The following is a 478997-nucleotide window of genomic DNA, read 5'->3' as shown; positions in this document are numbered from 1 at the left end:
TCATAGACTGCTCATTCAAATTCTGCTGCTGCTCCGTAATCCCTAAAGGATTATGTACATGTGCTCATTCCTCAGGGGCACTTCTGAAATTGCTCTTAAGTGGTCAGATGTGTCTGCCAAGGCTATTCAATTAACTCCTGCTGCTGCAGAGTTGGATCCCACTACTGGAATAAGCACATGCACTAAACAGTCTCAGGCATCAGAGCAGCTGCCTCTGCTTAACTCCTTCATCAGAAAGAGCTGTTCTCTTACGCTAACAACTCTGAATGAACACAGAATTGGAATGAAGGTCAATTCATTTTACTCAGATTTTATTTTCCCACTTTTCGGAGGGAAGCAGCTCTCCCAGTGGGTATTACATTCTTTCTTTAAATCCAAATAAATGATCCCTACTGCCAATCCATTTTAGTATTCTCTGAGAAATCTGGTGAGTGGTGATCCATAAATATCTAAGGCCTGTTCCATACTACAAACTTAGGTTGACATAAGCAGCGTTAAGTCGATCTAATAATGTATGTGTCTACACTACTGAGACCCTTCCACTGACCTAAATGGCCTGTAAAGTCAACTTCTGTACTCCACCTCTGAGAGAGGTGTAGCGCTTGATTTGACATCCACGAGTTGACACAGGGATAGTGTAGACACGGCGTTGTGTTATCCGAATGAATTGGCCTCCAGGAGATGTCCCACAATGCTCTGCTGTGACCACTCTGGAGAACACTTTCAACTTCACTGCACGTCAGCCAGGCACACAGGAAACAGCCGCACCCCTGTTAAAACCCTGGGAACTTTTGAATTTTCATTTCCTGTTTGGATCAGTGTGGAGAGTTTGCCAGCACAGCTGATCATGGACACTTGAGGCCGCAAACACGCTCCAGTATGGAGCACACAGGAGATGGTGGATCTTGTTGCTATGTGGGGAGAACTGCCTGCACAGACGGATCCAGCAGAAGAAATGCTGACATCTATACCCAGATTGTCATGGGCATGGGGGAGAAGGGCTACACCAGGGACACACAGCAGTGCCAGGTGAAAATAAAGGCGCTTTGGCAAGTGTAGCAGAAGACAAGGGAGGCGAACAGTTGTTCTGGCTCCTCCCCACGGAGGAGCTGCATTCGATTCTCAGCAGCGACTCCAACACTACTCCAAAACAGTCCGTGGATACCTCCCAGGAGCCCTGGGTGACCTCGAGCAATAACAAGGAGGAGGAGAATGTGAGGCTGGCAAGCAGAGGATCCATTCTCCCCAACAGCCAAGAACTGGTTTTAACCCTGGAACCCATCCTTCCACAGAACCAGTTGACGGTGGAGCATGATGCTGGGGGAGGCACCTCTGGTGAGTACGTATTTCCATCAAACTGTAGGGGTTACATGCTATTACTTTTTATGTTTAATCTAAACAAAAAAGTAGGTGTAGTGGGTATCGTTGGCCACTCCAGCTACGCAGAGGGTGCTCTCCGAAAAAGACTGTTTATGTGCCTGGGGATGACCCAGGAATCCTCCATGGAGATCTCTAGGAAGCTTTCATGGAGTTACTCTGCAATCCTTTGCAGAAGGGTTCTGGGAAGGGCTGCCTTATTTCATCCACCATGGTAGGACACTTTCCCATGCCACTCCATTATTAACTCTGCTGGCATCATGGCAGCACACAGCATTGCAGCATAAGGACTAGGTCTGTACCCAGACGCCCCTCAGAAGAGTGATATCGCATAGGGTCATCTAGGGGAAAAGGGGGAAGTTTTCAATGCTAGCCCTTAAACAGCAAACAATTCAACAAGTAATCCGCCCCCTGTTTGGTAAAATCTGGATCACACAACCATGCTTTCCCAAATATGCCAGGGTTGTGGTTGGAAGGGATCACTGTGTATTGCAAGCAGTATTGGGAGAAAAAAGGGGGTGTGTGGCGGCGTCTTCCTGTTTGTCTCTTTCCCCCCCACCCCAACCCAGTCCTGCTTTTGTAAAAAACAAACTATTTGGGGGGCTTTACACTAATGTCTGTCCTCAAGCATCATCTGGGGAAAGGGGGCTTTTCTCAAGTTCCAACCCATGATCCCAAAGATGTCTTCACAAAAGCAGCAGCAGAAGACCTCTCACCCATGCGTCGTGGCTTTACTCACCATGGCTGGAGCAGCAAACCAATTCTTGCAATAGCCAATGGCTGTGATTACATTATGGCTTGCAGTGTATTGAGGGGTGGGTTTTTTAATAAAAATATTAACTGTGCACCAGAAACAATGTATTCACTGTCAGTGCTACCCTTGTGCTTTGCATTCCTTGCAGCTGAAACCTTGTCCATCGGTGCATCCTCCACACCGGAACAGAGACTTACCCAGATTAGAAGACAGAAAAAGAAGACTCAGGAGGACATGTTCAATGGGTTACGCTACGTGCCTCTGAGAGTGACAAGACTGAGCTCAGAGCATAGAGGATTACACTGACTGAGAACCTGGACATGGAGAGGGAGGGCAGGAGAGCATGCAGAGTACGAGAGTGTGCCACACAGGAAGAGATGCTGTGGATTATGAAGGAGCAATCAGACATGGTTAGATGTCTGGTTGAGGTTCAAGAAAGGCAGCTGGATGCTAGAGTCCCTCTGCAGCCTATGCTGAACCTGCTGCCATCATCACCCAGTTCTACATCCTCCTCCCCAAAACGTCCTATAAAGCGGGGGCGGGGAGGAGTTCGGTATCCCTTGCACTCAACACCAGTTAGGGAACCCCATCATGGCAAAACCATCCACTATGTCCTGCATGTTGCCCAGAGTCACTGCTCTTCTTAGCAGAAGTCTGTTGATGGCCCTGCAAACTTGGATCACAACAGATCCCATGGTAGATTTACCCACTCCAAATTGATGCCCCACTGACCAGTAGAAGTCTGGCGTTGCAAGCTTCCACAGAGCTATCGTCACTCACTTCTCCACTGTCAGAGCAGCTCTCATTTTAGTATTGCTGCACTTCAGGGCTGGGGAAAGCTCTTCACACAGTTCCTGGAAAGTGGCCTTACACATTCAAAAGTTCTGCAACCACTGCTTGTCATCCCATAACCACATAGCAGTGCGGTCCCACCAGTCAGTGCTTGTTTCCTGGGCCCAGAAACAGTGCTCAACCATGTCAAGGTGATGCATAACTGTCACTAGCAACTGCGAATTGCTCTGCTCTGTGTTCCAGCAGGGCTGCTTGCATGGCATCCTATTGTTCCATGTGGCGGCTCCCGTATCAGCTGTGTAAATACTGCAGGATAAGGCGCAAGGTGTTTGTAATGCTCACAACAGCCATGTACAGCTGAATGGGGTCCATGCTTTTTGTGCTATGGTATCCGTGCAGGTAAAGGCTTGGTTTATTTGCCATTGATTTCAGGAAGGGAGGGAGGTAAGTGCATCATGGGAGGCTAACACCATGTTCCCATAACCACTCACACCAATGTTTTGGTCCCATAAGGCATTGCAAGCCCAACCCAAAATTCCACTTGGCTACATGCCCTGTGGGATAGCTCAGAAGTGATTTGTTTCTTTTTTCTTTCTTTTCAAACCTTCACTGACTCTCATATTATTAGTTACACATTTTGCACAAATTTATAATCTCCCTAATCAGTGTTTTCTATATTTTTGCCTACAGCTAAATAAATTGTTCCCTGGCTCCTTCTTTCCTTTATTAAATGTGGTAACTGCATCAGTTCTCTCTCCATTCTTTTAGTAATACTATCCTGTTCTCAGTAAACTGTCATAAATTTTGGCGTATAAGATTTCCTATTTCCCGTTCTTCCTCTTTCATAATTTGGAGATTCAAGTCAGATGCCTCTGGTGCTTTGTTGGCTTTCAGTAGTTCTAATTGCCTTCTTATCTGCTCTAGGATGAGGGTAAAGCCTTTCAACAATTTACTGCCCCAAGCCTAGGAAAACACGCCTCAGTCCCTAGGATAGTATCACCTTTCCTTTTGTGTGTACTTTTGTGAAAAAATCATTCAGACCATCAGCATATTATCAATCCTATCACTAGCTTTCCACTTTGACCCTTCAGTGTCTTTCCTGTGTCTTTCCTTGTCTGTTTCGGTTATTATGTGTTGAAATATTTTTTGCATTATACTTACTTTGTTCTTTTCCTTTCCACTTTAGCACCACCTTTATTTACATTATACGTCTTGTCAGATTGTTTTCTCCTGCCTCCTTATTGTCTGTCTTGGACATTTTAGATTTTTAACAAACTGCTTCTTTCTCCCTTTAATTTTATTCACTTTTTCAAACTAGGAGCCTTCACACTTATCTGGGATTATATTATTTCACTACTGTATATTTATTGCTAAATGGCACCCTGACAACTTTTTCCTAAACACCTAATAAATGTGGTGGTAACTATTCCATTGGAGCCATCCTAGAATGTCATCAGTGGGTATTTCAGTCATTCTAAGTGTGAATTTCCTATAGCAGTCCCAGAGGACTGCTACTTTCTGCTTCTCTTTCTTAAAATATTATTTGTATTTGAATTACTGTAGTGCCTGTGAACCCAGGTCTTGGACCAAGACTCTACTGTGTTAGGTGCTGTACAAACACAGAACAAAAAGACAATCCCTGCCCCTAACGAGTTTACAAGCTGATACCTGTCAGACTTAGTCTTAGCCCTGGTCTACACTAGAGAGGGGGGATTGATCTAAGTTACTCAACTTCAGCTACGTGAATAGCTTCACCGTGGTGAGTGAACTGCTGCCGCTTCCCCGTTGACTCTGCCTGCGCTTCTTGCGGCGCTGGAGTACAGGAGTCGATGGGAGAGCGCTTGGGGATTGATTTATCGTGTCTAGACTAGACATGATAAATCTATCCTTGCTGGCTCAATCGCTGCCCACCAATCTGGCAGGTAGTGAAGACATACCCTCAGTATCAGCCAGCTGCTGTTGTTGCTTGTATGTAATTTAAAATCTTTTCGGAGAGCTCTGGTGTCCTTTTAGGGGTTTTGGGTTTTTTATTGCTAGTGAAGCTTCACTGTAGTGATCATGAAAGATTGGGGAATACAAGCAGTGACAAAGCTGTATGATCCCACCTCTACCACTGCAATCATGGCTCTACCCTGGGCATTAACTGGTTCATAGTGAGTGTCTGTCTGTTTTGGAACTTAAATATCATACAGGTTTTGTCTGCATGAGGCTCAAATTCATTTTTTTTAAAGTGCTGCAAAATATTTAATGCAGAAAAAAGCCAAGTAAAAATAAAGCAACATATGAAGCATATGAAGATGAGCGATCCAAAAAACAGTCATATCATAAAAGGCTAAGTTATGTTGTTGGTTTTTGCCTTCAAGGCCTTATGAAATGCTGAATAGTAATCTGCTTCTTTAAGATTAGATTCCAAAACAAAATTATTTGATTTCTACACAATTTCAATAACACATGCCTTTTCTTAAGGCTTTAGCACAATCTATGTATATCCAGCTTCCTTTCTGAGCTTGATGTTCTTTCAAGTCCCTATCGCAGATTTCTGTAATCCTGTTTTGAAGTTTCTGTGGACAAGCATCCAAAAATCCATGTCTGCCCCAATAGAGAACTAGGTTTGATTAGGTCAGGAATAGTCTGGAGTCTCCAGGAACCATTTTAAGGAAATGAATTCCTGCCACTTCCTCCTCTTTAAATTTTAGTTCACACAACATATAATTAGTTATTGTCTCTATTTGTCCTAAAGATGTTCCCTAATAACTTTTGGCTCAAGGTCTTTCTCATTCTAAATTATTTCTAATAATAAATAGCAGTAAATATAATTAGCTCTTATTTATTGTTTCATACATAGATCTCAAAGCTGCTAGTGTTTCCACCACTTTAGTATCTGATCAACATGAGAATCAAGTGTACAAACAGTTTAATAGCTTAAACATCCTCTACTGAGGGATTTATTCTTGTACTTGCAAAGAGATGGGCTCAGTCTAGTGTGTTTTTCTTTCTCTAACAGCTATAATCCCTTTATCTTTTTTTCTTCACCAAAATCCACATGGAATTTCACTAGGTCTTGGATAAATGTAGCCACAGAGCTTTTTTGCAGCATTTATGTGAAAGAATTCCCAAACTGCAGCTAGATGAGATTGCTTGCAACACTTATATTTCCTATCCCCTTGATTAAGTGACTCCCAAATAATTCCATTTATAATCTGACAATAGATTATAAAACTAGAAAAAAAGTTTTAGAGCAATGCTAAATGCTTCCTGCTTGCTGTACATAAGCACTACACCCACTTGATCAACTATGGCCTTATGGTCTCTTTTTTCATGTTTATTCTCTGATGATACACACTGATGGAGCCACATGTAAATTATATCAGAAAAGCACATAACACCAGTGTGTCAGATTGTCCTAAATACAAAGGGAAGGGTAAACGCCTTTAAATCCCTCCTGGCCAGAGGAAAAACCCTTTCACCTGAAAACGGTTAAGAAGCTAAGACAACCTTGCTGGCACCTGACCAAAATGACCAATGAGGAGACAAGATACTTTCAAAGCTGGAGGGGGGGAACAAAGGGTTCTCTCTGTCTGTGTGTTGTTTTTGCTGGGACCAGAGCAGGAATGCAGGTCAGAACTACTGTAAAAAGTCAGTAAGCAATCTAGTTAGATATGCGTTAGATTCTGTTTGGTTTAAATGGCTGATAAAATAAGTTGTGCTGAATGGAATGTATATTCCTGTTTTTGTAACTTAAGGTTTAGCTTAGAGGGATTCTCCATGTTTTGAATCTGATTACCCTGTAAGGTATTCACCATCCTGATTTTACAGAGGTGATTCTTTTACTTTTTCTTTAATTAAAATTCTTGTTTTAAGAACCTGATTGCTTTTTCATTGTTCTTAAGAGCCAGGGGTTTGGGTCTGTGTTCACCTATGCAAATTGGTGAGGATTTTTATCAAGCCTTCCCCAGGAAAGGGGGTGTAAGGCTTGAGGGGATTTTGGGGGGAAAGACATTTCCAAGTGGGCTCTTTCCCTATTATATTTGTTAGATGCTTGGTGGTGGCAGCAATAAAGTCCAGGGACAAAAGGTAAAATAGTTTGTACCTTGGGAAAGTTTTAACCTAAGCTGGTAAAAATAAGCTTAGGGGGTTTTTCATGCAGGTTCCCACATCTGTACCCTAGAGTTCAGAGTGGGGAAGGAACCTTGACACAGGTATATCCAGCTCCAGAACCAAAACAGTTATAAACCAAGCAATCTACAAGGATAGAAAGGGTCAAGATGGGAACAGTCAGTGAATTTACATGGGGAAGACAGCTCTCTCCTGTAAAGGGGATTCATAAAGTAATTATATTTGGCTGTGTTCTGTATATAGATGAAGGTCAGCTGATGTGCTGATATTTGGAGCACTCATAAAAACAAGAGTAAAAGAAATGTTTTTGTCTGTAAAAGAAGACAATCTATCACCCAGTCTGTCTGTGTAGCCATCTCTTAAGCTCTGTTGTGGTTAGATTGTTTGACTATAGCTATCCACCTGCATCTGGTTTTCTGTCTCGCATATATGTGTGCTATGTGAAATGCTAAGTGGAACCTTTTTTACATTATGGAGGTATTAGTAGTGACTTTGGAATTAGGTTTAAGTTGAGACTTACTCATTAATCAGGGCTGAAATTCCTTTGTTTCAGATTTTAATGAATTCAAATGCCACATTTGGCACAATAACACTTTTCGAGGACAATCAGATTTTCCATGTAACTTTCGAAGAACAATATTTAGTAATTTTTGTAGAGAAATTCTTTAAAAATTATCACTGAATTTTTTTTTGTTTTTCTCACATTTTTAGTATCCTTTTCAGTGGTTGCACTAGAGAAGTTTTAGTGTAATATTACCAGTTCCAACAGTATTCCCAATATTTGAAATGGGGAATGAATTTCAAACTGGCAAAATAATCAAAATGAAAAACTTTAAGTGCAACCTTTGTGGCTGAAAAAAAACAGAGCCCCACAAACTCCAGCCTTCACACATGTAAACACTCATGCATGCACACTTGCTCGCACACACACACAGATCTCAGAAACGGACCACGTTTGAAATTTTAGAATTAGACAAGCAGTTATTCCTCTTGTTAAAACTAATCTTGTTAAACTATGCCAAGAAAGATACAACTGCTTAGATCCATTAGCTATTTCCTTTTTCCAGCACTACAGTGCCTACGGAGGGGAAGCTCAGTTTCAGCTGGGGATTATCCTTATGCAAGCCAGCCTTCCAGCTGTTTTGTGCCACTGAATAGGGGGCCAGAAACTGGCCTGTTGCTCCTAAAATGGTGTCCTTGAAGGTAGTCTGTGTTAATCCAGAATAACATTTTTAGTCTAATTATGTAGATATTTTTGTTTTACTGCAGAGAAAATATGTTTTGCATACCGTATAGGTAGAACACTATTTTTCTTCTTATATTAAGTGTTAGCTCTGTGATTCCATCATGCCATGTTGGTTGTGAAGGGGTTTCTTTGTCTCCAGCACTGGAGAGATAACAAGATGAGCTGTTTGATAGCGTACCCTTTTGGGTATTTCAAAGATGCAGCAGATTTTGGTAAATCTTTTAATGAAATTTCACTTGTCAGTTTTATGTATCTACAGGATTTGTTTCATGCAAGTCCTCCAAGTATGCTATTAAAAGTGAACCCAATAAACACATAATTTCAAAAAAAGCTTAGTTTAATTTTTAGCCTAAGTCTAACTGTGGGGAAAAAGATGATATATAGTTTAGTTCCATAATAAAAACACATAATCATACAGCAGAGGTAGCTAAACTCAATAGATATCACCTATTTATGAGGTAAGGGGACCAAGTCACTGAAATCATGTCTACTTTTAATGTATCCCAATTTATGAAGAAGTACTACTTTGCATTGCTTTAGGGCCTTCCATCTGCTCACACCCAATCCTGTGCTCTAACAAGACAAATTAACCCATTTAGTGTGCACCGTAAAGGTCTGCATGAAATGGAAGTAGACAAAGAGGAGATAAACTAGCATTATTGTTGGAGCCACACATTGGCATTTGATGGCTAAGATTAATAAAACATAATGGGGTGAGATTCTGTGCTGTGCCTCTAAGAAGCACAGCAGAGAACTTGCAGCCCAAGGGCAGGAAGAGCTAATCTGGCTTTAAGCCACTTGTTGCCCTGCTGATCCTAGACTGTTGCAGGAATTACAAAGACCTGTAGTGTAACTTGGTGTCCTAGCTACCTTATGGCAGCCTCTTAAAGCTGCCCTATGAGCTACAGGGCTGCTTGGACTCTTCAAAGCATTGCATGCTGCAGACGCATCCCCACTACAGCTCTCCCCTCCCCCCCAGGGCTCTTGGCACACAGACTTATACTTATGCCAGGGCCCTTGGCACACAGACTTATACTGTCTTTTTAAGTGGCTGTGCTGGGGGATCCTTCCCTGGTCAGAAGAAGGGCTTTCAGGAAACTTGTATGCCACTCCCAGCCCTTTTACCTGATATAAAGGGCTAGAGCAGGGATCAGGATCTCACTCAGAGTATTCACCCTTTTATGGTTTATGAATTTGAATAATTCTTCTTCTTATAGTGGTAAAAATATAATGCAAAATACTATTTGAGGAATCTGTGCTGTTTCTGAAGGGCAGTTTTTCTGTGTTTTGAGTTCTGAGTACAAAGAGTAAGGCCTGAGGTGACATGATGAGAAGGATTTCTAAAAGCTATGCTATAGCTCAAACAGAGGTTGTGGGCTTGATGCAGAATATATTAATAATGTCCAGTGACTACTCCATGTGACAGAAAATAACCCACTTTTGTGTATTGATTGAAGAGCTATTATACAAAGCTGTATCGTTGATAAATTATTGATCTTAAACCTTGTTTAGCTTTCTTATACCAAACACTGGTTCTAGAAAAGCCTCAGCCTGGCTTTTAGTAAGCTCATGATCAGCAATTGTTCGCCTAAAATGCTTGTGCAATTGAACTTTTTCCCCAGCTTTTTCAGCCTGTGGGGTTTCATCTCCTACATCTTTTTCTTTGAGTCCTATTTACAGTATCCTAATAAATCTGCACACTTTAGGATCATTTGGACGTCCGAGGATACCCATGAGAACTGTAACATTCTCAAGCATACGGCAATGCTTTGCTACTGTGTGGACACTGGAATCTCAGTCACTTCAAGACTGAAATTAGGCCTCTTGTTTTTGGCGTGGAGTGAAAAGATTCTGAATGAGGACCAGTGAGTTCCTTATGAGCAGTAAAGCCAGCCCAGCATCCTCAGTAAGAACAGCAGAAAGTAGCACAACACTCCAGCTCTTCTTCTAGAAAATAAGATTTATATCACAGACACCTCTATGAAAAATGTGTTCAATGCAAACTCCTCTTTTAAGATTGTGCCTCTTGGCTAAGCTAGTCTTTCATAACAAACAGTATAAAACTCAATACTGACCTCTCCTAAACACAATTTTTTCCACAAAAATCTATTACATTCTCACTGTGCTTTTAATGGATAATTATGGTGAATTGACAGTACCGTCAAGTTTTAGATATTATCCAAATTATCTATGACTCTGAGTAAGTTTAATTTTCCTGGAAAGTCGTTTCAGTGACTAGAAATTAAATAGTTTATGGCCCAAGCTTTGGTTTGTAGGAACTGTTTTTGAGAGGAAGGAAATGTGACTGCTTTGTATTACTTTCTAATGTCTGGCTTAAATATTTGGGTGTGTTACCAGGTACTTTATATTCATTGTCTCAGCAAATTTACACTTGGTATATTGTCTTCAACCCATTAGATGCTACTTATCAAACCTTCCGGCAAATAATTGTTTTAAATTTCAGCGCCCACACCTTCCTTTTCATGTATTTTACCATTCTAAGACTTTGCGTATGCTGTCTTGTTAACCTATATGTTCACAAGCATGTGTTACAAATTTATTTTTCAGAAATATCTTTTTGAATATTCAGATAGCCACTATGTTCAAAAGTGTTTCTCAGTTGTGCATTCATATTTTTGGTTAAGCTTAAGACTTCCAAAAATAATATAGGAGAGGAAAACTCAAAAGCTCATTGCTTTTGTGGCTATTTTTGCTGGGGCCAGTTTTAGGCCATGTTTCCAGTGATCAATCTGTACTCCTTAGTTATGTACTATATACATAAACTGTGTCTGCTACAAATTATGTTTTTTTAGCCTACCCATATAGCCTATTAAACCGTAGTTGGAATACTTCCATCCCTAAAAAGAACCTTTGGCATAAATAATATTGTCATTTGGGTAGGCTAGACATAGTTTTGTGAAGTGACCTTGTAAAAATATTGTCTGAGGTATGACTGAACCTAAATTATATGACAGTGAGCTAGTATATTCTGGTCCCTCCAGTGAATGAAGTCTCTTCTTGTAGCAATGGAATTATCTGAATATTTTTTTCCAAAAAATGCAACATAGTAGAATGCACAAGAGGTTGTAATAAACCATCTATCCTAGGCACAGACCTAAATGCGAGTCCTTTATAGAAATGACAAACAGTGTTTGATGTGTTTTTACTTTCTGATGCTTTTGTCTTTTTGAGCTGAAAGGATAGAAAATTTTGGAAGGAGGCTGTTCTTGTTTTTGAAGAAACTTCAGTCTGGCACAGCAGAAGAAAACAGCTGAAGAAACCATTCTGACTCCCTGTACAGTCATTCCAAATGTCTTTCCATGCTGTTCATCCATAGGCAGAGGCTTAGCAGGTCAACAGCATTAAGGCTAAGGTGCTTTATGTTAAAGCAGTTTGCAACTCCATTTAGACATATGAGACAGTTGCATATTTTTTGTTTCTCTAACATATATCTCAGGATATGTCTACTATGAAATTAGGTCAACATTATAGAAGTCAGTTTTTAGAAATTGATTTTATACAGTCGATTGCATATGTCCACACTAAGTACATTAAGTCTACGGAATGTGTCCTCACTACTGTGCCAGTATAGACTTACAGAGCAGTGCACTGTGGGTAGCTATCCCACAGTCTCCACCGCCCACTGGAATTCTGGGTTAAGGTCCCAATGCCTGATGGGGCAAAAACATTGTCGCGGGTGATTTTGGGTACGTGTCGTCAGTCGCCCCTCCCTCCATGAAAGCAACAGCAGACAATCATTTTGCGCCTTTTTTCTGTGTGGACACCATACTGCTTTCAGCAGGCGGTGTAGTAGGACTGCTAACTGTCGTCATCCACTGCTTCCACTGCCACTCTGCTCTGCCGCTATTGTCTCAATAGCGAATTTCTCCATGTTGTCTGTCATGGGCTCCCAGGTACATGTGCGCGGTGCTAACTGTTGTCCTCCACTGCTTCTGCTGCATCTCTGCTCTCCTGCTCTCATGAATCCACCTCGCAGGTCCTCTCATCATTTTCTATAAATATCTATTCTCGTGACATCCATCGTCAACCACTGCTTCTGCTGCAACTCTGCTCTCCTGCAGACGCCATACCACGGCAAGCATGGAGCCCGCTCAGATCACCACAGCAGTTATGAGCATTGTAAGCACCTCGCGCATTATCCTGTAGTATGTGCAGAACCAGAACCCGCAAAAGCAGGTGAGGAGGCGATGGCAGCGCGGTGACGAGAGTGATGAGGACATGGACACAGACTTCTCTCAAAGTACGGGCCCTGGCAATTTGGACATCCTGGTGGCAATGGGGCAGACTCATGCCGTGGAATGCCGATTCTGGGCCCGGGAAACAAACACAGACTGGTGGGACCGCATAGTGTTGCAGGTCTGGGATGATTTCCAGTGGCTGCGAAACTTTTGCATGCGTAAGGGCACTTTCATGAAACTTTGTGACTTGCTTTCCCCTGCCCTGAAGCGCCAGAATACCAAGATGAGAGCAGCCCTCACAGTTCACAAGCGAGTGGCGATAGCCCTCTGGAAGCTTGCAACGCCAGACAGCTATCGGTCAGTTGGGAATCAATTTGGAGTGGGCAAATCTACTGTGGGGGCTGCTGTGATCCAAATAGCCAACGCAATCACTGAGCTGCTGCTATCAAGGCTAGTGACTCTGGGAAATGTGCAGGTCACAGTGGATGGCTTTGCTGCAATGGGATTCTGTAATTGTGGTGGGGCGATAGACAAAACGCATATCCCTATCTTGGGACCAGACCACCTTGGCAGCCAGTACTTAAACTGCAAGGGATACTTTTCAATGGTGCTGCAAGCACTGGTGGATCACAAGGGACGTTTCACTGACATCAGCGTTGGATGGCTGGGAAAGGTACATGACGTTCGCATCTTCAGGAACTCTCTCTGGACAGCTGCAGGAAGGGACTGATTTCCCAGACCAGAAAATAACTGTTGGGGATGTTGAAATGCCTATAGTTATCCTTGAGGACCTAGCCTACCCCTTAATGCTGTGGCTTATGAAGCCATACAAAGGCAGCCTGGACAGTAGTAAGGAGCTGTTCAACTATAGGCTGAGCAAGTGCAGAATGGTGATAGAATGTGCATTTGGACGTTTAAAAGCGTGCTGATGCAGATTACTGATTCAGTTAGACCTCAGCGAAACCATATTCCCATTGTTATTGCAGCTTGCTGTGTGCTCCACAATATCTGTCAGAGTAAGGGGGAAATGCTTATGGCAGGGTGGGAGGTTGAGGCAAATCGCCTGGCCACTGATTATGTGCAGCCAGACACTAAGGCGATTAGAAGAGGACTGTACATCAGAGAAGCTTAGAAAACCAGTTTCATGACTGGCCAGGCTACGGTGTGACAGTTTTTTGTTTGTTTTCTCCTTGATGAAAACCCGCCCCCTTGGTTCACTCTACTTCCCTGTAAGCCACCCGCCCTCCCGCCTTCGATCATTGCTTGCAGAAGCAATAAAGTCGTTGTTGTTTCAAAATCATGCACTCTTTATTAATTCATCACACAAATAGGGGGATAACTGCCAAGGTAGCCCTGGAGGGGTGGGGTAGGAGGGAAGCACCGGGTGGGGTGGTGGATGAGGGGAGGAGGGAAGGACAAGGCCACACTGCACTTCAAAACTTATTGAATGCCAGCCTTCTGTTGCTTGAGCAGTCCTCTGGGGTGGGGTGGAGTGGTTGGGTGCCTGGAGCCCCCCCCCTCCATGTTCTTGGGCATCTGGGTGAGGAGGCTATGGAACTTGGGGAGGAGGGCGGGCAGTTACACAGGGGCTACAGCAGCATACTGCTGCCTTTCCTGTAGCTCCACCAGACACCAGAGCATATCCATTTGATTCCCCAGTAGCCTCAGCATTGCATCCTGCCTCCTCTCATCATGCTGCTGCCACCTCTCCTCTTGTTCTCGCAACCTCTCATCTTGCTCGTCCCTCCTGTCCTCGCGTTCATTTTCTGCTTTCCTGGACTCTGCCATTGTTTGCCTCCACGCATTCTGCTGAGCTCTTTCAGTGCGGAAGGACTGCATGAGATCTGAGAACATTTCATCGCAAGCACTTTTTTTTTTTTTTTTTTTTGCTTTCTTATCTGCGCTACCCTCTGGGACAGAGATGATATGGGGAGCATTGAAACATTTGCAGCTGCGGGAGGGAAAAAAGGGAGAGGAGTATTTAAAGACACATTTTAGAGAACAGTGGGCAGACTCTTTCACGGTGAACCAAGCTGTTAACGTTACATAGCACATGTGCTTTTGGTACAAGGTCGCATTTTGCCTCTTATATTGAGGGTCTGCTGGTTTGGTGTGAGAGATCACACACGCAGGGCTGGGCAACAGAATTCGGCTTGCAGGCAGCCATGGAAAGCCACAGTCTTTCAGCTTCTTCAACCTTCATAACATGTGGGAATGGTTTCAAACAGCAGTGCCCTCCTTTCCCATACCAAGCACCATTGGGTTGGCCATTTAAAAGGAGGGGCTGCGGTTTTCGGGTTAATGTGCAGCACAAACCCAACTAAACCGCCCCCTCACACCCAATTCTCTGGAATGATCGCTTCATCCTCTCCTCCCACCGTGTGACTAGTATCAGGGAAGATCCCTGCCAGCCAAATGCAAACAGTTCAGTGTGAACGGGCCCCCCCACACCACATGGCTAAATGTGGGGATGATTTCTTTTCAGCCACAGGCAAACAGCCCAGCAGGAATGGCCACCTCTGAATGTCCCCTTAATAATGTCCCTGGAGGATTTCCGCTCCATCCCCAGACACGTTAATAGACTTTTCCAGAAGCTGTACTGGCTGTGAATGCATCCCAAGTCTTCAGGGCAATTAATCATTAAACATGCTTGCTTTTAAACTGTGTATTATATTTACAAAGGTACACTCACCAGAGGTGCCTTCTCCAGCTTCATGATCCGGGAGCCCGCCTTGGGAGGGTATTGGTTCCAGTGTGATAAACAGTTCCTGGCTGTCTGGGAGAACAGTTTCTCCGCTTGCCTGTTGTGCGCTATCCTCCTCTTCCTCATCCCCAAAATCCTCATCCCTGTTGTGTGAGACTCTTCCCTTGCAGGTGTCCATGGAGCGGGGGTGTGTGTGTGGTAGGGGCACCCCCTAGAATTGCATGCAGCTCATCATAGAAGCAGCATGTCTGGGGCTCTGACCCGGAGCGGCTATTTGCCTCTTTGGTTTTTTGATAGGCTTGCCTGAGCTCCTTAATTTTCACACGGCACTGCTGTGGGTCCCTGTTATAGTCTCTATCCATCATGCCCTTGGAGATTTTTTCAAATATATTGGCATTTCATTTTTTGGAATGGAATTTTGATAGCATGGATTCGTCTTCCCATACAGCAATCAGATCCAGTACCTCCCATTCGGTCCATGCTGGAGCTCTTTTGCGGTTCTGGGACTATGTGGTCACCTCTGCTGATGAGCTCGCCACGCTGGCCAAACAGGAAATGAAATTCAAAAGTTCCCGGTGCTTTTCCTGTGTACCTGTCTAGTGCATTTGAGTTGAAAGTGCTGTCCAGAGCGGACATAATGGAGCACTCGGGGATAGCTCCCGGAGGCCAATACAGTCGAATTGCATCCACACTACACCAAATTCGATCTGCTGATGTCAATTTCAGCGCTAATTCCCTCATCGGGGAGGAGCAGGGCCGGCTCCAGCGTTTTTGCTGCCCTAATCGGCAAAAAAAAACAATTTGCCGCCGAACGGGGAGATAGAATCCTGCCTGTGGAACATGGAGGCGGAGTGATGGTGTGGCCGCCGAAGTGCTGCCGGCGACCAAAGAAGAGTCGCATCCCCACTGCCGAATTGCCGCTGAATGCGAAACACGCTCTGACAGAGCGGCCACCGAATTCCGGCTGCCGCTGAGGGTGGATTGCCACCCCAGAGCCCAACATCCTGCTGCCCCTTTACATTTTCCACCCCAGGCACCTGATTGGTTCGCTGGTGCTTGGAGCCGACCCTGGGGAGGAGTACAGAAATTGACTTTAAGAGCCCTTTAAGTTGACAAAAATGGCTTCATCGTGTGGACAGGTGCATGGTTAAATCGATCTAATGCTGCTAAATTCGACCTAAACTCATAGTGTAGACCAGGGCTCAGTCTCAGACCAGAGATGAGCGAACATCAAACAGTTTTCCTCCTAGTATATAAGGCAGTGATGGATATAGTAGCTAAATATTCCATTTACTTACTTTGGAATCTATTATCCAGTCTTACTGATTTGATTTATTCAGCCAAATCTATTCTAGCTCACGAACAGAGATTGGGCCATTTGCAAACTTCCAAACATAGGAAGATCTGTCAATATTTTTCTATCACATCATTTACGCTATATCTCAAACCTAATGTTTCACCTTTTGGTTTGTGTATTCCCTAAAAATATGGGAGAAAATAGTGTTACTCCCACAGCTGCAATGGAAATCTTTGCTCAGATGACTACATTAGCTCGTACCTTTTTTAAAAACCATCTCCTTGAAATACTTGAAAACTAAAAGCCAATTTCTAAAACTAGAAATCTGGAATTACTAACATTTTTTCACTGGCTTGGGGGAGTCAACACTTTGGGGAATTCAGCAGGGGTAGAAAAAGCACAATGATTTTAGGTTAGATTATAAAGCTGCTTTGGTGTAATTAGAACAATACAATGAAGCTAAGACAGAGACATGGTAAAATACAAGGCTGCTACTGAATTAGAGTCTCTTACTCCTTGCCAGGAAAGTACAGAGGTACCCAATACAAGCAGGTAGAAGAAATGTGTTGAGGAAAAAAGCTGAATCTGGAAGGGCCACTTCTCAAGAAGAGCTGTTACTACATTTTGGGCCAAATTTTCAACCACAGCCTCAAAACTACATCCTCTAAGTTCTGTGCACAACATTATAGGCTCGCAGTTTTGGATGCCTAAATATTTGGCTACCTAATTTATGGTGTAAAAATCAGAAGCCAGGTCACACTCTGTAATTATGGCCCTTTAACTAACTTTATTGGATGGGGCTGTGAACAAGCAGAAATGGTCAATAAAGATTCTCTTTATAAGCAAAAATGAGGCGCAGTGTAGGAGATCTCTACATTTCTCACCCATATGATACTCTGAGTCCATAAAAAGAGCTTTAACCACTACACAACTCCCTGCTTCAAAATCTATCCAGATTTAAGCTTATTTGTATAAACTCATCTTCTCTGTGAAGCATCCAAGCTCTAATAGCAAAATGTCATTAGAGGCAAGTTCTTGTCTTGTATCTGTCTCCATCCATGCCTTCAGACTGTAAGCTCTTTAGGGTAGAGACCCATTATTTGTTTGTTGCTGAACTTTCATTGTGCAGTGCTCTGCACATTTATGGTGCTAGGTTAGAACATAAGAAAACAGACTAATTAAATTTATCTTTGTGAATAGTTGCTCAAGATCATCACCTAATAAAGGGCCCGATTTGACAACCTCTGCAGTAGGAAGGATTACTTTCATAAGTTCTAGAACTCAGTGGGACTGATTGTGTGAGTCAGTGCTGCTTACCATGAATAAAGGTTGCAGATGGGGGTGGGGATTTTCAAATGTGCCTAAGTGACTTAGGAGCTTAATTTGTTTTTATCATGGGTCTTAGATTCCTAAGTCACTTGGTGTATGTCTTCACCACCAAAAGTGTGTGTTCTTAATTTGGACAAGCTAACCCAGGTTAAAATAACAGTGAAGATTTGGCAACTCAGCTTTTAAGCCAGGTTCTCCTTCAAGTATGTGTCAGTGTTGATCCGCTCTAGATGTCAGTGCACCCAAGACTGGATTTTTTACCTAGCAGTGTCTGGTGGGGCCATGCTTGAGTCTTGCAAGTTTCAGTGCTCCTGTACGAGGGTACAAAAGTAGGTGGTCCCACCACTCCCTCAGTTCCTATTTACTACTTGTGTGGCAGCGAGTCGTGTGATAGAATTCTAGAAAGCTTCAGAAAATCCTGAAAAATCATCAGAACTCCTTTTAACAACTTAACTTACTTACCTGCAATCCATAAAAACTTTAAATTTGACTAAATTGTCAAACAGACCCTCCTATACTGATGTCCACACCCTTTACAGACCCCGTGGTACAACATGGCAGAATCAAAGGCAGGCTTCGAACTTTGCCTGTTCTGCGATGGACTCATCCCACTGAAGGACAGGCACAGCAGATGCCTTTTCTCCCTGGGTGAATCCCACGTCCCTAGCAGACTAGGAAATTTCACGCACAGAACTCAAGTTCCATCTCTTAGAACAGTCAATGAGAGTGGCATGTGACCCCGAAATCCTAGGACCGAGCACTCCCCTACCAGTGAGAGTGACACTGGTCAGTGCACTGTCAAGGAGCAGGGCTACCTCCAAGACAATGTTGGGAAAATTGATGCTGTACAAAACATCCTCTGCCTTCATACTGACTCTGGTACTGACTGCAGCATTGGAGTTACCTCAGCCATCGACATCAAGAGCGACTGCTTAAGTGTCACAGCAGGCTGAGCAGGAATGATCAGAGCACTGAGGTTAGGACTCTAGAAAGAGCTAAGTGTCCTCCCATGCCATGCGATACAGGTAGACCTCGAAGGCCAAGTCCTCCAAGATTTGGCAGGCATCTCCAGGTGAGAAAGAGCAGTCTGTAATGCAACACACTTCATCAGTGCCATTTTCTGATCTGTTTGGTTGCTTAAGAATCCCTAATTAATGCTCTGAGGTTTGGCCCAGTGCAATTAGAATTACTATTAAGTTGACATGCACCGGAGCAACATTCTCACTTAGGAAATACCTTTTGAATTTTCATAGTTTTATTAACACAGTAAAATCACAGACACTTCAACCCAGCAAGATAGATAGAGATAATACAGAACTAGTGTCTAAGCATCCATATACTCACACCATCCCTTACAGAAAAATCCCAAAGTGTTAGCCATTATCTTCCTCCTCCTCCTTACCAGTGATTATCAGACTGGCATCTCCCAAGGCATGCAGGCCAGGATACAGCTTTTATAATGTGGTACTCTGATACTCCCTATACCTCATGCATATTCAGTAGGGATTTCAGCCCCTTTTCCTTATTTGAACTTCCACACCCCACTAATGTTTGAGTACCCGTTTCCCATAGGTTACTAGGCCTTTTACCTCAAGCTTTTTAGCATGTGCATCAGTTAGTTACCATGACATTCTTGTGGTCAGACATCTGCCAATGTTCCTAACTTAAAATATCTCAAGATGATATCAACTGGCATCTTGTGATTAACTGTCAGCAGTTTAGTCCCTGCAGCATTCTGTCTTCTGATCTCTTCTAATGTAGGGTTATTCCTGGTTAGCTGCTTATGCTAAGGCTTTGGGGCCTTATGCCTTGATTAGTTTAGCTAAGTTATTGTCTTATAGGCTTCGAGATTTATAAGCTCATTGTGTTACTGCCTTAACTAATATCTATGCCTTACCTAGCAAATACCTTTACCTATAGCATATAGCAGGGGTGGGCAACCTTTGGCCTGTGGGCCGCACACGGCCCATCAGGCTAATCCGCCGGTGGGCCGCAAGACAGTTTGTTTACATTGACCGTCCGTAGGCATGGCTGCCCACAGCTCCCAGTGGCCACGGTTCGCTGTTCCCAGCCAATGGGAGCTGCGGGTGGCCGTGCCTGCAGACGGTCAGTGTAAACAAACTGTCTTGCAGCCCGCCAGCAGATTACCCGGATGGGCCGCATGCGGCCTGCAGGCTGCAGAGTCTCATCACTGGGATATAGTCATATACAGGCTACAATGCTGGCACCAGAAGCATTGATACCAGCACCATCAGTATTGGCATCAACAATGATCTCTACCTCAGCACCGGCATTTGAATCAGTGCAGACATTACAGCCAATGGGACAGGCCCTGGAAGTGGTTTTGGTGCAGAAGTACCTGCCGGCTCAAAGGGAGGACTTTTGCTGTTCTCACCCCAACATGAACAATAGAGTTTATTGGGGCGGTCCTGGATGTGAACCAAGCGAGAACGTTCCTCCCAGAGTCCTGACGTCTAGCCCTCGCACAAATAATAAGTGGCCTCTGCAGCTTTCCCACCAGGACGAGGCAGTGGCTCAAGCTGCTGGGCCACATGGCTTCCTGTACTTACGTGGTGCAGCTTGCCAGGTTGTGGCTCAGGCCGCTGCAGGTGTGGCCCACGTCCATGTACTGCCCAAGCTGCGACAGTCTGGACGTGGTGCTGACCATTCTGGGGCATACCCTCAATACCCTGCGTTGGTGGCTGGACCCCCACATGGTGAGCACCGGGGTCCCATTCCACCCTCCCCAGCCCACTCTGACCCTGGTAACAGATGCATCCGCGCTGGGTTGGGGAGCGCATCTCGGAAACCTGATGACTCAGGGCCTATGGTAAGTAGAGGACCTGGCTCTGCATATCAACATCAAAAAGCTCAGGGCAATCTGCCTCACATGCCAAGCATTCCTGTCCCGCATGCAGGGCCATTGTGTAGCGGTGCTGATGGACAATGCCACGGCCATGTTTTATATAAACAAGCAAGGCGGAGCCCGATAGTCTCCCCTCTGTCAGGAAGCCCTTCTACTGTGGGAATTCTGTCTAGCCCACTCCATCCTTCTCTAAGCTTCATACCTGTCCGGTGTTCAGAATGTACTGGCGGACAGCCTGAGGAGATGTTTCCTCACACACAAATGATCAATTCATCCAGACATTATCCACTCCATCTTCTGCAGTTGGGGCTTTCCCCGACTTGAACTGTTAGCCATGCAGGCCAACAGGAAGTGCCCAACCTTCTGCTCCTTCCGGGGTCACAGTCCAGGCTCGATTGCAGATGCCTTCCTGATTCCATGGTCCGATGAACTGTTATACACCTTCCCGCCATTTCCACTCATCCACAAAGTGCTTCTTAAGGTCTGCAGGGACAAGGCAGATGTCATTCTGGTTGCCCCAGCTTGGCCTGGCCAGTGCTGGTACCCCACCCTCTTGGACCTGTCAGTCCGGTCCCTGGTGCGTCTACCTCTCCCTCCCGACCTCATCTCTCAGAATCACGGTCGGGAGGGAGACAACATGTTGGCAGTGTGATGTGTTAACAAACAGGGCAGCGCACACTTGTCCCAGTTTTATGAAGAGGCCATAGAACTCTGATAATGGTGCCAACTGTGTGTGGTGACCCTAGTGGCCCCTTTCTTCCCAGGGATCAACAACAATCTTGCAGACTTCCTAAGCAAGAACAGTTTCCAATCATGAGGGGTCATTGAGAGACACCATATTACACCCCATCTTCCAGACATGGGGACACTTGACTATAGACCTATTTGCATGAGAAGAGAATGCCAAATGCAAGGAGTTCTGCCCCGTGGGAGGCATGAGCAGTGGATCCCTACTGAACACTTTTTTCCTTCCTGTGGTCAAGGGATCTTCTCTGTGCATATCCCCATGTTCTGCTGATTCCCAGAACACTAGCAAAGATCAAACAGGACAAAGCCACAGTGATTTTAATAGCCTTATACCATCTGGGACAGTTTTGGCACTTGGACATCCTGCGACTATCCAGTAAGCCTCCCTTCAGTCTCCTTGTCTGCCTGGACATAGTGTCTCAGAATCAAGGCCAGATACTAAATCCGGACACCCAGTCATTACACTGACAGCTTGGATGGTGGTTGAATGAGCGGTAGTGATAGACGATGCTTAAAAGTAGAATGGCCTCAACCAAGAAAATATATGCAGCAAAACGGAAGGTTTTCCATGTGGGTGGCCCACTTAAAACTTCAGTATCAAAGGGTCTAGACCACATATTACCCTTGAAGCGAAGAGCCCTTGCATTGAGCTCCCTGAAAGTCCATCTGTCTGCAATCTCTGCAGATCACACTCCAGTTTAGTCACAATCAGTCTTCTCACATCCCATGATGATAAGATGCCTCGAAGGACTGTTACATTTGTTCCCCTTGGTAAGAGACCCAGCTCTTCTGTGAAATGTTAGCATTGTCCTTTTACATTAAGGCAACCACCATTTGAACCTCTTTTGGAATGCTTTTTGTACCTTCTCACTATCAAGGTGGCATTCTTTGTAGCCATCACATCGGCCCAGAGAATCAATGAGGGTATGTCTTCACTACCCGCCAGATCGGCGGGCAGCGATCAATCCCCGAGCACTCTCCTGTTGACTCCTGTACTCCAGCGCCGTGAGAAGTGCAGGCAGAGTCGACGGGGGAGCGGCAGCAGTTGACTCACCACGGTGAAGACGCCACAGTAAGTCGATCTAAGTACGTCGACTTCGGCTACGTTGTTCACGTCGCAGAAGTTGCGTGACTTAGATCGATTCCCCTCTCCCCCCGCCAAGTGTAGACCAGGGCTGAGATCCAAGCCCTTATGGCTGGACCACTGTGTAACACTTTTCATTAGGATAAGAATATGATGAGACCACATCCTAAGTGTATTCCAAAGATAACATCAGAGTTCCATCTGACTAATCATTTACCTTGTCAGTCTTCTTCCTGAAACCACATTCCTCTTTTGGAGAGAAGAATTTACATCTTCTAGATGTCTCCAGGACTCTGCTTCATCACCTGAACAGGACAAAACCTTTCAGACTCTCTCCCCAACTCTTTATTGCTCTGTTGCGTAGATCCAAGGCCCAGGTGATTTCCTGTTAACAATTGTCGAAGAGGATGGCTCAGTGTGTCACCACCTGTTACCAATTGGCTGGTGAGACCCTTCATACAAATGTTAGGGCACATGCTACCTGAGCTCAGGTATCATCCATGGCCTGCTTCAAGAATCATAGAATCATAGAATATCAGGGTTGGAAGGGACCCCTGAAGGTCATCTAGTCCAACCCCCTGCTCGAAGCAGGACCAATTCCCAGTAAAATCATCCCAGCCAGGGCTTTGTCAAGCCTAACCTTAAAAACCTCTAAGGAAGGAGATTCCACCACCTCCCTAGGTAACGCATTCCAGTGTTTCACCACCCTCTTAGTGAAAAAGTTTTTCCTAATATCCAATCTAAACCTCCCCCACTGCAACTTGAGACCATTACTCCTCGTTCTGTCATCTGCTACCATTGAGAACAGTCTAGAGCCATCCTCTTTGGAACCCCCTTTCAGGTAGTTGAAAGCAGCTATCAAATCCCCCCTCATTCTTCTCTTCTGCAGGCTAAACAATCCCAGCTCCCTCAGCCTCTCCTCATAAGTCATGTGTTCTAGACCCCTAATCATTTTTGTTGCCCTTCGCTGGACCCTCTCCAATTTATCCACATCCTTCTTGTAGTATGCGGCCCAAAACTGGACACAGTACTCCAGATGAGGCCTCACCAATGTCGAATAGAGGGGAACGATCACGTCCCTCGATCTGCTCGCTATGCCCCTACTTATACATCCCAAAATGCCATTGGCCTTCTTGGCAACAAGGGCACACTGCTGACTCATATCCAGCTTCTTGTCCACTCTCACCCCTAGGTCCTTTTCCGCAGAACTGCTGCCTAGCCATTTGGTCCCTAGTCTGTAGCGGTGCATTGGATTCTTCCATCCTAAGTGCAGGACCCTGCACTTATCCTTATTGAACCTCATCAGATTTCTTTTGGCCCAATCCTCAAATTTGTCTAGGTCCTTCTGTATCCTATCCCTCCCCTCCAGCGTATCTACCACTCCTCCCAGTTTAGTATCATCCGCAAATTTGCTGAGAGTGCAATCCACACCATCCTCCAGATCATTTATGAAGATATTGGACAAAACCGGCCCCAGGACCGACCCTTGGGGCACTCAACTTGATACCGGCTGCCAACTAGACATGGAGCCATTGATCACTACCCGTTGAGCCCGACAATCTAGCCAGCTTTCTACCCACCTTGTAGTGCATTCATCCAGCCCATACTTCCTTAACTTGCTGACAAGAATACTGTGGGAGACCGTGTCAAAAGCTTTGCTAAAGTCAAGAAACAATACATCCACTGCTTTCCCTTCATCCACAGAACCAGTAATCTCATCATAAAAGGCGATTAGATTAGTCAGGCATGACCTTCCCTTGGTGAATCCATGCTGGCTGTTCCTGATCACTTTCCTCTCATGCAAGTGCTTCAGGATTGATTCAGGATTGAAGAACATATCAATGCTGAGATCTGTAAAGCAACTAGTTGGAGTAACCTAATGACCTGTGTAAAGCACTACGCACTTGATGTAGTGGCCAGGGCAAGTGCTAAATTTGAGAGAGCTGTCCTCCTGCCATTATCTGACGGATATGGCTGTGACTCATCTCCTGTGTCTGAGGAGGATACCACTTGTAATCCTCTACAGTGGGATCCACACTGACGTACACTCAAAGAAGAAAATACTTTTACTTACCCTACAGAAACTGTAGTTCTTTGAAATTTTGCAGTCAATGTGGTTCCCATAACCCTTCTCCATCCAGGCTTTTTGAGTTTCCAGCTACCCCAGGCTTCAAAATGTGAGGGAATTGAGGGGTGGGCTGCCCCACCCTTTATACCAGCAGTTCTCAAACTGTGGGTCAGAACCCCAAAGTGGGTCGTCATTAAAATGGAGTCACCAGGGATGACTTAGACTTGCTGGGGCCTGAGGCCCAAGCCCAAGCCCCACTGTCCGGGGCCAAAGCTGAAGCCTGAGGGCTTCAGCGCTGGGCAGCTGGGCTCAGGTTACAGGCCCCCTGCCTGGGACTGAAGCCCTTTGGCTTTGCCCCCCACCCGGGGCAGCGGGGCTCAGGCAGGCTCAGGCTTCATTCCCTCCTCCTGCGGTCGTGTAGTAATTTTTGTTGTTGGAAGGGGTTTGCGGTACAATGAAGTCTGAGAACCCCTGCTTTATACCTTTGTACTAGAGCATGCAGCGGCACAGGACGCAAGCATGGCCCTGCCAGACATTGCCAGCTTAAAAAAAACCTGCTATCATGCTCACAGAGCACATGCCCACCTATAGTAGGATCCAGACTGACTACAACATCTCAAAGACCTATAGTTACTGTAGAGTAAATAACCATACTTTAGCAGCTTGAGTTCTATCCCAGACTTCCCTGTCGGCTTTAACTCAGGTTGGTAACCAGAATTAAAAGCTGAGTGACCATGTCGTGTTTTTAACCTGAGGACTTGGGTACATGGCAAGATACTGCATGGCAAGCCAGGGTGTCAATCTGCAGTGCACAAGCTTGCTGTGCAGTAACATTCCATGCGGACACAACTGCAACATAGTGAAAGTCCCAAAATGTGGCTTAAGTAGTAGTGGGAAAGCTTGTGTACTATAGATTCACACCCTGGCATCTAGTGCAGTAACTTCCTGTGTAGACAAGCCCTGTGTGAAGACATGTTCCTGGGCACTTTTGAAAATTTTACCCTTGAGTTTTTATATTACTCTTGAAGAATCCTAGTAAGCAAATTTTAAGTTGCTTCTCCTCCCCTGGCCACAATGTTTTCCCTTTGTTAACTTTAGATAATTCCATTTTTCAGTGTAATGTTCTGGCATCTCAGTTATTTCTAGCAGGTTCCTTTTTGTTCTGGTTTTCATTTTACCGAAAAATAAGTAGAGAAAAGCTTTTCAAATATGCTGCTGCTTTTGTGCCTTATGGATTTCGGGCATAGTATGGATATTTTTGTTTACTTATTCCAGAAATGGGAAAAATAAGTATGAACAATAGCCTTGGACCTTTCTTATTGTGCTTCTCCCACTCTGTGACAAGAGATACCACACATATACTGCTTCCTATAAAATGTGAGAGACTAGCAATAGAGCAAAGTAAATATGTATTAACTTTATTTTTCCCACTGCAAAAAGGATCAATAAAAACAGCAACCTACATACCTAGAATCTTTGAGCGAAGGGGCTAAATGTAGTACAGCTGTAGAAATAACATACCATTCTGTAATCTGTTACCTCACTGAGACTTTTTTTTAGACTTTCCCATTAGCTCCTAGAAAACTGACACTTCCAATAAAATAATATTTAGCATTTATAAAGCTAATTGCATCACCAAAGTGGTGTGCAGATAGTCCTTATAATACTCTGGTGAGATAGGTAAATAAGAATTATCCGCGTTTTACAGATGGGGAACTGGTAAACTGATTTACCTGAGGTCACAGAGAGCCCTAGTCCGTGCTGGGATTGGTATTCAAGAGTAGCTCCTGGATTCCAGCCCTCTAATCAGATTACATATATTGTATTGCTGATGCTAATTGCCTTCTATGACGAGATAACTGACTCTGTGGATGAGGGGAAAGCGGTGGACGTGTTGTTCCTTGACTTTAGCAAAGCTTTTGACACGGTCTCCCACAGTATTCTTGCCAGCAAGTTAAAGAAGTATGGGCTGGATGAATGGACTATAAGGTGGATAGAAAGTTGGCTAGATTGTCGGGCTCAACGGGTAGTGATCAATGGCTCCATGTCTAGTTGGCAGCCGGTATCAAGTGGAGTGCCCCAAGGGTCGGTCCTGGGGCTGGTTTTGTTCAATATCTTCAAAAATGATCTGGAGGATGGCGTGGACTGCACCCTCAGGAAGTTTGCAGATGACACTAAACTGGGAGGAGAGGTAGATACGCTGGAGGGTAGGGGTAGGATACAGAGGGCCCTAGATAAATTAGAGGATTGGGCCAAAAGAAGTCTGATGAAGTTCAACAAGGACAAGTGCAGAGTCCTGCACTTAGGATGGAAGAATCCCATGCACTGCTATATACTAGGGACCGAATGGCTCGGCAGCAGTTCTGCGGAAAAGGACCTAGGGGTTACAGTGGAGGAGAAGCTGGATATGAGTCAACAGTGTGCCCTTGTTGCCAAGAAGGCCAATGGCATTTTGGGATATATATGTAGGGGCATTGCCAGCAGATCGAGGGACGTAATCGTTCCCCTCTATTCGACATCGGTGAGGCCTCATCTGGAGTACTGTGTCCAGTTTTGGGCCCCACACTACAAGAAGGATGTGGAAAAATCGGAAAGAGTCCAGCGGAGGGCAACAAAAATGATTAGGGGACTGAAACTCATGACTTATGAGGAGAGGCTGAGGGAACTGGGATTGTTTAGTCTGCAGAAGAGAAGAATGAGGGGGGATCTGATAGCTGCTTTCAACTACCTGAAAGAGGGTTCCAAAGAGGATGGATCTAGACCGTTCTCAGTGGTAGCAGATGACAGAACAAGGAGTAATGGTCTCAAGTTACAGTGGGGGAGGTTTAGGTTGGATATTAGGAAAAACTTTTTCACTAGGAGGGTGGTGAAACACTGGAATGCGTTACCTAGGGAGGTGGTGGAATCTCCTTCCTTAGATATTTTTAAGGTCAGGCTTGACAAAGCCCTGGCTGGGATGATTTAGTTGGGGATTGGTCTTGCTTTGAGCAGGGGGTTGGACTAGATGACCTTCAGGGGTCCCTTCCAACCCTGATATTCTATGATTCTATGTTCGCTAGTTGCCAGTTTCAAAATAAGGATTAATCTATGATGCCTAAGAGAACCATTTAGCAGACATAAAAGGTTCATCGCGTCATCCAAGTTCAAAATACAGCTGCTTGCCCTTCTACCTTCTTTCCCTCTTCATCCAAGTAATTCAGAGAGAAGGCATGTCTGCTCTTTGAGCTGGAGATGTGATACCCAGCCTTAAGAGATTTGATTAAACTATCACGCGAAACATAGAGCGTGGCTGCAGCAGCACCAGCAATGGTAGGCGTTAGCCACCATACCTAGTATCTCTGATGGGCACACATTTGGGTGGAGGCGAGCATTTTATTGTTATTGTGCTAGCTTGATGAGGGGAAGTGCGGGTATGTCTCCCTGAGTTGGGAATCACACCCCCAGCTCGAAGTGTAGACATACCCCTAGTTCTCACTCAGGTGACATACCCTTGAAGTCAGAGAGAATTTTCCTGAGTGAGGATCAAGCATCTCAGAATTTGGCCCTAAAAGTTTCAGTATTGTTTGTGGTACACCAGAGAAGAGGTTAATAACTGAAACAGAGAATTTGACAGTCTCACATGCCAGACCTTAGTTCTCTTTCTTCGTTTTGTAATCTATGTGATAATTACACTTTGCCAAATACAGCATGGTTGAGTTTGCTCCATACAAAGTGCTCGATAAGTTGACTTATCAAGACCAATATTGCTTGAAGAATTTAAATTAGTCCCAGATGATTTTTTCCCCAATAAAAAATAAATAAATTTAAACAAACCTTGAATGGAAACATTTTTGCATCTTGCAGGTTGAATTACAACCATAGAGAGCATAATTTGATACAAAGTGGGTGATGTTTTTATTTTTGATGTTTTTACTCTTTGTTGAGCTCTGTTTTAGATTTTCATTTTTGGGCTAAAATACCTTACTTTTTCATATATTCCAGAAATGTAAGTTACCAGCATAAAAGAATATATTTTCTCAAGTATCTCATAATCAAATGCATTATTTTCCTCCATACTTAGTGTGTGAGGGGCTCAAGTTGTATTTAATATGAATTAGATGTGCTGGAAAATATTTTTAGAACATGCTTTTTTAGGCTCAGTATAAACATTGATGTATTTATATCATTAAAGAAATACCAACAATTTAAGCTCACAGCTTGACTTGCAAATCTGTTTGGCAGATTTTACTCATTCTAAATATCTATCACCTTTAAATATGTTTATAATGCAAAAAAAAAAAGCATTAATGCAACATTAACTTTGGGTGATCAAACACCTAGAAGTTATTAAATGCAGTTAAATTTGACGTCTCAATCTGAACCACTAGGCCCATGCCCTCATGTATATATGACTCAACAGTTGTCTTTCTTAACAGGCTATTATATTGTATTTGTTAATACACTATATAACGTTGGTCATACCTACAACTAAGGGCCCTTAGCACCCAGTTGTGAGAGTAATGTGCTGTTTCTTTTTAGCTGTAATGAGACGCCAGGCAGGAAGAAGTCTCCAGAAGGTTCTAGGCAGAAGCTCTTCAGTGAAGCAGAGAGGGAGAGAGTTGCTATAAGGATGTTTTCCTTTTTCCTTACATCCTTTCTGTGACTCTACCATTTTCTGATGACAACAGCAGCCCATGACCATGGCTGGTAGAGCAAAAGGGGAGCCTTTAGGAAGATAGAGGGATACAGGAAAGGCAATCATGCCTTTTAGTGCTGCTAAGTCTGCAGGAGTGAAGTCTTGTGAGTATATCTACACCAGAGTTTGTGGTGTACTTTCCAGCTTGGGTAAACTTACCCGCACTAGATCTGATTGAGCAAGCAAGCTAAAAATAGCAGTATAGCCACAAGCACAAATGGCAGGATGGGTTAGTAACCTGAATACATATGAAAGATTTCAGATGGGATCATATGCAGTGTGGCTAGCCTATCCGACTGCTTGCGCCACTGTGGCTACACTGCTATTTTTAACATACTAGCTCAATCAGAGCAGATGCAGGTATGTCTTACCGAGTTGGAAATTACAGCCCTAGGTCCAGTGCAGATGTACCCTATGACAGTACAAAACATAAAATAAAATAAAAAAACTCCTTAGAGCAAGGTCTGTTACATTCATGAAAAACACTTTAAATATTTGTAAATTTAAAACAACCTATGAAATTTAATTCAAAAGTAGCCTATTCCTTAAATGTTAATGAGATCTACAAAATAAGCAAAGTATGTGTGGGGAAATATCCTTTTAGCAACTCTTGAGTTTGCACATGCAAAATTTCTTTTTGGAACATACGAAGAGTGCTTTTTCTGTTCTTACATAAATACTGAGCCAATTTTGCTCATGTTTTCCCAGAAAAGTTAATTGCTTGGGTGAGATTAAGCAAGGATAATTTCAGCCCTAAAAGAATTTGTTTCAGAAAGTTAAGAGCATTTCAACCCTATTTAGTGTTCAGTACCTTTTATAAGACATATTTAAAATCCTTACCTCTGTTACTAAGATATGTAGAAAACAAACAGTGCCATCTGTCTAGGATCTACCCAAAAAATAATTTGCACAAGTGTGTGCTCTGTTGGCTTTGCAGCAGCTTTTGACTTGGAACCTTCCCATTGCTATTGACATTATAAGCATGTGGACAAGGGTGACCCACTGGATATAGTGTACTTGGACTTCCAGAAAGCCTTTGTCAGGGTCCTGCACCAAAGACTCTTAAGCAACCTAAGCTGTCATGGGATAAGATGGAAAATCCTCCCATGGATCAGTAACTGGTTAAAAAATAGGAAACAAAGGGGAGGAATAAATGGTCAGTTTTCACCAGGATGGATTTGATTTAAATCATGATTTAAATCACTAGTCAAGAAGACTCTATTTAATCATGGTTTTCTACATAAAAGTGCATTCTTGTTGGTTGTTATAATCTTAATACATATTCTTCACAACTCAGATATAGATGTAGGTTTCATTTTTAGAAGGTACACACTATACATTTTTAAACAGTGACTTATTTTGAAATCTTTTCAGATTAGTTTTACTGCTATATCAGAAAATGAATGATTGTTTGGTTATTTCATTTACCAAGGGTAATTGAAGCAGATATTTATGAAGTCATTGGGAGGTGAACAATCTCCAATTCAACAGGTTAATCATTAATATTTGGAGGATTTACTTGTCATGATGTATTAGGAGGAGAATATCACCAGACAGACATTTAAATTGTTTTATTTAATTAAAGCAACAATGTTAAGTATTCTGGATTTTTTTCTTCAACAGCAAACATATAATATTTTAACAAAAAAGCATATGACCTTCCCTTCTCACATTTATCTCCAGACTTCTTCTCCTTGTCCAGATCTATTCTGCCCCCAACAATCTTCCATTCATTGAACTTTCTGAAACTTTGCACTTTTAGAGAGAGGTAAGGGATTGACTCTGTGTACACAAATTTGCAGAGGGACAATAGAGGTGACTGTTATTTCTCACCTCTATATATTATTTATTTATTTAAAAACATTTTTGCTGTTACCTTTGGAGACACACATCCACAGTTTGAGAACTGCAAAACTAAGCATCTCTGATGGTATCTTCTAGACTGAGCACTGAGTCCCAGTGGGTAGATAGAAAGATTAACCTAAATAATCTACACAGAAGCCCCTGGAATCCCTTAAGATTGGGTCCCTAATTCATGAACTATTAGAACTCATTTACAAAACTTTTCTTAAACATTACATGAATATATTGTCTCATACTATAGAATTAGAATTTATAATCCTTATTCCATGATGAGATCTCTTTGAGCTATAATATATCTTTATCTTTAAATAGGTTTTTTTCCTCAAAAAGCATTTTATCAAAAAAATCCTATTTAAATTAAAAAATCTGATTTTTGGGGGTTTTAAAAAAAATCATTGATTTTTATCCACCCTGGTTTTCACAGTGGTCAGAGGTAAATAGCAGGGTCTCCCAACGAACTCATAAATGATCTGGAAAGTGGGGATAAAGCAATGAAGTGGCAAATTTTGCTGATGATACAACATTACTCACAATAGTTAAGTCCAAAGGTGACTGCGAAGAGTTACAAAGGGATCTTACTAAACTGGATGACTGAACAACAAAATGGCAGATGATATTCAAGGCTGCTAAATGCGAAGTAATGCACCTTAGAAAACATAATCCCTGCTAGACATATAAAATATTGGGGGTATAAATTAGTTGATACCACTTAAGAAACAGCTGTTAGAGTCGTCGATAATTCTCTGCTTGGTGTGCAGGAGCGGCCAAAAACACTAAGACTGTTGGGAACCATCAGGAAAGGGATACATAATTTCAAAATGCCACTATATACATTTGTTACATCCATACCTTGAATACTGTGTGCAACTTTTCTGAGATGGGGTGACCAAAGCTATATTAAAATTGGAAAAAGTGCAGAGAATGGCAACAAAAATGATTAGGGGTGTGGAATAGCTTCCATACAAGGAGAGATTAAAAAGTCTGGGACTGTTCATCTTACAAAGGAAACAACTAAGGGGGGATATGATAGAGATCTACACAGTCATGAATGGTGTGGAGAAAGTGACTAGGGAAATGTTATTTACGCCTGCACATAATGGAAGAAATAAGAGTCACCCAATGAAATTAATAGGCAGCAGGTTTACAGCAAACATAAGGAAGTACTTCTGCACATAAAACACTGTTACCCTGTGGAACTCATTGCCATGTAATGTTGGGAAGGCCAAAAATATAACTGGGTTATAAAAAGAATTAGATACATTCATGGAGGATAGGTCCATCGATGGTTAGTAGCTAAGATGGGATGCATCATCATGATCAGGGATGCAACATCATGCTCTGGGTAACCCTAAACTTCTGACTGCCAAAAGCTGGGCCTGGATGACAGAGGAAGGATCACTCAACATTGCCCTGTTTTGTTCATGTCCTATGAATAGGATTCCGTGTTTGTCATGGAGGTCGCAGAAGTCATGGATTCCATTATTTTCTGTGACTTCTGTGGTGGCCAGATTGGCTTACCCCAGGGCTGCTTAAGCAGTTGGTTCTGTAGCCAGCTGCTCAGGCGGCCACGCAGCCACCTGCACCAGCCACTGCTCGGGTAGCCCCAGGCGGCTGGCCCCAGGGATTGCCCAAGCAGCGGATGGTTCAGCTGGCCCCAGGACCGCCTGAGCAGCCGCAGGTGCAGCTGGCCCCAGGACTGCCTGAGAAGTGGTCCTGGGGATGGCCAGAGCAGTAGCAGGCGGGTGGCATCGGCAGGTGGAGAGGCCCTTGGGCCAGCCAGACCCCCACTGCTCAGGTGACCCTGGGAGCTGGCCCTGGGCCACGCCCCCAACCCCCAGACACCCCTCTGTCAGCATCAGCCCCCTGGGAAGCCCCCCCAGCAGTGACCCTCCACTCCTCAAGATTTAGTTAGGGGTAGAAGTCATGGACAGATCATAGGCCATGAATTGTTGTTTATTGTCTGTGACCTGTCCATGATTTTTACTAAAAATACCCGTGACTAAAGCGTAACCTTACCTATGAAATATCTGGCACTGGCCACTGTCAGAGGCAAGGTAGTGGGCTAGATGGAGCATTGCTCTGAGCCAGTATGACCATGCTTATATTGCTGGGGCCTTAAGAAAGAAGTTCAAAAAAACACTGAAAAGAAAATCCTTCTGTTCTCTTATAAAGAATTTTTTTTTCAGATAGCCTGGGAGCGGGGGAACAGTGAGGAAACAAATATCAGTTTCAAAATAACACAAATAACTGAGTAAAATACAAGTGTAAAAAAAGTAGTAATATTTCAGCTTGTCACTTATAACTCTTAGGCGTGAGGTAATGTCAAGGTACATTATTGCATTCTGGACACTGGCTGACACGGTCAGTTAGGCTTCTGTTAGGTGCATGGGGCTGGGGAACTTTGTTTGGGATGGTTGAAGGAGGGACCAATGACTTGGGGGGTGGGTTTTTCATCAGTCAGAAGAGGTCAAGATCTGGCAGCTGGGAGGCAAGACAGTGGGTAGCACAAGCTGAATGGTAGCAGGGCAGAATAAGCAACTGGCAGGGAAAGATCAGATTGTGGCACTTTTCTGGGGTAGTAAAGGAGTATATAGCTGTTTGATAAAGTGGAGCAGGGAGGAGACGGAGGGATCAGGAGCTCAGTCAAGTATACGTAACTTGAGTGCAGTATATACTCCCACCTCAGCCTTCCAAGGGGTAAGATGGTTGGTAGCTCAGAAACAGTGTCACTAAAATAAGTCATATTTCAGACAGAGTTTAGTGGCACCGCTTTGAGCTGCACATGCCAGTTATATAAACCATCTGACCTGTCTTTTATATTTTGATTGATGCAGTGAGTAGATGTTCCTTGTCGGTTTAACTTTCTACATTGTGATTAAAAAAAAACAACCTCAGGACACCACAGGATCAGATCTGGGGACACGGTCCAAGCGTTGGATTTTCATTTTCTGTATTGTAGATCTTTCAGCAGGAACCTGTCTAAATATAATTATAGCCACTGGATAGTGAGCTAATTTTTGCTGTAGCGACCACATGTAGCTGTTAGTTTGTAATTGTCAGGAGGGTTCAACAGATAGATGTAGCAGTCACCGATACCTAGATGTTCTGTTAGGTTTAATCATAGATTCACATTTCAGAGTTAACTGCAGGGAATTGGACTGAGATTTGAAATCACAAGATTAGCACTATCATCATGGCAAATGGAGAAAATAAGGATTTGTACATCTGTATGTCCTGCAAACTTGAGGTTCTCTAAACATAAACATGAGTGAGAGTATCCTTGTTCATACACAAGAGCTCAATCATTTCCTCCACTGCATCGGTGATGATTTGTGGATAGTGGAGAAAAAGGGTGTGGGGAACCTCTTTTATCATCCCTATTCACGCTACAGGACAATATCATTCCACTGCTCTCAGAATGATGTCAGAACAGAGGGAGACCTATCAAGTATGACAGCCCACAGTCCACATCCCCTAGGACTGGTCCATCAAGCTAGCTAACAGCTGCAATTGACAGTAAGTGCAAACCAGCCGCAAGTATGGTTGCAATTTCCTTCTGTTCATAGAAGCAGAGAAGTGTGCATTCCTCTAGTCCTCTGCCCCAGTCACCTGGATTCATGAAGTAGAGGATAGATTACACAGTTCCTCCTCCCTATACTAGCCAGGACCAAGACTGGCTTAAAGGGACACTATCCACTTGAAATCTCATCAGGTTTTAAAATAGCCTAAAAGTAAATATTTACCCTGATGGCTTAGTTCATAGAATATCAGGGTTGGAAGGGACCTCAAGAGGTCATCTAGTCCAACACCCTGCTTAAAGCAGGACCAATCACCAACTAAATCATCCCAGCCAGGGCTTTGTCAAGCCTGACCTTAAAAACCTCTAAGGAAGGAGATTCCACCACCTCCCTAAGTAACTCATTCCAGTGCTTCACCATCCTCCTAGTGAAAAAGTTTTTCCTATTATCCAACCTAAACCTCCCCCACTGCAACTTGAGACCATTACTCCTTGTTCTGTCATCTGCTACCACTGAGAACAGTCCAGATCCATCCTCTTTGGAACCCCCTTTTAGGTAATTGAAAGCAGCTATCAAATCCCCCCTCATTCTTCTCTTCCGCAGACTAAATAATCCCAGTTCCCTCAGCCTCTCCTCATAGGTCATGTGTCTCAGCCCCCTAATAATTTTTGTTGGCCTCCGCTGGATTCTTTCCAATTTTTCCACATCCTTCTTGTAGTGTGGGACCCAAAACTGGACACAGTACTCCAGATGAGGCCTCACCAATGCTGAATAGAGGGGGATGATCATGTCCCTTGATCTGCTGGCAGTGCTCCTACTTATACAGCCCAAAATGCAGTTAGCCTTCTTGGCAACAAGGGCACACTGTTGACTCATATCCAGCTTCTCCTCCACTGTAACCCCTAGGTCCTTTTCTGCAGAACTGCTGCCTAGCCGCTCGGTCCCTAGTCTGAAGCAGTGCATGGGATTCTTCCATCCTAAGTGAAGGACTTTGCACTTGTCCTTGTTGAACGTCATCAGATTTCTTTTGGCCCAATCCTTTAATTTGTCTGGGTCTCTCTGTATCCAATCCCTACCCTCCAGCGTATCTACCACTCCTCCCAGTTTAGTGTCATCTGCAAACTTGCTGAGGGTGCAGTCCACGCCATCCTCCAGATCATTAATGAAGATATTGAACAAAACCGGCCCCGGGACTGATCCTTGGGACACTCCGCTTGATACCGGCTGCCAACTAGATATGGAGCCATTGATCACTACCTGTTGAGCCTGATGATCTAGCCAGCTTTCTATCCCCCTTATAGTCCATTCATCCAGCCCATACTTTCTTTAACTTGCTGGCAAGAATACTGTGGGAGACCATATCGAAAGCTTTGCTAAAGTCAAGGAATAACACGTCCACTGTTATTAATAACACGTCCCTCATCCACAGAGCCAGTTATCTCATCATAAAAGGCAATTAGATTAGTCAGGCATGACTTGCCCTTGGTGAATCCATGCTGACTGTTCCTGATCACTTTCCTCTCCTCGAAGTGCTTCAGAATTGATTCCTTGAGGACCTGCTCCATGATTTTTCCAGGGACTGAGGTGAGGCTGATTGGCCTGTAGTTCCCCGGATTCTCCTTCTCCCCTGTTTTAAAGATGGGCACTACATTAGCCTTTCTCCAGTCATCCGGGACCTCCCCGATCACTATGAGTTTTCAAAGATAATGGCCAATGGCTCTGCAATCACATCCGCCAACTCCTTTAGCACTCTCGGATGCAGCACATCCGGCCCCATGGACTTGTGCTCGTTCAGCTTTTTAAAATAGTCCCGAACCACTTCTTTCTCCACAGAGGGCTGGTCACCTCCTCCCCATGCTGGGCTGCCTAGTGCAGTAGTCTGGGAGCTGACCTTGTTCGTGAAGACAGAGGCAAAAAAAGCATTGAATACATTAGCTTTTTCCATATCCTCATAGACTCATAGATATTAAGATCAGAGGGGACCATTATAATCACCTAGTCTGACCTCCTGCACAATGCAGGCCACAGAATCTCATCCACCCATGTCTGCAATAAACCTCTCACCTATGTCTGAGCTATTGAAGTCCTCAAATAATGGTTTAAAGACTTCAAGGTCCAGAGAATCCTCCAGCAAGTGACCCATGTCCCATGCTACAGAGGAAGGCGAAAAATCCCCAGGGCCTCTTCGAGTCTGTCCTGGAGGAAAATTCCTTCCCGACCCCAAATGTGGCAGTCAGCTGAACCCTGAGCATGTGGGCAAGATTCACCAACCAGATACCCAGGAAAGAATTCTCTGTAGTAACTCAGATCCCACCCCATGTAACATCCCATCACAGGCCATTGGGCCTATTTACCATGAATAGTTAAAGATCAATTAATTGCCAAAATCATGTTATCCCATCATACCATCTCCTCCATAAACTTACCGAGTTTAATCTTGAAGCCAGATAGGTCTTTTACCCCCACTGCTTCCCTTGGAAGGCTATTCCAGAAATCTGTCACTAGGTTGCCTCCCCCATTCAGTAAGGGGCCCACACTTTCCTTGACCTTGTTTTTGTTGCTAACATACCTGAAGAAACCCTAGTTACTCTTGACATCCCTTGCTAGCTGCAACTCCAAGTGTGATTTGGCCTTCCTGATTTCACTCCTGGATGCCTGAGCAATATTTTTATACTCCTCCCTGGTCATTTGTCCAATTTTATACTTCTTGTAAGCTTCTTTTTTGTGTTTAAGATCAGCAAGGATTCCACTGTTAAGCCAAGTGGGTCGCCTCCCATATTTACTATTCTTTCTACACATCAGGATGGTTTCTTCCTGCAACCTCAGTAAGGATTCTTTAAAATACAGCCAGCTCTCCTGGACTCCTTTCCCCCTCTTGTTATTCTCCCAGGGTATCCTGCCCATCAGTTCCCTGAGGGAGTCAAAGTCTGCTTTTCTGAAGTCCAGGGTCCGTATTCTGCTGCTTTCCTTTCTTCCTTATGTCAGGATCCTGAACTTGACCATCTCATGGTCACTGTCTCCCACGTTCCCATCCACTTTTGCTTCCCCTACTAATTCTTCCTTGTTTGTGAGCAGCAGGTCAAGAAGAGCTCTGCCCCTAGTTGGTTCCTCCAGCACTTGCACCAGGAAATTGTCCCTTACACTTTCCAAAAACTTCCTGGATTGTCTGTGAACTGCTGTATTGCTCTCCCAGCAGATATTGGGGTGATTGATGTCCCCCATGAGAACCAGGGCTTGTGATCTAGTAACTTCTGAAGTTGCCTGAAGAAACCTCATCCCCCTGCTCTGGTGGTTTATAGCAGACTCCCACACAACATCACCCGTGTTGCTCACACTTCTAAACTTAATCCAGAGACTCTCAGGTTTTTCTTCAGTTTCATACTGGAGCTCTGAGGGTCATACTGCTCTCTTACATACAATGCAACTCCCCCACCTTTTCTGCCTTGCCTGTTCTTCCTGAACAGTTTATATCCATCCACAACAGTACTCCAGTCATGTGAGTTATCCCACCAAGTCTCTGTTATTCCAATCACATCATAATTCCTTGACTGTGCCAGGACTTCCAGATCTCCCTGCTTGTTTCCCAGGCTTCTTGCATTTGTGTATAGGCACTTAAGATAACACGATCGTCTTGCTTTCTCAGTATGAGGCAGGAGCCCTCCCCTCTTGCACTGTCCTGCTTGTGCTTCCTCCTAGTATCCCACTTCCCCACTTACCTCAGGGCTTTGGTCTCCTTCCCCCGGTGAACCTAGTTTAATTAATGGGACATTCAATGTGTAGATCTGGGAATTACCTTAATTTTCAGTGTAGTTCTCTTAGAAAATGAAAACTTTCTCTAATGGATCTAATGGTATGTGACATAGTATTGACAGTATGCATGACTGGGAGGCACCTTGGTCTGGGGCAGAGAGCCAGGCTCTTGAGATACTTTCTTGCCTCTGATACTGACTCACTGTGAATCCTTGTGAAAATTCCTTAACGGCAGCTTTACTTTGGCCATCTTAAAAATAGGGATAAGCAATACCTTCTTCAGGTATGTTCTGACACTAAATTCATTAATATATTTTGCACTTGTACTTATTTCTTGCACTCTGCAGATCAACAGTGTAACTGCTAAGTAATTTTCTTACTTACTATCTTCTCATTTTTCTCTCTTCATTTCACCCAGACCCAGGTTGAAATGTTCATTGTATGACTATTTTTATTTTAATAAAATCAACGTTACCAATCAAAAGGAAATCAGTGAAATAAAATATTGTGTCCTACAATTTAAAATAACTCTGCTCTCCTTTTTGTTATGGGTACTATTTGCATCCACTGATCTTGTGGGTGCGTTTTTTTTGTACCTGGATGAATTGCAGGCACAAATAGTAGCACATGGAGGGCTAAACGTGTGATTTTTGTTTTCTAGCAAATGCCAAAAACAGGGATTTATTTTCTTTTTAATAGCTGAGTGTATGGACAAGGTCAGGATGATATTTCAGTGCGTGGTACTCTATAGCACTGTTCTCAAGTGCAGCAATCACTTCATCTGTAAAGTACAGCTCCCTAGGATGGAATATGGCAACTATTTAACATAATGGAACACATACATTCGTAGGGTTGCATTTAAATTTCATATTGGTACAGAATTAACACATTTATTTTTGAAACCATGAAGTAGACTGGAAACTTTGGAATAAACTGCATTTATTTTGCTTCTTTGTTGATTTCAGCTGTATATTTTCTACTAATATGACAGCATTCAGACTGCTTCACATAATTCACACTTAACAAGTGTCAAGCAATTTTGCTACAACTGCATTTCTTTTTTCATTATAAAACACCTGCAACAAAAAACTTCTTCCCCCCCCCGCCGCATGTAGCAGCATAACTAATAAGAGTTAGATTGAAAATGCCCTCTGAAATATAGTGGTGCTCTGTTCAGCTTCTTGAACAATGGTAAAGAAAATGTCTGATTCTCACGTGAGCAGCCATATTGAAATCAATGGAGCATATATACACACATGTTCACACACGCTCTTTAAATGTTTTGCACCTTATCATAACAGGACTTCTTAAGGAACATTATGCTGACATTAAAATTAAGTTGATGAGTTAAATACAGCTTGACCATGTTAAAAGTCAATGAAAACAAATGCGAAATTGAGAGAATCAAGAGGGTGGTACTTTAGAGGAATTCTTGCTGTCTATTTTTGAGTTCCCATAGAGTAGGCATATAATGGCTAAGGGCTGGCATTAGACTCCAGAAGTGAGGCCCTAATTGCCTTAGGCCCCTTTGAAAAATCCCATCAAAAAGATAATTGTCTTATGTGACACCTTTAGGAGCTGATACAAAATTCAGGTAGTATCATCAGTTGACCTTAGCTTGTGAGCAGCAGAGTCAGTTCTGTGACTCACAGGGGTGAAAGTAAGGCGTTACGGGCCGGTACGGTGTACCGGTAGAAAGTGGCTGCCGGTACCAGCCTGTGCAGCTGACTTTAAAGTGCAGGACCCTGCTTAAAGCGCTGCCATGGCAGTGCTTTTACGTTTTTGTCTCGGGCCGCCGCCGGTGGGGGGCAAAAGGAGCAGCTGCCCCAGGGCCGGCGATTTAAAAGAACCCCAGGTGGCATGGGCCAGGCAGTGCAGTTAGGCTAATGCTGCCCCCAGCCCTGCCCCTTCTGCCAGAGGCCCTGCCCCTTGGCGGGGGGGGGGGGGGGGCGGGGCTGGAGCTGGCCCCATACCAGTAAAAGTTCAATTTTACTTTCACCCCGGTGATTCAGTAAGTAGCCTAGTTATCTGTTGATGATGATGATGGTTTTATAAGCCATCAGAAATACTATTTAAAGCAGCACCCAAGTAGTAACCCCTAGCACTGGGACAAGAGCAGTCCCATGTTGCAACAGCACCTCGCACAAGTCAATGAATATCAGTAAGTAAAGCATTTAAATTAAATGGCTAGTGCAGAATCTAATTCTGTGGTATCAGATCACTTCACACAAAGGCCATGTCTACACTGGTACTAACACTGGCAAAACTTCTGTGGCTCAGAGTGTGAAAAAACACCCCTCCTCCCACTCCCCCAGGCAGCATGAGCGCTTATGCCAGCAACTCTTATGTGCACAGCATTATGTCAGTGGGAGCCAACAAAGCTACCATCACGCACTGAGCTGGTTTTATTATGCTGACAGGAGAGCTCCCTCCTGTCGTCATAACATGGCTACACGTGCGATCTTACAGCGGCACAGCTGTTTCAGTAATGCTACATCTACATAGCTCCCTGAGAGTCACTTGGAGGAAAGTGGGCAAAGAGCAGAATTAAAACTGGAAAAAGATAGAAAGTGCACATGGTCAGAAAAGGAGCAAAGGCTGAGGAAGTTCCTCTCAAACTGGTGTAAAACTCCAAATGATTCCACACAATCAATACTACTGTGTAGTGGAAATTTCCAGCAATAAGAGCCCACTACACATCACTGGCAGCACTAGAAAAGATCCTTTACTTGTTGTTCTCTTGATTGTCTGTGCAGAGCGACACTCTTGGGGAAACACGTGCCTCTCTCTGAAACAATGTACCTGCCCAGCTAGGGAGTGGTGCATAACTGCTCTTGCAGCTTCCATTTGCTTCCCTGTCAATTTTCTGTGGGGAAGCTCAGAACCCTGTGGAAAGCTGTGGCATTAGTGGTTGTGTATGCACCTTTATGGACTCAAATTTCAGACGTAACTACATATGGGGAACTGCAGCCCCTAAATGCTCCTAGTCCTCTACTTCAGATCTGAGGAAAACCTCCAAAAGGAGGGGGAGGATATCTGAGCAAGCAATGCATCAAAACACCATGGTTACCAGTAAACAACCTTTTTCTTCTTAAAGTATTACCGACCCAGATCTTGCCACACTTTGGTGTTGGGTTTGAGGAGAAGTATTTCAGCCAAGAATGCAGGACTGTTCTTCTGAATTGGATATTGGATATAGAAGCCAAATCAAGACAGTAATGCTGCCAAAAAGTATGACCAGAGCCCCAGGTATCAGTTTTACATAGGTCTGAAACCGAGATACTTCCTAATTATGTTGAAGGTGCAACTCTGGCCCTGATGAAGTGAATGCTTATAACTTTTAGAACTAGAAGACCTGCAGTTGCATAGCAGATTTGAACACATTTGGATACTCTCGGGGTAGTGATTTAAACTCATCCCTTCAGTATGGAGAAAAGAGGGAAGCAGTGAAATTGCAAAGGACACTATAAATTGATCTGGGCAAGATGACAATGGCTATCCATATTTGAAAAGAAAAACAGCTGAGGGTGATGATGGAGGGTCCTTATAAATCCCAGTTATTACTCAATATTTGTAATGTATCCCAGAATTAGCCGTACTTGGCAGCTAGTGCTGTGTTCCTGAGTTACTGCATTACATGCTGGCCTGCTAGAAATTGCTGTTTGGAAAATCACCCTAGATGCAAAGCAACTCTGGACGGGAGAATTGTTTCCTGTGTAACATACTTATCATGGAGGTCCCTCAGAAAAGCAAACCAAGGATTTGTGTTTTTCTATTCATTTGGTGCCAAATAGTCTGGAGCTTGTAAAGTTTTTCTTTAGAAAGTCTGCAGTATATTAGGGTGATGAGCTAGGAGAACTTATCCTATAGGTTGTCAAATTAGTTTCAGCGGTCGCAAATCTTCCAACTTGTGAGCAAAATTTTAGACCATTAAATAAATGTGAAAAATAAAGTACAAATTTTCTGTCCTGCTCTTTCTGCTAACCTTCACATTTTTGAGTTTTCTGCCAGACTAAAAATCGTGCTTTCCCTCTCCCTCTCCTATATTTTAGACTGGGGAATGCTGCTCATAGTCACACAAGCAGGATAAAGGACATGGATTTACAGCCAAACATGTATATTTCCCCCCCTTAGGTTTGGTACAGCACAAAAAGCAAATATGTCTTCCAGGGAGCTTAATCTTAGCTCCGGAAGAATCTTCCTTTCAGAAAGAGGGAAGACAATTTAGCTTGTGCGATTTCTCATTCTTCTGGGGTTTTCTTTTCTTTTTCTTCCTTGCACGCAAATTTTCTGGTATTAGTCCAAACCACATGTTAGACTTCAAGTGTGATCCTGGAATATATGCATTAAATGTACATTATATGCTAAGCCCCCATAAACAATATTTATTTGTTAGATGTAGTGGAAAAATATATTGTGCTTCTGTAAGATTGTTGCTTTTGGGAGAACTTTTTCCACAGAGGATGACTTTTGCACTCTGTCATCTTAGTGGAGTGAACAATTCATTTTCTAATGCCATCCCACATGGATTTTGTCCCATTAACCTAGTGCACAATATATGATGTCACTAAGATAATGCATTAATATGACCAATTTCTCAAAACACAAAGCAAAATTAAGGATAAAAATAGGAACAGAAAGAATTGCTAGGCTGAATTGAGTTTAGGAGCACATCGCGTCTTTAGCTGTAAGTATGTTCTCTAGTCCAAAACAATATTTAAAAGTGTAGTAAGAATTTGTTTTAATAAACAAGTAATACTGCTTCTTTGGGAAGGAGATATGGAGATTAATATTATTTAGAAAAACTATAAAAATGCCAAACAGAAAGTGTTCTGTGGAGATTCACTTCAGATATACAGAATAGCTGCTACGTCACAGGAATTTTATTTAGATTATTTCAAAAGGATGAGAACTTTTAGTGAAATAAGCTGTTGATTTTGCTCAGTGCTAGTGATAAAAAAGAGATAAATTCTAACTTCTTGGTAGCCTACTTGCTCTTCATGAGTGAGAACAGTTACAGAACTCTTTAAGTAGGAATTCAGGAACAAGTCAAAAATTAACTATAAAAAACATGCAGTATTAAGGATTGCTGTCTTACACTATATGTAAACAGAAAGGAATCTCTCAACTCTGAAACTTTTGTGGAAACACTGGTGAGGTTTCAGTTTGTGTATGTCTTCAGTCAAAATAAGCAAAATGTAAGATAACAAGGGATTAAGATAAATTAAGATAATGTGATAATAGGTTGTGACCTGCACATTTTCCCAGTTTGTTTTGACCAGACTTCATTTTTTAGTAGTAGATTACTCACACAACTTGGTGGTTCCCAAGCCAGTAGAAGCAGCTGCAGAAGCAGCAGCCAAAGCAGGATTACTGCACTGAGGGGATGGGGTAAAATAAGGCCCAGCCAGGGCCACACTTCCCCAGCGAGCCCCAAACCCCTCCCCCCACAGAGAGAGAGAGAGAGAGAGCGGGGGCAGTAGGAGCCAGGTGATGCCTCTCATCCCTTCCTGCCGTTTGGCCTTGGGTGTGTGTGTGATAAATCACAGTGAGGAACTAGTCAGGGATTCCAGCTGGTAGAAGCAGCCAAAGAAGGGACCATTCAGAGAACTGTCTGTGATTTTTGAGTGGATTTTCTCTGCCCTTTGCTTACTCCTGGGGGAATTCTGCATCACTGCACGTGCGCAGAATTCATGTCCCTTGCAGATTTCTTTGCTTCCCCACAGAAAATTGACAGGGAAGCAAAGGGAAGCTGCAAGAGCAGTTATGCACCACTCCCTAGCTGGGCAGGTACATTGTTTCAGGCACCCAGAGCAGCCGGCAGCATGGTAAATCACTGTCAGACCAACCCCCAGAAACCTCCCCCAGCTGCAGGAAGCTCAGCATCCTCCCCTGCTTCCTGCCCCCATTGCTCCTCAGCTGTGGGGGGAGGGGTCAGTGTACAGGGAGTTGCTCCCCCAGCCGCCAAACCCCCATGCATCTGGACCCTCCCATACCCAGACACCCCTGCCAAGCCTCACCCCAAACACCCAGAACCTCCGTAGCCCTTCATTCCCAAACCTCACACCACTGAACCTCAACCCCTGCAGCTGTAGCCCCCTTGCACCCAGACCCCCTGCCTCTGGATCCCCGCCCCTATGCCCAGACCACCCCCACTGAGCTCCCTGCACTCAGACCCCGACCCTAATGGGCCCCACCCTCCTGCACCATCCTGAGCCCCCACATCCAGATCCCCATGCCACTGACACCCAGCTAGATGCACCCAGACCCCCACCCCACCAAGCACCAGTCCCCCATACTCCCCTGATAAGACCATCACACCCAGACCCCTCTTTGGGGTGAGGTAGAGACAGGGGGCTGCTGGAGGGAGCATTGGTGGGGCACCAGGAAGGGGTGCTGCTGGCAGGGTCTCCGGGGGGGGGCATTGCTGGGGGCCGCCGACTGCCAGCTGCTCCAGCCAGCTGCCCTGGGGACCGCTGCCGGGAGCCATCCCTGGGGCCACTCCAGCACTCGCTCATTTGGCTGTCCCTGGAGCCAGCTGCTTGGGCAGCCCTGGGGTCAGCCATGCCAGCCACAGCAGAAGTCACGGAGGCCATGGAAAGTCATGGAATTCATGACTTCCTCAACCTCCATGTTAGACACGAAGCCCTATTCATAAACAAAGGTAAATACAACCTAGATGGAGCTACTATAAGGTGAGTGTATAACTGGTTGGAAAACCGTTTCCAGAGAGTAGTTATCAGTGGTTCACAGTCAAGCTGGAAGAGCATATCAAGTTGCGTCCCACCGGGATCAGTTCTGGGTCCTGTTCTGTTCAATATCATCATCAGTGCAAGAGCTATGTAAGGCTTTAGGCATTAAGCAACATTTCCACATAGCTGGACACCCTGAGTCCTCTGGACAAGTTGAACAAACCAATCACACGCTAAAGGAAGCTTTGAGAAAACAAGTAAAGAGCTTAGGGAGGGATTGGGATGAAAAGCTACCGATCATCTTAATGGCTCTAAGAGGCTCTAAGACAATACATGGGTACACTCCTTTTGAAGTTATGACTGGAAGACAAATGCACATGCCAGAAAGTTGGTGGTTGGGCGTGGAACTGCCTAGTGCCTAGGAAGGGAAGGTGGGAACAGATGAATGGGTACAACCTTAGTAGAGGCGATGGCTGCTTTACACAAGTGAGTGGCAGCACAGCTAGGCATAGTACAGCAAAACGTGGACAAAAAACTAGGCTGGGGAAAACCTCCTTTGCTATGGGAATTAGGCCAACCAGTAACATACAGAAGGTTTTCAGCTAAGGAGCACTCTGACACACACCTGGAATGGCCCCTGCTTTACTGTGAATCAGGCCAGTCCCAGTGTTTATCAGGTAGAAATCCTGAATGGAAAAAAATGGGAAACCCTGGCAGAAATGGTTTCATACCTCACAGCTCGAAGAGTGGAAGAGTAAACCAACTGACCCTCAAGGAATAGTGTAACTGTCTTCTCCAGCCTACCAGCCACCCTTTTTAGCTAGCAAGAAGGAACGGCTTGGGGTCATTGGAAAAATACGTGTCAAGTGGGCTTGTCAGTGCCTACCCTGATGTTGAGGCAGGAAAAGGCCAGAGAAGTCCTTGACTTATTATGGCCACCCTCCCGTAGATCACTGCTTCATGTTCACCCTGCAATATTAGTCTCAAATTCTCCCAGTATATACAGGGGAATTGTGGGAGTTTGTTCTCTCTTCTCTGCCCCCTCAGAGGTCTCAAACATGAGCCATGACATCCCACCATTGCACCAGCACCCTGCTGTTCATAAGTGTCTGGAGTCTGATGCTGTCCAGGCCCTCTGCTGAACCTGTGATCCCTCTGAACCTCTGGAGGTGCTTGCCAGCTGGAGCGCAGGAAGTAAAATTGCTGTACCACATGCATGGATTCTATGGGAATGGGAGCAAACCCCTGGCCATGCAGCATCTCTTCCAGTTCTATGCTGTCGGCAACTCCTCGGGTTGCCTCGGGAAAGCGTTGCCAATTGCATGCAGAGTGCCGCCGGGGAATCACTCAAGTTTTGTTATGAAACTAAGACCACACCAGACACTGTCCCATTCTTCTGTAAGCCATTGTGGTCTCGAAAGGGACGTACACCATCAAATGCAACCAGTGACAGCCTCCCGGGTGGCGGAAGGTGCAGGATAGTCCTGGTTTCCTTCGCTGTTTAGGGAGCAACCATGCCCCTACATGTCATCATTGTCGTCGGAACCCGGACACCTTCGTTACCCAGAGATGAACTGCAGCTGTCTCTGATCATGCCAGCAGGCAAGAGTATCACCCGGTTCCTTGTAAACTGGGAACCACTGAACTGGACTTTAGCTGGACTTTAGCCAGACTCAGCTAAGACCCCAGCACCTAATGGCAAACTGGTCATGGGACCCCCTCACAGGGCAGTGGAGCATCGTTGGTCCCCGGACTGCAGGCGTAGATCCCCATCTCCATGGCCTAGGAACCCGCCATCGCACCCTCGGTCTCTGATCAGAAGGCTCACATCCCCGACACCGCACTCTCCCCCTACAAGGCAAGGGACATCAGAATCAAGGAACTGGTCCCCATCCCCCTGCCAAATATCACTGCAGCGCATGTCACCTTTGCCTACATGGCCTCCCAGATGTTGGTCCCCACCGGGGTGGGATTGCTTTCTATAACGGCACCAGTCTCCACCTCCCCAGTACTGACCCTTGCCCTTGTCTCACCAGTTGCCGACCAGGGTCAGTCAGCAGACTCAGGCCTCTATGGCTCCTCCCTGGTCGTGGGAAGGGCAATGATCCATATCGGACCAGGAGTTCAACCCCTCGCCAAGGAGGGGTGATTCACCGCCGACACGCAAGACTGGTACGGCACCTGCAGCGGCGATATGGCAGCAGGGACAGTTGCCTGCTCAGTGGCCATACTGGAACCCGTGGGGCATGCCAGTAATGCTGGTCCCGTATTCCCACCAGTCATCCCTGGCTGCCTCAGATGAACCACTCCCGGCACCACCGGCACCAGAGTCGGAACACAGTACCGAAACTGACATGGGGGCAGTGCAGCAGACTCCAACACCCAAGGAGCTGTCCCCAGAGAGGGAAGGGGAACCCCCTGGCGGTGGAATTGTCGTCGTTGTCTCTGGATGAAGCTGTGGTGGATCCCTCCCTGACGGGCAGTCCCCCAACGACTTCAAGGAGCACCAGCCCCTCCTTACAAGGTGGCTACCAATTTAAAATTAAAAATAGAGGAGTACAACAACTTCTTTAATGTTATAGCCTTCTCCACCCCGGCCTGGGTCGTGCTGCCCATCCACCCAGGAGTCCTTAAGATTGCCAAATCGCTGTGGCAGACCCCCTCTTCCGTTCCGCCTACTTCTAAGAAGGCGGAAAAGAAGTACTATGTCCCCTGCAAAAGGGTTTGAATATTTGTACACACACCCTCCAGTGGCATCACTGGTTTTATCCACTATTAATGAAAGGGACAGGCAGGGCCAAGTCAGTGGCATGCTGAAAAACAAAGATGCCAAGAGACTGGACTTGTAAGGCAGAAAATTTTATTCAACAGCCAGACTGCAATTTTGGGTGTTGATTTTTTTTTTCAGGGGGGCCACAGCTCTCTGTCATATCTTTTCTAAAAGGTCTTGATGCCTAGGCAATTCTTAAATAGTAATAAGAGGAGGTTACTTACCTGTAACTGGAGGTTCTTTGAGATGTATGGTCCTTATCTGTATTCCACCCTCTCACCACCGCTCACATGTGCCTGCGATTGTTGAGCCACATGGCGGCCTGCACCTACATGGTCCGATACGCGCAGCTCTATCTCAGGCCCCTGCAGGCATGGCTGGCATCGGTCTACATCCCCAACAGATACCGAACTACCTACTATCATCACTCACATGGTGGTAGAATCCTGCATCAGTGTTGGAGGGAGTTCCCTTCGTCTCCGATACCTTGGACCTCGGGTGGAGAGCCCACCTGGGTGATTTCAGCACTCAAGGTCGTTAGTCGAGTCACGATTGATCCCTACACATCAATGTCAGGGAGCTCAGTGTGGTTCACCTGGCCTGCCAAGCCTTCCTACCTCATATAAAAAGCAGGGTGGTCCAGGTCCTGACAGACAATACAGCAGCTATGTTCTATATCAACAAGCAAGGCAAAGCCAGATTGTCTGCCCTTTTCCAAAAAGCCCTCAGGCTTTGGGACTTCTGTGTACAATATGACATCCATCTTGTAGCCACATAACTCCCTCGGGCCAGGAACTCTTTGGCAGATCACCTCAGCAGGATCTTCTTCTCGCCACAAGTGGTCCCTCCATCCAAAAGTAGTCAGCATCATCTTCCAGAGGTGGGGGGCTCCCCCCGTGGACCTGTTCGCATCCAGGCAGAAAAGGAAATGTCATGTTTTCTCCTTGATTTGCCTCAACAGAGACTCCGTTGGATGCTTTTCTGCTCCGGTCGGGAGTGCTGTTGTATGCTTTCCCCCCAGTGCCATTCATTCACAGAATTCTCATGAAGATCAAGCCGGACAGGGTGAAGGTGATCCTCATAGCACCAGCTTGGCTGCACCAGCACTGGTACGGCACACTGCTGGACTTCTCAGTTGCTGCTCTGTTATAGCTACTGCTCAGGCCGGACCTGCTGTCCCAAAACTACAGCAGTCTTGTGCATCTGAACCTGGCGGTGCTGCACCTGATGGTTTGATTGTTGCATGGTTAAATGCAGAGGAGCAGGAGTACTTGTCCGGTGTCCAACAGGTTCTGTTGGGCAGCAGAAAACCCTCCACCAGAGCAACCTACCTGGCCAAATGAAAGTGGTTCGCTTGTTGGACCTCGGATACAGGCATTCGGCCCGAGCGGGTCTCGTTGCAGTTAATCCTGGACTACCTTTTGCATCTCAAGCTCCAAGGCCAATCTCTTTTATCTATCATGGTCCACTTGGCCGCTATCTCGGCTCTCCATCCACCGCTGAGAGTAGGTCAGTTTTTGCCCAGGACATGACTGCCAGGTTCCTCAAGGGCCTCGAGCACCTCTACCCACACATCAGAGGCCCTGTCCCTCCATGGGACCTGAATCCTCTTCTGTCATGGCTCACAGGACCCACCTTCAAGCCTCTGGCTTCCTGCTCTCTCCTTCTTTCCTGGAAGGTCATGTTCTTGGTTGCAATAACATCTGCCTGCCGGGTCTCTGAGATTAGGGTGCTACCTTGGAACTGCCCTATATGGTCTTTTATAAAGACAAAGTCCAGCTGTGGCCACACCCAGCTTTTCTGCTCACGGTGGTCTCACAGTTTTATATGGGCCAGGACATTTACTTACCTGTCTTTTTTCCAAAGCTGCATAAGTCAGAGGACGAATGTAGGTTACATTCCCTAGACATCAGGAGGGCGCTAGCATTCTACACTGAAAGGACCAAACCATTCCACAAGTCAACGCAGTTGTTCGTTGTGGTGGCCAACAGGGTGAATGGTTGTCCAGTGTCTGCTCAAAGAATTTCTTCTTGGATCACTGCCTGAATTCGCTGCTGCTACGATCAGGCAAAGGTGCCCCCTCCGGCGATCATAACCACCCATTCAACCATGGCGCAAGCCTCTTTGGCAGCTTTCCTAGCCCAAATGCCTATCCAGGACATCTGTAGAGCGACCACCTGGTTGTCAGTCCACACATTCCTATCCCATTACACACCCAGCAGGCCCGTGACAATGCTGGCTTTGGTAGAGCAGTGCTGCAAGCTGCAAGACTGTGAACTCTGAGCCCCTCCTCCGAGGCTAGTTTGTGAGTCACCTAGAATGGAATCGACGAGCAAACACTCAAAGAAGAAAAAATGGTTACTTACCTTCTCATAACTGTTGTTCTTTGAGATGTGTTTCTCCTGTCCATTCCATTACCCGCCCTCCTACCCCTATGTCGGAGTTGCCGGGAAGAAGGAACTGAGAGGGCATGGGGTCAGTGGCACCTGATATGGCAGCACATGAACTTGGCACTTAAGGGAGCGCCAGAGCCGACCCTACGGATACCGCTAAGGCAAAAATCTCCAACGACTGTGCACGTTGGTGCGCACATGCCTAGAATGGAATGGACATGAGCAACACATCTCAAAGAACAACAGTTATGAAAACTAAGACCATTTTTTTCTGCAGCCTTTCAGAAGAGTTCACCCTTGGTGCAGCTGAAGAGACGCTTCCCCTTTTCCCATCTGTGAATGAATGAATTGAAATATAGATATCAAATATTAAGATACTATATTATGTTCCAGATACAGTAGTAAAAAAAAAATAGGGAACCATACTGAATAAATTATTGTGATTAAATGAAGTTTTATGTGTGAAGGGGAAGAAGTCAACTGTAAGTGATGCAATTTTGTGCAAAAAAGCATAAACTTTAATGACAAGGTTTACCTCATGGACAGTCTTGGTGGGGAAAAAAAGGGGTTTCATTCCCATTGATTTAGTTTAGTTTAGCAATAAAATGAAAAATTAAGGCTAATATTTGCAATCAAGCATGATTATGTTAAGTTAGTGAAATACACCTGTACTGAAAGAAGCAGTAAATAAAAGGGACTGAAACCAATGGTGTGTTATAAGGACATTTAACAGCAGAGTTGAATAATAATGTTGAATAGTGCACAGACACAGCTCAGCCATGTGTAACTAAGGTCCCACTATTGTTATTAAAATAAGAACACAATGAAAGGTTTATACAGCTGTTCTGGCCTGCTGGAGAACAACAGTTCTTGAAGTGACTTTGTGTTGTTTAATGGACTGTTAAAACAAGTTCAAAGATCATAACAGAATATTGAGGGACTTTGTATAAACTATGTGAACTTTAAACTGGACATCTCAGCAGCTAGCTAAGTGTTGATGCAGAAATTGCACAACATGCTTGCTGAAGTTTCAAAGCTGGCAATGGGATGCACTGCAAGGAGTCCCCATGAAAAGTGATTTGTGGAAGTAAGTTGCTGACCAGCGCCAACAACCTTGATCTTAGTGAATGTCTGAACATGGTACTACCAACAGCTATGACCCAAGTTGTCTTACACAAACTGTTCTGACAAGATATGTTGCACAAAGAGACTGTAATATTTGAACTCGGAGGTGATGGCATGTTCTCTGATTGGACGGTGAGAGGGGACAGCTCTCAATTTGGTTGGCCATTTCAAATCTGTAATCAGATGGCGATTCATATTTTGACAATCCACACCAGCATCCCCAAGAAGAGGAACCAGGTTGGATCAACCAGCAGAAATTACCCTCTGGGAATTCTGTGCCACTGCACATGTGCAGAATTCATGTGCCATGCAGAATTTTTTTTCTCCGCAGAAAATACATTCTACCGGAAAGGTGCTGCAGTTATCCCATTTTCCCACCAGCGGCTGCTGTGGTGTTAGTGGGGCCCATCCCCGCTGTGGATAGGGAAGAGAAGAGGCTGCCTTTCTCACAGTACCCTGCCTCTGGGCCAGGTCAGGCAGCATGGGATATGGAGGGACAGACAGCGTGGGGCACATGGGACTTCTGGGGGGGTCACAGACTGGGCTTCAGAAGGGCTAGTGTTGGGGTGGGGGGACAGAGGAGGTGGGGCTGAATGGGAGTGGGGGAGGCTGAGTGGGGGTGCAGGCATGGGGATAGAGGTCAGCCAGGTGCATGCTGGAGGCTGCCTAACAATCTTTCCCTCCCTCCCCCCCGAAAAACCCTATTCCATACTTTTCCCACCCACACCCAACAACCCCCCAAGTTCACACCCAGGCTCCTTCACAGCAATTACTTACTGCTCTTTCAGCTCCCCGTTACACCTGACTCCCCCAAATCTTTGCACTGCTTCTGACTGGTGCGGGAAATATGTCTCTTTATTGTAGTTCAAATCAATTACTCAAGAGTTCTGTATTACTATGCCTAGCAAGGAATCTATTTGTCAGAAAACATTTCCTGAATCTTTTTTGTTGTCTGTGTTGTTACATAGTTGCTGACAGATATTTTGAAATAAATTACCAAAATAATTGAAACTGGTGTGATTAAATTGTGTTATGTTGACAAACAGAATTTTAAAATTTTGTGCAGGGAATTTTTAGTTGTTTGGTACAGAATTCTCCCAGAAGTAAGAAATGGGATTAAAAAAGCCTGTCTCTTTCATCACATCACTTCCCCAAGGCCAACACACCTGGAGGGAGAAGACTGAGGTCCTGGGCCAGCCACCTGGGAGCCTACCTGGTGATATCACGTATCTATCTCTGACAGGCACCTTTCACTACCTCTTTGTCTTTTCCAGCAATTTAGGTTGCCCACTAGCACATCATAAAAAGATAACAGTCGTGTCTGTCCTTTGCTCCATCTGTGTTTGCAGTGTCAACTCCTGCTATGAACCGTAACTGAGCAGAAAGCCGATGGCTGAGCAAAGATCTAGAGATAAGTAACAAGACTTTTTCTTGCATGATGACTCAAATCAGTCAATGACTACTTTTTGAAACTGAGTAGTTAATTAGTAAGGAAGTATGCATGCTTGTGTAGGTGCTTTAAAAATTGTCACAGTTACAGTGTGCCAAATCAAAATTGTTGTAAAGTAACCTCAAATCTAAACACGTTACAGTGTTAACTAAAATGGTTAAACACTGTAGCATAGTTAATGGTTTCATTTTGCCTTTCAGATTCTAGGTGTTTCCAGACATAAACTAGACCAACTGTGCAATCCTCTTGACCTGCACTCAGCCTATGCATTTTGTTATAAATTTAGGTGGTTCTCAGTTAGGAGTGTTAATCAGATCCTGGGGCTAATATAATTTTTGGGAAGTAGGTTAAATAGTAGACTACTACAGATCCATTAGGAAGGAGACCTTGGTGAATTGGTGTGTAAGTAATAGACCAAATTGTCTTATGCTTTGATTATTTTTCCTCTATTGTAAGCAACAGCAGAATTGATGAGCAGTTGGTGCATGTGAGGCCCTATTCTGAGGGACTCCCTTAGTCAAAATTCTTAATAAAGTCACCTTCTCAGGATAGTGGTTGAGTATAGGTGTTATTTTCTATTGTGATTGTGGTGTTTGAGTCTTAAAATCTAGATGGTTATCGCATCAACCAACTTTCTAGTTTGTTCTCAAAATCATAGTCCAGTACTATTTTGGCCTTGTTATATCTTATACACTATCAGTTGCTGTTGTTAAAGATAGTTAATACAACACTCTAAAATTAAAGTCAACCTCCAAGTTCTTTTAATTAAGCAGTCAAAATCCAAACAACCTTAAGAAAGGTGGTCTGGGTAATCAGTTAAGCAGTTTGCGTAACTAAGGTTTACTTTATGCCCTAGCGTTCTTACAAGCGTCTTCACAAAGTACCTAGCAGTAGTACAGCACATCTGGAGGCTTGCCTACGCTTGAAATGCTGCCCCTGCAGGTGCTCTGCTGTAGCGCTTCAGTGCAGACACTCACTATAGCGATGGGCGGGGCTTGTCCATCAGTGTAGCTAATCCACATCCCCAAGAAGCAGTAACTAGGCCCCTGGAAGAATTCCTCCATTGACATATTGCTGCCTACCTGGGTGGTTAGGTCAGCTTAACTACATCATGCAGGGGTTTGGATTTTCCACACCACAGACTGATGTAGTCAGGTTGACCTAACTTCATTGCAGACCAGGCCTTATAAGAAAAGATGTTCATTACCTGGGCAATTGGCTGATCAAATGCAGATCACAGCAGGAGGTGGCAGCAAGCCTTGACTATGCCCTCTCCCTGTTCTCTCAGCTGGGCCTCCTGGTGATGTACTTGATGATTAACTGTTCTGTTCATTCCCCCTGGCACACCTCACATTGGCCATTGTTGGAAGACAGGATACTGAGCTAGATGGATCTTTGGTCTGATCCAGTATGGCTGTTCTTATGCTCTTATGTAAAAATGATCTTATCCCACTGAAGATCAATAGAGTTCATAGGAGACCTGATCAACTCCAGGACAATGAGAATGTATCCTCCTGAAGACAGGTCCCTGTTGATGCAATTGCTAGTGCTCAGGATAGAATCAAACCTGACAACAATGTTATGGATGTGTCTTGGACTACTAGGCCATATGTTGGTGGGCATGTATGTGGTACCATTTACCTGACTTCACCTGAAACTATTCCAGTTCTGGCCCAGATCTCTTTTTTCGCTGGCAAAACATCAAATGAGCAAGAAGGTCATGATTCCAACTCACATCATTGCAGAACTGAAATGATGCTGAGATGGTGGAATGAACTGATAAAGGTTTATGGAATACTATTTTCTGCCCCCTTCCTGACAAGGACTTCGATCACAGGTGTGTCAGACAGGTCGGGGAGCCTACTTGGACCACTTACAGAGTGGCAAGGGACTGAGTCACTAGAAGACATGAAGTTCCACCTCAACATCCTGAGGTCCATTATACAGCTGATATTCCTTTATTGGGATACCCTGTGATATACTTGTTCGCTGTCAAGTGTTAGAAGGAGTGTGAGCTCAAATTTGCTAATGGATGCTTCCTTCTGCAGTGGTCCCAAACCTCCTATATGACTTTTCACTGATTTTTCCCCTTATCCCAAGGGTAATTTCCAAAATCAGAAGAGCCAAAGCCACGATGATTCTCATTACACCATACTGGCTGAAGTAGTTTTGGCTGACTGACCTGCTACAGGTATTCATTCAGCTGCTGATCCAGCTCCCAGACTGCCTGGACCTGCTCTCCTAAAACAGGGGCCAGATACTCTCTCTAGACCCAAAGTCACTGTCGCAGACAGCATGGCTCTTGGTTGATTAAGGACCAGGGATGAGAACTGCACCTTTCAGGTTCAGAAAATCCTGAGAGAGAGCAGGAAACATTGACCAAAAAGATACATTCATCTAAATGGAAGAGGTCTTTGATATAGGCAGCGCAACATGGCTCGGACCCTGTCCGGCCCTCTGTATTGAAGATCTTTGTCTGTTCATTGCTCTTGAAACAGTCTGGCCTTTCACTCATTTATGTTCGGTCCACCTTGCAGAAATTCCAGCTTGTCATCCATTGGCAGTTATGCTCAGTTGTTTCTCACTCCACTGTATTAAAGTTCCTCAAAGGACTATTATTACATACTTACTCACTGGTTGGAGATGCTGGGACCTCAGCCTAGTCCTCTTAAGGTTCATGGAGCCTCCCCTTAAACCTCCCTCAAAATGCTCTTTGCAACACCTCACTTTTAACACTGTCTTCCTTGTGGCTATCGCTTTGGCCAGAAGAGTGAGTGAGCTTCAGGAACTTATGGATGAACTCCTTACACGTCATTTCATAGAGATAAGGTGGTCCTAAGACCTTACCTGAAATTCATCCCCCAGATAAGTTTCATCAAATCTATCAGCCTAACTGTCATCTTTCTGAAATCATTTGGCACATACAGAAAAGAAACTGCACACACTTGATGTGCCCGGGACTTTGCTTTATTATATTGACAGGACCAAACTGCTCAGACTGTTTCTGACTTCTATGTTTCTCTATCCCTGCGGCCCGCACCACTTCCTGCAGCTCCCGTTGGCCGGGAACGGCAAACCGCGGCCACTGGGAGCTGCTGGGGGCATGCCTCCGGACGGTCAATGTAAACAAACTGTCTCACAGCCCGCCAGTGGATTACCCTGATGGGCTGCGTGTCGAAGGTTGCCGACCCTTGGACTACAATATTTTGAAAAAAAAGTTACTGTAGTGTGACAGTTTTCACTGTAAATAGCAAATTGTTATTGATTTACAAAGCTATATTAAATGTTACTTTTCGTAAAAATAGTGTTCACTATATTGTATAGTTCTTTTACAATCATCATAGTTACCTTACAAGCTTCAAACTATGTCCCTGATGCTCCCACTAGATCCACATGGGTAGAATTCAATGTGGTTCCTCACAGGAGCAGATTCAGTTGCAAAATTAGGGCCTATATCCATTCTGTTCACAGTATCAATGATGGGTAAGTCCTTAGGCAGTTAAATTACTTTCCCACATTTTTATATGCAGATTATTGTAACCATCTGCAAAGCGTCTGAGGATAATAAAACTCTAAATGATTTTTGTTGTGGCTCCTGCACTATGGAAAAATCTACCACAAAAAAAATATTTATTTGGCCTATACCATGAACATAATTTTTGGTGAGATTGTTATTGACTATAATATATATTAATGTCATGATCTTAGCCAATATTTAAAAAATAGTAAAGGAATACTGTCCAAGAGATGTAGAAGGAGACCAGACTTCTATCTCAGCTCAATAGAGAAGAAATTATCTCTGGGTAAGAGTCTCCTTTTGGCTTTCAATAAAGGCCTGTAGCATACTTTCATGATCACTAGAAGACTGTTGCCTTATGGCAATAAAAAAGTTAGTGTATACATCCCTTCCTTGTTTGACTCAGTAGTGATTATGGGATAATTTACAGTCTTATTAATTCTTTTTAGAATTGGTGACAAAGTTCAAAAAGATTGACTTAATATATGTAAACTGTCTGAAAGAAAATCCAATATTACCAGTGGAATTTAATTCAAAGTGAATAAAGCAAAAAATCACCTTAGAACAAGGTGAATTGATAATATAATTAAATGTTCTAACATGTTTTAAAAGTCTAGTGTAGACAAGGCACTGTATACTTCAACATGATATAACTGCTCAAGTTTAAAATCTAGGCTCCCCAGTAGGCTTTAGCTTGATCAGTTTAGCACATATTAAAAGCAGAATGCCTTAACTGTATTAGATTGTTAAAACTAGTTACTAATATGTATTAGTTAACACATTCTACCATCATACCTTTTATCTTAGTCTAGACAAGGCCTAAGAGGTCCTGGTGCCATCTCTGAGTAAAATAGATGCCCCAGATGAGGCTATTAGGGGTGGAATGGACAAAAGAACAGAGGCTCAGGATTTGCAGGCCTATAGGAGGGAATAGCCATTGTAGTATTGCAGCGTTCTCCCTGTGGGATAATGTTAGCATGTACTCTTCCGCCCATGTAGTTTTCCATACAAAACTCAATTACGTTGAGGAGTGAATTTCACCCTTTCATCCTAAGTACATATAGTTGGCTGACAGTGATCTCTGTTTTGCTATTTAATGCTTTTATTTAAAGCTATAGTCTGCAGGAACTTTATTCATTGTAAACAGATGCCTGTGTGCATGTCCATTCTTTTTCCATCTTAAGATATAACTTGCTTCTTAATTCCAGAGATTTGACTGTTCACAAGTTATGACACTATAAAGAAGGCCACTGAAACTGATTTCATTTAAAATAGTGTAATATCAATTCTTCCAGCTGAATCAAATGTGTATAAACAATTTGGATAAGTATTAATCAAACAGTTATTTATTTCAATAATGTAATTTTTTTTATTTATAATTATTTTCAGTACCCACTTCATTAGCAAGAGGATGTCAGCTTAGTTCTTTTCCCCCTGTGGAATGAAAGGATTTGATAATCATTTTTACAAATGATTGTTCTAAAACTTTCTATTGGCTCTCCTAGGAAAGCAATAAATAAATAGACGTGACTCAGTATGTGACTGTGGATGGAAAATTGTTCTCTGCTTTCTGGTAAGTAGTAACGACAGCCCACCAGAAAATTATTTACAGATTCTGAAGCAGATCACAAAGAACTTTGACTCACTTTTTTTTTTTGGTGAATGACAACATTAAGAATGTAACCCCTCTTAACTCTGCTACACCCTGCTAGAATATAATTCACTCAGAACAAGAGGAGGACATTGACAGCCTTCTCCAGGAACTTGTTTCACACCTACAAGTTTTTTTCTTCTTATCTCAGAGATTACATAGCACATTTAAGCAATATTTTGCATTAATCTAACCTCTGCCATTTGGACCACATTAACACACCAAGACAGGTTTATGTACCTCACACGTCAGACCCTATCAAGAAACTTGGTAGTGGCGTTTTGATAAGGACACTATACCCTCCTGAACTTGTTCTAAAAACGACAGCAGCAAAACACTCATCTACTCTTACTTTTTAGTGACCTTGTTGTCCCCTTATTTAGTTGTGTTACCAACTGCTTTATTGTATGTGTATGTAGCTTAGAAATTTATACAACCAAAAATGCCATATTCTCTGGGATTTCAGATATATTTTTCTTTTGTACACGCTTCCATTATGTGCTAGAGAAATCTGAGTAATGTACAGTTATTTAAATTTGCAGCTTCCTCTGGTGGCTTTAAGGTCACTGCATGCTAGATGTAAAGTCTTTAATAACAAGAGTCTGAGATTAGTTTCGCAATTTCTGTGTCTCAATATTGAGATAAATAAATAAACCTGCAATACTGACAAATCAGTAGAGAAGATGAAATTAGAGGAAGGGTACTTTGTAATAACGACTCTTATTCTGGGAGTCTAAGCTTCTTATAAACATGTGATTTAAATTATTGCTCTTTTTTCCATATTAATTGCTATTTAAATTTGGATTCTAAAATGTTCTCAAGCTTGTGAAATAACATTTCCAAACTTGTAGATTATCATGTCTTTCCAAGTAATTTTTTGGATATGTTTCTCAAGATGAAGAAAATTTAACCACACCCTCAAATTAAATTTTGATTGAGTTTCAAGAGAGCTGGGAACATTGTACACTTTGTGCTGGAAGTCTGGAATTTTTAAATCTATCTTCTGAACTTTGTGATACAATGAAGAACCCAATTTCTTAACTAAGCAAAAAAATCAATCATCTGTAAATGGATTTAATCCTACCATTTAAAAAAAATTAAATCTTAAAAAGCCTGTACAGCTGGTGGGAATATTTTTTTTTCATTCCTTAACCTTTTCATTTTGGCAAATATCTTTCCTTCACTGTCTTGAAAACATACCTTCTGATTCTATTCTCAATATTTAATTGCTATACATTGATTTAAATGATGACCAAAACTATTATATATTTATTCAGATTTCAAAAATGTTTAAAGAGAGCTTGGATTATGCACTGAGAGCACTTGCTTATTTTACTGCACAATTCATAAAACAAAGACGATAGCTGTATTTCAAAATCAGACAACAGGTTCTTGAGAGATTCCTTTTCACACTTGTTAAGTGATATTTTTAGGAACCACAGCTATTAAAGGGCCAATGCTTTATTACACTTTCCAAGACAGCTCTAGATAGCTTTACATTCATTTCATCTCCTTTCTTTTTTCTCCCGCATTATCTTTTTGCTTTGTTCTCTTCTCCTCTTATTTACAGGATTCCGAGGATCATAGATTTCAAAAGTGTCTTCATCCTGCATGCTTGCATCTTTCACTTTTCTGCTTCTGTCCTCAAACTGAAGTACATGTGACAACCTAAAAAAACCCAAACAAATCATAGTTCAAACTTGCTGAGTGAAAGAAGAAGTGACATTAGAAATGGTAATTACAATATCCCTGGCAAAATGTACTGTTGTGAGATGGTCAGAAAATGCAAAAATGAGTTTACTACTACTTTATATTCCAGGGTAACCACTTTTATTTTCAAATTTAAATGTTCTCATATCAATGTTGTCTGATGGTCTTTTATTTCTAGTATTGAGTTCTTTTGTCTTGTTTCTATTTGATGCACCTTCCGAGATGAGTTAAATATAATCTTTCCAGAAACTGAGAGTGTTTTTCAAGTTTTCCTATTAGTCACTATGGACTTTCCTTTTAATGCCTATGGTCAGCATGATTATAAGTCTATTTCTATTTTTGCATTGAAAACTCCTACAGTACATTCAGGGAATGCATTCTACAGGATCGCAACCTTTAAGATTAAACAGGGAATGCATCAGTCCTCCTGTTCCACTTTAAACTGAACATGCTTTCTCATTCATAAATAGGCTTGGAAGGCTTAGATTTTTATTGGTAAATGTTGGTAAACCCAGATTTCACCATACAGACAAACCCATGACAAAATGTTTCCATTGATAATCAAAATTTACCAATAGACAAAGTCAGAAAAATGCTGCTTGAGAACTTAGGGTTTGATTTAAGAATATTTATTCTGTGTATTATGATGTGATTTTGACAGTTTGTATTTTAATGCTTATAAAGCTTTAACTTTTTGCATCTCAACATCTATGGTCATTAAATAAATATTATCTGACTCCCTTAATTTCTCACAACCATGAAAACTTAAATGATAAAATTGAAAAAATGCTTATATAAAATGGATATTACCTGTCAAAATTATAAAACATAAAAACTGAATTCTGCCAAGCCTTTTCTTAGATTAAACTCTAATGCTGCTCTTCAAGCCAACTTTTTCTTTCTACTGTTGATTTGAAATCTTGACCATACTGGTAGTTCTCCATTTAATAACATTCCCAATGGTCTGAAACTATCAGCATGTTCTGGAGTCATTGGTATCTTGTTGGCATACTCAGGGGCAGGAAAGCCTGGAGTCGATCAACTCTGATGTTATTAGTAGGTGTCACTGAAGTGGGAATTAGTATGGAAGATGTCAGAAAACATGAAATTTTAGGCTAGCCAAAATAGAATCTTAAAGGGAATATAGTTCAATTGTTTTACTCTACTGAAAAAAGACAAAACAAACCGGGCATACGTACAGGTTTACCAGTTGTAAAACAATGTTCTTCACTGACAAGTCAGATACTTTTCTACCTCACAACATGCTGAACTGGATGCCATTTGACTTTATATACTTAAGCGTGCCTATTGATTGTAACATTTTAGATGAAGCCTCCCCCCCCACCACTCCATTAATTTCTACTTCCACTCAGAAGAGAGAATTTCTATGCAAAACTGCTATTTTTGAATCGGTACAAAAGACAACTTTAAAATTTGAAAGTTCCATACAAAAGGTGACAATTTTCATTTGCATTCAATGTATAAGAATGAATATAACAGTGGAGTACACTTAAATCTGATATATAAATGTTGTGTTCCACTTCCTATCTGTGGATCCAGTTGTGCAACCACTATTAGTTCACACTTCTGTGAGTAGTCTCATTGAAGTTTTCGGGCTCTACTGGCAGTAGCAAGAACTACACTTAAAAATAATGGCTTGTCTGCATGGGCACTTTAGTCCATACTAACTTGTATTAGTGAGGATTGAAAAAGCCTGTGTACATATGATGCAAACCTTTAAAGCACACCCTCTCCCTAGTTGGTGCAAGTTCTGGAGCCCTGTTACCTAAGTGTACTAAGTTTGATGCGAATTAAGTTAGTGCAGATTATTGTTCGGTAGACAGAATGCTGCTGCAGACAACTTTGACAGTCCTCCAGCAGCTTTACAATAGTCCTCAAGCAGCTGCTTGGAGCTGTGGTGAGACCCTCGATAATCTAGCCATCTGGGGAGAAATGAGGGTGCAGGCAGCTTTTGTGGCCAGCCACCACAATAAGAAACTGTTAGAGGAAATCTTAAAACAGATAGTTGAAAAGGGTCACTACCGGGATGCCTCTCAGTGCTGTATAAAAACCAAACAGCTAAGGCAAACGTATAAAGACAGCAAGGATGATAGAAGAATATCCATTATTGGCCATTTGACCTGTCTGTTTTTTAAGGATGTGGAAAGGCATTTTTAGCTACATGACACGACAGAACCCAACGGCCTTGCAGGAACAATGAGGAGGACAGAGAAGCTATCTCCCTGAACAGCCAGGATCTCTTCAGAACTTGGGACCCAGAGAGTGACCATAAAGGAAGCCAGCCCAAATTCCCAGTTTTGGACACATGAAGAAGAACCTACAGAGCCTATCAAAGGGACCTCGGCATGTAAGTAATCGTCCATGCTGTTGTTGTTATGTTATACTGCTGTACTAATTTTTTTTCCCAAAAGTGCCCCATGGGCGGATGTGACCTGGGGGCCTTTCTGAGTTTTTCGTCCCATCACCCAGCCATACTCCCTCTTCCAAACCTGTCCCCTTCATTCTGTCCCCCCCCAAACATTTACAAAATGGCAACTGGGCCAGCTAGGCAATCTGTCACATCCTGAGGCCCCAGTCGTCGGCTCTTTTTAAACCCATGCCGTGCCATGAAATGGGGGCACTACTAATTCCCTTCTCTCTCCCTACATCTCTCCTGCCCAGTGATCATAGCCCTACCCCCAGCCTCTGGATAACACAGGGTATTGGGAACACCAGCAGATGTTCCCTGCCGTAGCCCTGCACCTGTGCTCCCAGGGTCATTCCCCGCCCAGCACAAGCATAGGGCAGTGAGAGCACCATCATGTGGAAGTTCAGCGTACTCAAGCTATCCAATCCACTTGGCAATGTTGAGCCCTAACACTCAATCTCAGAAGGACAAGAAGTAGCAAAGGCAAGTTGTTCACTCATCTGTGAATAGGAATTGCCCCCATCCACCATACTATATTTGAATTTTGAACTTTTTCAATTTAAATCTGTTTATTACAATTGTTAGCAAAATGGGTAATGTATTTTATTCTTGGCAGTTATGTACTGGCATATATTGAGCAATAAAAAAATTGAAAATTACAAAGAATCTGCAATACAGGCATGGTACACAATAAGTACAAATTTTCATAGGTAATGTGGTCTTACAAAACAACAACAATATAGGCTCAAGATAAAAAGTGCAACAACATGCCACTTTTACCACTCAAAAAAGCAACTCCAGTGCTCACAACATGGATAACAACTGCACATCTTCAGGCACCAAACTCCAAGTACGAACAAAAAGCATCTCTGACAACATTAACCTGGTGGTTTACAGTTTTCAGTGGATGCCTTAATGGTTGCTCATGGCGTTCAGCAAATCTCTGTACCTCCACCTCCCACTCATTGTTAAGACTTTCTCCCATCCACAAATATTGTGAAAAATACAACCCATAGCTATTATCCTAGGCAAGTTTTGTTCTGCAGCTTCTAACCCAGTCATAAAGACAGCACCATATAGCTTTGTGCCTGCCCAACGCACACTCCACTGTCATTCTGCAGCGACTGAGGTGATAGTTAAACTGTTCCTTTTCTTCTCTCCAATGGCCTGTGAGCAGCTTCATAAGCTAGAGAAGCAGATAATAAGCCGAGGTCTCTCCCAAAAACTGGAGCAATCTCTATACCATTATTGTCTATTGTGATCCTGGGGGCAAACTTTCCATTATTCATTAAAGGTAACCTGATGTGAGTTCTGAAAGATCCTCGCATTGTGGACCTTTCCAAAACACCCAGTATTTATGTTGTAAATCTGCCATGGCAGTTGACCAGGCCTTGGAGAAATAGTCTTTTCTGTTTATAACCTCCAACGTCTGATGCGGCAGGGAAAAGATATGCACATGGCTCCCATCAATTGCCCCAACACAGTTTGGGAACCCCACATGTGCAAAGCCATCAATAATCTCCTGAGCACCAAGCTGTATACCTTGGTTCAACAATACCTCTGCACAGCAGCACACACCTTCACGACAATGGCCCCACCAGTCAATCTCCTCATCCTGAAATGGTTGGCAATGGATCAGTTAACGTCAGGAGTGGCTGTCTTCCAGATGGCAATGGCGACATCTTCCAGATGGCAATGGCGACATCTTCTCAACCGGTATGGGACACCACATGTTGGCATGCTACTACTGTAGCTCCAGGGTCAATTCAGCACAGATCTCCAAAAAGCTGCCGTCACCACCCTGAAATACTGTCGCCACTGCTGGTCATCCCAAGTTTGAGGAACGATTCTCTGCCACCAATCGATGCTGGTTTCCCGGGTCCAGAAATGGCACTCCACTGTGTGAAGCTGCTCCAGGAAAAAGCTTGTGTAGTAGCAGTTCCTCATTGGTGTCCCTGCACCTCCTCCATCCCCTGCTGCTTCTGGAGAAGCCACTGTTGTAGCCACACCATCTGCTTGATGGCATAGCAGCTGAAGCCCAAAACCAAAGACACCCAATGCCAACAGCTTATATAAAGCACAAACAGCCTTTGCCTATTTGCAGCTGCCAGCATAGCATATCTGCAGAGCATTCTTTCATCCATGCTTGCCAACAGGAATCTCAACTCAGTTGCCATATAGACAAGTGCTAAGTGTTTACAGGACTGTGTAATAAGGCTGTTCATGTTTTTAGTAATTTGTATTCATTAGCAGATGCTTGGGAAAGACATGAAATCTTAAAAAAATCAGCATCAGTATGAAAGTTTCATCACAGGATGAAATATTGTTTTACCATGCTTATACAACGTACTAAAACCTGAATGAAAGACGCAGTTTTTCACAAAAGCTTGAAGCACAAACCTGAACACGTAACACTTTTTATGGATAACTTCTCTATAATTACATCTTAATTTTTCTCATTTAATAGAAATCAAAATGTTTTAACTTGTTTTTCTTTCAACATGTTTGTCTTAAAAAAAACCCAAAAAACAAAATCCAAGAAAGCGACTGATTTTCAGCACAATAAACGCCTGACCCATATGCTTTATAAATTACTGATTGTAGTGAATTGAAAGCATGCCTACATTTTACAATGTCCTATGAAAACATACATGCATATTTGTCCGACTTGTTCCAGTATATAACGGGTCAGTAGGTTATAATTCTGTGCACACTAATAATGCTACAATGTATTCTGTTTATCATATCTAAAATTCTGTATAACTTAATTTGCCCTTGTGGTGACTCATGATTGCAAATTTGTAGTTTAATTCTAAAAGAGACTGAACAATTATTTATTTTAGTTGACACACTTACTGCATTTGTCTTTTTCTTCTCAGCTTATTCAATATGAAAATTAGAGTACTGTTCTCTAAAATTAAGATACAAAAAGAATGACAACATTCTTTGGAAGTGTTACATACACTTTGTATACATTTCATAAAGTGGTGTTTTCAGTTTTAATAGATAACACCACACATTTGCAGGACAAGATTGATAGAAATTAAGGTCAAAATGTGGGATTCTCACACAGGGCCTGTTCCCCAGCTAGCTGGGCTACAGATGCTGAGCTGGGTGTAGACTAGGTATAATCTACTCCTTTCCCAAGGCTGGGGGAAACCAGGAAGGAGATTGTGATTTTGAGTCCGTCTCCATCCTGGGACAGAGGAAAGAGAGGGCCAGGGAGAGAAGTATGAGAATGGCTCCGTAGCCTGGTGATTAAAGCACAGCTGTATTAATTTAGATAGACTATATGGACCCAAAGAGTCAAAGGTGTTAACATAACTCAGTCACTGGCCAACTTTAAAGCTGTTTTAAACATGGTTCAGATTTAGTATACAGAGACCTCAGTCTGCTTAGTAGCATGGCAAACACATAATTAAACATCATTTTTATTAAAATGACCTGTTATTAAAACCCCCTTGACAGTCTCTTAGATGGTATTAAAGATTGTAATTGTTGTCTTTTTTGGGGAAAAGATAAGTTAGTTGAGATGGGCTGTTGCTGTTAAAGTCTGAAAATAAAACAAGACAAAGACATACAAAAGGGGAAAGAAAAGAATAACAAAGATAGGAAATGCACCTTCTATATCTGTGACACTCTGTACCTCAAAGCAGCACCCCGGAACCCCCATATTCACCGTCATATAATTATGATGTTTTATACAAAGTATGCCTTGTGAGGTATTTAAAAAATTGATCTGTTGAACACTAATGTCCTATTGGATTGTATGTACTATCATTGTATGTGAAAATTATGAAATTTTACTGTGTGTGCGTGTGTGTGTGTTACTGAAATATGTTGTGAGGTTGGGAACAGCCACAACCAGTCTTTCAGGTATAACAGTGGAGTAGCCAGATATGCTGATGGCCCATTAAAGGGAAGCCACTGTCTCAAGAACTGTATACAGTGGAGACTTCTCAGAGAGAGCACGTATACAATGGAAACTGCTTGACCCATGTCATAGCAAAAGATCTTTCAAGCAAGCTGAGAGAAACTATGAAGTGAGGAAGTGACATCATGGCTTGGCCTCACCCCCCACAACTCACCACTTGGAAATACATGTGGAGTACAAAGTCTATAGAACTCAGATTGTGAATTTACTTTTATTTCTTAGGTAACCAACTTTGATCTCTACGCTTACTACTTATAATCACTTAAATCTATCTTTCTATAGTTAATAAGTCTGTTTTATATTTTATCTAAAACAGTGTTTTTGTTAAAGTGCTTGGGAAATCTCAGCTCAGTTGACAAAGGCTAGTGTGTATCTTCTCCACATCAAGGGAGGGGCGGACTGGGTAATGAACTTACACTGGTCAGGCTTCTGACCTGGGCAAGACCGTATAGTTCTGAGGTGCAAGGCTGGGGAACTGGGGGGAATTGGCTCAAGCCTCTCTGCTATTGGTTCATGAGTGGTTGGGAGAAGCATTCATGTAACTCAGTTGGGTGTGTCCCTGCCTGTGGATATCTGTAAGTACAGTACCTGCCAGAGGTTTGTAGCTTGCCATCATCATCAGTGTGAGGGATACCCCAGGTTGGTGGGACAGAGGGCTCAGTGGTCCCACAGTTCAGATTGCACCCCGGGAACCCCGTCACAGTGTCTGGTGTTTATTTTCACTTACAACCTCACTGGTGGAAAAACAGGCATGACACACAGTCTTGTCAGCCAGTCTGAGACCTGGTAAACTTGTACCAGCATTGGGTTGTTTAAGTTGCATTTAGCTGCCTCTTTCTGGTCATAGGCTTACAGCAGTGTGGCAAAATATATTGTCTTGGCCAGCTAAGCCAGACTCTTATTAAACAGAAGAAAACAGAAGAGGGATAGAACAGAGAAGAAATAAGATGGTGAAGGGAAAGGACAAAAGGAAGGAGGAGGGAACACAAAGTCTCACTGCTCAGCTGGTGTTCAGGATTCAATCAGAACTGGTAGAATTGACAGAATCATCTGGATCCCACTCTTTGGCCTGGTTTGGATCTCTCAGGATCAGGATGAAGGTCCAACATCGCAGGATGATGGTGAAGCTCACTCCAATGGCCAATTTTTCTCCCAAAGTCTCTTTTCTTAAGGACCACAAAAGGGAATAATGGGTGGTATAGCCTGTCCTCCCATCATTTTGTTCACAATAGGTCTAATTTCTGACACACCAATTTTGGTTCACTGATTTCTGGTTCCATGTTTCTTGTTTCCCAAGCATGATCTTAACACAGTCCTTGAGTTATATCTGTAGGCCTTTTTGTTTGGACCAATCCAGTCTGTCTTCCTTTTGCACCTTTTCCCATCAACGTTTGTTGTTATAGGTATGTGATCGTGTCATCCTATGAACGTTGTACAGTTGAGCTCACAATTAGGGTAAAACTGGAGGTCCAATTATCACAACAGCATTCCCCTGGGAGGTGGGAAACCCAGAATTCAGTCTCCCTACTCCAACGACTTTTAAAAGTATTTATCCACAGAGGAACAGGTGAGACTGAGAGAGCCCCCACATCAGAATATCCCATAGTCCAATGGTTAGAGCACTCACCTGAGAGCTGGCAGATCCTTATTAAAATCCCCTCTTCTGCTCAGGTGGAGCAGGGACTTGACCTGGGGATCATCATCTCCCAAGTGAGTATGCTAACTACTCGGCTAAAAGTTATGAAGGAGATCCTCCTTCTGCTGCTGCTGCTCTTTTGCTTCTTGCAAAAGTAACGGAGGAGCCTAACCCCAAGCGTTTGCAACTGAGAATCTCAAACAGAGGGAGGCACAGAACTCCCTGAAAGGGGTAGAGTTAGGGGCACAACCCTCACCTTGGCATCTCCAATGGTTAATTTAGGCAAGGAGCCGCATAGTGTACTGGCTTTTGTGAATGTCATTCAGAGGTGCCTGTCTTTCCGCATTCATTGTGTAGGGAGCCCCAGTGCCTAGCTCACACTTTGTGAATCCCAGTGATTTGCTAGGCACCAAAAAATTAGGTATGCTGATGCCGAGTGTCTTTGAATCTAGCTCCTCATTTGCATTGCCAAGCACTTGGCTAAGCATTCTGTTCAACAAATATGCAGGTGGTCTGAAGAAAATTTTACATAGCTCAAAACCCTATAGTTTTTTGTGAAACAGCTGGTTGCCCAGATAATTTGTCTACAGTCACTGTGGTGATGTCTCCACTATTTCATCTCCCAAAGTTAGTACTTTGAAAACTGCACTCTGCAACTTATGCTTATCCCCAGTAGCTGACAGTTCATTCTACGCTATTACGACACACACTTCAACCGTTTGTTTTCTTCTGTATTTGAAAAGTGGAAGAAATCAGTTTCTTTGCAGAAACTGATGAAGCAATTTAAGTTTTCAGCTCACAGCTGACTTCTAATAGCTTGCTGGAAACGTGCCAAAATGTTTAGACCAAGGAGATAGATCAGGGTGGGCAAACGATGGCCTGCAGGCTGGATCTGGCCTGTGGGATTGCCACCCCTGTCGCGCCGCGGGGCTAAGGCAGGCCCCTGGGGAGGGGGTGGTAGGGCAGATGGCTAGGCGCGCACTGCCCTCGCCTGCAGGCACCAGGGAACCACGGCCAATGGGAGCTTCGGGGGAGGTACCTGCAGTCGAGGGCAGCACACAGAACCCTCTGCTCACCCCTCCCCCCGCCCCAGGGGCCACAGGGATGTGGTGCCGGCTGCTTCCGGGAGTGGTGCAGGGCCAGGGCAGGCAGGGAGCCTGCCTTAGTCCCGTTGCACTCCGCTGCCACACTGGAGCCACTCGCGGTAAGCGGCGCCGGGCCAGAGCCCACACCCCACATTCCTTCTGCACCCCAACCCCCTGCCCTGAAACCCCTGCCACACCCTGCACCCCTCCTGCATCCCAACCTTCTGCTGCATCCCCACCCTCCTGTACCCCAACCCCCTGCCCTGAGCCCCCTGCCGCATCCCGCAGCCCTCCTGCACGCCAACCCCCTGCCCTGAGCCCCCTGCTGCACTCCAACCCCCTGCCCTTAGCCCCCTTGTACATCTCGCATCCCTCCTGCTCCCCAACCCCTTGCCCTGAGACCCCTCCTAAACCCTGCACCCCAACCCCCTGCCCCAGCCCTACATTCATGGGCCTGCATGCAATTTCCCCACCCAGATGTGGCAATTTCCCCACCCTCGGGTCAAAAAGTTTGCCCACCCCTGAGCTAGATACACAAATGGGCTTATGTGCCAACAACTATGTGCCATCGACATTCTCACCCCCCCGTTCAGCTGCCACTTAACCTTGCAGGTGCCTAAAATCTCCTAGCATCTAAGTCTCCATTGGTAGGCAAGTGCTCCAGTGAAGAACTCAGCTGCAAAGAGCGAAGGGAACAAGTTCTGTCATCTTTCATTTTGAGTGCCTTCAAAATTTGTACGCACCAATGGCTGCATGTCAAAACTAGGCCATTGTACATTTATTAAAGCTAAAAGCACAAATAAGAATTTTACCTAAATGTAGGTGCATATACAAAACAGAGACTGGCTAAGAATGTGGCTGTTGCTTCTGCTATCAAGAGGCACTGAGATAAGCAAGGCACAACTTTTCACATGCTAATTAGCAATAGTCCCTCTATAGACCTGAGAGTTAAACTCCCACTAGCAACCATATACACGCCTAGAACATGTACAAAAACTACAAATCCCTTCCACATTTAGATCAAATAAGTTCATCACAATGAATATTGCAATAAATACAAAAGACATGAATATTGTAAATTACCATCACTATATTTCATATGGATTGTCAGTTCACTCCGTCAGTGAGGTAAAAGAGAAAACAGCTGGGATTTATAATATTCTGATCACTGTCTGAGTATACTTTTGGATATAACTACAAGGATTTCTAAATAATTTGTTAGGTAGAGCCTAACATGGAACTTCATTTTCTTCTATTGTTTTTGTTCCTTCAGTCCGAAACTAACCACAAGCAAAACGCCACTTTTTTCAGAGTGATATTTGAGTGATTCCTCTTTCTTTAAATTATGCCCTGCTTATAAAATAAAATTTTCCTGAAAATACTATGAAATCAGAGTGTTCAGAAAGTACAAGCATAAATAACAGAGAAAATGTTGCAACGTTTTCCTCCTGTCACCCTCATGATATATAGCCAGTAGATAGAATTGTAGCCCATATGAAAAGACAGACAAAACAGATGAGTGAGTCCACAGATCAAAGCAAAAGAGGTTTCTCTTCCTAGGAAAAAGAAGTTAGCTGTTCTGGAAGAATGAACTCACTGGCACTCTTTTCACTTCCAGCAGAGTAATGGGTGGCATGAGAAGAGGAGAAACAGAAGAGACCAAAAAGAAAAATAAATTGAGGAAGAAAGGTAAAGAATGGAAAAGGAAAAGAATGAGTAACAAAAACAAAGAGAATAAAGGGAGGCCGACCAAAATGCAAATAATGGAAAATAAAAAGGAAGAAAAAAGCCAGAGAAAAGGGTAAAAGAATGAAAATTGAAAACAAGCAAAGAATTCAAATCAAGGAAAGAAAAGGAAAGAAAACACAGGACTGAGACACAAAAACAAACAAACAAAATAAAAACCAGAATGGCAAAAGAAATGTGAAAAAGCAGGTTTTAAAAGAGGAAATGTTATATACATTGTAAAACAAAACTAAGCCTGCAGCCCCTCCCCTCTAAGCTGACGTACTGGTTCTTAGAACTGCTCTGGCGCCCAGTATACACTAGTGCTCTCACCATTGCTAGTACCAGTGGAGCTGATCTGGTGCTACAGCAAGTGAGAGAACTGTACAAAAATCTGAGCGTAGGCACAGCCTTAGCTTACTGGGACAGACAATAAGTGTCCACTGTTTCCAGGGTCGGCCTTAGGGTAGGCCCTGGGAGAACTTTCTTTAGCACCCTTTATGCACTGCTTCCCCAGCAGTGGGCGGCCGCTCAGCAGGCAGAGCAGCAGCAGATGGAGCGATGGTGGTGTTGCAGGTGTCATGCTGCTGGGAGGGTGGAGAGGGGAGGCGTGTGAGCGCCTGGCTCCTGCCCCACAGCCCCTTTTATCCCCTCCCACTGCCTCCCAGGTGGGCACAGCCCTTCTACAGCCTCTTGACCATGGCGCCTTGGGCAGACGCCCATGTTGGCCACCCGTAAGGCTGGCCCTACCTGTTCGTAAGGCAGCCTTTATCCACCACTATTGCTCCTTGCAATAGAAGACTCTAGAGGAGTTCCATCACCATTTCCCATCTGTCATATCTTAACATTATCTAGCTATCCATTTGGCTTTGGATGCTATACCCTTCACTCTAGTATCCTACTTGTGTGCGTGTGTGTCCACACACACCACAAACTCCTGCTCCCTGAAATAATTAAACTATTTTTCCTGAAAGCTGTGAAGAGAGAGAGAGAGATATTGTTAATCTCTGTTCTTAAATGGTTGGGAGGCGCTTAGATACTAGACTACTAAGGGGGGGGAGAGGGAGGAAGGAAGGCACATAAGTACCTAGACCAATAGACACCAAACCTGAACCTCACCTGAATACATCTGCTTGAGCGTGGTCTCATTTGTTTATGTGACCCACTTGGTGTTGTAAAAACCATGTCCCTGTGCACCATTCCTCCAGGACTTCTGTCCATCCATCCACAATATCAAGCTATGAAAGCCCCTACCGTAGTAGCACCCATTCCATTGCCACAGAAGCAATATGGTCTCTCCCTATATCACATTTCCATATATCATGGACATATTTTACCAATCACCATCTTATAATTTCCGTAAGTTTTGCAATTCACAGTCACTAATTATCTATTGTCACATAATTCAATTGGTGACTTAACTGTCCACTGCCAACTGATTTTACTTTATCTGTCTCGTTACACTGTCCTTAGTTTCACCTCTGCCCATTCCTGTGTTCCTCTTTCCCATTTGACTCCGTTTCCCCCCACTATCAGATTACCTCTGCTCTCCTCCAAGTTCTTGTACTGTGTCAGAACCTTTCAGCTCCCTTACCTCAGTTTCACTAAATTGACAACTTCATTAAAAAGAATGAATTAAGGCTCTTTTGCTCACAGACAGCAGAATATTAATTGCCAGTCACTACATAAAGATGTTAAAAATATTAATCATGGTGAGTACCACATGTCCTGGAATGGTTAGAAAAACATTTCCAACATCTGTTGAATAGTATGCTTTTCTAATCATCCAGACTATTGAAATAATACTGAGGAAAAATGAAAACTGAAGATAATACTGAGAAAATCACCATATAATATATTGATAAGGAATTTAAAACCAAAATAATTGTGTTTTTAGTCCTCTATATAAAATGATTAACTTGTGGAACTGGCTTTATTATTCCATATCCCAAGACAATATTGAATAGTTTTTACCTCTTTTAAACAAACATAGCTCATTAACAAATTGGCCTTAACTTAGTAGACGGAACTAGCATATATTTTTTCGGATTTTAGACTGACCTCAGATCATTATAATACTGATTCACAGAAATCACCTTAAATTGTCATTACAATTTCAGTCTAGACGAAGGTGAAATTTTACACTGTTGGTGGGCTACACTACTTCTGGAAGACCTGAAAAGCTGAGAGTATATTAAAAAAGGCAAACTGGGTGTATTTACTTAATCAAAAGGCAATACTGTGAAACCTAATTAGTAGAACTAAAAAAAAGGATGTACAGTGTCTAAAATCCAAACAAGAACAATTACTGAATAGAAGATCATTCAAAAATAAAAATCTTGAGTTATTATTAAAGTTCATGCTTTGAGCAAAAATCACCCTAATTTTTAAGTAAGGAAAATTGAATTAATAAACTTATATCTGTATTAAAGTCAGATCATATATGTCTCATAACATTGACTAGCACATTGGAAGGGAATAGTGTATATAACAACCACTGGAGAAAGATCAGATCAACTTACTTTCTTCAAAATATTTAGCATATAAAATCAGAAGAATGACTAATATATCCATTTGGATCAGTTAATCAACAACTCTTGTTACTACTTCCTTTAGAGGCAGAAAAGACTTTGGTCTAGGCTGAATGAACATTTTTCTTTGAAGTGCTGAACAGATGATATCACCTAGGCTTGCTTGTTGAAGTAGTTCATTTTACTACAAGTCTTTCTAGGTGACTCCACTGCCAGAATGGATGCTGGAGAAAACAACAACATTATCACACCAGCAATTTATGGGTCCTCTAAAATATCAAGGAAGGACCCTGGAAAAAATATTTTTTTGTGTTTTCTCCTATGCCTGCAGCATAAGATGTACATACCTTTTTGGACAAGTACTTTTTCAGGGATTCTTAACATAATATTCAACTCAGATATTTTAATCAAATTACACGATTTCTCAATTTTCACCACAAAAGTATTTCTTGCAAAATTAAAATTGAGAATTTACAACAACGTTATGTAATCTCCAGGGTAAAACTTCAAATAGTCCATTGTTCGCGAAGAACAAGGTTGATGAGGGGGAAAAAAGCTTTTATTTGTAAGGACTAATGCACATGTGGCTTGTTGCCTCATTTTTTGTTTTTTAAATGTTACTCAACATGGTCATTAAGTACTATTTTTCTCTTAAAATAAGATTAAAGTTGTGAGTAACCAGTCTACTGGGATACTGCATTTATCCATAGAAATCCCATTAGGTCCAAAAGACATGACGCTAGTGAGAAAATGTGACTATTTTGGTTTTGTAACGACCTCAGAATCACCAACATGTAAAACAACAACAATTTAGGCTCTCTCTACAGCATGGAGACTACAGCTGCAGAGGTATGTTGGCATAACCCGGCAGTGTAAATGGAAGGCGTTTTTCCATGGTTTTAGTAACACCATCTCCCTGAAGAAAGTTAGCTAAGTTGAAGTGTTCTTTTATCAACCTACCTGAGTCCACAATGGGGTGAGGTCGGCATAGCTGTGTCAGTCAGGGATGTGGTTGTTTAGAGCCCTGACCAATGTAGCTATGTCAACCTAAACTTTAAGTGTAGACCAAGCCTTATACTCTCAATCAAGGTATTCTCATTATGCAAATTAAATTATCTGATTCTTATATACTATCTTATCAGTAGGGTCCTACCAAATTCACAGCCATGAAAAAAGCATCATGGACAGTGAAATCTGGTATTCCCCTGTGAAATCTGGTCTTTTGTGTGCTTTTTATCCTATGCTGTACTGATTTCACAGAGGAGACAAGTGTTTCTCAAATTGGGGGTTCTGACCCAAAAGGGAGTTTGCATGCGGGGGAGAGGGTCACTAGATTATTTTAGGGGCGTCGTGGTATTGACATTCTTACTTCTGCTCTGCTGCCTTCAGAGCTGGGTGGCTGGAGAGCGGTGGCTGCTTGCCAAGGGCCCAGCAATACCATACCTGCCATCCTTACTTCTGGGCTGCTGCTCCTGCTGGCACCAGCTCTCCAGCTGCCCAGCTCTGAAGGCAGTATGGGTAGTAGTACCGCAACCCCCACCCCCCAGCTCCTTTTTGGGTCAGGACCCCTACAATTACAACACCATGACATTTCAGATTTAAATAACTGAAATCATGAAATGTACAATTTTAAAAATCCTATTACCATGAAATTGACCGAAATGGATCGTAAATTTGGTAGGGCCCTACTTATCAGTAATAATCCACACATACAACCTACTGCGTTTCCCTATCCTCCTCACAAAGTATGTTGAGTAGTTTGATGAAAGAAGAGGGGGCTTTAAACAGAGAACACATGCTTGTGGAACAGATCGGTATGGAACACTCTGAAGTAAATTCCAGATTTTGTCCCAGACAGTATACCAATGTAGAGAAAATTTACAGCGTTTACTATAAGAACATGTGAACTGCCATACCGGAACAGACCAGTGATGCATCTAGTCTAATATCCTGTCTCCAGCAATAGCCTGTACAGTACCTGATACTTCAGAAGGCAGCAAATCCCCTCCCCAAATGAACTCAGCCAACTGTGCAACACTATATCATGTGGGCCACAGAATGGGGAAGAGGGTAGGGTTTCCCTGGAACAAAATCACATTCCAGTTAAACTGCACTCTGTTCTAGTTTTCATAACTTGACATTCAAAATTTTATTTAGCACACCCCCACCCCTCAAAAATTCTGTATCTAGCTAAATGCATGATGCTTGCATATGTTACAAAGCCAGATAATGTTGGGAGTGTATGTAGGCAAAAATGGTATACAATACCTTGGATGCTTAAATTGGGCTGTTAGACACAGAAAATATATTATTTCTTCATCTTTCACTAGCTTAGCAATAAATAAACCATAAGATTTTGAGGCAGTAAATGCAATGCTAGACATCCCTAGAGTAAAGCATGGATCATCTCTGAATGTGTTAAGTGAACAAGGAGCCAAATCCAAGCCCAGATGCCTGGCCCAAATAAACTTAGACATGAAGAAATAAAAACTGTATTTCTCTGGCATGGACAACTGCTAGAAGCATTAGCAATAAGTAGTATAACTTTGGCAGAAGGACCATTTTGATCAAATACAATCTTCCAAACATTCAACAGTGGGAGAACAATTAAATGATCGAGGTTTTGATCACATGCTGGCAGTGTGGGGTTGGGGTGGGGCGGGGCAAGGATGAGGAAAGAAAGGGATTTACTGCTTATTTTTTTTACCAGCTTAGTGGCAATACAAAGACCGAAATAAACGTGTATTTTTTTGCCAAACAGAGTAGAAATCCCCCTCTTTCCAATGTGTTTTTAATACAGATCTCTGGCATTAATTTATTCTTTAAAGGGGCCTGTAGCAATCAAAAGAAATATTTTGATAATTCCTTTTTTAAAGGTAGCTTGGTAAATCAATGGCCTTAGCAAGAGAGATCCAATATGGGGCCTGATTTTCCAGTCTAGCCAAAGTACCTTGGCTTCAGTCTGAAAAGGAAGGGAACAAACGTGACTCTAATCTATCTTTGTGTTCATGAACTGGAACAACATTTTATCTTTGATTCCCCAGGCTAGAGTAGGCATGTCAAAGAGGCCTGGCTCTTCGTTTTCAGGAACTGACTGCTCAGAGCACACTTATCAAATTGAGCCCCAAAAGCAACATAGGCAAGGGAATATATAGTTTGCGAATCCCACTAGGGTTTTGGCGTGAGTTAGGTGCTGAACTGCTGGGTTCTGTCCAGCTCTAATTAGGACACAGAATGCCAGGAGACACAAAATGCCTAGCAATTTGAAGGTTTGGTTTCAAAGCTGTTTCTCAATCAAGTGGACAGTGCTGAAGATATTCTGGAATCTGTGCTAAGCTAGGTAGATCTTTGTGATAATAGAGCCTGTAACTGGACACGATCTGCTGAGATCATGAATTGTGACTTTTCTAGGTTTATCCTCAATCTTAGAGATTGAATGAGCTGTCCATGTGTTGCACAGAAAAGACTGGAGCTCTTCTAGCTCTTCTTTGCTTTTATGAGCAATATGGAAAGATGTGGACACCTTGCCTTCTTAGGTGAGTTGCTGCCACTTTAACACATTTGTTAAGTTCTTACAGAGCAGCAGATAAAAATGAAAATTGGGCTAATTGAAATTTCCTCCTGCAAAACAGAGGAATTATCAGGATTACTCCCTACAGGGAATGGTGGCTCTAGACCTGTAATTGGACTCAGAACCTGTGATGGAGTATGAGGAGACTGAATTAATAGGGCAACACTATAGAGTTCAATAACCAATACCAAGATGTGCTTCTGCCCCACAGAATGTGGTTCCTGTGACAGAGGCTTTCCCTTCAGCTGCAATAGATCTCTTAGCACCAACGGACTCATGGTTCCAGTCTTCTTAGAACCAGAAGAGGAGTGTACACAGTCTTGAGAATGCTGCTGCTGCTATCTTTTCTTCCTCTTCTCATAGATTCTTGGCACCAACTAAGAGCATCTTGGACCAGGGTCTGGGAGTAGTATAGGCCCCTACAAGGTAGTGTCGAAAAGGCCTGGAGAAAGTGTCTTTTAGCACCAGATTCTCTCTCTCTCTCTCTCTTTTTTTTTTTTAAACACTTTCAGGAGCGTGGAGAAGGAGGTGGAATCAGTTCAGAGTCCAGATCCATCCTACATTTCATCTGTTTCATAACTGGATCCCCTTGACTGATAATGCTTTATCCTCAGCTCTCATGAACTTTGGTGCAGGCTTTGGTGCAGGTTGAACCGAGGAGCACAGGCATTATTCCATGGCAGTTCATACATTGAAATAAGGTCTTTAATGTAGCTGGGACTTGATCCATTAATTGCCTTGAAAATTAGGACCAAAGCCTTGAACTGTCATTGGAAGCTGACTGGGAGCAACTAGAGGGACTTGAGCATGGTTCTGATGTGCTCACAGTGGCCTAATCAATGGAGACGGTCGGCAACCACATTCTTTACTAGCTGGAGCTGGTGCATCATCTTTACATTCAGTTTCAGGCATTTTTAATTACAGTAATCCATGGTAGTGGAGATGACAAATGTATGGATCACTGTGACCAGGTCCTCTTCTGCTATCTGGCTGTCCAAATCAAACAGACCCCAATGCTTCATAGCACTTTGATGAATGGGGGCTGTATGCCTTCCATGGAAGGTGGAAACAGCTTCTTGGCTAGTTCTTGAAAGCATTTCCCCTTCTGACTGCTGTCACTTAACTCTTGCCTGGGTTCAGCTTGTACCAGCTGCTCTTCATCCGTAAACTTGTTTCTTGTAGGTGATCTGATATTTAGAAATGGTGGTGGTTGCATCAATTGACCATGAGATATATAGCTCAGTATCAGCAGCATACTATTCACAGCCAAACCCAACACATCTCACTATCTCTCCCGGTGGTGCATGTAGATATTGAGGAGAAGAGGGGATAGTATGGATCACTGTGGGACCCCACATATGAAGGCCTTTAGAGGAGGAGGAGGAACAGTCACACATCATCACTCTGTGGAGAGGAACAACTGAAGCCAATGTAATTGCCTTTGTTCTATCTACTGCTGTACCCTTGATGATCTTTGAGAGAAAAGAATGAAGGCATAGCTCCGCCTGCTCCCTTCTAGGGCAGGGGTGGCCAAACTTACTGGCCCTCCGAGCCACATACAAAAACCTTCAGAAGTTCGAGAGCCGGGGCACATCTGCCGGGAGCCGGGACTTGGGGCTTCAGCCCCACTCCTGCTGTAGCCCTGACCCCCAGCAGGTGCTGCCTGCTGGGCAGAAGCCCCAAGACCCCCTTCCCCACTGGGCAGAAGACCCTTCTACCCTGCTGCAAGGCAGAGGTCCTGAGCTCCCCCCCAACAGTCTGGTAGGTGGAGAATGGAGGGCTGTGGGGGGGCTCTGCGAGCTGCACTTTAATGGTAAATAAGCCGCAGTTTGGCTGTCAGGCCTTCTCAAGGGTCAGCAGGTAAGTCAATAGGACCTCATGATCAATGTTATTGAGGGCAGTTGATAGGTTTAATATCGGCATGGACATCTGATCCTCATATACCACCATCAACCAATGCAAAAACTGCAGTCTCTGTGCAAACCACCAAGTCTGTACCTAGAACCACCTACAAGCTTCAGCCAAAGCAATCTGACTTAGGCATCTAGGTGCTATGAGAGTTTTCTTGCCAAAACCTAAAGCACAATATGGCCTATTGACTTCATAGATATGGTCATAAGAGTACCCTTTCTATCATTATGTATGGTGTATTAACATGTAGTAGAAGATTTTTTGAATTATATGGCTACAGATAGGGTCCATTGCTGGTTGTAAAAATTTGAGACTCCTTGAATTTTGTAGAGAAGAATGGATTCTGCTGCTCCAGACAGCACATGTAATCACTGCCACAGAACGGTCATAAAATTATAGGGACCTCAGTATATGTCCCGGTAAGGATTCCTAAATTTAAAATTAAAACTATATCACATATTTCTCTTTAGCTTTCTTAACAACACTTCTTCAACTGCCTTGTTAGACAGTAAAATCTGGTAATAATTATCAAACACCATGCACACTATTTACAATAGAGTCATATTTCTTTTATTTCTTTTTTTGCATAAAAAAGTAGAATGCTGCTGAAAAGTACCCAAATGTCTGCTGTGCTCCATGCCAATACAGCAGCTCAGCCAAAAATGCAAAGAGAAAAGTTTGCCAAATAAAAGGAAACATAACAAATTGGTAATGGTTTCTATCTTGACAGAAAATGAAAATTATGCCTCAATGTGTGGCCACTGATGTGGACACATAAAAATATCTTAGAGACAATAATTTTACCTCAGATAACACACCCTGACAGTAGAGCACAGCATACTGGCTAGCTTTCACTTCCCTTAAAAGCAGCAACCATGACCGACAAAACGGCCTAGGAATGCCTATCACACAAGCACATGCCATGCACTCATAATATTTACTACAAATCATCTTAAGTACAAACACTGCTTTTTGAGGGGTGGGCTGCAAATAAGAGAGAAGGAATTTTTAATGTGAACTTGCCACAATTGGATCAAATCACCCAGTCCAGCTGAGGACACTGAAAGAAAAGAGCAAACCTTTCTCCCAAAAAACCGAAGTTTAATTTTAGTTTCCAAAACACTCTAGTGTTTGTGTATATATACAGTTTATATACTGCTTAGGGCTTATCTACATTGCTCCACTTTGTGCACTACAGGAGTGCAGACTCTGCCAGTGCAAACTGAAAGGTTTATGTATTATTATGGGCCAGGATCGTATGTAACTTCTTTAGGCGGGAGATGTGACAGATGTGAGTCCAGGGGTTTCAAAGGACTACACTGAACCATGTGCCAGACAAGAAACACACTTTTGAAAAAGAACGTGTTAAGTGGTTTTTCTGGGAAATATGTAGGGGGAAGTGAATTCAAATGCTCCAACCTTTTGAAACTATGCCCTGTGGAGAGGGTCTTGTCTGCTGATTATCTGTTACCGAAGACCAAGTTCAGAGGCCTGAGCTGTATAAAAAAATGGCTGCTCTGTTCAGCTTCGGTTCTGGTTCTGAATCTGAGACAGTTATAAACTTATAACCATGGGGAAAAGCCATGGATTTTGAAGGACTGACACCTACCACAGTCCCAGGATGGAGTTGGGTTGACTTCTGGTAAGCTTCTTAGCATGTGTGGAGGTTATTTTGTGGTTTAGTATGTTTTCCTCTGTAATGCTTTCACCTCAAGAATAAACATGCTTGCTTATAAAGAGCTGTTGTGTGGTAAATTATAACTACAGGCAATTGCGCTGTTCATTACCTCTAGAAAGAAAGCAAAGCACAAACACTGGCCTTTTGGTGGTCTGGCTTGCTGGGGATATCACAGTGTAGGCAAGGAATTGTGCAGACTGGAAAAACCCCAATCAGGAGGGATAGAGATGCAGGTCTCTGCCCAAGAGAGGTGACAGCTGAGGAGCCGGGAGCCTAGACTGGGAGCCCTTGAGGGACCATGGAGAGGAAATACAGATGTAGTTGCTCTGAACTGTGACGTATATTTACACAAAACTGGTGTAAATTGTCATTGCTCCTTTTAAGTCTGTGGAGCTATACCGGGGTGGTCAAACTTATTGGCCCTCTGAGTGCATACGATAATCTTCGAAGTTCGAGAGTCAAGGCACACATGCCAGGGGCCAGGGCTTGGGGCTTCAGCCCCGAGGGAGGTGCCTGATGGGATGAAGCCCCGAGACCCCCATCCCTACTGGGCAGAAGCCCCTACCCCACCACCCCGCTGCAAGGCAGAGGTCCCAAGCTTCCTCGCAGTCCCCTGGTCTGGAAGATGGAGAATGGATGGGAGCATGGGGGGGCTCTGTGAGCCACACTTTAACGGTAAAATAGCCGGCTGTGGCTCATGGGCCACCGTTTGGCCACCCCTGAGGTATACACTCGCTGAGGATGTGCTTCCTGGCTTATTAAACTAACAAACTTAGATATTTCAAAAGTACCATTATGTCAAAAAGCATGGAAATAATCATAACAGTAAAATGATACTGGCTCATATATTTCTGTAGAAGAAATGCCCCTTGTGAAGTGAGTATATGGTTCTGGAAGTCAGGACTTCCCAAAGTCAACAGTAAAGCAAAAATCAACTCCCAGTGACAGGAATGGAAAATGCAGTAGGAATGGGGCATGCCAGTGTGGCTCCTTCTGTTAATATATTTATATATCTTGCTAATACATGGTCAAGATAAATAATAAATATGCTATTACACAGATTGGCATAAGCATAAATACTTTACTCATATAGACATAGTATATAAAGGAGTGATGAGCAAAAGTTTCACATGAATATCTAAAAGTTAGAAGGTTATTCTTACTACCCATAATCTGACAGGTCCTGGCTCTCTTCTTCCTTGTGTCACACCTCATCCCTACCAGTAGGTCATGGTTCCCCTAAATTCTGATGCTACACACCAGCCTCTTCAAAGGGGCATTGTCTGCTTTTCCCTTCTTTCCAAAGCAGCAACAAGTGAGTAAGATATTGATCTCACTTAACTGAATCCTGCTATACTAGCTCACTGCAAAGTTGGTGGCTCTGTAGCTTCTGAAAAGTATGTTTCAGAGTGAGTACGATTACATTAGCTATGGAATTTCAGATGCAGGTAATGTAAACTTGCATGGGATTAAAGTACAGAATATCACTAAGGGCTTGTCAATGCAGTGATTTAGTGCATGACAAGCCAGGGGGTGAATCTACAATGCTCTAGCCTGCTCCACACTAAGTGGCCATGTGTTCCTTGCACTAAAAGTTCCCTAGTTTTTTCAAAACAGCAGTAGATCAAAGCATACTAGGGAACTTTCAGTGTACAGCAGCAGGATCCACATAGCCGTTTAGAACATGGCAGGCTAGTGTGCTGTAGACTTCCACACCGGCTTGCTGTGCATTAAATAACTGTATAGACATGCACTTAATTTGAAGGAAACAGAATCTCAGTTGAGGTGCTACTGGTTCCTGCTACTTACTTTGGGGAGAGGGTGACTGGCAAAGAAAAAAGAACTGCCTTGATGCCTCCTGAAGATGCCCTGAAGTAGGAATAGGGAAACAGACTGTCTGACCTTCTCCAGAAGAGAACCTACCACAACAGGTAAGTGAGATGGGGGGGGGGGGGGGAAGACTTACTAAATTGAAAAAAGGTTCTGGTTCAGAGATGGGTGAAAATTTGGAGTAGGCCTTATTTTTCGCTAATCAGATTTTCCCTTCCCTAATATAATGCATTAAAAATCCTTACCATCCTTCATCATCCTCTACTTCAGGTTCAGACATTTCATTTTCAGGAGTGTCTGCTATTGCCTGAGTTAGCTTTGATTTGAATCGGTCCAGCAGCGCCAGCGTCTGAAATGAAATATCTTTTGTTTTACTGAAGTTTTGTAACAATAAAATACACAATACACTTATGTTTGGATTACTTGAGGAGTAGTCAGTTGACGTGGATAAGAAATTGTTCAAAAAACATATTTGAGGAAGATACTCCCACACAGTTCACAAATTCCCCGTCCCCATCAGTGATTACCATGTTGCCTTTTTGACATGACCACATGATGCAAGTGTTGGGATGCAAGGTGCGGTGTAACCAACTGAATGAAACCATTGGCTTTTAATGTGGTCACTCAAGGTCATTTCCTATAATTTTAACAAACAATAGATAATAAATTAATAATCCTCCTGCAAAGAACAACCTCCAGATAATTTATGAAAGTGGATATAAACAAACTATATATTGCTATTAGTATATGAGTAAGAGTTATAAATATTAATACCTAGAAGTAATGTAAGGAATTTATTATAGGTTATGAAATTTCGTCAGTCATCTACAATGTCTTAAGCATATTTACTTAAAGGAGCAGTTACTTTCTAAGAGTAAGATAAACAACACAGACTACTGAAGACAATTTTACTGTGGAGATTTGTCATTTTTCTCTAGTGAAGAAATCAATGAAATAAATTAAAAATAATTCAGGCTTTGATGTCCTAACTTCGTTGACACTGACATACTGTATTTTACAGTGCAGATACAACTTTTCCAATTCTGTACTAACTTTTCAAAAAACTGTAACAGTATGTGAGCGGAAATATTTTGTGTGTGTGTGTGTATGTATATATATACACATATATCTCACAAAAAATTCTCACAGCAAAATAACTGACCAAGTATTATTATTTTAACAACTACAATTGGTTAATAACTTAGCTAGGTTAATAACTAAATCACACAGTGTTTTAACAGCATGTGCTGCAAAGAGCCACAGGAGACAGATTAAAGAGCCACCTGCAGCTTGCGAGCCTCAGCCTGAGTATCACTGCTGTAACTGTACTGATACAGTATATCATAATCACAGTCACTTACAGCTGTTATTTTATTCTGTAAAACACCTCGGTATGACTGCTTTTATTTTTTAAATCTAGTTCTAAAAGTAAAAAAGAAAACTTTTTGAAGTCTCTCCCCAAAAGTTAAAAAATGGGAATCAGAAACAGAAAATATCACAAATGTGCAATGTAGTCAAGTTTCCTTGTGCAAGCAACCTTATCTTTGGGAACTTCCTGGCTTATGAGTTCTTTCACTACTTTAGTGTAGCATTAACAATCGGTTTTTTGTTTGGGAAGGGTGGTTGCATTTAATGTCCATATTTTCTGTTTAAGAAAAGGGGGAGGGGAAAGAGAGAAGAAAAATTTCAGCACTAATGATTTTGCAGAGCATAATAGCTCCACAGTTTTCTTGAGGGATGAAAACAAGTTGCTTCCCTCCTCCCACTGTGCGAGCAGGGGAAAAGAAAACCCTTGGCCACTTTAAGGGTTGTAAAATTCATTTTGTTGCATTAGCAGATATCCAGTACAGGTTCAACAGGGGCTCTGGCTCCCTCATAAACTGGAATTAGAAGTGGATTAGGAGAAGATTAGTTGGTGTTGGTCCTGCTTTGAGCAGGGGGTTGGACTAGATCAGTGGTCTCCAAACTTTTTGAATTGAGCACCCCCAGGGCCAGCTCTGGGGAAGCAAAAAAAAAAAAAGAAGAAGAAGAAGAAGAGCTGCCAAAGACGGAGCAGGGAGAGCCGAGCTGCTGCCGGCATGCCGCCGAAGAATCTAAGGTCCAGGAGTGCTGCTGCTGCCGTGCCGGTGGCACTCCTTCGGCAGCGCTCCTCCTGCAGTGCACACCCCACTTGGGAGACTACTGGACTAGATGACCTCCTGAGGTCTCTTCCAACCCTAATCTTCTATGATTCTATGAGACACCTCAAAGAAGATGGGAAAGGAGACCGGGGTGCCTCACGTTTGGTACAGCGAGGAAACAATCCCCTTTCCCTCACCTGTTAACCCTCTGATGAGGGCAATGGCATCTCAACAGCAGTACTGAGACCCAGTAGAAGGGAAAGGTGTGTGTGATATGCCCTTCCACTCTGGGAATGGTTTTCCAACCAGTTATGCACCCACCTTATAGTAGCACCATCCTGTTTATTTATGAGAAGGTCAGGCTAGACAGTATCAAAGTCAAGATATACCACATCTACTGCTTCCCCCCCATCCACAAGGCATGTTATCCTGACAAAGAAAGCTATCAGGTTGGTTTGACATGATTTGTTCTTGAGAAATCCATGCTGTTACTTGGTAACTTATCATCTTGTAGGTGTTTGCCAATTCATTGCTTAATTATTTGCTCCATTATCATTCTGGGTGTTGAAGTTAAGCTGACCGGTCTGTAATTCCCCAGGTTGTCCTTATTTCCCTTTTTACAGATTGGCATATTTTCCCTCTTCCAGTGTTCTGGAATCTCTTCCGTCTTCCATGACTTTTCGAAGATAATCACTAATAGCTCAGATATCTCCTCAATCATCTCCTTGAGTATTCTAGGATGTATTTCATCAGACCCTGATGACCTGAAGACATCTAACCTAAATAATTATTAACTTGTTCTTTCCCTATTTTAGCCTCTGATCCTACTTCATTTTCACTGACATTCACTATGTTAGACATACAATCGCTACTAACCTTTTTGGTGAAAACTAAAACAAAAAAGTGATTTAGCACTTCTGCCATTTTCACATTTTCTGTTATTGTTTTTCCCCCATCACTGAGTAATTGGTCTACCCTGTCTTTGGTTTTCCTCTTTCTTCTAATGTATATTTTCTTCTTACCCTTTATGTGTCTAGCTAGTTTAATCTCGTTTTGTGCCTTGGTCTTTCTAATTTTGTTCCTACATACTTGTGTTATTTGTTTATATTCATTCTTTGTAATTTGACCTAGTTTCCACTTTTTGTAGTATTCTTTTTTGAATTTCAGATAATTGAAGATCTCCTGGTTAAGCCAGGGTGGTCTCTTGCTATACTTCCTCTCTTTCCTACACAGTGGGGTAGTTTTCTTTTGTGCCCATAATAACGTCTCTTAGAAAAAATGCCAACTCTTGAACTGTTTTTCCCCTTAGACTTGCTTCCATGATATCTTACCTACCAACTCCCTGAGTTTGCTAAAGTCTGCCTTCTTGAAATCCATTATGTTTATTGTGCTATTTTTCCCTCCTCCCATTCCTTAGAATCATTAACTTTACCATTTCATGATCACTTTCACCTAAGCTGCCTTCCATTTTCAAATTCTCGACCAGTTCCTCCCATTTATCAAAATCAAATGTAGACCAGCCTCTCCCCTAGTAGCTTTCTTCACCTTCTGAAATAAAAAAATTGTATTCAATACATTCCAATAACTTGTTGGACAATCTATGCCCTGCTGTGTTATTTTCTCAATAGATGTCTGGGTAGTTGAAGTCCTCCATCACTACCAAGTCCTGTGCTTCGAAATTATTTTGTTAGTTGTTTAAGAATAAGCCTCATCCACGTCTTCTTCCAGGTTAGGTGGTCTGTAGTAGACTCCTAACCTCTGTATCCAAATAAATACATTTGTAAAGTGTAATGTATGCATCTTGGATATATGTTATTTTCTGCTTCACAGTTTCATGTTTTAAAATATTCCAAATTTTGTTATCTAAAAGCCACATCTATTTTAAACTTAGCAAAGCACATTTATTCACCAACCAAGTTTGATTTTGCAATGTTCTCTCTTTTTTGTTATAGCTAAGAAAAAATATTCTTTCTACATTAGAGAAAATATATTTTTGTCCATTTCAAAACTACAACATGGTTGTAATCTCTTGAAAACTTAATAAAAAAGTCAATTTTGGACAGAGACCAAGCATGTAACAAATCAGGCCAAAAGGTAAATGTTATGGAGAGCAGGGGAACATAAGGAAAACTTTTTGCAACAGTAGTGACACTGGCTGTGACCATATGCACTAAGCGACATTTACACTATGAGCTAGGGGTGTGATTCTCCTGCTCACATACATATATTTGCACTAGTGTGAGTAGAAACAACAGCGTAGACATGATAGTATGTGTAGCAGCAGCGGAAGGATGGCATATCTGTAATTTTCACTCCATGCATCTGAAGAAGTGGGGTTTTTTACCCATGAAAGTTTATGCCCAAATAAATCAGTTAGTCTTTAAGGCGCCACCAGAGACTCCTCGTTATCTATGTGGATAGCCCTTCTCTCCCGAATTTTTTTGGGGGCAAACTCATGGCATTTTCAAGCATAGCAATATTGATGTTCTGACTGAAGAACTGACTGGAAACTTCACAGACTTTCCCAGCACCTATGGCTGAATAACCCACATAAGGGATCACTGAGTCCTCTTTTTTAAAGAATTAAGCCAACCTTTTTCTTGGAGTGAGATTTTGTGTAATATAATTGAAGAGATAAGAAACTTTTCCAGAGTTTTCTGTGAAACAGATTTTCCTTAGTGTCAGTTTTATTATTTTAAGCAACTACCTGATCTTCACGAGAAATCCCTTTCTTTGGTTGCTGCTTCCGCAGATCTTCATACTTTTTCTTCTCCTGTAGATATTCTGTAACAATGCTGTTTGGATCAGTTTCTTCCTCTGAAATAGAAAACAATTTTTTTGCTAAACAAGTGCAGTGAATGTATACTTTGTGATTTAATATCAGTCTACAGGCTTGTCGTGTCTTCTGAATTACCAGACAAAACACCTTATGAAAAGCTTTTGGATATATAACTTCCTCACCATTTAAGTCAGGGGTCTCAAACACGCGGCCCAGCCCTGCCCCCACGCCACTCCAGGAAGTGGCCAGGAACTGGGGGAGTGGAGGCGGGGCACAGGGGTCTATGTGTTGCCCTGGCTGCTCCTCACAGATCCCCAGGCCTCCAGGAGCGGCGCGGGGGCAGGGCATGGAGGGAGCCAGCCTGCCCTGCCCCCGGTGCGCGCTGGGCCAGACCGGCCCCCTGAACCCCTTCTGCACCCCAACCCCCTGCCCTGAGCCCCCTGCCGCACCCCACACCCCTCCTGCACCCTGACCTCCTGCCCTGAGCCCCCTGCTGCACCCCACACCCCTCCTGCACCCCGACCTCCTGCCATGAGCCCCCTGCCACACCCCGCACCCCTCCTGCACCCCAACCCCTTGCCCTGGGTCCCCTGGTGCACCCTGCACCCCTCCTGCACCCCAACCCTCTGCCCTGAGCCACCTGCCACATCCTGCACCCTGCCCCCCTGCCCCACCCTGCCCCCCAACTCTCTGAGCCCCCTGCCACACCCCTCCTGCACCCTAACCCCCTGCCCTGAGCCCCCCATCGCACCCTTCTTGCACCCCCTGGAAGGGAGGGGACCCAGGGCAGGGGCCGGAGGGAGGGGATGGAGTTGGGGTGGGGATTTCAGGGAAGGGGTTGGAATGGGGGTAGGGAAGGGGTGGGACGAGGCAGGGCAGGGGCAGAGCTTCACAGAAGGGGTGGAGTGGGGGCGGGGCCGGGGCAGTGGGAGGGGATGGTCAGTGGTGCGGCCCTCAGGCCAATGCACCAGTCCTCATGTGGCCCTCGTGGTCATTTGAGTTTGAGACCCCTGATTTAAGTCTTTTGCTGTAAGGCACTCTCTCCACCCTCAAATCATTTTTGTGGTTCCAGTTTACCAAATGATCCCGCTCAATCTATATGACTGCCCTGTCCCCCTCATTATTTACCATTCCACCAATGTGTGCATTATCCCAAATTTCATCAGCAATGATTTTATATTTACTTTGAGATCATCGATGAAAATGTTGAATAGCATCAGGTCTTGTCCTGATCCCTGTAGGACCCTCTAGAAACCCATTCAATGATGATTCCTCACTGACAACTACTTTTTAAGGCTGGTCAGTTTGCCAGTTCTTAATCCAATTAATGTACGTTATATTGAGATTGCATAGTTCCAATTTTTTCTTCAGAATGTCACGCCGAAGTCAAATTCTTACAAAATTCTAAGTATATTACATCCACACAGATACCTTTGTCAACCAAACTTGTAATCTTGTCTAACAATGAAATTAAGTTTGCTTAGCAAGACCTGTTTTCCATTAAACCATATAACTGGCATTAATTATATTCCTATCCCTTAATTCTTTATTAACTGAATCCCATATCAGCTTGTCCATTATTTTGCCTAGGGCTGATGTCAAACTAACTGTTCGACTGTCCCTCAGGTCATCCTGCTTCCCCTTTTTGAATACTGGCACATTTGTACTTTTCCAGACTCGGCTTACAATATAAAACAAGTGTCTGAGACAAATTAATAGAGAGAAGGGGTGGGAAAGAAGACAAGAGTAAAAGAAATAAGATCACACTGTTACACAGATAACTGACCGCCCTAGCCAAAAGTTCCTGATTGTTTCAGGTGTTGTGGTAATGTTTGTTTTTTTACATAGATAATTCAGTACAGGTTTGCAAAATAATATCCCATATGCAGCAGATGAAGTTTAGAAGCGAAAAACCTGTTAGACTAGATAATCTATCTCCCTGCCAATGACAATGCAAAGTGAAGTTTGCATTCACAGTTCAGATCAAAGCATCCAGCCCAGCATGCTTGATTTGATCCCGCAAACCTCTGAGGTCAGTAACACTGGCTACTACTGTTTTTCACAAAGTACAATCCTACAACAAAATGGAAAGCATACTGGATAAGCACAACCAAATTCAAAGTACAACAATCTTTTGCTGGGTGTCAAATTTAAATCCTTTGAGAAGGTATTCAAGTAGCCATACCACCTGTCTGATTTTGCTGCTCACTGGTTCTTGGTCTTTTGAGAGATTTAGTCACCTGGTTTAATAGGTTTTTTACACATCTCCCTCCGTACCTCAATACATTTTCATTTCCAGCCAAAATGAACAAGCAAACAGCTTGAGAACAGCTGGGAGGCCTGCCTGCCTTTCATTATTGTGCATCTGTGATATCAGGATTAAATCCTGCCTCAGGGTCCATCTGGAATGCATAGAAATGTAGTGCTGTTGAAATATTTCTACATAGTGCAAAGAAAAATTAACAAGTAAAGACATCACAGTTTGGCAAACAAAATGCATAACATACATTTTTGCCCTATACAGTGGACTTTTAAAGACAATTTTGTAAAGGACAATCTTTTTATTAGGGCTGCCATGGTGAAGAGGGGGAAGTTACTTCCTCTATCAAAGATGTCTGTGAAAGTCTTTTGTGATATGATAATTGGAACTTCTATGGCAGTAATAAGGTCTTGTCATTTAGAATCTGTTCAAATTCAACTGTCTTTTTGCTAGATTGTATGATATGATTTACAGTCATATTTGAGGATTTGTGAATGCTTTGTTACCAAAAGTTTATACACACACCATCAACAACTATTTAAAACAATCCTTAGTTCTTGACTGCAAAGGAAATGGCTAACTTGTTAGAATAACTTTCAAAGGATTCCTAACTATCTAGATAAGAAATACTACAAACAGATTACAATTCAGGTTCTGCTTCTCTGACTATGAAATGGGATGGGCTGTATGTGGAATGTCCTGCAGATGAAAAGAAATTTCTATCCCCTGCATAGTGTAAAAATTCATTTGGACCTTCTGCAGTGCGGCATGTGTGGGGAAGGAAAGGCTAGGCTATGGGTGTTCTGGGGGAGAGGCAGGGTTTGGGGTTCCATTGCTACTTGGTCCTCTTGTCTTCCGTTCCATGGGGGATGGGGCTGCAGAGCCTACTTCAGCCAATAAACTAGACCAGGTTTTGTAGCCACTCTGTGGCTTGAGGGAAAGGATTTCTTCACCACAGGAGCCTTCTGCATCTGCCTAGCATCTAACCTGGCTAGTCGGCTGGCTGCTGGGCAGAGATTTTAGCTTTCAGGGCAATCAGAAAAGTTCTGTTACAGTATTTAGAACCCACCAGAAAGAGTGAACAAATTCACACAAAATCTGTTAATACAATTCAACTAAAAAAACAAACATAGCAAAATAAGAAAAGAAAAGAAAAGAAAAGAAAAGAAAAGAAAAGAAAAGAAAAGGAGAAATATGGGTATCCAGATGACATGCCTTATAACTAAAGGTTTCAGAGTAACAGCCGTGTTAGTCTGTATTCGCAAAAAGAAAAGGAGGACTTGTGGCACCTTAGAGACTAACCAATTTATTAGAGCATAAGCTTTCGTGAGCTACAGCTCACTTCTTCAGATGCATATCGTGGAAACTTCCACGATATGCATCTGAAGAAGTGAGCTGTAGCTCACGAAAGCTTATGCTCTAATAAATTGGCTTCCACGATATGCATCTGAAGAAGTGAGCTGTAGCTCACGAAAGCTTATGCTCTAATAAATTGGTTAGTCTCTAAGGTGCCACAAGTCCTCCTTTTCTTTTTGCTTATAACTAAAATGATCAAGGCAGGAGCAAAGAGAGTAACAAATTAAACTGGTATAGTACCTGTGCATAACTCTTTACTAAGAAGCAGATCAATTGTGATATTTTTGCTCTCATTATTGATACTCTATAATTCAGCTAATTTATGCTGATGTATCTATATGCTAATTTAAAATCCTGTTGTAGTATGAATAGAAATTCTTATTCTAGGTCACAGAGGTTTCTAACATTTTTTAGTTACAAACAGGTAAGTTTCTTTCCCTTCCAGGCCTGTACAGCTTTACTCATGATACAAAGACTCCCTGGTTTTAGGTGAAGGTATATGAAAGAGTCCTTACTTTTTTTTAACCCTCTAAAACAGTTCTAAAGGAGATTTTCTGCACAATATATGTAATAATATCAGAATACATGATGGTATGTTATGGAATACATGTTTTATTGACATTCATTTGGAATGACTGTATAACTCCTCACATTCATGGATATTTGGTTACCTGCACGCAAGCTTATAGGGACAAAATAAGAAAGGCTAAGCCACAAAAGGAGTTACACCTAGTAAGGGACATAAAAGACTATAAGAACTTCTTTCAAAACATTAGAAGCAAAAGACATGAAGGAAAGTGTAGGTCCTCCACTCAGTGGGAAAAGGAGAGCTAATAACTGATGAAATCAAGAAGTCTGTGTTGTTTAATGCCTGTTTTGCTTCAGTCTTCATGCAGAACAGATAATCAACACAATTAATATTAACAAGGGGGAAGGAACACAAGCCAAAATAAAGAAAGAACAGCTTAAAGAATATTCTGATAAATTGTTGGCAGGGCATGATGAAATTCATCCTAGGAACTAGTTAAAGCAATCTTGGAACCATTAGCAATGATCTTTGAGAACTCCTGGATGATGTGTCCAAGAGGACTGAAGAAGGGCAAACATAATACCTTTCTTTAAAAAGGGGAACAAAGACGACCCATGGAATTATAGACCAGTCAGCCTAACTGCGATACCTGGTAAAAGACAAACAAATTATTTAAACAATCAATTTGTAACACTTAGAGGATAATAGGGTTATAAGGAATAGCCAGCATGGATTTGTCATGAACAAATCATGCCAATCCAACCTAAGTTCCTTCTTTGACGGGTTTGCTGGCCTGGTCATAGGGGGGAAGGCGTAGACATGATAGATCTTGATTTTAGTAAAGTTTTCGACACAGTCCTCATGACATTCTTTTAAGTAAACTAGGGAAATATGATCCAGATAAAATTACTAGAAGGTGGGTGCACAATTGGTTGAAAGCCATAGACATTACTATAGAACAGCTTTAGACAGAAATTCTGTGCTTGAACAACAAGCATATAGCAGTAGGAATATTCTACCAACCATCTGACCAGGATGATGATGGTAACAGTGAAATGCTCAAGGAGATTAAACAAAAAACCCAATAATAATGGGGGATTTCAACTATCCCCATATTGACAGGGTACATATCACCTCAGGATGAGATGCAGAGATAAAATTTCTAGATACCATTAATGACGGCTTCTTGGAGCACCTAGCCTGAAACCCACAAAGGGAGACGTAATTCCTGATTTAGTCCTAAGCAGCGCATAGGATCTGGTCCAAGAACTGAATATAGTTGAACTGCTTGATAATAGCAACCAACATCCTTGGGGGGGAGGGGGGGGAATTACCAAAGAAACCTATCACAGTAGCACTGAACTTCAAAAAGGAGAGCTATGCTAAAATGAGGAGGACAGTTAAATGGAAATTACAGGGAACAGTCACAAAAGTGAAATGCCTGCAAGCTTCAAGGAAACTTTTTTTAAAACATCATAACAGAAGCTCAAACTACATGTATACCACAAATTAAAACAGTAAGAGTAAAAGAGGCAGATAGAGACAAAAATATAGCTTTTAAAAATTGGAAGTCAAATCCTACCGAGAAAAATAGAAAGGAACAAACTCTGGCAAGTCAAGTATAAATAAGCAGGCCAAAGAAGAATTTGAAACGCAACTACGAAAAGACAAAAAACTAACAGCAAAATTGTTTTGAAGTACATCAGAAGCAGGAAGCCTGCCAAACACACAGAAGGGACACTGGATGATTGAGCACTCAAGAAGAAAAGAAATACTAGTGGCACCTTAGAGACTAACCAATTTATTTGAGCATAAGCTTTCGTGAGCTACAGCTCACTTCATCCAATTCAGCTACTCTGAATAAGAGTATAAGGAAGTGAGCTGTAGCTCACAAAAGCTTATGCTCAAATAAATTGGTTAGTCTCTAAGGTGCCACTAGTACTTCTTTTCTTTTTGCGAATACAGACTAACACGGCTGCTACTCTGAAACCTGAGCACTCAGGGAAGACAAGGAAACAGAGTAGGAATAAGCGGTCAGTTTTTACAATGGACAGAAGTAAATAGTAGGATCCCTCAAAGATCTGTGCTGGGACCAGTGCTGTTCAACACATTCATAAATGGTCTGAAAAAGGCGATGAAACAGGGAAGTGGCAAAGTTTGGAGATGATACATTACTCAAGATAGTTAATTTGAAAGCTGACTTTGAAGAGTTATAAAACTAGGTGACCGGACAACAAAATGGCAGATGAAATTCGAAGTTGATAAATGCAAAGTAATGCACATTGGAAAAACATAATCCCAGCTACACATACAAACTGAAGGGATCTAAATTAGCTGTTACCACTCAAGAAAGAGATCTTGGCATTATTGTGGATAGTTCTGGAAAACAGTTGCTCAATGGGCAACAGCAGTCAAAAAAGCTAACAGAATGTTAGGAGCCATTAGCAAAGAGATAGATAATAAGACAGAAAATAATGCCACTATATGAATCCATGGTATGCCTGGGTGCAGTTCTAGTTGTCTCATATCAAAAAAGAAATATTAGAATTCAAAAAGGTTCAAAGAAGGGCAACAAAAATTATTAGGGTTTCCATTGGAACAGTTTCCATTTCAGGAGAGATTAAAAACACTGGGATTGTTCATCTCAGAAAAGAGACAACTAAAGTGGGGATATGATAGAGGTCTATAAAATCATGAATGGTGTGGAGAAAGTTAATAAGGAAGTATTATTTACTCCTTCCCACCATAATACAAGTACCAGTGGTCACCGAATAAAATTAATAGGCAGCAGGTTTAAAACAAACAAAAGGAAGTACATCACACAATACACAGTCAACCTGTAGAATTCATTGCCATAGGATGTTGTGAAGGTCAAAAGTATAACTGGGTTCAAAAAAGAATTACATAAGTTCATAGAGGATAGGTCCAACCATGGCTATTAGTCAAGATAGTCAGGGGCACAACCCCATGCTCTGGATATCCCTAAACCTTTGACTGCTAGAAGCTGGGACTGGATGACAGTGGATGGATCACTTGATAAATTGACCTGTTCCGTTCATTCCTTCTGAAGCATCTGGCACTGGCCACTGTCAGAAGACAGGATACTGGGCTCGACGGACCGTTGGTCAGCATGCCCATTCTTATACTCTTATTCAGAGTAGCTCTCAGTGGTTCACTGTCGAACTGTGAAGACCTATCTTATGGGGTTCCACGGGGGTCAGTCCTGAGTCCAGTACTATTCAATATTGTCATAATGACTTGGATAATGGGGTGGAGAATACGCTTATAAAATCTGCAAAAGGAACTAAATTGAGAGGGGTTGCAAGCACTTTGGAGGACAGAATTAGAATTCAAAGCAACCTTGATAAATTGTGAAATTGATCTGAAATTGGCAAGATAAAACTCAGTAAAGATAAGTGCAAAGTATTTGACTTAGAAAGGAAAAATCAAATGCACAACTACAAAATGGGGGAAAACTGGCTAGGTGGTAGTTCTGCTGAAAAAGATCTGGGTGTTACAATGCATCACAAATTGAATATGAGTCAACAATGTGATAGAGTTGTGAAAAAGGCAAATATCTTTCTGGAGTGTATTAACAGAAGCATCTTATGTAAGACGTGGGAGGCAACTCTCCTGCTCTTTTCAGCACTGCTGAAGCCTCAGCAATAGTAATGTGTTCAGTTAATTCTGGGCAGCACATTTTAGGAAAAAAGTGGACAAACTGGGGAGAGCAGAGGAGAGTAACAAAAATGATAAAAGGTTTAGAAAACCTGACTTGTGAGGAAAGGTTAAAAATGGTCATGTTTAACCTTGAGAAAAAAAGACTGAGGGAGGGATCTGCTTACAGTCTTCAAATATGTAAAAGGGTGTTATAAAGATAATTGTAATCAATTGCTCCCCACGTCCACTAAAGGAAGGACAAGCAATGGGCTTAATCTGTAACAAGGGAGATTTAAGTTAGATGTTAGGAAACACTTCGTAACTATAAGGATAGTTAAGATCTGGAATAGACTTCCAAGTGAGGTTGTGGAATCCCCATCATCGGAGGTTTTTAAGAACACGTTGGACAAACAGCTGTCAGGGATGGTCTAGGTTTACTTGGTCCTGTCTCAGAGCAAAAGGCTGGACTTGATGACTTCTTTCGTGTACCTTCCAGCCCAATATTTCTACGATTCTATGTTTACCTTGCATAGTGATGACTAATTTTAGTCTTAAAATTTCCCAAATTCGTAATGGGAGCTTGTTTTTATTAAAATATGTCATCTTTTTGCATCAATGTGATAATTTAGCTTAAAATGTCATAAGAATTAATAAACAAAAAGTTATTTGATCAAAGACACTTCCAATACAGCACAAAATAAGCAAAAAAAGACCTATTAGATTGGGCATAGCTATTTAAAAGGCCAAGTTAAACAAGACACAATTAGGGCTATTTTGTTCCTTATCCCACAAATTCAGGCTCATATATATGAATTTAAGACATGTAAAGGCAGTCCTAATTATGTCATATAACCTGTCTACAGTTCAATTTCCCCATCTGTAAAGCTGAGACAAATTATATTTATAAACCTTTATAAAAAGCATTGAGAAACTAGGGGTGAAAAACATTATATAACTGCTTATATTATTATTATATTGTTATTATATTGTTTTATTTGACCATTTAAAGAGCTAATCTCTTACTATTATAGCTGTTTTTTTAGTTACAGTGAAATGTCACATATGGTTGATTTGTTAGCTTTTAAAATTTGCTTCTTGGTACCAGGGAAAATGTTTTTCATTATTTTTATTTATATAGGCAAGTGGTTTTCCAGAAGTATATGAGAACAGGGCCCCTACCATGAAGAGCTTACAATTTAAACAGTTCCAATGAAGGAAGGTAGAGGGTGTAATGAAATAAGAGTGATTTACTAACAAAGTTTAGCATGCATCATATTAACATTTCTCTATTTATTTTAAAAATAGAACTAATTTAATTTATCCTTTTTTTTCTTTTCAGGGAGGAGTCAAGTTATTCTTGAAATAAATGTGTAGGCAGGCGGGAGGCAAAGATAATGACAAAATTTCAAGCCTGAGAAATTGGTAGGAAAGTAGAATGGCCAATAGTAACAGGAAAGTAGAAAAAGAAGGATTTGGATGAAAAGGCAATTGTATTACATATTCAATTGGACATATGTCATGTGAATGAATGAATTAGGACTGATTCAGGATTAAGGGTATCATATAGAACATTGTTATGGGAAGTTAAATGACAAATATCTCATTTTTATTTTGAAGGATTCCAGCTGTCAGAGATATTTCACATCTTTGTCTCAACCCTTTTTACTTTTTCATTTAGTACTTAAGACTAACATACAGGATGCTGAATGATGTTGCCTGAAGGCACCACTGCTCCATCTGTTGTAACTACTGTTCTGTAGTTTGATGGTCATATTGACAACTTTCCTGTTTTGTCCTGTCTCCCAGGCTGAGGAAGCTACAAATCACATTCTCAGTGTTGTGGCAACAAGCAAAAACCCCCACAAAATTCTTTACCATAAACAGATTTCTTCTTGCCAATAAGGAAAAACACCGAAGTAAAGTAATATTATCTAGAATAGCCTAAGGCTACTCTTTATATATCCAATTAAACAGTTTGTTGTAGAATGTCAGTGTGACAAATATGCACCTTAATTATTCCAATTGTTTGGGTACATCATTTCTATGATATTGATTAATAACAACGGATAATTTAATAGTGTACAAAACAAAATTAAGAATATTGATCAGTATCTTCCTTTTTTGATTTGTACAGCTAAACTATTTTTTTCCTTGGAAGATACTCAATGACATGTGAAATGTCTTAAAACACTTACAGAATATTTAACAGCCGTGAATGAGACTTTTTTTCAAGACTGTCAGTTCCAATAATGAACACAAAAATAACCCCCTCAACTCTCCAGACATCTGTAGCAGAAGATCAAACAGAATATAATTATAGGGAAAAGTTAGTGCACTAGGTTTCAGATAGGACAAAGACCACTGAACTGTAAATCTAAACCAAACCCTGACTGTCAAGCCTTTTGAATGAATGGTAGAAGACTTAAAAGTCTGACAGCTGTCTTGAGAAAAATTGTACTTTGGAGTCAGAAACTGTTCGATTTACTCCTCCTATAATTTTCACACACCCCCCCCCACTTTTTATTTCCTCATTGTTCCAGCTAATATGTTGAAGACTAATAGCTAATATCTGAACAGTCCATGCCCCATCAGAGTTACAAAGAAAGATCTGGAACTGGAAATCTAGCATATAGAAAGATCAGAAAAAATTAAGGTATAATAAAACCCAGAAATTAAAGGGGGTGGGGGAGGGAGGGAAGGGAAATTGCAGCTGAACGGTATAAAACAAAATCTACCAGAAACTTCATGCACTATGAGATGGAATGAGCTGAACAGAGTAATGAAGTATAGTATAACACCACTACATTATAATGCTATGTCCCTACCTCTTTCCTTAGGTCTTGTCTTCTATGGAAAAAAATGATGTGTTCTTAAACTAGCTAACCCGAGGTAGAATCCTAATGAAGACAAGACAGATACAGTTTTCACACGAGTTAGCAGGTCAACTTAAAAACTATAGGAGAGTCTAAGGGTATGTCTACACTATGAAATTAGGTCGATTTTATAGAAGTCAATTTTTAGAAATCGATTTTATACAGTCGATTGCGTATGTCCCCACTAAGCACATTAAGTCAGCAGAGTGTGTCCTCACTAACGTGGCTAGCATCGATTTACAGAGCGGTGCACTGTGGGTAGCTATCCCAGTTCCTGCAGTCTCCAGTGCCCATTGGAATTCTGGGTTAAGCTCCCAATGCCTGATGGGGCAAAAACATTGTCGCGGGTGGTTTCGGGTACATGTCGTCAGTCGCCCCTCCCTCCGTGAAAGCAATGGCAGACAATCGTTTCACGCCTTTTTTCCTGTGTTACCTGTGCAGACACCATACCACGGCAAGCATGGAGCCCGCTCAGCTCACCGTCACTGCTGCTGTTGTGAGCATTGTAAACACCTCGAGCATTATCCTGGAGTATATGGAGAACCGGGCTAAGAGACGCCAGCACAAGGAGGATTTTGATGAGGACATGGACACAGACGTTCCTGAAAGCACAGGCTGTGGCAATTGGGACATCATGGTGGCAGTGGGGCTGGTTGGTACAGTGGAACGCTGATTCTGGGCCAGGCAAACAAGCACAGACTGGTGGGACCACATAGTGTTGCAGGTATGGGATGACTCACAGTGGCTGCAAAACTTTCGCATGCGTAAGGCCACTTTCCTGGAACTCTGGGAGTTGCTTTCCCCCACCCTGAACCGCAGGAGTACCAAGATGAGAACTGCCCTGATAGTTGAGAAGTGAGTGGCAATAGCGCTGTGTAAGCCTGCACTGCCTGACTGCTACCAGTCAGCTGGGAATCAATTTGGAGTGGGCAAGTCTACTGTGGGGGCTGCTGTGATCCAAGTAGCCAATGTAATCATTGACATTCTGTTATCAAGGGTAGTGACTCTGCAAAATAAGCAGGTGATACTGGATGGCTTTGCTGCAATGGGATTCCCTAACTGTGGTGGGATGATAGATGGAACGCATATCCCCATCTTGGCACCGGACCACCTTGCCAACCAGTACGTGAAGTGCAAGGGGTACTTCTCAATGGTGCTGCAAGCACTGGTGGATCACAAGGGACGTTTCATCGACATCAACGTGGGATGGCCAGGAAAGGTGCATGACGCTCCCATCTTTAGGAACTCTGGGCTGTTTGAGCAGCAGCAAGAAGGGACTTTCTGTAAGGCAACCACTCTACCCCCTTCAAAATAAAGTAATTATTGTTTTGAAACCATGCATTCTTTCTTTATTAATTAAAAAAAAAAGAGACAATGGACAAGGTATCCCGGGTGGGGTGGGGGAGGAGGGAAGGACAAGGCCACATTATTTATTTAAGCCACACTAAAAATCAAACTGTTTGAATGACAGCCTTCTGTTGCTTAGGCCATCCTCTGGAGCAGAGTGGCTGGGTGCCCGGAGCTCCCCCCCACGTTCTTGGGCATCTGGGTGAGGCGGATATGGAACTTGGGGAGGAGGACATGCGGTTATACAGTGGATGCAGCGGGGGGCTGTGCTCTTGTTGGCTTTCCTGCAGATCCAACAGACACTTCATCATGTTCGTTTGCTCCCCCAACAGATGTTTCATCATGTCCGTTTGCTCCCCCATTAGCCTCAGCATTGCATCCTGCCTCCGCTCTTCGCGCTCACTTTATTCTTTCCTGGCCTCTGCCACTGAATACCTCCATGCATTAAGCTGAGCCCTATCAGTGCGGGAGGACTGCATGAGCTCGGAAAACATGCCATCACAAGTGCATTTTTTTCACCTTCTAATCTGTGATAACCTCTGAGATGGAGATGATAGAAACGTAGAAACATTTGCACCTGGGGGGAGATAAAAAGGGAGTAAAATTTAAGATGATACATTTCTGAGAACAAAAAGGAGACTCTTTCATAGTGAATCAAGCAATTCACAGCAGACAGCACCTGTGCTTTAGGTACAAGGTCACATTTTGCCTTTTACATTGAGCGCCTGCCGGTATGGTGACACATCACACACAGCTGGGCAACAGAATTCGGTTTCCAGTCAGCCACGGTAAGCCTTTTGGTAAGCGGGATTGGCTTTTTACACCTTCATAACATGTGGGAATGTTTTCAAACTGCAGCACCCTCCCTTCCCAGAGCAAGCAATGGGTTGGGTTTCACATTTAAAAGTAGGGGCTGCGGTTTTCGGGTGGATGTGCAGCACACACCTACCCCCACCCCACTGTGTGGCTATTCTCCGGGATGATCCCTTCACACCTCCCCCCCGCCATGTGGCTATTCTCTGGGATGATCCCTTTTAGCCAAGCGCAAACAGCCCAGCATGAACGGGGTCCTTTTACTGTTCCCTTACAAAAATTCCCCTATTTAAACCAGCTGACCATGAATGATATCACTCTCCTGAGGCTAAGACAAAAAGATATAGACCGGATGTTGCTTGAATGCAACCAAAACTCAGGACCATTCACTGCCATGCTTTGTGCTGCAATGATTCAAGAATACTTGCTTCTGGTTTGGCATGGTAAAGTGTCCTACCGTGGAGGACGAAATAAGGCAGCCCTCCCCAGAAACCTTCTGCAAAGGCTTTCAGAGTACCTCCAGGAGAGCATCCCAATTCTTCAGGGCAAATCAAACATTAAACCCTATTGCTTTTAAACCCTGTACTGTAGTTATAAATGTGCACTCACCAGAGGTGCTTTCTCCAGCTTCAGGCTCGGGGATCCCATCTTGGGTGGGTATTGGCTCCAGGGTGATGAAAAGGTCCTGGCTTCCGGGGAGAACGGATTCACCACTTGCCTGCTATGCATTCTCCTCCTCCTCCTCTTCTTCCTCATCCCCCAAATCCTCCTCCCTGTAGCACAAGACTCCCCCCTTGCAGATGTCCATGGACAGTGGTGGGATAGTGGTAGGGTCCCCCACTAGAATGCCATGCAGCTGATCCTAGAAGCAGCATGTATGGGGCTCTGACCTGGAGAGACTGCTTGCCTCCTTTGTTTTTTGGTAGGCTTCCCTGAGCTCCTTAACTTTCACACGGCACTGCTGTGTGTCCCTGTTGTAGCCTCTGTCCAACATGCCCTGTGAGATTCTGGCAAATATATTTGCATTTCTTCTTTTTGATCGGGGTTCGGCCTGCACAGATGCTTCTCCTCATACAGCAATCAGATCCAGTGTCTCCCTTTTGGTCCATGCTGGAGCTCATTTGCAATTCTGGGGGGACTGCATTGTCACCTGTGCTGCTGAGTTCGCCACGCTGACCGAACAGGAAATGAAATTCAAAAGTTCCCAGGGCTTTTCCTGTGTACCTGGCTAGTGCACAGGAGTTCATAGAATCATAGAATATCAGGGTAGGAAGGGACCTCAGGAGGTCATCTAGTCCAGTGCCCTACTCAAAGCAGGACCAATACCCAATTAAATCATCCCAGCCAGGGCTTTGTCAAGCCTGACCTTAAAAACTTCTAAGGAAGGAGATTCTACCACCTCCCTAGCTAATGCATTCCAGTGTTTCACCACCCTCCTAGTGAAGAAGTTTTTCCTAATATCCAACCTAAACCTCCCCCACTGCAACTTGAGACCATTACTCCTTGTCCTGTCCTCTTCTACCACTGAGAATAGTCTAGAACCATCCTCTCTGGAACCACCTCTCAGGTAGTTGAAAGCAGCTATCAAATCCCCCCTCATTCTTATCTTCTGCCGACTAAACAATCCCAGTTCCCTCAGCCTCTCCTCATAAGTCATGTGTTCCAGACCCCTAATCATTTTTGTTGCCCGTCGCTGGACTCTCTCCAATTTATCCACATCCTTCTTGTAGTGTGGGGCCCAAAACTGGACACAGTACTCCAGATGAGGCCTCACCAATGTCGAATAGAGGGGAACGATCACGTCCCTCGATCTGCTCGCTATGCCCCTACTTATACATCCCAAAATGCCATTGGCCTTCTTGGCAACAAGGGCACACTGCTGACTCATATCCAGCTTCTCGGCCACTGTCACCCCTAGGTCCTTTTCCACAGAACTGCTGCCTAGCCATTCGGTCCCTAGTCTGTAGCTGTGCATTGGGTTCTTCTGTCCTAAGTGCAGGACCCTGCACTTATCCTTATTGAACCTCATCAGATTTCTTTTGGCCCAATCCTCCAATTTGTCTAGGTCCCTCTGTATCCTATCCCATCCCTCCAGCGTATCAACCACTCCTCCCAGTTTAGTATCACCCGCAAATTTGCTGAGAGTGCAATCCACACCATCCTCCAGATCATTTATGAAGATATTGAACAAAACCGGCCCCAGGACCGACCCCTGGGGCACTCCACTTGACACCGGCTGCCAACTAGACATGGAGCCATTGATCACTACCCGTTGAGCCCGACAATCTAGCCAACTTTCTACCCACCTTATAGTGCATTCATCCAGCCCGTATTATAGTTCAAAGTGCTGTCCAGAGCAGTCACAATGGAGCACTCTGGGATAGCTCCCGGGGGCCAATACCGTTGATTTGCATCTGCACTACCCCAAATTTGACCCAGCAAGATCGATTTTAGCGCTACTCCCCTCGCCGGGGAGGAGTACAGAAGTTGATTTTAAGAGCCCTTTAGGTCGACGGAATAGGGTTGGTTGTGTGGACGCAGTCATTTTTAAATCGACCTAACACGGCTAAATTCGACCTAACCCCGTAGTGTAGACCAGGCCTTAGGGTATGTCTACACTACGAAATTAGGTCGAATTTATAGAAGTCGTTTTTTTAGAAATCGTTTTTATACATTCGAGTGTGTGTGTCCCCACAGAAAATGCTCTAAGTGCATTAAGTGCATTAACTCGGCGGAGTGCTTCCACAGTACCGAAGCAAGCGTCGACTTCCGGAGTGTTGCACTGTGGGTAGCTATCCCACAGTTCCCTCAGTCTCCGCTGCCCATTGGAATTCTGGGTTGAGATCCCAATGCCCAATGGGGCTAAAACATTGTCGCGGGTGGTTCTGGGTACATATTGTCAGGCCCCTCTTCCCTCCATCCCTCCGTGAAAGCAGCAGCAGACAATCATTTCGCGCCTTTTTTCTTGAGTTACCTGTGCAGACGCCATACCACGGCAAGCATGGAGCCCGCTCAGGTAACCGTCACCGTATGTCTCCTGGGTGATGGCAGACGTGGTACTGCATTGCTACACAGCAGCAGCAACCCCTTGCCTTGTGGCAGCAGACAGTACAATAGGACTGGTAGCCGTCATCGTCATGTCTGAGGTGCTCCTGGCCACATTGGCCAGGAGCGCCTGGGCAGACATGGGTGCAGGGACTACATTAGAAGTGACTTGACGAGGTCATTCTCTTTAGTTCTGCAGTCAGTCCTATTGAACCATCTTATGGTGAGCAGGCAGGCGATACGGACTGCTAGCAGTCCTATTGTACTATCTTCTGCCGGGCAGGCAAGAGATGAGGATGGCTAGCAGGCCTATTGTACCATCTTCTGCTGAGCAGCCATGAGATGTGGATGGCTTGCAGTCCTTCTGCACTGTCTGCTGCCAGCCAAAGATGTAAAAGATAGATGGAGTGGATCAAAACAAGAAATAGATCAGATTTGTTTTGTACTCATTTGCTCCCCCCCCCGGTCTAGGGGACTCATTCATCTAGATCACACTGCAGTCGCTCAAAGAGAAGGTGCAGTGAGGTAAATCTAGCCATGTATCAATCAGAGGCCAGACTAAGCTCCTTGTTCCAATAAGAACAATAACTTAGGTGCACCATTTCTTATTGGAACCCTCCGTGAAGTCCTGCCTGAAATACTCCTTGATGTAAAGCCACCCCCTTTGTTGATTTTAATTCCCTGTAAGCCAACCCTGTAAGCCATGTCATCAGTCGCCCCTCCCTCCATCAGAGCAACGGCAGACAATCATTCCGCGCCTTTTTTCTGTGCGGACGCCATACCAAGGCAAGCATGGAGGCTGCTCAGCTCACTTTGGCAATTAGGAGCACATTCAACACCACACGCATTATCCAGCAGTATATGCAGCACCAGAATCTGGCAGAGCGATACCGGATGAGGAGGCGACATCAGCGCGGTCACGTGAGTGATCAGGACATGGACACAGATTTCTCTGAAAGCATGGGCCCTGCCAATACATGCATCATGGTGCTAATGGGGCAGGTTCATGTGGTGGAACGCCGATTCTGGGCTCGGGAAACAAGCACAGACTGGTGGGACCGCATAGTGTTGCGGGTCTGGGACGATTCCCAGTGACTGCGAAACTTTCGCATGCGTAAGGGCACTTTCATGGAACTTTGTGACTTGCTTTCCCCTGCCCTGAAGTGCATGAATACCAAGATGAGAGCAGCCCTCACAGTTGAGAAGCGAGTGGCGATAGCCCTGTGGAAGCTTGCAACGCCAGACAGCTACCGGTCAGTCAGGAATCAATTTGGAGTGGGCAAATCTACTGTGGGGGCTGCTGTGATGCAAGTAGCCCACGCAATCAAAGATCTGCTGATATCAAGGGTAGTGACCCTGGGAAATGTGCTGGTCATAGTGGATGGCTTTGCTGCAATGGGATTCCCTAACCATGGTGGGGCCATAGACGGAACCCATATCCCTATCTTGGCACCGAAGCACCAAGACGGCGAGTACATAAACTGCAAGGGGTACTTCTCAATAGTGCTGCAAGCTCTGGTGGATCATAAGGGATGTTTCACCAACATCAATGTGGGATGGCCGGGAAAGGTACATGACACTCGCATCTTCAGGAACTCCGGTCTGTTTCAAAAGCTGCAGAAAGGGACTTTATTCCCAGACCAGAAAATAACTGTTGGGGATGTTGAAATGCCTGTAGTTATCCTTGGGGACCCAGCCTACCCCTTACTGCCATGGCTCATGAAGCCGTACACAGGCAGCCTGGACAGTAGTCAGGAGCTCTTCAACTACAGGCTGAACAAGTGCAGAATGGTGGTAGAACGTGCATTTGGACGTTTAAAGGCGCGCTGGCGCAGTTTACTGACTTGCTTAGACCTCAGCGAAATCCATCCCACCACCAACCTCAGCCTGGTCCAGTCCACACAAGAGATCCACTTCCTGGACACTACAGTGCTAATAAACAATGGTCACATAAACACCACCCTATACCGGAAACCTACTGACCACTATTCCTACCTGCATGCCTCCAGCTTTCACCCTGACCATACCACACGATCCATCGTCTACAGCCAAGCTCTGCGATACAACCGCATTTGCTCCAACCCCTCAGACAGAGACAAACACCTACAAGATCTCTGTCAAGCTTTCTTATAACTACAATACCCACCTGCAGAAGTAAAGAAACAGATTGATAGAGCCAGAAGAGTTCCCAGAAGTTACCTACTACAGGACAGGCCTAACAAAGAAAATAACAGAACGCCACTAGCCGTCACCTTCAGCCCCCAACTAAAACCCCTCCAACGCATTATTAAGGATCTACAACCTATCCTAAAGGATGACCCAGCACTCTCACAAATCTTGGGAGACAGGCCAGTCCTTGCCTACAGACAACCCCGCAACCTGAAGCAAATACTCACCAACAACCACATACCACACAACAGAACCACTAACCCAGGAACTTATCCTTGCAACAAAGCCCGTTGCCAACTGTGTCCACATATCTATTCAGGGGACACCATCACAGGGCCTAATAACATCAGCCACACTATCAGGGGCTCGTTCACCTGCACATCCACCAATGTGATATATGCCATCATGTGCCAGCAATGCCCCTCTGCCATGTACATTGGTCAAACTGGACAGTCTCTACGTAAAAGAATAAATGGACACAAATCAGATGTCAAGAATTATAACATTCATAAACCAGTCGGAGAACACTTCAATCTCTCTGGTCACGCAATCACAGACATGAAGGTCGCTATCTTAAAACAAAAAAACTTCAAATCCAGACTCCAGCGAGAAACTGCTGAATTGGAATTCATTTGCAAATTGGATACTATTAATTTAGGCTTAAATAGAGACTGGGAGTGGCTAAGTCATTATGCAAGGTAGCCTGTGTCCTCTTGTTTTTTCCTACCCCCCCCCCAGATGTTCTGATTTAACTTGGATTTAAACTTGGAGAGTGGTCAGTTTGGATGAGCTATTACCAGCAGGAGAGTGAGTTTGTGTGTGTATGGGGGTGAGGGGGATGTGAGAAAACATGGATTTGTGCAGGAAATAGCCCAACTTGATTGTCATGCACATTGTGTAAAGAGTTGTCACTTCGGATGGGCTATCACCAGCAGGAGAGTGAATTTGTGTGGGGGGTGGAGAGTGAGAAAACCTGGATTTGTGCTGGAAATGGCGCACCTGATGATCACTTTAGATAAGCTATTACCAGCAGGACAGTGGGGTGGGAGGAGGTATTGTTTTATATTCTCTGTGTATATATAAAGTCTGCTGCAGTTTCCACGGTATGCATCCGATGAAGTGAGCTGTAGCTCACGAAAGCTTATGCTCAAATAAATTGGTTAGTCTCTAAGGTGCCACAAGTACTCCTTTTCTTTTTGCGAATATTCCCACTGTTATTACTGCTTGCTGTGCGCTCCACAATATCTGTGAGAGTAAGGGGGAGATGTTTATGGCGGGGTGGGAGGTTGAGGCAAATCGCCTGGCTGCTGATTACGCGCAGCCAGACACCAGGGCGGTTAGAAGAGCACAGGAGGGTGCGGTGCGCATCAGAGAAGCTTTGAAAACCAGTTTCATGACTGGACAGGCTACGGTGTGAAAGTTCTGTTTGTTTCTCCTTGATGAAACCCCCCGCCCCTTGGTTCACTCTACTTCCCTGTAAGCTAACCACCTTCCCCTCCTCCCTTCAATCACCGCTTGCAGAGGCAATAAAGTCATTGTTGCTTCACATTCATGCATTCTTTATTCATTCATCACACAAATAGGGGGATGACTACCAAGGTAGCCCAGGAGGGCTGGCGGAGGAAGGAAGGAAAATGCCACACAGCACTTTAAAAGTTTACAACTTTAAAATTTATTGAATGCCAGCCTTCTGTTTTTTGGGCAATCCTCTGTGGTGGAGTGGCTGGTTGGCCGGAGGCCCCCCCACCGCGTTCTTGCGCGTCTGGATGAGGAGGCTATGGAACTTGGGGAGGAGGGTGGTTGGTTATACAGGGGCTGTAGCGGCAGTCTGTGCTCCAGCTGCCTTTGCTGCAGCTCAACCATACACTGGAGCATACTGGATTGATCCTCCAGCAGCCCCAGCATTGAATCCTGCCTCCTCTCATCATGCTGCTGTCACATTTGAGCTTCAGCCCTGTCTTCAGCCCACCACTTACTCTCTTCAGCCCGGTCATTTTGTGCTTTCCTGCACTCTGACATTATTTGCCTCCACGCATTCGTCTGTGCTCTGTCAGTGTGGGAGGACAGCATGAGTTCAGAGAACATTTCATCACGAGTACGTTTTTTTTTCTTTCTAATCTTCACTAGCCTCTGGGAAGGAGAAGATCCTGTGATCATTGAAACACATGCAGCTGGTGGAGAAAAAAAAAAGGGACAGTGGTATTTAAAAAGACACATTTTATAAAACAATGGCTACACTCTTTCAGGGTAAACCTTGCTGTTAACATTACATACATAGCACATGTGCTTTCATTATAAGGTCGCATTTTGCCTCCCCCCACCGCGTGGCTATCCTCTCAACCCTCCCCCCTCCCCGTGGCTAACAGCGGGGAACATTTCTGTTCAGCCACAGGCAAACAGCCCAGCAGGAACGGGCACCTCTGAGTGTCCCCTGAAGAAAAGCACCCTATTTCAACCAGGTGACCATAAATGATATCTCACTCTCCTGAGGATAACACATAGAGATAAAGAACGGATGTTGTTTGAATGCCAGCAAACATACACTCAATGCTTTGTTGTTCAATGATTCCCAAGTACGTGCTACTGGCCTGGAGTGGTAAAGTGTCCTACCATGGAGGACGCATTAAGGCTGCCCTCCCCAGAAACCTTTTGCAAAGGCTTTGGGAGTACATCCAGGAGAGCCGCCAATGCCAGGGCAAATTAATCCTTTCACACGCTTGCTTTTAAACTATGTCTAGTATTTTAAAAGGTACACTCACCGGAGGTCCCTTCTCTGCCTGCCGGGTTCAGGAGGCAGCCTTGGGTGGGTTCGGGGGGTACTGGCTCCAGGTCCAGGGTGAGAAACAGTTCCTGGCTGTCGGGAAAACCGGTTTCTCCACTTGCTTGCTGTGAGCTATCTACCACCTCATGATCATCATCATCTTCTTCGTCCCCAAAACCTGCTTCCGTGTTGCCTCCATCTCCATTGAGGAGTCAAACAACACGGCTGGGGTAGTGGTGGCTGAACCCCCCTAAAATGGCATGCAGCTCATCATAGAAGCGGCATGTTCGGGGCTCTGACCCGGAGCTGCCGTTCGCCTCTCTGGTTTTCTGGTAGGCTTGCCTCAGCTCAGTTTCACGCAGCACTGCTTCGGGTCCCTGTTATGGCCTCTGTCCTTCATGCCCTGGGAGATTTTGACAAAGGTTTTGGCATTTCAAAAACTGGAATGGAGTTCTGATAGCATGGATTCCTTTCCCTATTCAGCGATCAGATCCCGTACCTCCCGTTCAGTCCATGCTGGAGCTCTTTTGCGATTCTGGGACTCCATCATGGTCACCTCTGCTGATGAGCTCTGCATGGTCACCTGCAGCTTGCCATGCTGGCCAAACAGGAAATGAGATTCAAAAGTTCGCGGTTCTTTTCCTGTCTACCTGGCCAGTGCATCTGAGTTAAGAGTGCTGTCCAGAGCGGTCACAATGGAGCACTCTGGGATAGCTCATGGAGGCCCAATACCGCCGAATTGTGTCCATAGTACCCCAAATTCGACCCGGCAAGGCTGATTTAAGCGCTAATCCACTTGTCAGGGGTGGAGTAAGGAAATAGATTTTAAGAGGCCTTTAAGTAAAAAAAAAAAGGGGCTTCATCGTGTGGACGGGTGCAGGTTTACATTGATTTAACGCTGCTAAATTTGACCTAAAGTCCTAGTGTAGACCAGGCTTAGTCTCTATCTCAATGTGATAATGTGTCAAAACTACAAAACTCCCTTATTTCACTAGAATTTTTACCTTGAATTAGCGAATTCAAGTTAGGAAAACCTCTTTTTTTCCCTATCAGGAGATGTGTGCCCAAAGGGATGCCTTCAAGGAGCAGCTTCCATTCTCCAGAACACAAGGATTGCAACTGTGGCGGGCCCTTGTGTGTGGCGCAGAAGGTGTGCAGTGGGGAAGACTCCATGCATACAAAGGTCAGCTCTAATTTGGCCCTCAAAATTTAAACACTGTGATTTAAGCCTAGCTATAATTAAACAAGCTGAAATTCATACAGATTTGATTCTCAATCATACTTTTTTAGGCTAGACTTTTAATTTAGCGCTGTGAAAGTCGCACTACAATTCTCATGTATATAGATTGAGCTCCCACCCTGTTGTGAATATGTGCACACTGGCTATAGCTCAAGTTTCCCACTCAAGGGTGGTGTCATTTATTGTTAATGTATCATAGAATCATAGAATATCAGGGTTGGAAGGGACCTCAGGAGGTCATCTAGTCCAACCCCTTGCTCAAAGCAGGACCGATCCCCAATTAATGTAAATAACTTCTATTTCATCTTAGGCTTTTCTCCAGAGCTTAACTGTTCCTATGGTTTTCCTTGCAGAAATTTCTGCAACCCAACTTCTGCCTCAATGAGAAGACCTTTTATAATTTGAGTTGGAGATAAAAGGCCCACCTGAAGTGACCTCAGAGTCCGCCAAAATAATTCTGCACCTCTATGCAGAATTCCAGCACCTTTCATCAGTATGACTTAACAAAAGAGCCCTGCACTCCTCTGCGGGGTCCTCCTATCTGCTACTGTCATAGTCAAAATAATGGATAAGTGTCAAAAGTGCATAAGTCAATGGGATTTGTACTTCTAAGACACTTAGGGCATGTCTACACTGCAATTAAAAACCCATGGCTGGCTCATGCCAGCTGACTTAGGTTCGTGGGGCTTGGGGCTGCCGGGCTGTTTAATTGCAGTGTCAACTTCTGGGCTCAGGCTGCTGGGACCCACCCCCATTCAGGGTCCTAGAGCTTGGGCTCCAGCCCAAATCTGGAAATCTACACTTCAATTAAACCACCCCACAGCCTGAGCCGCGCAAGCTGGAGTCAGCTGGCATGTGCCAGCCATGAGTATCTAACTGCAGCGTAGACATAACCTTAGAAATGTCTGAAAATCCTAACCAGTTTGATTATTTCAAAACAACAAGTATAATTTATTTCTTGAACATAGCCAAAATATTATTTTTTGTGAAGTAAAGCATTTTTGTAAGCAAGATTTTTTGGTCTACACTAAAGAAACAAAACCCACTGGGGCAATCAACAGAACAAAGAAATTATTTCAGAGCAGATAGCCCTTGGAAGGGAGAATGCATATATACAAACACAGGCTTAGGGGCAACTATTATATGTATAATTCTCCAAAAACCTTTCAAAATTGGACAGAAAAAAAGAGGTGCCAAAACATCATATTATGGACTTGATCTTTTTACTAGGCTCTGCTAACTTGTGACTCATTGTTGATCCAGCAGAGGGATCGGATCATCCCTGCATTGAAACACTGTAGTTTGGCTTCTGACTCCTCATACTTTGAGCAAAGGATTCCTTCACATAAAACAGTGCTGGAAAATGGCATTGCAGATGTGCATGGCATTGGAATAGCAATAATATTTTTCCATTCTTATCTTCAAAGCACTCCACAGCATGAGGTCAGGATATCTAAAAGGCTTCCTAAAGGTCCATGATGAAGATTGTGGTTGACAGCTCCACTCCACTGGCACAATGGAACTTTCAACAATAAAGGTAAAACTTGTCTGTACTGGAGTCAGAACTTCATGGAGAGGGTTGAACTCTCCCAAGAACTAAGAACTATCACAAACCTCACCACTTTCCACTCCAAGTGCAAAATGCATTTCTTTGACTAGGCCTCTCTCATATAAACACATAGCAACAGTATATTTATAAAAGACAAAACAATCCCCCCTCCTACCACAACAAGATGCTCCTTTACACGTGCTTCTCTGGGGAAAGGATAAGAGAACAAACAAGACGTAACAGATGTGTAATCACATTGTTTAATGCACTACTGGAAGGTGCTCAGGTACTATCGTGATGAGCTCAGTATAAGAGCTTACTCAGAATAGAATTTTTAAAATACTGTAGGATGCCAACAAGGCTAATTTAGATAAATGAAATAACTAGTTGAAATCCTTTCATTTATCTAAATTAGCCTTGTTGGCATCCTACAGTATTTTAAAAATTCTATTCTGTGTAAGCTCTTATACTGAGCTCATCATGATAGTATCTGGGCACCTTCCAGTAGTGCATTAAGCCACGTGATTACACATCTGTTACATCTTGTTTGTTCTCTTAATCTCTTGCCAGGGGCAGAAGCATGTGTAGAGTGTCTTACTGTAGTGGGAGGGAGGGTTGTTTTGTTTTGTGTTTTTTATAAATATATTGTTGCTGTGTGTTTACATGAGAGAGACACCTGGTCAAAGAAATGTGCAACACCATTTTCCAGCACTGTTTTATCTGAAGGAATCCTTACTTCAGAGGATGAGGAGTCAGAAGCCAAACTACAGTGTTTCAGTGTAGGGATGATCAGATTCCTCAGCCTCAGAAACAACTCTGACATCACAATCAAAAAGGCTGACAAAGGAGGTGCTGTCATCATCATGAATAGGTCAGAATATGAACAAGAGGCTGCTAGGCAGCTCTCCAACACCACTTTCTACAAGTCATTATCCTCTGATCCCACAGAGGGTTACCAAAAGAAACTATACCATCTGCTCAAGAAACTCCCTGAAAAAGCACAAGAACAAATCTGCACAGACACACCCCTAAAACCCCAACCAGGGGTATTCTATCTGCTACCCAAGATCCATAAACCTGGAAATCCTGGACGCCCCATCATCTCAGGCATTGGCACCCTGACAGCAGGATTGTCTGGCTATGTAGACTCCCTCCTCAGGCCCTACGCCACCAGCACTCCCAGCTATCTTCGAGACACCACTGACTTCCTGAGGAAACTACAATCCATTGGTGATCTTCCTGAAAACACCATCCTAGCCACTATGGATGTAGAAGCCCTCTACACCAACATTCCACACAAAGATGGACTACAAGCTGTCAGGAACAGTATCCCCGATAATGTCACGGCAAACCTGGTGGCTGAACTTTGTCCTCACCCATAACTATTTCACGTTTGGGGACAATGTATACCTTCAAATCAGCGGCACTACTATGGATACCTGCATGGCCCCACAGTATGCTGACATTTTTATGGTGGACTTAGAACAACGCTTCTTCAACTCTCGTCCCCTAATGCCCCTACTCGCGCTACATTGATGACATCGTCATCACCTGGACCCATGGAAAAGAAGCCCTTGAGGAATTCCACCAGGATTTCAACATTTCCATCCCACCATCAACCTCAGTCTGGATCAGTCCAGACAAGAGATCCACTTCCTGGACCACTACTGTGCTAATAAGCGATGGTCACATAAACACCACCCTATACCGGAAACCTACTGACTGCTATGCCTACCTACATGCCTCCAGCTTACATCCAGACCACACCACACGATCCATTGTCTACAGCCAAGCTCTATGATACAACCACTCCAACCCCTCAGACAGAGACAAACACCTACAAGATCTCTATCAAGCATTCTTACTACTACAATACCCACCTGCTGAAGTGAAGGCACAGATTGAGAGAGCCAGAAGAGTTCCCAGAAGTTACCTACTACAGGACAGGCCCAACAAAGGAAATAACAGAACGCCACTAGCCATCACCTTCAGCCCCCAACTAAAACCTCTCCAACGCATCATCAAGGATCTACAACCTATCTTGAAGGACGACCCATCACTCTCACAGATCTTGGGAGACAGGCCAGTCCTTGCTTACAGACAGCCCCCCAACCTGAAGCAAATACTCACCAGCAACCACACACCACACAACAAAACCACTAACCCAGGAACCTATCCTTGCAACAAAGCCCATTGCCAACTGTGTCCACATATCTATTCAGGGGACACCATCTTAGGGCCTAATCACAGCAGCCACACTATCAGAGGCTGGTTCACCTGCACATCTACCAATGTGATATATGCCATCATGTACAAGCAATGCCCCTCTGCCATGTACATTAGCCATACTGGACAGTCTCTACGTAAAAGAATCAATGGACACAAATGAGACGTCAAGAATTATAACATTCAAAAACCAGTCGGAGAACACTTCAATCTCTTTGGTCACTTGATTACAGACCTAAAAGTGTCAATTCTTCAACAAAAAAACTTCAAAAACAGACTCCAACGAGAGACTGCTGAATTGGAATTAATTTGCAAACTGGATACAATTAACTTAGGCTTGAACAGAGACTGGGAGTGGATGGGTCATTACACAAAGTAAAACTATTTCCCCATGTTTCTCCCCCCCCCCCCCACCGTTCCTCAGACGTTCTTGTCAACTCCTGGAAATGGCCCACCTTGATTATCACTGCAAAAGGTTTTTGCTCCTCCTGCTCTCCTGCTGGTAATAGCTCACCTTACCTGATCACTCTTGTTACAGTGTGTATGGTAACACCCATTGTTTCATGTTCTCGGTGTATATAAATCTCCCCACTGTATTTTCCACTGCATGCATCCGATGAAGTTAGCTGTAGCTCACGAAAGCTTATGCTCAAATAAATTTGTTAGTCTCTACAGTGCCACAAGTACTCCTTTTCTTAATGCGTCACAAGTTAGCAGAGCCTAATGAAAAGATCAAGTCCATAATGTGATGCTTTGGCTCCTCTTTTTGTCTGCCCAATTTCAAATATCTAATTAAGGAATGATGAAAAAAGAGAAGTCCCAACCTAACTTACTGAAAAAATGCCACTTCTCATTTTTAGCTTTACACTTTTAAAAGTATGTTGTCTCTTACCCACCAACCTGACCCTAAACGGGGGTGTATGCCATGGGGTCCTTTATCTCTCTGTGATGGTGACTTCAGAGTTTGAATTAGTTTGTTTTCTTTTAAATAGATTCTGCTCTCCTAAGATATTTCTTCAAGGCATAACAGACGCTGGCCTCATGGTGTAATCTGTCCTAAAACCCAATGTCTGGGACAAAGTTTCCATTTATAGTCTGGAAATGAGATGACATCCCCTGTCACCCATTCCCAGCTTCTTGCAAACAGAGGCTAGGGACACCATCCCTGCCCATCCTGGCTAATAGCCATTGATGGACTGATCCTTCATGAATTTATCTAGTTCTTCTTTGAACCCTGTTATATTCCTGGCCTTCACAACATTCTCTGGCAAGGAGTTCCACAGTTTGACTGTGAGTTGTGTGAAAAAATACTTCCTTTTGTTTGTTTTAAACCTGCTGCCTATTAACTTCATATGGTGGCCCCTAGTTCTTGTGTTATGAGAAGAAGGAAATAATACTTCCTTATTTACTTTCTCCACACCAGTCATGATTTTACAGACCTCTATCATATCCCGCCTAAGTTGTCTCTTTTCCAAGCTGAAAAGGCCCAGTCTTATTAATCTCTCCTCATATGGAAGCTGTTCCATACCCCTAATAATTTTTGTTGCCCTTTTCTGAACCTTTTCCAATTCCAATATATCTTTTTTGAGATGGGGTGACCACATCTGCATGCAGTATTCAAGATGTGGGGGTACCATGGATTTATATAGAGGCAATATGATATTTTCTGTCTTATTATCTATCCCTTTCTTAATGATTCTTGAGTGGTAACAGCTAATTTAGACCCCCATCATTTTGTATGTATAGTTGGGATTATGCCCGGCCTGGGCGTGATAGCCTGCAGAGAGATCTCCCCCAAAGATTGCAAACTGGGGAAGAAGAGGGGGTAAAAGAAGGTCAGTGGGGACCTGGGAAGGGGGTCCAGAGAGCCTGTCCTCCCCCACCCACAGGAGGCAAACCTCTGCTTTTCTCTGATAAGAGTAGATTATAATAATATTTGCTGATGTCACTATTTATAAAATTTACAAAGCATCATCAGAAGCATTCTTTGCTAGATGTAATCCAAAAAAAATCTGAGTTCTAGTCCTGCTGCTTGCACTAGAACAGCAAATAAGGTCACTGTTCATGTTGAAGCCAGTGTGATACTGACGTGAGTAACTTTGGCATCAGTGCTGGTAAGAATATAATTTCCAGAATTAAGGTGGGGCAAATATGATTTAGCATAAAGCAGTGGTATGAACACGAATACTGGCATTGATGAGGTGACAGTGATTTTGAACTTTCCACAGGTACTTGCATTTCTGACATCATACACGTCATCTTTTACATCGCTTTGTTATCTAATTTACCAGTGTTGACAAAACTTGAAACAATGCCAGTCCCTCTGATAAGGCAGGAGATGAAACTTGTGCTGGTTCCACAGATTTTGTTTCCTTTTTTGGATGAGGCAATCAGATAATGCATGAAACAGTTGTTAGAATAACCTAGTTTCTCAAAGCAAATCCCAGAGGTTCTGCTTACTAGAAACAAAATGAATTGCAAAGTGAGGCTAATCAGTGTGGCAGTCTTCGTAAATGTGAAAGAATATATTTAAGGATTAGATGAAAATAGTTGCTGTCCCTGTGGCTACTAATATGGTTTGCATAAAACTTTAGCTAAGATCACCAATTAATTTTTGCTAGTGCCTAGACTGCATACTTTTGATGTGTCACAGTATCAGTGACACGGATGAAGCATTTTTTTAAAAACATTGTAACGGACATATTGGAAAGAAGTATCAAGAAGTTTAAAGTACAACTCGACTAACTACTAAGGGAAAATGCGAACTAGGGAAGTGAGATACATAGGCAACTTTTTCTTAGAACTGGAAAGGAGTTACGTCATGGAAAAGGGAAAAGTGTTTTTTCCACAAACCTCTGATCTTCGTATACTCAGAGCACAATTATTCACTTAGGGTAAAATACTCACCCCTGCTCTAGTTATTTTATGCAGGGTAAAAGGACGAGAAAGGCATAAAGGACCCTAAAAGAGGAGGTTACTTACCTGTAACTGGAAGTTCTTCAAGATGTGTGGTCCCTATCTGTATTCCACTGAGGGTTATGCGCATGTGCCATGTGCCTGATGCTGTAGCTTTTCAAAGTAGTATTGCTCGGCAGTCCGCACATGCACCCATGTATTTCGCCCGAAGCAATTAAGGGTGAGGTGGACTGGCTGCATCTCCAGTTCCTTTTCCCCTGCAGACCTACGGAGCCACAGCAAAGGTGAAGGATGGTTGGACTGGAATATCGATAGTGACCACAAATCTCGAAGAACCTCTAGTTGCAGGTAAGTAACCTCTTCTTCCTTGAGTGATGGTCCTTATTGTATTCCACTGATGGTGAGTGACAAGCAGTACTTAGATAGGAGGAAGGTGTGAGGAAGATAGTGGAACCAGAGAAAGGAGAAGAGGACCATTGTGCTGAATGAGGTGTCCATCACAGGATCACGTACCATAGCCTAATGAGAGAAAAAGGTGTGTACGGTACTCTACATCAGTGGTCTCCAAACTTTATGGATCGTGGGTCAGCTCTAGGGAAGCGCAAAAAAAAAGAAGAGCTGCCGCCAGCATGCCGCCGAAGACGGAGCGGGGAGAGCCGAGCTGCCACTGGAGAATCAAAGGTCCGGGAGTGCTGCTGCCGCCATGCCAGCAGCACTCCTTCGGCAGCGCTCCTCCTGCTGCGCACCCCTAGGGATGGTCTTGTGCACCTCACTTTGGAGACCACTGCTCTACATGCCCGCCTTACCTATGTCCACAAGGGGCACATTGTGGAGTGCGGCTGTGGTTGATGCTTACACTCTCGTGGAATGGGCTTGTATTCCACCGGGGGGGAGAGGGGAGATGCCCTGACAACTGACACCAGCTCATAATGCACCGTAAAACCCACTTAGAGATTCTCTAGGTGGAAATGGCCCATCCTTTAATTCTCTCTGCTTTGGTTACAAACAGCCTGGGAGACTTCTGGAACGGGTTTGTCCTTTGTAGGTAAAAGGCCAGTGCTCTACACACATGGAGGGAATGAAGCCGTCATTCCTCGTTTGAGGCTTCTGGTTTTGGATAGAAGGTAGGCAGATGTATGGGTTGGTTGAGGTAGAATTGGGAAACCACCTCTGGCAGAAACTTGGGATGCAGTTGCAGTGAGACCTTTTCCTCATGGAATGTGGTGAAGGTGGGGTTTGCCATCATGGCTCCCAGCTCACCAATCCTCCTCACTGAGGAAATGGCAACAAGTAAAGTGACCTTCATGGAATGGTGAGAGAGAGGGAAGGAAGCCAGTGGTTTGAAGGGAGAATTCATTAAAGAGGTCAGGACTAGGTTGAGGTCCCATTGGACAGTGATAGGTTGAATGGGTGGATACTTAAATAAATGCGCTTCCAGAATCGGGCGGTCAACAGGTGGGTAAAAATCAAATGTCCTTCCACTGGAGGATGGAAAGCACTAATGGCGGCTGCATGCACTCTGACAGAGTTGAGAATGAGTCCTGAGGTTTTCAGGTGAAGGAAACAGTCTAATAGCACGGGGATGCCTACAGCTTCGGGGCAAGATCTTGCTGTTGGGCCCAGGACGTGAAGCGTGTCCATATGGCTGATAGGATCGCCTCATGGAATCCTTTTGGCTACTGGAGAGGATGGCTTGCACTGCCAATGAGCATTCTCATGCTAATGGAGGTGTCCATCCAAAAACCATGCTGTCAGGTGTAGCATCCATGGATCTGGATGCCTCAGTCTGCCGTTGTGTTGTGTCAGCAGTTCCGGAAACGTCTGGAGTGGAAGTTGTTTTGACACGTGGAGAAGAAAAGGAAACCAGAATTGGTGAGGTCAAACTGGAGCAATGAGATTGGGTCTCTCTCTCTCCCGCTGGAGTTTGTGAAGGATGCAGAGTCGGAGTGTGTGTGTCAGGGGAGAAGGTGTATTTCATCTGGTCTGACCAATCATTGACCAGAGCATCACCCAGTGAGTGGTTTTTGGATGGACAGGGGTGCTGATGCATGCATAATGTCTAGTAACTGATGCTGACTGTCCTGCAGCTCTTTCATTGAGATCTGAAGAGCACTGGAAATTTTCCGTAGGGGTTTCTGAAAATGACAGTGGTCCTCTGGCAGGGAGGAAAGTGTAGATGACACAGCTGCATCTGCAGAGGATGAAGAGAATCTCTCCGGATCCGTTGGTACCCAGTTTCTTGGGCAAGGCAAAAGAGGAAACTGCCACAGAGCCATCGGCACCCTCTGGTAGTCACATTTCTGGAACGGAAGTAGCAGACTGTGCCGAACATCCGGGGTCCTCAGATTCATAGTCTTGCATGAATGGCAGTGCAAATGGAGCCATCAGAATGGGATGTGCTAGAGAGGTACTCCAGCAAGAGGTAGACATAATGCAGGAGATAGAGCCCTCTGCAAAGGTGAGTGCACCTCCTTCCAGGGCAAACATTTTGTGAGGGCCAGGAGTGCTTCCCTGGAATCAATGGTATCCCGTCTATTGACAGGGCCAGAACCAGTAAAGGACTGATGATTCACGGGATACTGGCAGAGCCGAAGCAGGAGGAGTACAGGGATCCAACAAGTTTTGTGTCACTCTTGTGAGTCTTGGAGCTTGTAGCTCTTCCGTGGCTGAAACTCGTGGATGGCGCAGCATCCTCCTTGGATTTAGAGGAAGACTTATTGAGCTGTAGCTCACGAAAGCTTATGCTCAAATAAATTGGTTAGTCTCTAAGGTGCCACAAGTACTCCTTTTCTTTTTGCCATGCTTAAGTGCATGCTTCCGTGGCTCATGGCTAGGCCCTGATGCAGGGTCCGTAGCTGTGGTACTGGTGGATCCAGACAGAGGCTCTGTGGTAGGGGGAGTGCTCTTGGATTGGTCATGCCGACTTATGGGGCGTGTGCAAAGGGGGGTTCCCCAGCCTGGATCCGACTTCGGCCCCGTGGTTAGCTCCATGAGGTGCTTCTTGAAGTGGAGAGCTTGGCCTTCCTGTGTACAGGTAGGGAAGGAGAGGCAGTTACTGCACCTGGAGGCAATGTAGGCTTCCCACAAACAGTACAAACAGCATTGGTGTTCATTGCTGATGGAAAATGAGCAAGGGCAGGAAGCACAGACTGCAAATCCTGGGATCTTCAGCATAATCCAGTACCCAGACCTCAGAGCTTGTGGAGAGGGGAGGAATAGAATTGTTTGGTGTGAAAAATTACCAAAGCAACATCCCAAAAAGTCCTTAATTCTAAAAACTGCTAGGAATTGCCAAAATACAACAAAAAGCAATAAAATTCTAACTGTGAATGAAAATAAGAACTGTTTTTGTAAAAAAATTTCGAAAATGAGTCACTAAGAATGAGAGCAGAAGCTCTGACTCGGACCATGCGGTGGTGAGAAGAAACTGGAGACTCAGCCGTTCCGCCTTGCCCTTTATCGCCTTGGGTGAAACCAACAGGTAATATGAGGATGCATGAGCAGACTGCCAAGCAATACTCTTTTTGAAAAGCTCCGGCTCTAGCTCCAGGGACATGGTGCACAACCCTCAGTGGAATACAATAGAGATCATCACTCGACTAAGCAGTCTTGGTTTTGCCTCAGAGAGAATTCCCTGGCATAGGTACTATAGAACAATGGTTTTCAAACTGTGGGTTGCGACCTAATACTGGGTTTTGTAATGTAAGGCACTGGGTCATGGCAGCTCTGGTCAGCACTGCTGACCAGGCCATTAAAAGTCCCATTGGTGGTGGTGCCCGGCTAAGGCAGGCTAGCCCCTACTTCTTCTGACACCACGCTGCACCCCGGAAATGACCAGCAGCAGGTCTGGCTCCTAGACAGGGGGGGCTTCATGCGCTGCCCCATCCTGAGCACCGGCTCCACACTCCCATAAGTCGGGAACCAGCCATAAGGGAGCTGGGATGGGGGAGGGTGCCTGTGGGAGAGAGCCACGCGGAGCCACTTGCACTCCTCCGCCTAGGAGCCAGACCTGCTGCTGGCCACTTCTGGGGCACGGTGCGGTCCACGGTGCCAGAACAGGCAGGAAGCCTGCATTAGCACCCCTGCTGCACTGCTGAATGGGAGCCGCCCGAGGTGAACCTGTGCCTCAATCCCCTGCCCTAGCCGTGAGCCCCCCTCAAACCTGGAGCCCCTTCCTGCACTCAGGAAACTCTGGGCAGCCCTGGGAGGCTGCTGTAATTTAGACAAGCCCCCAAGGGTGTCTAAGGTACTCTGCGAGCCTGTCCAGTTGCCAACACATCACAAAACAGGAGGGGTCAAAGATGCATTAAAACCACCTCAGCCACCTTCATGCCCAGGAAGTTCTTTGCTTCTAAGAGGCACAGCACATATACTCACCCTTTTCTTTTGAACACTGCAAGGTCATGTTTAATATATTTCTACATCCTGTTAGGCTTGAGCTAACCAGAAAATTAGGTTAGCATAACTAAGTCGTTCAGGGGTATGAAAAATCCAAACCTCTGATTGGCATAGTTAAGCCAACCTAAGTCTCTGTGTAGACAGCACAAGGTCAACAGAAAAATTCTTCTGTTGAACTAGCTACTGCCTCTCAGTGAAAGGCCTAAAACAGTGTATGCATGCATTATGTTACACTTTCTCATATTCACTGATATGGATACCCATTCTTTAAAGTCAAGAAATGCATCCCTCTGTAACAATACAATACAATTTAAATCAGATTCCCTCATCAAATATTCCCAAAGAGAAAAACTGAATTTTTTAGAAAACAAATCTTAGCATTTTTTCTATAGGTCACAAACAAAAAATTCCTGATACTTGATGTTTTGTTGATTTCAGTGGAATGACCTTTAATAATGGTATTTCAAATTACAGATTGGGCCCTATAGTGAAGGGGTAAGAATAATAAAATTTTTCCAGAACTTAAAAATAATGAAGAAATCCTCTTCCAGTAATATTAACTATTTGTCAGTGAAAAATAAAATCATTCACCACTGTAAAAGAAAGCAATGTAATTACTGTGTTAGTCAGAAGGATTTCTGGGCTTAATAGTTTATTATGATGAACAAAGCAATGTTGTTGTTATAAAAGTTTGTTTTAAAAAAAACCACTCTCAGTCAGGACACGTAATACCATCTTGGAAATCGTTTTTGCGCCCTAACACACAGGGATGAGCAAACAGTGCACAACAATTTGTGGGACTGCTGGAATTTATTGTGGAACAATGGGAATCTGCATCACCTTTATCTGAACTTTGTCAGTTTTCAGGAACAGCTAACAGAGCCTCCAATTCTGCAAAGCATGTAAGAATGTGGGTAAGTCAATCTGTATTCAGAAAAGCCCTTAAGCACATGTTTAATTCCCTGAAGTCAATGGGATTTTTTGTTCTTTCCTGAATCATTGCCAGTATGAGGAACAGTGGACATTCCGCTGACTGTGGCCACTAATGGACCCTGGCCCAGCCTGGTTGCGGCACAGGAAGCATCCTTCCTCTGGCTCCACCCAAGAATATTCTTGCTGACAGCAGGCAGCTTCTTTTATTTTGGACAGCTAGGCCTTGATTGGCTGTTGCTGGTCCCTAGCCCTTCTGGATGCTGGAGGATCAGATCTCATAGGTTCCCAAATTGGTGCACTTTTTCTCAAAGAGCACTGTTTCCTGGGGCAAGGTGCATCAGAGCAGCAGAGCCTCCAAGGTCTGGTAAACCCTGTTACACTTCCAAAGAGCCCATAAAAAATGTTACCTAACCGGAGTGGAGAAATTATACTACTGATGGCCAGAAATTGGTTTCTTCAATCATCATATTTGATACCTAGATGCTACGCTAATGGGTGCCTTAGAAATACCTACACTGAAAGAAATTTTTGAAAATGAAATAATGACAAGATTTAAAGGGACAGGATAAAGATTGAGGCTTTACTCCAAAATGTAAGTTGTATCTTACATAATCACGCCTTATATATTGAAAAGGTTTCATAATAAGGACTGCAATCACCTTAAAATTTACGTGTTTAGGATGTATAACCCAGGTACAGCTAGAATTCTGAATTTCTAATATTCGCAACATTCTCTAGGTCATGGTAATTTTCTTATCCTAAAACCTGAGGCCTCAATACAAGAAAGCCTCAGTCTCTTCAGGATAGCACTTAAATACAACCTTAAGTCTCACTGAAATCAATCAGACTTAACAACAAAATGAAACATGGAACTTAAGCTCAAATTTAAATGCTGCCCTGAATCAAGGCCTTAGTTATTATATACTATTCTCTGATGCTATTACCATAGTTTAAACTTTATTATTATAACAAAAAAGGTTTTGTACCTAAAACAGGATCCTTAGATTTTGTTGTCAGTTTCTGAAGGTTTCACTGTTTCTTTTGTATTTGTGGCATTTCAAATATGTCCTATGTGGCTATTTGGTTTTTATCACCATTTAGAGATTAACGGGTTATTTTAAGGAAAGGTACTAATGTTCAAAAGCTGCAACTGAAAATATGACAGTTAAAGAAAATCAACTGATTTAAAAAAAATATTCCTTTAAAACTCTCAGCATATTGAATATATAAAAAACTGTATAGATTAAAGTTGTCTAAAGTATCTTTCACGGTAACATATTCACAGTTTTACACTACAAAGCTATGAAACGAATGATAGATTTTTCAAATATTTGATTAAGTACTGGCAAAATACTGAAGAAATTCAGCATTCGAATGAATTATATGTTTGATGTAATTCTTGGCATCACTACAGTAAATGTCAGATAAAAGAAAAACATCTTATTTAATGTAAGGTCTTGACAGCAGTCTGGCATAGCTAACAACCTTATTCTCAAATTGGAAGGCTGGTTATAATCAAACTTGTAAGGAAGGAATTAGGTTTTTTCCCTCCTCTTTAAACCATGTAAACACTTAAATGTGCTCTCCTCTGCCCCCCACTACCACACCACTCTGTAATTACTCTAATGTTTTGAATCTGGAACAAACACAAGCAGGCAAATATGTAGTATGTATAGTTTAAAGTATTAGTACCAAATGTGCTACTAATATTAATAAAGAGCTGTCAGCAGCTGTCAAAGTAGATGTGTGGTGGAAGCACAGACATCAGGCAGTAGCCTTATAATAGAATTGGGCCCTGATCCTGCAGGGAGCTCAGTATGACTAGACCCCTGTGCTCAGACCGATCCCTAAATGCTTCAGTGAAGATCATCCCTCTTCCTCCCAATACGGTTATCGTATCTGACTTTTAGTTCTTTAATGAATGAGAAAGATTGGTGGCCTCCATGACCAGTACATATAACATGTACGAACCTTCATGAGGAGAAAATACCAGGTACAATAGGGCTTTTAAATATTACGGGAAAAGGCATAAGAACCAATTGCTGGAAGCTGAAGCCAGACAAACTCAAACTCAATTAAGCACAAGTTTTACAAGTGAGGGTGATTAACCTCAGGAACAAACTAACAATGGAAGTGGTAGAATCTCCATCTCTTCATGTCTTCAGATGCTTTTCTGGATGATATACTTTAGTCCAACAGTTATAGGGCTAAATACAGGAATAACTGGTGAAATTTAATCGCCTATGATATGCAGGAGGTCAGACAAGGTGATCTAATGGCACCTCTGTTCTTAAAATCTACGAATCTGCTAAAGTATGTCGCAGCTCATGTGTACTGAGAAGAGATCCCAATGTCCATCCCACATACTCTTCCCAAAAGATTAAGAGAAATCAGGTGGTAATGGAAATACTCTTACTACAAACAAGCAATTATTTTCTGTGATAAGAAGCTGTTTTTAAGCCACGCAGATATTATTTTTTAGTCTGTGGATTCAGAAGAGTCTAGATGCACCAACATTTATTTTGCAAATTTAAATGCAAACAAATTTATTATGTGAATTAAAATTCAGATAGGTAATCAAACATGACCAACCGTAAGAACAAAATTATGGCTTGGTATGAGCATATGGTTTGTTGGCCATAAAAAACTTTGAACATTTGGACAAACAGTAGTTAAATTTTTAAAATGAAATGAATTGGTAGGTTTTTATTTGTTTAAAACAAAGCAATATAAGGACGTTTATGTGCCTAATAACTTGCAAAATGTAATCTTATTAAAAAGAGATTTTTTTTTGGAGTACCCAAAATACGAAGTACTATACCAAAATGCCTCCTTTCCAAGTCCCAAATATTTGAGATTGAGTTGTACAAACTGCAGAATATCATGTATACAAGTCTACACAGAGACGCAGAATCTCTCACCCAAGATCTCAAACTGGAGAAGGAACATGGGAGGCCTTTTGTCCCCTACTGCCAACAAGAATGGTGAGGTACTCCCCATCCCAATACATTTTTGCAGGAGGGGGCATGCAGGAGTCATCTTACGTCTGATGGATCACTTTCACAGATTATCAGTCAGAGAGAAAATATCATCATTGGGCCATGTCACCTCTTTAAATATTTTTGTTGAAAAAATGAAGATCAAGCAGGGATGAATCAGAACCTCATGTTGGAATATTACAGGCACACAATGAATACAGTAGTTAGAAAGTGAAAAGATCTATTAGGTCATCAATATTTATTTCTCTGCCAATTCAAAGTTGTTACAATACATTTTATAATATTTTGTCCAGTCGATTATCAAGTGACTAGGCGTCCACTATCTCCTTGGGAGACTGTTTGGCAGCCTAGTATAGTTCAATGTTAAGAAGTTTTTCCTGGTATTTAACGTAAATGTCTTAGGTCAGGTCTACAAACAAAAGTTAAGTCGACTCAGCTATGTCACTCAAGGGTGTGAAAAATCCTCCCACTCCAGCAATGTAGTTAAGTCAACCTACCTCCCTAGTGTAGACAATAGGCCAGCTGAAGAATTTTTCCATCAACCTTGCTACTTACTGCCTTAGGAGGATTAATTATGCTGACAAGAGAACCTCTCCTGTCGCTGTAGTGAGTTTCTACACAGACGGGCTACAGTGGCGCAAATGTAGTGCTATAGCTGTGTCGCTGTAGCGTTTCAAGTGAAAACAGCCCTGAGATCCTCCCAGTTAGGCCTTCTTATACATGTTCATTTGACACTTAAAAAATTCGTCTCCCTTCTTGGTTTTCACATCAAGTGGCACACTAACAGCTAAACTAATCTATGTATCGATATCTATATAGAAGTTAAAACAAAACAAAACCTTTTGATCTAGCAGAGAAGGACTCCCAACAGCCTTAACTTTGGGGAAGTTGAATCTTGATCAAACTTTGTGCCATCTCTAATTATAAGGATGTCAAGGCTGAGGCAAAGGGATGCTCTGTCATGAAGGAGGGGCAGCTGGGCCAAACCTGAGTGGTGCTGCTACGCTATGCACCAGGCTGCAACACCCGCAGCAGGAAGCCAGGCCCAGTCCTGTGGGACAGGAGCTGCCATTATAGAGTAAGTGTGGGGTGGGCTCGCTCCTTCACTCCCCTCCTCGCCAGGCAGCAATTAGGGTTGCAGTGTCAAGGTGGAGGGTGGCTGCTGCAGGTGACGGTGAGTGCTCCTTGGTGGGGTGAGAAGGTGGCAGTGGTGAGATTTATGTATATTGTATTTACAGCAATAATTGAATTTTCATGCCTGTGACTTTACACATCATTTCCCCTCTAAACAGTGACCTTTTTTAAATTTACCATGACTGCTTCATGATTTTTGCTATAGAAGTGCTGTGACAAATCTGCAGCCCGAATCATAACTGAGATTTTAAATCCTTTCTTTATTTACAAGCTCAGATTGCCCTACGCTGCCACCACCAAGCATTTTAAACAAAGAACAGGGAAAGAGACCACTTGGAGACGTCTTCCCCCCCAAAATATCCCCCCAAGCCCTACACCCCCTTTCCTGGGGAAGGCTTGATAATAATCCTCACCAATTGGTACAGGTGAACACAGACCCAAACCCTTGGATCTTAAGAACAATGAAAATCAATCAGGTTCTTAAAAGAAGAATTTTAATTAAAGAAAACGTAAAAGAATCACCTCTGTAAAATCAGGATGGTAAATACCTAACAGGGTAATCAGATTCAAAACATAGAGAATCCCTCTAGGCAAAACCTTAAGTTACAAAAAAACACAAAAACAGGAATATACATTCCCTCCAGCACAGTTTATTTTACCAGCCATTAAACAAAAGAAAATATAATGCATTTTCTAGCTAGATTACTTACTATCTAATCATTTTCTAGCTAGATTACTTACTATCCTGTTACTAACTTAACAGGAGTTGGAAGGCTTGCATTTCTGATCTGTTCTCGGCAAAAGCATCACATAGCCAGACAGAACCCTTTGTGTTGTCCCCGTCCCCCCCGCCTCCTCCAGATTTGAAAGTATCTTGTCCCCTCATTGGTCATTTTGGGTCAAGTGCCAGCAAGTTTACCTTAGCTTCTTAACCCTTTACAGGTGAAAGGGTTTTGCCTCTGGCCAGGAGGGATTTTATAGCACTGTATACAGAAAGATGGTTACCCTTCCCTTTATATTTATGACACAGGTACTCACCGATCCACTAGTAGTACTGCACAGCAGGTTATCTTATGACACTACATATCACTATGGGCAGTGCATGGCATACACCCAGATCACTAAAAATACACTTAATACTAAAACTATACTGAACGTAATTAGAAAAGGAGTACTTGTGGCACCTTAGAGACTAACAAATTTATTTGAGCATAAGGTTTCGTGAGCTAGCTCACGAAAGCTTATGCTCAAATAAATTTGTTAGTCTCTAAGGTGCCACAAGTACTCCTCTTTTTTTTTTGCGAATACAGACTAACACGGCTGCTACTCTGAAAACTGAACATAATCTTTCTTTGATGATTCAGAAGGCATTTCAGGATCTTGCAGTGCCTCAGGGTCATCATTATCAACATCAATTATCCTCGTAGATGTAAAAGGTGTAGGAGATGGGGCTGAATCTGTAATGACTCTATGACACACCCTGGAAGCTTCTTTTTTGAATAAGTCCCTTATATCAGCTTGCTTACTGGTCTTCTTCCTCTTATGCATAAAAGGAGAGTGCAGAATGTGCAGTTGCATAACCTCCTGGGCAGTATTCTAGTCCTGGTTACTAGATTGAAGATTTGTATTGGGAGATATCAGAAATGTCAGTTAATAGAGGTTTCTGGTTGATAAAGTGCCAGATAACACAGCTTTTACTGTATCTAGTTACTGTATTTAAATTAGAGATTTGAGGTTTCATATAGACTTTGTTTTGCTTTTCCCCCACCCCTGAAATGGGTTGTATTTTACATTTCTTTCAACCACAGATATAACTAGAAATGACTGCAAACTGATGTGTTGTTCAACAAGTGCTTGGATCTTTTCTAATACTCATTTAAGTACACCCTGATTCTGAATAGCCTCTTGTAAGGTGGTGATTAGCCCATCACCTTGCAGGCTCACATAATGCATATAATTCAAATAAACAAGCATTATTTTCCACATAATACTGCAATATTAAATATTTTAATACGTTTATTAAAGAGATAGTTTGGGAATTTCAAAATCTTTTAAAACAATTTAAATTACAATTAACAATCCTGTTACTAATTTTACCTTTGACTTTTAAAAAGAAAAATTCAATTTATTTTCATCATGCTGTTCTTTTCTTTTTCTTTTCTTTTTTGTACTTTGGATTTGACAATGAAGAGAAACTATTCAGTTCTACTTGTTTCTAGTTAATTTATACTCAGTTTAGGTTCCAAATTCTCCGGGGATTGCATAATCTTGCAATGCCTAAGAGTGCTGAAAATTTAAACTGTTTTCACGTAAATTAAAAAAAGATTCACAATGACATTTCTATTAGTATTAGATTTTACAAAATTCATCTCCAAGCACTAAACCTTAATTTTGGATTTGAACTACCTGTTGTTATTGTTCCTTTAAAATCACCTGAAGTGTGGAAAATGTTATGACTATTAGCTGCAATTATACAAGCAGGGATATTTGTAGGGAAATCTAACATCCAAGGGTCTAAGCCGATTGCCTGCTCAGGTCAAAAGAACTAAAATTGGGGTACTTAGTGTGATCATCAACCAGTTGATATATTGAAATGCTTTTTTTCTAATACACAGCTATCAAATAGCGATAGTGACACCATTGAACGAAGATGGCAAGAAACAAGTCTAAAATACATTAAGCAGCAGCAGGAGGAAAAAAGACATTTCTACGAAGTCTTATTCCTATAGCTTATGTCATGTAAAATCAAATGAAAAAAATGTTATTCTACTGAATTATAGCAACGTTGCACCAATTGCCCACATACCAAATGCCGTATCAAAAAACCATATCATTTATGATTTGTCTACCTATTGTGACCTGGTCAGGGAGGGGAAGTTATTCAAGGCTGGCTTATAAGATTTTCCTGTGTGAATGCACTGGTCCAATTTCTACTGGGGCTTTGAGAAATACAAACAGGGAAGCAACACAGTGGCTTCCCAGGTTTAAGAACATCTAGGTCAGGGGTGGGCAAACTACGGCCCACAGGCCAAATCCAGCCCACCAGCTGTTTTAATCCGGCCCTTGAGCTCCCACTGGGGAGCGGGGTCTGGGGCTTGCTCCGCTCCGGCGGTCCAGCCGGGGAGCAGGGTTGAGGGCCGCTCCACACGCCTCCCGGAAGCAGTAGCTTTCAGAGTTCCTTCCCCACTCTGAACTCTACGGTACAGATGTGGGGACCCGCCTGAAAGACCCCCTAAACTTATTTCTACCAGCTTAGGGTAAAACTTCCCCAAGGCACAAACTCTTTGCCCTTGGAGGGTATGCTGCCACCACCAAGTGATTTAACAAAGAATCAGGGAAAGGACCACTTGGAGTTCCTATTCCCCCAAAATATCCCCCCAAGCCCTTACACCCCCTTTCCTGGGGAGGCTTGAGAATTATATCAGAACCAATTGGTTACAAAGTGATCACAGACCCAAAACCCTACTTCTTAGGACCATAGAGAAATCAGTCAGGCTCTTAAAAGAAACAGAACTTTATTAGAAAGAAAAAAGGTAAAAGAAGCACCTCTGTAAAATTAGAAGGGAAGCTAATCTCACAGGGTAATCAGATTTAAAACACAGAGGATTTCCCTCTGGGCAAAAACTTTAAAGTTACAAAAAGAAAATCAGGAATACACCTTCCTCTCAGCACAGAGAAAATCAAAAGCCAAAACAAAAGTAAACTAATGCATTTCCTTGCTAGTGCTTACTAATTCTAATGGAGTTGGATTGCTTGCTTTCTTGATCTCTCTCCGGCAAGCACACAGAACAGAGAAACAAAAGCCTTCCTCCCCCCCCCCCCCCCCCGCCCCGATTTGAAAGTATCTTGTCCCCTTTTGGTCAGGTGCCAGACAGGTTACCTGAGCTTCTTAATCCTTTATAGGTAAAAGGATATTGTGCCTCTGGCCAGGAGGGATTTTATAGTACTGTATACAGGAAAGTTGTTACCCTTCCCTTTATATTTATGACAGTAGCATTGCCCTCCTTCGGCTCCCATGCATTGGAGCAACCATGGGGCTCCGCTCTGCGCTGTGCCCCCACCCCAGGCGCTGCCCCCGAAGCTCCCATTGGCCAGGAACTGCAGACAATGGGAGCTGCAGGGGCCGTGCCTGCAGGCAGGGCAGCACGCCTCCGTGTAGGAGCTGGAGAAAGGACATGCTGCTGCTTCCGGGAACCGCTCGAGGTAAGCACTGCCCAGAGCCTGCACCCCATAGCCTCTCCCCACACCCCAACCCCTTGCCCCAGGCCTAATCCCCCTCACGCCCTCCGAACCCCTAGATCCCAGCCCGGAGCATCCTCCTACACCCCGAACTCTTCATACCCAGCCCCACCCCAGAGCCTGCTCCTCCAGCCAGAGCCCTCCCCCCTTCTCCCTCCTGCACCCTGAACTGCTCATTTCTGGCTCAACCCTGGAGCCCACATCCCCAAACAGAGCCCTCACCCACTCCTACACACCAACCCTAATTTTGTGAGCATTCATGGCCAACCATACAATTTCTATTCCAAGATGTGGCCCTCAGGCCAAAAGGTTTGCCCACCCCTGATCTAGGTACACACTGGAAGGACAATGGGGCCCAGCTGTTAGCTTCAATGATCCTGTATCCTTTTCCCAACATGCTGTAAATCTTGTTTTGCAATGCTGAGATCTACTAGATTAAAGGACTACAAACTGTTAAAAAGGTTATTGATTCCTGGAATGGTAGGGGCACTTGCCAAGAAGCTGTCTGTCTAAAGGGACATTCTGACAGAGTGAAAGGCTCTATGGGTGTGTCTAAAGGAATTGGGCCTTCACAGATCCAGGTAGGCATTAAGGAGAAGCAAGTATTGTGTTTAGGCTTGTTTTTCAAGATACATTTTTTCTTAAATGTTTTTGTATGAATTAAATGATTCTGTGCTTTAAGAAGGCTGTTTGGTTGCTGATTATTTAGGCTACGTTTATGTCACAGAGATCATGGAAGTCACTGAATCTGTGACTTCCAAAGACCTCTGTGACATTCTCTGCTTCAGCCCCAGGGCTCTGGGACTCTGGAGCTGGCAGCCAGCAGGGCCCTGGCAGGGTTCTCGGGACAGCAGGGTCAGGCAGCCCCCTGCAAGGTTCCAGTGACAGGTGACAGACTCCTAAGGGGGCCCTCCTCAGAGTTCCAGTGATGGGCGACAGCCTCGCGAGGAGGGAGGGGGATGCCTCGGGCGAGCGGCTGGGGGTGTCCAGTTTTCTCTTTGGGAAGTATGGTCACCCTACAGCTCCCAGCTGCTGTGGGCTGAGGGGGCGCCCCCTGGCAGCTGAAAGTTGCTGTGGGAGGAGGGGGAAACCCTCAGGTCCCCGCCACCATGGAAACCATGGAGCTGCAGCAGCAGAAGTCATAAAGAGGTCATGGCTTCCGTGAATTTTTGTTTATGGCCCGTGACCCGTCCGTGACTTTTACTAAAAATAACCGTGACAAAATCTTAGCCTTACTGATTACCAACGTTGGTCTAGATGTGCAGTCTCTGAGCCTAACTCAGATCTGCTGAGATAATCACAGTTGATTACATAGGAGCCTGCAACCCAATAACTGTCAGAGTGGGAGAATCATGTGATTTCCATCCCAAGTAGAACGTGATGGTCACAGACCCTGAGAAGGTGAGCTCCAAGAGAACAGGAAGGATCAAAAGTGCCAGTTCACCTGGTAACTGCGACATCTACCATATATATATATCAAACTGTGTACCGTCTTAGTAATTTTCCTATGCATCCACCTACAAACGGTCATATAAAAGAAATGTCTCTACTGCAGAATTAGATCACAACATATGTTACTAGTAATTCTAGGTACATCAAAATAGATGATCTGAATGTTTTCTTCATACTTTCTATTATCAAGGATTATTATTTGTTACTTGTGTTACCGTAGCACCTAGCAGGATGAACTAACCATGGCTGATTTAGAACAACGCTTCCTCAGCTCTCGTCCCCTAAAGCCCCTACTCTACTTGCGCTATATTGATGACATCTTCATCATCTGGACCCATGGAAAAGAAGCCCTTGAGGAATTCCACCATGATTTCAACAATTTCCATCCCACCACCAACCTCAGCCTGGTCCAGTCCACACAAGAGATCCACTTCCTGGACACTACAGTGCTAATAAACAATGGCCACATAAACACCACCCTATACCGTAAACCTACTGACCGCTATTCCTACCTGCATGCCTCCAGCTTTCACCCTGACCACACCACACGATCCATCGTCTACAGCCAAGCTCTGCGATACAACCGCATTTGCTCCAACCCCTCAGACAGAGACAAACACCTACAAGATCTCTGTCAAGCTTTCTTACAACTACAATACCCACCTGCAGAAGTAAAGAAACAGATTGATAGAGCCAGAAGAGTTCCCAGAAGTTACCTACTACAGGACAGGCCTAACAAAGAAAATAACAGAACGCCACTAGCCGTCACCTTCAGCCCCCAACTAAAACCCCTCCAACGCATTATTAAGGATCTACAACCTATCCTAAAGGATGACCCAACACTCTCACAAGTCTTGGGAGACAGGCCAGTCCTTGCCTACAGACAGCCCCGCAACCTGAAGCAAATACTCACCAACAACCACATACCACACAACAGAACCACTAACCCAGGAACTTATCCTTGCAACAAAGCCCGTTGCCAATTGTGCCCACATATCTATTCAGGGGACACCATCACAGGGCCTAATAACATCAGCCACACTATCAGAGGCTCGTTCACCTGCACATCCACCAATGTGATCTATGCCATCATGTGCCAGCAATGCCCCTCTGCCATGTACATTGGTCAAACTGGACAGTCTCTACGTAAAAGAATAAATGGACACAAATCAGATGTCAAGAATTATAACATTCATAAACCAGTCGGAGAACACTTCAATCTCTCTGGTCACACAATCACAGACATGAAGGTCGCTATCTTAAAACAAAAAAACTTCAAATCCAGACTCCAGCGAGAAACTGCTGAATTGGAATTCATTTGCAAATTGGATACTATTAATTTAGGCTTAAATAGAGACTGGGAGTGGCTAAGTCATTATGCAAGGTAGCCTGTTTCCTCTTGTTTTTTCCTACCCCCCCCCCCAGATGTTCTGGTTTAACTTGGATTTAAACCTGGAGAATGGTCAGTTTAGATGAGCTATTACCAGCAGGAGAGTGAGTTTGTGTGTGTATGGGGGTGGGGGGGATGTGAGAAAACCTTGATCTATGCAGGAAATAGCCCGACTTGATTATGTAAAGAGTTGTCACTTTGGATGGGCTAGCACCAGCAGGAGAGTGAATTTGTGTGGGGGGGTGGAGGGTGAGAAAACCTGGATTTGTGCTGGAAATGGCCCACCTGTTGATCACTTTAGATAAGCTATTACCAGCAGGACAGTGGGGTGGGAGGAGGTATTGTTTCATGATTTCTGTGTGTATATAAAGTCTGCTGCAGTTTCCACGGTAAACATCTGATGAAGTGAGCTGTAGCTCACGAAAGCTCATGCTCAAATAAATTGGTTAGTCTCTAAGGTGCCACAAGTACTCCTTTTCTTTTAACCACAACATGTTATCTTGACATTATCTAACTGTTTCAATATTGTGCTTCACTTAATTAAGCATTAATCAACATTTCTTCTTTGACTGGAACATATTCATGTTTAACTTCTTTCATGTAGTAGCATCTCTGTTTTAATCTTGGGCTCAGTAATCCTGCCATGGACTTCTGAATGTTATTAAATCTTTCAAAGTCAATGAACACATCATTCCAATAAACATTTGATCACAATTCTTTGATATTAGCATAAGGAACAGACCACCAAGATAGTATTATAGTTCGCATGGCCTATTTTTCATTTATCTATTTTTAAATTCTATATCAAATTCTAAGATCTGAGACAAGAGTATAAAGGGAGGAGCTGTCCTGTCCATCCTTCTGTTCCTTTGTACCAAGCTCTGAGATGATAGACTCCGATGCACTGGGGATGGAGGGTGGGTCATGTAAGGGACATATGCAATACATCTTGAAGAACAACAGTTACAAGAAGGTGACTCATTTTTCTTCGAGTGATTTTGCATATGTCCATTATTAGGTGACTCCCAAGAAGTTTCCATTTGAGGTGGGTTAAGAGTCTCATTGTAAGAAGAACTACAGAACTACTTTTTTACATTCTCATCTTCCTTTAATGAGGTAGTAATCACATAATATCTAGCAAAGGTGTGGGCCATGTTGCTGTTCTGCACATGTCCCACAACAGAGACATTTCCCACCAAACCATAGAGGCTGAATGTGCTTGTGATAGGTATGACAATATCCTGGGCAAATCTTATGGAGTTAAGTTAAACTACTAAATTAAGTTTAATATTTTTAGAGTTCATTATATTGTAAATGCAAATGTCTGTATACTATTGTTGGATTTTATATAGCTTCTTTAAGGAGCAAGGATTAATGCAATCTCTGTGAGATAATGAGAACTTCAAAAGACTATGCTGAACAATATAGCAGACACAATTGATCTTTTATGACAATATGTGTGAAGTGGAATTTGTAGGTAGTACGGGGGAAGAGGAGATTGCAAAACCTCACCTACAAACTCATCCTTTGAAGCTTTGACCTGAGGAGGGAGCCTTTTGTCTGATGATCACTTGTTACACGAGGACAGTTCAAAGATTCAATCTGAATTCTCCAGGGACCAATAGACTTAAAAAGGACTATTGAATAAATAGGCTTAGTTTAAGATGACACAGACTCTTCTTGCTGATCCAGCAAATGGACAGGACTTCTGGTCCACAAAGGGCTGCAATATTAGGGAAGCATTGGAAAGAGCTGGGCTACTGAGGCCCCATAAGATAGCATTCTAGTTCTAAGCTGAGGCTGTTATGAACTTGTGATCACAAAAGGCCACACGGGAGGACAGGTTTGAAGGACTTACTTGCCAGAGCCCAAGTTGAAGCTAGTTGGGTGGATCTCTGGAAAGCTTAATAGCATGCATGTAGATTATTTTATTGTTTATAGTATGTTTTCTCTGTAATGCTTTTAAATATGCTCGCACAGGAAGTGCTGTGTGGTAACTTACAACTGTTGGCTATTAGTTTCAGAAAAGAAGGCAAGAGAAGCCTACTTAGGGAGCTTGTCTTTTGTGGGAATAACACAGTGAAGGCAGGGAATTGGTAGAGCCTGGAAATACAAGAGTCAGGAGGGAGAGAGAGGTAGGTCTCCATCCAAGAAAGGCAATACCTAGGAAGCCAGAAACCTGAGAGTGAATGCCCTTGCTGTACCACTAAGGGGAAATTCAGGAGCAGTTGCCCTGAACTGTGACAGTGTTCTGGTTGGATACACAGAGCTTTTCTGAATGCCCTTGATCTTGTAACACATGACAAAACAACTGGTCCACTTGGACAGTCTTTGCACTGTTACAGGATGCCCCTTCATTTGTTCCACAAAAAAAACATTGTTCTTTCCAGATAAAAAACTAGTACTCGGCAAACATCCAAATTGTGAAGCTTTTGTTCATCTTTATGAGAATGTGCTTTTGGAAAGAAGACCATAAAATATATTGATTGATTGAGGTGGAAATCAGATACTGCTTTGGAAAGAAACATAGGGTATAGCCTGTGCTGTACCTTCCCCTAGTAAAAACCATGTATGAAGGATCAGTCACCAGAGCATGCAGCTTCTCGCTGAGGTGATGGCTATTAGAAAGGAAAACTTTGCTGAGATGTGTAACAACCAGCTGGTGGCCAGTGGTTCAAAAGGGGGACCCATAAGGGCTGAGTTCAAATCCCACTGTGGAGCAGGGACAATCTTTCCAGGCCTTTAAGGAATATGATGGTCATAGAGTTAGAAAATACAGTCTAATCCATAACACAAGGATGAAAACACCAAAATTGCAGCCAGATGCACGTTGATAGAGCTGAATGCCAAACCTGATTCTGATGAATGTAACAAAATAATCCAATATCTTTTTGAATTATAGATTGCATAGGAGACACATTGTGGGTAGCCATCTAGATAGAGAACTGCTTCTACTTACTAAAGATAAGTAGCCCCGGTGGATAGTTCCCTACCATTAAGTAGGACATTCTGCACTGCTTCCAAAAAGTGTGCCGCCTCTAGTGTTATTCACTGAGAAACCAGGCTGTGAGGTGTAGTGACCGAAGGTTTGGGTGCAACATCTGCCCATGATTCTGGGATACCAGGTCCTTCTCTAAAGGCAGGACTAAGGGTTCACTGATGGACAACCTGTGCAGGCCAAGAACCACAGCTATGTTGCCCAGGCTAGTGCTTTCTCTAGCACACACACAGGCAGGGCCACACCAAACTGCAGAACAAAACACACGCTGAGATCAGTTCTGGGAAGGCTCAGCTTAAGGGACTTGCCCCAGCACTCAGGTGTCCACCTCCCTTGGAGTGAAGACCCAAAGATATATTATGAAATCTGTCTCCTCCCTCAATATGAAGGAAGGTTTGCATGGCCTCTTACCCGCCACCCCCTTCAATTATGAATTGTACACATGGGGTTATGCTATAAATAAGAACACACGGGAAGGGAGGGTGAGTGGGCATTAATAGCATGTGCATATAAGCTCACAGTACAAATTACTACTGGGCACTGATTAACCTAGGTTCATAGCAAATCTTATCACAGATCTCTAAAGGTCACCTGGGGTATATAAAGATCCAAATCTTAACCCATTGTTTTCACAAGTATAAGCTGCTAAGTAAACTGCACAGAGATAAAAAGCCTAAAAAAGCTGCTCAATTATTGGTGTTATGTTAACTTTGTGATTTGATTATTGATTGTGCTCATGCAAAGATGTGACCAATTGCTGGATCTTAAATTATTTTTTTAACTAATTCTAATATGTATTACTGTTAACTCCTTGATTTGACTAATGATGTACACTGTAATCAATCCAGTTTTCATGTTGTTTAGTACTTCAGGGAAATGTAAGAAATTAGTTAACATTTTAATTGTTTATGCTCTTAAATAAAAGTTATAAAAATCCACCAAATTGGTTTTCACTGACCAAATAGCAATAAGATAAAAGCAACATTAGCTATAGGGACTTGAATTAAATATTAATAGAGCATTTGACTCAAGTCTTGGAAACCCTACTGTTGTTATTACAGTAGGCACAGAGCAAGCCTTCTGTCCCCAGAAAGGAGAAAAGTATCTGAGAGGGACTTGAGACTGTGGCCTGCCCTTGAATAGAGAAGGGAGCATTTCCTCTTTTTGGTTCATCCACCAATTCAGGGATGATAGAACCTTATCTTAGATGCATACTAGTGTGTCCAGATGCATCTGAGGGTGGTACAGTAACTTGAGATGCAGGCTGGCATGGAGGGTAGGGTGTCACATAAATACACACTGCCATATGCCCCAGGAGCCTGAGGGAATTCTTCACTGGGGTTCAGAGATGGTCCTTGAAAGATGCATAGAGGTTTCATAAAGCTAGAAGCCTCAGAGCAGCAGAAAAGCTCTGGCTAGGGTTGAGTCCAGGACTGCCCTGATAAAATGTATTCTCTGGAGGATTGTGGGGATCAATTTCTCTTTGTTCACTGCCAGACTTAAGCATGAAAATACATGAAACATTCAATGGATATTTCTTTCTTCTGGCTGATGAGAGTGAAACACTGCTTTTCATAGGATGAAAACCCTCATCAGAGATGAGAGGCTGTGGTTTTCTCCTTCTACAAGCCTATGGAAGGTGCTGTAACCAGGGTGGATTGACACATGGAAACATGCACCCCTCAAGTCATGGGCAGCATACCAATCTCCCAGATCTAACAAAGGGATAGTAGTTGTGAGGGAAACCATATGGAAACACACCTTCGTGATGTTCTTGTTCAATTTCCAAAGGTCCAAAATGAGCCCAACACCTCTTCTTGCTTTGGGTATTAGGAAGTAGCAGAAGTAGAACCCTCTGCCCTGGTACTGAGGGGGCACTTCTTCTCTGGCTTCCAAAGAACGTAGAGTCTGCTCTTCTTGTCTTAGTGCAGACTCATGAGATGGGTTCCTGATGAGGGACAGGGAAGGCGGATGTGAAGGGTGGAGAACACAGGAACTGCAGGGCATATCCCCGATTCTACCATGCTTAGTATCCACTTGTCTGAAGTGATGGCCTGCCATGAACTTAGCAAATGTGACAATCTGCCCCTAAAGAAGGAATGATTTTCAGTGACATCCAGTATGGTCATTATGCTGTCCTTAATGGGGGAGTTAAACAGCCTGCTATGTGGCACATGGTGGAAACACTAGAGGTGAATGGCTGGGGTCTCCTCTTTTCCTACTTGTGCTCACACCTATACCAATCCGCCTCTCTAGGTATGTAAAACTGCTGCCTCAGAAGAAATTGAGAGCAAAATTTTGTTCTTTTCATGACTGGTGTAAAGAGACCTAGGGATTTCAGCACTACCCTTGAATCTTTAGCGCATGCGTAGCTTTGTCTGTCTTTGAGAAAAATAATGCCCAGCCCTCAAAGGGGAGCTCTTCAGTGGTGTGTTTTACCTAAGATTCCCCAGTGACTGAAGCCATGATGAGCGGCGCCTGGTTACTGACATTGCCATGACAGGCAGCTGCATCTGCCGCAGCCAGAGAAGCCTACAGCACAAACATTGGAACCAGCTGACCTTCCACAAGAAGAGACTGGAATTGAATGTTGGAGTCATCTGGCAGCTTGCTGAGGAATCTGGCCAACTCATCCCAACTGGAAAAATTATAATAGGCCAAAAGGGCTTGATGATTCACAATGAATAGCTGTAAGCCTGCAGCTGAATCTTCCTGCCAAAAAGGTCCATTTTTTTGTATTCTTGTTTTTGGGAGACACTTTTGCTCTTTCTTGGCAATGTATTTCATTTGCTGCTCCCACTGCCAGTGAGCCTAAAACTATTCGTGCCCTTGCAGAGGAACTTGGTATTGGCATTCTCTGTGCTTTGCCACTGGTGCAATAAATGATGGGGTTTGTCATATGGGTTTTATAGGCTGCATAACTGCACCATTTATAGGGAGAGCAACTTTCCCTGACACAGCTAGGTGTAAAATGTGCATGAGTTTGTGGGGATTTTTCTCCAAAAACTCTGTATCCCTAGAGATGTAGCCATCCTTTTCAGCAGCATCTGGTAGGACTTAAAATCATCTGGTACCAGAGAAGATGATTTTCATACTAGGGCCTCACCTGGTGAAGAGGACAATGCGATCAGAGGAGGCAGGTTAGAACCCACCTGAAGCTGGACTTTCACTATTGACGCTGGAGGACTGTCTGAAGCCGGCAGCAAACATTGCTGACCCTCGGTGTCTGACAGAACCTCAGTACTGACATCAAGTGGTCTATTGGTACTGCATTGAGAAACTTCCTCCATCAGGGATTTGTTTCTGTTGTGTACTGGTTGCCAGGTACGGACTTTGGATGGTCTTTTGGTATCAGGGAGACTTCCCTCCTTAGGAATTGATTTCTGTAGTACAGAGGCTCTAGATGCTGGAGGCATTCCCCACAGTAACCAGTAGGACCAATGATAGGACTAGTGTGGTGCCAAAGGACAATTGTTTCTAGACCAAAAAATTCCATTCAGATGACATCAGGGGCTTCCAAGCTATTGGTACCATGCGCTGCAGCAGAGTAGTTACTGTTAGTCTTGGAGCTGGCACTGAGATTGCTGGAAGTAGTACCAGAAGTTGCTGGTGCCATAAAAGATCCTGATGTGGGAGTCAATGTATGCACCACATGTGACAGGTCTGGCAGGGCACTGTCAGCCTGAATAATCAGCAAGGCTGGTACTGAGAGGCTTAGGAGATCCTTCACAGCTGTGTATGCCTCTGAGGCAATCACTATTGAAATGAGCCTGTGCCTGGCTTGGAACAGAGGTGAGGGCTCCAACATCTGTGCCAAGAAAGTAGTCTGTCTTGACGGCCCTGGAGTCAACAGCTCTGACCTCGTCAAGCCACTAGTATATGGCTGTGACAGATATAATATCCTGCAATATCCTGGACAAACCTTATGGGATTAAGTTAAACCTTACTGAATCAAATATTTTAGGAGTCCACTGTATTAAAACTACAAAAGTTTATGTACTATAATAGGATTGTATGGAATTTCTTTAGGAGAAAAACCATCTCTGGTAACTATTAGGAACGCCGGAGGACTTTTTGGGACAATACGTGTGAAATGAATTTCCTAGGAGAAACTTGGGTGAAGGGAATGCAAACGACCCACCTCCGAATCCATCTTTTTGAAGCTGAACCTTGAGCAGAAAACCACTCTCTGGCTGATTACCTATTCACGGTCTCTTCAAAGCCCCAAACTGGATAAATGAATGACTTACAGAATCATGAGGGCTCTTGTTATGAGCAAAGGGTGTTATGAACCTGAATCTATGAAAACACTTGGGTGGGGGTTTTTGAAGGACTGCTCACATGCCAGAACTGATGTTGGAGTTGGGGTGATCTCTGGTAAGCTTATTAACACACATGTAGGTTCTTTTATTGTTTCTAAGGTGTTTTCTCTTCAATGCTTTCACCTTAAGACTATAACGTGCTTTCTTAGAAAGAGCTGTGTGGTAACTTACCCTGTGGCAATTACACTGTGTACCATCTCTGAAGAGAAGGCAAATGAGGGCTCCTTACGCAGCCTGTCTTTTGCTGCAGGTTTCACAGTATAGTCAGGGGACTGTACAGCTTGGAAATGCCCAGTCAGAAGGAAGAGAGATGGGTGTCCTCAAGAGAGCCAATGGCTGGGGAGCTGGAAGCCTAGAGTGGGGGCCCTTGCTGTACCTTAGGGGAGAAATACAGGTGCAGTTGTCCTGAAATGTGACAGCAGCTCCAGGGAGGAGTAGGCTGAAGGGCATGTACTACTTTTGATACCTGAGTGGCTAGCCTCCGAGGTTGAGTCCCCCCACACCAAGGACTCTGATGTGGAAGTCATTCTCTGCTTTGGCAGTTGCGGATGTCCCAAGCATTTGTGCCTCTTTGAGGTATGGCAAAGAGGATCTCTTCCCATCTCTATCCTCAGATAAGGCCAGGAGAGCACTCCTGGAGAGGAAGGAACTCTCTCTTGTTGAGAGTACCAATGGCCTGCAAGAGGAAAAACCTGGATTGTTCTCTCTGCTCCTTAGTTCTTGTCTTGGGAAATCAAACACCTGTCCCTGATGTGACCCTCACCTAAGCACTTCAGGATATGAGAGTGAGGGCCAGTCACCAGCATCAGTTTGTGACTCTTGGAGAAGAGTTTGAAGCCAGGGGACATTGGAATAGTCTCCCACAGCACCAGGCAGAGTCCACTGCTACCAACAATGGATATTATGGTGTGCACGCCCAGTGATGAGCTGCCAAAATCTTAACAATGGGTTTCCTCCTCACCCCACGAGGGGGTCGTTGCCCACCCCTGCCCCCCGGGACTCCTGCCCCATCCAACTCCCCCATGTTCCTTGACGCCCCCCCAGGACCCCTGTCTCATCCACCCCCCTCCCCTGTCCCCGACTGCCCCCAGAACCAGGCAGGAGGGTCTTGTGGGCCACCATAGTGGGTGCCCACCCCACCCCTAAGAGCCAGAGCACCTGCCGGGGGGCGAGGTGGGGAGTCCCGGCAGTGCTTACTTGGGGCAGCTCCCAGGAAGCATCCGGCAGGTCCCTCTGGCTCCTAGGGGCAGGGGAGCATAGCTGGGGGGGAACAGGGGGAGCTGCCACTCCCCCACTGATCACATCAAAAGTGGCGCCTTAGGCGCCGACTCCCTGGGTGCTCCGGGACTGGAGCGCCCATGGGGAAAATTCGGTAGGCAGCTCCCCATGCCCGGCCCCAGCTCACCTCCGCTCCGCCTCCTCCCCTGAACCCACTGCCCCGATCTGCTTTTCCGTGCACCCTCCCCCCGGCTTCCCGCGAATCAGCTGTTCGGCAGCAAGCTGGGGAGGGCAGAGAAGCAGGCCATGGCTTCCCACTCAGGCCGAAGGTGGCGGAGGTGAGCTGGGGCGGGGAGTGGTTCCCCTGCGCGCCCCCCAGGGTTTCCTGCTGCGGCGCGGGCGGCCCTCCTCACGCCCCCCGGCCCCAGCTCACCTCGGCCTCCCTGGGCCTGAGCGGGAAGCCGCTGCTGGCTTCTCAGCTTGCCCCGGCTTCCCGCATGAACAGCTGATTCGCGGGAAGCCGCGGGGAGGGGGCAGAAGCAGAGCGGGGCGGCGCGTTCAGGGGAGAAGGCGGAGCGGAGGTGAGCTGGGGCCGGGGGTGGGGCGGGGAGCTGCCGGTGCTTTTTTTCCCCTTGGGAGTCGGCGCCTAAGGCGCCACTTTTGGCCGGTTAAATTTAAAAGCCCTTTTAGAACCGGTTGTCCCTCGTGGAACAACCGGTTCTAAAAGGGCTTCTAAATTTAACAACCGGTTCTAGCGAACCGGTGCAAACCGGCTCCAGCTCACCACTGTGCACGCCCCATTACAGCCCTCCCTTGTGCCAAAGCATGATGTTTCAGGAATCTGCATCTCTAGTGCCACTTGCAGAACATCTGTCTTTGTGCACTATTCACCCCTCTAACTGAAACACATCTGAAGTCCAACCTCTTTGGGACAACGAAAGCTCGAACTATTAATCAAAGTCTCTCAACAAATCTACCTCTCTCTGGTCTCTGTCTTCAATCTCCTTACGCTATTCTGGAGTCTTCTCCTCCAGCTCTGAAGCTGAGTACTGGCTCCTCAGAATGAGTCTCTCTGAAGGCTCTGCTCTTTTACAGATTCTGGCTCAGGCTTCTTCACTGGAGTCCCTTTGGGTTCTCCTTTTCAGACTGAGCCCTCTCCCCTTTTATGAGGAATGGGTATCTGTTTAGTTATCACCTGATGTCTTCCAGTCCCACCCATCTGGTTGAGAAACAAGTAATCAGGTACATATGACACCTGTCATAATTAATTAGCTATTAAACCCTTTCCAGCCTGTGATTGGGTTACAGTGGACAATTGGCAAAGAAAAAGAAAAGAAGGACAAAAGAAAGAGCTCAAAGACCTGAAAATGAGTACCAACTGACAACAAGAATAACTGACAACAAGAAACTAACTAAAAATGGTTTGTTTGCTGAAGGAACAAACAGACGGCATGCTTTGACCACCAGCCATGGTCAGTAAGAAGGAACTGAAGGATGGGTGGGGAGGCTCCATTCTTTATATCCTCGGCTCAGAGCACAAGAATACTAGGGTAGAGGTGAGCCCCCCAGTACAGGTACTACTAAAGAAAACTCTCCAGCACCTGTGCATAAGATGTACACAACCTAGTCTAATGGACATATGCAATCACTCAAAGAAGAATGAACAGATTCAGGGGTGGCAACGGAACTGGATTCATGTTATATCAAATGTTCTTCCAGTTAAATTTTGCCACAACAGTGGTTTCAGCTCAACAAAATCATTATAGCAAAGAAAAATGTTAAGGATACAACAAAACATATATTTTTCATTAACTTTGCCAGAGCAATCTGTGCAGCTGCAGATATTTTCTATGGTCCCTATTCTGCAAGGTACTTAAGCAATTGATTTTACACATGTGAATAGTCCCACTGAAATCATTAGAAGAATAATAGAATATCAGGGTTGGAAGGGACCTCAGGAGGTCATCTAGTCCAACCCCCTGCTCAAAGCAGGACCAATCCCCAACTAAATCATCCCAGCCAGGGCTTTGTCAAGCCTGATCTTAAAAACCTCAAAGGAAGGAGATTTCACCACCACCCTAGATAATGCATTCCAGTGCTTCACCACCCTCCTAGTGAAAAAGGTTTCCTAATATCCAACCGAAATCTCCTGCACTGCAACTTGAGACCATTACTCCTTGTTCTGTCATTCATAGGAGTTGTAGCAGTTTGAAGTCAATGGAGCTATTAACATGCTTAAAGTTAGGCACCTGCCTATTATCTTGCTGTATTACAGGTTGTAACAGATATATCTTTGTTAGGGAATACAGTAATATAGGGTAACAGCAATGGAAATTTCAGCTGCAGCAGCTCTCCAACCAATGTATATCATGGAACAAACATACAAATAAATTTGTTTGATACAGTACAGAATGTCATTTTATTTATACACTTGTATACTTTTGTTGCTCCTATTGTAAATTTTTAAGGAATATTTTTTTTTCCTATTTTTTCTTACAGAGTATCCAATTCAGCAATCTGGTTTAAATTCATCCACATGAAACCCAATAATCCTAGATGTTGAAGATGAGAAACTAACTAAAACATGCTTACCTTCCTCTTTTTCTTTTGATTTTGTAGAATTTTCTTCTCTCTTTTGCTTTGCTTCTAGTAGTTCACGTTTCAGCTGGCGTACTTCTTTGCGTAGTTCTTCACTGCAAAGAGAACAATATTTACATGAGTCTAATCTTCTAAGAATGTAAAGCCACTCAGGAGAAACAGAGTCAAAGCTAATGGGCAGTAAATCTCTGATGTAAACAAAGGGAATGTATTGCCTCACTCTTGTTAAGTTTGGTATGAAGAACTTGGCTTAAAAGTCAATTGGAACGTTAAAAAAGCTCTTCTTTACATTAGCAAAGAGGACAAAAGAATATGATAAATGGTTTCTTTTCAGAGCCCATTAGAAATATGTCAAACGCACGAGACAACCAGAACAGGGACCCTGCATTTATACTTTGATTCATTAATTTAACATTGTATCATCCATAATACTTTACTACAAGAACCACACTTAAAGGAAATAAAAAGCAGAGGGATCTCAAAACAAACATAACGTTATCTTGTGAAATGCAATTTACTGAAGTGATAATTCTTCCAATCTAAGATTTCATATATGGACAGCAAATGGAGTTGATGAAGCTGCATAAATATGATCCAATACCAGATTAAGTATTTTTAAAACTATATTTTGAGCGTTATGAACTTTACAAAACAATGAACATCTGAAAAAGGTAGAATGGAGAAAACCAAAAGGAATGAGACAGAACTTACATTAACACTGAGTGATGAGTTTGTTTTGTTAGTTTATAATATGTTTTAAATGTTTTCTGCTGAACTTCCGTATTATGATCAGAATACTACTTGTTTTCTTTCAATTGCTTTTTCTAGGGCAATTGTTTCTTTGGCTCGTCAATTATTAATAAAATTATATAGATGAATTACTGACTGTCCAAAGCTATCCCCCAAAAGTGTTTGTTCAATTCTTGCAAAAGACAATCACACTGTATGAAGAGATTGAGTTCCAAAATGAAGTCTGGTTAGTGATAGAAAAAGTGTGAAAGCCATGATTACTGATCATTATTTCAAGCTTTTTTGGTATTCTAATTTATATATTCTCTGTTTTGCTTTTTAAGTTGTAACTGATTTAGTGCTCATGAAAGTGACTGAATAGCAACACTGGCTAGAGCCGAGCATAATGCAGGAATGTGCTGTGCAAGCTTCCCCCCACAGTTCTGTCAGTGCACTTTAATTCTGATCTGTAATACCCTTGTTATTCCAGTCCTGGGCCTCTCGAGTCAAAACTTGGAATTATGTGCTGATTAATTCTTTTAATTTTTATTTTTAATCATATGTGTGAATGGGATGCTTGTGAAAAGCAGCCGAATAACTAGAATATGAAATCACTGATTTATTTACAGAAAAGGTATAGCATGGCCAGGAACAGTGCAAACTCTGCCTTATTGTTTGAAGGGACCACTTAGGGTTAGAGGACAGTCTCATCTCTATGCTCATTCAATCCTTCACTTCTGTAAGATACTTCTGTTATTTCACTTTGCTAACAGGTGCAGGAACACTTCAAGTAGCAGCAGGTTAATTCTTGCTGACTCACTTAGGCTTTTAATATTTACTCTGAATATAAAGGAGATTGACATATCCCCTAGAGAGAAAGCTTAGATCTGGGATGGACAGACCAAGGAAGGACCCCTAAGTCAGCTAAAACCGGGCCATCTTTAATAACGCCAGCAATCACTTCCTCCCCAGGGGCAGCTTCACACGATTTGCCATCTGGAGGTTCATCCACAGGACCTGGCTCAACTGCGTCCCACTGAACGGAGCTGTCTGCCATGGGAATCAGGACAAGCGATGCAGGAAGTATGGCTACACCAAGGAGATGCTACCCCACATCCTGTGTAGCTGCAAGCCCCATTCGAGAGCTTGGCAGCTGCGACACAACGTCATCCACGATCGCCTGGCCAGAGCCATCCCACCACCTGTGGGAAGGTTGCCATAAACTCCACCATCCCCGGAATCAACAGCCAACTGCAACCGGACACGGTCATCACCAATGAGGACTGGAAGAAGATCATCATGGTGGACGTCACAGTGCCCTTCGAGAACAGGACCCCGGCCTTCCATAATGCCCGAGCTCGAAAGGTAGAGAAATATGCCCCTCGGGCCAAAATCTTGAGAGCAAAGGGTTACCAGGTCCAGACACATGCACTGATTGTTGGAGCCTTAGGCGCATGGGACCCCAGTAATGAGCAAGTTCTGAGAGAATGCGGAATCGGTCAACTCTACGCTTGGCTGATGCGGCAACTCATAGTGTCAGACGCAATCAGGTGCGTCGAGGGACGGCTACATAGAACACATCACCAATATTGGCAATAGCAGGGGGGGATGAGCTGGAGTGCCGATGAGAAGTGCAGTCTGGAAAGTAACAAATACTTTCTTCATGGATTGTATTTTCTAAATAGACAACCAACCTAATTCTCAATTACTGAGGGACAATCTCCACTCATTGATATATTTTGCTTTCCACAACCAAATCTCTGTACAACTTTTCATGAGTGATGCACCCGAGTATTCGGATTCCAATATCTAAACTGTATTGTTAAATCTACTCACCTAAATTTGGGTTATTGCTGATTATGTACTTACTAAGCACTATACACAGATGCACAGACACTGTTTTCCCAACCTATGTATTATATAATTTTTTTAACATTAGCTTTAATAAAAATTTTAAATTTGTGATCTCGACACTGTTTACTGGAAATTGGACAGAGACCAACATATTTCACATAGATCACCATGTAGCCAACTGGTAAGAATTTGCCTGACTACTGACCAGGGCTACATTTTAATCAGCTTCTAAAGGTGAAGAGTAGGTTTGTGATGTGCAAAAACATGGATTAGGATGAGCCTAAACAACTTAGTTTTTCACTTATAACCTGTGATAATGAAGGGGGGGGGGGAGAGTAAGATCCCTTTTATGGACCCAGCCAGCCAGTTAGCTATAAAATCCCTCTTAGTAGCTGTTCTCTACTTGCTATACCTGTAAAGGGTTTAAAAAAACGTGAGTGGGCACCTGGCCAAAAGAGCCAATGGGAAGGTTAAAACTTTTTAAAATTAAAACAAGACTTCACCTTTGTCTGTCTGTTGTTGTTCTCCAGAGAGAGGGAACAGAGCTGTGATGCTGTAAGAAGCTTGGGGACAGGTATGAAAAATCATCAGATCACACCTAGACACTACTCATTTGAAAACCCAGATATGTAAGTACATCAGGAAATGTCTTGGAAGACGTGATTAGTTTTATCTCTTTTTTATTTCTTTATGGCTTGTGAACTCCTCTGTGCTAACCCCAAATGCTTTTGTTTTGCTTGTAACCTATAAACTGGACTCAAGAATGTTATTCTTGATGCTTAATCTTTGTAAGTTTTTTTTTAAAAAAACTAGCAATACCCTGAATTTCCACATGTATTTTCTTTCTTTTTGTTTTTAATAAAATTTATCTTTTTAAGAACACGATTGGATTTTTGTGTCTTAAGAGGTTTGTGCATGTTGTTTAATTAGCTGGAGGCAACAGCTGATTTCCTTTGTTTTTCTTTCTCAGCTCTTCCCCGGAAGAGGGGTGAAAGGGCTTGAGGGTATGCGACAAGAAGGAATTCCCAAGTGTGCCTTCCTTAGTTCTCAAAGGGGTTTTGCACTTGAGTGGTGGCAGCATCTACCCATCCAAGGTCAGAGAAAAACTGTAACCTTGGGAGTTTAATACAAGCCTGGAGTGGCGAGTATTAATTTTTAGAGTCCTTGCGGGCCCCCACCTTTGGCACTTCAGCCTTGACATAACCAAAGTCTGTATTTGAACCCAAGTCATTCTTTCATCTCAAAATGCTAAACCTTCAAGAAAACATATTGAGTCCATGCTTTTATCAAGACTTAGACCTCCACTCAATTTAAAAAAAAAAATCCTTAAAGTTCCTTAAAACTTCTCAAAACATTTCAGACTCAACTGTAGTTGTGTTGAGGACACAAGCTCTCCTACATGGGTTTTTCCCACATACTGGCTAGGAACACCGTCTGGATAGGAACTTCCACTCAGACACACTACTAGCTGATGTGATGGCAACCAGGAATGCCCCCTTCCACAACAAATACAGAAGGAAGCAAGTTGCCAACAGTTCGAAAGGGGGCACCATTAGTCTGGAGAGGACCAGATTAACGTCCCATGCAGGCACAGGTTGTCAAGTCTGTGGATATAACCTTTCCAGGCCCTTGAGGAAACGCCCTACCATGGGGTTGGCGAACATGGAACGCCTCATCTCTCCCTGGCGGAAGGCCGAGATAGCAGTGAGGTGTACCCGGATGGATGACCCTGCCAGGCCCTGTTGTTTCAGGTGAAGGAGGTGCTCCAGGACAAGTGGTATATGCGCTTGGAGCGGAGGTGTGTGATGCTGGGCACACCAACAAGTAAACCTCTTCTACTTAACTAGATAAGTGGCCCTGGTGGATGGTTTTCTGCTGCTGAGCAGAAAAAATGGTTACTCACTTCTCGTAACTGTTGTTCTTCGAGATGCATTTTTCATGTCCATTCCAATCAGGTGTACGCATGCATGGTGGCCGGAAGCAGCATCCGCTGGGCTGGGCTGGGCTGGGCTCCCCCTGGAGTAGCACCTTCGTGGCGTTCAATATAGATCCCTGCCGACCCGCCACCCCTTCAGTTCCTTCTAGCTAGCTACTCTGAAAGAGGGGTAGGAGGATGGGTATTGGAATGCACATGAACACCATCTCAAAGAACAATAGTTACGAGAAGTGAGTATCCGTTTTTTCTTCTTCAAGTGCTTGTTCATGTCCATTCCAACCAGGTGACTCTCAAGCCAAGTTCAGGAGGTGGGGTCGGAGCTGTCCACTGATTGGAGTACTGCTCGTCTGAAGGCTGCATCGTCTCTGGCCTGCTGGGTAACTGCATAATGTGCGTCAAAAGTGTGTATGGAGGACCACGTCGCCGCTCTGCAGGTTTCCTGGTTAGGAACCTGAGCCAGGAATGCTGTAGATGAAGCCTGTGCAGTGATCGGAGGTGCGGGAACATCTGCCAGGTTTTAGCACTCACTGATTCAGGACACTATCCTTGACAAGATGCATTGGGATGAAACAGACTGTCTTTTCATTCTGTCCGCCACTGCCACAAACAACTGGACTGATTTTCTGAACCGTTTTGTTCTCTTGATGTAAAAGGCCAGCGCCCTGCGGACACCAAGAGAGTGGAGTCTCTGCTCCCTGCCACTGGAATATGGCTTATGGTAGAATACCAGGAGAAAGATATCCTGATGTCAAACTGCGATACAACCTTCAGGAGGAAAGCAGGGTGAAGCCTGAGCTGAACCTTGTCCTTGCCCGGGTGGAAGGCCGAGTTGGCAGCTAAGTGCACCCTTACAAAATACAACGAGAGACCCTCCTGCTTCAGATGGAGGAGATAGTCCAGAATGTGCGGCACTGAAGCTAGCATGGGGGCGAATGGTGCTGCGCCGACCAGACTGAAAATCTCTTCCACTTGGCAAGGTACATGGCTCTCGTAGAGGGTTTCCTACTGCCAAGGAGGACCTGTCTAATCTGGTATGACCAGGAAAGCTCCAACAATTTAACCATGGAGCTTCCATGCCGTGAGATAGAGTGACTGCAGATTTGGGTGTTGGAAGATGTTCATGATCTTGTGTGAGAAGGTCCGCGGAGACCAGCAAGGTAATCAGGGCTCCCACAGACATGTCTAGGAGGGATGTGTATCAGTGCAGACAGGGCCAGGCTGGTGCTATCAGTATGACCCAAGCTCGATCTCTGTGGATCTTGAGCAGCACCTTGTGAATGAGTGGTATCGGTGGAAAGGCGTATAGGGTAGAACCTGCCCAATGGAGGAGAAATGCATTTGTGCTGGAGCCCAGGCTGTGATTCTGGAAGGAGCAGAACTGCTGGCACTTCCTGTTGCGTTGCATGGCGAAGAGGTCTATCAGGGGAAACCGCCACCTCTGGAAGATTGAAATTGTGACGTCTGGGCGAAGGGACCACTCGTGGCTATGGAACAACCTGCTGAGGTGGTCTGCCAGCTCATTCTCTACCCCGGGGAAGTACGATGCCTGCTGGTGAATTGAATGTTCTACACAGAAGTCCCACAGCATGAGGGCTTTCTGGCACAAGGGAGAGGAGTGTGCACCCCCATTTGTTGATATAGAACATTGCTGTTGTATTGTCCGTCATGACTGATACACATTGTCCGGTTAGGTCAGGACAGAATGTCTGACATGCTAGGCGCACCACTCTTAGCTCTCTGACATTGATGTGGAGACCCAGATCTGCTTGCAACTAGAGGCCTTGAGTTCTGTGGTGTCCCAGATGAGCTCCCCAGCCCAAGTCTGATGCGTCTGTCACCAATGACAGAGATGGCTGTGGGGCAGCAAAGGGGAACCCTGAACACACCTCCTGAGCATCGATCCACCACCTGAGGGAGTCGAGAACCAGGCAAGGCAGGGTAACGATCCTGTCCAAGCTGTCCCGGGCTGGGCGATACACTGACATGAGCCACAACTGGAGGGGTCAAAGCCTGAGTCTGGCATGCTGCACCATGTAGATACAGGCAGCCATGTGCCCAAGCAGTTTCAGGCAGTTTCTAGCTGTAGTGGTGGGGAACTGCATGACACCTCGGATTATGTCGCTGAGGGACTGAAACCTTGCCTGTGGCAGGTATGCCCTGGCTTGGGTCGAGTCCAGCATTATGCCTCTGAACTCTATCCTCTGGACAGGAGACAGAGTCGATTTTGCTTTGTTTAGGAGTAGACCCAGGCTGTTGAAGGTGGCTCCGATAAATGTGACCTGAGCTTCCACTTGGGTCCTAGAGTGGCCTTTGATCAGCCAGTTGTCGAGGTACTGAAACACCTGTACCTGGTGCCTCCGCAAGAACGCAGCAACGACTGCCATACACTTGGTGAAGGCTCAAGGTGCTGCTGACAGGACAAATGGGAGGACAATAAATTGATAGTGGGTACCGTTGACCACAAACCTGAGGTACTTCCTGTGGGGCTGACTGATTGAGATGTGAAAGTACACGTCCTTCAAGTCGAGGATGGCACATTAGTCTAGTGAGGGGATGATGAAGGCCAAGGAGACCATGCAGAACTTGAGTTTCTTTACGAACTTGTTGAGTTCTCGCATGTCCAGGATAAGCCTGAGGCCGCCTTTGGCTTTTGGTATTATGAAATACTGAGAATAGAAGTCTTCGCCCCTGTGCTCCTGAGGAACCTCCTCCACTGCCCCTAGCAATAGGATCAACTGCACCTCCTGCATGAGGAGTTGCTCGTGAGAAGGGTCCCTGGAGAGGGACTGGGAAAGGGGGTGGTAGGGCAAGAGGACACAGAATTGGATGAAGTATCCCCTCCACCGTGTGGAGCACCCAGTGGTCCAAAGTGATACAGGACCATGCACGATAGAAAGAGGACAGCTGAGAAGAAAAGGTAAGGCAGGGTAGATCCAGTCTATGATGTGGTGTGCTGTCCTCTAACACACTTTCAAAAGGCCAGTTTGGGACCAGAGGGCAGCTTGGTCTGGCTAGAACCCTGGCCACTCCTGTTTCTCCTCCGAGAACCATCGGTTCTGCTGATGGAATCTCGGAGGAGGTTGCGGTCGGAAGTGTCTCCGCTGTGTGGCGGGAGTGTGCAGGACCGACTTGAAGGTGGCTCGTGAGTCTTTCAGACTGTGTAACCCCTTGTCTGTCTTTTCAGAGAAACGAGTCTCACCCTCAAATGGGAGGTCCTGAATAGTTTGCTGGATCTTGTAAGGGAGCCCCGAGACTTGGAGCCAGGAGCCCCTCCTCATGGCTACCTCAGTCACCATGAAACTAGTGGCGGCATCTGCAGCATCCAATGCGGCTTAGAGGGAAGCCCAGGAGACTAGCTTCCCCTCTTCCTCCAAGGCCAAGAACTCAGTTCGGTAGTCCGAAGAGAGGAGCTGTGTAAATTTAGCCATCGCCGCACAGGTGTTATATGAGTACCTGCGGACGATGGCTTGTTGGTTCAAGATATGGAGCTGCAGACCCCCTGTAGAATAGATCTTTCTCCGAACAAGGTCTAGACTCTTAGCCTCCCTGTTTTTTGTGGAGAGCCCTTGGAAGCCCTGTCTCTCATGCTGGTTAGCAGTGTACACAACAAGAGAGTCAGGGGTGGGAGGGAATATAAATGTTTGAACCCTCTGGAGGGCATGAAATAAGGCCTCTCATTGCATTTGGCAGTGGGTGGCAAGGAAGCTGGGGTCTGCCACAGGGTCTTGGTACTGTCCACAATCGTTTTAATGAGTGGTAGGGCAATACGGGGAAGGTCCTGAGGGGGAGAGGCTGTCCACCATGGGATCAGCCTCCTCGACTACCTCCTCGGCCTTAATGCCCAGACCCTGAGCAGCCCTACGCAGTAACTGCTGCGGCACCCTGTTGTCCTTGAGTGCTGGGACTACGGCTGTACCCGCCAATTCTTCATCAGGTGACAATGAAGAGGAAGCGCTCATATGGAGCAGATGCTGCCTGCCATCCATCCCCAAGGGGTCCCTCAACTCTCGGGGCAATGTCGGTGCCAATGGTGCGCTCGACAGTGCTGGGGCTGCAGATGCTGAACCAAGTGTTGGTGCCGTCATCAGTACGATGGGAGGAACCATCAACAGAGCTGGTGCTGATCCCCTTGTCTGTGCCAATGAAGACAGAGGGCCCGTCGCTGGCATCGGCGTCTGCGCCACAGTCAATGTTGACAACGGTGCAGGCGTGGAAATCAGGCGCGTCAACGGTGCTGAGGACGTTGCCAAGGGCAGCACCAGGGTTGTGCCAAATCCGGTGTCAACGATGGTGCCACTATCAGAGGCATTGGTGTATGGGCAGGTGCCGAGGGAAGCTGCGCAGCCGATGGTGGGATGAATGTGGCAGAGGCCACAGAAGACGCAGCAGAACGGTGACCTTGGCTCCCTCCTTGGCGAAAAGTCCAGGGGGTCTGGAAGGGCCACTGTGGTGGGTTGTGCCACTGCGGAGGCCATGCCTGAGGCTCCCTCCAGTCTCTCCTGGACTTCTAACTATGGCTCCTACTTCTCCTGGAGCGATAGGGGTCGGACTTGACTCCGAGGTCTCCGAGACTGAAGATCATCGAGGAGCCGAGCTTCAGTGCCTCGAGAGCTTGGGGAGTGGGTAGGTTCTCTGTACGAGTGAGCCGGTGCTGAGGGACATGGAGAAGGGGAGCGCCTGGACATTATAGCCGGCTTCCCTCTTGACTGCACCAGAGGGGCAGGTGGGTCAGCCAGTGCTCGAGGTTCTTCCCTTCTCGGTGGGGGAGAATGGCGCCATACGGTGCAGGAGATCCCAAGCAGCTTGGTAAGCCTCCGACGTCGAAGGGAGCTGTAACTGCTGTGTAGGGACTGGTGACTGTGGGGGACCCAGACTCAACTGCCTCGCCTAGGCAGGAGTCGACGCACTATCAGTAGGGGATCCGGAGCAGTGGCCCACCTAGGGTCTCATTTCTCTGGATTTAGCCGGAGTTGAGCAGCTGTCCGGCTTCTTTTTCTTCTGAGGCACCAGCAAGTGGGATGGGTGCCTGCTCTCAGCTGGGCCTCGTGAGGTGCCGTGTCGATGCAGAGCATCCCGGGACAAGTCCTTTCTTGGTGCCGAGCTTGATAACGGTGCCGGGGCACTCCGTGTAGAGGACGACGCATTAGGAGCCAGGTCCCCTGAGCCCAGGGGCGAGTGGAAGCATACAGCTGCCTCCATGAGGATCACATTAAGCCACTGTTCCCTTTCTTTAAGGGTTCTAGGGCAGAACTCACAGCAGATCTTACAGCGATCCTTTTGGTGGCCCTCCCCGGGCACCGTAAACATGAAGAGTGTGGATTGCTCTTTGGCATGTGCTTTGTACAGGGCACACAGTTTTTAAACCCCAGGGACCGTGGCATACCACTGCTCCAAGGAGGCGGAATGCGGGGAGGGGGGACCCCCAACAACTGTATACTAAGAACTGTAATACTAATAATGATACTAAGATAACTATATACAGGTAACTATAGAATGCGCTTGCTAAGCAAGGGCTATAGGAAGTTCCAGCCAACCGTCACTGGAGGTAAGAAGGAACTGAAGTGGTGCGCGACTATATATTGAGCATCATGAAGGCGCGACTCCAGGGGGGTGCCCAGACCGGCCCGACGGATGCTTCTATGGGAAAAATCTATCATCCACCATGCACATTCGCGTGCACACACACACCCACACCCATAATTGGAATGGACATGAACAAGCACTCGAAGAACCACCTCCCTTACTGGTTCCGAGCACAGAAGCTCCCTTGGTCTTAACCATGGATCACTTGATGATCACCTGTCTGTTCATTCCCTTTGGGGCACCTGGCATTGGCCACTGTCAGAGGACAGGATACTGGGCTTGATGGACCTTTGGTCTGACCCAGTATGGGTGTTCTTATGTTCCAAGCTGTGAGATGGAGGGACTGGAGGTCTTGGTGGTGAAGGCGACCATGGTTCTGGGTGATCAGAAAGTGTTAGCAGGATCGGGGTGTCCACAGACAGCTCCTGAAGCGTGGTTACCGATGTTAGCGTGGCCATGCTGGGGCCAACGTGCCTGGTCTCTGTGGATCTTGAGCAGTACCTTGTGTACGAGTGGTACTGGTGGAAAGGCATACATGAGGCGGTCCCCCCAGGGTAGCATTAACACGTCCGAGATCGAGCCCTTGCTGTGTTTCTGGAAGGAGCAGAACATTGGGGACTTTCTGTTGCTCTAGGTGGCAAACAGATCTACCTGGGGAAACCCCCACCTTTGGAAAATGGAATGTATGACATCTGGACAGATGGACCATTTGTGGTTGCAGACCGACCTGCTAAGGGGATCTGCTAGTTCGTTCTGCACTCCCAGGAGATAAGATGCCTCCAGATGAATGGAGTGGGCTATGCAGAACTCCCATAGCTGGAGGGCTTCCCGACCAGTGGCGTAGCTAGGTGGAGCGAACAGGGGCAGCGGACATAAAAAAAGGTGCCACCCGCTTGTACTCACCAGGCGGCGCTCTGGGTCCTCAGCGGCACTGAAGGCCCCTGCTGCTGAAATGCTGCCGAGGAGGACCCAGAGCGAGTGAAGGCCCCTGCTGAGCCAGAGCGCGTGAAGGCCCCCCGCCACAGAAGCCCTGGAGCACTGCCAGGTGAGTAAAAATTAAAAAAGGCGCCTATAAATTAAACAGGTGCCACTTGTGCTCAGAGGGGGAGAGGCCGCTCCCCCCGCTCCCCTTCTGGCTATGCTACTGTTCCTGACATTGGGGGAGGAATGTGCTCTGCCCTGTTTGTTGATGTAAAACATGGCAGTGGTGTTATTGGTCATCATTGCCACACACTGGCCTTGTAATTGGGACTGGAAGGTCTGGCAGGCTAGTCGCACCGCTTTGAGTTCCTTGACATTGATATGGAGCAAGAGCTCATCCTGCAACCACAGGCCTTGCGTTCGGAGACCTTCCAGATGAGCCCCCCAACCCAGAGCTGACACGTCCACTACTAGGGACAAAGAGGGTTGTGAGCTGTTGAAGGGAACTCCTTCGCAGACTGTTTGAGGGTCGAGCCACCAACAAAGGGACTTGAATACGTGCTCTGGCACCAATACCACTGAGTTCAGGCTGTTGTGCCCTGGGCAATAGGTCAAAGTGAGCCATGCTTGGAGTGGTCTGAGCCTCAATCTGGTATGTCAGACCATGTAAGTGCAGGCTGCCATGTGGCTGAGGAGACTTGTGCATCCCCTTGCTGTTTTGGAGGAGTATCGCCTAAAGCTTTGGATAATGTCTGTCATCACTTGGAATCCGGTCTCTGGCAGGATTGCTCTTGCTTGTACTGAGTCCAGCACCGCCCCAATGAATTCTATTCTTTGGGTCGGTGACAAGGTCGACTTGTTCACATCGAGGAGGAGTCCCAGTCTCTCAAAAGTAGCTCTTATTAGTCAGACTTGAGACTCCACGTGCTCCCTGTAGTGCCCCCGTAAGAGCCAGTCATCAAGCTAGGGATATACCTGTATCTGCCTCCTGCGAAGAAAGGCTGCAACCACCAACATGCACTTGGTGAATGTTTGTTGAACACTCGGGGGACTGTCAATAGACCGAATAGGAGGACCGTGAATTGATAATGTTTGTGGTTGACCACAAACCGCAGAAATCATCTGTGCACAAGCTGAATGGATATGTGAAAATATGCATCCTTCATGTCAAGGGCGGCGTACCAGTCTCCTAGATCCAACAGGGGGATAATCATGTTCAGGGAGACCATGCAGAACTTCAGCTTGACGAAGAACTGGTTGAGTCCTCGCAGGTCTAAAATGGGTTTGAGACCCCCCCTTTGCTTTGGGGATTAGAATCTCCTGCCCCTTAGCTCCTGAAGAACCTCCTCCACTGCCCCTACAGTGAGGAACGACTGCACCTCCTGGATAAGGAGTTGCTGGTGAGAACAGTCCCAAGTGGTGCCAAGGTGAACAGTGCCGTGTCGGAGAAGGTGATCGCCACATCATGGATGGCTTGCATCTAGATGACGCCAGGTGTGGCAACACCAGGGGCTTGTCCCTGATAGCCAGAGGTGGAGAGGCTGTCATCGCTATTAGGTCCATGGCGGCTTCAAAAGCGTCCGAGGTGGAGGGGGACTCCAACTCCTCTACGTGACACTGTCTGTCCAGGGAGTTGCTGGGCGCCGGGCTCAATGGTCCCCTCTGGGGAACTGAAGTCAATGGCGCCGACTCCTGGTCTGTGGGAGCTGAATGCTCCTTTGTGGGATGCACTGCTGTTGTGCTTGGCACTGCCTTCGGCACTGGGGAACAACCCTTTTCCATCTTCTTGTGCTGCACAAGCAGCACGGGTGAGTGCGAGCAGTGCCTGGTTTGCTGCGCCACCTGTGGGGGAGTGCCGGTGCCGAGGGCCTCTCGAATCAGAATCTTTCCTCTGAGCTGTGTCCTACACTGAGGTCGGGGTGCTACGCAACAATGCACTCGGTGCTGAATCCCAGTGCTCCATGCTGGGCTGTGGATGGAGAGTGGACTCCATCAGAAGTTGTTTCAGACAGAAATCCCACTCTTTCTTTGTCCTAGGGCAGAAAGACCTACAGATCTTGCACCTTTGGTGCTCTTCCCCCAGACACTTCAGGCATGCTTCGTGGGGGTCGCCTGTTGGCATGGGCTTACCACAGGTCCTACAAGGTTTAAACCCTTGGCCCCAAGGCATGCTCTGGAGCCGAGGGTAGGTAAGGGATAGGGGAGGATTCCTAACCTGAACTACTATATACACTATGTACACAAAACTAAACTAACTACTGACTGAAACATAGACTAATACGCAAGAAGAAAGCCAAGGAAAGCACTTGCTAGGCAAGCGAATGCAGTTCCAACGGCCATCATGGATGGTAAGCACAGTTGCCAACTTTCACGTGGTAAATAAGCACCCCGACTTTCACAATAAGCCAAAAATCAAGCTAATCCCATTTCAAAACAAGCCAATCCCTAAGAACCCCCACACTCTATGCCCTGGTCTACACTAGGACTTTAGGTCAAATTTAGCAGCGTTAAATCGATGTAAACCTGCACCCGTCCACACAATGAAGCCCTTTATTTCGACTTAAAGGGCTCTTAAAATCGATTTCCTTACTCCACCCCTGACAAGTGGATTAGCGCTTAAATCGGCCTTGCTGGCTCGAATTTGGGGTACTATGGACACAATTCGACGGTATTGGCCTCCGGGAGCTATCCCAGAGTGCTCCATTGTGACCGCTCTGGACAGCACTCTCAACTCAGATGCACTGGCCAGGTAGACAGGAAAAGAACCGCGAACTTTTGAATCTCATTTCCTGTTTGGCCAGCGTGGCAAGATGCAGGTGACCATACAGAGCTCATCAGCAGAGGTGACCATGATGGAGTCCCAGAATTGCAAAAGAGCTCCAGCATGGACCGAACGGGAGGTACGGGATCTGATCGCTGTTTTGGGAGAGGAATCCGTGCTATCAGAACTCCGTTCCAGTTTTTGAAATGCCAAAACCTTTGTCAAAATCTCCCAGGGCATGAAGGACAGAGGCCATAACAGGGACCTGAAGCAGTGCCGCATGAAACTTAAGGAGCTGAGGCAAGCCTACCAGAAAACCAGAGAGGCGAACGGCAGCTCCAGGTCAGAGCCCCAAACATGCCGCTTCTATGATGAGCTGCATGCCATTTTAGGGAGTTCAGCCACCACTACCCCAACCGTGTTATCTGACTCCTTCAATGGAGATGGAGGCAACACGGAAGCAGGTTTTGGGGACGAAGAAGATGATGATGATGATGTTGTAGATAGCTCACAGCAAGCAAGCGGAGAAACCGGTTTTCCCGACAGCCAGGAACTGTTTCTCACCTTGGACCTGGAGCCAGTACCCCCTGAACCCACCCAAGGCTGCTTCCTGGACCCGGCAGAGGGAGAAGGGACCTCCGGTGAGTGTACCTTTTAAAATACTATACATGGTTTAAAAGCAAGCATGTGAAAGGATTACTTTGCCCTGGCATTCGCGGCTCTCCTGGATGTACTCCCAAAGCCTTTGCAAAAGGTTTCTGGGGGAGGGCAGCCTTATTGCGTCCTTCATGGTAGGACACTTTACCACTCCAGGCCAGTAACACGTACTTGGGAATCATTGTACAACAAAGCATTGCAGTGTATGTTTGCTGGAGTTCAAACAACATCCGTTCTTTATCTCTCTGTGTTATCCTCAGGAGAGTGAGGTATCATTCATGGTCACCGGGTTGAAATAGAGTGCTTTTCTTCAGGGGATACTCGGAGGAGCCCGTTCCCTCTGCTGGGCTTTTTGCCTGTGGCTAAACAGAAATGTTCCCCGCTGTTAGCCACGGGGAGGGGGGAGGCAAAATGCGACCTTGTAACGAAAGCACATGTGCTATGTATGTAATGTTAACAGCAAGGCTTACCCTGAAAGAGTGTGCCACTGTTTTATAAAATGTGTCTTTTTAAATACCGCTGTCCCTTTTTTTTTCTCCACCAGCTGCATGTGTTTCAATGATCACAGGATCTTCTCCTTCCCAGAGGCTAGTGAAGATTAGAAAGAAAAAAAAACGCACTCGAGATGAAATGTTCTCCGAGCTCATGCTGTCCTCCCGCACTGACAGAGCACAGATGAATGCGTGGAGGCAAATAATGTCAGAGTGCAGGAAAGCACAAAATGACCGGGAGGAGAGGTGGCGGGCTGAAGAGAGTAAGTGGCGGGCTGAAGAGAGGGCTGAAGCTCAAATGTGGCGGCAGCGTGATGAGAGGAGGCAGGATTCAATGCTGAGGCTGCTGGAGGACCAAACCAGTGTGCTCCAGTGTATGGTTGAGCTGCAGCAAAGGCAGCTGGAGCACAGACTGCCACTACAGCCCCTGTGTAACCAACCACCCTCCTCCCCAAGTTCCATAGCCTCCACACCCAGACGCCCAAGAACGCAGTGGGGGGGCTACCAGCCAACCAGCCACTCCGCCACAGAGGATTGCCCAAAAAAAGAAGGCTGGCATTCAATAAAGTTTAAAGTTGTAAACTTTTAAAGTGCTGTGTGGCATTTTCCTTCCCTCCTCCACCACCCCTCCTGGGCTACCTTGGTAGTCATCCCCCTATTTGTGTGATGAATGAATAAAGAATGCATGAATGTGAAGCAACAATGACTTTATTGCCTCTGCAAGTGGTGATCGAAGGGAGGAGGGGAGGGTGGTTAGCTTACAGTGAAGTAGAGTGAACCAAGGGGTGGAGGGTTTCATCAAGGAGAAACAAACAGAACTTTCACACCGTAGCCTGTCCAGTCATGAAACTGGTTTTCAAAGCTTCTCTGATGCGCACCGCACCCTCCTGTGCTCTTCTAACCGCCCTGGTGTCTGGCTGCGCGTAACCAGCAGCTAGGCGATTTGCCTCAACCTCCCACCCCGCCATAAACGTCTCCCCCTTACTCTCATAGATATTGTGGAGCACACAGCAAGCAGTAATAACAGTGGGAATATTGGTTTCACTGAGGTCTAAGCGAGTCAGTAAACTGCGCCAGCGCGCCTTTAAACATCCAAATGCACGTTCTACCACCATTCTGCACTTGCTCAGCCTGTAGTTGAACAGCTCCTGACCACTGTCCAGGTTGCCTGTGTACAGCTTCATGAGCCATGGCAGTAAGGGGTAGGCTGGGTCCCCAAGGATACATATAGGCATTTCAACATCCCCAACAGTTATTTTCTGGTCTGGGAATAAAGTCCCTTCCTGCAGCTTTTGAAACAGACCAGAGTTCCTGAAGATGTGAGTGTCATGTACCTTTCCCAGCCATCCCACGTTGATGTTGGTGAAACGTCTCTTGTGATCCACCAGAGCTTGCAGCACTATTGAAAAGTACCCCTTGCGGTTTATTTACTCGGCGGCTTGGTGCTCCAGTGCCAAGATAGGGATATGGGTTCCGTCTATTGCCCTACCACAGTTAGGGAATCCCATTGCAGCAAAGCCATCCACTATGACCTGCACATTTCCCAGGGTCACTACCCTTGATATCAGCAGATCTTTGATTGCGTGGGCTACTTGCATCACAGCAGCCCCCACAGTAGATTTGCCCACTCCAAATTGATTCCCAACTGACTGGTAGCTGACTGGCGTTGCAAGCTTCCACAGGGCTATCGCCACTCGCTTCTCAACTGTGAGGGCTGCTCTCACCTTGGTATTCATGCGCTTCAGGGCAGGGGAAAGCAAGTCACAAAGTTCCATGAAAGTGCCCTTACGCATGCGAAAGTTTCGCAGCCACTGGAAATCGTCCCAGACCTGCAACACTATGCGGTCCCACCAGTCTGTGCTTGTTTCCCGAGCCCAGAATCGGCATTCCACCGCATGAACCTGCCCCATTAGCACCATGATGCATTGGCAGGGCCCATGCTTTCAGAGAAATCCGTGTCCATGTCCTGATCACTCACGTGACGGCGCTGACATCGCCTCTTCGCCTGGTATCGCTTTGCCAGGTTCTGGTGCTACATATATTGCTGGATAATGCATGTGGTGTTGAATGTGCTCCTAATTGCTGAAGTGATCTGAGCGGCCTCCATGCTTGCGTTGGTATGGCGTCCGCACAGAAAAAAGGTGCAGAACGATTGTCTGCCATTGCTCTGACGGAGGGAGGGGCGACTGACGACATGGCTTACAGGGTTGGCTTCAGGGAGCTAAAATCAACAAAGGGGGTGGCTTTACATCAAGGAGTATTTCAGGCAGGACTTCACGGAGGGTTCCAATAAGAAATGGTGCACCTAAGTTATTGTTCTTATTGGAACAAGGAGCTTAGTCTGGCCTCTGATTGATACATGGCTAGATTTACCTCGCTGCACCTTCTCTTTGAGCTACTGCAGTGTGATCTAGAGGAATGAGTCCCCTAGATGGGGGTGAGGGGGAAGCAAATGCGTATAAAACAAATCTGGTCTATTTCTTGTTTTGATCCACTCCATCTATCTTTTACATCTTTGGCTGGCAGCAGACGGTGCAGAAGGGCTGCATGCCATCCACATCTCATGGCTGCTCGGCAGAAGATGGTACAATACGACTGCTAGCCATCCTCATCTCTTGCCTGCCCGGCAGAAGATGGTACAGTATGACTGCTAGAAATCCGTATCGCCTGCCTGCTCACCATAAGACGGTTCAATAGGACTGACTGCAGGACTAAAGAGAATGACCTGGTCAAGTCACTCCAAATTTAGTCCCTGCGCCCATGTCTGCCCAGGCGCTCCCAGCCGACGTTGCCAGGAGCACCTCAGACATGACGATGACGGCTACCAGTCGTATTGCACCGTCTGCTGCCACAAGGCAATGGGTTGCTGCTACTGTGTAGCAATGCTGTACCGCGTCTGCCAGCACCCAGGAGACATACAGTGACAGTTACCTGAGTGGGCTCCATGCTTGCTGTGGTATGGCGTCTGCACAGGTAAGTCAGGAAAAAAGGCGCGAAACGATTGTCTGCCCTTGCTTTCACGGAGGGAGGGAGGGAACGGGGGCCTGACAATATGTACCCAGAACCACCCGCGACAATGTTTTAGCCCCATCAGGCATTGGGATCTCAACCCAGAATTCCAATGGGCAGCAGAGACTGCGGGAACTGTGGGATAGCTACCCACAGTGCAACGCTCCGGAAGTCGACTCTAGCCTCGGTACTGTGGAAGCACTCCGCCGAGTTAATGCACTTAATGCACTTAGAGCATTTTCTGTGGGGACACACACACTCGAATATATAAAACCGATTTCTAAAAAACCGACTTCTATAAATTCGACCTTATTCCGTAATGTAGACATACCCTATGTGAGTAGATTCCCCCAGTGTGCAGTCTGGGACTGCGGCTGGCCTGCTGTGCACCCCAACTCTCTCCCCTGCCTGCCCCTGCTTGCCAGGGGCCGATCAAAAAAAGAAGCAACAAGCAACAAACTACAAGCCAAACAAGCAACAAGCTACAAGCTACAAGCCAAAAACTAGCCAACAAGCAACTTATAAGCCAATTAAGTCAAAAACAAGCCCAATTTCTGCATTTTTTTTTTTTTGGTGGGTTTGGCATGTCTGATGGTAAGAAGGAACTGAAGGGGGGTTGGGTCGGCAGGGTCATATATTGAGCATCACAAAGGCGCCACTCCAGGGGGCTCCACAACCAACCCAATGGGAGCTGCTAACTTTCCGACAACCAAGCACACGGCGCACGCACACCTGATTAGAATCGACATGAACAAACACTCGAAGAAGAATGTTATTTACATGCACAAGGTTAAAGTAATTGCCAAACAGAGAGAAAGAGAATTTTTTCCCCAGAGTATGATGGGGATTCATTTTTCATTTATTATAGGTTTGGATCAGGTAAATGTAAGTGTATTTCACATGATCAATGCTCTATGATTATAGACAGACATTGGTGAAATTCTGTCCTCTCCATTTTCTTCTTCTGTGTTTGCATCTAATTTGCTTTGGAAAGATTGTTCAGTGTTAATAACCTTCATTTGAACTTGGATTGGCATCTGAACTTGGATTGGATTCCTGGGGACTACAGGAAATAGGACCTCAATTTGTAGTGAGTCAAGATTCTACATTTCTTTTCTCAAGATTTCAGGTGTCAGCTCGTGTGTCTTCAGGACATTTTAATTACGGTAATTTGCAGTTTGCATTTTGCTGATCTAAATTCTCCTTGGCTATTCTTCATTTGCTAACCTAAAACACATAAATGTAATGTCCTTGGCACAGAATGGTTGCCATATTTCCACTCAGAGAACAGAGTAGATTACTGACAGTAAGTAAGCCTAATGTAGTGCATACAACATTTAGAGCACTTTGGGATAATTTATTTATCCTGTCTATACTGAGTTAAAGAACATCATGCCTATGTGGCAGGCCTTGGCACATTGCTTCTGCAAATCATAGAAAGAGATATATTCCAAAGAACACCTCTTAAAATACATTTCATGAACATTAATCTTAACAACAATCATCACAAAGTTTAAAGAGCTTGCCATTTATTGCTGGTGATATATATTTCTATCCTTCCTAATAGTGCACTGCACCACTTCTGTAAATGGATGTATATGGTTTTTTATTTTGAGGGGTGCTAAGTGGTTTTTTTGACCACTTTAATTATAGTAATCTCAATATCCATCTGAAAATTATTAACAACTGCTAATTTATATGTTCAAAAATAACACTGTACTTCGTGAATACAAGAATCTCACTTTATCTTTGGGATTGGTCAAAGGTACCTTTATTTTAAACTAGTGACATTACTCTCATTCCGTTATTAATATTTAGAGGTGGAAATATATTTTCCCCACAGTACTTTAGTTCTTGTGTCTCTCAGCTTCTGTTTTTCAAAATACTTGTTTCATAAAAAGTGCTTTGTTTGTAATCCATCCTTATTTATTTGCTATTTCACCAAACTTTAAGAATCTTTTTGGTATTTTGATCCAGTTATTCATTCAATGCTGTTTTCTTCTCTAGAAATAACAGTATGTAGAATCAGTTTCCAACCTGATTTTTTTAAATCTTGCAAGAGTTTAATTTCCATGAGACTAAGATCAAAAGAAAATAAGAAGTTAGTAAATGAACTCTTTTCATTAAGATTATAAAAGCAGACTATGACTGCATAGTGAGCACTACTAAAATTTGCCCTGAGGTGATTACATGGTTGCCTCATCATCTGGCATTGATAAAATTTGCAAAATTGGTTTGATGCTGTTCTACAACTCTGGCATTATGCACTTCCTGTGTAGATATTGTTGCAAGAGCAATGTTTAAATCACACTTTGTCTGCACTCAGTTCTGGGCTTCTATTTCTTCATTGGCAGTCATAAGGCCATGATTATTATCTATAGATTAGTGGGCAGTCACAAAAACACTTTAATTTGAGATACGGTTTCCCTCTCTTTTGTACAACTTATAACATATTGTATTTTGAAAAATTATATGATAGAAATAACTTGATGATGTTTGAATTTTTCACATTTCCAGGATATGATTGTTGCAGCAGAACACATAAGTCAGGACTATAGCAATGCCATTATCTGTTGATATGACCTTCCAAACTAAAGCTCTATTATTACATCATGTTTGTGTAAATTGCGTTGTCCCCAGTTTTAAAAGACAACATTAGTAGAGCACATTGAGCAAGGCACCCAAGCAAACATCAAGTTTCTCCTACTTGGTTGTGGCATAGACAGGACTCCATTTTAATCTAATTAAATATTTCCCAGAATACTCAATGGCATAAATTAATCAGATGTCAACATTATATCAGAGCAGTAGATAAAAGATTCAAGAACACCTATAATTATTGCAGGGATCATTATTGGCAGGTGAATCAGAAGCATGCAGAATAACTGTAGTGTAATCCTATCCATTCTAGTTTCACATTATTCATCTTAACATTAATACACAAATAAATACAATTTTGTCCTATGGTAGATGATACAACGCTGTAGAAACAAAGCCAGCCTTATTTCTGAATGTTTCAAAACCTGACTGTAAAACTGGCACTTTAGATGAAAGAGACTGGATTCTAGGTGCAACTTCATCCACAGCTCTATGCTGAAATTCCGGAATCCTAATTAAACTCCCCTAATCATACATGCCCAACAACAAATGACTGTTTTAACACCATTTGTAAGGTTGGTATGTAGCAGTGTTACTATTGTATTTTAATACCCTCTTATGATAGACCATAAAACTCTGAAGTGGGATAATTAATTCAGTGGTCGTAGCACTGCCTGAGTGATATAGGCCATACTGTTTTCTTGGCTGAGGGTGACAGGAAAAAAAAAATCACGCACCTCAGCACAGCTAGGATTTATTTATGCCCTGAAGCCACTGGCAGATGCTGGGCTGAAATGTAAAGTGCCTCCTGAATTTCCCAGGTGCAGAACAATAAACAATCTTGTTACTACTCCTCTTAAGGGAATGGTGTATGCCTCCTTCCAGAGCCAGGGTTCTATTCCCTTTCCTTTTTGGCTTGGTTAGTTTCCTGTACAGAAGAGAGGGTCCTTGATCACCTATGTTGGGGCCAACCACAACCTGGCCCTTAAACCAAAACCTTAAACTTCTTCTGATAACTATGAATTTTTTATTTTGTACATTGAATTGCCATCACTGAACAGCAGAAGTGTCACAGTAGTAAACTGATGCTCAGAAACTACAGTACTCACTGCAGGTTCCTTATATCTGAAACTAGACCCCCCCCCCACATACATGTGTATCCAACAGTGTTCTTCATTTCAATTATCTATAAACTTGAACATTTATGACCTGCTTATGCCAAGAGATTTTTTTTAAATTGATATTTAACCTTCTCCTTTGTAGTATTCCACCCACCTAGTGTTAGTATATTACCTAGAATTCACCCAGCAGTAACTGTTAACTGCTCCTTTATGATTTCCACAAAATCAGAAGCTTTTAATCATCAGCCTCCTGTAAAGTGCTGGTAAAATTTAAGAGTAATTTTAAACTGTTATGAAATCAGTGCAAGAAGAGCTTTAGAGTAATATTTTCATAAGTGGTTAAGTAACTTAGCAGCTTAAGTCTCAATTTAAAAAACAGACACTTAGTTGCTTTTAAAAAAATTATCCTCCATTTCTATTATTTTATAGTCATGTTTCAGCTAAATACCATAGAGTAGGAATCCAGAGTAAGTATTAAGTCCACTAAGGATTTGTCTACATGTTAGGGTATTAAGTCCACTAAGGATTTGTCTACATGTTAGGGTAATGCCCACTATGGGGCTGCAATTTCTGAAGTGCACTAAGTTGTTGCACATTAATAGGTCCATCAAGACCCTGCTGGTAGACACTAAATGTTCCCTAGTGCACGTTAACATAGGACTGTTTCAAGCTATGAACCCAGTAGAGCGCATTACCCCACCACATAAACAAGCCCCAATCCTAAGTGATAACTTTTTAAATACTGGCATTAATACTGATGTAAACAAGAGTTTAAAACTCCTTTGCTTTGTTTTTTAAAGGAAACTTACCCTCATTATTTTTCTTAGAAAGCAATGATAGTAGCTCTTGGTCTCTGTGACTGGAATTGGACAATTTGATTAAGAAACTAAAACCATATACAAATCAACATGGCACACATTAAGTAGATTAAAAACCAGCTAACTGATAGGTCTCAAAATGTAATTGTAAATGGGGAAATCATCATTGAGTGGGTGTATTTCTAGTGGGATCCCAAGGGATAAGTTCTTAGCCCTAAGCTATTTAATCCTGGGAACACTAGGACTCAGGTGGTGCATTCCCTCACTCCCACCACATGGCCTTGGGAGACAACTGCAGACTGGATCCAAGCAGAGACTCCAGCTGGTGGGGCTAAAACAGCCAAAGCATACCTTTGGTCCCTTTGACATTCAAAGAACTTTCTACAGTTTTGACTGGACTTTCTTTGCCCTATTTAGATTGGCTGCCTGCTCCAACAAACTCAGAGGAGCAATAAGATACAATATTTTTAATAGTGAGAGTAATTAATCATCAGAATAATTTACCCTGAGTTATGGTGGATTCTCTATCTCAAGACATTTTTAAATCAAGGTTGGGTGTTGTTCTAATAGACACGCTTTAGGTTAAACAGAATCAATAGAGGGAAGTATTATGGTCTGTCTTATACAGGAGTTCAAACTAGATAGTCCCAATGGTCTCTTCTGGCATTATAATTATGAATCCTCTTCTCCTTTTATAGCTTTATAACAACATTTTCTTATTTTTAAAAAATGCTTTTTCTCTCCCTTGCTTCCATTGGTCTTTCACACACCAATATCAGTAGAAAATGACTAAGTGGCTATCATGCCACCATCATATCACCTATAAGGTGGATAGAAGGCTGGCTAGATTGTCGGGGTCCACCGGGTAGTGATCAATGGCTCAATGTCTAGTTGGCAGCCAGTATCAAGCGGAGTGCTCCAGGGGTTTGTACTGGGGTCAGTTTTGTTCAAAATCTTTAGTAATGATCTGGATGATGGGATGGATTGCACCCTCAGCAAGTTCACGGATGACACTAAACTGATGAGAGAGGTAGATATGCTGGAGGGTAGGGATAGAGTCCAGAGTGATCTCGACAAATTGGAGGATTGGGCTAAAAGAAATCTGATGAGGTTCAACAAGGACAAGTGCAGAGTCCTGCACTTAGGATGGAAGAATCCCATGCACTGCTACAGGGTGGGGACCGATGGACTAAGCGGCAGTTCTGCAGAAAAGTACCTGGCGATTACAATGGACGAGAAGCTAGATATGAGTGTGCCCTTGTTGCCAATTAGGCTAACTGCATATTGGGCTGCATTAGTAGGAGCATTGCCAGCAGATCGAGGGAAGTAATTATTCCCCTCTATTCAGCAGTGGTGAGGCCACATCTGGAGTACTGTGTCCAGTTTTGGGCCCCCCGCTACAGAAAGAATGTGGACAATCTGGAGAGAGACCAGCGGAGGACAATGAAAATGATTAGGGGGCTGAGGCACATGATTTATGAGGAGAGGCTGAGGGAATTGGGCTTATTTAGTCTGCAGAAGAGAAGAGTGAGGGGGAGGGATTTGATAGCAGCCTTCAACTACCTGAAGGGGCGTTCCAAAGAGGATGGAGCTAGGCTGTTCTCAGTGGTGGCAGATGACAGAACAAGGAGCAATGGTCTCAAGTTGCAGTGGGGGAGGTCTAGGTTGGATATTAGGAAAAATTATTTCACTAGAAGGGTGGTGAAGCACTGGAATGGGTTACCTAGAGAGGTGGTGGAATATCCATCCTTAGAGGTTTTTAAGGCCTGGCATGACAAAATCCTGGCTGGGATGATTTAGTTGGGGTTAGTCCAGCTTTGAGCAGGGGGTTGGACTAGATGATTTCCTGAGGTCTCTTCCAACCCTAATCTTCTATAAGTCTATGCAAAAATGATAAATTTATTTATACACAAAGTGTTGTCCATGACAAAATAAGCTGAAAAACAGAAAAAAATATTTCCTCTCTAATCTCATAATTCGAGTCATCTTAAATGTTATAAGTAACAAGAGTAGCAGAAATTTTCAGACAGAAGTGTGACTTTTCATTGACACTGTCCTTTTTAAATCTATTTTTGGTATCTAATATAAGTTTTTCCTTAAAACTATTCCCAAGTGTATGATATTGTGGAAACTCTTAAAATAATTAATAAAATAATCATGTTATGTAATACTTAAGCATTGTGTTTTTGAATTTCACAGCTGAACTAGGTATACTAATTTAGTCTACGTAAGACAAGGTAAAATGACATTTTGATGCAATTGAGACTGTCAGCTCTTCAGAGCTTTTCGTTCTCTGTTTGTACAACCCAATGTACAAACACAATGGAGTCCTGGTCGATGATTAGACTCATAGATGGTACAATGATGCTAATAATAAACATCATCTTCACATTACATCAGAGGTAATAGACAAATTAAATTATACCCAATATATAGCTTTTGGGTTCTGCAAGATGAACTTGATAAATGCAAGCTAGATCTGTGAAAAATGAATCAGATCCATAAAATTCAGTATTGGTGTCAACTTTTCCTGAGAAACAGATAAGACCTAGAGACATCTGACAGACATGAGAATATTCTAAATGAAAACATAGTGTTTAAAAATGTAGAAATCAAATGATATAACAAAGTGGGATCCAGAATGGCACATTTGTAGGAGATAACCGAAGTACAACGCATGGAGGAAAATTTCGACAGATACTTTTTCTATAACGTCATAATTTTGAAGGCTATCAGGCAACACCCTTAATGGGTACTTATGGAATGTACAGTTCTTGGAATGAGGAGCAAGTTTTCACATTTGGCATGTAGATCTGAGTCTAGTTTTTTGGGTTCAATAATCTTATTTTATCTGGATTATAGTACTTTTTGTTTTTGGCACTGTAAAACTGAGAATGAAAGTTATGGGTCTGGAAATACGTGCAGCTTCTTCCTGCCAAGCTAGGGGTTTGCTGTGGAGGTCAGACATATGTCTGTCCTTCTCCTGCAGATGCTACAGTATATCTGCATCTGAAATAAGACAACAGCAAGAAAGTGGTGGAAGATATGGATTTAGAGGATCCATACACAGGAGTTTTATCAGCTACACAGCTCTACACAATTCCTGGGGTTTGTGTGTACATGTGCAAAAGTTTGATAATGCCTCTTGAGTTTAACAGCATTTAGATGATAATATGTAATTGTCTGCAATTCGTACGGTAACTGTTTTATTATTATGTTAAAGGGGTTTTACGGTTAATTGCCAATATTGCAGTTTCAATGTTGCAGTTCATGTAACTGGCAGGCTTATGGCAGAGGATGTTGGAAGCAACCACAATTTTACCCAAACTCAGGTTTACAGAATGGGAAAGTATCTCAAGGTTATTTAATTTTTCTATTTAAAGAGTCAACTAATACTTTCTCCATTTGCGATTTTACTTTAGAAACATTTGTGTAAATTGCATAATATAGACAATCATATATTTATGTATATTTAACTGGAAGCTATACATTTTGTGTCCGGAATCCTGTAGTACTTTACCAAGAAATTTTTGTGGGGTTGAATTTAGATTAAAGATTTCATTAGTTCGTTCAATGAAAGATGAATCTTTGCTTCTAACTTAATGAAGAAAGCTCTGAGCAAAGAAACTTGTAGTGTGCAGCTATTTGGAGCATGATTTCACTTTCCGAATCTAGTGGATTGGTTCACCATGTCACTGAAAGGTACCAACAACTAGCATACAGCAACACTGAACTTTAGAAAGGGAGATTTTAACAAAATGACAAAGCTGGTAAAACAGACCCTAATGTCAAAAGTAAAGGAAGTAAAATCCTTAGATGCAGCATGGATGCTACTTGAAGTCTCAGAAGGCATGCACAGTTCTCAACAAAAAGGGAACCTGGAGAACAAAAAGTAAACTTGCAGAGCTAAATTGCAATTTCAAGAAATCTAACCTTAGTAAAGTCTATAAAAGGGAGCATAAATTACAAGAGGCAATACGTAAGAAGGAATATAGGAGGGATAAGATGAATTTCATAGAGCAAATAGCTTTTAAACCAACATGAATAAATTATTTTTAGTATACAAGAACCAGGAAATCTGCAGAAGACTCAGTGGTTTGCTGAGTCCCAGAGATTCTAGGGAACAATTAAGGAAGACAAAGACATGGCTGAGAAACTAAATGTGTTCTTTGCATCAGTCTTTACCACAGAGGATTTTGGGGAGACACCTGCCTGGGACCTGCTCTTTTCTGGCAATAGAGATGAGGTAGTATCAGAGATTGACATGTCAGAAAAAAGGGTGCTAGAACAAATTTAAAAGCAATAGATCACCAGGCCAGAATTGCTCTGAAGGGCTTTAGAGAAGGTGACATTAACGATGGGGGAAAACCCACTCTCTGAGTGGAAGATAATGTGTGTAGTGTGAACAAGTAAGGCTGTGGAATCACTGCAAGATTTAAAGAGAGACTGGAAGATGAAGAGGGATGACAAGGATATCCAATTATAACAGGTAATGCACAAATGAATTTTGGAAGGGTTATAAAACTTGCTGCTTCAGGAATGAGAATAATCTCTAATTAATAGTGGTTAGGACAAAACATTAATCCAGATGGGGCGGGAGAAGAGATAGTAGCACATTCGTCTGAAGCATCTGGTTCTAGCCACTATCAGAGACAGGATACTGGACTACGTAGAGGATGGATGTGAGCTAATATGGTAATGTCGATTTTCCTATCTGTATTCTTTGCTCATTGGGCGCAGCTCATTTTCGTTCCACAGTACTACACTTTCAGATTAAAGTGCAACAGGAATGGAGCATTTTAGCAGCAATATGACAGAGCTACATGTCTCCTCCCTACCCTAAATAATAAAGATAATTAATTCAAGTGTGGCTTCACTTTATTTTAAATGGACTGAGATTCAGGGTGAGTAAACAGCGAATCTTGTTTCTTTTAAAAATATTTTATTTTTATGTTATTGTTTTATTTTTTGAGGCCTTAGACTTACCATCTAATTTTTCTTCTTTGTGTAAACCAGAGACACCCACCCCGCCAACCCAAGTTGACTTTTACATCATCAAGAAAGGGCAGCTTTAGATACTTGAAGCTGTTAGTATAAGACTCACTCTGACCCTCCTTGTTATGAAAAGTATCATCAGTGATTAGAACCACACCTTATTTACTGTGGTACTAAAATGTCTGAAGCACCATCACATTCTTAAAAGATAAAAAATACACAAAATTTGATTCAAGTAGGAAATAATTTTCTATATACTCTATTAATACCTAGATACCCTAGTCAGTGGATACATTGTAAATACCTAAATAGTAGATCAAACTAACTGAGAGCACAATCTATGCTTTTTACATATCACTGTTTCTTGGGATTTGGATGGAGCACTTACTGTTAGTGTATGTCTGCTGTTTCCCAACATCTGATAAGAATTTATAACACATGGAAATGATTGCAAAGTGAACAGCACTCCCTTCATGTTCTCTATTCTGCTGATTTAATCACAAACATACTGAATCTGATAGTAATGAAACAATAGCCTCGCTGTTGATGAGATCACCAAATGGCTTCCATAAAAACCTATCAGACACTGTAAAATGTAGTCCCTACAAATGTACAATCTTTTTCAGACCTGCAGTATCACCTATCTGTACAAAACAGTAAAACCTCTGTCCTAGAAAAGATCATACCTAAAAAATATAGTTCAATTTGAGCTAGATTATAATCATGGTGGGAAAAATTCAGAATTTGCAAATAGCAAGACAGGCCAAAGAAGATTTCTCTGAGTTAGAAGGTCCAGAAATGTCCAGACTTTAGCAATAATGTATAATCTTTATTATGAAATGGCCACATTACTCCCAAAGAGGGCCTATATAACCTTTATTCACCACACAATTATGTATTCTGTAAATGCCACAGACAAACTACTTTCAAAGGCTTTGATACTGCACACACTTAAGCACATGTTTAAGCATGGAGTTGTCCCATTACCTTCCAGGTAACTACTCATGTGCTCAAAGTTAAGCATGTGCCTAAGTGTTTGTAGGATCAGTGCAAAAATTAATTAGAATAATAAAACATTATGTTTGATCTATTTATTGTATCACGCCAACTGTAATGCCAGATTATTTTAGTACTGTGAGTCTAATTATACAGACCTTTGAGAGAGAGAAAAAGTAAAATTAAAATTAACCAATTTTTTAAAACCTCAACATCACATACAATTGCTTTCCTTTACATACAACATTGTCAGTTTAAAGCCTGATATCACAGGACTTTGTAAGTTTAGAAGCAATTGTTGTGTCTCATTCAAATTTAATGGAAATCTCTTCCTAAAGTTACAAATTGCAGTTTTTAGCCCTGAAGGGCCACAAGATGTTTGATCTGAAACAGCCATTGGTCCAGTACTGGATATTGCTCAACCTGACAAAGTATAAGGTTTTTTTCCAAATTTTAGGAGCAACAAGGAAAAATTACAGCTGTTTAATGCTGCTCAAAAGTGTGGAATATTAGAAATAGTCCCAGGAGAGAGAGACTAACTGGCAGAATGCAGCTGAGGTGATCAGAAATGCACAATGTATTTAATTTATCATATGGATATCACTACATCTTGTGTAATGTGGTTTTGTGTCCATCCAGATGGATAAATACAGGTACATATATGAAGCCTCATTAATTCCTTCATAATATGTATACTACATATGTGGTGGTGATATTCATGTTAGTAGAGTCATTTAATAAAATGTATCACAGTGTTCAGTAATTTATGATACATCCTTGATGTTTCACCTGTCCTCTGCCCCCAGTCGCTCTGCGCCAACTGCTGCTAACTTTCCAAGTCCTTAAGCAGCTTCAAATCACAATGTGCTTAGTGAGTTTCCTGTGTCTTGTTCTTTTGTTTGGTCAACTACAGAAATTCAATACAAAACCCATCAATATCAGCATAATGGTAAGACTGTAACAGCAATAAATTCAAATGTTTGCTCCTCGAGCAAACATAATTTTGTACATATATTTTAAGACAAAAATGAAATTCCATACCTCCCAAGAAAAGTCAGATATGGTGACACAGTGGCAACTATAATTTCGAATTTCTGGGCTCTTCTGCTTTTATATTCTCTGTTAGATCAAGGTATTTTGAAGGGGTTTTTTTTGTTTTGTTTTAGCAGAGAAACCTGAGTATCTGTGCTGGGTTTTGTAATTCTGACAGCAATCCAATAAACAATAATTTGCACCTTCGATTAATTTGCAGTGGAATATGTAATATGATCCACTTCATAGAGCAACCAAGTTTCTCTTTTTGTGAGAGTAACTCCATCTATTTAACCTCTGTCTCTAACCCATTCCCTTCCTGCTTGGCAAAAGAATAGTTCTAAGGAGTATCTACTACTCCCATTGTATTTAAAATGTTTTACTTTATTACATCTGTACCCCAAAATAAAATAAAAAAAAACCTGTTGAAAGAACATTAATAGTGTATCTTCAAGACACAGAAATTTGGAGTCCAAGACCCGAAACCTGAGAACACTTGGGCACATGCTTAACTTTAAGCACATAAGTAAAACTAAAAGTAAAGCAATGCACATGTATTTGCAGGATCAGAGTCCAAGGTGACTCACCCTTCTTATCTTATATATATGTGAGGTTCTTCAGATAGTAAGTGTCTTTATGATTCTTACATACTACAATACTGAAATAAGTTACAAATGCAATTTCATCCTTAACTCAAAATTTTCTTGCTTTTATAGGTATTTATCCGACTCTTAAAATTACTTTATGTAGTTTTTTAACAGTCACATTTATTATCAAATATGTTGTCTGAATCTATTTAAATTGGCTTAGAGAATATTTTTTTTATACACAGTATCATACGAATAGTTCTTGTAACCCTGCCACTGGAGACATTAATTTGATCAATGCTGTTATCACAATGTGTGGAAAAATAAAATGTAGAACTGAAGGAGTCTGATTTGTCAAAAGATAAACATTTTATTATGCAATTAATATTTTTAACATGTGTAAGCAATATGTGTATAGTCAAAAAGCCAGAATATTTTGAATAACGTCATTGTTTTACTATTGTTTAAATGATATACTATTCAGACTTATTTATGGCTCTACTTTTTTTTGTACTCTACAAATTCATACAAATTTACTCTCAGCACAGATTAGTTACACTGAACTTGCAGAGAAAAATACAGTTAAAGCAAAATTCTAATAAAATGTTCTTAGGAATTACTGAAGATGGTCATAACTTGTAGTAAAAGAAAATTAACATTTATTATTTATACTACACAGTAGTCCTGGTTCGATTCTAATTTAGAACAATTTAACTACGAATATTGCAGTCTGTGAATATTTTATTGGTTTATTTGTACAGTTTTTAAGTGTCAAACAAACAAGGACAATATGAAGTGATCTGCCTTTATAAATCGAAGGTCACATTCTTAAAACATTTTTCACTTTTCTGATCAAAAGTATAGAGTGGTGAAAAAAAGCCTTTGTTTTTTTTTTGTTTCACAAAAAAATAACATAATGAAAAGCAAAACCCAAGATGTCAAAGCAAGTGATATCTCTTATTGACACAAGAAAAAATAAAAAATGGAGGTTCCTGAGAAGTACACTCTTCTAAGGGCACATATTCCACACTAGCCCTTTACCTGGTGTAGCATACATCCCTTAGGACTTGTCTCCACTTACCAGGGGATCAACATGCGATCGATCCACAGGGGGTTGATTTAGCAGGTCTAGTGAAGACCCGCTAAATCAACCGTCGATCGCTCTCCCGTCAACTCCAGTACTCCACTGGAACGAGAAGCATAACGTAAGTCGATGGGAGAGTTTCCCCCATCAACCTGGCATAGTTTAGACCCTGCAATAAGTTGACCTAAGGTACATCAACTCCAGCTACGTTATTTACGTAGCTGGTAGTTGCGTAACTTAGGTCGACTTAGCCCCATAGTGTATACCTGCGGTTGTGCTGGCTGGAGCACCATGAGGGCTCTTTCCCACCCATATTCATTGGGAGATGAAACACTGTGGTCCTCTGCAGGCTGTCCACTCTGAGGGGTGGTCTACACTCCACAGTTAGGTCTACACAAGGCAGCTTATGTCGACCTAATTATGTTAGTGTCTATACTACATAGTATATAGTACATTTCTCCTGCTGATATAAGTACCCTCCGCTGGTTGGAAGGCATGAGATGCACTGTCCTGAGATTGGGGGTTCCACGACCACCACTCCCAAGAGAAGGAGGTGGGTGGTGGTGGGCGGGGACTCTCTCCTCAGGGGGACTGAGTCATCTATCTGCCGCCCTGACCAGGAAAACCAAGAAGTCTGCTGCTTGCCAGGGGCTAAGATTCGCGATGTGACGGAGAGACTGCCGAGACTCATCAAGCCCTCAGATCGCTACCCCTTCCTGCTTCTCCACGTGGGCACCAATGATACTGCCAAGAATGACCTTGAGCGGATCACTGCGGACTACGTGGCTCTGGGAAGAAGGATAAAGGAGTTTGAGGCGCAAGTGGTGTTCTCGTCCATCCTCCCCGTGGAAGGAAAAGGCCTGGGTAAGGACCGTCGAATCGTGGAAGTCAACGAATGGCTACGCAGGTGGTGTCGGAGAGAAGGCTTTCAATTCTTTGACCATGGGATGGTGTTCCATGAAGGAGGAGTGCTGGGCAGAGACGGGCTCCATCTTATGAAGAGAGGGAAGAGCATCTTTGCGAGCAGGCTGGCTAACCTAGTGAGGAGGGCTTTAAACTAGGTTCACCGGGGGAAGGAGACCAAAGCCCTAAGGGAAGTGGGAAAGCGGGATACAGGGAGGAAGCACAGGCAGGAACGTCTGTGAGGGGAGGGCTCCTGCCTCATACTGAGAATGAGGGGCGATCAGCAGGTTATCTCAAGTGCTTATATACGAATGCACAAAGCCTTGGAAACAAGCAGGGAGAACTGGAGGTCCTGGTGATGTCAAGGAATTATGACGTGATTGGAATAACAGAGACTTGGTGGGATAACTCACATGACTGGAGTACTGTCATGGATGGTTATAAACTGTTCTGGAAGAACAGGCAGGGCAGAAAAAGTGGGGGAGTAGCACTGTATGTAAGGGAGCAGTATGACTGCTCAGAGCTCCGGTACGAAACTGCAGAAAAACCTGAGTTTCTCTGGATTAAGTTTAGAAGTGTGAGCAACAAGAGTGATGTAGTGGTGGGAGTCTGCTATAGACCACCGGACCAGGGGGATGAAGTGGATGAGGCTTTCTTCCGGCAACTCGCAGAAGCTACTAGATCGCACGCCCTGGTTCTCATGGGTGACTTTAATTTTCCTGATATCTGCTGGGAGAGCAATACAGCGGTGCATAGACAATCCAGGAAGTTTTTGGAAAGCGTAGGGGACAATTTCCTGGTGCAAGTGCTAGACGAGCCAACTATGGGGGGAGCTTTTCTTGACCTGCTGCTCACAAACAGGGAAGAATTAGTGGGGGAAGCAAAAGTGGATGGGAATCTGGGAGGCAGTGACCATGAGTTGGTTGAGTTCAGGATCCTGACACAGGGAAGAAAGGTAAGCAGCAGGATACGGACCCTGGACTTCAGGAAAGCAGACTTCGACTCCCTCAGGGAACGGATGGGTAGGATCCTCTGGGGGACTAACATGAAGGGGAAAGGAGTCCAGGAGAGCTGGCTGTATTTCAAGGAATCCCTGTTGAGGTTACAGGGACAAACCATCCCGATGAGTCGAAAGAATAGTAAATATGGCAGGCGACCAGCTTGGCTTAACGGTGAAATCCTAGCGGATCTTAAACATAAAAAAGAAGCTTATAAGAAGGGGAAGGTTGGACATATGACCAGGGAAGAGTATAAAAATATTGCTCGGGCATGTAGGAATGAAATCAGGAGGGCCAAATCGCATCTGGAGCTGCAGCTAGCAAGAGATGTCAAGAGTAACAAGAAGGGTTTCTTCAGGTATGCTGGCAACAAGAAGAAAGCCAAGGAAAGTGTGGACTCCTTACTGAATGAGGGAGGCAACCTAGTGACCGAGGATGTGGAAAAAGCTAATGTGCTCAATGCTTTTTTTGCCTCTGTCTTCACTAACACGGTCAGCTCCCAGACTGCTGCGCTGGGCATCACAACATGGGGAGTAGATGGCCAGCCCTCTGTGGAGAAAGAGATGGTTAGGGACTATTTAGAAAAGCTGGACGTGCACAAGTCCATGCGGCCGGACGAGTTGCATCCGAGAGTGCTAAAGGAATTGGCAGCTGTGATTGCAGAGCCATTGGCCATTATCTTTGAAAACTCGTGGCGAACGGGGGAAGTCCCAGATGACTGGAAAAAGGCTAATGTAGTGCCAATCTTTAAAAAAGGGAAGAAGAAGGATCCTGGGAACTACAGGCCAGTCAGCCTCACCTCAGTCCCCGGAAAAATCATGGAGCAGATCCTCAAGGAATCAATCCTGAAGCACTTACATGAGAGGAAAGTGATCAGGAACAGTCAGCATGGATTCACCAAGGGAAGGTCATGCCTGACTAATCTAATCGCCTTCTATGATGAGATTACTGGTTCTGTGGATGAAGGGAAAGCAGTGGATGTATTGTTTCTTGACTTTAGCAAAGCTTTTGACACCGTCTCCCACAGTATTCTTGTCAGCAAGTTAAAGAAGTATGGGCTGGATGAATGCACTATAAGGTGGGTAGAAAGTTGGCTAGATTGTCGGGCTCAACGGGTAGTGATCAATGGCTCCATGTCTAGTTGGCAGCTGGTGTCAAGTGGAGTGCCCCGGGGGTCGGTCCTGGGGCCGGTTTTGTTCAATATCTTCATAAATGATCTGGAGGATGGTGTGGATTGCACTCTCAGCAAATTTGCGGATGATACTAAACTAGGAGGAGTGCTAGATATGCTGGAGGGCAGGGATAGGATACAGAGGGACCTAGACAAATTGGAGGATTGGGCCAAAAGAAATCTGATGAGGTTCAATAAGGATAAGTGCAGGGTCCTGCACTTAGGACGGAAGAACCCAATGCAGCGCTACAGACTAGGGACCGAATGGCTAGGCAGCAGTTCTGTGGAAAAGGACCTAGGGGTGACAGTGGACGAGAAGCTGGATATGAGTCAGCAGTGTGCCCTTGTTGCCAAGAAGGCCAATGGCATTTTGGGATGTATAAGTAGGGGCACAGCGAGCAGATCGAGGGACGTGATCGTTCCCCTCTATTCGACATTGGTGAGGCCTCATCTGGAGTACTGTGTCCAGTTTTGGGCCCCACACTACAAGAAGGATGTGGATAAATTGGAGAGAGTCCAGCGAAGGGCAACAAAAATGATTAGGGGTCTGGAACACATGACTTATGAGGAGAGGCTGAGGGAACTGGGATTGTTTAGTCTGCAGAAGAGAAGAATGAGGGGGGATTTGATAGCTGCTTTCAACTACCTGAGAGGTGGTTCCAGAGAGGATGGTTTTAGACTATTCTCAGTGGTAGAAGAGGACAGGACAAAGAGTAATGGTCTCAAGTGGCAGTGGGGGAGGTTTAGGTTAGGTATTAGGAAAAAATTTTTCACTAAGAGGGTGATGAAACACTGGAATGCGTTACCTTGGGTGGTGGTAGAATCTCCTTCCTTAGAAGTTTTTAAGGTCAGGCTTGACAAAGCCCTGGCTGGGATGATTTAATTGGGTTTTGGTCCTGCTTTGAGCAGGGGGTTGGACTAGATGACCTCCTGAGGTCCCTTCCAACCCTGATATTCTATGATTCTGTGACTACACCAACATAATAATTCCACCTCCATGAGAGGCATAAGGCTTATGTCAGTGTAGTTAGGGCAACACACTGTATAGCCACTGCATCCCTTATGCTGGCTGTTGGCTGTCTTGTCAATCTCATGGCAGGAGCCGTGAAATTGACAAGAAAGCTGGGCAGCTAGAGCCCAGCTGTCCCCACTCCGCTGGAAAGCTGGAAGCCTGGGGTCGGGAGGGGGAAAGAGGGAGAGAGAGAATGGACTCCACTCCCAGCTGGGAGCCGGGGCAAGAAGTCCTGGCAACGTCGGATCCCACTCTCTGCTGGGAGCCAGGCAGCCTTGTCAAGGTGAGCTGTGAAATTTACAAGGCTGCCTGGCTCTTGGTGGAGAGGGGGGCAAGAAGCCAGGGCAGCCGGACCCCACTCCCCAGGGCAAGAAGCCCCGGGCGGCTTCCCCCAACTCATTATGGGGAACAGGGGCAACCTGCCAGGAGCCCGGGAACCTGTAGGGTAGCCGGGCTCCCTGCGGAACTGAAAGCCTGGGCTCTCAGCTCCCCACACTGCCCTTCTCAGGTCAGAGGAAACACTCCAAGGAGCGTAGTGTGGACATGCACCACCTCAGTAATTACTGCGGTGGCTGTAAGTCAACCTAATATTGTTCGACTTACATTTCTACTGTAGACATACCATGAGTAGCAGAGCTGGTTGAAAAATTTCCAGTGGAACAGTTTTCCGTCAGAAAATGGAGATTCCATTAAACTGAAACATTATGCGGAAATATATCAGTGTTGTCAAAATGTTCTATGGGAAGTTATATTAATGTTGAAAATACTTTGATAAGTTAAAATATTTAGATTATTATATTATAATAATATATTATATAAAATTGAATATAAAGGTTGAAAATAAAATTTTGGAATGTTTCATTTCACAAAAATTTTCATGTTTTCAACTTTTTGTCCCAATTTGGGTTGAAACTAAATTTCAAAATCTTAGAATTTCCTGAGGTGTAGAAATTCTGTTTTTCTTCCACCTCTACTGAGTTGCGATCCATGACACAGGCAGTTGGTACTATGCTGGACAAGCCACAATACGGCCCTAATGGATAACACTTACTCTGTCCCCAGCTTGCTTCTACACATCATCGTGCTTTTTTTCATATGTAGGGTCATTTTCAAACTTCTCCAAGGTTATTTTCATGGTTGTAAAGTGCTGTAATTGTTTTTTTATTTGAGCTATTCCTACTCCAACTCTACTTTTAATAAATTCACCACATTTAACGCATGTGTAATATCCTTTCAATTTCCCCAGAAGCTCTTGATTGATTTCATTTGGCATTTAAAATGCAGCTCCTGTACAGTTATATAAGATGAGACAGCCCCTGCCTAAACAGTTTACAATTTAATAAGATACAAACAGGTGAAGGGTGGGGAAAGAGGAACACCAGTGCTTAGGCACATGACATGCATTTGTCTTGTTAGTACCATGGATTTGTTTTAAGTGCAAATATATTCACCTAACAGACTCTTGAGACAGACGTGGGAAATTCACATTTGATTTGACCAGAGTGCATTAGACTATGTCTACACTACAGACTTTACAGCGGCACAGCTGTACCTCTGCAGCTGCGCAGCTGTAAGGTCTCCTGTGTAGCTACTCTATGCCAGCTGGAGGGAGGTCTCCTGCGAGCATAATTAAATCACCCCAACGAGCGGCCTTAGTTGTGTCAGCAGGAGATGCTGTCCACACCAGTGCTTTTGTCGGTCAAATTTATGTTGGTCGGGGTGTGTTTTTTCAAACTTGAGAAAAGTTTTGCCAACAAAAGTACTAGTGTAGACAAAGTCTTAGATGACCTTCAATGGGAGGGGAGAGGGAAGTTCTTCTTTAACAAGTTAAAATATATGTTAGAGAGGGGGTCCATTAAGCAGGCTGGAAGATGAGAGCATTAGCATTCGCCACATAACTCCATATTTTTTAGCTTTGCAGTTCACCTTTAAAATAAAAGCTTAAATTCTGCTGAAAACAGCAAATATGTGGAAAATCCAAGGGGAGACTCCAAATCCTTGGGATTTGTGGGTTTTCTGTATGAACAGATTTCTATTGTTCCTGAAGATTACCCACACATTCAGGCACCAGGCAGCATGAGTTATATTATCTGTGGGCATTTAAACAATACCAGCAGGTACCAGCTGGGCATTCCATCCTCATTTTTCCTGAAATGTAGAATGCCAAATAACTGTTTTGAAAGATGTGAAAATGTAAAAAAGAATGATCTTATCAGTTTTGTTAATTTAACTTGGTTTAATCACTGACACTGACTTGTTAGATATATTAAGTTATAGAAATATTTTTGTATGGACTGGCACTTCTATTTTCATTCTTTTGTCATTGCCTGGTCATATACTATAGGTAAATGGCTATGTCTGGGCCAAATGCCCAGAACATTTAAAGCATTTCACACTGAAACAATAGTGGTCTTTGTTGAACACCATCTGCTAGCAGAAAATATTTTCTTAAATCATTGTGCATCTGTTCATACCAATGCACTGCACTTTCACAAACTGAATTACATTTATAGGCAGACTAATACTAGTCATGTAAAAAGTGCTTCACATCACGACTGATCTGCAGTTATACTGTCTCATGAACACGGCACATGAGAGATAAGGACACTGTATGTGGTAATCTCCTTGGTTATTATCTATTATATTAAGGTTCTTATTCTGCACTTTTCACCATGTTTTTTATAACTCAAATAAGTAACCTTCTTTGATTTAAAATTTAGCAGCTTTGTCCATCATAGTTTATGTTTCTTCACTCCATTACTTAGTGAATTGATCTTGATAAAGTATGAATAGGCTTGATAGAATTCAATTTTTATTTTTTTGTAATTTTGATGGATAATATAGATGTTAATTTTTAAGCATTTTTTTTATCCATTTAAATTTTCATAGTTGTGAGTAATTATGGAGGGCCAGACAATAATTAATAACAGTAGATGTTGAGATTCAAAACACTGAAGTGTTATAACTGTTAAAATGCAAATTGTCAACATCACATGTCAAAATACACAAAGTGAATATCCTCAAAGCAAACTCTAATAAATTCTCAAGAAGCATTTTTCTTATTTTTCCTATATATAAATATTGATTTTTATTGATGGAAATATTTTTTCATCAGGTTCTACATGTACAGTGAAAACAACATTTATTCACATTTACCAATAAAAATCAAATCCTTCCATGCCTAAGTCAGCTGCACCGCACCAGTAATGAGTCTTTTATCGCAGTGGAGATGTACCCCCCTCCCTCGTAGCATGGTGGCAACCCTACCCCTAAAATAGAAGGGGTTAAAAGCAGCCCTGAAGGGGGCTGTGGCTGGGGATGGCTGATTGGGGAAGCAGCTGCAGTTGGGCCATGCCCCAATCAGGCCCCCAACTGGCTTATATGAAAAGGCTGTGAGACAGAGGGCTAAGGAGTCTCTCTCCACAGGCTAGGAGAGAGCAGGGCCTGGCTGCCTGCCTGACAGGGTACTGAGGGTGATGCAGTGCTGGGGAAGGAGCAGGCTGAGTGGGGTGCTCCAGGCTGGCAACTCCCCAGGATGTAGGACCTGGTCCAAGGCCCACAGAGGTACTGGGAAGCAGAGGAAGGCAACAGGTCTGAACCCCCTTGCCTATGATGAATGGCCTTTACACTGCAGTCTGCCCCAGGGAACAAGGGCTTGGTGATCACTGGCAGTAGCCCAGACTGAGGCAAGGTGAGGATAGAGGGTTGGGGGTTCCCCAGGAAGGGGTGACCCAGAGGCAGAGTGTGGGGATACTGCCAGGGGGTAGAACCCCAGAGAAAGGGGCACCGGGGTCTGTGAGGTACATGGGGGCCAGAGCTGTGCAGATCACTGGCCTGCAGAGGGCGCTCCATGCTGGAAAGAGCTAATTCTCCTATGATCAGCAGGAGGCACTGCAAGGGTGAGTCTGCTCCTTTACACCCCCAAAAGGTTGATTTCTAGTTTGGTGCAAACAAATGAATCAGAGAAACTGGAGAACAGAAAAGATCTATTTGATTAAGTTAGTCCATCTGCCTCCTAATGCCACACTGTCTCCTACAGAACATAGTGTTTTGTCTAGTCTAGTTTTAAATCACAGAAATCATAGAAATGTGGGACTGGAAGGGACCTTGATAGGTTGTCTAGTCCAGTCCTCTTCACTGAGGCAGGATTTAAAGATTATCTAGACCATCCCTGACAGGTATGTCTAAACTCCTCTTCTTAAAAACCTTCAAGGATGGAGATTCCACAACCTCCCTAGGTAATTTTGTTGCAGGGCTTAATAACCCTTACGCTCAGGATTTTTTCCTCCTAATGTCTAACTTACATCTTCCTTGCTGCAAATGTCCCTCACAGTCTCTATGCAAAAGCATAAATGAACACAAATCTGACATCAGGAATCATATAATTCAAAAACCAGTAGGAGAACACTTCAACCTCTCTGGTCACTCAGTAACAGACTTAAAGGTAGCAATTTTGTAACAGAAAAGCTTCAAAAACAGACTCCAATGAGAAACTGCTGAACTGGAATTAATTTGCAAACTAGATACCATTAATTTGGGCTTGAATAGAGACTGGCAGCGGCTGGGTCATTACACAAATTGAATCTATTTCCCCATGTTAAGTATCCTCACACCTTGTCAACTGTCTGAAATGGGACATCTTGATTATCACTACAAGTTTTTTTTCCCCTCCTGCTGATAATAGTTCATCTTAATTAATTAGCCTCTTAGAGTTGGTATGGCAACTTCCACCTTTTCATGTTCTGTGTAAGTATATATATCTTCTTACTATATGTTCCATTCTATGCATCTGATGAAGAAGGCTGTAGCCCACGAAAGCTTATGCTCAAATAAATTTGTTAGTCTCTAAGGTGCCACAAGTACTCCTGTTCTCCTTACAATAAGGCTTCCACCATTTCCTTTTAAAGATTATAAAATATACAAATATATTTCAATTATGAAGATTTTCCTGATATTCAGTTTAAATGTACTCTTTCTTAATTTCATTCTTTGCTTAATTACACCTCTTGTAAAAAACTGAACTATTCCACTCCACTCTTCAAAAATCTGTAGGCTATTTTCAAAACCCTCTACTTATTAGTTGCTTTGCCATACTATACATATTCAGCTCTTCTAAATCATTTTTTGTCAGCCAATCCCTATGAAATATTGCCAAAAGACCTATTTCATGGTATTTATGAAGTGATCAGAACAAGAAAATATGGCAGGATACCTGGGAAATTTCCAGCAAAATTTTTAGACTAAAAATGTTTGGATACATTTTGAATGCTTATTCAAACTGAAAATGGAGATCTTTTTGTGGTTCCCTCAGCCCTCGTAGTTTATTATACTGTTTTGAGAATACAAAAATAGAAAAAAAATCAAATATTCATACTGTAACTGGAAATTTTTGTAAATTACTCTTTCACGGGGAAATAAAATTAGTAACGTCATTAATACAAAGAGTAGGACATGTTTGCTAAGTTACTGAAATGAAATAACAATAAAACTTAATATATATAAACTCCAAATTATAAAATGCAATCTATAATCATTTCATCAACAAACTTAAATACTTTAAATGGCCTATACAGAAGGATAGTCCTATTAAGTTACCCATACTTCATCTCAGACATCATTAATAGTCAAGAACCACGATACAATTTTGTGGTTTATCTTTTCCCTCCACAGTTATGCTTCCATCAGTTTTTTCTGCCTGTTCGTTATACTTCTCTTGAAGCTGGTCTATTTTCTACATTCATCTGTAACAGTCTGCTCATATGCAAACTGTTATGTGTTTTGTCTTCTCTCCATATATTTTTATCTTACGTGCAAGCAGACTAAGCTATTCAGGACAGATAATGTGACTACCACAGCAAAGTAATTTATGGTGCTATGTAATTAATTTTAATATTAAAAGCAAAGTTATCTGATTTTGTTAAGCTTGCTGTACAAAGGACATAGTAAAGTTTTGAAAGACTGCTTTCATAACAGTATGCTGTAGGGACCATGGAAAAAGAGGAACAAGACAGAGTCTAAGACATTGGGTTGTGTATTTCTGTATGCAATACTACAAAAGCACTTCTTTGTATTTTTAGTCATTAGCATTACAAAAAGTACTGTTATGGCTTGTCAAGGTTCCTTCCCCACTCTGAACTCTAGGGTACAGATGTGGGGACCTGCATGAAAGACCCCCTAAGCTTATTCTTACCAGCTTAGGTTAAACACTGCCACCACCAAAGTGTTACTCAAAGAACAGGAGAAGTGCCCACTTGGAAACGTCTTCCCCCCACAAAATATCCCCCCAAGCACTACACCCCCTTTCCTGGGGAAGGCTTGATAAAAATCCTCACCAATTTGCATAGGTGAACACAGACCCAAACCCTTGGATCTTAAGAACAATGAAAAGCAACCAGGTTCTTAAAAGAAGAATGTTAATTAAAGAAAAAGTAAAAGAATCACCTCTGTAAAATAAGGGTGGTAAATACCTCACAGGGTAATCATATTCAAAACAGAGAATCCCTCTAGGCAAAACCTTAAGTTACAAAAAGATACAAAAACAGGAATATACATTCCATTCAGCACAACTTATTTTATCAGCCATTTAAACCAAATAGAATCTAATGCATATCTAACTAGATTGCTTACTGACTTTTTACAGGAGTTCTGACCTGCATTCCTGCGCTGGTCCCGGCAAAAGCATCACACAGACAGAGAACCCTTTGTCGTTGTCTCCCCCATCCATCTTTGAAAGTATCTTGTCTCCACATTGGTCATTTTGGTCAGGTGCCAGTGAGGTTACCTTAGCTTCTTAACACTTTACAGGTGAAAGGGTTTTGCCTCTGGCCAGGAGGGATTTAAAGGTGTTTACCATTCCCTTTATATTTATGACAACGCTAATAATAAAAATGAATACACCGAGACCTATCTATGCCCACTAACAGTTAAAGATAGGTAGCAGAAAACAACAAACAAACAAACAAAAACCCATCAGAATCAGTCAGGAGTTCTGTAGCAATACACCCATTGATTTTCCCGAAAGGCACCACAGCTGCCTTTCCCACACATCACATTAAGCAGACATTTTGTAACCCTCTGTTAAAATAAAATTTCTGCAATATTCTGGGGCAAGTAATCACATTTATTTAGATACCAATGAAAAATTAAATACTTCTTGTATATGGGTATATTTAAGACTTATTTAATGCCTGTATCTTATAAATCCTAGGGGTATGGAAGCAACCTTTTAGATAATCCACTACATCCTCTTGCCAATGCAGAATATTCAGTATTCCCCAGATAAAGGATGTATCCAATATCAACAGACAATACTACTCTGGAATTTAACTAAAAGGCATTCTATGCCCCTGGAAAAGATCTGAGGACAAGGAACAAGAACAAAACTCAAGTAATCAAATACAGCATTAACTTTGAGAAATTTGAATAGCTTTCACCTTGAAACTTAAACCAAATGCAGCATATGGTGCTGCCATACATGAATCACAGAAGATAAGGGGGTAGGAAAAGACCTCAGTACATCATCTAGTCCAACCCCCGCTCAAAGCAAGGACCAACTCCAACTAGGGCTTTGTCAAGCTTGACCTTAAAAATATCTAAGGAAGGAGATTCCACCACCTCCCTAGGTAATGCATTCCAGTGTTTCACCACCCTCCTAGTGAAAAAGTTTTTCCTAATATCCAACCTAGACCTCCCCCGCTGCAACTTGAGACCATTGCTCCTTGTTCTCTCATTTGCCACCACTGAGAACAGCCTAGCTCCATCCTCTTTGGAACTTCCTTCAGGTAATTGAAGGCTGCTATCAAATCCCCCCCCCCCTTCTCTTCTGCAGACTAAATAAGCCCAATTCCCTCAGCTTCTCCTCACAAGTCATGTGCCTCAGCCCCCTAATTTTCGTTGCCCTCCGCTGGACTCCCTCCAATTTGTCCACATCCTTTCTGTAGTGAGGGACCCAAAACTGGACACAATATTCCAGATGTGGCCTCATCATTGCCGAATAGAGGGGAATAATCACTTCCTTCAATCTGCTGGCAATGCTCCTACTAATGCAGCCCAATATGCCGTTAGCCTTCTTGGAAACAAGGGAACACTGTTGATTCATATCCAGCTTCTCATCCACTGAAATCACCAGGTCCTTTTCTGCAGAACTGCCGCATAGCCAGTCAGTCCCCAGCCTGTAACAGTGCTTGGGATTCTTCCGACCTAATTGCAGGACTCTGCACTTGTCCTTATTGAACCTCATCAGATTTCTTTTAGCCCAATCCTCCAAAATTGTCTAGGTCACAATCCCTATCCTCCAGTGTATCTACCTCTCTCATCAGTTTAGTGTCATCCGTGAACTTGCTGAGGGTGCAATCCATCCCATCATCCAGTTCATTAATGAAGATGTTGAACAAAGCCAGCCCCAGGACTGACCTCTGGGGCATTCCGCATGATACTGGCTGCCAACCAGACATCGAGCCATTAATCACTACCCATTGAGCCCAATGATCTAGCCAGCTTCCTATCCACCTTATAGTCCATTCATCCAGCCCATACTTCTTTAACTTGCTGGCAAGAATACTGTGGGAGACCATATCAAAAGCTTTGCTAAAGTCAAAGTACTTCACGTTCACCACTTTCCCCATATCCACAGAGCTAATTATCTCATCATACAAGGCAATCAGGTTGGTCAGGCATGACTTGCCCTTGGTGAATCTATGTTGACTGTTCCTGATCACCTTCCCCTCCTCCAAGTGCTTCGACATGGATTCCTTGAGGACCTGGTTCATGATTTTTCCAGGGACTGAGGTGAGGCTGGCAGACCTCAGAGTTTGCAGACCTTTGTATAGTAGGAAGGAGAGGAGAAAGCATATGGACAATGAAGCCATTGCTAACTAAACAGCCTGAGTTTTGAATGTGTGTGTAGGATGGATTCAGTAGGTGCTATCATGTAAAGGTGTATTTTGTTACATAGACATTTTGAACTTAGACTCCGGTTCTATTTGGTGGGTTTTTTTGTTGGCTTAGTGCTGGCATTAGACAATTATCTAATCAATTTAGATCATCAGGTTCAACTGGGGTTGATTTGACTGTTAATATATTCTCCACTTCCACATTTGGAAACTGCAATGGCATTGAGAAAAATTTTGTACATTAAAATAAAGTATACTAAATAGAAATTTTAAAATAAAGCCTTATTTTCTGGTTCACATTCTTTATTGAACTCCAAACCCCAAACAGAAACATAAATGAAAGATAAACAAAATTGGGGGTGTAATACAGAAAATGCTGTTTTGTGTAAAACTACAGAACTATAACAAAAATATACAGATACTAGTGAATGAGCTGCTGGATCAAGAAGAAAATTATTCATTGGAACCAAGGGTGGTTCTTTTGAACAGCATTCAAACAAAAGACTTTGCTGTATTTGAGAAGTAATTTCTTTTGCCTGATTAACTGTATAGAAATAAGCAATGCCTTGACAATACATAAATGGATTAACAAAGTTTTACAGTGCACCATTGTTGATATGCTGGTTTAAAACCCTAAAAATAATGACAAGACTCTTTAAAAAAATATGTTGAATCCTTGGCTAGATATTAGCATAAAACAGAATTCTGTGCAGCTAGATGCATCAGGATTATCTATGATTTCCTTGTACACACAGATTTAAAAATTAATCTTTTAAAACAACAGACTAGTTAGAAATACGTAGGATAAATATATCACTAAATCTGTGCCTTTTATCCTTTCATTTTTCAGCACGGTCATTCTCTGTTTTGTATTTAGACTGCCCGCACTGCTTTATTTTATACCCACTCCATGCACAAATGCATATCACTTCCCTAAATCAAGGTGTAAAAAAGCAAAGTGCAGCTTTTTTCAAAATGTTGTGACTCTCCTGTGCTCAATATCCAAGACATGAACTTCCTGACAGTATCTATATTTCTTAACAAAATACAAATTGAACATCAACAAGTTGATTACTGTGATATGTTTTATACAATGTATAATTATTCTTTCCTTCACCCATGGAACCATATGATCTTTTGCACATAAAGATGGTTTGTTTCGAAGACAAAGGAATAGTTCATTACATTTATAACTAACACTTGCACCTTTTTTTTCCTATAACGCTCACGAGTTGATAAGATCACTGTAACATTTAGCCAACACTGCAGTGATGTGATGGCCAGGATCCCCTGGGGGACTAAAATGAAGGGGAAAGAAGTCCAGGAGAGCTGGCTGTATTTCAAGGAATCCCTGTTGAGGTTACAGGGACAAACCATCCCGATGAGTCGAAAGAATAGTAAATATGGCAGGCGACCAACTTGGCTTAATGGTGAAATCCTAGCGGATCTTAAACATAGAAAAGAAGCTTACAAGAAGTGGAAGGTTGGACATATGACCAGGGAAGAGTATAAAAATATTGCTTGGGCATGTAGGAATGATATCAGGAGGGCCAAATCGCATCTGGAGCTGCAGCTAGCAAGAGATGTCAAAAGTAACAAGAAGGGTTTCTTCAGGTATGCTGGCAACAAGAAGAAAGCCAAGGAAAGTGTGGGCCCCTTACTGAATGAGGGAGGCAACCTAGTGACAGAGGATGTGGAAAGAGCTAATGTACTCAATGCTTTTTTTGCCTCTGTCTTCACTAACAAGGTCAGCTCCCAGACTGCTGAGCTGGGCATCACAAAATGGGGAAGAAATGGCCAGCCCTCTGTGGAGATAGAGGTGCTAAGGGACTATTTAGAAAAGCTGGATGTGCACAAGTCCATGGGGCTGGACGAGTTGCATCCGAGAGTGCTGAAGGAATTGGCGGCTGTGATTGCAGAGCCATTGGCCATTATCTTTGAAAACTCGTGGCGAACGGGGGAAGTTCCGGATGACTGGAAAAAGGCTAATGTAGTGCCAATCTTTAAAAAAGGGAAGGAGGAGGATCCTGGGAACTACAGGCCAGTCAGCCTCACCTCAGTCCCTGGAAAAATCATGGAGCAGGTCCTCAAAGAATCAATCCGGAAGCACTTGCATGAGAGGAAAGTGATCAGGAACAGCCAGCATGGATTCACCAAGGGAAGGTCATGCCTGACTAATCTAATCGCCTTTTATGATGAGTTTACTGGTTCTGTGGATGAAGGGAAAGCAGTGGATGTATTGTTTCTTGACTTTAGCAAAGCTTTTGACACGGTCTCCCACAGTATTCTTGTCAGCAAGTTAAAGAAGTATGGGCTGGATGAATGCACTATAAGGTGGGTAGAAAGCTGGCTAGATTGTCGGGCTCAACGGGTAGTGATCAATGGTTCCATGTCTAGTTGGCAGCCGGTGTCAAGTGGAGTGCCCCAGGGGTCGGTCCTGGGGCCAGTTTTGTTCAATATCTTCATAAATGATCTGGAGGATGGTGTAGATTGCACTCTCAGCAAATTTGCGGATGATACTAAACTAGGGTTTCACATCCGATGAAGTGAGCTGTAGCTCACGAAAGCTCATGCTCAAATAAATTGGTTAGTCTCTAAGGTGCCACAAGTACTCCTTTTCTTTTTACTAAACTAGGAGGAGTGGTAGATACGCTAGAGGGGAGGGATAGGATACAGAAGGACCTAGACAAATTGGAGGATTGGGCCAAAAGAAATCTGATGAGGTTCAATAAGGATAAGTGCAGGGTCCTGCACTTAGGACGGAAGAATCCAATGCACCGCTACAGACTAGGGGCCGAATGGCTAGGCAGCAGTTCTGCGGAAAAGGACCTAGGGGTGACAGTGGATGAGAAGCTGGATATGAGTCAACAGTGTGCCCTTGTTGCCAAGAAGGCCAATGGCATTTTGGGATGTATAAGTAGGGGCATAGCGAGCAGATCGAGGGACGTGATCGTTCCCCTCTATTCGACATTGGTGAGGCCTCATCTGGAGTACTGTGTCCAGTTTTGGGCCCCACACTACAAGAAGGATGTGGATAAATTGGAGAGAGTCCAGCGAAGGGCAACAAAAATGATTAGGGGTCTAGAACACATGACTTATGTGGAGAGGCTGAGGGAACTGGGATTGTTTAGTCTGCAGAAGAGAAGAATGAGGGGGGATTTGATAGCTGCTTTCAACTACCTGAAAGGGGGTTCCAAAGAGGATGGCTCTAGACTGTTCTCAATGATAGCAGATGACAGAACGAGGAGTAATGGTCTCAAGTTGCGGGGGGGAGGTTTAGATTGGATATTAGGAAAAACTTTTTCACTATGAGGGTGGTGAAACACTGGAATGCGTTACCTAGGGAGGTGGTAGAATCTCCTTCCTTAGAGGTTTTTAAGGTCAGGCTTGACAAAGCCCTGGCTGGGATGATTTAACTGGGAATTGGTCCTGCTTCGAGCAGGGGGTTGGACTAGATGACCTTCTGGGGTCCCTTCCAACCCTGATATTCTATGATTCTATGATTTAAACTTTCTCCCACTCTATTGAATACGTTGTCCATACATTCAGCAATTAATAACATGTGCATTACTTAAATATTAAATGTTCGTGCTAATTCTTTAACAAAGGTAACATTGTATTTTCAAGAAAATAAATAAGGTGACTTTCAAATTTCTTAAGTATTGTAAAATGTAATTATGACTAAGAAACCTAATATTACTACTACTGTAGAAACATGCATATTCCCCTGTTCTAAACAAATTGTTTGCAATTTAGAAACACCTGTTTTCTTTGTCATGGGTTAGCCACTCCTGCTTTCTCTCGTTGTCTCTTGAGCTGCTCAGAAAGATGCAGAAAGTTAATATTTTGGGTGGTCATATGGTTCCACAGGTTTTCAAATCCCCTTCTGGTAGATCAACAACTCAGTCTCTCATCCTTCACTCACTGTGTCTTTCTTTCAATTCATATAGGCAATACCTCATCAGAGAATGTTTCAGTTACTACTTCACAAAATAGCAAATCTAGCTACAGAAAATAAAATATTTAAAATTTAAAATTGGCTGTATTAGTCAGGTTCATAAAAAGGTCTTGAAATCCTGTAAGAAAATATGGTTATAGAAAAATGAATGTTAACTGACTCAAAGCGTTGCTCAGACTCATTCCCTTCAGACAGCATTAGCAGTCTTTTTCTGACCACACCTGTCCCTTAGGAGTCTCCAGTGGAGTAATGATGTTATGTTTTTGGTCTCAATTCATACGGACGGGAAAATCCTCTTTCATCTTCTTGGGGGGGCGAAGGAGAGACACGTGGGAGACACATTTCCAACATACATAGTGAGTTTTCATGAAAATGCATCCTTTCCCAGTAACTTCATTTCCTTGAAACACTCCTAATTCTTTCCCCCACCCGCATCCTCTGCCGGGTGTTTATGTATTTCGTAAAAAATTCCAACACCTGGAAACTGTTTTGTCTGCCTCTTGTCCCAGGATCGTAATTAACAAGCCTCCACTCTTACCCCATGACCCCGAAAGCCTCGTCACTTCAACTATCCAGCAATTATTGCCTTTTTGTGTGAAGCTTTTGCTGAGTGTTTTCAGTCTCTGCCATAAGGCAGATCTTTTACTACCCTTCTAATAGAACAGTATAAAATTGATAATTATAAGTGCAAATAAAATTGTGAACTACTGCAATGAAACAAAGCAAATTAATATTCATCCAAATATTTTTAAAAAATAACTTGTTCCAGCTGCGTTCGTGACTCTTTTGTAACTGTTTTCTATTATTAATATAGCCTGCAAGTTTACTGCCAGGAGTGTTCATGGAAACAACAAACTTTAAGCGAATATTTACCAAAAGCAAATTTTCTACTTGCAAATTCAGTTACTGGCACTTGGACCCTAATTCTAAAATGGAGAACAGAAAAATATCCATGTGTAATCAAAACTATGTCACAAATTATAAATACTTGAACTGAAGTGCTCATGACTGTTGTACAAAAATTATTAGTTATAAATATTTGACAAATAATTTTGACTAGCAAATAAAATTAAGAAAATTGTGATCTGATTACAGATAAAAGGACATTTTAAAAATTCTTCAAAAGATGTGTCTGTGAAGTTGCTTTTACCCATGTGAACATATGAGTTTCTGAAAACACACACACACTAATAACAAAACATTTACATTAAATGTCAGTAGGCCCAAGTCCTGGACATTTCCAGATGTGTAAAGAATCTGTTCAGTCAACAATTAATCCATTGGGTGATTTAAAATCAACACTGACAATAGACAATCTGAACAAGCCCAATCTGATCTTCTGTGGCAAAAGGGTGATGGCAAAGACATGGATACTAAGAAAGTGTGTGTGTGTGTGTGTGTGTGTGTGTGTGTGTGTGTGTGTGTGTGTGTGTGTGTGTGTGTGTGTGTGTGTGTGAGAGAGAGAGAGAGAGACACAGACAGACAGAGAATGAATCTTCAGGACTCCCACAGGGAAATAGAAGATGTCTGCTAGAAAGCTAGGGTAAATCTGGCTGGACTTCACAAGAGGTTTGTCTATCTAATAATGAAGGGGGAGGCACCTGATGGGAAACTGAATAGGTAGCTTTATTTCTGACATAGTTCACTCAGAGCCTCAAAGAGACCAAAAGTAAATAGAAGCTTAAAGTTGGGGTTCATTTAATCAAATCTACAAGTATTAGTGGATACAGATATCAAAGGTAGATGAATTTTTTTGGATAGTAAAAGGAGGTACAGCCAGGAGAAGTGGAATTCAGAAATGGGAACTGTAGCCGGAAGAAAAGGAACTATTTCCTGACAGTTAAATCTATTAGGCTGTGGAATAATCAAGAGAAGTGGTGAAAGCCCCAATAATTAGAAAAAAAAATTTCTAGAATGAACAAAATAGTAGAAATGTACAGAAGACTCCTTCATAGGAAAGGTGATAGACTAGATGACCTAACAGATCTCCTCTGCCTTTATCTGACATGAGTCTAATGTCATGCCATTATTTGTAACATGAATGATCTCATGTTCCAAGTACTTAGTGAGGGAACAGTAATTGGTATAATTGGTTAATTAAAATAATTGGCATTACTGAAACTTGGTGGGATTATATGGATGATTGGGATGTTAAAATCTCTTCTAATAACCTGTTTAGTGTGGGCAAAACAGGGGCGAGGCACTCTATATTAAAAACACTTGTTTTACAGTTATTGATAACTGAAAACTGGAGGATACTGAATTCATAGTGATCAATGTGCTAACTAACAAAGCCCAGAAGGCGATACTGGTGGTGGGCAAATTAAACTAATGAACAAGATGAGTTTTCCCTGAAGCAGCTGTATAATGCATGGGAAGAAAAAAATGATTAGTTATGGGGGACTTCAGTTGGGATATGTAGGCTGGAGATCTCATGCAGCCAGTAGTAACACATCATTAGAGTTTCTAAAAATTATAGATAATTTTTTAGCACAAAAAGTATTGCACCATTGCAACCATTTTGAACCTCATTATGACAGAAAAAGATGAATTAATCACTGGACTGGAAGTTGGTAGTTGCCTCGAAACCAGTGATCATGACCTGATTACATTCAGTATGGGCATACAGAGAAGGGAGATGATAACATTATTAATAATGATGCAGAAAAGGCAGAAGTGTTCAATAAATATTTCTGCTCTGTATTTGAAAAGAAGCAGGAAGATGTACTCTTGCTATATGAGGATGATTAAGTATTTTCCAGACCATTAGTAACCAAGAAGGATGTTCAACTACTAGAGATAAACATTTTTAAATCAGCAGGCTCAGATAACTTGCACAGAAGAATCATTAAAGAGCTGGCTGAAGATAACTGTGGCCTACTGATGTTCACTTTTAGTGAATCTTGAAATATTAGAAAAACTGGAACACTGCTAATATTGTAATAATATTAAATGGGGCATGCAATATAACCTGGGTAACTCTTGACAGGTTAGCTGACATCAACCCTAGGCAAAATAATGGAAAAAGCTGCTATAGGATTCAATTAATAAAGAATTAAAGGACAGGAATGCCAGTCAACATGATTTTTATGGAAAACAGGTCTTGTCAAACAAACCTGATTAATTCTTTGAGATTAAAAGGTGGTTGATAAGGTAACTGGGTTAGATGTAATATACTTACACTTGTGTAAGGTATTTGATTTACTGCATGACATGATTAAAAAACGAACTATACAATCTCAAGAAAGTACTTTGTCATCATGTCATACAAGCACATTTTTCTTTCTCTTGCGAAATAGAGAATAGAAATACTTATTGAACACTTTTGCCTTTTCTGAATCATTATTAATAGTATTTTCTATCTAGTTAAATGGATTAAGAACTGGCAACCTGACAGATCACAAGAAGTAGTCATCCATGGGGAATCAGCACTGAATGCGGGATGTTTCTAGTGGGGGTTCTGGTGAGAAAGGTACTAGGCCAGACTCTATTTAATATTTCCATCCCTCAGCTGGCAGTAAATACAAAATAACCGTTGATGAAATTTGTGATGATGCAAACATCAGCAGAACAGTAGATAATGCTGAGGACAGTGCAGTCAAACATGGCTACCTGGACCGCTAGATAAGCTTGGTCCATTCAAACAAAACGCATTTTAATACAGCCCAATGCAAAGTTATACATTTATGTACAAGGAATGCAGGCTGTACCTACAAGCAGGACGACGGTATGCTGGATGCTTAGATGTATAAACAGGGGAGAAGGGAGCAGAAGGGAGGTGATTTTACCACTGAATGTGGCATTGGTTAGATTAGTACTGGAATATTGCAGACAGATCTGGTGGCATGTTGAAAAAAAAACAAGGGAGTGTATAGAAGAGAGCCACCGAAATGTTTTGAGAGCTGGAGAAAATGCTTTAACAGTGACAGACTTAAAGAACTTAATCTGGGTAGCTCATAAAAAAAAGAGGATGGGGAAGCAACTTGATAACAGCGTGAAAGTATCTTCACAGGGAGAAAATATTCAGCTCTTTAACCTAGCAGAGGAAAGCATAACAAGAACCAACGGCTGGAAACAGATGCTAGACAAATTCAAATTAGAAAATAGGAATGAACCACCAAGGAAATGGTAGATTCTTCATCTCTTGATTTCTTCAGATCAAGACTGGATGCTGTTATGGAAGATATGCTGTGACATGACCAGAAAGGGTTAAGCATCCTGCAGGATAAATGACCCAAATTCAATCCTTAAAGACATATTGGTAGATAATGGTTGTTTTTGTATGTTTACATGTATATTGGTTGCAGAGTTGCCAACTTTAACGCAGTAAATAAGCACCCCGACTTTCACAATAAGCCAAAAATCAAGCTAATCCCATTTCAAAACTAGGCCAAAACAAGCCAATCCCTAAGAACCCCAACACTCTGTGACTAGATCCCCCCAGGGTGCAGTCTAGGACTGTGGTAGGCCCAGGGTGCACCCAACTCTCTCCCCTCCTTGCCATCCCCTTGCCCCGCTTGCTTGGAGCCGATCCAAAAAAAAAAAAAAAAAGCAACAAGCAAAACAAGCAACAAGCTATGCCAAAAACTAGGCAACAAGCAAATTAAGCCAAAAACAAGCCCAATTTCTGCATTTTTTTTCCACAGATTTGGCATGTCTAATTGGTAGAGGTTAATAATATAATCAAACAGTCCCTGTCTATGCTGTATTCTGTCAATTCAGAGATCAAAAGGACATCTTAACACTTAAAATAGCTGTAAGCATAGGATATCACTGTGTTCGTCTCTCTTCGAAATGTATAGCAAATCACCTGAGAATGTGGAACAACGGGCAACTGCCTTATGTTAATCTATGCAGATAATTATCAGTGATGCTTAGGAAATGGATCTACTTCAAAAGTCCCCATAATTGCCTACTGTTCACCAAAAGACTTCGACCTGTCAAGAGAAGGCCTGAAACTGTCTAAAGATGCTTGGGTCCTGATCCTTTTTAATCTCAGATCTGCTTGATGCTTCATGCAGGGGAAGTTTAAGCCCAAGATTGAGATCTCCAGTCTTGACTGGATCTCCCTGAATATGAACTTTGGACTATAACCTATGAACTAATTCTGAAAAAACTCTTTGCAACTAAAAAGCTTGCCACCTCTACTATGAACCTATATTCATGTCTGTATGTATACTGATCTTTTAACCAATACTCTCTCTCTCCTTTTTAAATAAATCTTAGTTTAGTTAAGAATAATTGGCTGTAAGCATGTATTTGGGTAAGACCTGAAATATTCATTAACCTGGGAGACAATGTGTCCAATCCTTTGGGATTGGACAAACTTTTTTATATGATGAATAAGATATTCAGTAATCCTCATAATCTTTGACTTGGATGTCTGGGTGGAACCTAAGGCTGAGTTACTTTAAGGGAACTGTGTTGTTGGCTTCTGAGTAACCACTGAGGTATTAATAGAAGCTGTTTTGTGCCAGCTTGGTAAATCTAAGTACTGGAATATCCACCAGCTTTGGGAACTGTCTGCCTCATTCTTTGCAGTTCACCCTGAGTGAACTCAGTTGGCTCCCCTAGGACTCCAGTCTTATATACATTAGTCAAGCACAAGATATTGGGCCCAATACAGGATTAACTGGGAGAAATTTAAGGGCCTGTGATACACAGGAGATCAGACTAGATGGATCATAGAATCATAGAATATCAGGGTTGGAAGGGACCTCAGGAGGTCATCTAGTCCAACCCCCTGCTCAAAGCAGGACCAATACCCAATTAAATCATCCCAGCCAGGGCTTTGTCAAGCCTGACCTTAAAAACTTCTAAGGAAGGAGATTCCACCACCTCCCTAGGTAACGCATTCCAGTGTTTCACCACCCTCCTTGCGAAAAAGTTTTTCCTAATATCCAACCTAAATCTCCTCCACTGCAACTTGAAACCATTACTCCTTGTTCTGTCATCTGCAACCACTGAGAACAGTCTAGAGCCATCCTCTTTGGAACCCCCCTTTCAGGTAGTTGAAAGCAGATATCAAATCCCCTCTCATTCTTCTCTTCCGTAGACTAAACATCCCCAGTTCCCTCAGCCTTTCCTCATAACTCATGTGTTCCAGTCCCCTAATCATTTTTCTTGCCCTCCGCTGGACTCTAATTTTTCCACATCCTTCTTGTAGTGTGGGGCCCAAAACTGGACACAGTACTCCAGATGAGGCCTCACCAATGTCGAATAGAGGGGAACGATCACATCCCTCGATCTGCTGGCAATGTCCCTACTTATACAGCCCAAAATGCCATTGGCCTTCTTGGCAACAAGGGCACACTGTTGACTCATATCCAGCTTCTCGTCCACTGTAACCCATAGGTCCTTTCCTGCAGAACTGCTGCCGAGCCATTCGGTCCCTTGTCTGTAGCGGTGCATTGGATTCTTCCGTCCTAAGTGCAGGACTCTGCTCTTGTCCTTGTTGAACCTCATCAGATTTCTTTTGGCCCAATCCTCCAATTTGTCTAGGTCCCTCTGTATCCTATTCCTACCCTCCAGCGTATCTACCTCTCCTCCCAGTTTAGTGTCATCCCTTCTGGCCTAACATACTATGAATCTATCAATAAATCTGTCACCAAAAAAACATGCAATTTTTTTCTATTTCTTATTTACATGATGGAAAAATGTAAAGGTTCACGTTTCTACAATATAAGACAAAATATATGCACTGTTTGCCAAACATTCAAGAATCTACAGAGCCCAAATGCAGGAGAGATCCATAGACAGGCCACATTTAATTGATGCTTCCTTTTGTACAAAGAAAGGATGAACATGGAAGGTTTTTGGTCAAATCTCTGCCGCACGCCATTCCTATTGCACTGTTCTGGTTTCATGAAGGTGATGGAATCTGGCTCTATCTACTTTGTTTTGGAATTATCAGGAAGCATAGACCCAGTGTAGCCAACTCCAACATCTTCCACAATTTCCAGAACAGACTTAGGAAGGGGTGCGACTGAAGGATAACAAGAACCTTTGGTAATTGCTGTCAGATGGAGCACATTAAAGAAGCACACAGGTGGTTCTAATATGTGCTAGGACTGGTGTCAAGCAGAGAAACAAGAAGCCATAACTGGCTCCCTGACATCCCATCCCAATGCCTAGAGTGGAAACTTGATGAAGCAGAAAAATGGCCCTTTACCTAGGATTGTTTGTAAGTTTAATTTCAATTAAGTGAAATGGGAAGATTTCAATTACAAGATGATCTATAGGGCCCTACCAAATTCATGGCCATGAAAAACATGTCACTGACTGTGAAATCTGGTCTCCCTCCTGTGAAATCTGTTCCTTTGTGTGCTCTTACCCTACACTATACAGATTTAACGGGGGGGAGGAGACAAGCGTCTCAAATTGGGGGTCCTGACCCAAAAGGGGGGACGGTCACAAGGTTATTTTCAGGGGGTTGCGATACTGCCACCCTTACCTCTACGCAGCAGCAGCGCAGAAATAAGGGTAGTCCCCCCACAACTCCTTTTTGGGTCAGGACCCCTACAATTACAATACTGTGACATTTCAGATTTAAATAGCTGAAATCATGAAATTTATTATTTTTATAATCCTATGACCGTGAAATTGACCAAAATGGACTGTGAATTTGGAAGGGCCTTAATCTACATAGCAGTTGCGTGCAAGTGAGTTGGAGATTTACTATGAGAAAGCAGTGACAACCATATTAATGAAGAGAAAAGAGGATCCTTTAAATCTCTCATCTATATTGTCTTCAAGATTTCCCTCATTGAAAACACCTGAAGTATTTGAAAACAGAAATATCCCTGTATCCAATGGTCATTCAGGTTGAAGAGTTAAGCTAGGCTTAGTGAACAAATGAAAATGGCAATTTTGGGCAGTCCACAGAATTAAGGCGACTAACTTCTGTTACACACTGAATGGATGGTAAAGATGAGTAGAGAATCTGGTTACTGTTTTTCCACTAAGATGTTTCCCTTTTTAGTATCAGCAATAAGGCTTCCTGATGTCAACAGAGATGTCTAAACTAGGATTGGAGGACAAGCTGGGGATGTATTTTGGTTTTGCAAACCTACAGGCAACATTAAAAAGATACCCATCATTATATGCCTGCTTAATAGGTATGGAAGTGCTTCCAAAAAGCAGTAAAACCCAGGATTGATTCAGAGACGTGTGTACAGCCAGAGACATGAAGAGAAACAAAAGAAAAAAAGTTAGCTATGTGGACACCTTAAGGTAAAAGGCAATGCAGTGAGTTGCAGCATTGTTTATGCAGCCTATTGTGCATAACTGCTGTTGCACAGAAGTCTTATCTCCTCATATTTTTCCAGATATCTCATCCCATAGAGGGGCTAGCTTCCACAGAACACAGACTATGTGTACACTACAGCCTATGTTGGCATAATTTATGTCACTCAACGGTGTGAATAAACCACCTCAGAGCTACATAATTTACACCGACATAAGCGCTCAGCTTTGCCTGCTGACATAATTTCTGCCATTCATGGAGGTGGTTTTATTATGCTGATGAGAGAGCTCTCTCCCATCAGTGTAAAGCATCGTCACGAGAAACGCTGCAATGGTGCACCTAAGAGTTTCTTGGCAGTAGTCCTATGACTATAGAATTCACCTCCCCACAGGATCTCAGAATTATACAAAGTTACACTCTTCAGAGCAAAACGCAAACCTTGCATTTTTGATTTTGCTTTCAGACATTGTAATGAATGAAATAAAATAAATCAAGCCCTGCCCTTTCACAGAGAGAGGAGCAGTACTAAGGAAGAATCAGCCTGTATTATACATTTTTATAGGATATTTTCTGAGGTATCAAACTATCTGTGTTTGTACGGCAACTAGCACAGTGAGGTCTCGGTCCATGATTGGAGTTACTAGGCACTATGATAATACAAATAATAAATCATAATAATGGTCCTGTATGACTATACGCCTATAATAAATGTTGAAGTGACAGAACAAGGTAAACAGAAGTCTAATACAATGAAGAGGAAAGACAAATGAGCTTTAGGATGTTATCGAAGTAGAACTCAGACAAACGCAGTCTCCCTCCATGAAAGCTGAATGTCAATGGCATTGTTGTCTCAATCAGACAGCTAAATCAAGAACCAGAAAACCTAATATGTGTCATATAACTTCTTGCACAAAGTTTTACAATGAAACCACAAAACTCAGTTTGCCTCCCCAGATATGCAAAATACAGTTTTGTTATGATTACTAATTCATAGGCCGACGCACAGTTTCTGGCTTTACTTATCTGGCTTTGTTTCTGTTTTCAAAAACGGAGCTAGATAATTTCAGACAGAGGTTTCCACAGTACTGGAGATTTTCAGAAGCAACTAGATATTAAAAAAAGTATTTTATACATACATGTAAGTGACCTCTTTTCAAGGCAAATCTGCAATACAAAGCTAGCCTGCATACTATTTTTTTGTATTTTGAAAACCATCCCTTTATCCAAAATGCATTAGGCTTCAAATTATGAGGCACTGCGCATGTATGTAGACAAGTCGGGAAAAAGGGAGGCATTTAAGGTAAAAAGAGATTTCTAAAAATTTCTAAACCATATTTAATCCAGCGCAGTCTTAATTTATGTCCCTAAGGTTATTTGAAAACCTTAGTCCCAGCCAAACACAGAAACCACAAAACCCACAAGATGACTGTTTTTGATATTTTAATTTGTAATATTTTCAATACACAACAGAAAGTATAATTTATTCAAATTGATTTGAGTGTTTATAATAGTAGTAGTGAATAAGGGCACTTTCATTGGCACTTTAAGACAAAATCACAAACTGGTGAAAAGGGCAAAAGTTCTAGAAATACAGTAAAATTAAGTGTCATAGCATTGTTTGGTGCACCAACTAGTCCAGGTTTTTATTCAAAGCTGGGAAATAATTGCCATAAAGAAACTAAGCTTTCTAAACAACCATATGCTTATTTTTTTAAACAAATATTGTGGAAGTGGAAGTAGAACTCTCTCTAGAGGAATTAAATTGCTCACTGAGAATTCACATGCCTGGTCCCATGTGTCACTGCCTGAGCTCCTGTTCTCCACTAGCTTCCCATGCAGCTCAGGGCTTAACTTGGCAGCTCTGAGGTTCTCACTGAAACTGGTTCAAACTGTTTACCATTACATCCACCCACCCACACACTAAAAGCCCAGAATGTCAAGTCATGGATATTTCTAAAAAACATGAAAAATCATGGAATCCATAACTTTTGTGACAGCCATGACAAAAATGCAGTTTTAGTGATGGGATGCCAAAAGGTTCATGTAACCCTAGACTTTTCTGAAGGGTGAGTTGGAGGGCATAATATGGTTCATTCTGCATCCTGGAAATTTTCCCTGTTTTATTAGCTACGATTGTTTAAAGACGTGAAAATGACTGGACACTGAGTGCATGCAAAGCCCATTTTATAATTTTTTTTGCAATTTTTTGAAGCATTAAGGAAAAATCAGCTTGTACACTCTCTTGCTACAAAATTTAAAGCTATAAAATATTTAAAATCTGTGATAGTAAGAGTTTAATGCATACTAGATCACTCTGTATACAGGGTAATGTTACCTCCCAACTAACAGACTGATACAGAAAAAATTCAATATATTTTTGACATCACGTCCCATAAAAGGGTAAGTTCTGGAAGAGCAAACAAGTTTGTTTTTTATTTTGTTTTTAGATGAGTTTTGTAACTATTTTTTTTACTTCCTCAATCAGTGTGATAAGCAAACCATGTATACATGGAAACAGTGATAAGTGATTATAGGATCACAGATTGTGCCACCAAAACATTGCTGTGCTCAAAAAACAAGGATTAAATACTAAAGTGTGTAGATATGATATACACAAAGGACAGCTAATCTATGAGCCCTTCAAGTAACAAGTGTGAGTTTCTTTCAGCTCTAAAAAACTAGTAGGAACTAGGAGAAACTAAATTAGTAGTAAAATTCAGTTTCTCCCACAAACCTCAATTCCATTGAGAAAGCAGGAACTCCAAGTACAGAGCTGACACCATGTATGTTGAGGTGGGTTCACCTGAGAGAGAATGAGAACACCTCAAAACCTACTTCAATTTAGCATTCAGGACCTGTTTCCTAAAGGCAGCTTCCAAAGCAGCTTGGACATCAAGTGGGAAGACATCTGCTCTTTTGACTAATGATATGGCCTTCACCCTGGTGGAAGGGGAGCAGTTGCCTGGAGAGGTGTGGGGAGTGAGAAGGGGCATGCTTTCGGCCACATAAGCATCATTGATGAATTCTTTCATCCCATTTTAAGCAGAGGCTTTCGGATCATAATATGGAATGAAAAGAAGTTAAGACTTTTGAGCTTCAGAGTTCTTATGAGAATTTCCTTCAATCTGTAGTGATATAATTTTGGAAGAAAAATGTAAAAGGAGGGAAAACAGGTTTAATTCCTTTTTGCTTCAATGATTTGCCTCAAGGAATCAGCCTCTTGCTTATGTCTTTTCCAGAACTCCCTGTGAATACCCTACTGCAGAAATGGTAGACACACTGAAGAGAGATACTGAAAAATTTGATCTTACAGGTAAGTTTCTCTTCATTGACATAGTGTGCCAGTCATTCCTCCCCCTTCCAAGTCAGCGTGATTAAAGTATTAGTTATGCAGACAGGGCAGTATCTAAAACTTTTTCATAAAGTGGATCACAACTTACAACAGGGGTCGGCAATCTTCAGCACGCGGCCCATCAGGGTAATCCGCTGGCAGGCCGCGAGACATTTTGTTTATGTTGACTTTCCGCAAACACAGCCTCCTGCAGTTCGCCGTTCCCGGCCAATGGGAGCTGTGGGAAGCGGCACAGGGCGTAGGGACGTGCTGGCCACCACTTCCCAGAGCTCCCATTGGCTGGGAACAGCGAACAGCAGCCACTGGGAGCTGCGGGGGCCGTGACTGCAGACGGTCAATGTAAACAAAACATCTCGCAGCCCGCCAGTGGATTACCCTGATGGGCCATGTGCTGAAGGTTGCCGACCCGACTTATAACATTGACAGACTGATTAATGGAAGACCTCCCCTAGCACTGCAACTGTGTGGACTAACTTTTTATTCCTTCACAATTACATAATATTTCTGTTGGTAACTACAGCAATTGCTTTCATTGAAAAGTAATGTAAGGAAAGTACAGAATTTTTATTTTTTTACCTGTTAATACAGTTTGGCAGCTGGAAAGAAGGAGAACCAGTGACCAGCTAGCGCCCCTTAAACTACAGATTGAGAACTGCTGGTATACATAGTCATTTTTTACAAAAGAGTTTCTAATAAGATTTTGCTTTCATTGAGTAATCTGGGCTGGAGTATACTTTTCATATTTTAAAGTCATGCTATAAGTCTGAAGAGACCTAGCAGCAGGTGGTTTACAGTGTCCTCCAGTTTTTGTGTTTGTTTCACCTAAATGAACCTGTATTCATAGGATGCAACTTTTGGCAAAAGGATGAAAAAAACAAGAGTCAGAATAAATGTGCAGCTAGCACCATTTTCTTCATTATATTGACATGGCTACTATATCCTATCAGTCAATGCATTAAAAGAAATTAACTATATAGCCATCTTGATTTTAACGGTGGAAACTATCAGTTTAATTTCCAAAACCACACTTCTTCTCCATTTCAACAACACATGAATGACTACTGATATCACTAGTGGGAAACCCATTTTGTTGACATTTAGAATCATGCGAATGGTGAGAAATAGGTTTTTTGGCTGTTCACATGAATGAATATTGACATGAAACATTTCCTGGCAGCTTTATGAGGAAAAAAGGAAGAGGAGATTGTAGGAAGAGACCTTGAGACATTTCACAGTACAATAAAATATATTTACTTATGAACCACAGAGGCTGGGAGTAACACTCTTGTCCAACAACAATAATCCTTCATAACTTCATTTATGTATCCATTTTGAAAACATTTTTTTCTTTCCATTCCAGTAATAAGGCCTCAAACTACACAGACACTTAACCAAAATTAAACATAAGTAAAACACATTAATCTAATTAGTTCCTACATTGAACTAAAATGGATCAGAATTCTCCTGCTCTCTTTCTCAATATGAAGTGGAATACAGATTTGAGTACCTTTTGTCCTGAGGATCTATTGTCCCTAGCCCTAGGAAGTGCACGATGCCCTTCAGAATTACTTGGTATTTCTCATCATCTCTCAGACTTGCAAAGAGAATAAAAAGGTTTTTGCCAACAGCATGGAGCTCAGGGCTTTATTCACCATATTTAGTAGTTAGAAATATTTTTTTAGTATTAATTTGAATTTATTCCAATTCTGGTGTTCAGTGCTTTCTGGTTATTTAATCAAGATACTGTGGCTCTAGCTCAGTGGCTCTTAACTTCCCAGATTACTGTACCCCTTTCAGGAGTCTGATTTGTCTTGCGTGCCGCAAAGTCTCACCTCACTGAAAAACTACTTGCTTACAAAATCAGACATAAAAATACAAACGTGTCTCAGCACACTATTACTGAAAAATTGCTTACTTTCTCCTTTTTATCATATAATTATAAAATAAATCAGTTGGAATATAAATATTGCATTTACATTTCAGTGTATAGAATATAGAGCAGTATAAAAAAGTCATTGTCTGTATGAAATTTTAGTTTGTACTGACTTCACTAGTGCTTTTTATGTAGCCTGTTGTAAAACTAGGTAAATATCTAGATGAGTTGATATACCTCCTGGAAGACCTCTGTGTACCCCCGGAGGTACACGTACTCCTGGTTGAGAACCACTGCTCTAGCCAACTGCCAGTGAAGCTTCTTCAGTGGTTCATAGAGATAAGTCCATTTTAAGGGTGGCTTTTATCTTTATGTCTGTATGGTCTTTTGGGAAGAAATTTCCCTCAACAGGAATTACCACTACATCAACCTTAAGGAGAAAAAAAAAAAGGAGGGATTTGAGGGGTCCTGTAGAAAAATGACAGTCTTTTTCTTTTGTTGGGTATTTCCTACTCTTCTCTAGTGACTTCTTTAAAGGAAGAATGCAAAGGAACAACAAATTCTATTTCAGATTTGGAGGCAAAGAATTTGCCCTATGCTTTAGCCTACTCATCCACTGGCTCTGGATGCATTTTAATGGTGGCCATCACATTCCATGGAGAAAGAACATCTCCTGCTTCTATGAATCAAAATGATCATGATCTGAACCTGAGAGTGAGCTAGAGCTTTTGGAGGATGAACAGGATCTGGAATGCTTTTTGGCATTTTCCATACATTTTTTAACCTTTTTTGGTTGTCTTTTGCTGTTCGCAGGAAGGATGGCCATCCCTTTCAGAGGCCTGGCCTCTGTTCTGATCTAGTGTTGTTTTGGGTCTTAGCCCATGGTGGGAAGGTCTAAGCCCCTTTGCGTGACAGAGAGAGAATCTGCAAGCAAGAGTGGCAGTGCACTTCTATCTGCAACTTCTAAGAGGGTCCCCCTTGCAGACAGGGCTGGCTCAGTCCACCATTATGGTGTAAGAAACAAGAGGAGGAACCTGGTAGATATTCTCAATCAGGAGGCAAAGACTTGCAATTTCAGTCACCTAAGGGAGAGGAAAGGATGGCAGAAAAGATTCTGCACACTGTTGCCCCAAGATCAGCTGTAAAAGTCAAAAGAACATTTTTAACAGGAGTTCTTATCCGCTGTTGTTTGCCTGGTCAAAGGCAGAGAATCAAGGGTAGACTAAGGCCCTGGCAAGTTTCTGCGCAGTAAAGCAGCTTTCCGTGTTGTAACTCCTAAGGTGTACACACTACCAAGCCACTTAGCGTGCAGAAACTGCACAGTTGCAGCGCTGTAAAAAAACCACCCTGATGAGACGCGTACAGCTTTTTGTGCTGGGGCTACAGCACTGCGGTGCCTGTGTAGATACCCTGGTCTATTAGAGTGATGCGATTAGCCCCTGGGAGGTGTCCCACAATGCCTGTTCTTACCTCTCTGGTCATCAGTTTGAACTCTACGGCCCTGCCCTCACGTGACCAACCATCATCCCCACCCCTTAAATTCCTTGGGAATTTTGAAAGTCCCCTTCCTGTTTGCTCGGTGACACATGCAATGGTCTCAGCGCATCTTTCCAGGTGGCCATGCCTGCTCCACGCACCAGGCAATCTCCTGCTTGGAGCAAGCAGCTGGAACTCAACAGCATTTGGAGAGAGGAGGCTGTCCAGTCCCAGCTGCGCTCCAGCTGTAGAAATTTTGATACCTAGGAACAGATTTCATGATGCATGACCGGGACACACTGCAGTGCAGGTCAAAGTGAATAAGCTGCAGAACGCCTACCACAAGGCGCGGGAGGCAAACCACCGGTCCGGTGCTGTGCCCATGAGCTGACCGTTCTACGAAGAGCTGGATGCAATACTTGGTGGCGACCCCATCTCCACCGCTGTTGATCCTTGTGTGTCCCGCGTGCCAGTCCAGAGTGGACCAAGCCAGGAGAAGGAAATCTTGGACACGGATGTGGAGGGGGACCCAGAGACAGAGGACGACTCAGAGGTCAGAGATGCATGCAGCAAGGAGCTTTTCTCTACCCTGGAAGAGGCTAGCCAATAACAGCTGTCGGATTTTGACGAAGCGCAAGCAGGAGAGAAGGCCCCTGGTAAGTGGTTTTGATTTTGGAAATCGGCGAAGTGAGTTGTTGTGGGCAGGCGGGTTGCAGAAAGCAGCCTTCTGTCTGTATGATGCACATACCACCACATGCCTAGCCTGAGTGGCGGAACAGGGCGTTGATTGACTCCCTCACTTCATGGGAATCAGCCTCAGATCTCCCAGGAAACTCTCATGGAGATACTGGGCAATCCGCTGTCCCAGGTTCTTTGGCAGAGCTGCTTTGTTTCTTGCCCCGTTAAGGGTAACCTTCCTGCGCCACTGTGCTGCTACTGGGGTGGGGCAGACCATTGCTGCACACAGGTGTATGGCCGCAGTCTTGGAGAAGGGGCTTGGCCAAGCTCTCAGGTTTTTTCATAAACTTTAACTGTCTCCAGTATTTAAAGAAAGAAAGGTGCAACACAAATATCTCAGACTAGTGAGAGGTTATGACCTAGAAAATGTTCCAGACTAAGATTTCAGTCATGAGGACCAAAAACGATCCAGGAACCCAAAAAGGCTTGCAACTGCAAATCTGTGTCTATGTATAAATCTGAAATGTGTTTAGGTATACATTTCTCTAAAAATGAAGTTGTGATTTATATTCTGTTTAGAATATAACATATGTTGTTTGATCTAGAAATAAGAATTAGCAATCACATATTAAGCCATTACATTTACATAATGGGATTTCATCAGTGTAACTTAAGGAAGAAGCTGGTTGAGGAACTTTAACTGTATAATAGTAAAAGCATCTTAGGTAACACAGAATACATTGATTATTTCTATTTAGAATAGTAATTATTTTAGCATTATATTCCTTTCGCATCGTTCAACATATTATGTGCATGTAGCCACAGCAGGGAACTTTTCAATTCCACTCATTTTAGTAAACATAATGTACATGTTTGTTCATGTGTTCGGGATAGAAAATGAGCAATAATTGCACTGGGACAATTTTACATAGTAAAGTGTGTGAGACAGAAGATAGAGGGGAAAAGAAGGATGCCAGTGCCCTAACTCAAAATGCACTCATACATTAGAAAGACAATAGTAACTTGTTATAATCATAACCCATGATAGTGCATTCTCTAGATTAGCAGTGATCCATGCCTTTAGAAATAGTATAACATGGTCAAAACTATGGTCTGCTCATAAATGCAATCTATTTTAAAACAGTACATGCAACTACAGTCTGCTGAGAAAGTCACTGAATGTTTTAGATGTGAAACCATCAAAATATACAGATCCAAAAAAATAATTACAGATTATTATGAACAATTCTGTCAATTTTACTTTGTGAACTTAAAATCAAGCACAGTACATTGTAGTACTATTTTGGCAGGCTTGTAAAAATCTAGTTTCAGCATTTCAATTTACACTCCTTTTGGTGTCCCCATAAGAGACTGATCTCTGAGTAGAATGGCTAATTGATCAGCTGCCATTTAAAAAGTCTATTTACAATTCAAACAACAAATAAAAGCAGGTATAATCCAACACCTTTATGTATTTTATTATTCCCTTTGTATTAAAAATGACACTTTTCTTAATCCTTAATCTCTAAGATACTCTTTCTGGACTGGTGCCAAGAGGATAGTTCTACTTTAAGTAAAATATATGACATACACGCGCCATATATTTATATTTACATATACACATGCTATATTTTCCTGCAGTATGTTATGGAGGAACCAGTCATGCACTTAAAGCAGCGGTTTAGCGAGTTTTTGAGCTGAGCTCCCCTTTTGAGTTACAATTTTTGGTTGCACCCCCTCCCCCAACCCAGACAAAAAGAGGTGAGTCAGGATGGAGGTGGCGCTCCCTCCCTGAACCCCACTGGGTTGAAGCCCAAACCGCCTGATGTCACTACTCACCCCCTAGCCCCCCGAAACATTCCTCCATGTCCTCTTAGGGGGGCACGTCCCACAGTTTCAAAACCTCTGACTTAAAGCAAGCATTCAACATCTTTATTTTGGATGAAAAATGTTCTCATCTTCCCCAAATTTACAGTACTTACTCTGAGTATTGAATGAATTTTCTGAAAATTCACAAAGCTGTTAATTAGTTTATGAATTAAAATTAATTTAAAGGGTATCCTATAATACATTTAACTGCTGTGTCAGTCTTTTCTTTGTTCCAAAGTATCTTAACAACAGAACAGGTCAGACAAATCAAACTTTCCATAAATTTAAATGAACTAAAACCTTATGCATAAACTATATTTGAAGAAATCAGATGATAATTAAGATAGATATGGTAATTATTAATAACCTAGTTGTCATAATTACATAGGTTATAGACAAGTCAGGTCAAAATCTCAGGTGACTCCTAAGTGGGACCATTGGGACAGAAAACAACCACTCACCATCCTTCATCCACTCTTAATTTGCATGCAATAATTCTATTGATTGTAATGCTTCAGTGGTATGAGACACAATGGGCACTCATTGATAGATTACTTGCCCCAACTGTCTCTGCTCTTTAAATAATTCCATGGCTGCAAGCTAGCTTGGACATCAGTGCTTGAAAAATCAATCAATCATTTGATAAAAACTACATGCCTCCTACTGTTCAGAGGATTAGTTAATGCCAAAAGACTGCAATAAATCCCTACTATTTGTAAATGCTTCTAGAGCTACACACTATAACATATGCTATTTAAATAATAATGTAATTATTTAAACAAGGTATGATCAGCACAAAACATATTTAGAATTCGAAGTCAAATTTATTACATTTCTTAATACTTACTAAAAGGGTCAATTAACTTTCAAGTATAAAGCAAGGCTTTAGCTGAGCAATATATTAAGGATATTTTAATCTCCCCCACACTCAACTCTTAAGGCTTTTCATAGTGTTAATAATTCATTAGCAAGTTATTCTCATGAAATAGAGACATTGTCACTTAGGTTTAGCAGGCATTCTTGCTGATCCTGTAGCCAGAGGGCATTAAGACCAAGAGAACAATAGACACTATTCAAAATCCCTCTTCTCTGCCACCAGGCAGGAACTACGATTTCAGCAGTCATTAAAAAAAAAACAACACAGTGAGCCTAAAGGGCATTAGATGGTAAATTTGTGGAGTAAATGCCTGAACGAAAAGACAGACATCCGTGAATAAAGTTTTGCCAATGTTGTGCAATTTTATTGATTATAGAGCAATCAAAACAGTTGTTTAACCCACACTACTATTGCCTACTGGGTGGTTTAAAACTATAATTCTAAAGATCCCTTGGACCCATCTTTCCTTACAATAACTTCAGTACTGTGCCAAAGTTCTGGAACCACTTTGTGCAATTCTTATGTTAAAAAAACCTCAATTCCTCTTCTTGAGCAAGCAGGTCCTCCCTAGTTGGGGGACTCAATACCTCTCTACCTGATGGCGAGGATGAGTCAAAGAGAACGTCTCCCCCGACCACCATCACCACCCTGGAGATTTTAAATGGTGTAATGTTATGTCCTCTCTCTTAACCTGATTTGGTATGTGGGTTTAGAAGGAACAGATGCCCTTTTTGACAGCGTTCCATTTAAGAGTAAATTAATTAAGACTCTCTCCAAAAAGTACCTGAACAAGGTGGATTCCCAAGCGGAGGTTCTTGAGAAAACGTACAAGTTAGTATGCAAAAATCAGAATATCACATGAACCCTTACAAATACTGCAAGACTCACAATAAAATTGCAAACATTTGTTACACTGTCTTTGGGAGGGGCCAAACACTGTCTTGCAAGCTAACTCTAAAATGAAAGAAAAAGCTTAAACTAGCCATGCAGGCACAATTATTTTTACTTCTGTTGATTAAAAGAGCCTCTAACTACCAAGAGAGGTGGTCAAGGCAGATTATCTGAAGTATTTTTGATCAAACCATATATATGTATGTTAAAACATTCAATACAGAGGCAATTCAAGTATAAACATTCCCAAGTTCCTTTAATACTAATTATTTCTTTGAAATCTTCACTGCTTTAACTAATTCTAAAATGGTTTTGCTAAAAGTAAGAGAATCAAAAGGATGGAGAATTTGAACAATAGCCTTCAGATTTTCTAATCTGGAACACAGCATACAGAAAATAAAGCCAGTACACGTCATGGTATGTTACAGTATTATGGAATATATCAGGATTTTTAGCAGGAATACCCATATGATCTGAAGAAAATTAAAACTAGTATCCACCAAGTAATGCAAAATAGTACAGCTTGTGTAATTGACAATTTTGTTGTTTTACTATTAAAGTTAAGACACATAATCCATACAAAAGAAGCTATGTTTCATCATGTCTTTCACACAGCTATGGTCTTCAAATGTTTGCCATATAATAAGTACTCCTGGGTGAATTCTGTGCCATAGTGCACATGCAGAATTCATGTCCCCCACAAATTTCTTTTTCTCTGCAGAAAATACATTCTTCTGGAGAGGTGCTGCTGTTACGTCTTTTGCCCACCAGGGGCTGCTGTGGCACCAGAACAGAGGACTGCCGGTAGCAGCCAGCAGCTGATAGGGCGGAGGAGAGGTTGCGTTCTATCACAGCACCCTGTCCACAGGACCAGGTGAGGAGGCATAGGTTATGTGGAGAACAGACAGAGCAGAGCACACGTGGCTGATGGCGGGGAGGATGGGGGGGGCGGGTCACAAAAACTGGGCAGGGACTCAATGGGAGTGCTGATGCAGGGCCATATGGGGATGGGGGGGCAGGCAGTGCAGTGCCATAGGGGGATGGGGCAGCTGTGTGGAGCTGCAAGTACACATGGAGACAGGGGGAGGGGGATGCAGGGCCAGATGGGGACAGGGCAGATATGTCTGATTGAATGGGAAATGCTAGGGGACAGCCAGGGTCTGCATGGGGGAGGCTTCCCAACAATCCCTCTATTGCCCTCCCCCCCAAAAAAACCTGTTCCATACTTCTCCCTCACACACCCAGCAACCCTCCAGATTCACTCCCAAGCTCCTTCCCAGCAATTACTTCCTTCTCGCTCAGCTCCTCCGTTATCTTTGACTCTCCTTTGTCGATCAGCCTTTGCACTGATTCTCAGGGGTGTGGGAAATACAATTCCGTATTGTAGTTTAAATGAATTATTACTCAAAGTTCTGTATTAATATACCTGTAAGGAATCTATTGTCAAAAAACATTTCCTGAATCAATTTTGTTGTATGTATTGTTACACACATAGTTGCTGACAAGTATTTTCAAATAAATTACCAAAATAATTGAAACTGGCATGATTACATTGTTATTTTGAGAAATAAAATATGCAGAAGTTTGCAGAATTTTAAAATATTGTGCACAAAATTTTTTAATTTTTTGGCACTGAATTCCTCCAAGTAGCACAATGAATGTAATACAAAGTGCAATGACATGTGACCATGCAAGTAGAAAAAGCCCACTGAAGTGGGTAAGGAAAGTTACAAATTTTCCTTTACAGAAGACAAAACGATGTTTGTAACAAGAGCCAAGGGAGCTTATACTATATATTAAGAGTCCCTAGGCTCTGTTTGCCAGAAGCTGGGAATGAGTGACGGGATGGATCACTTGATGATTACCTGTTCTGTTCATTCCCTCTGGGGCACCTGGCATTGGCCACTGTCGGAAAACAGGATACGGAGTTAGATTGACCTTTGGTCTGACCCAGTATGACCATTCTCATGACAAGGGAGCTGGTATGAGAGGAAGAATTTTAATCAAACAAGAAGTTGCAACTGCCCCTTTGCAGGAGGCTTTTGCAGAGAAGTAACTGATGTAGTATTACTGTTGTGGAGTACCAGAAAAAGGGGATGTCCATATGTCATTTTCATTAATAAATGTAGAGTTTTTATTTCTACAGTTAAGGCATAATACTGAAATATAATAATGTGCCTAAATTCTGCACCTGTTAAAATTTCAGAGTCTCTTCCACATAAACTGTACGTAACAACAGAACTTGACACAACTTCTTAAATATAACCTAGCAATGAATCTCTTCCTGATCATGAACTGGGGGGTAGCAACTCTTGCAATGGTTTTGAAGAACTTTTAAATTTTCAAAATGTATTAATCAACTATACAAATATCAGAAAACGCTACTGATTGTAAAGCCTGGCCTGTTCTATTCTCTACAAGTTACATATTGTGCCTGCTAACTGATGCAGCAACATCTCAAAACTGCCCTTGAAAATAATTTCCACAATGACATTTTATATTAATTAACCTTTCTGAACTGTTTAAATTAGATAACTTGTTCCACATAAACAGCATAAAAGATACAGAAAACACAAGTTTATCTGAATTTGGTCAGCCCAATATACAGTCTGTGCTACTTTCAATATTCATAAGAAGTTACGTAAAAATTAATTTTTTCAAAAAAGATACAAAATTCTACTTATTTTAGAAAGATAACAGAACAATAGAGATTAAAATCATCACCAAAACAAATGAAGTTTAACTATGCAAAATAAGTGGCAGCATCAACACAAATAGTAAGAGATAATGTCCAAATTTTGCTCCTAATGTTTAATTCTAATGTAATTAGATACCTAATGTAATGTAGGTATCTAATTATATTAACAATCTAGACCCACAATTAGGTGGATAGGAGTATAAAAGATGGCATAGAACCATCTTTGCTTATCCCAAGTATGCCAGATTTCTTGAATGATATGGAAGTGATATATAGATATTGATATAAATCAAGACCGACCAAGTTTCAGCAAAATAAGTTTAAACTGATTCTGTATTACAGAATAACAGATCTCTATAAAAATATTAAATTAGTTCCAAACATAATTTAAAAATATGAATGCTATTTTAACTAACATAACTAATTGTAAAATATCATTGCATTTTGTAACAAATGTGAAAAAATAAATCTAAATTAAAATTCAACATTTTATAAATAATTATACAATTAGTCATTATTTTAGTTGAATAATACATTATAGGGGGGAAACGGCATACTTTTATTTTCTTCAAAGTTATTTGCAATCTTTTTTTTTTTTTTTGAGATGCTCATGATCTGAAAATTTGAATTTAACATGTACAACGGGTTGCCAAACTAGGACTACATCTAACAATTTTCCTCAGTAAACTGAGCTCTTTCCTGATCCTCCTGACCTTTCAACACGTGGTTCAGAGACTATTGGATTATGGCAGTTAACAAGTGACAGGTGCAGCCAATTAACCAAGCAATGACGTAACTGTGACTTCCAGTCTTTAATATGAGTCTTGCTCAGAAAAGGATGCTTTTCCATCAATGAGCTCAGTATGGCTGCTTATCAGCCAAACATAAGAAGAACTTCAAAAGCTCTGCACTGCTGATATACTTCTCATTAAAAAGTGATTTCGCTGTGAAATTATCCAACTGTGACTATGGTATGCTTTACTGTTATTCAACTTGCAAAGTTGTCAAACAGTGTGGATTAACCCATTTACTGCCAAAATCATTGAAATTTCCAAGGCCACAATGAATCAAAATGAGCATTTACAAAAATTGTGATGAGAGTTACACATCAAATTAAATGGGTCAAAAAAAGGATCATTTAAAATGTTAATTCCCAAGCCAAAACAGTCTGAAAGTTCACAGATTTGAGGAAATGGTGCTGAACCATTTTTCTCTCCCCTACCCCTAAAGTTTGAAGGGGAAAATAAGTGAGCAAAACTCAAATAAAGTTGCTCTGAAAGACTTGCCCTTTTCTGGTTTTGCAAAGCCTTTTTCAGCAAATTAGGCACAGCATGCTAATCTGTAAATAAGGTCATATGGTGTAACTTCATGACTAAAATCCTTTATGAGAGTTTAAAACATAAAAGTCATGTACCTTGGTTTCTAGTTCTTATATACATTATCAATGGAGGTTAGAAATTTTACAGTGTCTTTGCTTATAAGAGCATGGGTTTGTGTGGTATCTATATAATAATATTCCAAGATTGTCACCTGTTTGTGTAAAACTCTGAAGTCTAGCGATGGAAAAACAGCTACAAGCATGGCTGTAAGCTCTTTTTATTCTAAAGTATCACCAGGCTCAATCATCACTGGGATTTATAGTCTGTTATCATCCAAGTTCTCAGCCACTTTGACTTTACAGATTATACCAGTGTGACAGCAAGGCATACGTCTATGCCATGCCAAGAGTCCTAGACCATTGTGATATCAGAGGTAACTCAATAAATCACCGCACTTACATTACAGCTAATTTGCATACAACCATTTCATTGGTTGTATGAGGAAGACTACACAAATGGTGGATTGTCTGGCCAAAATGCCACATCTGTGAAACAGTATGGGCTTTCAGTTACTAGTATTATCTGTATTTACTGTGCTACAAAATACCATTGCTCATTTTTTCCAATATTTTAATTTTTTGCTATAAAGCTGAAGTTGCATTTTTAAGTTAGAAGTAGTAACTTCTTTCTCAACAAAAACTGGAGACCTCCATTTGCCAGAAATACCAGGAAAACAGAAGATAAATAAGTACTTCTGAAGAAGTATCTGGCACAGCCAGAAGAAAGTTCAGAATGTATACAATATGTACAAATACTGTCCAGGAAGTAAAATAGATAAATTACAATTAACTCAAATGTTCCTCTAGGAAACCTTAAAGGAAAGGAATACCCTCAGGGTGACTACGATCCCTGATATATTTCTGGTAGCACAATCTCTTTTATTATGATCTTCAAAGGATACCAATGAAAAATAGACAAAAAAATTACTGCAACTGTAAGTATTCAATTACCACCTCTGGAAGAAGCTCTGGATGAAAAATATCATTTTTAAAATGTAGTATGCAGTTGATCAGTCAGTCACTCTAGATAGAACGTCAACTATTTAGTCACAAAAAGTCTGCCTTTAAGCAATGGAAAATAGGAATGGTTGTCAAATTTAAGGAATAACTATAATAAGAATAATACACTTAAAATCTGACAAATCATTAAGCAGAGGTAATGTGCCACAAGACGAAGGATCAACCATTTTAATCTGACAAACAGAAAAATCTCATGAAACTAAGAATATAAATATCTTCCAGCAGAATTCTTTCTAGTATTATGGAAAACTTTCAAATTTATTTATCCCTGGAAGCACTGAGCTCCCTGGCCTTGGGGCAATCTGCCTGGCAGGTCTGGTTTACAACAAAAACTTGCTTGTGTTTCAGCAAAAGTTTAGTTGATTCTGCAACAAATGCAGCAAAACAGAGAACTGGCATTTTTAAATCACTCTAGTCACAATGAGGAGCGTTGCTGAAGCTGCCCATCCCTCCCACTCAGCCTTTCATTGCAGATGGTTATCTCCAAAACATGGAAGTACAGGCATGTTAATATCAATAGCTAGCACATGTACCCCTCGAGTCTCATGCATCCATACATTAAGAAACACAGCTCTGTAACATCTTAATCAAACAGCTTCAAATACCTCTAAGGCATACATCACTGAAGATCAAATTCTTAGCAAGTGTTAAGGATAACTTGTTTATGAAGTTTTTAAGTTACAGTTAAAGCTCCAAAGATGTTCTCAGATCTTTGGAAGATCTTCTCAGATTTGTGAAAACCACAATATTTTCTTACTTCTACAATTCAAATGGCCAAAACTGAGCTCTACCAAACATCATTATCAAAAATGGAAATTAAGTTTTGCGAGAAAACAAGTAAGAGGAATTTCAACTTAAGTTGAGAAACGTCTACTAAATATTTTATCCTTTATGAACAATGGAGTAACAAGTGAGTGCCAAAAAAACATTTTATATCACTCCATGTGTTGTGTGCACCACATATTTAACGTATATACACCAACAATCGTATTTTGAGTTCTTTTGTGACCACTTTTTGTATCCCCTGCACTTATAAAACCAGCTCATAAGAACATAGGTATGGAAGGGACCTCTTGGGTCATCAAGCCCAGTCCCACCTCGTCATATATCCTGTTCATAAATTTACCAAGCTTCATCTTAAAACTGGTTAGGTCTCTTGCCCTCATTACTCCTATTTGAATGCTGAACCTCACTGATCTGATGGTTAGAAACCTTCTAGTTTCCAGCCTAAATTTATTCATGGCCAGTTTATACCCATTTGTTCTTGTGCCAACGTTGTCCTTTAGCTTAAATAGCTCTTCTGCCTCCCTGATAAAAAGAAAAGGAGTACTTGTGGCACCTTAGAGACTAACAAATTTATTAGAGATAAGCTTTCGTGAGCTACAGCTCACTTCATCGGATGCATACAGTGGAAAATATAGTGGGGAGATTTTATATACACAGAGAACATGAAACAATGGGTGTTACCATACAGACTGTAACAACAGTGATCAGGAAAGGTGAGCTATTACGGGGGGAGGGGGGGGGTGGGGGAAGGGAGACGTGGGAAGGGGGAAACCTTTTGTCGTGATAATCAAGGTGGGCCATTTCCAGCACTTTACAAGAACAGTAGGAGGGGAAATAAACAAGGGGAAATAGTTTTACTTTGTGTAATGACACATTCACTCCCAGTCTTTATTCAAGCCTGATATTTACTCTCCTGATATATTTAGAGAGAGCAGTCATACTCCCCCTAAGCCTTTATTTTGCTAAGCTAAACAAGCCAAGCTCTTTTAGTCTCTTCTCATAAGATAGGCTCTCCATTCCCCCGATCATCCTAGTAGCTCTTCTCTGCATCTGTTCCAGTAGGAATTAATCTTTCTTGAACACAGGGGACCAGAACTGTACACAGTCCTCTAGATGAGGTCTTGCTAGTGTCTTGTACAATGGCATTAAGACTTCCCTTACTCCACTGGAAATACCTTGTTGATATATCCTAGGATTTTATTTGCCTTTTTCACAGCCACATCACATTGGTGACTCATAGTCTCAAATTCCTTTGGAATCTGAATCTAACTGTACAGACCTCTCAGGAACAGAAAAAATAATTGGGTCTAAAATGACCTAATATAGCTTACAATACATTAAAATGTCATAACTTTAAAAGTCTGAAATTCTGAGACCTAGAAACAAGTGTCTTGCATCCCATTGGTAAATTGGGTATCTCCCATGTGTATAAAACTTCAATTTCTAGTCCTTGATGGATCACAGGTTAATTGACTTTCCACCTTTTTCTATGTAGGCGTTTATACCATACACATCATGGTGATATCTGAGCATCTTAATCCAATACTAATTCAGGACTGAATATTGTTTGTCCTGATCTGTAATTTTTTTTTTTGCAGGGGATTAGAGATTTCATAATTAAACAGAAAGGAGTGGAGGGGGAACTGTCTTTTTAAAAATGGCAACTAGTGTATTCATTTTGATTAAGCCTTTCCCCAAAAACGACACCTGTTAACCATACTCATCCCCTCAAACTGAAAAAAGTGTGGATGTTATTGTAGACAACTTAACAAAGATCTCTGATCAATGTGCAGCTGCAGTCTCAAAAGCAAACATCTTAAATTGCATAAGGAACAAGAAGGGGAATAACATGGAGAAGATAATAGAGCCTTTATATAAATCCATGGTGCAGCTGCACCTGGAATACTCTTGTGCAGTACTGGTCACCCCATCTCAAAAAGAATATTGCAGAAGTACAGGTGGTTCAGGGGACAACAAGAATGAACAAGTGGCTGGAAAAAACTCATATGAAGATAGATTGAAAATAATATGATGGTTTAGTTTATAACAGGAGTGTGCATAAAATAATGAATGGTAAAAAGAAGGTAAATTGGAAGCTTCTGTTCACGTCTCAACACAAGAAAAAAGGGAAATTCAATTAAACAGAAAGGTTGGAAATTCAAAACAGATAAGGATTTATTTATTTTTAAACTGTGTGTAATTAAATTGTGTGAATTCATCGCTCAAGGAAACCACTGAGGCCAAGAACTTAATGAGATTTTTAAAAGGGACTGAATATGGATATGGATATCAAGAATATCCAGAATTATCATAATTCATGATAACTAAAGTTTTGTAAAAGGGATATAAGACTCATGCTCCAGGCCTAAGCCACCATCTACTAGCAATCAGGATGAGGTCTATGTGTGGGCCAGATAATCCCATATTTGCCTCCTTTGACAGTTCTTACACCTTCTGAAACATCTGGTGAAGACCACTGTCAGAGACAGGATACTAGATTAAAAGGACTGTGCAAAAACCTCTGTACAGACAAACTTATCGCACAACATGCTAACCAGAAGAACTGGAAAGAGGAAAATATTTTTGATTATTTTTTCAGCACAATATACTAAGGTAATAGATGATTTAGAATTACCTTAGATTAGAATAAAAATTTAGGAATATTAGAAATAGTCCCAGGGAAGAGAATTCAATGAACAGAGTCAAACACGAATGATAAATACAATTTATGATGTGGCTCAGCAATTTATCATTTTGACAACACTACCACATATACAGTATGTCACTGTACCGTACAAATTTTTAAATGCAGTAACAGTATACTCTGAAAAATATCTGAAAAAAATGGCAGAGGGGAAATCCAAGTTTATTATTGGAATGACTTCCAAAACAAATCTGCTCAGTTAAAGATTTTTTTCTAACTGCCAGCACTGCAAACTTAACCTAACTTAACCTTTCAACCACAAATTAAGCTGTGCCCTTTTTAACCATGCATCGTTACCAGTAATAAATATTCTACAACTGAAATTTAATAATCACCTCTTAGTTTAAACTTGTGCAGTGACAAAGTGAGATAGAATAGAATCCCAATAACGCTTATATAGCTATGTTAGCTCTTCAGTGCGGTAAGGAGTGTAAAATAAAAATATAGTAGATTAAGCTGTGACATGACTGTCTAGACACAGGCATCAAATCCGTTGAGTAAAGGAAGTATACTTTTTTTACATTAGATAGTCATCTCTGACCATAACTCTACTTTAAGATATACTGTTCATACTTACAGAAAATGAACTCTATGGTAGAAATATACAGCTTCAAAATGTCTTTCTTCCCATGCTACTCAACTCAATTGAAAGAAATGAAGGAAATGGAGCATAAACATTTTGCAATTACAAAGTGCATTACTATACCACTGCTAAATCTTTCCCACTACGTTACAAAAATCACATGTGCAGCTAAACAACTGAGAGCACTCTAGTACTTGAAATGATACCTTGCCCTCAATACAGTGCTAACAATCCACTATATAATAAGGATTACACATTCTCACCTTCCATCACACTAACTGCATTTTCACGGGTCACCTAAGCATCCTTTTTCCAGGTGACTAGACAAGTGCATACACAAACTTCACCTAAAAATACACTGACTCTTGCCAAGTAACAGCAGGATGAAATATACCACAGTAACAGTCCAGTCTTTGTCCCAGGCTAACACTATACCTATTAACATGCTTTGATGCTGAGCCAAGAAAAATCTCAGTGCCGGGATACAGTTTTTGTGCCTAAACAATCTGTGCTTGTGTTTAATATACTATCGTCTGCTTTTAAGTCACTGCCAATCATTAACTCTACAAAGAGAATATGTCTGGGATTTTTAAAATGAATTTTAATAAGGTAAAGAATACAGAAAGTCTACAGTATCTTGACGAAATGAATCAATCATGCAATCCTTAAACTAAGTAGATGTTCTTGTTAAAAAAAATAAATCAAGTATATCTAATATCTGTTCAGAAGCAATCTTTTTTTCCTACATTTTAGTTACATAATTCTCTAGTATTCAATTTCTCAAACAAAATATTAAAGATGCAAATTAAAATTTAAAAAGGAATAGGTTCAACAACTCAAACTTTTATGTTGCTTAAGAAGTGATTTTGACCCCAGGAAACAGAAGAATCTTCCTCCCCAGTTCCAAAATGGTTTGAAAGAGAACCACTTTTATATGATTAATAAGTAACTGAACCAAGAGTTTTTAAAGGAGAAGTGGAGGAATTTTGAAACATGTAGCTAAATCAAACATCACAGCTTCCTGTAATGAACTTTACTTAGCCTGCAGTTAGTGACCTTGAATTCACTACACACTGAAAAACAGGTGTTCTTTTTCTAAATTAAATCAAATAAAGTCTATCAACAAAAAATGCCTTTAGTGTCAATATAGGATTTCATTTAGATGATACATAAAAGGGGAAGATTGAAAAGACATAAGATAGCAGAACTCTGATTAGATGGCTAAACATTTGTTAAAATTAAAAAAATAGCATAATGTTCGGAATGCCAATTGAGGTTCTAATCTAATCAGGTTTGACAGTCCTTCATTCTTCTAAATAGAGCTCAGTTTCAGTATCTAAGTTTACTCTGAAGGGGTCTTTTGGATGAGATTTGAAAAGCATAGTCCTATTTATGATGGAAGTTAAAAACATCCTGAGACTATTTTATGAGAATAAGGTTGTTGCCCTTTATGTCACTGGCCAAAATGTTCCCTCCTCTCCTTTGTTTTACATCATACTGATTGACCGTCAAATTCCAAGTCAGAAGTGGCAGATTTCAAAGGTACTGGAAGGATTTGGTGCCCGTTTCTACAAATTTTTATTCACATAAATAATTTCACTGAGTTAGTGGAACTGTTTATGTAAGTGCTTGCAAGCCCGGGCCAATAATTTAACTGGTTTTATATACCTGGGGTTGACACATGATTTATAAATGAAAAATATTGGTTAAAATTATGTTGAACTCACATCTACCATATGATGAATCATTTACAGTATAACACATGCACACGAATATGAAAATAGAATACATCAAATACATCTTCAAGTGACAGTAACTGGATCCATAAGTAATTGTGGGTGCAAAATTGTGATTGAAATAATTTTATCTGAAGATTTCTGGTAGCAAAAGGAGAGAACTGTTAAGGTTGGTCTGAGAATTTGATCAGTAGTGCACATAATTTACTTATTGTAGATGGGACTGCTAGCACCGCCTAAGTAATAAGGTTGCCCAACACTTCCCATTACAAGCCCCTGTTTTCAGTTGCTTATAAAATGTTACCAAACTTTAACCATTTGGGCTGAAATTTCCCATGTTGGATGTCTGCTTCAGGCTAAAGTTTTTGGAAAACTTCAGCCAAAACAATTCAATCATTTCCAGAAATGTGAGAGTTGGGAAAAATAGGTGGTTTTCCCCAGGTTAAAAAATTCTGGCAAGCTTTTCTTTGAACAGCTGTAGGACTTCTAAGCTTTGGATAGGGTGGCCTGTGTGTCAGTGATGTGCCTTTTGCTGTCCCCATAAAAATCCACCCAAATATGGCCAAATTATAAGACATAGAAAAACAGCAGTCGGTATATGGTCTAGCTTGCTAAAGCTTAGCTAAGATCTTTAAAGATTTCTTCCTCACTCATCGCACTCGAGACTCTCACAGTTCTGACCAGGCTGCACATGAACCATTCCCGCAAAGTAACTGAACATGTTCCAGCCCATTACAACTACTATGTGTGGATAGGACTGTGATGCATCATCCTCACAGAATGATTAAGCATGCTCCAACTCAGGGTTAGAGGAGCGAAACCACACTTTTACTGTAATGGCCGCTCCAGGCTGCAAGCACCCAGGCAGCATGAAGCAATTTGAATGAAGATGGGACAAAAGCCAGACCAGAGGGAAAGGACTATATTGGGACAAGGAGTCTGGCAGAACTGGAGTGGGGAGAGAAACTGGGACTGGCTGAGCAAGAAGACTGGGAGCAGAGAGGGGGATGGGCAGGGAGCAAGGTGGCTGGTGGTGGGAGAAATCACTGAGATTGGAGAAGAAGATGGGGAGAGACTAGGACTGGCTAGACAAGGAGACTGGGACAGGCTGGGATTAGGAACCAATGGGAGAGGATGAGGGGAGGGGAAACAGATCTGAGAAGGAGCTGGGTTGTAGGGGAGAAGTGAGACAGGCTAGGCAAAGAGATTGAGACAAGAAGCCAGAGAGGTAGGAGACTAGGAAGGATAAGAAGCCAGAGGCAGGAGACTGATATTGGATGAGGAGCTGGGAGCAGCAGATGAAGAATGGGAAACAGAGGGATGGAGGGGAGGAAGAGAAAGACGGATTGGAAGGGGGACCTGGGACTGTCTGGATATGGAGATTAGGACAGGTGTGGGGAGGGAGTTGGGTATTGGGCATCAAGCCCAGATAGGAAGACTAGGACTGGGACAAAAAGCCAGAGTGTTGAAGACACAGCACTGGAACAGGGACAGGTGGAAGGGGTCAAGCTTAAGGGAAACAAGCAGAAAAGTCTGAGTCCACTAGAGCACATTTCTCTCCAGAGTCTGGAATGGAACCCAAGATTCCTGAGTCTCACCTTTATCCTGATGTCAGCAAATATCTGTGAAACTCATTGCCAAAGTGTGTGTCTAGTACCTGTCCACACAGAGGATGACAACCTACCATTGTTATCAGCTACTCCATGAGCTGTGGTTGCAGAGGTCTGTGCAATGGTTCTAAAGTTCTGACCCTGCTGGTGAGCTATGCGAGTGTCAACACGTTTTACAAAAACCTAGGAAATTACATACAAAAAACTACATTAAAAAGAACATTAGCAAGGTTGCAAAGTCAAGCACTCACAAATTAAGAATTGGCAAAAATAAGGTTACCTGTGCAACCTTTATTCAGCCCCCTTGTGCATATGTATTATGAAACAGTCTTTAATTCCATGATGCCGTAGAGGCTGGAATCACTTTCGCCTTCTTTTATCCCCAAAGTGAACCTATTTGTTGTTTTACATTTTTATATTACCGTGGCACCGAGATGGGATTCTCCAGTTAGGATCAGGCTAGGCACTGTAAAAATACTTAAGCAACTATTCCTGCCTGAAGATCTTAAATCTAAATTAAACAAAAAGTGGATGTAAAAACCAATGAGGATGAGTGTGGAGGATGAGGGTAACAATTATAGGATTATGTGGTTACATAGACTAGCTATGCACACATTTTGTAGGATTTGAGGGTTTTTTAAAAAAAATAAAAGCAAAGAGATGTTAATGATATCAGTAATTCCTATCAGCACATGCTTGTAGTTAGACATTCAACTGTGTGTGTGTGCTCTCTTTGTGTTCTCCCTGTGTGCTGCCCCAGCTCTGCACAGACAGCCGGCACAGCAGACCTCAAGCAAACCACCCAATGACCACAAGATCCATCAAGGTACGAAGGCACCAGGACAAGTTTATTGTTGACAAAGCATGGTACCAGTATCCTGCAGACTCTACTGGACCCCTACTACATGTATGCCCGTAACAATGGTCCAGCTCAGTGAATGTCAGGACTTTCCATTCCTCCTTAGGTTAGACAAAAACATTCCCTCTGAGATACATTTTTGTACCCAGATACAAAAAGGTTACGTACTGCCCCTCTGACATTGTTAGTTACTGCCCCCTGACATGGCTAGTTATTACCCAGCACCTTGTACATGTTGGTTGGATTAAAACATCTCTATTACGTACTGTCATCCTGACCTTATCTTTTAGCGGGGGCGAGGGTGTGTGTGTGTATATATATATATATGTGTGTGTGTCAGTGTGTTCCTATTATCCTTGGGGAATGTTTTTGTATCATCCTTGATATTGGGAAGTTCTGGTACCACTTGATATCAGGATGGGTTTGTGTGAGTACTCAGTGCCTAGCACTGCTTAGGAATGTGTATTTCTCCAATATCAGCCCTGTTCTTGCCAGATTCCATGAGTAGGTCCTGCATCTTGCTCACAGCTTGTCTTTCCTTTATATCAGTAAAGCTTTGACTACTACTTTAGCCCAAGCATCATAGCAGGCTTCTGATCCAAGGATTTATGTCTCAGACTCTCTTCCTATTACAATGCGTAGTCACATAACTGCATATGTGTACAGTATATACTAATTTAGATTAATGGAACATAAATAAGAATTCCCATACCAAGCTCCAAGGCTTCCTACAAAACTTAAGACTTCACAAAAATCACATTATCTTACTTAAATCCACAGCCCCCTTGCTTATACTACCACCATCTGACCCAGCCCAAAACTTAATCATACGAAGCCAATGAATAATCCCATTTAATTCTCATTCCATCCTCTTCCCAAATGCCACAGAAAAATTAATTAATTTCCAATGTGTCCAGAAGATTCAGAGGATTAAGAAATCCAGCCTGCGATGCATCAGCACAGACAAGCACACTGCAGACTCTAGTGGCCCTCATAGAGAATGTCATACCAGCAGCTCTACTCTTTTACATCAAGTAGCTCCAACTCAGGCACATTGGCTGACCACAACTGTGATAATGTAGCACAACAACAGATGTGTTATCTTAGGTAATGCAAACTTAAAATATTTAGGGCATTAAAAATTTGTTCCAACAAGCATGAATTCCACCTGGTAAGCACACAAGAGGGAAGTGTAAGTCAGAGAACTCATGTTATGTGCGCTCAATGTAAAGCTACGTATTATGTTCTATAATAATGGTACAAATACACACCTATCCATAAAATAAGCAGGTTACCACATTCTGGTTTTGCTTCAATCTTTAAATGCTCTCAAAGCGTAGCCCCGAGTACAGCATTTTGTGACAAAATTAGGGGACAAATTTTGGTGTAGCAAGGTTGTCATTTGAAACAAGAGGTAGCATTCTAAGTACAGATGGAAAAATGTACTCTTGCATGGGTGCTACGTGGACATCCCATAGCAACCTTGTGTCTTATAAGACTCCTAGACTGCAAAACCAGTTTACAGTAAATGGCATCACACGATCCGTTAGTGAGCCTGATGATAATCTAGCCATTTTTTTCAGATGCTTCCCTGAACTTGCAAATATTATCTCTCTTAACTGGACTGAGCCTCCATCAGTTACTTTGCATCCAAGTTTCTATAGATGTTGAGTCATCCATTCCCACTGCAGGCAAAAATCAAACATAAAGGAAACATACAGCTGAGTACCATCTGCATACTACAGATATCACAGTTCATATCTCCTTATTAACTCTCCTCATGGCCAAAGACACATACTTAGTATCATAAACAGGGTAGAATATATTGTACCCTGAATGAGAATCCATGGGGTGGACAAACCATAATAATCTTTTGGGTCCTCTGTATGAAAAGGAGTAATTTCATCTGCTTCTGCTAAGGGCTGCAGGTGTGTCAACATACCTCAAATCACCTGTACCTAAGGCAACAAACAGATCTAATAGGATCATTGTGGACACAGTCTTTGTCCAAAGTTAGAAGATAAAACAAATGGCATTGGTCATTTTCTGTATCTCATAAATTTGAGGTCTAAACCCAGATTGATGAGGGTAAAGGAAATATGAAGACTATAAATATTACCATACCTGCTTTGCCTCCTTCTCAATAATCTTTCCCCAAAATGGGATAATTAATACCAGTTTGAAGTTGATATAATTGTCAGCATCTTGTGTTAATTTCATGAGTGGAACCTTCACTACTGACTCCTTCAGAACACCTGGCACTCTACCATAAAATTATGAGATTACCTAGGGAGGTGGTAGAATCTCCTTCCTTAGAGGTTTTTAAGGTCAGGCTTGACAAAGCCCTGGCTGGGATGATTTAACTGGGAATTGGTCCTGCTTCGAGCAGGGAGTTGGACTAGATGACCTTCAGGGGTCCCTTCCAACCCTGATATTCTATGATTCTATGATTATATGAGATACTGACAATCTCCAAAGGGCCCACTGTCTCACCAATGGCTTTTACAAACCAAGAGGGAAGTGGATCTACATTGTATCCTGGGGTAAAGAAATGACAGGAATCCTAATACACTAACAATTGAAGGATAAGTGGCTAAATGCTTGAAAGAGGAGGTTTAAGTATACTTAGTCTTAGCTAGTTCTAAAAACCATGGGAGGCTGAGGCCTATCAGAAATAGAATGGTAATCTTCACTGGGGCAGAAAGGTAGGATGAATCTTTGTAATATATTAATCTTTTGTGCAAAAGACTGCTGCTTAGATTCTCCTTTAAATTCCAATTGGATATGCTGTTCTTTACTTACCATCCATAACTGTTATATACTGTTAATATACAATGCGAAACAGTAAAAGAACTCCTTGTTCTTAAATCTTTACATTCTGTTATCCAGAAGAGCATTGCTAGGCCATTCTGTCAATTTGTTATCATGCAGTCTTTTCCCATAAAGAGGTAGCCTTACAAATAGGGTGACCAGATGTCCTGATTTTATAGGGACAGTTCTGATATGTGGGGCTTTGTCTTATATAGACACCATTGGCCTGCCCCCCCCCCCACCCGCCCCGATCCTGATTTTTCACACTTGCTATCTGGTCACCCTACTCACAAAGCACCTTAAATGTGATAAGACTTGATCTCATCTTGATCTCAGCATAGAGAACCTTCCACCAAGAATATTCTGTCCGCAGCTCACATGAGTTTCACCCTGTGGTCTATCAACTGCAGTGTCCCAGTCTAAGGTTGAGGCAGAGGTAGCCTCTTAATGTATGCCTAGTCTGCCCATGCCAGCAAGCGTCCCAGCACGGGTTGACAAACTTGGGCTAGCGGTGCTTGCACTAGCATGCTAATAATAGCTGTGTAGGAAGCGCTTTGAAGTTGTGGCTTGGGCTAGAGCTCACGCTCTGAATTTTTTCCTGCGACATTTTAAATCAATGAGCTCCAGTCCAAGTCACAACTTCAAAGCACCATCTACATCGCTATTCTTAGATTTCTAGCACAAGCACTGCTACCCCAAGTCTTTAGACACGAGCTGGGAGGTTTGTAGACACACCCTGAGAGAGAATATATAGCTTACGCTCCATAATATAAAAAACTTACAGTACAGTATACGTGACATAGAGCTCTTCTGTTACAAATTCAAACTGACTAAATATATAGGGAAATTTCCAAGATGTTCTCTACAAAATAATTACTTCAGTGGAGTTACGCAAGGAAGATACAATGTTCAAAAATAGCTTTGCCTTCTCATTTGTTTACATGCTGCACAGTGCAGCATGCTCCTATCAATAAAGCAAAATATGTGAAAAAATAAAAAATAAAACCTTAACAAGAAAAGCAATCATGGAGCAGCAAATGAAATAGGGCAGAAATTTTGTGGAGAATCCAAGCGTGATTTTTTGGTGATAAAAATGTGTGCTCCTCTCTACAAAATGCATGATAAAGCCCTGTGGTTACTGTCCTATTTTCAATGCAGAGAAGAGTACACTCAGAGACCAAGAACACAAATTTATGATGTCGTAACTGTATAATTTTTGGTTTATTATAGCAATTACTTCCAGCAACTGAAAAATTATTTTCTGGAATCCTAATCTTTTTTCTTCTTTGCTATAGAAACGCCACTATCTCCTGGTTTACTATGCCCATTCAAGCCAAAAGACAGATTCCCATGGATTCAATGGACTGTGAATATATCCTTCAGGAACAGAGAAGTTAGAAAGATGAAAACTATATTACTTTTATCTTTGAACTCACTTGGCCTTTTCTCTATTACAGTAAGTGACTAAACAGTTATAACCGTGTATATACCAGTAATTACAAAATCTCATACTTCTAATCTGTTTAAAATACCTTTGTACACTTGTTTGGTTAAAATGGTAGCACATAAAAGTTGTCACTGGCACTTAATCATTCTTCCCAAGGCGGGGAAAAAGGAACAATGTCAATAAATTGTGCACTTACTGTTGTATGAGCATGCATGGATCTCGGATTTAAGAGAATACTCATTCATATAAATGGAGCATAATAAGATACATCTTTAACAGTTATTCACACCATAAATCAAATGTGCATTTCTTGAAGCACATACAGGGGATGAATATCACTTCTTATTTTGTGTCAAACACGAACATTTTAAATTGGTTTTAATCAAAACTTTCACTGACAGCACTGAAATGCAAGTACCACGTTGTCACATATTAATATAGGTATGCAGAAATAAGAAAATGTTGCAATGAAAAATTCCAGGCACCACAGTAATGAAGAGTGGAACAGAAAAGAACTGAAATATTCTAAAATACAAGATAGAATGTGACAGGCAGTGCTGGGCAAGTGTCACACTGAGTTCATGCATTAATCTTTTATAGTAATACAATGTTCCTGGAGTCATATATTCCCATCTGTTACTGGTTATGTGTGACATGAATTTGGTAGTTTTAATAGTATCATACAGATGATGTAAATTTCACAAAACCTGGCATTCTTGTAATCTCTGCCCATGAAAGGACTTGACAAAAGTTGGAGGTGAGGACAAAGGCCCAATGATAAAATTGCATGGATCGCCCTGCATTATACACAGCTGTAGCTAATTAATTTCAGTGTGCTCACAAACATAAAAATCAATCAATTTAAATCTGTTTAATTTTAAGTCAAATGTTTATATATTTAATTAACAATAAAGCCAACATATTTAATAGTTTTTATTTGTTCTAGGACTAAACATGTCCAGAATGTGCCTTGATGCTGAAACTGTATAAGAATCTAAACAGAATAGAAGCTACATCAGAATAGAAGCTACATATGGTTTGCCTGATTTACTGTTCTTCAGACTGGAAAATGTTCTCAGTTCCTCAGTTAACATCAAACTTTCTTCCCACAAAGCATCATTCAATAAAGAGAGAGATTTTTTCACTCTATTAATAACTGTTTTGAAAGTATAACTACTGATTTAACGTAACAGTAAAATAGGATATAAAAAGAATACTAATAAGATATGACAAAGCACCTAACAGATAGGAGTTAGCTTAAATATCTGCAACCTCAGCAGGAGCAAACAAACTGATGTAGGGCAATCCTTACTGAGATAAATATAGAATTCTATCATTTCTCTGTTTAGACTCTGAAGATTTTATCAAATTGAACAGAGAGAAATGTATTTCAATGTTACATTAATTCTTTAACTACTGTCACTTATTAAAGCACATGTGCAATTTGATTAAAAGAGCTTTTTTTTAAAAAAAAATTACTGATAAGGATTTGCTGCTTTAGTGTCCAACAATAACCCTTCCAACGTAGCATTCTTCTACAGCTACACTACATTGGCAGTAGCAACTTCTCCCAAGGAGCTTAATTCTTATTTTTGCTATATTAGATGATAATGAACTGGGTAAATAGGGATGAACTAGACTGTAGCTAGTGTGCCATACTCTTCACGCATTCAACTCCTGGATAAAGAAATGCTTCCTCTCACAGTCTGCAAATGGCATTTGCTCTTATTCTGGAATAGGAGTGTCTTACTTGCTCTTCTCTTGTACATAGACATCAGAGCTTTATGCTCCGGTTCCGTAACAGTAGAATAGCCTATATATCAAGGGAGGCTAGCCTCGGCATTGTAAAATGCCTTCTAGATGACAGGTTGGACATTCTTCCATTGCATAAGTTATTGTCTGCAATGCTGCCCCACAGTCACAGTATAGCGAGGAAACCAGGCCAAGCTGGTGCCCAGCTGGGAAAACTGTGGATGAACCAGAGAGTAGTCTGTGAAGCCTGGTCCAGAATCTACAATCAAGTGGATAAGGAGACATGTGCAGCAATAGACTCCTAAATTTACTTAGTGTATTAGACTCTTTTCCCCCGATGCTTCCACTCTATATGGACATAGTTTTCAGCTCCCTGGTGGCACTGATCATCCATGCATGATAAAGGGCCAGTGGCACTCTTGTCCAAGAGTCTGTGAGCTGCTGTAGCAAAGGGATGTCAAAAGATCAGCCATGGTGTCACACTCCAGTCTGCAGAAGTGGAATTCCTCCTCTGAATACAGGTAGATCTCCGACTTGCATTTTGTGTTGTTTCCTGCCTGAGAATGTGGCATAAGTCACCCCACAGGCCAAATCACACTTGGAGTTGCAGCTAGCAAGGGATGTTAGGAGTAACAAGAAGGGTTTCTTCAGGTATGTTAGCAACAAGAAGAAAGTCAAGGAAAGTGTGGGCCCCTTACTGAATGAGGGAGGCAACCTAGTGACAGAGGATGTGGAAAAAGCGAATGTATTCAATGCTTTTTTTGCCTCTGTCTTCACGAACAGGGTCAGCTCCCAGACTGCTGCACTGGGCAGCACAGTATGGGGAGGAGGTGACCAGCCCTCTGTGGAGAAAGAAGTGGTTCAGCACTATTTAGAAAAGCTGGAGGAGCAAAAGTCCATGGAATCAGATGCGCTGCATCTGAGGGTGCTAAAGGAGTTGGCAGATGTGATTGCAGAGCCATTGGCCATTATCTTTCAAAACTCATGGCGATCGGGGGAGGTCCTGGATGACTGGAAAAAGGCTAATGTAGTGCCCATCTTTAAAAAAGGGAAGGAGGAGGATCCTGGGAACTACAGGCCAGTCAGCCTCACCTCAGTCCCTGGAAAAATCATGGAGCAGGTCCTCAAAGAATCAATTTTGAAGCACTTTGAGGAGAGGAAAGTGATCAGGAACAGTCAGCATGGATTCACCAAGGGCAAGTCATGCCTGACTAATCTAATTGCCTTCTATGACGAGATAACTGGCTCTGTGGATGAGTGGAAAGCAGTGGATGTCAATTCTTATTGACTTTAGCAAAGCTTTTGATACAGTCTCCCACAGTATTCTTGCCAGCAAGTTAAAGAAGTATGGGCTGGATGAATGGACTATAAGGTAGATAGAAAGCTGGCTAGATCATCGGGCTCAACGGCTAGTGATCAATGGCTCCATGCCTAGTTGGCAGCCGATATCAAGCAGACTGCCCCAAGGGTCGGTTCTGGGGCTGGTTTTGTTCAATATCTTCATTAATGATTTGGAGGATGGCATAGATTGCACCCTCAGAAAGTTCGCAGATGACATTAAACTGGGAAGAGTGGTAGATGCGCTGGAAGGTAGAGATAGGATACAGAGGGACCTAGACAAATTAGAGGATTGGACCAAAAGAAATCGGATGAGGTTCAACAAGCACAAGTGCAGAGTCCTGCACTTAGGACGGAAGAATCCCATGCACCGCTACAGACTAGGGACCGAGCGGCTAGGCAGCAGTTCTGCAGAAAAGGACCTAGGGGTTACAGTTGACAAGAAGCTGGATGAGAGTCAACAGTGTGCCCTTGTTGCCAAGAAGGCTAATGGCATTTTGGGCTGTATAAGTAGGAGCATTGCCAGCAGATCGAGGGACGTGGTCATTCCCCTGTGTGACTAAGCGGGGGATTTTCTTGTTTTTTTCCAATGGTTTGCATGCAGAGGGGGTGGGACTCAGTTTCCCTGGATGTTACTGGTCTAATGAGGTGATGGGAGAGAGAGTTTGTTGTTACAGAGGACCGGCGAGGGAATTTGGGACCCCAGCCAATGGCCTGGAGAATGGAGACCCCTACGACTGGGAACCTGGGGATCCGGAGGCCCAGCTCAGGAGTCACAGCCAGTTCTGGCCAGTGGGAGGACAATGGGCTGTGAAGAGAGGTCCCTGGTGACCTAACCAGCCAGTTCCAGCCAGAGGGGGCCAGAGGACAGAAGAGGGGAGAGGAGGCCCAGGCAACCCGGTTTACCTGGAGAGAAGACAATGGACAGAGGCGGGGCTTGGGACCAGTAATATCATATGCCCAGCTGGGAAGCAGGGGGGCTCTGGGCTGGAGAGAGAGAGCAGGCAGAGCCCACCTGGACACAGACAAAGTTGAGGGGAGATATGATTGCTCTCTATAAATATATCAGAGGGATAAATACCAGAGAGGGAGAGGAATTATTTAAACTCAGTACCAATGTGGACACAAGAACAAATGGATATAAACTGGCCACTAGGAAATTTAGATTAGAAATTAGACGAAGGTTTCTAACCATCAGAGGAGTGAAGTTTTGGAATAGCCTTCCGAGGGAAGTAGTGGGGGCAAAAGATCTATCTTGCTTTAAGATTAAACTCGATAAGTTTATGGAGGAGATGGTATGATGGGATAACATGGTTTTGGTAATTAAATATTCATGGTAAATAGGCCCAATGGCCTGTGATGGGTTTTTAGATGGGGTAAGATCCAAGTTACCCGGGAAAGAATTTTCTGTAGTATCTGGCTGATGAATCTTGCCCATATGCTCAGGGTTTAGCTGATCGCCATATTTGGGGTCGGGAAGGAATTTTCCTCCAGGGCAGATTGGAAGGCCCTGGAGGTTTTTCGCCTTCCTCTGTAGCATGGGGCACGGGTCACTTGCTGGAGGATTCTCTGCTCCTTGAGGTCTTCAAACTACAATTTGAGGACTTCAATAGCACAGATATAGGTGTGAGGTCTTTTTTAGGAGTGGTGGGTGAAATTCTGTGGCCTGCATTGTGCAGGAGGTCAGACTAGATGATCATAATGGTCCCTTCTGACCTAAATATCTATGAATCTATGAATCTATGGACACAGGGGAGACTTGGATGTGCTGTGCTGAGGGAGGCCAGGCCTGACGGTCCTGAGAGTTTCCTATGCTGTGTTCAAATGCTCAATAAACCTGTTTTACGCTGGCTGAGTGTCACTCCAGTCTAGATAACAGGGTTGCATTATTCCCTTTGGGAGTGCAGCCCCTGGGGGTCCAGAACGAGTGGACTCCCTGAGGGGGCCCACGGCGAGAAACAGGTATACTAAGGCTCAGAAAGGTGCGGCTCCAGGAGGTGGAGGGGCTTAACCCCCGAGAGAGAGTAGACCCCCAAGAAGGGTTGTCTCACTGAAGGGGGGTTTCCCCCACGGACCACACTGGGCCAGGAGTGGGCACGACCTGGGAGTCCATGACACCCTCTATTCGGCATTGGTGAGGCCTCATCGGGAGAACTGTGTCCAGTTTTGGGCCCCACACTACAAGAAGGATGTGGAAAAATTGGAACAAGTCCAGCGAAGGGCAACACAAATGATTAGGAGGCTGGAGCACATGACTTATGAGGAGAGGCTGAGGGAACTGGGATTGTTTAGTCTGCAGAAGAGAAGAATGAGGGGGGATTTGATAGCTGCTTTCAACTACCTGAGAGGTGGTTCCAGAGAGGATGGTTTTAGACTATTCTCAGTGGTAGAAGAGGACAGGACAAAGAGTAATGGTCTCAAGTGGCAGTGGGGGAGGTTTAGGTTAGGTATTAGGAAAAAATTTTTCACTAAGAGGGTGATGAAACACTGGAATGAGTTACCTTGGGTGGTGGTAGAATCTCCTTCCTTGGAGGTTTTTAAGCTCAGGCTTGACAAAGTCCTGGCTGGGATGATTTAGCTGGGGATTGGTCCTTGTAGCAAGGTGGTCACCCGCTCTTGCCCTGAAGGGCTGAAAAGCCAGCACTTGGAGAGGGCTGGGGGCTAGAAGCTGAGCTGATTGGGAAAGTAGCCGCAGCTGGGCCAGGCTCCAATCAGGGCCCAGCTGACCCTTAAAAAGGCTGGGAGCCAGATGCTCAGGCAGAGTCTCTCTGGTTAGACAGGGACAGGGAAGTGGAGGCTGAGGCCTGGCTGCAGGGGAACTCACCTGGGGGACCTAGAGTGAAGCAGGGCTGGGGAAAGGCCTCAGGACCTGGGAAGCCCTAGGTCAGCAACTCCCCAGGCTGCAGGGCCTGGTCCCACGCCCATATAGGTATTAGGGTTGCAGAGGGAAAGCCTGAGGGTGGGTAAAGGCAGCCCGTCCACACCCCTTGTTGCCTGTGATCATTAGCTTATACACTGCAGTCCGCCCCAGGGTGCAAGGCTAGATGGTGACTGGCAGTAGCCAAGACTGAGGTGATGTGGGGATACTGGGTGAGGGTTCCCTGGGGTGGGGGAGACCCAGGGAGTGGGGGTACTGCCAGGGGGCAGCACACAAGGCATAGGCACTGGGTCCTGGGAGGGACCGGGGCCAGTGGTAAGGCGGATCACCGGCCTGCAGAGGGTGCTCTGGGTTGGAAATCAAGCTAATTCCCAAGGACGACCAGCAGAAGGCACCGCCGGGTGAGTCCGAACACTCACAGTCCTGCTTTGAGCAGAGGGTTGCACCCTCAGGATATTCTGCCCCACAGGATCACATGGGGAACTCATGTTCAGCTTATTATCCATCTGAATCCCCAAATCACTTTCAGAATCATTGCTTCCCTGGGTAGAGTTCTCCTTCCTGTAAGTATGGCCTACATTTTGTTCCTAAATATATATGTTTACATTTAGCCCTATTAAAACCCTTTTTGTTTGCTTGCACTCCCATTTACCAATGGATCCAAGTTCCTCTGAATCGTTGACCTGTACTCTTCATTACTTACCACTCCCTCAATTTATGTTTTTATCCACATCATTGATAAAAATCTTAAATATGTAGGACCAAGAACCTCTGAATCTTTGAGGGTATACCCATAACAAGTTTTTGCATTTTTAGGAGGAAAGGATTAAATAAATGTGTCTTTATTTAAACCTGTTTGCAAGGACTACATTAGAGGTTAGAGAGATTCCAGCTACAACTAGGAATCATTAATTTCACTGTACTCCCTATGTTTGTATAACAGAATTTGTGAAATTCATTCACATACTGTTGGGAACTTTTCCCATTTCTATTGCTGTGTGATATACAAAATTGCACAGGATGAATGATTATGCAGAACATTCAGTTTATGAGAAGATGTACAATCATTTTAATGAGATACACAACCAAGACATTTTTCTTTGTGTTCTTTCACTATTAGCTGTATATTTTACCAGCATTTTTTAAAGAATTCACAATTTCAATGTATGAAGTTAAGGTTTTCTGTATTACACCTAACATTTTTCTCCAATATGTTTAAGGAAAATGCACATTTACACGTCTGAACAAGTGTATTAATTAGAACTGAGTTTGTATAATTGAAGTTACTTCCAAAAATGAATCAGTGTTGCATCACTTCTTTTACATTTTGAATCAGTAATTAGAGCCTCTGGCTCAGAATAATTTCTCAGTCACTTTCCTATTCAATATTATTTAGGAGACAATCATATGTAATATACTTAAATTTCTTTAAGGCATTTGACTTGGTACCCCACAACATTTTGATTAAAAAATAGTTTTTAATGTGGGTCATGTTAATTGTATATTCTAAGTGATAAGGTCTCAATTATAACAGGGAATCACTTCTAAGTAAGTGTGTTTTAGGAATAAAAATGACCTAATGTTGTATTTATAGATATTGATAAAACCTTAGGAAGAGTAAACTGGGTCTTTAATTAAAGGATTTAAAATAATTCAATTCAAAAAGATCCTCCATGAAATTCACTTCGGCTACCTTACATTGCAGTATTAAAGGATCGTCCCACAAGGGGGCTTCAAGAGAAGTACAGGTACAGAGAGAGGTTACTAGGATGATCCGAGGAATGGAAAACCTGTCTTATGAAAGGAGACTCAGGGAGCTTGGCTTGTTTAGCCTAACTAAAAGAAGGTTGAGGGGTGATATGATTGCTCTCTATAAACATATCAGAGGGATAAATACCAGAGAGGGAGAGGAATTATTTAAGCTCAGTACCAATGTGGACACAAGAACAAATGGATATAAACTGGTCATTGGGAAGTTTAGACTTGAAATTAGACGAAGGTTTCTAACCATCAGAGGAGTGAAGTTTTGGAATAGCCTTCCAAGGGAAGCAGTGGGGGCAAAAGATCTATCTGGCTTTAAGATTAAGTTTATGGAGGAGATAATACGATGGGGTAACATGGTTTTGGTAATTAAATATTCATGGTAAATAGGCCCAATGGCCTGTGATGGGATATTAGATGGGGTGGGATCTGAGTTACCCAGGAAAGAATTTTCTGTAGTATCTCGCTGGTGAATCTTGCCCATATGCTCAGGGTTTAGCTGATCACCATATTTGGGGTCGGGAAGGAATTTTCCTCCAGGGCAGATTGGAAGAGGCCCTGGAGGTTTTTCACCTTCCTCTGTAGCATGGGGCCCGAGTCACTTGCTGGAGGATTCTCTGCTCCTTGAAGCCTTTAAACCACGATTTGAGGACTTCAATAGCTCAGACATAGGTGAGAAGTTTTTCGCAGGAGTGGGTGGGTGAAATTCTGTGGCCTGCGTTGTGCAGGTGGTCAGACTAGATGATCATAATGGTCCCTTCTGACCTTAGTATCTATGAATCTAAGAGATCTTTCTGGCATGCCCAGTGTGTTTAAGATTTATCCAAATTCTTAGAAAGTATTATGGTGTCTTAAATGTATACACTTATTAAAAAAATATTACTTTATTCTACCAAAGCTTTTAGATAGCTTATCTTGTAGATTCTAAAATAGTCCTAGCCTAGAGCAGGGCTTGTGTGCTATTAATATTACCCTAGCACGCAGGAGCCCTAGTCATAGACCAGGATCCCCATTGTACTAGGAGCTGTACAAACACAACAAAAAGATGGTTCCTGCCTGAAAGAGCTTACAATCGAAGTATAAGACAAGAGAATGGATGGGTACAGACAGAGATGGGAGAGTACAAGAAACAATGAGATGGCTACAAAGGTCTATTATTAAAATACCATCTTGTAGACCTAAAGATACTGGCCCTGTTATAAGCCAAACAAAAGAAAATAGACATTTAATTTTTTTAACATGCAGCTAAAATGATTACAGGAGATGACTAAGAACAGAAATAGGAAACATCCATCCCACCACTAGTTTTCAGATCTATGTGGTTAATTCCAAAAACATGAGACCTTCCATTTGATTTTCAGATGTCATTATTCAGTAATCTCAAACATTTTTTCCCATTCCTTTACTGTCCAGTCACTTTCGACAGCTATTTCATAGATGCTGTGCAGCATAATATTGCCTTACTAAGGATGTTAAGCTCTTAGTTGACAGTAAAATTGATGATATACATTGTGGCAGTACCTTTCAGCCTATAGAACCGCAAAATGCTATGCAATTTTATCAAGAAATTTGGAAACTATACAGAGAAATCATTTCAGCTGCCACAGAAATGCAGCCATCTTTCAGGTGAAACAAACATGCAACGCCTATTTAGCAATTACAAAATTTTAGAATGTGAATTAAAGCATTTGGCTCAGGATATGGAACTTACACACTTCTACCCATTTAAAAAACACCATGAGATCTTTAATGACCAGAGCTGGAATAGAGAAAAAATTCTATTTAATATATCTTCAGTCATATGAAGATCTTCAGATTTCCTTCTAGAAATTTCATATACATGAGTGGACTATTCCTACAATTTTGGGACTTTAAAACTATTTTACCCATGGCCACATCATCTGTTCCTATAGGTAACCAATGCATCTCTGTATTACTTTGCTTATTTTTGTACTGTGGCTGCATGCTGTATGCCATGTAAATAAAAAGCATGAAAAATAAATGAAACTACTCTATTTATAAATGTGTAGTACCCGAGCTCCACCTACAGGATGAAAACAAACTTACATAAAGAAATTATTTTAATCATTCACTAGTCTAAAGAACCATTAGACCAGATGGGGATCTCTCTATAAAACCTCCAACTGATCCTCTCAAGCCTTTAACAAGCAGAGGCCTGACATTTTTAAGGCCAACTTGATGGAATTCTAAAATTGAATTTGATTCCTGATGCACAAGTCTGACATTTTCTATTATCTGGAAGTATGCTTTTGATGTAACCAGCTGTTCTGAACTTAGGAGCTTAGATATGACAGTCTGAAAGACTGAGACTTTGGCATTTCCCTTTCATACACCAAATATATAGACAACTTGACAGAATCCCCTCATGCTTCAACACTAATGTTGAATTGGATGGTCTTCTAAGTCAGAAGATTCATATACCAAAGGTCTGACACATACTGAAGCAACCAAAATTTGCTTCACCATTCTGAGTATAATTGTATTTACAGGGAGTGGTGCCTTGGATGTTGGTGCCATGAATTTCAGAAAGTGTCTATTGTTTCCACATTGTTTTCTCTATTCCACTTTCTGACTTGTCAAATGGATTTTTTATTAAAAGAAACAAGAAGACAGACCCAACTGACTAGATCTGCTGAAAAGGTTACCCTACTTAGAAGCCATTATTCTGAATAAATTAATTTAAAAGCTCAAAGACTCTGTTTGCATATTTAAATTTCTGATGAGATGAATAACTGTGATAGAGACTAGATGTTCCTTGGCCCACTAAAATGCTACTAGAACCTCCCACTGAAGTCATGTACTGCTGATTCCACGCCCTGTTTGCTGACAGACAACTCCGGCAGCACTGCCTACTCTAAACAACTGAAGCTTGGACTAGACTAGGTAGAGAAATCTCATGAGACTGTCATATCACTTATTTCCTATACATTCACATGAAGAAGTCATTCTTCAAGACAGAATCATCAACCATGATAATGGGCTCACCATATCATCACAATGGGACCTAAGGTTAATACAAGTGAATTTGGATCAAACAGTGGCATGCATTTAATTTCCATGTCCGAGAATGTCAGATTCCTATCAGCTGGAAAATAACAGATTTCAGAATTTAATGCTACTGGTACAGTAAACAAGACAGTAATGACAACTGTACACACATACCCATGGCCACTAATGCTTAAAACTGATAGAATCACGCGCAGTATGTAAAGCACCTCTCCGGGGCCAAACATAGGACACAAAGATTCTTCCCAAGTGTCCTTATATCTATTCCAAAGACCTTCTTTGTTTGCCATCCCTATACCTGAAGAGATGCTGTTTCCGAAAAATGAAAAGACACTCCCTCTGATGTTCCCAGTTCTGGGATGGCTATTTAATGTGGAACAGATAATAAGGCTGGAGAGCTTAATAATGAATCAGCTAGGTGTGTCAATTTGACAAATTTTCCTGAAAGAAAGAGAATTCAGCACTTCTGCTTTAAAAGCAACCTTCAGTAAGTTCTGAGTGTAAATCTTCAGACCTTGTTTATATGTCCTATAAGCCATGCATTTGAAAAGAAAGAGAGAAGGGCCCACTTTTAGTGAAGTAAGAAAATTTACACCAGTCTCACTGGGTAGTCTTTTGATGCAGGACAATTTTACAGAAAATGTGCAGCAAATTAACATAAAATGAATATATAAAATAAATCTATAGCTTAAATGAACTTTTGAGAGTTAAACCATGATATCTTCATAGGTTTTGTGGGTTTTTTCCCCAACTAATGGGAGGCTGACTTTCTCTGATGTGGATATTAAAAAAAAATGCTAAATTGGGTTGTTCTAGTTCAAAAAGAATGCAAATTTTTTATTTAAGTAAATCAATTACACATTGACTGTCACTGAACAAAAAAACCCAATGAATAATTGTAATTCTACCATGTGTTTTAAAAAAATTGTTTTTGCTATTTCATGGAACATAACCTACTATGAAAAACACTTCATAAATATTTAAGAAAAAATAGGAAAAAACATTTTGAACTGTTTTGTCAATTTAGAATGTTTTAAATTCATTTTAATGTCCAAATGTATAATGAATCTTTATTTCCTGTTTTCCCTACCCTCTCCCAGGCTGCCACTGTCAGCTATACAACTTCCAGCTTCTATGAGGGAAAAAAAAGTCCTAGTGGCCCAAGAAATTCCATTAGAAGTGATGTGTCTATTGCGGGAAGGAATGACTTTTGAACGGCTGCTTTCTTGCTCTGGTAGTTCCCTTCTTCCTAAGGTGTTACATTTGAAAGTGATGTTGGCTGTCCACAGAGTAAGGTAAGTTACTTAAATAGCTATATTGGAAGCTCACTTCACCCACTGATGTAGCTAGTTCTACAAAAAATACTTTTAAAGTGGCTTCACAATCTTTGGAGCAATTGAGACAGGATGAGAATGAGAGTTAAAGGAGAACACCTTGTTCAAAGCTCCACAAGAACCATTGTTAAGAGTGGAAGCTGAACTGAAGGAGGAAAACCAACTATTGTCTGCACTCATCAACAATTTTCTGGTAGCAGGGCTGGGTAAGTTTTTACTTTAATTTCAAAACCTACATTAAGAGCACATAAAACAGTGAAATTTGAAGGAATTTAAAATTAAACTAAAAGACACTTTTTGGACAATTTTAATTTGTAGTCAACTTAATACACAAATAAGATAGTCCCATGATAGCTGATTAGTACTTGTGGAGAGAAAATTATTTGGTCAAGAACCTTTAGAGTACACATTTATTGACGTATTTTGAAACAATTCCTAATAAGTTTGATATTATCCACGCATAATATCATCTCCCTGTACATCTCAGGCACAGATGCTTAAAAACACACATACATGCACATGTATAACTTGTTCTGATAAATAACAACTGAGGGCTTTTCTTAACTACTGGGGTAAGTTGACCTAAGTTACGCTACTCCAGCTATCTGAATAACGTAGCTGGAGTCGGCATAGCTTAGGTCAACTTACCCCAGTGTCTTCACTGTGGTGCGTCGACAGGAGATGCTCTCCTCCGGTCGACTTATCTTACTCTTCTCGGGGAGCTGGAGTACTGGAGTCAACTAGAGAGTGCTCTGCCATCGATTTAGCAGGTCTTCTCTAGACCTGCTAAATCAACACATGCTGCATCGATTGCAGCAGGTTGATCTCCCCGGTAGTGAAGACAAGCCCTAAGGCTAAGATTTAGTCACAGGTGTTTTTAGTAAAAGTCATGTACAATAAACAGAAATTCAGGGACTCTGACTTGTCCATGACTTCTATTATAAATACCCCTGACTAAATCTTAGCTGATTTTAGGGCACTGCTGCTCTGGGGAGCTCCCAGGGGCCGCTGCTCTCGGGAGTTCTGGATGCCTCTGCTCTGTGGGGTCCCAGTGTCCAACAGCTAGCCTCTGCTCTGGCAGCAGGGGCTAACTGTTTCTGGTCACCCCCAGGGCCGCTGCTCCAGCCACCTCTAGGGCAGCCCTCAGGACTGCTGCTGCTCCAGTGGTCTCCATGGCCACTGCTTGGGCAGTCTCAGGGACAGCTGCTACTCGGGTGGTCCCCAGGGCCAGCTGCCTGGCGTTGTTTGAGCAGTGGCTAGTGCAGCTAGCCCCAGGGCGACTCCAGCAGCAGCTGGTACAGCTGGGGTCAGTCGCACTGGCTGCTGCAGAACTCTCAGAGGTCATGGAATCTGACTTCTGCATCCTCCGTGACAGATTTGGAGCCTTAATGATCTGGTTTACTGGAGATATGAATACTCTTCAGATATTTCTTTCTACTTGATAGGAACAGGATTCAACAGATGACTAACAGGCCTTTAATATTTAGCCCATATATTTCTCAATAGGGACCACTACAGCTTAACATTTCAGTTACAAGATAAACTTCCAGAGTTCATATTTAATAGTTTTTAGCTAGAAAACCTGTAAAATTTTGTCACATATGAAGTGGATTAATTATACACCTAGATTATCTTGCTACTTTTTACAACATGCTATTATCTCTGACTACATCACATTCTCAGCGGTTCTCAAACTTCATTGCACTGTGACCCCTTCTCACAACAAAAATTACTAGACGACCACAGCAGGGGGAACTGAAGCCTGAGCCCACTTAAGCCCCGCCGCCCGAGGTGAGGAGCCAAAGCCGAAGCCCAAGGGCTTCAGCCCCAGGTGGAGGGCCTGTAACCTGAGCCCTGCCGCCCAAGGCTGAAGCCTTCTGTCTTCGGCCCCGGATGGCGGGGATCTGGCTTCAACACTGGGTTCCAGCAACTCTAATGCCAGCCATGGAGACCACATTAAAACATGGTCACGACCCCTTTGGGGTTCTGACCCACAGTTTGAGAGAGGCTGAGCTGAATTCACTCTCTCTATGGTGAATCAAATAGTAAACTATTACATCAGAAAGACATCAGCAAAGTTACAAATCCCATGATTTAAACACAGCCATCTTATTTTTGTATGTGGGAACAACAAAAGCCCACACGAAATTAATACAAATTATATAATTACCCAAACACAATTCCTGCAGTAAATCAAACATTTAATTCAACTGCTGGATGAAAAATTAAGAAATGTGCTTATCACTGAAGTTAATCAATTAATTCTTAAGGGGAGGGAGAATCAAATTTTTAAACTACAGCAATTCAAATATATGTAACTTTCAGCATAGTAAAAAGCAATGCTAAAGATGAGCAGTTAAACATCTTATTGTAAATTTCAAATCAGGAAAAATTTGCATGTTGCTTACCTGCGGCTAGTTGTTTTCTTCTCTGTTTCTGGTTCTTCTTTAAACGGTAGCTTAACATTTTCATTTTTATCTTTTCTCAACTTCTTAGCTATGCGTTCTTTCACTTGATATTTCTCGTCACTATCCATTTCACCTTCTTCTTTATCGCTACTGTCGTCATCCTCCTCTTCATCCTAAGTTGATTTAAACAGACCGCTTTAATTTTAGCTCTGTTTTACTAGAGGATTTTTTAAGTTGGGAACAACTTCTCAGCAAGAGAGCGGATATGATTACATTTATAATTTATATGCCCATATATGCTAATATTTTGTAATTGCCTCAAAATATGAACTATGTAAACCAAGGAACATATCCTCTATCTTTCAGAGGTACCTTAGAAGATGAACCAGTAGTATCAACAAAGGACCTACATTTTTCAGAGCTACAGTCACAAATACAGGTATTTAAATATTAAATAACTCCACACTATTTAATATCCTAAATCATTTATTCTTAAACTGTGGTCTGTGGACCCCTTGGGATCTGTCTGAAACCAGGGTATCTTAACTGATTCCAGATTCTAAACTTTATTAAAAGACAAATATTTTCTTAATATTAATTTTCCATGTAAACAATTACTGTGTATTACATAACACAGGATTTTTATACAATCCTGAATGGAAGGGGAGGTGGTTCTATATATCCACAGTGCTTCTTTGCACAGTATGAAAACGCATATCTGTGATGCAAGTGTCACACTGGCATGTTGCAAATATAAACAATTACTTTTTATAAATATTATAAATTTCTATACATAAAAAGAGAGAGTACTTGTGGCACCTTAGACTAACAAATTTATTTGAGCATAAGCTTTTGTGAGCTACAGCTCACTTCATTGGATGCATGCAGTGGAAAATACAGTGGGGAGATTTTATGTACATAGAGAACATGAAACAATGGGTTACCATAGACACTGTAACAACAGTAAGCAGGTAAGGTGAGCTATTATCAGCAGGAGAGGAAAATAAAACCTTTTGTAGTGATGACGAAGGTGGGCCATTTCCAGCAGTTGACAAGAATGTCTGAGGAACAGTTGGTGGGGAGGGCAGAAATAAACATGGGGAAATAGTTTTACTTTGCGTAATGACCCATCCACTCCCACTCTCTATTCAAGCCTAAGTTAATTGTATCCAGTTTGCAAATTAATTCCAATTCAGCAGTCTCTCGTTGGAGTCTGTTTTTGAAGTGTTTTTTGTTGAAGTATTGCCACTTTTAGGACTGAAATCGAGTGACCAGAGAGATTGAAGTGTTCTCCGACTGCTTTTTGAATGTTATAATTCTTGATGTCTGATTTGTGTCCATTGATTCTTTTACGTAGAGACTGTCCAGTTTGGCCAATGTACATGGCAGAGGGGCATTGCTGGCACATATCACATTGGCAGATGTGCAGGTGAACGAGCCTCTGATAGTGTGGCTGATGTGATTAGGCCCTATGATGGTGTCCCCTGAATAGATATGTGGACACAGTTGGCAACAGGCTTTGTTGCAAGGATAGGTTCCTGGGTTAGTGGTTTTGTAGTGTAGTTGCCGGTGAGTATTTGCTTCAGGTTGGGGGGCTGTCTGTAAGCAAGGACTGGCCTGTCTCCCAAGATCTGTGAGAGTGATGGGTCGTCCTTCAGGACAGGTTGCAGATCCTTGATGATGCGCTGGAGAGGTTTTAGTTGGGGGCAGAAGGTGGTGGCTAGTGGCGTTCCGTTATTTCCTTTGTTGGGCCTGACCTGTAGTAGGCAGCTTCTGGATACTCTTCTGGCTCTCTCAATCTGTCTCTTCACTTCAGCAGGTGGGTACTGTAGTTGTAAGAATGCTTGATAAGAGATCTTACAGGTGTTTGTCTCTGCCTGAGGGGTTGGAGCAAATGCAGTTGTATCATAGAGCTTGACTGTAGACGATGGATCGTGTGGTGTGGTCAGGATAAAAGCTGGAGGCATGTAGGTAAGTAGAGCGGTCAGCAGGTTTCCCGTATAGGGTGGTGTTTATGTGACCATCGCTTATTAGCACCATAGTGTCCAGGAAGTGGATCTCTTGTGTGGACTGGTCCAGGCTGAGGTTGATGGTGGGATGGAAGTTGTTGATATCATGGTGGAATTCCTCAAGGGCTTCTTTTCCATGGGTCCAGATGATGAAGATGTCATCAGTTAGCACAAGTAGGGGCATTAGGGGATGAGAGCTGAGCAAGCATTGTTCTAAGCCCGCCATAAAAATGTTGGCGTACTGTGGGTCCATGCGGGTACCCATAGCAGTGCCACTGATTTGAAGGTATACATTGTCCCCAAATGTGAAATAGTTATGGGTGAGGACAAAGTCAAAGTTCAGTCACTAGGTTTGCCGTGACATTATCGGAGATACGGTTCCTGACGGCTTGTAGTCAGTCTTTGTGTGGAATATTGGTGTAGAGGGCTTCTACAACCATAGTGGCTAGGAAGGTGTTTTCAGGAAGATCACCAATGGATTGTAGTTTCCTCAGGATGTCAGTTTTGTCTCAAAGATAGCTAGGAGTGCTGGTAGCGTAGGGCCTGAGGAGGGAGTCTACATAGCCAGACAATCCTGCTATTAGGGTGCCAATGCCTGAGATGGGGCATCCAGGATTTCCAGGTTTATGGATCTTGGGTAGCAGAATACCCCTGCTCAGGGTTCTAGGGGTTTGTTATATATGTTAATGAAAATGATGTACCTGCTTCTCTGGAGATACCTCTAACAGGATTTTCACTTTGATGTCTCAACTTTCTATTTTAAGACCAGATTAAAAGATACTCCATGCAGGTCATGTGGCTGGTAGTTCCACCTATCATGAGCTGGCCAAAAATGAACGAGTATCTCTGTACCCTCTTCAGTTTCATGGAGGGCTTGACATTTTTCAAAGCTCCCATTAAAAAACGTGTGTCATGGGATATTGATCCTGACAAAAGCTCCTTTTGAACTACCTGATTCCTCTGAACTTAAGTTTCTTAAATTCAAGGTCATTTTCCTAGTGGCTGTGGCTTTGGTTTGAAGAGTGACTAAGCTACAGGCCCAAGTGACTGACCCATCTTATAATAAATTTACAAAAATATAGTGATGTTTCAAACTCATTTGAGATTCCTCCCCATAATTATGTTGGAAGTCCACCTTAATGGGCCTGCTATCCTGCCAACTTTCCCCACATACATGCATGCTCATCCCAGGAACACCTTCATAAGCATGTCATGTCATCATACGGTCGTGGGGGTTCTATTTGGAGTGCAGTAAAAGGCTTGGAAAGTGCTCCCAACTTTTTTCCTTTTGTTAACAATTTTCTGGGTATTGCGGTTATCACAAGGATCCAAGTGGATCTCCTTTTTTTTTTTTATATGACCTGGCTGGCCTGAAGCTGGAAAGCCATGTCAAGGCTGCTGTTATTGCCTATCTCAGAGGTATTTTTCTTTCAGATATCTGCAAAGCTGTGACAGGATCCTTTCTCCATACATTTATAAAGCATTATTGTTTGGATTTGGCCTCCAGAAGGGAATCCCATTTTGGACTCAGTACTTGGATTTACCAAGAACAAATCAGCTTGATTTTCTTTGACAAGGTAACTGGTTTGGTCGATAGGAGGAAAGCAGTGGACATAATATACCATAATATACATGACATTCTGATAAGTAAGCTGGAGAAATGTGGGATCGCCAGAACTACTATTAAGTGGATACATAACTGGTTAAACTACTGCAAACAGAGTAACTATTAATGGAATGATGTCAGAATGGAGGAAGGTCTCAAGGGGGCTCCACAGGGATCTGTTCTGGGTCCAGTGTTGTTTAACATCTTTATTAATGACCTAGATGTAGGTAGAGCATACTGATCAAGTTTGGAGGATAGAGCTAAAATTCAGAGGGATCTTGAGAAATTGGAGAACTGGGGTACAGATAATAAAATGAAATTCAATGAAGACAAATGCAAGGTGCTACACTTAGGAAAGAAAACCCAAATGCACAAATACAGAATGGGGGGGAAACTGGCTTGGCAGCATCATTGCTGAGAAGGAGTTGTGGTGGATCACAGCCTCAACATGAGTCAGCAATGAGATGGTGTTGCCAAAAAAAAAGGCAAATGCAATTTTAGGTTGCATTAACAGTGGCATAGCATGCAAGTCACGGGAAGTGATAGTACTGCTCAACTCAGCACTGATTACGCCTCTGGAGTACTGTGTCCAGTTTTGGTCAGCAATGTATAGAAAGGACATAGAGAAACTGGAAGGGAGGCGGGGGGGCATAATACTGGTCTTCAAATATTTAAAAGGCTACCATAAAAAAAAAATGGATAAAAGTTGTTCTCTTGCCACAGAGGGCAGGACAAGAGGCAATGATTTCAAATTACAGCACAGCAGATTTAGATTAAATCACAGGGAAAAACTTCCCAACTGTAAGAACAGTAGGACAATGGAACAGACTGCCTCGGGAGGTTCTGGAAGCTTCTTCACTGGAGGTTTTCAAAAGGAGGCTGGATAGCCATCTGTATTGGATGGTTTAGACATAACAAATCCTGCCTCTTGGTTAGACTAGTTGACCCTTATGGTCCCTCCTAACCCTATGATTCTATTCTGGAACCTTTTCCAAAAGGAGTGGGGGAGTTCAGCCTCCCCTAAGAAGGTATGCTGTATGGATGGATGTTCCTTAAGTTGAAGCTGGTCAAATACTGTTTGTGCAAAGTTTTTCTACTTCCATCTGGTTCCTGCTCAAACTGAGAGCCAAGTCATGGCAAAAGAGTATGAGAGCCTAAGACCAGTCACTCATACCATGTGTAATTGTGTGGGCTGGAGCAGACTGTACAGAGCTACTATCTTCTGCTGCCCATGAAAGCTTCTCCAACCCATCTGCCAGCATTGTTATGTTGGGGCAATTATACTCTACCAGGCCTATACCTGGCACATGATTTTTTTCCCTGCCTGGAGTCTCAAAGTCACAATTTGCTCTAGGGACAGTGCAATAATATGCTGCCCCTGGCACAAAGACTCAGGCAAAGCCACACTTCAACCAAAAAGTTTTATTCTCCATAATAAAATGTAGGAAGGAGCTTTTTTGCAGTTAAAAAAACCTCCATGTTCCATTGTTGGCTCTGGACTGTATTATTTCTGTTCATTGCAGTTTGTTTACCTTAAGGATATTCCTCAAGTTTCTGGTTCTCAGAAGTGAGAATCCTAATAGATGAAGTGTAGTTGTAGCCATGATGGATGGTATTTTTAGTAAAGGAAAAGTTACTTGAAATTCTGTTTCTATAAATACATCTTTCCACTCAGATTCTCACACACCTCAGTGGCTGGAGATTTTTCATTTGTGGTATTTGTTCTATTACATAATTTTTTTTGAGGAATTTTTTTTCTTCTTGACTGATTTATAACTTTAGAGGAACGTTGTCTACCACTAAGTTGCTGTCAGAAATGTTCAGGCAGCAGTCTATGCAGAATGTGGGAGGTGGTGTGTGGCAGGTCAAGGTCACACTCTATCCTGCTGAATCTTTAGAGTATTACCTCACCCTTAAGAGCAATAATTCACATGAAATATAGAATGAGTATCTACAATGAGTCAAAATTTTGTTTGCGGAAGAAGTGCCACTCACCTTGTCTGAATCCCTCACTTCATTTGCTTTTTCACTAGGGGGGAAAAAAGAGAGACAATCCACATAAGATAGTAGCTCCTTCTCTAAAGCACTCTGAATCTGTTGATAAGAGTCATATTTAAAAACAGTACAGCAGTATCTTAATCATGAGTTCACTTAGGTTATATATTTAAAACTATACCAGAGTTCCCCCCCATCTAGCCACTTTTACCATGCTCATCACTATAATGTCAGTTGATTATATTTTCCCACCATTTGATTGTCACACCCACTAGCTAGAAGAGTTTGAAAAATGTGGGACAGACCAGTAAGAAAATACAATGCTACCATGTAAGGGGTAAATTCAGTTAGTGAGCACTGCGATAGGGTGCTGGGCAAAGGGTTGCTGATTCAGCCCTCTGTCACACCAGCTCCTCTTTAGGGGGATAAATTAGAGCTGGCTGGAGATAACCTAGCCCTAATTGGGGAAGCAGAGATAGCTGCTGCCTAATTAGCCTGGGGCTCTATAAAAGCCTCAGGGGAAGGAAGCCAGAGGAAGAGCAGAAAAAGAGGGAAAAGGCAGGGAGTGGAAACAGGGAGGTAGCTCTTCCCTCCCTCCTGCCTGCAGATGGTGAAGGGCTAACTGTATGTGGTGAAACTGTGGTGGGAACAAGCCTGTGAATAAATTGCACCAGTGGATACTAACCCTAGGGTCTCAGAGTGACTTTGTGGACTTAACAGAGGCAGGAGCCAAGGGAGAACTGCCACACTCTGCTACAGCACATTTCAAGACCTCCAAACCAAACAGCAATGTATGCATTTTCTGCGAATCTGGAGGACTTTGTGCTCTTCAACCAAGCAATTCTGGCCCAAGTGAAGAGCACAACAGGCAAGTGGAGGGAAGATGGTGTGGGTATAACCCAGGGGTAGGCAACCTATGGCACGCATGCCAAAGGTGGCATGCGAGTTGATTTTCAGTGGCACTCACACTGCCTGGGTCCTGGCCACCAGTCCCGGGGCTCTGCTGCTGACCTGGGGTACCGGCCGCTGGCCCGCTGTTGACCTGAGGTACCGGCCGCTGGCCCGCTGCCAGCTAGGGTTCCGTCCACCGGCCCCGCTCAGCCCACTGCTGACCCCGGGTCCTGGCCATCGGTCCCAGGGGCTCCGCTGCTGGCCTGAGGTACCGGCCACCGGCCCCCAGCCAGCCGGGGTTCTATCTGCCAGCCCTGCTCAGCCTGCTGACGATCCCAGGTGCAGACCACTTGGCCGGGGGGCTCTGCTGCTGTTCTGGGGTCCCATCTGGCCCACTGGTCCAGCCTGTGGCAGTGAGGGGTGCAGACAGGGGCAAGAGGGGGCACAGCTCAGCACTCCCACCTTAAAAATTGTTCCAGCACCACTATACTGGGATATTTAAGTCCTGATTTGCTGCTTACACCACTTTCATGTCACGTGGAACAGCGCACTGCATTTGATGTTGAGATTAGAATGTACATACAAGAACTGGAATCAGAATTTTCTGACAGATTTCAAGATTTCCAGCGATTTGGCCCAATGCTTTCTTTTCTAATTAAACCTGAAAAGTTCAACGAAAGCAACTTGGATTTGTCTGTATTTCGAAATGCAGCTCATTCAGTTAAAAAGCTCAGAATTGTGGGCATCAAACTTTGGAGATCTGCGGAGTACACTTAAAGCTACCAAGAGAGATGATGGGGCCTCTGTTCTGACCTGCAGGACATCCCTGCCAGTGAAATTTAACTGTCTGAAGAAAATTGTGTTTGCAATGCTTTCAGCATTTGGATCCACATACCTGTGTGAACAGGTATTTTCACACATGAAAACTGTCCTCTGTCCCTCTCGGAGCCGGTTAACAACTGATCACTCAGAAGCCTGTGTGCAGCTTAGAGTATCCAAATACGTGCCAGACATTGAAAAACTCAGAAAGGAAAAGCAAGGGCAAGGATCACACTAAACTGATATCTGCATTTTCGTTTAATTTTAAATGAAGCTTCTTAAACATTTTTAAAACTTTATTTACTTTACATACAACAATAGATTAGTTATATATTATAGACTTATAGAAAGACCTTCTAAAAACATTAAAATGTATTACTGCACGCAAAACCTTAAATTAGAATGAATAAACGAAGACTCGGCACACCACTTCTGAAAAGTTGCTGACCCCTGGTATAACCCTTTAGAGAAATTATGGTGGTCCTAGAGACCACTTTGGACAAAGATGAAGTAGCAGGATACCTCATCTACACTTACTTTGAATAAGCATGAAAAGAGGTAGCTCCTGAAAGCAATAATGGCAGTCAAAAGAATTCTACTGAAAACATAAAAAAGCAAAACTATGTCATCTGTTGATTTTTGGACTAGTGGGTATACTAGAATGAAATGTAAAAACAAAAAACCTAAACTTCCTTTATTCATACTAGTAAGATGGACATCTATGATCTCACATATAAACCATTCCTGGACTTGTAGCGTGAGTAGTTGGCATCTAGGGCAGCCTTCTCTCTAATTGCACATTTTATGGGATTTATTGGGATTTAGGGGAGGAGAACAGCGACAATCTGTTGTTCTTCCTGTGATTCTTATCTATTTTCTTTCCCTTCTCTATTACTCCCTATTCCTAAACTCTTTAGTCTCCAACCTATCTTTACCATTCATCTACAAATAAATAAATTTATTATTGACTGATGGGCAATCTTGCACAGATAGGCATTAATAGATATTTTTACTAATCATATATAATCTCCTAATATCTGGTTTTCTAAACTGTAAACATGTATAATATTATGAGCATTCAGTGCAATTTCTTTAAAGAAATCCCAAAGGCCAAGACTTGATGAAGTGTGCCAAGCCAACAAGAAGGTTCTTTCCCAGCCCTCTCTCATCATGTCTCTGGTGATGGGAAACATTTTGGCACACCAACAATGACTTGAATTTAATGACAAAATAGTTTTATTCAGGAAGCCCTGTATGGAGAGAACTGTTACTCAGAAAAAGCAATGGATAAAATGAAAGTGCATGGTACCAATGAGATCTAACATATTGAAACTGAAGCAGTTCTGTAGATTAAAACTATTGTATTCACCTTTTAACAGCAGGAACTGAGCTTAGATGTGGATCATCCTTCAGCAAGTCATGACTGCTTTTACTTTTTCCCTTCATGCTCTATAAAAATATAAACAAATAAAATAAAAGTTACACAACCGTATTTAGGAGAGTGGGAAGTGGAGGGGACTCTGGTAAAAATTGTAATTTATTTCCTGTTAATTTTAGCCCAAGAAGTAAGGGAGAGAGAAGCAAAAAGGGAGTTATTGTGAGATCACTCTTCCTTTCAAGGGGACTGGCTAGTTGAGTCTACAAATTTAATAGCTCTTTCAGCACTAAAAATGCTATTAAATCTAAAAAATTACATCATAACAGTTTCAGAGAAACAGTCCCACTGCCATCAACACAATACAATAGAAAAGTGGGATACCCCAGCTGGTGTAGACAAACTTGGGTAACCAGACAGGTAAGAAAGTCTGTCATCTCTCCATGCCAATTCAGACAGTTGCCACTTACAGCAGCACTATCCATCACTAGAACAGACAGACAGAGATTAAACTCCTCAGAGTGTAGCATGCAGGAACCATCTACTGAAGGTAGTATCCATAAAACCTGACAGAACAAATCGAAAGATCTGACTACACGCCCAGGTCCTTATATACAAAGGTTCAAGTAGGAAAGCATTCCCTTCTCAACCGAAGAGACAGCCGTGAATGTGAACTAAGGTTTGACAGACAGTGGAGCCTTTATTCAGCATATAATTTCTGAAATGTAGTACTTTAAGGACTCAATATCCGCTGCTTGAAGCCTCAGGAAGGTGCCACTGAGCCCATCCTCAATGAAGAAAAGAGCGTCAGAAAGGTCACATCTGAAGATTTAACTTTTTATCCTGAATTAATCCCTGTCGACGACCTCAACTTTGTATGATGTGGAAGTCAGACTTTTTTTTACCCATTTAGCTATGTGAAAAGTTATTTGTTCCAACAAGTCCCTTCTTAGGGCATGGCTAAACGTGCAGATGTAGAGCGCTGTGAGTTAAACCAGCCCTCGGAGAGTGCAATAGGGAAAGCGCTACAGTGTGTTCACACAGTCAGCTGCAAGCGCACTGCCGTGGCCACATTTGCGGCACTTGCAGCGACATTGGGAGTGGTGCATTATGGGCAGCTATCCCACAGAGCACCTCTTCCCATTCTGGAGCTGTGGCTTGTGGGAAGGGGATGTGGGGCATTCTGGGTCCTGTCCCAATGCCCCGTGATGCATCCCAGCAATCCCTGTGCTTCCGTCCACATTTGGCACCTTCTTTCAATGTTTTTTGTACTGTGCTTTCTGTCTTCCCTTTTGGTCTGCAGCAATGGATCCCGATGTGCTGAGGAATATGCTGATGGGTCTCGCCAGCACGTCACGTTTGGCAGTCGAGTTACTCCTTAAGCTACAAACTGACAGCGAGGAGTCCAACGATATCGACTCATGTAACACATATGACACGAGATTGCTTGTGGCATTCATGGACATGCTCACCACCGTGGAATGCCACTTTTGGGCTTGGGAAACAAGCACTGAGTGGTGGGATCACATTGTCCTGCAAGTCTGGGATGATGAGCAGCAGCTGCAGAACTTTTGGATGAGAAAAGCCACTTTCATGGGACCGTGTGATGAGCTTGCCCCCATCCTGCGGAAATGAGATTGAGAGCTGCCCTGCCAGTGGAGAAGCGGGTGGTTATTACAATCTGGAAGCTGGCAACTCCAGACAGCTACTGATCTGTTGCTAACCAGTTTGGAGTGGGAAAGTCGACCACTGGAATTGTGTTGATGCTAGTTTACAGGGCCATCAATCGCATCCCGCTCAGAAGAACCGAGACTCTGGGTAATGTGCATGACATTGTGGCTGGCTTTGCACAAATGGGTTTCCCTAACTGCGGAGGGGCAATAGATGTGATGCATATTCCAATTCTGGCACCAGCCCACTTAGCCTCTGAGTAAATTAATCGGAAGGGGTATTTCTCGATGGTTCTCCAGGTGCTTGTGGATCACTGTGGGCGTTTCATTGACATTAACGCAGGCTGGCCTGGAAAGGTGCATGATGAACGCATTTTTCAGAACATGACCTGTTCAGGAAGCTGCAAGCCAGGACTGTTTTCCAGGACCAGAAGTTCACCACAGGGGAAGTCAAAATGCCCATTGTGATCCTTGGAGACCTCGCTTACCCTTTAATGCTGTGGCTCATAAAACCCTACACCGGGAGCCTTGACAGTAGCAAAGAGCGGTTCAACAACAGGCTGAGCCAGTGCAGAATGACTGTGGAGCATGCTTTTGGCAGTTTAAAGGGCTGCTGGCGCTCTCTGTATAGGAAGCTGGACCTGGCCAATGACAACATCCCTGCACTTATATCCGCGTGCTATACCCTCCATAACATTTGTGATGGGAAGGGTGAAAGATTCACTCAGGCATGGAACTCGGAGGTTCAACACCTGGAGGCTGAATCTGAACAGCCATAGAGCAGGGCTATTAGAGGGGCCCAGCACGGAGCTGCAAGGATCAGGGATGCCTTGAGAGAGCAATTTGAGGCCGAAAGCCACCAGTAATATTTGGTGCCCTGCATGGGAGTGAAGTACAGTGGTTCCAATGTTAGTAGGAATCTGTGCTTGCTACACTGACTTGCAGTGCCTGTTGCTTTCCTGGGCTAAGGTATCTTTTACTTAATACAATAAAAAGTTTTCAAAGCCAAAAAAGCCATTTATTTAAAATATAATTCATTTACTGAAAAGAAACACAACTGCTTGGGAAACAGAAAGGGCAAGGGGGTGGGGTGGGTAACAGTTCAATCACAGATTTGCGTATGTCCTGTTCTCATACTCAGCCTTCCTGTCTGGAGTGCTGTGCAAGGAGTGCTGCACTTCAGGCTGGCTATACTGCATGGTGATGGGGTTTCATTCTCCTTTCACTCCTGCACTTTTTGATTTTCATTAAGGGACTGCTGCAAGACTTCATGCAGCATGTCTTCTTTGCTTTTACGTGGCCTCTTCCTAATTCGTTGGAGTCTTTTGGCCGGTGATAACACAGACGGCTGAGATCTCAAGGTTGCATCTGTAAAGGCAAAATGCAACACCTAACAGAGGCAGCATTGTTCACACCAGACAGAGCAATGATTCACCCATACTTAAAGACGAACACAGTCTAACAATAGCATAATTTGCCCTTCCCAAAGCAAGCTCACATAACCCACAGGAGCCCCAAACTGGTGAGTAAGCACAGGGTCGAGGGGAACTGATTCTTTCACAGCCGTACTGTCCTCTGCAGTTCTGTGCCTGGGGACAGCCAACAGCTGCAGGGGGCCCCATACTGAACACTGTCCCCACATTTTCCACAGGAGTTCATCCTGGAAGATATCTCGCTGCTGAGAGTTACCTCGGAAGCAAGGGAGGGTCTTCTACTACAATGCGGCTTCTGCCCTGGCCAATACGCAGCTTGCCTGTGTGCAGCAATGGTCCCCCCGCCTCTCACGGCACAGTGGCATGGACTTGTTAGCCTGACTGGGACGAAGAGCACAGTAGCGCTTCCAAGGAACCTGCGCAAGTGCATTGCACAGGTTCTGGATGAGACCTCTGTAGAGATCACTGAAGTCGATTACTGCGATGTGAGAGAGCACATCAACGCCCTATTCTGCATCTCGGCATGCATGCAGCCCTAACCCTCCTCGCCCCAAAAGCCCGCACCGAATAGCTTCCTTCCCAAAATAAAAGCCATTTACCGCGCACCTCCTCTGGTGTTTGTCCTTCCCCAAGCACCAGCCGCTGCGACTGGCTACCTTCCTCCTGGCTTGAGAACAGCTCCTGGCTGCATGCATCTAGGGATGCCGGGGTGTCTTCCTCCTCCTCAGCACCCTCGCTCCCACTTTCCTCCTCCTGCCTTGTTGAACTGGGCTCTGAAATGTCCATTGTGGTACTCTTTCATTCATGCATCATCACATCAATGCGGTACCCAGACCTCAGTGTGCTAGTCGAAACACCTGGCCATCATGAGTAGACTTGTAAAAACTCCAGCCTGAGACTCTGCTCTGTCCGAGACCCTGCTCTGTCCTCCCTTCCTATGTTCATCCCCCACTATTTTCCTCCTATCTTATCTCTCTCAGCTTTTCACACAATCATTAAACCTACCGTACCACACAGTACCAGCACAATGAGATGAGACTGCTCATCCAGCACTGACAAGCCTGAGAAAAACCTGTAAGGAGATTGATCTGACCAGACAAGACAGATGACATCCCAGACCAGGAAAGTGAGCCTGAGTCCACAGGAACAACTGTTCTAGTGCCGGGTCAGAGTGCCATGCCTGACCAGGTGGTTGGTATCCTGACATAATCAATAAAACCCATATTTCCCTCATCTTTATTATCCTCTCTCTTTTTCCTCCTTGTATCTGTTTTGTCAAAGGCAGAGAAGATGACTGACATTCACACCTCAGAAGTGAACAACAAACTAATCCTTTCTTCCCCACCAAGAAGGACTGCCTGACAAAATGAGATCCAAATTGATACTTTTTCAGAGAGAGATGCGGACTTAAACAGGTTTTGATTTAGTTTGTTCTGCATAAGCATTCAATTTCAATTCCAAAATATCTATGACTTTTTCTGATTATTCTTCTCTTACATATCCTGATCAATAAACTTCCGAACTTTGGCATGAATTTTCTAGTGTGCTTGCCATGGTACTAAGCAGACTGAGGCCTCAGTACTGAAAACCCCGAACCACATTTAACTGTTTGGTATTATACACGGTGACAGGGTCATGTTAACATCTTGACTCTCTGGGCACATATATTCCATCAAAATTAATACAAAACAGTCTCTTCAACAGTCTACCTTTTTATTCTCTTGAGTTGAAGCCAACAGGACCCACACTATCTGGCTACCAAATCAGTTAGCAGAATAGCCCTACATCTGCATGCAGTATCTTAGAACCTGACATCCTGCCACGCTCAGCTCGGACCTCAATTTTCTTAAGGACTCCAGCTAGCAGGATGTCATGAACCACAGGTCTCGGAACCTGGGTCTGCTGGGTTCATGGGAGTGGCCACGCTCCAACTCGCCACCTGGCAGACGGCTGACAATTGCTTACCTGGGACCCATGATGCTCAGCCCCAATTTGACGCTCCACCCATGAGGTCCTATTGGTGAGTGCTGGCTGACCTACTTAAGCCAGCAGCAGGAACAGAAAGTGTCCGAACAACAGGGTTCCACCATGTTCTAGACTGTGCTCTTTGTGCTTCCTGCTCCCCGAGCTTGATTTCCTGGCATCCTGACCTAGCATGACTCCTTGCATCCGACTTATGGTTCTGATCTTCATTTTGTCTCCTGTCTCTTACCCCCTGGTACCTCAACCCAGCCTGACTCTGGTTCCTGACTCGTGGTTCAGATCTCCAGTTTGTTTCCTGCTCCCTTTCCCCCGGTATCCTGAGCCAGCCGATACTTGACTCCCATCTCATGACTGCAGACTCTGGCTCTGAATACTAGGTCTGGTTGCCCATGATTCAGCCAAGACAAAGGGGCAGAGAAAGAAAGTTATGTGGCTAGACCTAACTACCAAAAGTGAAAGAATGCCCATTTCTCTGCTATGGTGATGCAGAGCTAGAGAAAATCACCTATTTAATAGGTAGGCAACCAGGTCTATATGTGGCGTTTTCCCTCATTTACAAATAAAGAAGAATGCTAACTAGTGCAACTCTCATTCTTTCTCACTAGATGTAGTCCAGCTCAGCCAGTCTGAATACATACAATGAAGGAGCAGTAGTCACTAAAGACAGTCTTCAGCCCTGAGTGAAGGAAAGGATGATGATGTTGAAAACAGTGACAATGAGGGGAAAAGGAGGGAGAATTTCAGAAGAATGAAGAGATCAGTTTGGAACATTTTAAGCTTAAACTGATGGCAAGTCATCCAGGTGGAGGTGTCAAAGAGACAGTCTGAGATGAAAGATGAAATGGAAAAATATAGATCAGGAATGTAAAAGTTGATATGTGAGTTGTCAATATAGTGATGATAGCTGAGTTTGTATAAGTGGTAAGACCCACCAAAAAGAGAGACGAGGATAGGACTTAGAACATAACCCTAAGGAACACGATCCTCAGAATGGCAGAAAGAAGGATGGGGACTCGCCAAATGTGCAAAAGGACGAACCAGAGAGGTAAGAGGAAAACCAGTGAAGACAGTATTGTAAAACCCAAGGGAGGGTAGGCCTTTGTGAATAAAGCTATGATCAGCAAGATGAAAACACAGAGAAGTCAAAGGATGAAGATGTAGTAGAGGCCCTGAGATTTGGCCAAGAAGAGATCATTAGTGATCCTGAGGAGAGCAGTTTTAGATGAGTGGAAAGGGTGGAAGCTAGATTGGTGGGAGAGGAGGAGGATGATGTAGGAGGGGAACTTGAGGCAATGGTTAATTTAGCTATCCACATTTGAAAATATTACCCGAGGTTTTCAGAAATACACTGCTCTTTTTGGATAATGTCCCTTTCGACTCTTTGACCTCCCTGGCACAAAGCCAACAGATCAGTGTATCCAAGCAGCGTACATCATAACGGACAGTTACAGTGACACAAAACTTTTTTTTTTAAATCTTATTTAGGTGGCAAAGTCAAGCACTTGAAAGTCAGGAGAAACCTGAATTACAGTACCAGTGTAACCTTAATTCTGCCTACTTCTGCATATTCATCATGATATAGCCTTTAATTACATGATCACATACTGTTTTTTCCATAGGCTCCATGCCTCATTCAGTGCACAGGATAGATGCACAAAGGGACAGAATTGCAGTTAAATAGACATCCACAAAAGTGGCATTTCCTAACTTTTGAATTTTTCATTTTGCATGCTAAACAACTTTTTGAAAGCTAAACAACTTTCTTTTAACACAGTTTACACCCACACCCACACCGTATCTATGGGCTTTGAATGGCAGAACCACTAATATGCTATGAAGTATAACAATACTGTGTTTAAAGAAAGAAACAACAAAACAATTGTAAAAGTGAGAAAACTAAAATCATATTCAAAATTACACAAGACAAAAAATAATTTATATAAAAGATTTAAAAGACTGCAACATCGGAGAATAGAATGCTACAAACTAAGTATGCAGCTCCTCCCTACCCCTAAATTGTTATTGATCAAATCTAGAAAAACTACAAAATGAACAACTTTCAAGGTTTCAAACTGATATACTATAAAACAATGATGCCAAAAGAAAAACAGTAAGAATAGGAGATGGAGAGATACAAGTAATTGGGAACTGTACCTGACTAACTCTGTTGACTTCCACTTCCTCCTCTTCAGCTTCCTCTCCAAATGAAAGCAAATTAAAATTTCTTTAAAAAACAAAACAAAAAATACATTTTGATGCAGTGACATTTTGAATATGCAAACAATAAATATGAAATTTCAAAATTCCAATAAATAAAATGCCAGTTATTTACTGGATGTTATCTCATTTAAACCATTAGCTACGTGTTTGCTACTTCACCTCCATTAAACAAAGGTATTTTTAATTGCTTATAACTTTGCCAGACTTCAACTTTTTGGGCCAAAATTTTGCATTCCATTCTGCCTCAAGCTGATTTTCTTTTTTTTTTTTTGGGGGGGGGGGGGGGGGGGAAGAAGGCGGGAGGAGTAGTTGGGTGTCAATTTCAGCTAAAATCATCCAGACATTTCCAAGAAAGAGAATAGGGAAATAAGCATTGTTTTGCTCATGTTACAAAAATTCTTACAACTATTTTATTGAGAGGCTCACGCACTTCTTGCTTTAAAGAAGGAGCTAAATATCTAACAGGGGGTTGGTTGTCCTAGTGTCAAGAGCGAAATTCACCCAAATTTGGCCAAGTTATATGCTTCTGAAAAGATTGTAGTTTGCACAATTGCTCCTCCTGGCTCCAAGAGGCCAATGTGGTGCAAGGCACAGGAACGGAGAGCAGGGAGACTGCTTATACCTAGGCATCTAGGAGGAGAAGCCAACTGATAAAAATGGGATAAGGAAAAGGGGGGGGGGGGAAAGAGACAGTTACTCACCCTGAGCAGTAACTGGAGTTCTTCAAGATGTGTCCCCCTATGGGTGCTCTGCTTCAGATGCGCATGCACTCTCTGGGCCTTTCATCAGATTTTCTCGATAGCAGTGCCTGTTTGGCCCGCATATGTGCCCTACTATGTGGGTGAACTTCCCCCTCAGTTCCTTCTTTACCACAAAGTCCTACCAGGGAGAAGGCAGGCAGGTAGTGGAGCACCCATAGGGACACACATCTTGAAGAACCCCAGTTACTGCACAAGGTGAGAAACCCCTCCTTCTTCTTCAAGTAACGTCCCTATGTGTTCTTCACTTCAGGTGACTCCTGAGCAGTATCGCCAGAGAAAGGAAGGATCTTCAGAGCAGAATCCAATACTGAAGACAAAACTGGACTGCCAACTGCCACATCTGATCTAGAGGCATGAACCAAAGTATGTACTGAAATCCAGGTTTCAGCTCTGCAAATGTCAGCAACTGGAACATCCTTTAGTAATGCCATAGACATAGATTGCAACATTGTAGAATGGGCTGGCAACTTAGAATGTTGGCAGAGTCATAACATGAAATAATACACCCAGAGATCCATCACGAGAGACTTTGGGTGGAGCCTGTGGATCCTTTAGATCTGTCCACAATCAAAACAGTCTTGGAGACTTTCAAAATGGTTGGTCCTGTCTAGATAGAAGGCTAATGCCCTTCTGGCATCCAAGGTATGGAAAGCAGCTTTCTGTCTGGAGTGATGTGATTTTGCAGGCAATGGTAAATGAATGGTCTGATTAAGATGAAATTCAGAGGACATTTAGAGTAGAAACTTGGGATGTGACCGTAACGAAACCTGTTTCTTGAAGAACACTGCGGGGCAGGGCAGGGGAGGGGAGATCTGCCATTGAAACCCTCAATTCTCCCACTTTCTGGGCAGAAGTGATGGTAACCAAGAAAGCTGTTTTCATGGGCAAGTGGAATTGCGAATATGTAGCTCAAAGGGGTCTGTCATAAGGCAATTAAGAACACATTCAAGTCCCATACCGGGGTAGGTTCCTTAACCCATAGATAACTATTCAAATCTTTAAGAAATCTTGAAGTTGTGGTGAAAAATCGTCCACAGACTAATGAAAGGCTGTTACTGCTGCCAAGTGAACCTTGACAGAACTCATAACAATACCTGATCTTTTTAATTCTAACAGATAATCCAGGGTGGTGGAAAGAAAAGCATGGTCAATGGTCACTTGCCAACAGATACACCATAGGTTAAATTTCTTCCATTTCTGAAGGTAAGTACTTCTCATAGATGTTTTTCTGCTATTTAAAAACCTGTTGTACCTCTTAAGTGGGAAGTCTCTATCCCGAGAACCATCTAGGAGCCTTGCTTGAGGTCAGAAAACTTCCAAATTGGTGTGAAGTGGCTGTCGAGGGGCACCCTGAGACAACAGGTGGCAAGCAACTGGAAATCTCAGCAGTGGATGAGAAGTGAAGTGAACTGAATCAGGTAAGAGTACCAACCTGCCTTGGCCAAGTCAGTGCAATCAAAATGACCTAGTCCTTGTCCTGCTTGACCTTTTTGAGAACTTTCAAGATCAATGGCATTGGTTGGCAAGCATAAAGAAGACTCCTGGCCCATGGAATAAGAAAGTCATTTCCCAGTGACTGAGACACGACTCTCTCCCCCCTTCCCCCACAGAGCAAAACTTCCTGCACTTTGCATTGGCAGCAGTGGCAAAAAGATCCACTTCTGGAAATCCCTAGGTTAGAAATATGCTGTGGAGCATTTGTGAATCCATCTTCCAGTCATAACTCTGAGAGAAGTTTCTGTGAAGGTGATCAGCTGTGATGTTCTGTATACCTGAGAGGTAAGAGGCTGAGAAGCTATCAGGTTCGTTACATGCTAATTTCAGAACTTTGTCTCCTTGGCACAGAGTTGGGGGGACCATGGTCCCTTATGTTGATTGATGTAAAACATGCAGGACACAATGTCTGTCATGATCTTGACTAATTTGGCTTTGTTCGGTGAAAGAAAATGGGAGCAAGCATTCCTGACTGCCCTCAACTCCTGAATGTTGATATGCAGGAGACTCTCATAGGAAGACCATTTGCCCTGGATGACGTGTGGACCAAGATCCACTCCCCATCCCAACAGGGATCTGTCTGAAGTGATAATGGTGGTCAGAGGAGGTTGAAAGAAGAGAACTCCCCACACAGACTTTGGAGGAGTTCTTCCACCAATTGAGCAAGTCCAGAATCCAAAGGGGAAGAGAGACCTATTTGTGAAGTCTGTGCTTGTTTGGTATGTAGACTGTCTTGAGCCACCCCTGAAATACTGAAGATGCAATCTGACATGTTGGGTCATGCAGACACACACCCCCAAATGGCCCAACTGCTGAAGACAATTCGCTGCTGAAGTCTGAGGGCTTACTTGACTCTTTGTACTAAGATTCTGTAGATTCGCAAACCTGTCGAGGCTCCTATAAATTCTATCCATTGAACCAAGATCAAAACAGACTTTTCATGGTTAATCTGGAGGTCTCAGGTATGAAACAAAGACCTCATCATTTGTACTGCCAATGGACTACACGATAGGATCAGCCCCTGACTAGCTAATCATTGAGAAAAAGGAAGACAGTTATGCCTACACAATGTAGATGGGTGGCTTGGACTGCCTTGACCTTTGAGAATATGCTTGTGACAGACGAGAGGCCAAAAGGGAGCAGTTGGTATTGAAAGTAGTCGTGGTTGAGGTTGACTATAAACCAAAGAAACTTCTTGTGAGAGGGGTGAATTTCAATGTGGAAATAAGTGTCTTGAAGGTAAAGAGTCACAAACCAATCCCTGAAATCTAGAGGGGGAATAATAGCTGTCAGGATCACCATCCTGAATTTACGTTATTTCATGCAGTTGTTGAGACATCTGACATCTAATATTGGTCTCCATCCTCCATTCTTTTTGGGGACCAGAAAATACTTGGAACAGAACCTTTCCTCCCCGTGCTGAACTGGAAGTGGTTCTATAACCCCTAAGCATAGGACAGAGACAACCTCCTGACTCAGCAACTAATTGTGAGATGGGTCTCTGAAAAGAGACAGGAAAAGGGGATGGGAGGTGAAATGGATTGGAATAACCAAGATGGTACAATCCCCAACCCCCCTGTGTTGGATGTTGTTGTGTCCTATGCAGATCCAAACTACGAAAAGGGGGGTATCCAAAGTGGGGAAGGAAGATGGGACATTGCGGAGATAGATTTATTTGGAGCAGGTGGTTCAGACTCTTGACGAGGCCATCAAAGCTAATGTTTGGATGTCGCAGATGGCTAAAATGAAGAGGAGGTAGTAGCAGGCTTTTTCTTGGAATATCTCAGCATCTTGGTCAGAGCATTAATTGATCTACAGAAAGCAGAGAAGTGAATTGAGCAAGATCTTTGTGATGTCTGGAACCTGCTAAATTTTTTTTATTTGCAAGATATATTCCAAGGGATCTAAGTGTGGCCACTGAGTCCTTCAAAGTGTGAAGGCAATCATCAGTGACTCCAAAAAACAATGTGTGACCATCAAAAGGGAAGTCCTCTACAGTGCTCTGTAACTCCCTAGGAAAGCCTGACAACTGCAGCCAAGAAGCTCAGCCCATAACAATCACAACAGAAATGGACCAGGCTGTTGTATCAACTGCACCTATGAAGGCTTGCAGCAACGTCTTTGGCAGAAGCTGACCCTCATGTATGATAGCCTTAAAATTGCTTGTGGTGCTCTTCTTGCAAATGGTCAATAAAAGTGTTAAACTTGTTAGAATTCAAATAGTCATATTCTGACATGAGCGCTTGATGGTTTGCTATTCTGGACTGTAGCACTGTGGAGGAATAACTCCTGCAACCGAATAGATCTAGTCACTTCTGGTCCTTGTTATAGGGAGTATATTTTGTATTGTGTTGTCTACCACATACATTCATTGCATCCATGACCAGTGAATTTGGTGTTGGATGTGAGAATAAGAACTCTGAATCCTTGGTTGGCACACAGTATTTCTTGTTGGCACTTTTACAAGTGTGTGTGTGTGAGGGGGGGGGGGGGGCGGCATAGCTGGAGTCTGCCAGATTGTCTTGGCAAGCTCTAGTAAAGCTTCATTAATAGGGAGTGCCACATGAGAAGCTGGTGTGTGTAAAATGTCCAGTTTATGATGGGAGTCCTGGGCTTCCTCAAGCAGGATTTGAAAAGTATCTGCGATATACTTCATCAGCTTCTGGAAATCTCTAAACTCATCTGCCAAGGACTGTGGTAGACACATTACTACCTCATCTGGCAATAATGAAGAGATACACATATGAGGTGTAATACCTTTGTGAGCTCTTGCTTCTTTTTCCTCAAACGTCTCCTCTCCGGGTTCTGGCTGGAGAGGAGGAAGTGAAGGCACAAGACAGTGTATGTCTATGTTTCCTGAGAGGACTCAGTGCCCTTAAAAACTGTTGTCAATACAGGGCCCAGGGATCCTAGTGAGATCACTGAACGGGAGCACAGGGCATGAGAGGAGGCATCCATGGTTTATCACCCCAGGTTGTCAAAGGTCAGTGTTGCCTATCCTCCCCTTTTTCTGTATGTGAAGGAGAATAATGACTCAGAGGAGACAGGAGATCTGTAAAGAGAGATCTGTGAGTCGGAGGAGTCATCCTCAACATAGTAATCCTGAACATAGTCCAGGGGAAGTGATAATTGTTCAATCTGGGTGGTCAAAGTTGGAGAAACAAGAGAAGAAGTGTTGAGACTGTAACCTAGTAGACTTTGGTACCAAGAGATGTGCGGTCCTGGTAAGTAATAAAGGTGCTGGCTCCTTCAATACCAGGAGGACTCTTGAGTATTGAAATTCCTGCTATAGCAGGGGAAAATAAGCGGGAGCCATGCAGAGTCCTGTGGAAGTCAGCCTTGGTAGGTACATTGGTAATATGAGTTGGTGCAGCCAACTGAGATAGGTACATTGGTAATATGAGTTGGTGCAGCCAGTCCTGTGTGCACAGAACAAGAATGTCCTGACTCAGAGGCAAAAGGTCTGAGGCACTGGGATAGGTACAGAAGGATCTGATGACATCAACCTCTTTAAAGTGGAATGTCCACTAAAATGGGCATAGTCACTGGAAGTAGAAGAGGTATTCACTATTGTGCCTTTCTTAGCAATATCATGGCTCTTCGAAGCAGGTTCCTTCTTTGTGGTTCCAGAAGTACTTGGCGCCTCAGTAACGCTCCCTTTGCGGCCTGAGGTCCCCAGTGACCAAGACTTCCTGGAAGGAGATCTAGCGCTCCTGCCAATGTGTGTGGACTTAAGAGTGTGGGACTTTTGGTACTGCTGTGACAAGTGACAATGCTGGATCTCCCACTGCTGTGACAAGTGACAATGCTGAGGCTCACAGTAACCAGAATCCAGAGGTAGACAGGGGACCCCACCATATCCCAGAAACAAAAACCAAGTCCAAAATAATCCCTCAAATGGGGAACAACAACAACATGTCTAAACTAAACTAAGCATACTCGGTTAGCTCAGTATACAAAGTGAAACTAAGACGGCATGCTAAACGCTTCATCTCAGGATGAAGACAGTTGAGAATGAATTGAAGGCGATTTTTCCCTGCAGCCCAATATAACCTCACTACAAGGCACAGCGACATGCAGGGTGCATGAGCAGGCCAAAAGGGGACTTCTACCACAAATCTCTGATCATAGGGTCGGGGGAGCATGAGCACCTGAAGTGGAGCACCCATCAGGATGCTACTCGAAGAAGAACAAAGGGATTACAGGAGTCAGAAGGGAAGACAGGTGACAGGAGCAAGCAGGTTGGGGGGATGAGGGGAACTAGTCAGGGAAATGGTTTGGATCTGAGGGAGAGGCAAGCAGGTGCTGGGATCAGAACACTGGATAGGAGGACCAAGACAGGCCACTGACAACAGCAAAAGGAATCTAACACCACTACACCACACTCCCCTCCAGAACCTAGAACTGAATCCAAACTAGGAGTCCTGAACTTCTACATTTCTCTGTCTGCAAATAGATGTGAAACTCAATGTCAAATTGTGTGCGCGCACGTGATCCACACAGAGGATAACAGGCATCTACTACTACCAGTTACTCAGGTGGTAGGGATTTGTGCTGGGATCTAACTGAATCTTGCTGATGACCCAATACACATAATAGTTCCACATGACAGAATTTGTTTTTTCATGTTGCTGTCTTTTTTAAAAAACAAACAAATGAGGAATTTACTAAAAAAACACTTGTTACAAGATTGTTAAGGTTGCAAAGCACTTGTAAGTTAGAAAATACCACAATTAAAGTTGCCCATGCAAACTTAATTTGCCCCCTTATGTATGTATAATCATACAATTTTTAATTACATAATCACATGCTTTTTTTCCCTAAGACCCCTACCTCATTTATTGAAGGGCTAGCTAGTTATTCAATATTTCTTTTTATGCTCCTCATTCAAAATACGTGGCCACAAACCTTTTTAATACCCACCATCCAAACCCTGCACTGAATACAAAACTATTAATTTTCTCTTTGATGTTGCTATGGGACTCTCACTGTAGTATCTTAGTGCTTCACAATATTAATGAATTTATCAATACAACAACTCTGTGAGATTAAGTGATGCTATTAGCCCATTTTACAGTTGAGGAACCAAGGCACAAAGATATTAAGGCTAAAACTGTCAAAAAATGTCCACTAATTTTGGGTGCTAAACTTGAGACACTGAAGGACTGATCTTTCCAGAGTACCTAGCATTTTTATAGCACTTTATACATTCAAAACACATCTCCCAGACTTCCGTTGAAGTTGTAAGCACTCTACACTTCTGTAAATTTGACAACAAATGTCTCCCACTTGACATCCAGAAAAGAAGAAACACATAATTAGTGGCCAATTGTGAATATTTTAGTTTAAATGACTTTCCCAACATCACAAAGGAACTCTGTGGCAGAGGCAGGGATAAAATCCAATTCTCCAGAATGGAATTCTATTTCCTTGACCGTAAGACCATTTTTCTTGCAATCCCTTGCCTTATTAACTATATACTTTCCAATTCTTGCACCAAATAAGGAGTCCTACAGAAAACTTTGTCAATCACAAGAGTATTGATTCATTCTGAGAACACCATCAGTCCGATGCACAGAATGAGGTGACGGTGCCTTGGACAAAGTAGTATATAATCATGAAATCAGAGACTGTATAACCATCCACACATACAAAGGGCACATATTAAGGTTGCACATGCACCCTTTATTCTGGCATTTCTTAATTTATGACTGCTTCACTTTGCAACCTTACTGTTCTTTAAACAGTTTTTTAAAATTGTAATTTGGCACATATAATGCTGAAATCTTATACCTGCAACTGTATGTAAACAATCTTTTTACCAACTATAATATTCAGCATTAAGAAATAAAGGAAAAGGGACAAATTGCTTAAACTATGAAAACAGTTTTTATGCCCTCCCATCTTGGAAAAAAAATCAGGTACCACATTTATTTTACAAGGTACTATAAAGACATTAGCATATCATAGAACAAGACTGAAATAATTTTACAATTAGAGCTGTAAAAAATTAAAGAAAGGCCCACTTATGAGGTATAATTACTTTGTGCCTTTGGATTTTGACTTTTTTACTTCTTCCCCTGGTTTGTCCTTTTTCAGCTTTTTATTTGTTCTTGGAATGATGTCATCAAAAGGATTAAACAAAACCTAAGGAAAAAGTTAAATATTTTATAATATTTAATATTTTATTTAATAAGCATTTTGCTGTAATTTAGAATACTTACATGTTTAAAAAAAAGAATTTTCAAAATAGTGAATTTTTTAAAAAAAAGTCTTTTTTCAACAATAATACATAACCCACTCAGATAAATTAATGCCAGTACATCCTACTAGAATAGAATTGTTTGAAGACAAAGAAAAAGTAGAATATTTGAATTAACCGCATACATACCTCACTACTTTTTATTTTGTGTGGATTGAGTGGTCTTTCTTCTTTGTCAATTTCTACTTCAGTCAGTCGTAACATATTGTATATGGTATCCCCAGTGATCTAAGAAATTCACATAAGTTTTTTAAAGTTAGTTATTTCAAAGCCTATCAATTTTCAGACTGCTTGTTAATTATTCTGCAAAATTTAAGGGAATTGTTATGTAAATAATTTTGAATATATGAAAGAGGAATATTTACATTACATTACCTATGGCTACAAATATTTTAAATGCAACAAGACTCTGCTCTTTAGCAACCCGATTCTGCGTTAAAGAACTATTCAGGTGCCACAGAAGTTAGTGAAGGGAGTTCTGAATTGAAAATAAAACTAACAAAAAATTCTGTAGAATACAGAGCTAACCTACTTGACAATTTCCACATTTCCTTGAAACCATCATCATTTTATTGCTTTCATTTGCTTGGGTTGTTCTTGAATAATGATATTAGAATTGCATTTCTAAATTAACATTTTATAAACAGTAGAAAAAACAGTCTATATGCAACAATCAGGGTACTTTTAATTTTATTAGATTACTCTGAAAAAATGTATTGTAAAGGTTCAATTTAGTAGAAAACCACGGAAAATTAACTACTAAGGAAAACTACCAATTGAGATCAAGGTCAGGCATGGAAGACAGACAAAAACTAAGATGTTTTTAAATACTAAAATAACTTTGAAAGTAGCAAAATGCATTTGAGCTGTGTGAAGATAATAAGAAAACATTCTCTGAATTAGAAGTACATTTAATTGCATCTGTCAAAACCATGATTCAATTCATAACTCAATAGCGAACCTTTCCAAAAATGGTGTGCTTGTTGTTAAGTTCATCTGCACGGCCCAGTGTAAAGAAAAACTGACTGCCATTATCATGAGCTCCAGCATTTGCCATAGCAACCAGTCCTCTTCGATTAAAACGCAATCGTGAGTGGAATTCATCCTTCAAAATAAAAAGGAAGATTGTTTAGTATGCAATTTTAATTTTGCACTTGTTTAACCAGTAAACAACCACCCTAACATACATAAGGCAGAATTTCTTGTGTTTGAAAAATTTTACAGTATTCTACCAAAACATCAAAAACTACTCCCAGATTAACAATGCAAACAAATACATGATTTTTTTAAAAAAAAGTGCAAGCTTAAGAGCTTCTTGTTAATCAGGCTAAGAAATGGAAAAATATTTGTCAACTTCAAAGCAATAATATAGATGTGATTTGAAAAAAAAAAAAGAAACCTAGTATTTAAACATAATCTCTATTAAGAAAAAAAAAAAAAGACTAAAACCTGCATTTTTCTTGTGACATCAAAACTATCATATATTTAACCTAACAAAATGTTGTATTTCAGAACAAATCCAGTTTCCATTCAAATCAATGGGAGCTCTGCAACAGATTTTAATAGCACCAGTATTTCATCCTTATTATGGGCCCACTTCTTATTTGCTGGGCACGACACAATACTTCCAAGGCAAGGTACTACTCTGAATGAGTAAAGGAGGCAGAATCAGCATTTATGTAAAGACAGGAAATTAAAAGGTTTCAGAGTAGCAACCGTTGTAGTCTGTATCCGCAAAAAGAAAAGGAGTACTTGTGGCACCCTAGAGACTAACAAATTTATTTGAGCATAAGCTTTCGTGAGCTACAGCTCAGCATCTGATGAAATGAGCTGTAGCTCACAAAAGCTTATGCTCAAATAAATTTGTTAGTCTCTAAGGTGCCACAAGTACTCCTTTTCTTTTTGCGGAAATTAAAAGTTGCCCATGCAAAATTAATCTTCCCTCCAATGCATACACATGATGATAATCTTCAAATATGAGATCATATACAATTTCCTCCCCATGCCCCCACTTCTCCCAACTGTCTCTCCTTGTTCTTTTAGCCAGCCCAACAGGTTAGCAATAGCACAGTACACAGCCAATCGATATTCCATTATGGGAAGTACTAACTTTACAGAACCAGGGCGGCCCCGACTATACACAAAGAGCACAGAAAATGTAAAGATGGTGCAAAAATAGGTGCTTGTGATTTACGTAAGTGCACACAGAACTATCAGGACAAAAAAGAAAAACTAAGCACACACAAGCAGGCAAACTTCCCCAATATTAAGAATAGTCTGAAGGAAGAAAACCCTATATTTAAAGCCTTCCGTGACAACTCCTTCTCAGGTCATTTCTTGTGAGAGAAATCATCTTGGGTCCTCAAAATTATAGAGAGAATGAAATATTAGACTCAAATAAACAATCCTGGTAGAAGGAAAATGAGACCACTCCTCCCCCTCTCACATTTCAACACGGGCTCTGCACAAGCTAGGGGCCCACCCACACATGACTCAGTGCATGATCATGATTTAAGTGGGCTCCTGTTAACTTTACAGATGCACCTTAAGACCAAGGTTAGGGCAGGGGTATGAAGCTGCTGTTTTTTGTGACCAAGTCTTATAAGGCTGAACTGGGTGACAGGAATGGATCTGCGTCCAACTACGGGGGGTGGCAGAAGCATAGGAACCCTGGAAAGGGGCTATTTTTCTTCTGTTTGCATGATCATGTAGAGGGCTTCACTTGTGGACTGGGAAGCCGTGGCTCAAAAGTCCCCAAAGTCCTGGGATGGCCTTGCTGGGCAGCCCGCGGGCCTGGCATCTGAGTTACAATCCAGCGTTGCCCAGTTCTCCCTGGGTTTTCTCAGCCATATAGGAGGAGGGGAAGGTAGGGGATCCGGGCTCTCCCTCTCAACCAGGTCTAGTCCTGGGCCCAAAGGGGAAGGTGCAAGGATGTCTAAGACTCCTCTTGCCGATACACCAGACCAGCTTCCCCTGGGCTACTTCCTACCTTCCCACTCTTCAGTTTGGGACATGGTAACAGCACTCTGCCCCTCCCTAGCAAAGTGTTTCCAATCAGCCTCAACAACCTAAATGGTCAAATGGGTACTTCCCAGCTCACTTCTCAATGTCCAGTTATTCTCCCTTCTCAGGGAGCAGGGGAGGGAAAAGGGTCAAGCCCCTGGCTTCCCATTTGGGTCTTACCCACAGTCCAGACATTTCTCCTTTGGACCACTCTGTCCCAGAGGCTGGAAACTGGCTTCCTGCCTCCAGACAGCCTTGCCTTCAATCTCCCTCCACAGCTGCTTGACTGTCAGAGTCCCCTTTTAAGTAGGTTCTCTATCTGGAGCATGCTCTGCAGCTGCAGAGGGGCAGAGTCCTCTTGGCCAGGACTGGTCCCTCACTTCCTTAGCCTTTGTGTGGGGTCTGTAAACCCCATCAAAGACCAGAATGGAAAGAAATCACTACCACCTGGAGATCAACAATGCATCCACACTATTGGAAGAACTACCACAGAGGCATCTCAGTAACAATATCCTGCTCAGCCCTGATTCCATATGGTAGCCCTTGTTGGATGCAAAGCTTGAAACTCACTTTATGCAACTGAATCATTTCCAAAAAATACTATATGCAGAGTTAGCATGCAAAAAATTAACAAAAAAGTTGCACGCTAATGTTAACTTGAAAAAAAAAAATGGTCTGGCCGACCGATCATATGTGTTCCCTGTTTAGTAGTATAAATCTATTTGTTCATGTAATCCAGAAGAGAAACTGTCTCCTTTGAAGCCTGAGGTTAGAAAAGAACCAGAAGCCTAGGTTGATAAGAGCAATGCAGGTTTACACATAGTATACAGAGCCTTGCCTATAAACATTCCCTGTGATAAAATAATTGAACATATAGCATTAACCACTTCAGTGTTGTCTAACAGATCACAAAATCATAGAACAAAACCTCTCTCTCATATCTAGTTCACCCTCTGTTTCAATGCAATGCTTAAGTGAGAGACAAACAGAAGAACACGTACAAAGGGGAAGTCTGTTTTTAAAGGTACCTTCTAACATATGAAGAATATAAATATTAAGAGACTGGGTGTAAAATTTTAGAAATACTCTAAACTACTCTGAAGAGTTACACATGCCCAACTTGGTCCAGTCTCAGTGTGGGGGCAATGGACTAGAAGACCTTCCAAGCCTACATTCCTATGATTTCTAACTTGTGTGTGCAAACACCCCAGTGAACATATGTTTAAGACAGGGCTGTGCATGGATGCTCATCAGATCTAAACTTGCACAAGTATAAGAGTATTTCTGTATCTAACTTTGGCACATGCAAATATTTGTCCATACTTTTGAATATTTGCTGCTGCCAGAATACTAGCGCAACGAGTGTTGGAAAGCATTATTCAGTAATTGCAATCTGGGCAAGAGAAGATGAAGATATCTGAAAGCTATTGACTCTCCTTTTATTGTAATGTTCCACACAAGTTTACCTGGTGCTTTCTGATCTCCTTTTGCTCTATTGAATATCTAGTAGGAAAAACACTGAAATCACTTCAGTGATGTTTTTACATTTAAATAACTGACACAATTTTTACACTCATTTCATCCTTTTGATTCCACTTTTCTTCATGCTCTCTTACTGTACCTTATTTTCACTTTTCCTCATGCAATTTTTGCTAATAGGCTAACACATTATATTAGTACCCTGGGTACAATACAGACAGATTTTGGAACTGTGCATGAAAAAATGCACATGCAAAAATGGAAACACAAGATGTGCAAGTAATCACTGTACATGAGAAAATATTAATTTCTTGTGTGAGCTTTGTTTTAGCAATCTCTGCTATTCGTAAAATCACTTGCAAATAAATATACAGTAATTAAAAACGAACTATACAGATACCTACCTTGAAGGGGAGCCCGTAGATTGACTCTCCACCTGACCCAGTACCAGTGGGATCTCCCCCTTGCACTATAAAATCAGGCACAACTCTGTGAAATATTGTGTTGTCATAATAACCTGCAAAGAAAAAGAATATTTACTATAAGTGTACTTTTAGAATTATGTAAAAATATCTATAGTGTAAGCAATGTGACCACCTGGAAATCCTGGACGCCCTATCATCTCAGGCATTGGCACCCTGACAGCAGGATTGTCTGGCTATGTAGACTCCCTCCTCAGGCCCTACGCTATCAGCACTCCCAGCTATCTTCAAGACACCATTGACTTCCTGAGGAAACTACAATCCATCGGTGATCTTCCTGAAAACACCATCCTGGCCACTATGGATGTAGAAGCCCTCTACACCAACATTCCACACAAAGATGGACTACAAACCGTCAGGAACAGTATCTCCGATAATGTCACGGCAAACCTGGTGGCTGAACTTTGTGACTTTTTCCTCACCCATAACTATTTTACATTTGGGGACAAAGTATACCTTCAAATCAGCGGCACTGCTATGGGTACCCACATGGTCCCACAGTATGACAACACTTTTATGGCGGACTTAGAACAACGCTTCCTCAGCTCTCGTCCCCTAACGCCCCTACTCTACTTGCGCTACATTGATGACATCTTCATCATCTGGACCCATGGAAAAGAAGCCCTTGAGGAATTCCACCATGATATCAACAACTTCCATCCCACCATCAACCTCAGCCTGGACCAGTCCACACAAGAGATCCACTTCCTGGACACTATGGTGCTAATAAGCGATGGGCACATAAACACCACCCTATACCGGAAACCTACTGACCGCTATACTTACCTACATGCCTCCAGCTTTTATCCTGACCACACCACACGATCGATTGTCTATAGCCAAGCCCTACGATACAACTGCATTTGCTCCAACCCCTCAGACAGAGACAAACACCTGCAAGATCTCTATCAAGCGTTCTTAAAACTACAATACCCACCTGCTGAAGTGAAGACACAGATTGAGAGAGCCAGAAAAGTACCCAGAAGTCACCTACTACAGGACAGGCCCAACAAAGGAAATAACAGAACGCCACTAGCCATCACCTTCAGCCTCCAACTAAAACCTCTCCAGCGCATCATCAAGGATCTGCAACCTATCCGGAAGGACAACCCATCACTCTCACAGATCTTGAGAGACAGGCCAGTCCTTGCCTACAGACAGCCCCCCAACCTGAAGCAAATACTCACCAGCAACCACACACCACACAACAGAACCACTAACCCAGGAACCTATCCTTGCAACGAAGCCCATTGCCAACTGTGTCCACATATCTATTCAGGGGACACCATCATAAGGTCTAATCACATCAGCCACAATATCAGAGGCTCATTCACCTGCACATCTACCAATGTGATATATGCCATCATGTGCCAGCCATGCCCCTCTGCCATGTACACTGGCCAAACTGGACAGTCTCTACGTAAAAGAATCAATGGACACAAATCAGACATCAAGAATTATAACATTCAAAAACCAGTTGGAGAACACTTGAATCTCTCTGGTCACTCGAATACAGACCTAAAAGTGGCAATTCTTCAACAAAAAAACTTCAAAAACAGACTCCAAAGAGAGACTGCTGAATTGGAATTAATTTGCAAACTGGATACAATTAACTTAGGCTTGAATAAAGACTGGGAGTGGATGGGTCATTACGCAAAGTAAAACTATTTCCCCATGTTTATTCCTCCCCTCCTCCCCCCACGCTGTTCCTCAGACGTTCTTGTCAACTGCTGGAAATGGCTCACCTTGATTATTACTACAAAAGGTTCCACCCCCCTCCCCCCGCGCTCTCCTGCTGGTAATAGCTCACCTTACCTGATCACTCTCATTACAGTATGTATGGTAACACCCATTGTTGCATGTTCTCTGTGTATATAAATCTCCCCACTGTATTTTCCACTGAATGCATCCGATGAAGTGAGCTGTAGCTCACAAAAGCTTATGCTCAAATAAATTTGTTAGTCTCTAATGTACCACAAGTCCTCCTTTTCTTTTTGCGAACTAACACGGCTGCTACTCTGAAACACTAAAGTGGGACTCAGGGAACCTATTCCTGGCTCTACAACTAGCCTGCTGAGTAAATCACTTTGCTGCCCCGTGTCTCAGTTTCTCCCATCTGATAATAGTGATACTGACCACATTTATGAAGTGCTTTGAGATCTGGGGCTAGATATCATTATGTGTACAGAAGTTAGAACTTGAGTTTTGACTCAAAGAATGGTATTCTGTTGATTTTCAACTTCTGTTTCAATTTTCTATGATAAAATATCCCATTTATATGAACTGGGAAGTACCATAAAATGTGTGATCAGGTAAACATCTTAAAATTTTCAAGACAATTGTGTCAAAATTAAACACACTAATATACAATACAGAACAGTTTTCTGTGTTGCTGTACCCTTGAAGGCATTGCATGTCATTAAAAGGATAATATTAATAGATACACGCTGGAAATAAAAGAAGTCATCTCCCAGATAGTCTTAATAGACCTGGTTCTCCTGTCCTGTATACTCCTTTTACCAAGAACTTTGAGTTATTACTGATGAAGATCAGCATAAAAGGAGAATTAAGTCCAATGTGTCTGTGTTTATTCTATAGTATCTCCTTATTTTTTAGACTTCTGCTCTAATATAATCATCAGGAGCTTAATTTAGTAGGAATATTCTAGCACTATATTTCCACCAACCACCACACAATCAAAGTTGTGGGGTAATTCTTAATTTCCTAACCTGAAGATTAGTTTATGTGAATTAATGGAGCTAAAAACTACATACAAGCTATATCAATAAATGTGAGAAAAAATAAACTGCATACTTCACATTATTTGTCACAATGCTGGGTTTTTCCGTGCCAATAATTTCCTATTGTCAGTTATCAAGTGTTCAAGAAATTAAGTATAACACCACTATCACGTAAGTGACTGGAAATAAAAACAGCTGGGTTAAAAAAATAAACCAAGAACATGAGAAGGCATGTTGCCAATATTGCTAAATTAACGGCCACCGTTCCGTGATAGATAAGCTGTTAGAGTATAAAAGTTCTTAAATTGACAGAACAGGGTTCTACTCTCACACTTTGAGCATGGAAGGTTTTTCCTCCTTTCATTCTTTTCTTCTCTCTCTATGACCAAAGCTTTTCATATACATCTATAATTTAGTATGGCCAAACAATGGTATTGGCTACACACCAACACTGACAAGTATTCATCAGTTTCACCTTATATGGTGCTCCAATCAGACTCTGAAACATTGAGTCTATTGTGCTTCTTGGTTTTATTATAGGGAAATCAAAACAGCTTCTGGGAGGTGAAAATTTAACTCTGCTTGACATATGTAGCAGGTCAATTAAAAAAACATGATGTTTTAAGACAATGGAGGACTTACAAATTTTATACTGTAGACAGAGATATTTCCATTTAAAATAAGCCAAGTTCAAGAAGTCTTCATATATTTCAAACATTTTTCACCATATTAGTAATGTTGTTATTCTGACTACTGAAAACGAACTTTACTCTTTCTCTAATAATCTCATATAAAATGTGAACTTTTGCTCCCTTCCTAGCAAGCCTCATCATTATGACATAGTTATACACTATTCCGGCACTGTGTGTGTTTAGGATAGTGTTGTAAACTGGGTGCCATAAATCAGATATTCAAAATTAATTATCAGTGTAAAATTGTTACTTCATAGCATTTGGCCAATTTATGTTTCTTGAGAAGTCCCTCTCACTATTTATATTTTGGCAATGTTCAAGGTGCTGAACAAACAAATAGGAAGACAGCTGTTGCCTTGAAGAGATAAATTCAAAACTAACAAACAACCAATAGAAGGGCCAGGGAGAGAAGGGGGAAGGAAGATGAAAAACCTAATAAAATGATGCAGCAACATAGGCTAGAAGGTGGGTGGGGTTTTTTCCTAAAAATTAAAAACACAAAACTATTCTCATCTGCCCCTAAACCTAAATATTCTTATATACAGACTGGTTGTCAGTTTAAAAGATATGCATAACAGAAGTTATGGACCTGATGCAGAAATCACTAGGTGAGGTTCCTTCTCTTGTGTTAATGAAGAAGTCAAATTAGATAGTCATAATGGTCCTCCTGGCCTTAAAAACTATTAATCTAAATGTCAATAATTACTTATTTTCTTGTAAGCATCACAGCAGTGGTGGGTCTTAAAAGGAGAACTGTATTTGCCTTTCAGATGATTTCAAGGAAGGCATTCCATCTGTAACACCTGGAGGCATTTATAGGATAAATGAGTATCCATAGCAGGCATTATTAGCAAAGCCCATTGGAGCAACACAATGAGATGAGTAGATAACTAAGGAGGAACAGATTTATTTAGGCCCATCAAGAAACTGACAAGAAACTTGAACTTGATGCCTGGAGAAAGGCAAGTGTATGGAGGGTTTCATTGGGGATGACAACATATATATCATAGGAAGGGACTGAAGCCCAGGAAGATAAGGAGATGCCTGGGAGTAAATCAAGATGGGAGGTGATCCAGACTTGGACAAGAGCTTTTGATGTCTAGACAGTGTTGAAGGCTCAGACAGGAAGCCAGGGAGGAAGAAGTGGCAGGATTTGGACAAAGCATAAATATGGGGGTGAGGGAATTAAAAATAACTTCTGGGTTGCTGACTAGGAGGATAAAGATAGTGTTAATCATGACAAATTAAAGCACTGTGCTCCTTGAGCTAAGGCAGAGACCCATGAAAAAGACAATGTCAATCTCTGAAGCACAAAGACATTACCTTTTTCATGGGTCACTGCCTTAACTCACGGAGCACAGTGCTCTTTTTAGTGCTTGGAGCATCAACAAATGTGGAATTCACTGCTATAATAGTCTCATCTGGGCATGGTTTCATGAGGGACTGGCGTCTCCTTGGTGCATGGCTTAGGCCTCTGAATACAGTCCTCCATCCGGGGGACGGACTGTATCCAGAAAACAGTGACTGAAAAGGACTTCAAGCTCATGGTGGATAACCAAACAATCATGAGCTCCCACTGTAATGCAGCTATTAAGAGGGTTAAAGCAATCTTTGTATATATAAACAGGGGATTATCAAGTAGGAGTTGGTGTTACCTCTGCATATGGCATTAGTGAGATTATTACTAGAGTACTGAGTTCAGTTCTGGTGTCTATGTTTCAAAAACAATATTGACAAATTGGAAAGAGCTCAGAAAACAGCTACAAGGATGATTTGAAGTCTGAAAAATTTGCCTTACAGCTAAAAAGGTAAGAAGCTCAATCTATTCAGATTGTCCAAGAGAAGACTGAGAGGTGACTTGATCATCATCATCTATAAGTACCTACAAGGGAAGAAGATTTCCAGCAGTAGAAAGCTCTTTAATTGAGCAGACAGACAATGGCATAATGAGATCCAATGGCTGGAAGTGGAAACTAGACAAATTCAGACTAAAAAAAATATTTAGGGTAACTGATCATTGGAACAACTTATCAAGGGACTCCATCACTTGAAGTCTTTATACCAGGGCTGAATGCCTTTCAAACAGATATGTTCTAGCGGTACAAGAAATGATGGGTTTGATTTATGCTGGAGGCACAGACAGGAGTGAAAATCTCCTGTACAGAGGATATCTACAAGAAATGATCTACACATCAGAAAGGGTCTTGAGGTACCTTACCCCTAAAAGATACATAAAAGGGCTAGTGGCACCAGCTGGAAATACTGTGTAGCTACAAGAAAAGGAGTACTTGTGGCACCTTAGAGACTAACCAATTTATTTGAGCATAAGCTTTCGTGAGCTACAGCTCACTTCATCGGATGCATACTGTGGAAAGTGTAGAAGATCTTTTATACACACAAAGCATGAAAAAATACCTCCCCCCACCCCACTCTCCTGCTGGCAATAGCTTATCTAAAGTGATCACTCTCCTTACAACCTGAATGATAATCAAGTTGGGCCATTTCCAGCGCAAATCCAGGGTTTAACAAGAACGTCGGGGGAGGGGGGGGGTTAGGAAAAAACAAGGGGAAATAGGTTACCTTCCATAATGACTTAGCCACTCCCAGTCTCTATTCAAGCCTAAGTTAATTGTATCCAATTTGCAAATGAATTCCAATTCAACAGTTTCTCGCTGGAGTCTGGATTTGAAGTTTTTTTGTTGAAGAATTGCAATTTTCATGTCTGTAATCACGTGACCAGAGAGGTTGAAGTGTTCTCCGACTGGTTTATGAATGTTATAATTCTTGACATCTGATTTGTGTCCATTTATTCTTTTACGTAGAGACTGTCCCGTTTGACCAATGTACATGGTAGAGGGGCATTGCTGGCACATATCACATTGGTGGATGTGCAGATGAACGAGCCTCTAATAGTGTGGCTGATGTTATTAGGCCCTGTGATGGTGTCCCCTGAATAGATATGTGGGCACAGTTGGCAACGGGCTTTGTTGCAAGGATAGGTTCCTGGGTTAGTGGTTCTGTTGTGTGGTTGCTGGTGAGTATTTGCTTCAGGTTGGGGGGGCTGTCTGTAGGCAAGGACTGGCCTGTCTCCCAGGATTTGTGAGAGTGTTGGGTCATCCTTCAGGATAGGTTGTAGATCCTTAATCATGCGTTGGAGGGGTTTTAGTTGGGGGCTGAATGTGACGGCTAGTGGCATTCTGTTATTTTCTTTGTTAGGCCTGTCCTGTAGTAGGTGACTTCTGGGTACTCTTCTGGCTCTCTCAATCTGTTTCTTCACTTCAGCAGGTGGGTATTGTAGTTGTAAGAATGCTTAATAGAGATCTTGTAAGTGTTTGTCTCTGTCTGAGGGGTTGGAGCAAATGCGGTTGTATCGCAGAGCTTGGCTGTAGACAGTGGATCGTGTGGTGTGGTCAGGGTGAAAGCTGGAGGCATGTAGGTAGGAATAGTGGTCAGTAGGTTTCCGGTATAGGGTGGTGTTTATGTGACCATCGTTTATTAGCACTGTAGTGTCCAGGAAGTGGATCTCTTGTGTGGACTGGACCAGGCTGAGGTTGATGGTGGGATGGAAATTGTTGAAATCATGGTGGAATTCCTCAAGGGCTTCTTTTCCATGAGTCCAGATGATGAAGATGTCATCAATATGGCGCAAGTAGAGTAGGGGCGTTAGGGGACGAGAGCTGAGGAAGCGTTGTTTTAAGTCAGCCATAAAAATGTTGGCATACTGTGGGGCCATGCAGGTACCCATAGCAGTGCCGCTGATCTGAAGGTATACATTGTCCCCAAATGTAAAATAGTTATGGGTAAGGACAAAGTCACAAAGTTCAGCCACCAGGTTAGCCGTGACATTATCGGGGATAGTGTTCTTGACAGCTTGTAGTCCATTTTTGTGTGGAATGTTGGTGTAGAGGGCTTCTACATCCATAGTGGCCAGCATGAGAGTGGGGTGGGGGGAGGTATTTTTTCATGCTTTGTGTGTATAAAAGATCTTCTACACTTTCCACAGTATGCATCCAATGAAGTGAGTTGTAGCTCACGAAAGCTTATGCTCAAATAAATTGGTTAGTCTCTGAGGTGCCACAAGTACTTCTTTTCTTTTTGCGAATAGAGACTAACACGGCTGTTACTCTGAAACCTGTCATTATGCAAGGCACTGCATTTAGCCGTATGGAGTGGAAATCTATCAACTGCATGAAAAAACTTGTACAGATACAGACAGACATCATCTTCCTTTCGAAATGCAAACAGATGGGCATCGTACCAAAAGGACTGAAGGTAAAAAAATCCATTACAATCTACATACCACACAGACTATGCTGACAGCTTGTGCCACACGCGCTCAAAGAAACTGCTGAATCATCTGATCAACATGCTCTACAGCAAACAGGGAAAGATTAAGAATGAGCTCTCAAAAATGGATACTCTCATAAAAAACTCACAGCTACAGCTCACTTCATCGGATGTCAAGCTCTGCGATACAACCGCATGTGCTCCAACCCCTCAGACAGAGACAAACACAAGATCTCTATCAAGCATTCTTACAACTACAATACCCACCTGCTGAAGTGAAGAAACAGATTGAGAGAGCCAGAAGAGTACCCAGAAGTCACCTACTACAGGACAGGCCTAACAAAGAAAATAACAGAACGCCACTAGCCGTCACATTCAGCCCCCAACTAAAACCCCTCCAACACATGATTAAGGATCTACAACCTATCCTGAAGGACGACCCAACACTCTCACAAATCCTGGGAGACAGGCCAGTCCTTGCCTACAGACAGCCCCCCAACCTGAAGCAAATACTCACCAGCAACCACACACCACACAACAGAACCACTAACCCAGGAACCTATCCTTGCAACAAAGCCCGTTGCCTCCCCCGACGTTCTTGTTAAACCCTGGATTTGCGCTGGAAATGGCCCAACTTGATTATCATTCACGTTGTAAGGAGAGTGATCACTTTAGATAAGCTATTGCCAGCAGGAGAGTGGGGTGGGGGGAGGTATTTTTTCATGCTTTGTGTGTATAAAAGATCTTCTACACTTTCCACAGTATGCATCCGATGAAGTGAGCTGTAGCTCACGAAAGCTTATGCTCAAATAAATTGGTTAGTCTCTAAGGTGCCACAAGTACTCCTTTTCTTTTTGTGAATACAGACTAACACGGCTGTTACTCTGAAACCTGTGTAGCTACAAGCTCCTTCATCCTCCCATGGTGTGGTTTTCCCAAGGCAGATCGTTTAATCCCCAAACCTCATTTCTTTGATCTGGATTACAGAGCTCCCATCACTCTGAAATGGCAGCACAATGAAATATTAAAAATCCGCAGATGTTTTTGAAAGAAAACAGGAAGTCATAGGCAGGGAAAGGAGAGTGATGCACAAAGTAATTTTTCAAGAGACTTCCTTGGACCGCTTGGCTATCATTTCATGAGTTTACTGAAGAACACAGTTACACATTACAAAATACCCACATAGTAAGTCCTCTTAAGTCTCTCATGTATTGTAGTTCAGTAATAACCTGCCATCTATTGGATCTGAGAAACATATTTAAAATGCTTTTTAAAATTCTTTGTCTAAGGTCTCTTTCTATAGCTTTGAAAAACGTATTTCTCAACACTTCTAGTTTTCCTGCACACTGGTAACTATATCTTAATATCAATTCCCGTGGACATTAGTGTACTATTCCTGTGATTCCTGTTTTATGAAAAAGCATAAAATGGAAGAAGTCACCAATACTGTACACTGAATAATATTAACGACAACTACTGTCCAACTCAATCATTACCTTCCATACAAAGCTGGACGAAATTTCGGCATGCTTTTGGTGCTTCTTTTGACCATAGCTCTATGTCAATATCTCCAGCTGTCGTTTTCAGTAAAACCTATAAAAATATATGAAAATACACTGTTTAGTCTTATTGCACTTAAACATTTACAGGTGAAGTCTCTGATCAAATAATACAGTCACAAGTAAAAAAATTCTTCATCCAATTTTAGGAATGCAAGAACAAAATTAGGAAGTTGGTCTGGTTTTCAGTGGCAGGTATTTTAAAGTACTAGATGTCGACTATTTGTCCTACAGTTTGTCTGATACACAAGTCAAAGAATAGTTTTTGTAAGACTTTATTACCAATGGCCCACTGTGTTACATTGGGCAAGTTTCTTCAACTCTCTGTATTTCTTTCCTTTCCCTTCCCGCCTTTGTCTATCTTGTCCATTTAAGCCCAGATCCTGCAAACACTTATGCATTTGCATAACTTTACTACCAGGAGTATAGTAAAATTAGGCCCAGTCTACACTATAAAGTTAGGTCGATGTAATCTACCTTTTGTCAACCTATTTGTACATGTGCCTACACTCAGTATTTTTCCTCTGGCCAATGTAAGCAGCTCATAACTGTGAAGCAGTAAAACCATCTCCTCAAATGGCCTGGAGCCACAGTCAACCTACAGAGGTTAACACAGTGAATCTGACACTGCATCAAGATACGCTAACCCTAACGGTCCTCCAGCAACTGTCCCACAATGCCCCATTCCCTGCAACAGTGACCCCGCTAGTCACAGTTGTGAACTCTACTGCCCAGAGGTCACAAGGACTGGAAGCCACCCCCTTTTATTTTTTAAATGGCTTTGCCCGATTGCCCACCTTGGTGAGCACACCTAGCAGCTCTCCCTTGTTGTGTGCAACTGCCCAACTGACAACCATGCTGGCTCCACATACTAAATGTGTTCCCACCTGGAATACACAGGAGGCCTTGCATCTCCTGGGCCTATAGAGAGAAGAGGCTTTGCAAGGAACGTGGACATCTACAAAAAGACTGCACAGGGGACACAGGTGAAGGGATAAAATAGGGATTAGCAGCAGTACTGCTTGAAAGGGAAGGAACTGAGGCAGGCATACTACAAGGTCACATAGGCCAACAATTGATCTGGTGCTACGCCAGCCACTAGGGTAACCAGCTGTCCCGATTTTATGGAGAGAGTCCCAACATTTGAGGCTTTTTCTTATATAGATGCCTATCACTCCCCACCCCCATCCTGATTTTTCACCCTATGCACCACAGACCTATCAGTTTTACAAGCTGCATGCCATTCTTAGCAGAGACGCCACCAGCACTCCACAGGAAACCATGGATACCTTGGAATAGTCTGCAACAGTGACCCCTGCCGTAAACAGGGGAGAAAGAAGGAGAGGACATATGGCAAGGGTGTCCAGCTATGCCACAAGCCAGGACCTGTTTGAGACTCTACCACAACCTAGTCAGTCCCATCAGAATGAGCCTTATGAAGGGGACGAAACCTCAGGTAAATGTGCGCATGCATTTTTCCTTACAATGTTAAATTTAAAGATAGTGTCCAGCCCAGTCCCAAGTAAACAGGACACAGGTATCAACTTTTCATTGTTTTGTTCACATGACAAGTGGGAGCGATACAACAAATAAATGTGACCTTGTTATCTCCTTTCTATTCCCATGTAAGGAAAGGCAGGGGGTGGGCATGCGGAGCAATCTGTTGAAGTATGTAGGGATGTCCCGTGTATCCTTCTCATAGAATATCAGCGTCGGAAGGGACCTCAGGAGGTCATCTAGTCCAACCCCCTGCTCAAAGCAGGACCAATCTCCAATTTTTTGCTCCGATCCCTAAGTGGCCCCCTCAAGGATTAAACTCACAACCCTAGGTTTAGCAGGCCAATGCTCAAACCACTGAGCTACCCCTCCCCCCTGAGAGAACTCGATAAAACTTTCATGGAGATGCTCTGCAATCCTCTCTCAAAGGTTTTTAGAGATAGAAGCCTTATTTCTTCTTCCATGGTAGGACACTTTCCTATACCACTCCACGATGACTTCAGCAGGCACCACTGCAGTCAACTGGCTAGTGAGACACAGGCCCGGGCAGCTTCAGAACACCAGCAGCGGCTGTGTTCTCTATGCCTTTGTCCTCTCTCAGAAGGGAGATATCAGTTAAAATCACTACCACCTATTGAAAATAGTGCCAGTACCCAGTGCCACTGTCCTATGAAAATAAGGGCCACCATTTTATTGCTTCATGCAACCAAAAATCTTAAGTCCCTCCTCATTCTCCTCCCTTCATCTCTGGCAAGCCATACTCACCCTGGCTGGGGCTGGAGAGTGGTGCTGTGCACGCCAAAGCTAAAGTATCAATAAGCATTACTTATTAAAAAATTTTATGGGAATAAGGGAAGGGAGTTTTGAGACTTATCCTTTCCTTTTTGTTGAGACTGTAAATCCAATGATACATCTGTTTTACCTGTGGCTTTCCATTGAAGCCTTGAGGGGTACCCCCTCCACACCTGCAGAATGCCTGATCATGATAAGGAGGAAAAAGAAGAGGACTAGGAAAGATACGTTCAGCGAGATCCTACAAGCCAGTTCTGCATCAGATCACAAACAAGGGGCCTGGAAGGTAAATATGGCAGACAATATGGCAAAGGAAAGAGCTGACTGGAGGAAGGCCAATGAGTCTCAGCAAGAAAAGGAAAGGGAGATGCAGCAGGATATTGGTGGGGGGTTGGGGAGGAGCGGTTTCTCACGCAAACACACATGATGTAGACTCTTGATCTACAGGTCCAACAATCAAGGACTCACCACCCTTTGCAATCATCTGAGAACTAGTGTAGCAGCTCTCTACACCCCCACCACATTCCACGTGGCACCATGAATCACATCCCTACTCCTACCAACTCAGCACTGGGGAGACAATAAGGACAACCACAGCTCCACATACACTGACCTGAAAGAGAGACAGTTGGTGTATGTGTAGCCAAAATTACTCCTGGGGGAATTCTGTGCTACTGCGTGCATACATAATTAATGAGCCATGCATATTTTAAGTGTTTTGCACAGAAAAAAGCTTCTGCTAAAATGTTTCTGCAGTTCCACCTTTTGCCCACCAGAGGGAACTGTGGCACAAGAACAGCAGCAGCTCCCAGCCAGCTACAGAAGAGAAAGAGCTTGCCTTCTTCGCAGTGACTGTCAGGCCAGGTCAGGAGACGGGGGCTATGGGAAGACAGACAGCATGAGGTGCTGGGAGGATCAGACAGGGGCTCATCAGGGCTAGTGGGGGAGGACAGACTGAGGCAGGAGCTGAATGGGAGTGGAGGTGCAGGATCATAGTGGGGAGGTAGGTGCAGGCCACGTGGTGATGGGGAGGGGGTGCAGAGCTGTAAAGGGACAGAAGGTGGCTGAGTGGGGACACAGAGACACAGACACATAGGGACAGGGGAGTGGGTGGGTGGGGGTACAAAGATACATGGGGACAGGGGAGGGAGTGCAGGACACATGGGGATGGGGCAGATGTGTCTGACTGAACAGGAGAGGCTAGCGGTCAGCGAGGGTCTGCATGGGGGAAAGCTCCCTAACTACCTCCCCCCCCCACAAAAAAAACCCACTGTTTCATACTTTTCCCACCCATACCCAACAACCCTCCAAGTTCACACCCAGGCTCCTTCTCAGCAATTAACTTCCTCTCCCTCAACTCCTCCATTACCCCTGACTCCCCCAAGCCTTTGCACTGCTTCTGCGGGGTGTGGGAAATACGGTTCTGTATAGTAGTTTAAATGAATTATTACTCAGAGTTCTTTATTAATATGCCTAATAAGGAATCTATTTGTCAAAAAACATTTCCTGAATCTTTTTTGTTGTCTGTATTGTTATAGACATACGTGCTGACAGCTGTTTTGAAATAAATGACCAAAAATAATTGAAACTGGTGTGCTTATGTTATTTTGACAAATAAAATATGCAGAATTTTAAAATATTAGGTGCAGAATTTTTAATTTTTTGTTGCAGAATTCCCCCAGGAGTACAGAATTCCCCCAGGAGTTTCATTTGTGTAATGAAAGGGACAGGGATGTTTTCTGTCTAATTTTAAAGTTTCATGCTTTATTTTTTTAATTTCAGCATTGGATTTTGGCAGTTTTTGCTACACAATACAGTTTTTTAAAACAAACATCTTTATTAGTTCACAAAACATAAGGCAGAATATATAGCAGTACTCAAAACACACTACTTGTAATTGTACTGTATCACAGAACTCACAGGTTCAGTGAAACACACAGTGTAATAATACATAATTATATATGTACAGCAAGCACCTCATAATTCATAGGTTCACTACAAGACATGGTGTAGTATTTATAAATGTATAACTAGCTGTATAGAATTCCTAAAAGCCCCTAAAACTTCAGGGCCAGAGCACACTCCAGTACAGCACATTACTGTAGTTGGCCATTAACAGGCTCTTTCAAGCTCTCCCTCAACCACACAGCTCCAAGTTGAGCTCTTGTAATAGCCCCTGTGTCTGGCTGCTCCACCTCTGTCCTCCACCCCGGAGGTAGCTTTTCCCCATTTGCAGATATTATGCAAGACACAACAGGCAGCTATAACCATTGGAATATCATTCTCCCTGAGATGCAATTTTGTGGATAAATACTGCCAGCATCCCTTCAATCTACGAAAAGCAGATTCAATGGTCATTCTGTATCTGTTGAGCTGATAGCTGAACCTTTCGTTAGTGCTGTTGAGGTGGTTGGCATATGGCTTTATGAGCAGTGGAACAAGGGACAGGCTGGGTCCCCCAGAATCACTATGGATATTTTAATATTGCAAATGGTAACCTTATAATCAGGAAAGAATGTCCCTGCTTGCAGCTTTCTGAACAGTCCGGTTCTTAAAGATGCAAGCATCATGCACTTCTCCCTCCCCACCCACATCGATATCAGTGAAGCATGCCTAGTGATCAGCTTGCATAATCCACAAAAAAGTAGTCTTTTCTATTGATATACTCTATGGCAAGGTGAGCTGGTACCAATATAGGGAAGTGTGTGCTGCTTATCACCCATTACAGCTTGGGAACCCCACTGCTGCAAATCCATGCATTATGTCCTCTGTATAACTGAGAGTCACAGTCCTGTGCAGCAGAATACGATTAATGGCCCCACATACTTGCATGACAACAGTCCCTGCTGTAGATTTTCCAACTCCAAAATGATTTCCCACTGACCGGTAGCAATATGACATCACAAGGTTCCACAGTGGGATTGCCACTCATTTCTCAGCTGCCAGCAAAGCTCTCATTCTGGTGTCCCTGCACTGGAGAGCTGGAGTGAGGTTGGCACATAGATCCAAGAAGGCAACCTTTTGCATCTGGAAGTCGTGCAGCCACTGCTCGTTGTCCCAAACCTGCTCTGTGATGTGATCCCACCAATCTGGGCCTGAGAAATGAGCACTGATGCAGTGATCCATCAATAACCTTGAATTGTGTTTTGTTATGTCCCTCAGCAGTCGCTCCTCAAATAAATCACCATATCCCCTGTTGTTGTGGTTCTTCCTGCAGCTTTACTCATAACCAGAGGATTATGCGTTCTGTATTTGCAAGGTTCATGACAATAGCGCAGAGCTCTGCAGGCTCCATGCTTCTGTCAGAGATGGCAGGCAGCTACAAGTACTATGTAGGCTTTTGGGATTTTTTAAAAAAAATAGCATAAAAATTATGGAATAGGGATGACATTATGGGATGGAGAAAGTTTAAATTAGATTAAATTTCAGGTAAAACTTCATAACCATAAGAACAGTAGAACAATAGAATAGACTACCTCAGGAGGTTTTGGAAGCTCCTTCACTAGAGATTTTCAAAAGGAGGCTGGAGAGCCATCTACCTTGGCTGGTTTAGCCACAACAAATCCTGCCTCTTGGCAAGGGGTTAGACTAGATGACCCTTGTGGTCCCTTCTAACCCTATTATTCTAAGTTACATGCTGGGAACTTGACTCAGCTTCCAGAGATCACTGGGTGAGCTATTTCTATCCCACCACAGGAGAAAACTTCCCAAAAGGCATCACGCTAGAATAGTGGTTCTCAACAATGGCTCCAGGTCCCGCTGCAGGGACCTGAGCAGGTTTCAGGGGGTCTGCCAAGCAGGGCCAGCATTAGACTCGCTGGGGCCCAGGGCAGAAAGCTGAAAAGCCACCACATGGGGCTGAAGCCGAAGCCTGAACAACCTAGCTTTGCAGGTCTTCTGGGGCATGGGGCCCGAGGCAATTGCCCTGTGTGCTACCCCCTAACGCTGGCCCTAGCTTTTATATGCAGAAAACCAACTGTTTTGGCACAAGTAGGTTGTAGTTTTTATAGCATGGGAGAAGGGGCTCAGAAAGAAAAATGTTGAGAACCCCTGAGCTAGACGGTAGCGGTTTGCAGGCTGGGATACCTATCCTCGGTGTAGGCACTTTGCATCGACCCGAACGCTCCTGGGGAGTATGCGCAGCGCCGAAGCAAGCGGCCAAGCCTGCAGGTACAGGAGCTACCTGCTGACGGAGGCCACTGTACGCTAACCAGGTGCAAGTACTTGTCCAGGGTGGGGACAGGTACTTGTACCTGGGTGCTGTTTTAGGGTCATAGACACCACGTGACCTTTTGTCTCTCCATGGTATAATAAAAGAGCTAATATAGATTCAATTGAAAACCTTCTTGCTCGCTAACGTAACTCGCACCTGCCCAGGTGTGTAGCACAGGGGCGCGGGAACCATTTTTATAACGGGGGTGCGGATGATGGTCAGCGGAGCTGCCCCTCTCGCTCCTGGCTCCCTTCGCCCTTCCCAGCCTCACACGCTGGTCCCTCGCCCCCATCCCACCTCACGCGTCCCCGGCGCGCCCGGGGCGGGGCTCACCTTGCCGTTGGTCGGAGGCTCCTGGATGTAGATGTTGCTCATGCTGGCGGCGGGGGTGGGCTAGGGCTGAGGAGAGGGGGCGCCGCGAGGACGGACCCGGCTCCGCTTTCGCTCCAGTCCCGGCGCTGCGGAAGCCCCAACTAGCCCCGCCAACCTCCCGCCATGTTGGACTCCGGGATCCGGCGCTGCGGCGCGGGGGGAGGCAGCCGGGACGGGAGGCCGAGCGCGGAGCCGCCGGACAATCGCTGAGAAACGCGCCGCCTCCGTCGCGCCTCCTAATCCTGATGCTGACCCGGCTCCTCCGCTTCGCTCCGTCGCCGGGGTGATTTCACTCACCCCTCTTCTCCCTGTCTAATGGTGCGGCCCGGAGTGCGCTGCCCAAAGGCGTCCGGCCGGGAAGCGCCACCGCCTGTGTTCGGCTCAGCTCGGGGAGACGCTGCTGGGCCCTTGGCTCCATGGCGCTGCCAGGTGAGGGGCCCGTCCTGGCGGGGGGAGCGGGCGCCCGAGGAGACCCTTGAGACACCTGGCGCGGGAGGCAAGGAAGGGAGCCTGGCTGCCCGGGGCCGTCGGCTCCCCGCAGTGGCAGTGCGGGCGCCCCATAGTGAAACATCCGGTCGCCCTTACTTGAAGGGGGCAGGACCCCTCCTGGGAGAGTGAGTAAAGAGCAGAGGGCGGAGGGGAAGGTGCCCCGCTCAGGCCAGGTGGGAGACCAGGCCAGGTCAGGTGGGGCAATCCCACAAAACGGTGCCCAGGGTGAGAACACAAAGTGAAGCTTTAAAAGAGCCAGAAAGTGGGGTCCCATACGAATGGGGACCGCGTATCAGCCTGGAGGAGAAGTGGTCACAAAACAAAACAGACTGAAGGAAAGAAACCCAGATTTCATGGTGTGGAAAAGTGGTTTTTATACTGATAGGTTAAGGTCAGAAAGGCTCATCATGATCATCTAGTCTGGCATGCACATTGCAAGCTACAGAATCTCACCCGCCCACTCCTGTAATAAACCCATAATCTGGCTAAATTACTGAACCCCTTGAATCATGATTTAAAGACTTCAAATTACAAAGAATCCACCATTTATAGTAGTGTGGCCCTACAAGTGGCCTGAGCCCTATGCTGCAGAGGAAGGTGAAAATCTGCAGTCTGGTGTCACAGAAACCTCCTTTCTGATCGCAAATATGGCAACCCGTTAGACCCTGAGTGTGTTCATGAAACACACCAGCTAGATAACTGGGGGGGGGGGAAATATGCTTTAGTAACTCACAGCCCTCCCCATCTAATGGCCAATCTCTGGCTACTGGAGTGGAGATATTTGCTACTAGGAGTTGTAGATGGGCCACATGCCATTGTAGGCAATTTCATCATAGCATCCCCTCCATAAACTTATCAAGCTGTGTCTTGAAACCTTGCCTTCACTGCTTCCCTTGGAAAGCTATTCCAGAACCTCATTCTGATAGTTAGAAATCTTTGTTTAATTTCAAGCCTAAACTGGTTGATGGACAGATTATAGCCATTTGTTCTTGTATCATCATTAGCTCCTAATTTAAATAGTTCCTCTCCCTTTTTATTCCTCTGATGTGTTTATAGAGAGCAGTTGTATCTCCCCTCAGCCTTCATTTGGTTAGGCTAAACAAGTCAAGCTCCTTAAGAGTCTGTCTATGCAGCAAAGTATGTCCGTGCCAGCTGACTGAGGCTGCAAGGCTGTTTCATTGCTGTGTAGGTTTCTGGGCTCGGTCTGGAGCCCAGGTTCTAGGGCCCTGCAGGGCGGGAGGGTCCCAGAGCTTGGGCACCAGCCCAAGCCCAGAAGTCTGCACAGCAATGTAACAGTCCCACAGCCCAAACCCCCGAGCCCAAATTGGCTGTCGTGGGTCAGCCAGGGTTTTGGTTTTTTTTTGCTATGTGGACGTACCCTAAGTCTCCCCTTGGAAAGTATGTTCTTTGTTCCTCTGATCACCGTAGCAGCCTTTTTCCGCCCCTGTTCTGGTTTGAATTCATCTTTCTTAAGTATTACAGATGAGCTCTCACCAGTGGTTTGTAACTAGGTAATAACATTTCCTTATATCTACTGTAAATACCTTACCTGATGCATCCTGGGATTGCATTAGCTTTTTTGATGGCCACATCACATTGGTGGCTTATGGTCATCCTGTAACTGACCAAAACTCCAAGGTCGCTTTCCTCCTCTGTCATTTCCAACTGATATGTCCCCGGCTTATAGAAAAAAATCTTGTTGTTAGTTCCTAGGTGCATGAGCTTGCACTTTGCACTATTAAATTTCATCCTGTTGCTATTGTTACACAGGGTTTTCAGAACCCAAAGCAGTGATAACTTAACTGTTTCTTTGCAGGCGGTATCAGGAATAAATCAATGGGGACACAGCTCCTCCATCTGATCAATGATTGGCACAAACAAGAGTGTTTTTACCTAAAACTGCTTTTTTTATTAGGTCTCAAGCACATGTGCATGCACACACATGCTGTAGCAGTAGCTTCAGACCATACTAAACCTTTATATTTACCAAAGTTTAAGATGGTTTTGAGGAATCAACAGCCAGCCTTCCTGGGGCCCTTCTTCCATCTAGCTGCTGGAGATCTTAGGTGTCAGATCCTTGCCCAAAGAAAAAGCTTCCTCAGACTGATCCAAAGCATATTCTTTCACCTAATATTTTATAGCTAACTTTAAACAAAGCACATAACTTACAGTGACTCCTAGTGGGTCACCATAGTAACCCCTAAAGGGTCACCAATTCTCATAATTTCAGCAAACTACTCATTATCTCGTATCAAAGCATTTCTAGTCATAACAATAAAACGTACATGTCAGAGGCACTTAAAACCAAGGTCAGCTGTCCAAACATTCCTTCTATTTTCACTAACTCCCTGTTCCATCCTCCCATTCTTATTAGTAGAACTGCAAACATGCAGCTGCACGTCTTTGCCTCTCAGGGCCAAAATTATTCCTAGCTATGCCATGTGGGGTTTGTTTTTTCAGCTAGCAGTGACTGAACATACAAGATGGCTGATGGCAGTATTGTCAGATTCTGGGGTTACTGAAGGAATGTCAAATTCTGGGTAACACTGTTACTCCAGTTTCAAGATCAACCACCCTTCTTGTATGATGTTCCAGTGCTCCTCCATATTGGCAGTATCTCCCAACTTTGTGTCATCTGGAAATTTTATTAGCGCGCTCCCATTTTTTGTGCCAAGGTCATTAATAAAAATGTTGAATAAGATTGGTGTCAAGACTGATCCCTGAGGAACTCCACTAGTAACCTTCCCGCAGCCTGACAGTTCTTTTTTGCTATGGCCAGTTGTAGTCTCCCCTTTAACCAGTTCCTTATGCGTCTTTCAATTCTCATATTAATTCCTATCTTCTCCAGTCATGAGTTTCAAAAAGAGAGACAGGCAGACACAGCATTTGGCTTCTTGGATGATCTTTCTTGATCATAGGCAAGGGAAGGAGATAATTCCGTACTAATTCTGCTGGGTCTCTCTGCATCACCACCAAATACACCGGACCCTCGGTAGAACGCGGGGTTCGGGATCCATGCATGGTACCGCGTTAACGCAGGGACCGTGCTATAGCAGGGGCCACGTTACCATGGATACCAATTTAAATATTTAAATTTGGGATCCATCACCGCGACCACGCTATATGCGAATCCGTGCTCTAGCGAGGGTCTGCTGTACTCCTATTACAGCCCAGTAAGTGTGGGGATGAACAGAAATATCCTGAAATGACTACAGTCCTTTCTCTCAAACCGAATCCAAAGGTTTGTTATGGGCAACTGTTTCTCCACCTCCATAGCCTCTGTCTGCAGTCAGTGTCTCACAAGGTTCAGTTATTTTTCTCACCTTATTCTATGTCTGTGAAACCATTGGGAATGCTGGTGACAATGTACAGGCTGAATTGCCAACAGTATATAGACGATACCCAGCTCTGCCTCTGCTTAATGTAGAGCATAAATAGCTCTGTATCCAAGCTTTCTCAGTATGGAAATAAAATTAGCTCTTAGTAGAAGAGCAGTTGAATAAAGGTGAAAGCTGAAACTCTTGGATGCAAGCTATCTGGACCTACTAATTTAAAAATGTCTGACTTTAATAGCTGCCGTCTAACATCCTCATGAGAGATCTTTATGGAAAGAGTGTAATCATCATATGAGATGACTAAATCATCTGGCTTATCCCCAAATACAGAAAAGAAATATTTGTCGAACAGTTTTGCCTTTTCTGCGTTATTATAATAATTCCACCAATTCCATTTAGTAATGGTCCAAAACCATTATTAGGGTTCTTTATGTTCTTATATACCTTTTAAAAACTCGTCCTTTTTGTACTTAACTCTGCTGGACTTAGATTTCTCCTTGTGTCCATTTGCTTCCCTTATCAATTGTCTACAATTCATAGCTTCTGATTTATATTCATTATTGCTAACTTCCCCTTTCTTTCATTTGTTATATATTGTTTTATCATCATTATTATTATTATTATTATTATTTTCTGTAGCCCCCTTCACTTCCCCTTTAAGCCAGGTCAGTTTTTTAACCAGTACAGTTTTTCTGGATTGTGTTATTGTGCCTTTTGGGGCATCTGGTAAAGTGTTCTTTAAAAATTCCCAAATACCATTCACATTTTTGTGATTAAATTCTTCCTCCCAGCTGATATGGCTCATAATTGTTTTCAGTTTTGTGAAATTTTCCTTTTTAAAGCACCAAGTGCATATATTACTGGTTTGGACTTTATTCTGCCTGCATGTAACAAATGTGATCAGATCATAATCACTTGTACCTAAGCTACCACTAATTTTTAGTTCTGTGATGAATTCCTCTTCATCTGTAAAGAGGAGATCTAATGTAGAATTTGCCCATGTTGAATGCAATACTTTTTGAGTTAGGAAATTGTCATCTAGAATATTTAGAAATTCTGAGGATGTGTTAATACTGACAGCGTGTGCCCTCTGTATGTCACTCAAACTTAAGGCCCCCATGATCATACAACTTTTTTTCCTAGATATTATAGATATGTATTTAACAAGCAGGTCACCCTCTTCCTTAGTGTGATTTGGTGGTCTGTAGCAGACACTAACTAAAAGCACAAAATGAGGGTATATTTAGGACATTGACTCTGAATGCTTATGGATCACTTTCTTCTGAGTTCTCATTGTCTTGGAAACAGATAATGTCATTTTTGACAGAGTGCCACTACTCTTTCCCTTTTACCCGCTTGATATTTCTTAAATAAATTATAACCATTGATATTTGCAGTCCAATTATGCAAATATTCCCATCAGGTTTCTGGCACCAACTGGATCAAATTTTTGCTCATAAATGAGCAATTTCAGGTTCCTAGCATTGGCGTATACATAATTAAAGATTTTTTTTTCTCTTCTTGTCCTTTGGTTCCTTGATTATTTGTGTTCACAGCATATCAGATTTGTACTAAATGAATGCCCATTTCTTCCCTCTTCTTGTTCTCTCCTTTTGTTATTAGTTTAACGCCCCCCCTAACTACTGTAGCCAGCCTGTCCCTGAGAAAAATGGTTCCCTTTCTACTGAGATGAAGGCAATCCAAACTGTACAGCCAATTCTCCCCATAAGTGGACCAATATTCCACAAAGTCAAAACCCTACACTCCCACCACTTACCTAGCCAGAGGTTCACTTTCAGAATCTTTTGACTTCTTGGAGATCCTCCATGTCCTTTGGTGAAGGAAGACGGAAGATCACTTGGACATTCTCCTTCTTCAGCTCCGTTCTGAGTTCCCTGAAGTCCTCTATTATCTGTGAGAGATTGCACAGTACAGTGGCATTAGGGCTGATGTAGACTATCACCAGTGGATCCTTATCCACCAACTTCAGAAGCCTATCCAATCTTAGTGTGACATGATATTTCTTGGCTCTGGGAAAGCAGCATGCCGTCTTTTGTCTGTCAGTCCTTGGCAGAATGTCCTTTCTGTTCTTCTTGTTGTAGAATCCCCACAAACATCATCAATCTTCCTTGGCCAGTTGAAGATCTCCTTGTGGGCAAGCTTGATTTTGTTACAGGTTGGGCCAAGCTCACATCCACAGGTGTGTCCTGTACATCTCTCTGTTCCATAGACCAGCCAGATCTTCAGAGAGATCTTCCACAGTTTCCACATTAAGGACCTGGTATCAATGGGAAACTTCTAGCTGTGTGGAATTCCTCCTAGGTCCACTTCTCTCTGGTGGCTGCAGCCTACCCATCTTTGTCGGTCTCCAACTGTGTAGAAAGCCACCTTGACTTCTGCCTTTGGTCATTAAGAACTGCTATGCCTTGCTGACTTCCTCTCTCTGACTCTTTGGTGGCCAGTTTGTCTCTTCCAGGAAGCTGAGGTACTGATGTTTCCTGAACTTAGTTGTCTAGGAACTCCTCAGCTTCTCTGATTCTCAGTAGTATCTCTACTTGCCCTTCTAATATAATATTTTTTTTCTCCAGCATGGCCACCAACTTGCACTTCATGCACAAGAAGTTCCAGCTTCAGGCAGGAAAGAAAATATGGCACATCCATTGTAGGTTACCCCCACTGTTCTGGCTACCCTGGTTACCCTGGCCACTGCGCAATCAAATATAGATCTGGACCTGGAAGGAAATTCTCTGTCCCCCTCTGAACTCCTCCCAAAACCATCATGTTAGCTACCTCTGTTCACAGCTCTTGAGTTCACCTAGCAAGTGACTTTTTATACCAAGTCTCCCTGCTTAGCTCAGCTCAGCCGCACCCATCGCTACCAGGGAGTATTTAACTACTGAGACATCAAACAGCAGGGCTGATCAAAGGTAAAAGGGTCAGAGCCACATGGCCCTTACCAAGACATCAGCAAACAGAGCTGTCTCAGCTGATTACTCAGGGGCCCATGGCCAGCGGCCAGCAATGCAGCCCATACACAAAGAACAAACAAGGATGAGAGACTGCCGCCTCCTCAGCAGTCTGTTCCCTCTCTGCCATCCCTAAGTCCTGTGGTCTTGCAGCTTGCTGCATCTCACCATCCTTCCAGGCAAGTGTCGCACTTCTGAAGACCTCAACTAGTGCACTGAAGTGGGAATCCTCCTGCTGAATTTAGGGAGTCTGAAAAAGATGTGTGTTAGGGAGGAAATGAGACTGGCAGAAAACTCTGCTTCATAATATGTATGTGTCCTGTATTGCATAACTTGTCAGTGTCCTTTAATACACTGGGAAATTAGCTTTCTAGAACTCTTACATGTGGGTTTGATGGGTCCTTGGTGTTCTGCAGAGCTTTCTGAAGACAATGAGCATTCCCACAAGCCAAAGATAGCTTGATAGGAGCTGATGTACTATTTTGAAGTTCCCATTTAAAATCTGGTTATTTTTATTTTATTATTTTTATGATGTAATATCATTAATCTCTTGTCCTGTTAACTTAGAATTAGTTAAAGGATCTAATTCAGCCTCAAACCTCATGTACCAATTTTGAGGCCACTATTTATTTTTCCATGGGGGGGGGGGGGAAGTAGGAGGGGAATTTAAGGGGGAGAATCAGTTTACAGTTGCAACCTTAACTATGAAGTGCCAGCAGCTGCTCCATAATGAAGTCATGTCATGTCAGTGTAAGCAAAGAAGAAACGGGCTGTCGGCTTGTTTACTGTAAGATCCTTGGGACAAAGGGGCTATCTTTCTGTTCTGTATTTGAAAAGCACCTAATACGGTGAAGTCCTGGTCCATGACTAGGGCTCCTAGACACTAGGGTAATATTAGTGATATATAATAATAAAATGCGGGAGAGGTTGTTTTTTAATGTCAAGAATTTTGTATATGTAATTGCAACTTAAGTCTGCAGAAGTATTCTGTTATTAATAAAGAGCCTTGAATCTCTTCTGGTGGATTTTCAACTCAAGCAGCCACAACAAAAGAATCAGAAAAATACACAAATTATATTATTATGCAACTTTAACATCACTTTCAGAAGGCTAAATTCTTCAGATTTTTTTGTACAGAATATCCTATCGTAGGAAGAATTCTCAGTGTCTGATTTCTGACTTTACCTGAAGTGTGCTTGTTTCTACCCTCTTTAATTTTTTTACATCCTAGCTTATTGCTTTACAAAGGATATAGCATATTCTACTGTAGTACCACTAATGAAACTATTTCTGAGTTACTAAATTAAGATATCAAAAACAAAATATTAAAAGTAGGGCTGTCGATTAATTGCAGTTAATGCACGTGATTAACTCAAAAAAATTAATCGCGATTAAAAGAAATTATCATAGTTTTAATCTCACTGTTAATAGAATACCAATTGAAATTTATTACATATTTTGGATGTTTTTCTATATTTTCAAATATATTGATTTCAATTACAACAAAGTGTACAGAGCTCACTTTTTATTATTTTTTCTATTACAAATATTTGCTCTGTAAAAATGATAAACAAAAGAAATACTATTTTTCAATTCACCTCATACAAGTACTGTAATGCAATCTGTTTATCATGAGAATATAGCTTACAAATGTAGATTTTTGTTGTTGTTGTTTTTACATAACTGCACTCAAAAACAAAACAATGAAAAACTTCAGAGTCTACAATCCACTCAGTCCTACTTCTTGTTCAGCCAATCACTACGACAAACAAGTTAGTTTATGTTTATAGGGGATAATGCTGCCTGCTTCTTATTTACAATGTCATCTGAAAGGGAAAACAGGCTTTCACATGGCACTTTTGTAGCTGGCATTGCAAGGTATTTACGTGCCAGGTATGCTAACCATTTGTATGCCCCCTTCATGCTTCAGCCACCTTTCCAGAGGACATACTTCCATGCTGAAGGTGCTCGTTAAAAAAATCTGTTAATTACATTTGTGACTGAACTCCTTGGGGGAGAATTGTATGTCTCCTGCTCTATTTTACCTGCATTCTGCCATATATTTCATGTTATAGGAGTCTCGGATGATGACCCAGCACATGTTGTTAGTTTTAAGAACACTTTCACTGCAGATTTGACAAAACGCAAAGAAGGTAGCAATGTGAAATTTCTAAAGATAGCTACAGCACTTGACCTAAAATTTAAGACTCTGAAGTGCCTTCCAAAATCTGAGAAAGATGAGGTGAGGAGCATGCTTTCAGAAGTCTTAAAAGAGCAACACTCCAATGCGGAAACTACAGAACCCGAACAACCAAAAAAGAAAATCAACCTTCTGCTGGTGGCATCTGAGTCAGATGATGAAAATGAACATGCATTGGTCCGCACTGCTATGGATCGTTATCGAGCAGAACCCATCAACAGCATGGATGCATGTCCTCTGGAATGATGGTCGAAGCATGAAGGGACATATGAATCTTTAGAGCATCTGGCACGTAAATATCTTGCTACACGGATTACGACCGTGCCCTGTGAACTCCTGTTCTCATTTTCAGGTGACATTGTAAACAAGCCGGCAGCATTATCTCCTGCAAATGTAAACAAACTTGTTTGTCTGAGCTGTTTGCTGAACAAGAAGTAGGACTGAGTGGATTTGTAGGCTCTAAAGTTTTACATTGTTTTATTTTTGCATGCAGTTTTGGGTTTTTTTGTACATAATTCTACATTTGTAAGTTCAATTTAAAGAGATTGCACTACAGTACTAGTATTAGGTGAACTGAAAAATACAATTTCTTTTGTTTTTTACAGTGCACATATTTGTAATCAAATATAAAGTGAGCACTGTACACTTTGTATTATGTGTTATAATTGAAATAAGTATATTTGAAAATGTAGAAAACATCCAAAAATATTTAAATAAATGGTATTCTGTTATTGTTTAACATTGCGATGAATTATTTTAATCACTTGATAGCTTAGGGAAATCCCATGGGTAAGCAGGTACAGAACTCAAAACCTGGTATATGGAGTAAAAATTTGCTTTTAATTAGGGCTATTTCCCTTTTTTATTTGTTGTTCCTGGTTTAGTTTGTGTATTTCTCTCCTTGGATCCAAATTCCATCTTCTTAACAATTCTCTTCTAGAACTTTTTTTAGACTTTCCAGTGAAAACTCTGTAGGAGGAAGGAAAAGCAGGTAGGAAAGCATTTTTATTTTGAGTTTCTGTAACTTTGGTATTATTTTGTCTCAAGTGTGTTTTAGAGGCAATTCTCTTCTGATTTGTTAAGAGGAAAGGAGAGATTCTCTAATAAAGCTGACAAGCTTTTTGTACCAATTATATCTAATAAAATTTCAGATCTCTTTTTATATACGAAAACATGCTCACATTAAGTATCCAACAAAAGAGTTAAGATCATTTCAGTAGCATTTTTGAACATTGTTTATAAACTAATTTCTCAATTCAGAGATTGTCTCAATGGTCCTTGACAGAATTAGTTAGTAATAGTATTGTTCTTGGTACAATGTGTAGTTTATTGTCTATTTTTGTCTATAAACTAGAATATCTGCAGGTTACAGTACAAACAATGAATACTGCTCAAATGAATATATTATTGGACGGATTTTGTATTTTTTCTCTTTTTTGATGACTAAATATCTTTTCAAGTCTAAATATCAAACCTCATTATGTTGTACTCACATAGAGAAAGCACATAGACCTTAGACTGAAAGGAACCTGGAATTAATAAACAAATTACTTAATGAAGTACTGTTTCTCTATTTTCAGTCCCTCTAATGGGATATACTTGAATAAAAAAACCTAAGTGCAATGCCAAATTCAACCAGCGGGCATCATCTTTATATTCTTGAGATATAATCAGTTTGGGTAGAATCGGTTTTGGCCTATGCCCTGGCTTTGATCAATATGTATGACTTCAGTTGGTGTCAGTGGAAAATGTGTTACACATACTTTTTGAGGGTGCATTTAATAAATTAAATGAATGGAAATTTAAGACGTTGAATGGAAATTTTCATCCGCTGTTTTTTTTTACACTAGGCACCTGTTCAGTTGGAGCTGAATAGAAACCACAAACAGTAATTAATGTCATTCAGAATTGAACCACTTCACTAGTGAAGTGGCATCCTTAGAACTGAAAGGTTCTATATCTCTAGCTTTGGCAGAATTTTGAATTTTTTTAAAATAGTTTCTACAGGTATTGATGTTTCGTGGGTTTTTTAAAGCAATTTTTCTGTTTTCATTGACTTAAATTTTAAAGTGGTGGGAAATTATGGGGATCAGACCATTTTTTTAATAACAGTAGGCATTGAGATTCAGAAAGTTAAAGCTTTATAACTGTAAAAACACAAATTGTCAACATCACTTGCCAAAATATACAAAGTAAATAGCCTTAAATCAAATTCTAGTAAGCTGTCAGGCAGCATTTTTCTTTGCCTGTCTGCAAATTTCAGCTGTTATAAATGGAAATATTTTTCATCAGCTTGTGTATAATGAAATTGATGTTGACCAATAAAATCTGATCCTTCCAAACCTGTTTCTGTTTCTAGTCCCCTGAGATGTTCAGTGTCCATTGTGGTTTAACTTAACATAGATATCTACCAAATCTGTAAGAAGGGATTTGTGATGCAACAGCTTCTTTAGAGCCAGTGTAATTGTTCTTATAGATTCTTTATTGTGCCAATAATTCTTGTGTTAGTAACAGCTTTGTAGGCCTATTCCCTAACATAATAGGACTTTAAATCTGCAGAAGTATCATTATGGTGCCCTATGTCAATTCAATGTCAAATTAATCCTCTAAAAACTGTTTTGAGTCAGAATTGAATTGCCCCTGTTAAAATAGAAATCCTGAAAAAACAAAGTGGTGCCATTATAATGGGGTGAGGGAGTGGTGTTAGGAGGAAAGCTTGGGAACAAATGGTACATGTTCAGTTTTTTTCTTAGAAAATATGACCACCTTCCTGTGGAAGGAGTTGTTCAGCTAATACACTCCAGATATTGGACAGGATATCTCTCAGGGCTTGTCTACACTGCAACATTGCCGACAAAACTTTCGTCTTTCATGGGTACTTAAAAAAGCCCCCCCTCCCCGCGAAAGACAAAAGTTTTGCTGACGCAAGTTGCAGTGAGAAGTGAGTTTTAGCCCGCAAAAGCTTATGCCCAAATAAATTTGTTAGTCTCTAAGGTGCCACAAGGACTCCTTGTTGTTTTCGCTGATACAGACTAACATGGCCACCACTCTGAAATATGTCAGTTCAGTTACCTCATGAAAATACTGAGGGCTTGTCTACGCTACGCAGCTTTTGCGACAAGGCTGTGTCGACACAGCCTTGTCACTAAAAGTCAGTGTGTATGAACGCTCTCTGTCAATATTTTGTCTGCACTTTTGCTGACAAAATGCTTCCAGCCCCGCAAGTGGTGTTAGCTTTGTCGTCAGGAGATGCCGACAAAGCCGCTTTCACACTGCAACCTGCGTCGGTGTAGGTGAAGTCCTGCTGTATAAGCTGGTGTTATGCTGGGAGGAAGTGTGAAGGTTCAGTAGTGTAACTGACAACTGTATAAGTTATGATAACAGAATGTTGTACTTCTGAAGTTGGCATAAGTTCTCTGGAGAGAAGACTCAATGTAACCCATGCTGACCATGTCTCCATATATAGAGGTTTATGAGTTGTGTATTGTCTGTGAACTAAGGGACCTAGTCTCTTTTAGTTCGAGCAGTAGAGTTTTTTTATGCTTTTAGATTCTGAGATTCTATGTTCAGTCCATGCAGATGTGTATGAAAACTTGAATTATTATGCATCTTTAATGCTTAGGTTGAGCTTTCCTGGCCAGGGGGAATGTGTAACCCATGCTAACAGATAACACAGCTTTTATTTTGATACAACATTCCTAGTTGAATTGTTCATAAGGACTGAATCCCAGAAGGCTGGATCCTCAATCTGGAGCCATTATTTGCTTGAACTAAAGGAGTAGAGACCAGATTTTTAAAGGTAATTAGGCATCTAACTTGCATAGATATCAAACTACCTTTAAAAATCTGTCCGTAGTTCCATTAGCTGAAAGCCAGTAGCAGACTCCTAAACCCCTATGAACTGATTGCTGTAGTGGAACCCATGTGCCGACATATGGTATAAGTAAGACATAAGTAATATATTTATTAGAGATGGTGGTTCAGGACACACTGAAGAGTGTTTTCAACAACACCATAGGTGAATGTGAAAGTGGGAAGGAATGCCAGAGACTTTTTTTCTTTCTACTCCCCACTCCTCTTTTCATGCTTTGAAGAATTTAGGTGGGTGGAGTATGTCCTGAGGCAATCTTAACTATAAGGGCTTTTTTTTTTTTTTTATTAATTTTTTTTTTCTCCTTCTGTCTGTATACTCCATTCTTCACTTCCGGTGTTTTTGTTGTTTGCCCCTCATCACCACTGTTTCAGAACCCATTTAATCCTAGCATTGAACTGATATGAATATAAAGGTATGTCTACACTGCAATGAAAAGTCCACAGCTGGCCTGTGCCAGCTGACTTGGGCTCTCTGGGTTGGGGCTTCAGGGCTGTTTAATTGCAAAGTAGACTTCTGGGACCTTCCCAACTCTCAGGGTCCCAGAGCTTGGGCTCCAGCCTGAGCCCTCAAGGCTACATGGTAGTAAAAACAGCCCTTCAGCCGGAGCCCCACGAGCCTGGCATGGGCCAGCCGCGGGTGTCTAATTGCAGTGTAGATATATCATAAAAGGTTCCTATCCCTGTTCCCCAAAATCTGCCCTCTTTTCTCATCTCCAGCCCCAATCGATCTTTTCTCCCAGTCTTCCCCCATCTTCATTCTCTGCATTTTTCTCCCTCCAATTCTTACACCTACAAGTTCTTCTTGCAGCACTCTACTTCTTCTCTCCCTCACTTCTCTTGTCCTCCTGATGAGACCCAGAGTGGATTGAAAGTAGTTTGTCGTTTCTCAGTGGGTGTGGATGGTCACAACTATTTGATGTAACTTTAAATATTCTATTCCCCCGATAGTTCATAATTTAATACAATACTGATGTGTAAAAATTCATCTTACAGATTCAAATAATAAAGTCTTCTTTAGCATATACATCATTAATGTATGAGTATGTTGAAAGAATTCATAAGTACATCTGTGGGACAGAGTTAAGTTTGTTTATTGGAATGCAAAAGGTGAATTTTCACACATAAGTATTGTAGTTAAACAAATGTATGAACTATCGGGAGAATGGGAAGTTAATTTAAATTTTCTTAAACTAGTTCTCACCATATTCTTTTAGCTTGGGGGAAGTAATTTTAATTTTCTCAAATATATTCATTAAAAAGGATTACTTGTTAATTCCATAAGATGGTGTTGTGGAGGATTCTTGCCTCCACCCCTGATGTAGTTAGTAGCACCTTAACAAGTTATAATAACATAAGGAGATATATTATGGATATAGTAATACACAATTCAACAGGTAATACTCTGCTTTAATCTTCCAAAGTTATTTTAAAATTTATTTGTAGGGCTAGCTGTTGCTAAGGTATTGATTTACTGACTACTTACTTTTTTACAATTTGTGTTAGGACTGTCAAGTGATTAAAAAAAAATTAATCGCAATTTGTTGCGCAGTTAAACAATAATAGAATACCATTTATTTAAATATTTTGGGATGTTTTCTACATTTTCAAATATATTGATTTCAATTTATAACACATAATACAAAGTGTACAGTGCTCACTTTATATTCGATTACAAATATTTGCACTGTAAAAAACAAAAGAAATTGTATTTTTCAGTTCACCTAATATAAGTACTTTAGTGCAGTCTCTTTATCATGAAAGTTGAACTTACAAATGTAGAATTATGCACAAAAAAAACTGCACTCAAAAATAAAACAATGTAAAACTTTAGAGCCTACAAATCCACTCAGTCCTACTTCTTGTTCAGCCAATCGCTCAGACAAACAAGTTTGTTTACATTTGCAGGAGATAATGCTGCCGGCTTGTTTACAATGTCACCTGAAAATGAGAACAGGAGTTCACAGGGCATGGTTGTAATCCGTATCGCAAGATATTACGTGCCAGATGCACTAAAGATTCATATGTTCATATTCATGCTTCAACTACTATTCCAGAGGACATGCATCCATGCTGATGATAGGTTCTGCTCAATAACGATCCAAAGCTGATGATAGATTCTGCTCAATAACAGTCTGATGCATGTTCATTTTCATCATCTGAGTCCGATGCCACCAGCAGAAGGTTGATTTTCTTTTTTGGTTTTTCAGGTTCTGTAGTTTCCGCATTGGAGTGTTGCTCTTTTAAGACTTCTGAAAGCATGCTCCACACCTCATCCCTCTCAGATTTTGGAAGGCACTTCAGAGTCTTAAATTTTAGGTCAAGTGCTGTAGCTATCTTTTTAGAAATTTCACATTGGTATCTTCTTTACATTTTGTCAAATTTGCCGTGAAAATGTCCTTAAAACAAACAATATGTGCTGGGTTCATCAACCAAGACTGCTATAACATAAAATAGATGGCAGAAAGTAGGTAAAACAACAGGAGACATACAATTCTCCTCCAAGGAATTAAGTCACAAATTTAATTAACACATTATTCTTTAACGAGCGTCATCAGTCCATTGGAACGATGGCCATAGCATGAAGAGGCATAAGAATCTTTAGCACATCTGGCATGTAAATATCTTGCAACGCCAGCTATAATGGTACCATACCTGTTCTCACTTTCAGATGACGTTGTAAATAAGAAGTGGGCAGCATTATCTGCCATAAATGTAAACATATTTGTTTCTCTTCGCAATTGGCTGAACAAGAAGTAGGACTGAGTGGACTTGTAGGCTCTAAAGTTTTGTTTTGTTTTTGAGTGCAGTTATGTAACAAAAGAAACTACATTTGTAAGTTGCACTTTCATGATAAAGAGATTGCACTACAGTACTTGTATGTGGTGAATTGAAAAATAGTATTTCTTTATAATTTTTACAGTGCAAATATTTGTAATAAAAAATAATATAAAGTGAGCACTGTACACTTGTATTCTGTGTTGTAATTGAAATCAATATATTTGAAAATGTAGAAAACGTCCAAAATATGTAATACATTTCAATTGGTATTCTATTGTTTAACAGTGCGATTAAAACTGCGATTAATTTTTTTAATCGCAATTAATTTTTTTGAGTTAATCACGTGAGTTAACTGCAATTAATTGACAGTCTAGTTATCTCGCAGTCTAGAAATCATAATTTAGATTTTGTATGTCTCTGTGGAAATACGTATGTACAATTAATGCATGAGTGCACATGACAAATTTTATATAATTTGTAATGATTGTAGGGTGAATGAAAATCTGTTTTGTGTTTTCTTAAATTTTTTTTATTTCAATTGGATTTTGGATTTAAATCAGACTTTTTTAATTTACGTACAGATATAGTTTAAAAAAATATATCTGTTGAAAATTAATTTTTAATTGACAATCTATGTTAAAGCCTACATTTATTATAATATATTAAAATCATTTAGGCTAAATACAAGAAATACTATTAATCAGTACGTTTCCTGATAAAGTATTAAAGAAAGTCAAAGCTCTGAACTGGTGGAAGTCACTGGCTAAGCACCTGGAACCAGTTTTTGTTGAACTGCTAAACCAGCTTTTGACAGCAGTAGCCTCTTCTGTAACTGCAGAGAGAGTATTTTCTTCATTCCAGTTTATTTCAACTAGTTCAGTTCAATGACTACTTCATTCAAAGTTAAGAAACCTAGTGGGAGCTGGAAAAGCAGAAAAGCTTGTTTTCCTCTTCCAATCTATAAACAAAAAACAAGATGTAAGAGGATGATCTCTACTATTTAGTGATATTTCAGAACCCCATTCAGCAAGGCCCACAGGTTTACTCACAAACCAAAGGAAAGCAGAGAGACTGCCGCTAACCCCGAGTTCTTGAATCCAATGTCCAGGCTTCATTCACACAGGTACAGAGTGCCACACCTCAGTGATCAGGTGGAAGATAGCAGGCTAATGAATTGTCTGTCAGATAGACAGAGACCTCAGGTCCCAATATGATCTTTTATACACAGTATTACATATCACCTTTTATCAATACTCCTCATTCTTTAGCCCATTCACTCCTTTTCTATTTGGTAATATTTACTACCCTGTCTGATAATCCAGATTACACACTAAATTATATAACATGTTTTTCTAAATTTTTAACAATAACAAAACTATCAATTCTAGTTATCTGACAGAAACTTCCCTCATTTTCCCTAGACACACCAAAAACTCAATAACAGAATGTCCAGATGTTACGATTCATTGCCAGGAACCTTTGTTCACACTGTCCTATCTCAAAACATTATACAGAGGTCATAACCATACTCAGTTATGCAGGCATACAGAATCTTCATATATATTGCTCATATATTACTTATGCATCTATTTATGCACTAATTGCTAATCAGTTATCCGCTAAGTAAGGATTAGGCCTTTATCATGTAGTATGAGGTAAGCTTAACTAACTGATGCTTCATTTACTTATATACTTGTTCTAAAATCTTGAAGGAAATGGCGACCAGAAACAATCAGTTAAATTCACTAACTATAGCTAATACGTTCTTTGTTTAATAAATTTGTTCGTTTAAGGGTATGTCTAAACTGAAATTTAAAACCCCTAACTGGCTCGTGCCAGCTGACTAAGGCTCACAGGGTTTGGGGTAAAGGGCTGTTTCATTACATTTGGGTTCAGGCTGGAGCTTGAGCTCTGAAACCCTGCCCCCTCGCTCCAGCGCAGAGCCCAGCTCCAGCCCACGCCTGAATGGCTACACTGATTACTGAACGGCCCTTTACCTTAAGCCCCATGAGCCCAATGAGCACAGGCCAGCTGCAGGTTTTTAATTGCAGTGTAGACGTATCCTTAAAGGGAAAAGATATTATGATAAACTTTTTTTCCCCTATGTATCCAGCACATTTAAGGTGGTTTTATTTCATTAAAAATGCTGCTTTGGTAAATTCTTAGTTGAATTTTATTATCTATCCAACTAGAGCTTGACAAAAATCATTAGTGAACAAATCTGGTAAATAAGACATGCATCATTCACCATTTTCTAAAATAAAAAAGTAAAAATTAAGACTCTAAATGTAAGTTAAGCTATATAATTGCTTGAATAAAAATATATAGATATAGTGTGTCCTCCTGGATAGCAAAGAGAAGCCCCAAATTTAGTTTAAAGGCTATATGTAGTTGTAATCAACACATTTTAATGGTAGGCTGATTTTCATTTGTTGCCATTCTTTAAGAAAAGAACTAAAAAAATAAAATGCAAAACATCATTAAAATAGATGATTCCAGTAATTCAGAGTGGATTTATTTAAAAGTACTTGGCACTAATTGTTTTAACATAGACTATCAGGATTACTGTGATAGGATACACTATAGAAAAGTGACTTTGGAGATGATGTAACACTATTGTATTCTGTTCCCCTTTACATTATGGCTCAATGCTTTTGGTTACCAAAATAAGTAAAAAGTGTGCAAGGAGGTGCATGTTATGGGAGCAGCTGATGCCCCTTCTGATAGCGTGGTGGCCTGTGTGCAAGCACCAGATACGATTGTCATTCACCTCGGGGGAAATGATTTAGGAATGTGTAAAGGGTTGGACTTAATGTTCAGAACTCAGAGGGACTTGGGCCAGATCCTGGAACTTTTCCCAGGAGTAAAAACTATTTGGTTGGATATGTTGTGACACAGCATGTGGCAGGAAGCTGCGAAGCCTACATGGGTTGTCATGAGTAGGAGGTCTGAGAAGAGGGAGGTGGCCAAAATCATAGATGGCATAAGGAAGTTGGTGATTTCTCATCCTTACATAGCATATCGGGCAAGAGTTATTCAGGGCGAATGGGGTTGACCTGCAGACTTAGATGCTGATGTGTTTTTGGCTGGTATTGAAGAAGGCATCAGTAGATTTCTGGGGACCCGGCTAGATATGGGGGAAGGTAGCCAAGCTAATTGCTGGTGCCTCCTTGTGGCAGATGTCCAGTGCAGATACTCCATAGGGAATGGATACAGTGATCAGATGAAATAGATTGAGAAAAGATTTAAAGGAGGTATTCTTTAAAGGAGTGGAAACGGGTGTTTAGGGGCTGGTACGACAGGGAGTCAGCCCCCCTTATTTGGGGAGGGGGTGAGAGGTCCCAGCAGTGGGATTGGTGGGGACCAGGATAGGTAAGAGGGAGCGCTGTCTCCGGGTGTATGTAAATAATTAGAGAATTATCTGCACTGTAAACTTTTATCTGCCAGGTACTCCCAGACATTTAGGAATAAAGTTGCAGCCTTATTAAAACACATCCAGTATCTCCTGTCCTTCTGGCATAGCTGGACAATAGACCAGATATTAGGTTTTCTAATAGAATTCTCTAATGAATAAATCACTGCAGAATGCGTATGTACTTTAACACGGTGTCAAGTCAAATAAAAAGGATAAAAAGAAACTAAGTTCTAATTAGTAACACCCAAAATTAATGGAAGTTTGTTTGTTTTCAGGTGGAAATAAGGATAATATCAGGGCAGGATGCAAGAAGTGTGGCTATCGTAAGTATGAAGGCAATATAAAGATGCCCAGAGTGCAGTTTCTCTCAAACTTTTGAAAGCTGAGCCATCTCTTCGGGAAAATGAAACAGTCCTCGCACACACCACACAAACACACCACCTCTGCAGTTCGTTGTTAAAAGCCTGCCTATCATAATTTATACTTTTTTTTTTTTTTTGTCGGCTCCCTATCCCCACATGTGTAGCTCTTCATAATAAGTTGGGCCCTACCAATTTCACGGCCATGAAAAATGTGTCATGGACCGTGAAATAAGCCCTTCCCTGTGAAATCTGATCTCCCCTGTGCTGCTGGGAGCGCCCCGGCCGGGGGCTTCTAGCTGCAAATCCCTGCTGGGGAGGGGCAGGAGTTCCTCTTCACCTACAGGGCTGCTCAGGGGTGGGAGGGACAGACCCACCTCTGGGTACCTTTCGGGTTGGGACCTCCAGGGTTACAACACAGTGAAATTTCAGATGTAAACATCTGAAAACATGAAACTGACTAAATTTAAAACCCTCTGACTGTGAACTTGATCAAAACGAACCTGAATATGGTAGGGCACTAATAATAAGATATTACTACTTTCCTACATGCTTCAATGAGAAGTGAAATGGCTAACAAATTTGACATTTTAAAGTATCCTCATTGGTATCTGAGTTTGCACCCATGTTCATAGAATATCAGGGTTGGAAGGGACCTCAGGAGGTCATCTAGTCCAACCCCCTGCTCAGAGCAGGACCAATCCCTAATTTTTGCCCCAGATCCCTAAATGGTTCCCTCCAGGATTGAGCTCACAATCCTGGGTTTAAGCAGGCCAATGCTCAAACCACTAAGCTATCCCTCCACCTGCTCATTTTGATGAATGAGCAGTTTACATCTCAGAACTGTTGTATCAGGCTCTCTGCAAGTTCAAACAAGAATTTTTGCATTGGTTACAATCATTTCACGTTTTGAATGTTTTCTTCACTATACCAGATACACTCTTTCTTTTTTTTTTTTTTTTTTTATTGAAAGCCGAGACGCTAAAGAACAATTCAGTGGCTCTTCCTCCCCTCCTTCCTGCCCAAGAAAGCTGTTCCTTTGCATGCCCCACTCTTTGGAGGACACTACCATAAGACACTACCTTGCAAGTGCTGTAGCTGTTCTTTATCGTTTCCATTGTATGTTGTGTTGCATGGGGAGCTCAGTGATTATTCTCTTAAATCTTAGCACAGAATTACACTATAAACCAGATAATTTTTTTAAAGATAGTTTTTAATACTAAATCCTCATATTACATGTTTGATACTATTTAAGTAATTAATTATTCCCTTAATTATTAATGAACATTTTGTTGACAAACCTTTCAAACCATTTTTTAATTGATTTAGAAAAAGGTTACGTGGTGAGAGAGGTGGTAGACTTTCTTCCAGCAAGTTTTGACACTGCGTTCCTTTACTTGTCAACGCCTCTCGAGGCAATTAGATGTTAGTACAGAATTAATTGTTTGATAAGTGCAGTGTTGTAAACTTTCTGGATATGAAAGAAATTAGGAAAGCCAGGTAACCTATTCTGTTTTAATGTTCCCTACTGCTTTGGCTTCAGAAGATTATCTTTGATGGGAAGAAGCTGTGTTTGTAGCAGTAACTAGCCTGGTTCCTGTGGAGACTTCCAGCAGGGTTTCCCTTTTGTATGGGGCTAAATTATGTTTTCAGCTGACAGCTTTACAAGTTATCATAGGTTTGGAGCTCCCTTTTTTCACATTTTTCCCCAGGTCCATTATTTCAGATGGGTTAGGAGTTTCTGTTGTCTGGATACAAATTTAGGATTTTTGGCCCCGCATTTTTTAAAAATACACATTGCTACAGATAACTGCTGCTGCAAAGCGTTCTTTAATGAATAGCATTTCTAATATTGACTGTATTAAAAAGGAATTAGTCTATTTATTATCTCTAAGCTAGAAATGTTTATCGCTTATTACAGTAATTGGGAGAAGGTCATAAGACAATTCATTTCACCATTATCCTGGAATTTTGATTTTGAGCTGATCATAGAAAGAATATATTGAGATTTATTTATTTTTAAATGGCAAGCTGTCGCTTCCACCTCACATCTGTCTTTCTGGTTCAATCCCCATGTTTCAGTATAAGTTCAGTGTAAGCTAGCTTCAAATTCCTTTTTTCTAATGTGTCTGTAAAGCACTAGAAACTCAGACACGCACATATGTTTTAGAAAATAAAGAATGACATAGTATACGTACACATTTTTAGTTGATAACCTTTGGTTACTGCAGATATAATTTGTCACTGGAAGGGAGTAGACTCTCACATGTCACTCTTTTTAAAAAAATAATTTAATTTGGAAAACATTTCACCTTCCTTCAAATCAGTTCTTCAGGGAAGGGTATGCGACACATTCACAAAAAATGAAGAAGACTATGCAAAAGCTTTGCGGGAAGTGGTTCTAAAAATAAATTGATAATTGATGGGAATGGCACCAGATGCTAATTGGAACTCTCTCTCCCTAAAACAAAAACATTTCTGCTCTGTACACAGCCCCAAACCTTGCAATAGTTTTTCAAAGTGATATTCCTTTATTTTTCCACTGACAAACCAAATTAAAGTCCACCCCTTTTATGAAATCTGTGTAATACTAAAATGCATATTTCTCAGCACAAAGCAGTAACTCTTTAACATTATTTTATAATTTGAAGTATTTCTGCTTGTGGCTTACTCTTTTGATTTTTATTCAGCTGGTCATCTGACATTTGAATGCAGAAACTTTCTCCGGGTGGACCCCAAAAGAGACATTGTTTTAGACGTCAGCAGTACAAGCAGTGAAGACAGCGAGGAAGAAGAGCTGGGGAAACTGCAGGCCTTACCAGAGAAAAAGAGTAAGTTTTTTAAATAACAGAGCATAATCCTAAATTGGGAAACTATCTCATTTAAACTCTGGTAGCTGTCATTTAACTCCTTTAGAGTTCCCTTTTTACTCTATCTTATCCAGTGACCTAAAAAAATTGCTTTTATGGGATGGCTCCAGGCTAAAGAGATTTGAGAGCCCCCCTGACACCTTGTGGAAAAATTAGAAAAGCTTCGACTTAAAAACATTTGACCAAGATATTCAAGCATGGGTGTCTACATTTAGGTTCTTAAATCCAAAAGATTGTGAGTTTGGGAATGTGCAAATGCGGGGAAAGTAATATACATTATTTCATTGATGTTATCCTTTGTTTATTGCATAAAACTGAAATGATTCTCTTTTTCTCTCTCCTTCCCCCAAGTAAATGATGCCTCTTTAAATGCTTTTCTTTGTTCAGTCTGTTTCTTCTCTTGAATTCGTAAGCATTATTTTGTTTGAATGCAACTAATAGTTTTGATTTGACAGTTAACATTTGGAGGGATAATTGCTCGCTCTCTGTCTTGGGGAAATGAGGCTCAGCCTCTATAGAGGAAGCAAAAACAGGTGGGGTTAGTTAGTCCACAGGTACGCAAGTTCATCAGAAGATGATGCAGGAGGGCTAAGGTTTCAACCTACAAAAAGGTCCCAGATGGTGGATGGGGTCTGTTGTAGCATACTATGAGCCCCCAATTTAGGAATGCTGGGGCATGATATTCTGCTGTTACTTTGCAATTAGTCTTTGTTATTCTCGGATCATGTATTTTAGATACACCAACCCTGATGCACTTTTCTTAATATTTTTTACTCATTTGCATTATTATTGCTCTCTCATTCTAGACCCTGCCTCCACTTCCTAATCAAAACCCTATCTGTGTGCATGTCTACACTGCAATCACGGTGCTGCAGGTGTAGACATACGCAAGCTCTCTTTAATCTAGCTAGTGTGAGTACTAGTACGGTGAAGCCACAGCAGCACAGGTGTCAGCATGGGATGTGGAAGCACACCTGGGACTCTGGGTACGAACTGGGAGCACTAGCCCATGCTGAAATCCTTGCTGCTGTGACTTCACTGCTATTGGTATTCACTCTAGCAAGATTAAAGCTAGCTTGGGTGTCTCTGCATGTGCTACAGTCACCTCTAACGGCAGTGTAAACATACTCTGTGAGGTGGTTATTTTGATGACATTAGGAAGGCGAGGTAGAGAGATGTGTTCCAACATAGCCTTCTGTATTGCTAGAACACTTCAAAAGAAAAGCTTGGACCTCTTTTGGTAAAATTAGTTGCTGAATTTGCTTTCCCAAAAAGCCTTTCTTTTGAACTTGTGGATAGGAACAAAGTTGTTCAGAAAAACTGTGTACTTGTGGACCTAGGGATTTCTGAAACCATGGCTCTGAATGGCCACTCATTTAGGAAAAAAGGGTAAATGTAGCCCTGGAGAGAAACAGTTAGTTGTACGTAGATATTTAGAGGATAGTGTGTTATCCCTATCTAGTATAGATGTTCTTCCTTAAGTTGTAGGTGCTCTATACAGCATTTTTGAAAACTCATCTAGGTTTTTTGGAAATGTTTTCTCTCCTGTTTTTTTAAACGTCTCCCACTTCAGGCTGCTTGTTCCACTAAACGTCAAAAGTCATTTTGACATAAAAGAATGATGGTCACACATGATTTTAATTGGATGGACAAATTCAGCACTAAAAGGTAGATGTTTCCTGGGAAAAATCTAATTCAAAGACTGAAGGAAGTATTATAATCAGATATTATACATCCTTACATCTGGTGTCATGGTTTTAATCTTATGGAATTACTTAAAATAAACACTGGCAATCTTAATATTATGAATTTTGAATTTATAGGTTTTATATATCTTTGTTACTAATATCTCATAAAACTAGATGTGTATTTTCTCCATTTATACAATTTTGTTGTTGCTTGTTTGGAAACTCAACTATCACCTGTTTTAGTGATGATATCTTCATGGTTATGGAATGATGTCACGTCCTCAATCCCATCTCCCCTACCCCAGTATCAGTCTTCAGATGAGTGATCCAAGTAAACTCTCAGCAGGGCTTCCCCTCCTGGGAGTGCATGGGTTGAATTCCTAGGATAAAGTCTTACTGCTTGAAGGATACCTTTCTATGGCATCCATGGTGATCTGTGGGCAGTTTAAGAAGCACTAGCTTAAAGTATCCTTAAAAGGATGCCTTCCTTTGTGGAAAGTTTTGTTTTGTTTTGTTTTTAAATAGGTTGTGTGATAGTCAGGTGTGGGGTACATACATCCTAAGACATGAAGGGTTTAACAGACTGCTCTGGGTCTGTGAAAATAAAGCAGCCCTGCAACCACTGCCCAAGATGTCACTTCACTCAAGGTTAAATTAACTTAAGAAGCAAATGAAATGTGAGAAGGAGGCAGGTTAAGTTAGGATTGTCCAGACAGAGGAACATAAAATCTCTGCCTGAAGTCTGGCAACTAGGCCCAACGTCAGAGAGGACACTTGATTCCAGGTAGAGAACAAATGAGAGAAGAAGCCAAGAACTATCTCCAATTCAACAGGTTAATCATTAATATTTGGAGGATTTTCTTGTCATGCTTTATTAGGAGGAGAACCTCACCAGACAGACATTTGAATTGTTTTATTTAAGTAAAACCACAACGTTATGTATTCTGGATTTTTTTCTTCAACAGCAAATGTATATTTTAACAAAACAAGCATATGAATTTTTGAATTTAGTTAAACATTCAAGTTTTTTAAAATCAGATTTGTTTTTGTTAACTATTTTAGTTAAAATTTTTTTTGAATATTTAAATATTTTGAATATTTTTAAAAAACCACAAAAATTAAATCGACTATGTCAGCCAGGTCAACATGAGAAACTTAAAATATTGACTTCTGCAGCTAACTCGGTCGTCTTCACCTTCATTTTCCTATTTGTTCATAATCTGGAAAAGAAAAACCAAGCTTTCCTGCTTTTTCAGGTCCCAAACGATTTCTCAATTTGGAATGAATTAATCCAAAGGAAGAAAATACTCTTTCTTCACCAGCAGAAGAAGCTACTGCTGTTAAAAGTGAGATTATCACTTTAACAGTCTCTGAATCCAAGTGCTGAAGTGACTTCCACCAGTTCACTGGTGTGACTTTCTTTAAAACATCATCAGCAAACATATTTCTTGAATGGTTCACCCTGAGCTCTGAAGTTTATTATAGTTGGCATTATGAAGGGATGATTGCTGGATGTCCATGTCATAGCCAACTCCTCTTCTTCAACAGTTCAGGTTTGACCCTGGTATCAAGTATTGAGAATATTTGCAAGAAAATGAGCTGGAGATAGTGCTTGTCCCATTCGTTTTTTTTAATGCTTGTAATTTAACTCTGTCATTGCATATTTCTCTTTTTAAGATCTCACTCAGTTCCTTCCAAATTTCAACAGCGTCAGCAATAAAACAGCTATTTCCCTGCATTTTGTTCAAGACTACAGAAATAGGCTTCAGGGTACTCAGCATGTGTTCAGCATTTGTCTTAAGCCCAATGTTGAGAACTTTGGCTGTGACAGTGCCATCTATTTTTTCACGATTTTGTTTACAAACTGTCATCAGATTAGGCCAGATCTTGATATAGTGCTCAAAACAGTCCAATACTGAGTTCCATCGCACGTCTTGTGGGAGAGTTAGCTTGGTTCCTCCCACTTTTTTCAGAGCAGCTGCTGCAACGTGGTTGTTACGGAAGTATTTTGCAATTTTAACATTAGTCTTTTTATTTCTGGAAGACTGAAGTCTTTGGCTAGGAGGTACATCAAATGAGTACTGCAACCGTATGTTGTTAGCTTGGGACTCTCTTCTAAATAATTTCTTCTCATCTTCGATACATTTGCAGCATTGTCTGTGGCCACACTGCATACTAGACATTTGAATTTTTTTCACTGTTTTTGTTATAGCTCTTACTGCTACTTCTTGCAAGTATTTTCCTGTGTGCGCATTTCCTGATGTGTCAATTGTTTCTGCAAGGAAGACATTCCCTTATTCTGTTGTCACACAAGCACATACAACAGGATCATTGTGGACATTGCTCCACTCATCAAGACTCAGGTTAACAATTTTACCCTCTAGACCTTTTGCAAACTGCTCAATTTCTCTTTCATACACTTTATCCAGCAGTTTGCCTGTGACATCTGCTCTGTTGGGTGGACTGTATCCTGGTCTTAATGACTGAACCATGTTAATGAAGTATGGGTTCTCAATCATACAGAAAGGAGAGTTTGTTGCATAAACAAACCAGGCAATCTTTTCATCAATTACCTCTTTTTGTAATCTGCTGGTTCTTCTTACAAATTCATCTATGGTTGCTTCTGGATGATGGAGATTTTTTTTTTTCTTTTTGCTACAGGTAGTATACTGTGGCTATGTGACATACGTGATGTAACTGAAACACGATCGTTGGCAGATAACTCTGAAACTGTAGAAAATGACGGTGATCTTGAAGGTGGATAGTCTTCAGAATCCTGTATGTTGAGGATGGATTCTCCTAAACAAAATAAGTCAATGCAGTTATTTAATTATTATTACAACACTGAAGATCCTGTATGTTCAGAATGTTCCTTTCATCATCTTCAGCGCAGCTTCCTCCTGAGAAGGAACACTTCTCATGATGTTGTTTCATTCGGGCAACCAGGCCTTACATTTCTTCATTGCACTGTTTGCATTTTGCACGCATGCCTGCGTTACCCACAAGTAGAGGAACTTCATTCAAATATTCCCAAACTGGGTCTCTTTTACGGCCTGCTGCCATTATAGGTTTTCCTTTCTAGTGAGAGAATGGTATGGTAGATCTCAAATCAATGAAGACTACACTCAGAAAGACCTCAAGACTTCTGGAATATGCTGCTCAAACAGTTTCACTTGTTTCTACTGCCTGTCCTTCCCTTCTCACATTTATCTCCAGACTTCTTCTCCTTGTCCAGATCTATTCCACCCCAACAATCTTCTATTCATTTAACTTTTTGAAACTTTGCACTTTTAGAGAGAGGTAAGGGATTGACTCTGTGTACACAAATTTGCAGAGGGACAATAGGGTTGAGGTCTGTTTCTCACCTTTATATATTTATTTATTTTAAAACATTTTTGCTGTTAACAAGCATGTTATCTCTGGAGACACAAATCCAGTTTGAGAACTGCAAAACTAAGCATCTCTGACAGTATCTTCTAAACTGAGCACTGAGTCCCATTGGGTTGAATGAAAGATTAACCTAAATAATCTATACAGAAGACCCTGGAACCCCATAAGATTAGGTCCCTAATCCATGATTTATTGGAACTCATTTACAAAACTTTTCTTAAACATTATATGAATATATTGTCTCATACTATAGAATTAGAATTTATAATCCCTATTCCATGATGAGATATCTTTAAGCTATAATGTATCTTAATTAAAATGATCTTTAGATAGGCTTTTTCCTCAAAAAGCATTTTATCAAAAAAATCGAATGTAAATTAAAAAAAAATCTGATTTAAAAAAAAACATATTGATTTTTATCCTTCCAAGGGGAGTAGGTTTCTATTTGATTATTTTCCATTACTTTGACAAACAGAGGTGATTGTATATCCTTCCTTGAAGTAAAGAATGGCCCAGTTTACAGACTCCTTTAGGAGTTTTCTCCTGATCTGTGGGACTAGATACAACCTGGTTGGAGGGAATCAGGGTTTGTTATGGGTGTTTGTTCCTTTTTGGAAGGACGCAGATCAGTCCAGTACTCTTGTTTTAAGGTTCTTCCGTTGTGGTGTTCCATTGTTTGGGGACTGATGTGGTCTATGGCCACATTATCTGTCCTACCTTCTTCATAGGCCACGTCGTTCTCTTATGAGTTTGCATAATTCTTCCACAAGGAAATTTTAAAGGTATTAACAGCAGTTGTCACCGGCTGCCATTTTTTCTCAGTAATGACACTTTTCCTTTATCTAGTGTGTTCCATTTGAATATCTCAAAGTGCTTGATGGAGAAACTCAGGCACAGAGAGAGAAGTAATTTGCCCACGGTCACCGGCAGTGCTGGGAATTGAACCTAGGTCATCTAGGTCACAGTCTAGTGCTCTATCTGTCACTGTATCCCTTTCTGCCATGTGTTGTTTCCCACACACACTTTAACATAATTTAGTACTAATGAAATATACTAACTGAACTGCCTTAATCAAAGTTTGCTTTTTTGTTTAGTTTTTTAAACCAGTGGTTCTGAAACTTTTGTACTGGTGACCCCTTTCACATACCAAGCCTCTGAGTGCAACCCACCTTATAAATTAAAAACACTTTTTAATATATTTAACACCATTATAAATGCTGGATGCAAAGCGGGGTTTGGGGTAGAGGCTGACAGCTCGTGACCCCCCATGAAATAACCTTGCAACCCCTTGAGGGGTTCCAACCGCCAGTTTGAGAACCCCTGTTTTAAACTAAACAGAACAGGGAAAGTGAGCGAAGCTACAGTGGAGGTTTACCCACAAGTGTTTTCAGTTGCTACCTTGACAAGCTACCTGACTAGAACAACAAACATTTGATTCTCCATGCCTGTTCAGACCTTTGTACCTCTGGTGAGATTGCCAACAAATGTGGTAGTATTTTTTGTGACATGTGCCTTATACAGTATCCAGGTTTATCAGTACCAAGTTAGGTTGCTGTAATATGCTGATGAGCCACAATAAAGTGACATGCATGTCCATCATCCCACAGCTGCCATGGATAAATCCTACTTCGGTGTAAACAATTGCCGTTTGTGAGAGTGTCCATATACAGTCTAGACTACACACAAAAATAGTAAATGAGATGGGGGATATGAAAGTTATTCAGATAAACAAGAGGGGGTGTCTGTTGTATTCGATACATGTGGGAAATAGGACCTCCTTTCAGGTCTTTGAGTTTCAGATAAACGAAGCTTGACTGTTACTAAAGAGTTAAAAAGGACATTAGCATACAAACCTCCTGAAGGGGATGTAAACACAGATATACTGTTGTGGAGGAAGAGATGCAAGGAGCAGCTTCTTGTGAATGTAGCAGTTTTTACCATGTTTCACATATCTAATTTTGTTCTCGGTACTTAGATGCAGGTCCTTTACAATGTGAGTTGTGTAACCAAAGTGCGGATGCTCTGCAAAATATTTGAAATGAGTCTGAAAAATAGCACTTGGTTACAAAATGTTTTGGTCTTGAAACAAACATTAGCAATAAAAAAAAGTACTGATTTCAGTGAGTTTTTTAATTAATTTTGAAGTTAAAAAGGAAAAATATTTTGTATAAAATGCAATTTTTATATCCACAGATACAAGTCAGGAGGAGGAGGAAAAGAAAAATCTAAAAAGAACAAGCAAAGAAAAATCCAAATCAAAGAAATTAAGGAAAAGGTAACTTACAAATACCTAATTAAGCCTAAAACAGAATTTTCTTTATATTTTAAAATCCAAAATATACTTTCCAAATTGTTACATCCCATGCATGTTAACCTTTTATTTTTGCTTCTACAAAAGCACATATACTAAATTTGAATGTCTGATACAGAATTTTTACTCTATAAAACTAAACATACTACTAATCTTTTGCATACAAATGAGGAACGTGGCTAAAAAGCGATAGACATTGCAATTAAAAATGCTAAAAGAAGACTCTTGTTTACTCTAAACAACAATATAAAACTATTTAGAATGAGAATTTAAATTAATAATTTATTTGCTTGATATTCTAGCAATCACCATACTAAGACTCTGTTCCTACAAAGATTTATGCATGAGCTTAACTTTATGCACTGTGAGTACCCCCATTGAAGTCAGTTGGGGCATTAAGGTGTAGCTATGTTAATTCTGCACACTAACTGTCCTTGTGGAACCTGGTAGTGTGCACTAGAAGTTCCCTGGTGCACTTTGACTATTACTACGAAGAAGCCAAATCCTGCGTACCTTACTCTCACAAGTAGTAACAATGAAGTTTATGGAGCTGTTCTCAAGTAAGTTAAAGAGGATTCCCCCCCCCCCCTTAAATTGTTAGATTTTTGTACTTAAAACCAAGTTACTACATAAATATTCTAAATGTCACACCAGATTTATCTCTTATTAAACAGACCATTCAGTTTAATCAAAATGGGTATATCTTTTGCATCTGGTAACGTCTGCTCTCTGAATTGGCAGGGATTGTGGGAAGGGGAATGGTAGTACAGCCATTTGTTTGAAGGTATTATTAAGTTAGATTCTATTACTGTAGGTTTTCTCGTCAAGCTTTCATCTCCTTATGTGCCTTGTTTTCATGCTTTCAATCCATTTTCTTTAGACCTAAACATATAAGATCATTTGCCTATCAATAAAGTTTCAACCTTGAAATGTCTCCATTCCATAGTTTGGAAAATGCTATAGGCAGAGCAAAGAAATAAAAATAATATTTAAACCACTAAGGTACAATTAGTGATTAATTTACAAGCAGGAGTCACTAACTCTTTCCAAATGTAACCCGCATGTTTGTGAACACTGTTAATTAAGGAGTACCACAAATCTTGCTTTCCTGGTGAGGCAGCCTCATCAGAGAGGCCAAGGTTTGGATGAGCATGGATATGGTTGGCTTACCCATTACAGGCTGGTGTGGACAACCTCTATACCTACAGCATGAATTCATGTGTTTATACAGTCTCCAGCATTAAATTCAGTGTAGAAAGAAAAATAAAGTGAATATATACATACCCTGGTTGGTATTGTAATCTGTATTAATTTTGGGGTTTTTTAACAGATCATCTTCATCAAGTGTCACTGAAGAAGAAGATCCAAAACCAAAAAAACAGAAATGCCACAAAAAAGAAAGGAAAAAGGAGAAAAAGAGTAAATCTAAGAAAGGAAAACATCACAAAAAAGAAAAAAAGAAGAGGAAAAAAAGAAAAACGTTCATCATCTGATAGTTCAGACTCTTCTAGTAGCGACTGAGGAGTTAGTGCATTCAGCTTTCATTAACCTGAAAGATTAGGATTGCTTACCTTTCAAATCTATCCTATATGTGCTTTACAATACTGTCAGGTTAAAAAAATTATATATATATTTTAAAAGTACATTTATTTACAAATATCCACAACTTAGGTTATTAAACCGAAAGATTTGCGGGGTGGCAGGGGGAAATCTACATGTTGTTGGTTTTTGCCATTAATGGTGTTTCACTATTTCCATTCTATGCAAGTTGGACCAAGAAAATAGACTAGTTGTTTAAACTTTTGTGGTTAGTTCATTTCTAGTCAGTTTTTGATTGCTAGCTCCCATGCATGACCAGAATATTCAGATTGCTAACATGTGCAGGGAAAGATTTGAACTAATTAAAATGTACTTTCCACTGGAATTTTTAACAAAATTTGTTGAAACATTTTTATTAATTTTAAGTTTTCTAAAACCTTGATTTTTATTAAAATAAAAACCTACATGTTTGGCATAATTCCATATCGGCCACCACTTAAAAGCAATAAATAGAGACACTGGTGAATAAAAATAAGGACATTGAGCTAGAAGAGAGGGTTTTTTTGAAGGGACAGAGTGGGGGAAGAAATAGTAAATATTTGCTACAAATAAGAACAGTCTCTTAAAACTGATCTGGTAATGTACTTTGAAACACATGGCGATTGTTTTCCATCATACTCAGAAAGTGGCCCTATCTATACGTGGACAAACATAACACCTATCATTCTTTAGTTTCCTTTTCTTCTTTGTAAAATAGATAGATGTAATGCTGTGTCTACACTATGAGCTATAGGAGTGATTCCCCTGCTCATGTACACATACATTAGCTCTCATGGAACTAGCGCATGTATAAATAGCAGTAGAGCCGTGGTACCATGGCAGCAGCAAAGGCACTGCTGAGCTCGACTGAGTACGTACCCACTAGTTTCAGGCGGATGTGTATAAGGCATATACCGTTATCCGTATTAAGTGACAATCCAGCAATGTTTTCTACAGTAATGTCCCAGTGCTGTGTCAATTTATTGTGTTAAGATTACCTACTCACCTCTTTTAAAAGGGGTAAGGGGAATCAAAGACTGGCGCTTTGGATACTCTTGATTATTTCAACTCCCATTCACCATTATCTTTAACAGTAAATGGCTTTATAAAACCAAAAATATTTTCTTCTATTATGTAACACAGCATGTGCCCTGTTGTCTAAGGACCAGCTCCTGCTCCACTGAAGTCCGTGGCAAAATTCCCCAATGGCTATAATAGCTGGATGATCAGGAACCTAAACAGTAATATTTCTTGTTTCAAATTACCTCAAGCCCATTGCAGGTATAGAGAGTCAGTGTGTCAGGAATTATTCCATTTATACTGGTGTAAAATCAGTATAAGTGAGTAGAATTAGGGCCATAGTCTGTACCTTACTGCTGTACCTCCTTAACAAGACATAGGGCTTATCTATCCAGTATGGCAAAGCGTGCCACAGGGGTGTGATTTGTAAAGCGCACTAATGTGCAATGCTCTAACTGCCCCATGGAAATCCTTCTGCCATGTTCTAAAAGGTACCTAGTTTGTGTTAACCTTTTCCTCTTTGAAAGACTGTTAACTTGAATTAGACACTTTTAGACAGTGCTAGCAGATTTTACTCGGGCCAGTCAGAGCACACCACCTTAGAGCACTTTTAGAAATCACACCCCCTAGCATGCATTGCCTGTGCCATGTAGACAAGGCCATACCTAGTTAATATATTTCTAAGTAGTTCATTTTTCCTTTATTTTGGACATAATAGGACACTTTTTTAAAAATACTGTGATATTGGCATATGTAAAATTTATATTTGAGCCTTTAAAACTGGCCTATGAGCAAAAAAAATAATTAAATCTCCTTTTACCCAGGAGCGGAACATTTAAGAAATTTATTACTAAAGAGAAGTGCAGAGAATATTTTAAGATTTAACCTATATTGTGCTTTATATCTGAAATGCTTTTTTAAAATATAACTAGGAAGCAGATATGTGACATTGATATTGTGCTTCCCTTATGTAACTGATTTGCAGATACTTATTTGACTTCTAACCCTTCAAATTTGCACAAACAATATTTTGAATTCAAGAAGCGATTAATAAAATGTTACCTAGACTTTTGTGCGGCCTTTTACAAAACTGCAAACAATGTAATGTATTTATTGTACAATTGTAGTTGCTGTTTATTTGCCACTACCCCAATGCATTTCCATTTTCTTGATTTATTACCAGACTGTTTAGTACATTTAAAAATTAATTGGCATAAGTGAGGTCATGTAGTCTTCACAGATTCAATGGTCAAAATATTTTTGTGCCCTCAAGGTTTTTTAACTTCTGACGATTGCAGGTATTCAGGCTCCATCCTGCAAGGCATCGAGCCCCTCCTTCAATATGCTGAATGCCATTAATTACCATTGATTTGGGACTTGAGGGAGGTCAGTACCTTACACCAAACCTTTAGAGTGAACTCTGAGTCTTATATATTTATTGCAAAGAAGAAAAATGTAATTTGATGATAGTTTGGAAACTGAATGGCTCAGTGGATTAATAGAGTAGGGGTCACACACTTTGTAGCTTGTGGAGGCCAAGCTTACTGCATGCATCAGGGACTCCTTGTATTCCTCCGTTCCACCCCACAAGCTCTTTGTGTGTCCCCCTTTCTCCTGTGCCACTGGCTCTAGGGATGAAGAGGGGGCATTCCATCCTGCCCTGTACCAGAGTCCAGTGTTCTGCTCCCCCCCCCCCACACACACACACAAAAGGTTCTGTGTGACCCTTTTCTGCATTACCAGGGTCCCCCCTTCTCCTCCCATGCCAGTGGCTCTGTGTAGAGCCCCATTTCCTCTCCCCTATACCAATGGTGTGCACACCTTCTTGCCCTGACCCCCATTATTATTTGTCTGAGATAAGTCATTCAGATTGTCAATGTGTTAAACTCTATTGGAAGGATGAGATGAAATGGGGTAATGTTATGCCAGAAGACATCAATGGGTATCATCAACCAGTTTGATTTATAGACAATTGCAGATGTCCTTGAAACTGTGGCTGTGCTAAGCAGATGGCAGGAGCTCCATATATCCCCCATTTCCCCTTTATGGTTTTCAATTTCCTCCAACAGGAATAGGTTTCTGGCTGCTGAAGCATAGAATATACCCTGATATTTTGGAATTGATCATATGTGGTGTTTGAAAGTTACCATGTTACATCCACACATAGAAATGCCATCACGTTGAGTATATGTCCTTGCAAGCTCAGCTAAATATGGAGCATATCATCTCTGTGATGTCGATAGGAGTTTGCCCAGGGCAGCACTCACTGGAAGATGTTGCCATTTGATGGCTGTTTGACCTATGTGAAATGAGTTGGCAGTTAGTCTGGTTTAACTGCATATGTGTGTACATCACAGCAGCCTCAAATAAGTACCATTGTTGGCAGCTTCAGTAAAGAGGCCAAGGAGTTGAAAGATCATCAAAATTGAATTACTTTCTAGGCCTAAAAGGGGTTCTTCTACATGAGAGCTGGAGCTATTTGAGAATGCTTTCACTGTTGCTCCTAAGCTTGACTTGTCACTTGGATGGAAACAGGATTTTAGCCTCCAGAACGGTCAAGCCTGCATTTTGTCAAGCCTGCATTTTTCACTAACATCAAATACTCTTTATAGTATTAAAGAAGATTGAGAGATTCTCTAGAATCTCTCCCATGTAATGTTAAATAATAGAAGCTCTTCTCCCTCAAGAATAAAATACTAAGTTGTTAAGTTAACAACTTAAGTTGGATCTAAATGTATATACTAAATATATATACTAATTAAATTAAATAAATTTGGACATTTTAATGGTAAAACTGACATACTGAAAAATTAGAAGTCAATCACATTCAATCAGCTTTTTTAAAAAGTGTAATATCCCACATATTTAGTTATTTTTGTTTCATATTGAATCTTTGCTACTAATGGGTTTTTGCTTTGAAAGTGCAGTATTTCTAGTTACTTTAAAGATGTTTTGCTTGCATTTGGTCCCTGAAACTGTTTTGTAGGCAACTGTTTATGATGAGCTCAGTAGCTTCTTGGACACTGGGTAAAATTAATCTCTCTGCAAAGGGCCAGCACAAAGTCTATTTACCTTGTTAAATTTTACTCAAGCCCTATTTTAAGGGCTTAAGTGATGTATAGGCCATGTGCTGACACTCTCATTCACATGCTGTGCCTATCACCATGGAACTCAGAGAGCAGTGCAAGGATTTCAAAGGGAAAGAACTGCTTTCCATTCCAGTTGCAGAACTCAGCAGCACTGAAGATGGAGATGGGCTTCTTTGCCATGGTCCCTGACTATACAAAGCTAATGTTAGGAGCTGCATTTTTTCAGAATGATTTTTTTTTTTAAGGAAATAGGGTGAAGATATTAAAGCATTTCCTCATTTCCTTGTACAAGACTTTTAACATAATAGGCATAGGGATGTTTGTGTTTCACTGAGATTTGCTGCACACCTTTGATATTACCAAAAGGGCCCAGGCTCCCAGCCATTTCAACAGGACATGGCTTTGGAAAATTTGTGTCCTGAACCTACTCTAAAGTTTATTATTTGGCATCCCCTTCATGGATAACCGTTCATATTGCTGGCCTGAAATACAGGTTTCGTCCAGGCTTTGCCTATTCCAAAAGTATAGGATGGTTAATGCAATTTGATCTCCCTTCATTTCTTCTTCCCATGCCCTTGATACTGCTAGCTCCCTTTTGAAGCAGATTTCTCTGGTTGCTACTACTGCACATCTTAGTGCAAGGGTGGCCAACCTGAGCCTGAGAAGGAGCCAGAATTTACCAATGTACATTGCCAAAAAGCCACTGTAACATGTCAGCAGCTTCCCCGCCACCCCCAGCACCTCCTGTCCGCCAGCAGCCCTGCCGATCAGCACCTCCCCCTCCCTCCCCGTGCCTCCTTCCCACCAGGATCAGCTGTTTCACAGTGTTCAGGAGGCTCTGGGATGGAGTGAGGAGGAGCAAGGGTGCAGCAGGCTCAGGGGACGGGGCAGGAAGGGGCAGGGGCCTTGGGGTAAGGGGTGGAGTAGTGGCAGGGCCTGGGGTTGAGCAGTGGAAAGTTGGGACCAGTAGCTCCAGCCCCGGAGTCAGTCAGCACCTGTGCAAGGAGCCGCATATTAACTTCCGAAGAGCCACATGTGGCTCTGGAGCCACAGGTTGGCCACCCCTGTCTTAGTGCTTTGTTAATGACAGTCAGTATGTAGTCTGAGGGGCTTTTAGTTTAGAAAAGTAACTGGTCATGTTTTTAATGGTCTACATGGTACTTCTGTATTTTTGTAATTTTCTGTCTCCATTCGATTTTTTTTGTTCTGATTGTACATAGGCAGTCTTCTGATTTCAATAGACGAGGTGCGGTAGTTGTTTATCTATCATCATGACCACTGATACCATGATACCATTATCCAATGATAATTATATGGTATTTTATACCAAGGACCCTGTTCAATGTTAAAGGCAGCATCTCCTAAAAAGTACGAGTGACCCAAGCTTCCATCGATAAATTTTTTTATCTAAAGGAACTGTGGACTGAGAAAGCGTTAATGTACTGTTTTTTTCTTAGTGTCACAGTGAGGAACCGGCACAAGTCCACCTTACTGCAAGGAATGCCCTCATGATATTGTATGAATTTTATTCCTTCAATTCTACTATCAGAACAACGGAAATTGAATACAAAGATGTATGTATATTAAAATAAAGTTAAGGATTTTGTTTAAATGGGCATAGTTAGGGCCACAATTCTGTCCTTCATTCATAGTTTTCTGCCTAGTGGCTAGTTTTTCATACTATGGGCCAAATTCTGCTCACTTACCGCATGCAAAAGGTCCCATTTGAAGTCAATAGGACTTTACTCATCTGAAACGTAAGCACGATTTGGGCCAGGATTTAAGGAAAGGAATCCCAGCGTTAAGGGAAAGCTGTAGTGAACAGTTCTCCTTCAGACATGTACTTCAGCTAAATAAACATTTACATTACTTTAACAGATTATATATTAAAAATGAGTTGTCTAAACATTTATCACTGTTTTAATATGACCATAGCTGTGAAGAGCTCTGATGTCTCACAGTCAGGACCACTATTTCATCTCTGTCCCAGCAGGAATTCCAGGCTGCTGCTCTAGTTTGTGACAAAGAGAGTGCTGTTCAGCAGAAAAATGCATGAAGATACAGAAAGTTTGCCAGTTATGAAACAGAAATATTCAGGGGGGAGGGATGTAAGTATTGATGGCACAGTACAATAGATTACATGTACTTAAAATAGTGCCTGTTCCAGAGAACTTACTATCTGAAGACACAATCAGGTATAATAAACATATGTGGTCATTAGAGCTCTGTTGCATGATTGAACAAGTATATTTTCAAAATTATTTGACAGGAGGGCTTGACCTAGTGAGTCGGAAGCTGTCCCAAGCCTAATGAGCCACCTAAGGACAGTCCAAAATCAAGAGTCTTTGTGTTGCAGAATGGGCAGTAGCTGCCATTTTCTTGTTGTGAATGATGAATATTTTCTTCAATCATTTATAATCATCCTGGCCCAGTCATGGTGTGGGCATAGAACCTGTAAGACCTAGCCAGAATTTGTGCCCTACAGTTAACCTGACTGTTCCTGACTGCAGATGGAGTTCACGACTCCACCCCACTTAATGTGAAAGAAGACCTCACAGAAGCACTTGACATATGCATCGACTCCTGGTCATTAGAAATGACTGTTTGCCAGTCATTTTCATTAGCTGAGCACCTCAATCCCTTAAACTGAAAGACGATCCTTTCTAATCCCCCTTCACAGCAGGTTCTTACAATCATTCAGCCCAATGCATGTTAAGTGTAGAGCACAAATTCTGGCTAGGTCTCAGTTTTTATACCAGGGCCAAGATTCAGCTACAGATTTAAAAAATCAATAGTGAATGAAGTAACAGTTTTATAAATGATTGAAGAAAATACCATTCACAAAAAGAAAATGGCAGCCTCCAAACATTCTGCAGAACATATAAAATTCCACAGGAAATGTACAGTCCTCAACTTCCAATGCACAGCATAGGAGAAACATATTTACTTTTCAGTAGGGTCAAATAAGCTCCAATTATGATGTTTGGGCTTTCTGTGCAAACATATAAGACAGACACGAAACTGTGGCATGTTCCAGAATGACGATTTCAAGCAGTATTCTTTTGCTATTCAGCCTTCACTAACTTTACACTGATGCTCTACTGAACTCGTAACTTTTACTATCTGTACAAAGGCATTTTATTAACATGAGAATCTCTAGCTTATCCTTCAAAAAAATATTTCCACGATCCATTCAAACTGTTATTTTATTTCCCAATGGTCTCACTGCAGCATTAGAAAAATGTAGTATGTAGCATTAACCCTTTAACATGTCAGTTTTACTTCCTGTGTCATACTAACATTACTACATGAATCAGATTAAAAATCTTACAGTACAGCACCAGTCATCTGTACGCATTTCTTTACAAACAGTGACAAGTACATGTTTTGATTTCATTGCCGCACCATTCATCAGCAATTGCCCACCATTTATATTCTAACAACACAGTCATGTGGATGACAAACTTTAGTAAGGTTAGTTTGTGTAACTACCAGCAGCTTTTCTTGAATTATATCTCTAGATTGATCAGACATTTGATTTGCTGAATTCCAATTTATATCTGAGTATTCTGCCTTGATTTTTCTATATGAACTGCTTGCAAAGGAAGACAGATGGGGGGAAAGAGAGAATTAGCCATTTACAACTGAGGCATGGAAATGAAGTCACATAAGTATTCTGAGCCCTGGTCTACACTAGGAGTTAAGGTCAAATTTAGCAGCATTAAATCGATTTAACCCTGCACCCGTCCACACAACGAAGCCCTTTTTTTTTACTTAAAGGGCTCTTAAAATCAATTTCCTTACTCCACCCCTGACAAGGGGATTAGCGCTGAAATCGGCCTTGCCAGGTCGAATTTCGGGTACTGTGGACACAATTAGACGGTATTGGCCTCCAGGAGATATCCCAGAGTGCTCCATTGTGACTGCTCTGGACACCACTCTCAACTCAGATGCACTGGCCAGGTAGACAGGAAAAGGCCCGCAAACTTTTGAATCTCATTTCCTGTTTGGCCAGCATGGCAAGCCGCAGGTGAGTGCAGAGCTCATCCGCAGAGGTGACCATGATGGAGTCCCAGAATCGCAAAAGAGCTCCAGCATGGGCCAAACTGGAGGTATGGGATCTGATAGCTGTATGGGGAGAGGAATCCATGCTATCAGAACTCGGTTCCAGTTTTCAAAATGCCAAAACTTTTATCAAAATCTCCCAGGGCATGAAGGACAGAGGTCATAACAGGGACCTGAAGCAGTGCCACTTAAAACTGTGAAAATTAAGGAGCTGAGGGAAGCCTACCAGAAAACCAGAGAGGCAAACGGCCACTCCAGGTCAGAGCCCCAAACATGCCGCTTCTATGATGAGCTGCATGCCATTTTAGGGGGTTCAGCCACCACTACCCCAACCGTGTTGTTTGACTCCGACAATGGAGATGGAGGCAACATGGAAGCAGGTTTTGGGGACAAGGAAGATGATGATGATGAGGTTGTAGATAGCTCACAGCAAGCAAGCGGAGAAACTGGTTTTCCTGACAGCCAGGAACTGTTTCTCACCCGAGACCTGGAGCCAGTACCCCCTGAACCCACCCAAGGCTGCCTCCCGGACCTGCCAGGTGGAGAAGGGACCTCTGGTGAGTGTACCTTTTTAAATAGTATACATGGTTTAAAAGCAAGCCTGTTTAATGATTAATTTGCCCTGGCATTCGCGGCTCTCCTGGATGTACTCCCAAAGCCTTTGCAAAAGGTTTCTGGGGAGGGCAGCCTTATTCCGTCCACCATGGTAGGACACTTTACCACTCCAGGCCAGTAGCATGTAGTTGGGAATCATTGCAGAACAAAGCATTGCAGTGTATGTTTGCTGGCGTTCAAACAACATCCGTTCTTTATCTCTCTGTATTATCCTCAGGAGAGTGATATCATTCATGGTCACCTGGTTGAAATAGGGTGCTTTTCTTAAGGGGACATTCAGAGGTGCCCGTTCCTGCTGGGCTGTTTGCCTGTGGCTGAACAGAGATTTTCCCCACTGTTAGCCACAGGGAAGGGGTGAGGGGTTAGCCACGCAGTGGGGGGAGGCAAAATGCGACCTTGTACATGAAAGCACATGTGCTATGTATGTAATGTTAACAGCAAGGTTTACTGTGAAAGAGTGTACCCATTGTTCTATAAAATGTCTTTTTCAATACCACTGTCCCTTTTTTTTTCCTCCACCAGCTGCATGTGTTTCAAGGATCAGAGGATCTTCTCCTTCCCAGAGGCTAGTGAAGATTAGAAGGTGAAAAAAATGCACTCGAGATGAAATGTTCTCTGAGTTCATGCTGTCCTCCCACACTGACAAAGCACAGACGAATGTGTGGAGGCAGACAATGTCAGAGTGCAGGAAAGCACAAAATGACTGGGAGGAGAGGTGGTGGGCTGAAGAGAGTAAGTGGTGGGCTGAAGAGAGGGCTGAAGCTGAAAGGTGGCGGCAGCATGATGAGAGGAGGCAGGATTCAATGCTGAGGCTGCTGGAGGATCAAACTAATATGCTCCAGCGTATGGCTGAGCTGCAGGAAAGGCAGCAGGAGCACAGCCCGCTGCTACAGCCCCTGTGTAACCAACCGCCCTCCTCCCAAGTTCCATAGCCTCCTCACCCAGACGCCCAAGAACGCGGTGGGGTGGGGGCCTCCGGCCACCCAGCCACTCCACCCCAGAGGATTGCCCAAGCAACAGAAGGCTGGCATTCAATAAGTTTTAAAGTTTTAAACTTTTAAAGTGCTGTGTGGCCTTGTCCTTCCCTCCTCCACCACCCCTCCTGGGCTACGTTGGTAGCCATCCCCCTATTTGTGTGATGCATTAATAAAGAATGCATGAATGTGAAGCAACAATTACTTTATTGCTTCTGCAAGCGGTGATTGAACGGAGGATGGGAGGGTGATTAGCTTAAAGGGAAGTAGAGTGAACCAAGGCGAGGGGGTTTCATCAAGGAGAAACAAACAGAACTGTCACACCGTAGCCTGGCCAGTCATGAAACTGGTTTTCAAAGCTTCTCTGATGCGCACCGCACACTCCTGTGCTCTTCTAACCGCCCTGGTGTCAGCAGCCAGGCGATTTGCCTCAACCTCCCACCCCGCCATAAGCGTCTCCCCCTTACTCTCATAGATATTGTGGAGCGCACAGCAAGCAGTAATAATGGTGGGAATATTGGTTTCGCTGAGGTCTAAGCGAGTCAGTAAACTGCGCCAGTGCGCTTTTAAACGTCCAGATGCACATTCTACCACCATTCTGCACTTGCTCAGCCTGTAGTTGAACAGCTCCTGACTACTGTCCAGGCTTCCTGTGTATGGCTTCATGAGCCATGGCAGTAAGGGGTAGGCTGGGTCCCCAAGGATAACTATAGGCATTTCAACATCCCCAACGGTTATTTTCTGGTTTGGGAATAAAGTCCCTTCCTGCAGCTTTTGAAACAGACCAAAGTTCCTGAAGATGCGAGTGTCATGTACCTTTCCCAGCCATCCCACGTTGATGTTGGTGAAACGTCCCTTGTGATCCACCAGTGCTTGCAGCACCACTGAAAAGTACCCCTTGCGGTTTATGTACTCGACGGCTTGGTGCTTCGGTGCCAAGATAGGGATATGGGTTCCGTCTATGGCCCCACCATGGTTAGGGAATCCCATTGCAGCAAAGCCATCCACTATGACCTGCACATTTCCCAGGGTCACTACCCTTGATAGCAGCAGATCTTTGATTGTGTTGGCTACTTGCATCACAGCAGCCCCCACAGTAGATCTGCCCACTCCAAATTGATTCCCGACTGACCGGTAGCTGTCTGGCGTTGCAAGCTTCCACAGGGCTATTGCCACTCGCTTCTCAACTGTGAGGGCTGCTCTCATCTTGGTATTCTTGTGCCTCAGGGCAGGGGAAAGCAAGTCACAAAGTTCCATGAAAGTGCCCTTATGCATGCAAAAGTTTCACAGCCACTGGGAATCGTCCCAGACCTGCAACACTATGCAGTCCCACCAGTCTGTGCTTGTTTCCCAGGCCCAGAATCTGCATTCCACCGCATGAACCTGCCCCATTAGCACCATGATGCCCACATTGCCAGGGCCCGTGCTTTGAGAGATGTCTGTGTCCATGTCCTCGTCACTCTCGTCACCACGCTGAGGTCGCCTACTCGCCCCGTTTCGCTTTGCCAGGTTCTGGTGCTGTATATACTGCTGGATAATGCTCGTGGTATTTAATGTGCTCCTAATTGCCAAAGTGATCTGAGTGGGCTCCATGCTTGCTGTGGTATGGCGTCTGCACAGAAAAAAGGCACGGAACAATTGTCTGCCATTGCTCTGACAGAGGGAGCGGCGACTGACGACATGGCTTACAGGGTTGGCTTACAGGGAATTAAAATCAACAAAGGGGGTGGCTTTACATCAAGGAGAAAAAAAAACAACTGCCACACAGAATGGCCCCCTCAAGGATTGAACTCAAAACCCTGGGTTTAGCTGGCCAGTGCTCGACCCACTGAGCTATCTCTCCCCCCATTATTTCAGTCAGGACTGAATCTCCATTAAACTTTTCAAGGTCCCCCTGACAGACCTCACCGAAACGATTGTCGGCCGTTGATTTCACGGGGGGTGGGGGGGAACAAATGAATACAAAACAAATCTGGTGTATTTCTTGTTTTTATCCACTCCATCTATCTTTTACATCTTTGGCTGGCAGCAGACGGTGCAGTAGGACTGCTAGCCTTCCACATCTCATGGCTGCTTGGCAGAAGATGGTGCAATAGGACTGCTAGCCATCCTCATCTCCTGCCTGCTCGGCAGAAGATAGTGCAATAGGACTGCCAGCAGGACTAAAGAGAATGACCTGATCAAGTCACTCCTAATTTAGTTCCTGCGCCCATGTCTGCCCAGGCGCTCCTGACCAACCTTACCGAGGTGGCCAGGAGCACCTCAGACACGATGAAAATGGTTATCAGGCCTATTGCACCATCTGCTGCCACAAGGCAATGGGTTGCTGCTGCTGTGTAGTAGTACCGTGTCTGCCAGCACCCAGAAGACACAGGGTGACAGTGAGGTGAGCAGGCTCAATGCTTGCCGTGGTATGGTGTCTGCACAGGTAACTCAGGAAAAAAGGCACGAAACGATTGTCTGCTGTTGCTTTCACGGAGGAAATGAGGGCCTGACAACATGTACCCAGAACCACCCGGGACAATGTTTTTTGCCCCATCAAGCATTGGGATCTCAACCCAGAATTCCATTGGGCGGCGGAGACTGTGGGAACTGTGGGATAGCTACCCACAGTGCAAAACTCTGGAAGTCGACGCTAGCCTCGGTACTGTGGAAGCACTCCGCCAAGTTAATACACTAAATACACTTAGAGCATTTTGTGTGGGGACACACAATCAACTATATAAAAATTATTTCTAAAAAACTGACGTCTATAAATTCGACCTAACTTCATAGTGTAGACATACCCTCAGTAATGAATAATATAGCAAAACACATCTTTGAAAACAAGACGATAACTTCTGCATTTTAAAATGTATCATTATCACAGAGTCAAGATTAGCTTAGAATTTCCACAAAAATTGTTAAACTGAATACTGTTAAGTAAAATTATCTGTAATGTGAAGAAAGTTCATAAATTTGTGTTCTCTGAACAGATCAAAACTATGCTGAGATAGAACACTATCAAGGCACTGAACAGTACCTTCATTTATTCAGTGCCTCTATAACTGACAAAAGCAGACTAATACACAGCGGCATGTTGGAGTCTGAGCAGGATTTACCTGTTCCAGTGCACAGTAAACTACAGCAAAATATTCTTTATCCTTATTTTTATGGAAAATAAGATTAAGCTACTTGATAAAGGATTTACAAAAATAATTTCTACATGAGCTGTGAGAATATTACAGTTAAAAGTTGGTGACTATTGCAGGGCTGTTCCAAACCAAGTTATATGTAAATGACAGATTCTTCATTTTTTCCATAGATTATAAAACCAAAAGGGACCACTGTGATCATCTAGTCTGACTTCCTGTATAACACAGGCCATAGGATTTCCCCGAATTAATTTCTGTTTGAACTAGAGCTTGGCTTATCTTTTAGAAAAATCCAATCTTGATTTAAAAATTGTCATTGATGGGGGAGCCACCACGACCCTTGTTCCAATAGTTAATTACCCTCAATGTTAAAAAAATGTGCCTTATTTCTAGTATGAATTTGTCCAGCTTCAACTTCCAGCCATTGGATCTTGTTATACCATTATCAAAATTTTTGTTCCCTGTGTAGGTACTTATAGAGTGTGGTCAAATCACCCTTTAACCTTCTCTTTATTAAGTTAAATAGATAGAGCTCCTTGAGTCTAAGTCATGTATTCCCATCCTTTAATCGTTCTTGTGGCTCTTCTCTCAACCTTCTCTCAACCTTCTCCAACCTCCTTGAATTGTGGACACCAGAAGTGAACACAATATTCCAGTAGCATTTATACCAATCCCAAATTCAGAGCTAATATAGCCTCCCTACTCCTTCTCGATATTCCCCCATGTACATCCAAGAATCACGTTAGCTCTCTTGACCACAATGTTGCATAGGGAGATAATGTTTAGGTGAGTATCCATCATGAACTCTCAAGTCCTTTAGAGTCACTTTTTCACAGGATAAAGCCTCCCATCCTGTAAGTATAGTTTACATTTTTTGTTCCTAGATGTATAATTTTACATTTGGCCATATTAAAATACAAATTGTTTGCTTGCACCCAGCTTTACTAAACAATCCAGATTGCTTTTTATTAGAGACCTGTCTTCTTAATTATTTACTACTTTCCCAAACTTTGTGTCATCTGCACACTTTATTAGGGATGATTTTATGTATTCTTCAAGGTAATTGATAAAAATATTAAGTAGCATAAGGCCAAGAACTGATCCCTGCAGGACCGCATTAGAAACTCACGCCCTTGATGGTGATTCCCTATACATAGTTACATTTGAAGATCTGTCATTTACCCAGTTTCTAATCCATATAATGTGTGTCGTGTTAATTTTGTATTATTCTTGTTTTTTAATCAAAATGTTGTGCTGTACTAAGTCAAATGCCTTACAGATTATATTATAATCAACACTATTAATTTAACAACCAAACTTGCAATTTAATCAAAAAAGTTGTTAGTTTAATCAGATCTATTTTCTATAAACCCATGTTGATTGGTATTAGTTATATTACTCTCCTTTAATTCTTTAGTAATTGGGTTCTTTATCAGCCATTCTATTATTTTTCCCAGGATCGATGTCAGGCTGATAGGCCTACAATTACAGGGCCATCCTGTTTACCATTTTAGATACTGGCACAACATTATCTTTTTTCCAGTGTTCTGGAACTTCCCTGGTGTTCCAAAATTTATTGAAAATCAACATTAACTGTTCAGCAAGCAACTCAGCCAGCTCTTTTAAAACTCTTGGATGTAACAACTGGATGTGCTGATTAACATCCTCCTGAGTTACTATCAGATTAGAAATTGTTTCATCATAATCATGTGATAGGACTGCAACATCTGGCTTTTTGCCAAATATAAAAACAATTGTTTATTGAACACTTCTGCCTTTTCTTCATTTCTATTGAGAATTCTACCATTTCCATCTATTAATGGATCAATACCATTGTTAGTACTCTTTTTGTTCTTAATATACTTTTAAAAACTCCTATTGTCCTTAATTCTGCTGGCCACCGATTTCTTCTTGTGTCCTTTTACTTCCTATATATATATATATATACATACACATATTAGGGCTGTCAATTAATTGCATTGTTTATTGTTTACAATAGAATACCAATTGAAATTTATTAAACATTTTGGATGTTTTTTTACATTTTAAAATATTTTTCTTTCAATTACAACACAGAATACAATGTATCCACAGCTCACTTTATATTTTTATTTTTATTACAAATATTCACACTCTAAAAATGATAAACAAAAGAAACAATATTTTTCAGTTCACCTCATACAAGTACTGCAGTGCAATCTCTTTATCATGAAAGTGCAACTTACAAATGTAGATTTTTTTTTTGTTACATAATTGCACTAAAAAAACAACAACTTTGGAGCCTACAAGTCCACTCAGCCCTACTTCTCATTCAGCCAATCGCTAAGACAAACAAGTTTGTTTACATTTACGGGAGATAATGCTGCCCACTTCTAATTTACAATGTCACCAGAAAGTGAGAATGGGCATTCGCATGGGAATTTTTTAGACAGGATTGAAAGGTATTTACGTGCCAGATATGCTAAACATTAATATGCCTCTTCATGCTTTGACCACCATTCCAGAGGACATGCTTCCATGCTGATGACACTCATTAAAAAATAATGTGTTAATTAAATTTGTGACTGAACTCCTCAGGGAAGAATTGTGTCTCCCGTTCTATTTTACCTGCATTCTGCCATATATTTCATGTTATAGCAGTCTCAGATGATGACCCAGCACATGTTGTCAGTTTTAAGAACACTTTCGCTGCAGATTTCACAAAACACAAAGAAGGTACCGATGTGAGATTTCTAAAGATAGCTACAGCACTCAACCCAAGATTTAAGAATCTGAAGTGCCTTCCAAAATCTGAGAGGTGTGGAGCATGCTTTCAGAAGTCTTAAAAAAGCAACACTCTCATGTGGAAACTACAGAACCCGAACCATCAAAAAAAGAAAATCAACCTTCTGCTGGTGGCATCTGACTCAGACGTTGGTCTGCACTGCTTGGGATTGTTATCAAGCAGAAACCATACTCAGCATGGACGCATGTCCTCTGGAATGGTGGTTGAAGCATGAAGCATATGAATCTTTCTCGCATCTGGCATGTAAATATCTTGTGACGCCGGCTACAACAGTGCCATGAGAACACCTGTTCTCACTTTCAGGTGACATTGTGAACAAGAAGCATTATCTTCTGCAAAAGGAAACAAACTTGTTTGAGGAATTGGCTGAACAAGAAATAGGACTGAGTGGATTTGTAGGCTCTAAAGCAGGGGTGGGCAAACTCAGGGTTTTGGATCTGGCCTGTGGGATTGACACCCCCATGGCACCATGAGTCCCACACCACTCCCAGAAGCAGCCAGCACCACGTTCCTGTGGCCCCTGGAAGAGAGGAGGTCAGAGGGCTCCGCGCGCTGTCCTTGCCTGTGGGTACGTCCCCCAAGGTTCCCATTGGGCGGGAACGGGGAACCGCAGCCAATGGGAGCTTCAGGGGAGGTACCCACAGGCGAGAGCAGCGCACGGAGCCCTCTGCCCACACTTCCAGAGGGGCTGCAGGGACGTGGTGCCGGCTGCTTCTTGGAGTGGCACGGGGCCGGGGCTGGGGCAGGCAGGCAGGGAGCCTGCCCTGGCCCCGGTGTGCACCACTGCAACCCCGGAGCTGCTCCAGGTAAGCAGCTCCGGGCTGGAGCCCGCACCCCAAACCCTCCTGCACCCCACACCCCAACTCCCTGCCCTAAGCCCCCTGCCTCACCCTAAACCCCTTCTGCACCCCAACCCCCTGCCCTGAGCCCCCTGCCACACCCCGCACCCCTCCTGTACCCCAACCCCCTGCCCTGAGCCCCCTCGTACACCCTGCACCCCTCCTCTGCCCCAGCCCTACATTCATGGACCTGCATGCAATTCCCCACCCAGATGTGTCCCTTGGGCCAAAAAGTTTGCCAACCCCTGCTCTAAAGTTTTATATTGTTTTATTTTTGAATGCAGTTATATTTTGTATATAATTTTACATTTGTAAGTTCAACTTTCATCATAAAGAGATTGCACTACAGTACTTGTATTAGGTGCATTGAAAATACTATTTCTTTTTTTTTACAGTGCAAATATTTGTAATAACAAATAAATATAAAGTGAGCACTGTACATTTTGTATTCTATGTTATAATTGAAATCAATATATTTTAAAATGTAGAAAACATCCAAAAATATTTAAATGGCATTCTATTATTGTTTAACAGTGTGATTAATTGCACAATTAATTTTTTTAATCGCTGCAATTAATTTTTAATCGCTTGACAGCCCTAATTATATATACATATATTTACATATTATACTTGCCTTCACTTACCCTCTAAACCAGCTTAGTTTCTGAACAGTGTGACCTTCAACAAAATGTTCATAATCAATTCCCAATCAAATTTTTCATGTTTAAATTCTTTCTCCCAACTGATCTGACTCATAATTGTTTTCAGCATTGTGAAACTGGTTCTTTAAAAGCACCACGCATATATATTACTGTTTGCACCTAACAAAGAGGAACAATTCATGATCACTTGCACATAATTTTTAGTTCTGTGATCAGTTCTTCTTTATCAAGATGAGGTCTAATATAGAATTCTTGTGTGTTGGAAGCAATATTTTGAGTGAAATATTGTCATCTATAATATTTAGAAATGGCAAGGATGGTTTAGTACATTGTTTTCATTTCTTGTTTTATTGATGCCTCCTCTAGTTGTTTATCCTCTTCTTTCCAAAACTTTTACATGCCCAATCTTTGTGATTTCTTCACTGCTTTGCATAATTCTTTTATTTCTGCTTTCTCAGCAATCTTGGCTTATTTATACTTTTCCTGTAATTTTCTTGTTTTGTTGCTTGTCCAGCTTTTCCTTGTTTGCTTATGTTTCCCAATAACTTCCTCCACTATGTTTTCTATCACTTCCTATATTTCCCATTCAGTCTGTAGTTAAATTTCTTCATCATCCCAAATTAATGGCCTGAAATACCCACCAACCATTCACTACTACTATTACTACTTTTGAAGTGATCAGTGTATATGAGTTCATGCTGAGTCTAGCTTTGTAGACTCTAAAGATGGCTCTAAGACACCTTTATGACTTCCCTGATCCTAGGAATGATTGGAACTGAACTTACCCCAGTGCACATAAAAGCAAATATATGGATGCTCTGACTTTCATCATAGTCCAGCTCTGCTTTCTTCTTACCAAAGTTGGCCCTGACATGCTCCCTGTGCTGAGTGGGACAGAAAGGACTGGCTTAAAGTCAGCACAGCTAGTTTTATTCTAGGATCCATCCACTTCTGTATCCATTTAGCTTTATTCATGTTACTATCATGAAAGAATATCAGTGCTTCAAATTTGACATTTTCACTTTGCAGTTTGCAAGTACACTGGGCATTGTCTTTCTTCATTTCTATTGAGAATAGAAAACAGTCTTTCCACCTACCACTATTTTCCATTCAGTTCACTCTTAGGTTCTGCTGCTCTTGGTAAAATAAACTGTTATGGACCAGGATGTAGATAGTGTTGCCTAGCAGTCAGAGCAGGAGTCAGATCTAGTGGGTGGAGTAGGATGGGGAATGAAGCCAAGGATAAGAATCAGAGTCAACTGCCAGTTACCAGAGTCAGGGGTCAAGTCAGAGTCAGAACCAGGAATCAAAGCAGAGGACAAGAGTCGAGGTCAGATACAAAATGCCAGAGTCAAGGATCAACCCAGAGTCAAGGTCAGAAGTCAGAGGCCAGGGTCGGAGCTAGGACTGGTCACTGAGGATTGGAGGTGAGGCAAGGATCAAGCACAGAGCAAAAACATGGTGGAAACAGGAGTGAAGGTGGGAGTAAGGCAGGAGGCAGGAGCAGAGCAGGAACAGCATTTATTACCAGAGAAAACAATCCAGTCTCTACTTTGTATCTCTGATCTTTATTCTGAATAAGCAAAAAGCACTCCATTCCAAGATGGACACTGCAGACCCTGAGCATGTTCAGTAAGAACTTAAGATTTCTAAAAAAAAAAAAAAAAAAAAGGAGGGGGGCTGGCAAAGAGCCACTTTTGTGTGGCTTGGCAGAATCACAGCTCAGAGGTGAAGGACATCAGTGAGCATGTGCAAGATTGTGCAGTAAGGGGTGACAGAGAGGTCAATCAGTTAAGCTCTAGCTGGTCAGAACCACTCATACTGATCACAACTTGTTTTAAAGGTAGAACTGTCAATCAGAATTCTGAGGTAATGGTCAAGACTGAGCATGTGCGACTGAGGTAACTAGCTAAGAACAGGGAGCTATATAAAGACAGGGCTACAATGTAGCATAAAAGGCCAGCAGCATTTTCAGAGTCTAGAGGCTGCATCTGATAAGAAGAGAGTCGTGCAGGGAGAGCCGGGAAGCCAGCAAGAGAAGCTAAAGACAAACTGCTGCAGAGAGAGAGAAGAAAGCTGGAGCAGAGCACAACTAACTGACCAGGAGCTGAACAGCAGCAGCAGTGATTTGATTTCTAAAAGAAAGCGGCAATAGATTTATAAACTTAATATTCTTTTAATTATAGTTTTCATATAAACCTAATTTAGGATAGTGTATAGTATTTAATATGTGTGTGTGCTTGAAATGTGTGTGTTTTTAATTGAAATTTATCTATGTAAACTTCAAAGCAACTTGAGATCTGCTGTCAGCAATTTGTTGCAAACTGGCCACTTGCAACAAATTGCTTCACTTACTATCATTTGAACAATATGCTATTGTAGTTGAAGTGCTCCCTAACTTGCAATAAGGGATTGGTGTCTCAGGGAGTTTAGGACTTTTAGGATACACTGTGTTAGGGATTATTAGCTACTTTAATAAAAAGGTGTTTTGGAAAGATTATTGCCTGTGTCAGTTACTTTATTGGAAGGTTATATTTATGTCCTTTAGATTTTTTCCATAGCAAGCTTGGGGTATTTTTTACCTTGGGAAGAACAGATTAAGAGGGCAATAGGCAAATTTTTGTAGCAGCACCCCAAAACTCATTTTTCAGGGTGAAAGGTTGGATGCAGGATCCCATATACCACAAAAGGAAACCACCTTGTTCCTCTTCCTGGCTTAAAGGGCATAGTTGGATTAATCAGGGGAGCTGGACAATCCTCTAATCAAAACTCCCGAGTGGTATCTTGGCTAGGGCTATATAGCAGCTTCCCAGTCTAGCTGGTTTCACAAGGTATTGGGTGGAACCCAGGATGTAGCAGCTGTCTGGAGACTCTCCAGCCTGGGATCAAGACCTGGGAAATTACATCACCCATCTAAATATTTTATTATTGATTCTGAACTCACTTCAGTTTTATACTAGTCTACCTTCATTGACTTCAGTGGGACTACTCCTGACTTAAATACATTAATTAATTTAGCTCACCTGGGAGCTATCCAGCAATAACTCATACAATTGAGGTCATCCTTCCTTTGTAATATGTGTAACCTGATGGAGGGCTGCCATCAGCCTTACACCTCCACACCTGGTCCTAGTCTATTGCTAGAACCTCACCACCACATCTGATGGTTATGGGGTGGGGAAGAGAGGTATTTCTCTTCACTGTCCTATACAGTAAGAGCCCCAACCTGCTTCTTTAGGAGATGCCTTCCCATAACTCCACTTTCAATTCTGGCTTACCAGGGAACTGTATTCCCTATCAAATAACTGCACTTGGTTTTGGCATGTAATGGCACCCTCAGTGAGGGGGTGGGGAGAGTGGGAACCTATAGGCTTCTGCTGTACCTCTCTGATCAGCCAATCAACTAGGATGCCGCTGTCTTCCCAGCTACCCTCCCCTCTCCCAAATGCATGAGGAAGCTGAGCTCCCACAAGGTCCCCAGCAGAAAGTTGACTCATTTTGTGGTTTGGAATTTTTTATTTCTTTAATTTTGTGGTTTAAATGAATTACCCTTTTTTAGCTTTGAAAAGGCACTGTCCTACCCTCCTTTAATTCTATTTCCCATTCCCCCTTTGTTCTTTTGGTTTTCTGGCTACTAAATATAAATACAAAAATACAGAGAAGTATTTCCGATGAAAAAAAATTCTGCAGACTCTCCAGTCATTTCAAGGTGGGACTGGTGAAGCAATACAGTCTCTCTAATATTCCAGCACCCTATCACACTTTCCATTGTCTTGTGCTGCATTGAAGGTTGTTCAGCTTGCAGAAAAAGCACCTACCACAAAGCAGACAGCTTCTTCTATTTTTTTTTTCCTCAGAAAAGTATTTTTATGGAATTCAGGATTTATGGGTCATTCTGATTCTTTTGAAAAATAAATTGGATTCAAAAGTAATTGATCAGAAAAGCTAAAATATTAACAATAATAGAGAATAGGAGCCTTAGAAGCCCAGACAGAGAATAGAAAAACACTTGCTGGAGAGCTCATTCAGGATAGTGTATTGGAGGCTGATTCTGTTTCCATTGTGGTCAATGGGCCCTTAATGCATAGAAAAACTGAACTTGTAGAAGATTATGATGTACAAGAACTAGGTTTTCCTAAGGGATTCTATTTTATCGTGTTTAAATTCTACTGATTATTCTAATTCTCCTCCCCAAACCTCTACAGTGTTCTGTATCTCTAATAAGCATTCCCCCCTCTCTCTTGCTTCTGCCAAATCTGTTTAAAGTACAGTTACTGTTGCTTTTATATCATCTACTGACAGAGGGAGATTAATTACCTGAATCTGGGAAAAGAAGGCCAAAAGAAAGAAGTTGTTCTTAAAAAAGAATTCATTTCTTTCCAGTTTCAAAGTTTCAGGACTTTCCCTTCCAAGTTTCACCTCAGTAAAGATTTAAAAAAATTAACTCCAACAAAAGATTTCTTTTATCCTCCTCGATATCTAGCAAAGAGCTTTCCAAGTTAAACATCGAGGATGACTTATTTAACTCATAACACTTACAGTTCTGCATTCAAATAATGACACATCAAATCGTGCTCCAAGGATTCAGCCTGTTGCTTCTAGGGGTCAAAGAGAGCAAGGTGGGGGTTTTGGTTTTGGGTTGTTTTTTTTGCCCTGATGCACAATTGGCTAGATGTAGTCTGGGCTTTTTTTTCCAGCTTTTGCTGTGGCCTCAAAGAGGCCAAGCTGGAGGTGGGATACCAGATGGGGGTGAACCAGTGTTCTGAGATGGTACAGAGAACCCTCTTTCTAGATACCTGGATGATGTGTCTTGCTCACATGCTAAGGATCATAGTGATTGCCAGATTTAGGTTCAGAAACAAATTTTCCCCCCAGGTCAGATTGGCAGGGCCCCTGGTTTTTTTGTTTTGGTTTGGTTTTTGGCCTTCCTCTGCAGCATAGGGTAAGAATCATAGAATATCAGGGTTGGAAGGGACCTCAGAAGGTCATCTAGTCCAACCCCCTGCTCGAAGCAGGACCAATTCCCAGTTAAATCATCCCAGCCAGGGCTTTTGTCAAGCCTGACCTTAAAAACCTCTAAGGAAGGAGATTCTACCACCTCCCTAGGTAACGCATTCCAGTGTTTCACCACCCTCATAGTGAAAAAGTTTTTCCTAATATCCAATCTAAACCTCCCCCACTGCAACTTGAGACCATTACTCCTCGTTCTGTCATCTGCTACCATTGAGAACAGTCTAGAGCCATCCTCTTTGGAACCCCCTTTCAGGTAGTTGAAAGCAGCTATCAAATCCCCCCTCATTCTTCTCTTCCACAGACTAAACAATCCCAGCTCCCTCAGCCTCTCCACATAAGTCATGTGTTCTAGACCCCTAATCATTTTTGTTGCCCTTCGCTGGACTCTCTCCAATTTATCCACATCCTTCTTGTAGTGTGGGGCCCAAAACTGGACACAGTACTCCAGATGAGGCCTCACCAATGTCGAATAGAGGGGAACGATCACGTCCCTCGATCTGCTCGCTATGCCCCTACTTATACATCCCAAAATGCCATTGGCCTTCTTGGCAACAAGGGCACACTGCTGACTCATATCCAGTTTCTCATCCACTGTCACCCCTAGGTCCTTTTCCGCAGAACTGCTGCCTAGCCATTCGGCCCCTAGTCTGTAGCGGTGCATTGGATTCTTCCATCCTAAGTGCAGGACCCTGCACTTATCCTTATTGAACCTCATCAGATTTCTTTTGGCCCAATCCTCCAATTTGTCTAGGTCCTTCTGTATCCTATCCCTCTCCTCCAGCGTATCTACCACTCCTCCCAGTTTAGTATCATCCGCAAATTTGCTGAGAGTGCAATCTACACCACCCTCCAGATCATTTATGAAGATATTGAACAAAACCGTCCCCAGGACCGACCCCTGGGGCACTCCACTTGACACCGGCTGCCAACTAGACATGGAGCCATTGATCACTACCCGTTGAGCCCGACAATCTAGCCAGCTTTCTACGCACCTTATAGTGCATTCATCCAGCCCATACTTCCTTAACTTGCTGACAAGAATACTGTGGGAGACCGTGTCAAAAGCTTTGCTAAAGTCAAGAAACAATACATCCACTGCTTTCCCTTCATCCACAGAACCAGTAATCTCATCATAAAAGGCGATTAGATTAGTCAGGCATGACCTTCCCTTGGTGAATCCATGCTGGCTGTTCCTGATCACTTTCCTCTCATGCAAGTGCTTCAGGATTGATTCTTTGAGGACCTGCTCCATGATTTTTCCAGGGACTGAGGTGAGGCTGACTGGCCTGTAGTTCCCAGGATCCTCCTTCTTCCCTTTTTTAAAGATTGGCACTACATTAGCCTTTTTCCAGTCATCCGGGACTTCCCCCGTTCGCCACGAGTTTTCAAAGATAATGGCCAATGGCTCTGCAATCACAGCCGCCAATTCCTTCAGCACTCTCGGATGCAACTCGTAAGAATCATCTGCTGGACATATCGCATCTAATCAATTCCCTGTCATGGAAGGGTCTTCAGTCATTGGTGGTACTTTGATCTCTCCTGTTCTCTGCCTGTGGCACACAGTTTAGTCTCCTGAGGATTGAAATGCTTTGGTCTAACTAGTCTTTTGGCTTAATATAGAGAGATTTGTGTGAATATTTAATTGCCTGTGTTATACAGGATGTAAGACTAGAGGATCTGATGGTCCCTTTTGGTCTTAAACTCTATGAAATTATATGTAACTCATTGCTGTCAGAATATGAATAACTTTAAGGAAAAGAAAACAAGGAGGAAGAAAGGTTCTTCTTCAAGTGCTTGTTCATTTCCATTCCAATCAGCTATGTGCACGCCCCTTGCAGGCCAGCTGGAAGATTTTTCCCTTAACAGCGTCTGTAGGGTCGGCCTGGGTGCTCCCTGGAGTCATGCCCTCATGGTGCCCAATATAGAGGCCTGCTAACCCTCCACCCCCTCAGTTCCTTCTTGCCGGCTGCTCTGACAGAGGGGTAGGAGGGTTGGTATTGGAATGGACATGAACAACATATCTCGAAGAACAACAGTTATGAGAAAGTGAGTAATCATTTTTTCTTTTTTGAGTGCTTGCTCATATCCATTCCAATCAGGTGACTCACAAGCCAAAGTTCAGGAGCTGGGGTCGTAGCTGTCCACTGATTGGAGCACAGCTCGTCCGAAGGCTGCATCATCTCTGGCCTGTTGAGTGATCACATAGTGCATTGTGAAAGTGTGTACAGAGGACCACGCTACCACCCTGCAGATTTCCCGTGTGGGGATCTGTGCCAGGAATGCTGCTGAGGAGGCCTGAGCCCCGGTGGAGTGCATGGTGATTGGCAAAGCGGGCACCTTCACCAAGTCGTAACACTTCTGAATGCATGACGTGATCCACGACGAGATACGTTGCAATGATACAGGGAGGCCTTTCATCCTGTCTGCCACCACTACGAATAACTGGACGGACTTTTGGAACAGCTTCGTTCTCTCGATATAGAAGGCTAGTGCTCTGTGGACATCCAATGAGTGAAGCCTCTGCTCCCTGCTGCAGGAATGCGGCTTAGGGTAGAACACTGGGAGGAAGGTGTCCTGGTTGATGTGAAACTGGGAGACAACCTTAGGGAGAAAAGCCGGGTGAGGTCTGAGCTGAACCTTGTCTTCATGGAATACCATGTAAGGGGACTCTGATGTAAGGGCCCTGAGCTCTGACTGTCTCCTAACTGAGGTTATCACCACCAGAAACGCCACCTTGTATGAGAGAGAAAGGAGGGAGCATGTCACCAGTGGCTCAAATGGTGGACCTGTAAGTCTGGAAAGGACTAGATTAAGGTCCCAAGCTGGGATAGGCTGTTGCATTTGCGGGTAAAGTCTGTTGAGGCCTTTAAGGAAATGGCTGACCATCGGGTTCATGAAGACTGAGTGGCTGTCTGTGCCCAGATGAAAGGCAGAGATGGTAGCCACGTGGACCCTTACTGATGACACAGACAGAGCCTGTTGCTTAAGATGGAGAGATAGTCCAGTATGAATGGCACCAAGACGAGCGTCGGCGACTGACGGTGCTGCTCCGACCAGACGGAGAACCTCTTCCACTTGGCAAGGTACATCACCCTTGTGGAGGGCTTTCTACTGCCAAGGAGAACTTGCCTGACTTGATCAGAGCAGGACAGCTCCACGGCGTTTAGCCATGGAGTTTCCACACTGTGAGGTGGAGTGACTTAAGGTTCAGGTGCTGGAGGCAGCTGTGATCCTGCGTGATTAGGTCCAGGACAAGTGGTAGGGTGACTGGAGTTGCCATGGACATTTCCAGGAGCGATGTGAACCAGTGCTGGCGTGGCCAGGCCAGAGCTAACAATATCACTAGGGCTCGGTCCCTGTGGATCTTGAGGAGCACCTTGTGGACCAACGGAACCGGCGGGAATGCATAAAGGAGACAGCCCCCACATGGAAGCAGGAAGGCATCCGCTATGGAACCTGGGCTGTGATTCATGAACGAGCAGAATAGCTGACACTTCCTGTTGCATTGTGTGGCAAACAGGTCTATTTGGGGAAAGCCCCAGAGATGGAAGATTGAGATCACTATGTCCGGCCGAAGGGACCACTTGTGGCCGTGAAAAGATCGGCTGAGACTGTCCGCCACCTCTTTTTGTATCCCCAGGAGATATGATGCCTGCAGGTGTATCCAATGCTCTACACAGAAGTCCCACAGCATGAGGGCTTCCTGGCACAGGGGAGAGGAGCATGAACCCCCGTTTGTTGATATAAAAAAAATCTTCTGGCTGGCATGCCCGCGGCGCACACCTGATTGGAACAGACATGAACAACACGTCTCAAAGAATAACAGTTACGACAAGGTGAGTAACTGTTTTTCCCCCTCCCTTTTCTTGTTGAATGAGTTTCTGTGTACATTACTTTTTCTTGTGATGGATGAAAATTAATCAGCTATTCCTATTACAACTAATGCAAAAAAATCCAATATATTTCTTGTTATTACATGCAATTAGAATGTCTGTTCATATTTGGATGCCTAGTTTAATTGTACCAGCAATGCCCCTCTGCCATGTACATTGGCCAAACTGGACAGTCTCTATGTAAAAGAATAAATAGACACAAATCAGATGTCAAGAATTATAACATTCAAAAAACAGTCGGAGAACACTTCAATCTCTCTGGTCACTCAATTACAGACCTAAAAGTGGCAATTCTTCAACAAAAAAACTTCAAAAACAGACTCCAACGAGAGACTGCTGAATTGGAATTAATTTGCAAACTGGACACCATTAACTTAGGCTCGAATAAAGACTGGGAGTGGATGAGTAATTACACAAAATAAAACTATTTCCCCATGTTTATTTCACGCCCCCCCCCCCTTCTTCACATGTTCTTGTCAACTTCTGGAAATGGCCCACCTTGATTATCACTACAAAAGGTTTTTTTTCTCTCCTGCTGATAATAGCTCATCTTACCTGATCACTCTCGTTACAGTGTGTATGGTAACACCCATTGTTTCATGTTCTCTGTGTATATAAAATCTCCCCACTGTTTTTTCCACTGCATGCATCCGATGAAGTGAGCTGTAGCTCACGAAAGCTTATGCTTAAATAGATTTATTAGTCTCTGAGGTGCCACAAGTCGTCCTTTTCTTTTTTTTAGTTTAATATTGGTATTGTTAATTCCCAAGATGATCTGGAGCTCTTTTCTGTCTCTCATCAAGATCTTAATTAAAGAGATAATCAGTAAGATATTTTTGTTAATGAGTATATGTATGTAGCACCCCCTCTCCACCTGGTTACCTCCTTTAATGCCAATCCGCTTACAGGTTTTGATGGACAGGTCTGGGTTCTTTGGGATCCCGCCACCCACTCAGCGGGGTGTATCTTCTTTCTTTTTTTCCTATGAAATTACTTTGCGGTGCCTCCACCCCCCTCGCTGCTTCTTGGCAGGGTCACCAGGGCAGCTTGGGTGGAAAATTCTAACTACAGAGTAATCCCCACTTACTTGCCAGATAGTTGGAGACTTCCAAGAAATAACACAAAACACATAAAAATATATTCAACACAATAATTATATTAAACAGGAGACAAATACAACATAACAGGGTAAAACACTATTTTTAGGGTCACCGGTGCCCACACTGCAAATACCCGTGACTTGATGTAGCAAATGTAAAATTAGTGTCCCGTTGGCACGTGTACTTTGCTGGGGCCCTTGATGACGTAGAACTACAAAATTCTTCTCTGCAGTGGTTTAGCAGTGTGGCTGACTGGGTTCAGTACAGCCCAAAGGACTCACAAGTGGGAGAAGGTGGTAAATCCATCCTCAGGTGTAATATGCAACAGGTTATAACATCCTTAAACCCTTACTCCCTGGCTTGAGGACACAGTTCAGGGAGTAGGGGGTCCCCAGAACAAATTCCCTGACTAACTACCTAAATGATGGTGCACTCACAAACTCCATAAATGATCCTCAGGTTCGAAGATGACTCTGGACTCCTCAGTCACTGCAGATGGGCTGCTCCCTGCTGGCAGGGATCCTCCTCAGGCAGGGATCAGGCTGCATCGGTCCCAGGATTTCTCCTCACCCCAAAGGGGTACAGGGCTCAAGGTGCAGATTGTTAGGACATAGATATTCAGGCCTGTCTGTAAAGGCCTGTACTTGAAGAATTTAGGTGTATTCTTATCACTTGGCTAGTTAGAGGTATAAAAGAAAGAATCAAAATCACTGTCTGCCAGTGTAAGGTCCTTCTCTTACTGTGACAGTCTGAGGCCCTGTTCTTAGGCTAAGGCCTTTGGCTAAGCAGCAGAGGCAGCCATAAGCTAGGAAGCGAACAGTCACATCCTCACATTCCAAACTAGTCACATTGAAATAAGGTGCTATTGGGCTGTCAGGCACTATCAGGACAGGATTGTATTCCTATCACCTCCAGAGAAAGGGAAGTGCCTAGAAAATGTAAAAGGAAACTTAGTTTGATAGCATCCTGTCTGGCAAGAACTCACTTATCAATAGCTGGGATGTGAAATCCTCACTTCTGTATTGTTTTGTCATTATAGTTCCCACTTTGCTATTGTTTGTCTGTATAATCTCTGTCTGGTTCTGTGATTGTTTCTGTCTGCTGTATAATTAATTTTGCTGGGTGTAATCTAATTATTGTGGTGGGATATAATTGGTTAGCTAATCATGTTACAATATGTTAGGATTGGTTAGTTAAATTTCAGTAGAATGATTGGTTAAGGTATAGCTAAGAACATTACTATATAAACTAGGGGCAAACAGGAAGTAAGTTGGGATTCAAAAATAAGGAAAAAGGAACTTGTATTTAAGCTTGCTGGAAGTTCACCCCAATAAACATTGTATTGTTTGCACCTTCGGACTTCGGGTATTGTTGCTCTCTGTTCATGCGAGAAGGACCAGGGAAGTGGGAGAGTGAAGGAATAAGCTCTCTAACACAGATTACACAACTACACTAACATCCAAACGGTAGCCTCCCAGCCCAGCCTCCAGTCACACACTCAGCAAGCAGCTTCCCTGGACTAGCAGACAGAGCAGAGCTGACCATGTGGTGAATGGTCTCACCTAGGGAGCTGGAGGGCGAACTCAGCCTGGCTGGGAAGTTTTCCAGCAAATGCTACAAATTGGGAATCATCAGTGGGGAAGGAAAAAACCCAGTTGAGGAATCTGCTGTCAGGTCCCTAGAGGCCTGTTCTCAGGGGGAACCCTGCACGCAGGCCTGGGACTCACCAGCTCCCCACACAGTAAGTCCTGCCCTTTTCTTGGCTTGCTCCAGACTGACTACTAAATGGCTTCTCCCTGGGAGGGCCTCTCACTCCCTATTGGCTGCTGGGCGGACTCTGAGTCTGCCTTGGCTCCCCCTCCCTACCAGGGACAGTGTGCCTCTCCCTGAGCTGCCAGCAGACAGAGTCCCAGGAATCTATGTCATCTCCTTGGGGGTTACATATACTTCGTGTTAAGCCTTGTTTCAAAAGTTGTAAGTGCAGGCTCTCGAAATGATAAAATAAAGGAGGGAAATTGGTATTCACTCAACCTTTGCAGAAGTGGGCTATTAAAATGTACTATATATGTAACTATGTTTTATAAAAGTTGGGTTATTTAAGACCATATCGACACAAGTGAGAAACAACTCTGTACTGAGTAGGAGACAAGTGTCTAATGGTGGCATGGACTGAGAATTAGCAGACCAGCACAGTCAGATTCTCTGCTGGGAAATTGTCATTGCTCCATTGAATTCAGTGAGGCTATGGCATCTTACACCAGATGAGGATTTTGCCCCAGGATTCTGTTTTCTGTTGTTGATTTGGTGTGTGACCTTCAATAAATCACTTAGGTCATGTGATGGGGTGATCTGCTCCCGTAGGGTAGCAGTGCCTAAGGGTCAGTCCATCCCTGTCATGTGGCATGGCTCTGGTGTACAAAGACTGAGGAGATATTGGGAGAGAGGGAATGGTCCTGGGAATATGTAATGTTTGGGAGTAATCCAATACTTACTGTTTCTTTAAAGGCACAGAAACAAGAGCCTTGCAGAGTCGTCAGGGCAAGCCACCCCTCTGCCAATTGAGATGAGCTTCAGGAAGGGGACCAGGATGTATGCTGCCTCCTCCCTCATAGCAAGGTGGGTATCTGCAAGAGAAGGCTGGTCTATTGAGCCCTCTGGACAGGGACTAGTTGTGGCGGGGGGAAGGGCCAATTGAAGGAGAAGCTGGTTAACACATCTGACTGTAGATTAAGGCCTACAGCTGGCCCAAGTTAAAAGTTCAGCTCCAAGGAGAAGAGCTGGGTGAATCCTGCCTGAAGGAGAGAGTTAAAGGATGTCTTTGAAATACAACTCTGGCTCCAAAAGGAGGACTGGAGGAGGTGCTTGTCTGGAGGAGGGAGATACTGACAGCTTCAACCATAACCCCAGCTCCAGAAGGAAGGGCGAAGGGAACTCTGGCTTTAAGGAGAGAAGCCATAAGGATGATTTGACATGTAAGCCAATGAGTACCAGAGAGGCTGAGGAGCCACTGGAAACAGAGGCTTGGCAGCAGACTGTTGAAAAGTCACCCAGGAAACCAGAGCCTCTGGAGGAGAGGACCACAATGTGTGAATCTGAGGAATGGCTTACAAGAGGATTGTGGTAGGAAGCAAGTCAGAGAGACAGTATGAGGTTGAGAGAGATTGATTCCAACTGCATTATACCTGGTCCCTGGCCTGAAACACAAAGAGTGAGCCAGCTTGAGTTCCCCTACCAAACCCAACAAGGTTTATGAAGGCTTTGAACAAGCAGGCAATATGCAAAGAGGACAGGCACTATATGCCATCATCTATGGTGAGTGGCTTCCTGAAGTATTGGACTCTAGCATAAAGAACTACCAACAGCCCACCTGAAAGGCTGACATTGTGACAAAAGACCAACAAGTAGACTAGAGGGTGATGGGTCCATCAGAGCAGAAGGAGGAGGGAAACCGAGTCAGGCTTGGTGTGTCATCTAGTTTTGTCACAAGAGGATGCCAAACACTGAAAGGTAACTGCAAACAGGCCCACATTTTAAAATTTTTTACTTGTCTTCTAATTTGGGATGCCTCAATGTGTATGTTCCCATCTTTAGACATCTAGGAGTTCTGTTTCGGAAAAGGTATGTGCTCTCATTCCCTGTTTAATATAAAAATTTAAGTTTGAGATGTCTAAACCTGAGCAGCCAAAAACTGAAGCACCCAAAAATTAATGTCACTTTTGAAAATTTCACCCCTAACCTTTCTGTGCCTTAGTTTCCTGGCCTGTAAAATGGAGATAAACATACTTTTACAAAGTGTGTTGAGATCTAAGGACAAAAAAGCACTCTATAAATGATAAATATGTATTTATTCTAGTGGGGAGCTGCAGTGATTGATATTAGTACCAATATTACTTAATAAAAATAATCTGAAAGAGGCAGTAAATATCACATTAATGAAATTCACGGGTGATGCTAAACTGGGAGGAGTTGCAAATACCAGTGCGGATGGAGAAGTAATACAAATATACCTACTAAGATTAGAAACACTAGCAGAAAAATAACAAAATGGGAATCAACCTGGAAAATGCAACTTTCATATAGTTAGAGCAAATAATCCAAAGCACAGATTCACTGGGAAAGAGACATTTGGGAAGGAGGAATGCTGAAAGATGTAATGTCACAGATAATCAATAAGGCATACCGCCATACCAGAAAGATATTGACAGATTGGAAGGAGTTCAGAGAAGAACAACAAAAATTGTCAGGGGATTGACTTGAGAGGATAGATTTAAATGGCAGATTACATATAGCTTGGAGGCATGATAACTATCTAAAAATATTTTAAGGGTGCAACAACCAAGGATGGAGAGGTGTTATTTAGTATTGGAGGTATTACTAAAGTAATAATTAGGATGAAATTAGGAAAAGCAAAACATAAACTGAATCTCAGGAAAAAATTTCCAACTGTGAGACGTATTCAGATGTGCGACAGTTTGAAGCAGAGGTTCTCAACCCCTACCATACTGTGATCCCAGGGTCTCCCATCCAATTTTGATCTAGTCTAGCCCCTCTCCCATTTAGCAATAAGGGAAGGGCCAGGTGATCATGACCCATGACACCTGATCATGACCCTTCTGTGTTGCTCGAAGGGAAATAATGGCAGCGTCATCTCCAAAACAACAGAAAATATACCGTGTGGAACAATTCTGGATTTTCATGGATTTGGACTAGAAAACCTAATAATGTTCTTCCTATGAGTCTAATAGTCTGTATGTCTTCACTAACATATTTACTATTTCTTGCATTCTCTTCGCTAATCACTTCTAGTGTATATAAAACTTCCAAATATTTATTTGTCCTATATCCAAACGTTTTTGTAAAAATATTCTTTCCTTGTGTTGTATGCTTATTCCTATATGTTGTTTGACTTTCTTTTTTCTTTGCATGTAATTTGTTTTATATTTGCATTCAGTGACATTCATATATGTTAAATATCTATTTCAAAAAAGACAAGGGGGTGAAAATTTTTTTCTTTATTGTACATTCTTATTTTAATACTACCCCTAAAGTGGGGGGAGAGTAGAATATGGCCGGTCAGATAATAGCAAGGTGTTCAGTCTACATAATTAATGGGAGGTGTTGAAACTGGAGAATCCTGTAAGAATAAGAATTTTCCATCCCTCCCTAGTGTTTCTAGAGGTTGATGCCCATAGTCACCCTGGTCCTAGAATCAATCCACCCCCACCCCCTGGCATGTTTTTGCCAACTGGGCATTTCTTAGAAAAGAGCAAACTCAACATTTCATTGTTCAATTATTTTTACTATGAGGTTCAAATTGGTTATTGTCAGAACTGTAAAAAAAGAAACAATTCTTCTGAATCCACCATCAAATTCAAGCAAAGACAAAATATATAAAATTTTGTTGTAAGATAGTTACAATGACTATCACAGCTCCCAGTTTGTCTTTGAATGAACAATACTAATGTTCTTCAAGACTAAGTTAGTACCACAGGTACACTCTAGCACATCAAACAAAATTTAAATTAACTTAATGGAAACATTTATAAATGGTGTACATTGCACTAACCAAGCACAATCACAATAAAGATAAACCATGGCACTGGTGATAAAAATAACTACATAGATTAATAGAATTTTACTGGGATTTTTGCTTACCTTCTTGAGCAGATGAAGTTTCCAGGTTTTGTATTTTAGGCCAGTGCCTAATCTCTGAGGATTTGTATATAGAAATATATAGCAAAGCACAGGGACAGTGATGATAAAGGCAAGTAAAATAGTGCACCAATCCCCAATCCAGTCAGTCCACCTTTGCTGAACAAATTATATAAAAACCACTTACACTCAGTTTGAAAGAATTGGTGCTGCCAGATGGATGGACAAAAGCTGGGGAAAAAATCTATAATATTCTCGAATTTGTTTGCAGAATCAATACTATTAGAATGTGAATTTTCCACATTTCCCACTCCCCATTACATATATTCAGGTTAACTTTTTATAACATAAATAAGTTTGTTTATGGGCTGTATCCAGCCTAAATTTGCCTCTCCACCTGTAGGACTGCTGAGTCTCCTAAGCTCAGCAGCTGCAGAGGTTGCTCCCTATTTCAGACAAAGTACCTCCACAATAGTGATATATAGTTACAGCACTACCCATCTTCTGGAGATTACAGCTTCCACTCCTCCACCCTGCTTAATTGACATTAGAAGCAGAATTCCAACATTAAGGGAACTCATCCTGCAGTATTTAAATAAAACCTGGCAGAAATGAAGAGCCATATTCTATAATCCTTGCTCATAGGCTTTAAATTGAAGCTTGAAGCCTGCACTCACAGTGAAGCTGATCAGAGAGTATACACATCCAGTTTGTACAGGGCTGCAAAAAAAAAAAAATCAAGTGGAAAAAATACTAGCAAAAATATTGTATGCAGTGCTGTTGTAGCCGTGTCACTCCCAGGATATTAGAGAGACAAGGTGGGTGAGGTTTTATCTTTTATTGGACCAGCTTCTGTTGGTGGGAAAGAGAGAAGCTTATGAGCTACACAAAGCACTTCCTGAGGTTTGGGAAAAGTACTCGGAGTGTCAGAGCTGAATACAGTAACTCCTCCCTTAATGTCCTGCCGGTTAACATTGTTTCACTATTAGGTCGCTGACCTATTAGAGAACTACTCCTTTAAAGTCCAGCAATGTTCCCTTATAACATTGTTTGGCTCCCCCCACTCTGCCTGCCCGGTGCTCCTGCCGGGGACCAGGTCAGGATGTGGGGGCTTGCCCCGTTCTGCCCACGTGGTGCTCCTGCTGGGGACCGGGTTGGGATGTGGGGGCTTGCCCTGTTCTGCCCAGCCGGTGCTCCTGCCGGGGAGTGGGCTCAGGGCGCAGGGGCTTGCCTCACTCTGCCCGCCCAGCATTCCAGCAGGGGAGTGAGCAAGCCCCTGCGCCTCCACCCCGTTCCCCAGCTGGAATGCCCAGTGGGTGGAGTGGGACAAGCCCCCGTGCCCCAACCCCGCTACACCCCTGCCTCAACCAAGCTTCACAATTGTCATTGGTGAGTAAAGTATTAAATTGTTTGTCTAAAATGATTTAAAACTTATACTTTATATGTATATAATGTCTTTTGTCTGGCGAAAATTTCTTTCCCTGGAACCTACCCCCTCACCCTCTTTACATTAATTCTTATGGGGAAATTGGATTTGCTTATCATCGTTTTGTTTAAAGATGCATTTTTCAAGAACATAACTAGGATGTTAAGTGAGGAGTTACTGTACAAAATGAAGCAGATAGTTTAGCATAAGGAGTTAGCCATGGACAGCTGGTGACCCGGCCATTGGGGGAAGCTAGCTCCCAGCCCTGTCCCTCCCACCCAAGGCGCTCCCCTCCCCCACAGGAGCCTATAGTACCCCCGCACCCCCCATGGGCCCAGGGCCGGGCGGCCAGGGTGCGAGGCCCCAACCCCGGTGCTCTGGGTGTGCATGGCCAGCCCCAGTGCCTTGGGCAGCTGGGTGGTGCGTCCAGCCCTGTTGTGCCAGGCAGCCGTGCTTCCTGCTCCAGCACCAACCACCCTGACCCCCTGTGGGAGGCAGGCCAGCCAGTCCAAGGCAGAGCGCTGGAACGCAGGGGGGGCCTGGCCTGGGGGTGGAGTGTAGGCGAGGTATGCTCAACTTTTTGGGAAGGCACAGCCTACCCCTGCCTAAGATATCTGCTGCACATAGAGTTAGCACATATTCTAAGGGACCATTCAAGGTGAAGTGGCCTGTTAACACCCCTGTAGTCATAAAACACAAAGGTGGGTAATTGGATTACAGATTGTTATAATAAGCCATTATTAAGACCACGCTTTTTAGTGACTAGCAAGGGTATGAACTGAAGCTCCCAGGCTTTTTTTGAAAGTTTTGGGCAGGTTTCTTTGAGGATGAGGATCTAGAGTTCAGATATGGAGTGACTGATTTGTGAAAAGTGTTCACCCCTTGGTGATATGGATGTGTTTTTGTCTTGTATCATTTTTCTGTGTGTGTTCATTCAAGAGTGTAGTGATAGTCTAGTTTTACCCACATAGTTGTTATTGGGACATTTAGTGCACTGGATGAGGTATCACAACATGTTAAGGTAGGACTCATGGATCTTGAAAGGTGTGTGGTGTATGTGGTGGGTGATCATTGTAGTAGTGGAGATATGCAGGTTTTGCATCTGTTGTTTTGGCAGGGTCTGGTGCTGCTTTGAGTTGGTGTTTTCCCATAGTACTCTAGGATGAATTTCATCAGATCCTGCTGACTTGAATATAACGAATGTATGTAGATATTCTTTAACCTGTTATTTCCCTATTATGGTTAGTATTAATTGCATTAAGAATCTGGTCAGAATTAACATTTTAGTGAAGACTGAAGCAAAATTTGCAGAAGTGCTGGGCATTCATGATTGCAACTGAAGTTGATTGGAGCTGTGCTTTGAACATATAAAATGCTACAAAAATGCTAAGTATTCTGGAAAATCAGGAAGTATGTGTCCAAGCTGAACACCCAAAACTAGTGGACACTTTTGGCTTTACTCTGTTGGTGCCTCAATTTCACAGCTGTAAATAGAGATAAGACTATCTCACAGTGGTCTCTACATTATGAGTTCATTAATATTTGTGAAACAATGAAATATTATGGTGAGAGCACCCTAGAAACAGCAGAAGAAAATTAAAAACTTTATATTTAGTACTTAGTTTGGATGGTGTATAGTAAATAAGGCATGGGACCATACATTGAATAAGGAGGATAAAAAAATTCTGAATAACTACTGATTCACTTAATGGGACAGAGGCTCTGCGGAAAAAATAATTACAGGTTCACCTACTAAAGACTGTACCATAATGCATACACACAAAGGGGCTGATGGAAGGTTGCCCGGACAACCTTATTTCTGGCATTTTCCAACTTCTGAGGGCTTGATTTTGTAATCTTAATGTTAATTCTTTTAATGTTTTTTAATGTAATATATTAATCACATGCAAAAATATGCAAATATATATGAAATGTAGTAAACATACAACCTAACTGACGGTTTTTGTGTACAAGGACTAAACCTTCCTCAAGATCAAGGATGAGCTGAGAAGAGAAACATAATGGGGATTGGGTGAGGGACAGGGTTGGGAGATAATTGAGCACATCACAATTATTATTTACAGCTTCTTGATGATGCTTCCCATTAATACAGCAGTAACTATATCCTAGGCTAATAAATTCCTCAAATTTCAGTCTCTGAATTTGAGTCCAAAGTACTGCTTTATAAACAAGAACCACCACAAAGTTATTATCTAAATAAAGAGCATAATCATCATTTGTTCCTGCAAGATTATAATTAGTTAAGTACATATTGTTACTCAAAATTTATATTACAATATTGAACAAATCTAAACAAAATCTCGAAAATGTTAGACTGTTTTATAGCTTTTCACAACTGCGATTCATTTTGGTTATTACTTTTGATGCTGTATTGATAAAAGCATAGGGCTGGCAGGGACTGCAAGGGTTATGTAGTTTAACCCACTGCCAATATGCAGGATTTGTTGTGTTTAAATCATCCAACACAGATGGCTATTCAGCCTCCTTTTGAAAACCTCCAGTGAAGGAACTTCCACAACTTCCCAAGGCAGTCTGTTCCATTGTCCTACTGATCTTACAGTTAGGAAGTTTTTCTTGGGATTTAATCTAAGTGTGCTATGCTGTAGTTTGAACCTATTGCCTCTTGTCTTGCCCTCTATAGCTAGAGAGAACAATTTTTCTCCATCTTTTTATAGCAGCTTTTCAAGTATTTGAATCATAGACTATCAGGGTTGGAAGGAGGTCATCTAGTCCAATCCCCTGCTCAAAGCAGGACCAATCCCCAATATTTGCCCCAGATCCCTAAATGGCCCCCTCAAGGATTGAACTCACAACCCTGGGTTTAGCAGGCCATAGAAAAGGGGAGGCATGAGTGACCTGGGTCTTAAACCCAATGTTAAGGGTTTGGTTTGGTGATTTTTATGGCAATGCCTATCAGGAGCACATGTTAAAATGGATGGCAGAAAGCCAGTGGCAGCAGCAGGCCATTCAGCAGCAGCTCTTCCAACAGATGGTGGCCCAACAGCCACGAGGAACTAAGCACATAGCAACAAGAGCAGCAACAATGGCTGGTCCAGCAAGTGGTGACTCTGATACAGCTTCTGGAGCCTGCTGGTTTTCTGCCTCCATGGCCTGTGGGCCTGGTCCTAGTGACAGCAACAGTGAGTGAGTTTCATGAGTGCTCCAGAGGCCTGTCTCATGATGTTTGAGCAGGTGGCGGTGGTGGCCCAGTGGCCGTCTGAGCAAGAGAATATCCCATTGGCCCCTTACTTAAAGGAAGCAGCACAGGCTGGGTACTGGGGGCTCAACTCGATGGCGGTACACGACTATGCCCATGTGAAAATGGCCATGCTGGACTGCCTAGATATAACAGAAGAGATCTACTGACAATTCTGGGAGGAGAAGTATGCTCAGGGAGCACAGCCCCACGTAGTGGCCCAAAACCTGAAATCCCTCTGCTAACGGCAGCTGAAGCTGAGGCCCTGAAACAGGTTTCAGATCACTGAGCTAGTGCTGGTGGAGCAGTCTGCCCAGACACTCATGTCCAGTGGTGCGACAGGGAGCTAGATCTCCAGGCAGACCATAGCCCTGGCATTCCAGCTGACAGAATTACAGGGCTGCTGAGATGCCTCGGCAACACTAGACGAGAAGCCGCTCAAGGCGGTGCTGGGTCCACTCAGGCAGAGGGAAGGTCCATCTGGAATGAGCAACTGCTTTTGGGAGTCCAATGTTGGGCCTCAAAAGGCCCCAGCAAGTTGTGGGGGCCTTGGCCAGTTTTGACAGGGAAACCTGGACACCCTAGGCCTGAACACAGACAAGAAACCAAGGCCACCAGCAGTCCCCCCGCCCCCGCCCAACAGGGAGAGCCAGAGTGTGGGGTTGGCATTGCCTCCTGGTGAGGAATCTACCCAAACACTAGGTCCAGGGTCTGATCTTTATATGGGAACCCAGGGCAAATGTACTGCAGATCCACTTACCTGGAGTGCAGCTATGGATGATTGTGGATGCCAGAGAGTGGGTACCACACACTAACCCCAGTCAAGCTGAGTGTCCCCTTTCAGATAAATTCAGATGGAGGTGCCAAGCCCAGGCTAGAGGGACCAAGGCCCTTTGAATTTGATTGGAGTGGGTGAAGAAATTGATATGAGACATGACAAACAGGAGGCTCCATGTAGAAGGATAAGCCACCATTGTGCACCTCCTTGTGGCCAGGTGTGGTACTGCAGATACACTGCAACCTACTTTATCCTGACTGGGTGTCAACTGTGCTTGCTCAGATCAGGGCCATGAGAAACCAAATACACTAATTAACATAATTATGTCTCCCTTTAATGAAGCCCCATTGAAACCTGCCCTTACCTTGGGATACAGGTTTAGAATGTTATATCTTAGAAAGTCCAAAGCAAAAGTCTCTGTGGGTCTGGTCAGGGAGCTGGCAAGAAATCACCACTCCTTGCCAATTGTACAGCTCTTGCTCCCTCTCCCGCTCCCTCTCGCTGTCCCGCTCCTGCTGTCCCTCCCCCTTTCCCTCCCTTTCCCTTATTCAGTTTCCTCTTCCTGTTTAAATAGGGTAGTCCTAGGACTGAACAGGGAGCCTCCTTGATTATATGCCGGTGGTTCTGTGTGGGGCTCCTGGCTGGCCCTTAATAAGGTAGTATGCTTCTTCATACTTTCCGCCGCCCCACTGGAGTGGGCCTGTTGGTGCAGTCTCTGAATATCCCAGTGTTTTCATCTCTTCTTGAGAAGAAATCTGTACTCTGATAGTCCTTTCTTGGATGTGTTCTACCCAGAACCCAAACAGGTTGCAATGCCAAGTACCATTGGGTTATCTAGGCATTTGAGTCCTATGTTGCCAGGAGCCACAGCAGCACCACATGAGCCATGACCAGGGCAATTGGTGTTCCAAATAGCTAATACCTCAGCACTTTCATGGACCGGTGTATGGGCTAAACATTCTCTTTTGAGGATTGTATAGATTATACCAATTTTGGACCATGACTTTTTGTCTACACAAAGTGCCCACAACCTTTCAGCGTTTCTGCTTATCTGGACAATGTTATCATGTATAGCCAGGATTGGTAGACCACCTACAGGTAGCTGCAGTCCTTCTCTTCCTAGCAGAGGCTGAACTGACATAGAACCTGGCAAAATGTAAAATCGAGAAGAAGAAAACTACTTACCTGGGGTACATGCTGGGGAAGGACCATATGGCTGCTCATAGACAAAGTGCAGGCTGACCAAACCCAACCAACCAAGCAAACCAGGTGTGAGGATTCCTGGGGCTTGCAGGATATTGCCAGAGGTTTTTAGCCAGGGTTTTCCACTATGGAAGCATCCTTCCTACAGCTGATTAACAACTGCATCCCTAGGAAAGTGAGTGCCCTAACCCCCAACCTATTTGAAGGTGGGTCTCTCTCCATCTCTCCTGTTGAAGCTCTTCTACTTTGGATAAATAATTAAATAGGAAACATGGAACAACTTCCAGAAGCAACTGAGAGGCCACTAACAAATAGCCTGTGGGTTGGGTGCCACTCACCCTGGGGATGTTAGGGCACCACTCACATGGGGGGCGGGAAAGGGTAGCTTAGTGGTTTGAGCATTGGCCTGCTAAACCCAGGGTTGTGAGTTCAATCCTTGAGGGGGCCATCAGGAGGGGGAAATTGGGAATTGTGCCTGCTTTGAGCAGGGGGTTGGACCAGATGATCTCCTGAGGTCCCTTCCAACTCCGATATTCTATGATTCTATGTAGGTGACCTGGGTTCAATGCCCTGCTTCAGAGTGAGTACCTGAACCTATGGGATATAGGGAGGATCCCTCCTCTGGGGTTGTGTGACTCTAGCCTTTCACCTCCAAATTTCACTTTTTATTACAAACAAAACAAAAGTTTAAAATGTCCCAAAACACTTCACTTGACCCTAAAAGATCTTTCTCTGACTTTTAAATTTGCCCAAAAAAGGGGGGGGGGGAGTTGGGTTGACAGGAGACAGGAGACAGGGAACTATTTGCATGCTCTCACTCAGCTAGTCTGGACTCCAGGGATTTCTTACCACTCAGGCCTGATCTGCCTGGATCTGTGAAGACCCCACCTAGTTTGGATAAATTGCTCCTTACTCCTGGATCCCATAGGGTCAAGTAATAGGCCCTCAACAGTGCTTTAAACATAAGTGAGTGACAAGAATGAAAATTCACCTGGGTTTTTTTTTTTTATTCAACCTTATTTATGTATTTTGAGGAAACAGAACAACCAGCTGTTGGTCTAGAACAGCCACTGACATTTTCTTTGTCCATTGTCTGGTATGACTGGCAGTTGATGGACTCTCTATTATTAGCTGCGGATGTTTGTGCATAGCACACACCTTCATTTGGTATTGATACCATCTCCTGTCTGTCTACTTAGGTTCTTGTATGGCTCCCCATCCCTATTATTACAGTACCTGAGCACCTCCCGTGAGTAAAAACAGCAATCTGTCTCCCCTCTCTGCCCATAAAAATAGGGCTCACTTTCTTCATTTATACTATAAAAGTGAGGGCACTATGGTGGGAAAGCAGATGAGAAAAGCTGGGGTTTGAATTTAGCTCTGAATGCTGTGAGGTTAGTCGTCGTTATTAAATCTGGCAGTGAGTTCCATAGCTTTTCCTTGTAAGATAATTTTTCAGGAACAAGAGAAATATTCATAAAAAATCTATTAGGATTTCTAACAACTTAAAATAATCTCAGCAACAGCTGCTCCTGACAGAAATAGAAGACAAAATAAATTCCCCCCTTCACTGTTGACATCCATTGCAAGTAATTTAAAAAAGATTAAGGCTTTTTAAAATTACCCAGACACATTAGCCTAAGCTATCTGTCAACAAGGGGAAAACACACAGTACTGTTAACAGGAACAAAAGCCTGCTTTCCTTTCCATAAGTACTGCTGCAGTCTGGCAATATTAAATCAACACAAACAATGTTTTCTTTTGTGATCTTTAAAATGACTTTGATCCTGATGGCTGGTATCCTTGTCTGGAAGAACTAACTGCTTGTTTATTGTGCAGAGGATTGTCTTTCTTGTATAAAATGTATAGGCAACTGTACCTTGTCTCCCACCTCAATAATCCCCTTCATTGGGACTGTTTTTTAAGGGCTCAAAATGTTTTTGATTCCAAAGTCCAATTTAAAAATGAAGATGGAATAAGCCAGTTCTGTAGAATCTTGTAGCAACAAAATGAACTGTCATGCAGGAGGCCAGGGTTTTTTCTAAATGTATGTGCTTTTAAAACACCTATTTTTCTTCTCTATCCGAACACATAATGTCAATGTCTGCTAACTTTCCTCATAAAGCCCTTTCCATTCTTGTAGGAGTTTGTTTTGTGAGCTGGATAAAAGGGGTAGCACCCTATCCTTTGCCTGAAACTCCCTTTCCTGCCCAGACTTTTGCAGAGCACATCAGACCAAAAAAGAGTTTTGTCATTTTCCTCTCCATGGCTGAGCCCAGCTCAGCTCCTGGCATAGGTCCGCCTGATTTTCCAGTGGGTAGCATATTCTGTCACAGTGGCCATCAATTTGACTTGTCCTGTTCACCTCTAGCAAATATAAAGGAGCTGATGAAGTGATCTGCTTACGGTTTGCTCTTGCATGGAACAGAGCATTCTGAATTCCTGCCAATTTTAATGGGAAATGAGAGTGCTTAGCACCTTGAAAATCTGAGTAAATTTGAAGTCAAATTTATGGCCACTGTGACAAAATATGCTACCCACTGGACTCAGCCACAGAGAGGAAAATGACAAAACTCTTATTTTGTCTGATGTGCTTGTCTTTCTGATTGAACATGATATCCATTTGCATGATTATCCTCATATTAGCTCACTTGACATATCTTCTGATTGACACATCAGTTGGGATAAACTAAAATAAGAAGTTTTCTGTTAGAACACTTTAGAAAACAGCTCAACAGAAGCGCAGACCAAAGCCCTGATCCTGCAAACAGTTCTGCACAGCAGGCCCCTGCATAGAAGGCAATGGGGCTTGTGGTAAACCCCTTTAAGGCCCTGCCAAAATGCTGGCTGCAGCTTGCTCTCTGGCCAGGAGGCCAGGTGTAGAGATGCAGGTACACAGCAGGGAGCCCATCTGCAAGCTCTAATGAGGGCTGGCTCAGAGGAACATGCTGAGCTAAGCAGTGACAGCCGGGCTGAGGCACGAGAGGGCTATAAAAGCCCTGGGCAAAGCTCAGTGGGGAGGCTAGCCTGGGAGGAGACAGGAGGGTGGTATCGCTGTCTCCTTACCAAAGAAGGACGTCTCAAAAGCCAGGAGACCCTGGGGAGGGTCTATGTGGCACTAGCTGTTGGGGGGGAATCTGGGAATGGCACGAACACTGTAAATAAAGACACCTGGGTGATCCAGCAAACGAAGATTCTTTATTATACCAGCCTAAACACAGGGCGTAGGCTCAAGAGGGAGAAAGTGTGCGGGGACCCTGTGACAGGGCTCGACACAAGTATAAGGGTTTACCCATGCAGAGTAGTATGCAGGAACAGAAACTAAGGGCTAGAGAAAGAGAGTTAGGCCATGCCTACACTACACAGTTTTGTTGACAAAAGTCAGCTTTCATCCACAAAACAGTGGAGGTATACACACTACAATGCTCCTCCCGCCAATTTAACTCTCCTGATATGCTGATATAATAAAACCACCTCGATGAGAGGCATAGGGCTTTTTGTGGCGTAGCTAGAGTGATACAGTGTCAATGTAGATACTGCATTGCTTATATTGCCCTAAAAGGCCTCCAGGAGGTATCCCACAATGCCCATCATGACTACCCTGGTCACCAGTTTGAACTCCGCTGCTCTGCAGTCAGATACACTGTCATGTGCCCCTCCCTGTTTAAATGTCCAGGAATTTTTGAAATTCCACTTCCTCTTTGCTTGGCATGGACAGCTCACATCGCATCTTACCAGCTGACCAGGCCAGCTCCCCACAGCAAACGTGCTCCTGCATGGAATACATCAGAGTTTCTGGATCTGCTAGCTCTGTGGGTTTTTGACTCCTGCCCCTGTCGAACCTAGTTTAAAGCCCGCCTCCCTAGGTTAGCTAGTCTGTATCTGAAGATACTTTTCCCCTTCCTTGATTGGTGGACTCCATCTCTGCTCTGCAGTCCTTCACCTTGGAACAACATACCATGGTCAAGGAAACTGAAACTTCCTGACAACATCATCCATGGAGTCATGCATTCACATCCAGGATGTTTCTACAAATGTGATATATAAAACCTAAAAAAACTGTATACCTCTCATAAACAAGGGATATATAAATATGAGCAAAACTGAGCTCTTAATTTGGAACAGAGTGAAGATATAACTGCTGAAAGACTCTTCTCCAGAGTGTTAATGTATTGACCATTCTGTATTATGCTGACTTCTACTTTTGATCAATAAATTGAGTTGAACCTGTCTTTTTACCTTACACTCCTGAGTTGATTTTTCTGCACAGTGTTACTACTTTTTATTTATTTATTTAATTATTTATTTAATCTTAGATGTATTAATTTTATTACTGACTTTTTTTCTGGTAATCCTTTTCTGGCAGCATATTGACTAGAGATCCTTTGTCAGGTTTAACTACAAGAAGGTATCCATTCACTTCCAAACTGCACTTGCTGTTTTATTTTGCTCACTATTGAGACAGTGTTCCAGTCAATTGGTCTAGGCCTCAGGTTTCTGTGACATGTATGTATTTTATTTTATTTCATTTGCACAATATTGCAAAAGGGTTATTTCTGGTACAATTTCTGCAGATTATCCTATATGAAAGATATTTAATTCTCAGATGTTCGGTGCCTCATTCTTACTGTCATTTGAAATGCTTCTTTTCTAGGTCCTACTTTTTGTTTTTTAAATACCATTCATTCCAGTGATTCAAAGTGTTTTCTCTCTAGTTTTACTTCTGGAGCTTGGCAAATATCTACTGCTTAGGTGAATGTTAAGTTTCATATTAGCCGTAGTCTTGCCACAGACAATCAACCCTTTCCCAGGCACATGGTTAGCTCTTTGAACTCATACATATTACTTTCATATTTAAACTGTTCTGCATAATCCATTGTTTTTGGAAAAACTAATGCCCTTATGCTGTATACTGCCCAGAATAGGCCTGATCTTATGGGAGAAGTGGTATGTGGTAATTTGGCATCTTCTGAGACTAGCGCAGTAGACTCATTATTTATTATTACAGTAGAACCCAACATGTGCTAGATACTGTACAAACTTATAGGAATGCTGCCAGCACAGAGTGCCCGAGGCAAGCAACAGCAGGGTTCGTTGCCCGGTATGCGTCACCCAATAATCACAACAGGGTGGAGAAGCGGAAAAGTTTATTTGAAGCTTCAAGCGGTACAGGGAGACAACAATCTCAAATCCTGCACACAGAGCAGGAAGTTACACATACTTTTATACATTCTTTCTTCAGCATACTTATCCAATAGCAAGCTGCCCTAAGTATCCATATAGCCAGCCAATCCGGTATACCAGCTAGTTCCCTTTTTCTTTGTACCATCTGTTAAACCGTATATGGAGTTGTTTTGTTCGGCATTGTTTTGCCAAAATGATCTGTCTGGCCTAATTTAGTTTCAGACAGTCTGCGCTTGCAACATGTTGTTGCAAAATCCTCAGCATGACTGCTGCGAGTGCCTCCGGGCGGGGGGGCCGAGGTCTCTTGGGCCTAGTGCGAGGGGGCTTCATCGACACTTGTGGTCTTCCATCCCCTTGAGCTACCTAGTGGCCATGCCCAGTGTCCCCAACAGGAAGATACACTGCTCCTGCTCCAGAAAGCTTGCAATCCTATTTAACTGCCATTCTGGAAAGGGCAGGTTGGATGAAGCATAGTTTTCCCTTTCTTAAACCAATATAATGAGGCTACAGTATTGTGAGTGCTTTGTGGTTATAAACTGAGGATTGACTATTGTTTGGTCTGGGAGAAGGGAGGGCCCAGGACCTTGAAATAAATTCCAGTAACAGAGGTTTCACCAAAATCCATCACCTAAATGCCCTGCCCTTTAATGCTGGCTTTATATTTTCCAGCAAACTGTCTTACTTACATCTAGTGTGATCTGAACTGATGGTATTGTTTGTTCTGTTCCTTGACAGTTTTCAGTGCCCTACTTCTATGGCATTTTTGAGCTACAATTTTCAACCTTAAAGACTTTTTTTTAAAAAACGATACCACCCAGTCTCATTTCCAAATTTTGTTTGATAAATTGTTGAATGTGTAGAAGCAATGTAAAGTTCCTGTCACTGATGTGTAATGTTTGAAAATGTGACAAGCACTAGAATGTGTCAATAAATAATCTCAGTGATTTACATATATAACCTGTTATCATTTTGTTCCCACACTGAGCTGCTACACTGAGCTTAGAAATGCAACAACAACAGTATTCAAAGGCAGGAGAATCCTCCTTTGATTTTTCTCCCTCCCTGTCTCAGGGAGGCGTGGGTTGGTGTCCTCCTGCATTCCTTATGAAGCCAACTTCAAACCCTGCTCCCCTCCTTTAGTTCGGAGACTTTCAAGGCCCAGTTTCATGGCCAACTTCCTTCCAACTGATGACTGGAGGGGACTTACTTCTGTATCCAGCATCAGAGTTTCTTAAGCAATGGTAAAAACAATGCTGAATTAATGCATAGGTCCACTAAGATAAGGTAGCAGATACAAGGGACTAGAGACAGGCAGCAAAAATAAGAACTATAGAAAATTTTCCATCTGAGGAGATTGAAAAGATTAGATTGTTCTAGTTTGGAGAAGAGTGTCAGGAATCAGGGCCTTCAGCACAGCCAGTCTCCACAATAATGATATTTGATATTCACTATGTCATCAAGTATTCCAAACCCCAGCTTTCCAATCTTTTTTGATGTCTCCAATACCATGTGGATGTTTGGGATGGTACTGTATAGCCAGTCTAACAACTAATAGACTTGATCTTTGGTATTAACGAACGTATATCATTGTGCTGCCATCTTTTGGACATAGTTAAAAGTACATTATGTGAAAATTGACTAGTACATGAATGCATAGGTAACTTAGCTATTGGCAAAAAGAAAAGGAGTACTTGTGGCACCTTAGAGACTAACCAATTTATTTGAGCATAAGCTTTTGTGAGCTACAGCTCACTTCATCGGATGCATACTGTGGAAAGTGTAGATCTTTTATACACACAAAGCATGAAAAAATACCTCCCCCCACCCCACTCTCCTGCTGGCAATAGCTTATCTAAAGTGATCACTCTCCTTACAATGTGTATGATAATCAAGGTGGGCCATTTCCAGCACAAATCCAGGGTTTAACAAGAACGTCTGGCCGGGGGGTGAGGGGGGTGTTAGGAAAAAACAAGGGGAAATACGTTACCTTGCATAATGACTTAGCCACTCCCAGTCTCTATTCAAGCCTAAGTTAATTGTATCCAATTTGTAAATGAATTCCAATTCAACAGTTTCTCGCTGGAGTCTGGATTTGAAGTTTTTTTGTTGAAGAATTGCAACTTTCATGTCTGTAATCGCGTGACCAGAGAGATTGAAGTGTTCTCCGACTGGTTTATGAATGTTATAATTCTTGACATCTGATTTGTGTCCATTTATTCTTTTACGTAGAGACTGTCCAGTTTGACCAATGTACATGGCAGAGGGGCATTGCTGGCACATGATGGCATGTCAAGGTTCCTCCCCCACTCTGAACTCTAGGGTACAGATGTGGGGACCTGCATGAAAAACCTCCTAAGCTTATCTTTACCAGCTTAGGTCAAAACTTCCCCAAGGTACAAAATATTCCACCCTTTGTCCTTGGATTGGCCGCTACCACCACCAAACTAATACTGGTTACTGGGGAAGAGCTGTTTGGACGCGTCTTTCCCCCCAAAATACTTCCCAAAACCTTGCACCCCACTTCCTGGACAAGGTTTGGTAAAAAGCCTCACCAATTTGCCTAGGTGACTACAGACCCAGACCCTTGGATCTTAAGAACAATGAACAATCCTCCCAACACTTGCACCCCCCCTTTTCTGGGAAATGTTGGATAAAAAGCCTCACCAATTGCATAGCTGACCACAGACCCAAACCCTTGGATCTGAGAACAATGAAAAAGCATTCAGTTTTCTTACAAGAAGACTTTTAATAAAATTAGAAGTAAATAGAAATAAAGAAATCCCCCCTGTAAAATCAGGATGGTAGATACCTTACAGGGTAATTAGATTCAAAACATAGAGAACCCCTCTAGGCAAAACCTTAAGTTACAAAAAAGATACACAGACAGAAATAGTTATTCTATTCAGCACAGATCTTTTCTCAGCCATTTAAAGAAATCATAATATAACACGTACCTAGCTAGATTACTTACTAAAAGTTCTAAGACTCCATTCCTGGTCTATCCCCAGCAAAGACAGAATATAGACAGACACACAGACCCTTTGTTTCTCTCCCTCCTCCCAGCTTTTGAAAGTATCTTGTCTCCTCATTGGTCATTTTGGTCAGGTGCCAGCGAGGTTACCTTTAGCTTCTTAACCCTTTACAGGTGAGAGGAGCTTTCCCCTGGCCAGGAGAGATTTCAAAGGGTTTTACCCTTCCCTTTATATTTATGACATGGCATATATCACATTGGTGGATGTGCAGGTGAACGAGCCTCTGATAGTGTGGCTGATGTTATTAGGCCCAGTGATGGTGTCCCCTGAATAGATATGTGGGCACAGTTGGCAATGGGCTTTGTTGCAAGGATAGGTTCCTGGGTTAGTGGTTCTGTTTTGTGGTATGTGGTTGCTGGTGAGTATTTGCTTCAGGTTGGGAGATTGTCTGTAGGCAAGGACTGGCCTGTCTCCCAGGATTTCTGAGAGTGTTGGGTCATCCTTCAGGATAGGTTGTAGATCCTTAATAATGCGTTGGAGGGCTTTTAGTTGGGGGCTGAAGGTGATGGCTAGTGGCGTTCTGTTATTTTCTTTGTTAGGCCTGTCCTGTAGCAGGAGACTTCTGGGAACTCTTCTGGCTCTATCAATCTGTTTCTTCACTTCCGCAGGTGGGTATTGTAGTTGTAAGAATGCTTGATAGAGATCTTGTAGGTGTTTGTCTCTGTCTGAGGGGCTGGAGCAAATGCGGTTGTATCGCAGAGCTTGGCTGTAGACAATGGATCGTGTGGTGTGGTCAGGGTGAAAGCTGGAGGCATGTAGGTAGGAATAGCGGTCAGTAGGATTCCGGTATAGGGTGGTGTTTATGTGACCATCGTTTATTAGCACTCTAGTGTCCAGGAAGTGGATCTCTTGTGTGGACTGGACCAGGCTGAGGTTGATGGTGGGATGGATACAGTTCTGTGGTGACCTAGAATCCTATTTTCGACGTCTCCGACTCAAGGAATATTTCCAACATACCCTCTGATCCCACTGAGAGTTACCAAAAGAAACTACAGCATTTGCTCAAGAAACTCCCTGAAAAAGCACAAGATCAAATCTGCACAGACACACCCCTGGAACCCCGACCTGGGATATTCTATCTACTACCCAAGATCCATAAACCTGGAAATCCTGGGCGGGCGCCTATCATCTCAGGCATTGGCACCCTGACAGCAGGACTGTCTGGCTATGTAGACTCCCTCCTCAGGCCCTACGCTACCAGCACTCCCAGCTACCTTCGAGACACCACTGACTTCCTGAGGAAACTACAATCCATCGGTGATCTTGCTGATAACACCATCCTGACCACTATGGATGTAGAAGCCCTCTACACCAACATTCCGCACAAAGATGGACTACAAGCCGTCAAGAACACTATCCCCGATAATGTCACGGCTAACCTGGTGGCTGAACTTTGTGACTTTGTCCTTACCCATAACTATTTTACATTTGGGGACAAATCAGCGGCACTGCTATGGGTACCCGCATGGCCCCACAGTATGCCAACATTTTTATGGCTGACTTAGAACAATGCTTCCTCAGCTCTCGTCCCCTAACGCCCCTACTCTACTTGCGCTATATTGATGACATCTTCATCATCTGGACCCATGGAAAAGAAGCCCTTGAGGAATTCCACCAGGATTTCAACAATTTCCATCCCACCATCAACCTCAGCCTGGTCCAGTCCACACAAGAGATCCACTTCCTGGACACTAGAGTGCTAATAAACGATGGTCACATAAACACCACCCTATACCGGAAACCTACTGACCGCTATTCCTACCTACATGCCTCCAGCTTTCACCCTGACCACACCACACGATCCATTGTCTACAGCCAAGCTCTGCGATACAACCGCATTTGCTCCAGCCCCTCAGACAGAGACAAACACCTACAAGATCTCTATCAAGCATTCTTACAACTACAATACCCACCTGCGGAAGTGAAGAAACAGATTGATAGAGCCAGAAGAGTTCCCAGAAGTCTCCTGCTACAGGACAGGCCTAACAAAGAAAATAACAGAACGCCACTAGCCATCACCTTCAGCCCCCAACTAAAAGCCCTCCAACGCATTATTAAGGATCTACAACCTATCCTGAAGGATGACCCAACACTCTCACAAATCCTGGGAGACAGGCCAGTCCTTGCCTACAGACAGCCCCCCAACCTGAAGCAAATACTCACCAGCAACCACATACCACAAAACAGAACCACTAACCCAGGAACCTATCCTTGCAACAAAGCCCATTGCCAACTGTGCCCACATATCTATTCAGGGGACACCATCACTGGGCCTAATAACATCAGCCACACTATCAGAGGCTCGTTCACCTGTACATCCACCAATGTGATATATGCCATCATGTGCCAGCAATGCCCCTCTGCCATGTACATTGGTCAAACTGGACAGTCTCTACGTAAAAGAATAAATGGACACAAATCAGATGTCAAGAATTATAACATTCATAAACCAGTCGGAGAACACTTCAATCTCTCTGGTCACGCGATTACAGACATGAAAGTTGCAATTCTTCAACAAAAAAACTTCAAATCCAGACTCCAGCGAGAAACTGTTGAATTGGAATTCATTTACAAATTGGATACAATTAACTTAGGCTTGAATAGAGACTGGGAGTGGCTAAGTCATTATGCAAGGTAACCTATTTCCCCTTGTTTTTTCCTAACACACCCCCCCACACCCTCGGCCAGATGTTCTTGTTAAACCCTGGATTTGTGCTGGAAATGGCCCACCTTGATTATCATACACATTGTAAGGAGAGTGATCACTTTAGATAAGCTATTGCCAGCAGGAGAGTGGTGTGGGGGGAGGTATTTTTTCATGCTTTGTGTGTATAAAAGATCTTCTACACTTTCCACAGTATGCATCCGATGAAGTGAGTTGTAGCTCACGAAAGCTCATGCTCAAATAAATTGGTTAGTCTCTAAGGTGCCACAAGTACTCCTTTTCTTTTTGCGAATACAGACTAACACGGCTGTTACTCTGAAACTCAGCTATTGGCATTGTTTGTGTGAAATGAGGGAAAGGTGCTTTATTTTTAAACAATATATTTATTTAAAAGAGAATGCTGTGGATTTTGAAGATAGCAAAAATTACCAGTGAATTTTTACGTGTGCATTGCTTTTTGTAGTTGCACACTTATTGTTCTTTATTTATATTTTAGTACTGTAGTACCAAGAGGGATGGGGCCTCATTGTGGTAGGTGCCGCATGTACATAAAGCAGGGAAAAGTCTTGCCATAAAGATATTACAGTACAAAACTAGTGTGAAATGTTATTTAAAGATTATTCTTTTGTATTTGTAGCTGCATGTTCTCTGTATTGAGTCACACATTCCTCATTTTGAACCCACTTAGAATACGTAAACACTCCCTTTCTATATGGTGATTTTTGGATGTGTTTGCCATTAGCGCATTCAAGGTAGCAACTTGGGTGTAGTCAGCCAAAAAATCTATAGAGCTCTTCTGGAGAGTGAAAGTCACCTAAGCAAACTGCCTGTGCATCAAGCCAGCCTTACCAGGAGAGACATCAATCTGCTGCATGTGGGGGTGGGGGAAGGGAAGGCCCTACGGAGGAGCTTCAGAGGTGTGCAGGGAGTGGAAAGCTCAATTATGAGTTCCAGTTACTAGTGTACTGCAACTCAACTCTCTCTGTCCTAAGTCCAGCCTTCCCCTGGTTTTAGGACTTGTACAGCACGTGGGATTTACTCCATATTAGGGTATGTCTACATTGCAATTAAAAACCTACAGCTGGCCTGTGCCAACTGACTCAGGCTTAGGAGTTGGTTAATTGCAGTGTAGATGTTCAGGCTTGGGCTGGAGCTTAGGATTCAGGACCCTGCGAGGTGGGAGAGTCCCAGAGCTTGGGCTGCAGCCAACGGTCAAAAGTCTACACAACAATTAAACAGCCCCTTAGCCTGATTCCCGTGAGCCTGAGCCATGGGTTTAGTAGCCATACCCTAAGTGTATTCCTCAATATTATTCCTCCGAGCCTGGCTCTCAGTCTCTGGGAAGTGAGAAGTTTAGGGATCCTCCCCTTGCAGTGGGTAGTGGCTATTCTGTGAAAGAAAATCAGTGAAGTGTCTTGTTGGTTTGTCTGAATTTCATTTAGTTGCCATGCTACATTAGAAAATACTGTTTTGGTTGCAGACTAACTAAAGAATAATAAAAATCCACAGTATTTGTATACTATTTTACACATTGTCCAAACACTAACTTTTATACTGACATTATTTACAAAACTACAACCACCAGCTCCAACTGATAGGAGCAGCTGCAGAAGCAGCCAATGCAGGGACTGCTGCACTAAGGGGAAAAGAGTAAACTAGACCCCAGCTGGGGCCATTCTTGCCTCCACACCCCCACTGGATCTAGAACTGTGCAGGGGAGACCACTCTGGTCACAGTTGATGGCTCACTTCCCACCTGCCATGTGGCCTTGGGCAGGGAGAGGGAAGCGGAGACTGCTGAGAGGAACAAGCCAGAGACTCCAGCCAGTATGAACATCTGCAGAAGCAGCCAAAGTGAAGACCTTTGGACATTCAGAGAACTTTCTACAGTTCTGCCCTGGGATGATTGGCTGTTTGTGCCTCCCTCCTCCACCCCCTCTCTTGTAGTGTCTTCATCTGAGTTTCACTTCACTCTTCTCCCCTGCCCTCTCTCATTCCCATTTCCCCTTCACTATCCCCTCTCCCTTTGCTTTTCTTTCCTAGTCCATCCTCTCCTAAATACCCCCCACCCCAAAAAGAAACAAAAACTGTGGAACTAACATGATGCTTGCTGCTGTCACATAGTTCACTCTGCTTGTGTGCTATCCTCCTTCCCCCACCCTCTCTCTGCCTGGCCTATTTAGACTATAAGCACCTCCGGGGCAGGGACCATCTTCATGTCTGGTTGTATAGCTAGCACAGTGGGGCCCCATTCTTGATTGGTCCTTAGGCACCACTCTAATAAATGATTGATAATAATTATAATCCAAATCCAGTTAATTTCTAAACCCAGTTTGGTAGGTGGTTAATCTAACACATACTTTTGAGGAGAGAGTTATCTACTTTTTGGGACGCTAGTCATTTTCTTTTCCCAAAAGGCAAGACGGGTGAAAGTAATCTGACAGTAGCATGGAGGACTGTCTCTCGGAGCATGTGCCTGGCTCATTATAGGATTAGATAGGACCAGGGGCTCATGGTTTATGTGCAAAAAAGAAGACTCCTGCAAGAGTTAGATCGTATCCAGCTCCCTGAAACGACCTCTGGCAACACAAGCACTAGCTTCCAGCCTTCACAGGCCTTGTTCTCTATGTACAGATTAGTGCCAGGCACATGCCAACCCCTCAGTCCTCTGAGTGTCCCTGTGGAGTGCTCAGCCCCTGTTACACTCATGGACTTTTAAGGCCAGAAGGGACCATTGTGCTCATCTAGTTTAACCTCCTTCACATTGCAATTCCTAGAACCTCACCCAGCCACTCTTGTAGTAGGCCCGTAATTCCTGGTTGTGTTACTGAAGTCCTCAAATTAAAGAAGTCAAGTTAGAGAGAATCCACCATTTACTCTAGTTCAAACCAGCAAGTGACCTGTAACCTGCATTGCAGAAGAAAGTGGAACCCCCACCACGCCCAGGATCTCTGCCAATATGACTTGGTGGAAAATTCCTTCCTGGCCCCAAATATGGCAGAGACACACCAGCCAGATAACTGGGAAAGAATTCTCCCTAGTAACTCAGGGCCCTCCCCCTCTAGTGTCCCATCTCCGGTCCTTGGAGATATGTGCTAATAGCAGTCTTGGATGGGTCATATGCCATTGTAGGCAATTTCATCATAGTTTCCCTTCCATAAACTTATCAAGCTCAGTCTTAAAACAAGTTACCGGTAGGTTTTTTGCCCCAACTATTCCCCTTGGAAGGCTGTTCCAGAACTTCACTCCTCTGATAGTTCCACTGAACACTCCCAGAAGTCTTAAATCTGTTTTTCTCAAAGAAATAATACACACCAACTTATAAAATTCAGCTCAGGATCCCCACTTTGCTTAACACACAGCACATATATATATATATAGTGGAAACAAGAATCAGTTTATTATCTAAGAACGAATACTTCAAGTGACAGTGAGTAAGAATATTAGAAACAAATGGTTACATATAAAACAAAATCATAACATGCTTTCTAGAGACTAAACTTAATTAACAAGGCCTTCCCCCATCTTCTACAAGATAACTTATCCTAGGTTTTCTCCCCCAGCATTTTCAACCAATTTGGTTGAGACCCCTTCCGGAAAAAAACAAGCATGCTGGCAGCTTGTCCTCAGAAACTGAAGGAATACTCAAGCCTTATCTGTACCCCAGATATAGTTTCAAAAGTTCATTGTCTCACCTTTTAAACAGAGTAACTCCTGCTGATTTTATTTTTTCCTTCAGCCCCTGCAATCTGTTGATCAGCATCATGCTCAGATTGTAAATGGGCATTAATTGTGAATGATGTAATCCTCAATTTGCATATGACCAGCCAGCATGAGATAAAGTGTCTACCTCCTTCCCGCCTGCTAGGAGTATGTGGATTACCTTTGAGTGACGTGCCTTAAGTCACAGAGCTAGATAGCATAATTTTTAGTATATATATACATAACTCCTCACATTTTCTATCCATACATCTTGCAATGACTTTGATGACCAGTTTGACACAGGCTGTTATTAGAGACCTTGCATGATAGTCTTTTGGTGAACCTTTTGGGGATCTCTGTATCCCTATGAACCCCGTGCCCTCTGGCAGTTGCCATAAAGTGATCACAACCATATGTACATATATTATCTCCAATACTGCCAACCCCAAGTGTTCAAAAATCATGAATCAAGCCCCCACTCCACACACCGAGGGTTTTTTAAAAAAAATAAATTTTGGATTCTTTTTATTTCTTTTCTGGTTTCAGAGCCTTTAGAGTGGCCCCATGGCAGGTTTCCAGGCTTTTCTCTGCACCCATAAAGGTTTGAAACCGGTTGTGAGATGAGAGCTCAGATTCTCCTGTACTCACTTGCCTATAGGAGTTGGGGCTTTAAGAAAAACAGCTACTAATGTCAAGTATCAGGGGGTAGCCGTGTTAGTCTGTATCCACAAAAACAACAAGGAGTCTGGTGGCACCTTAAAGACTAAGATTTATTTGTGAGACTCTTGAGAAATCATGAGAGTTGGCAACACTGTAATATCTTTTAGTAAGTATTCAGTCCCTGTGATGGTGCAGTATGACATAGTGTTTTATGGCTGCTGAGGTGCAAAACTATGGAAGTAGATTATTTGGTTTCAATTAGATTTATAGATTTTTAAAGGACAGAAGAAACAATTATGATAATCTACTTTGACCTCCTGCATGATAGAACTGCCTCTTGGTCTTTTCTACTTCTTGCCTTGTTCTGGCTTTTATGCCTTAGAATGTAATCAGGTATTTAAAAAGTCAACTGCTTTCATTTGCCCATGGCCAAAAAAAAAAAAAAAATGGGGACAGTTGCCATATCAGACACATTCCAGCAGTCCATATGGACACTTTCCCAGACGTACTCTGTAGATCAAAAAATGTTTTTACAATGTGTTATTTATCCAATGTATGTGTGCTGTAGAGCATTGCATTTGCTGAAGTAAGCTCTGGAATTTCACTTTGCAAGTTTAGTATGTATGTGATTTGTACACTGTGCTGGCAGCATATTAATAAGGGCTAAAGAGGTTGCTGTTGGGGGAGGAATAGCTCAGTGGTTTGAGCATTGGCCTGCTAAACCCAGGGTTGTGAGCTCAATCTTTGAGGGGACCATTTAGGGATCTGGAAAAAAATTGGGGATTGGTCCTGCTTTGAGAAGGGGGTTGGGCTAGATGACTGGTCTCTAGCAACCCTGATATTCTATGACTTGATTTTGGGGGGGGGGGGGGGGGGGAGGGGAGGATGAGAAGGGGAGATTTGTTTTTTTTAAGTGAGGTTTAAGGTTTCATAGTGCATTGGCAGTCCTATGTCAAATATGCTATTGTAAGCGGGGGAATAGTCCTGCTATTGTGGGGAACGTTCCTGGCTTCTGCACTACCCCAGTGAAGTGGGCTAGCGAAAAGGCTCTGAGTCCTCGCTCCCACTTCCTTTACCCAGGGGCCTCCCTGCCCTTGAGGACTCCCCTTCCACTCTCCTGTCTGGCACAGTCCTCGTAACCCCAACAAGGCTGAACCCAGGATTCCTGGGGGGGCTTGACCCGCAACCCTGCTGTGGTCACCTAGGACAGGGGCTAGGGTGACCCTACTCCGGGGTACTCTCTCTGCACTGGGCACTTCTCTGACCCACTGACCATTACATACAATTTAAAGCAAATGGAAGTTATTTAATCAACAATTAATTTTAAAAAAGATAAGGAAAAATGGGAAAGGTTAAAGGAAACACATCAACCTGCTCAGGCTCTGGCTGTCCTGCAGGGATGCTGTGGGTTGGACACTTGCTCTGGTGGTGCCCACATGCTCTCAGGCTCTAAGCGGTAGGACCCTTCTTCCCAGTGTCGCCCCCGCCCTGTCGGGGTTACGATCCAAGCCTGGCCTGCAGAGCCTCTTGGCTGAGGCATCTCCCTGTGCTGGGCCTGCTACCCAGGGTCCCCCTCGGTCTCCCCACTGCTCACCGCACCCAGCTCCGGACTGCTCCTGCCCCAGCTCCACCACTCTGTCTCTGCACTGCTGCTGCTGCTCTGCCTCCAGCTCCCTGGGCTGCTTCTCTGGCCCCTCTGGCTCTGGTTGCTACACCAATTCACACAGTCCCAGGACAGGTCTGCTCTGCAGGCTGCTTCTGTGACTCTGCTCCCAGCACTGACCAGCTTCATGGGCTGCTTTTCTGGCCCCTCTGGCTCTGGTTGCTGCAGCTCTCCTCCCAGGGCAAGTCTGCTCTCTCTGGGCTGTGCCTCTAGCTTTGGGACTGCAGCTCTGCTCCCAGGACAGGGTCTGCTCTCTCTGGGCTGCTTTTCTGGTCCCTCTGGATCTGGCACGGCTCTGCTCCCCAGCTCAGCTCGGGCCCACTCTGTGTGACCCAGGCAATTCCAGCTCACATGGAGGATGGGACCTCCCTGGCCTCCTGACTCTCTGATTAGCCTGCCCGCCCTGTCATTCAGGCTGACCTGGAACATTGGCCTCTCCCCATTGTTCCTGGGGACTGTCAGTCTCTGGGTGCTGATTCCCCATTGACCCATCCCCCTTTTTAGTACTTGGAGCTAGCAACTGGAACACCCCCACTGAATGTTAGTAAGGGGGCAATAGCCCCCTTACACTATATACACTGAACAAAGACTGTCATGCATATAAAAAGACTGAATTACAAAGGTTTCACTATAATGCATACTTCAGTAAGTACAGTATAATTCGTGGAAACCCAGTAACCATTTTTGTAATGCATTTGTCTTTTTTTTCCAATTATCCCTCTAAAAATGGACTTTTCAGAACCATATCGGGTCACTTAAAGAGCAGTTCTGAACAGTAATTGTAAATTTAGTACTGTGAGGTTTCACAGTCATTGCCATGTTGCATTTTAAAGTAAAAAGATGCTTTTTTAACTTTTAGCCCTGCAAACCTAATGTGGGATCTGAGAATCAAGCTGGCTTCTTTTGTGGTTGCAAATCAGCACCAGTAATATAAGAACATAAGGACGGCCATACTGGGTCAGACCAAAGGTCCATCTAGCCCAGTATCCTGTCTTCTGACAGTTGCCAAAGTCTCTCATACCGAAGAAGTCCCTCAGTTACACCTGTGCCATTCCTACTGAAGAGTTTATGGTTTCAGTGACATCTGTGCAAGCCCATTAACTTTGCTTTGTTTGTGCAGGTTTAAATTAATGGAATTTAGTAAGCAATTCGTTTGATGCAGAAAAATATAATTCTTTTCACTCTTCGCTATATTTGATCTGCAGTGCCAGCAAGAGTATAAAGTCGATAAAAACGACTTTGTCAATAGTCAGTAGACATTACTCCAAATACACAGAGAGCAAATGAGTAAGTAGGAAGATACCATTTTTACAGTCATTAAGATCTGAACTTTCATAAAAGTGATGATAAGCTAATTTGTAACAATGAAAATTATAGGTGCAATATGAATATCACTGTTATACTTACAAATATTGTGAAAATTCCAAATGCCCTCTAAACAAAAAACAATAACAAAACCGCACAATAATAACTGTTACAGAATCCAAAACCATTAAAAAGGAGAAATGTGTAGGACTGGTAAAATTAGTTCAGATAAAAATAGTCCTCACCCTCTTCAGTCTGAACCTTTGTCCAAAACAAAGACAAACTTGTTGCAAACATTTCTGAGATTTGCAAACATTTATTGGTTACTTTTTCCATATTTCTTTTTATTATTATATGTTTCTGTTCCCCAAAATAGAATGGGGTGGGATCTAGTACAGAGGATTGGGATCTTGTAACTTCTGTTGTACATGGATTTGACATTAACTTTCTCTGCATTAGGGAAAATCAGTCTTGCTTGCCTTCATTTCCTCCGAAGTTCTTCAGCAGCTTAGACACCATGTTGGTAGAGAACATATAAATACCTTTCAGAGTAGCAGCCATGTTAGTCTGTATTTGCGAAAACAAAAAGAGGACTTGTGGCACCTTAGAGACTAACAAATTTATTTGAGCATAAGCTTTCGTGAGCTACAGCTCAGTTCATCGGATATATTCAGTGGAAAATACAGTGGGGAGATTTATATACACAGAGAACATGAAACAATGGGTGTTACCATACACACTCTAATGAGAGTGATCAGGTAAGGTGAGCAATTACCAGCAGGAGAGCGGGGGTGGGGGCTTTTGTAGTGATAATCAAGGTGGGCCATTTCCAGCAGTTGACAAGAACGTCTGAGGAACAGCAGGGGGAGGAATAAACATGGGGAAATAGTTTTACTTTGTGTAATGACCCATCCACTCCCAGTCTTTATTCAAGCCTAAATTAATTGTATCCAGTTTGCAAATTAATTCCAATTCAGCAGTCTCTCGTTGGAGTCTGTTTTTGAAGCTTTCTTGTTGAAGAATTGCCACTTTTAGGTCTGTAACCGAGTGACCAAAGAGATTGAAGTGTTCTCCGACTGGTTTTTGAATGTTATAATTCTCGACATCTGATTTGTGTCCATTGATTCTTTTACGTAGAGACTGTCCGGTTTGGCCAATGTACATGGCAGAGGGGCATTGCTGGCACATGATGGCGTATATCACATTGGTAGATGTGCAAGTGAATGAGCCTCTGATAGTGTGGCTGATGTGATTAGGCCCTATGATGGTATCCCCGGAGTAGATATGTGGACACAGTTGGCAACAGGCTTTGTTGCAAGGATAGGTTCCTGGGTAAGTGGTTCTGTTGTGTGGTTGCTGGTGAGTATTTGCTTCAGGTTGGCAGGCTGTCTGTAAGCAAGGACTGGCCTGTCTCTAAATATCTGTGAGAGTGATGGGTCATCCTTCAGGATAGGTTGTAGATCCTTGATGATGCGTTGGAGAGGTTTTAGTTGGGGGCTGAAGGTGGTGGCTAGTGGCATTCTGTTATTTCTTTGTTGGGCCTGTCCTATAGTAGGTAACTTCTGGCTCTGTCAATCTGTTTCTTCACTTCCGCAGGTGGGTATTGTAGTTGTAAGAACCCTAGATAGAGATCTTGTAGGTGTTTGTCTCTGTCTGACGGGTTGGAGCAAATGCAGTTGTATTGTAGAGCTTGGCTGTAGAGCATGGATCATGTGGTGTGGTCAGGATGAAAGCTGGAGGCATGTCGGTAGGAACAGCGGTCAGTAGGTTTCCGGTATAGGGTGGTGTTTATGTGACCATCGTTTAGTAGCACTGTAGTGTCCAGGAAGTGGATCTCTTGTGTGGACTGGACCAGGCTGAGGTTGATGGTGGGATGGAAATTGTTGAAATCCTGGTGGAATTCCTCAGGGGCTTCTTTTCCATGGGTCCAGATGATGAAGATGTCATCAGTGTAGCGCAAGTAGAGTAGGGGCGTTAGGGGACGAGAGCTGAGGAAGCGTTGTTCTAAGTCAGCCATAAAAATGTTGGCATACTGTGGAGCCATGCACATCTATCAATGTGATATATGATTATTCATGATTTTATAGGCCTCTGTCATATTCCCCCCCCTTAGTCATCTGTTTTCTAAGATGACACTTAAGGTGTCATCCCTCACTAATGTACTCAATGGACTAATTACTATTGACTTTGACAGGAGTGGGATCAAGCCTCTGGAGTCCCATAAATATGTTTATTGGGAGATAATTATCTGTGTTGAAAATCAGATCAGGTCACAGTTTCCAACTATGTCATTTTGAGAACGGGTATGCCATGCATCCAAAGAACACTTTCCCCCTGAATCTCCGGCCTCAGAGGTGGGGGGAGACTGCCTGGCCAGCAGGGGAAGGAAAACCTTTGGGCCCTTTAAGGATTACTCCCTCTCTCCCCTCTTTGCAGGCACTCAACCACCTTGTGGGTCAGAGTGGGGCCCTGCAGCTGATCCTTTGGACTAAAGGGTGCAGCATAAACCTGCATACCAAAATGAGATCTTCCCCTGCCTGGAGACATCATTCTGCACTGGGAAAAAAAGCTCCACCCCCTCCCACTCCCTTGAGATTTTGGGGCGTTGCTGTGGGCATCATGCTAGTCACCTTTTTAAGTCTAGCAAGGAATCTTTCCTGCACTGCCAGATTGGTGTAGGCAATGTGTTGTGTTTTGTTTTTTTAATTTCCTCTTAGCAACCCAGAGTCCTGGTGGGTAGATTTGTCAGTAAAATGCATTTGTCACATTAGCAGGTGCCCAGTGCAGACATTCATTTGACTGGGGGCAGCTTCCTGATAAAGCACAGTTGGAAGCAGATTAGGATGAGGCATCTCCCAGAGAAGGTGGGAAAGGTGGTATGGACTCCTAACATCCACAGCAGTGAAAAGACAACATCCTTTCCCTATCCTCATATGAGAAGAGCGTGATGGGGGTCCAGCAACAGTGATGGAACCTGTTTAATGCTGTGGAGGGGTGACATAATTCCCAATATTTTCAGTGGCTGAAGTGGGATGGGACCTGTCTGCAAGAGGGTTGGGGACCAAGGTGGTGTTCAAGTCCTACTCTCAGTGGGGAAGGGGGTGGGCCAAACCTGAGCAGCATTGTGTTCCCATGCAGCAGGGGTGAAGTCACAATGCCTGGAGGGGAGAGCTTAGCCCAGCCAGCCCCACAGGAGCCACTTCAACTGGGACAGGGAGGTTCGGGGGTCAAAGTGGGATAGGTCCACAAACTTAGGACTGTTGGGAGGTATGGTGTGGTGTGGGACTGATACCAGCCCTCTGCCAGGTGTTACAGATTACAAGGAACGATGACCTGCCCTGGAATAGTTACTGCTGGATAGTTCCCAGATATGTTACTTAATAAAGTTGCAGCCTAGTTAAACCACTTTCTTGGTGTCTTGTCTGTCTTCCCTCAGTGTCTGAGACAATAGATATCTGGGAACTATGTCCTGCAATACACAACATTTGCCACTAGTTGTCAGTCTAAATAATGTCTGGGGGCTGATTGTACTTTGTCATCTTCCTCTGAGAATAGCAGTCTTGAAAATGGAGCAAATACTATTACTGAGACATTATAGTAAATTGATTTTCTAGTGATATAATAATTAGAAAGCAGACATTTTTTAGTTTACCTAAAAAACTTTATTAACAATGTAAAATGCCTAATATTTTACAGTCTGAGCTAATTCTGGCATGCCCTATAAGAGTTAACACTAAGTCGATGTGCAGACACCATGCTTCAACTTTTAATGGAAACAACGTATTTTCTGATTTATGTTCGAGGGTAATTGTATATTGTACTACACCATCTTTTAACTCCATTGCCCCTTTCTTCCAAAGTTGAAATAGACACCATTGGTTTAAAAGGAAATTAATGAACTTCTATGTACTGTACAGTATGTAGATATTATGATTACTTTGTATTTACAAATATGAATATTTTTCATATATGATTTTGAGTATGATAAATTAAGAAATTTTACTGTGAAGTTCTTTGCTAAATTGAGATATAGTGGAAGACTAAATATGAATGAGAGCACAAAAAGCAGTAGGAGAGTTTGTGCATGTTCTGTTACAATAGTTTGTTTTTAATATTAGAAGTTAAACACATTTTGATGTTTGAAATTTTCTACGTTTAAAGATTGTTTACAATATTTGATCATATTCTATTAATGTGATACTAGTAAGAGCTATAGTCATAGTTTTGTACTGTACACAAAATTTCTGTTGTGATTTGTATAATAAAAAAGCTTTAGGATGAGCTAGTAACCATAATTCTTGCATCTAGTCACTGAATGGTTTAAAGTAGACATGCGGAATGTCATTACAAAATCTTTAAAAAAAATCATAATGTTAAATCTGTTCCCTTTCTGGTTCTTGAGAACAACTTTGAACTGTAAAACTCCTTTTTGAAAAGGGCGGGGGGAGAAGGAATAGGGCAGTGTAGAAAACGCTTTATAATGAAGAGCAGTTAGGTTTATCCTTTCAAAGGTCAAATAATATTGGTTTCATGAAAGTTATGGTTTTCTTGGAGTTTCTGTACTGAATTTTTTAGCTTGAGACAAGGCAGCATAGTCCAAAGAATCTTCGCTTCGGTCTTCTCACCAATGGATAAGGAGTCAGGTTTAGGAGGCTGCTATCATCTATAATGAAAGAAATACAAAATGTAATATGGTTAGGTGTATAAAAAAGAACCTGCTTATTTATTTGTATACCAGTAGCACCTGGGAGCCTCAGTAGTGGACCAGGGCCTCATTATACTAGGCACGGTACAAACTCAGGCTAAAAAGATAGTCTTTTCCCCAAAGAGTTTACAATCTAAATGCATCTAAGTTCAGTCCTTTTTGTAAAGAGCATGTTCATACACTATGAATTATGATTAAGGCTAAGATTATGTCACGGAGGTTGCGGAAGTCATGGAATCTGTGACTTCCAGCAACCTCCATGACATTGGGGGCCCCAACTGCTGCCAGCAGCAGGGGACCAGCAGCCACCCAGCAGCCACGGGTGGCGGGGGGACCCTCTTGCAGCTGCCCAGCTGCTGCCACTGGTGGTGACCCCTGAGCTGTCCAGCAGCTCCGCCTCCGTGAGCAGCTGTCCCCCCACACCCCCTGCAGCTCCCAGCTGGCAGTGGCAGAGGGACCCTGGAGCTGCTCAGCAGCCACAGGTGGGGGCCCTCCACTGCTTCCAGCTACTGGTGGCAGCAAAGGGACCACAGAGCTGCTCAGTGGCTGGAGACCCCCTGTACCTCCCCAGCCACCACTGCTGGTAGGAGCCCCCACAGCTCCCCTGCCATTAAGGGTGGCGGGGACCCCCCCTGCAGCTCCCAGCCCCGCAGGGCGGCAGGGGGACCCCTCCCAGCCACTGGGCCATGGGGTCCCTGCAGCTCCCAGCCACTGCAGGGGAGGGAAGGGGCAAGGTGCTGGACCCTCCTCCCTCCCTATTTTGTCAGGTATGTTTTTAGTAAAAAAAAAGTCTGGACCAGGTCACAGCTTCTGTGATTTTTTTTTTTTGTGTATTGCCCCTGACCTGTGCATGACTTTTACTAAAAATATCCATGACAAAATCATAGCCTTAATTATGATAATGGAGCTCTGTAGCAACTCTGTCCTACGTCAATTTTATTCCAATAAAGTAGTTTTGATTTATATATTCTGACTCTTAAAATGCTAATTACAGAGCTATGGCCATTGCACCATGACAACAGAAACAGTGTTTCAGAATATCCATTTTGGATAACTAAAAATCAAAAAGGAAGAAAGACAGAAATTCTGGCAGGTGGCATAGTGGTTCAATCACTGAACTTGAGATCAGAGGGGTAGCCATGTTAGTCTGTATCTACAAAAACAACGAGGAGTCTGGTAGCACCTTAAAGACTAACAGATTTATTTGGGCATAAGCTTTCATGGGTAAAAAACCCACTGCTTCAGATGCAACTTGAGAGGAATTACCCTTTCATCTCTGGAGATGGGGCAAAATTTTCAAACTTGGCTGCCTAAAGTTAAGCTTCTAAATCCGTATTTAGGAACCTAAATTAAAGCTATTTTTATATGGATTCAAGATCTGAACTTTAGGCGACATTCCTTGATAATCCAAGCTCTTCCATGATAAGATAAAAGACCTATTTCCCCCACCCACCCAAGATTTTTATATTTGTTTGTAAAAATAACATTGTTTCACAGCTCTAGGAAAAACATGAATAATAAAATGCTTGCTAACTATGAAAAGGGTTTTAAGAAAAGAGTTTCCCAAATTTGGAAAAACATAAAGCTACATTTAGACACCTGGTTTCAGGACTAACTTTGACCAGACTGATACAGAGTGATGCCCTGATCCACACAAGGACTTAAGTGTCCAACTCTCATTTCAGTTGCCTAAATCCAAAATTTAGGTTCCACTGAGATTCTCAAAACTCTTATCACGTTGCTGCCTAAACCTGGAGGCATCTAACATCCCTCAGTGCTTAAATTTCTGCCCTTAAAGTGCCCTATGTTTCTACTTCTGGACCCATGCACTGCTGCCTCAGTCCTGACAGCTGGTGTTTGGCTTGCTCCTAAGCCCTGCGCCTCAAACCAGGTGAGATAAGTGGGGGAATGGCTGTTCAATGGCTATTAGCCAGGATGGGCAGGGATGGTGTCCCTAGCCTCTGTTTGCCAGAAGCTGGGAATGGGTGACAGGGAATGGATCACTTGATGATTACCTGTTCTGTTCATTCCATCTGGGGCATCTGACACTGGCTAGTGTCAGAAGACAGGATACTGGGCTAGATGGACCTTTGGTCTGACCCAGTATAGCCGTTCTTATGAATTGCTATCTGCCCTGTGGGGGCTGGTGTGCTATGAGCACACCTAACTCCACACAAAATAGTCTGGTGGAGTGGAGAGAAGCAGCAGCAGCCTTCCTTATAACCTTTCGCCCATTGGTTAGGGTACTCACTCAGAACATGGAAGACCCCAGTTCAATTCCCGCCTCTGCATGATGTGGAGAAGGGATTTGAACCTGAGTGTCCCACCTCACAGATGAGGGTGCTAGCCACTGCTCTATGGGATACTCTGATATGGTGCTCTCCTGTTGAAAGCTGTTCCATGGTGTATAAATAAATACACACTGGACCAGAGAGAAAGAATGACTCTATGGTCCAGTGGTTAGGGCATTCACCTGTCTTCTCCACATGAGGCACATGGGAGAACTGAACTAGGGCTCCCCACCTCCTGGGTGAGTTCCCTAACTAATGGGCTAAAGGTTACAAGAAAGGTCATTCCTGCTGCCCTCTCCTTTCTACCCCCTCTTCTGGCTGTCTTGTGTGGAGTTAGGTGTGTGCCATTGCCGTTCTTGTAAGAGTTCAGATTTTTTGCATTTTTGTCTACTTTTGCTTTGCTTTTTGCTACTGACAGGGGGGTGCCACATGAAGGCATAGACTTGCTCCCCAAGCTGAACAATCAGCTCCAGAAGGGAGCTGAAAATGACCGTCTTTCCCATTGATGCCTCTACTCTACAAGAGAACCTAACACACTAAGTAAACTGAGGAGCCTGTTGTTGCATCTGCGCCCTTGTCCACTTGATTGTAGATCTTGGACCAGGCTTGATGGGCTAGTCTCAGGAGGGTACAGAGTTGCCATGGTTGGGCACCAGCTTGGCCTGGTTTCCTCTCCAGATTGTGATGGTGGGGCAGTGTTGCAGACAATAACTCATCTGTTGAAAGACTGCCCATCTCGACATCTGGAGGGCTGCTTACCATGCCTCACCTCTCTGGATACAGAGTCTATCCTCTGGTTACCGTACCTAGACACCGAGCTCTGATGTCTGCATATGAGAGGATCTTGCAAGAAACTCCTTAGGCACCTGTCTCCAGAAGTTTCACAGCTTTGAATCCCAAGTGGAGATAGGTGCCTCCCTCCATCACATACTTAGGTGTCTAACTCATTGAATGGGGTGAGGCTTAAGACACACCTCTTCTTTGGCATCTTCTATTGGCTAACTTAGGTGGCTCCCCACCTAGCATGCTGGCTTTTGTGGATCCCTCTCTTAGGTGTCTAAGTCTCCCCAGACATTGCATAAGCAGCCTGGTTGCCTCCCTCAGGGTTTGTGGATTCTCCTGGGTGGCGAGGCACCTAAAAGTTTAAAGCCAGGTGTTGCAGTGCCCAAGCCCCTTTGGGGGCCTGAGTGCATAATGGCGGTATCCTGGCAGGGAAGAGGATAGGTTGCTGTCCAAAATATTACTGGACCCCCTGGTAGGTGATCCAAAGGGCAGCACTGATATCCACCTCAGAAGAGAATGATTATATCACACATGCTAGTTGCAGGAAGAGTGCTGCATATGCAGCTGTAATAACAAGGGTAAGAAATGGATTTTGTCTTGCATGCATGATTCCTTTGAGAGAATACATTCTCTTTCTTCTTAAATTTCACCCACTGCACATGCACAATACATTTGGGTATCTGAACACTTCTTCAATCAGACTGCAAGCAAAGCTGAAAGTTTAGCAGCATTATACTAAGCTTGAAAAGACTAGTAATTTTGAGCCCACCCTGACTTCAGTGAACTCAGCGGCAAAACTCTCATTGATTTCACTCTGAGCAGGCTCAGGTCCTGTAAGGATTCATTCATTCAACACTATCAAATCATCTCACAACTTTTTTTACAACCACACTCTTAATTTCACATCTGGTCATTAAAGTTATTAGCTCGTACCCTGGTAATTAACTATATCTCCTCCTTTTGGGTCTTCTTCTCTCCCTTATTTTTCCTCTTTGATGAATCCAAAATGCAGTTTTAATTAAAGATCTTAGAATACTTTGAAGGCGTAAAGTTCTATATCACTACTAAGTATTATCATCGCTGCTTGAGACCTCAGTTCCCAGAAGTGGGCAGTAAGCTCTGAACATAGATGGTGTATGTTTATGGGAGCATCAAAAGAGCCATTTGTATCTCCTTGATCTTGGGTCTGGCCCCCAACATCGTTCAGAGCAGTCTCTGGGCTACTTAAAAGTATGTCTGCCTGATGTACAGCCCTAAAAGCCTCTGGTGCGTTTACCAGAGATCTTCAGTCCATCTATGCAGAGTGTAAGGAGAACCTGAATGAGCTCTCCCCTGTGATGAGCTGGGGGAAAAGACTTCAGGAGCAGACCATATTTGCACAGACATGCCTACTCTGCTTACGTGTGCAGCAGATGGAGCTACTTTGCCAAAATGATCAATTTTGGTTGGTTTCGGGTTGCAAATCACTCAAGGATTTGAATGCAGGGGTAATGAAGATGAAGTATTAACCTTATTATATGAGTAAAAGGCACCAAAACTGTGCTTACCATGTGACCCCCCCGATTGAGGGAGTCACCCTAAACTGAACCTCACTTGCTAAGCAGGGAGTAGGGATGCCACATCCCCATGAAGATGAGAGGGTGGGGATAGGTGTTTCTATGTGGTGGTGTGGATGCTGCCAAGAGTCTAGCATTTAATGATAGAGCTGATTGGTCTCAATTGAGACCAGTCTTTGTTTCTGGCTGGTGAGTCCTAGAGATGATATTATTGCTGAACAGGTCTAGGGGCTAAGCCGTAGACATTGTTGGGGACAGGGAGAGACAATACAGAGACCGAATTGGCTGTGAGGTTCCCTGTTACCTGCTGAAATCATTAAGAGCTGGGTTAAGTGGCAGAACCTCAGAATGTGACGTTGCGGGAGAAGCAACGGTGGCAGAGAGAGAGCGACAGCTACGAGCCAGTTGTAGAGCAGAAGCAGAGGCATTGCTCGATGTCTCCCTGCTCCCAGGGGTGGGAGTTGAACCATGTGAACGTACCTCTGAACTCTGGGTCTTTGCTAACCAAGGACAGCCAACGGTGAGTAGGGTACAGTGGCAGGTGAGGGGAGTGCTGTGTTAAGGGACATCTGTTTGTTGGACTTTCACACCGCAAAGTGAGAAACTGAGGCAAAGGACACTGTCCAACACACTCTGGGGGGTGGATGTTTGCCTGTGATCACATGCTTTTGAATTGCGGTTCTGGTGTTTTCCCAAATTAACGTTGGTTCCCCTTTTAATAAAAGTTTTATTTTGTTTTACACAGACTCAGTGCTTGCGAGTGGGGAAGGATTGCCTTTGAGAGGCGCCCAAACGCAGTGTTTAGTTTCCCCAGATTACTAGGTGGGGACTTGAGCCGGTTTTATTTTGTGGTGGTATGAGAAATCCCTAGACATTGAACCTGGCCCTTCTTGCTGCCAACTCCACCTGTCAGAAGGATTACCCAGAACAATATAACGGGGCCGGAATGCAGAGGAAGGATTCATCCTTGGAACTCTGAACTGTCTTCCTCTCTTCTGCACTGAGTTCAAGTTTCTTCTCTTCCACTGCGTAGGTCTTTCCTTTGCTATGTTCACCTTCTTCTTTCTCTTTGTGCCCCATTCCAGACTTTGTGCCTGTTTACCTGGAATGACCTTCTATATAATGCACACTGAGATTTCTTCCTCCCCTCCTTCCAAACTCTTTGCAATCCCCTCCATTCCATGAAACTTCAGGAGCGCAATGTATTCTCCCCATTCTGTGTTTCTCTCATAACTGCTGTGCCTTTAAACTGTTAGCTCCTTGGGACAAGGACCTGTTATGCTTAGCACACTTTATTTGTTGTAGGCTGCCATGTACACTGACAGCATTATAGAAATACTAATATAATATATGATAAAGAATATGCCCTAGCTTTTAATTTTTTAGGACAAATTGGAGAGTGTCCAGAGACCATCCCCTGACAGGTATTTATCCAACCTGTTTTTAAAAACCTCCAAAGATGGGGATTCCACAACCTCCCTTGGAAGCCTATTCCAAAGCTCAACTACCTTTATTGTTATAAAGTTCTTCCTAATATCTAACCTAAATCTCCTTTGCTACAGATTAAGCCCATTACTACTTGTTCTGCCTTCAGTGGACATGGGACAAATGATCACAGTCCTCTTTAGAGCAGACTTTGAAGATTGTTATCAGGTCCCCCCTCAGTCTTTTTTTTTTTTTTTTTTTCTTTCTCAAAACTAATCCTGCCCAGTTTTTTTGAAGCTTTCCCCACAGGTCAGGTTTTATAAACTTCTTAAATTTTTGTTGCTCTCCTTTGGACTCTCTCTCTCAGGTTTAACTACATCTTTCCTAAAGTGTGGCTCCCAGAATTGGACACAGAACTCCAGCTGACACCTTACCAGTGCAGAGTAGAGCAGGTCAATTACCTCACATGTCTTACAGACTACACTGCTATTAATACATCTAGAATGCTATTAACCTTTTTCACAGCTGCATCACATTGTTGACCGGTATTCAATTTGTGATCCACTATTACCCCAGATCCTTTTTCAGAAGTACTACCACTAGCCATTTACTTCCCATTTTTGTAGCTGTGCATTTTCCTTCCTAAGTGAAGAACTTTGTACTTGTCTATATTGAATTTCATCTGGTTGAATTTAGACCAGTTCTCCAATTTGTCACAGTCATTTTTAATTCTAATCCTTCCTTCCTAAGCGCTTGCAACCCCTCTGAGCTTGGTGTCATCTGAAAAATTTATAATAAAATTTTATTATGCCTCTTCCCTTTCTCCAGTACAGCTCTGCTCAGCAGAGACATAACTTAGTTCTTAATTTCCAAAATATACTAGCTTTAGAGGATGCTCGGCTAACCCTACTGAGTGAAATCCTTGCCCTCTGGACGGTCTCCCACAGTATTCTTGCCAGCAAGTTAAAGAAGTATGGGCTGAATGAATGGACTATAAGGTGGATAGAAAGTTGGCTAGATTGTTGGGCTCAACGAGTAGTGATCAATGGCTCCATGTCTAGTTGGCAGCCAGTATCAAGTGGAGAGCCCCAAGGGTCGGTCCTGGGGCCGGTTTTGTTCAATATCTTCATAAATGATCTGGAGGATGGTGTGCATTGCACCCTCAGCAAGTTTGCAGATGACACTAAACTGGGAGGAGAGGTAGATATGCTGGAGGGTAGGGATATGATACAGAGGGACCTAGACAAATTTGAGGATTGGGCCAAAAGAAATCTGATGAGGTTCAACAAGGACAAGTGCAGAGAGTCCTGCACTTAGGATGGAAGAATCCCATGCACCGCTACAGACTAGGGACCGAATGGCTAGGCAGCAGTTCTGCAGAAAAGGACCTAGGGGTTACAGTGGAGGAGAAGCTGGATATGAGTCAACAGTGTGCTGTTGTTGCCAAGAAGGCCAATGGCATTTTGGGATGTATAAGTAGGAGCATTGCCAGCAGATCGAGGGATGAGATTGTTCCCCTCTATTCGACATTGGTGAGACCTCATCTAGAGTACTGTGTCCAGTTTTGGGCCCCACGCTACAAGAAGGATGTGGAAAAATTGGAAAGAGTCCAGCGGAGGGCAACAAAAATCATTAGGGGACTGGAACACATGAGTTATGAGGAAAGGCTGAGGGAACTGGGGATGTTTAGTCTGCGGAAGAGAAGAATGAGGGGGGATTTGATAGTTGCTTTCAACTACCTGAAAGGGGGTTCCAAAGAGGATGGATCTAGACTGTTCTCAGTGGTAGCAGATGACAGAACAAGGAGTAATGGTCTCAAGTTGCAGTGGGGGAGGTTTAGGTTGGATATTAGGAAAAACTTTTTCATTAGGAGGGTGGTGAAACACCGGAATGCTTTACCTAGGGAGGTGGTGGAATCTCCTTCCTATGAAGTTTTTAAGGTCAGGCTTGACAAAGCCCTGGCTGGGATGATTTAGTTGGGGATTGGTCCTGCTTTGAGCAGGGGTTTGGACTAGATGACCTCCTGAGGTCCCTTCCAACCCTGATATTCTATGATTCTAAGTCAGTGGAAGTTCTGTCATTGACATCAGTGGGGCCAGGACTTACTCAGAATATTTTTTTATAATATCTAGAAAAAAATTAGATTTTTCTGATATAAACTGAGCCAAAACACTTGAATGCCTTAATTTACATTAGATACAGAAAAAGCAAGACTCACCTTGATTTTTCAATGGTAAAGGCATAGTCTCCCTGAGTTTGCTTAAAAGATTTTTCATTTCTCTCATGTCTCTGTGGAAATTAAAAGTAAAACAGATAGAATGGAGACTTTAAATAACCTATTTTCTGCTTTTGGGGGTTGTAGGAATAGTACAATACACTGAAATAATGAAAGATAATAAACTTAAAGTGGGACTAATGAGCTCTTTTGGATCTATCTATTGGACAAGTAGTTGGTTCCAATATAAAAGCCAGTCTAATTCTTTATTTTTGTTACAAGAGGAATATGCCCTCAGATTTAATGAGGAAGTGGAGGGTTGATTTGATTGTAATTGGCAGCTTTCTGGTTCAAATTTAGCCTAGGATGATGACATAATTAACATTTCCTGGATCTTGAGTGGTCTTTATAAAATGAGTTGGTGGGTTCAGTCCAATTCCTCGTGGAGAGATGCACTGTACGCAGCATTGATCAGCATCAGTGTTGGCTGCGCTACCCTTTTGCCCCCAGGTGGCAAACACTTAGACCGTAAGTGCTTTGCGACAGTGACTCTTTGTGCTTTGTATCTGGGACAGTACCAAGCACAAAGGCAGCATTGAAAAAGTAGTAAAAAAATGACTGTAGGGACCATGTGTGTTGTATCAGTTCCCGTTCTGTGGATGAAGAGAACATTCCATCCAGCATGTCAACCTAACCCCTCTCGAGTGCATGGGATTTGCCCAAAATGTTAAAGGCGAGAAAACAGACTAAATAATCCCCACTGCTATGACAATGGGTTTCCTCTCTCCCATAGCAGGGTTACAGGTATGTGTGTTTTGAAAGTGGCTCACGGTTTGTAAAGTGAAAGAGAAACTGTGTGAGGGCTCAGGCTGCACTAAAGGATTTTTGGTTTGAAAGACAGCATGATCTTGCCTCATTCATTTGGATACCACTGATACTACAATATGGTTCCTAAACAGAGCAGTGCAACGGTCTTTCCTATAGTTCAGTTTTATTCAGCTCCCCTTTTAATAGAACAGATTTTGGTTATATACAAGGAAATATGGTAGCCCTCATGCTCTCAGTGGTAACTCACAAAAAGCCTTAGATAATAGATCAGTTTTAGTAAGACCAGAAATGACCACCAGGGTTATCTCTTACTTTTTTTTTTTTTTAAAGGGCCACAGAAGTTTCAACTTGCACCTGGATAGCCAGAGGATGAAAGGAGTTCAGTTTGGTATATACTTGTTTATTTCCACATGTTCAGAATTATTGGCATGCACAACTGATGTCAATTGGATATTTAAATACCTGACTGGCAAGTGCAAAAATGGAGTCCAGGTAATTTGGGATACAAAAGCAGAGGCCTGGTTAAAATTAAAATGAAAATAAGTCTTATTATCGCTGTTCTGCAAGTAGGCCCATTTATCTCTGTAGTTTCTTCTCCTTCGTGCTTTGACAGTGGCATTCAGTAGTACTCAGCTAAATCAAATATTTCACTTCTGGCCCATCTTTGTACCCACTGATTTGGAAGTTACTGTCATGTACATTAAGTTCTGAAGAAATGTTAAAATGCCTTTTTAATGTACTGATACAATTAACAATATTGATTGCCTATGTGGGAAAGGCTGAATAAAGCATTAGACGTAAATTCCAGTATTTAGGAATAAAGGCTACACATACCTTTCAGTGTTTTCAATATCGGTGGAAACCTGCCATGAATGCTGTTGAATATCTATTGGTGAAGATGATGTGTCTTCTAAAATAGGTACTTCTGAACTCTCCTCCATTTTATTGTCTAGGATCCTGGGTGTTGCACAAGGCTCTTTTCCTTTAAAATGTTAAGACAAAACAAAACATATCCCTGTTATTTAAACACTGCTTATACAGAGACTAAAATGTGGTGTTTTGGACTTGGTCATGCACAGCACCAGTGCAGAGAGTTATGAACACAAACTCAACGTGAAAAGCGAGCAGGGCAGGGAATGGATGGCAACTTGTCTATCTGCTAATGAGAGCTCTGCTGCTTGGCCACTGCACTACTTATGCCAAGCAGCAGCAGCGGGAGTGAGGTCAAAGAGAGGAGTGTGGAACTAAACATTTTGCTTAACTGTGTAAAATCTGTGCCAGGGACCAAAGGACAACATGGAATAAAAAACAGCGAACTGTAGCGCATCTATTGAAAACGACTTCAAAACCTCTCACATCAATAGACAGCACAATGCACGTATCCTAGTTAGTAGTAGTATGCTGTGCTGAAAAAGTAGGACAAAATGTGCAGTTCTATACATGACAAGTTTTAATAGCACTACACACCTGCCAAGATTCACAACCCAAAATGCAGCAGATTCCAAATCTGCACCAAGTTTGTGATTCATACTTACTACAAGGAAATAAAAGGAGGTGTTAGAGCTGAGTGGTTGAGGGCTGGTAGTCAGGTTTTTTGTGTGGGAGAGAGGGAGATGTTGGGCCTGGACCATGGTGATGGTGACTGCAAAGAAGTTAGGATTGATGGAATTAGCTGGTGCCCTGACAAGGTTTTAGTCCATGGCCCTTAGGCAATTCCTCTGTGGTAGGGATGACTAGATGTCCTGATTTTATAGGGACAGTCCTGATATTCAGGGCTTTGTCTTATATAGGTGCCTATTACCCCTCCACCCCCTGTCCTGATTTTTCATACTTGCTATCTGGTCATCCTACTCCGTGGTATGCAATGTAGCCCTGGCACCAGGCATCTGATGGGATGGATTTCTTTTGTGTGTGCCATTTGAACTGAGAAATTTCAGAGTTGGGTTCCAGACACCTTCCTCAGAAGTTCAAGTTTATTTACCTTTCTGAATGGATCTCATGAATTTGCCCAAACAATCTATGACCAAAAAGCTCTTACTAAGGAAGGTTTATCACGAAGAGAAAGAAATGAATATTAAAAACAAAATCTGTGGTCTGAATGCCTATCTAATCTTCAAACTTGTCCAGAAATCACCTAGCTAAACCTCATCTGTGTAATTACAGTATAGAAGAAATTGCTTGTTTATTTCCATCATCCAGCCTCTCAGGTCATCAAAGCTGTTTGCATGTTCTCAGCCTGGCAGTCTGCTAGAGATCCTGAGAATCAAACTTCCATTTTTTTAAACCTCTCACTCACCTCAGGTATCCTTGGCCACAGGGAACAGCTCCACTTCTCACCTCTCATGGAGGCTCCTTTTGAACTCCAGACTAAAGTGCTGCTCCATCTCTCTCTTCCCTCCTGACCCGCCGCTTAATGAAGAGTCAATCAAACCCTCCTCCTGGGTGATCTCCTTCTGGGCTTTAGCTTTAGTATAACCTCCTCCCAATTGTACATCCCAGTTAGAACATAAGAATGGCCACACTGGGTCAGACCAATGGTCCATCTAGCCTAGTATTCTCTCTTCAAACGGAGGCCAATGCCAGGTGCTTCAGAGGGAATCACGAGAACGGGGCAATTATCAAGTGATCCATTTCTTGTCGTCCACTCCCAGCTTCTGGCTGTCAGAGGCTTTAGGACACCCAGAGCATGGGGTTGCATCCCTGACCATCTTGGCTAATAGCCATTGATGGACCTATCCTCCTCCATGAATGTATTTAATTAGTTTTTTGAACCTTGTTATAGTGTTATCCTTCACAACAGCCCTGGCAACAAGTCCCACAGGTTAGCTGTGTGAAGTACTTCTTTTGGTTTCTTTTTAAACCTGCTGCCTATTAATTTCATTGGGTGACCCATGGTTCTTGTGTTATATGAAGGGGTAAATAAGACTTCCTTATTCACTTTCTCCACACCAGTCATGATTTTATAGACCTCAATCATATCCCCCCCTTAGTCATTTCTTTTCCAAGCTGAATACTCCCAGTCTTTTTAATCTCTTCTCATATGAAAACTTCCATACCTTAAATCATTTTTGTTGCCCTTCTCTGTACCTTTTCCATTTCTAATATGTCTTTTTTGAGATGGGGTGGCCAGAACTGCATGCAGTATTCAAGGTGTGGTCATACCATGGATTTATATAATGGCATTATGATATTTACTGTCTTATTTATCCTTTTCCTATTGGTTCCTAACATTATTAGCCTTTTTTGGGGGGGGAGGGGAGCGGAGGGGGGGGGACTGACACTGCATATTGAGTGACTGTTTTCAGAGAACTATCCACAATGCCTCCAGGATTTCTTCCTTGAGTGATAACAGCTAATTTAGACCCCATCATATTGTATGTATATAGTTACCCAATATGCATTACTTTGCATGGATCAATCTTGAATTTCCTCTGCCATTTTGTTACCCAGTCACCCGGTTTTGTGAGATCCCATTTTAACTATTCATAGTCAGCTTTGGACTTAACTATCTTGAGTAATTTTGTATCATCTGCAAACTTTGTCATCTCACTGTTTACCCATTTTTCCAGATAATTTGTCATTGTCTTATCAGAGACCTCAATGCAAAACCTTAATTGCTTATCTGTCTGGTCCTCTTGGCTATTTTACTAACTGTATTGGAAAGAGCAGCGAATTATACCAGCCCCATTACACAATACACAACTTTCATATCACACACTTATCACCTTTCTATGAAATAGGATTGCTCTTGAAAGCAATCCAACTTGTCACTGGTGCTATAGAAATACAAAGTAGTGTTATAATCTGGTGTTGATTAATTTTACCATTACTTTAAAGTGCTATGGTTTTAAAACAAGGATTGTTATTTCCTCTTCCCAAGGACAGACGTACAGTGCCTGTAATGTTTTCTTTTTTGTCAGCACAAAGGCAGTCTTGTACAGTTTTGGCAGTATGAGTGGTACCATGCTCTCTTTGGCTCAAAGGAGCTGTTGGCTACCAGTAATATTGTTGGATCCTAACCGATTCATGAAGACCTCCTTGAAATTCAGGATGCCTGCCAAATCACTTGAAAAATAACTGGGAGTCTGTTAATAATAAAGGCTCTGAAGAACGTCTTGGTCATAGGCTTAAACCAGTGAGTTAGGCCCTGGGGTCTACCCTCAAATCCAAGATAGCATTGGAATATGGTGGAGGCTCTGTACTGGTCTACCACCCCTTCCCAACTGCTGTTCCCTGGCATCATGACCCTATGATGCAATGCCAGGGACTCCCTTGGCTGTGGCTGCCCCTGGATCTCTGAAGAATGAGTGGGTGTCTCAATGGAAACAATAATGGGGGGAAAACAGTAAAAACTGTTATATTTTCTAGGGAATCTCCATAGGGCTAGCATGGGGATGATATGCTCCCCTTCCAAACTTGCCTTTGACCCGTTCTCTCTTCTTTCCCAAGGAGAGTTCAGTGTATTTAAGTGCTTATTTCTCCTCACATGTATTGTACTTCTCTTTTCTCTCACAGTTTGTCCTTCTTTCTCATACCAGTTTTCAAACAGAGCAGTGATTTTCAACCTTTCTTCATTTGCGGGCCCCTAAAAAATTTCAAAGAGGTGTGGACCCATTTGGAAATCTTAGACATAGTCTGCAGACCCCTCAGGTCCATGGACCACAGGTTGAAAACCACTGAAATAGGATAATGAGATCATAGCACATCAGTTAAGTAATCCATCCTTCCAATGCTCCTAAAACTTGAAGTAAAATACAGTTTACACAGAAAAAGATACCATGATTTCAGTGAGGTGTTTTTTTTTATCTAAATTATAAGCTATCAAAGGCTTTTATATACTATTTTAAGATATTTGTTATTAATCCAAAATGCATGATGGAAAAGGAATTATGCCAGGAACTTCAATGTGTAAGGCTCTTGTACTGTGCATGGTACACACTTACCTGTAATTTAGAATTTTTATTATTGTGATGGACATACAATACAGAAACTAGATCACTCTGAATTTATATCACAGAAGCTTTGTGGTGTATTCGCTCCATGATGCATGCACACAATTGTCCCATTAAGCTCAATTCTTTCCTTTTTAATCCAAGTATCTATTCTATGGTATTTCTTGAAGTGCCTAGCAGAATAGTACCATAAGACCATGTCTACACCTCTTCACACTCCTGACCAATATAGCTGGCAGAAGTCTGTGTACAGACATGGAGTGCTGATTCTACCCTTGCTTTGCCTGTACTATTCCACCGGGGCACACTGCAATCTTAGAGATGTAACTCTATGAATCTAATTCACTGTTTCCTTAGGTTGTGTCAATAGACTGTTGTTAAGGATAAATTCTGAAATAACGACAAGCTGTAAAATATTCCCATTTCATTTTAAGACACTGGAAATTGAATAAAATTTCACTTTGGAGGGGAAAAAAACAAAAATGAAAGACTCCCCTTTGACTCCCACCTCGAATTGGACCCTTTTGTATGTATATGTATTTTGCAAGATCGCATAGTGCACCTTAAAACAGGCCAAATATTGACCTCTGATACTCATACAGAATTCCCAATGAAATCAAGGGAGAGCTGTGTGTGAGTATCTAAGGGCAGAGTTTAACTCTGCATGGTTATACATTTTTTTCGAAAAGTTAGACAAATCCAATGTTTAAGTTTCATGCCCAGTCTGACCAGTATTAACCGCAGTAACTATTAAAGACAATGCACTTCATGAAAGAAAACCCGTGAAGGCACATAATGTCCGAGTTAGGATGGCCACAGCCCCTTTACTCAACCTCTTGCACTGTAGTGCATGCACTATGATGTCCTTTTGAAAGGGCGTCCCACTAACTCTAAGTTTACATGTTACCTAACCTTTACAATCTTTACAAATAAAGTGGAATGCTATAATGGAAGAGATGCACAGAATGTTTACCTGTCAACATGCTGCAGTGAGTGTGTGATCCACAGCTCACTGACTTCAATGGGCTATGGATCAGACCAATAGCTTGTATGATATTTTCTTACCATTAACAGTGATATTTTAGTCTAGTTTCAGTATAAATGTATAACTGAAAACGGAGCTTTTAACTCCTTGACACAGCAGCTTTTAATGTAGTGTGTACTAGACTATGGGTAAAAACCCTTATACCTTCCCTCTCTTTTGCCCTCCAAAACTCCTGCCCCATCTCCTCTTTGCTCTCCTGCTTGCATCTTTACCCAATGCTTGTATAAGAAGAGCTACCTTGCTCCAGTGATGCACAGCTGACTGGTAGGAGTATACAAGCATGACAACATTCTGTGATGTAAAACACATTCCTATCATTAATCCCATGTGTCCAGGAGCTAATAGTTTACTAATATAAGTAACAATGTAACCGAACTGGCTATTAAGATCTGCAGATGGTACCATGGCATTATTGGTTTCTGTGTAGATTATGTATTTAGGCATTTAAACTTCAGAGATTGACAGTTCAGAAACTCTCAGTTCAATAGTTACAACAGGTTTTTCACAGTTGCTTGGTACAAGAGTTTCCTCACTTATTTAGAACAACTTGATTCTGAACGAGGTTAAGGTAATAAAACGTTCTTCGCTTGTATTTTAACAGAACTGTGGTTGAATCACATTTTTTGTATGTTCCGATGGCAAAATGTGAACATCTGTGGACGAAGTGATGAAAGAATGAGTGTTTGCTTTCTATGAATTGCCATAAAAAGGGCAAATAGTTCTTGTTATAAATTTAGCTGACTTTACAAAGCGTCACACCAATCTGAAATGCCAGTGTAAAATAATGACTCTCTTGCTCTCAGTGACTTAAAATGATCTAATTGAGATTGCAGAGACTAAAAATTCTTTCATTCATTAACCTGATTTCCAAGTAACACCATCACTGTGCAACTAGTATTTAAATGTAATAAAATCACCTAGCATCCTTACTTGACATTGGACTTGTTACTATGAAAATGTGAGTCAGCAGAGCTACTTTATTTTATCAGTCACTATTATAGACCCAAACCAATTTAAAAATTATTTGCTGTTGATACATTGAAGTCCTGTAGGTTGTATCAGTTCATACTCTGGGATGCTAACAAATATTTGTGAGACAATGTGGGTGAGATCTTTTATTGGACCAACTTCTGTAGGTGAAAGAGACAAGCTTTTAAGCTTACACAGATCTCTTCTTCAGGTCTAGGAAAGACACTCAGTGTTACAGCTAAATACAAGATGGAACACATTTTATAATCCACTAAATCCTCCTTTGTCCTATGACTGCAGGTGTGTTAACTCTCTATTCCACCGCAAATGATCTCTTGCAACATGTATTAACTCCTTATACTAAGCCATCTGTTCCACCTTGTATTTGCGGTGATACACTGGGCAGGTCTACACTACAGTACAGCAAGCAACTGTGCCACTGTAGCTCCTAAGTGAAGAGGCTATCTCTGCAGATGAGAGGGCTTTTCCTGTCAGCATAGCTACAGGGAGCATGGAGCTCAGGGAGATGGAGTGCCTACGCCAATTTACAAACAGCCATCACTCCAAATGATCTGACTGGAGTGTCTCAGAAGAAAACTATTTCTACAGCACCTCCTAGTGGTTAATTGACTAACTCGAGATTTGCTCACACTTGGCAGAAAGAGAGTATTGAGTGTTGGAAGCATCATTTACCGGGTCAATAAAACATGCAGGGAGATTAGTAAAACAAGGCCTTTTTTATTTACAGGAAGCTGAGGTGAATTTTGTAAATGCTGCAGAGCAGTTCCTAAGCTAGCCCTGAGTATCTCCACATTACTTAGCTTCCCACTGAACTATAATTAAAACATGTTCTCATGTCTGAGGCCTGGGTTTGACAGTACTCCCTGAGATCTTTACAATGTTTGTTCCTGTGTTTCTTACTAAATCAGCACATAAAAAAATTTCAGCTCACTGCTTTAGGGTTATTATTTATATCAGAGCAGCAGCTAGAGTTTCCAGCCGAGAGCAGGACCCACATTGTGTTTATGCGCTCTACACGTTTGCCCCAAAGAGCTTGCAGTCTAAATAGACAAAGATGTGGCTGATCAAACAGAAATGAAGTGACTTGACCAAAGTTACACAGCAAGTCCATGACAAAGGTAGGAATAGGACCCAGGACTCCTGACCCTGTCCAGTGCTTTATTTGCTTGACGGTGTTGCCTCCAAAGGCATTAACCTGTTCAACTTAGTGAGTTATGTGGCTAAATTCATGCACTCTTCAGTGATTTTTTTTAAATTAATTTTCATAAAGAAACCAAGAATCTAAAATACAAAAAGGTCTTACAGCTTATATACGTTACCAAAACCCACACATTTCACAGGATCGCCAATAAAATCCATGCATCTTTACAACTTGTCAAAGCTGCAAGACCAGACAATACAAAACCAGACAATATTACACAGACATAACATGTTGGGGTGGAAGCGACAACAACAATAATAAAAAAACATACACAAGTAGGCCAAAAAAAAAAGGGGGGGGGAGGAGCCTGGGAGAGGGAAGCCGGAGGAGAAAAAGCAGAACAATCAGGTAGAATGGAAGTCTGGCATTATTTGAATAGCTCAGCATTTCTTATCCAAATGTATCAAGAAACAGGGTTCAAATTTCTTTGAATTCATATAATTTTTCTCTATTTTGATAAGCTATTTTTTCTTTTGCTGCTAACTCAACAGATCTGAACACCCTGCTCTATTCTGGATATAAGTCTACTCTTCCATTTTTGTAAAATCAAGTACTTGGTAATCACTGAGGCCCTCAAGAACCAGCACAGTAGATACATAACCTAAGATATAATTTTCAGCTGAGGTTTGGTTGCTGAAGCCAAGCACTGTTTTCATTCATGTCCATCTCTTTCCACAGCTGCCTGGCTGTTGGATAGTCCCATAACATGTGCATCAGGGGAGTTCTTTTTCTTTATTACAACGGCAGCAAACATCAGAGGACAGGACCCCCCTCTTATGCAACCTGTGTGGTGTCCAATATATATTAAATAGAATTAAAATTAAATAGAATCTTTTGCTGTATCAGGAGTAGCCTGAGCTCCACTGAAGCATTTTTAACATTATGTAACGTGCTGCCATTGGGGTTCCTTTAAGGTCTGTGTGAAGTCCTCTTTCCACCCTTTCACAAAGAACTCCAAACCACTGGAGTTCCTCTTCATTAGTAGAGCATACATAGTGGGGGAGTTTATGAAGCATTTCCAAGGTTACCAGTAGTTTTAGGGGTATGTTTACACTGTCAGTGGCAGTGAGCCTCCAAGCCAGGTGGACAAACTCAGGGTCACAGGGCTCAGATCACCACGCTAAAACTAGCTGTGTAGACAGCACTTTGAAGTTGCAGCTCGGGCTTTGAAGCTCAATCCCCTCCTTAGCCTTCAGAGCCCAAGCTCTAGGCTGAGCCACAACGTCTATTCCCATATGTGTGTAGATGTACTCTGGAAGTCTGACAGCGTCTGGACCAAATTGATATGTTAGTAAGTGTTTTAGTTGTAAGTACTGCACTCCACTGAGATCAGGTACCCATGCTGCTTTAGTGTTAGAAATAAGACAAAGCCCTCCTCCTTGACTAATTAGTGAATCCATATGATGCCCTTGCTCAGTCAATTCTTCTAAATTACAGTTTCCACCCCCCAGTTTGCCAGTCTGGGCTACCCCAGAGAGGTCCTTTTGCATGACACTGAGGATGAAATCGGTACATCTTAGCTATGATAGCCATCACCAAATATTGTTCTGAATTTTTGAATTAGTAATAGGAAGGCTGGAATAGTGGTTTTTTGGCTTGGATATATACAAGAGGGCCTTGTCTGCTTATAACATCAATTTATACTCCATGGAACCAATTTGAATGCCTCAGATAACTGGATGAGCCCATATACCTACTGCTGGGGCTCAAGAGCCCAATCTAAAAGTAATGGCACCAGTGGGCACTCTTGCCGAGTAACCCAGAAGAGGCTGATGATATCTGAGGTCACGTTGTTGGTTGTGATGGGAGAGGTTGGGTGAGAATATAACCGTTGAATCCAGGAAATAAATAGGAGTCAAAATACAAATTTTTGTAAGGTATAAAACATATCTCCAGCCCACTCTATCAAAAGCTTTTTCTGCATCTAAGGCTTATATGGCTTGTGGTTCGGGGTCATCCTATTTCACTACTATTATATCAATAAGTTGTCAAAGGTTATCAGAGGCATGATAGCTTCTGACAAATCCCACTTGATTTGGTGTACGACAGAACCCCAAACCTTCTCCAGTCTCATTGCCAGAACTTTTACCAATATGTTGACATCACTATTAATAAGTAAAATTGGCCTATAATTGGAACATAGTGTAGTGTCTCTTCTTGGTTTAGTAATAACTAATATTAGGGCTTCCCTCGGCATAGGGGGAAGGGTGCACTCTGGGAGTGACTCATGAAACATCTTAAGCATCTTGTCAGACAGGAGGTCAAGGAAGGGTCTATAGAATTTGGCAGAGAAGCCATCTGGCTTGGGGGGCTTTTCCTGCCTTCTTATGCTTAATGGCCTCAACTAACTCATCCTCTGTTAGTGGTGTGTCAAGGTTTCTACACTGAGCTGCAGTGATGTAGTATTTTTAAATAATAGACCCAAAGCACCTGTGGGAGTTGGGGGAGCTTTGTGTCCAATTTGTACAGATCTTTACAGAAATTAATGATATTAATAAAGAGTTCTTTAGGTGATGTACATAATTTACCATGGTTATCATGGAAGACCATGATTCTACATGCAGAGTTCTTTTGTCTTGGGTGGTAAACCAGCAGCTTGCCAGGTTTTCCACCTAATTCACAGACGTCCTGCCTGAGTAGAAATAGGGCAAATTGAGCCTGCGCTGAGTACATCTTACTGAGTTCAGATCTACAATTAATCGGGGATTGAAGCAAATCTGGAAATGGGGCTGCAGCTTAAGACAAATCAAGCTCTTTTACTTTTTTTTTCAAATTTTTGGTCTCTTCTTGGCTGATGCAAAACTTATAATTCTACCTCTCAAATAGGCCTTGAGTATCTCCCACATTAACCTGCTAGAAGATGTTGAAGGTTGGTTTGTCTCCAGGAACAGGCCAACTTCCCCTTTTCAATAAATATTTTGAAATGAGGATCTAATGAATGTGAAGAATTAAATCTCCATTTACCTGGCTGTTTCTCACCTGGGTCTGTTGCTATTTGAAGAATTACAGGGGCATGAACAGAGTCAGCAATTGTATTAATGGAGGAGTCAGTTACAGAATTAACCATATCACTGGGGAGCAAAACAATCTATAGGACAATAGGATCCATGTACTGGAGAAAAGTATGAATAGTTCCTACTCATTGGAAGTATGAGTCTCCAGACATCACATAGCCCTAGATCTTTAAAGTGCAACTTCAGAGCCATTCTAGTTTTGCTGGCTTATGCCCCTGAGGCCAAGATTTGTCCATAAAAGGATAATTAAAATCCCCAGCAATCATAGCAGGGATATGGGGTTCTCCATATAACTTAGTAAAAAACCTAGGAAAGATTTCAGGATCATCAAGCTTAGGCCCATTAATATAAGCAGTGACTAGGTGACTTTAAGGATTACAAATCTGCCCTGAACATCTGAAATTCACTCAGACACTGTTATTGCTACTGCTTTATGGAAGAGGTTGGCTCCCCCACTGGATCTGGATGAGAAACCACATGACTCTGCTTTTCCTACCCAGTCATGCTCTAATTTAGCAACCTCATTTGTGGTCAAGTGTGTCTCCTTCAAAAGCAGTGTCTTCCTTTTGCTTTCATTCACAATGAGTACACTTTTGTTCTTTTTCACTGGACTGTTGAGACCCTTCACGTTCTAGGAAATAGAATTAAGATTCAGGGCCATTTGGCTGTGTAAAGAATTATTTTTGTATGAGTACTCTTGCAAATGGAGATGATGGAACCGTTGTATTATTTGCTCTATTACATCCCATCCTACTCCCCACACAGAAAACCATGTGGTGGGGAAGTCTATGGATGAAATGTCCCAGACGTTTATTCTAGAGATTTTGGATTACCTTGCCAGATGCTTGCCACTTGCCAGACTTCCAGGGAATAGGGAGGAAAAGGCTCCGGAGAGGGAAGAGCACAAAAAGACAAGTTAAAACAAAAACATAAAAACACAAAACATACATATTACCACTATTACTTATTACCAAGCATAGTAGAGCACAATGTAATTGCAAAAATTATCCAACATCTAACACTATAAACAAAACCAAACCAATTCAGTAGAGGCAGGCTGGGAAGACGCACCATCCAAGCAAGAGGCTCCACCAATATCCACAATTTAAATTATTATTTTTAATAGGCATCCTATTATTCCCATACCACAGATTAGTACCTATATTATAAGGCAATAGAAAGGGAGCTCACATTTCACAAATGTAATATTTCTTAACCTGCTATGTCAAGGATATTATTATCCCCTAACTGGTAATCTTTGCAGGTTGCTGAACCAAACACCAGAGTATCGGTAATAGAGCTTGCTGCACTGAATGAGACACTGTACGTTGTGAGAATTACTTTCTCATGGCCATGTAGCCCCTCCTCCTTTTAGTTTACAACCAAACATTCAGTTTCCCTTCCCCACATTAAGTAAACATATACTGTAGCTATCAGGGGAGAAATCTAACTACTCCCACAAACTGTAAATAACTGCACCAAAGAATACAACAAATACTTCAGCTGAACAAGTGACTCATCTATATTCATTTTATACTTCATGTCCATATACATGGGGTTGAGCTTATAGAAGGTGGGGAAAGGGGCAACAAGGGGAAAGAGACTGGGGAAGTAGGGGGGTGGAGGGAGGACATGGGGAGAGAAAGTTAAGAGGGCTAGGGAAAAAGGGCAAGCAGGAGCAGGGTGAGAGGGAGAAAGTAACAGGTAATAGGGAGGGCAGAAATCACTGTCCACATAGCTCAGCAACCTGCACTGGTCTGCTCCGTTGCCCCATAGGGGGTACAGCTATATTGGTCAGTCCCGGGCAGCTTTCCATGACATCTTGCAGGGAGGAGAGCTGTCACTCAGATTTCCAGCCCAAGCTGCTAGGCTTTGAGGACCCCCCATCAGTAAGGATACAGCAGGGTCTCCCACAGGCACCAATTTTAAGAAGTGGCATTGGAGCCCTCAAATTTGTACAGAGCAACAGGAAGCTGCACTGCCCCCTAGTGATCTCTTTGGTGTACATCAGTGCTCAGCTAACACATAGGCCTTGAATGATCACAAATCATTCATTCGTGTTGATGTTCATTTAGGGATGTTGTCAAATGTTTCATTAATTCCCCAGCACAAATGCAGAAGCAAAGGCACTTAATATTGTTAATATGCAATTTAAATATACCCTTTCCTCAGTCAGCTCGGTCCCATGAGGTCAATTTGGGATGAGGTGTTTCCTTAATTCCCCTGCTTCACATTTAGCCATTTGATGAGAATTGATATACATGTCCCAAAAGTTAATAAAGTATCAGCTTGAAGCAGGAGAGAGAACCCAAATAAGTGAATGAGTCATGGTAACTGGATAAGCTCATAAGTGCAGGTAGGGCAGACATAACAACTGGGAAGTAAACTTGGTATAAAACAGAACAGGTACTCAATTCACTGCAGGCTATTTAAAAAACTTTCTGCTGCTTGTGGCTTTTGGAACAGATGTACTTCCTTACTAGGCTTGACATGAAACCGAGCTGGAAACTTTATGAAATATTTGTTCACCCGGTGCTTGGCAAGTTCCCCTGCTCTTCTAAAGCTGATCTCTGTTTAACCATGTCTTTTTGCGAAGTCTTGAAAAATCATTATCTCATTTTGTGACATCCCCCAAAATAGTTCTTTTTTCCACAAGCTAGCTGCATTATGTCTTCTTTTACAGTAAATTTGATCAATTTGACAATCAGTGCATGAGGTTTGGCATCTGAGGCTGACTTAGGAGCCAGGGATCTATGTGCTTTCTCTAAATCAAATTTAAAATCATATGACAGGCTGAGCACTTCTGAAAGAAGCCAGGAAACAAATTCTAGAGTATTGCCTTTCTCTACTCACTCAGGTACTCCTATAATTCTCAAATTATTGCATTAAGACCTTCCCTCAATATCTGCCACTGTAAGATTTAAGAGACAATAACTCTGTGAGACTTCTCTGCACCTGGACTGAGATCCCTTGTACCTGATCTTCCATTTTCTCCCTTCTGCTTCATTCACCTGTCCTGTCAGCACTTGCAGAGAAGAGTTAATTGAGGTATCGTGACCTGGATATCTACTGTGTCTACAGCAACTTTCTCCAACACAGCCATCCATCATACATTCAGTCCCCTCAGCAGCAGCTGTCTTGTCCAGGGGCTAGGAGACCTGCATTCTCCTTGTTTTTCAGCTACTTATAGAGCTTCCAGTAGACAAATTTTTGCCTGCTGTCATGCCAGAGATTTTTGGAGTACCTGTCCCTTTATTAGGGGGGTCAGTTGTGGTGCTGGACTCCAGATGGAAATGGATATTAGTGGCTGGCTCTGGAGCTCAAGAGAGCTGCTCCTCCACACCACAGAGAACCCTCCGAAGTCATGCATTTTTTTTCTAATTTATACTTAAAAGTTTCCAGCTTTGCCTCCCCTCCACGACAAAGGATTTGCATTGTAAAGGTATTTGGAGCAGGCAGAAGGGAAGATAACTAAACACTGCTAAGATAGTACAAATGGCACAGGCCACCTTAATTCTGGTATTTCCTAACTTCTGAGTTCTTGACTTTGGCACCTTAATAATGGTCTTTTGACATAGCTTTTTGTGTGTACTATAGAAATAAACTGACAAAGAACCCCTTCCCTCAGAGTACTTGCTGCATAGCAAAATTGGACTTATTTTTGGCTGTTGGCCTCGCTGTGACTGTGTGTGTTATAGCTATACAAAGAAGTAATGGATACTGGCGTCTGTCTTTTCTAACAGAGGCTGTATGGCAGCAGTGAAGCTGTCTTGAAGATTGTAAGTATGCAGGAAATCACTCTACAGGAAGCCTTGTATTCTGTACTGTCAATGTAGGAATGTTTATTCAACAATAGAGAGAGATGGGGAAGTTTGGGGATGGTAGGAAAAAAAGTACTTGAATCATGGCACTTCAACTTGTGGTCTGATGTTCCATTAATCTCCAGAAAAGCATCTATCTCCCGCTAGGCCATCTATGAAAGAGCTGGCTGGGGTCCCCTGGGGAAAGAGCATCATAAGAAGCAGACAGCCTCAGCTTTCATGCTCTTGTCAAATTTGCAGCTTACTTGCCTATGTCTGGTTAATGTACAAGAACCCAGATTATTATTTATTAGCCGCAGGTTGGTGTGAACAGTCTGCATGTTATTCTACTTGAATCTGCTGGCTCCAAAATAAGAACAGAAATTGTTGAAGTCTCAAGAGAGATTTTTAAAACTTCCCTGACAGGTTAGAGGAACAGAAAATGGAAAATATATTATTGCAATTCAAAAATGAATCACAAGACCTGCCAAGTAATTATATACCTGCTAGCAGTGGGGGAAAGGTCAGACATATACACACATTTTAACAATATTAGTAAATACTGGAATCATTTACTATTTCTATGGATATTATGCCTAGTAGACAAGGAAAATTAATTCGATGTGTATTCTCAACATTGCTACTTATATCTGAGGACAAATAGACCCTTCGATCATTACAGAGTGCTTTGTGTTGTTTCCTATATCTAGCTTTTTAAAGCTTTTCAAAAGCAGCTGCGGGTATTACAATGCAGGCCCAAGTGTATAAACCTTTTCCTTAAGGAATGAATTTAAAGAAGTGGGCACAAATTTTGTTAGATGGAAAAGTGGTGCAATAAGAAAGAATACAAGTTTTAGGATTCAACATGTGCTGAAAGATTGTTGGTTAAAATATGGCAGCCGCAGTAATGACTCCAGCAAGGCAGACCTCAGTGTCTAAGAGACTAAAATAGAATCATAGAATCATAGAATATCAGGGTTGGAAGGGACCCCTGAAGGTCATCTAGTCCAACCCCCTGCTCAAAGCAGGACCAATTCCCAGTTAAATCATCCCAGCCAGGGCTTTGTCAAGCCTGACCTTAAAAACCTCTAAGGAAGGAGATTCTACCACCTCCCTAGGTAACGCATTCCAGTGTTTCACCACCCTCTTAGTGAAAAAGTTTTTCCTAATATCCAATCTAAACCTCCCCCACTGCAACTTGAGACCATTACTCCTCGTTCTGTCATCTGCTACCATTGAGAACAGTCTAGAGCCATCCTCTTTGGAACCCCCTTTCAGGTAGTTGAAAGCAGCTATCAAATCCCCCCTCATTCTTCTCTTCTGGAGGCTAAACAATCCCAGCTCCCTCAGCCTCTCCTCATAACTCATGTGTTCCAGTCCCCTAATCATTTTTGTTGCCCTTCGCTGGACTCTCTCCAATTTATCCACATCCTTCTTGTAGTGTGGGGCCCAAAACTGGACACAGTACTCCAGATGAGGCCTCACCAATGTCGAATAGAGGGGAACGATCACGTCCCTCGATCTGCTCGCTATGCCCCTACTTATACATCCCAAAATGCCATTGGCCTTCTTGGCAACAAGGGCACACTGCTGACTCATATCCAGCTTCTCGTCCACTGTCACCCCTAGGTCCTTTTCCGCAGAACTGCTGCCTAGCCATTCGGTCCCTAGTCTGTAGCGGTGCATTGGATTCTTCCATCCTAAGTGCAGGACCCTGCACTTATCCTTATTGAACCTCATCAGATTTCTTTTGGCCCAATCCTCCAATTTGTCTAGGTCCTTCTATATCCTATCCCTCCCCTCCAGCATATCTACCACTCCTCCCAGTTTAGTATCATCCGCAAATTTGCTGAGAGTGCAATCCACACCATCCTCCAGATCATTTATGAAGATATTGAACAAAACCGGCCCCAGGACCGACCCTTGGGGCACTCCACTTGATACCGGCTGCCAACTAGACATGGAGCCATTGATCACTACCCGTTGAGCCCGACAATCTAGCCAGCTTTCTACCCACCTTATAGTGCATTCATCCAGCCCATACTTCCTTAACTTGCTGACAAGAATACTGTGGGAGACCGTGTCAAAAGCTTTGCTAAAGTCAAGAAACAATACATCCACTGCTTTCCCTTCATCCACAGAACCAGTAATCTCATCATAAAAGGCAATTAGATTAGTCAGGCATGACCTTCCCTTGGTGAATCCATGCTGGCTGTTCCTGATCACTTTCCTCTCATGCAAGTGCTTCAGGATTGATTCTTTGAGGACCTGCTTCATGATTTTTCCAGGGACTGAGGTGAGACTGACTGGCCTGTAGTTCCCAGGATCCTCCTTCTTCCCTTTTTTAAAGATTGACACTACATTAGCCTTTTTCCAGTCATCCGGGACTTCCCCCATTCGCCACGAGTTTTCAAAGATAATGGCCAATGGCTCTGCAATCACAGCCGCCAATTCCTTCAGCACTCTCGGATGCAACTCGTCCGGCCCCATGGACTTGTGGACGTCCAGCTTTTCTAAATAGTCCCTAACCACCTCTATCTCCACTGAGGGCTGGCCATCTCTTCCGCATTTTGTGATGCCCAGCGCAGCAGTCTGGGAGCTGACCTTGTTCGTGAAGACAAAGGCAAAAAAAGCATTGAGTACATTAGCTTTTTCCACATCCTCTATCACTAGGTTGCCTCCCTCATTCAGTAATACCTCAAATAGAGACATAACAGAAAAATGAACTATTTTCTTTGCCTTTTTTTACGAAGAGTGAGTACACGTATCTTGAGTATCTCTTCTGTCTTAACAGCGTTAAAGTTAAGTCTCTTACTGCTGTCTATCATAATGCTAGTTATGCTGCTGGTCTAGTGGATAATAGATTTTTTAAGATGTCAGACAACTGACAAGTTGTGCTAAGCCCTCTGGAAACAAGAAGCTATTTCTGAAAAATAGTGACGAAAATGGTCTGATCCACTTGCACAATGTTAAAAAAAAAAAGTACTGTGTAGGATGGGTCATCTTAGTTTGTGTTTTTAAGATTTCGAGTAAGTTATGGAATCCCTGCTGGCTGCCCAGATCACATATGGAAATTTGGAAACTTTCAGCAGGTGTGACAGGATTTAAATGTTTAAGCCCATGAGGGAATAAGGCTGCAATGACAGAAAACTCTCTCCTCTGTGTAGTGTTGTCTATTGGGGAGTGGGAACTGGAAACTCAGCTTAGATTCTGAGTTCAGCCCTTGTCTGATCTTGTCTGATCTTGTGTCTCATGTCTGATCTTGTGCAAGTTATTAAACCTATTGTTTTTCTATCTGTAAAACTGAGATGATACTTATCACCTCTTTACATTGCCTTAGAATCTATGATGCAAGGTAAGTATTCTCTATATAATAACAACATATTATTTTATTGGTTAATACCAAAAATCTCACTTTTCCACCTCCCCCAGATACAATTATAAGAACAATTTTAGTTATTAAAGATTCTTTCAATACTTGCTCTAGACGGTTGGAGACAAATGATTCTGGTCACTGTTAAGTCAGTACGTGACAAAAGTTACAGCCTCTGGCAGTGACACAGGAAATATGATTTTCCCTATGCTTAGTTAGGACACAACTGCATTACCTCAAATACAACTATGTAGTAACTTGGTAAATGCTGATTTTAAAATGATAACCTCTACAGTGCAAAAAATGGCTGCATTCAACAGCTGACTACTCTATCTCTCTAGGCTGGTAAGTCCCCTGCATAAACTATTAATGACAGCTATTGGGAGGTACAGTGCAATCTGTCATGTAGCTTTAAGAAGAACATGTTTTAGTAGCTATCATATGCTATGACTCTATTAATCCTGTAATTCAGACTGTCCATGCTGCTTCTTTTGGAGTGGGAATAGTTATCTTTCAGTCTGAGAAGCTCCCCCATTGCTTACTCCTAAATATCAGTCGTGGGAAAAGTATGTACAAACTACAGAAGAGGCTTTAGTTATTTCCAGAGTACAATATTTGATGAATATCCATATATCTAAAAATAAGCTATTCACCAATCACAAATCTCTTACTCTGATTGTGAGTGAATAAAAAGGATTTCCACTTTAGCTACCTCCTGTAATTAGACATGGATAATCCTTTTGATGCAAATATTTTGCATTACAATGCTAATAAAGATGGAATTTCTATCTTGCCTTGAAAAGAATGTTAGTATATTTTGGGGAGAGATTGTGGCTTCTTTTTTCCAGGATAGCTAGCACAAATATGGTCCAAACCACCCCTGCTGCCTGTGACAATCGAGCAAATCTGCTAGGCTACATGAACATATAAACTGTTATTTATGGTTCTACACATTACATGAAGTGGATGGTTAAACAAATATGAAATTATTCAGGAAATCAGACCTCACTTTTACAGGAAAGATGAATTTTCACTGGAAGAAGAACATCTCTGAGGGGTATAAGAACCTTCATTCTTGGAAAAGTCTCAGCCTGTAGTTTAAAAAAGCTTAATAAACCCATCCAGGAGCACTTACTGTAACATCTTAACTACCAAGCATATGGCTTAATATAAACAGGGATAGTGAAAAAAATCAATGTATTACTAAACTTTGTCAGTTTGCACAACCCACCTTTGGCTGAACCAACCAATCCCTTGATGTGGTCTTTTCGATCAGGGTGATAAGTTCGTATTTACTTTGCTGGGTCCTTCCTAGGTGAAAACTTTTTGATACCAGCGGATGCAGCTATCAAAGTACTCAAAATGTATCTGCACGTTTTGAAGAGATCTAGCACTTGAACTAAAGGAGTAACTGGGGTATCTCAATACATTGTTATACCCTGTGGCCCAACAGAAACATAGGGACAGAACGCATGTGCTTTGCCAGTGGTTTACACAACTGTTTTCATAGATTCCGAGGCCAAAAGTGACCACTGTGATTACCCAGCCTGACCAAACTTCCCGAAATAAATTCTGGAGCATAGCTTTTAGAAAAAATCCAGTCTTGTTCAGTGATGGAAAATCCATCTTGACCCTTGGTAAATTGTCCTAATAGTTAATCACCCTCACTGTTAACAGATTATGCCCTATTTCCATTCTGAATTTGTCTAGCTTCAGCTTCCAGGCATTTACTGGACAGCAGTAGAAAGGGGAGAATCAGGATTACAGGCTTCTATTCGTGGGTCTGGAGGGGAGGGTTTAGTAAATTAAAGACCGCATAGCCAAGCACCTAGATCTGGTACATGCAGCCTGAGCAGTGGTTTAGCTTATGTGGATGATATGTGGATCTGCCATAGTGGAGACAGGTTGCCACAGCCATCTCTGCCAGAAATCACCTTGTACAAACTGCCAGGCCATTTGTGAGACTGGGCAACGACTCTTGACTGTCTCCTGTAGTAGGAGATGTAAGGCCTTGCTCAGTAATAAGGGCTGTGAAGTAAACCTTATTAACACTAGACAGAGGAAGGTCTTCTGCTGGCTTCCAGCCCAGCACACCCTCCTTAGGACAAGGTGGGTAGGGGTACTGCTGGTGTCTGGAGCTATAGGTCTGTACTCATTGTGAAGGAGTTTGAGTGAGACTTCGGAACATGCTCAGTGTTGTTGGCATGTCGGAGTTGTGTGGGGCTGGAGTCTGTTCAGTGCAGACGGAATATGTGGTGATTCGAGCAGAAAGCCTTTTACAAAGCTGAGTATGTGCAAATAATGATTTTCAGATGCTTATAACTCGGCCATCTTTGCATGGATTTTCCTGGTGAGAGTAAAAGTCACCTATCTGATCCCAGCACTGTCTCACTACCAAAGTCACATCCATACTCCAAAGCAATGGAGGGACTAGAGCTCTTCAAAGAAATGTCTGGGAAAATATTTAACATTGGAAAAGTTAGCTAATTTGCCAAACTTCATTCTTGGAAATGACAAAACTGATATTATTAAAACTTTTTTTAAACAAATTAAAAAGAGCAAACATGGAAAATTAGCTTGAATGATGGATGTTTGACAAAGTTAAAGTGCCTGAAAATAGGGACTGGTAATGAAAAGTGTTAGGTGACGATAGTGTTAACTATCGGTCTTAGAGTTTTAAAGTTCTCCTTTAGTTTTGTGACTGTGCAACTGTTGTTCACCACTGTGAACATTCATTCATGCCTTTCAAGATAATAGGCCTATTTGCATAAGTAAGTGCTCATCAGTGTGTAGGAAATACACAGTTGGGCCCTATTGCACAGAGAGATGCACAGTGCTCATCAATACGAGTAAACCTCTCCACCCCTAAGAAATCAGCACTCATGGATATGCCAGGGTGCAATTCGGGTATAGTGGTACTAACGCAAGGAGGATATATAATATTATATCATGATTCTCCTTTTTGCCATACTGTAGTACTGCTTTATCTGAGTATGCAGAACAGGTGACCTTAAAGTAAAGTGAGAACTGAGGCGCTCATAAGGATCACCTCACAAATACTGCTCATGGTTCCTGTACTAAATTCCTCATGAGATATGCAGGAGAGAGTTCCTGTCAGCCCAACTGCTAATAGCACAAGCTCCTTTCCTTACATCATCTTGCTGAATTGTAGTGCTGGTCAAGAATTTTCCAGCTATGTTTTTTTTTTTAAAGAGAAAATGCAATTTCCATAAAAACAAAATTTTAAATAGGAAAATTTTGATTTTGCCAAAAAATAGTTGTTTTATAAACATGAGGAAAATCAAAACAAAATATTTCATTTTGAGTTGGGTCATCCCATAATCTAAACATTTTGGCATGTTGAACAGCATCAAAATGTTTTGTTTAGGGTCAGTTCAACATCAGTCTGTCTGCCTGTGCCTCATGGGAGTTGTTGTTTGGGTGCCTTATGTGCCCATTCTCCTCTCTTGGCTGGGCTCTGGCTGAACTACATCCCCCCATGAAACCCTCTGGTTGAATAGCTGTGGTGCATCATGGGAGTCTCATGACCATGATGGGAGATGAAGTCCAGCTTATGGAGGCGACTGGGGGCATAAAGCACCTGAACTGTAACTCCCACAAGGCATCATGGCAGCTCAGGTTGTCGCAATTTAATGTCAAGGTAGCCTGAAATGAAATATTTTGATACTTTTGAATCAAAAATTTTCAGAACCCACCATTCTGCCTTATTTATTTCAGCAAATGTACAGAGAATCTTGTTCAGTGGTATCTTAATAACTGGTACCGGGAGCTAAAACTTCCCATTTCGGGTCAAACATTATTCCAATTCCAGGCTCTTAAATCACAATAACACATTAGATAGGCACACCTGATGCGACACTCTTTTTTATAAGGATGGTGACATCATAGTAGAACCACCGCTTATGTGAATCCCTTTATTGTAAAGACCATTCAGGAATGTATTTCTATACATACTGTATGTCCACCCAAGGAAAACTAAAAAAAGATCAGTTTTGAAAGTTAGTGTCTGTGATGTATTTGTGTAATTCAATACCTTTCCGATGAAACTGGAGGGATCCTAGGAGACATATGGACTTGAGCATCTCTGTTGTGTACATTTCTAAGCAACATTGCAACTGAATGTATAGTCTACAGATTTCAGGATGAATCTCTCCATCTTCTGGGCTGCAACAAAAAAGAGGAAGACTGTACTTAAAATAGACTTGTTTAATACAGCCTTCAACTGTCTGTCTGTAAATCTATGGAAAACTGTAAATCTATGCATCCGATGAAGTGAGCTGTAGCTCACGAAAGCTTATGCTCAAATAAATTTGTTAGTCTCTAAGGTGCCACAAGTACTCCTTTTCTTTTTATAGAAAACTTGTTATTTCTAGAGAATTTTATTTAAAAGAAGTCTTTAGCCATATAAACGTTAGACATATTTTACAAAACATTCAATTTAACTTATTTCTCCCCCTCCTGTCATCCATGAAGTGTTTAAATATTTAAAACAATTTAAGTGATAACAAATTCTGTATTTCCCTCTAATATCAAGATCCAGGAGGTGTTTTATTCTTTATTACTTTGGAAGTTTTACACATTCTGTCACAAGTTTTCTCTGAATGGTGGGAAGTCTTTTCTAATGTATACGGTCCTTACTTCCCCCTGCACACTTTGGGTTTTGTTTTTTTTTTTGACAAAAGCAGAAAAATTCATTTGTAACCTGCGAAGTCTGAGCATTTGTTCCTTCTCCACATGTGCTGGGGGAATATAACTTTTTAGTGGCGGTGGTAGACTCATGTAGTCCTAGTGTAATTGTACTACATAGAAGCACAAATTCAGGATCAGGCACATGATTTCTGTAATCTAGTAGGGTCTTTGGTTATAACTTCTTGTTTTGTATTGCTTAGATGTTATTGTTACAGCATTAATATATGAAACCTAATAACGAATATGATCCACCAGTGTGCTAAGTATTTCACAGAAAAGTATGAAGAAAGGTCCCTGCCCTAACAATATACAATCTAAAAACACAGCACTCAAACCAAGCCTGGGGATAGGATAGGCTGGAGTGGTTGAATGGTGAAGTTGAGTGAACAATTTTTTAGTTTCAGGACTTCTGTATGAATTTCTTTTTCAACTGTTGTTCTCTGTGTTTAAAATGTTAGTCATCTGATTAGCCAACGTTACAGTGTGGGGAGGTCTGGGGCTTATAGGCCTTTTGGAAGAGGTGCTTTTTGAGCAGCATCTTTGTCATAATAATTGTAGAAAGAAGGACAAGGACTAAAAAAATCCATTCACTAATTTTCAAACCGAGCATAATCTCTTTAGAACACAGATAAAATAATTTTGCCACATACAGGGTCCATTTTTCAAACCTGGGTGCCAAACTGGACATCCAAATCCCACATTTGCAGACTCAAAATAGCATTTAGGCATAAAATGTTTATTTTACAAACGTAGCTGTTCATTTGAGTATCCAAAGAAAAGATTTGTCCAGCCAAGTTTAAAAGGTGGGCTCACAATCACCTTTGCCAGTAGTGTTTTTAATTATACAGTTGGTTATTCAATTCCAGGATTTAGGATTTCAGCAAAAGAAAGACAAATAAAATAGAAAACTGGAGTATAAAACAGATATAAATATTTGCTTTACTGAATAAATGTTGAATCTAAAGGCATCTTGAGCAGCAGTAATATGGGGCTGGATAAATTTCATAGCACGTCTCTAGATTTCTAGAGCAGGGATATTATAAATTAAATTTTAACAACAAAAAGATTTGCCAGCGTTGTTTAAAGATGTGTAATTTCCTGCTGCTAAATTGATAATTCTACAGAGCCTCTTATGTTGAAATAAAATTAGACTTGTGGGCTTGCTCAAGGGAACTGAAGCAACTAACTTGATGAATGATTTGCAACAGCTCTACTCGGTTACTCTGGTATTAGGCTCAAATAATTTCTTAACATCAATCAAGACTGAAGTGTTTTGAGACCTACAGCAAACAATGCTCATTTAACCCAGTCAAATGGATACTCTATGGCAAGAGGCTAAGCCTTGTCTAACTGTGGGATGGGTGAAAGGTTAACTTCATTTTTTTGCTGTCAGGAGAAAGGCTTAAAACTTCTAAACAAAATCCCAGCAGTTTGCACTGATTTCATACCAACAAGCTCAGTTCAAATTAACACTGATTTATAGATTAGAAGACAAGAAGGAACCATTGTGATCATCTAGTTTGACCTTCTGTATAACACAGGCCATAAGAATTCTTTGAATTAATTACTGCTTGACTTTTAGAATAACATCCATTCTTGATTTAATAATTGCCAATGATGGAGAATCCACCACCACCCTAAGTAAGTGGTTACAATGGCTAATCATTCTCACTGTTAAAAGAACGCCTTATTTCCAGTCTGAATTTGTCTAGCTTCAAATTTCAGACACTGGATCTTGTTATACCTTTGTACGCTACCATAAACAGCCCATTATCAAAGTTTTGTTCCCCATAGAGGAACTTGTAGACTGCAACCAAGTTATCCCTTAACCTTTTCTTTGTTAACCTAAATAGACAGACTCAAGGTGTTCAGTCACCAAGGCACGTTTCCCAATCCTTTAGTCATTCTCATAACTCTTCTCTGAATGGTGTCCAATTTATCAACCTCCTTCCTGAGTGGGGAAAAATAAACTTTCACTCTCTTAACCAGAGTTTCTGGGAGATTTGAACCTTGAAGCCCTCAATGCTACAAGTAACAGCTGTTCCCCCAGGCCACTGTACATGCATGTTACAGTTTTTCAGTGAACTCTCTATTTGGAATTTGGGATTTCCTATCAGTTCTAACAAGTTAAAAGCCAAATTCTGTCTTGGATTGTTACGAATTACACCTTGTAGGACACGCACACAACTGCTGCGAATTATACCTGGTAGGACACGCACACAAGTGCTACGAATTACACCTGGTAGGACACACACACAAGTGCTACGAATTACACCTTGTAGGACACGCACACCAGTGCTGCGAATTATACCTGATAGGACACGCACACCAGTGCTGCAAATTATACCTGATAGGTCACGCACAGTTCGAATCTAGGCTGAGGCACAGAAACAAAGTCCACAACTGCAGAGTTCCCAAAAGACACTAAGTTTATTACGCTCGAGCGTGGTGCCCCCCTGCTAGCCAGGAGGGGACCCTGAATGCAGATTATACAAAAGTTATATACCTTTTAGCAAAGCATGTTGCCCTCGTGCATCGGAAACCTTAGCCAATAAACAAACCCTTGTCTTATCTACCACCTATTCCTGCTTGGTGCATTTCTCGTGCTATACCAGTATGTTAATTACACAGCATGGTCCTAAAGCCATGCATCAGTAACTTTTATTATTAGGATGGGAGGCCTCACATCAAGGCCAAGAGACAGGGAGTTAGAGACTGACAAAAACCAGATACTGGGAGTCAAGGCAGGCTGGAGACAAGGAGGAGGATTTTCACAGGGATTCAATATCTAAGGATTACTCCTCCTGGTGTATGATGTGCTGGCATTTAAACAATGGTGGGCCCCAAACCAAAATGGAGTCACATGTGCTAACTTTTCCTTAACAGGATCCATGTGGTTTTCTCCCATTGACTTCATTGATATCAATGGGGCTTATGCACACATGCATTCTGGGCCTAAGTTAGAGGGCCAGACTGTGACTGGCCATGGTCCTTATGCATGTATGCATTGGAGGAGCGTCTCAAGGGAATACCCTGTGCAAGGACCAGACAACTGGAGTTCCTGCCCTGAGGAAGCACAGGAAGTGCTCTCTCCATGGCCCATCAAAGCTTCATATCACAGCCCCAGAGCACCCACAGAGTCAGCGCCTATGACTATAAGGCAATCCAGCTCCCAACAACAGGCTTGTGAATACGTAACGCACATTGTTGTGTTTAGTCTTAATATTTTCATTCCTCCTTCAAAATTTCTTTTAGAAATGGAGGTTTGAAATATCTTGCACTGAGCACTGCTTGAGTCACATGTTTTGGACAGAGAACCTAAGTATTGGACAGAGAACCTGTCCTGAAATATGATGAGAGGACACAGGAAGATGCCTCCCGTTTGCCAGTCCATTGCAAGGTGGGGCCTATCAGAAAATACCTGGGAACTGCTGTCATAAGTAATAAAATTATTGTGGTTTGTTCTCTTCTCAGGACCAATTTCATCTCATATACAGGGAAATAGTCTTGATTATTCCAGGTGCCTTCTTATCCCTCTGGTAGAGCACAGTATCTGCATTTCTGCTCACTCACTTCTGCCTTTTATATGTTATGGTTTCTGCTTTCAATGTGAAGGCTCTATTTCCTCAGAAATCATGTTATATATACTGTACTGTATTTACTGCACCTTGGTATTGACTCTGAGTAAGGTTATGCTGACACAATCGTCGCCCACTTCCCCATCCTTAGTATCTTAAAGACCAAATGTATTTTCTTTTCAGACACTGGCCATAACTTCTCAGTAAATATGCATTCTGAAAGTATTTATGAAGGCTTAACTCCACATGCTTCCCTGAACAATTCACTGTTTGACCTCAGATTCAATTCTTAGTCAATTCCCTTCAAAAAATTCTGTGACTGTGAATGACAACATATATTTGTTCTTGTTCTAGCTTCGCAGTCTTTTCAAACAGGGCCTTGTGCAGAAGGTTTCAGTAATTCTTAAGTCAGGAGGATAGCTGAATATTGAGTGCTAATTAGAGCTGAAGGCACTGCTTAGAAGTAGTCTCACAGCACTATGGGAACATAAACGAAAAAATATGGTGGGAGAACTACCAAGTTTTAATTTTTAAAAATGCACTTACTAATGGCCTCTTCAGGCAATGTTTGATTCTATTACATATATTACAGTATTTTATAATTTATCTAATGCACTCATCACAATAGTATCCAGCATTGCGTTATCCTAAGAACATATAAGCCTAAAGTCCTTGGCAGTTATGCATGTTCACAACTTTTCCATTTTTAAACAATCTAAATATTAGGTGACCTACAACCATATGTCCTATGAACCTTAGTAATCTGAAATGTACTCTTCTCTTTCCCCAGTAAAAGATTGCCATACTGTTGTTAAATTGAACAGTATTACCAGTTTTAGTTGACAGATGCTGAGAAGGATTACTGATGTAATCATACTTGAGTTGCCCAAAGTAGACTAGATAAAATATAGAGGCCAGATGCTGATCTTCATGACTCTGGTGCAAATGAGGAACCGCTCCACTGAAGTAAATGGTTACTCCTGATTTATACCAGTGTAAACGAGATCAGCATTGACTGTAAATTTGTAGCTGCTCTGAATGTAAACCTCACAGTGACTTAAAAGTTTTGTGTGAGGTGCAGTTACAGGAGTGGACTCAAAGTGACAATGGGAACTAAGTATGATCCGAGAGCAGCATTTGATTCTTATACGCTTTACTGAAGAATGAAGTCTAGGTAGGTTGAATGGAAAGGACCTCCTGGGTCATCTAATCCAATTTACATAATTCTGAAATGTAGCCACAGCAGAGCTTCTGACTTCGCAACATTTTTTTATTCCTGTACCTTGGGTCATTCTCACACAGTTGTTTTTTCCCTTTGATAAATATGTTTAATAATAGTCAAGTGGTATTTGTTTAGATTTTCCAGAGGCCTTCACTGCCCTGATTTGTCCCATCTTTTTAGTTTAGACACTAGTGTTCTCGTTGTCTTTTACGCCATCTACATTCTCATGTGTAATACTGCATGGAAGGCTGATGATGCAACTCTGTGGGCGGGATTGTGCTTGGCCTCTGCATGAAGGTGCAAAGATAGGATGCGTACAGGGGTGCTGGAACAATTTTTATAGCGGGGGTGCTGCTGATGGAAACCATGTATTTGGTGTTTATTATTACTACTTCAAGACAGGGGGTGCAGCAGCACCCCTAGTTCCAGCATCACTGAATGGGCACTAGGAGATTTCCCTCATTTCACCTTCCACCACTGTAGTCCCTGTACTTTTCTGACTGCACACAGGCTGCTCTCTGTTTAATATTCTTTGAGTCACCTTGTGATGAAGTTAATAGATCCCACAGAGATGAGGAAGGTGCCAAGGAGGCTCTGTGTGTGGGGCTAGCCCCACCTCTCCAGCCCTGTCAATAATGTATTGTGTGGAGGAGGCCTTTAAAAAGGAGGAATCTACAGTCAACTGTGGGGAGTGATCACCCTGAGCAGAAAAGGGCTGGAGTGACTCCTGAAGCCACAAGGGGAACCTCCCATCCAGGAGATCTCCACACCCAATCCTATGGGGAGTGCAGGGAACTCCCAGGGTAAGCCTGACAGAGTGAGCCTGATTCAGCTACCCAGCCAGAAGGACTCCTAGAAAACCACTATGGAGTCAGCCCCAAAGTGAGCAGGTACTGCTGGCCTTGCCTTTTCCCCCTTGAGTTGGCTGTGTGAAGAAGTTATTCCTGGGTGTGTTGGAACATTTGTTTTCCTTTTGATCCCCCCCCCCCCCCCCCGGAAGAGACATAAAAAGGCCTGCAAAGGATGGGGTCCCCCTTGCAAGGACTGAGAAGCTCGGGCTTGAACATAAGCCAGCCAGTATAGATAACTGGGCTTGGTCAGGGTCTCCCACTGTCCAGGAGAAAACCCTAAGGGGACTCTTTTACACACCCCAAAAGAGACCAGTCCATGGCCCTGTGCACCTGGAAGAGATCATGTTGTATCCTCCTTCGGTGTGGTGCAGGTTGCAAACTCCTCCAGCTGTCCATGTGGAAGAAAAGTGTCTTAGTGCCTCAAAGCCCACTGAAATCAACTGAAAGACCCATATCAACTTCCATGGGTTTTGGGTTGAGCCCCCAATGTCAGCATATGCCTTAATGGCACAAGTTATCCACATATGTTGTTGCAAAGTTACAACTGCATTCTACAGGGTCAGCGATGACTTGCCAAACTGAACAAAACCATAAGATGGCAGGAGTACTAGAATAATCACTCTTGAGAGAGGATCATTTTTATTTCAACGATTTTAGATAAAATAGATGATTACCCTCCAGTTCTTCTGTCTATTTCATTCCAAGTGTTAGAAAGTGTAAATGAGTAAGAGGAGTACTGTACCTAACATTTTTTTGGGTCATAGTTGCTATGGAAACTATACTTACAATAATCAGTGTCTCTCACTTTCTTCACGGCTGTCACTAAAAAAAAAAAAAGTGAGGAACTGGAGATTGGATGAGAAAATGGAACATTTCTCATAGAGTGTCTGGTTTCTGAGAAGGGGAGATGTTGAATAACCCCCCTTAAAACTGATCTTACTTATAATTCTGATAAGGGTAGAAGTTTAAAATTGTGCATATTACAATTTAAATAATTATTGACAAGAAAGGACACTTTTCAGCTAACTAAAGTACCCCATCTAAGTGGCTTTCTGTACATTCACAAGCTACAAAAGAAATTAGAAAAAGCAGTTACAGAAGTCTTAATTGACACTTTTTACTCTTATAAATGCTTAAGGGCCTGAGTACTGCAAAAAATATTATTCTGAAAAGAGCCATGGTATATAGAAAAATGATTGAATGGAACTTTCTGATCCAAAACTGTCCTTTGCACAATATTATTCATGTGTAGTTAGATCAAAGGCCAAATTCTGCTCTCATTTACACCCATACAAGTCCAGAGTACTAGCAGTGACATCCAAGAACATAATTTGGCCCCGTTTCTACAGTAACATCTAATTATCTCCACACTATGACCCCTGTTGACTCAGTCTCACACTGTTCTGTTGATCAATTACTGTAATGCTCTATTATATAGGTGTCTCTGAAAGGATTCCACTTATTTTCAGCCACAGTGTGCTCTCAAATGCATGTATGTAGTTCCCATTTACCTCAATGGAAGCCACAGACCTGAGGGCCGAATGTGACCCTCAGATTCCAACTTGTAAAAAAGGTTCTTTGCTATCCCTAATTGAATCATGAAACTGGGTTACAGTGACACATTCTTTGTATTGTACTTAAAAACCCACTTCAGTGTAGTCTGCTCACTTTGGTTTCTCTCAGCAATCTCTTTGGCGTTGCCATGAGGTCAAGTGACACAAACTTTTGGTTTTTCCCTTTCACTCACTATAAAAACGTATGCTATAAGAGAAGATAGGCACATAGTGTAACTTACACCTACTGATCATTTAAGAGATGTTTAACAACTAAGGATAGCTGTAAAATTCATTATACAATTGTATCAATTAATAAATATACAGTCATCTGGTCTTTGTTTAAATGGTAGCAATGATCTTATTAATTTAAACTATCACCATATAAATGTTAGTCACCAACTTTTCAGATTCTTGTTTGGCTATTTTCTCCTTGAAGGCCATTTTAATATCCAAGGGCGCTCTCTTATAATTCAGTGGATATTACTATCAGAAAGCTTGTTGTTAGTGGAGTTACACAGTAGGAGTAGGGTAACCAGATGTCCCGATTTTATAGGGAAAGTCCAGATTTTTGGGGCTTTTGCTTATATTACTATTTTTTGCTTATATTACTATTTTACTATATTGCTATTACCCCCCACCCCCTGTCCCGATTTTTCACACTTGCTGTCTGGTCACCCTAAGTAGGAGAAGCCAACCCTAGTATCTTTTTGCTGTAGGAGCACTGGCAGGATCTCTTTCCCAATGAGACAAAAAACCAGCTCCTCTTTGCTCCTTTCTGTGAGCTACTGCAACACAGGTGGGAGCCAGGAATAGTTATTAACTCTTGCCCCCATGTGCAGTGGTAATTTCTTTACCCACCCAAAGCAGATGAGGAGAGAGTATAGATAATCTCATGGGAACACAGCACTTAAAAACATATCTGGTAGGTGATCATTGCTCCAGTCCAAGAGACTAGTTCAGGAACTCCTCACTTAACGTTATAGTTATGTTCCTGAAAAATGCGACTTTAAGTGAAACGATGTTAAGCGAATCCAATTTCCCCATAAGAATTAATGTAAATGGGAGAGGGGGGGAAAGGTTAGGTTCCAGGGAAATTTTCTTCACCAGACAAAAGACTATATTATATTATTGTGTGTGTGTGTGTGTGCACACACACACACAAACAGTGTAAGTTTTAAACAAACAATTTAATACTGGTACACAGCAATGATGATTGTGAAGCTTGGTTGAGGAGGTGAAGTCAGAGGACGGGATATTTCCCAGGGAATGTCTAACTGCTAAATGATGAACTAGCCCTCAAGGGTTAACTCGTTGTTAATATAGCCTCACACTCTACAAGGCAGAAGGAATGAAGGGAGGGGAGACAGCATAGCAGGCAGACAGACACACACCCTGTGTGTGTGTGTGTGTGTGAGAGAGAGATGTGCACTTCCCCTTTAAGTATGCTGATCCCTGTCTTAAGTACACTGCCTTGTTAATTAGATCAGCAAGCTGAGACACACCTCAGCTGCTGCCTCCAGGACTGTCCTGTGTCCCCCTTGCTCTATGGAAGATGGGGTAAGCGGGTTGCAGGAGCAGGGGGGAGGAGGACACCCTGACATTGGCCCCCTCTTTCCCCGCACAGCAAGCAGGAGGCTCTGGAAGCAGCTCCAAGGCAGAGGGCAGGAGCAGCACATGGCAGTGGGGGAGGGACAGCTGAACTGCTGGCAATTGATAGCCTGCTGGGCAGCTGCTGCACAGGGAACTTAGGGGAGGGGGAGCTGATAGGGGGGCTGCCAGTCCACCCTAGTTCCAAGCCCCCATCAGCTAGCTGCACCGGGCTGCTCTTCCTGCAAGCAGTGGACAAAGCAGGCGGCTGCCAAACGACCGTTAGAAGGGAGCATTGCACAACTTTAAACGAGCATGTTCCCCAATTGATCAGCAATGTAACAAACAACATTAACCGGGATGACTTTAAGTGAGGACTGTACTGTGCAATGTACATCTAGGGGACTGGAGGGAGTAATTTGTGGAATTCCCTTAGTCTGATAGAGCCTAGTCTGTTGATGTTCAGGACACACTCAGGGCCCGTCTGTTTTCTCAGGTTTTTGAGAAGGGATGAGTTGAAGGGTAAATATGCTAGAGAGATGGTAATGGTGAGTCCAAATAGGGGTGAAATTCACCAAGAGGATCAGCACAAGGTATTTGCATAACTTAATACCTATTTAGACTTATTTAGGAAACTTAATTGTGGTTTAAGTGATATACAATCCTTGATATACAAGGGGTGAGCTTTTTCTGAGCCTTGTCTTCGTGAGGAAATTTAAACTTGGATTTTCAAAGGAGCTTAAGGGAATTAGACACCTAAATTGTACTGAATTTCAATTGGAGTTGGGCACCTATCTTTCTTAGATTTCCTTTGAAAAATCCCAGCCTTAATCATATTTAAGCATTATTTTAACAATTCAGTTAGCTGCCATGGTGGTGACTGGGCAATATAGTGAAGGACAAGTCATGTCAGCAAGGACTGGGCCCAGGATTTACCCATGATTAGCAGACCTGATGCTGAGCATGATTGTTTCTTGACGATACTAACTAGTCAGTCATGGTCAAACTGTCACCTAACTTGATTTTTTAATATTATGTTTAAATGCAATTAAAATTCCTTAAGAGGATCATCCCCCAAGATGAATTGGTGGGAGGGTTTATAACTTATATTGATTTAGATATCTCTGATATCTTCAGATTAAAAAAAATTAAAACATCTAAGTTTTGTTTAGTTTTGTACATATGTCTAAAAATAGATGCAAGCATTTATGTATGTATCTATATAATATGTAGAGTGAAATTCCATTTGAGATACAAGGAAAAAATTCAGGACTTTAAGTCTGCTGTGACTCCACTGTGAATGGAGTTTCACTATATCTGTGGTAACCATTCGAGGCTTCAACTATACTAAGGCTTATTGCACAATAACTAATAGAGCAGTATGAACTGTTGCTGGTGATCCTTGGAGCTGGTCATGTAGCTTTAAATTTCCTCATTTTCCCTCTGCTAAATCACATTGAAAGGTAGCAAAAAATGAGTTAAACACTTTCATAATTTCCCCTGCACACCACTGCTGTGCTTGTCCTCGGGATGTTATATAGTCACGAGCAGGAAGAGAGTTGGTCCATAGACACTTTTAAGATGTGGTGTGCCCTGTGCAGAGTTTGAGAACCCCAATATTTAGGAGGGCAAAAATGTGGTTGCAAAAGAGAGAGAAAAAATCTGACATGCTACATTTCACGATTCTTGTGTTCAAAAACTTGAATTAATTGCAAAAGTTTCATGCTTCTGTCCATATGGAGATTACTTTGCCTTACTGTTTATTTACTATCTCAGAAACTAATACTTTGACATGTTAGCAGACAAATTTGGTGTATTTTTGATATTGCCTATTAAGAACAATTTTACAGTAAGGTTAAAAATTCTGTAGTTTGCACCACATAAAACATATTTCTATCAGTGTTTTATTCAGTAGTTCAAATTCTGTATTTTTTCAGGTTGTTCTTTGAATCATATTTATAATTTTAAGAGTAATCCGCAACACTGTGTATCTTTTATACTTTGGGAATTGAGTACTTTAGTAATTTTCTTTCCTTAGCGCTTGTAGCGGGGTGATCACCCTGCTCCTGCCCTGGGGGGCCAATAGTTAAAAGCAGCCCTGGAGAGGGCTGTGGCTGGAAATAAGGGGAGTGAGAACAGCTGGGGGAAGCTGACTGAGTTGCTGACCACAGCTGTAGTCAGCTCAACCAGGGCCTAGCTGGCCTTCATAAGAGGGCTGTGAGCCAGGAGTAGAAAAGGAGTCTCACTCTAGTCCTGGATTAGTTGCCTAGGAGCAAGGTACTGGGGCAGAGGCAGCTGGGGAGCTCCAGCCTGGTAAACCCTCAGGCTGCAGGCCTTGCTAAAGGCCAGGAAAGGTACTGGGGCTACAGAGGTATAGCCTGGGAATAGGCAGAGGCAGCTGGTCCTACCCCACTGTAATGAGTGGCCATTACAGACTGCAGTCTGCCCTAGTGAGCAGGGGCTAGATAATGACTGGCAGTAGCCACTGAGGCAAGGTGGGTTTAGAGGGTGGGGGTTCCCTTGGGAGGGGAGACCCAGACTGTGGGGTACTGTGGTGGCAGAACCCCAGGGGTCTGGGAGGGACATGAGGGCCCTGACTCAGGTGAGTCACCAGCCTGCAGAGGGCACTCTGGGCTGGAAGAGCTAATTCCTGAGATGACCAGCAGAAGGCACCATACAGTAAGCCTTCACTTTGCTACAGGGCTTCTTTAAAAAAAACACACCTGTTAACATTAGTTGAACTAAATAGATTTATGGAGCACTGAGAATACATAGAATATGCCTGTCTTTGTGAAGAACTGACTGCTAAGACATTTAATATAATGCCTACAGAGGGAGCTCTTCTACCATTATTTTTTCTGTATGGCAGAAACGAGAACACTGTGTCCAGCATCCAGATAATCAGTTTAAGACCGAGAAGAATATGCAGAGATCAGTTACTCCTCCTTAGAAATTAAAAATAATATTAAATATGAAAATGGCTATTGCTTTTTAAATCATCTATAAACTACTATGAAATATTTGCAGCTTCAGAAGAATGTTTTGAGTTAATTTTATGTTCCCTTTACAAATCTTTAGGATGACTATTCAAATTGGGAAAACAATGTACAGGCTATTCCAAAACTCACCCTGGTGTCAGCTCAGGAGTAGCTTAATTGAAATCGATGTAAATTTCACCAGTGTAGTTCTGGTAAAAGCTAGAGGAGAATCAGGCCTAATTTTCAACCAGAAAATCGTAGCCAGACATTAACAATGGATAGTGCAGTTCTAGGCTGTACATTGTATCAGCAATGTTTAAAAATACATAGTGATGTATTGTATGTAGTTATAAGGATAGGAAAGCCAAGTCATCCAGCGAGCTTGATATGAGCTTTTATTTTTAAAGTTTCTTTTTGATGAAGCCTGGGGTTAATTGCAGGGGAAAAGTATTTTGTGAACAATATGACCAGTTTTAAAACCGTATTAGCTAAGCCAATATGGCACACTTGGAAATATTAATATATTTAATGATGGAAATATTTATATTTAAGATGTACAATAATGAAGGGAAACTAAAGTATTGGGAATACACAAGTAAAAATGCTGGTGGGTCAAATTCTGTCCTGAGTTACACGTCTACAACTCCCATGAAAGTGAATGAGAGTTACAAATGTGTATTGCAATCCTGAATATGGCCTCCTGTTGTTAGATACCTACATATGCAGGTTGAGATTTTGAAAAGCAGCCTAGGGGTTTTAGACAGTCTTTCGTTAAAATTAATCTACTTTGAAAATCTCAACCAGACTCCACAGGAGTTAAAGATAAGTGAGCAATTATACGTACAGAAGTTGGTTTTTGAAGCAGTGTACACGGAAATGGGTATTTCTCAATTTCAGGAAATTGTAAATTGGCTTGATAGACTAAGGAAAAATCACTTTGCACTGTACTTTACTCTATAGCTCACCTTCTACCCTGCAACTTAAAAAATCCTCTAACAAGGTACAGGAGCTGTAAAATAAAATGCCATGTGAATGACTTGGATGTAGATGTGAGCTCAGAACTTATGACCTTTCCCTGAGCCTGAGAAATGCTAGACTTATTGCAGAGGAAATTCGTTTATTCCCTGTAGATGCTAAGGGCCTGATTTTCCTCTCACTTACATCAGTATGACACTGCTCTAGTTCCACTGACTTCAGTGGCATTACTCCCGATTTTAAACTGATGCAAGAGGAGAATCAGGTCTACCAACTGTAAAATTTCTACAACTTTCACCCAGTTCTTGGATTCAGAAGCAGCAGCATATCACAAATTTAGGAGCTTGAAGTGTAGTGTCAAATGCAGGGAAAAGGTGCAAGAAAACCGAACAAGAACTATGCCATGATGGAATATTCAGAGTGGTACTTCTCTCTTCACTAAACACAAACACCTCCCGCCATACTTAACCTATGATTTCTTATACTTTTTCTGCACCTTACCATGTTAGTCATGCTGACTTAGATTCCCCTATACACTGGCAGAATGGGTGTAAGTAAATCTAAAGGAGTCTAACATTTTAAATGCTAATTAAAGCACTTTACATATCATTTCAGAATCTGACCCATCACCAGCTACTGCAGGAGAACCAAGAAATACTGAATTCCAAACTTATAAGGATGGTAAGTAAAAGAAGAACTTCAAAAAAGTGTTTTATTTTGAAATGTATTTATCTGAAATTTTCCAGTCTAAGAAAACATTCTGATTTTTGTATTGATACCTTAAACACGTTGTTTGCTTCCTTCACAGCTTTACAATCCCTCTTTTAAAATTATAATGAGGGATATGGTGAACTATTTTGAATATAACTATAAAAGTAATCAAACTGCAATGTTCTCTTCTAAGTGGATACTGAGAAAACATACTTGTTTGTTCTGTTCCCATCTGCTACAGTCATTTCAGACTGGATACTGACAAAGGATACTCATTTCTAAAATACATGCCTTTTCCTAGAAATTGTTGTCATGTTTCCATATATCTTGTTGTTTTTCATTCTATGCTAATATAATGAGTCTTTAGTGATGAAACATTAGATGTGATACAACAGAACAGTGCTGCATCCTAGACAATAGCAAGAGAACAGACTAAGCTTCTTCCAGTAGACCGATCACATACTAAAAAGTAGGTGATAATTTAAAGGACTTGTGTTTATGTGGCTGGAAAACTCATTTCTTAAATCGTATGTCTGTTTTAAAGGTGTTATGCTGGTAAACTGTATCAGCTCTTCAGTGCTTACTAAAGAACAAAAAACATGGTCCGTTTCACTGGCATGTACAGAGAAATTTTTGGGTTTGTGGCTTTTTTTTTTTTTTTTTTTTTGGAACCTCAATTTTGAGAATTAAGATTTTTCACTCTTGCTTCCTGAAATTAAATAGCAATCCTTGTTAGAATTTAGAGGAACATGGAACCAGCTCTCCGTTACATAAGAATGGACATACTGGGTCAGACCAAAGGTCCATCTAGCCAGGGCCAGCTCTAGGCACCAGCAAACCAAGCAGGTGCCTGGGGCGGCAAATGTAAAGGGGTGGCAGGACGTCGGGCTCTGAGGCGGCAGTCCGCTGGCAGCGGGAATTTGGCGGCTGCTCTATCACCATGCGTTTCATGCTCGGCAGCAATTCGATGGCAGACACGCACCTCTTCTTTGGTTGCCGGCAGCAATTTGGCGGCTGCACCATCTCTCCACCTCCGTGTTCAGCGGGCAGGATTCCGCCTCCCTGTTTGGCGGCAAGTGGTGTTTTGTTTTTTTTTGCCTCTTGGGGCGGCAAAAATGCTGGAGCCGGCCCTGCATCTAGCCCAGTATCCTGTCTTCCTACAGTGGCTGGTGCCAGCTGCTTCATAAGGAATGAACAGAACAGGGCAATTTATTGAGTGATCCGTCCCTTATTCTCCAGTCTCAGCTTGTGACAGTCAGAGGTTAGAGACCCCCAGAGCATGGGACTGAGACCTTGACTATCTTGGCTAATGGCCCTTGATGGACCTATCCTCCATGAACTTATCTAGTTCTTTTTTGAACCCAGTTATACTTCTGGCCTTCACAACATTCTCAGGCAATCAGTTCCACAGGTTGACACTGTGTTGTGTACAGAAGTATTTTCTTATGTTTTTAAATCTGTAGCCTATTAATTTCATTGTGTGACCCCTGGTTCTTGTGTTTGTGTGTTATGTGAAGAGGTAAATGACACTTCCTTATTCCCATTGTCCACAACATTCATGATTTTATAGACTTCTATCATATTGCCCTTCTCTGTACTTTTTCCAATTCTAATATCTTTTTAAGATGGATTGACCAGAAATGCATGCAGTATTCAAGGTGTGAGTGTACTCCAGATATGTAACTCCTTACAATCGGCTTTGGACTTAACTATCTCGAGTAATTTTGTATCGCCGGCAAACTTTGCCATCTCACTGTTTCAACATTTATGAATATGTTGAACAGTACACGTCCCAGTACAAATCCTTGGGGTACCCCACTATTTACCTCTATCCATACTGAAAACTGACCACCTATTTCTACCCTTTGTTTCCTGTCTTTTTAACTATCTGTGGATCTATGAGAACACCTTTCCTCGTATCCCGTCTGTTTCCTTTGCATAGGAGCCCTTTAGTGTGGGACTTTGTCAAAGGCTTTCTGAAAGTCCAAGTTCACTATATCTACTGGATTGCCCTTGTCCGCATCTTTGACACTCAAAGAATTCTAATAGGCTGGTGAGGTAAGATTTCCCTTTACAAAAGCTGTGTTGACTCTTCCCCAACATATCACATTCATAATATATCCTGTTCATCTATGTATTTGATAATTCTGTGCTTCACTATACTTTCAGCCTGGTACTAAAGTTAAAGAAAAAGGCCTCTGGAGTCTTTTTTTTAAAAATTGGCATTACATTAGCCATCTTCCAGTCACCTGGTACAGAGGCTGATTTAAGCAATAGGTTACATATCACAGTTCTGCAGTTTTGTATCTGAGTTCACTCAGAACTCTTGGGTAAATGCCATCTGGTCCTGGTGACTTATTACTGTTTAACTTATCAATTTATTCCAAAACCTTTTCTATCAACACCTCAATCTGGGACAGTTCCTCAGATCTGTCACCTAAAAAGAATGGCTCAGGTGTGGGAATTTTCCTCACATCCGCTGCAGTGAAGACCAGTGCAAAGAATTCATTTAGCTTCTCTGCAATGATCATGTCTTTCTTGAGTGCTCCTTTACTAAATCTGTAGTTACTCTGTTGAAGACAATGGAGTGACTCAGAATTTACACTGCTGCAACAGAGTAGAATCTGGCCTCATGGCATTTGCTTTTATTATAGAGATACTGTATCTATAATGATTGATTTAATGGAATTTTAGCTTTTCCAATGCTAAACAGTTCAAGGTAGCCACAATTTCACCTAATAGGTTATCTGCTTTCCTTGATCCACTCCTATTGACTTCAGTAGAAACTCACTTGTAAGTAAAGAGCATTATACGGTCCTTAAATTGTAGGCTGACTTTGAAGATGTCCGTCTTTCAAAATTTTTAGTTTTCTAGCTTCACTCCTCCAGAACTACCCTCCAATGAAAAAAAAATTACAGTATCACTTATTTTATTCCAGACATCTAAGTTTTCTGTAGAGGTTTTAGAGTTTAGGAAGCTCATTATATGAGACTGTTGCTGCAGAAGTGGTAACCTTGCCTTTAAAATGGCTTTAAAAAAAACCTTGCTGTGGTCTGTTCAGACTTAGGTTTCAATAATTCTTTTGCAACCATGACATTTATTAATGAGGCAGCAAGTCAGTATTAATCAGTAAAGTGTTAACACCTTAACTATAAGTGTTAACACTTTAAGCCTCTCTCTGCTGGGCATTTTCAGATGCTATTCAGATAACTTTTTGATGATCTGAAAATTTCTGGCTGGAATTTTCCAAGCTTGGTTTCTCTCCAAAGCTGAATTTTATTGACTAAGTTAACTCATTCACTGTGCATCTTATAAGTTGCACAGCTCCTGGAATAACTAGATGGGATTCTCTCCAGCAGACCTCCTAAGGGCTTGTCTACAGGGAAATTGACTGGAAAGCTCCCTGTGTAGAACCTCTTATTCCAGAAAGAGTGTCTCCAGATGGGAATTATTCAGGAATACCACTAACTCTTTCAATTCACACCCTACCTTATGTCAGAATAACTTCCCCATGTAGAAAAGCCTTAAGTTGCATAGGGGAGATTCCCTTCTGCAAACCTCATAAGGTGCATGGGATAAGGAGTCTGAACCGTATCCAGCCAAATAGCATTAAATTGTGAGGTGGTTATATATAATTTTTTTTCTTAAAATCAAACGAAATGAACTTCCCCAGGAGGCTTTAGTTAAAAAAACAACCATCCTATATCAAAAGGATGTTAAGGTGGCACTTCTAAGCACTCAAAAGTCAATGTGTACATTAAACCTTAGCCCTTTCCCCTAGGATATCAAAAGTTAAAACAATAAACACAGGGTGTCCAGCTGTGGAGAGTTGAGACTGGGCATAAAGGTAACTCTTAGCCACCTTTCCCTTCCTCTGATCTTGGATTCGCTGGGGTCTAAAACAGCCTTGGTCGTAATTTAAAGCAACTCATAGGGATTTCTGCACTGGCCCAGGATCAGCAGAGCACTGTGGGCACTCCTTCCTGCCCCGATGCACACCCTACATAGTAGTGTGGTGTCAGGTTAGCCAGGGGGAATCTTTGGATGTGTTTTCAGATCTGCATTTCTAAAATAGCCTTGATCAGGCCAAGACTCTTCTCTTTAATAACATGATTACACACTGTTAAATAAATGGAAACCCAGATCTTGGCACAGGCCTCCCATGAAGGAAAGTCAGTTGATGAGAGTTAGCTGGGGAAACGAAGTGGTCAGACTGGGTAGTGGATGCGATGATTTTGAATCCTCCTATACAGCAACTGCCCCATCAGCAGTTGTAGATTAGCCATAGGGCTGATGGGGCCCATGCCCATCAGTAATGGAAAGCTGCTCCTCTGAGTAGATAACCTTGAGGAAGGGAACGTGATGGTTGTGAGGGTGTACAGTGAGGGTCATTAAATGGGACTGGTCACATGAATAAGGATTATTCACATGAGTAAGGGTTGCAGGCTCAGACTCAATATTCATCCTGGTTCACTGGGATAAGTGTCTATAGTTATAGTTATAGTAACTCTTTTGTTCCTATATTTCTCCCTCTGTGCTTTACAGTGGTCCCCAAACTGTAGCCTGTGCACTGCTAATGATCCATAAAGCACTAACTGGTAGTCTGTGGACAGCTAGCTAGTCATGTGTTGCTGGCATATCTTCTTTCAAGCGTGAGAAATCACATAGATGTGAAGAAAAGATGCAATGAAGAGTAACAGCAGACAGTTTGATTTCCTACTTTTAAACAGGATGAAATGCTTAGCGTCTGATCCAAATACCATTGAAGTCAATGGAAAAATTCCAATTAACTGCACCAGATTTTGGCTCAGACCCACATTGCATTAAAAGACAGCTAAACATTTTTCTAATATTAGTTTTCCATGTAAACCTATTGTGTTTGCATAATTCCAAATGGGAAGGGAGGACGACTGTAAAACTGTATTTTTATGAACATGTGGGTCACAGTTAGGAGACGTTTGGGAACTCCGATGTATAAAATGCTGTTTGCAATTATATTCTTATGTCACTGGTGAGCTCTGGAATTTTATTTTTCAATGAAAAAATTCAATACCTGCCCAAATTAGTCTTCAGAAGGATAAAGAAATATGTACTCAGTACACTGGCAGCTAAATTAAAAATCACAACTGAGACTGTGAAGAAACTTGAACATGTGTCAGAAAGAAAAAGATGAGTTACATGGAACCTTGAAACCCATATATAGAGATTTAGACCCTTAGAACAAGATGCTGATAAAATAAGAGCCCTGGCAACAATATTTTACCCCACATAATTTTGAATAATTTACAATAAATGTTTGCAGACTAAGCTTCCAAAATAAATTTAAAAGAAGATTGATCTTAATGACATTGAGTGAAAATCCTCATTTCTTGGAGCATAAATCTCAGGATTTAATTTGATTTTTTTTCCGTTTGTGGGAAATAATCTCAGATGGATTATGCTACATCGCATACTTTTAGCACCATGGGTTGGTTTCTTTTTATTTAGCTAGATATGGGAAGTGTATATACATTTTCCCCTTAATTTGATGTGGCAGAGGGGGTTTTTTTTCCTCCTTTTTAGTCTCCAGTTGACTGCCACAGGTATAAGTCACTCTAAATGTCTTGACATAATATTTTAATAATTAAAAGTTCTCTTTTCTGCAGAAAGAATTACTGGGCTAGTTTGAGCCACCAGGCTCAACCCTGACTACTGGATGGCACATAACTGTGTCACCTGGGAGTATCAGTAAGCCTGAGAAGGAATAGTGATTCTGACAGTAATCTGTTTCTTTTTTTTTAAAAAGAAAGAAATGCAGTTTACTTCCCTCCTAGCTGTAGCTTAATTGCACTGGCTGGAGTGTTGATGGGGTGTGAGCAGAGCTCTGTCAACCTATATCCGCCCACACTTCCCACGTGAACAGGTGGGTTGGGTATCAGGCCCACAGACCCTGCTCTCATCCTGGAACCATCATGGGGGAGCTCTAATGTAGCTCTGCAGGGGGTTTCTCCCCTGTATTCCACTGCACAACGGCATCAGGGCAAGTCAGAAACTGGCCCTCAGGGGAGGATATCTACGATTTATGCACTTAAAATATTACAACACCACAATCAAATGTGAGGGGGGGAAAAACAACTGTCGATGAGAGACAGTGATAATGAAGCTAAAGAAAAGGAGTAGTACGAGGAGGTACATTTTGTTGAGTATAAAGTGTGGATCGTCAGCCATGCTTTACTACAGGAAATGGTTCATACTAACCCATATCAACCGTATGGGAGCCAAAGCTATAGCAATACATTGCTTAGGTCCTTTAAATCCTGCCTTGCTCTCCATTGGCACTGAAGGATCTGTTTTTAGTGGAACTACTGTAGCTTCTGCTCACTGCACTGCCTAGTGCTGCTGGAGGCAGAGCAGGGGCAGAGAAGAATCTATCTAGGATCTTGTATGGGCCCAAAGTCTGAGCATAGGACCTGGAGACCTAGATTTCAAAGCCAGAAGGCACCACTCTGACCATCTAGTCTGACCTCCTTTGTACCTCAGGCCATAGAACTTCCCCAAAATAATTCCTACAGTCTAGCTTTTTGGAAAACATCCAATCTCGATTTGAGACATAAGAACATTTAAAAGTTGTCAGTGATTGAGAATCCACCACGGATTTGATAAGCTGTTCCAAGGGTGAATTACTCACTGTTAAAAATGGGTGCCTCATTTCCAGTCTGAATTTGTCCATCGAATTAACACCTGCATGGATGCACCAGCTATTTGCTCTCCTGTGGAGTGAGGTTGCAGGAGCAGCCAGGGCTACTCTGGCTTCAGGGCTGCAGCAGTGACCATGGAGCAGCTGCAGTGCCATTCTGTGGCTTGGGGGAAAGGATCCCTTCTCCAGCCCACTGGAATCTCCCAGCACACACTCTTGTTGCTCAGTGTGTGGCAGGGGGGCAGAATTGCCTCTAAGGGTACGTCTACACTGCAAAGAAAAACCCATGGCAGCCAACTTGGGATCGCAGGACTCGGGCTATGGGGCTGTTTCATTGCTGTGTAGATTCCCAGGCTTAGGCTGAAGCTCGGGGTCTAGGACCCTGTGGGTTTTTCTTTGCTGTGTAGACATACCCTAAGTGGTGTATCCTCCAGTCCTTATTGAGGAGCAAGTGAGTGGAGCTGTATTTCACAGCTGTATTGGCAGTGGAAACGTGTAGAGACTTAAGTATTTTTACCACTGTTGTCTAATCTTATTCAGAGCAGGGTTGCATTGTGGTATAAATGCCAACTCTCTTTACACAACACGCTCCACTATTGGAAACGCCAGTGGACCAGCAACCATCCTGAACTATAGTCTGAATCTTGCCAAGGTAGACAGTTGTGAAGTGTCAGCTTTTCTGTGCTCACCCAATAAATAAACTCCTTTTCCTTTGCTAAGGGGAAGGCACTTTCTTCAGCAGCTTTGAACACATCATTTAATATAAAATGACAGCACTGGAACTGTCATACATAAATCTGCTGGCATGAAAATGTTGTTAATGCAGAAAGTATTCAAAATAAGGAAGATAAGAAAAGCATGCAGAAAAATGAACAAAACGGGGGGTGGAGGGGTGAAGGCTACTGAGAATAAGATGTTCCTGTACAAATAGCTGTGTGTATTATTTGAACTGAGAGAAATAATACACAAAATCTAACTGCAGCTCCACAAATGCACAGTTAAACAGAAATATGATAGTTATAGGCACCAATTCAGCAAAGCACTTAAACTTGTGTGTAATTTTAAGCATATGACTTGTCTCATTGCCATCACTGGAATGCCTCATGCTTAACTTTAAGCACATGCTTAAGTGCTTTGCTGAATTGAGACTATACTAGCTGGAAAACTGAGAATTGATTATTAGGAAATAAAATCGCAAGCAAATAAACTCTAGGATTGCTTCTGCAGACCTTAAGGAGAAGTTTAAATCAGTGGGAGTTTTGCCTGAGTAAGGCTGGTAGGATGGGGCTCTTGTTCAGCTGAAACCAGATCTTACAAGTTGCTGATCTTGCAGCTGGGGGCACAGCACTTCTCAGGAGATCGCTTATCCTATAGGATACCATGCATCAGGGCAGAAGAGGATAACAGACACTATGAAGTCTTAAGGTCACTAGAAATAAGAAGCCTTTGCTTAGATTACTGTACAGGAAGTCTCCCAATGCAAAGGTTATGACAGTACCAGAAACAAGGAAGAAGAATATAATCTGTGAGCCTTCCCCTGAACGCCATACTCAGGCACCACTCCCGCTGACTTCATTGAAAGCACTGCCTGACTTGGGGTGCAGCCGCAGACCTAATTTCTTTCAGTCAGAGATTGCTGCCAACCCTGCTAATCTGAGGCAATCTGTTTCAGAAAACAGCGTGAGAGCTCCCAAGAATAAACAGAAATGTTTGGGATAACAGGAGGAGTTGGGTACGTTATTTAAAAATTAAATTAAATAAAGTGGAAGCCAGTATAAACATGGAATTAAAGAGCCAACGCTTGACTCACTTATTCTAACTCAGGCGCAGCTCTAAGATCTCAGAGTATATGCTGGCCTCCGGACTGGCAGAACCAGGAGAAGGAAGAACAGTTTGACTCACCTCGCCCAAGTTTTTCCAGAGTAAAATAATGTGAAGCCTTGACACAATCATACCAGCTTGAAAGGTCAGATTTTCATAAATACCCCTAGCTGCTGTGCCACCTTAGTACCAATTCTGAGTAGGAAAATGTGGCAGTTGCTTTCTAAATTTGAAACTGGATTGAGAGGGTTTAGCCAGCTGGGAAGAATTAAAGGACTAATCGTTGGATTTTAAGCAGCCCTAAATGGCACAGAAAGAGACAAATCACTGCATCTAAAAGGTGGGAATTAGAGCTGTAAAATCCCATAAAGACATTTGCACAGGTATCCTCAGAGTGGCTCATGCCACCACCTCCTCATGATCTTGGAACACATCCCAGTGGAAAACAGCCACATTTCATCTATACACTAATTATCGTTAACTCAACTGTGTGAAGAGCTGCCATTAACAGCCTGGTCCAAAGCCCACTGAAGTCAGCAGGAGTCTTTCCAGGGATTTCAATGTCTTTGCATCAGGCAAAGTGAACTCCAACAGGTTCTGCCTGAGAGGTTGCAGGCAGGTAGGTCCCCCTCACACGCATGCTGTGATCAGATCTGAAATTTCTGATCAGCCTGCAAAAATCCTCACATTAAAAAAATCTCATCAGTTATGTATTGGGGAAATATTCATTTCATTCCTTAAAGTGATGCGCAACCGAACACATTAAAAGAAATAGGGTACCCTGCTATAGCTTAAAAACGATGGTTTTATAACTAAGATGTGGGCCAGACTAAACACAAGAAATATGACATCGGGATAGGGTGACCAGATAGCAAGTGTGAAAAATCAGAACAGGGGATGGGGCATCTATAGACACCTAAATAAAACAAAGCCCCAAATAGTGGGACTGTTCCTATAAAATTGGGACATCTGGTCACCGTACATAGGGAATAAACTACAGCCTGAATTTGATAATCCCAGAACCAGTTGGAGGAGAAATGAAACCCAGCAGACCTACTGATATCGTATAAAAGAACAAAGCAACAACAGACCCACAACTTTAATCTGAACTAAAAAATTCTGCTCTTCCAGGGAAATGTGACATAATCACAATATTATAAAGGAGTAGGCACTTTTTTAGATAGACTGCCCTGCCTGTGTGTCTGCTTGCTACTTATTTACAGACATATTTATTGCATCAAACAACTGAATATGTGTGTAACAATTGAATCTTAGGCTCAAATCCCGTAAGGATTTTTTCATGCATATTTAACTTCACACAGCGTGAGTAGTGTGGTGCATGAGGTTAAACATTTGCCTAATTTTTTTGCAGGAGGAGATAGATAAATAAAGCCAAACTAGTGGCACTGACTCTAAAGTGCAATGAGTGTTGTGGAAACTCAGCATCCTTGATAATCAGGCATAAGATATTTCAAGTCAGTTATCCAAAAAATAAGGAACACAAAATCCGTGACCACCTCTGAAAATGTCAGCCTTAGTTTTTAATCTGTATTTACAAATAAAGAGGGCCAGTTTACCTAGCTGAGAAATCATATTAATAGAAGATAACTTATTGGTGTCAATGAATGAATAACACTCAATGTAATTACTGAAGGATCAATAAAATACTGGATGCCAGGATCAGATAACATACTGTATATCCAAGAGTGCTTAAAAATGGAGAAACCTTTAGCTGACTTTTTATTTTTTAAGATTGACTTTTTTAAAAACAACCCCTCCCACACTGCAAGTATGATATTATTTGAGAAAGATCAATGAGACATCCGACTGTATATCTCAGTTTAGTCAACCACCAGCTGAGAGGGAAAAGGCTTTGCAAATAGTGCTACTTTAAGAAATACAGTCTGATTAAATTAGCCAGCATTCTTGCAGAAGAGGAAGGTCATGCTTCACTGACTTCTGGGAATTCTTTGAGGATATTAATGGCAAAGTAGAAAAAGAAGAGGCTATCAAACACTTTGATTTTCAGTGGCATTTGACAAAGTTTCACATCAAAGGTTAATAGTGTCCAAGGCACACAGGTAAGCAAATAAAAAGAAAGTTAGCTCCCGGGCTTAAAATAAGCTTGAGGAAATGTGATAAGGGTAGACATATATGCATTCTTTTCTGGGGAAAGGTGTTAGAGTGTGGGTACTGTGGGGATCTTAGAGAGAATGCAAACTTCTCATTCAGATGGCCCCAAATCCTGCCCGCTTCTCAGTGGGCACAGATAGTCAAGCTTCCACTGGACAGGATAAATTATGAATGACCCTATAGAACAATATTACTGAAGAAACTATAGAAGTCATACAATGACCCTAGATGTTCATCAGTAGTTGCTGCAAAGGGTGGTTATCTACACTTATTATTTTAAAATAAAACAAAATGGTGAGTGGTTTTCATTTGCATTTGTATCACACAATGAAGTTTGGTATAATAATTCAGTTTAATGCTGTTTGTTATTTGGAAAGAATCTGAAATTCTTTTTAAAAAAGCTTATTTTAATAAATTTACAAACTGATCTTCTTTCCTCTCCCTCTCTCCAGCTATCTGTTAATCACTGTCACTAATTCTCTCACTTTCTGCTGTGTATTCTGTATATTGATTGTTTTATTTCTCCCATCCACTTTCAAATTAAAATTTTTTTGCAGATTTACAACAGGGTTGGTGAGATAAAAGGAATAATTCTATTGAAGTCAATGGAATGAAAGCAACAGAGAACCAATATAAATGGAACTTCTAACTCTCAAAGTTCTAGTAACATGGAATTTCTAAATTTAAGCAAAGTTTCAGAAAATGACCTTCTGCAAAGAGGAACTAAAAATACTGGGCTGGATTCTAAGCTACGCCCAAGGCTGTATTTCAGTGGAGATGTATGATATGACATCAGAATAATACACTAGCGAATCAGGCCCATAAAGCACTGGGAATAGAGGGACAAAAAGATGCTGTTTGTGCCCATCTGGTCCTGGGGCCAGTTCCTTGCCAACCCAGCCTCTCAGGCTGATCTAAATCCAGTAGACCCCACAGAATTTGGAATCAAGTTCAAGGTTTTGGTCCTTATCATCAAAGCGCTCCATGGCCTGGGCTCAGGATACCTAAAAGACCACCTAAAGCTCCAGGATGAAGACCCGTGGTTGACAACTTCCTTTTCCGGCACAATGAAATTCTCAGCAATAAAAGTAAAGCTCATTTGTGCAGGAGACGGAACCTCCTCAGGTGCCGATCCAACACTGGAATGAACTCCCCCCAGGAACTAAGGACTAGAACAAACCTCAGCACTTTCTGCTTCAAGTGCAGGGCACATTTCATTGACCCTGCCTTCTCTGATATAAACATATAGCAACCGGCATATTTAACAATCACCACCATCACCTTATCAAAACAAGACAGTCCCCTCCACATGTCTCTCCCTCTGAGAAGAGGATGAGAAAACAAACAGTATGTGACAGAGGTGAAGTCACATTGCTTATGCACTACTGGGAGGCACTCAGACACTGCAGCAATGAATGTGATGTAAAAACCTATATATAATAGAAAAGTGGTTAGGATGTGTCAGTTCAAATGTGTTTGGGGTTTTTTTTCTGACAGAGGATACAGTTTCTGCAAAATCAACATTTTGCCATTTAAAAAAAATATTCCACCAGAAATTTTGAAATGAAATGTTTATTTGAGGTTGCATTAATCTGTATCTGCCTATGCTGCTACGGTGTCTCATGGGAGTTGTAGTTTTAGAGTTTCATGTCCCCATTATCCTCTGTGGCAGGGGTTCTCAAACTGGGGGTTGGGACCCTTCAGGGAGTCACGAGGTTATTATATGAGGGATCGCGAGCTGTCAGCTTCCACCCCAAACCCTGCTTTGCATCTAGCATTTATAATGGTGTTTAAATATATTAAAAATGTGTTTTTTAATTTGTAAGGGGGGGTCGCACTCAGAGGCTTGCTGTGTGAAAGGGGTCACCAGTACAAAAGTTTGAGAACTACTGCTCTATGGGCTCGGCCCTTTGGCCACACCACCTCTACCATGATGCAACTTGGCAGCTAACCCAGTGGGAGATACTGCAGGTTATCATGGGAAATGTAGACAGCCAGGGAGCCTGGCCCATATGGGCATGAGGCACCCAAACTACAACTCCCAAGAGACCACAAGGCAGCATAGGCAGATACAGATTACTTTCGAGAAATGAAATGTTTTGATTCAGGGAATGTTGAAACCATTTTTTTTAAATGTTGAAAAAAGTTTAGACATTTCATAATTGAAATTTTTTAGAACTTTTTGTTCTGCAAAAAATGTTCCTATTTTGAAATATTGGCATGTCCAACAGGTTGGGAATTCAATTTTTTCGATCGGCTGCAAATGAACCCAAGGTCTTTTCTGGTAAATTAAATAATTCTGATCAGGAAAGTACTCCTAACTTCAAAAGGTTATTTTAAAAACCTTGCCATCAATAAGAAATCAAAGCAAAAACAACACAATCCAAAGCTTCTATTTTTGCAGAATTCAAAAAACCATAATGGGGTGGTTTAGACAATATGAGTATGGATTTTGCCATGCAACTATTAGCATTAATGAATCATGCAACTCTTTGGTGCATCACACTAAAAATTTACCTCAATATTTTGTGCTCCCTCTACTGGCCAAGCAACATCAGTCACATTGTCTAGAAATTATTATTCCTGGAACTGTAATGACACTGCAGAGGAAAATGTTCTGGCATGATAAAACGCTATATAAATTGAAGTTGTTTATAAAAAACAAGGTGGGGAAGCTAATCAATCTGATTGGCTTACCATTATGCTAACCCATTACTGTAAACAGAGCTGTCCTCTGAGAACTGTATCTTGTCCCGGCCTGACAAAACAGAAATGCCAGAAATATACAGTGTCCTAAATTATTATTTAAAGGAGACTATGTTGTTTAGAGAGCAATTTACTATATCTGCAGTCATTCTGCTTCCTGTTAGATTCTACAGGTATTCAGGCAGCTACCTATGTGCATTTTTTGGTGCCTCAAAACCTTTAAAAATCTGGTCCTCTTCCCATTTAAAAATATTATTTATTTAAATCTCTATCAATGAAGGTTTTGTATGGGAATATTGTACTCAGCAAGGACTTCATCCTGTGACATACTGAGAGCTTAATGGGAGATGCTCAGCTCTTCAAGTACTTGGCCCTAAACGTGTAGCAATTGTTTTATAGGGAACCCCCCCCACACACACACACACTACTGATATATCCCAATTGCTGCTTCAGGAAAAGGTTATTATAAAAATGTCATCTTTACTTGCCCTATTTAGGAAGCGATATAACAGCAAAATGGAAGTACTTAGTATTGCTACTAAGATTTTCCTTAAAGGATTGAGATGTGATTGAAAAGTATTAAATAATTTTCACAATGCCCCTGGGAGGTAGGTCTGTATTATTACACACCTCACAGATGATTAACCTAAAACACTGAGAGAGGTTAAACCCAACATTTTTAAACTTGGGGTGTGTGTGTCTCAAATCAATATTTAGGCATCTAAACAGAAGCTATGGTTGCTCAGCACAATGAAAATCAGGCCCCTTTTATTTAAGTGCTTAAATAGGGATTTAGGTGCCAACAATTGAAAGCTGTGGATTAAAGATGAGGGTTTTCAGAGATGACTCGTGATTATGGGTACTTCAGTTTTTGAGAGCCAAACCTGAGACCTCTTAAAAGGGTCTGATTTTTCAGCATTTTCTCAAAGTCAAATCTCTTTGAGGCTGTGGTTCCCAATTTTTTTAGGACTGAGGCATCCCTACAGGTATTTTAAAACTTGGTGGCTCCCCACAACCAAGTGCCATCATTTTTTTAACCAACTCAGGACACTACATTCAAGAGGGACACTAGAGTTACAAGGATTTTGCAACTTTTCTCATGCTTCAACCCCCCTGTTCTTTCTGGTCATTGCTGCTGCCCCACCAGTGCACAGCCCCAGTTAAGACCATTTATCGAGGATCTTGACTATTTCCTCATCAGTTGTTCAGGTTGGGGTTTCTTTGCAAAATAAAAATTCTTCAGCTATTGAACCTGCGTTTCCAAATCTCACATAACACAGAAGCTGAGCCATGCTAGCTATTCATCAAGATGCAATGCAAAATATTGACTTTTCTTAACTTGTTCTACCACCTGGTCCTGGATGTTTTCTACAAGTCATCAGTGAGGTGGCAGATGGTATTATTTGACACAGGAATGGTTTTCAGTGCCATGGCTGCTTGCTCCCTAGTCATAATTCTACATGTCACTGGCAGCTAGAAGTAGGAGCATCTCACCAATAGTATGTGCTTGTTTATTGGGGTGTGGTTGTTTGCATTGCAAGTCCGTGGCCAGAACAATAGATGCTTTAAGCTTTTAGAAGAACAGTTGCTTCTCTAGAAGGGACTTTTTTGTTGTTGTTTTAATTCTTCTTCTTTCAGAAGGAAAAAAATTGCAGCTCTTGTTTATGAATTCTGGGGTTTTTAAATGTGTCTGTACTTCCCCATGCCTCACACTGTCATTTACTTACACTCAAAAACAAATGACACATTGTGGCTGTGGACTTTCTGCAGTAATACTGAGACATGAAAATACAAACTAATGTAACCTGTTATCATATTGTCTACTTTTCTGTTTAATTTAATCAAAATCATCATTTTCTGCTGCCGAGTGTTTGCTCATGTAGGCGTAGCATTTGGTAAAAACTGTTCCTTTAGAAAGACAAGACACACCTGTTTCTCCCTCAGCCCCCTGCCCTTATCTGCTGGTGCTGCCGCTGCTGGCCATTGGAGCCTCTCTTTGCCCTCCACGCCGCCAGAGGGCTTTCTGCCCAGGATGCAGAGAGGCTCCCAGGCCTGGCCGCAGTACCAGCAACATAAGATGCAGATATGTGGATAAGACACAGTTGATTTTTAAGCCTAGTTTAACAGTTTCTCATTTAGGAAGAAAAAAACAGTAGGCATATTGATTAAATCCCTTCCCCCACCCCCAACCCTGATGGCTCCCCCATGAATGCTTTGTGGCTCCCTGTTTGGGAAACACTGCTTTAAGGGTCTCCAGTTGGGCACCCAAAATCATTATCCCACCTTTGAAAATCATGGCCTAAGTGACTAGTAGCAGAGCCAGGCAGAAAACGCAGATGTTCCAGCTCAAGGTGCTGAGTTCTAACTACTGAACACACTTTCGCTGTTAAACATACTGAAAACACATTATTTTATCTTGCTTGGTTTCTACCACCTAAACCATCTCTTCTGGAAGCTCTTTTCTAAAGCTCAGTACAATTCCAAAAACTTTTTTGGATAAAGAATGATTTTCATAGAGACTTAAGGTGCGCACCTAAAAAAAAAAATGCTTTCATAGAAAAGCTTTTAATCTCTAACAGCTAAAGGACATTTTTTTGGAAGGAAGAGCAGAATGAGACAATGGTAGGTTGTGAACAAGAGCATACGGAGAGCACGATAGAGGTTGCAACCATGTTATATTGTCTAACTATATCAGTGTATTCTGATACTACACCATTGTTAAAGGGACCCTGACAACCTAATTTAAACCCCAACTTTGGTTGTGTTTTTAAAAATATATTTGTTTCCATATCCTGTCAGTAAGTCACTTTTTCCCGTCCAAACTTGTGATTTTAAAAGTGTTTTGTTTAGCTAGAACTAGCTTAAAACCAAATGGCTATTTCAACCCTATACTCAGAGTTGCTATTGTAATGCTTCAGCTACATTTATTTACCTATAACTGGAGTCCCCATAACATATTGCTGACACACCTCCACATTCTGGGTGTCAAACACATTCAGAGCCATGAAAAAAGACAGAGCCTAAGTGAGTGGAATGCCTGGGCACGTGCACACTCAGGGCATATTTACGCTACAGTCATGGGGTGTCACTGCAGCTTGTGTAGACATAAATGAGCTAGCTTTAAGCTTGGGTGTCAGAGCAGTGGAGCATGGCAGCTTGGGCTAGCAGTGCAACTAATTACCCAGGGTTCTGGGTGGGCTTGTACAGCCGGTGCTGAAGCACAAGCTTCATGACACCAGTACTTGAGCTTGGTAGATTAAAGCTAGCTTGGGTATGTCTACGCAAGCTGCAATCATATCTTGTGACTGCAGTGGAGACATACCTCAAGTCAGGGGTAGTCAACAGGTGGACTGGGGGCCAAATCTGGAACACCAGATACTTTTGAACGGACCGTGAAATCTCTTTATTTACTTATTAGCGTTATTGTGGTGTGAAAAATGTTTCTCTGGAATCTGGACCTTGACTATACCTTGACCAAGAAATTTGGACCTTGACAAAAAATAATTGACTACCCCTGCCTTAAGTTGTTAAGAACAAATCTATAGAGGGAGGCATTTATGCTTTGCATCTTCCATATCCAGCAGCCTACCCAGAGCAACTCTCCAAAGGCAAATAGGGACAAAGGAACGGTGAATCTGTGGAGGCAAGATATTTTGAGAATGCCAGATTTAGTAAATAACCTTGTTTTCTCCTCCATTAATTGCTTCCCTTGATTCCACTCTTGGAATTTAGCCATTACAAGCGTCTGGAATCACAAATGATTATTTTTGTGGTTTTTTTTTTCCCCTGTGACTTAAAACTGACTAAATCAATTTCATTCACAATTTGTATTTTAAAAGGGTTTAAATGAGCATCTGCAAATCATGCTTTAGTCCAGAGCAAATTTTCATGACAGAATCACAAACCCATCTAAGTAAGGGTTTATAATATAAATGGTGACACCATTAGGCAGCAGAAATACAGTGCTATTGATGCAATCTGAAATAAGCTGTCTCCTTCTTTAACATACAAACTTTGGAGTCCGGGAATTAGAGAATTACAGAGCGAGGCCAAAATGTTCAGTTAGGCACTAAATCCAGAATTTTGGGACCTAAATAAGTGTCTTAACTTTCAGTGACTTGGAGCACCCACAACTGCCACTTAATACACTGTCATAATGTGAAGAACTGTGCGTTGTAGCAACTGCATATTAAACTCCATTTCCCCTATGTGATAGCAAATCACGATTTTATCATGAGTCTTGCAATATTCTGTGTTTTTTCATAAACCCCAGTTTCTGAGGTCTTGTGATTAATGAGACTCATCTTTCTTTCTTTAAACAAACAGAGTAAGTTTCTAGCTCTCCTGGTTGTGGAGGAAACCTTGAAAACAGAATCCTAAAGATTCAAAAAGCAGAAAGCAGATGAAAAGACTGCCACAATTTTATCTCATTATTTTGGGAAGCCTGATTTATGACAATATAGAGCTTTGTCCTGTCCTGCAAAGTGGTAATTGAGTTCAACTCCCATTTACATTAATAGGATTTGGGGATGCTTAGCACCAACCATAAGATGCTCAGAACTTCACAGATTTTGGCTCTAAAACTTTAAAAACCAAATTAATGCCTGACTCTTGCCACCCTTATTCACGTCAGTAATCCCTAATCATGGGTAGTATCAATGAAGTCAACGGGGCTACTCCCTTGGGTAGGCATTGCAGGATTAAACATTATGACTGAAATTCATCCCTGTGCAGAGGTCCAGCATAAGGGATGTGCACAATCTGTTTCTTCACTTCAGCAGGTGGGTATTTTAGTTGTAAGAATGCTTGATAGAGATCTTGTAGGTGTTTGTCTCTTTCTGAGGGATTGGAACAAATGCGGTTGTATCATAGAGCTTGGCTGTAGACAATGGATCGTGTGATGTGGTCTGGATGAAAGCTGGAGGCATGTAGGCAGGAATAGCTGTCAGTAGGATTCCGGTACAGGGTGGTGTTTATGTGACCATCGCTTATTAGCACCATAGTGTCCAAGAAGTGAAGAAACAGATTGACAGAGCCAGAAGAGTACCCAGAAGTCACCTAATACAGGACAGGCCCGACAAAGAAAATAACAGAACGCCACTAGCCATCACCTTCAGCCCACAACTAAAACCTCTCCAATGCATCATCAAAGATCTGCAACCTATCCTGAAGGACGACCCATCACTCTCACAGATCTTGGGAGACAGGCCAGTCCTTGCTTACAGACAGCCCCGCAACCTGAAGCAAATACTCACCAGCAACCACACACCACACAACAGAACCACTAACCCAGGAACCTATCCTTGCAACAAAGCCCATTGCCAACTGTGTCCACATATCTATTCAGGGGACACCATCATAGGGCCTAATCACATCAGCCCACAATATCAGAGGCTCGTTCACCTGCACATCTACCAATGTGATATATGCCATCATGTGCCAGCAATGCCCCTCTGCCATGTACATTGGTCAAACTGGACAGTCTCTATGTAAAAGAATCAATGGACACAAATCAGATGTCAAGAATTATAACATTCAAAAAGCAGTTGGAGAACACTTCAATCTCTCTGGTCACTCGATTACAGACCTAAAAGTGGCAATACTTCAACAAAAAAACTTCAAAAACAGACTCCAACGAGAGACTGCTGAATTGGAATTAATTTGCAAACTGGATACAATTAACTTAGGCTTGAATAGAGACTGGGAGTGGATGGGTCATTAAACAAAGTAAAACTACTTCCCCATGTTTATTCCCCCCCCTCCACTGTTCCTCAGACGTTCTTGTCAACTGCTGGAAATGGCCCACCTTGATTATCACTACAAAAGGGTCCCACCCCCCCACCCCACCCCATGCTCTCCTGCTGGTAATAGCTCACCTTAAGTGATCACTCTGGTTACAGTGTGTATGGTAACACCCATTGTTTCATGTTCTCTGTGTATATAAATCTCTCCACTGTATTTTCCACTGCATGCATCCGATGAAGTGAGCTGTAGCTCACGAAAGCTTATGCTCAAATAATTTTGTTGGTCTCTAAGGTGCCACAAGTACTCCTCTTCTTTTTGCGAATACAGACTAACACGGCTGCTACTGTGAAACCTTCCGTGAAAGCGTACTCAAAGAAATATCACTGTGAATCTAAGGATAATTCAGAATATAATTTAAATGTATTAAAATTCATTAATTTTCCATAATTAAGTCACTTATTTTTTTAAACTCCATAGAAACAAAGAGGAATCAGTACATGATTGTAGCATAGCAATTATTGGCACGTTTCACATCATTCACGTTTGACAGTAGCAGGTGATTTAGAAATCTGGAAGAACACAGAGAACAGGTACAAATTTAAGGCCCATTCTTGCTTTCAGAGCCTAATCCTACTCCCATTGCTCCCACTGGGAATTTTGCTACTGACTTCAACGAAGATGAATCAGAACACAGGTGTTCCTTCATACACTAAATTCCCACTGAAATCAGTGGGATTTTGGGGTCTTATTGTGGGCCTCATGTTTCTCCATTTAGAGGGAGATTTTTAAAAGCCCCCAAGGGGTTTAAGTTGCATTCAATGGAACCTGAGTTCCTAAATCTCTCACAAGGTTTTGAAAACCTGCCCTTACTAGTTTTCTAAGGGGAGCAGCAGTTTCCCTGCTCGAATAGTAAACATAATTCTCCTGTACAGATTGTGCCTAAACAAATGATCCACATGAACTAGTTCTATTTCGGTTCGACAGTAAATACATGCATTAAGAAGCCACAGTATTAAAATTCCTCTTCAATGTGGCAATTTGTGGAATAAATAGACTAAAAGGACTTCTGGTTCTGAGTGTGGTTTATTATATATACCACGGGTTCTCAAACATCATTGCACCACGACCCCCCTTCTGACAACAAAAATTACTACACAACCCCAGGAGGGGGGACTGAACCCTGAGCCTGCCTGAGCCCCACCAGCCCAGGTGGAGAGGGAGGTAAAGCCCAAGGGCTTCAGCCCCAGGCAGGAGGCCTGTAACCTGAGCCCCGACACTGAGGGCTGAAACCCTTGGGCTTTGGCCCCGGTCTTCAGCTTTGACCTCGGACAGTGGGGCTCAGGCTTTGGCTTCAGCCATGGGCCCCAGCAAGTCTAAGCGAGCCCTGGTGACCCCATTAAGATGTGGTCATGACTCACTTTGGGGTCCCATCTCACAGTTTGAGAACTGCTGGTATATACTGATTCCTTGAAAAATAGGATTTTGCATCTTTGAATCCAGTATACATATTGCTGTAAAGTATTTTGTTGTTCTCTTTTCTCTGATAATCAGAGAGGTCACAGTATTAGCACACCATAAACAAAACCCAAACAGATGGACTAAGTGAGATGCAATCTTCTCGTATTTTAATAAATTCAAGGCCTGATTATTCCGTCAGCTGACATGGACAACTTCCATTGAAACGAAGGGGAGTGGTGCACTACTGGCAGGATAACTGGGCTCCTCCAGCTGTCTTTGGGCTGATATTGCATTCCTTGAACATCCCAAACTTCCAATATTGGGGACACATGAGGTGTTGGGGGATGTACGGAATATAGGATCAAGTCTGCTCGGGAGTGGGGGGAATACAGCAATAGGGTTACTAGTGTATTCAGAAATTGTTTTCTTCTACAGTTCTAAGTAAGCTTGAGTATGCCTCCTTTATACTTTATCTGAGGGTGCAGTCACAGGTTAAACTCACTGTTATGTATTCTGCTGCTATTTTTACTTTTCTGCTGAATGTATCTGCATGTGCTTTGATCCAACAGGTGCCTTTATTTCAAAATAATCTTGCACCTGAGAAGCTATATAAAGTAATCAATAAAAGGCACCTTAGAAACTAGTGCTCCACCCAGTACTTCCATTATACATAATTGTGGGTCAAATTCTGGCACCTTTATTCACCCTGAATAGTATCTCACTCCACAAGAAATCCCACTGAAATCGATGGAACTATTCATGAAGTAAGGCAGAATCTGACTGACGGTTTTTAAGAATCCAGCTTCCTAAGAATTTAAAATTTAGGATTTCAATGTTCTTATCTAAAACAAATCAATAATATGCTATAACAAAATCAAGCAATTAGTTAAGGTTTTTATTTGCTGCAACCCAGCATATGCAACCCTGTGCAGAGGGGCAGCAAAGGCTAACGATCCACTTAAGTGCTCAAAACAGGGCTTAAATGGTACCTGGGTCATGTGCTGGTTTTCTGCTGGGGATAAATTTGATCTTTTGTGCATTTGCCAGCACACCAGGTCAGATTCGTCCTTGGTGAAACTCCACAGACCTTCACATAGTTGCACCAGAGATGAAATTGGTTCATTGAGTTATAATGAAATCCTTTTGGGGCAAGGACTGTCTCTTACTATATGTTTGTATAGTGCCTAGCACAGTGGCACATGATCTTGATTGGTTTTCTAGGCACTAGAGTAATGCAAAAAATAAATGATAACTCTTATGAGCCATGTAAGTCTTTTTTTGAGGGCTTAACTGGTACTTAATTGGTGCATAAACTGAGGCTGGCTCTCTTCACAAGGGTGAAACGCAACCTTTGTTATATTTTTCTGTTCTTTGTATGGATCTATCACACAGCAACAGGGAAGAGAAAAACATTTTATTAAATAGGAAAACCTGATTGTCAAACAGCAAAAGTCAGGAAAGGGATGCGAGGAGATGTGTAATTACTGAAACGATTTTTACGTCTTTTTTTAATTGACTAGCTTACACATTGGCCATGTCCCTTTACATCATTTTTAAATATACAGTGGTCAAACACAGTGTATTTTGGTGACTTCAGTTGCTGTGGGCCAAGTTTTGATCTCTGCTATGGCAGTATAAATCTGGAGTAATTCCATAAGTGAGAAATCAGTGAACCTCCACATTTAAAATGGTGCAAATGAAATTAGAATGTGGCTCCATAATGTTCTGTACTCCCACTAAATAACAGATTTTTTGTAAGAGTTTAAGGGGGCTATAGTAAATGTTAACAGAAGTTGCACATGCATGCGTGCACACACACATTGTATATCATGCCTTATTTATGATGGAATGGGAATGTTTATAACAAACATGGGCTAGATCTTGCAAGCTCTTGTTCATTTGGAGCTGGATTTTGCTACCTTCACTCATGTTTAATAGTATCTTATTCAGTGATTAGTCCTTATAAAATAAATAGGACTTCTTGCCAAGTAAGGTATTACTCCACATAATTTAGGGTAGTAGAAGCTGCAGCGCAGAAGCCCAGATATTTGTTGTTTTTAGTCAGATCCCCCATAAAATTCCACCCTTCTGCTGTTCTAAAAACCTTTGCAATACTTGGGCAATAGCAGATTAATGTAGGAATAGCTGAGTCCTTAGATATACCATTTACTATAATAAAACACTGCATTGAAAATTCATTTAAGGCCTTTTCTCTTACCACTTTTTTTTCTATTTAATTAAAATTATACATACATAATGGGCCAGATTCTGTTACAGCAAGGTAAAGTCCTATTGAACTCAATAGTTAAATTATCTCTGATCCCAAACATTTCCTATGTGAAAAAGCTAAGATAGCAAAAGGCAAGTTTGGCCCTAAAAATACCCCAGCCATAAACCATGGCAGGATACAGGGGCACCACTTGGTCCCCAAGACTCAAGGAATTAATGCCAGCATCACTCTCCCCTTGTACGAGTGCTCTGGGAAAGGACTGAAATGGCAGCTGCAGTGAAAAGAGTCAGGGAGGGTAGAGGTTCACGTTCTGTGTGCTGAGAGCTTTGGTTTGTTGTTCTTTTGCTTACATTACCTCACTTTGACTCATGATTATAAAAATTCTCTCCTGCTGACCAGCCCTTACTGACTGTTGCGTGTTATGTTTCTGCTGAGCCATCCTTATTCTTGCAGTGCCTTCTTTAATTTCACAATTAAATAGCACGGTTAAAACTTTTTCTATTATGTCTGTCTTAATATAGCTCTCACGTGGTTACAGGTCTGAATTGTCCTTTTTTTTTTAAACTTGGCTTTTTCAACATGTGCAATATTTGGACCAAGATACAATTTATTTGTTTGCTTTAGAAAACTTTGATTTGGGGAAGTTCATAGAAATTTTAATAAAAACACAACCACAAATGGGTTTGAATTCAGCTTTTTGTTACAGCCATGGCAATTTCTGGGTATTAAATAAGCCAGAGAGGAGTGATCCTCTGTTGGTCCAGAAAACAATATAAATGTATTGAAAACCACCAGGAAAAAACAACAATAAAATTGAATAAATATTACATAGTTCAAGCAAGACCATATTCAGTGTTTTTGTGTGATGTCAGGAGTGGAATGCAATGTGGCCAAAGTAAAGCTGTGGGAGCCTTAACTTTTGTACTTCCTGAGTGTTTATGATTTTTTTTTTAAGCTATGCTGCCTTAGTATTTGCAATGATTTTGTTATAAAAATAAATATACTATAGTGTAATATAAGGAAACTTTGTCTTGGAATTCTCACAACAAGATTCACTGCTATAGCTTATAATGGCACCATAACCATTTGATGGGAACTTTTCCTTGTACTGTTACATAATCACTTAACTATTTATTACTGGCTCTCTATCAAGAGACCCGCTAGGATACTCAATTATATTATCAAGGTCTCTGGAAGCAAACCTTGAGTAATTTTACAGGTTACTAAAAATATAACATCAAGCAGGAAATAGCCAAAGGTTTTGTGCAGTTCTGTAAAGTCTGGATAATCCCTCAAAAATACAGCTCTCTGTCTGAACAGAGAGTCCAGGTTTTCAAAGTTAGATGCACACAACTGCATGCGTGCACACATGTTTGCATGACCAACTTCCATACAAAATGAGCCAATATTCACAGTAAACCATCCATTAGCACATAGACATGGCCAGTTAGATGTTTAGTTAGCTATGTGCACACACAGCATATGAATTATACATGCATATCTGAGTATATAAATAGGCAGTTGCAAAAAAGTGTGTGTGCAGTGGTGCATAAATGTGTTTGAAACTCCAGCCCTGAGTTCTCTCGCTCTCCTTGTTTGTGCCCCAAAACAATAATGTACTTTGCCCACAAACCCAGCTCTCCACTCACAGCTCCCTTGCCAATCACTGCCCCTGCCCAGTCCCTTACTTTCCTATAGACCAGATCCTCTCCAAAAAAAGAACTGTATCTCCTCAGTACTTTCTCCTTCATCCTCATCCAGATGTCTTTCCCATTTTTAAATCTTCCTCTGAACTCTACCTTTAAAGAAAATCTTGCTGACTCATTTTCTATTGCTGCTGTCGTCTCTGCTCCTTTGACCATAACCTGTGATCCTACACGCACATATAATATGAAGTAGAATTCTATTGAAATTCTAGGTTCTGATACCATAATAACCTGCAATAATTCAGCTCAAGAGCCAAATCCTATTCATCTTATTCTTGAAAATAGTCTCTTTAAAGTTAATGGGATTCTTGTGGGAGTAAGGTGAGCAGGATTTGAGCTCAAGTGGTAAGGCATGAGCACCATCAGAAAGGATTTCCTTGCATATCCATTGCTGCAAAATGAAGATATAAAGTTGGAATGTTTCTACTTCAAAATGTTTTAATTTATATTTGTTATTCCCCAAAATTCATAATAGTGTTGGTGTGAGGCAACATCAATATATTACTTCATACACTACCTGCTTATTTATGGGAACTTCAGAGAAACATGTTTCAACAACAAAAATATATAAGCAAGCAACTTAATATAAGGGTGTAATTGCGTTTAGGCTCTTGTTACATCATTACGATGGAGTTAGAGCGCTTTTTCACAAGAAACTAAATTGAATTTCTTTGTACTGCCCTGTAAGGTTTTTAAAGATTTCGTAGTGTAAAGAGCATTATTTTATCTGAAGCATTTTCTGAGTATGGAACATTCCAGGAGCGGCCAAATTAATATCGGGCCAGGACTGCATTATCCCCTCTCAAAGGAACACCTGCAGGCTGGGGACACTGCAGCCGTGTTCCTGAGGAGTCTACTATGGAGTTCCTCCCACATCTTTATGCTGTGGTGCTGTGCCTCCATGTGATAGCCCAGCGGGCTCCATCCAGAAAAATGGAGAATTCCCATAGTCCATCTCTGGCTCTACACTAGCTCTGGCTCTGCTTTTGTCTGCTCGCTCCTCACCCCTGACCTGACCAGTCTCCACCCTCTCTCGTGTGAACCCCTACACCAGGTCCATAAGAGAAGGCGAGAGAGTTGGGAAGGTGGCTTTCCCCAGCTGACTACTGTAACTTTGGATGCTGTATCAGAATTTTCGGGAACTATACGTGCAGTACACAGAGACTCCCGTGATATTCAGTGTATGAACAGAGAACGTGCATTTTTGATTAAACATGTTTATGGCTACTTAATATTTTCAGCTGTTTCTTATTCCTTTAACTACAATATATTTTAAGTGGCACTAACTGCCAAAGAGGCAATGTTAGACATTTTTCTTGGTATTAAAATCAATGTGGGGGCTGTGTCCTCACAACAAACTCAATGTCAAAGCAGCACTTTTCCTGCTGTCTTGTTTTTTGTCTTTCTTCTTATGTCTCTCTCTCTCGCGCTCATTTACTTTTAAAGGCTACAGAAGACACCTGTCCCTCCCTTTCCTTTGCTAACTGCCCTCCTCCTCAGATGCCCCTTTCCTGCCCCTCCACAACGGATGCCATCTCTTCCTGTTCCCCACTCATTCCTGTCCATTTATTTCCTGCTCTAACTTTTTATCCTCCCATGTTTCATCCCAATCCTGCCTCTCCTTGTGCTGCTGCCTCCTGACCAGTGCATTCTAGTCCTCAAAAATCTCTACTCCCGCTTCTTTCCTTTCTATTCTGTTACCATCCCGAATGTGTTTCCCCCTACAGTCTGTCTTCTCCTATCTCAGTCCAGCCCCCAACCCATGTTCAATACATCATTCTTCTTACAGAATTAGGGACCAATACGCCATGTCTGTTGCCATCTCTATTTCTTTCCCACTCTGAATCCTCATTGTATCCCCATCTCCACCCTTCCCTGACCTGGCCCTCTTAATCCAGTCCTCAAACACTGCATAAAACAAGTTAATTTGGCTCTCCCTGTTGCTCTCATTATTCAGGTGAAGGAGGTTAAGCATGCGAAGCACATCTTGTGAAGTGCCTACTGGACAAAATAAGCAATGTACAGTGAACTGTTGGGTTTTTAATACTTACCAGTTGTTATGGATATCACATTATTTACAGTTGTTTAATACAGTCTTAGATGAGTTACAATGTCAATTTCATAGCACTTGCAGGACATCTCTGTGACTGCATCAGATTTCTATCTGAGACATGAACATGTTAAAATCATATCTTTTGAAACAAGCATATTTCCTTACCTTTGTTATTACAAATGGAATGAATTTTTAAAATAGTAGCTATTTTGGGGGGGTTGAATTTTTAGTGCGGTCAGACCTAGGTTTTGTAAGAGTTTGTCTTTTGCTTGGGAAACAAATTGGAGTGAACAGTGTCTATTTAAAAGAGAATTTTGCATAAAATTCTGAAAAAAGAAGAAAATTATACCAAAAGCACTGTGTTTTTTCTGTTTTGGTTTTGGAGTGAGATTCACCAGTGGTATAGAAGGCCAATAAAAGGCTCTCCATCTCAGTTAAGCCCAATAGGGGCTAGCTTGGGGAAATCATGGGCAGAGCAGCCACACAGGAATCTCCATGCATCATCTGTGTGTCACAGAAAGCATCTCCATGTTGGATCTTCACAGGCAGGCACAGAAGGCTATGGCGAGCTAAGGGAGATATACATTTATGTTGATGCAGTGGCCCTAATACCCTGCACGGCTGGTGTTGACGTACTGGTGGCAGCTACTACAGTTTATAGTCTGAAACAGCAGAAGCAGGAGTGCTATGCAGCAACCACTAATTGGCAAGTGGATTTCACCTCCACAGAACCCAAATACTCAGGCTTTATGAAGGTGGGGGGAGATTTTACCCTTATTGGAGAGTGCAACTTTTTCTCTTCGTTTATCCTGTAATGAGCCATAATCCTGAGTTTGTGATGACACATTCAGTTCCCATGACAAGGATGTGATGTCACAAATTTAGTAATATAGCTTTACTGCAGACTCAAATAGGGAAAGATGGTCTGGGAGGCTGTAGCCCTCATATCAATACAAATAGATAAGAGTTAGCAAACATAAGAAAGATGATTAAATATAGGCATATGTGACAGGTGAATACAGATGTAAATTATGGAAATGATTTATGTTTAAGTTCTATGTATTTTAAAGTATGTCCCACTTCAAGGGCTTGATCCTGCAAGATGCTGAGTTAGTTCAAGTCCCACTGAAGTTGGTGGACAACAAGGCGGTCCTTTAAATTACAGGAGGCACTAGGCAACTTGCAGGATCCAAACTTAAAATCTCTAAGGCAATAGCTCCTAAAATTGTGGTCTGTGGACCACTTATGGTCTGAGGAGCACTTGCTGGTGGTCCGTAGAGAGCTTGGTTTTTCTCATCCTTGTTTTCAGCTGACAGAAACAGAACAGATGTGAAGGGAGGACTAAATGAAGAGATGTTGTGATTAACTTTTTTTTCCAAAAAGGACAAAATACTCATTACATTAAAGAGAACTGAAAATACAAATATTTCCCCTCTATGTTTTTTTGATGTAAGCAACAGCTGTAGTTCCCACAGGGATGTCACACAGTAGCAAATGAGACAGGAGATGGTCCACAAGACAATATTTCCTTTAAGATGTGATCCATGCTAGGATAAACTTTGGGGAACTGCTGATCTAGGGGTAAATAGCCATAAGGGCAGAAGTTTAGTCTCTTTATTTTGTACATGCAAAATCAACTGTAGGTGTAAAGCAGAGTATTAGCACCTCTAAATACCTGCACCGCAAGTTCAGTTGCAGGTGTAAATTTTACAAATGTAAATTGCAGCTGCAAAAGGGATGCTGGTCTCTTGAAAATTTTTCCCATAGTCTGTTACCTTAGCCTCCAAAATGAGATAAATTTTAGCAGGGCAAAAAAAAAAGAAATGTTTTAAGAAATGTAAGAATTCCCCTTACATGAGTTCTGAGCGGTGTGCCATTTTAATACTTCTGAGTGGCTTAGTGATCAAATTGGTGATTTCTCTCCCTGCACAGGCTATTTAGCTATTTATAAAACCATATTAAGGCCTGTTCCCGCAGTCTTTAGTCATGTAACACTCCCACTGTGTTAGGACTGCAGGATCAGGTCCATGGAATTTCACCCTGGAAGCTCAACCACGGATTATATCCTTTTGATCATTTTGTGTTGTGTCAAACCCTTCTCACTTTACAGAAAAGTCGCAATGAAATGAATAGGATACTATCATCAGTATGATTTGGCCCATAATGATGCTGTGATAAGGATTTGTACATTCCGTAAACTCCAAGACCATACATCTCTTAATTTAAATCCTAACAATGGAGTCTGCATAGACTGTAGTATAACAGTTTGGTGCCTTTGCCCAAAGCTCCATTGAAATACTGTTTAGCAACCAGAAACTTGAATATTATGAAGGTACTTGCTTGAATGGAAGAAATCTAAGAAGACTCTTACCCAGAGATTGCTGCTAGTTTTTGGTGCGCCTGATAGGCCATCTCACATCCTTTGGTTCTAGTCTTTTGCATTTCAGCATTTAGAGACGGACAACTGACGGAGACGTCCCCAATGGAAATGACTAACTCCCGGTATAGAGCCACCAGGGTATTGAACTCCTGAACAAGCTGAAAAACAGATTTTTACTTACATGAAACATTTAACTAATTGATAAAATAATAGGGCATTTATAAAAACGTTCCTATTTCAAGGCCTGCTCCTATTGACTTCACAGAGAATGGGATCAAGTCCTTAACATTTAGTAAATGGGTGGGGCCTTCATGTGAGCTACCTTATGTGTACATGTTCTCTTGCAGGAAAGTAATATTCCAACTAAACCTCTGAACGTGTTCGGGTAGTTAATCTTAAATATTATGCAGACATAAATAACGGCTTTTCTTCTCCTGATAGCAAGATATTATTTTTTATCATAATGAAAGACAAAAATGTCTCCAGAGATGATTCCCTTCACTCCCTCTGGTTTCTGATTAGCAACACATTTATGGAGTGGAAAGTACCATTCATTTATGCGCTGAAGTCTTTGCTAATTTATTTTGTAATGATTTCCTTCCTGTCACTGACCTCTAACCCAGATTTCAGACTTGAAATTGATCTGAAGTTGTTGGCTGATAAGATGTACTCCAAAGGCACTTTCCACTTAGTATTCCAGAAAGCACTTTGGCCAGTGTGAAATAAACAGACAAAGAAATAGATAAACCTCTCAGCCTTGCCACAGAAATACTCTAACCCGGCATCACACTAGCAGACACATTTGGACACTATTGGATAAATCTTTACATTCACAGCATTGGAAAAATTATTATTTTGTTCCATTAATCTACAATGTGTGTTCTTTTTATTTCAAAGAAACAAAATATATGTTGACTTTGAATGCAGTCATGATCTGCAAGAGATAAAAGCATGAATAAAGGCCACTTGTAGTGGGGAAGAAGGACGTAAAAAAATGGATTTACCTGGATCCTACCAGATCCAGCCAAATTTTTGAGACAACCCGCAAATTCTAATGCCTAAATAGAGAGCAAGGGTAGCTGCTCATATTGCACCAAGAAATTCTGGGCTGGGCCCAATGCATCCCTGTGCAAGGGTGCTATAAAAACCCGTCTCCCACACCTGGATCCTGCCAATTTTGTCCCTTCCTCCCCAAATTCCCTAGCATGAATAAGAGAACCGGTTTAGCTCGTCTAGTGCACCAAAACAATCCAGATCCTCATGCATCCTCATACATCTGCTAAAAAACAGATGCAGCACGTGGATCCTGCTAAATTTGGCCTCAAGTCCCCAAGTTCCATGGCCTAAGAGGAGAACAAGTGTAGATGCTAGTGCACAAAATAATAATAATAACAATAAATTAATAAAAAAATAAATCTGGACCTCAATCCATTGTGGTACAAAGTTCCATCAAAACCTGACACCTGGATTCTGGTGAAGACGGCCAAATGTTGGCAGTTATCACCCCAAAGCCACTGCCTAAATAGAATGCAATGGTAGCTGCTACTATGCCACCAGAAAATGCGGATCCTTGTACATCTGGGAACAGCAATAGCACAAAAAGCTGGATTCAGCACCTGGATCCTGCTGGGTCTCAGCAATTTTTGGTCCCAAACTTTTGTTTTTTTAATCTCAAATCTAAACATTCTACTAGCTAAATAGTGCAGCTTCTCCAATTCCACTTCTTCTCTGTTAAGATGTTCAAATTTGGGGGATTAGAATGAAAAAACATTGCTAGATATATGTATTTATAGTGCTGCCGTGACAGCTTGCAATAGGGTCTGGACTTTTTTGGTGCACTCAGAGGTGCTACATTTCCTCCTCTACTTAGACACTTGAATTTGGAATATTAGGGCCAAAAATTGGCAGGATCTGGCAGGATCCAGATACCCCAGTACATGTTCCAGTGATAGAGGGCTGAGATTCAGGGTTCAGATTTTTAATGAAAAATAGCATCAACTCCACCTGTTTTCTAGTTAGTCTCTAATTTGCAGAGTTGGGGCCCAGTATTGCTGAGGTCCAGCTGGATTCAGGTGCCAGGGACAGGACGTTGTGCTGCTGTTTTGCTGGGGTCCAAATATTTAGGGCATACTAAGAGTGACTACCTTAGTGAAGAAATTTTGTGCCCTTACATTTGAGGGGCCAAAAAATTAGATGGATCCAGTAAGATCCTGGTGCTTAATCTAGTATTTTGCTCTGCTAAGGTGTATGGAAGTCCAGATATTTTTGGCATACTAAAAGCACCTCTACTTGTTATCTATTTAAGTGGTGGATTTTAAAGGGTTGGGGCCAAAATTGGCAGATTTCAGCAGAATCTAGGTGCCAGATCGTGCTTTTTGCAGCATTGCTAGGCTGAGATGAATCAGGATACAGATTTAATTAGTGCAGTTGGAGTAGCTACACTTGTGATCTTTCTAGGCAAGACATTAGAATTTGGGCGGGTTGGGGCCAAAATTTGGCTGGATCGTGTGTGTGTGTGTGTGTGTGTGTGTGTGTAGGGGGAGGGGGGTCAGGGAGTGCCGGAGCCGGTTTTTTTGCAGCACTGTTGCAATGGGATGCAGTGGATCTGGATTATTTTGGTGCTCTAGCCGCTGCTACCCTTGTTTCCTAGTTTGCTAATACAATTTTGGGGGTTGAGGGTCAAAAATCTGCAGGGTCCATCAGTTCTCCCCCCTCTCGCGGCACATGGTCTGTCTTTAGCCATTACGGCTCGGGCGAAAGGGTGTCAACTTAACCCGGGGCTGCAGTTTTAAAAATAGTGCAGCTGCAAGTGATCCGAATAGACAAGCTGGAGGGGGGGCGTGGCACGACCGCAAACTACGAAAATACATTGGGGGAAAGAAAAGAAAAAAAAGCAGCCCTTTGTTTTACCCACCATCTTGCAGTCCTCCAGGGCTCTCTGGGTTTTGTAGGAGCCCTCAGAGCCGCTGCCCCGGCGTTCCCCGTCCCCGCCGGGCAGGGGGGGTTTGCTGATCTGGAAGATAGAGCCGGCGGTCCTGGGGCGCTTCTTGCGCCCATTCGGTGCAGAACTCATGCACACGCATCCACCAAGCAAAAGCAGCTGCACTGATCCCAGCAGGAGCGGGCAAATTTCTCCCCCCACCGGCAGCGGCTCGGCGACCAGGAGTCCGAGGAGGGATCCAGAGTCACTTTCCTCTCCCCACACTTCTCCCGTCACAGACTGAAATGCGGCAGCGGCGGCTGGTCACCTTCAGCGTGCAGGAGCGCGGGGCCCGGCAGCATCCTTCCCACTCCAGCCAGGAAGGGGAGCGGGCTCGTCAACTTCTCCGGCTCAGCAGCATGTCAGCCCCGTGCTGGCGCGCTGAGCCCTCCTCCCGTCGGCATCGATTTGCAGGTCGGGCAGATGCAGCCGGGGCTGGCAGCTGGCAGCTGCCATTCAGGGGGGAATTCAGCCTTCCAAACCCGCGCCGCTGCTGCCGGGGCTGCCTCTCCTGGTGTCTTCCCAGGGCGGCGCCAGCTTCTTCATCCCCCCGCCCCGGCCCTGCGGGAGAGAAGGGCCGCGTGTGTGCGGACCGGCGCCTTCCTGGACTCTAAGCGTTCGCCTGGCTCCGGTCTCCAAGGGCTCGCCTGGCTCAAGATCCCATCTGAACCCTTTGGTGGGACTGGTTAGACGTAGGGAATCGGGCAGACTGACGTGGTGAGCAACATGGCACATTGATAGGGCGGGAATACTAATGCGATCCATGCGTGCAACTCCCCCTACAGTGTATATATACATTAACCCAATCCCATCCGCCAGGAGCATCACTTGCAATGCCGTATTACTTCATCGGCTCTAGTATTAGAGAGCAGACGTGTCAGAGTGAAACTCCTTACCCCCTGTCCCTATTTCAAGCCAAGTATTTATGACATGGATTTTGTAGGTGTCCAGTGGCAAAAATTTGAGAGCTCTAATAGCTACTCCCCTAAGCTTGTAAGAGTCACAGTTTACCAACGCTGAGCGATTTGTACCGTGAGCAATCTTACTACAATTATATCAAAGGGAAAGGGATAACTTTTTGTGTAAGTACATCAGTTGGATCTAACTGATGGCAGTTACAGTACTATAAAAACTATCCTTTACCATAATTAGCACAGCGCCACATCTGATTTTTTGCAAAGCTCCTGGGCTAATCAACAATCACGTCACTTATTTAGAGGAAGGGCTTGTCTTTTTAAACAGTCATTGGTTCCTTGATCAAAAATGGGCCCCTGGAATACAAAAACAAATATTCTTGTTATGGAATTTTGCACATTAGAGAAAATGCTTGTAGCTGAGGTTAGGGAGGGGAGATTCTGCAGTGCACAACACAAAGACTCAGTATAGAAAAGATCAACCGTCAAACAACAGTCACAACAGACCTTCTTCCTGGAGGGTAGAAAGCATTATATAAACATTTCTTCTCATTTCCTCTCTACTTCTTGAATCCCATAATATTCCTGCACAATGGGGTGAAGCATGAAACACCCCAGGGAGCGAATGCACTTTCCTTCTCAGAAGGAGAAGGCTGCTATGCTGTGGTAATCATCAGCCACATTCCTCCAAGAGTAATCAGCCAGCCACCCCGATGCAGGCTACTGCTCTAACTACAAACCTATGCCACGCCATCCCTATTAGTAGTAATGCAGTAATGGTCACTTCTGAATTTGCCTCACTTGAGGTATTGCACGATAACTTTCTCTACAGTATGAAAAGTAGAATTTTTCATTGTACAATGTGGGATATTTTACATCTTTAAGACCAACAAAGATGCACGTTACAAACTCAGAGCCCAATCCTGCCTCTGAAGATGCAAGTGGAGATTCAAGCACTAGTTTAAGGGACAAGACTGCAGACCTGTTTGCAGGATATACAGAATGGAATGCAGACGCCTTTATAGGCTTGTCTACATTCAAATGGTTTTCTTAAAACTTCCCTCCAGTGCTCCTGCCAGGGGGAGCAACAGTGGAAGTGTTAGGATAGACTGGTTATCAGTGGCCCCCACTGTTGTAACCACTGCTCTGAGCAGTGTTTGACGACATTGTGATTATAATGCTGGTGGCTGGTCTATTTTGGCACACTACCAATGTTACTATCACTAGTGGACTTGCCCTGCTTGCAGCCGTGGGGGAAAAATTTTAGGGGGAAAAAACCTCTAAAATAGATACGGTCTAAGATGGAGGGCAGCAGCGAACCACTGGCCAAGGACACTGGGCCAAAACCTTACCTTTATTTAATTTATTTATTTTTTACAAGAAGTGCCATTCAACAGCCAAACAGAGCCGAGAGGACCTCTGTTTATAAGTGCCATTTGAAAGACAGCCCATTTTCCTTTTCACAATAAACTGCATAATACATTACTGCTGAGGCTACAGGGCTGAGTCAGCGGTGCAGGCCTATGAATTTATGTTTCAAAGGAGTTTAAGTACCATAGCTCAACCCCTGTGTAGTAGTATTAGAAATAATACTTGGTACTTACTTAGTGCTTTTCATCGGTATATCTCCGTGCTTAATGGAAGAAGTGGGCAAGTATCCTTATCACCATTTTACAGATAGGAAGAGTGAAGCCTGGAAAGACGTGAGTGATTTGCTCAAGATCACACATTGATTCATTGGGCAGAGCCAGAAAGAACATAAATGTCCAGGCTTCTGTGCCTTTAGCCAGGGGATTACACTTCTTCTCTAGACAACAAAGATATGAAGGCAATTTTTCCTCACACTGTCATTGTTTATTATACTTTCATAATACAAAGCACCATTTAGTCACATCACAATGAACAGTAAACACACCACCTGGGAGTCACTGGCCAGCAGCCTTCCTACACAATTTACAGTCTTCATGCAGTTTTGAGAAGTGCAGCATACCACATCCTGTCCAGTCAGTCCCATCATCTAATCACCCATGCCCCAGCACCAGACCCTGCAAAACTTGCTTTGTCAATCTTCCTCTGCTCATCTGACTCACTTGTCCCACGAGCTCAAGTTTTCTTCCTCTTGTCATCTAGATGATATCAGGTATCAACTTGGTTATGTTGTAAATTTGTGTACTTACCGCTTCATTTTTTGCATGCAAGGTATAGCTAAAGCACAGCAATTGCCTGTGGCATTTCAATTCGAAGGCAGAAAGCCTCTTAATGTCTTATTTCCTCTGCATCCACGTCTCACATGCATATAGCAAGAGACTGCCGTAATTTCATTTTACATGTCATAGTAATACCTTTACTGATTCAAATGTGGCTCAGTGTTGCTAGAACAGCATTTGCAAATCCAGTTCTATTTCAGATCTCTAAGTGATGTTTAGCATCCCTTGTAGTCATGCTATCCAGCTATTTGAAGGGCTCAGTGCACTCCAATGCCTCCTCAGATTTGGGTAGGAATATCTTCATTTTTTCAAACAGACTAAGATGTCACCATTATCTTTGGACCTAACTTCTCTGCTTCCTAGCAATCTTTGCCCTTCTTGCAATGTTCAATTGGATCAGTATCACCGGCAAAGCACAGATGACTAATTTTTCACTCACCAATGGGTACACCATCCTACACTGTCCTTGCAGAAAAAAAAAGTACTTATCTTTTCTAAGAAATTAGTTTCAGCTATTGGAGTTGCGTGTCTGAAGAGCTGGTATATCCAGTATAAATAAATTAACTATTAGAAATTAATGAGTTCTACTTACTGGACCAAATGAACCCCTAGTGTAAACCCACTGATGTCATTGGGACTACATCGAGGATTAATTTGAACCACTGAATTTATGCAAAATGACATTCTAGATAGTGGCTAGATAAATGGCCAGGGACTTCTGATATTTATCTTATTTGTCATAATTTTAAAAAAATATTTACCAGTTTAAAACCATTGAGGTATGCATGTATTTGGCCTATGCAAACACATGTTCTTATTACTGTTTCTCGCATTCTCCCTGTATTGTTTCTTCCTATTTTTTGTTGTACCCAATAATTGGCATCTTGTTTTACGTACTATTTTAACTTTTTGAGTCAGAGACTGTCTTTTACCCTTAGTTCATACATCACCTAGCACAATGTACACTAGTCCTGTTTGGAGTGTCTAGAAGCTGCCATAACACATAACAAAATAATGATGATAACAGGAAATCCAAAAAAGTGCATTTTTTAAATTTCGTATATAGGGTGAAATCCTGGCTCCATTAAAGTCAATGGTAAAACTCCTATTGACTTCAGTAGGCTCACGATTTCACTCATGGAAATTTTCACCATATGAAATGGAGGTAAAAATCAAACGAGACTTTACATTTTAACTTACATTTGGCACAACCTTCATCTCCCCATAATCTATGAGGCATTCGTACCTGATGGCTTATATTTTCAAAATGTCCCCATTGTAGAATGTATATGAATTGTGCTGTTTTCTGGCTATGTATAAAAATGCTGATTTTGCAATTGTCATTTTTTCTTGGTTTACTCTTGCAGCAGACTTTTGAGATCATCATGGAAAGTTAAGGATTTCATGACATCAGTAAGGTTACTTAGGAGAAGCAGGAAAGACCGAGAACAAGACATTCTGAAATGAAGAAAAAACAGGCAGTTCTGTACCGCTTCTTGATTCTCAAAATCTTTGGGGAAGAATTCCAAAACACACTATCAAAGACTGCCTCTGAATAAAAGAAAATGAGGCTCTACTTGCAATTCCTACCAAAAGGAAACAAAATCGTCTCCTGAGTAAAGACAGGTATATTTGCAGCAACATGTTTTTCCTGAAATTGTACAGAAACAAATGTTTCCCTGTTATGGGAAGAGGAGGAAATGAGAGGTGTACAGAACCCCATTAAGAGAGATATATTCATGGTATTATATGGAGTCCTGAAATAGATGAAAGAATGCAAGAAGGCCCTGGTGTGTACAATGAGCTCAAACTACAGAAGTTACAAAGTATCAGCCTCCTAGTTTATTATTTGTATTATTACCATAGTGCTTTGGAGCCCCAGTCACGGACCAAAACTCCATTGTGCTAGGTACTGTACAAAATAAAAAGATGGTCCCTGCCTCACAGACCTTACTATCTAGGTATAACAAAAGAGACAACAGATAGATATAAACGGGGAGCACAAGGAAACAATGAGGCAGTATTGGTCAGCATGATAGTTAATAGTGTCAGCGCACCAGTGACTTAACCACTGTCAGTTTCTTTGGAGGCATCATGTCAGAGGAGAGTTTTAAGGAGGAATTTGAAGGAGGCTAAAGATGTAATTTTGAATATGTTTATGGGGAGAGCCTCCCAACTGTGAGGAGCAGCATGGGAGAAAGCACAAAGGTGCCTGTTTGAAACTTTAACAAGTGAGCAATGGAGGTTGGTATCACAGGTTGGTTGGAAGTGAAAGTCAACATTTTGAAAGTGAATGGGAGAGGATAAGTGGGTGAGGACAGGCTGTGAAGGGCCGTGAAAATGAAGACAAGTAGCCTATGCTTGATGCAACAGAAAAGCAGGAACCAGTGGTGGGATTTAAAGAAAAAGGTGACATGGTCAAAGCAATGGACTGAGAGAATGAGCTTTGTAGCAGGATTCTGAAGGGATATGAGTTGGCCAAGATAGCATTTGTCAAGGTCAAGAGAGAAGGATGTTGCAATAATTGAGATGTGACATAATGAAATTCTGGACAAGAGTTTTAGCTGTATGGATGGACATGAAAGTCTGTACCTTAAATATGTTAAGCAGAAAGAATCTGCAAGACTTAGGCATTGCCTGGATGTGAGGACCTAAAAAGGGGTCTGAGTCAAAGATGATTGCCACATTACAGATCTGAGTGATAGGCAGGATAGTAGTGGTGCTGTCCACAGTGACTGAGAAAGGAAGTGAGTGGGGGAGGCTTTGAGCGGGAAAGACTAAGGGTATGTCTACACTGCAGGCTTGCTGTATGTCATGCCATGCATTTTTGCCCAACCCCCCATCATCCACACTCAAAGCCCTTAAATACACATCTACTGCACTCTGTTACCTTCACACTGCAAAGTGAGTGGATAAAGGCATGGCATGGGCACGTGGGATCAAGTTTAGATAGTCCTCCACTAGTACCATTCCCACAATTCTCTGTACCAGTATCTTAAGACTTTCTATGTATTCACTTCCTAGTCACCCTCTGTGCTCTGGAAGCTACCTACCAGTTAATGTACTCTTGCTGGGCATCTAACCCTTCATTTTTCATGGAGCCTGCTCCAGTTTGTGAACAGCTCAGTCCTGCTCTGCCAAGTAGTTCTGAAGATACCCACCATCCAGCACGCAGGTAGTTGGCTGAAAGGGCATACTAGAGTTCTAGTTAACCTCTGCTGTGATTACACCTAGGATAATGATTTCAGGAAGTGCTCCAGAAATATCCACCTCTGAAAGACCATATCAGACATCATGGACTTCTATGCAATGCAGGGAGTGGATTAAGCACCTGAAGACCATGTACCCCAAGGCCCAGGATGAAAATGGCAGGTCCTGCAATGCCCCCTCTACATACTCTTTCTTTTAAGAGCTTAACTGGGTGCGTGCCACTGTCCCAAGCACAGAGCCCATTGTCCTTCATGACATAGTACTGAATGAGGGTGGTCACGTTTTCATGCAGAGGGAGTAGGGACAGCAGGGAATGTTCCAGTCCCAGGAACAAACAGTAAAGCTAGAAGCCTTGGACTGGCCAGATCGTCCAATAGATGTTCTGATTCCACTTTCCAAGGATCTTTGAGGATGGACTCAGGGAGCAGCCCAGAAAGGGAGCGGTGCAGGGCCAGGAATGAGATCCACACAGCCGCCCACCATCTTAGTTATTGCCACAGGAAAATTTTTGGTTTTAAGAGGGAGGGATTTCCAGGTTACGGCAAATAAAATTGTTATGGAGAATATTGCATGGAATGGGGTGGGTTCAGCTGTGGTTGAGAGCAGAAGACATAGCATTCCATAGCTTACTTCCTTCTTGTTTTGGGTCTCAGTGCTTGTCCTTCTTGTTTTGTCAGTCAGTGACATGCTGCCTGGGCTTGAGCAGGGCAAAGGAGGGCAGAATCCATCCCATTGATAGTAAGCTTCTGCATCCTGGTTCAGCATCCTGTTAATGTTCACCCTAATTGTCATCCACTCCTGGCAAGTGCTGCTTGATAATTTTTCATGCAGCAGGGCCTCTATTTATTCGGTCAGATTTCTGGGCAGGGCAAACTTGCTAGCACCACCCTAATAATTTACTAATCTTCTCCACTCACTGATGTGCTGTTCAGTTACCAGACACCAAAAAAATTCTCCTTTGCATGGATAAATGGAATTCCACCACCTGCCTAGGAAACTACTTCCTTTTCCCATCTGGTACTTCCAAGAGATTTATATCTCCTAGGGCTTTCCCCGCCTGAAATAATGGTAACGCTGTCCTTGTTAAGACTTCTCTTCACCCTCCCTCTGCTAGATCCAAATTGTTAATTTTTTTAAATTAAATGAATATATAGTTCTTACCACAGTATGTCTGTGGAGTGCCAATGTTAGCAGGAGACTCTGAACAGAACAATTCACAAAGGAGTAATGAAAGCATTCCAGAAAGATAAAAAATTGCAAACTATGTTCGTGTGTTAACGCAGAATGTAAAGTGGGGGAATTTTTTTCCTTTTTCTCCTCAGGACAAAAAAATAAATATGTGCTTTCATTGTCTTAGAGGCATTTCCATCTTAGATGGACCTACCCCCCCATCCAGGACTCCTATGGTCAGGATTAGCCATCAGTGGAGGAAATGGATGAGAGCCAGGGTTGAGATATTTGGCAATGTGGAGTGATGACCATCTGAAGTACTGCAAGCACTGGAAAATGCTGGGGTTGGCTGGGCAATGGACATCTCCATGAACTGGAGTGGACAGGTGTGCTCTGTGTACTCCACCCCAGTACAACCTGCACATATTGTACAGGGCAACATGTTCTGCCAGGGGAAGGAGAACAGGAGGAACACTTCAGATATCGGCTTCCACTACCATTGAAACAGACAGACAGAAGCTTGGAGTTCATATAGTTTCACTGTTCTGCACTGGTTTTCAGTGTTTTACACACACGCTACACACTTGTTAATTCTTATTTCTGAATAAGCAGCTGGCATGCCTGTAATGGCTTTGTAACATTTTTTTCCCTCTTAGTTCTGTTGGTGTTGTTAACAGATTGGTTTGGTTGTACAATAGGTTGTTGTGTGGGAGTTTGCAAAGGAATGAAGAGTCAGGAAGTTGTGTCCTAAACTTTTAATAATGTTGCAAAATCTCAATATCACATATATCCTAAAAATCACATTAAACCTACAGTCATATTAAAACCTATAACAAACTGACAGTTGTATAGTAATATAATACAGTCTTGTCACAGGGTGGCTGGCCCTTGAAGGAGAGATGGGTCTGAGCCCCACCTGTGACACAGCCAACTCTCCTACCCAGATGGGGAAAATGAAGGTCATATGACCCAATCAGGCCTCTGGGGTAGATAAGGAAGAAAGGCCTAGGAGAGACTTAGGGTGGAGCAGAGCTCTGAGCCTGAGGAGCTTTAGGGAGCAAAAAGGCTCCTGCAGGAGACCCTAAGACACCAGAGGAGACAATCTAGTGGAGAAAGGACTGAGGTGATATGATGTGATGTGACCTGGCCTCCAAGCATAGGGAAGGCTGGAAGGCTGCAGCCTAGCAGAGATGCCCTGGAGGAAGGGCTATGGTAATGAAGGTTTTGTTTTGAGTTCCGTGTCTTGAAAGACTTTGTTGCCAGTCTGGCTGGAACCAGCAGAGGGCAATTTAAAGGATTAGGCAGAAGCACAACACAAGTTGTGGAAAGGGGCGCTGTGTGATCCCTTGGCCAACACGGAAGGATTTGGTCCTGGAGGGCCACTGGAAACCATCTAAAGACTCAGCTAATTAGACCCCAGAAGGGGAATCATGTTTTAAATATTTGGACTGTGGAAAATTACAGGAAGACTCAGGACAGAACTGAAGAGTATGTATGCACCTGCAGCATTATCCCCTACTACATGGAGTTGCTTTGGAAGTGGGGGTCCTGCTACAATCAGTAAAAATTGATTAAAACAGTTCAAACCATTACTGCTATTGCAGCATCACATCTCCTCATGCACATCACCCAGAATGCCAAGAATGAAGGCATACAAGGCATCATTTCCCATGCCCACCTGGATCTAGCCCCAGTGATACTAGAGGCAGTTTATAGTTGTCTGTACCAGGCCTGCAAATCAGCAGCAGCTTGTGACCACTGCATTTGAGAATACTCACCTTTAGCCTTGCACATGTTGTGCAGGATGCAGCAGGCCACAATCATATGGAAATTGTAACTAGCTTTGGCCAAGACCCAATTAACTGGGTATAAAGATATTAGATGGAGGTAATGGAGAAGCTACAGTAGCAACATAGAATCATAGGACTGAAAGGGACCTTGAGAGGTCATCTAGACCAGTCCCCTCCACTCATGGCAGGACTAAGTATGATCTGCACTTTTCCTGATAGGTGTTTGTCTAACCTGATCTTAAAAATCTCCAATGATGGAGATTCCACAACCTCCCTAGGCAATTTATTCCAGTGCTTAATCACCCTGACAATTAGGAATTTTTCCTAATGTCCAACCTAAACCTCCCTTGCTGCAATTTAAGCCCACTGCTTCTTGTTCTATCCTCAGAGGTTAACATCAGTAAGAGTATTCAGCAAAGCTAATGCCCATGTGATGGAGCAAAGAGGTAAATGGATAGAAAGTAGAGGTGGAAGATAGCAAGCTTGTTGTAGGCAAAGCTGCAATAGTGGAAATTCATGCACCACTATAGTCACCTGATCTTTTCAAAATGTGGTCACTACTGAGGCTGGCTAACCTGTCATATTAGCATATGCAAATTGATAGTGACTATGGAAATTATCCCAGTACAGATCATGATAGTTTGCAGCATCATGCTTAGGCTGGCAAAAATGTCATCTTTCCCTTTCCAGGCTATGTTAATGTCTCTCAAGAGACTGTTAAAGACACCTCAGTCATGTCTTGAGGATGCCAAAGACTCTTTCTGGTACTTATCTTGTTGCTTCTCTACTACTTCTCTGCTAGAGTCAGAGGATGGGTTACAGAGGTCATGAGCCATATGTGGCTGGGTAAGATGTAAATGAAAGGATTTACCCTTGTTACACATTGCAGCATTATATCAATATATATGGATTTATGTATAATGTGCCTTTGGCAGCACTCAACAAGCAGCCAGCCTACCAGGACCATACCACCAGCAAAGAGCCTTGGAAAGTTCTGAGTGTCCTAGGACTAAGGCGTTGGGATTGGAATCTGGGAATAGGTCAACATAGCAGCAGAAACCTTTCTGGCACTGTAACCAGTCATCATACTCATAAAATGAGTGGATTTCCTATTTTCTTGCAGGCCACATTATGCAGCCTGGGTGCCCACAGCAAAACATGCATACTAACCACTAGATCCAGAACAGATGGGAACAGTAACATACAATAGATTCCTGCCTTATCCACTATCTCACCTTTTTTGCTTGTTCCTTGACTCCCTCCCTGGCAGCTGCTACTACTTTTGCATAGGAGCCATGAGAGGACTGAATGAAGGCCATATTGTCTTGTACCTCCAAGTTAATTGAACCACAATTAATCTGCATACACCAAAGATGGCTTGGCAAAATCCCACATGATTCTGAAGATAGGCTAGGAAAGTCTATTTTAGTGACCCATCCTCAAGCCAGCCTGTTTGTGCACACCCATCCTTTGGTGGTCACAGGCTGTGGGTACACCCAGCCTCAAATACCCTCCCATTTCTCCCTTGTGTCCCCAAAATAAACATCCATTGGAGAGTTGTGTACAGGTCTGCGAGCTTCTGAAAGTTTGACCATATAGGACTCTATAATATCAGTGAAATCCCAGAAAATGGCAATAAAACCACATTCTCTACTTTCAAACTGTGTAAATGTAATTTGACCATTTCATTTATCAAAAATCGGTACCATCATCAAAACTTACTGATTATGGTGCACTGAGAGGTCAAAAGAAGGAAGAATCCAGAAGTTTCTAGTGTTGGGGGGGAAAAAAGTTGCAGCATTGCAAATCTTAAAGTAGAAATTGAAAATGATTTCTGACAAGAAGATCAAGATCAGTTTATTATGAAATAATAAGCAGGGAGGAAAGTAGACCACAGGAGACCAGTTTAGCCCAAGGTATAACTACAGTAGTCAATGGAGCTGCATGTGCTTACATTAATTAAATATGAATTTATCATTAGTTCCCCTTTTATAAGATAAAAAAAAACAAAGAGAAAATAAAACAGTGTATAAAAATTAAAATGTAGTACAGATAAATTTCCATGTTAATTTATATAGAACACAATCTGGAAAAATTAAACCTTACATATAAGACTTTTGTAACATTCACAGAACAAAAACAGAATCCAGTGGTTTCAAACTATAGTTTTTCATGTACCTCATTTTCATTTTAAGGACTTAAACACATTTTAAAAGCTAACAGTTAATTGGTTAGTTTTAGGTTCTTTCGGATCCTGATGACTGATATATCTAATGACATATTTCATTTAAACAATCCTGGGCAGTTGTCAATAAAATATTAAAAGAAATACGGCAGTGCAATAAATCTGCATGTTGCTTACAGAGCAGAGATGATTAAACTTTCAAAAGGGCAATAACAGAATCGACGAGCAGTATAAGAATCTGTATAAAATAGAACAAATAATGAAATAAGTATGAAAAGTGGTGGTTTTATGATACAGCAGTTGGACAGAAGTGTGGGCGAATACAGCTCTGCCCAAAAAAATGTTTGTAAAATTAATATTTTTTAAACATACTGAGGCAAGCCTACTCAGAGAATGCAGTGTTTTGGCTGTGTTATATGGACAGATTGTTTGGTGGCCATCTAGAGTAAATAGTTTTATTTATTACAGGTATGAATTGCACCCTCTGTACAGTTCAGGGTACATGTACTTAATTTAGTAAAAACACATGCAAGCCTGCCACTTCTCAGAAGCAAAAGAATAATGTCTAAATCCCAAACCAATCTTTCTCCTACTTACTCTTTTCAGAAAAGTGTCTGGGGTAAGATATGGGCTTTGCACTATACCCTAAAGGAAAACAAGGTTAGGCTCTGAACCAGCTAAGAAAGCAATTCCAGAGTCAAAGGCCCTCCACTGAGAACACCCAAGTACCAATCCTTTGATGTTACCATCCAGGAACTGCTAGTTTAAGTGCTCCAAATGTCTTCTATTACAGTGTCTACTCATGGAGAGGGGTGGTCTCTCAAGTAACCAGGATTCAAGACATATTAGCTTTGACATAGACAACAATGGAACAGTGCTGCTGATATCTGCAGATCAGAGATGCCAAGTAGGAGCCACTGTTAAATGAAGCCATGAAAAGCTCATAGCACTTGGAAATGGGCTGGGAAAAGACTCAATCCAAAGCTGCTGAATGAGTGCTGTTGACACAAAGTCTATCCAGATGCCCAAGGATCTATAAGGAGCTCTGTGAACATACCCTTCAACAGTGAACTTGTAAAGAAAGAAAACATTTAGAAATTTTTTTAAAACTGGGGTTTAATTTTCCCCCTCAAGTTTAATCTTAAAGGAGAAGTCTAACAGGCAGCAAAATACATCAGCATGTACAGGAGCAATTCAGAGCTCTTCTGGTGTTTACCTACCCTGTCAGCAGGAGTAGAACTCTGCATAAAATTGCGGAGTAAATTCTGGTCACTGATTGTGGCAAGTGTGGCTTGTTAACTTGCCAAGGATATAAGAGGAGGGCATTATCCTCTTGACCATAGGGAACTACAAAAAGAGAAAAGTGGATCCTTCAGAAATCCCTCAGAAGAGCCAGGCTTGTGGAAAAGCTTAAGCTGAAATTTGTATTTGGCTAATATATGAATTACCAATACAGCCAAAATCCAAGAAAGGGTAAGTGTGATCTTATACATCATTGAAGACTGGTTACAGCAATGTGGGAATGTAACCTCCTCACATGAGGAAAATGGACGTAGGACCAGATCCACAAAGGGAATGAAGCATGGCAACAATCAGCATTGGAATGCCTAACTTTTATGTTCCTAGGAAATCACAGAAAAAACTATAGAGCCACAAAGCCTCAGCTAGGCACCTAGGTTCCCCATACAATGCATGGGGAGAGATAGGTGCCTAAGAATGGGATTCACAAAAGCCAGCACACTAGGCAGAGGGTGCCTGAACTGGCCAACAGGAGATGCCCATGAAAGAGCTGTGTCCTGAGCTCTGCCCCCTCAAAATTGGGTGCATAGGTCTCTTCTTGTGAGCCACAGCTGGGAACCCTCTCCTAGAATCAGGCAGTCTAGACACCTAAGTAGTTTCTTGTGAGAATGAGCTAGGGCCCTCCAGCCCCTCCTCCCCCCACTCACACAAAACGAGTGGAGGAGGAGGTGCTTGTTCCTACCACAGAGGTTCTAGCCCAGTGATTAGAGCACTCGCCTAGGTTCCATTCACCCCTTAGGAAGAGGGAAAGAAAGGAGTTGCACAGGGGTCTTTCACCTCTCAGGAGAGGTGTTCTGCCCGCTGAGCTATGGGATATTTTGTTGTGGGCATCTCTCCTGTTGAAACTGCTCCACTGTGTATAAATAATTAAAGAGTTGTTGGAGCTGGGACAATGTACTCTGAAGCCTTGTCTACCCTACAAGTGAAATTCGATCAAAGCTACACAATTTGAATTACACGACTAGTGTAACTCAAATCGACATAGCTTAGATCTACTTACCACGGGGTCCACACTACACAAAGTCGACTCCCCCTGCTCTTCTTGATGTGGTGGAGTAAGGAGCCAATGGGAGAGCAATCTGTGGTCAATTTAGCAGGTCTTCTCTAGTCCCGCTAAATAGACCGCCGATGCATCAATTGCTGCTCATCGGTTCCCCGGTAAGTGTAGATAAGCCCTGAGTCTCCTACCTCCCAGATGCTGGCCTAACCAACCTGCTACAAAGTCACTCATTTTCTCTCTCTTTCTGGCCCAATGACTCTTATTTATACACAGTGGAACAGCTTCAACAGGAGAGATTGAGCACAACTACCATGTCAGGCCCAATAGGTATTCCTCTGCCTATCTTTTCCTGTGCTCGGGTTTATGTGGGAGACAGGGCTTAGAGTGAGGAAACATTGTGCCTCGGTAACTTTTACAGCAAAAATTTAGGCTCCTACAGTGTTAGGAAACAGCCAAGAGGGTATTTTGTGGGGTGCCAAAAACTGGGATTTAGGTGCATAATTCCTTGTATGGATATGGACCTTACTAACAATTGAATACAAGGTATTCAGCTTAAGTGAGCTAACATACTAAAAAAAGTAATTAAACTTTGTTATACAAAATAGACAAATGTTTTAAAGTTCCTACTGCTGATTCCTACGAACAAATTGTTTTCCTAAGAATTTTATATGGCAAAGTATTGGGATAAAAACACCTCTCTGTGACTTGCCATTCACACTATTTATGCATATATGAATGTTACATAATAATTTAGAGAGGGAATGTATGTAATATTTCAGTTGTACATTGGTGTCTTAAATAAGCTAAGCTACAGTAAACCTTGTCAAAGTTTGCTAAAGGATAAGGCAGGCTCAAAAGTATATCAAGGACATTGAAATGTGACAGTGTGTGTCTAGTGTAGTTAAGCAAATATGACTGTGCTATTGTAAAGAAGACTTAAAAGAAAACTGAAAGGTAGTGACCAGGAGGTAACCTAGGAAATAACTCAAGAAAGAGGATGCAAAAGCTTTGGCAAAATTTTACAGTCTCCAGATAAGGAGATGAATGAACACCTCAAAATTAATTAAGTCATCGTGTATCCAGGAGTGAAAGTAAAATTGAGCTCTTTCCGGTACAGGGCCGGCTCCAGCCCCCCCAGAAGGGGCAGGGCCTCGGGCAGAAGGGGCAGGACTGGGCTCAGCATCCCCCAGCCAGCCCATCTGCACTGCCTGGCCCACGCTACCCGGGGCTCCAGCAGCGATTTAAAGGGCCCGAGAGTGGGGGGAAAGGGGCAACGACGTTAAAGTGCTGCCACAGGGTCCTTTGCTTTGCTTTAACATCCCTGGCCCTTTTGCGCCCCGCATTGGCGGCCCTGCCGGGTCATCATTGCCCCTTTTGCACCCTCCCATCAGCGGCCCTGCCGGTAGGGACCCAGCAGGGCCACCAATGGGGGCACAAAAGGGGCAGCAACATTAAAGCGCAGCACTTTAAAGTCAGCAGTACAGGCTGGTACGGGTGGCCACTTTTTACCGGTATGCTGTACCAACCCGTAGCACCTTACTTTCACACCTACATGTATCATCAAGGCTTTGGAAACCATTCCGAACCCTCCTCTGTCTGCTAAGTGAGTTTGGCTTTTGTGGATCTGTCTGTCGAGGCTTTATCAAATTTGTGCTCTCCTGCATGTAGTCAGTGAAAAACACTAGCTAGCTATACATTGGGGGAGAGGAGTGGTACTGTAAACAAGCTTTACCCACAATACTAATGTATCTTTCTGATAAAATGATCATATAAGATAGAGTTAATGTTTACATATAAATTATTATGCTTCCGATTTAATACTCCATTGAGATGAACAGAAATAGATCATATCCCTCTTTGAGTTATTGTTTTGGGCTGTTAGTCTGATGACTCAATTATTTTTCACATTTAGAAAGTTATTTTCTTAACCATGAAGGCTAAAGAATTTTATTTTTTAAATAAAAGCTTAAATCCAGCAGAAACTGATGTGGCCTCCATAAAAGTGTCAATACAGCACACCACAAATACTGGCCCAATCTGTCTTTTGTACATGGTAAAGGCAACATTACTGATTACTACATTGAGACTGTCTTGTGGGCTGAGTCAAGTGATCCGTGAACTTCTTATAAAGAGGCTTGGGCCCCCATCCTGCAAACACTTACACACATGCTAAACTTTACTGCCATAAGTAGTTCTATTGAAAGCATACGTGAACGTGAACATTGGGAAATCATGCACTGCTGGTGTCTATGCGGTACCTTTTCTTAGGACTGTTGCCATCCTTCATCTACGAGAGATGGTGAGAATTGCAGGCTACAATGTAGATGGTTTCCAATGTCTCGTGTGACTGAATAGTCCAATCTGAGATTTTCATGATCTCTGGCAGTTATTGCAAATGTATGTGTCTTAGTTGGGAGCTGCTTCCTTCCTATGGGCTCTGTTCTCCTCAAGCTGTAGGAGCCAGCTCCTGTCGTGGATTTTGATGCCCTGATAGAGAAGATGATACCACTTGTTATGATCACTTGCCAAGATTTCCCATTGGTGAGGATCAATTCCAAATTCCTTTTCTTAGGACAAATTGAGGAATTTATGCTTCTGGGCTATCAACCCACTCATTTTCACAGACACTGAAAATTCACACTTTTAAACTGCAAGAGAGAAAATTTGCTCAAGTCCTACTAAGTTTTGATCAAGGGGGGAAGCAATTTATGTAAATTTCACTTAAATATTCTGTATTTCTTTGTGTACTGTCATCTGCTTATAGTTGTATCCAGATTGTGAAAATGAATGAGATATCCCTTGATTTTTCTGATTTCTAGAGATTAACAATCTACAATTTAATCTTTTTTTTTGGCTATGTTCTAAAATATATGCAATAACTAGTAAAATATGTTAAACAAGCTGCGACAGCTCACTCCAACCTGTCTTCTTTATACATTCCCAGATGGCTAGCAAGTGTGGTGATAAACGTTGCTGCAAAATGAAGCCATAAAACTGGTACTACAAATTCATATTTATTAAAATTATTTTTGGACCAAAGTGTTCTATACCTGGTCTCTGCTGTAAGATTAATTTTCTGGAGAAAATCAGTGCCATTTTTGTTCAGCCATTTTTCAATTGTATGTGTGTGTAATACACTTATTATACTACCATTTTTTTTGTAATTAAGATAGCTCAAAACAAAGGTAGTCCTCAGTTAGGGGTAGTTTGCTAGAGAAATTTTTTAAAAAAGCATTTATTTTCACTACTTTAATTACATTTATTGTCAAAGGTATTTATAAAATGCTTGCTAGTATCTTATTATTTTGATGAGTTTGCAATTTTGATAGTTAAACAACTTCTGGTTTTAGTTGTAACCTGAGCAAATTTGATATACATATCATTGGGAAGCAATACATATGGATTATCAAAAAGTCATTTAACAGCCATTTTCATACTATCACTGCCATTTAATGAAGGCTTAAATATTCTTTTAATCAGCTCTGTCTAACCCTTTGTTCTACAGGCATAAACTCAGAGCGGTAGTGAAATTATTTAGATTCATGCCACATAAGAAAGTGAATGCAATCACTGCAGGATTCTGCTGTAGGATATGCTGTAGAGTGACATGGTGAAAGTCACGTAACTGTTCTTTTGTTAAGCTAGTTGGCAGGGCCGGGGCGGGGGCAGGGGAAAGAGGGCAGAAATCCTCCCATGACTCTAGATAGTAAGACCTTTGAAACAAGAGGCTTTTCAAAATAGGTCACTGTAAACAGCCTGTTATTTTACCTTTAGGATTCCTGCTCCTGCCCAGACATAGCATTGCAGGGGACTTCACTGCTCTCATCTCCCTCTGGTGGCCGCTTTCTTGGCCATGATAACCAGTCCCAGGCAGCGTCTTCCCCCAACTCCCTCACTGGGAGTGAATCTTCTGTGGCTCAATCCTCCAGGTAAGTCACCTAACAGTTCAGTCCTCTTTTGGGGTAACAGAATCCCAGTTGGCATAAACAAAAAGCTCTCACACCACACGGAGGCCCAACTCTGAACCAAAGGTCCTTCACCTCTCTGGGGCTCAACTTCAATACTTCATCAGGTCAGTGTGCTGACCCCATGACTTTGCCCTGACGAGAGTCGACTCAAACTGGCCTTCGGCCCCTTGTGGGCTTTATCTCATTCCCTGAGCCTCACAGACCCTAGCCCAGGGCTCCCCTCCACTCTAGGGCCCTGCCACAGGAGTTAACCCTACTCCTGCAGCAATGCTTTCTGGCCACAGACAATCCCAAAATACTGGCTCTTCCTCTAGGCCCTTTGCAAGGGAGTTTCCTCTCCCTCGCTTATCTCTTCTCCTCAATTTTGTCTCTATCTTTGTTTTTTTGGTGCAGCAGCCTCACCATACGAGGCTATGACTGCCACTTTGGTCATTCATTTTTGGCAAGTTCCCCACCCCCGTCTCGGTCTTTTCACTCAATCTAGTATCCTTAAGGAAATGCAGGAAGAAAGACCTTAGGGAAAATAAAAATTACTTGTCAAATACCTAAATTCCTGATGGAAGTAAGTGGGGTTATGTGTGGGGTGCTACTAGGATTGTCTGAGGATGATATATCAAAAAGAATACAGGTGAATATAAAGTATTGTTTGTTAAATGGCTTCTTAGTAAGAGAGAGGAGAAAAGCAGCCATTATGTGTACATTCTATCACTAGATCTCTCCACCTTGCAGTGTTTTAGCTGTTTGTATGTCACCATCACATTGCTTTATGCATTCTGCCATTTTCAGGAGTTAACATCTCCTATTTTCATAGTTTCTGTCACTGACTAGACAATTATAAAATGTTGACTTTAATCCTATTTTCATTCTTCATAACCCTACACATTCCTTCTTCAAATCCTGATATCAAGTGTTTTTTTCTTTTTGCTGGTCTGAGACCATTCCTCATCCCCTGCTTCTTCTCTTTCATAGTCCAAGGCAACTTCCCCTACCCATCAGTTTCAGTGGTCAGCCTCCTTTCAGCTGGGGGTCAGCTGCAGCCAGCCCAGTCACCAGCAGCCTCTCTAAGCCACCACAACAGCTTCTAGCTTAGTCTAGCCAACTCAGGCAGTCTCACTCAGTCCAAATAGCTAAAACTCCACTCAACCTTCCGACCAGCCTCCTCCTCAACTGAGCTCCCTCAGCTCATTATAGAGCCTCCTTTGGCCAGGTGGCAATTAGTTCAGTCACCTTCCAGGTGTGGAGCACGACTAGTCAGGGTTCTTTCTCTTGCCTTGCAGGTGATGGGGGATCACCCCATCACAGTCACACTTAATAGGTCTTATTTTAATGGGATATTTTTAAGTGGTTCCATGTATTCATGCCTGATTCTCAATACCTCCTGAGTAAAATTAACATGATCTAACTTGCATCCACAATAAATAATTTGTGCCACCTTTGCTGTTAGTACTAACAGCAGCCTGCAGAGGCAACAAGTTTCATTGAATCCTAGAATATCAGGGTTGGAAGGGACCTCAGGAGGTCACCTAGTCCAACCCCCTGCTCAAAGCAGGACCAATCCCCAATTTTTGCCCCATATCCCAAATGGCCCCCTCAAGGATTGAACTCACAACCCTGGG

General features: G+C 42.3%; 3 protein-coding genes across 7 annotated transcripts; 1 reads left to right on the top strand and 2 right to left on the bottom strand.

The window, feature by feature from the left end:
- Positions 1–59372: 59372 nt before the first annotated feature.
- Positions 59373–288760, bottom strand: CWC27 (CWC27 spliceosome associated cyclophilin). Of its 4 annotated transcripts, none has more exons than XM_073344051.1 (15): positions 288439–288754; positions 286777–286987; positions 281541–281637; positions 272247–272359; positions 268322–268465; positions 267490–267588; positions 267142–267245; positions 258778–258847; positions 251532–251611; positions 248453–248486; positions 242843–243015; positions 143341–143441; positions 86850–86959; positions 82268–82371; positions 59373–59651 (listed from the first exon to the last, which is right to left on the bottom strand). In XM_073344051.1, the coding sequence occupies exons 2-15, from the start codon at positions 286822–286824 to the stop codon at positions 59489–59491; spliced, it is 1440 nt and encodes a 479-aa protein (XP_073200152.1). In that variant the 5' UTR covers positions 286825–286987; positions 288439–288754; the 3' UTR covers positions 59373–59488. The 4 variants fall into 4 exon arrangements, with proteins under 4 accessions (XP_073200152.1, XP_073200153.1, XP_073200154.1 ...); XM_073344053.1 differs by lacking the exon at positions 59373–59651 and adding an exon at positions 80347–80479 and having other exon boundaries at positions 288439–288758; XM_073344052.1 differs by lacking the exon at positions 286777–286987 and having other exon boundaries at positions 288439–288753.
- A 41-nt stretch (positions 288761–288801) lies between these two features.
- On the top strand, positions 288802–321820 carry SREK1IP1 (SREK1 interacting protein 1). Its single transcript, XM_073344055.1, has 5 exons — positions 288802–288906; positions 307809–307856; positions 310583–310723; positions 318034–318115; positions 319482–321820. Exons 1-5 carry the CDS (start codon positions 288894–288896, stop codon positions 319642–319644), a joined length of 447 nt encoding a protein of 148 aa, XP_073200156.1. The 5' UTR covers positions 288802–288893; the 3' UTR covers positions 319645–321820.
- A 59244-nt stretch (positions 321821–381064) lies between these two features.
- RGS7BP (regulator of G protein signaling 7 binding protein) lies at positions 381065–460340 on the bottom strand. Of its 2 annotated transcripts, XM_073346193.1 has the most exons (6): positions 459573–460340; positions 456650–456816; positions 413637–413767; positions 392042–392189; positions 390383–390453; positions 381065–382067 (listed from the first exon to the last, which is right to left on the bottom strand). In XM_073346193.1, the coding sequence occupies exons 1-6, from the start codon at positions 459729–459731 to the stop codon at positions 381976–381978; spliced, it is 768 nt and encodes a 255-aa protein (XP_073202294.1). In that variant the 5' UTR covers positions 459732–460340; the 3' UTR covers positions 381065–381975. The 2 variants fall into 2 exon arrangements, with proteins under 2 accessions (XP_073202294.1, XP_073202295.1); XM_073346194.1 differs by lacking the exon at positions 381065–382067 and having other exon boundaries at positions 390379–390451.
- Between the last annotated feature and the right edge of the window lie 18657 nt (positions 460341–478997).

This window comes from Lepidochelys kempii, chromosome 5 (genome assembly GCF_965140265.1).
Source record: "Lepidochelys kempii isolate rLepKem1 chromosome 5, rLepKem1.hap2, whole genome shotgun sequence".
In the NCBI taxonomy this organism is placed as follows: Eukaryota; Metazoa; Chordata; order Testudines; family Cheloniidae; genus Lepidochelys; species Lepidochelys kempii.
This window is presented reverse-complemented; position numbering and strand designations above follow the sequence as displayed.

Bases quoted from the DNA above. Each gene is read 5' to 3' on its own strand.
- RGS7BP (XM_073346193.1), bottom strand. From the start codon at position 459,731: ATGAGTTCTGCACCGAATGGGCGCAAGAAGCGCCCCAGGACCGCCGGC. The intron at 390,454-392,041 runs GTATGTGTAGCC...TAATTTCCACAG, and splicing joins GATATTGAAAACACTGAAAG to AGACATGAGAGAAATGAAAA. The intron at 382,068-390,382 runs GTGAGTCTTGCT...CTTTCATTATAG, and splicing joins TTTACCATTGAAAAATCAAG to ATGATAGCAGCCTCCTAAAC.
- SREK1IP1 (XM_073344055.1), top strand. The intron at 307,857-310,582 runs GTAAGTATGAAG...ATTTTTATTCAG, and splicing joins ATGCAAGAAGTGTGGCTATC to CTGGTCATCTGACATTTGAA. The intron at 318,116-319,481 runs GTAACTTACAAA...GTTTTTTAACAG, and splicing joins TCAAAGAAATTAAGGAAAAG to ATCATCTTCATCAAGTGTCA.
- CWC27 (XM_073344051.1), bottom strand. From the start codon at position 286,824: ATGAGTGGCAATCCCACTGTGGAACCTTGTGATGTCATATTGCTACCG. The intron at 258,848-267,141 runs GTAATTATACCT...TGTTTTTTAAAG, and splicing joins TCAAAATCCAAAGGCACAAA to AAATTTTAATTTGCTTTCAT. The intron at 82,372-86,849 runs GTAGTTGCTTAA...ATTTCATTTCAG, and splicing joins GGATTTCTCGTGAAGATCAG to ACGCTGGCGCTGCTGGACCG.